Consider the following 576,716-nt stretch of genomic DNA (forward strand, 5'->3'; position numbering starts at 1 on the left):
GCTCCTTGTTCTGCATGTCTTGACGTGCATTCATTACTATAGGTCATTCATATGTCATGATAAATCCATGCTATTCTTTAATTACCTAAAGTGTTCTGTATTTAGTATCAGTACTAGTCATACTAATTATATTTAAGTTCTTTAAGAAATAATAAATAATGTTGTTCTTTAAGATGTTAATTCAATAAGAACTCCACCAGATTGCATTGTTTATCATGTAATTACTTAGAGATTACTTAAACATTCTTAGAGAGTTAACAAAACATCACCAACTTTCTTTGTTTATTGTTTGTTTCTTAGACAGGAATTAAGCATAGTCCTTATTTAAATTGTACTTTTAATGGAGAATGGCAATTTAGAATACTGTGTACTCCAATACTAATCCCTGTATGAGAAACCCTTTTTTTAAATATGTAGTTTTATTATTGAACATTTTTATTTCAGCTGCATAGTAGTATAAATGGAATGAATAGACATAGAGACATATTTACACCTCAGAATGAATGTGCATGATTTTAAAAAAGCATTGCCTGTGTTTGTTTGCATGTGCAGAGGAGGAAACATAAATCAAATCAATGAGATATTTCGAATTCATGAGAAGCAAAGATTAAGATTGCATTATTAATGCTCTTTGCTCGTCTATATTTCACAGGCTGTGAAAGCTTAACAGTCACTTTCTTCAGCAGCTGCTCCTGCGATTGACTGCATAGCAGCTCAACCAGACCCTGTCAGAGTTCACCTAGATGTTGGTGTCAACACGCATGAGTGACGGCAGCCTGCAGTTTCAGAGAGCACCTTTGACTTCAACCTGTGCCTTTACACAAGCTGAGATCAGATCCTCAGAGTGTGATGATTGTGCATTAGTCATGTACAAAACACTGCATTAAACCCTTCTGCAACCCTGTTTAAAGGCAGTGCTGTGTGGAATGCTCAATCGCCTGCTGCTGTCGTCCTTGCTGGTGGTTTTGTTGTTACTGGTGGGAGATTTACTGTTGGGTGAACAAATTCTCATCATGACTGCAGGAGCAACAGAACATCACTACATCATCCTCTGAGGACGTAGAGGCATCAGTTCCTGCCTCAGATCTCGCAGGGAGATGTAACATCTCCTTGAAGCTGAGCGCTTGAGAAAGTGACATGACAGGAAACAAGGGGTGGGGGCTAGTCTATAGGCAATGGAATGTAGGTGTTGTTTGTATCACAGCTGGATTTTGTCCTAGTATTTTTTCTTACACTGTATATACTATATATATAACAATTACAATAAAATACATTTGCAAATTTGTTTATCCTAATTGGAAAACTCAAATGAGAAATCACACACCCTTTTCAGGGTAAAAAAGAGATTCTGGAAATCAGCAAACATATAATTGTTAGGGGCTATATATTAAATGAGAAATAGGGTCAAACACCCAAAAATGGGTTTTGAAAAGTGACTATTACAACAATTTGATTACAAAAAAATGTTGCCTTTGTGGTTACAATGCCTGTTAAAGAGTTAAACCAAACCCAATGCAGTCCCAATGCAGAAACATTAACCTGGGACAAAACATGATGATGTCCTGGTGCATCATTTCTTCTGTTGTACTCAATTGTATACCCCCTTGCCTTAGTGATAGTGTCAGCCACGTTAAGTAACAAATACACCAATTTCTGAAATAGCTCCTGTCCATCTCAGCCCACTTTTCCATTCACTTCATGCTTCAGGGCACAATATCGACACACCATTATTCAAGGATGACCACTGAAGTGTGTATAGGTTCACATCAGGACTGGGACACTTTGACTGACCAATAAAATCACCAGACGGTTGAGCCAGTTCTCAATCTGACACAGCAGGTAAAATGATATACACAAATTCTAGCTGAAATCTGCATCCAATTCATAGATAAATAGGAAAAAAGGAATATGAACCTTATCAAGAATTAAGTGCAAGCATTAACTAACACAGCTGACATGGTTAATAAGGTAAGAAGATGGTTAACAGAATATAAGAAAGGACATAACATAGGCGGCGCCATTAAATCAGAGGGGGATATGGTTCCATTGGTTTGAATTTTCCTGTTGTGTAAATGAGAATTTAAAGAAAATTCTATAAAAAATATTTATAGTATATTTGTACAGTAGTTTATTTTTGCCCACACAGTTTAATTTACTAATTTCTTTTGTTTTTCTGTTTTGTTTTACTTGCAAGGTGCAAGGTTATTGGTTTAGTTGCTTGTCTGTCAAAATCCAGAGTAGTGGGCGGAGTTAGCTTTGGGAGCACAGAGCTTTTTGAATTAAGTCACTTTTGTAGGTAAAATGGTTGTTAAATATTTAACCACATGTTAAAAATAAACCAGAATGCAGGATTGCTATTACCTGGTATTGCTAGCAATGCTAATCTGAGACAATGCTAACAATGTTTGGCTCAAGTGGGACTAACAGCTCTGGCATTCAACATTTGAGGTAAATGAAATGGAGCATTAGTAGCCTAAAGTCAAATTATTCATTTGCCGAGGGGTTAAGAGAAATCATTTCCTTACTGGACATGTGTTAGCCCTGTTAACCCTGTCACTGTTAACATAAAATATCAGTATTACATCATATACTGTATCGTTTTTGTTTGTGCAATATTATCAGTACGTGGCATCAAATATCAATAGTTTTATTGAAACAAATGCGCTCTAAACTTCCTAAGAGTGGCTCCACCCCCAATTTAACTTAATAAAGTTACTTCTTCATTACTCCACATGGTGGCGTTAATCTAATGAATAGGATAAACTGTGGTAAAGAATATTGGTTTAGTCAAATTCTGTAAAACTGGCACTAATATATACATAATTCTTGTATTTGCTTATTTGGTAGTATTTAATCCTCTTTAGTCTTGTGAGATACAGCTCTGGAAAAAAATAATTATTAATATCTGGACATGGTTAATCACTGGTGTCTCACAAAAAAAAATCACAATATACAGAAAAAATAAGAGACCACTTAAAAATGATGAGTTTGGAATATAATCAAGAGGAAGATGTATGATCACAGACCATCAAACCAAGCTGAACTGCCAGGAGTGACATACAATTATCCAAAAGCAATGTGTAAGACTGGTGGAGGAGAACATGAGAATATGCATGAAAAAACAGGATTATTCTACCAAATATTGATTTCTGAACATTTTTTCTTTGCATTATTTGAGGTCTAAAAGCTCTGCATCTTTTTCGTTATTTCAGCCATTTCTCTTTTTCTGCAAATAAATGCTTTAAATGACAATATTTTTATTTGAACTGTATAATTGATTATCAAAGAATCACAGTACCATAATAATATTGTATTGTGAGATTCCCTGTGATTTCCACTTGTACTATAGAAAAACATAATTTGGGAACCATTAATGCTTAATTGGTTTGTAGATGGTTCTTTATGTAACAGTCTTTTTCTCTCTTTCTCTCTCTCTCTCTGTAATGTCTAGACAGTGTGTATTTGGGAGTCATAAGAAGAGAGATATAAGAATAGTGACTGAAGACCCATCACCTCCCATACTGCCTCTTTGAAGTATTTTGTTTGTGCTCTAATCTGGATTTTTGGCGCGCGCTGCATTTCTCCTCTGTTTGGGCCACTCCTCCCTCACTGGAGTTCTCTCTCTCTCTCTCTCTCTCTCTCTCTCTCTCTCTCTCTCTCTCTCTCTCTCTCTCTCTCTCTCCCGTGCTCCAGCACAGCTCCCATCAGCGCAGTGTGTGACATCAAGTCTGAGGCTGGAGCGCGCGAAACGGGGAATGTGCTGAGGCGCGAGGCGGTGTTGTGGATGGTTTTGTGAAGCGCGCGGTGTTTTTTCCTGAGAAATGCCTGATCTGCAGCTGCGATACGGGTGAGTTCGAGCGCGCTTTCCGCGTGGTGCTCGTACGTTCCTCGCGCGCCACTTTTCTCCTTTCTCTCTTTGTTCTTTTCTCTCATTCTTGTTTTGTTTGAGAACGCAGGGCTCAAAACTGATCATTTTTCAGCAAAACAACATTCCGATTAATAAGAATTCATATTTTAGTGATAGTTTAACACGTTTGGTAACATAACATATTTATCGCGTGTTTTAACACTGGATACGTTTGCAGTGAAGCGTGTAATACAAAACACATTAAGAGCCAAAAGTATGGGGATATGGGATATAGCAGGGAAGGATTTGGGAACACCCACAACTGTACAACCTGTGAGGTGCTATCTTGTAAGTAAGGCTGAACACTGGATACCTGTATGTGGTTAAGGGTGTGTTGCTTTTAATACAAATATACTTGGGTGCTGTAAATCATGGGATAGCAGTATGTAAATTGATCATTAAGTGTCACCTCAGGGTATGGTTTGGGAATGTCCGCATTTTTATAAGTTGTAAGGTGATATCTTGCGAGTGAGCTAGGATGAACACTGGATACATTTATGTGGTTAAGGATGTGTTGCTCTTAATACAAAATACCTTTGCAATGCCAAAAGTTATGGGACAGCAGTGTGTAAATTGATTAAGTGTTACCTTAACTAGTAAGTTGTGAGGTGTGATCTTGTGAGTGAGACTGGACACTAGATACATGTATGTGTTTAAGAGTGTGTTACTTATAATACTAATATACTTGGGTGCCAAAAGCCATGGGATAGCAATATGTAAATTGATCAAGAATGTGTGTTACCAAAAGGGATGGTTTGGGAACAACTACACCTGTATAAGTTGTGAGGTGTTATCTTGCAATTGAGGCTGAACACTGGATATGTGTGGTAAAGGGTGTGTTGCGCATAATACAACATACACTAAGGTGCCAGAACTCACGGCATAGCAATATGTAAACTGATTGAAAATGTGTGTTACCTCAAGGGATGGCTTGGGACTGCCCATATTTGTATAAGTTGCGAGATGTTTTCTTGCAAGTTAGGCTAAACACTGGATACATGTATGTGGTTATGGGTGTGTTGCTTTTAATGCAATTATACTTGGATGCCAAAAGTCATGAGATAGCAATATGTAAATTGACCATTAAGTGTCACCTCAAGAATGATTTGGGAACCTCTGTATCAAGTCAGCGAGGATGAATACTGGATACATGTATGTGGTTAAGTGTTTATTGCTTTTAATACAAATATACTTGGGTGCCAGAAGTTATGGGATAGCAATATGTTAATTGATTGGAAATGTGTTACCTCCGGGGATAGCTTAAGATCACCCATACCTGTATAAGTTGTGGGTGTTTTCTTGCAAGTGAGGCTGAACACTGGGTTGCTTTTAATACAAAATATACTTCGGTGCCAAAAGTCATGGGATAGCAATATGTTAATTGATTAGAAATGTGCGTTACCTCAGGGGATGGCTTGGAAACACCAACATCTGTATAAGTTTTGAGGTGTTATCTTGTGAGTGAGGCTAAACACTGGATAGAATAAATTTATGTTGTTAAGGGTGTCTTGCACATAATACAACATACACTGAAATGCAAAAAGTCATGGCATAGCAGTTAACAGAGTGATTAAAAATAATTTTGAGTTTAAATGATTAATGACAGGCACTGACAGCTTACACTCATATCTCCAGCATTAGACAGTGATGCTTAGTATAAATACTTGTTTCCTAGGTCTGTCTGCCTTGATAAAAGCAAACATGGGGTCGTGTGACTCTTGATTTGGGATGTAAATGTAACTTTTTCCTCAATTGAGTTGAAAGGACTGTAAACCAGGGCAGTTTGAAGCAGAAACAGCTTTTCTCTGTGTGTGTGTGTGTGTGTGTCTGTGTGTGTGTGTTTAGATTAAGGGGTCAATAACGCTAAACACCTTCACTGATTGAGAGGGTGTGACCGAGCAGCACCTCAAACACAGGTGGATCAGTGTTCAGTGGGTCAGAAGGGATTATGCAATGAAATGCATAAGGATTAGGAGCAAAGAGTGGGCGAGAGAGCATGTGAGCCTATGTGCATGCATGTGTGTGTGTGTGTTTTTACATGTGTGTATTTTGGTCTTGTGTGAGTCACACATTCCCAAGATAATGCAGCATGGTAGAGAAACAGTGTAATGGTTTCCAAGACTATTGGCATGAACCAAAGGCATGAATATCTTGTTATATGTGTGTGTTTGGTTCTTTGTGTCCACTGGAACACATGAAACTATGGCTTAGAAACACAATGGGTTCCGAGAGCATAGATTCTTATTCTATTTCATTATAAAATGAGTACAGAAACCTGTTCAAAACCACACAAAAACATGAACACAGTTGTGTGTGTGTGTGTGTGTAGGGGAAACTGGTTATCTGCACTGATAAAGGAAGGACTAATTGCATTAGCCTTGTATTCATCCGTCATTTCCTAACTTAATTGTCCTTCACAAGGACAAACTCATTCGGGCAAGACACCACATAAAAATCAAACTCCTAATTCATTATCATTATTTTTATTATATTAATAAATTCCCTGCTCTGTCTCTGAGCTCCTGACGTAAATTATCCCACAGGGCTTTCTTTTATTGGCAAATTTCTATCAGGAGATTACTATAAGAATTATTATGGGATCACTATTCATTTGGTTTATAGTTTGTACTGGGTTTGAGCTGGGCAATATGGCCAACTTTTATATCTTAATTTGTAGAGTTTTCAGTTCCATTATCAATAATGAACAACATAAAAGCTAAAGAAAAACTGAAGAAAGAACACCTACAGTAGATGTCTGTACCTGAAGAATTAATAGTAAACTTCAGTCAGTAACTGATGCTGTAAAGTTTGTATATTGAAATATCGAAAATATGTTTAAAAACCATATTACCATAATCGTTATCATCATGCAGCCCTTGTTTATTTTTTTCCCACAATATAGTATATTCATAATCTTAAATCTGCTCTCAAGGATACACCCTTTTTCCCTTCAGGAGAAATGTTTTATGGATAGGGTTGGTACCATTTGAACCGTGTGGCATATGCACGCAGGGGAACACAGCTCTCAGCTCTCAATCAAGCATGACATTAAAAGTAGGAATGGAAGTGAACAGGATTATCATAAATGAGGGTTTGGGAGGGAAGTGCAGGAGAGGAGGAAGCCCAACATTATCATCAAAAACCCAGAACTTGGCATGTCCTATTTCTAGCAGATATTCAAAGAGGAGTTTAAGTATTGGAAATGTGAACTCGACTGGAAACTACTTGGAATCAGTCACATGTATAAGTATGTGTGTGTGTGTGTGTTTTGTTGAGTCATGAGATTAAAATGTAGTTTCAGGTGGCCGTGCATCAGGATATCAGACACAAGATAATATCCCACAAAACAGGTGTGTGTATATATATATATATATATATATATATATATATATATATATGTGTGTGTGTGTGTGTGTGTTCTGTGTTCTGGAGTCATTAGATGAGGTTAGAATGTAGTTTTAGGTGGAAATGCATCAAATGAATCAGCACATCAGACACAAGATAATACCTGAAATGCCTCACAAAGACAGGTGTGTGTGTGTGCGCGCACATAGAAAGGGTATGTGAGATATAGAATACATACAATATAAAACAAATGATAAAAAATAGTGTGAGCAAGAGGGAGAAAGAGAGATGTGGAAAAAAGAGCAACAGAAGGATTAAGAGATGGAGAAAATAGTAGTGAGAAAGGGAGTAGACAAGAGTTGAAGAAAAAGAGCAAGAGAAAGAAAGAGGAACAGAATAGCAATCAGAAAGATAGAGAAATTGAGAGCGAGAGAGATTCATATTCTAATAAGGGTAGTGTTAGAGAGAGAGAGAGAGAGAGAGAGAGAGTTGAAGAGTGGAGAGAAAGAGAGGGAGAAAGGGAAGAAGGACAGAATAGTAGAGAGAGAGAGCAGGAGAAATGGCAAGAGACAGAGAATAGTAGTGAGAGAGAGAGAGTAGTCAGAGAGTTATGAAGAGGAAAAGAGATAATAACAGTGTTAAAGCAAGAGGGATACAAAAGAATACAAAAAGAGAGCAAGAGAGATACAGATTACAGATAATAATGCAGAGAATAGTAGTGAGAGAGGGAGAAAGAGGGAGTGAAAGAGAGCAGGAGAAAGGGGATAAGATAGAGAATAGCAGTGTGAGAGAACAGTAGTAAGAGAAAGAGAGGGGGGAATAGTAGTCAGAGAGTTAGAGTGAAATAGAGAGAGAGAGAGTACTGCCGTTTGATATGGCTCTCTGTTTATTCCCTCTCCTCTCTTAGCCTTGAATTTGGTAGACAGATCTTATTACCAGCTGTGTCTCACTGAAGGACAGACTGTAATCAGAATGCTCCAGTCTGCTGCAGTAACAGCACTGGTTAACAGCTCAGGCCATTCTGAAGAAAGGAGTCAATCCATCATCTGCTTGAAGGTCATTGGCTGTTAATCTGACAATATGCAATTACCAGCTTGAACATGATTTTTGTCCTACAACATCTGAGCTGCTTGTCGCTTGTCTGATCCTTTCAGACACAAATATATGTCTACCATACAGTAGACGGTTTTGAAAAAGTCGACTGAAAAAAGACTGACATTGATGCTGCAACATAATACAGAAATATTAATAAAATCCTGCACTTCACAACTGGAGTTATGCATAGGGCTCAGTCAGGATGTATTATTACACTGCCTGGCCCAAAAAAAATCACCATCTGCTTTTAACTAAACAAATGATGTGGTGTTGCTGCTGTTGGTCAGGTCTAGGTACAGCAACAGTATGTGCTGAAAGAATGAGGTCAGCTGACTACCTGAATATACTGAATATAGACCAGGTTCTTCCATCAATGGATTCATCCATAGATTTGTTCCTCCCTGATGACACGGGCATATTCCAAGATGATAATGCCTGGATTCATGGGGCTGGAATTGTGAAAGAGTGATTCAGGGAGCATGAGATCATCATTTTCACACATGGATTGTTCACCACAGAGTCCAGACCTTAACCTCATTGAGAATCTTTGGGATGTGCTGGAGAGGCTTTGTACAGAGGTCAGACTCTACCATCATCAATGCTGCAAGATCTTGGTGAAAACTTAATGCAACACTAGATTGAACAATATTAGTGTGTTTTTTTTAGCATACTATAACTGTACAATAGAGAACACACAGCCATCTTGCTAATACTCAGCAAAAGAGAGAAAATTAAACAATACAATGAAGTCACAAGGTACTCTAACAACAGATAGGAAATGGCTCTTTTAGGCTTACTCCCTTTATCAATATTAACAAAATAACCAACCTCTGCACACTACATCAAAGCAAGACAACCATATCGTCGCTGTCCAATGAAAAACACTTATCTCCAAAACAGCAACTTTACAGGAGAGAGAAAAAAACCTTGTAAACTTTCAATGGAAGTCAATGTAAATAGTATATAGTTTATTTCAGGTCATTTTGAAGGGTTTCTATTGGTCCATTCATCAAGAAATGTTGGCACAGTGCAAGAGACAGTTTATCTGTTCAAATCATGTAGGGAACTAAAAATCGACAGAAATGGAGATAAGTGTTTTTCATTGGACAGCGACGATAAACACCTTATATAGGCCCAATGCTCTAACCACTGGGCCACAGAACACCAAGCAGAACACAGCAACAACTACAGCAGACTCAACAAGGATCCAGAAGCACAGCATACTTTGTTTGTGTTCCATTACCCAAGCTGCCTACAGAATACTTAGACCTACAGAGAATAAAAGGGTATAGAATGGTTCAAATTACTGTATTTCTGAAACTGTACAAAATTAAGTCGACCTCATTTTGAAGACTCAAATTATCAATAGAGATAAAATATCTTAAAATAGATGATCACTTATGTTGCCATAGTATGTGAAATGCATTTTGAAAAGAAGCTTCCTGAGCTCTGCTGCCCACCTCCCACTGGAACGTTCTTTAGACAGAACAATATAATTCAAACACATTTTTTTTCTTATTGTGCTTGACTTCAGTCTCAGACATATGACCACTAAAGTGAACATAAAGTAATTATTCTAAACTTGTGTTGCATCTGGATTGATGACATTGTTGAAATTACTTTCCTTGATCTTTTGTTTATTCTCATTTCAATTAAGGATTGTGTTGATTTAGAATAAAACCAGTGAATCCTCTCCAGCATGATCTGATTTCCTCGAGTATAATGATCTAAAAATGTATTAGCATATTGCCTAGTGCCAGTGAGTGGGTGGGAATGATCACCAGTTTGCATATTTCCCTTTCATAACTGTGCCGCTTTTGATGTAAACTTGCTTTTCTCCGTAACCTATATGATTGATTTCAGAATAATTTACAGCTTGTGATCAGCTGGCATGCGTGACCCTGTGGGGCTGCGGGCTTGACTGATGCTTCAGCTGTGGTTCGAATTATTCGTCAGTTCATGCATTTCTCTTTCACAAGTCCTGCTTCAGACAGTGAATGACAGTTTTTGGGGCCTGTTGAAACCACTCTCTTAGTTATATGGATATCTTCAGCCTGTGCCAGTGTCTCGCTACTAGAAAAAAGAAGGTTATGACATATTCTTACTTCTTGACATTTGTCTTGTTCAGTTCATCTCATCTTACATAATGCTTCCTGGTTTTTCTGGCACCTTGCAGGAGACATTTTCTTTGTAATAACTCATAATGGAGTCAGGGAGCAGGGTTATCTGCTTTAAGAGCATGTGCTGGGGTAAAGGTCTGTGCTGTGGTATGTACTGCCTAGGGCTGCAATGGCTGTAGTTAGTTGAAGGTCAGTGAAATTAAAACTTGCAACCTTGCAGGAGGAGACGGCATGCCTCATGCCCTATCCTAGATTCCGGCCAGCGGTATTCCGGATCCTGCTGTTTTTTTTTTGGCCCATATTAATGAGTCAATCATAAACACATTTTCAGCTCAGTATGTTTATGCTTACGTTGTGTTTCATAAAATAATTTTACATAGTTAATTAACATGATTTTTACTTTTTGTAATATTCTTCATTTACTGAACGAGTTGTGGTAATGGAATGAAATGTTATATGTGTGAATGTTATGATGATATGTGTAAGTGATTACAATGTTAGAGAGAAATAATAAGTTTATTGATAAAAACAATTCAATTAAAAGTAGGCTGTACTACCCTGTTGTGCAGCCTATAGGCTAAACACAAGATGAGATAAAGTTACGCATGTTAAAATACAGGTTTCTTATGGCATCTTGTAGCACATTTTCCCACAGATGTTGCATCTGGGCATATAGCTCCTGCATACTTGTCCTTTATATGCTTAATTGGCGATAAGTCTGGTTACTAGGCAGTCCAAGGAGACATTCCAAAGAAACGCTTGCTGTGTGTGAATGAGTTTACTCCTGCTGAAAAATGGCAGTTGGATGCTCTACCATGACAGGGAGCACATGTGGCCGCAGGATGTCTTGCACATATCAATGTCACAATTAATTCAGTTAATTCGAATTTTAGTTTTAATGTGATTTTCAAAATGAAGTAATCGTGATTTTACATACTGTGACATGCGAAGGGCGGGGGAGCCATGGGTCTGTCCTACGCCATGACACACAGCCCCTGACAGCTGGTCTGAATCAGGACTGATTGAGCAGCCCGCTGAGACCGGCATAAAGACCCAGTCTCAGCCCTCACTGAGAGAAATGCTACAGGTGAGAGGAAGGCTAAGGCAGAACGGACCCTTAAAAGTGACAAGTTAAGTGACTAGAGCCCCACTGAGCCAGCGTAGTTATGTTTTGAGATGTTTAGGGTGTTGGTGGAGGGCATTTGAACCTAAATAAACCTAAAAAAAATGGATTATAATCAAAAATCTGATTTTTTTTTTTTGGCCTACATCTCCCAGCACTACACTGAGCTATCAGTGTCCCTCATTTCACTATTAGAGCTGACAGACTGTTGAATGGATTTGTTTCCCAGATCATCACACAAGAAGTTGGGGCAGTGTGTCCAGTGTGCTTGCCAGCAAAGGCACATTTAAAGCGAACTAAGACACACAAAACCTGACCGTCACAGGATCGCAAACAGAATTCTTCACTTAAGACATTACAATTCCAGTCTATAGAAGTCCAGTTTATTTGATTCGCAAATTAAGGTAATGGTGGCTGGCTGATAAACGACAATTTATCAAAACAACAATCTTGCTTCTCTTAGATCAGTTATATGCCCACTTTTAAATTGTGTCAACTGGGCAAATTGTCTATGAGTGAGAGAGGGACATCATAGAGCAGTCAGCAACTTTTCACCAAGATTTACACTACCACCAGTAGCCTCTGAAAGCATTTTTATAGGGCTGCAAAAAGCCCATGTATACCTGCTTGCAGCAAGATCCACCATCTAATCAACATCTAAGACCACAACTGTAATTAATACTACTTGATTCATGACTGCATGCTATGAAATAGAAGAGTAAAATAATTTTTTATTGATCACTGTGTCATGGAGTTTTCACTTGCTTTCATGGCATGGTTCCAAATAACCAAACTTTGAATAACTTTTCAATATCTTTTAAAACATCAGCAAACATTATCAACTAGTGCTGGACGATATGGCCAAAATTCATATCACGATATATTCCTTAATTTCGGTCGATACGATATAATTTCGATATCGATATAAATACTTAGAAGGCCACAGAAAACTGCGAAGAATCCCTGCAATGGAAATATGTACCTACTACTGTCTGAAAATTTAATTTAAGTCTTTGAAACCTCCTTTCACGAAAACATTATAATACTTAAGAAATAAAAAATAGTCAAAATAAATCAATGCTCAATTTTATTTGCATATAGCATATATACCCGAGGCTAGGCTAGGCTAGGCTCGGCTTGGTTCCGCTCCGTTCCACTCCAGCGCGGAGCATTTCAGATGCGAACCGAGCCTACCTTAGCCTTGGATCCGCTCGTCCCGGCTCCGTTTGGCTCCAGCGCGAGGCATTTTAGATGAGTAGCGGACCCGAGCCTAGCCTAGCCAAATCTAGCCTAGCCTAGCCTATCTGGCTACGTGCCTATGTGATTACATCATCACGCACAGAGATAGTCCAGCTACGGAGGCTGATTGTGTTCAGCTGTGCGGCGAGCTGACGCCAGTAAAACGCCTGTCCGTGACAGATTCTGTAAATAATACATATCGATATACCACAAAAATGATATCACCGTTATTGAAACATTTCTTATCGCGATAAATACCGATATCGAATTATTGTCCAGGCCTATTATCAACACTTATGTATATCACTCTACATATAATGTGTGTATACTGGGAAGCTCACATAGCCCTTCATATTAAGATCAATGGGCTCTCAGCCAAAGATACACAGTGGGAAGTGTAGTTTGTTGGCTATGATGGGGCCTGTTGGAGCTCATCCACTGTCAGCCCTGAGCTGTACTGATGCTCTGTAATTCCCTGCCTGTATCATCTCACAGTCTGATACAATTTGACTCTATGGAGCCTGTAGTGTGTGTTTGTGTATGTATGTGCACTAATGTGTGTGTGTGAGTGTGTGTGTTTGCACACATTCCATGCTCTCCAGTGAAAGGCAGTCGCCCACACATTCAAGCTTGTGGCTGTCAAAGGGTTTAAGGCTGAAGAACGAGGGCTTCTCACTCTGCATCAGTCTTTAGTGAGAGGGGAGGCAGAAGAGTGATATGGATATAATGGCACCCACACTGGTAGAGTCTCCCAGCAAGTTCAGTATGTTTGGGTGTATGCGTTGTATGATGCCAGTGCGAAAACTGCGTGTACCACAACTAAAGTCATCAACATCATCATAATCATCATTAAACTTTATCGTTTTCCTAACTCTCATCATCATTATTGAACGTCATCATCATTATCTGTTCAGGATTGAGCTCATGCTGGGTGGAAGTAAAGGCATATCTTAATGTTCTGCTTTTAATACATTTTTCATTATTTTCTCCAACTCCTCTTTAATTATTTTCAACATTTTAGGGCTCTCAGAAGAAGCATTTAAAAGCGTTTTAAAGCAAAGACTTTTTTATCTAAAGATAGATAATATAAATCAAAGCTGCCAATTTTCCTTGGAACGAGATGTTTGTTGGTCCAGTCCTAAATGAATTGGGGTATTGTGTAGTGGCCTATAAAAATATTGATACATTGAATTGAGGTGGGTGATATGGCCCTAAAATAATATCACAATATTTTATGCTATTTTCGCGAAAACGAAACTCTTGGCGATATGACAAAAAGTACTGATGAAAAAATAAAATCTTTCAAGAATGAGAACAAAATAAAAAAAAAAACAGTTTAGTGTTGCATACATATTGCACATATCTTTGAGATATAAAAAAATCCAAGAATTTTATCAGATTTGTAAAAGATGTCAATGATCCAGAATGTGATGATACTAATAATGCACTCCATATATCTCCATATATCCAGGATTAAAGTACAATAAATGTACTATTAGTAGATAGTAGATATATAATGGACAATGAGAACCGTGTGAATTTTTCTTTTGCTAAAAACAGCAAAAACAATTAGTACCCTGTTGTGATAATTAGGGGTGGGTGATATGGCTCGATATTTCAGAGTATAAAATCATTCATATTGAAAAATCTTGGTGTTATTATTGCGTCTGATGCAATATTGAAATATAGTAATATTCAGGGAGAGTGTAAGCGAGTGTCAGAAACAGACAGCAACATTTGTTAGAAATGAGTTAGGCATAATTATCAATGATTATACAATATATTAAATATTTTAATTTTACTGTCAGGGCATGTCTTTACTGTCAGGGTCATGAACACAGCCTGTCAGTTTACCATTGAGGGTGTGTTTATGTGTGTGTGCACTAGTGGAATAAGTCAAGCAGATTTACACTCATACAAATAAAGGTTCCTCAAATATAATGTTTCCATAAAATAAGTCATCCATCACTGATCTGTGGAGCAATGGAACTGTGTTCTCTGGAATGGACTTGAGGATGAGGAGGCTGGTGATCATTTAACACACTGATGCTATTTTGATCACAGACATCGATGTTCCAAACTCTAGTATAAAGCCTTACCTGGACAGTGGAGCCAGTTACTCCAACAAAAGCATGGTAAACTTGTGTTTATTCCCTTAATTTAGTAAAAAAAAACAATTAATGCACATTACATTGTGTAATCTATATTACAATTGTATTTAGGCACCATGTTCACAGTATAATATAATCTGTATAAAATTACATTAATATATGGATATATGGATATAAATTTTTATACCAGTATATCTCGAAACCACATTTTCACACATTCAGTCTCAAAGCATGGACTACATCCCCTTGTGCCATGATCCTTTTCTGAACAACAAGTGCTGCCATTTTAGATCAGAAAAGCACACCTGAAAGGTATTTGAATAAATATGTATGCACTGATATGGATAAAAGCTGATGTACAGCAAACAAACTTAGGAGTGAGCCTACACACTATGCTCGTGTTTAGTCAGTCCCCACATGATACTGGCACTGGTGTATATGAGTAATGTGAGATATGAGTATTGGTATTTATAACACAGTGCTACAAATTTGGATAAACAGTTTTACTGTATAAAGAATTCGTATTGCCAAAAGACTGACTGACAGACTCAGCTCAACTGCTGATGAGGGAATCCCTGAAAACAATGTGACCAAAGGGACATGTTAAGTCAACATGTGTCCACTACTCAGCATCACAGGTGTCTACAACTTGTAATCAGTCAGTGGGCCTGTATATAGGGCTACAGGTAGTCACTGTGCTGTTTGGTGACTTGGTGTGTACCACACTCAACATGAACCAGAGAACGTGAAGGAAAGAGTTGCCTCAGGAGATTTGAAAGAAAATTATAGACATGTTAACCATGGGAGTGTAGCCAACCTCCACAGGAGGAAAATTGATGACAAGGAGACGGATAATATGAATGGTAACAAAAGAGAAACACTTCTTAAAGAGATTAAAGATGAACTTCAAGCTCAAGGATTGCACCATCCGTCGCTGTTCGAGCCCAGGTGGCTTAATGGGAGACGACCAAGAAGGACAGATTGTGGAAAAAAAAAAAAAAAACATAAAAAAGCCAGAGTGGAATTTGCCAAAAATAAATATAGTTTAACCATAAATTATGGGCAATCTATGGCTAAAAAACTTTTTAACATGTGCCCCCTTGGTGCACATAATCAAACGTTGATAGAGTTGGGTAAATGGTATAAATCACAATATTTAAAGACATTTCCATGATACATATCATGTTTTGACACAGAAAAAATAAATAAAAAAATAATTTTGCTGCACATCATCCAGTTAAACAGGATTTAATACAATCTGTAATAAAATGTACAGTTGGGTCATTTCTCTAAGCAATGATATCTTAAATAAAAATATAGATTGCCTAGCTTTACTCTAAACATGGGTGAATCCTAAGCATCCACCAACTTGTGTTCATACATTACTGGACCTTCAAAGTGAATATTATCAAGAATTGTTTCTGCCTCATTCTAATGTTTTTGGTCATTATTTTTACTTTAATAGCACTGTTCCCACAGTTATCATTTCAGATCTGTGCTGTAGATGTACTGTACTGATTACCATCCTTCCATAGCTGTAGGGCTGCCATCAGACATCAGTTGTTTGTGTGTGTGTGTGTTTGTGCTCTTCTAGATGACTTTACTGTCAGGGTCACGAATATAGCCTGTTAGTTGTGTTTGAAGAGTGTATGAGTGTATGAATGTACAGTTGTGGTCAAAAGTTTACATACACTTGTAAAAAAACATAATGTTATGGCTGTCTTGAGTTTTCAATAAGTTCTACAACTCTTATTTTTCTGTGATAGAGTGATCGGAACACATACATGTTTGTCACAAAAAACAGTCATAAAATTTGGTTCTTTCATAAATTTATTATGGGTCTGCTGAAAATGTCACCAAATCTGCTGGGTCAAAAATATACATACAGCAACATTAGTATTTGGTTACATGTCCCTTGGCCATTTTCACGGCAACTAGGTGCTTTTGGTAGCCATCCACAAGCTCCTGGCAAGCTTCAGGTCGAATGTTTGACCACTCTTCTTGACAGAATTGGTGCAGTTCAGCTAAATGTGATGGTTTTCTTGCATGAACCCGTTTCCACATGTTCTCAATGGGGTTTAAGTCAGGACTTTGGGAAGGCCATTCTAAAACCTTAATTCTAGCCTGGTTTAGCCATTCCTTTACCACTTTTGATGTGTGTTTTGGGTCATTGTCTTGTTGGAACACCCAACTGCGCCCAACTGACCCAACCTTCGGGCTGATGGTTTTAAGTTTTCCTGCAGAATTTGGAGGTAATCCTCCTTCTTCATTATCCCATTTACTTTCTGCAAAGAACCAGTTCCACTGGCAGCAAAACATCCCCAGAGCATAATACTACCACCACCATGCTTGACAGTAGGCATGGTGTTCCTGGGATTAAAGGCCTCACCTTTTCTCCTCCAAACATATTGCTGGGTGTTGTGGCCAAACAGCTCAATTTTTGTTTCGTCTGACCAGAGAACTTTCCTCCAGAAGGTTTTATCTTTGTCCATGTGATCAGCAGCAAACTTCAGCCGAGTCTTAAGGTGCCTTTTCTGGAGCAAGGGCTTCTTTCTTGCACGGCAGCCTCTCAGTCCATGGCGATGTAAAACACGCTTGACTGTGGAGACTGACACCTGTGTTCCATCAGCTTCCAAATCCTTGCAGACCTGCTTCTTGGTGATTCTTGGTTGACTCTTGACCATCCTGACCAATCTCCTCTCGGCAGCATGTGATAGCTTGCGTTTTCTTCCTGATCGTGGCAGTGACACAACTGTTCCATGCACTTTATACTTGCGTATAATTGTCTGCACAGTTGCTCTTGGGACCTGTAGCTGCTTTGAAATGGCTCCAAGTGACTTCCCTGACTTGTTCAAGTCAATAATTCGCTTTTTCAGATCCACACTGAGTTCCTTTGACTTTCCCATTGTAGCTTTTGTAGCTGAGTCTAATCACTGGGTCAAATGAGCCCTATTTAAATGGGCTCATGAGAAGTCAACAGCTGTAGTCAATCAGAATCACTTACAAGAAGTGAAGAGGCCATGACATGAAGCTAATTTGATTGACACAACTCGCTACGTCACCAAAATTGACAAATTTTGTTGCTGTATGTATATTTTTGACCCAGCAGATTTGGTGACATTTTCAGCAGACCCATAATAAATTTATGAAAGAACCAAATTTTATGACTGTTTTTTGTGACAAACATGTATGTGTTCCGATCACTCTATCACAGAAAAATAAGAGTTGTAGAACTTATTGAAAACTCAAGACAGCCATAACATTATGTTTTTTTACAAGTGTATGTAAACTTTTGACCACAACTGTACATGTGCACAGTTTTGCTGTCAGGGTCATTATCAGTGTGACCTTACACTGCTGTATTGAGAACAAGTAGACCTAGAGAAAAACATGCTTTTAGTCCAAAAGTTTGCTAATACTTATCTGACCTGGGTTATACTGATCTAGCAAACCAAACATCTTGGTATGCCTGTCATAATAACTGTTTGTTGGGGTAATACTCAGACCGTGGTTCTTTTTACCACCAGAAAGATGAGCCAAAATGAGATTACAGTGAAGTATTAGGTATTTGTTGCAGATAGCTTGGGCATTAAACAAAAATTAATCAAGCATAAATCTAAGTAGAGAAAGGGACACTATTACTAGATATACTACAAGTCCAATATTGCAGTGCGTTGCATGTACTGTATATGAAATGGTGTGAAAGACTACATCAGCAGTAAAACTTGTGTGTGTGGAGTCTACTACCCTCTCATACATAAAAGCACAGATGAGAGAACAGAGCTGAACATCTGGCTTAAAGTAACGTGTGCTAAAATAAATGCAATATATATCAAGAGTGGCAAAAATGATAATGTTCATATATCATAGGATAAGTTGATATGGTCTACATCTGAATGATTACTACCTTTCTGAATGATTTTTCTTTAAAATACCCTTTCAGACCTAGTCAGCTTCAAAACGTTGGTCAGAAATCTTAGTTGTCTTCTATATTGCAATATTTCTGAGACACTATTAAGAGTCCTAAAGCACAATGTGCTGTGGAAGACACTTTGGTGAATCAAATGACAAATGGGAACAATGTGAGTCATGGTAATTATTTGGGGCATTTGCTGGTGCCTAACAGACATACAAGAAAAGAAAAAAAAGGCAAAATATGAGATCATACCACATTACCACACAACACACACACACACACGTGCATTTCTTTCCCTTTTGCCCTTTTCATGCTAACTTAAAATCACAAATCTAAATCTCTGAATCCTGTCAGCTGATCTGGCCTCTCTGGCATGTAGGGTCCAGGCTATCACAGGCATGTGTCCAGCTGTGATGCTGGTATTAGTGAACAGGCATCAGGGCTGAGCATTGCCCCAAGGCCACAGTGACTGAGACCAGGCAAAGTGTGACTGCACTACAGCCTTGTATCTTTAAATAGAGTCTTACCATTGGACGACACACAGATAACCCCAGTGGGCTTATCTGACCTTTACCATCAGATGGCTTGGAATGAAATGGAAGGGTGAGATGAGGCAGAAGGGCAGACAACTAGATGTGACAAATACAGGCTTCCTATGGAACTTTTGACTTGTCAGTTTGCAGTTTGCTATTGCACTATATATATAACTATTTTTGTTTATTAATGTTTGTGAAAATTATTTTGTTGCACTTGCTGTTTCAGTGATTAATTGATGGGTTAAGAAGTATATGTGTTGCAAGCAGCCATCAAACTGCATGTGAGTCTTAAATTAAGTTAATGGTTGTCTTCTTTAAGCAGGGGAAACTCTTAAAGGGTAAAAAGTAATTTCAGCTTGTAATTTCCACTTATTGAAACTGAATTAAAAAATGTCAGTGAAGGGACAGAGAAAAGTCACAGTCACCAAATATATGTTTAGAGAAACAAAGGAGCAGCTTTGATTAAATTAACTTCTTATTAACTGTTAAGCATGCTGATAAATTTGTTCTGCTATGTGCTTTGTGTTGCAATGGTGGCAATGGAAATGTTGCAAAGGTAGATGGGAATGGATTAAACTAAAACATTAAAGCAACACAATCTTTTTTTTTTTTTAGTCCTTTAACAAAAATGTCACTGCGATTTTTACACAAATGTTAACATTTAGAATAGGGGTGTAATAGACCACAGAAAACCTGTAAAGATCAACCCTAATGGTTCTACACACACGTGAACCACAGATTAGTTACACAAAATTAATATTTTTTTAAACTATGTAACATGATCTGATTCATTAGATTTGCGATTTATATATATAGTGTTTATACTACAAATAATGACTATATGAACAAACATATTGGAACATTTGGAACACTCTCCAGTACCGAGACTTAGTAGTACGAGTAGTATTATCATTTGCTGCTAACCGCGCTAAGCACTAGCTCTTTTGCTGTTCAGAGGTGAGTATATCGGACTGTAGCCTACTGCTAACCCTGGCTAACACTGCAGGAGCAGCATTAGCATTAGCTGATAACCACTCTAAGTACTAGCTCTTTTGCCGTTCAGAGGTGAGTATGTCAGCCTGTAGTCTGTGTGTTTACTGTGGTAAAACAAGCTACGTGAACTGCCAGACAATATCGCCTTGACTTGCCAAAACACTCAGACTTAAATTATGCTTTTTTAGCTAGCCGCTAATTCTAATGCTGCTGTACCCAGCCTTAGTGGAAATCTGGAAATTTAAGCTTACTGTCAATAAATGGAAGCGCTTTAATCACCCAAATAAACAGTTTTCAGGAGAGAAATCTTCGTAGAGTAACATCCAGTGCTCATTTGATTAAATTAAAATTAAAAGGTTTTTGTTAAGAATTACAGTTACAGTTTTGTTTACATTGCTTAGCTTTACTTAACTTAGTTACCTCTTAGACTAGTGTTGCATAATGTGCCTTATAATCTATTGCACCTAATAGTGCAAAAAATACGGGACACATTATACCCAGAGGAGTTTTAATGGCATTCCAACAGTTTAAATCCATTGGCATTAATATGAAGTTTGCAGTCCCCTGTTTGCAGCTCTTACAGCAACCCTCTGCAGCTCTCTGAAACCCTGCAGTTATTGAGTCAGCCGAGCATTGACCACTTTAATGCACTATGCTCCTCAGCACTTCATCGACCCTGCTCTGCTATTTTATACAGTCAAACACTTTGTAGCTAAGAAGCTGTGATTCCTAAACACTTCCACTTTAAAATAATTACACTCACAGTTGATGATGGAGTGTCTAACTTTCACCAGCTGTTTTTGGAGGCAGTGGCATTACTGTTCCACACTGGAACTCTATACTGCATATATGTAAATAAATGTTATTCTCTATTATACTATTATTAAATCTAAAACACAATTGCTTGTTTGCCCACAGGTGCGGAAACATTTGCATATTAATAGTTTAATCATGTTAAAGCAGTACATAAACAGTTGACAGTGACATTGATTAAGTGTGCAGGAGTGCTAGCTGGCTTGCAGCTGCTTAATTACCTTGTAATTCAGAAGGCTCGGGAACCCTCAGGAGACACAGAATAAAAACACCATGTTTCCCTTATAGACTAAGTGAATTAACACTTTGTTTAAACACGCCACTGACTACAAAGTAATGCACAAACTCTAATCTGCATATAATCTTATTTGAGTCTGCCTTAATTAAAAAGGCCATCCTTCATCCACAGTGTTTGTTTCTTGAGCACATATGCTTTTTATTTGGTGTCTCAAAGACTATCGTAAGTTTACACTGCAGGTGAAAATAGCCCAAATCTGATTTTCTGCCCAAATCTGATGTAAAGTTTTTGGCTGTCTACACAACCTTTGTAATGTGACCTGTATCGGACATCTGTCTGGATGATTTTTGCTGTACAACTGACATACAGGTGCAAAGGAGCAACGGGGTTGTGGGTGTGCCTTATCGTATCGTATGCAATAATATCGCCAATTTTTTTTATATATCATTATTGATATACCCTGAAATATTGTGCATATCACCTACCCCTAATTATCACATCAGGGTGCTATTTTTTTCTGTTTTTATATCTGACCCATGAGGTTGTTTGAACTATGATGAAAAAAATATATAATACTAATAAAATGCCTCTCTAAACAGATTTTGTGTACATTGCTCCACCTGTGTCTCTCTCACGTTCTGCGTGTCTTTGGTTTCCGCCCGTTCTCGTTTTTTTCCGCTAGTTCTCGGGCTCCATATCTCTTTATAAAGGCGTTTATTCCTGGCTGCTTCACAATTCACTAGCTAGGGCAGCGGTCTGCACAGGTTTGATTGGCAGAGCAGAGCGTTTGAGGATTTTACACCACACGTGATTGGTCTGTGAGTTTACTGCACCGCAGAGCGTGTATACCGTAAAGACAAGAAAAATTCTGACGCTTTAAATGAACGCTGTCAGAATTCAGTCCTTCTCTGTTGTTTATCAGTTTGAGTCCGCATTGGACAACCTCTGGGTCTGGACCCGCACCACGGTCCGCCTATTAGTGATCCCTGTTCTAGACCATTGACTTCTGTTACAAATCTGATGAAAATCCATGTATTTTTTCAATATCTCAGTTAGGGGTGTGACATCATATCATATACAAAAAAACAATTTATTTATATTATTATTTATTTTGTTGAGTGTATTCTTAAAATCATTTCAATCTAGATGTTTTGTCATACCACCAAGAGTATCGTTATCGCAAAAATACCATGAAATATTGTGATATTATTTTAGGGCGATATCGCCCACCCCTACTGCGATCTGTAGCTGTGTTCAGCCAATTTATTATAAACCCCAATTGGTTGTGACACCAGCCCTGTAATGTTATTGTTATAGTCCAGTCTTTTACCTTCTTTTTGTCAGTTAGTCCTCAACTAACTGTCCAAATGTGCTTTAGCATACCTCAAGCAACTCTGTTTGTGGCGTGTGCTCAGTCTTCTTCTGCATTACCCTCTCCATACAGCCTCTCCTTGTGCAAAGTGCGCTGAAAAGGTGATGTAGGTCTTTGGAGCTCTGGAGGTCTATGAGTTGACCATGACTGTTCTCACCATCCTTCTCCTCTGATTATCTGAGATTTTGTTGAACCATGATGTTGAACAATCTTTGTTTTCAGGTCATTTGAGAGTTGTGTTTTGAGGCTCCCATGCTGCCACTTTTCAGAGAAGATGCAGAGGAGAAAAACTTGCAATTGGCCACATTAACCCTTTCTCACAATTGGCTTCAATATGTGATTTTTATTTTATCAGCTTATTTGTATTTTAAAACAGAATATAGGCATAGTAAATAGTTGAAAATGGGCCTCATACATACAAGTTGTGTATCATATCTGTTTATGGCACCTTTTCAACAGTGATGGAAGAAGAGTACAATGACTAAAAGAAGATAAACTTAGCCTAGGCAATATCTAATTCATTAAATGTACTTTAATTGGTCATCTAACAAAAAGTTTTGGCAGAATACATATAGACACTTTATATTTAGCTTTTACATAAAATCTCTGCTGTAGTGTGTGTGTGTGTGTGTGTGTGTGTGTGTCTTTGTGTGTGTGAATATGATTTGCTAAAGGGTTTGGTGTAATCACTTTTAAACTGTCACAGTGTACTGTTCACTCCACAGTAATAGCCCCGTATGGAAATAAAGCTCATTGATTTTTTGGATATCACAGGATTTGCCAGTTTATTCTGCCCAGTTTTTTTTTTTCAACTGTTTCTGCTACTTAAAGCCACACAAACATTGTAAGTGGACCTCAGGGAGAGCATATAATAGGCCATGTTAAATCAAGGAGAAGCCTAAACTGTGAAAGCTGTGGCTCTGGAGACACGAGGATCTCTGGAGAGCGTTAGATAATGATGGTGGATGGTTGCCTGTGTGTGTTCGAGCATGTATGTATAAGCGAGTAGTACAGAGTGAAAGGGATTGTACATGTGGGTCAGGATGACAGACAGCTATCTCTGGGCGCTGGAACTGTCCAGCTGCTTTGCAGAAGCCCAGCGAGGGAGTGCTCTAATTAATGGCCTGTTTGAAGCCTGGGAGGAAACAGCAACATGTTGGTGCCCTGCTTCCACAATCCAAAAACACTAATAAAGGAGTCGTTAGGAAAGTTATTTCATCATTCCCTGATGTCTCTGTTTTAACTTTTTTATGTTTTGTTTTGCTCTGCCATATTTAATGTTCGAACGTGCTCCATTAAGTTGTAAAGAGTTGTAAATTTTCAGTTCATGCATAATTCAACAGCAAGTCAAGTCTGACATTTTTCTAATCACTTACCTAAACAGAAATTAAAATGATGGCTATAAAATTCTTAAATTTTATGAGACTTTAACTGCTGCAGTTAAATATAACTACCCAGATGACATGATATAGTTCACAAAGCTGTGAAATGAAGGTCTTGGACCAGGAGGGGCATACTGATTTATACTCCTTGCCTAATTCTTATCTGCTCTGTCTATCTGCTCTTGTTTTTTTTTTAGTTAGAAACTGCAGATGGTATGCTACATGATAGGGCTGCAACAAAATGTCAACTTAATCAACAATGTTGATTATAAAAATTGGTCTACTCAGAATTTTGTTGTTGACTAATCTTCATTTAAAGCCTACTTGCACTTTTATTTTTGCTGTGGTTACTTTGTTACATTATGTTAAGACAGGTTACAGACAGACAGACAGACAGATAGATAGATAGATAGATACTTCATTTATCCTAAATTAAAAAAATCAAAGTAGATAGAGCAAGACAAATCAAATAATTGAAGAAATAATTGTCAGATTAATTTACCACCATAGTAATCATTAGTTGCAGCCCTATTACATGTTGTGCTCTGATTTTTGTGAACACGGCAAGCTTCATTCCTGGCACAAGCTGAGTTGAGGGCCAGGCCAGACAGGAAAGAAGCCTGAGGTATGAAGTAGAAGATGCTGTTCTCAACAGAGAAATGAGTCCACAGAAGGCCTACGACAGCTGTGATGCCCACTGGGGAGAGGAAATTTAGAAACAACTTTTGTGAAGATCTATTTGGGCATTTTCACTTATGTCTGTTGTAGCTGCTGGCAAAAGAAGCTCATGGACACTGTTCAAAAAAGGTGTCCAAAGTTTTTTTTTTTTTCAAATCACCCCATAGGGAACCCCAAGGAACTGCTTCTGGGCCTTGAAACAACTTTTCAAGAAGGTCTGCACAATATATAATGTCAGGGAAATAGCCACACTGCAATAAGAACAATAAATCTTATGCAGCTAAATTTCATATTTCAGAATTTGTACAATATGTACTGAATTTAGTTCGACACAAATTACAGACACAACTCAGACAAGAGGAATCAGAACATTTAATATTATAAAGCAACATTAGGGGTGGGCGATATGGCCCTTAAATAATATCATGATATTTCATGGTATTTTCAGGATAGCGATATATTTTTCTTTTACTAAAAACTGCAAAAAGTAAAAAGTAGTACCCTGATGTGATAATTAGGGGTGGGTGAAGTGGCACGATATTTCAGGGTATAATATCATTCATGATATTCAAACATGTTGACGATATCATCACGTATGATACGATATGGCACACCCCTAAGCAACATATAAAGTTTTGTCTTAACCTTAACCTATGGTACATCTCAACTAAAACCTAAGAATAATTTAGGCATTATCCTGACCCCTATTACTAACTGTAACCTACTTAACTATAGTAGAATGTGAAATTCGTTATTTTTCTGCATGAGATTCCCTCCATTCCTATGTATGAAGCTTATTTTCTCAGTTCTTCTTCCAGTACATGTCAATTTCATCCTACAACAGGATAATGACCCAAAACACACTTCCAAATGTGTCAGCAATATATAAGAAATAAGGAGTATGCCAGAATTCTGACTGTAATGGGGTGGCCAGCATAGTCTCTAGAGCTTGACCGGAGGAAGACTGCATCATGCCAATCCATGTTGTAGGAGATCCTCAACAAAATTGACAGCTAGAATGCCTAGGGCCTGCCAGGCTGTAATTTCTGCAAAAGTTGAGGAATGCAAAATTTTAACAGTCATTTTCAATAAAATCAGTATTTCTTACACTGACAATGTCTGTGTGTCCCGTTTATTTGCTATATCTCCTAATCTAATGCGTGTTTCCATTAAAAAAATAACATTTTACAGTGGTCCCAAGGTTGTTAGCGGTAGTGCACATGTATGCATTTTATGATATTGCCTTGTTCAAAAACTTGTATTAGATGATATATATTATTTTTAGGGGAGAAATCAGTAACCAAGCAGAATGTGGTGGCCAGGAAGGCTATTTCACACATAATATTAGCAAGTTCTATTGAAAAATAAAAAAATCACAAAGAAGAATGAACGATTCCTTTAGCATTTCTTTTGCTTTCTCTTCTAGATAGACCCTAGCAGACAGCTGCTCTCCTCCTGCAATGATGACTCTAATCCCCTCCTGGTTCACGCTGTTTGTTTTCATCCTTTTCAACAGGTAAGCTCTGCTGTTTGCTTTCTATTTGGCTAACTTTGTTCAGCTGCTGCTGTTTGGGAAAGTGGAATGATTTTAAGTGAAAAAGATGTGACAAAAGAAAAACCAGCAATGGAAGACAGATTATAAAATATAGAGATATGCATTAGTCCTGTGCTGTATTCAGGGTGGTTCAGTCTACTGTGTCCATGCGCAGCTAAGTGTCTCACCAGAAAGTGTGGAAAACGACATAGACCATGCCACTGTTCCACTGCCATGCAGAGCAATCCCCATCGCCACATGCCCTTCTGCAGACAGCCAGTCAAAGCCAGCGGTGCCCTGCGGCACATGCAGGGAGAATGATGGGGTAGTTTAGGACAGATTCAAACATGATGTAACCCTTTCACTTTCTGCCCGCAACATATAATCCCAGCAAAACTCAAATGACGTTCCTAAAAACACACTTACACTCATAGACAATAATGATGATAAACACAAACCTATTAATATTATGATAAAAGCATGTTTTATAAGATGCACGTAATAAATGATACAAATATAAATAAGTTCATTACCCAGAAGGAATGCATGTATCAACTTGTCAAACTGTGATAGACTCAAAATAGGGTTCTGCTTGTGTCTTGGTTGAGACGATTAACATATCTGTGTATAGAGGCGCCATGTTCAGCACCAAGATCATAGTTTAAGATCTGGTGTCTTGTTCAGTTTCTTATGATGGCAGGTCACATTTGTTCTTCGTCTTCATGTAGTCCTGTGTGAACTTACTTACTGTCATTATCTCTTGGATTTATTTATGTTTTAATATAGTGATGGATTATTTCAGACAATTATCAAAATGTGTAGGGTGATGTATACTTAAAGAACATCTGGAAAGAATTAAGAGACTGCTTCAGTTTCTGAATTAGTTTCTCTGATTTTGCTGTTTTTAGGTTTATGTTTGAGTAAAATGAACATTGTTGTTTTACTCTATAAACTACGGACAGCTTTCCTTCTGAATTCCAAATAAAAATATTGTTATTTAGAGCATTTATTTTTGCAGAAAATGAGAAATGGTCAAATTCACAAAGAAATTGTAGCACTTTCAGACCTCAAACATTGTAAGGAAAACAAGTTTGTATTCATAAAGATTTAAGAGTTCAGAAATCAATACTTGTTGGGATAACCCTGGTTTTTAAACTAATTTTCATGCATCCTCCACCAGTCTTACACGCTGCTTTTGGATAACTTAATGCCACTCCTGGTGCAACAATTCAAGCAGTTCAGTTTGGGTTGATGGCTTGTGATCATCCATCTTCCTCTTGATTATATTCCAGAGGTTTTCAATTTGGTGAAATCAAAGAAACTCATCATTTTTAAGTGGTGTCTTAGTTGTTTCCAGACCTGTATAGTGGCCTTTTATTTGCTTTTCACTACTGAAAGGCTCTCTTTCTCTCTGTCACACACTCACACACACACACACACACACACACACACACACACACACACACACACACACACACACACACACACACACACACTCCCACATACACACAGTCTCTCTCTTGTTCTCTCTCTGACTTTATCATCATTCAGCATCTGTCATCCCTTCCAGCAACTTAGAAAACTTAGCCTCACAGGTTGTCAGGCAGTGCCTGTCTAGATGTGAGAGATTGTACTGGCTCAGATGGACTCAGAAGGACTAAGGTGTAAATGTAATGCAGTAAAGTTGGTGCTAGACTTATTATGAATCTCGGTAGTGCATAGTGTTTTTCTTTGGTCGGCCTTTAATTGGAATATGTGACAGATGAGCTGTCAGAGACTCAGGCCGCACTGCTGGACTGCATTGCTTTGTTTACTTTGCACCTTGGTAAATAAATAACAGCATGCACTCGAGAGGTGTCCAAATTAAATAATAAGTGTATCTGACTCTGAGCTGTGTCTCTCCAGCCTGGCTGCTTTGTATACTGGATATCATACATTTATCTTCTTTGTTTGTTTCTTTTAAAGTTAATTTGGGTTCATTGCATTCAGACATAATAATAATAATAATAATAATATTTATAATAATAACAAGCTAAATCATTGTTGTAATGCATTTACAGAACCATTTTTTGGATTGGCTGACCTTTATTTCTTAACATTATATTTTCTTTATTTTGTTGAGAAGTTCTTGCCATAATATGGATTCAAACATTACTCAAAAAGAGCTATTCACTGTATACCCACTTTACCTCTTCACAACACAACTAATGCTCTCAAACTCATTGAGAGTGCAAGAAAGCAATTCCAGGTAACTCTTTTTGGCTTTTGAATGATGCTAACTATAGCTGCACAGTATATCATACGGAGAACATACGCAGAATTGAGAAACTGGGGCTTAAAACGGATTTCAGATTCTGGAGAAATCTATTAAAAAATACCTGTATTTTTTATGATCCTGGGATATGGTGCTTACCATCAGCAGCCAGAGTCCAAGAGAGCACAATTAGCGATACTCTGTCTGAGTGGGTAAATGATTCTCTTATTCCACAGTCACTTCCAAGGTGATGTCGGTCAGTGCAGACATGTCTGTTAGTTGATTTACTGGAGTAACGCTTTCCTCTGAGCATGCTGGCTACCCAGTGGCAGTTAGAAAAGAGGCAAGGGCTGACTTCACATGTATCAGATGAGGCATGTGCTAGTCTTAACTAGGGGGTGGGCGATATGGCTCTAAAATAATATCACGATATTTCAGGGTATTTTTGCGATAACGATATACTTGGCGATATAGGAAAACAGAAAAATAATTAATTTCAGGAATATAGTATAATAGTATAGCAGTATAATCATAATGTGGCAAAATAAATAATATAGCATAAAATAATATAATGCAGCAAATAATATTGCAGAATATTTAGTGCATGCATATAAACTGCAAACTAAAACAATTATATAATAAATAAACCTAAAGCTTCACAGTAAATAATAGACTACTTTTAAGACAGAACAGCCCTATTATCACAATATGGATGTTTAATATCATGATATTTCTGTATTGCCCACCCCTAGTCTTAACCCACCTAGTGTTGTGGCATTACTAGCGATAGGGAGAGTCCTAATGAACGGGCTGGATAATTAATTGGTCTTTCCAACTAAATAAAATTAAATCAATAAAAAAATAAGCATCTGAATAAAAATCATTAAATATATTACATAACAAAATATTGCAATTTCAAGTTTTCGCCAATATCCTTCAGCCCTAATACCAATGGTAAAATTTACTTGTTTGTGAAACCTCTTTCATAGAGGAATAATTACAGAGCTAGGCAATGGTCTGAGATTCAAACATGTCTAATCTGAACTATCTGCACAAAAAAGAAAAAGAAAACAGAGCCCAGTAATAGTTGGGTTTAATGTGAAAAAAGTCTACTGTAAGGTGTTATATGACTAATGTAGATGTCTGCAATCATGTGCCATATTAGAACTCAATCTGGAAAGGGGCTACAGGGCTGTATAACCCTGTGTTAGTCATCATGCACTATTCCAGACATGATTTAGCAGCCATGACCCAGAAGCATACAGAAAAAAAACACAAGCTCTGTGCTTGAAGGCACAGAAACAGATTTATCTCAGCCACTCCCCGCAGCCTGCATGCACCATGCATGACAGTAAGCCACCATACATGACAGAAAAAGTGGGAGAGCATGCCGCAGGCCGTCTGCTCAGGGAGAGTGGTGAACTTTTGAGATCTAATGTCTAATGCATTAAAACCTGCCAAGGGCATCTTATGTGTCCACATTCATGGCTTTGTCTAGAAGAAGGCTACTTTGAGGTGTGTGTTGCATCTGTATGTGTGTGTCCTTGGATAGTACTTTTCTCTCATGTTTCTATCTGCTCTCTTCATCTCAGAGAGTGCAGTGTTTCATTTTTTTACCCATCCCTCCTGTCATACGCCAAGAAAAGAACAAAGCCTGAAAAGATTAAAACCAGTAAAAGCAGGAGCAGATTCTTACAGCTGGGCAGAATTAGGGATGCATAGAACATTTGGCAACCGAAACAACTTAATAATTTATGCCAAACAATGGTTAATTTATTTTTAGTCATATTTTAGTGTTTCCTTTAGGATTTCTTTTGAAAGAGTTGGCACTTTCAAGATTCCAAGAAACGAAACCGAGCCAAAAAGACGAACATAAAGCTATTAAGAGACGTGGGCTTTCAGTTTCAACACGGCTGTAAGAGGACAGGCATAGGGACTTCAACCTGTCATCAACAACGAGCAAGTAATCCAGCTCAAGAAAAAAAACTGTTAGCACTGTGAATAAACCACTTCAGGCCAGCTGTGTCTGTTAGCATTTTGGCTTTTAACCTGCCTGAATCAGTCTGTTAGCATTGCAGCTAATTCTCTTCAGCTTTGCCAAGGGCCGGCTGCTTTGTCTGCATCCATCATTTCAGAATGAAAGCCCCCTGCCGAGTTTTGTAATTGCGATTTCCCAAAAGTTACGAAATTATATTACTATCAAATATGCATTATTATCTGTATGTCATCATAACAAGATCTTATGCTATCATTATAAAAAAATGAAGAAAATTATGAGAATGTATTTTGTGATTACGTGATATGTGACAAAAATTATGTTATGTTGTAAGTTGGACATAAAGTATCTTATAATTTTTAAATGAACATCTTGTAATTATGAGATTTGTAGATTGGACAAACTGCCAATATAACAATAGTATCTCAGAAAAATGACAAATGTAATTATGAAATAAACATCTTATAACTATGATATCATGTCGTAATAATGAAATAATATAATATTATGCAAGTATCTTTTAATATCTCCCATTTATTAGACACTTTCTCAAAATTAGAATATGTGTATTTTATAATTACAACATATTGTTTTAGGGGCATAAGTACAAGATGTTTATATCATAATTGTGAGATTTATTTCCTAATCACATAACACTCCTTTTTTAGGACATAGTATTTCATAATAACAAGTTACCACATAAGATATCGTAATACTGAAATGCTGATTTTTGTATATATTTGCCAGCAATATGTGGATCAATTTAAATTATAATTATAGTTTTAAATTTTAAATTATAGTTAAAAATCAATTTATTTTCAGTATCTTTAAAAAAAAGCAAAACAGTACAGTATACAGTATAATTTTGTTTGGCTTTGGTTTCGCTATAATTTTTAAAAAAATATTTCTGTGCATCCCTAGACAGTTTTATTTTAGAAGCTTTCAGAAGGCTTTTACAGATGTAGCCACACATGCATTCAACCCAAACATCAGCCTGAAAACAGATATTGAACCTACACAGCACTGCATCAACACTGCTGGTTGCCTTCACACTGAACATTGGATTAAGGGTGAAGAGGTGAGCATTTTATAAAATATAGCTGTAGTCTGGTAACCATGCCATAAATCACAGTGGCACAGGGCAGGGCGTTGGGTGTAATTTCCCACACAAACACACACACACACACAGCGACACTGCACCTTCATACCAGCGGTAAATCAAATATAGAGCAATATAAATATAAAGCTACTGAAGACATTACAGAGAAACTGCTGCACAAACAGCATATCGTCCCTCTGGGTTCCCAACAAAGATTTCAACCAAGGTTTCACTAAAAGAAACTGAAATCGTACAAGCTTCTCACGCTCATGCACTTCACATACACCCACGCGTGTCCACACACAGACACATGGACTACATCTCAATTCAGTCGGCCAGTTGTGAGTGGGAAGCTCCAGCACTGCTGGAGCCTTGGATTAGCCACTTATTAACATTAATGATGTCGGATCCAGCGCTCGGGGCTATCTCACGAGGCCCAAGCCATTTCATCTGTCTGCATAACTTGACCCCTGCTTGGTTGTGTAGGAGTCAAACTAAGCTGGAATTAGCAGAACCCTTTGAGTATGTCGTACAAGAACCAGATAAAAGACAATAGTTTGCCTCCCAGTAACACAAAAAGTCTTATCCTTTAAAGCTGTGTAAATTCTAAAACCACTGTATTTATAAAATGGAGTCTAGATGGACATGCAGATGAGATGGGTCTCACCTTATTAATTGAGGTGAGCAAAGTGTTTGCTCACCTGGGTTTAGGATGAGTGGATGCGGATTGATTTGGGCTAATTAGTTATTTGCCCATTTTTGAAGAGTCTTGGTAAGTTTACCCAACAGGCAAACATTTACAGATTTGTTTTGTTTCTGCTGAATGCTAAAAAGAGTTGTACTATATAAGATGTTATCTATTTTGTAGCAGTAGAATATTCTCAAAATTAATAGGTGCTTAGTCATTATGACAGAAATATTGTAATAAAATGTTGTGATGTTTTACAGCCATGTATGTACTGTAAGTAAAGTGCAGGGTGGAGGTTGGATATCCAGGTCCTACACCTTTCACAATTTCAGCATATCCAATTAGCAAGAAATGCAGTATATTAAAGTGCACCTCAAAGTTCTCTTCACCAGATAACCTCTGTTATCACACTGTTCTGTTCAAATAGATGCAGCGTGGCTAAGCTAATTGGCAATTACTGTGAAGTTTGTGACGGATTGATCCAAAATGTTCAAAGCCTCCATTGCTCTGAATTACCCTCAATATGTCAGGAAATTTCGTATTCCCTCTAAACTTTTGAAATATGTCTGAGCTATTACCATGGCAACCTTCCCAGGGAAGTGGTAACAGCTTGCGGCATGTGCTGACAATTAAATTTAGCTTGTACATAGATTTTTTTAAATAGTTCTACAAATGAATGAGTAATCAGCTGTTTTGTCTCATCAGTATTCAACTGTGCTTTCTGTTGATACAGCAGAGCAGTCTGAATGCTGACAGCAGTCATTTTTTTTAGGTGGCACGGTGGCTTGGTGGTTTGCATGTTTGCCTTTCAGCACTGGGGTCATGGGTTCAAGTCCCTACCTGGGTAGAATTTCCATGTTCTCCATGTTGCCTGGTTTCCTACCACTGTCTAAGGGCGTTTTCACACCAGCACTATTTGGCCTGATTACAACGAATTCTGTTTTGTTTGTATCCTTAACTTAATGTGCTTAAATTGAGCAGGTGAGAAAACATTAATCTCGCTCAGGTGCGGCTCAAAAGTCCCAAATGAACTCTCTCGATCTGACCCAGCTATAAAATATACTCCCTTTATTTGATCTAAACTGCTGAAATGGCAAAGTTTAATCTGATATATTAACCAGATAATGCTTATTACCACAGCTATGAACACATGCTGCTTCTGCTTCATGCTGTTTACACGCACAGTCTGTGCTGCGTTCACTACTCGCAGCCATACGACTCTGTTTACTACCTTCACATCTGCGCTGCACGTCTCAATGAAAACACTGCGTTAGAAAGTGCATCGTTTCAGAATTCAGTGTTAAAGCAGCTTTACACTGAACAGATATACCCGCTGGAACACAGAATCTTCTCATTTTATTTTCTTCTCACTTTCTTGCTCATGCGTCAGAAAGCTCTGACCAATCAGAGGAGACATTGTGCTTGTGTGGTTTAATGGTGTGCGTGTTTTAGTGCGTTTAGGTTTATGCTTGTGTGAAACCAGACAAAACCGAGGGAGAAACACTCCAAGTAAACAAACTCATCAACTGATCCGGACCATAGAAAACGTCCTAGAAGCATGGAGATCGGGTTAATCGGCTATTCTATATTTACCAGAAAAATGGTAACTGTGTATTAGAACTGGGCGATTAATCAATTTTATCGCGATTAATCGATTTTATCGATTAATTCGAATTTACAGTTAAGGACGATGTGTTTTTATTAAAATCGATTTTCTCTGAGTTTTAATTTTCACCACAGACTCTCTCCTGTGGGCTCCGGTGTGAGCTTAGTGAGCTTAGACCCGCCCTTCTCTCCCTCCCTGCCGCACGCAAGTTAATGCAAATTAAGCCCAATGGGGAAAACTCTATTTAGTAGCATATTAAATTGTACTTTTCTATTTTGTAAGTTTTATCAAAAAGGCCACCATTTTATTTATTTCTATTTGTTTTTTAAGGGTAGATTTATTTATTTATTTTTTAAGTTTGAGGGTGCATTGTGTCAGTACCTAAACTATGTTGGAGAAAGCTTTCTAAAAGTAACTAGATGTTCTCCCAGTTTACAATTGTTATTTTTTTTGCTTGTTTCTGGTTGCACTTTAACCACAAAAGGGACATTTAAGTTAAAACTAAAGAAATAAAAACTAGTTTTTAACAATTTCTTAATCATTTTTAATTTGATTTTTAGTAGGGGAAAAAATCGATTTAAATCGAAAATCGGATAAAAAAAAAAAAAAACGAAGATTTACTTTTTGGGCCATATCGCCCAGCTCTACTGTGTATATGTGCGAGCTGTGGGATGTGGGATTGGATTGGTACTCTCTTCTGGGTCTTCTTGCCGCTGTATGCATGTGTTGAGTGTTTAATGTGATGTGTGTGTGTTTAGTGCTAAATGTGATTTGTGGTTGTGGTTATGTGGAGTGTTGATTATGAAGTCCTTTTATAAAGGCTCTTCGAAAAGGTGATATATAAGTATAACCTTGTTAGTTTAATAAGAAATTTTCTCAGTATTACCAGTGTTTCCATTCTTTTATAATCTATAGAGCTTGCAAAACATCAGGCAAATGAGACATAGATCAGCCACAACAACTTCATTATTTTATAAACAGATTCTTCTGTCCATTTTAGCATCTGTGGAACAGGCCTGCACTGCAGCTAATTTCGAAAAACTTTTTTTTTTTCACAATAAAGTGACCCAACCTCCACTACTGACATTCGCACAGCTTGGCCTCTAAATAAGTTTCTGATCTCCTGCTATCACTCATTTTGCGTTGCTTTGAGGCCGCCGTGATGTTGTTTTGCTTTCGGTGCAGTGTCATACTGATTAATGAGTTTGTTTATATATACCTCACCCAGTGCAGCACAAATAAAACAGTTGTTTTCCATTGAGTTGATTTTCTGGACTGTTAACCATAATCTGCCTCAACAAATTACAGCCATAAACAAAACCATGTAATGGATGGAGATTTGTTCTTTGATGTAAATTTTGATTAGAATCGGGTTTTAGAGTGCTTGCGGTGACATTTGGCTTTGTGATGGATTCCCGTTGGGTGTGAGACATGCTTGACTGAACGGAGGTAAGCTCTCTGGCTTTTGATTGCTCCCTCTTTTTGCCTCTGTCTCTCTTCTGCTTCCTCATATACAGTACACTCTACTAATTGCAACGTGGGAGAATCTTGTAGAGTTTCAATCAATTTCAATAAATTTTGTAGTTTAATTTATCAGAATAATTGGATATAGTGTATCATCATGTTTCTGTCTTTCACGTTTTTCCTCCGTAATCTCTTTAAATAAAATATTAACCCTCACACTTTCTCTGTACTTTATCATCAGGCCAAATGCAAAACATGAACCCACCTTGCTCTCAAGAGGAATTTGTGCATATGCAAGACCATTTCAGAATTCATACAATAAGTGCAATTATAGTTTCTCTCTTTTGCATATGCACAACAGAAAAAAACATACTGTATTTTAATTTACAGTATGTTTGTTTGGTTGATTGCTGACCAAGCTAGATAACCAAGTCCAAGCTATTCATGATGGTTGACCAGCATGATCAGCAAGGCCAAGCCCACTGAACAGCATGACCAGTATTATAAAGTCGATTGACCAGCAAGACCTGGCTGTTCGGCCAGTCTGTCCAGTATTGGTATTATGGTATTGTGCTGTATGAGTTATTAATGCAACCCAGACCGGCAAATATCAAACACATTGTATGAAGAATGCCATAAAGCAGCCAGTGCAATTTTTTAATCTGAATCTAGTTGTCAAACTAATTTTAACATAAATTTAATATAACTCTAACCTATACAGCTGAGGAATTTTGGGTATGCAGCTGATATAACCTTAATGGCCAACACAAACAAGAAGGTGGAGGACAACATGCCAAGATGCATGAAAACTGTGATTAAAAACCAGGGTTATTCCACCAAATATTGATTTCTAAACTCTTAAAACTTTATAATTATTAAATTGTTTTCTTTGCATTATTTGAGAAAGATATGAAAGCTCTGAATCTTTTTTGTTATTTCAGCCATTTCTCATTTTCTGCAGTTTGGGAGAAATTCCATTGTGTGTACTTAATAGAATAAAACAACAATGTTCATTTTACTGAAGAGTAACTGTTTATTATACCTTGGGTGTATTGACAAATATCTTTAATTATGATTACTTAACTTTAGCATCTATAATTACATAATGGTGTGAAACCTTGTATTTCATATGCATTAACCAATACTCACATTGTATTTTATACACATTCAGATAGAAGACTAACCAATAATCACAATAATCACGCGAACCACGCGTTATTAACACATTAGCATATAACATATGAAATCTATTGTGTGACTAGGGTAGCTCATGCTTGAGGCATTTCGTTCACTGCATGACCCTAACTAATGGCCATCAATCATCGGCTGGTACACTCTGTATGAACTCGACTGGTACACTCGGTACGAGACTAAATTGCTACAGAGGAGGCTCTTAGATCAAAGCGGCCTACGCTGTGTGGGTGCCTCCCTAAAACCGCTGCTTCAAAGATACACAGATAATGCCACAATGTTCAGTTCTGGAAGAACACAGTCAAGGCCAAACACTAGTGGTCTGGTCAGACACGTGAAACGGATTACTAACACGTGAAATTATGCATACTAACATGAGAGGATTTTAGCAACGCCTCATCAGGAGGTTTCACGTCATTTGGGGTATAAAACATGGAGTCAGATCAGAGGGGGTCAGAACTTATGCTGGGACGGCTGTTAACCGCCTTGTGTGTATGGTTCTCCTGAATTCAGTAATAAATACTTGGTTTGCTTTCAACTTCACTCCACCTGTCTGAGACTCTATCAAAACGAATACGTAGGGGAGTTGTACCCCGGATGAGGGGTGGGTGGAAACCCACCTTTCATTTTCTTTTTTACAACATTACTTAAACATATACCTATTAATAGCAAAATCAGAGAAACTGATTTAGAAACTGAAGTGGTCTCCTAATGTTTTTCCACAGCTGTATATATAATTTTTTTTTTACATCTTATTGAAATACCATTTCGCACTTTGTATATGCTCTGCTCATTTGCTCATTAGTGCCACTTCGGAAAACACTCACACTGATGTCCACTAACACAACATAACCTAATTGTCTGCCACTTTTATACTCTGCCAAGCTAAGCTAAAAAGGCAGAGGGCAGAAAACATGCCAATTGGATGCTTGACCTCTTCATGAAGCTGCTCATATAAGCCTCCATAAACATCAAAGCATCAATGTAAAGAGTGCGCTTGAGTGAGCACATTCCCCGTCTCCAGTAATACACGCTGCCTTATATTATTTCTCATGCAGCTATGCACTGGGGATAAGCAGGACATTCTTGCTGCTGGGCTTGTTGTAATTGTTTTGTGTAGAATGCCCACAGGCACCTCACCTCTACTGTAGGCTTGTTTGTGTGAATGTAAAGAATGTTAATTTTTAAACAAAAAATAATTAGCATTTACAGCCAAAAACAGCTCTTCTTGTCTTGTATTTCTCACCTTTTATATACTGGTAGCTTAGAATATATATATATATATATATAAATGTATAATATTGTTGCACCAGGATTGCTTTCTGTAAAAATACCCTTACTATACATTTTTCTCAAATCACGATTTTTCTTTTGGGAACCACTTGAAGACATTTCTGGCAATTTATGGACAAAAACAGTCAATGTTTCTATTTTTCCATAAGCATTTTCCAGTTTCTCTTAGAATTAAACATTTGTGTTACTGTGCTTTGAATACTGATCTATTTAAATGTGCTTTGTCATAATTACCTGCATTCTTGACCTGTCCCCTATAGAGAATGCGTGAACAATTTTGAAACGAAAAATGCGACAATTACCCTGTTCTATTTTACACCTTAAGATAAGTTTGCAGGAAGAATGGGACAAAAATATCTCAGCAAACACTTTCAATCTCTTGGTATACTCTGTGCCAAAACATCTGTTAGGTGTTGTAAGAAATAATGGCAATATTATAACGTGGTAAATGTTTTACTGACATTTTTTGGAGTGTGTAAAAGAGGTTAAATGCAGGAATGGATTTATAGTGCCAGTCAAAAGTTTGGAAATACCCTCTCATTTAGTGTAAATTAACACTAAAGCCATCCAGACTATGAAGGATCACATAAGGAATTATGTAGAAAAGTGTTAAACACACCAAAATACTCTGTGAAGCATTTATGTGCTCTTATCTGGGGTGCTGTTACGTGCAGTTTGTGGTGCTGATAACTTTGATGAACTTATCCTGTTCAACAGAGGTACTCTTGGTCTTCCTTTCATGTGGCGGTCCTGATGAGAGCCTTTTTTTTCATTAAAATGTTTGTTGGTGAAATAAAAGTCACTGAAATAAAAGTCAAAGGGAATGTGAAGAAGCACTGTTCTTTTTTTATTAGTTGCATAGCCCATTTGTTCTTATTGTTTTCTTTTTTATATATATAAAACCAATAGACCTCAAAAGAGCAGTGATTTTGACCAGGGGTGCCTAAACCTTTGCACAATACTACATATTCATGTCCAAAATTTGCTTATTGTTTTGTTATTCCACAGTCCCCTCCAAAAGTATTGGAACAGTGAGGTCAATCCATTTATTTCTACTGTAGAAAAAAATTGGGTTTGATATTAAAGGACGAATATGAGTCAAAAGGCCAACATTTCAGCTTTAATTTTTAGGTATTTACACCTGGATCTGATACACAGTTCAAAAGATAGAACCTCCTGTCTGAACCCACCCATTTTTCTTATGAGTAAAAGTATTGAATTATATGACAGTCAGGTGTGATTTATTGCCCAGGTGTGTCCTGTTACATTGATTATTCAAACAATAATGAGGGATGAATGTCTACACTCAGTTTCAGATTTGGGTTTTATCTGTGCAGACTGTGCATTTATAGTTAGAGGAGAAACCAATATAAAAACCAGAGTGCTTTCTATTTTCAGTCTACAGTGAATCTAAAGGGATCAGCCTCACTGTCCCAACAGTTTTGGAGGGGACTGTATCAGTATCATTATCTCAGCATTCTTATCACCTTTCCAGTTCTGGGGGACTGAGGTTACAGCTGGTGACTTGTTTTTGGTATAACTGAGAAACCTTTTGGTTTTCTTAGACTCCCCTCTGGCCACCTACTCTCTGAGAGAAGCATCTACTGAACCCCCGACATACAGTCATAACACATATTCACAGCTGTCCTCAGCCGGCATGCCTGAGTCCGAACTTTTATTTTCCACAAGAGGAGAAACTCAAGAGGAAGCGGCCCCTGGTGGCATCTTCTTCTTGAGTTATCTAACAGGCTATCTTTGACAGGCTAAGTAGAGTGTGTCTGACTCTTTACTGTCCCACACAAACTGTGCTGCTGACATTACATCTCCACCCACACGCTGAGCGCAGAACATAAGGAATGCTTCAGCAGTTGAGACGTCGCTGCTTCTCTTACGCCACTGATATAAACTAATGAAGATAAACTAAGACCTCGGCACTCTCCGTTTGGCAGCTTGAGACTAGACTTTGTTGCTGCACAAAGTTTAACCCATTACTTTCAGCTGATACTACTGCAAGATTCCTTGCTGCTGTGTTGAAGAAAATGGAAAAAAAAGGCTTGTTGGATTTACATGAAACTATGTTCATTGGTGGCACATAATAAAGTTTTAAAACTTTCAGAGAAGTTGTGTTCATGCTGATCACTTTTTTAGTTAAACCAACATGGATTTTATATAACAACTCTAGCTAACTCAGCTATATCAGCTGAGTCAATTATATTTTATTAGTTTAACCAATATTTTATACTTTTTATACTCTGAACTGAAAGAGATTTATTCAGTTAACATAGTGTTTATATACCTTGTGATCAGCAGTAAGTGGTAACATGCTCTTATAGACTGTTCAGTTTATCATTTACACTGCCCATACTGTCCTATTCTTTTCTGATTTTTTTATGTAAAACTATTCAACCTCAAAAGAGCAGTGCTTTTGACCAGGGGCACATGCTACTGTATATATTTATGTTCAAAATTTGCTTATTGTTTTGTTATTCTACAGTCCCCTCCAAAAGTATTGGAACAGTGAGGTCAATCCATTTATTTCTACTGTAGAAAATAATTGGGTTTGATATTAAAGGACAAATATGAGTCAAAAGGCCAACATTTCAGCTTTAATTTTTAGGTATTTACACCTGGATCTGACACACAGAGTTAAATATTTTATACTTTTTATACTCATAAAAGTTTAACTGAACTGAAATAGATGTATTCGGTTAACATAGTGTTTCTATACCTTGTCATCAGCAGTAAGAGGTAACATGCTCTTATAGCCTTCACCACTAAAGTCATGCAAACACAATTAATCCTATATTCATGTAAAATATGTGAGATTTATGCAGTAGGGTTGCACTGCCTAAACAAAAATGAACCAACAAGCCTTGTAGAAAGACCCAAGCCTCAGTGACCAATTTGAAATGCAGTTGGATTGAAAAACACTACAGACATGTTAATCTATCTTTCATAAAAGCATTTTCTTTCTGTATGTAAAAACAACAGTCACCATAACCAAATACAGACACTGTACAGAACATATGTGTGGAGTGCACAGTGTTATGAAAATCAGCAGTTTTGGGGAAAAACATTCACATTCACAATTTTTTTTTATCACACTTTGTTCACTGATTTAATTCCAGTCACATTTCAGCTGACAGTCAATATTTTTGACTGTTCTTCTCCTTTTATCTTATTTTTCTCTAAAGAGCATTTTGTCATTGAAAGTCAGTGACATTGGCTTTTAAGTAATATTTGAACAGGATGCACAAGCAGCATGTGAATAATGACAAGCCTGATATTCATATCATTAGCTACATAATGTACACAGTGGCATGCAAAAGTTTGGGTAACCCCGATCGAAGTCTTTGTTATTGTAAATAGCTAAAGACGACCTAATTTTGAAAAGGCATACATATAAATATGAAACAATTCTTTAATATATGAAGACTTTATTATTTCTGTCTTTTACAGTTTTTAAAAAAAAATTGGGCAGCTTCATTCAGATCTTTAAACCAAACAAAGCAATGGATTTTGTTTTTTTTTAAGGATGCATTGATGTGGGAATTTTGGGCCGATGCCGATATTCAATATTACACATGCATATATCTGCAGATACCGATATGCAGTACATTTTTATACATATTTATTAACTTACAGAGTGACTACAAACCCCAGTATAACTTTAAAACTAAGACAATTTTATATAAACTAGTTTAAATCAGTGAATTTTAAAGTAGTGCGAAGAGCCTTGCTTAGTCCGTTTCTGGCATACAATAAATACGCCAGCAAGTGTCGGTTTAAATTATTGACTAATATAATTTATGGTTTGTGCACAATATTTTATGGTGCAGTAGAACAAATCCCAGACTGTGACTTATTTGGTGGATGGACAATATTTCTGCTAGAGTTGCTTGTTTGTTCTCATGGATAATTTGAGCCAGTTGCCGCTGGTCACGATCGTTACCATCCACTGCCCAATCTGAGTTATTTACTCCAGTCTTTGATACACAGAATACATTATTAATATAATAACATGTTGGATCATTGACTCTTTCTGTATTTCTTTTTATACATTTTGCAGAAAATATAATGTCAGTCTTCTCAGTATTGTGAGCCGTAACACATACCCAGATAAAAAAAGGCGATGATGTAGCACGGTTACTTTTTTTCGTGTCCTTTCTGTGAGTGAGGCTTGAGACTGTATTGCTTCTTCACTCCTGGATGTGCTAATCTGACACTGGATTTCTAACCATCAATCTTTTAAAGAGTTTAATCTGAAAGCAAACCAGAGAAATGCTGATTCTCATTGGATGACATTGCTCAACATAGTGAGGTACAATTATTTGGATTAACCTGCTGCTAACACATTGCATGGATTTTAAATGGCAGTCCCCAATTAACAGCATGACTACACACCCAGGAGACTGGCATGCTTGACTAGCGCAGACAGTAATCCTCAGTAATCTGCAGCTCCTCGCCACTTGCTGCTCTATATCTGCAAAATTGGCAGTGGAAAATAGGCAGGGGTTTGGGATATGTATTCAAGCAGGAGAAGATAAATATTGCAGTGTTGTGGGAAGACGATTTCTGAGAAAATGTTTGTGAAGAAGCTGATTTTGAGGTTTTAAGACATTTTTAGAAGACACTGATTTAGAATTCTCTTTATATGCACAGATTTACATTATACACACAGAGAATGAGAGAGCATAGAGATAAATAGAGATAGAGAGAATTAAAGATGACGAGAGAACAACACAGGGCCTTCCTTCAAACGGTATGGTTTTAATAAGATGATTATTCACACTATAAGATGTTTATTCACACTATATGTTCAAATGTTTGTGGCCATTTCTGCTAATGAATACATTTACTACTTTAAGTTGCAGATATGCAAATGCACAAACACAGCTTAACTAGTCCCTGAAGCTTTTTGGAAGGATAGGACTCTAAAGCAGATAAAGATGAACCTCTTGGCCCCATGCCTAATGCCAGGCTTGGGCTAGAGGGGTATAAAGTCCCCCAGCATGGAGCTTCATCCAGCACTTTTGGGATGAGTTTGGGAATTGGGGATGAGGTGGAGTTGCAATCATCCATCATTCTGATCTCACGTCCTACGGGTCTTTTCACTGAATGTAAAAAAGACTTTTCTGGATAGTAGAAACAACAAAAGCAGGATAACCTCTTTTATATCCTGGATTTTAGAAGAAATAATGACTGAGCAGGTGTCCCAATGCTTTTATCCATATAGTAAATACATAAAAATATATAGGAACATTTTTTGTATTCTGATTTTTAAAGCTTTGCTAATTGCGGGCATTATAATTGTTACTGATGTTGTTATAGTATGTTTGTCTCTGTATTCTCTTATTCTATTATTATAAGTGAACTTTAAAACTCTTTAAATCTTATAATTTGCAGTAACATCTCTATGGTTAATAGTGTGATAATATTTTAGCATTCTGTTTTTAAAGCAGCTGTATTGTATTTTTTGTGGGTTTTTTTTTATCTGAAACATTTTAAATGTATTTTTGTATACTTGTTTATGTTTGCATATGCACTAAATATTCTTCAGTCCAGTAATGTGGTAGATTTTTGGTTTTATACAATATTATTTCATACAATGTCCTGTGTCTTGGAGCCTTAGTAAATGAATGTTTACAAAATAAAAAAAGAGTTTACACATTTTGTTGACAAAACCTTGATGCAGTGTAGGTCTGTGTTTTAGCAATTGTCAGGTATGTAGCAGGGAAATGCGGAGGCAGACACAGATCCGAGTAATAGATTTAATTAACGGTGAAAACAAACAATTTACCATACAAACCTAACAACAGAGAAACATGGAATAATACTGAGACAGAAAACCTACAACCTAACAGACGCAAAACATGTACAAGAACTGACAACCACATAAGGGGCTAAATATACACAGGGAAACAGGAAACACCTGGAACAGGTAACGAGGGGGCAGCGCTACAAACGACACAGGTTAAAGCACTGATGAAAAGAGCGGAGACAAGGAGAACAACACAGAGCCATGTGTTTAAAGCATATCACAATACAGGGCTTACAACTTTACCATATTATAATATATTGTGATACTGTAAGCAACATAAATATTGATTGTAGTACGTTAACTCCTAAAATCAAAAAGATACTTTTCTGTGCTTTTTCATATTGCCATGAATATATTTATCACAAAAATATATTGAAATATCAGGATATTATTTTAGCATCACATCTACCACCCCAACCTATGACTAAACCAAAATCTCTGTAGTACCACCTAAAAGTCATCCCACAGAACCACACACACACACACATTCCCAGAGGTAGCAAATTCAGTTCCAAGAAGTAAAGCCTGTACTGCTCTCCCCCTGGTTTAAGCAAGAACTGCCCAGGCAGTTGGCACAACATCCTGGGGAGGATTTTTTCTGTCAGGACTTAAATCTGAGACTTATGCGTGTAGCCTGTAGGCCAGGTGTGATTATCTACCTGTTACATCCGTCCACAACATAATAAAGTTAGTTTTTTTTCACTGTATTCATTTTTAATCATTATTTTTGCTGAACGGAGTGTGCCTACAGAGACATCTCTGAAAGCTTGAGATAGAGAAACAGCATGAATCAGAGCGTGTACTGGGAAATAAAGTGTGTAGTGAAGTATGGTGTCTGTGCAGCCTAACTTTATTGATAATAAAACAAAAAATATACAAGTAATTATGTTATAGCAAAAATACAAAAACTTATATATAAATATATATGAATCATGGACCTCTCCTCCTAAGAGGGCTTACTACCAGTGATATCAAGTAGAACTACTTTTCTTAAACTCTAAACAACTGCAAATGCCATAGAAAATAAAAATCACATCAGTATTTAAGAGCCTATAAACAAGAAAAACCTTGTGTGACACTATTTATAGCTTAAACTTGAGTATTTGAATCTGATTTTTTGTATTTAAATGTAATTTATCTGACCTTTAATATATTTCGTCGCTGTCCAATGAAAAACACTTATCTCCAAAACACCTAATTTACTGTCACAGTTTAGCCCATGTCTGTCTTGTGTTTCTCCCTTATTTGGTCTCTTGTCCTCCTGCCCCTCTGTTTACCTGTCATGTGTTTCCCAGCCATGTGGTTCTGTTGTGTTTTTGTACCTGTCTCCACCGTAGCTCAACCCCAGCCCTGCCCTAGCAATTAGTGTTCTCACCTGTGTCTTGTCTGTAACCCCGCCCCCTCGTCATCCAAGCCCAGGTGTTTCTCACTCTCCTCGTGTATATAAGCCCCTCTGTTTGAATGTGCACTGTCGAGTCTTTTGTATCTTTGTCTTCTGTGTACTCTAGTTTTGTGTTCTGTGGTCCCTGAATCCAGGTCTGTTTTGTTATCTTAGTTAGTTTACAAAGTTTGTTAATTATATGTTTCTAGTGTTATTATAGTTAATCTGTGTTTTATTTATTTAGTTACACCTAGTTTTGTTCATAGTTTTCTTAGTTCTGAGTTTTTTTTTACTGTTTTGATTTATCTTGTTTGTTTAATAAATATATACTTTATCACTATATTCTGCACTTACGTCCATCCCCTTACTTACGTAACATTTACAGGAGAGAGATAAAATCTAGTTTATTTCAGGTCATTTTGAAGAGTTTCTATTGGTCCGTTCATCAAAAATCAGACATTTTGGAACAGTATAGGGGACATTCTGTCTGTTCAAATTATGTAGTAAACTAAAAATCATCAAAAATGGAGATAAGTGTTTTTAATAGGAAAATGTCGTAATTTATAAATTATAATATTTACATTGCTTTTTTGTGAAGGGGAGAAATTAACTGTTGAGAAAATGGATAAAAAAATAACCTTCAGATAAAAACACATTCTTAAGTTTAGACCTATTTGATTCAAGGTCAGAGGAAAAAACATCTAGTAGATAGAATCTAAGAAGCTCTATACCCAGTTTTCATATATATTTTTTTAATTGTATGTGTATAGTTCGGTTAGTTTACTGCAACTTACTGTTGCTTTTCTAGATGTTGTGTCGAATCCTACCTCTCTAAAATAATGGTACTTACCTTTCCAGGAATGCTCATCATGCAGCAGAATAAGTCTAACAGACTCCCCTCAAATTCCTTTTATTTCTGTTATAAGTAAAGGTTAATCTACAGTTACAGTAGATACAGGGATCACCAGGCTATGTCCCTCTTATTACAACATCACCAGTTCAATTTGTGCTGATGCCACAGCCTGTGCATGAGGCTGTCTAGTAATGTTTATGTCAGCATCCATTTAAACAGATATGCTAGCTTTTACCCTTCTAGCACTGATAGTGTCATATGTGACAAGGTAAGACAGAGCTAGTGAGTGGGAATTAAAATGTAGTAAATTGAGGATAGTAAATACAAAGATTATTCTGGCATTATGTAGCTGACATACAGTATTAATTAAGATGCGCGAGTTATGATGGTGACTTTCGTGGGTGTTATCAATTAACAGTGGCTTAGTGCAGCCAATCATTTAGAACAGCGCCAGATTATTTCTGCTAAGTGTTCTATCTGTCAGAGTGTGAGAGGGTGTTTTGTCTAGTCTAGTCTAGTGCCTGCTGTGTGTTTGACACATGGTTACAATGGAGCAGAAAAACTGCAATATTAGCTGTTTTTTCACTGGTATAAATGAAGGAATGCATTGAAGGTTACCATGTATTTGATGAATGAGTATAAATAAATAAATAATAAAAATATGTTGCATCAGCGTTTGAAAATGATGCATTTACGTTTAAACCCAAACACCCTAGCACAGCGCTTCTCAAACTTTTTTAGTTGAAGGTCCCCTTTGTGAATGCCACTGCAGCCCCCTATGTCACACCTTAACCTTTGCCTGTCTTGTGTTTTTTTCTTTTTTCTAGCACATGACCGTGTGGTTATTGTCTTCTCCCCTCCCTTGTCTCCACCCTAGCCGTTTGTTATCCCGCCCCCTTGTATATATAACCCCATGTGTTCCTTTGTTCTCTGTTGAGCTTTTTGTTTGACCCTGTTGAGTTAGACCCTGTATGTTTCATCACTGTTTCTGGTTTGTTATCTTTAGTTTGTTTGTTTCTTGGTTTATTTAAGTCTTCTCATTAGCCCTTTGTTTTATATTCTTTTTTTTCTTTAGTCTAAAGGTTTGTTTTACTGCTTCTGTTTTTGTTCTTTATTCGTTTTTTTGTAACAGAGAATAAAATTGACGTGTATTTGCATTCTGCGTCCAATGTGTTACACCCAAACCCTTCACTCTACCCAGAGTAAAAACCAAAAACTGCAGGCATTTGCAACATTTCTCCTTTTTATTATCAAGCACCATTTTTAAAATATGGCCAAATTGGATAATAATCAATGGACATAACTTGAAATTATAGATGAAAAAGATACAACCGCTAATATTGTTCTGTGCCTCCCCTTGTTACTATTGTGGCAATCCGGAGATGCTCAGCCCCCAGTTTAAGAATCTCTACATGCCTGCTCTAGATGCATGCTCAGATTCCACCAGAGAAATTGTACTGTCTATGTTGCAGCCACAGTGCATGATTCCACCTGTGGAACTACACTGGCAAAAAGTTTAAATGTGTTGTGCTGTTTTAATAAATTTAGATAGTCATTTCTAAGTTATTACTTGTTTATTCTTAGATTTTTTTCTAAGGAATGCCAACATGATACACATATTGTGTATTGCAAAAATAAAGGATTTTGCTGTATATTAATCCTGACTTACAGAATACAAACATCCAACTAATGCTTATACTGTTATTTCTGCACAGCGATACTTGAATGAAAACCCTTCCCCTCTGTCTGCTCAGCAGAAATGCATGCTCATTACAGGGTGTATATGGCCTGAATGAGCTAGCATTTTATGCAGTCTAGTTCTAAAATGTAATTTCACAGATGTCACCTCTGAATTATATTTGAGGGCCTAAAATCACACTTGGTGAGATTGTGATGCTATATGTGGGTGATATGTATTATAGTTTTGATTGCATGGCTTAAAGCATTAATGAAGTGCGTTATGGTGCTGTGCAGATGATTTACATAGTCTTTCACAGTAAATGGTTTTGCATGGTTATCAGTTCATACAGTTGGTTGGTTTGTTTGTATTAAACTAATTAAATGGGTTTGTGCCAAAAGCTCATTCAGTCTATTTAAGCAAGCAATCCTTATGTTTAGAATAATTTGAATATTAGGTTTCTGAAGCTTGGTAACTCTAAAATCATTAAATGAATGTAAATATGCTTTATCATGTATGAATCTTAAATGGATGATGAATGGTGATTTAACGCATGTCCATTAATTTTACAAATGAAACTGAAAAAATCTAATTAAAACAACAGTCATTTAGTGCTGATTATAGATGTGTGTTTTTTCAGTATTAAAGATTAATTTGTATTATCTGGAGTATTTCTTAACAATAGTAGTAGTAGTGTGTTTAATGTTCTTTTGATCGTATTAGACATTATTACACATCTTTTTATAATGTTACATACACATACTTTACAAAGTGCTAATGAGTTATACAAGTTAGAATAATACAAGCTGAGGTATAATGGATGCCACATGACACATTATGAATTCAGAGTAATTCGTTATGAAAAGTATTTGTATGAAGTGTCAACTATAAACTAAAATGAAGATTCAGTTGTTGAATATTGCCCTGTTTGTAGCACAGATATGTCTGTTGTCTTTCTAACAGCCATTACATTAATTTCTCTATTGGTGGGAATATATTTTTCTGAGTATCTCAATGATAAATTAGTTTTAAAGCTGATTCTTAAATTGCTTTTCTTTCTTAAAGTCTACTCTTCTCTACATGTTTAGAAAAAACTTTGACAATTCATATAGACCTGAAATGATCACAATAAATCAAAAAGATCAGATTTTTAATTCCGTACTCTAGAGTGTGTCCTTGTAATTAAATTAGCATTTAAATTCTGCCATCATCCAAACTAAATGTTAAATATATTTATGCAAATATATGCATATTTAATCAGATCTTTGATTTACATAGGCAAACAAATCAACTGGGCAAAAATGATTAATTCGAGATTTCTATTGTTTAGAAAATGTACGCCTTCACATTTAGCTGAGAGAGACTAACCAGGAAAAAAGTGAGAACTGAATGAGTGAACAACAAATCCATCTATTCATCCATCCATCCATCCATCCGTCTACTTCTGGCACCTTAATTCAAGCCCCATTGAGCAGCAGCGTAGGGTTAAAGCAAAGAAGCAGAGATCAGCAGAGGAGATTGAGAGTGGTAAAGACAGTAAAGGACATGAGCGAAGGCAGAGGAAGGATCATAGAGAGATAGAAGGAGACATGGGTGATGAGATGCTGAGGCAGAAAGAGCAGAAGAAAGATGAAGGTGATTACTGTCTGTCATGGAACGTTTTAGGCCGGGTGGGGAGCAGATTTAAATTAAGAAGGCAATCTGGTGAGTGAGGCAGTAGATAAAATGTCTCTGCTGGAGTGTTCAGCTCAGTCTGTACTGTACTAAATGAATCTGTTCTGATGTGCTCGCTCTGATGCTGCCACTGTTAAACCGAGGAGAGAAAAATACAGACGCACAGATCGGAGGAAAGGAGTGAGCACAACAAAGGATAAAAGTGAAGGAAGCGTTTCAAATCTTTGCTTTGCTTTTTTTGTTTGTTTTTATATTCTTTTTATATCCACATTATTGACCTTCAAGCTCTGGACTGTGTATTTATAGCAGCAGAATGATCATGGCTGTGTGCTTTGATCTTGATTTGGATGCTTTTGGATTCACTGTTATGCGAAAGCTTGCAGTAACATTACATCTGTACAGGTCTGTACATCACTGGTGTGCACTTAATATAGTGCAGAAAGAGCAGAAGAACCCCTTTTGCAACCAACCCCCCCCCCCCCCCCCCCACAATATCTGTCTCATTTTCTGTCGCAATTCCATGATAGTTAGCTAACTATTTAACTAATCCAGCATGAGCTCCGTTTATGACTAAGCAACGAGCGTCGCCCCTTTATCAGACCACTGAGAAGGGGTTAGACAGCCATGGCCCCGCCCTTGTAGAAAAAAAATCATGATCTGATTGGTCAGAAGACATTTTTAAAAGCTTTGATTGGTTAGAACAGCTGTCAGTCAGATAAGAGACCTGTAGCAACTGAAAAACACAGACTAATGCTTTAAATTAGTTGCTGTTAATTTATAAAATAATTATTAAACTTACAATAACTATAATATATATTTCCTGATGAAAAATTATGCAATTATTTGCATGCACTTATTAGAAGGGGCTCACTGCACACCACTGCTGCACATTTTACATGAGCTACGAAGGAAACGCAGCAAGTCCCACATACAAACACACACAGTCCTCAGCCCTTACTGAGATCTCCGTACAGTAAGTGAACCTGTCAAAGAGAAAAGAGTCTTTTTTTTGTATGGGTTTTTAGGTCTGGACTGGAGGCATGACTCTGAGCAGGGTCATTAATGCATTCCACTGAGTGCAGATTTGAAGCTGTGATGCTGTGAGCCTCTGAGATGGCCATGAGTCAGGCCTGCTTAGAGATTTCCGTGGAGTCGTAAAAAAAACCCTTTCATTATGAGATGTAGAAGAGCTACGACACAGCCTGCTTTATTTGAACTGCATGTATTCTGAGTGTATGCAATCAAATATAGAACAGCTAAAACAAATAACCCCATAACACACTGCAGGCTTTAGTTTAAGTACATTCAAATATTAGTTTAACCTTTACTGTTTTGGTAACTAATATAACAATTATTTGCTGAACATTTTCTAAGTTCTCCTAAAAAAGGTTTTTGTAATAATCCTAGATTAGAAAATAGTAGACTGCAGTAAAAAAGATTGAAAATGCTCTTTTCATTACATTGTCATAAGTCGCTAGTAGTGGACATCAGCTGTTGCTTGGTTGGTGGAATGTGGGGGTTATATAATGTAATAGTATTTAATTTATTTTCAAGTGAATTTTGTTAGTATTTTTATTTTTATTTCATTAACATAAAGACAGGAAGATGAAGGAAACTGAACACTAAAAAGCTTCCTCCATAGATAAAAACCTCCCACTGGTTTGCTCAAAAGTATTTAAAAAAAAATTGCTCCACAGTTCTGAGTACAATTTTTTTTGGCCGCTTTCAGCTCTCTTTTTTCTCCCAATCAAAACTGGTAAAAATAAAAGCTATTTGGAACTTTTGCACGAGCATATTCCAAGATGATAATGTCAGGATTCAGGCGTCTGGAATTGTGAAAGAGTGATTCAGGGAGCATGAGATCATGAGTCCAGATCTTTACCTCAATGAGAATCTTTGGGATGTGCTGGCCTTGCATTGTAGATCCCAGACCTAACAAACATGAATCGGCAGATCTCAGCAGGATATATGATTTAGTAACAGTTTAGCACATTTTTTGTGGTGTTCCCCAGGGTTCTACTTTAGGATCTATAAAACTGATGTAAATAATGAGTAATGCAGTTATAGCTTCAAACTACAAAACATGCTTCATATGAACTGGCATTAACTTCAGGAACAGAGTTGTAAAGAAATAAAATACAAATTTGGGTGTGAACACAGAATAAGGGGATTCATTATTCAGAAATCCAAACGTATAAAGGATTTAGACTAGGTATTGGATCTGTAATTATGTGTATGAAAAGTTATGTTTGGCAGGAAAACATTCCCTTTGAGGCTGTTCTTGCAAAATGAGGTTATTTCTTATGTAGTACAATAATGTTTGTGGTAATGCTGCAGTTGTTTCTATAAAATCGTAATCATCCAGTTAAACCAGTTAAGTTATTTATTAGTGAACTTTATTTTTTACTTTATTTTATATTGCGCCTTATAGTGCAAAAGTTAGGTATATACTTTATGTATTTTTCTTTCAGTAATTTTCAAACCCCTTGTACTGTATCATAGTAGAATTCAAAGAGCCTTTCTAGCACTATACAGAATGCATTTTGGTTGGGTTGTGATTTTTATTTATTAATTTCTTTTTGTGAAAATCACTCGCAGCCTCAGCAAAGCTGTTTTCTTTTCCATTATCCATCACGGGACTGCTTCTATGACTGGCAGATTATTCCAGTGAGAGCGATTGATGGCGTGACAGCCGACAGCACCAGTCAGGAATTCCTCATCTCACACATGACTCATTCTGACACAGCACCACTGCAGTGAATTTGGGTCTGGCATTAGAGTCATATTGTATGTGCGTGTGTGCAGCTCATTTATATTAAAACCTTGAGAGAAAGCTTTGGAGAAAAGCGCCTTGTTATCAATATTGGGTATTTGATTGTGTCCCAAATGGTCATGCACAACAGCGTGGGGCTCATGAGAGCTGGATGAGTGGTGCAGGAGCTGTCATTATGTCAGTGCTGACAATGACTCTCATAAGCCCTCTGGCTCCTCTTTCATCAAAAAGGGGCAGAGGGAGATTGGGAGAAGTAGAAAGAGATTGAGAGAGAGAGAAAGAGAGAGAGACAAAGAGAGAGAGGGACACAAATCCAGTAAGAAGATGAAAGGGCGAGTTGCTGCTTTGTCAGGCCTGTTTCTCTGGGAGAAGGCGCCCTCACTGTGGGGTGGAGGTCAAATAAATTAAACCATCTGGAAATCTTTCCTATCCTTCCAAAATACGTCCCATGTCAGCCATCAACACCCCCACGCTGCCAATTATGCGTTTTCCATCACATCCGCTCAAGTTTCTGGGCTTGGAGGCTTTTCTGACATCATTACGTGACTTCATCGTGACCTCCTGGTACCTCTTTGCCAGTTTCATCAGTGAGCAGCTCCACAACATGATAGGATTGCAGTGTATTGTACAATAATAATCTGTTATATCGGTGGAAAATGGGAGGATGATCTTTTCATTGGTATTCTGGGTCAGAATTCCTCCGCTAGTACAAACTGACACATTTATACTTATACCTTGAACCTATTTTTCATGCTCTGTCGATTTCTTTCTCTCTCTGTCATTGCCAGCCACCCTCCCTGCATTAAAATCAATTCGACCTGAGCTTTCCTGGGAAGCAGTCATCTTCTGTATGTGAGGAAATGTGATGCAATGTTCAAACCTACATGTCATACACTGTCAGTCTGGAGGAGCGCTTCTTTCAAGGTGTGTGGGTATGCGTGCATGTGTATGAACGGTGGGTCATGTTAGGTGACCCAGTTTTAGAACGGAACATTCCTGAAGCAACATGGAGTCAAAAGCAGGGCTGCCGAGAGGAACTGCGCAGAACATGAAAGTAACATTACACTGGAGCGGCAGATATACTGTATGTGTATGTGCATGTACCAGTATGTGTGTGTGTGTGTGTGTGCGTGTATGTGTGTTCAGGAAAGGGACAGAGGGAGAGACAGGATGGGAATTGAAAATCATAATCATTATGATTATGCACAGGCTTTTCACAGTAACTGTATTTGTTTGGACAACGTATTGTCCCAAATCTATAAGCAATAAACTTTTATATTGTCTTTTAAGATAATTTTATGCGACTTGAGATGGGTATCGATACCAAAAAAAGCTATGGTCTAAAAATATATTTTGGTGCCTGTTGATACTTTTCATGAAACATGCATAACCAAATAAACAGTTTTCAGGAGAAAATTTTGTGTAGATTAACATCATTAGCACTCATTTGACTTTAAAAGAAAATATATATTTTTAAGAATTACAGTTTTGTTTACTTACCTTAGCTTTACAGTTCTCGCCACCCAGCGGCAAGAACTGCTGAATTAGAAGGAAAACATGTTCCATACCCCTGTTCCTTACTAGTGTCACATAATGCGCTTTATAATCCGGTGTGCCTTATATGTCAAACCCTCTCCCTATCAGAGCATATTATACTACTATTTGATGTTCATTTTTGCTCTGGTTGTAATCTGAGAATCTATATCAGCAAAACAAGTGCCCCGCCCCTTGTTGTAATGTAGGTAAGGTAAATAAGGTAAATGTAATTAAAGCAAGTTTAACAGGAAAAAACAATTATTTTTATATTTATATATTTTTTTAAATTATATTTGCAAATATCATTTATGTTTGCTTTTTTTGTTCGCTTTCACCACTTGAAAACATCTTAAAAAGTATTTGCATGATAAATGAACCAATAGAACTATTGAACTGGCATTTTTTCTTATTTAAAATATTACATTGTATTTAAGGAAGGATGAAACATATTTAATAAATGTTATTTCTTATTCTATAAAGTTATCATTCCATAGATCAAAGTATCTGTTCAATTTTGCTCTTAAGGTTAATTAGGTTGCATGTATAAACATGTAAAACAGACAACTGTCTCAACTGGCTGCTAATGGGAGTATTCACCAGTTAATAATGTCATTATATATTTTTAAAAATATTTTTCTCAGTCATCTATCTCTCCTATAAAGGCTAAAGGATCTTGTGTATTCACTCCAGCACAAGCTTGTGGTGAGCAGCCCTCAAGGGCTTCTATCCTGAAGACTGTTTGGCCACTGCCCTACTTTATATTCATACCCAGCATTAGGCCAGCGGATGGTATGATGATGCAACCTTGCATAACAGCTTTTTTTTTTCTTTTTAAATCTCTTTATATCCTAATGCATTCTCCGTTAATCACCTACTATAGAAGACATGGGCATGAATTGAGGGGATGCAAGCTTTGATGCCATTCATGATTCTTAAATCTCAAAGATACACCACATGACGTCAGATATAAGTCCAAATCCTCCAATTAAATCAAACTCTTGCGCAGGGGAAACTATTGTCATGGCCAGGGGGGGCAGTGCTGCTGTTGCACAACCCTTAATTACTGATTTGATTTAATTAAATTACGCCTCCCCGTTGTTAGGCAGACATGTTTGGAGAGACTTTAAAACAAGCTTTACAAGCACAGGAGAAGAATCAGACTGGAGAAATACATACTTTATAGAAATAATAGATTGCTGGAAGTTCATATCAGTACTGCAATGAAAAACAATTTCATTGTTTTTGGAGGATTGGAGTAAAAAAAGAAATTACACACTAATTCTGCCTGAGAGAAGCATAAAGCCAATGTGTTTAATTTGACTACACAGGTTAGAATCACATAAACCAACCAGCTAACATCACCATATTAAACCACTGCAGCAACACAGCACTGTAACTAATAAACAACAATTACACTCTGACCAATTTACTTTTTGTTTCCAAGTTCTGTCATCAAAACTTTGATAAGAGACAATGTGTCAATTCTTCCAATAAATTGCAGTGTTTTTGCACATGAACTACATGTCCAAATACAACCCTTCTAATCAACACATCCATCTACCTTAATCTGCACCCATTGCTGACACAGATATATCTCCTATGTAGCTTCAACAAAAAAGTATAAACTCTTTTTAATCTGCTTAATTTTAAAAGAAACAATGAATGATCATAAAAAACATAGAAGAGTGTGAATATGGTATAATAATGTACACCAGTGAGAATGTTAGAGTGCATGCAAGAACAGTGTTAATATAGAAAAGCATTTAGAACAGAAAAATTAGAAGATGTTTTTAGAACAGTGTGAATATCTAAAAAACTCATATTATTCATGCTTTTTTTTACATGTACATTTTAATTGTACGCATTTTTTATCTCTTCAACTCCTGCTTAACTGTTTAGTAGAGCATATTTGTATTACTATGTGTTATTAAAGAAAGTTCTAAACCCAAATCAACCAGATTGTGCAGTCTACCTGTCAGTAGAGTTATGTTAAGATAATAAAGTAAACTAGAGGTCATTGTGTCTTTCAGTAGTATGCCTTTTTTTTAGTTAACACCCATTAATTAATTACTTAACATATGTTGATTATTTTTGGTGGATGTTTTAGGGTGGCATGTCGTTTTCAGCCATAGACTGCGTATAGCTGGAGAGAGTATCGTCTCTCAAAAGTGAGACCACCACAGGTCGGGCGCCCCCTGCTGTTTGGTTTCAGAAAACCGTGTAACCCCACCCATCCCCATAGGTTTCAATGGCAAAACAGAAAACCTTCAATCACGTTTTTTTCCAATATACTGTAATTCTACCTCCATTATTTAAATGCAACAGCTAGTGTAACTTCTGCTTATATTGTCAATTTTTGTATATCCCCACATAATTCGTTTTTCAAAACGTTATTCAGCTCTATTCAAAAAAGGTGTGGTTATTGTAAAAGGGCTGCTTATGGGCTGGACCAATAACAGACCGTCAGCTCAGGGTTATTTAAATGAGTAGGCTGTCTCTCCACAGTCTTTCTCCCTCCTCTGGTCTCTACTGCGCAGACTCGGGTATCAGGATCGGCAACATGGTGGAAGATTTTGGCTTCATTTTCATTGAATGAATGGGAACGGCGACACGACAGTCTCTGTTTTCAGCATATTATAGTTTAGAGGTTTGCTAAGTAGAATTTTATATATTGTGGTTAGTGTTTTGGTTTTACCTTAAATTCTAATCATTTTCTAATTGTAAGTTGTATTGTTTTATAGTTTATAGAGGTTTTAAGAGGTTTATATAAAACAAAAGGGAGGTCTTTAAAAATTATTTCCCTAAACAACCAAGCAAAAAAATACAATATCTCATTGTATTTTCTGTGGTGGTGGTGATGATGATGATGATGATGATGATGATGATGATGATGAAGATTTATCACTTTTGGAGGTTTGCCCAGTGAGCTGGATCTGTAAGTGCTGCTGTGTATACATTATTATGACAGCTATAATAAAGAGAATAACTCACTCAGTCTGCTGTAAAACTGCATTTTTTTATACAGTCTAGATTAGAGATTCCGTCACATAGACAGAAATTGTGCACTAAGCTGGAGCTAAATCACGCTGGTGTTTAGTTGGTTGGCTCGACAATATAGTGTTATGAGGAAAAGAATGGAGGTGGATGTCAACGAGCTGATGGAAAAATCCCCGGCCTTCGCAGTGCCTGGATCAAAGTAATCCAATTATGAAAATACGCTTTTTTTGTGCATTTCTCTCTCTCTCTCTCTTTTGAGAGCTTTAATCTCCTGCTCTGTGTTACTGGAGAGAGTAAGTGATTTAGGCTGTAGCACAGCCCTCATCATCACTGCACTGCTTCACCAGTGTGTCGTAGTGCAGCAGGAGCTGGAACCCCCAGCTATCAGATCAGGGTAAAAACAGCCTGAAAGAAGAAAGTGAGACAGATTCAGTTCCCTCTCCCTTTTTGTCTCATTTTCTCTCCCTCTCTCCTGGCAGGATCTTTGAGAACTCGCTACTGAGCGCTGAGGTGAAGGAAGGAGAGATTCTGCCTCCCACCATCCAGAAGCTGATGAAAGGATACAACAAGTACCTCAGGCCTTTCTTTGACAGTAAGAAAATTCTGCAAGCAAAATTCTGCAAGCACACACATTCTTTCTCTCGCTCTCTACTCCAATCTCTTTGCCAATCTATCTTTATATTTGCCTTCCTGGCATAACAACTTAACTTGGGGGTAAAGTGACACATTTATTTTCTATGCAGTTAACCCTTTAGACCTGGCTGTCTACTCTCTTTAAAGCCATGACGCTTTTCAGCAGAGTGAGGCAATTTTGTCCCCTGTGGAACTAAAGAAATAATGCATACATTCAAACCCCAGTGTGTCAGTTTAGGTTGTTGATCTGCCACTGAAAGCTGCAGTGTAAGGTTATATAGAAAAATATGAAAAAAATGCAGAGGTTCTTTATGCATTTCTTGCCATGCGCTTCACAACACTGTGGGTGCTAATGCCTTTCATGATGTATTCCCAGTACACTCTGTATATCCAAGAATGTTAAATGTTAAATGTGCCATTTCTGTCCCCCAAAAAATGTATGTATAAATCAGCACACAGAATAACTTTAAAATATATATTTTTACTAAGCATAGTGTCTTGTACCTTGACATAATTGCAAAAGTAATATATGTAATTAAAAAATGAAAAAAAAAAAAAACTACTTAGAACACTGAAAAAACAGCATTTGTTACCTGTCCTCACTTTTACCATGAAATATAATTAAAGTCCTGTTACCGTAACACATTACCTCATCTAAAAATCCAGAACATTCTACATGTCTACAAATCTACAACAGGAAGTGACATCAGCTGGTTCTTCAGAAGATCATGGGAAGACCAAAATTAAGTTCCCTCTTTTGTTTTTCTGTATATTTGATCTTATTGTAACTATGACTGAGCAGCTCAATCTCAACATTTACTCCTGTTACCTAAATAATTCTTAGATTTTATTTGTTTATTTTTATAACACAAATTTTGGGAAAATCACTAGAATGTGCTCATTGTCCTCATGCTATTAGCATAGCTGCCATTTAGCTATTTTTAATTTAGCAGTTTTTGCTAATTCTATGCTAAAAACTCATTCCAGTTATTTCATTATTACACACTATTGTACTGTAAAGTGCTAAATATTCAATTCAACGTTTCAAATGAATGATTTATGATTATAAATTAATGTTTATAAAAATAGGGATGTCACGTTTTTTCAAGTCTGATCTCAAGTCCGACTCCAAGTCCAAGTCAGTGAAGGTAAATTCCAGTAACAGGTCAAGTCATCAAATTGTGTTTCTGTGTTATCTGCAGTGCTATGAAACTTCATTTTTCGGCTCCACTGCACACCAACCTTGCCTCTATAAGGACCTTACCGAAGCAAATTATGTGATAGACGTGTGTGCCTGATCAGAAAAAGAACACAACTTTGCCTATATGATACTATATGATAGATTTGACATTTTTAGCCACCTCATGACAACAGTTTAATTTTCTGTGAAGTCAATTATTTAAATGCTATTAATAAGTATGGATGTTTGAGGTGATTCTCCAAAAGCCCAGAGCCTAAAGAGAAGAGCACAGTTAGGCTGTATCCTCCCAACCAACTGCAAACATGTCCTCCTTCACTGCCCTGACCCTTCACTACAGCAATTCCCACAGCGTACGCCAGGGAAACTGTCGCTAGAGGCAGAAAGATTTAACATTTCATGACCTGCTGCTGTAGGGGACAACAACAAGAACAGGGGAGAAGTGGACATGTCAGTCAGGCTCCTGGCTCCTGGGCTGTTATTCTGTGCACCACAAACTACTAAGTGATCCAAGCCCCTCTTCCACCACCATGTGGACACTGACACAACAGTGGTACTCCACAAAGAAATTGATCCTGACAAAAAGAGGAACTGCGGTAATTACACAGCGAGAAGCTGAGAATGGAAATAACACAGGCTCTTTAAATACTCACTTTATGATGTAGAGCTGAATTGAAGAAATTCAATAAACAGTGTCAGAGTTTTAAAACTAAACCATCCAATTAAAACAACAATTGTCCATATATTCTTTCCCTTATTTTTGGCACATTTGAAGCTGGCATTTTCTTATTTATTTGGTATTTTTCAATTATTTGAATAAAAAGAGTAGATATTTTAAGTATTTTCAGTTTGATTTGTCAGGTATTTAAGTTGAAATTGTCAGGATTGCAGCAGCAGGGAAACGCGGAGGTGGAAGTAAATGCAAGTATATGTATTAAACAGGAAAATTAAACCAAAAATAAAACAACAGTTAAACACATAATAATAAAACATAACCAACAACCTAACAGACGTAAATATGTACAAGAACCAACAAACACTGAAACAAAGGGGCTATATACACAGAAGAGGGCAGGAAACAGGAAATGCTAACTTGGGAGCACTGAAAACAGTGGCGGAGACAAGGAGAACAACACAGAGAGCCCTGTGCTAGGGGGCATATGGTTAGGAAAACATGAGAAGATGAAAAAAAAAATGTGACAGACATATTATATTTTAAGGCATTATAGATGAGAATTTGGCAGATAATTGGGTAGAAACATTAGCTATTTTCATATACTGTATTTGTACTGTAAGATTTTATTTCTAGTAACTATAGATACATTTCTTTCTGTATTTAGACGGTAAGATTTAATTTTTAGATTTTTTTTTTTAGGTGTTCAGGTTCAAAATGAATCTAATTCAATTGATATATAATTGAGGTACACTATAACATTTCCACAGCATTTTGTTGAACTATTTACAGATAGTAGTCGCTGAAAACAAATTTTATATTATCATTTGTAGCAGAGAATGTGTAGATAATGGTATAAAAGTTTTATTATTCTTGCTCAAACAATTATTTTACAATTAATTTATTAGGCAACAAAACCGCCCTCTCCCTATGGCTATAGAATAACAGTGGTATGTAATGGTACGACACTGCAGTGGAATGTGATGGTATCTCTCTTCGCATTGTTTGCTTATTCTCTTTCTCTTTATCAATACTGCACTGAGCTACTTTATCACAAAGACAACAAAATTACATGAGTGGTTCTTTACTGATAAAAGCATAAGAGCGAAAGAGATTACATACAGTATTTCTCTATCTCTTTCTCAATACTGTACTGGGCTCCTTCATCAAAATGACAGCAAAATTACATGTTCTTTACTGATAAAAGAATAAGAGAGAGGGAGAGAAAGAGAGAGATTATAGATATTTTTAATTAGTGTGGGATAAACAGAGAAATCAGACTATGATAGATGCTCTTATCTATTCACATTTGCTTTGTGAAAATTACGTTGTCTCAATAATCTGAAAGAGAAAGATTCACACCACTTTTCACCCGTCTCTCATGGCTTCATGTTGGGGGGGTGTGCTGATAAGGAACATGTCCATAGATCTTCCAGCCTTTCGATGCCGAGAAGGGAAGGGAATCTTCTTCAGCTGTGTGAAGAAACAAATTTATAGAACATTTGATGGTTCCAAAAACACTTTGTGTGGAAAGTTGACATTATCTTAGATTATTATTTGGTTGAATGGTCTTTCCCATTGGCTGAAATAAATGACATGTCTCAGGAAGTATACATACATAATTACATCATATTTGATTGTTTGTTTGTCCTTCAGATGGGCCGGTCACTGTGGGGATGAGTTTGGATATTGCCAGCATTGACACTATATCAGAGATCAACATGGTGAGTATATTCACTCAGTTCAGAAATGTTTTACATACTAAACATGCTTATTCTCTCGTTACTGTATTTTTGGCACTGTAAGGTGCGCCAGATAGTAAGACTAATCTATTTTCTGATCTATTTTTTGTACACATGGCGCATTGAAATATTAAGTTATAAATTATGCGACACTAGTAAAGAATAGGGGTGTTGCCATGTTTTTCTTCAAATTCGAATATCCCCTGTGAGGCAAGACCAGTAAAGCTAAGCTAAGTTAAGTAAACAAAACTGTAATATAAAAAAAAAAAACATTTTCTTTTAAAGTCAAATGCTTTTTTTTAACACGATATATGCTCAGGCTACAGTCTGATAATACTCACCTCTGAATGGCAAAAGAGCTAGCGCTTAGCACGGTTATCGGGCAATGTTAATGCTGCTCCAGCAGTGCTAGCTGGGGTTAGCAGCAGGCTACAGGCCGATAATACTCATTTCTGAACGGCAAAAGAGCTAGCGTCAAGCGCAGTTAGCGGTTAATGCTAATGCTGCTCCAGTCTTGGTGCTGAAGAAACTAAACTGAATCTCTTTTATAACACTGTACTTCAGTGGAGTGGCTTTATTGCACCTTAAACTGGTAAAATTCATACATAAGGCGCAGTACTTGGTGTACTGTGTAACCTGAAGGTTACACCACAAAGTTGCACCACAAAGTTTTTCACTGTCAGATAGTAGTATATAGAACCATTTTGCCTTAAGTGCAGGGCTTTTGTGTTCGTGATTTCTTACAATGTCACTGAGAGTGTGTTCTCTTTCTTAGGACTACACAGCCACCATATTTCTCCGGCAGCGCTGGACAGACGAGAGGCTCGTGTTTGAAGGCAATAAGAGCTTGAGTCTGGATGGGCGTCTGGTGGAGCTGTTGTGGGTTCCAGATACCTTCATTGTGGACTCTAAGAAGTCCTTCCTTCATGACATCACTGTGGAGAACCGACTGATTAGAATCTTCCCCAATGGAACTGTGCTTTACGCTTTACGGTGAGACTCTTAAGAATGGTTTCAGGAATGCGCAGGTTCGAACCCCCGCTCATGCAGCTTTGCCATCAGGCGTATGTGAGCGGATGAATCGGAACCTAGCCGCTGTGCTTTCCTCCGAGCGCACTAGCTGCTTAGGCAATGATTCATTCGCAGCAGCTCGGAAAAAGGGGTGATTGACTTCACACGTGTCGGAGGAGGCGTGTGCTCGTCCGCATCCTCCGAAGGTCACGGGCATCACCGGTCATGGGGACGCACAAAGGGGTGGGTCAATTGGATATCCAAATTGGGAGAAAATGGGGAAAAATCAGAAATAAAATTATAAAAAAAAAAAAAAAGAATGGGTTCAGAATGACATCTGATGATACGGGGTTTGTGTGCTGTGAGGGTGGGTGTACACTTTTTTTGGTAAAGCCAAGGTGACCCAATACTACATCTGTTGTCACAAAACCATTCTTTATTAATAACTGAGCCCTTCTAAGGAATAACCATCAATCAACCATTTTTCTCTTTTGGGAGAATCAGTTATTCTTTCATTGACTTTTAAATATGTGCTTTTCCTAACCTTTTTTCTTGTGCAACCCTTTTTTTATGGTCCTAATATTACTCACTGTGATGGCTGGGTCTGCATTACGATTCAAAGATGTTCCACATGTGATTTAATATAATAGGGCTTAAGAACTTCAAACTTGTCATCATATTCTCTCATTTTCTTTGGGTTTTTTCTGTTCAGACTTTTCTAAAGTTTATGGAATCGGGCTTTGCTACACATTATCTTTTCCCGCATTCCTGGTTCTAATTCTATTTCTAATCAAATACTCATGTGCAGACCCTAAATATTAGAGGATGCTAGTTATTTAATTGATCTGTGTGTGTGTTACACAGAGGTTATTGTGATTATATACGGAACTCAAACCTAAGATGGGACAAAGCTGAGACAGAAAACACAGGTGGAGCTAATAGGAGACAGGGCAGAACAAAGACTGAAATGGTTTTATAGAAGAGAATCGACACTGACACTGCAGTTTAGACCCAGATTCCGCTTATTCTGTGTTTGGGAAAATGTCCCTAAAATGATATTTTTATAAAATGATCTCTTGATTGTATACTTTGACAGGATCAAGGACTGATGATTAAGGGATCAAAGGCTCTGTGATCTCTGGTGTCCTATCAAAAGCCTGGTAGTGGCAGAATGTTAGAGAAACATGCTGCAATATGCTGCAATTGTGTTTCAGTGCCAAATTTGAGAGTACATCTGTGATTCACACACTTTTTTATCAAGTAAGAAGTGTGTACTCCACTAAGTTAGCACAGTTTTACTCTGAGCCAACTGTGAAACTCAAAGGTAAACATTAACAGATATAATGACATTAAAGTTACATATATATATAAGCTTTGAGGTATATAAGCTGTGAAATGCACCCATATCTGTTTTACTAATGTCCTTAACACCAACACATTCATATAAACCACCAATGTAGTCCACAGTAGTTCAGTCAGACCTATTTTCAAAAACGCCACAAAACAGCATAGCCAATCAGAACCAAGGTCATGTTCATCAGTTTTAAATGCCAAAAAAAGAAACTTCTTAGTAGAAGTAAGAAATTAATATTATGTGCATTTTATGTTAAAAGTATCACAATTATTACGCCTTGACTTATCGTTCAATATATGAGCATGACCTTAATAATTGTCACAGATCTCAATATTTCCTATTATGTTAATCAGCTTATTTGTGAACTTTTTATTAAATACTTTTATTTTGATTTACATTTAGTTTATTTAGGATATATTTAAAATATATATTGCTGTGTCTAAATATAATGAATAATTAAAAGTGTATTGGATGTCATTGCATTAGTATGCTGTTTATGACTGTCTAGATCATTACGTTATCACCCTACAATATTTGAACATTACCTCAGTCATTTTTGCTGACCTTGATATTGCTCATTATTTATTTATTTATTTAGCTAGCTAGAGGAGCTCAGTAACATAATTTGAATGGGGGAGTTGAGCTTTAAGTTTTATTATTAATGGTCAAATAGAAATGCTACTAAATAACAAATACAAAATTATTTTTGCATTGAAGTTGCATTGAAGTTTTTCCTTCTCCTATAAAGTTGCCAAATTGGAAATATGATTCTTTTTGTCCAAAAGTGACAATACCATATACTATCTATATATCCAATATTATATCTTGGTTCTAAGTTCTAAAATCTATATTCCTAAAATTTTGCCTTTTTTCTGCGTTGATGATGTAATAATTTTCTATCTGTCTGTCTGATTTTGCAGGATCACCACAACAGTGGCCTGCAACATGGATTTGACTAAATACCCCATGGATAAGCAGACATGCACCCTACAACTGGAAAGCTGTAAGAGTGAAACTCCATTACACTCCTTTTCTCTCTATCTCTACCTTCCTCTCTCTCTCTCTCTCTCTCTCTCCCTCTCTCTCTCTTTTTAAAGCATTAACGAGAGCGTTGCTCTGGCAACAAGATATAGTCTTTTTTTTAACTCCTCAGCTCTTGCTTGTCGCATCGGCTGTGAACGGCTGCATAATCTGTTTCATATTTCATAAGTACATGTTGTGGTTACACATCAAAAGACTTTGAGTGAGTCTTGCACACTAAACAAAAACGTGACTTTTTAAATGTTCCATGCACACTTGCTGATATACGAATTAACACACCCACTCTCGCACATTTTCCCAACCCACATTCCCGCGCACTGGGAATCTGCAGTATTCCCATGCAGTTGGCATGTGGTGGAGCTCTAGGCTGTGTATGAGTGTGGCTTAGTGTGTGAGAGAGATAGGAAAACTGCCATGCGCAGAGTACTGAGCAGTAGTCGTGAGTTGTAAAACAGGACTGTTCGGCATGCTGGGTTTGTGCGGCAGTTTATTTGGGTCATCATTGTTACCCGTGGAAACCAGATTTACTGTCTTTAGACCCTAAATCCTCTGAGCTCTCAAGTGCTTTCGCTGTCTTTGCTCTCCCTCACACTCTCTCGCTCTCTTTCTCTCTCTCTTTCTCTCTCTTGCATATGCCTGTGAATTTGGGAAATGGCCTTCTGCCTTGGTTTCTGCACATCGTTATGTAAGCCCAAATCTCAAGGTTCAGAGAAAGAGAACGAATAAGTGAGGAGATGAGAGGAAGACAATGGTATTTCAATTATTTTGTCTGTATTGTACCACCATCTATGTTTCTCTCTTTCTCTCTCTCTCTCTCTTTCTCTCTTGCTCTTTCTCTTGCGCTCTCTCTCAGGTCAGTCCAACTTGGTTGTATTGGATTTTAACCATTAAAAGCTGAAAGTACATCTGAAATACCTTGTAAATATAAACTTGTTGACAAAAAACAGCGTACAAAAAAAGGATTTGTAAATTTAAGTAACGTTATTTGTGTGACTGTAAATGATTATAATACACTGCCTGGCTAAAAAAGAAAAAGAAAAATCGCCACCTGCATTTAACTAAGCAAATCATTACTTGGTCAGGTCTGGGTTCAGCAACAGTATGTGCTGAAAGAATGAGGTCAGCTGACTACCTAAATATTCTGAATATAGACCAGGTTATACCATCAATGGATTTTTTCTTTCCTAATGGAACGAGCATATTCCAGGAGGACAAGGCCAGAATTCATGGGGGCTGGAATTGTGAAAGAGTGATTCAGGGAGCATGAGATCATCATTTTCAAACATGGATTGTTCACCACAGAGTCCAGACCTTAACCTCATTGAGAATCTTTGGGATGTGCTGGAGAAGGCTTTGTGCAGCGGTCAGACTCTACCATCATCAATGCAAGGCCACAGATTGCAACTGTGCCTCTAGATTGTGCACACTCATAGGCTGGCGAAGCTGATCCTATAAATGCTTAATTGGTGAGAATGTTGGTGACCAAGCAGACCAAGGAAGTAGGGCTGTGAATCTTTGGGAATCCCTCAGTTCAATTCAGAATCGATTCTTGAGGTCACGATTAGATTTTTTTCAGATTCTTTCAAATCGGTTGGATTTCTTTTTCTTCATCCCCCATACTTTAGTGGCGTATTAACAAACACAGTAACACGACACTACATGCCCCTCTGTAGCTGCTGCTACTCACCCTACTGTCCCGCGGAGCTTTTTAATGGTCTCGCGGAGTTTATCTACTGTCCTGCGGAGCTCTTTAACAGTTAAAGATTTTCGCCAGACAGTAGCTGAGCTCTGTAGGACAGTTAAAGAGCTCCACAGTACAGTTAAAAAGCTCTGCTCTACAGTAGCTGAGCTCTAAGATACAGTTAAAAACCTCCGCATGACAGTTAAAAACCTCCGCACGACAGGTAAAAAGCTCCGCACGACAGGTAAAAAGCTCCACGCGACAGTAGCTGAGCTCCAAGGTACTGTTAAAAACCTCCGCGAGACAGTTAAAAGCCTCCGCGCGACAATTAAAAATCTCTGCGGTACAGTTAAAAAACTTTTTTTTTAAAATGAGAATCGATTCTGAATCGTTCAATGTTAGAAACGCGATTCGAGCTTGAATCGATTTTTTCCTGCACCACTACAAGGAAGTATTTCAATCTGGCAGAGACATTCCTGGGTGTGGGTGAGTATTATCCTGCTGAAACATGCCAGCGAAAGCCATGCTTAAACAGGCAACATGTTTTCTCAGGATGTCCTTCACATTTCTCTAGCAGTGAATTACTGTCATATGCAGTAGCTTTTCAGATCACCACACCAGCAGTTGGTGTGTTTCGGTCCACAATAAAGGCAGGATTAAAGCACTCACTACAAGGCCTCCATACTCAAACTTGAAAGTCATCAGATCCAATCAGTACCTGAATTTGTTGTTAATGATGATGTGGATCCAGTGCAAACAAAGGCAACAGTGGCTGATGGGCGACCTTGATGGCAGGTAGATCTAAATGACCATTGTCCTTTTTTTCTAATTATGGCTATTCTGGGCTAACTATTTTTAAGTAGAGACATGTCTAGTAGTGAATGCTCTCTCACCAAGAGGTACACTACTAGAAAAAGTAGCCTCTGAGAGCCTTTTTAAAGTGCACCAGGGCAAGCATTTTAAGCTCTCTTGTGGCAAAGCTAAGTGTCTAATCAGACCACACCTGTAACCATTTACATATCGGCCTGAAACATAACTGCATGCAGAGTTTTGCAGCAAACCGGAATTAATTTTCTCTTGTCAATTTCTAATATTAATGTTTTCATAAATATACATCACTATCAGCGAAACACTATAGAGACAACACCAAGCTAGGCAGAAGAATTTAAAGAGGAAGAGATGGCTGAATTCTAAGCATATAGTTCTATATGTATACATATTCATTTTTCAATAACTAAAAAGTAACATATTCAGAATACATTTGCAATACTACAAGAATATATTTTGATAAAGCTCATGAGAAATCCTTGGCTGGTGTTCTGTTTACATAATTCACAGTTCCTCTGCTGATACTGATTTGCAGTTTTTTTTTTCATGTTATCATTCTTTTCATACATTGCATGAAAAAATGATTATTTGAAAGAAGTGCCAGAATTCTCAACTTTTCCTGCCTCTCATCATCAGCTTCAGCCCACTGCAGCTCCCTTAATCCCCCCAGCAAGAGTACTGCCAGCCTCATGAACTCACTTTTTGGTCAGTGCAGCAGGGAGCCCACATAAAAGCTACTTATATCTTTGCTGTTTTTTGTTTTGAGAGTCACACGCATCTCAAATAAAAAATGTGTTACAACTGTATTGAATGTCATTTTATAATTGGATATGTAGACCCTGGAAAACAAACAAAAACTATTTTAAATAATGTGGACCAGTTTTACTAAGGTGGGTAGTGCTTTAAGAATATAGGAATTATAGGATCACTAGCTGTAGCCTACAATCAATACAGTTAACTCTGCTGAAAAATACAGCTCAACACCAGCTTTTGCCGATAGCTGGTTTTAGATGGTCTAAGTTGGTATTTATCTAGGTGAAAACATACTCTATACTAGTAATCTAGCTGGTTAACCAGTATACTGTATTTCCTGTTTGATTTTGTTCAGGCTTGGCCAGATATTTACCTTTGTCAGGTTGATCATGCTTATAGACCAGCTAAACCAACTCAACCTCAACCTCAATCAAAAACATACCCAGTGATGGTCTCGCTAAGCCTTTCTTTATCATTTATATCCAATTTTTATCCCATTTTCTTACCAATTTACAAGGCCAACTACACAACCCACTCATTAGGACTCCTCCTATCACTAGTGATGCCCCAACACCAGGAGGGTGAAGACGAGCCCATGCCTCCTCCGATACATGTGAAGTCAGCCACCGGCTCTTTTTGAACTGCTGCTGATGCAGCATTGCCGAGTAGCATCACAGTGCGCTCGGAGGAAAGCGCATCGAGAGAGCAATTCCAGTTGTGTTCTTCCAGGTCTCTGGCAGCTGATGGCAAGCTACATGAACAGGATTCGAACTAGCAATCTCCCAATCATAGAGTTCAAGAGATTGAACAGCTGGAGCTGGCTGTGCTAATTTAATTTTTTTCTAAAAGGGTAGCCATATATCGAGAAGTGATATTATATAGCCTAATATTTTAAATGCAAAGATCCTTAGTGATCCTTAGAGCATGTTTTATTTGTTATTTTTCCTTTTATTCTGCACTCTCCACAGTGAATATTCTCTTTGTGCAACCTTATGTTGACACATTTAGGTTTTATATTAATTACCCAGGTTTAAATATATAAATAACTGGTATATGCCATGTCTGTTTTAGAAGTGATAATCAATCATCAGAATAGACCACAATGACTTTTAAAGGTTCCGTCATTCTTCAAAAGGGCTCATAAATGCTAAGATAAAAAACCCAGTATAGCAGAGATAAAAACAAGTGGCTCATCACAGGGATGTGTTGGTGTACTCTGCTAAAAAAAATCCAGCTTAAAACCAGCTTTTGCTGCTAGCTTATATTGAATGTTTCATGATGGTCAAGGTGGTAAAGAAAGCCAGTCATCCAGATGAAACATATCATATGCAGTATATTGTGTTAGATTTTTGGTCCAACACACATATTTAATCAGTGATGCTGATTGTTTTTTTAGATCAGGTTGATTATATTTGTAGACCAGTTTAACCATCAAACTCAAATGAGCAGGGTACTTATGATATAGAAATTTCTGCATGTCCAAAACATGGAAGTAACTTTTCAATACGCTGAAACTGAATACAAATACCTAATTTCTGAATTGTGCATTTTGTATTTTACAATGTAGACTTAAAGAACTGCATAGTTTTGGCCTAAAGATGTTTTATTTTCAAGTGTGTTTTTTTTGTACACTGTGCGCAATTTTGAATTTTCCCAATTTCATTGTAAAAACCGAGGCTAAAACAGAGGCTAAATTTATTTAAGCTTCTCAAAGGTTTTTTGGCAGGTGGCTTGGCTGCACCTATTTTTCATAGGATAGTAATTTGGTGTATATGCATTTATTGTGGACCTTTACCTTACTTTACCCCATTTTGCCTCTCTCTTCTGCACTCTACGTCACTCTACCTTGCTTTACCTCACTCTACCACGCTCTACCTTTTTCTACCTAACTCTACGTCCATCCTTGTTATGTCACATGGTCACAGTTTGCAGTATGAAGATCTACTCTTGTTTCTGCCTGTGAATACAGCAATCTGAGTTTGCTGTTATTTAAAGTGCTATTGCATATATCTGTGTATGTGTTTATCCTGAAAACTCATATTGTGATGACGATAAAAATATGACAACCCTACTGTATACTGTTTAAATATGAGGTTAGATTTACTCCAAAGCAACATGTAACAAGTGTCCAGTTTTAGAACAACATATATCTCTAATGTATCCTGATATATTCTGTAATTTCAAGCATACAGAAACTGTACTGATCTGAGCTTTTTAAATAAAGAATAGAGCTGAAATATTTATTTGTCAGTCTGAGACAAAGAAGGACTAGAAGAATCAGAGTCACAGCTGCAGCACCATATTGTTGCCTAATGAGACCAGAAAAGAAAGATAAAAGATGTTTAAAGCAAGATGTATTTTAGCTGAGATATTAGAAGGCATCAAGGCAGTACTAACTGACTAGCTAACTAAATAACTAAAGTTAGATGTTAATTTCAGCTCATTGCATGTTCCTGCATTTTCCTATTCTTGTTTTTATTCACAAAACGGCACATTAAATAGAGCCTACAGCAGTGCAGCCTGTGGCTCTGTGTAGCTTATAGTGTTTTTAAATTGAAAGTGTGCTCTGTGTGTGGGATGCGCAATGGCACTGGGATACTGACAGCTAACTTACTACAGGCAAATGCTGCTTTATGTGGAATCTGTACAAGAAGTTGTCCTGCTGATACACCATGTTGTGTTGCATTCTTGTTCTGATCACATTTAGGCTATGTTCAGAATGCAAACCCGAATCAGATTTTTTGACATATCTGGATTTCTATTTTGTACCAGCCTGATTTTTTTATAGTCTAGACCAGGGGTTTGGCAATAGACGGTCCGTAGGCCGAAACATCTGGCCCGTGAGGTTGTTTTAACTATAATAGCGATAATAAAAAAATAATGCTTCTCTGGTGAGCTTTTGTTTATAATCCTCCACTGGCTCTCTGTCGCACTTAGCGTGACTTTAGTTTCCGCCCATTTTCGTTTTTCCGCCAGTTCTTGGACGCCCTATCTTCTTATAAGGGCGTTTTTTCCTGTCCGTGTCCAAATTCAGTGATTCCAAAGTCGGGGCAGCGATAGTGTACTGAACCGCGACCCTAAAGACACGAGTTCGATCCTGTGTGAGGAGCGGTGTGTTTGTTTATTTATTTTTTTTATTATTGGGTGTTCCTGATCAACTGTTCTGCAATTGGGTTCAGCACTCCATCCCATTACACTTAATTTTCCATTACAGAATTATTATTTTTTTTTTTTTTGGAAAATATCTGGCCTGCGGCCAAACGTAACTGCAGACCCCTAGTCTAGACCAAACACGTTTTAAAAACACATAAAATGTAATTACAATCTGATTAGTACAGCTAAGTCTGGCTTGTTTTAAAAGCTTTGGATGCTCAAATCGGGTTTTAAAATGTCTTTAGCATCAATTACAATTCATAAAATACAGATCTCATCAAATCTAGAATGAGAGAAGTGCAGGATTTAAGAACAACAACAAAGCTTAGTTACAGATATCAGCCTCAATATGAAAGCAGCTCACCAGATAATTTTGTGATGTCTGGACACACAAATCCGATCTGATCGTTTGCAAATAAAAGTGAAGACAGTCATCTCAACAGATCTGATTTGTTGGCCTGTGGTCTGAACATGGCCTTAGACAAAGTTAGATAGATACAAAGCTGACATGAGCTTTTCTTTTATAAAGATATGTGGCTAATGTGATTATATATAGTTAATAATGCAGTATTTTCTCTGTCGTATGCCTCTTGCTGTGAAGGGATTTGTATGAGGGAAAGTACAGATTAATGAGCATCGCGTGCAGCGTTCCTCTTAAGCGCTCTTACTGTAATAAAGCTGTCTGATGAGAACTATTAGCACTTTTTATTACACAGCTCCCTCTTGAGGACGTACACAGAGGCTGCTTGCCTGTGATGTGCTTCCACTCCATTTAAAACCATTTAAACACTTTGTTCCACTTGAAATCTTCCATTATGTAGATGCTGTGATGCGACACATAGGAATGCATCGCAGATGCGGAAACAGCCTGTAATAGCGCTGTCGTCACTTCTTAATGAAAAGCGAGAGACCTGTTCCTAATCTCTGTTTCTCTTATTCTTTCTCAGGGGGATATAACGTCAATGATGTGATGTTTTACTGGACCAGAGGAAATGAATCTGTCAGTGGGTTGGATACTCTGCGTCTGGCTCAGTACACTGTAGAGGATCATTACACTTCGGTTTCAGAGGCAGTGTATGAGACAGGTACTGATGCACAGCACTTACAGAACAGTCTCATAAAAAGTTTTAGAAAAGTTTTCAGAAAGTTATTTTGAATGAAATTGACAGTTTGACAATTGACAGAAACAGGCCAGTCTAATGCTAGACTTATAGACACAATCTATTTAGGCGTAGGTACACAACTCTCAAAGATACATTTTTTGTGTATTAAATACAGTATTCCAAAGTTCCCACACTTTCAACCAATCAAAATGCATAATATCTTGTATGCTGTAGTTAGAAGCCACATCTGCCACCTTCTCCCTCTTAAAAATAAGAAAAAAAGGTCTGCTATTAGGAAATGCTTCATCCTGGCATTAAAAAAGAAGAAACATTTGCTGTCATATCTTGTCATCACATCTAGGTAAGACTCAGTTTGGGGAAATGCCCTGCATTGAGAGTAGATAGTTAAACATGCAAGAATCTGACTTTTTGTACTTTGAAGGTCCTTGATGTGCTTATTTGCTTGTGCATATGGAAATAAAGTACTTTTTGTCATAACAGCATCACCTCAACCTGCAAATATGAAACATATATTATTTGAATATCTAATGGGATAGCAGTATGGATGGCTCCATAGCATTGCATTGTATTTGTGGTGCTTTAATATTAAACTATAACACCATTATTACTTATAAGTGTACAATAAAGTAGCACATTTTACTAACTAGAACAGTTTCTGTATACTTTTGTAAAATAACAATACTATATCTCCTCTCTGAGGTAACTACCCGAAACTCGTCTTCCACTTCGAGCTGAAGAGAAGCATCCTGTACTTCATCCTGGAAACCTATGTGCCCTCCAGTCTGCTTGTGGTCCTGTCTTGGGTGTCCTTCTGGATCAGCCAGTCATCAGTGCCAGCTCGCATATGTATAGGTACACAATTTCCACAAATCACACACTTGGTCATCCTGGTGTCCAGTTTCAGATTTCTTAGTGCTGCAAAGCTAACTGTTGCTAGAGACACTGTTATTGTTGCACTGATACCAACACTGTATCTATATAGGAACCGATACTGGCACTTACACATTGCATCATATCACTAATAGTAAGCACAGATACCATGAATAAGTTACTGACGCCACTAGACTAGACTAGACTAGACTAGGCACTTGACTGAAGTCAGCAGCATGTCCCCATTTGGAATTATTATGCTTCCGTACTTGTATATGTTACTGCATATCTCTGAAACTTCAAATGTTCAGTTACTGAACCAGTAAACGCTGTTCTGCCAAGCTGATTGTTTTTTCGGGGGGGGATACAGAACCATGTGTTTACCAAAATAAAACCTATACAAATAAAACACTATAAATACAGCTCTGGAAAAAATAATCAAAATTCTTTGACTTTACCAAATTGAAAATCTCTGGAATATAATCAAGAGGAAGATGGATGATCACAAGCCATCAAACCAAGCTAAACTGCTTGAATTTTTGCACCAAGAGTGACATGAAATTATCCAAAAGCAGTGTGTAAGACTGGTGGAGGAGAACATGCCAAGATGCATGAAAATTGTGATTAATAACCAGGGTTATTCCACCAAATATTGATTTCTGAACTCTTAAAACTTTATGAATATGAACTCTTCTTTGCATTATTTGAGGTCTGAAAGCTCTGCATCTTTTTTGTTATTTCAGTCATTTCTCATTTTCTGCTAATAAATGCTTTAATGAGCAATATTTTTATTTTAAATTGTATACATATAAATAGCAAAGTCAGAGAAACTGATTTACTAAATGAAGTGGTCTCTTATTTTTTTCCAGAGCTGTATAGTAAGTTATAAATATAGTAGATATAATAGTCTGAGTTCATACCAGTACTCTGTATTGGCAGATACTTGAAAATCTGGCAACAGTGGTGTCTGTTCATCCTTGTTTACTGATGCGACCAAATGAATAGTTTCAGCTTCAGGAAGGATCCTTCTTTAAATGGAACATCTTCTGCCATCTGAAAATCAATGTGAAGCCAGTAAAGGCCTGTTTCCCCAAATACTCTGATGATTGGTCTACATATTACATCATAAAACACTGCAACAAGCAGTTTTAGACTAATAAAAGCAGATCATAAAACAAAGCCCCAAGCTAGTTCTCTTGAAACCACTATCACTTCAATGCAGCTCAGTCCAAGGCCATGATATCAAACAGCATTAAGTGATCTCTTAGCTTAACAACAGAGCTCTCACACTCTCGCATATTTTATAGGGTGTGAAGTTGGCTCTGTGAGAAGTGCTAAATGTATTCATTGCTTTCTCTTTTTAGAGTTACTTTCAGATTGATTAGCCCATTAATTAACCTTTATAAAGTGGAAATTAGGCTAAGATAAAGATTAACAAGTACTTATAGTTCAGCTGCATTGCCTTTCTTGTATATCGGTGCACTTGCATTAGTAATGACTGAGGCACTTAAGGTACATAATTTAACGATGGTGCTGGAGTACCACTGTTTTGGATGTTGATGCATTTTTCTTTTTGTAACACATCTGCTACACTTCAGGGAGGACTTGTGAAAGAATCCATTAGTTGTATCAGGTGTTGACAGCACAAAAACTCTAAAATGGGCAGGTTAGTAATACTTTAGATCCAGGATTGAGAAATATGCTGTGTTCCATTTGCCTTGGAAGTTGGATGTCAGTAATGGGAATGAACAGGAGACTTTATTGTCATTCACATCACATGTGGTAAAGGGAAGTGGAATGATATTGTATTCTCACGGTCCAGTTTACACCCAAAGAGCAATTTTAAAATAGATAAATATAAAGGCATAATAAAATAGAGTAAAAACACAATAATAAAATAGATGAGATAAATACACAGTAGGGAAGTAGCAGCAACATGAAGTCCAAAGTGCAAATTGCTATAGCAGCATTATGATTATGCGTGGATATCAGTGACATGAAAGTTAAAAGTGATAAAGTGTAATAAAGTGTCTCAGTGCGGGTAAAGTGACAGTGTTTTTATAAACAGTAATTTTCCTTGTAAAGTGTCGGTGCAGTGTGTTGTCTTGGTGGAGTTTAAGAGTCTTATAGCTTCTGGAATTAAGCTGTTTCTGAGGAACAGCACAAATGAGTTGAGAGTGTTTTATTTAAACATTAAATTATTTGTCCATTATTTTAAAAAATAATATTTCATTTGTTTGATAAATGTTTAACAATTATTTAGCTATATAATTGATCATTTAGCCAAATAAAAACCCACTTTTGATATACCAGGGTTTTAGTGTTAGGCTTGTCCCAAGTTAGCATTGTTAGTGTTACCAGTCCATAACAGTTCATTACTTTATTCATGTGTAGTATTTTGCACATCCAAACACGGACATGGAAACATGTCCACAGAAAAAGAGAAGTTGGACAGTGCTGTGCATACTGATTAACTGATTTACTAGATAATACTACAGATTTAACTGCTTTTGATGTGTTGATGTGGCTCCTCCAAAATTATTAACTGGCAAATTTAACTTGTGAAACAGCCCAGTTCAAATTTTATTACTTGTATCCATAGGCGTAGGAACCGGGGGGGATGGGTGGGACATGTCCCACCCAATATTAGAAACAGGTGGATTTGTCCCCCCCAAAAATGATATCAGTTCGCTCAGGTCAGCTGTACTATTAATGAGGAGACAGACCGGACCAATCACGGAGCCGGTTCAGGTATTAAGTCACGCCTCTCAGTAGAAACAGCCAATCAGCTTGCTGGTTTTGCGGCGCGCGGAGCAGAGGCAGTTTGCTGTTGGGGAAGCCCCGCCCCCTCGCTGTGAGATTTAGCAGCGGGATCGGGACGCAGCAGCTTCAGCTGATTTTAAAACAGATATGGATATACGGAGATTTTTCTAAAAGAAAGGTAACGATAGGCTAACCACTTCAACTGTGATGTTATGTTTCTGATAGCTGGTTAAAAATACACGTCTCTGAATCAGCACACAGTTTAAACCCACTGTGATTAATAAACTGCAGCTGTGTTAGTGTGTAAGCTTATCTTTGGAATTAGCTAGATTGGGAGTCAGGGTTAAAGGAAAAAAATAAAATATATATGTAATGTTTCCCTGTACCTGATCAGCTAATCACTTTAATTTTCAAACTGTTTATTCATTTAGGATTACAGGACTTACTGTGAGCTATAATGAACGAAAATTGATTTAACTAACTAGTTATCTAGAAGCTGGATGTAGATGATCGCCAGAATTTTGGTAGTTTGGTAGTTTAAAGCAGTTACTTAACCCCGATCACTGCCCTAAACTAGTGTTTTCCACCTGATCAGCTAATAAACAGTCATTTACTGAGTTTACCTGTTAAAATCCTTTAGCCCCCTATGGAGTCTAAATTAATCATGTATATCCACCAGAGGAAGCTCTAGAATATGCAGAACAGTTTTAATATGCAGTAGAATATATAAGAACTGGGTTGAGAAACACTGCTGTAACGTGACTTCTGTTCATTTGTATTTCACAGTAAGACCACATATCCTGACGTTTATAAAAGTCTCTATGAAACGTAAAGTTACATTCTTTTACATAAAAGGACACCATCTTAAGAAGAGCTCTCAGTAGAAAAAAATAAAAGTGCAGGAGAAAATGTAAATATACAACAGAATTGACATTGCCAATACATAATAATAATAATAATAACAATAATAATAATCTGTTATATTATTTTAAATATTAGGTGATAACTCAGACATTTCTTGCATAATTTTTGTAACAACAGTAGCTGTAATGTGGAGTAACATGTTTAGGTTGTAAAATCACCTTTTACTACTAATAATTTACTTTTAATTAAAAGTAATTTCCACAAATGTTGTTCTAGGAAACTATTGGGTGGGCTTGGGTTCATATTGGCAAATGTGTCCCCCCCAATATCAAGCCCGCTCCTACGCCCTTGCTTGTATCTAAAAAAAATCAAACATCCCAGTTCAAACAGAAAGCAGCACTATTGCATTACTGACTTGTGTTTGTTTCATATGAAAGGAGTGACCACAGTCTTAACAATGACCACGCTGATGATGGGAGCAAGGACATCTCTACCCAATGCCAACTGCTTCATCAAGGCCATCGATGTGTATCTGGGAATTTGTTTCAGTTTCATCTTCGGGGCATTGATAGAGTACGCTGTGGCTCACTTCTGCACACTCCACCACCCAGACTGCAACAATGCACTTATGGTGAGCCTGCAGGAGAATTTCTCATTGCCACCGACACTGTGTTACCATCTTTGGAACAGATATTATCTTCATTTTCACACACAAATATTGTAATCACTGTCTTTCTTTCTCTCCCTGTCTCAGTATGGTGGACACCACATGGACTGCGAAGATGATATGAATGGGATTGTAACGACAATTGCCAGCAATTCCAGCCGATCTAAGCGGCGCAAGGATACTCCAACCCCGGCTCCTGCCACGACCCCTACTGGAGAGCCCCCTACTGGAGCCGTACCCTGCAGCCCTCCCACCCCGGAGGATAAGCCTGCAGAGACCCTGACGGAGCCCCTGAACCGCTGTATCAAAACTCTGTCCCTCATAAGACGAATACTGCGCTCTGTGAACTGCTGTCATATAAAGAATCCACATTATATAGACAATTATTCTCGCGTTACGTTTCCACTCTCCTTCGTCTTAGTGAACCTGCTCTACTGGACTTACTACTTGTACTTCTAAAACACACCAGAGACAGAACATTTTAAGGAGGGCTTGCTCTTGGTTAAGGGTAAAGGGTGGATTTTTTGGGTGATTTTATGTTGAGCATGAAGCAATTTTAATATCTCTGTTTCATATGTGTTGAGATGTTCTTCTGTTCTCCTGAGCAGAGTACAGGGTTAGATAACAGGATTGAAGGGGCTACTTATCTGTGTAAGCTGGATATACAGTAAGGAGAAAGTATGCATGAAGGATTGGGTGACTAAATGAGTGTGTGAGTTTATTCCTCTCTGCTAGGGATGCACCGAATTGAATTGTTTATTTATTTTGTCTGAATCCGAGCAAAATAAAACAATTGGCCATTTTTCACAGGTTTTCATTAATGCTGATACTTTCTTTTTTAATATTTAAAATATTTCAAACAGTGTTCAAATATTTGTTGAACACTGGGCATTTCAAGAAATAGATATGCCGACAAAGCACAATACAGTTACCTCAGTAGTGGTATTCTGCTTATACATTTACCTCAGCAGTGCTATTCTTCTTATGAATTTACCTCAGTAGTGCTATTTTTGTCATTGGAAAGGAAAATGTACATTGAGAAAGAAAGCCAGTCTTTAGATAGATAGTTTACCTATCTAACCTATATAGATACAGTCTGCCTGCTCTGGACTCTGAATTACAACACAACAAAGACTCCACTTTCCAGCATGTACTCACACCGGAAATTCTTGAATCTGCTGATCATGTGAAGCTATGGCGGTTGCCAAATATTTGGTGCATCCCTAGTTTCTGCATATTTATGTGCCTGAGTGTGTATGTGTATGTATGTTCAGGTCCTTACCATTAGCTGATCATTCAGTTTTTGCTGGATTATGGTCATATTTCTTATTTTTTCCCAGATTCTTCTAAAAAAATTCATCATCTTAATATGATGCAATCCCATGTAAATAGAAGTGGCCTGCAAGTCAAGCCCATTCATACCAAGGCTGAAATTCACTACATCATCATCATCTCAGTTGATCTTTCTTCATTCCTAATTATTTGTTTCACTGCAGGCTTCAGCCTTCCATATTTGATAGATCTGTTATGTAGCACAGCCACGTAAAATGTAGCTGCGCTCTTGTTCAAGCATTGTGCCGTTCCCCCCTGTGCTTCTGCCACCCCTGGGCTTTGCTCTCTGAGTTATTGTGCTGGTTAAATTGCTGGGCAGTGCTGCTGGGGGCAAGCTGAAGCTATTGCTCTTTCTTTATTGCCTCAGTAAATCCTCTGGCCCTGGCTCCTTCTCCTCACACATTATGGGGATCGACTCTCATCGCAGGCCCGTGTAAACGATTTTATATGATTTGGCATTAAATTATTCATTTTGCAGTCTCTTTTACAGGCAGGCAAAATGCCAAGGCCACGTCTAGTTGCAGAGAAACAGGGCACTGATGTGCAAAATGGACCTGTGGTGTGACGGCCCACTGTACCGTCTCCACTGTGCCTTTTATTTGTTAACTGTTGCCTGGATAGGTAATGACATTCACAGTCTTCTAGATGCAATTCCATAATGCCAAAAATTATTCTGGCAAATGTATTAAAAAAAAGAACTGCCAAACTGGGGAGACCAGAGATAACATTATTATCTCTTTACAGAAGTACCTGTCTTTTTAGAGAGTGAACAAAGAGACTGCAAGGTACTGAATCTATTTAAACATATTGATTAGCAATAGGATTAAATAGGGTAATAAACATGCACATGTCATTCAATGCCACCCCTGTGTTTTTTGGGACATAGAATTTAAAGTGCTTGTTTTTGACGCATGTTACGTTTTTACTTTAACTATACAGGACAGATCATATTATCTGGTGATATTTCTTTACTGCTGATTCCATTCTGATGATATTACTAATGCCCTGTGTTTTTTTCTTGTAAATACTATTCAGAAGGTCAGTTGCTCTATGATTTACTTTTCTTAAGGTGCATTCCATGCTGAATTTAAAGTATAATACATTCATTTTACTTACCGTATTACCAAACACACTGGAAGCAAATTGCAGTAGTTCAGATAGAATTTACTGCTTACTGCTTACTCACACATTTACTGTTCTGATTTGGCTTTAGAACAAGCTGTTGTTTGTCTTTTACTGTGGTGTTTTTCAGTTAAGCCTTTGACATTAATGGTATTTCATTTCTATTTTTAAATCCCAAATGATTCAGTTATGCCAAAGGCATAGTGATATAGTTACTATAGTGATATAGTTACATATGCATTTAAAGTATATAGTACAATGTTTCACATTTTCAGTGTTTCTACATAATAGCTTTCTACTAGTCAGTTCAGAATATTTTGGTTAATATCATGACAACTGTTAGGAGTTATGATTTGATATTTATGTGTTTATTTATTTATTTATTTATTTATCTATTCCTTTGTAGAATCTGTTGTCACTTCTTTATCTATAAGTCATAAAACCAATTGTCTCTATTTATAACTGGTTATTTCTGTTTATTTTGTGGAAGGATGAGGGTGATTTGGTAAAATTGTGATGTTTCTGATTTTTCTGCATGTAATGTGCCTTTGTGTAACAGATTTCTGGTCATGTGACCTGTATGGGTAATTTATTTTAAAATGTGATATCTATTTTTTCCCACAAGAATTTTCTAAAGTTCTGAAATTTTTAAAGAATCTTCAGTTTCATTGAGGAAAAGCTGGAATCGTGCCAGGTCTTTCCCAAATTTTGGCAGTACTATACATTTCTTTAAGGTCTTTAATCAATCAAAAAGTACTTGGCATCAGAATAAGTACACTCTTTTACACTGTATAGTTCTTTTTTTTTTAAGTATACACATTCATTTCTTGTGGAACATGAAAGTTAAACAACCACTACAATATTAATGCTATCTGATGGAATTCTTGCTGGAGTTTTTGTTATCGACAGTGCAATGCTGATAAGTGCCAAATGATTGCCAAAGACTGTGTGAAAGAGAATGAGTCAAATAACAAAACGAATCCCACCATTCAACAAAAGTCTCAGTCATAATTACATCATCACCCTGAGATATTACTTTTATTCCTTATTTTTCTTGGTTGTTTTTTCAGGAATGCTGCAGTATATAATTGAACATTGTTAGACTGATGAAAGGTTTTGATTTTGATTTTGTTTGTCCTGAACATTCCTCCCATCTCTCATAGCATCTGCAGTTCAGCGTTTGGGTGGACCTGACAATTAAATGCAGTATGTACAGCTTTTACACCCTTGTGGAAACCAACCGTTCAGTATTACATGGACAGTGACTCTGCACTGCAGCAGAGTCCTGACTTGACTTTGAAATGTTTCATTTTTTTCAGCATGATGTGCCAGTGGGACTTAAGGTGTGAATGGTAGGCTGCGTGTTGGCATCTAAAGATGTCACTGACTTCCTATTGTTTATACATGTGTATACTGTAACATTGAAACATATACAACGTTGGATAGCTGGAAAAAGATGTAAATAGATTATTACACTCTGCATGTTTTCTTGATGTCTCCTAAAAATGGTTCTAGTACTTATAATAAACAAAGAAGTATAGTGTCTTCTTTAATTCTTGTTATGTGTTTGAAGTTTATGGGTAGCCAAGTATTAAACTGACTGATACACTAATCTAAACTAAAGATTGTAAAGGAAGGGGGAACTCTGCTATATGACTTAATTTAAATTAATCATTATCCAGTTTTCACTTATTTAAAAGGTTTATTTTCAGCTAACTAATTTTGGTTGCCAAATATTTTGTGCATCTCTAGTCTCTGCATATGTGTTTGCTTGAGTGTTTATGTATGTTCAGGTCCTTATAGCTGATCATAGTTATGATAATAAACAAAGAAGTATAGTGTCTTCTTTAATACTTGATGTATGTTTGAAGGTTAAGGATAGCCAAGTACTAAACTGACTATCCTTTCACTTTCACTTATCAGCTCCATTGGTCATATAGTACTCTTTGTAGTTTTGTAATTACAGACTGTAGTCCTTTACTTCATTGGTCAGGATCATCACAAAGCAGGTTTTTTTTGGGTGTTGGGTCATTCTCAGCACTTCAGTGGCCCTAACATGCTGGAGTTTTTAAACACCCCAGTGTCACTGCTGGATTAAGGATAGTTTACCAGCAGCATCCTGTGGGCAGCGTCTTGTAAGCACCCTGCTATGTCAATGCTTTCCACCCACATGATAACTGCTCTGCGGTGCTCCTGTGGGGTCCTGGCCATTGATGAATGGGGTGAAATGAGGATAATGCAGTAATACAAATAATATAATTTAATACAGTGCACTCTATAGTTCCATCTGACTAAACAAGACATTCAGCAAAATCACTAAATCAAAATAGCAGACCTTGTATCCCATAATATAATACCCATGTTATATAGAGATTATATCCTGAGCCACTAAAAATCCCTACCCCAGTTATCAGGACTGAGGATCATATATATCGCTAAAAAATAGTAATTTTAAAAGAATTGCAGTTTGCATGGGGCTCTGGAGTGCTGCAGCTGTCTAAGCACTGGCACTATCATCAGGTGATTACAGGTTCAGCCTCTGATAATGTCACAGCCATCCATGAGTTTCATAGAAAGGGAGTTTCATAGAAAGCATAAGTCCCTCTCTTCCCATCTTTTGTCAGACATTTTTGACACCTCTGCTGCCAGAAAATAACCATGCTTTTACATTTATACAATATTTGAACAATTTGCATTTTGTGAACTTTTCATGATAAATGGAACAACAAATATGATTAGATGGTTGAGTCAAATCTCTGTTAATTACTATACAATAATTAACAAATTAACATTAAAACAAACAAATGAACCGGTCATTGACTGTCACGTGTGTTTACTATGCATATCATCACCAAAGCACTATGTTTTTTGTGAAATGTCATGCACATGTGGTTTATTTTCTGTATTAACCTCATTGCAGAACAGTTTGTGTTCATTAACAATATCCTTAATCTGTAAACACAGAGGTATACAATTGATACACATTCAATATCCACATTCTAATCAATGCATTCAGCTGACTGAAGTAAGTTGCACCCATTGCTGGCACAGATGTGCAAATGTAAACAAATTGCTTATGAGCTGTACAGTGAAAGTAGTAGAAATAAATGTTCTTTTTTTTTAGTTTTTGGAGAAGTTAATAATAAATCTGGAGAAACATGTACAATAAGTGCATGCCACAAATTGACCCAAAAAGAAAGAATATTGCAATGGTAATAATCAGTCTGTGCATCAACAAATCAAATCTGGTCTAAATATTTGGGCCTGAAGTAGTCATAACATTACCACTAAAAGCATATATGTGATTCACAGCTACAGTACAAACGAATTATTTTATACCTTAAAGTAAAAAAAACCCAAAAGACCATACGTTGACTAGGGCTGGTTTAATTTGATTAACCAAATTTCTGTTTTATCCTATTTTTAGAAAATAGGATAATTGAGATTTTTACGTTTACATATAGAAGCTGCCAGAGGGAATGTCAGTAGATAGACCTTTGCTTTTGCTTACTTTTTTAGTGTGGGGAAAGGTTAATGGCTAAGAAATATACATAACTGTAATTGTTAAAGTAACTATGTTTAATTTAGGCATTATTTATAAATGAAGACATATAAATCAATACAATAGTTCCGGTTACAGTGCATAAATTATTTAGGAACCAAAATTGCTATAAGGACAAACCAGAGACTGTAAAAAAGATGGACGCCGTGTCTCCTTTCTCATTCATTCAATGAAAATGAAGCCAAAATCTTCCGCCATGTTGGCGATCCTGCCACCTGTTTCTGCGCAGTAGAGACCAGAGGAGGGAGAAAAACTGTGGAGAGCAGCCTGCTCATTTAAATAACCCCGCCCCTGAGGGCTGCCTCGCCGTCACAGACTGCAGAGCGGGGCGGAGCGAAGCTGACGGTCTGTTATTGGTCCTGCCCATAAGCAGCCCTTTTACAATAACCACACCTTTTTTGAATAGAGCTGAATAACGTTTTAAAAACCGAATTCTGTGGGGATATAAAAATTTGACAATATAAGCAGAGGTTACACTAGCTGCTGCATTTAAATAATGGAGGTAGAATTACAGTATATTAGAAAAAAACGTGTTGTCTGTTTTGCCATTGAAACCTAGGGGGATGGGTGGGGTTACACGGCTTTCTGCAGCCGAACAGCAGGGGGCGCCCGACCTGTGGTGGCTTCACTTTTAAGAGACGATGCTCTGTCCAGCTATATACAGTCTATGGGACAAACAGGGGAAAAAGGGAAGAGTCCACCCAAAAACTGTTAAAAAAAGAGCTGTTCTCCAGGTAAGCTGTATTTTTAAAATACATTTATTTAGCATGGTAAATTTGTTAAAAGAACAACACATATGTTGCATGCTGCACATTTGTTAGCTAGGTTAAATGTCTGAGCTAACACTTAGCTAGCGTTAATGCTAACTAGCATTAACTAGCTAGCTGTAGAACAACAGCAGGCAGGGAAAAGCACAGAAGAGACACGCAAACACTTATTTAGAAGAGAACTGTGTGTAATTTACTATTTATATGATTATTTCTAATAGCCTTTCTAAGACTCCTTAAACACATATATGGAAGCCCATTCTTGCCACCTAAAATAAAAAAAATCAAACATTTGTATTATTATTAAGTTAACTGCTATCTCATTATTTGAGATAGTAAGTCATTATTTTGAGATACGTTCTCATTATTTTGAGATAAGTCATTTTTTTGAGATACTATCTCATTGTTCTGAGATAGGGTCTCAATATTTTGAGATACTAAGTCATTATTTTGAGATATTCAGTCATTATTTTGAGACACTAGTAGATTGTACAGTGACAGTAGCATGTGAGATAAAGACGCAAAATGGATACTATCATTGAGGACTTATTTTTTTCAAGAGAAAACTAATTTGCTTTCTTAAAATAATGACTTAGTATCTCAAAATAATGAGGTAGTATCTTAAAATAATGAGAGAGCAGTTTAATTAATAATAGGAAAAATGTGCTAGATTATTTTTTTTTATTATTTTAGGTGGCGGGAATGGGCTTCCATACACATGCACACTGACAAGATAAAAAAAAATAATTTAAGATTACCCACAACCACTTCTGGCTTTATTTTGCACAGATATACACACTAGCGGCTGCACATGGATACATATTTCACACTGCATGAACAGGGAATGAACAGTGTAGGGAAATTGGATGCAGGTGGAGAAGGGGGACTCAGTCAAGGACACAGTCATCATCACACATATACAGCACAGCACAGCAGATCCTGAGCTGGGATTAACATGCTGGACTACAGGTCATGTTCCTGCATTATGTTTACTGCACCAGTTTACACTTTTATTTATTTATTATTTTCAGTTTAATAATATATTGGACTGAAACTGATTCTTTATTAATCTGTATGTTTATGTGAGTGTATCAGGGCGCACACTATATTGCTGAGCACCTACACTATGTTTCCAAATGTTTGTGGACACCCCTTTTAATAAATGCATTCAATAAATTCAGTAGAAAGTCCCTCCCTGGACAGTGTAGAGAGTTACTCCAGCAAAAGCAAGATAAACTTTAATCTTTAATACCACTGAGTTTGGAAGAAACATGGAAGAAACAGGTGTCAAAAAATTCTTTGTCCATATATTGTATTTATGTTATATAAGTGTGTTGGAAACTAATGTGCACAATTATGCTTTTTTATAGCTTTATGGAGTATAAATGCAGCAAAAATGCCCAAGATCTACATAATTAAATCCAGAGAGATCAAATAGAGATTAATTTAGCATGCACAGAAATACAGTAATAAAGAACAGGTAGGTGGAGAGAGCACTCTGGAAACATGCATTGGAGTCCAAAGGCTTTACATACCTTTCCTTTGTTAAAACTCTTATATCTACTTGTTTGTAAGGTCTAAAGAGACCTGTTGTGTGTTTCCTGTGCAGCCAACATCATGCTCAACTTAACATGCTAGAAATGAGCGTTGCAATGTGTATCATGTTTCTGCAATGCAACTATTAAGAAGCAGAAACAGAGGAAAATTAATTCAGTAAACCAATTAAAACCGTAACATTACACTCTCTGGACACCTAATGCAACCACTAGAAGGCACTATTTAATCAAACTTAATTTCATGGCAGCTCTTCTGCTCTGCTGAGTAAAATAATGTGATTACCAAACACATTTTAACACTGAAGCTGACACAGACACGAGTGTTAACACACGAGTGGTAAGCAATATCCATTTATATTTAAAACAGATGATAGAAAAACAGCTTTTACAAACATGTCTGCTGTTTTATAATCTATGTGGTCTATTTAAAAGGGTTTCAAAAACACAAAAATTACACAACTACTCCCTTATGGTTGAAGTCCATCAGACTGTCTTTATTAGTTACTTATTTAATTTCACCAGCTTTATACTTAATGGACCTTATTAACCAACCATTCCTAAGATAATGTTTCTTCTTAAACCCCACTCATGTAGTTTTCACAAAGATAGATTTATCTCATCTGGGATTTCATTATTTTTTTACAACAAAAAAAAAAACAAAACAAAAAACAAAACAAAAAAGAAAAACGGGATCCATCATTGTAAGATCACAATCACAACCAGAATCAGATTTATTGACTAAGTATACAAAAGCATTAGTGAGTTACACTCTTCCTCAGCTCAATACTGGGGGATTTATACCCTCTTGCTTTATTTTTAGCATTTCTCCTCAGGAATTAGACAAGCAATTTGTTTCCATTTGCACATCTGTATCAGCAGTGTGTGCACTTTACTTCAGTTAGCTGAATGCATTGAATAAAATGTGGATATTAAATGTGTATCAGTTGTATATCTCTGTGTTTTCATATTAAGAATATTCATAATTAAAGCAAACTGCTCTCCAATAAGGTTAATACAGAAAATATACCACATGTGCATGAAATTTCAAAACATACTAAAAGCAAACAGGAACAGTTAAATAAATAAATAAATGATGACGGTGAAACTGAGATGAGTTATATTGTCTATTAAGCAAAAGTAGGTGATAATAATGATGAAGTAAAAGGAAATAAGCTTAAAGATGGTTTTTTTATATATACAAATACAAAAAATGAACATGAAATGTGCATCAAGCCTAGGTCTGTAAATCACAATTAATAGCTAAACATCACCCTCTAGTGGTAGAAAACATTACTCCCCAGGTTAATTATGTGCCTTAAAGAGACTTTCAGAGACTAACTACATTTTCTATCTCCATAGAACATGCATTGCCAAAAGAGCATAATGTTTCTGATGCAGCAGGAGTCTAGAGGCTAGAGAGGTTTAAACCCCAGCATTGGCCTGTAGAACAAAAGAAGTGCATTCTCTCGAGTGATAGACCACAAACAAATTACATTAAAATAAGTTGGAGTGGCACAAATCCATACTCACAAATGTTCTTGTGGCTGAATGCAATCAAATCATCAGATCAAAATAATGTTTTTTTTATTTATTTATTTAAATTTTAGTGTGAAATAAAATCTTTACAGAAAATCTTGGCAGCTTCTGCAGCAAAAGAAGCAAATGCCCTGGAGATCAGAAGAAACATTAATATTAAGTGTGTGTCTATAAACTTTTGGAAATCAATATTGCCAATATTGTCATTTTTTACACTGGTCTTCAGGGTGCCAAATGTTATGGGACATGGAACTAGATATGTTTGTAGGTCCTCCTGCATTAAATGAGGATGTGATTTTTTGCTCGTTTGGCAGAATTAGAATTGATTCCTATAATATATATATATATATGAATTACATGAAGCACTATAAAATACATAAATATGATTTCTTTTAATAGTCTGGTTAAACAGTGATTGGCTTAAGCATATTATATTACAAGTCTGTTAAATTAAATTAGATTAATTTTAACGACATATAAAAGAAGGAAATGTGCTCCGGCATTTATCAATTATATGGCAATATATGCAACTGCCACAAAATTTACATCCTCAGTGTGTAGAATGCTAATTTCTCCAGGTAGGACTGTATTCAGAAACACTGCGGCTTTCTTAAAGCTGCTCAGTTATAGTGCGACTATTTCAGCTCCTGTAGCACAAATTGTCTCTGCTGTGAACTGATCTGAACTGGTCCTGCATGAGTGGCTGTTTTCATTTCAGATAACTCACTCGTCTAGTCCTCCATTCTAGCTAACTTCAAACAGCTTTCTAGATCTGTTTTTATGAGTCATTCTCAATAACTCACACTCACACTTACGCGCGCACACACACACACACTATTGGTCTGCTATTAATTGGGATGTATAAAGAAAAGTCAGTCAATCCAGTGAGCACACAAATGAGTCACAAATATCAAGAATACACAAAGTCATGCCTGACACACACAAACAAACACACACACAAACTTAGTTTTGACTTGACCCAAAATGACCCAGTAGTCTACAACAGGGGTCTACTGTTGGTTTTAATGAGAATCACTGGTGTTCTAACAATCAGACACAGAACAAGGTCTGCCAAACAACAGCAGTTAGGAATAGAAAAGCCATATTATAAAGAGCATATATCAGAATGCAGGTCATCAGATAAGCCAAAATTATCCTGGATTTTCTCATAAACTGAATTAAACTCCTAGCTCTGAACTCTTAAACTCTAAACTTACTTAGTAAGGAAATAAAGTAACCAAGTATCAGAATGAACTCTAAAAAAATCCTGAAGGTCCTAGAAATCAGCATTAGAGGTTATTCTACCATTTCAAATATATTATATGATCTTTCATTTGAATTTTTATTTTAACAGTTTTGTTTTAGTTTAACAGTGTGGATAGTGTCATGGTTTAAGCTGACACACTGGGCTCATTAATCTTTATTAAAGATGTAAGATGGTAGATGGTGATGGTAGAAGCAGAACGAACTCTTATCTGCCATTTACAGAGAAATGTTTCAATCTGATTAGGAAAAATATAACAATAGCACAAGCACCAGAATCTAGCCCAGTTAAGCATGCATGTCACATATCCTGAAGAGAAGGCTGAAGACACCATGATTGAAATAATATGCAGTTAAAACCTGTAAAAGCATCACAAAATAAGAATTTGAAGGTTTCATGTCAGTATGTTTTATGAATTTTCATTGAGTGTGTTTATTACATGCAACCAGCCAATATTCACACAGAATAAAACTTCAACTTTAACACATCTAGTTACAACATCAGATTATTTAAATCGCTCTGGGGGTGTTTTAAAGTGTTTTGTGGTATTAAATGCTGTTTTCTGTTTACATGACTTATTGAAAAGTCAGACAACTGCAGTTATAAACTATAACTGGATTATGAAGTTTATGTAAAAGCAAACAGTGAGTTGGTGCTGACATTACAATGTTTTGTACGGGACTGCTGATAGTCCTATACTTCTAACAGAGCCCTGCCTTATATGACGTCCCTGAATCATCTGTTTCTTTAACTTTACAGCCTGTTTTCCATGCTGCCTCCATCCCTTCCCTCTGCTGTCTGGCAGCTCTCAGCCTTTAGCTCATCTCTGATGTATATTTGATCTGCTCTCTTTGTCATGTTTTTAACACCTCCATGTATAACAGTTCTCTTTGGTTGTGACATTGACCACAGTGAGGACTCACAGTGAGCAGTGCAGTTAAGCTCTCTTAAAAGCTCACTTTCATCTCCCACAACTTTCTCTTGCTGCTGCCCAAATGCTCAGCTCTTGTGTATCCATATCCCAGAGTCACAGTGCCACTGGCTTTTCAGTTGAGTACTCAACTCAAAACGCTTAATAGTTCATATCCCTTAATATTTTCAACCCTTAATTATTTCACTTAAAGCTCCGTGCATCATTTCTGCTCTTGTACTTAATTCCTCTTCCTTTATTAACCATTCCAATCCAGTCAGGTAAACAATTTGCCAGCCTTCTGTGAGATCTTGTCTATTTTGGACCAGTTTTCTAATAAATTTGTTTTTCATGTCCAAACAGAACTCATCACTGACACTCCTACATGGCAGAATTGCATCTGTAGAATACATATATTCAAATGCTGGACATGTTTACTAACTGCAAAATCACTCAATCTGGAAGGTAAGTACAATTTCAGCATATGGTGGCACACCCATTCACTTAAAAAAACTCTTTTAAACTCAAAAATAACGGTCCTTCAAACTGTTCTTCGAGCAGTGCATTGAAAAAAAGTACATTTTGGTACCACAAATGACAATTTTATAATAAGCTGTGTCCAAAATTGTGCCAAATTTACTAAATAGTGCACTACTTTGGGGTATTTTGTAGGGGTGTCTGAAAACATAGTGCCAAATTATTTAGTGCACTTTTACAATCTTGCAGTGCACAATTAAAGTAAGTTGTACTCTTTCATATATATCAAACCTATAATCCATGTTGTGCTTTTTGGTTCAGACATTCACAAATAGCTATGATAAAAGAGTGTTCAGATTTAGTTTTTTGCAATTTACTCTCCTTTTGCACAGCAATGAGCTCACACACAACAACCAAAATTATTCACTACCTTGTTGATTTTTGTTTCCTGGAAAAGTGCTGTACAAAGTAATCTGGATTCTTGCATGTAGGGAATACTGAATATGAGAATTTGTGTGCAAGTGTGAAGAACATTTTAATCCATCAGAGCCCAGACCCAGTTCTGAATATTGATTCAATATGTAAAAAATAATCAGTTAAATAAATTGAGCAGTTTAATTATGTTTTTTTTGTCTTATTTATTTATGTTTTGTGATAAAAAAGCATGACTGTTAAGATTTTAAGCTTAAAGTCCTGATGTAACAAACATGAATGCATACTGCATAAAAATATGCACACACTATGAAAGTAATAATCACATTGAAATTTAATGCAATTGCCACTCATATAGAATAGAGTGTTTAAGTGTGAAACCAAAGTCACTTAAAGCTGTGTCGGTTAATTTCCTGCTGAAACTTCATAACCAGTCAGTTCAAAACAATGCCCTGCCTATTTTGAGGAATCTGCAGTTGAAGAATTATTGTCTGCTGCATCAGATTAACAGAAAGATAAGGCTCTAAGTAATCTTAATGGGATCTGTTTAATCACAGAATCACAGCAGTGCAAAAGACTGACATTTCAATGTCATCTCCAGTCAGAAAACAAAGCCTACAGTTCTGAACTCTTGAAATGACATTTTGTGTTATTTAACAACTGCATGTTTAAACACACATTATATTCTCTTAATGGACATGGATTATACTTTTCACGCTCTGCTCTCTTTCTTTGTAACCTTAACAACACTCTGTGACTCACAAATCTGTGTTTGAGTAGAGGACATTTTTTGGAAGTCCCTGTAAAAGCTGGAAGTTGTGTCTAAGCATGTGCACAGGAAATTTGCAAGTGTTAAATCAACACTGTAAGTGTTTAAATGTAACACATTGTTGATTTTACATAGACTGTGCTGGTTTAATACTGGAAAGTGTGCTGTTTGCATGTCATTACTTCCAAATTACATGTATACAACTTCTTATTGTATGTATACAACTTCTATTTCTTCTTATTATTTGGCTTATACATCTCCTTGCACATCATTGTGCTTGGTTCCCTTCTAAAGCAATTAAGTGTATCTTTTTCTGAATGACATGTATTAGACTAGGACTTACTGTCAATTGTTAGCTGTTAGCTTGCAGAGATTTAAACAGTGAACACATCTGATGAGTCTTTAAGTTGTTGCTTTCACACTACGTGACTGTTCGGCGACACATGGTCATGAATTACATAATTTTTAACCTCGGGAAGTTACTGACTTGGCTGGCTTGACTGTTCTTGAATTACAGTTATCGACTGGTCTAGATATTAAACCTGCTATATGTTTGCCGGGTGTCTTTTAGCTTGACTGAGCAAGTTTAGAGTGATTTGCCTCTAAACAGAGGTTTTTGTTGACAATCTATTTAATGTAGCTTATTTGAGGCATTACAGTTCATATATAAATCGGTGGTTTTATTAATACATTCTATGTGAATTAAACTATTTCTCACTGATTAATTCATTTAGTTATCACAATAGTAAATATTGATCAAGCAAAAGCATAAGTGCATATTTAGACTACTTTGATAATGTTACATACTGACAATATATTATACAGTAATAATGATGTTATAAAATTTCATTAAAAGCACCTTGTTAAGTTGTCATGATCACACTGGAAAACACACTTCCCACTTTTATTATGTAGAGATTTCCTAAATCACTGCTTTCAAAGTACAAACATGCTGATTTAAAATAGGGTCCTATTTATAAAATCTGCAGACATTTTTACATGGCAGACCTGAAATTTATAAAAATCAGTCAGTGTTAAAATATTGAACTGTGCTATTAAACCACACTTAAATTAAGTAAAAAAAATCTAACTAAATTAAAATCAGTTTAGACCAAACACTATGAAGGCCACTCTACATTAAGCCCAACCTTTAGAATGTATGTTAGGAAAAAAAGAAAAGGAAGTGTTGTCAAGGTGAGCTTCTTTAAAATGTTGATATCAGATCAATCTTTGCGGAACCCTCTAGAGCACTAGGACGTAGACAATGTGACATATCAACATGTAAGGAGTGTATAGGTCAGATATGGTGCAGTGAAATGATGGAGTTGCCCTTTTCCCAGAATACAGAAAAGTTGTAGCTGGGCTTTTTTAAAAAGAAATGTCAGGCTCTGTCAAATGTTTAATCTATTCAACTTTTCTCCTGCAATCACTATTGCTCCAAAAGGGCTTAGGATGAGGGTCCCGCTGCCCTATCTACATTTATACAAGCAGGTCATCTAATTTCCATTAATGAGGGACTAAACAAATAAATAAACTAGATTTTAACATTACCAAGTGCTGGAAATTGACTGGAAATGACATTTTGTTTATATTTTCTGCTTAACATATACGTACTGCCCAGATAATTAACTTGGTTTATTATTTTTACAGATGCCCAAAACCTATGCACAATATTTTCAAACACCTCAGTCAATATCACTCACCAAAACATTACTGTCGTACCTACAATGCATTTATAGAGATTATCCATAACTCTCCACTAGGAGGAAAGAATAGTGGGTGAATAGCTCTTTCAAATCTTTGAGGACTATTCTGCGATCACAGCATGATTATACATTATTTCATCTTGTACTTCTTTTGTGTAGCAGGATTATGTTAAATATCGTATTATGTAACAATGGACTTTAGTGTGTGACCTCAGCTTCCTTTGAAGATGTACTAAATCCACTGAGCATCATCACATACAAAACATTAGATAGAAATAGATAGAAATAGATTTGGAAATATAGTTAATCTCTTTGTGCAGTGGGTGTAATAGCTCAAACCACCAAATGTAGGGGTTTACGTTAAGTTCAGGTCTAGGTTAGGTTTAGGTTGAGGTCTAGGTTAGGTTTAGGTTGAGGTGCGTGTTAAGTTTAGGTTTTGGTTACATTTAGGTTGAGGTATCGGTTAAGTTTAGGTTTAGGTTTGAGGTCTAGGTTAGGTTTAGGTGTGGGTTAAGTTCAGGTCAAGGTTAGGTTGAGGTCTAGGCTAGGTTTATGCGTGGGTTAAATTCAGGTCTAGGTTAAGTCAAGTCAAGCTTTAGGTCTAGTTTGAGGTGTAGATTAAGTTTAGCATTAGAATTAGGTTAGCTTTAGGTCTAGTTTGAGGTGTAGATTAAGGTTAGCATTAGAATTAGGTTAGCTTTAGGTCTAGTTTGAGGTGTAGATTAAGTTTAGCATTAGAATTAGGTTAGATTTAGGTCTAGTTTGAGGTGTGGGTTAAGTTTAGCTTAAGGTGTTAATGTTTAGGTTTAGGTTCATTTTAGATAGAGGTAGAGGAGTGTGTTTATTTTGGATTTAGGTTAAGTTTAGGTTGATGTGTAGGTTAAGTTTAGTTTAAGGTTGAGGTGTAGGTCCAATTTAGTTTAGAAATGGATCTATAAATGGCCATACATTTTTGGGGTTATCCAATATTATTATCTGGGCTGCTGTTGTGAGCTTAAATGTGAATATATTTACTGCATATTCAAAGCTTTCTTTTTTAGCAAGCTAATTTCAGTCAGTTTGTTTGATTAGGTCAGTATATAAGGGCAAATGGATAACTGAAGAAGGAAAAATGGAGAAAGATAAGTTTGCTATAGGACAGTAGATTTACTGCAGTTTCGTAACACATAATAATTTATCAAGGCCATAAAGCAGGAATATCAACTGAGACTTCTTTTGTGTTTTCCCAACTACAACAGTCCGCTTTCCAAATGTAATGTTTCATTCTGGCAAGTTCAAGGCCAGAATAGATGCTAAAATGAGAGGTCAGCATATTGGCAAGTCATTCTTCTTTTCACTTCTTTCCCAGATGATTTAAAAGCCACTGCAGCTTCAGGGTTGTGTTTTCAACACTTTCCAGAACTGTAACATTTTGTAACCTAAAAATGCCTATTTACATACGGGACAGAATGGATTCAAATAAATATTTTGAGTGAGACATTGGTTCACAAAATAGAAATACAAAACAGATACAAACCTAGAGCAGAGAAGTCATCTTGCCCAGGAGTCCAAAAAGTGGCGTTAGCAGACATGGGCATTGAACCCTTAACCTTGTGACCTGTTACCCAATAATCCATGACCCACATTGGCTCCCATGAAGTACGTCTGTTAGAATGAACTGGTGAGCTATCTTTGCACTCAAGGTAAATAATCTTTGTTTGGGAAATGTGGTATATCTGAAGTTATATTTAGATTAGGAATTACAGTAAGTTTGTATCTGTAAACCTGTTTTATAGAGGTAATTCTGGTGCTTCATCGTTCACTGCTGCCGGTTGTCTGCTTCCATATAATTCCTTAGACCAGTTGTTTTTAAGTTTTTCACAGCTCCAGGTGGGCCACAGTGGTACAGCTAGGGGACTACATGACAATGTTTTGCTTTATTATCTTAATAAATTAAATAATGAGTAACTGATCATGAATTTTGGATAAAATGCTGGAAAACAGTGTTGTTCCACTTTAAAATATTTAAGGGAATTAGGCCTATCAGTCAAATCAATAGTCTGCATTGATTGTTGACTGTATTCGTTTCAAATTTAAATGATCGATTCAATTTTCATATGGGCCATGAAACCTATTGAGGTGAGTTAAGTTGTTTGAGAATTGCTAAAGGTTTGGAGCCCCTGCCTCTGGCCATTTGTACTCAACCTCAGTACATCTGGAGCCTCTCCTGCAGCTCTTTTAATATTTCTGCATTTCCCTAATTTAACACACTTCACTCAGCACACAGAGGGTTCGCTGATAATGTGATATGTTCATAGCAGCGTGTTAGTGAATGAAAAGCACAAAACATGTGCAGAGCACGGGGTCACTTAAGAACCAGCACTTTACCAGAACAACAGCCATCTCTCCACAGCCGCTGCGGCTCCACGACTCGGGATACAATTCTCAGGGGATGTGTGAAAGTCTGCAGAATCAGAGTCAACGCTTTGTTTGGCTCTGTGCCAGGCCATTTCAGCCATGAGGGGGGAAGTAAAGAGCAATGGAAGGAGAGGTTTAAAAAAAACAGGCAAACTGGAAGAAGGAGGCAGTATTTTTAACTCCAGTGGTGCGTCATGGAGACCAGAAGCAGTGCACAAATCTTGATTGGGCCCTTGAGAGGGAAGAGGAAGAGAGTGATCATGGGCACAATTTGTTCTCGTCAGCTGATAGTCTCCAGACTCCAGTTCGAAAATACATATTTGAGCATTTTATTACTTTGACTTCCTTAAAAATAATGAGCCTTCTTTCCAGTTTGACCATAACAGCAAAAACTGGTCCTGTTTCCTTTCTTAAATATATATATATATACACACAGTTCTGACAGGGTTTGCATGTGTGTGTGCATGTGAACAAGGGTTACTGCGTTGTGTTGACTCAACTGCAGCCTTCCTCCTAGCTGACAGTGAATTGGCAGGTCCTGTCACTCCAGCCTGCAATTATGACTCAGTAATCCCAGTGTAAGAGACGGTTGTAACCCCATTTATTGACAGGGTGACCAAAGGATCACTGGAATCCAGTAGAAGCCATCCATTTCTAACCACTAATTCTCTTTAAGCTTGTATCATGATGTTGTAATTAAATTTTTTTTTTCAAATAAAGATACTCAAAAAGGATATTTGTGTAAAAATAATTTTATACCCTAAAGAGAGACATGTTTATTAATGCGATGTGTGAGTGTGAAGAAACCTTTTTAAGATGAAAAGCCTCCACATAATGTAGAGGTTCTAGTATGAACCCTGTAATAATTACAGAAATGATTTTGGTTTAATGGCTTAATGGTTAACTTATTGAATAATCAGTTCCTAATCATCATAGTATATTTTCTGTATAGATTCTGGTCATGCATGTTCATGCAGGTCATGGTGGTTAAATGGTTATAGTGTGTGGTTTTGCTGATCGCTGATTGGCCAGTGTAATCAATATGGTCCATCAGACTGACCATGCTTGGTCATGCCATAGATCATCTAAACCATCATACTCAAGTAAAAACATTCAGTAGGCTGGGTAATAGCTAAGCTATACAATTAGTTTTAAACCAGCTTAACGTGATTGACCAGCTGGCAAAATCCTTTTATTTCACATGATTGAATGTGGTGGTTTCTCACTCTGTTCTTATCAGTAATTACTTCTCTTCAGCAGCAGCACAGTCGCTCCTCCACAGTGTTCTGCAGCCTTGGCCCCAGACAACCCCTGCACTTTGCAGTGTTCTCTATGCTTTAACACATCTGATGTAAACTGTCAGCTAATTATCAGCAGTTGAATCAGGCTAGAAAAACATTATACACTGCAGAGGATGTGGAGAACGGCACCATGATAGGCTGATACCTTCTGCTCTAATGCTTTCCCAAAACATGAAGTCAGTGGATTAGAATTTGAAGTATTGCATAACATATTTTTGCTAAATATCTGCTATAAATAGGATTATTGTCATGGTCAGAACAGAATAGCAGACAAGCGCAGATACTGATAAAAACAATGTATGTTTATTATAAGAATAAACAGATGTAATCAGGGTCGATACAGAAATAAGGGTGATCACCAGTAGACAGAGCAATGAAGACAAAACCATACCATAAACGAGAGACAGTCCAGAGTTCATACACAAGCAATCCAGTATCAGAGATAATCCAAGAGGCGGTGGTGAAAGTACAGTCCAGGTCATACACAAACAATCCAATATCAAAGACAGAGGCAAGAATCGGCGTCGAGAAAACAAAAGCAAGGTCATACACAAAGTAAACAGAGACAATCGATAAGTAACGCTTTGTACGAGGATAACCTACAATACGCGGCGTGGTAGTCTGTTTGGCGTGCACCTTTATAGTGCCAGTAATCAGTATTCGGGACTTCCTGGAGGAAGCAGGTGAGGTGTCACGTGATCAGGTGAGTGCGTGATGTCAGCGGGTGGTGCATTCTGGGTAGTGTAGTTGTTAACCTGAGAACCTCCGTTAGAGCTTGGTGTGGAAGGGACAGAGGAGCTAACAGCACCAGACGTGACAATTATGTTGAGGAAAAGAAAGGAAAATAATTGTTTTAATGTGGTACAACTGACACCAGATATTGCTTTCATGGCAATATCTACAGTACAGTACATTAAGCTGCTTTTGGGTAGTGTACCTCATGGTGAGAGGTTGCTGACTGCAACCTTACACTTGAAAGCACTTGGCCTAGTGAACAACAATGGTTGGGTGTGAGTATGGAGGCCTTGTGGTGAGTGCTTCAATCTAGTTTTTGGGGCCCCAAAAGCTTGTGTGATCTGGAGAGCCGTTGCTTACAACAGTCAGTCAGTTCTAGTGCCACACCACTGTGCTGTGCAAGACATCCTGTGGCCACATGTGTTGCCTCTCATGAGAGAGATTTGAACTGCCATTTTACAGAAAGGTAATGTTCGCCCACACAGAGCAGGGTTTCGCAGGATTGTCTATTCTAGTTTGTAACATTTCTTTGTATATCCCAGTTACCAGATTTACTGCCAATTGAGCATTTATGGCCAACCAGTGGATCAGCTAGCCAACCTACAGGTGAGCAAGATTTACAGGCCCAGCTGCAACATCTATGGGCAAATCTGTGGCAGAATGCCATATGGTGCTTGTGTGCCTCAATGCCCAACTGAATCCAGGCTATAATGGAGGCACAACAGGGTACTAGAGCCTTGTTTTAATTGTATAGGTTTTCCCAATAAAGGCATATTTTTTCTCTGATTTCTTACATATATCGTCACTACATTACATGTATATTTTTTGCATTGTTTTGTCCATGAATACATACACATTTCTTGCCGCGGTCCAAAATTTACACTGTGTAAAGTTTAGGCTAAGTTTATAATTTGTTTCGCTTCTTAAAGGATGTAAGATCTGTCCGGGAATGCTAAACACGCTTCTCCGTCAGCACAAATAAACTAGAATCACAGCAGTACAGCAGCGAGAGGCCATGGGGTGATACAGTAAACCAGGTTGTGTTAGCCCAGGTGCATCATACTGGTGGTCGAGTAACTGGAGATGGACTATGTGTATCAAACACACAAACACTTCTGTACCTCTCTCACTGCTGGGTCCTGCTCTCTACTGTTATAGCAGGTGAATATTCAGCCTCAAGCCCCACAGCGTAAACACACATGGACAGAGGCCTGAATGTGCATGGTGATTTTGGAAGGCTAGAGGCGAGTGTACCCACTGCTATTTGGATGTGTAGTTTGGCTTCGGTTAAAGCACAGACGAGAGGAGGTCGGATCCGAGCTGTATGATCTGTAGAGTCTGTTCCATTCCTCCCGCACCCTTATTTGTTTTGATTATTTCTTCTTCTCGTTTTCCCTCATTGATGAGATTATAGTGTTCCTCCCTTTTGCCTCGAGGCCTTCTCTGTGTGTATAAGTGTGTGACCCCAAGAGCACTGAGGTTATTGTAGTTGTGGAAGCTTTGTGGGATCCTGTGCTTTAACTGTGCGGTCGACTCAGTCTCTTTTACTGTGGTGATACAGCGGAGCTTGCTGCAGGGCCTCGCTGCCACACGAGCCAGCGCTGCAGTTTACAACCAATTAAAAAGTTCTGGATGCTCCAGCAGCAGCAGCTGTGCTTGTGGTGGGGCAGAGCAGGAGGCATACCGAGTGGAACACAGCGGCAAAAAGACCCACAGCAATTACACTGCTGTTTATGAAGGCTTGGAATCACTGTTTTTAATAAAATAAAAACTATTTTCTTGTACCTACACACTCAAAAATAAAGATGCTTCAAAGGGTTTATAAATGGTGCCACAGAGGAGTCGGTTTTGGTTCCGAATAGAAGTATGCTTGTGAAACCTTGTAAAGAACTTTCAGATTAACTATAAGTATAGATATATACTCACATATACTGTAGTTACAAATATAGACCCACCACGGCACGTCCTTATAGCAACTAATGACTCATTTGGATCTTGCATTTTTGCACAGTAGATTATTTATTATTTATTTTTGACTGTACCATCTGCTGCACTGTTATTGCTGATATAATCATAAGATCCAATTACTATATATTTCTAACATTTAAGCTGTTGTATAGCAGTCTATTCATCCTATGTGTTCTTTGACTGTATTTAAATGTGTTATTTCACAATGCCTTGATGCCTTAATTACCTTTGGAATAAATCTATTTATCCCTATTGTTCTTTATACATTCAAAAGTTTCTTCACGCTCACAATTCTTTTACATCTCTTACTGTCTTAAAGCAGGTCCTATAGGTGCTGAGCACTTGTTAACTGCTTTTTCTTCACTCTGTGCTCCAAATCCTCTCAAACCACCTGGGTGGGGTTTTTATGTCAGGTGTTTGTGAAGCCCAAACACTTTTGTTGTCTATTACTATCTAATTACAAATGTGTTTCTTCATAGTTTTTAAGTTTTTAATATGAATCTACAATGTATTAAATAATACAAATATAGAGCAAATATTAATGAGAACATGTGCCCAAACATTTGACTGCTACTGTATATTTATCTTGTAAATAATCATGTTTGTTTTGCCATTTGGTCTGTAAATATGATTACAGCTACTTCAGGTTAGCCAATCCAAACACCTTAGTAGACTGACTTTAGGCAGAACAACATTAGTATTTGTAGAGCAAGGACTTACGTTTAAATAATAGTATATGAGACGAGAGAACCCAAAAAGGAGAGCTTTGTAAACGGTACAACCCAAGCTAAACATTCTTTCCCTGTTTTCAAACCTTGCCTGAGAACGGAACGAGGCGCTGACAGTGTGGTACATGGATGTTTTCAGAGAGATAAAAGCTTGTCCTCTGGCAGCGTTCCAGAATAGAGCTGTGCAGCATGGATCACATCAGTGGTCCCTTCACTCTCAGCATTAGACATACAACTTCCTGAACATCCTCTCATCTCTCTCAAGGAAGAAAGAGAGTGTGATGAGCATTCCTCAAAGCAACAGACGAGATTAGAGGTGAGGGTCAGGCGAGAGTAAAACACACTAAATTATACATTGGACAAAAGAAGCTTGTTTCACTGGTGCTTTTTTGTCCACAGGCGGAGACAGGAGGGGCGGAGGGAAGGAGATGGAGGCCGTGGAGATTGGCATGGCAGCCCTTGAGCTGTGTGCCTGCTGTCCCTCAGGAAGCTGTCTATGAACTTGCCCTTTTAATAGAGATGCCACTGAGGTCTAAGGCCCATGTCCTAACTTTCAGACAGCTGCCTAACGTGGTGTGAAATCTCTGTCCCTGAAGAATTCCACAGCCTGGATTGTCTGGCCTCACTACTTAGACCCAGTACTGGAGTATAACAGTGTACCAGATTGCCTGAAACTCTGAGGTCCTGACGTCATCTGAGCCAAAAATCTTATGGATGGGACATTAACGGTGAGTTAGCATGCTGTGTTAATGCAGAGCTCTCTTTGTTTCATAACGCTATAAATCATTTGATGTTAACTTATCGTGTTCTTCCCATCTATGGCTGTATCTGTGCTAAAGAGATAAGGAACAGTTGTTCAGCAAACGTTTTAAATTGATGCCATTATGTGGCCTAGAGCTAGAGATATACTTGGTGTTAACTACGAGTTTGCGTACATGTGATAGCTGCCTTGTGTATCCTGAGTTTGTTTGATGCCTCACATCTTTAGAAATGAAAGTAACCATATATATTATGTATTCAGATATATTGTACAGACTGCAAATGGTGGACTGCAGTAATTTAAACCTTCTAGTGAAAGCCCACAGTCACATGTAGCACATAGGCAAGCATATGAAGAGTTATGCTTGATGATAGAGCAGGTGTCCCAGTATATATTATTTAAAAAGTACAGGATTTCTAAAGGAAGCTTAACACAATTTTTTTTACAGATGCTTGGTCCACAGTGTCCATAATTGGCTTGAACTTGAGCTAATGTTCAAAGATTTTCAAGATTTTGACTTTGCAACAGTTGGCATTAAGGGGTGCATTTGTGAACACAACACAGAAAACTAATTTTAAGGAGTGCATCGTTTTGCACAGTTTCATTTTTAAAGCCTGATAATATAATCTATTTTCTTTTAACAAGACACAACACAGCACAGTGTCCTAATGTCAGACCACAGGAGTAGACATGCTTCACAGCTGTGGGAGATTGTGTGTGTGTGTTGAGTGAGACACTGGAATATTTGGAATAAAAAAAAAACACAATGGGGAAGAGGAGAAGGGAGTGAAAGAATGAAAGTTTGTCAGTGTGAGACAGCTTGTCATGATAAGATAAAAAAACGCGTATATTTTATAGCTTGTGCTCATGTGTCTGTGTGTCACTTTGTGTTTGCTGTACTGTGAGCTCTAAGGCTCTGAGACTATGGAGCAAACAGCAAGCAATGGTCCAGTCTCTCTTTGGAGTTGACAGCAACACGTTAAAGCAGCATTATGCAAGAATTGGTATTTTTTGCTCCTGAGCTTCCCACAGAGTTGGACCTACAGAGCCAACTCTCAAAAAGGACACCCTTGAATGCATTTCCGGACTAGCTGAGGAGATATAGAACTGTCATTGAAGGTAAAAGAAGTATTTGAACTGAGTATTTCCCAGGTTTTACACTAACATTAAGAAGTCTTCATTGGACAGTCCTACCAAGGACCCATACTTCACCAACAGCACCCTAAGCATTGGAAGCTTTTGATGTGTATGTTTGTATGTGTTCACTGCTTGGATGGGTTAAAGGTAGAGTCCACATTCCATCAGTATGTTCAGCACAAGTATGGTAAATATGCTTATCTTAAAGTCTTACTCCAAAAAAGAAGTCCAAAATCTCAAGGTCAAGCACTGCTCTCCAGTCAGCAGGACGGAGTCAATTCTCATTCAGCTACACACTTACAGCAGCCTCTGACCTACCTGGCCTGACTGCATTCAGTGTAAAGCCCGTTCAAATCCCCTGTCCTGGTTATTTCACTGAGCTGGCGCCAAGCCTCAGTGTGGCCCTCTTTAGCAGTAACTGGCGATTTGTAGCCCCGCCTTAGTTCCAGAACACTCAGCCAGGGGTATCACACTTTATAAAAAGATCCTGGATCCAGGCCACTTCACTTCATAAGGGCCAAAACCTCACTGCTAGACTTCAGTCATGAGAAAATCTGCTCTCACCTCTAAAAACTAGACACTTTGCAGAAGTTCCTGTTTTATACCAAGCTATTACAATTACACAATCTCATTCACAAGCAGAAAATACAGAAAAAAGGTTGCCAAGTTTTCCGCTTAAATGTGACATAATATTAGAGGATATGTCATGTACAATCATAAAAAAATAATGCCCAGAGTAAAACTACACTAGAAAATATACAATAGATTTGAGCAATATTAGGTTATAAAGGGTTCCTAATAGTCCAGCGGGCTAAGCGCTGCCACTATGGTCAGGAGATCGCCGGTTTGAATCCTGTTCATGCAGCCATCAGCTACCGGAGCCCTGAGAGAGCACAATTGGCCTTGCTTTCTCTGGCTGGGTAGATAGCGCTCTCTCTCCCCACATCACTCCAAAAGGTGATGTCAGCACCACAAGGCATCTATGAGCTGATGTATCAGAACCGTGTCACTACGCTGTCCTCCAAATTCGCTGTGCTGCTACTCTGCAATGCTGCATCAGCAGCAGTTCAAAAATAGGCGATGGCTGACTTCAAATGTATCTTCACCCTCCTGGTGTTGGGGCATCACTAGTAATTCTTGTCAAATTTATTGAGCTCTACATACAGAAGTAGTGCTACTCATGTTTAAGCATTGTCAAACATCACAGCATGAAGTTGTAGAGGTTCCTAATGATGTTTGCAGTAGGGGTGGAGTGCTGCTAGTGTGTCCAATAGCATCCCACACATATTCAATCAGGGTTTGGTCAGGCAACGTGGCAGGCCATGGTTTAGTAACTGTGTCTTCAAAGCAAAAGCAGGAAGTGAACAAGTATTGTCCTGTTAGAATATTGCACTAGAGTGTGCGTTCGAAAAGGTGGGGCCACTGGTTGCAGGACCTCATTAATGTAACTTTGGGCTGGTAAAGTTCTTGTAATTACCAAAAGTGATCAGGCATTTTACAAACTGACACCATGACACCAAGCCTTGTTGATTGTGTGACACGTGACAGCAAACTGTTGAACTTGCCACTCAGTACGGTGCCTTTAAACACCAAATTACTGTTTTCTGCACTTCTTGCTCTTTTTCTGTAGTGTTTTTCTGTACACAACTTGTGTACCTCCGAGCTTGCTGTAGTAAACCTGACCCCTGATCTCAGCAGCATGCAAGACAATTTTTATAAACTCTACTTTATAATGTTTGCAGACACCTGTTTGAAACTGTTAGAATAGTGTATATGTTCAAATGTTATGCCCAGTGTCATTAAATATGATGTATTCCAATAAAACAGGCAAAATGACTGAAGTTGCTGCACGTTGATGATTTCATATGTTTGTATTGGATTCAGTGCTGTGGAAAATAATGTAATCAAGTTTCTCTTTTGAGTAACGACACGTTCAAGCTAAAGCTGTGAAACTAAACCCTAATTAGACATGTAGCTCACTGTTTACCTCATACACTGAAGGAGAAAGAGCAAACATTTGATCTCACCTAAATGTAGACTTACGAGTTGAGATGATTTTAATGGGAAAAAAGAAATTCTCTTGCTGCATATATTATTTATTATTTTAATAAAACATGCACACCATATTGGGCCTCATCATCATAATGATATAGTAGTTATTCTGTTTTATTTATAATAACTCAAAGTACTTTACACAGCAGGGATAGCAGTAAAGTAGTAAGTAAATTGATCATGAAATATTACCTCACGCCCATACCTGTATGTTTGCAATATGGCGACCCCCGAGGCGGACGTTTTTGCTGGCTCTGCTCTGATATGCCATCTTTTTCTTATTTTTTGGGCTTTTTACGCTCTCTTTGCAGTAAGAACATATTTCATTGTACAAGGGAACTTGTTTGACAATTAACTCTTTAAACTTTGACAAGTTGAGTTAGGTGTTACTGTATCTTGTCAGTGAGATTGATTACTGGCCAGCATGGTTATGACAAGGCAACACGAATTATTGTAGTTCAATTGAGACCTGAAAGTAGGTGTCATTTTACATTTTGCAAGCGTTTTACATTTTTCAATCCATAGTGTCACTTGTGTACGTCTTAGAAGACATTATCCTCCACAGTGGACAGGTAGCAATGAGAGTTAATAATTGTGACTGGTGCAATCTGGCTAGAATTGTCCATGCAAATAGACAAGAGACTCTATCAGAAAAAATGACCCTCAAAAAATTGATAATGAATATGCTTTAATACGAACTGTGCCTTCTGCAAAAAGTAGTTCCACAACAAGTGAACTGTTACAGAACTGTAACTACAACATGGTTTATGGTTTATACGTTAGCTTGAAATCAAAATTGGGGATAAATGGGATTAGTAAACGTTAGAATCGTGCTGAAACTCTCCTCTCCTGCTCCACAGAGTCGTCTTTGTGTAAAAACTGCACGTTTGTGAGCATTTCTGCCTGTTTTGCTGAGTAGTGTTGGTTAGCTAGCCGGCTGGACTGTGGTTAGTTTACTGTAACTTGCTTTAATTTAGCATTAGCTTAGTTTAGCCTAGCCTGGCTGGTTACCGTTCCGGCCATCAGACCAAAAGACGAGCCAGCGCTGCAGACTGTGGGTGAGCGTGCCTTGGCTGAGCACTAGCCTGTGCTAAGCTAATGCTGCTGCTGCTTCTGGAGGCTATGATAATAAAATGTCCTGTGTATATATGCCGTTACTCTGCAGTGCGTCCGCGGAGTGATACAGATTTAGTGTGAGAAGGCCGTGCTGTTTTCACAAATATCAGCATGGTTAAAACACTTCTCAACCATTCAGATTGTGAGGTCGGAACTAACTGTTATAACATATCTCTGTTGTATAATACTGTGCAAATTCACATGTGTGTATGCATTTGATTGTATAGAAAAAGAAAAAGAAATGAACACAGATGCACTCAATTTAGATTATTTAGATTTGATTTGATTAGTTATGACAAAGGTATCTCAGCTGGTAGAAACCTCAACTTTAGAAAATGAATCAAATGACTCCTCCGAGGACCAATATTTCTGGTAGCTTATATTTCTATGTTATAAAAAATGTAGCTTCTTGTTTTACAGTATTACTACAAGTGGATTATAAGATTGGTTATGATCATGTAGCGACTCCCATCTCAGTCATTTATGCTGATATCATTTCTTCTGTGAATACATTTTGGTGTACTGTAGTAAAATGACATTAGTCCCCCTCCCCATTTAAAACAAATACCATTTGAATAGGACTTTCACATAGGCCCTGAAATATCAAAGTACTTCCACACTACCACCACATTGTTTAACTATTTGTGTGATGTTTTTATTGTAATATGTGAGGTTAGCCTCACATTATATATATATATATATATATATATATATATATATATATATATATATATATATATATATATATATAAAACAACTTCTTTCTACTCGACTTCTTTCTGCTCTTTAAAAAGTTCCACTTTTGACTCCACAGTTTTTGAGCTCCAAAAGAATATAGCAAATATTTGATGATAGATTTAATTGCTGTTTGTCAGGAGGAGCTAGTGATGTACCAACACTGTTTTATCCAGGCAGACAAGTGAATGAATAAATACTAAGCACTGAACTCCATCACATTGTTTAGTTTAGTTCAAAGCCATTATCTACTCAGCCATCTGTGCTCAGATGGAAAACTGTCTTAGCTGGGGTGTATTGTGTGTAATTAGCAGTTGTTCTGCACCATGAAATTTCAGAACATGAAAAGACTTCACTCTGGCCAAGTATTTGGTTTTGTTCTCCCTGTATGTTCACAAAAACTCTTAAATAAAGCTTGGCTTGAATGTACGATTCCAAGAATAACCTTTTATTGATATAAAAGCTTTAAAACGTTCTTCATACTCACACAGCATGTTTACAAAAATTGTTCTTTAACTCTCCTTTAGCTTCCCTGTTGTGCAACCTGCCTCCTTATTAACCACTACTGCCTGTAAGTGGGAGTTACTTACCTGTAAGCTGAACATTCATTCTGCACTTTTCTAGTTACTACTGCTGTTTTTTTATACATGTTTAAAAAAACATTACACACATGAGCCTATGAGTACTAAAATATATATTTTGTGCTGCTACTAAAATAATTAAATGGCTTCCAACAAACATTCTTGTTAACCTTTTTGTAAATTAATAAATATTGCATGTATGTTTCATTTAACTATTTGGTATAGTCAAAATAGTAAAAAAAAAATAATGTTAATTTCACTCAGCAAAACAAACTGAACAGCTCAAAAACAACAATAAGAAGTGCAAACATGTTCACAAGCAACCTTCATAAAGTAAAATATCTATTACAACATTAGATGATAATATGTTTATTATTATGGATTTATAACCAGCTATATTGTAGTGCTTATTTACTGTATGTCATGAAATCTAAACAACAGGGTTTTAAAAAAAGCATACATTAAAATATTAAAAATAAAAGGAAACAAAATTTATGTTTTCTACAGCACTGCTCAGAAAAACATTTTCAGCCCCTTTATCTGAGCACTTACTCTCCACGGCTGGAATGCCCATATTGGATTTGTTCTGTAATACGATTTGAGATGTGTTAAGCTTTCCATATCAAATTGTTCAACTGTTCCTGTCGACTGCAATATTGTTTGTTGATGAGCGAATCAACTTACATTACCACTGAGAAAATACCTGCAGCTCATTACAGAGAAATGAAGCCCCTGCTTCTCATTAGAGAGGAGCTGGTAGCTCAGTGAACACTGGTGGCCTCCATCCAAGTGCTCCTCTCTGTCTCTCCTCCATGTAGAGATATATCATTTCAGATGATTATGTCAGCAGTGTGCATCTTTCTCTCTCTCTCTCTCTCTCTCTCTCTTTCACTCAGACGAGAACGAGGGATGATTCCCCAATGGAGCGCAAAGCTGGAGAGGTGAAAGTACATCTGTGTAAACAACTCCTCCAGGCAGCCATGGGAGCGACAGAATGTGAAAGGAACGCAAAAGGCCTAACGTATGTTTTTGGTTTCCACTCCCAGAAAGAGGGTGTGTGAGTGTGTGTGTGCATCTCTATGATAGGGGGTGAGGAATTGTGTCATGGGTGTTTTCCACTAAAGAACTATCTAATGTTTGGTTGTCATGAAAAGTAGGATGACAAATGTTGGTCTGGCCAGTCGGTCATGGGGCAGTTCTCTCTCTCTTTCTCTCTCTTTCTTGTTGTCCTCTCTCCCTCTTTCTCTCTCTCTTTCTCTCTCTCTCTCTGCCTCCCTCCAATATTCTCTCATTCTCTGTTCAACACCACTCTGTTCTGTCCTTTCCTTTCCCTTGCCTTTATCTCACCATTCTCTGTTTCCTTCTCTCCACACTTTTTTCTCCATTTATCTCACCATTTTCTTTCTCTATTACTCGTCCTTGCTTCTTCTATCCCCATTCTCTCTTGCTCTTCTTCATTCTTCTCCCTCCTTATCTTTCCTTCATTTTCCCAATTTCTAATTCTCGCTCTCTGTATCTCTATTCCCCTCTCATCTCCTCATCACTCCCTTGCTCTCCTTCCTTTTTCACTCTTTCCCATTGCTCTTTTCTCCCTGTATATCCATCCTTGGTCCCTCCTTCCTTATCCTCCCTTTCTCTCTTTCTATCCCTGTTCCTTTTCTCCACTCTTTAGTTTCTTTCTCTTCTTGTTGACTCTGCCCTTTTCTCTCTGTCTCTCTAATTTCTTGTTCCCCATTCTCTCTCTCTCTCTCTCTCTCTCTCTCTCTCTCTCTCTTTCTCTCTCTCAATCTTCTCCATTTGTCTAATGTGTCTCTCTATGTATTTCTCCTTCCCTCCCTCTCCTCCACGTTCCCTTCTCTCTATCCCCCCCTCTTTCTCTCTGGGTGTAATGTATAATGAGAGAGGAATTTGGTGCACTACACTCAGGGGAAGCACCTTTCCCGCTCCAGCTCTCGGAGCTGAACCAGCTGCTTGAGCTTCTGTCTCAAAGCTATTATAATCACATACATTTAACAGCCTGCAGCCACAGTGCAGATCACAGCGCCAACACAGCTACACTGCAGGCTACTGGGTCACACTCCAACACATAGACCTCTATGAAAAAGCAATAGGAATTACAAATTTTAATGAGTTTTTAGTGAAATTGTTAGTGATTTTGTTTAAATCAAAAATTTATTGCAAAGGGTAAAAGTGTTTTAACTGCATTCTGAACTGTAGTTAAATAAACAAACATACAAAAAGCAAATGTGGCTCATTCGGTTTCTCGTACAGTGTGACTTCCTTGCTGTCTGCAGACCAGATGAATGTCTGGTAACTCTATAATAAAACTGCAATTGACAGTCTTAATGTTTTGTTCTTCATGCTAATTTTTGCTAATGTTATTAATAAAGCATAATGTTCTGCACTCAATCTGCCTGTGACCTGAAAAAAGTTTATAAGTGTCTTAATTTTTTTTCATTTACAAATTGCTCTTTTCATAACATAGATAGATAGTCTATAAAGTGTCTAGAAAGTCCAGGAGTGTAGATGTACATTGATATATTGTAAAGTATATATTGTCCATGAGTGCAGATGTATGTTCAGTAAAGTTTCAATATTGCAGATAAATAAACCTATGATTTAATGCATGAAATTCAGTGCTCACTGAACTTGCTCCTTTTGTCCATTTGTCTATTACATACAGTAACCTTTAGGGTCCTAAATAAAATACAAATTAAAATATAAAAAAATGATTTGTCATTTTTTTATTGAAAGCAAACATAGTGCACAACATCAAATGCATATACAACTATATACATTTTTTATTTATATAAATTACACATCTGTTTTAACAGGTTTAAAACCTTTTTTGCAGAGTACTGTATTAGTTTAATATAATGTTCCATCTTTTCTTCAAAGTCAGTAAAAGGGGTCTTTTTTCTAAGAATTTACATATACAGCTCTGGAAAACATGAGGAGACCAAATAAGTTTCTAAATCAGTTTCTCCTATTTTGCAATTTATATGTATATGTTTAAATAAAATGACAATCATTTTATTCTATTAACTACAGACAACATTTCCCCCAAATTCTAAATGAAAATATTGTCATTTAGAGCATTTATTCACAGAAAATGAGAAATGGCTGAAATTACAAAAAAGATGTTTTCAGAGAATTTTCAGACCTCAAATAATGCAAAGAAAACAAGTTCATATTCAAAGGTTTTAAGAGTTTTAAGAGTTCAGCAATCAATATTTGGTTGAATAATCCTGTTTTTTTTTTTATTTCTCCTCTACCAGTCTTACACACTGCTTTTGGATAACTTTATGCCACTCCTGGTACAAACATTCAAGCAGTGCCGCTTGGTTTGATAGCTTGTGATCATCCATCTTCCTCTTGATTATATTCCAGAGGTTTTCAAATTGGTAAAATCAAAGAAAGTTTTTTCTTTTATTTTTTTCCAGAACTATACATTTTACACCTGTTTTAATAAGTTTGTAAGGTTTCTGTTTTGCAGAGGACTGTATTAGTTTAATATAATGATCCATCTATTCTTCAAAGGCAGTTAAAAGGAGTCTTCTGTCTGAAAATGTACATATTTGTATTTAAACTCGTACGGTTTATTATATAGGCATGTGTATATTATATTCATCTCTATCATTAATTTGTCAGGATACTTTGCCTCTTTTGGAGTGACAGAGGCGCTTGGGGTCACGTGGTAAACTTTGAGCCAATGGAAACGTCGTGTCTGTACTTTGCTTTCGGTGTGGGCGGGGCTTCAGCGCTCCACGCTGCTGACAGAGCGCGCGGCGGCTCTAGTCACCAGGACAACCTGTTGACAGCCGTTAAAAAGATAAGGAAACACTGCGTAGTTCATTTTTTTGTTGACTTATTTTTTATTTTCTTACGTTTTCGGGACTTTTAAGTGCTTTTTATGGAAATGTAGCTTGAAAGTTTTGAGTAAACTGGGAGTGTGAAGTTTTGTGGTTGGGTTTGAGGAGCAGCGTCTGGAGATCACCGTTTAAGAGAGAGAGGAGCTGGATAACTAAGTTAAGTTAGCGAAACTTCACCACAGTATGAGAATAACTTCAGAACTGAAGGATGAAGGACTTTGGGCTGGATGTTGTGGATGAAACATGAGTTCCTCCACTGTTCTGGCTTGTTTCTGTGCTGTGTCTGGAGATGCAGAAGCTCTGGAGGCAGGTGCCGTCCGTGCAGCACCCTGAAGCGACCGCCTAACGGAGAAATAACCGGCTCTAAACGCGTGAAATGCTCACGTACAGTGTTGTTTACCAAGGCTGGGAAGATATAACTTAATAACACCGCGAATAACCGCCTGTTCTCCCTCTTTCTCCCACTATGGGAGTGCTCACCGTGTTCCTGCTGGTTGTCGGTCTGTGGAGAAGCTCTGTGTCCAGCAGGAACTGCCCGGACCTCTTCGTGGACAGCTGCCACTGCTCGGCCGAGCGCTCTAAGGAGCTGAGCCGGCTGCGGGTCCGGGTGAGGGTGGTGTGTGAAGACGCGGAGCTGCTGGACACGCTGCAGCCCGCACTGCTGCCCAACACCACGGTCACACTGTGAGTATGCGAGAGTGAGTGAATGAATAAATGAAGGGATGGGGTATTGGCATCAGAGCAGTTGGAAAGTTTTAGTTTAGCTTAGTTTAGTTTAGTTTAGTTTAGTTTTACAAAATGTACACACATAAAAATAAATAAAATTAAATAATAAAGAAAAAGAAAAAATCTCAAAAAACATCAATAAGTTGCATTTAAGCAAATCAAATACAGACTGAAAAGTCATAGGTATAGACTGAAGCATTTTCTTTATTTTCCCTACCCAATTTTCCTAACTAATATAACCTACATAAGTTACAAATGTCATAACACTTCTAAAATTGAATATATATTTTTGATAATGACATTATTTGTATTTTTATTATCTTTCCATAATTACACATAGGATAAGTTGATAATTACATCGTCCAATAAATGGACATTACCTCAATGATATTTGATAATCCTAATATTGTCTATTGTGTTTGTATGTTTGTTTATAACAGTGAACAGTATTTTAGCCAGTCTTGCAATAACCAATGCCTTAATAACTGTGGACTGCAGTAGGTGAAGAAAAAAAGTACATATTTCCCAACCTATGATTACTTCAAATTTTGTTGTCTTTAAAATGATGATCACACACTTTCACATAAAGCAAGTGGTGTACACAGTATATTGTGATTTTAAAAATCCATATTGTGCTTAAAGTTTTTTGTATTATTTGCAGCTTGTTTCTTACTTTAATTTCTTACTTTGTTATATCAATATTTTATACAAAAGCAAACTCTCGGTAAGCAACTGTTGTTTACAAAAAAGATTTGTTGTTTCTACTGAATGTTTAAAACTAATGCATATACATACATAAAATAAAATGTAAACATGAATTCTGTTGCAGTAGTATATTCTTGAAATAAAAAAGCTTTTTTAATTTACCCAAGAATATCAATAAAATACCATTTTTTTCCCTGATCACGCTCTAGTCTCTGCGTTAAAGTCAAGCCAATATATAATTTAGTTGTTGTTTCAGCTATATAAGTACAAATACACAGTAGTATATAATGCATATAGTGATATTATCTTCCTCTACATACCTGACACAGAGAGCATCACAATACAAATCAATTTAAATCTTAGCTTGTTTACTGTAATATCACATTAAAACAAGTTGACAGGTGAGTAGAAATCTTATTAAAAACAGAATAGTAGTAAAATGCTCAATATATAAGAACTTAACAGCATATGCACTTTATATACACTATTGCATTATTATATATACACTTTTTGCATTATTTCATTTGCATTTGAATTGAGTGTTTGATACATTGAATGCATTTTCCTATTTTCTCCAAATGTACCAGTGTTGAATGTAAATTTTTATATCACTGGTCCCTAGCTTAATTCCAGAACTCCTTTGGCTTTTGTAAATGTTCTTCAGCACCATTCTCTTGATTCAGCTAGACTTATATACAGGATCTTGGCAGTTATAATGTATGGTGGTTTTATTTCATTAGATCTCCTACTGACTGCCACAATTCCCCTGAGCTGGCTTTTAATGACATAACCAGGGATGTATAAAGTACTAGAGACCCAGACTTGACCCAGTGCTCTATCAAAAAAAGTGACTTAGGTAGAAGTTGAAGTGTTTTTAGAAGCACCACATTTGAGTGGATGTATTCAACATTTTTAACAAAATAATTACTTAAGTAATTTTACTTAAAAGTATAAGTACAAGTATTGTGTTATGTAGTTATTACAGAAAGTAGTCTTACCGAAAGTTGGTAGAGCGAAAGGCAGAACAAGAGTAGCACAATCTTCTTATAAGAGAGCTCGATCACCTGATTCGCTGAGAGGCAGCTTTATTAATCCTGTTGACAGCGCAGAGCATCCACCACTGTGTGCCAGTTATAATGTTGGTTTGAAATGATTTGTAACATTTTTATAATTGCAACGTGTAACAATGCAGAACATAAAAATGTATCAAAGTAAAAATATTAACCTCATCAAAAATATGTGGTGAAGTAAAAGTGGAAGTAGAAGAAAAAATGATAATCCAGTAGGTACAGATACAGAAGTTTAGTGCTTAAGTACAGTAGTGAAGTAGTTCTACTTTGTTACTATCCATCTCTGAACATAAAATTCCTTAGACAAAGATCTCGGCAAAACTGTTTTGTGACAACATCAGTTGGTTATCTTCTTATAGCCTTCCTGTGCCTTATGAGCATGTCATATTTTGCTTTCAGATCTTTAGACAGTTGGAGGAGCCCACCTATGATAAGTGGTGGTACCATGATTAAAGAAATCAGAGAATGTATATTTATTATATTTGGTGACATGCTTAAGCCTGATTTGCTGTAATTTCATGTTTCACTTTTTTCACTTCGTTTTTCTGTTGCCATAGATAACCAAACATTTGAATAAGTCTATAAAATGGTACTGTGCTAGTTGTAGCTTAATTCCAAAGCACTTATTAAGTGTTATGTAAATTAAAACAGCTGCAAATTGTTCTTGTTAAATGCATGAATTTAAAAAAATATATGAATAGTTTGTATATAATATAAAACTCCCATTGACAGTGTATTATCCCTTCCAAAGATATACAGGTGCTGGTCAACGAATTAGAATAATTTGAAATAGTGCAATCATGAAATTCTTTGAATGCATTTTTTGTGCAGAAAGCAAATCAGGTGTTCACCGCACCTGTCCTACTCGTTAGACTAATCACAGAACTCGTTACCTGGAAAAAAAATTGCTCAGCTGAGCTTTCCAAAAGGCCCATTTAGGCCATTTAACTGTGACACTGTTGTTTTATTGAATTAGAATAATGGAGAAACCGTTTCATTGAATTAGAATAATTTTTATTATAATTACAATCATCACTTTCTCAGTATTTTGTGGCTGCCCCCTTGGCTTGTATGACTGCCTGAAGTCTCCGCGGCATCGATTTGACCAGCTTGTCGCAAGTTTCCGCACTCACAGCTTCCCAGGCAGTGGCGATGTTCTGCTTCAGTTGGTCCAGCGTAGTAGGCTTTCTGTCGCGAATTTTCCGCTTGACGATGGCCCAAAGGTTTTCAATGACATTGAGGTCAGGCGAGTTGGCCGGCCATGCCAAAACTTCAAGCTGTTTTTTAGTGAACCAATCTTTGGTCGACTTTGCCGCATGAGCCGGTGCAAGATCCTGTTGAAATATGAAGTCTTCTTCGCCGAACTGTTCCTCAACAGTCGGAATCAGGAACGTTTCCAGAACATCTTGATATACAGCATTGACAGTCTTCTTGAGGAAGCAGAGTTTCCCTACACCTTGAGCGGACATGCATCCCCAGACCATAACGCTCTGGGGAAACTTGACGGATCTTTTCACGCACTCGTGGTTGTAGGTTTCGCCACCACGACGCCAGACACGAAGACCTTGGTCACCGAAGGAGATGCAGAAGCGTGATTCGTCACTGACGACCACTTTCTGCCAGTCTTCAGCAGTCCACTCGCCGTGTTCTTTGGCCCACTTCAGCCGTTTCTCCATTTGTTTCTTGTTCAGCATCGGTTTTACTGCTGGAACGCGAGATTTGAAGCCGAGTTCGCGCAGACGACGGTAAGTGGTTGATCTGGAGACGTCAGCGTCGGTCTGCTTGTTCCACAAGTCGGTGAGCTCGGAAGTGGACTAGAACCGGTTGCTGACTGCGATCTTTCTCAGCTGCTTGTTGTTGCGAGCAGAAGTTTTTCGGACGCCGGAACAGTTGGTGCGCTTGCTGCAGTTTTTCTAGAGAGCTTTGCAGACGGAAGACTGGCTGATGCCGAGCTGCTCAGCAATTTTAGTTTGGGTCAAGCCTTGTTGGCGAAGGGCTTGAATTTGAGCCACTATTCCGGTTGAGAGGTCGGGCTGCTTACCCATGATTGATTTTACAACTTAGAAATTCTACTCAACCCTGACTTTATACTGCACAGTGAACACTCTTCACAGAAAACAAAAATTCGAGCATTTATTCTAATTCAATGAAACAACAGTGTCACAGTTAAATGGCCTAAATGGGCCTTTTGGAAAGCTCAGCTGAGCAAATTTTCCAGGTAACGAGTTCTGTGATTAGTCTAACGAGTAGGACAGGTGCGGTGAACACCTGATTTGCTTTCTGCACAAAAAATGCATTCAAAGAATTTCATGATTGCACTATTTCAAATTATTCTAATTCGTTGACCAGCACCTGTAGAAGTGTCTGCTGTACTGGCTGAGACACCACAAAAATAAACTCAGTCTGCTGCAGTCTAGATCAAATTAAGATGTTTAAATTGACTGTAATCAGTATAAACAAAATCACTTTGCCCCTTTAGGTCCTATATTAAACATGCATTACAGCTAATCTCATGCTGACTCTATACTATTTCCCACTGAGTATCATGAAATTTTAATTTGCTTTAGTATATTAGTTTTATTTCTGTGTAAGTGCACTGACATCGATGTACAGCAGTTTGTAGTACTTGTATTGAGTTGGATCCTATTACATGCTGAAAACACATCTCAGATGAGCTGATTAGTTTATCTTCCCAGCAGAAACGGCTGTCTCACTCAGAGGGGTTGAGAATGTAATTGCTGTGTTGCAGGCCTCTTTTCTGACACTCCTAAGTGGTGAGATTACATACAAGAAGTCAATAGCATTATCGTTTAATCGTTTGTAAATTTGTTTTAGGCCATGTTGTATATTTATTTATTTTCTTGCTCACAGCCAATTCCCTTTCATACTGTGAAATATCTAAAAAACGCAAGATCTGCCATTTCTGTTTAGCGCATTTAGGTCAGCCTAGGTGAATCAGGGAAATACCAATGCACTGTTATAGCTACATAATTAATCACACATAATCATGCACTAACTGACAAGTTTCTCTGCAGCTAATTATTTGTGAATGCATGTTGAGTAATCACAGCAGTTTTGCTGATTGTGTATGGTGTGATTGTATTGAGAAATATGTATTATTGTAGAGTGTTTGGTTCTGTGACACATCATTTAGATATATTAGTTGTTTCTTTATTTTATGCTGTTGGTGGTTTATTTGTTGTGCTGTACATTGCTATACATGCTGATCAGGTTTCTTTCTCTTTTTCTGTTGGCTTTTTTTCTTGCCATTCTCGTCATTGGCTAGATCAGAATTGCTGCTGTAGAGCAGTAATGCTGCTTTGCGACAAAATCTGTTTTCAAACGTGCTGTGGTCAGTGTGATCATGGCAAAATAAAGTAAATTATTGGAGCTTACATGAGGCAAAAGGTGTGTCCCAGATGGATGTGACATCACATTTTAGGAAGTTGCGCATGCATTTAACATTCCTCGATTAACAGTGTCACATCTCTACCAGGAAAACATCATAGAATAAGCTAATATTATGTAATATCACCCACAGTGGACAGTACAGTGCGTGATAATGATTATGACCAGAGGTGTACGGCTAGTATTGTCCGTGTAAACAGACAAACAACTTTAATGAGGCAGAAATCACTTTCATATTCAATGTAAAAAGTCCCAAACACATAACCTGCAGGTCAGTGAGGCATTCTTTAGCTTTTACTAAAAAATGGGAAAATCATGGAACACAATTCTACTGTAAAATGTTCTTACAGTCAGCAAACATGACTTGGAAATGTGTAAGTGTGTAATTAACAGTGCAGACTGAAATGTGATTAGGCATTTAATTAGGCTTACATCATTTCAGTCTGGTGCAAGTATGTTTTCTTCATCAAGTGCATTCTGATGCATGTAATTACTACTGCACTTAAAATGCTCAGTTAATGAATGTCTGAACATACTCATGCAGCCGTGATGAGAGATTCCTCAGTTGATTACTCCACTTTAGCATTATGTTCTTTGGTAATCTAAATATCATATTCTAATATAGTTTAAATGTAGGAGCCAAGTATAAAAAGGTGTTTTATGTGAGGATACAGAAATCCTCTGTCTTCTTTTTTCCACAAATAAAATGAGGTTCAGCCACATCCATTGGTTATCTTCTTATAGCCTTCTCACCAGGCACTGAATCTCAAAGGCAATTTATATTATGAGTACATGTTAAATGCAGGGAGATATGAGCAATGATACTCTATGCAACACTATTTTGTAGTTTTTTCATATATGTGTGTGTGTATTCCAGATGTTGTGAAATATTCACACTTATCATAAATATGGTAATGATATATTATTCAAGCATTCCTTTGTGTATGTGTGTGTGTGTGTGCTGGCCAGAACCCCGATGCTGTGTTTTGGTCCTGGCTGGCCAGGAAGTCTTGTTCCTGCACTAGGAAGTGTGACCTTTTATCATACTGAAGTGGCCTCCCTCGTCTCACTTTTGTTTCTGCTCACTGGAAAAATAAATAGCTCTGAGAGGGAAGTGTGCACATGGCCAAGGGTAAGCCAACTGAAGTGTGTCTCCTCTGGGTGTGAGCTAATGCCTCCCCCTGGTCTCCTCCATTCTCCTATTCATTGCCCTATACCCTGGAGTACAGCTGTATGCTTGTTAGCATGCTGGCATTATTACTCTGAGTACCGGGAGCAGGATGCCCTCCTTTGTAAGGCCAGCAGACTGAAGAGGCAATTTTGTCTGATTTATTGGGCAGGACAGAATTATTGGATTAGCCTGAGAAAAAATTAAATCATGCTGGTTTGCACTGATTGTCATTTGTTTTTGGAGTTTTTAGAAGTCTCAGGGCCATGTTACTGTTTTTGCAGGCACTGTGTATGGAAATTGGACTGGCTTAAGTTGATTAGGCCTTCACTCACACATTTACTGCATTTTTTATAAGAGACGCATTGCCCAACTCGAGGCCCATGCCATCAGATTCATGACTTTTCCTGTCCTAGGGGATTGTCTAGTACTGATGTGTCCAGATGTGTCCAGTCTAAGTCTTCTTAGACAAATTGGTCAAGACTGTGTGTCGATATGAGGCCAGATCTAGTTCAGAGCTGCTACTGCTGAAGACAAGAATGTGAATGTGAATACTTACTGACAGCTGCTCTGGCACCAGAGACACCATATCGACTACAGAGAGAATGAGGCTGTACAGAGCTAGTGTTAAGCATGATTTAAGTAAATGCGTCTTGTTGAAAAGATCTGTCTACGCTCTGGCGCTTTTTATGTGTGGAACCACGCCTCACTTCCATAATTGATAGTATGAAATAGGCAGTGTTTTGTCTGGTTTTCAATTGAGCAGAGTGTTCCCTGTTTCCCTGTTATTCTCAGCAGGATGCAGGCAAGAAGGGCCAAAAAACACAAGGTCAACACATTTCAAGTTCACTTGTATAATTTCAATGTTCAGCATTACTTATTACACTTGGTATGAGTTGAGTATGTTTAGGCTACTACTTCTTCACAAATTGACTGGGCTAGAATAGTAACATCAGAAAGAGAGCTTGTGAGAAATAGACTGTGTTATTGATATTGCTTGAATTTAATGTTGTACAGTCATAATGCTGTAGTACACTATGTGGCACAAAGATTAATCATAAAGTCATGAAAATCCTGCTGAATCTGATGTGTGTTTTCCTTCATTTGTGACAATGGATTGGACTATGTGTGACAGACTTTAGGTTACATTGCTGTAAAACCTAACTAAAGCTAGTTTAATTTACCTTTCTCTCCATGTCTTCCATGTTTTTTCTTTTGTTGTTTCAAATTAAATTAAAAGCCCTTTGCAGAGTTTAGTACTTTGTATGATTTTGTGACAATTCATCAAATTCACCAGCAGCAGCAGTGGCGGTGTGTAGCTGAAGTATTGGAGCAGAGCAGATACTTTCTGGATTTCTGCCTGTTTCCTTTAAACTATAACCTAATCTGCCATATTTGGAAGTGACACTGTAGTTTACAGTAGTCAGACGTACCTAGGTATCACATTTTCCTGGTGATTTGTATTGGAAACGATCCCCAAATTGGAATGAGTCTGTGGTTTTCCACTGGCATAATAATCCACGTGCCACTAGTAAGGCCGTTTAACCTCTAACAGAATCACTTAGGCTCTTTAAGCAAACCACAGTAGTAACATCAAAAGATCCTGAGTCCTGCAGAGCTCCAGCATTTCTCATAGTCAGTGCTTTCCAAAACAAAAGTATGTGTCGTTTTAAAATCCCAGGCTATGCTTGGAGGTGTTAATGTATTCCATCCCCACTTCACTGTTTATACTTTTCTCTCTGGCTTGAATATTAAAAATATTGAAAGTAACCTCTCTGAAGCAGTTTCTGCGTCTGATGATGCGAACGAGGTCAGATTAGGCTGGCACTGCTTTACCTTTTAATTTGTTTGGTTTGCATTCTACTCGGTATGATTGGCATTAATCGCAGCGTTTGAGCAATAGCCTTTCCCCTTCTCGTTTTAAGTGTCAGTCAGTATTAATACTGCTCCACTTGAGACGTGGAACCTGACGCGGTTATGATTAAGAGTGTCTGAAAGGGGTGCTCAAGATCTCATCAGTTTTATCGCGAGCGAAGATACCAGTATGGTAGTGTCACATCCTTGTCTCGTCTCGTGTCTCTGTGTGTCTTCCCCACGTGACCTATGCTCCCCTGTGTCTCCCGTCTCAGTACCTTTCCACCACTATTCTCATTTCTAGCTCCGCCCCTTCCCCAGGTGTTTCCAATTATAGTGTGTTTCTTGTTTCTTTAAATAGCCCTCCTCTGCCACTTTGTCTCTGTCGGTCTTTGCACCTTCCCCTGTTGTTTTGTCTCTCTGTGTCTCTCTGTGTTTCATAGCCTCTGTTCCTCGCGCCTTAGTTTCTGTGTTCATCTCTTGTTTAATATATCTAGTTTCTTGTTTATTTCCATGTTCCCTAGTTCCTTGTATATACCCCTGCTTGTGTTTATTAGTTTGTTCCCTTGTATATAAATTCCCTTTTTATTATTATATTCTCTAGTAAGTTTGTTTGTTATTAGCTCTGTTTAGTTTCTCGTTTATTAGCCTCCCTGTTTGTTTGTTAGTTTTCTCACCTCCGTTTCTTGTTTATTTCTTTATTTCTTGTTTACTTGTTTCTTTGTTTATTTACTCCCTGTTTGTATATATATATATATATATATATATATATATATATATATTTAGTACTTCTTGTTTGTTTAGTTTATGTTCACTAGTTCCTCTCGTTTGTTTTGGTTTACTTTATTATTACGTGTTCTTTGTTATTTGTTTATCTTTGTTATTTATATATATATATATATATATATATATATATATATATATATATATATATATATATATATATATATATTTATTAAATTATTCGTTTCGTCCCTACCTGCACTTGTGTCCGCCTCCTCGTCTCCCTGCCTGGGTTTTCCTGACAGGTAGGGTGACACATTCTTTAAACATTTTAATATTCTTAGCATGAACAGCTTCAAGTAGGCTGGGTCACCTTTTTAATGTGACCTGAATTCTTTCCTTTTCTCTCTCTCTGTCTCTCTCTCTCTCTCTCTCTCACTTTTGTTTTTGTTGTCTCTCTGTCTATAGCTTTATGATTTGTTTCTTTTTAAGTGTTGCTTGTAGCCTGTAGCTAACACTCTCCTGTGCTCTAAGTGCTTCTGTATGAATATTTGACAGGCAGAAAGCAAGTGCTTTTCAGTGCGTGAAGGGCACAGGTTAACACACACACAGCAGCCCTGCGGCTCTTAATGTTAAATGACAGGGCCAGAGGAACCCTCAGTCCATAACTGTCCCATCTCTCTCTCTCTCGCTCTCTCTCTTTCTCTCTCTCTGACAATGTAGTCCTCACTGACAGTGAAAGCAGACAACAAAGGCATTGCATGAGGTGTGGTGGCATAATCTCAAGTTTTGTGACTTCAGCTGTTAAAATGATATGCCACCTCAGGGCATGTTCTCTGGTCCTGGACATCAGCACTGCCTCATCTCTCTGTGGAGAGCACCTGAGGCAAGCATGCAGTGTCATTCAGTGGTCTCAAGAAAACTAGTGAACCATGATGGCCAGAGGCTTTCTGTAGGCTTTTAGTGTGATCTAAGGCTTTTAGCTCCAAGAGTAGTAAAAGACTCTAAACAAACTAAATTAGAATTTAACCGATTAATTGTTTTCCATAGTAATGATAATACATGAAAAGAAACTAATGAATTGTGTGAAATGTAAGAAAGAAAAAAAAACACTAACGTGTGCAATAGGGCTACATACTTTTGACTGTACCCATGATACTGATAATATCTGAATTTTTTTTTTCAAAATAAACTGTTTGTCTATTTAAAAAAAAACATTTATTTTATTGAAATAAAATATTTGAATGTATGTTTTAGATAGCAACAACACTGGACTCAAATTAGAACAGACCATTTTTTTTGCCTATATATACAGCTGAGTAGCAGCTGAATGGGAGGGACAATTGGCCAGATAAATTGGGAGAAAGTGGGAAAATTTTAAATAAATAAGAATAATAATTATTCAGTATTGTTCATTTCTTATATACATCAATTTTGGAAGTTTAAAAAATGTCTTGCTCATTACATCAGTTATCAGTTTTTGCATGTTTTTGCATTTTGTCACAAAACATGTTTTTGGAGAGCAGACAGACTCGACATGGGTTCCTCCTGGTGAAAGATCTGACCAGTTGTGTATTATGTGCACCAACCACTAAAAGATTCCCAATTACACAGCAACACAGCAAGTTGTCTAGTAAAAAGGTACAACGATCTGACGAATCATCTTATGAATTAAAGTATTTTACAAATGATGAAACCAGACAGATGAAATGAAATGGTCATTTAAAGACAAATATCATTATTCTCTTCTTCTTCTTCTTCTTCTTCTTCTTTTTCTTCTTCTTTTTATATTCCGCTCAGTTTATAATGCACCATTTGCGAACTGATTTAAAGAAGGAATTAACAAAGCCAAGCAAACAAAAAGAAATACATGATGTTTTTAGGGTAGGTAAAATGTTGTACAATGAATGAAATTGGCTTAGAGCAACAAAGTTTAGCTGGAATGAAAACCACATTTTCATAAGGCATGGCTTTTTTAGACTGCTCTTCTACCTCTACCCCACTTTCTATTGTGATAGATATTGGGGAGTATCATCCAGAAAGCACATCACATGCTGCACAGACAAAACAAAAAGTTCCTTTGAGCTATTCTCTTCGCATAAAAAGGTGTATACATATATTTCTCTCTCTCTCTCTCTCTCTCTCTCTCTCTCTCTCTCTCTCTCTCTCTCTCTGTCTCACACACACACACACACCCACACAAAATCACAAAAGTTCATAAATCCCTTTGTACGCTTCAGAAAACCCAAGAATGTGTCCGATGTGTTCAGCCACCTAAAAATATTAAGAAAGGAAAATAGAGAGCCTGCCAAGGATCCGTTACTGTGCTGTTGTCCTGGCCTCCCTTTCTGTGAATAGAATAAATAGTGAGGTTATTTAAACTGTCATAAATCTGCTGGCCCGCTGGCAGCTGCGGCCCTCAAAAGTGTGTTGTGCGCTCCAGCTTTCCTAAACATCGTAAAGCAGCTGAGTTAAAGCCCCAAGAGCACGGCTTCTGTCTGTGGGGGTGAGCTTATGAGCGGGAGAACATGTCAACTCTGCCTGACCCCGCGCCGCAGAGAGGCCCCATACGTGCACTGCGCTGATAATGTGTTGAAAGCTATTAAGTTGTGTGCCTGTGTGTGTGTGTGTCTGTGTGAGTTTGCAGACAGCTAAAAAAATGGAAATTGATGATCCTGTGGTGGCGACATGGTTTATGTTTTTCAGCCCTTTTCTGAGCCACTGTGCCAACACAGTAAGTGTTTGCCTTTCACTTTAGGATCAGGCAAACCGCAGGACAGCTTTATTCAGATGGCTCACACGTATTCTGATGGCTTACACAGCATGATAGTGTTATAGTGTTACACTTGCTAAGCCAAAAGGAGCCAGGTATACTCAGTCAGTGATGGTGTTAAATGTATCCCATCAAAGCAAAAAAAAAAAACAAAGCAAAGAAAGAAGAAGAAGGAGCAAAAAAATGGCTAAAAAAGCCACGAGTGCTACTCTGCACTGTCCAACCAGATGGGCCACACTACGTGGAGCTGCTTCTCCTCACCACTCCTCAGAACCTATTTGAGGCTCTCCTAATATCCATCTGAACTCCTGAGCTATGACTGTTTCTTATCCAAGATCAATGTTAGTCGATTTGAAATATGTTATTTTGGTTAGCCATTCCAAGAAACCTGATATTACAGAATAACACCAGGTTTGGAGCCGAGGCTGGAAAGCGTCGGGCTGTCCGCTCGAAATGTTTGTAATAGTTCAAATTGTAATCTCTACCCTACTTTTTCCATGTGATTTCTGTCTGCGGATACTCGAAAGCTGGGGTTATTTTCGTTTCTGCCGCCTTTATAATAATGCAGTACAGCGCCGGATGAAGGCCTGAGCCGCCTTGGGCTGTGCATGGGACAGTCTGAGAGTGCTGTACTCTGGGCCCAGCCAGCCACGGGCCTCTGAGAGGTGAAAGTGGAGATGAGAAGAGGAAGGAGTGCTAATGTAGAGTGAGTGAATAATGTCTGCGAAGCTAACTTCCACCCATACGCAGCAGACAAGTCCACAAGGAGGCTGCTACACACTCCAAAACACACAGACTAAAAAGAGGCCCTCTTTGTACTGCCAAATAACACAGCTACATACTGTATATGGGAATGTCTACGAGCGAGAGAGAGAGAGAGAGAGTGTGTGTGTGTGTGTGAGAGAGAGAGAGAGAGAGAGAGAGAGAGAGTGTTTGTGTGTGTGTGTGTGTGTGAGAGAGAGAGAGTGTTTGTGTGTGTGTGTGTGTGTGTGTGAGAGAGAGAGAGAGAGAGAGAGAGAGAGAGAGAGTGTTTCTACCCTGCGCACCCTTTCCTGATGGAAGCGATCACAGAAACACAGAGAGCAATGACATAGACCATTTGCTTCGGCAGCCCTAGTGAGACAATATTTGATTTGTCTTCTCTCTCTGTCTCTTTCTCTCTCTCTCTTTCTCTCTCTCTCCAGTTCGCTTGCCCTCGCTGCTTATCCTTAGAGAACATAATTTATATTGTAAATAGAAAGTTGGAAGGACACTCCAGATTTTCGGCATGCGCTGTTTACATAATGTACAATTATGTTTTGCCTGCGATTTCCTGGACGTTGCGCAGAGGCCTGGAAAAGGCATGAGGGGGTCGAGGAGCGGCTGAGTTTCCGCTGGCCAAACAACCATGAACACAGCGCTGCGCACACTCACACGCTTCACTTTGCACAAACACTCGGCCTCTGTTTCTGCCATGCTGCATGCTGTGGTGAGAAAGCGAGAGGGAGCGAGAGGAAGAGCGGGCAAAAGAAAATAATGACAGTGTTAGATGGATGGCAGTCCATGAGGAAACTGATATGAACTTATTCTGATGAACTCATTCATGCATCATGTTGTGTGGCTAAATCGAGTGACAAACTGTCCTGCAAAAACCGCCTGTGTCTATTTGGCAGTTGTTCCTTACATTGTTTAAAAAGTTAATGATGATTAATGGACCAATACAAATGCTACAAAATAATGGCTTGGAATAAAATCTTTATTGCAAGCCATTATTTTGCTGAAAGTTAAAAAAAGTTTCCTCCTTCTCCTGTGAAACATTCAAGATTGTGTTTTAAAGTGATGGTATAGTACAGTTTAAAGACTTTAGGCTGGTTACTGTTTATAAACTGCTTATCTGGATAATAATTTTTATTTCGATATCAGGAAAACACTGCAATTTCGAAATAAATACAAATAAAACAAATACTAGACATACGTTTTTGGGTATGTCAATGTGTTCATCAAAATCTCACACTGACAGACAATAATTTGCTCTTTTTATGGTAAATTTTTCATATTCACACAGTTGTCACTGATTTATGTCTGTATAGAGTGTGTATGCAAGGAACTCTCTTATTGACAAATGGTTTTAAACAGTTTGCAACACATGCAAATCTCATATTATTAGATTTCATTCTCTCAGAGTTCCTGAGTCCAATTTTTTTTTTTATCGCACCAAATACACAGTAATGATGTAAAGAATGATATCATGTAAAGCACAAATAATATAGCAAGCATTTTACAAGCTTTATTTTTCACCACACATGGCATGCATGTATTATTGCATATTATTATAGCTGATAGATTCTAATAAATTTTAATGTTTAAGATCACTGCGGTTTATTCAGCACTTTCAAATCAATGTGTGAATGTTTACTCCCCTTGTCAGCGCACTATATAGCACAGCATGCGGCATAAAATCTGTATTTCTCATTCCACCTAATGAATGTTGAACAGTTGCAAATTTATGCCATATTTTTTCCAGCCTACCACATCTCTGAAGTGCTTGTACAGATTTTCCTCACTAATGGCACATCTGAGCTCACTGGCTGTAAATGAACAGGTTGTTTGTTTAGGAGTGTGTTACCTGAGGAGGCTCTGAATCATTAGGCTACGACCGTAGAAAGATGAGGATGAGGTGATGCCGGAAAAGGTGAGTCAAGTAGGGCTGTTCTGGAGCCAGGGAGCATTACAGTTAGGCATTGATGCCAGTGGGGTGTTGGTGTTGAACTGTGTGTGGGAGAGAGTTTCTTCTATAAGGTGAAGACATTGAGAGAACTGCCTGTGTTTTAGAGAACTTAGAGATGGGTTGGCATCTATTTCTTTGCCCTCTTCTAGCACAGGAGATGCTTTACAAAGTAGAGAAAACTATGTGGCAGCATGCTAAAAGTTCTGCAGTTTAAAAATACACTGTACATTTTTGGGGGAGTTTTACCTTAGATTTAAGTCTGAAACCCAATTGGAATGTTATTGAACTTCAGTGTTTTCTGCCCCATTGTGGAAGAAGCATGCTCTCAGTAATTCATGACCAGTCTCATAGCGTGAGATGTTTTGGACAGTGTTTCAGGGTTATGAGATTAGAGAGATTGTTCAGATTCTTGAATAGTCAGACAGTGAGCAGCCTTTGGGAGCAGATCACTGACATTTACATTACAGTCCTGCAGGGTCACATTTTCACTCACCCTTTATCTTTCTCCAACCCTTTTCCCTGAAGAGTTCTTACCAGGATGGCCTATTGGCAGTGAAACTGCTAATAAAAACTGCTTTGTTTACTGTGTGCGGGTTCAAACCTTCATACTAGCCCATATTCAACAGAGTTCATTGTTTGCGGTTGTTTTTGTTCTGTATGATAATTTTGTATTTATTGTCTCTGTGTGCTCAGGAATGAAAGTGAATTGCTTCAAGCAGCACTACTTCTGTTCTCTCCAACATTGCCAATAGACCATATGTGGAATTTGCCTGCATTGCAGATTGCGCTGGTTCTGCATAGCTGCTGTACCCTGGGCTTAAATGAGTGTTACAGAGGTTAGGGTTGGTTGGATCAATACTAAAGTGCTGGTATATTCAATACTAATGTTTTCTCATGAGAATTGATTTCTGGATAATAAATACTGGTACTGAGATTTTTTCATTAGCATTAATTATAATAATTACATGCTATGAAATAGAGTGGGTTTTAATGCTTAAAAAGTGAGATTGTGGGATTGTAGCACATAATCAAGTAGAATAAGAAAGACTCTCACTTTTCCCCTTTGCTCTGTATGCATATAGCAATTGCACAAGCAGCGGTTAGCGTCTTAGCTAACCTACAGCATCTTGTATCAGATAAAATATCCACATTATTAGGTTTCACTGTAAAATTCATGATGTTTGTGTAGATTATTATGACAAATTGTGTATAATAGATTTTAGATGACCAATTTCCATGTTGGCTTTACTGCTGGTCTATCATATTGTGTTTAGATTTCAGTGTGGTATGAGGTGTTACTGGAGCAAATGGGTCTATTTTTTACATGGTAACAACTAATCCTGTGTTATTTTAAAAGAAATTACAAAGTTAATTTTCCTCAAATGGTCACAAACTAAACAAACAATTTAAAATCACCTAACCATATAATTGAGAGACTGCCAGTCTGATAGCAATAGCAAATGTTAACCTTCTTTGAGTCAGCAGAGAGAAACTGGTTTGCTAACTTTAGCTTAGTTAGCATGATAGCTTGGCTCCTTTTCTGATTGGCCTTTCTGCATTTAGTCATATTCAAGAATCAGTTCAGGCTAAAAAGTGTCAGCAGTCTATACTTCAGTAGTCCAAATAGATGGATATGTGTAAATGCACTGGTGATCAGTTTATTTAGAATGGTCTGTGTGGGCTAAAGAGTGACTGGTACTGTTAGAAACTTGAACACAGTTTTTTATACTATATCAATACATCTTTCTTTATGACCTGAGGACTTTAGATGTGCCAGTATTGGTGTTAAAATAAGAATATCGGCTTTTTTATTACTCTGTATTGGATCTTTAAGTAAACCATTGTCATCACCCATCCCTGCCAGAGCTGACGTGTGCCACTTTATCTGTTTAGCTACATCCTCCCAGCCTGTGCTTGTCTGGCCCTTGAAAGCAGTGTACAACCTTGAAGAAGGCTGGAGGAGACTGTAGGAGCGGACAAGCTTGGGTTGGGAGTGTATAGACTAAAAAAGGCACGTTAGGTCTCATCATGCATGTAAAGCAGGCTCTCTCTCTCACACACACACACACACACACACCTTAGCGCCTGCCGGCATGCCTGAGTGAACAGCACTGCGGTTGACAGGATGATCTAATATCTCACCCCTGTGATCAATATTCCAGCAGATGTGAAGTTCAGAAACGCTGTTTGCCGTGCTGCTGCAATAATGCGAACATGGTGGAGAGAATGGCATTTATCACACTCCACTGCCTGCTTCTCTCTCTCTCTCTGTCTCCCCCTCTTTCTCTCTTTCTCTCGCTCTGTCTGTCTTTGCCTCTTTCATTCTGAGGCTTAACAAGACTCACCCCCTTCCTTTTTTTCAGCAGCAGGTTACAACACTTACCTGAGGTGTAACAAGACTCATTAGCTCAGGGACATTGCTTTCAGAAGCAGGTAATGTGACTTAAGTAAGGCTTAACAAGACTCACTGCTTTTTCCCTTTCTGCAGCAAGTAATGTGACCTTATGAGACTTAACAAGACTCTCTGTTCTCCCTCTTTTAGTAGCAGATAACATGGCTTATTGTATTCTTCTCCCTAGTTTAGTAGCAGATATCATGTTATTTTTTAAGGCATAACAGTATCTCCTGTCCTTAACTTAAAGAGCAGATAGCATTGCTTGTCTACAGTTTATCAAGACCTTATCTTGTCCTCCCTCTTTCAGCAGCAGGTACTGTAGTTTGTCTGAGGCTTAACAAGACTCACTGTCTTCCCCTTTTAGAAGCGATTAATGTGGCTTGTGTGAGTCTTAACAAATCTCACTGTCCTCCCGCTTTCAGAAGCATGTAGCGTGACTTTTTTGAGGCTTACCAAGATTACTACCCTTCACCCCATAATAAGCTGTAGATAAGGTGGCATGTCTGAAGCAATACTTACAAGACTCATTGTCCCACTTCCTGTTCCAGCAGTAGGTTACGTGACTTAATTTAGGCTTAACAAGACTCACTTTTCTCCCTCTTCCATTAGCTGGACGTATGGCTTGACTGTTTCTTTACAGGACTCGCTCTTCTCCCTGTTCCAGTAGCTGGAAGTGTGCTTTGACTATGGCTTAACAAGACTCACTTATTTCCCAGTTTCAGCAGCAGGTAGTGTGACTTGATTAGGGATTAACATGACTCACTTCCTTCCCCTTTTCTAAAGCAGGCAGTGTGGCTCATTTATAGCTTAACAAGACTATTTGTCCTCCTAATTCATCAGTTGCTTTACTAGCACTTCAACAAGACTATCTTTTATATCTCTTGGTCAATGTTTGTTCTCTGTTTCAGCAGGTTTTGTTTCTTGTCTGATGCTTAACAAGACTCACCATGCAGCATAATAACAATAAAAACTTTATATAATTACAATACAACAAATTAAATGATGAGCTGCCTGTGTTTAGGGAATCATAATGATTGGTTAGGGTTTGTGGTGGAATGGAGGGCTGTGTGTATGTGCTGGATGTGTAAAGTTACGGCCTGTTTTCATAACGCAAGGCTTGGATTACATTACCTCAAATGGCAATAAATATTCCTCTAAAATGCAGTTCATTAGATATTTATGATATGTCTAGATCGCGTAAACGCTTACTCTGAGTGATTTATCAGATATTTTGGGTAAAAAATCAAATGGTGATGTTTTATTTATGAATTTGTAAGGTTTTGCTGATGCTGATTTTGTTTTCTTTCCTTAGGGTCCTCAGTGATAACAAAATATCTGTGGTAAAAAACGCCTCGTTCTTCGGGTTACGTGCTTTGGAGAGACTGTGAGTACATCCACTTTTTCAATAAGGTTTTCAGATTTATTTGAACAAAAGTGTGTTTACACTTATAGCTCTTTGGATTCTCATTTGTAATTAGTAATAGACTCTAATTGGAGGCTTATTATTCTTTTGAGTCCTAAATGTCAGGTTCCATATTCCACATACTGCTGTGCATTCCAGGCTTAAGCTGTCTGTGTTTTTTTCACCAAGTTGAAGTGTGAGCAATTGACTTCTGGTTTGTTAAAGATGACCCAATAATGCTGTAGGTTAAATCTGTATTTTAGTCTGTAGGATTAGTCTGTCTCTGTTCCGTTGGTTATGCAATGTCCTCTGTCAGTCCAGGGCCAAGTTCTCCACAAGAGCATCCAGATCAAGTAATAAGAAGCTGAAGGGGTTTCCTGAACGTGTGACCTGGTGTCTATTGATTACTCTCTCTACTTCTGTTTTAATCAAGTCGCTCGCCCAACCAGGCGCACTGACATTCAGAAAGGCCTTCCTCAGATGCTATTTGCGTTTTAGTCACGAGACACTTTTGTAGGGATTGCCACCAACTGTGGAACTGAACTGAAATAATGAGAACAGCACATGCAAAGGGCGTCCTGTGATATTTTGTTCTGGTTTGAATGCCAAAACACAAACCTGGAAAAATACAGTGTGAGTGATGAAGAGCAGGGGACTGCAGGGGACAAAAGGCAGTATCCCTTGTACATTGCTCATACAATGTCGATATGCCAAAAAAACATAATAAATAAAAAGTCTGAATGGCTTTACACGCCTTACCTACAGTTGTTTTGCTGGTTGCAAAATTATATTTTTAGTCATTCAGAAATTGCATTAATGCTTATCAACATCACCTTTTTAAATTTGAGTGCACTAAATAAGTACATATGACATATGTATGCCAACAAATACACTAAAATTATTCTAGATCACTGCTTAAAATACATATTATGGCATTTTCTGTAATTCTGATAATAACGGTATTTACCATTTTACACCATATGTCCACATTTCTGGAGTTGATTGTGTAAGTTGTGTGTTAAAATGTAGGCCAGAGTATCCCCAGTTTGTTTGATATTTGAAATAAATACAATTTTACTAGTAAAGATGAAGTTAATGTCAGTTTGACTACAGTCAAATCAAATATTTTCAGTCATATATTTTAACTTTGAAAATAAAAATTACATATTGTTAACATCTTATCTTGTTCTTGTCTCATGAACACAATATCATGTCTCATCACATCATGACTGAGTGTTTTTACTACTCAATAATACTCAATATTTAACAACAAAATGACTTAGGCACACTCTGTATATTATGTCATGTATATTGTATAATATGCTACATATCATGTATAATATGTAATATGCAACATTTCTAATGATAAGCAAATTCATTAGAAAGTTTAATGTTCAATTTTTAGGCCTGTTCTATTATTTAATATGTAAAATTAGTTATATAGTATAATATTGCGGGTTAAATCAGGGTTTAATTTCACAGTCTCCAGAGTCGTCTTGCTTATCTGGCAATGGCACAATTTTCTCTACTGCCTCCACTGCTACCACTTCTGCCTTGTAATTGAACAGTGCATCATTTGATTTGCAGCCAGTTTAAATTACATTTAAAGCACTATAGCTTGGCCCTCGTGCCCCTGGCCACCAACTGGCTGTCTTGTGATAGGGATGCCAGATGCACCGGCTGCCAGTTTATCTGACCAAGCAACAGAGTCTGTCCCTGTGCCAGCGTTGCGTGCCCTTTGTTATGAAAACACCAGGGCCAGCTGCTGTTGGCTTGGTTGCTTTGAACAGCAGGGGGCATACAGCTGTGGATAAGTGACATGCTTTTATTGTGTAAGAATGCCAACAAAATTGAGCCTCATTTAAGTTTGGTTGTACTGCTGTTTCACAAGCGTATTGTTACAAAGCATTGTGCCAGTGTTTAATCTTGCCAGGTTTTCTTTGTGATATACAAATAGATTCACATGCTCAGTGTACATTTATTTTATAAATTAACATATTAATTATATTATCACTTATGTCCATGTTCTTGTGTGCTCACAGCAAACTCTTAACTGGGACAACTAAGATTTGAGGTGTATTGTCTTTTAAAAGAGTGGCATGGTGGTGCTGCAGGTAGTGTGTTTATATATATATATATATATATATATATATATATATATGTTTCTGTCTATGAGGAGTTTGGTGTGTATGTGTGGGTTTACTCTGGATTCCTCTAGTTTTGTCCCACCTCCTATTGGCTATATTTAATCTCCCCTTGATCTAAGTGTGGGATTAAATGGTTGTGTATGGTACCCTCTGATGGACTGGGGAAATGCGATGTGACTAAAAGATTCTAGGGAGTTCAAAGTCTAACATGACACTGAAACAGAAGAGGAATGAATTTTTGCTTGTACATAGTATCATAAAGGGTTCAGTTCTTATACACTGTTTATCCATGTAACATGTGTCTGTGTATTCACACTAAATACAACACAGTAATAACAATACATTGCAGTTGCAATAAGAATACATGGTACACACTATTAAGGTAAATACAGTACTTTCACTATTAGTTTCAGAAATATGTAAAGTGTTGGATTTGCATGGCATTGTGAAAACTGTAGTTCTGTAGTTAGTCTGATTAGAGCAGGGAAATGATACTCTAACATATCAATTCAGTGTCAGTCCTGGTTTCGCTTCCATACTTCTTTTTTTCTGCTCCAGAGAAGATAAGTTATGTTGGGAGAATTGATATAGTCATGCACTGCATTGGTCTATGAGGTCCCCAGAGTAACAAGTCATAGTTAGCTGACTAAGCCAGGAACACCGCTTTGTGATGACCCCCCGAGGGATATTCCTCCAAGTTGCCAGCAACAGGAGGTGAGCAGCTGAGGCTGCCATGCATCTTATTCAAAAGCAGCTCTCAAATAATGTCTTAATATAATGTATTGACTTAATTGAATACCGCAGTCTGCTGCTGTTTTAGACTGGATGTAACAAAGTATTTGCCTATATGGATGACTGGGTTGTAGTTTGGAACTGACCAAAAGGAGTCTAATGGAAAGAGCTGAAAGGAACCCACTGGGATCTGGGTTCAGTTGTGAGGATGATGATGATGATGATGATGATGATGATGATGATGATGATGATGATGATGGGAATGTTTATCGAGTATGCATCCGGAAGGGCTCAAACATTAGTTGTGTTCTGTTAAACTAGAGCAGGTGAATATTTCTGTATTATTATATTCATGAACTACTACTCAGATACTTATTGCAGAATGCCAGTTGCATCATTAACAGGCTTGTTCTCAGACATTCCAGAATATTTTTGTTTGTTTTTGGGGAAGAGATGAGAAAACAATGTTTCACATTCATAATCCTACCCTACCCTGTGCTCTGACATCTGCAAGGGAAATAGTTTTCTTCACACAAGGGATGTATGTTCTCAACAAGGTTGTTTATAATTGTTTATATCTCCATGATCCATATTTATGCTTAAGAAGCCAATCAAGAATAGCTGAAAGAGAGCCACAGCTATCCCACGACTAGCCCTGAGATCGCTAACAAAGAGCACATTGTATGTTGTAGGAGCAGCATGTTGCTGTTCATCTTGCTTAAAAAAGTTTTTTTTTTGTTGCGGTACTAATAAAACTGACCTACTAGCGGTTCCTAACTCTGCTGTTGCAAATCTGACATCAGTCAGATCAGTCAGCGGAACATTTGCTGGCACTAAGATGACAAAATGACAAAAAACTCAGATGACAAATGACAAAAGACTAGTGAACTACAACTGCAGGAGACATTGGATGCATCTCAGTTGCATACTACACACTTATGCTATAAAGTATATACTATATATTATGGTCTATATATACAAATCCTAATATTTACATTAATAACTAACACAATTTGTAATATCTTGGATGCGATGAAGTGTTGCAATGCCAGCATACATCACTGCAAATTCTCATGAACATGAGTAGCTCTTCCCTAAGTAAACAGATTACATCGACTGTTAATAGCAGAAGCAGAGGAATTCACAGAAGTAGCAACAGTGTGTGTGTGTGGAGCTGTAAGACAGTGAGAGTTAGTTATGAGGTTTATTCCATATTTCTGTGAAAATAAAAAGTAATATGCCTTCTAAAATCAGTAGCAATGCTGTGTTCATATCAGTAAATAAACAGCTAGGCAACCTTGTCTAGACAGTGTGAATTGCGTCAGCAAGTTGGGGCCAAACTTGGTAAAATTATTCATAACATATTAAAAATACCAAATTAATCATGTACATCAACATGTAAATGCTGTACAAATAAATACATTTTACTTAATTAACTCTAACTAATTATCACCCACCTCTGACTGTCTCACTGGCAGAACTGTATATATATGTCTTAGTGATCCCTATCTTCTCCACTTTCCAACAGAACATCTCATAGTACATTAGAATGCATACACAGTATTTCATTGCTCATCGTCTGGAAGTCTGGAACATATATTTCAGTCCTTAAAACTCTCCCACTGGTGATAAGTGAAGTGCCATCCTGACTGAGTGAACTTCTCTCCTCTCTTGGACCATATCAGAATTCTTTGTGCTGTATCAGCCATTCCTCTCTGTCTAAAGGAGTCAGTCTGGAAACTTCCGGCTGAAGAGTTTGCTGGTTGTTTTGGCCAGGCGGTTGACATTTATCTGTTTGCCTCACATGGACCAGGTCTCCTTGAAACTCAGTTGATGAATAGTTTGGAAAAACCTCTGGAGGGATGCCAGAGCTGTTTATGTGGAAGGCAATAATGCGAATAATGAATAATGGATGCTCTGCAAGTCTAAGATCCAAGGATCTAAGTAAGAGCGCAATATTACTAAAAGTCTGTGCCATCCTGAAATGCCACTTACACAGTTGGTTGGGTAGTTAAATGGCTCACAGGCTAATTGTTAATTAGTAGAAGATAGACTACATAATGAGGTCAGTTCAAGGTCTTGGTTTTAATCAATGTTGAGGTGCTAATGTTTAGCTTCTTATGCTATCAGGTTGTGTTGGCTGAGGAAAATCTTGACAAGTATTTTTTTTCAGTGTGCATGGAGTTCAGAATTTCAGGTCTATAAATTCTCAAGAGGATAAGAGTAAAGTGAGGAGCAGCTATCTCTCTTACACTCTTTCTGTACAATTCCACCTCTCCTGTTCTCTTCTTATTGAACAAAAAAAACTCCCATTTACCACACACTAAATTGTCATTTGTATTTGTTTACCCCTGTGGCCTGCATGCCAGTGTCTGACATTTTCTTGAAGATGTATTACCATTTAAAATATATTCTGAGAAAACGAAGAAAATCCAACAAATTGTAAACTGGGAGTGGAATAAAATTTTAGATGTATCAAGTTGTCAAGATTATAGATTATATTACTGCTACTACAGAATATAAATAAAATGAAATATCTCTTCCCTCGGTCACTGTCATGTCCTGTCTGTTCTCTTGTCTGTATGTTCTCATGTGACCCGGCTCCTCTGTGTTTCATTCCCAGTGTTTTTCCACTCACCTGTGTTCATTTGTAGCTCCGCCCCTTCGTCCCAGGTGTTTCCTGTTTCCTGTGTGTGTGCACCTCTCTTTAAGGTCCGTGTTCCATTTCCCCGGTGTCGATCCTTGTATGTTTATTATCTGTCAGTGCTCTATGTGTTCCCCAGTTTCCTCAGTCCTGTTTTCAGTTTATTCCCGGTGTATTTTGTATTTGTTTTCTTTAATAAATCCCTTTTTTGTTTGCATTTGCGTCCGCCTCCGTGTCCTCCCTGCACCCGCACCTGACAGTCACTACTAAGACTAATGTCTTTAATAGAACTTTACACGCATATGCCACAGATCAGTACAGTCTTCTTTAGCTTTCAAGGGACATGTAAAAGTCATGTGAAAGGAACTAGTATTATGTCCTGTTTGACATTGCAGCATTTTATTTGTCTTATTTTCAAAGTATATTTTTAAATAAATATGTTATGCTGTCAGACAAAAAGAACTTATCTGAGGATGCGTTTTCAAAATCTAGGATTTTGCCTATATCGTTTTTCCTGCTTAGATTTACAAACAAATCATCATGATCCTGCAGCGAAATGACAGAGAGCAACACATCTGCTGTTTAGTTTGAATCAGATGTGATAAAGGCTAGTGTATAAATCACTGTGCATAATTATATTTGTAGCTGTTACAAACCCCATCTAAATGAGTAATTATTGCATCAAGCATATTTCATGTGTGAGGCAATATTACTTATGTATGAGTAGTTTGCAGAACCGATGTTTTTTTATATGTGATTCATAAACACGCATCTCTTGAGAAGTCAGCTATGAACGGGATATGCTGTAAACAGTGTGGATATAAATGCAAACTGAACAACTGCCTGTGGCTGTCTTGCCATATGTGTTCATTGTAAGAATTTGCTGAATGAAACCAGAAAGGATGTCTGGTAGCCACGTCTGTTCACATGCCTGGCTGCAGATCTATTGGAGTAGAGGTTTCGTTGAGCTTAGCACTATTGGCTTCTCTTGAGGAAGCAGATTCAAGTGGATTGATTGTCCAAATCAGAGCCTGCTGGGCTGCATTAATTGACATAAAAAGCTTTGTGCATGAGACGTCTCAGATATTATTGTGTCTTGTTTGTCTGAGTTGAAAGTAGTCTTTCCTTAGAAATGCTCTGAATTTAAACCCAAATAACATGAATAATCAGTCTAGGTTTGCCAGCTGTACGGTATCACTGGCAAAGATTTAGCATTGAGCACAAGTGACTAATGCCAATTAGCATACATTACTTGTTACCTGGGTGTTGATGTAAGTGGCTGAGACCAATTGTTGTATTATACTCAACAAGTTCGGTGTTGGCACAAGTGGTTTGAGACGATTCCTATGTTATGCTCGGCAACCGGGGTGTTGGCACAAGCGGATTATACAAATAATTGTGTCAGCTAGTATTCGGATATTCAGTGAGATGTAGAGCTTTCGGCCTGTCACTGATTTGGCTATAACTCCTGAATTAGGGTATTTTGTCGTGGTGAATGGTGATATTTCACGGGTCATTGGCTGTTACTTGCCATAGTAAATCTTGGGTTGAGGTTGAGTAAGGTTCAAACCCCTTGACTCAGCATGGGACTAAAAGCTCTTTGTAATATCTGACCCATCGCTAGAAGGAAATAGGAAGAGGAAGCCGTTTTTCAGACTGCAATGTCACCGCAGACACCTAAATGACCTTTTTACACCAGCCACGTTTCCTCTCCGAGCTCAGCATGGCGGCTAAAGTGTGTGCGAGTGTTTGTGTGCGGATATGCCTTTTTCTTTCTCTCGCTCTTTCCCGCTTTCTCTCACTCCTTCCCTCTCTTTCCCGCTCTCGGCTTTGCTGTAAATAGGAATGGTCTCTTTTTTCTGTCATTCATTAGAGCAATGAAAACTCAGCCTGTGTGTGGGAATACCCAGTGTTCTGACCCGAATGTTGCCTCAGATAACCATGTATTACTCAACAAGCATCATTACCAGTAACTCAGCGTCACAGCACAACAAAAGCTCTCTTCACTGTAGCTCTCTGTTTGTTTTGAATGTCATTGGATTATATTTGAGGCTGCACAGTATTAAAGACAGCAGTTATAGAACTTTTCTTCAGATGATTTGTAACAACAGTCATTATTGAGTAATGCTTGAGCTCGGTATCTCCACTTCAGTTTGTTCTTAGATTTATGACTGTCAAAGGAATGTCTTGCCAAGATATGACAGTATTTCACGTAATCAGTTTTGGGCCTCAGACGGCTGGCAGATGACCTCTAAAAGCTTTTAACCTTCACGTTTCTACTGTTTCTGCTTTTTTATGGCTGCATTCACACTGCAGGTGATATAGCGCAAATCAAATATTTCTTTCGAAATCTAATGTTCTTTTATGCTTTTCGTGTTCAAAAGAGGAAGGCTTCAATGTTAGAGCTGCACATTGACATTGCAGTGTGGGCATGCAAAATAGACACATTGCAGGAATAAAAAAATAAATAAAATAAATAAATTGTAGTATATCTTAAATATTACAATGTCAATTTTTCCAATATGATGAGCTCAACTTGACGTGAGGTGTTACTTTAATCTTAACCAGCATTACTGGAGCTTTCAAAGTGAGCTTATCAATGAAAATTGGTTCGATATGACTGTACTTGCATTTTTCGTTTGTTTAAACTTTAAAACTCTTACAAAAAAGAAAAAAAAATCTTTATTTTACCTGTTGTTTGATTGTAGCCTAAGTCTTTAAAAGTTAGTTATTTAAAAAAATGAGAAAAGTGACACTTCAACTTCTAGCCAAAAAGAGGAAAACCAAAGAAATATTAGATTCACAGCTAAAGTAAATAACACAGACAAAGGGAAACAGGGTAAAAAAACGTTTTTTTTGTAGACAAAGCCAATTCTGTGGCTGTAGCCCTGACTATATTTGATATTATTGATATACTGAAGTATTACAACATAGATTTTCAAAACATTTAAAAATGTACACACAAAAATTGACAGCCGACAGTGGGTCATTTTGTGTTGTGTTTTTAACTTTTGACCACTAGATAGCAGTAATGTATTCTGTTGTTAGATCCCACTGTTAAAATTGCATGAAAAAACTTTTTTAACTTGGATTTTATACATATGATAGAGTGTCTTTTGTACTAGACAGTTTTCCTGTTTTGCTCACAACATCACAACATTTTCCGATATATTGAGTCATAACCCCTGTCTTGGGAAACGCATTGTATCGCCAAGTACTTTCCAATATACAGCCCTAATCAGAGCCATACTGTCTAACACAGAGATAGTTTGGAACAGTAATCAGAATAGATGCTCTACCAGAACCTCATATACTTCTCTTGCCTCAGAGAGTCTGTTCTTCATGAACTACTCATCAGAAAAACACTGAACATTCAAATGTAAAGCATGGTGGTGGTAGAGTGATGATGTATTAGTACATCCATGCCTTTGATGAAAATCTGAATTCTTTTCTATGTCAGAGAACTCTTCAAGCAAATAGCAAATCATCTGTCTGTGATCTGAAGCCCAGTTGGATTATTAAGCAAGATAACAAGCCAAAGAACACAAGCAAGTCTATCTCACAGTGCTTCCAATAAGCATATTAGCACAGTGAAAGCAATATTAGTGAGTAATTAGGACACTGTGCTGGTTTCTGCAGTGCTGGTGGGTGGTCCTCTTACTGACCTCTACTCTCTAGGGCTGCCAAAACTTCTCTCCAGTAGCTGCACAAACATGCATGCTCTCTCTTTCCGCTCACACTCAGATGCACACACACTCACTCTCCTCACAGCATGTTCCTCTGAGGCCTCGCTGTGCGAGTGTGACCATTAGGACGTAAATCTTCACATTAATGTCACAGTGGGAGTAGAGTTGTGTAGCAGTCTATAAGTCAGGCTGAATGGGCATGTGCTTAGACTTACAGACACGCGCTGTGAAGGCGCTTAATTGGGTGCTGCTTGTGGTGAAATATGAACTGCAACTGTTAAAGTTTGTCAGGAGTTTAGCAGCAGGTCTAGATACTGTACAGCCTGGGCAAGGGGAAAGCGTACATACGTCAAACAGAGTTTAAGGGAAGAACCACTTTTTCTGTTCCTGATGTTCGTTTTGATTTCCGCCAGCTGGAGGGCTTGCTCTTGCACTAAAGTTACTGCATGTGGTGTGCCTGTGTTTACAGCTGAGCTTCTGTGGACTGAATTAATTTAATGTAAAATATTTTATCTTTTCTAAAAGAGGAAATGTGCATATGTACACAGAAAAGCAGTGTATAAAAGTAAAATAATTGTTCCATACAATTCAGTTTAAACAACTGTTGATCTATTTTTTTGCTATACAAGTAAATCAATAACTGAACTAAATATGCTGGGTTATGTAAGATAGAAAAAAAGATGATTTTGTTGTAGGCTTACAAGAGGAATACATATTTTGATATGGTGGCTGAGGTGAAAGAGCATTAATGGGAGTATGTATAAATGTATTAATTAGACCAGTTGAGAGACACATTTTTTGTATGAATTACATAATAGCAATCTTACATTAGCAAGTCACACTTCAGAAAAATACAGTTTATAATTTAAAATATAATACATTTTGAGTGCTTTTACATACACTGTTAAAAGTATAAGTTCCTTGAATACATTTTAGAGGTTATTTATTTAAAACAGCAGAGGTTAAGCACCCTTAAGGTGCTTTAAAGAAGCTTCGTGTTGAAGTGAGGGGTATGTACAAAAAGTTTACTGTTTTTTTTTTCTTGACAAAATGTAAGAATGTTTTTGTCATTTAGTTTTTTATATGGTACATATAACAAAAGTAAAAGTAAAAATATGATTACAGATTTTCTGCTGCAGTTTTGATGGTTGAAGAAGGTATGAAGGTATAGAGAAATCTAATGATGCTGAAAAAGTATGTTTCTTAAATCTAAAGTGAGCGATTTAGCATGTGACACGCCCCATTTAGAGGCGACAGAAGCCATTCATCAGCATGTAATGGCTCTGTCATTTGGGTGCTAAATGTTTTAACGGAACTCTATCAGTCCTGGGCTTTATTTCAATGACCACTGTGCTGGAGATTTAAAAGAAGGTAGATTTTGATTTGAAATATTTAAAACCATAACTAAATGAATTAGTTTATATTTATGGCATTTAGCTGACACTCTTATCCAGAGTGACTTACAAGTTTGTCTCTATTACAGAGGTGGACCAATGTAGTGTTGAGAGTCTTGCCCAAAGACTTATTGGCAGTGTTGTGCCAGTTCACAGCTTTTATGAACTAGTTCAAGTTCAGTTCATACATGCTCAAAGTGAACAGTTCACATTCAAAGTTCACAATTTTAATTGTTCAGTTCATTTTACTTTTTTCGTGAGATATTCAAAAAAATACTTTTTTTCACACTACAAGCTAGAAATCACTATACGTTCTTTGAAACTGCTCATTGTAGACATTTGCTCATGACACTGCAATTGTGGGTTTCTTACCAGGTGATAAAAAACTTCATAAGGAGAATCGGTGTCTGTCTCCATGCCATCACTTCCACTAGCCATTTTTTTTTATTGCAGCGCTTTCTCTCTCTTGCTCTCTCTGTATCTCTCTCTCTCTCTCTCTCTCTCTCTCTCTGTATCTCTCTCTCTCGCGCTCCGCGTGTCGTTGCTCCGCGCTCTCTCTCGCGCGCACCGCGCTCTCCGCGTCCTTGCTCCACTCTCTCCGCGTCGTTGCCAGTATGTTAATAACTAGCCAACGTTCATTTACAGTGATGTCTGCCGTTCATGACACATACTGTGAACTAATTCACGTTCAAGTTCTTTATTAAAAAATGTGTTGCATTCAGTTCAACGTTCACGAAAAAATTAGCGTGTTCAATGAACGTGTTCTTTTGAACTCGTTCACGCACAACACTGCTTATTGGTGTAGCCCAGCATAGTATGCCGGCCTAGGAATTGAACCCACATGATGTGGTAGCTTACAAGCAGGCAGTGGTGTTATCCACTGCGGCACACCAAACACCAATTCAGCTGTATGATGAATTTTTGAGAAGGCAGAAAACAAAGAATCATTACCATTACCATCATTTTGATACTATTTTTAGTGTTTACAAACAAAACAATAAACCAAACAATCAATAAATGGATAAAATAGGAGATTAAGCCATAAGTAAAATAAATCTCAGCTTTCACTTCACGTGCAGCTTTCTTACTCATTTTAAGAAGGGAGACATTTTATTATAAACGTCCATTTACTTACGTAATTTGGGGGTGTTGGAGCACTTTTTTCAAAATGCAGTTTTGGTCCTCTGCAGTTTTTACTGCCCAAAAAAAACAGTTACACTATATTAGGTTGTGAATGTTCAGGCACTAGGACCAAGCGGAATACGGCCGCTCATGCTGAATCCTTTTCTCTTTTAGACCGCCCACAAGCTCCTCAATTGGCTCTGCCGTTTCTAGCTTACGTGTGATTGGTCGTCCCCACTGTCACTCCATTTGGTTGTTAACAGCGCCAAAAATGATAGAATCCCAGCGGCTGGACCTGCACACCTGGGTTTTGTTAGTTGGCCGGCAGTCTGTTTTTATTTGCACTGTAAGGTGTTAACCTGTTGGGCGTTTGTTGTGCCTGGTGGTTCAGTCAGCTAAACGTGAGTTTAATATCAGAGCTTCCATTAACAGTAACATTTGAGTGTGTGTATGTGCGTGTCTGCGTGCGTGTGTTTGGTAATTAGACACAGCCAGGTGCAAGGTTGCCAGGCCCAAGATATGCAGCCCGACTTCAGTCTAAAACTTACACTTCAGAAGCTTAAAGTAGCCCAAAATAAGTTATATGTCTGTCACAAGTTTGAAGCAAGTTGCAAAAAAAAAAAAAAAACAATGAGTGTACGACTTTTTAAACATGTATTATTATTATTGCTATTTATGCTATTTATCTTAAAGTGATATTAATAATATTAGCTAACAGTTTATATCCCAGTCAAGAACATTTAATAGTTACATAATTAGCAAAAAAATACTTTTACTGTTCTATTCCTGCCTCTCCCTCCCTCTCTCTCCCTCCCTCCATCTCCAAGGAAGATTCGTTTTAGTGTGGATTCTACACGTTTGCCTGCCATGTTGATGTAACATTAAAGGCGACACACATTTTTGTTTTGTTGACAGCCGCGGTAATTTTTAAATGTAGCCCAAAAAATGTTCCCCACCCCTGAATTTTCACGTGCGACTGGATTTTCAAACAAGCCCAATTTGGTTGCAGAGCCGCAAACCTGGCAAGGTGGCAGGAAGCCTTCCAATCGTCCATTAAAAACTCAGACTCACAAACTCAAACCCCACCTTTCACTTATTATTATTTGAATTAGTAGTATTACTTTTTTTTTTTCATATTTTATTTTTTATGACTTTTTTTTTACCGTATTTATTGCAAGGTAATATTCATATTATGTAATTTTGTTCTTTTAAAGAGTCAATTTTATTGAAAGCAGTGAAAAATAAAAATTATTATTATTATTATTATTACTAACTGTAGAGCCTAAAAGAGATAAAAAAAAGCTTAAATGTAATTTCAAAGAGGTACTTTTTTCATTGTATTTATTTATGTTCATGTATTATTTATGTGTTGAAAGGTAGCAACGTTTTGAAAACACCAATGATAAAAGTAAACCTCGGATTACGAATGTGATTTTATACATTAATATTTTTGCCAAATTAATTGCTGTCCATAAGTCTTGCTATATTTTTTTTGTCAGGTGACAGATAGTATAGATGCAGAAGGAGACACAGGAGGAGCGGCTGGAAAAAGTTTTATTTTTCAAACTGTGTAAAATTTGTGTAAATGGCAACTTTGTATTTAAAGCCTTTAGGCTGTAGTTTTGTACATATTTTGAACATCAAATTGTTTTGAGGTGTAGAAGGCAGCTGTCTCCTTATCTCTGAAATAAAAAAAAACATTTTTTATTACTTTAGGATTCGAGGTATGATTATAACAATAATAACAAAAACAGATTTTTAAAATACCGTATAGTTTGACATCATAAAACCGTGATGTTTTTTCAGGCGGTTATTATACCGTATAAATCTCACACCATTTTAGTAAATCTATTACTAAATCTGTATGTTGCAAGAGATGTACAATTTTACTTTTGGAGCCTTGTGTGTGAGTTGTTTATAATTAAGCTTTCAAAACCCATTTGTTCTACATTAAACAGGCAAGGTTTTATTATAAAAGAATTCTGAGACAAAACAAGGTTTATTTTTATTGACTAAGTACTGGGAAACATTACAGTTAATACTTTATTTTTATATAGCGCTTTTCTAAAACCCAAAGACGCTTACAGTCATCATTTGTGAAAACAAATAGAAACATTACACAACAAGTGGTGACAGACAATCAACATAAGTTATTGTCTATGGCAGTCATTCCAATGCCACACATAAAGAAATCTGACAAAAATGCTTTGAACTCCTTAATGGTAATATTACTAGATTGTATTAAAAAAGGAATTAAAAAGAAATATTACAGTACAAAAAAAGCTGACTCAAAAAGAGATTTTGCCTGACTGATGTGCAGTTGTACAGAAGATAAAGCTATTCCCACTCCTGCTGCGTCCAGTGTCAGACTGAACTTTTGCCACTAAGTTGAAGCTGCGGTTCTGATCAGCAGGCATCACAGTGCTTAAGGCTGCTGCTTGACAGCTGTACCGCCTCCACATTTGCAGCTGCAGCTCCCAGAACCTCCTTCACATTCCCATCACTCCCTTCAGACAGACGCAGGAAATGCAAGGACACAATTTCAGGAAGTTTGCTTTGCTCCTGGAGGAAAAGGCCCAGTCAAGTTCTGAAATCACGGAGTGTATTTTTAGTGTGGAGAGTGAGGGGGAGGCCTGGAGGGAGGGCTGGTTACTGAGGCTCGAAAGATGGTCAGGTTCTGATCTAAGGTCTTCGCTGTGTGGTGTTCCACTTCCTTTGTCCAGAGCATTCGCAGACAGTGCAGCTTTGCCCACTGGGCCCTGTTTATGTAATGTGGGCAGAAACATGCCACTCGTAATGCCCAGTGGAGCCTGATTCCTTCAGAATGTGCTTCTGAACAAGGAATACGCAAAGAGAGGACTGAAGTATAAAAAAAGAACGAGCATGTCCTCGGTGGTATGCCTCATCAATTTATTCCACATTGTGTTTGTGTCTGTGTGTGTCTCTGTGTGTCTGTGTGTGTGCGGGCGTGTTGTGGATTATTGGCCCTCTCTACTGAAAAGTAAACCATTATATGGAGCAGTAATTGGTCCCCTCATGCATCTCCTAAATCCACAGTGATGTAAGGATTAAAGACTGTGCGTGTGTATATGTTTGTGTCTGCACTTTAGTTTCTCGTGGTTTTCTATGTTCTGTCTCTAAATGTTAAGCATTTTGATGTTTCTGTAACTCTCTCTCTCTCTCTCTCTCTCTCCCTCCATTTCTGTCTCTCTCTGTAGGGATTTGAGGAGTAATTTGATTAGTACAGTGGAGCCTGGAGCATTCCGTGGACTTGCTATGCTGAAGAGACTGTGAGTATAAAAAGCACGGCCGCTGAACTGTGCCTGTTTAATGATGTAAAAACATGCTCTGCCCTTATTACCACCATTTACTAAAATAAACAGCAAGGGCAGGGTATTTTTCATATTTTGTAATTAGTTTACAATTATAGTGGTTTTTCTAACCTTTACTAACCGTTTTTCTAATCATATTTCATCATTACCGTCATCATTGCAACTAGTACTAAGTGATATAACTTTGCAATATAAATATTAATCATTTTACCTTGGTTGCGATTAATGGAAACAATGGGGGGCGCACGTCTTCATGTTGATTTTATGTTATCTTATGGGCAAGAGATTACTTTTGCAAACCTTTGTCAAACACTACAGTACAGAGTTACATTCACAAATGCTACTTTAAAATGAGAAACTTTATGTTGATCATGTCCAGAAAGGTCAGTATCAATTTCTGTGGACTTCTGGCATCGGGGCAAGTGATTTTAGAGCAATGTATGCCTTCAAGGTGACATCTTTTCCAGGGATGTCAATGCATTTTTCGACAAGACTGAATGTAAAACCACATGCTGCACACGTTACATAGGCATGTCTGTGGTAGAAGAGAATATAGGTATCGCCCTGGCCTGCACAAGTCCTGAGTCAAATATATAGGGAATGTATAAGTATTATAAAAGAATGTATTTGCAGGGAAAATAAGACAAAATAACACCTGTCCTCTGTGCCAAAATATCTTCTAAAGGAATGTCTATGTTACAAACTGGTAATTTGTTTTTCAGGTCTGAAATCCAGGAATGGATGTATATTAAAAAAAAAGTTGAGCAGACAAAATATGAACTGTCTGCAATTGAATAAATGTCAAAGTATATATATATATATATATATATATATATATATATATATATATATATATATATATATATATATATATATATATATATAATAGACATACTGCCACAAATGTTTCTAATTTTAGGTTTTAGGCACCTTGTTCCAAATGTGAAGCATGGTGGTGGTAGTGTGACGGTAAAATTCTCACTTTCTCCTCTGATTCTAGTGACCATGTCTTCTAGTTCTGGATCCAATTTTTTTTTTTAATCCACATTTTTAAGAGTTTTAGTGACATTTAGTGACCGATTAATGCAAACTTTTTGAGCAGTTTATGCAACGGTGTGAGGAGAATAGGGGAGCGTGGAGGCAGGAGTATTTTAGCGAGGAAAGGAAAGTATTGCGTGACGAAGTCAGTTTGGAGGAAGCTTTGAGGAGAAAAATTCTTTCGGAACAAAAGTGACAATTTTGGGAGATGAGAGGCGTGAGGCGAGGTGATGGTGGGAGCAGTGCATGAAGGTATGCGAGACGCCCCGCTGCTTGATGTGTCAGTGATGGCACGCAAGTGTCTGATAACAGAGAGGAGACACCCTTTGAGGCCGTGACGACTGCTTAAGATCTGTGTACTCAAAGAATACTCACACACACAAATGCACTCTCAGCGTGTAGGAGAGAGAGAACGTGTCAAGTTCCAATTTTTCATGCCACTTGAAGTCTGAAAACAAGATAAATAAAACAGATCCACTGCCTCTTACTGAAGCGCGCACACACACTTGAAAACAGGAACCCCGCTCAAACAGTTTTACACTCTCACTAACTTTCTTCCTCTCTCTCTCTCACACACCCGGATGGCAGTGGATCAGTAGAAGGTGTGTGTGGTTGGTTTAATGCTGTGCTGATTAGGGGCTATCAGCCTGCTGATTGTGGAAGCATGTGCCAGGTCCTGGCTGCGGTGCTGCACTAATGCGAAAGCCAGGTCCCGAATGCTGTGTTGTGCTAATTTAAGAGTGCCAAGTCCCGAATGCTGTGTGGTGCTAATTTAAGAGCTCCCAACTGGTGATTACAGTGAAGGGGCTGAGCCTCTCCCTCTGCTCCGCTCCTGGCCATATCTTTAATTACACAGAGCAAAGGCACAGTGCCACAGGCACACACACATACACTCTGCAAAAAGGTCAGCACATGCACTCTAAAACCCAATTGCACATATAAGCTATATGCAAAATGTATACGCCACAGGCAAAAAGACACATTATGTATTTTACAGTAAAAAGAAAGTCCTAATGTCCCTGTGTGCATGCCATTTTCTAAAGAATCCAGAAGAGCATTTCTTGAATTATTCCATTCCACTATTTGATAAAATACTGTATATTGCCAAAAGTATCCACTTGCCTGTCTTGCATTTAGTGATGTAAGGGTTGAATGCGCCTGCTCGGACATGAAAACACATTCTATGAAGCTCTCGATACTCTGCTGTTCCTACAGGCATGGAATTTGGAAGTCTGTGATGACTGACTCTGAAAAAAATAGCTGATCTCTGCAAAGGAAGATGGATTTTTGCACCAGGATTGGCATAAAGTTATCTAAAAGCAGTGTGTAAGACTGGTGGAGGAGGACATGCCAAGATGCATGAAAACAGTGTTTTTAAAAACCATGATTATTCCACCAAATATTGATTTCTGAACTCTTAATACTTTATAAATATGAACGTGTTTTCTTTGCATTATTTGAGGTCTGAAAGCTCAGAATCTTTTTTGTTATTTCAGCCATTTCTCATTTTCTGCAAATAATTCCTGTAAATTACAATATTTTTATTTGGAATTTGGGATAAATGTTGTTTGTAGTTTATAGAATAAAACAATAATGTTCATTTTGCTCAAACATATACCTGTAAATAGCAATGAAGTGGTCTCTTAATTTTTTTCCGGAGTTGTACTTAGTATATGATTTTGATTATTGTCCTGTTCTAGATGCCAGCATTCTTTCTGCTTATTTTTTAGGTGACTGTGCCATATTAGCTTCAAAAAGTGGCTTATATTTGGTGAAATCAGCTTTTTAATGTTTTTTTTCCACTGGCTCTTATACGACTATAGCCAATTGGAGGCCAATTTGATCCACCCCCATGCTTAACAGTTGGCAAAAAGTTCTTTTCATCAACTGATGTTTTTCTCTCCAAAATTACTTTTAGACTTTGTGCCCAGGAGCTCATTAACACACATCCTGTTTAAAAATGTCTTTGGCTTATACAGATGTTGTCTTTTTCACTTTGAAAGTATTGTAATGAAGTTGCTAGTAGAATGGTGATCTGCCACTCCTGTGTCAGCTAAATCTTTCTATGGGTTTTCATATTGTTGCTGTCATGCAGAAAGGTTGTATCTCCAGAGTGGAAACTGTACATGAAAAGAAAATCTTCTGAGATATTTGATAAAAGTCAATGTTAGGCCTGTCAAAATAATGATGTTATTGTCTTGTCATACAATATATGTACATGGCTTTAATAGTTTTGCTGACCTTAATATAGCTCTGGGTTTGCTTAACATGTTAAGCCCATTATCACCAATAAGCTAGCATTCTGATTTAGTTTAAAACATTTTTCATTATTTATTCTATCAATAAATATTATTTTTAACATTTCTAAAATTAATAATTTAAAGTATGTATTCATAATTAATAAACATGTATTTCTCTTTACATTATTTATTATATCAGTGTCATAACATTGTGTTAAAGTTACAATGATATCATTTATCAAAATAATTTCTGTGACCATACATTATCTAAAAATATATAGTTGTAGAGACAGGCTTAGTCAATGTAAAACATTTAGGTAAAGGCATTTATATTGGTTCACTGGCCAGATTTATATGTCAAACAGGGAATAATTAAATATGTTTGTGTAAAAGCAAATATTTTGGTTTACTTCGCTTTTTAGGTCAGGAAATGTTAAATACCCAACAAAAAATGTAGAAATGGAAAATCCCATTGCCACTGAAACTTCAATAAGTCACATGACCTTGTCATGAACATTTTGGCCACAGTTCAGACTCACTAACAAGATAATACCTCACGATGTATGCACGTTTGGGCATTCCCAAGCTGTCCCCTGATTTAACATTTCATGAAAAATTTATGTACTGCTATCCTATGACTTTTAGCAAATCCCCACACATTTTTATATTCATATTTAAAAACTTGCAAAAACATACCTGCATATGCACACACACACACACACTCACTTTCATTATCTAGACATATTTTAGCAAATGCTGGGTCATGTTTACAGACCTCAAATCCTGGCTTACCCGCCATGATGCTTTTAAAGTTTAGTGTCAGATAATTTATCTCAATTTAAGAGCTGTCTGTGTGTTCCTATCTCTTCAGGGATCTGTCTGACAACCGGATTGGCTGCCTGTCTCCTGAGATGTTTCTTGACCTTGGCAATCTCTCTAAGCTGTGAGTAATGTGCTAACTCTCTGCTCCTATGCTGACCCACTCCAGCTCTTTATCACAGACGAGGCTTTGTGATAATAATGTGGAGGTGGGCTGTGTTTTTTATCTTGTTTGTATTTAATAGGGATATTCTGATTCTTTTTTTTGGTGGTTCTGTTACAGAAATTTATCTGGAAATATTTTCTCCACGCTGCCTGAGGGGCTGTTCATGCACTTGACTTCTCTCAAAGTTCTGTAAGTATAAGCCGTGCAATGCAGTGCTAATCTACATACATCCACATCCTGATAGCACTATTACAAATTTAAACATTGCCTACCATAATCTTTGTGAATAAAGAGGATATTGTATTTTATTTGCCTTAGTACCCGATAGCTTTAAAATTCACATGTGTTTAAAGTGCACATTCTCACATATAATGATTTTTTAAATAGATACTTTAGGCAGAAATGAAGAGGCTGTACTGCAGGATGCAAACTTACAGTAAGCCACAGCAATAGCAATGCTAGGATACAGCTTTTAAAGAAGTACGTTGCCTTTGCCTTTGTTGAAATTAAGATGTTGCTTTAGAAACTGAAAACTGGCCTTTTTTATTTTAGAAAAGTTAGTATTGTGTGGATGTGGAAAACAGAGCTTTATAATAAACTGATGCATGCATATTTCTGTCTGAAACTCAATTTCCTTCGTACTTCAATGTCTACACGCATTAGATTTTAGATTTTGACATTTTCTGATTTGTGTAGTACACTACATTGGGTGTGGTGTGTGATTTGGGATACATTCTTTGTGTTTTCTCCCATTTGTAGTTTGTAGTTACCATCACATCACATACTGGTCAGCATGATCAGAACGTGACAAAAATACAGTATTTTCAGAACCGGACAAAAGTATCCATTTAAAAAAAATATCCAGCCATAACTTTAGCAAGTTCAAACCTGGACTTCCTAACTAACGGTTTGCATCTTCCTATATACCCTCTGTATTTTTCAATTGAACTGAATTGGACTTTATTAAAAAAGTGTTTTTTTACAACAAATTTTGACACAAAGTAGCTTTACAAAGATCATGGTCTAAGCCTCTTTTGAGGAAACACTATTCTGGTCACAAAGCTTCAGTATACAGTGGTAATGTGGTACTGAAGTGGTTCTGATCTTTCGGACTTATGAATGGAGATTCAAAATTCTTCTGTGATCAGCTGTGGAGACCTTAAAGTTTATTTATGTTTAAGCAAACCAGTTATGTCCTTAAAAGAAATGTTCTAAACTGGATTTTGGTAATCCTATATAGGGTTGGTTTCTTACTGTTATGTTTCTGATCCCCAGCATTAGGCTTTGTGTAATTTTGTGTAACTTGCTTTGGCATACTTCATAAAAACATATGTGAGCAAAAGCCTAGAATCAAAGCTGAAAGCTGAAAGTCATCTCGTACCTGCTAGTAGGGGTGTGCCATATCATATCATACGCAAAAACAAAATTTCATTTTCATTTTGTTGCAGTAGTGTATTCTTGATTTTTTTTTTATATTCAGTGTTTTGTCATATCGCCAAGAGTATCGTTAATGCGAAAATATAATGAAATATCGTGATATTAGTTTAGGGCCATATCGCACACCCCTACCTGCTAGTCATTAAACACCAGTAATCACAAGCAACTGTAAATCTCTAATCCTCACCTCACAGTGGTGCCTTAAAATAGGGAAATACATTTGAAAATAGTTGCTATCTCAACATACTGAATCTGTTATGTGAAAATACCCTTTATTAAGACCTGATAATGTGCACTTTAACCAAACGTAAGTACAAATATAAAACAATAGTACAGAAGTATAAAAAATAAAGGGTTCTTTACCAGTATCTACTGAACCTTGTTTTACCTGTGTGTTTATGTGTGTATTTCTTCAGGCACTTCAGCACCGATTACTTGTTTTGTGACTGCCAGCTGGAGTGGTTGTGGCTGTGGGCCAGAGCCAGATCCGTACGAGTGGGGAACGACACAGCGTGTGTGTATCCCACACTCCTCCATGGCCTTGCATTCCGCAGTCTCCAAAAACACCAGCTCATCTGTGGTAATTCAACATTTGTGTGTGTTTGTGTGTGTTTGTGTGTGTTTGTGTGTGTTTGTGTGTGTTTGTGTGTGTGTGTTTGTGTGTGTTTGTGTGTGTTTGTGTGTGTTTGTGTGTGTTTGTGTGTGTTTGTGTGTGTGTTTTTGAACAAATCCTAATTCCAGTCTTGGGTAGCCACATGAGCACATATCAGCATATTGGTCACTTAAAAAATGTCCCTTATCACCTTATTTTAAATGTCAGGCCAAGTCATGTTTGGTGGCTGATGTTTTTGCTTGTTTTTATTTGCACTGGAGCTGCTGAAGCCTAAGGTTACTGACATGTAATGGAAGCTGGAAGTATCCTGTTAACTGCAGACCTAAATCATCAAACATTGACCTCAAAATGTTTTTTTTTTTTTTTTTTTTTTTTTAGACGTCTCTAACAAACCATGTGATTTCTGACACTTAGTGACATACTGTTATTAAAGGGCCTATACTCTAGTTTTTTCTTGTGTTTTATTTCTCCCTGAGGTACCCTTATGATGTTCGTGTAGGTTTATAAAGCAGAAACAGTGGTTAATATTTTTACATAGTAGTTTTCAACCTCTCCTTTGTCCCAATTCTTAAGTACTTTTTAGGAACTTCAGTCATAAAAGTACCCCCACACCCCATACACCAGAATTTAATGTCTCATGGCAACAATGTGCTACGAGGGTTCTAACATGTAATGATTTTCTGCCTATACTCATAACAGAATTGAGGGAAAACAAGCCATTTTTTTATGAAACATGATATATATATATATATATATATATATATATATATATATATATATATATATATATATATATATATATATATATATATATATATATATATACACACACACAGAGAGTCCAAGAAGTATTTGATCCCTTGCTGATTTTCTTCGTTGGCCCACTAATAAAGACATGATCATTCTATACTTTTAATGGTAGATGTATTCTTACATGGAGAGACAGAATATTAAAAAGAAAATCCAGAAAATAAATCTAAGGAATATATATTAATTTATTTGTATTTCATGGAGTGAAATAAGTATTTGATCCCTTAGTATTCATTAGCAGTTCTGGCTTTTACAGACCAGTTAGACACTCCCAATCAACTTGTTACCTGACCTGAAGCCACCTGTTCTCACTAATCACTTGTGTGAAAAACACCTGTCCACAGAATCAGACAGATCACACATATTTCAAGTCTCCAACATGGGTAAAACCAAAGAGCTGTCACAGGACCTCAGAGTCAGAATTGTTGACCTTCACAAAGCTGGAATGGGCTACAAAGATTAGTAAGGTGTTGGATGTGAAAGTAACAACTATTGGTGCAATTATCAGAAAGTTTAAAGAGTATAACATGACAATCAACAGACCTCGGCCCGGTGCTCCAAAGAAGATTTCGCCTCGTGGGGTGGCAATGATGCTGAGAACGGTCAGAAAACGTCCTGCAACCACTCGGCAGGAGTTAGCAAATGACCTGAAGGCAGCTGGGACCACAGTTTGCAAGGAAACAATTGGCAACACTTTGCACAACAATGGATTCACATCCTGCAGTGCCCGAAAGGTACCCCTGCTGAAGAGAGCACATGTGGAGGCGCGCCTCAAGTATGCCAATGATCATTTGAAAGATGAACCAAGTTATTGGGAGAAGGTTTTGTGGTCAGACGAGACCAAAATTGAACTTTTTGGCCAACTCCACCCGCCATGTGTGGAGGAAGAAAAATGCTGCCTATGACCCCAAGAACACTGTGCCCACCGTCAAGCATGGAGGTGGAAGCATAATGTTTTGGGGGTGTTTCTCTGCCAAGGCTACAGGGCTACTTCACCGCATCACTGGGAAGATGGATGGAGCCATATACCGCACAATCCTGAGGGACAACCTCCTCCCCTGTGCCAGGGATCTGAAAATGGGCCGAGGTTGGGTCTTCCAACATGATAACGACCCTAAACATACAGCAAAGGCAACAAAGGATTGGCTCAAGAAAAATCACATTAAGGTCATGGAGTGGCCCAGCCAGTCGCCAGACCTCAATCCGATCGAAAATCTATGGAGGGAGCTGAAGGTCAGAGTTGCCAAGTGACAGCCCACCAACCTTCATGATTTAGAGAGGATCTGCAAAGAAGAGTGGGCCAAAATTCCCCCTGGTGTGTGTGCTAAACTTGTGGTTAACTACAACAAACGTCTCACCGCTGTGCTTGCAAACAAAGGCTTTGCCACTAAGTATTGAGTGTGTTTGGCAAGAGGGATCAAATACTTATTTTCCTCATTGAAATACAAATTAATTAAAATATATTCTTTAAAATTATATTCTGGATTTTTGTCTTGATATTCTGTCTCTCCATGTTAGAATATATCTACCATTAAAAGTGCAGAAGGATAGTGTCTTTATTAGTGGGCAAACAAAGAAAATCAGCAAGGGATCAAATACTTCTTGGACTCACTGTATATATATATATATATATATATATATATATATATATATATATATATATATATATATATATATATTTTTTTTTTTTTTTACAACAAATAAATTCACACAATATAAACACTGTTACCCAGACAACCCACACATGTCCTCTGACTGGCTGAACCTTAACCAACCCCTAATTTTATAGCTTCCAAAACCTGATTCTACTGTTCACTCTTCCTCACGGTCACTTGTCAGTCTTACCGTCCTCGCTGTCAGATGGAATGAGCCTATTCGTCCAATCACATTCTATTTTAAAATGAAAGCATAAGCATACTGTTACTCAATGCTCAGTGCTTTCAAAACATTAACATGGTGGTTCTCAGTCCTCATCGAGCCCACCATACCCCTGTTTTATTATATTTACATGTTCTATTATATTTATATTTTTTCTTTTAAAAATGTAAAAGATAAAAAAAAAATGGCTTTGTAATATTGAGAAATTTGCTTGTTGCCTGAGGGCAACACCATGGCATAGCCCTTTAATGCTAATTAAGAAGAACAATTCAGGTTTCATGATTGGTATTATAACTGCTACTAGATATATGATTTACTTTTATCCATTTCGAGAGATTTCCAAATATTTATTACACAGTGTCAGAAACCATATCAGGTTAGGACAGTTTTAGCAGGTGTGTGATCATTAAGGCAGTGCACTAATTGGTGCAGTACATGTGTCTACCATTGTTGGCAATCTAGTATCTCAGTACAAAGTGAAGAAGCTTTATGTAAAGTGTCTTCTTTAAAGAAAATTGTGCAAATTAGATTTTTGCCACAGTAGCTCATTACTTGTTAGAGAGGAGAAAGACACCTGGATTACCTCACAAAGGGCTTGTTAGGTAGCTTTATGATTAGGTGATGAGTTGAGCTGAAGAGCTTTATAATTAGCTGATTGAGTTGAATCAGGTGCAGTAGAGTACCTGTTAAGAAATGCAGTAATCTGCGGAGGGCTGTGGCCCTGCAGGACTGGAGTCCATCATGCTTGTTAAAACACACAGTAGCCTGGGTGTGGGTTTGAGTAGTCTGTGTGTAATTGCTGGCTGTGTGTTTGTGTAGCAGCAGAGCTGGAATTAGCAGTAGGAATCCTGCTGTCTCTTTTCCAGCTCATTCCATCCATTACAGGATTAGAACAGTAATGTTCAGCCTCTTGTCCTGCACACTGTCTGGCCCCTCAGATGTGCTACAGCAACCACGCACAAAACAGTATTTATGCTCCTGCCAAGCTCTTCCATCCACCGCAGCCGCTGCTCCAAGTCCCATTGTAATGGTATTTTCAAGGTCATTATATCCATATGGGCTTACTGTAGTGCATTCCGCTGAGCTGCGAGTGTGTGTACTGGGGAAACAGAATGGGGCTTTTTATGTGTATGGAAACATAAGCTGGTCCTAACAGAAGCTTCCACATCCGTTTCATTCCATTAGCCTTTAATACTGTGAGCGGTTCCAAAACTTGCTGTTTTTCAAAGACCCGCATTACATAACAGCAGCAGGCACAACAACAAACCCCGCACACATATTTACGTGTGTTTTTATTATCTCCAGCAAGCACATTCATTGTACGATACACATCTGGTTTGTGACGGGGCGAGAAAGAGGGGTATCTCTCTTTCACCCCTCCATCTATCTGCTCTCTCTCTCTCGCACTTTTTCTCTCTCTATGTGTTCATCCTTTTCACCCTGAAGTGCAGTGATAAGGCAGCAGAAAGTCTATATTTAAATTGTTATGCTCTCTCTCCCTCCTTTTTAAAGACAGCTCGAGGGTCCTGCGGGGAGGGCATGACGCAGACTGCTGTTTCCTGCTTAGATCTGTCCATGTCTTCTGTAGATATCTGAGCTACAGTTTAAAAGTTTGGTACCAGTCAAACATTTAAATACACCTAGTTCAAAGGTTTTTTAATAATTGTTTTAAAAAGCTTAAAGTCATAATCCAAAGATTTATACTTAAATAAGGTTAAATTTGTGATTCTGGACAAGCTTAAAAGTGTAGTTATAGAAGCATGTGGACTGAAGCAATAGAATAATAATACAGGATTTTACGTGAACATAACACAGAGTACTATGCATCTCTGACAAGGATTGCAGTGCTTTAACTTTTTTCAACCATGGAGTAGCAAAAACAGAGAAGCTTTTGTTTAAATTACAGTTAAGTGGAGCACCACAGTGGTTTAAAACTGATGTTTGTAAAATAAAAAAAAGCTACAAATAAACACTTTTTTTAGCAAGTATAAATTCTGTGAAATTGTATTTTTTAGTGCAGATATTGCTTTAGATTTACCTAAGGGTAGTTTTTGTACAGTTTTTTTGTACTGTTTGGAAAAGGGACAGAAAATTAAAAATACAAGAAACTAATGTTATATAAATGTTACATCTACGTCATCTGAAACCTCCTTTAAACATAGAAACTATCCAAGATATGTGTGTGTGTGTGTGTGTGTGTGTTTGGTGTCAGGATATAAGTGGTGGTTTAATAGTGAGTAAGTTTACAATCTGTGGTTTGGCTCTGTTTTACCAATACTGTTTGGAATAAGAATCAGATACATTCAGCATTGATATGTTGTACATTAGTATTTTTAAAGCATAACTGTCAAAAAACAGAACTTAGGGTGAAAATATGCCCACAGCCCAGCAGAAACCCACTTAGCTATAGATGCACCACATGTTGCTGAACCGTAGTCCTGTGTTTTGTAGTTAGATTTGAGCTCTCCAGAAACCACTGCATCATTTGCAGAGACACGGAGTGTCGTCCAAGCATTACATTAGTGTAATAGAAAATAATGGATGGAATTTTCAGACAAGGCCAAGTAGCCAGGGGAGAGCAGGTTGCGGTCAGCGCATGTGGTTTCTGGCATTAGGGGGAGCTTCATCTGTGTCTGTGCTGCGGGGGCTGACAGTGGCTCGTCCAGTGTCACACTGATGGGGTGGGAGGGGTTGCAGAGGTGTAATCTTCACAGCCAGGGCAGAACACCCACAGCAGGCCCAGATGCTCTTACTCTTAGTCACGCTCTCTCTTTTTGCCTTTATCGCATTATCTTTTTTGTTTTCTCTCATGCCAGATTGCATGTCAGATTTTTTTTTATATGTTAACTGTGCCTTTTGACCCCATTTAACCTGGTGATGTCACACAAACATGTGTCTTTATGCTTTTTCTGCCTAGTTGGCATAATTGCACTGTTTTTTTTTTTGACAGTAACATTACAGATTATATGTCCTCATAAAGAAAATGGATAACTTGATTTAACATTTTACTCAATCAACAGCATGAATTATAATCTATTGAAAATGACAAAAGGATGAGCTCCGAGAGGCTCTGCAGATTTTAGACTCTGACATAGCCAGGAAATCCCAGGTTTGAATTCCAGGTTTCAGCCACCATTCTGTTATGGGGCTCAGATGGGTAGAATGTGGGCTAAATGGGTTCCAGAAGGGCATAGACTCTAAGTGGGTGTCAAGTGCGGGAGCAGTGAAAGGATGTGGAGGCGGATGCAAATGCGAGTAACGTTTGTTAACGAAAGCAAACAAACAAACAAAACAAAACAGAACATAGGAGTTGGAATACATAGAAAACACGACCTTAACAGACGAAAACAACGTACAAGAACCGACAACAAGAAAGGAAATACACAAACTATAAATACACAGACAAGGACAGGAAACATGAAACGCCTGGGGCTAGGGGCGGAGCTACAAATGAATACAGGTCACAACAGTTAAGGTAAAGACATGATTCAACACTGGGGCGGAGCTACAAACGAACACAGACAAAGCATGAGGAACAGAAACACAAAAACAGAAACATGTGCACAGATAGGAAACAGGGCAAGGACGTGACAGTGGGCTTGCATTTGCACTGGGATCCAGTTGAGCTTCTCAAATGGGCCCCGTAATCACTGCCTACCTTAATCCCATATGGGGCAGATCTATATTTAACCCCTTCTGGTCCCATTATTGACCCTGATAGGATGTGTTGGCTGGCCTGGTAATGCTACATTGGCGGCAATTCAAAAAGTGTAATGTCTGACTTCACATGTATTGTAGGAGGTATGTGCTTGTTCTCACCCTCCAGAAAGATTTCAAGTAATGGGTGAATCCTTATGAATGGTGGATTAATTGTCTAGATTAAAATATGACAGGCAATTTGGTAAAAAAAGAAAACAAAAAATATAACTAAACAAAAAAGAACAAATGGAAATTATCCACTTTTTCAGTTTTTAGGCAGTATTTCTTACACAGCTGTGCTCTGTGAAAGTGCAAAATTTCATTCAGCTCATAGGATGACCTGTTTAATATGCTTTAAATGGGAACAATTATCACATACTACATATATTGAATATGGTCTACACAGTTTTACAGTTCCCAGTCTGTGCAGTGTTAAAGATCAAAGATTCTTAGAGTGCGCATTGTGGTAGATGCAAAGTCCGCTGATCTGAAGAAACCTGAAAGGAAAGCGCTGGGAAGCAGAAAGTTTGGAACCAGTCCAAGAAGGTGTCATGTTGTGTCCAGTCAAAGACAAAAAAGCCCTGGAGGACAAGCTGTACAGACAAGCTCAGATCATCAAGCACGTACACGGGAGATTAATATATGCTGAGGCAGAGATACTCTTCATGAATTTTAATAATGGGTCATCCAGTGGTGTATTTGGCTTGTAGAGCAAATTTTATGGAGCATTTTTACCTTGTAATAACAGACTCAAAATCACTGTGACTCACCACTGACCTGTAATATGGAGAATAGAGTCTCTAGGTTTGCTATTCAGGTCATATTTTTGTGTAAAATCCTATAATATTACTTTACTATAATATCTACTCTGCTCAAATTAAAATAACCCAGAATTAGAGAAATTTCTTCATATCCCTTCCCTATGACCCTTTTAATTAGATGTAGAAAACCTTTAAGCTGATATTAGGGATAGTTGTATGTCTAATCTGCATGTAGGAGCTTGTGTTACATTGAAGTTCAGTGCATGCTGTTATTTCACCAGCCTTGTGCAGAAAAAAAGAAAAGCGAACCTGAGATGATAGGACGTTGGTAAGAGTCTTTATTTAAAAGACATTTACTAGATTCTTAGATGCGTTTGTTTAAGGACCCTTTATCTTAATGATGGTAAATAAATTATATAATGCCTTTCTAGACACCCAAGGATACTTTATAATTATGTGCCACAGTCAGTTGTGTACACTCAGTATTAAACCAACCAACACACACTAGCACTTACCCACATGCACCGACAAGAAGCAGCAGCCAATCACGCACTGGTCTTAAAAAACATGAGGAACCAGTGTGGTGGAATCCTATAACATGATGCGTTTGGTGTTTTTGTGCTTTTTCAGAGGCTCCACTGGAGTTGCCTCTGCTGCAGCTGATCCCATCACAGAGACAGTTGGTGTTTCGAGGAGATCGACTGCCCCTGCAGTGCACCGTCTCCTACCTGGATCCCTCTGTCACACTCACCTGGAGCCATGAGCAGCAGCCTGTGCACACACAGGAGGAGAGAGGGCTGTATGTGGAGAAAAGCATCATTCATGACTGTTGTCTTATCACCAGGTGAGGTTGTTCACAGAAGTACTGGAAAGTTTCTACATATCTGGTTTGTCTGAATGGCAAAGAAACGCATGGAATATGGCTTCAAATACAAAATCAGATCACTTTCTTAGACAAACATCTCATTAGACAAACATCACAATAAATTTGAGTTTTTACAATGGCAGTCAATTAGGTTTTATAGTATAGTTTGTATACATCGAATGTAACCACATGCTAACAGAGCTGCAGCAAACGATTATTTTTTAAAAGTGTGTGCTTTAGCTCAATTAAATCAACTATAAAAAATAATAATAATAACTCACAATGTTTAGAATATTATTATGCGAAAACAAAATGTGTTAACAGGCAACCTCTGTTTTACGCTCATATTTTTGTTAAGTTAATTCAGATGATCCTGTTAGTTTTGGTCAAGGCATGTAGTTACTAGTGTGCATGTGTGTTTTCACTGCACAGCTGGGTTAGCTGGCTTTCAGCACAAGTATGGTTGTCTTATCTTGTCTTGTTAAACATTAAACAGATTATGCCATTAGTATCATCTGCACCAAATCTATGCAAAGCATATGAGGCTAGTTCAAATTATCTAAATGACTGTGCTCCTCGTGCAATAATTATATCATCGACAGCACTCATTGCTACTATTTTTTGTCTCCTGTTGTTTAATAGGTGACTATAGCCTACATCAACTTCCTCGAATTGATCCAAACTGTTCAAAAAAGTGTTTCCCTTTCAGACAAATTTGCAGAATTGTTCATTTTGATCCAAACCAAAAGTCTTTTGATCAGAGCAAATTTTAGTCCTTTAGTCCAGACTGAATGATCATACTGAAAAAGATAGGTGTGAAGGCTCACTTAAAGAAAGACAGAGGGAGAACGAAGGAGAATGAGTACGGTCATGTGGGCTCTTTGACTAATGTCTATATGCCTTTAGCCTTGATTTATGTGCACATGCTAGTGGGTTTAAATCAATTGACAGCACACTCATGCACAGACGTATATACAGTATAAAGTGACCTTCTCCTAGCTGTGATTTACCTTTCATTATCACTGTCCTTGATATTGGTTGGGAAGGGCGGGACGGGAATGTTTTGGCACAGTACCAGCGGTGCGCTTCCCTGGAAGTGTTGTCTCATTGTTAGACGCGGCTCGCACATGAACAGGAACAGATGCAGTATGCTATGGCAGCAATGTGGATGACATCTGTTTACACACAATCTGCCAATCATCGTCTCTTCCTCATCCTCTCCCTGTTTCCCCTGACTGGTCAGTGCAATACCTGCGTTCACACACACATGCAGAGTATTCATACTCGCAGCTTGTGTGTGTGTGTGTGTGTGTGTGTGTATGTGTGTTTGTATGAAAGCACGTGTGAAAGAGCGGCACAGGGCTGTTGATTAGTTTAACTGCCTCTCGCTTTGGAGCGAGCCTGGTCATAAATATTGATGGAGTGCCGACAGAAATATGTTTCCCTGTGTCAACAAGCCTGGAACGCTTTGCTCGCAGTTTTCGTAGAGCGCGCCGAAAGCTCTAGCCTTCATAAACCACCCAGGAGGACGCTCGTTTTTTCCACTGCTGCAGCCGTGCCCTCGTCACTGGGAGGCCTGCAGTCCCTTTACTGTGAATGATGATGGTCGGGATGGTGGCGGTGGGAAATCTCAGTGTCAAACAGGACATGCTGACTGACTCACAGTTTGATCACCAGAGCACACTAATCCACTCCATCTCACTCTCCTGTACTTTCCTGGCTGTGTTTCCCACTGATTTTTTTTGTTCCCAGCTTGCTCCACAACTTCACACTTGAATCATTTGCCTGGGTCTAGTTGGCACATTATGGATAGTTAGTTATTTAAATTATGCAGCGCAGGGCCTGTTTGAATCTAATCACTTTTCTAGTGCAAATACTGCTCAACTATGAAAAAAAAATGAAGCTATCAAGGAACACCACTTCATTCTGCATTAGCCATCTACAGCCTTAGAAAAGTCCCTCCCGTACAATGAAGTTACAGTTTCTCATTTAATGTACAATATAAAACAGTGGGGATCTGAAGAAATATTCAATAATCTTTCAATTTACTAAAGTTTTATGTATGCAAAACATGGCATTTGTAGAGCAGCCCTTACAAAAACCTTAAAAAAAGTATAATTACATTCACTCGCTCAGTTCACACAAATACACTTGATTATCTGTAAAGTTTTATATATAGAAGTTGTTAGTTTAATACTCAATGATTATTTAATCTTCACGTTCAAAGCTGCAGCAGAAACAATAATTGAGAGGATGGCAGAAATAATCATTGGCTAATTAGAAAAAACAATTGTCAGACTAGTCGACCACCAAAACAATCATTAGATGCAGCTCTACTGCAAATATATGTTATAGAATGAAAAATTATTATAAAGTCAATTTACCAGTAGTATATATGTAAATGTACTGTTTCAGTACATACTGGGACTTATTTGGCCCTCTCTTTATATAATAAAAAACATACATTAAGTATTCTTTGGGTAAAGTAGTAAACTAAGAATGTACATTTAGTTTACAGCTATTCATTCATCCTCTTATTTGCTTTTTCCTGGAGCACTCTCACCTATAGGGGCAGTTTAGCGTGGACATGCTTTAACAATGCACCTGTCATATGTACTGTTTAAGTACACTTAAAGTAACTATTATACATTCTACCAGTAAACTACATTTATACAAAAACACAAGACATTGTGAATATATTATTTTCTATATTATCAAATATTGTATAACTCAAAAATCTTAAACAAATATTCTTTTAGATGCCAAAGTGTTAGAACATAACTTAAATCAACATTCCTTTTCAAAACAAAACACCACAAATACACAGTCTTTTGTCAAGTTTAAAATTTGTATCATAAAGCCTTTCTGAAATCCACACATCAAACATACTAGAACTTTGTGTATGCAAATGGAAAATATACTTAATTAGTCAGTTTTTAAAAGGATATCGAGAGCAAAAGGTTGAGTTTTAGGAGAGTTCAAGTCGAATAAGTATAATTTTGCTTACTGTAGCTCTAAAAGCACATAAAGAATAAAGAAAGCATATAAAAAATACGCTGAAAGCTTGCTCCATTATTTTTACTTTAAAAAAGAAGTATAATAATAGCATACTTGAATAACCTTTTTTGTAATGGAGATGGAACCAGACCCACTCATTATTCCCCAAGACTTGCTGGATAAAAAGTTTTTTAGAGACAAGCCATTATATTCATCTTGCTTAACAATGGATTCTGCCTGAAAACTTAATTGTCTTTTTTGTCTAATGGTGCACTCATTTTAAATTTGGGTAATTGGATTACCAGGTACTGGATATTTTTCCACACTAGGACAATTAGTGTTTTTTCTTTTAATACACTATATGTTCATTTAAAATCTTTAGTTTAATTTGGTTTATCAGGTTGTTTTTGTCTTTTGTAATAAATGAAATTGTGACTTCTTATGACAGTTTGAAATTTTTATTTTAGTTTTATTTATGTATACTCTATTAGAGATTTTAAGCCTTTTTACAGTGTAAGGGACCCTTCACTGGATGCTTTTTTTTAGAAACCAAAGTGGTTCTTCTGTTATATTGTTTCAAGGTACCTTTCTAGTCTGATTGTAGTAGTTATGAATGTGATGCATTGTACTGCTGTCATTTTTTCTGAGCATTGTAGGCACTTCCTTCCTGCTGGGATGTGGTAGATTTCTTGTCATTCAGATTCTGATTAGGTCCTGCAGTTAAGTCTTCACATTCCCCTTCTACACACAAACTCTGCAGGTCAATTTTCCTAGTGGAGCGCATACTGTAATGTTATTTTTGGCTGTGTGGAGACCCCGCTAGCGGAGGAGGGGCGTCTAGGCTTGCTGTCCTTTCCAGTGCAGATTAGCTAGACTGACCACACGGCCAACCAAAACACCGGCCTGCTTAATCATGAACCACACACACATATACACTCTCATGCATTCACACTGGCTCCTGCTTCTATGTCGTAAACACAACTGTCGACAGAGATGGAGAGACTTATTGAAGGGGCTCTTCTCACTGCTGAGTGAGTCTGAAGTAAAAATACACCTTCCCATTAAGCACTACACTACTCTGCTATTAACCTGTCACTGTAAATGACAGACGTTTTACAGAGTTACAGACCGTCATTTCCACAATGGTGGTTGTTGGCTTAAAGCCGAGTTTCTGTAACGCCACTTTCATAACTGGATGATATTGTAAAAAAAAAAATATATATATATATATATCTAAAAGCGATATCTGATTGTTCTAATTTCAAAGTTTTTAGTTCTAACATACCTATAAAAACAAACATTTTATTGAGTTTTTTTTTTTTTTTTTTTTTTTTTTTGAAGACGTGCTAAAATGGCAACAAACAGCATGATTTAGAGCAGTGGTTCTTTTTAAGGTTGCAAATATTAGCAAAATTAGATATGTTTACTCTTTTCATTGAGGCACAATGATGTTCAACTGACTAAGAGCTATCAAATATGCACTAATGAACTAATGTATCCTTTACATTTATTTTTAAGGGAATTAAAAGCATGCAAGCACAATATAACTTGTATAAAACTAGCATATAAAACACAGGTTCATTTAACCAGTGTTTTATGATCAAACAGCAAAAATAACCTCCTTATATTTCATAAAAAGTGCACTGTTACAATCCTATATCCTGAGATTTCCTCACTTCATTTTGAAAATGGCTTCAAAACAGTACTTTAATTAACTGAATTAGTTTGGTTAATCTTCCAGCCCCAAACTCAGCTTGTTTCAGGAATTTTGTATGAGCACAGGCTACAGTTGTTTCGCCCTATCAATGCATTATTAACACATTTGGGTCCAATTAGAGGCCTCAATCCACAGCCCTCATTTACACCCGGAGTCAAACGGCAACCTGTTCATATTTCAGGCATGTGCGCTTAATCAGCAGATCCCACACACAGACCGTTTGTGTTCTCTTCTCATAGTTCTATTCCTCATCCCTGCCTTAGCCCTAGAGCTGTAGACAGACTTGTTGTCCAGCCGGAGCTAATAGCCAATAGCCTGGCGAGTTGTGTAGTCTGGCCCCCATGCTGAGTGATGGCGCTAGGCTAAAGAGCCAGTAACTGATGCTAGCTGAGAGAGCTGCAGAGTGTGAATCATGCCTCATTACTCAAAGCTCTAGGAGCCTCTGGAGGTGCAGCTACATCTCGCCTAATCTCTCCATTTTTAATTCATTCAGCTCTGATGTAGAAGAAAGGAGTAGAGTAGAAGAGAAAAGCAGTAGAGAAGTGGAAAAGACTATTTTCAAGAATTTTTTTTTTTGTAGCGCTTCCTATGCATCCTGTATCATGTATGAATCTTCTATGAATGCATTCATAATGGCATGCATTATATGTTATAATGGCCACCAAAAGATTTTATAATAACTAACCAATGATAGTATGTGACTTTATTAAGACAGGATTCATGATGTCTTAAATTACCTAGAATTGCAGATTTTTTTATTAAAACAAATTGTACTTCAAATGTCATGGCATTACTAAAGCACACTTTACTTGAAGCCACTATAGAGAACTTATAATGCTGAATAGGGTGCTAAATTGTGCAGTATTTTCTTTCTACATTTAATAATAACCCTGCATAATGCTTTATAATGTTAGATTTTTTAGATAAACACTTAATTTGAGACCTCAAAGCTGTATTTAATAATGCAATATAATTGTAGCAACCCAGTGTCATTGTTACAAAATTAGTACATACAATATTCTTATAAACAGATTATAAGGCACTATGAGACTGTGAAGTTTTTCCAGTCACATACTTGTAAAATATAGTGTATTATTCATGTTGCTATAAGTACTTGCATATTATTATATAAGCTATTCACAGCTCTCAAAAAATGAAGAGACCACTTCAGTTTCTGAATCAGTCTTATGATTTTGATTTTTAGGTATATGTTTGAGTATTTGAGCATTTATTTGCAGAAAATGAGAAATGGCTGAAATAACAAAGATGCAGAGCTTTCAGCTCTCAAATAATGCAAAGAAAACAATATCATATTCATAAAGTTTTAAAAGTTCTAAAATCAATATTTGGTGGAATAACCCTGCTTTTTAATGCATCTTGGCATGTTCTCCTCCACCAGTCTTACACACTGCTTTTGGATAACTTTTTGCCACTCCTGGTGCAAAAATGCAAGTAATTCAGCTTTTGTGTATGTGTGTGTGTGTGTTTCCTCAGTGTTGCTCTTTAGAATAGGCCTTCTATCCCTTTATCTCTTCAACTCTCTCGCTCTTTTCTCTCTTTCTCTCTCTCGTTTTGTCTTTCTCTCTCATATTCTTGCCTGATTGGTCTGTGTAATTAGGTTACCATGGAGACTGAAGTCTTAATTGGCTTGTTAGACTGCGGTTTGGCTGATTGTGGTGAGTGGGAAATGATGCTGTCCCTCTCACACACATGACTGGAGCAGAAGAGAGTGATGGTAGTGAGGGAATAGTGGGAGGTAGTGTGTGTCATAGAGAGAGAGAGAGAAATGCTGAAGGAGTGTTGATTGGATAAAGTGAGGAAGAGACGAAAGGGAAAAAAATGTTTTTTAAGAAAAAGATTTTATTTTAAGATCAAACAAAAGAACAAAGCTGTCCATTGACACTGTGCACATCATTTAAATACACAGTGGCATGTACACTGACATGACAAAATGCGGAGCATGAAGCATTAAATATGTTACTTGTCTAATTCTAGCCAGACAACTCTAGTCACGATCATTGCCAACCAAAGCACTGTCCACTGTGGGTGGTAATGCCTTCTATGACATATTCCTGGTACACACATGACACTGTTAAATGCTAAATGTTAAATGCCAGTACAATTTCAGAAATAGAATGTCCCGTCCATAGACTGCGTATAGCTGGACAGAGCATTGTCTCTCAAAAGTGAAACCACCACAGGTCGGACGCCCCCTGCTGTTCGGTTGCAAAAAGCTGTGTAACCCCACCCATCCCCATAGGTTTCAATAGCAAAACAGACCACTTTCAATCACGTTTTTTTCTAATATACTGTAATACTACCTCCATTATTTAAATGCAACAGCTAGTGTAACCTCTGCGTATATTGTCAAATTTTTATATCCACATAGAATTACCTTTTTAAAACGTTATTCAGCTCTATTTAAAAAGGTGTGGTTATTGTAAAAGGGCTAGGTTACACCTAGCCGGGGTGGGATCAATGACTGTATGGGTGGGACCATAGACTTTGTATAGCTGTGTCGAGGCAGCCCTCAGGGGCGGGTTTATTTAAATGAGTAGGCTGTCTCTCCACAGTCTTTCTGGTCTAACGCGCAGACTCTGGTTTCAGGATCGCCAAAATGGCAGAAGATTTTGGCTTCATTTTCATTGAATGAATGGGAATGGCGACACGGCGTCCATCTGTTACCCACTGTTAGGCCTTACCCGAACTCTGATAATTCACTCTGATAAATCACCTCACTCACAAGATAACACCTCACAACTAATAAAAATGTGGCCGTTTCCAAGCTATCCCCTCATGTAACGTTTACTAATATACATGCTGCTAACCCTTGTCCTTTTATAGGTCGGTATATTGTTGGTGTACCAGTCTTGTAATTCTAGAAAAGTAACTTTACAAAACCAGACTTTTTCATTTGTATTGGAAGTTAATGTAAAAGGATTCAATTCATATTCAGTTGAACTGAATGTAAAAAGATATTTTTTTTGTGGTTTTGTTGGTCTCTTTATCATGAAATCTATAAATAAGAGCAACTGGTTTTCTGCAAAAAATATGAAAATACAAGATTTTTTTTTTGAATGACAATGAAAACCTTGAGGTGCATGTGTTACAAGAGAATGCTATGTCAGGTACCACTTCTGTCAGCCAAGCTGCAGAATTGTGACATGTGCAGCTCTCAGCATGATAATGTACCATGTCACAAAGCAGCCCAAAGTCTGTATGAGTCTTAGTCCAATAGAACATCTTTGTAATGTTGGTAAATTTGGAGATTTACAGGCTGAAAGTGCATCTAAAAAAATCTGCAGGAATTGTGTGATGTAGTCTTTAAATGAATATTTTTTTTTTATATATTTTGGAATCCTTGCCACAAAAAATGCAGGCTGTCTTGATAGCAAAAGGAGTGCCTTACCCAGTATTAGTATGTTCCTTACAACGTTCTCAATGAGTGTGTATATATCTGATAACAATTATATAGTGAAAGAACTGAAAACACTTTCATTCCAGTCTTTATATAAAGGTAATTATTGTCTATAAATACATTTTATTAACATTTTCTCCCTATTGGCTTTCCACTGGAATGTATATTCTTGGTTACAACCATTAGCTTTAGTTCTTACCTGTCAGAACATAATCTTACAGACATGGCGGTGTGATCCTTGATTTTGTTGGAAAGCTGTAAGCTCCTAGAATGTATCCCAACTCTTTTTTGTCCATTTTAGATAAACCAGAGTTCATGTTATTCTAGTCTCTTAAATGTTGTAAGTACCTACACTTTGATAATCCCTAGTGGCAGCCATACACTAGAATACTTTGATGTGACTAGTGTGTTTGTGAAGGAATCTGTATTACACTCATTCAAAGGGTGTAGGCGGTCTTGTGGTCTCTAATCTTGTGCTAAAAAATACTTGTTTTTCAGTTTTACTCCCATCAAAATATTAAAATATTTGTATTTGAAATATTTATTTGGATCATTATTGTATACCCTTGTTTTTGAGGGCTCCCTGGACGTTTTTGGTCTTTTTCATATGCACAGTTTCATATACAACTCCTGTAGACCTTATTAGCTTATTAATATCAAATCAATACTCAAAAATAGATTTTTTACATTTAGTTTGTGCTTTTATCCAAGAATTCCACCTTACAACCAACTACCAGCCCATACCAAGTAAATACCAGCAATACCGCCAGTCCAACGGCAGCATTGAGTTCTTTTCAGCAGCAATCAGAGCTGAGTATCCCTGTATATTATTCATCATTATTCATCATTGTTCAGGGTGGAACACTGACTATATTCAATTTAGTACTGTCTCTAATTATTAGTTAAGATTAAACGAGTGCTTTGTGGCTTTGTGTCTGATTTTTTTTATGTCATTGCAACCATGCCAAACAATAAAAGCCATGGCTTTGCTTTTCTTCATGCGTTCTGGGACACTGATTATGCAGATTTTTCTTGTCATTAACCCTCCCAATCTGCTTGATTGGCATTATTGTAGAGAAATTTGCAATTTTTTCTGTTCACCTCTTGTGTGCTTCTTTCAGTTTTACAATGCAGCTCTCAGCCTCTTCCACTGTAGTGGTAGGTGTGTGGAGTTTTCCAGCTCCATCATTAATTTTCTGGTTTATAACATTTTTGAAGTCATTTGGCTCCTTTCTGATGACCGTTTGAAATCCCTGAACTCTCTGAAATCCTTTAGCTCCTGCATCCAGTGCTCTCACAAGCAGTGGATTCCCAGTCTATATTCTTGCATTCAGAAAGTTGCAGATTGCATTCTACCATTTATCTGTAGCCGCAGTCTCTGGGGCTTAGCAATCTTGGCATTGAAGTGTTCCTTCATTTTTCTTCTCTTTATCTCACTGAGTGAATTTCTCCTCAACATTCTTTATGGTGCTTCTTTCTCTTTCTACATTACATTTAAAGTTATGTTTTCACTTTGCAGTTTCTTGCATGTGGGGTTTGTTTTAAATTGACTAGTGCGTCCAGTATTTTCACCTGTTTGTCAGGATGAGATTAAATATGAGACCTGGACCTTGGACAGGCTAACAGTAAATATTATAAGTCAATTTCTGTATATCATATAGGCACAATATTGTCTTTGTAGATTGTATTTGTCATGTTTAAGCTTTTCTTAATCATAAACAATATTGTAACTTTTATGTATTGAATCATAATAATGCAAGGACAGTGGGACAGTGATCCTATAAAGTGGAGTCGATACATTATTGTTATTCTATTATGATTGTATATTGACTTTAATTTATCACAATATATCATCCAAACTAGGGCTGCACGATATATCATTTAAGCATAGTCATTGCGATGTGCGCATGTGTAATAGTCACATCGCAGGACGTGTGTTGTCACCTAAGGCAATTAAATCAAACACGTCATCTTGCATTGTTTTGATTCTTGACACAAGAAGTAGATACACAGCGCTGTCTCTGTCTCTGTGTCTGTGTAAGTGACAGGCTGCTGCTGCCTGAGAAGCGTGAGGGGGAGCGCGAGAAGGGGGGGCAGGAGTAAACACGAGGTAACCGCATGGCCTCCATCCACATGGTTGGGCACGTGCTTGTAAATGCACGTAAAAAAAAGCCATTTTCAGTTACAGCTGAATTCATGCTTTTAATCCCAGAAAAAAAAACTTTTATTTACCCTTTTAAAAATGCCTGATCAAAGGGACTGTTGTTTTGGTGTTTTCCGCGGATTTTGAGTGTTCAATGTTGACTCAGCTCTTGATCGGTCTGGACGCAAGACAGCGCGCGGGTGAGGGCGGGGCTGGTGAAGTCATGGGCCCTGCATTGTTTAATATCGCAATATATATGTATATAACTGAATAAACAACATTTGCAATATCGTGCAGCCCTAATCCAAACTAAAGTAGTTGTTATTATAAAAGACCCAAAGGGCACCTGGCATTTCATGTTACACCCAAAACACACCCATGAATAATTAAAGAGAGCTAGTACATCTTTGTGCAGCTCTAAATGTTAACCACAGATTTTGAAGTGCTTTTTTAGTCACAGAATTAAAAAGGAATCACAATGTCAGGACATTATTCTGTTTTTCACACCGTGCTTTTTTTTTTAACATGTTGTGCATACTTGCTTAACGGGTGCTATTAAGGACATGAGAATGACTGAAAGTCTTAAAAACAGACTGATGGCCTTGAGTGACTCAGCTTTCTGAATGAACAAATAGGGAGATGGGAAAGAGTGAGAGAGTGAAAGAGAGAGAGAGAGAAGTGAGCAGAGCTGCAGATAAAAGCCTCAGTCCAGAAGACTTTTTATTTATTCTGAAATCACCCCACAAAGCATTCAGCCTGCCACTGCCCACTTCTACTTTTAGCTCTCCCTCTATTCATGCGTTCTCTTCACTGCACAAAACAAGGCAATGAGAGCCTCACTCTCTGTCTGAGAGCAGGGTGTTTGCATGTGTGTGTTCTGTGGGTTTATTGTGGGTTTATTTTGTACTCTGGTGTCAAAAGTTCATCAGTTGCACACCACTCTTTCAGTACTCTGGATAGGGGTGCATGATATTGACAAGTAATGTCTCAAAAAAGAAAATAATAAGTAAATAATTCATTTTTCCCAGGCTAAGAAGGAGTTTGGTGTGTATGTTCACTGTGGACCTCTACCTTGTGCTTTCACATTAGCAAATTCTGCAGCATGAATAGCTCCTTTTGTTGGTTGCATGCTGGTAATGCAATTTAAGTTTGCTGTTATTCATAGTGTGATTGCAGCTCTTTTGATGTGTTTATCATGAAAATATCTCAAGACTAAAATGAGCCCATGCTAGTCTGTGTGTCCTACTATTAAAAATACACTCCTTTACCTCCCTTTGTTCTTTATATCACCTCAAAACTTTTTTCTCTGTGTCGCATACACTCCCTTTTCCTCTCTCTCTGTCTCTCTCTGTCTCTCTCTCTCTGTCTGTCTTTCAGGGGAAGGTTGAGGGGGGGCTCTGATCAAGCTCTTTGCTGGGCTCATGGTCAGGCTGTTGGAATGCCTCTTTGTAAAAGCCCAGGTTTTATTGTTAACAGCCTCATGAGCTACGTTATGTAAACAAATCGTTAAATATCAGCGCAAGTGCGTAAATGCTCCTAATGAGGCCTTGGGGAGGCGTTGTGTGCAGTCTGCTCCACAATAGAGCAGTGTTGGTGCGAATTTAGGTCAGTGTGTGTGTGTTTCTGTGTGTGTGTGTGTGTGTCCTGTGGCTCTGTCAGCCTGGGTTGCTTCCATTGCCCTCACATTGCTGTTTGCCGTTCTCGAGATTTGGACAGTGGAGATTTGGACAGTATGAGCGGAATCTATAGTGCTCGAGCTGACCGTGCTAACCTCAGTAAAAATTTTATGTGTATATTGTTTTCAAAACTAGGATCCATTCCGTAGACATTTTACAGACTGTCTCCTGCTTGTCCAGCCTTGGATTGGCAGCCGGCCACTGTGGGTTCTGCCCAGTCTCTGTACTTCTGACTCTCTCCTTGAGACAATAAGAGAATTTGGATGATACATGGTTGGTTTTCAGACACATATTTGCAGGAGTAAATGTAGGGTTACTCTCTTTATTCATTTAAAAAAAAAAACAGTTGGAATTCTGTAGTGCTCCATACTATTCTAGTGTTTCCTCTAGAATTTATTTCTGCAGCAGTGGCAGACCTTTTCTCCAAGATTTTAATTCTTCTTTACAATTTACTTGTATAAATAAAATGAAAACTGGCTCTTCACAAACATGTTGTTTTTGAGCTGCAATATATGAACTGTACAGGGATAGGATTGAAACTGTCATAAAACTGCAAACTCCTGCAAATAGTGGTCTGAAAACCAACCCTGTATCATCCATATTGTCTTATTGTCTCAAGGTGAGAGCCACGAGTACAGAGACTGGGTGGAACCACTTTGTTGTGTGTTGATGAATCAAACAGTTTCAAAGCTGGTGTACGATGGGTTTTAGATTACAATAAAAATCTTTTCAGCTGTAAAACATATTTAACTTAGCCAGATTAACTCCTTTTTTTCTCTTTCCTTAATTTGTTGCACATTCTATACCCCTCATTTTTAATTTAAAGCTCTACAAATGTTTGTAATTTTATTTTGAAACAGTGGTGGCAATTAATATATGTAATGGAAACACTGTTCCATCAAAATCTGTATAAATTATTCTTGCATTGCAGTTTTAAAAAATACATGCTATGAGCTTGTGAGAAGAACTAGTTTTGGCTCCATAAAGAACCATGTTTGTAATACAGATGTGTGTGTGAGAACCCACTGCTCACACAAACAATGATACTGTAAGGGCATGTTCCTGAAGTGATGGGAATCATTGATGTGGTGTCCCCAGAACAGTATAGGTTTAGGGCCTTGCTTAAGGGTCTAACATTAACAGTTCTAACCTGTTGCTGCAACTGTTGAGGCACCACTGCCCTACTAATGTTCTTTTTGCAGAATATAATCAAATCCCCATTGAAAAAATAGTATAACACGACAGTAGAGGCAGTTGCTCCAACACAAATAGGACAAACTCTTCTTTTAATGCTCTTGATTTCAGAAGGAACAAGGATCAAGCAGGTGTCCCAATACTTGTGTCCAAAAAGTACAGATGGCGTTTCTTATCCAATCTAGAAATTCTGTGCACATCCTTCTTAAACTAACTTACATTCATTCATACTTAAATCTGAATTAAGGAGAGAGAGAGAGGGAAATAGGAGTAAGAAAAAGAGAAAGAGAAAGACACAGGATTTCAGAGCTGCCGAAAACACTCTGTGGCTTTCTATTCTAGTGTGGCCTGCAGAGGCTGGAGCAGATGCAGCGCGCTGCGGTTGCGGCTGCTGAATGGAAAGTGGTTGTTTTAGCAACAGAGCACTGTTATTTTTGGCCTGTGGTTCTGAAGCAGCTGTAGCGCACAGTGCAGTAGCATCGCTGCCATGCTGCAGAGCCTCACCATGTGCTACCGAACCGACCAGACACTGTAGATCGAGCTGTTTGGCCTCTGCAGCACGGCAAGGTCCCTCCCATCCAGCCCCACGGCTGCTCCCAGGCACTGGACCAGGCCAGAGTTATTAATCAAGCCCTGTGGTCTGAGCTGTGGTGGAGGACAGCAGGAAGGTAGAAAAATGTCCCATAATCAGCCATCTCAAGTAGATCTCAGGATGATTCATGAGTGCACTGCTGAGGATTCTTCTAGAAAGTGTATTTCTTGTATTTTATTAACTGATCTGAGCACACTGCTGTCTGATTTACAGTTTCAGAACTAGTTTTACCTGTCATAGTTTACGATGAGAGAGACGCATAGTCCTGATATATCTATTATTTGAGAGTATTTTTTGTACAAACATAAAAAATTGAAAGACCATTGTCACCAACAAGCCATTGTCTGTCAACAAACAACAGTGTAGGTTAGATATACAACAGGTGCCATGACACATTACAATAAGCATTCAAAGTGTTTTTGGAATTTACATTTCATTTGTAAGATGTAGGGCTGAAAAGGAGCAATAAATTGAATACCTAAAAAAAACTCTGCTATTGTCACATTAGATCATTGTATGCATATTGTCCAATTTGTTTTGGTGTCACACTTCACACTGAAGTGCACAAAAAAAACCCTGTCATCATTATCTATGTGGGCTGCATCTCCCTACACTTTACAGTGATTGGTTTACCGAAGGGCATGTGTCTAACGCTCGCATGTTTCCATTTCATTGAGTTGTCAGTTTATCAAGTTGCCTTTCCAGGTGTTGTGCTAAATTCTGCTTCCTGACAGAATCTGATTCCATTAAAAAACATGTTATTCACACAACAGAAGAAATCCTGTAATTGGTCAGAAAGTTTCAACCAACCAAAAATTAGTTTTTACTCTGCAAACGAACCAAACCGTATTTTGGTTGATCTAGACCAAAAAGTGGAGGTCTGGACCAATCAGGGTAGGTGTGAAAGCAACATATGTCTGCATGTACATTTATGGCATTTGGTTGAAGCTCTTGTCCAGAGCAACTCAACTACTTGTCTATGTTATACAGGCAGGTGACTGTCGCCCTAATCATCCAAATTGAAGTGTGACTGTGTTGTTAACCACTACACCAACCCTCCAGCTACTATAACCTTTTTAAAGCTACTTCAGCTATAAACAACTACTGCTATTTTTCACCTTGTTTAAAAAAGGCACAGAAAATTCCACATAAATCTGCCTGACACATTTTTTACACAATCCTCCCACAAATCCATATCTGTGAGGGAAAGGAACTCATTACAGCTTCTCTGCGTACCCAGCAACAGAACACATGCTGTTTGTGCCTGTACCTTGCGTGGAAGGCTCTCGGTTTTTAAAATTCCGGGTGCTATTTTCCTTATCTTATAATTCAAATAACTTCCATGGGAAGTGATGATGCATTCATTATTTTAGACAGAGCACTTTTCTGAAGAGGCTGTGTTTCTGTGAAGTGTGTGTACAGATGCATATATCTCTCTATTTGGGATTAGGGGAAGAGTTCTCTGAGAGGCTCTAATCATTTTTAGCATAGAAGATTTAAGTACCTTCTCTCTCTTTAATGGCAGCTATTCTAGGCTTGCCAAATGATTATGTGCTGCCAGGAGCAGTTGAATAAAATGTTTTATAAAGAGAAAAGGGTTCGTATTGACAGTGTTCCTTAAGCGTCACTCTGTACCCAAATCAGTACAATCTGTAATTGTACTGAATACATAGTACATAAATGTAATGTTTGATCAGACTGGAGGTTTAATTTAATCTTATCTAGAAATTGTGTTATCTCAGTGGTAGGGGTGTAACAGTATGTGTGTTCTTTATGAACAGTCACGGTACAGGGGTCACGGTTCGGTACACACAAATGCAGACAGAATACACGGTACACAGTCTATAGGAGACTTGTGGAACCAATGAACATAACCCGGGAAGTGTAGCTGCAGCACTGTTGCTATTAGCAACCCACTTCTGACTTAGCCTGCACTGAGATGTTTAGCTCTGACTGGAAGTCGGAGCACACAAGCAGAGAGCATGCGCAGAAACGCGGATCATTCAAATTGTCCTCACACCATTGCAGCTCTGCCATAGGAAACGGGTTGCCTGTCACTTTCCAGTGTGAACGCAGGGTTAGGCGCTCGTACTGTCTGTCTTTCTCTCTCTCTCTTTCGCTTGTGCTGTCTGTCTCTCTCGCTCTCTTGCTCTCTTTCTTTCGCTCGTGCCATCTGTCTGTCTCTCTCACTCTCTCTCTGTTTCGCCCGCGCCGTCTGTCTGGCTCTCTTGCTCTCTCTTTTTCTCTCTTGCTCTCTCTTTCGTTGCTCCGTTGTCTTTCTGTCTCTCTTGCTCTCTCTCGTTCGCTCGCGCCGTCTGTCTCTCTCTCTCGCGCGCTCTCTCTTTCTGTTTCGCTTGCACTGTCTGTGTGTCCCTCTCTCTTCTTTTTTAACAATCTAAAGCTGATTAGAGTTTAGATCGGGCCCAAAAAAATCGACCCAACCCAGCCCGAGCCCGTGCACATTCTGCCCGAACCTGACCCAACCCAAACCACAAACTGTCATTATGAGCCCGAGCCCGACCCGCCCCATAAATTGGCTGTTTTCGGGCTGTTTGAATGAGCGAAATATGATCAGAATTATGTTAAATAACACTGTAACATAGAAGCATAGAACTATTATTTAATTAAAATGATTTTTAAGAACAGCTAAACACAGTGCTGCACAGCGCTACTGAATCCGACTCCCATTTCACGGACAGAATCGGCACAACACCCCCCGCTGTACAACTGCGGGAGTGAAAACAGCGCTTATAAATAAAATAGTTTAGTTTCACTTTCAGTTTTCAGTTTTCTGGAGCCTGACCCGACCCGGCCCGAGGAATGTGGTGGGAAATCTCGCCCGGGTTCGGGCAGAGAATCTAAGCTCTAAAGCTGATATTTCTAAAAACAAATTACACTGAAATGCATAGAGTTATATGCTTAGGAAAAAAATAGTGTAGTTTTAGTAGTTAAAGGAATGCTGTTGTTTATGTTCTTAATGAAGAGCCACAATAAGGCTCATCATGTTTGTTCCAACAAGATCCAAAAGATGGAGCCTCTCATGATGACAGTAGGAGAGAAACCTGGTTTCAAGCATTTAATAAAAGAGCTTGAGTCCCGTTACAACATTCCATCCCGAAAAACAAAACATGGTTATAATGAAGTTCCATTGTTGTTATGAAGTTAATAAAGGTGAAGATGTACATAATGCCCAGCCTCTTTATTTATTCCACTAACCATACTGAAAACATACCAAAAACATACCGAACCGTGGGGTCTATACTGAGGTGTGAACCGAACCATGAATTTTCTGTATCATTACACCCATACTCAGTGGACAGCTTTGAAATGCTCCTCCTGTATAAGTGGTCAGGTGTTATCTTCTGAGTAAGGCTGACATGATCTTTACTGGCAGTGTCTGGCTAGAATCGTCTGTGCAAACAGATAAGTGACAAACAAACCTTATGCCTGGATCCCACCATAAGAAATAGAAATAAGGACAACTTTGCTCAGCATTGAAACCAAACTGGGGAGAGTTAAGAGGTTAGTACTCATTCTCAGTCAGCAGATGGTCTAGTTAGTCCGAATTTCAGCAAGAGGCAGAAGCCAAAGCATTCACGGACAAGAGGGCTGTACAAATCCAGCAGAGCCTGGGGTTGATGAGGGGGTGGAACCCAAGGCCAGCAGGCTGGTGAGACCCAAGGCCAGAGGGTTGGCAGGGTCCAAGGATGATAGGCTGGTAGAGCTCTAGGCGGGTGGGCTGGTGAAGCCTGGACAGTCAATCTGGTGAACCCTAAGCTAATGGGCTGATAGAGATCTAGGCTGGTGGCCCAGCAGACTGTGTGGTCACTAGGATCATGGAGCTGGAGGGAGAAACTACAACATTTTTCCTTTAGATTAAGCTATCTTTCAGTTAAAAAATCTGAATCAGCATAGTGTATTCAATGTTGAGAGTGTATTAACCAATCAATTATCATTACTTTCCCATAATCTCAAGAACACTTTCTATAAATACTGTATTTTTAATTCGTTATAGGGCATGCATAATACATTATAATAACTGTCATAAGTACTTATTGTGACATACATTAACATACCTCTCTTCATTTGTTATAACAAATGACAGTTTTCAGACATCCTTATAGTAATATGTGCCATGTTCTTATGAACAGATATACGATATACAGATATAATTACTAAAAATCTTTATGAAGCAACATGCTTATTTATGTTGAGTTATTATAAGCTTATGACAATTATTCTTGGGTATTATGTTTGTCATATAATGCATTATTCTTAATAGTTCTTGATGCATTATGAATACAGGATAAATAGTGTCAAAATGTCACAATATTTGTTTTGTAGTAACAGTCATGGGGTGCTTCCCAATTATGTACTAATTACTAATACTACCTAGTGTTTGAGCGTGAAGTACATTGTAGAGACCAAAGTGTAATAGTTGAGTATACATACCCAGAACCAGTTGATTTTGAGTGTGTTTTTTTTAATATACACTATTCTCCCAGAATGCATTGCAAACTATACCTCAATGGAATAGGCATAGCTACTATGTGTGTAACGTTTTTTAATTTTTTTAGATTATAATTCAAGTGCTGTAGCAATAGTGCCATTAGAAGAACTTGCAAAAGAACTTGGACCCCCAGAAAAACCTAATTTGGCTTATATTATTTGTGCGTAGTACTCAATTGGAAATCAGCATTTGTATGGCTTTATATGATTTCCACTCTCACTCCTGTCCTTCTGCCTCCTCTTCTTCCCTTCCCTTAGTGAACTAATCCTCTCCAACGTGGATGCTGATGTTTCCGGTAATTGGCAGTGCCATGTGACCAGTTCCCGTGGCAACAGCTCCATTGGCATGGAGATTGTTGTCCTGGAGACATCTGCAGTGTACTGTTCAGCAGAGAGGGTGACCAGCAACAAAGGTGACTTCAGGTGTGTCCATACGTAGAAACACGAACCCACTTTAGGATAATTTAAGTTATTTTTCAGGCAGGAAAATCCATAATACACAAGCATAACCTTCACAAACATGTATCTTCTTTTTTTTTTTTAAGATAAAGCACATCCATAAGGTTGATCAATAACACATAGTACAGAATTCCTACAAAGCAACAAAACATCACAACAAGTTCTGCTTAAAATAGCAAATTATACACAGCTCTCATTTTTTATGGTCATTAACATTGTCTAATGCTGACAGGGCAGCAGTCAGTAGTTAATGAGGTGGAGCAGCGCTGGATGGGGCTGAAACAGAATCTGCACCATCGTTTGGAGCTACAGTTTTTTTTTTCTGTATGTTTCCTTTTTTTGTGTTTTAACTATAAAACACAAGTGTTTCAAAAAGCTGCTCTTCTCCTGCTGTTTTTGTACAGAATTCTAAAAACCCAATTATCTTTTTGTGGGGGAGATGTTGTGCCAGTGATGACAAAGAGAATGATTTTGCTTTAATCCTTTAATAAAAATTGCTGCCTAGTTTTGACTTATTTAGATGCTCTTGTGTGAATATTCTCTCGGAACTGAGGCTAAAACATCAGATGATTCTTTTGTTTGTTTTATTTTTAATGACTGTATTGGGCAATTATATGTTCCCATCTTTTTTTTGCCTTATAATGAGCAGCCATACAGTGAATTAGTCATTTTTTTTAAGCAGTACTATGATTAATTTTATTCTGAAAAGTAACATTAGATGTGTTGTTTTTATCTCTATGTAATGAAGGACAGAGGCTCCTAGCACCAAGTTTGCATACTAAGTGTGTGTCCTGTTGTCACTGGCGCTCACTATTGATGTGTAGTCATCCTTTCATGGGCTACCTTCGCTTAGGTTTATGCGTTGACTGCCCTGGTCTCAGTGTTGCAGGCTGTGAGAGCAAGCTGTCTTTATTTAAAGGAGGTAAACTGGCCCAAACTCTGAGTATTAAATCAATGCAACGACTTTCACATTAAATTATTAAGTACTCTATAAAAGCTTTTTTGAGTTGGGATGAGTTTTTTTTTAATCCAAGTTTATGAGCAAGACACTGTCTGTTCCTTTTGGATGTGCTCAGTATCAATAACAGTGCTATGTGCGTCATTGTGATATAAGTATAGTTTAAAGTGGTGCAATGATGCACTGAAATGGCTTGTAATCGTTGTGTGTAGTACACTCTTGGAAAAAAAAAGAGATATTTCCTGAAGAGTGCTCCAATGTCTCATTTACTTTAAAGAGCCAGCTAGTGGGACCAAAAGTGTTTTTTCTGTGGAGTCATTTCAAAGATCCGTTAAGAGTTTATTACATACAGTGCGCCCTTCCCTCCTCCCCCTACAGGTGGCCTAAGACACTGGCTGGCTTCATGGCCTTCCTTCCCTGTGCAACGCCAGCATATAGCTCCAGCTCTCATGAGAAAAGGGCATGGCGCCGGTGTGACAAGCAGGGCCGGTGGGCAGAGGAAGACTACAATCAGTGCCCGTATGCCAGCAAGTTCACCCGCGTGCTCCATGAACTTACACAGGTGAGATAAAATGATCTCTGTTATTTTTTGTCTACACTCAAGTTGGGGCCACATACAGTCATATGAAAAAGTTTGGGCACCCCTAATAATCTTAATCATTTTTAGTTCTAAATATTTGGGTGTTTGCAACAGCCATTTCAGTTTGATATATCTAATAACTGATGGACACAGTAATATTTCAGGATTGAAATGAGGTTTATTGTACTAACAGAAAATGTGCAATATGCATTAAACCAAAATTTGACCGGTACAAAAGTATGGGCACCCTTATCATTTTATTGATTTGAATACTCCTAACTACTTTTTACTGATTACTGAAGCACAAAATTGGTTTGCTAACCTCATTGAGCTTTGAACTTCATAGCCAGGTGTATCCAATCATGAGAAAAGGTATTTAAGGTGGCCAATTGCAAGTTGTTCTCCTATTTGAATCTCCTCTGAAGAGTGGCATCATGGGCTCATCAAAACAACTCTCAAATGATCTAAAAACAAAGATTGTTCAACATAGGTTAAATCTCTGAGACAACTTTTTGTATCCTTCCCCTGAACAACTGTCAGTTTCCACTGTGAGGAACATAGTATGGAAATGGAAGACCACAGGGACAGTTCTTGTTAAGCCCAGAATTGGCAGGCCAAGAAAAATATCAGAAAGGCAGAGAAGAAGAATGGTGAGAACAGTCAAGGACAATCCAGAGACCACCTCCAAAGAGCTGCAGCATCATCTTGCTGCAGATGGTTTCACTGTGCATCGGTCAACAATACAGCGCACTTTGCACAATGAGAAGCTGTATGGGAGAGTGATGGGAAAGAAGCCATGTCTGCCAGCATGTGGTCTTCCATTTCCTTACTATGTTCCTTAATTAATTCATTAATAGGGGTGCCCAAACTTTTTCATATGACTGTATTTAGGTAGCAAACATTTTAACATTTTTCATTTTCAGACCTCACAGCTTCAAAAAATGGGACATGCGATTAGTTTGGCAAGAATTTCTCAAGCACCAAAATACTGAGTAATGTTTAGAAGCTGTTTGCTAACCACATCCAGAAGCGTTGTCATTATCTCTGGCCTCTGAGGCATCTGGGATGGACCATGATACAGTAGAAACGTGTTTTGTGATTTGATGAATTAGTACTCCACTCCACCATCTTTTTTGTAATAAATGTATGCAGAGAGTAGTATTTCTGCCACACAGCAATGTACAGTATGCTGATGTCTTTGTGTTTCAGTCCATGCTAACTGATTATATTTTACTGGATATTAATTTACTCTTGGAGACACATTCTATGACAGCTTGAAATAAGTCTATGTAAGTGTTGTAACTTATAGGCTTGAGCAGCTCTAAATGCTATTCTAAATGAAACCCCTTGATAGTGAAGGTAAAATAATAAAAAACATACTTTTTCCATTACATTTTAGCTACTGAAATAATAGGTGTCTACCGCCCGCATCCACCAACCTCAAATAACCCTCCTCGAAACCACAGAAAACTCATTAGCTAAATGCTAAATACACAAATGCACTGTCAACCTGATTAAAGTGACCTTATATCTGCAGGGAGCTTCCCTGCCTCGTCTTATTTCTGTAATTTATAGTGATTAAGCCTCTCTTTCTCACTCCCGCTCCTTCTCTCTCCCCCTCTCCCTCCCCCTCTCTGTCTCTCTTTTACAGATGCCAGTGAACACCTCTAATGCTCTGGTTCTGGCTCAGCAGCTCTCCTCCTTCACCAGCAGTGCAGCGATGTTTGGAGACATGATGGATGTCATCTTTGTCACACACCTGGTAGAGAGGCTCACACGCCTGGTTGATCGCATCCGAGAAGTAAGGGCTTTTCCCGGCCTGACTTAGACGATCGATTCCATTTATTTCATCTCAGCCAGAGCAAGGAGTCAGTTTGAATTTAGTTCAGTGACTTAGTCGAAGCCTTTGTTGAAGTGCAGAGATGTCAAATGTGAAATGGAACAATGAAACTGTACTTAGATTGAACTATTGTGCCGTCCCATTGGATGAAGCTTGCCATGCAAGTAGATAATGACTGTTTATATACATCTCTGAAAAAAAATAATAAGAGACCACTTAAAAATGATGAGTTTCTTTGAGTTTACCAAATTGAAAACCTTTGGAATATAATCAAGAGGAAGATAGATGATCATAAGTCATCAAGCTGAACCGCTTGAATTTTTGCACCAGGAGTGGCCTAAAGTTATTCAAAAGCAGTGTGTAAGACTGGTGGAGAAGAACATGCCAAGATGTATGAAAACTGTGATTAAAAACCAGGGTTATTCCACTAAATATGGATTTCTGAACTCTTAAACTTCTATTTCAGCCATTTCTCATTTTCTGCAAATAAATGCTCTAAATTACAGTATTTTTTTGTAAATTGGAAGAAGTGTTGTTTATAAAATAAAACTAACACACAATTTAATACAAATTTAAAGGTTATAATTTCACATGTTAACCTGCTATAATTACAAAAGTAAGATAATAATCTGCTGTTTTGCAGCAGACATTTACTCTTACTTACAAAAAAAAAACAATTCACCAAAAAGGACTTGTGTGTGAATAATATTAATACTCTCTATATGTAAAAAGTTACAATATCAGATAAAAAAAGTTAAGTTTATTGGGGGGGGGGGGGAGGTGTGGGGGGCTGTACAAGGAAAGAGGGCTCAAGTACCCTGTTAGGCTGCCTCTAGCCTGGATATAAGATGAGAGACAGTTGGGTATGGTGATGTACATTTTCCATAAGCCATCATGTGGAACATTTGACTACAGATGTTGCAGCTGTGGCTGTAGGTCCTCACTCTACGCACTCACAGGTTGCTGAGGCTGGCATCACAACTGCAACCATAAATGATAGTTTGATAATAAATCTGATGACTGGGCAGGACAAGGAAGTAAAATTTCTGGGAAACCCTTGCTGTATGTGGATGAGCATTATCCTCTTGGGCCTCCATACTTTAATCAAGCCATTGTCAGAATACAAGCAAAACCTGGATTTAAAGCTGAAGACTATATGACTGAATCAGTCCTTGTTTCTTGTTCTGGCTGACACTTCCTAGATTGTGGGCAATTTATTGAAATGACCTTGGTGAAATGATTGTTCTGTGCTGTTAGTAAAATATAATTATTTGCACATATTCATTCAGTAGGTGAAAACATCACTTGTTACAGTATGTAAATTAGATTCTAAAATCTTTTAACAAAAGTTAATTTGACCATCCTTGGAACTCCCCTGGTCTAGTCTCTTATCCTCGCCACTAACTACACCACTGCATTCTGGGAGCTCCTCTCCTGTAGGTTAACAACCCATACAATTTACAGAACGTGCTCATTTAATTAGCTGCATTTTTCAGCCTTAAGCATTACGTTTACTGTTGATGTGTGTTTATATTTTTAGTATTCCCAAAGCAGCAGTTGGCAGAGTGTTGAAGAGGGGAAGTTTGCCTTAGCTTCGGCTTCCTGGAGGAAGCTGTCGAGTCGTGGTTGTCTGGCTGAGTGCAGGAGCTCTCAGTGGTCTAGCTGTAGGGAAGTTTACATTAGGCATATATACATATCTTGAGAGGAAATATGTCCTTCTGGTTTTCTGTGTTTAGGTATGGTTACTACAGCTGGAGAGAAGAGATGAGAGAAGACTTTCAGTGCTGGATTCTGTTTATACACTCTTAGCTTACGCTTGCAGGAATGTACAGTATATGTGTATAGTTAACTTAGAAATATGTGGGATTGTGTATTATTAGACAGACGCCCTACGAGTGCTTGATTTATTAGCATTTTTCTCCTGGAACAGAGTGTTTATAAACACTACACTCACACTACAGATAAACTGCTGAAGTAAATTTTGGTCTTCAAATATGCAGAATTAGCTCTAAACAGGTTCTATCTACTATATGCAATATATTTCTTAAATTCGGTCTGTAAAATATAATTATTCAATTGGTATGAACAGTATTAAAGACATCATTTGTGCTATATGTAATCAAATACTGACTTTGCTAGGAAATGGAGCCAATAGTCTTCTGACAGATGTACAGTATATAATTTATATCTTTTTGAACCCTAGGATACTTTTTCATACATATAAATAGATCACAGAAATATGTATAAATGTTGTACCTTTATTTGCCAAAAAAAATTACATCACATATCAGAGATGTGATTTTCAGGAGATTCTAGGGTACTTAAATATGTCTTCATTTGAGATACAAATATTAACAGAATTTAGATATTTGACCATATATTGATCAAATTTCTACTTAGGAAACTTCAAATAAAATCCAAATAAAACAATAAAAACCATGATGCCTGGAAACATTATTACTTATTATTATTATTATTATTATTATTATTATTACGATCTGGCCTGAGGACAGAGGACTACAATAGTGCATTACCCACAATGCTAACAGCTCAACTGGCGCTGCTAACTGATTTCCAAGCTATATTACTCGCTGATAGCTGATAACAGGTTGATGATACTGTGCTGGTTAGATAGCAGGCTAAGTTCTGCTGTTTAATAAGGTCTGTGTATTGTGTTTTCACTTATGAAGCTCTAAATATTAAAACATTTACTATCACAATACATTTTGATATTAACTTATTGAATATTCCTATGCAGAAGCTTGGATTTAAACATATTTCCTATAAACCTTTTTATAAGCAGAAATCAATAAATAACATTACCTTCCTATAATTATTGAGTTTTTTTTGTTATACTCATATCCATATTCATCTTGCACACTCCGTTTCATAGAGTTTTTCTTATCCACTATAAACTGTTTCTTTGGTCTTCACTCAAGCTTACATAAGCTTTAAAGCAGAAGATGCGGAGATATGCAGATTTATACTATAAATGCTGTCAGTATATTTGGTCAGAGCTCCAGAATCGGGGTTCACAGTGTCACGGCAACGCCATGAATGTCATTAGTCCAGAAAATCATGTTTCTTTTATCGAGAACGCATGAATAAATTGATCTATGCAGATTTAAATCAGCCATTTAAAGGATTTAACACAGCTCAGTTAGAAATATCTTAATTATATCTTCATGCAAAACGAATGCAAAGTGTGAATTTTGCATTTAGATAGAAACCCGAGCTCTGTTTGTGTAGTTAACTGATACGTGACGTGTGCTGAAGCTCACATTAGGGTTAGGGTGGGTAAACTCCTCTACTTGTACGTATTAAGCTCGTTTCCAGCAAATGGAAGTGTCAGATGTTTTTAGAATAGGCTCAGTGGACGCAGTGAATACTTATGAGACGTGCTGCTGACTGCTGACAATTCATACAGGGTCCTGAAAAAATAGATGCCCTCTTTTTGATTTTCTCTTTGATTGCATATTTGTCACAGTTAATGCTTTTAGATCTTTAAACAGAATGTAATATTAGACAAAAACAATCACTCTATCAGACACAAAACACATTGTTTTATTTATATGTAGTTTATTTATTTAAGGTTATCTATTTTGCTTCTAAAAGAATGTTGGATCTGAGCTGATTTTAAATGAGATAAAGGAAGGAAGGAAGATGGCTTGTAGCATGTATGTGCAATATTTTTCTTTTGAACAATGAATGGCCTTGAATAGTCCAGAGAATAAAATAATGTTATGTTAATTAGATTGTTTCCTAAAAAACACTTTAGCCAGTTTTAAGCATTTCAGGTCAGTTTAAGGTAAAATTTGGATGCATTCTCGCCATATGCTAGCAACATTACAATTTTGCAACAAAAATAGTTGGTGATATTAAAAGTGTGACTAATATTACATTTCGCTGGTTTTAGTCAATTTACTAAACTTTTATATTCAAGTGAAAATTAGCACCAAAGCTTTCTGGTAAACCCTATGGGTCATTTTCTCAGACAGGGATTAACTCTAGTCTTAGACTGCGCAGCAATTTGAGTGTAGTTTTTCTATTGAAAGAAAAATACAGTCTAGGTTTAGGCTAAGCCCTGTCTGGAAAAAAGACATTTACCAGGCATAGTAGTAGGTTAATTATCTATGTGCAGTTAGCATAGCTTTCTGCAGCACCAGTAAATCATAAGCATTGTGGATGCATGTTTTGTTCATATGAAGACACTGAGCTAGTATGCGTACCTTGTCCAGAGTTCCTTAGTTCCTTAGACAATGAAATGAAGCATGAGTTCCTGCAAGAACCTCTGATGAGTATTTAAATCCACCTGAGAGTTGCTTGAACATGAGCACCAGTGAAAGAGATTAAAGTGAAAAGAAAAAAAGCTGACCTTTTGTACAGAAGCATGAACATGAAATATTTAGATCTTTTAATTGAATCCCAATTTTATTTTTTATCAATCAAAAGATAGATCGATAGATAGATTTTTTTTTTTAGTTTTTTAAGATAAGCAAATCACCATATCCCTGATTATGAAGTGACACAATTATGAAGTATTGTGCGTGTCTTCTGCTTTCTTTCTGCTCATGCCAATCAGACATTTTATTTAATTGAATTTATAATTTTAAATAAAGCATTACATTGATCTGAATCTTTCTGTTTCTGCAGTTGGGGGACTGTGTGTCAGACATTGCCAGCAACATGATGCAAGTGGAGGAGCACATCCTGTGGATGGCTCAGAATGAAGCTCGAGCATGTACTCGCATTGTGCAGTGTGTGGAGCGCATCGCTGATCTCATATTTAACACACACAGCCAGAACATCTCAAAGGTAACTTGTGCACACTAATACACACCCATTTACACAGCCCCACCGACTGTATCATTAGAAACACATCATATAAATACACATATCACACATTTGATCATGTTTTCATTCAGTTATGACTCAGTTATACTCAAAGTAAAGTAATAATAAGTAATAAAGCCTCAGATTTATTTTGTTTCTGTTCATAAATAGGGGTTAATCTACAGTTACAGTAGATACAGAACACACCAGTGCACATGTAACATGCTCATACTGCTCCATGTCACATGCACAAGAGGAGAACTGAGTTTGGTCTTTTGATCTGGACCAAAGAAGGCAAATATAAATTTACTCTAAAACATAAGTAAGAAAAGTTGCACTTTGCACTTTGTTGTGTGCTTGTCTCCTGGGTGTCCACCATTAAACAGTTATCACATTAGTAATGTAGGTTACAGTCTGTGCAGTGTCTAATGAATTCTTTGTTTACTCGTTAAACATTTTCTATATTTACTTGAGTCCTTGACTTATTCAGCACTCTTGTACAAATGAAAGATGTTTATTTCTCAACAAACAAAAAGAATCTAGGTCAGAATCACTAAATTCCCAACTCTCTCGCAGCCACCCTCTCTATGTCCTGTCCTTTTTGACTCATGCTTTTATTATTTTTTTCCTCTCCGCTTCTCTCTTTCTCTCTTATCTGTTTTACCCTTTCTCTGGCTCTCTCTCTTTTCCTCTACTCAGGTCACTCATAACATAGCCCTTGAAGCTTTCATGGTCAGACCCTCCAGTGTAATGGGTTTGTTGTGCACGGTGGTGCAGCGGACGTCTCTGGCGCCCCCTTTAACTGTCAGTGGTCAAGGCAGGGCTAATAAGGTTGCTGGGGCTCCAGGATTACTGGGAAACACTTTCCTCAACTTCAGATGTCACACGGCTAATGTCACAGTTTCACCCACAGGCCAGCTCAGTCAGGTAAGAGTTAATACACTTCCTCTTTTTTCTCTCCCCTCTGTCTCTCTCTCTCTCTCTCTCTCTCTCTCTCTCGCTCATGCACACACACAAGCACGATAATACACTTACACCTCTCCTGCTCTCTCTCTCTTTCTCTCTCTCTCTCTCTCTCTCTCTCTCTCTCTCTCTCTTTTGCACACATATACACACACATAATAAGGTCCAAAAATCCTTTTACATCCCAGGTAACATATTTATGTAGTGATCAATTGAGTCGACTGTTTGCTAGGTGGGTTTCAGATGGGCATTTTCTAGAATTGGTTCCTTTCCGGGCCCCAATGTACAGTGTACAACTCACATGTGTCTAACTCTTCCTGGTGGGCATCCATATGTGGGGGCAACATAGAGCTTGTGGACAGATCTTTTTTGTTCCCAGTTAAGCTACCCGTACATATTAGACCCCTTATATATGTGTGTGTGCTGTGTGTGTTTGTAGTAAACATTATATAAACTGTATGTTCAAATGTTTCTAGTGGGTACACTCAGCTACTTTGCTAAGTTCCACCCATTGCTGACACAGATGTGAAAAGGCATTCAAATACAGCTTGTCTAGGAGCAGATCAGTTTAAAACTATTGGTATTAGTCATGGGCTAGAGGTTTATAAAGACCCCCAGTAAAACTGTGTTCTCTGGAATGATGGTGCTCCATCCAATACTTTAGGTCTATTTTTTCAGGCTTACTTATTTAAAAATGTTAATGCTTAGCAGACATAAAGAACAGAATTAATAAGGGTTTCCCAAAATATAAATATATATATATATATATATATATATATATATATATATATATATATATATATATATATATATATATATATATATCATACCTGTTGCTTAGCATCTCCCTTCATTGTAACTTTTTTTATGAGCCATGCAGACAAAGCTGAGATAATTATAATGAGGTGAAACGACGGCTCAGCATTCTTTCTCCATTTATGTGGAAATAATATAAAATAAAAGCTGTGCAGGAGATCAAAAGTGTGCAGAACAGCCCTATGGATTTTAGGTTAGTTACAGTTTATTATGTATTGACAGCTTGCTTTGTTTTATTGGCACACTCTGCACCCAGACCTTTGAAGTTGGCAGCAGCAGCAGCAGGGTGTGTGGGAGCAGTGTGTGTAGGTTGGGTGGATGGGTGTCTGGTTGGGGAGGGGAGGGTTTTTTTTTTTATATACACTTTTTTTCAGGGCATAGGTGTTAGGACTTTGTAGTAAAATCTATCCGAGTTTGAAATAGTGTTTTTTTTTAAATACTGGCAAAGAACACTGCTGCCATGACCATGGTGTGACTTTGTATAAAGAAAAGCCTGTGTGTGTGTGTTTGTGTCTGTCTGAGAGTGTGTGTCTTTGTGTGTCCGTGGTCTTAATCTGTAGTCTGGGAATGTAGGCCACTCCCTCTGATGGATGCTGTGTCCTTGTCTCTCTGTCACCCTCAATCAGAACTTTCCCATAGCCCTCCTGTGGGCCTGTCCCAAATGACAAATCCTCCTTTGCACTCCCCCTGCATATGCAGGAATTGGGGGCGGGGAGGAATACCACCCTAGAGTGGCACTGAGACAGAACCCTGGTGTGATATTTCAATATTTATATCACCTGAGCAGTGTGTGTGCTTTGCTATATGTTTATGCATTGTTTACCTGTACAGTTCTGAGACTGTGCAACAGTGGCATGTTATATGATTAACTAAGCAGGTGGCATCGGTGCAATTCATTCCAATGCGGTTGCTTGCTGAGCCGGAGATAAAGCAGTGGCGGTCTCCTGCGGCACGCGGTCTGTCAGGAGCAAGCTAGGCTTTTCTACAGAACAAACGAGCCAGGTGGTGATGTGATGCAGCAGAATTTTACAGGATGTCCAGTGTAGAGGATTGGGCTGTTGTTTTGATTGAGGCTGTGGGGAGCTAGAGCATGTAGGTGAGTCCCATATTTAGCTCATTAAAGTCTGTCCCTAGAGTAGAAGCAAAACATGCAGCCTACCATGGGCACAGTACACTGTATCAGCACTGTATCAGCACTATATCAGCATGTGGAAGAGGATTATTTATTTTCTCACGATTGTTTTTTGTTGCTATAAAAAAATAAGCATGATATTTTCTTGTTAGTTGGATGCACTACAGTCATTTGTGTGACTGTTTTAAATTATAATTTAGATTGACAAGAACAAGACTGCCAGCCTAAATCATAAATGTTTCTTGTGCTTTTGTTGCCATATACAGCTCTGAAAATAATTAAGAGACCTGAATCAGTTTCTCTGATTTTGCTATTTCTATGTATATGTTTGAATAAAATGAACATTGTTTTTTTATTCTATAAACTATGAAGAACATTTCTCCCAAATTCCAAATAAAAACAGTAATTTACAGCATTATTTGCAGAAAACAAGAAATGGCTGAAATAATAAAGATGCAGAGCTTTCCGATCTAAAATAGTGCAAAGAAAGCAAGTTCATATTCATAAAGTTTTAAGAGTTCAGAAATCAATATTTGGTGCAATAACCCTGGTTTTTAATCACATTTTCATGCATCTTGGCATGTTCTCCTCCACCAGTTTTACGCACTGCTTTTGAATAAATTTATGCCACTCCTGGTGCAAAAAAAATCAAGGTTTGATGGCTTGTGATCATCCATCTTCCTCTTGATTATATTCCAGAAGTTTTCAATTTGATAAAAATAAAAGAAAACTCATAATTTTTAAGTGGTCTAATTTTTTCCAGAGCTGTATATACTGTATATGTAAATAACATAACTTTAGTAAATGGCAATTTCTAACACATATACACTTTAAATAACATTAGCTGGCTGACTAGCAGCCAAATAGATAATCACATTATTTTACCTTAACATTAGCCGTCCTGGAAAAACTGCAAAGAACACCACATAATCAATTGCTTGACAACTACTTGTTATGCACAGAAAAGTCCAGACAATCACTTTTCCACAGAGTGACAGCATGATTTCACCGGACCTGTGGCTCAGCTGCTGAAAAGGTGTCTGTGTATATATATACCTTTATGTTTAAGATCTTTAGATTTTTAGCTTTGTAAAAGTTTGTTTATGGGGGCTCAGAGTGTTCCAGTGGGCGCTGCCACTATGGTCAGGAGATTCCTGTTCGAATCCTGTTCATGTAGCTTGCTATTGGCTACCGTAGCCCTGAGAGAACACAATTGGCCTTGCTCTCTCTCTGGGTGGGTAGATGACGCTCTTTCCCTTCATCACTCTAAAGGGTGATGTTAATCAGCACAAGGTGTTTTGTGAGCTATATCACAATGCATCAGAACTAAGTCGCCTTGCTTTGTTCAGAGAGCACAGTGATGCTTTTCGGCATCTAAAGTGGCAGTGGTTGATTCACATATATCGGAGGAGGTGTGTGCTAGTCTTCACCCTGCTGGTGTTGGGGCATCACTAGTGATAATAGAAGTCCTAATGAGTGGGTTTGTAAATGATGTAATGAGTTTGGTCGTGTAAATTGTGGAGAAAATGGGACAAAAATTTGAAAAAAAATATTTTTGTTTATTATAGCCACAAAAATGTGATTCCTGCCACAAGAGATTACATCACTACAGAAGAAGAAGAATAGAGTAAATGTAAAAGTAAATGCTTTCCTGTGTTTGAAGGTTATGGAGCGATCTTGATCCTTTCTTCACAACAATAAGCCCCTTTCAGTGAATAGCAAGTGTGTCAGCGAGAGAGACATGGTGAGGTGAAATAGACACAGGGAACAGCAGCAGGACTGCAAGGGCAAACTTGTAACTAACAGGCCCCTCCAGTTACTGTTGATTTGGCACGCTGACTTGCCTCCCCCTCAACCCTGCAAACACGCACACACACACACACACACACAAGTCCATTTGAAGCTTTTCTACAATTGTAATCAACCTAAATTTCCCTTTAGTCTAGGCAGCAATTACTCTCTATGCTTATACATAAATTTGAACTTCAAGACACATGAATTCAGCCAAATTCCAATGACTAAATCACTGGAAATCTGACCACTAATAATGACCTTATTAGGCTGTGTAGAAGTGAAGTGGGGAAGATGTGAGTCAATGACTCTTTGACAGTTTATACTGCAAGTCAGGGTTTCCACACTCGCTGTAGGTCCTGTAGCTGCTCCTGAGTCTCCTACTAGCACCACCTTGTGATTAGATGTGGAGAAGTTTACCATAGCTCTTTATGCAATTTTCTTCAGGCCCAGATTGAGGGTCTTTTCCTGTGCAAGAGGAGAACGACAAGTAATTCCAGATGGAGTTCAACAGACAAAAAGGAAAATAGTCAATAATCTAAGCTGTATTCATACACGTTCACAGGCTTTAGGATATTATTCAAAGTGACATATTGCTAGGATAGATTTTGTCTTGATAGCATCCATATCTTCTCTCTTTTTCTATCTTTCCCCTCATTGATGTGACTTGAAATACTCTGCCACAGCACACTTTGCCAGTGGCTTTGACTTTAAAAGCTGTCACCTCCATCAAGGCATCAGAAAATAAAATGCCCAAAAACAAGTCCCTCGTGACTTGTGTGTCAGAAGACTCTCAGGGGAGGAAGAGTGTGAGCGTGCTTTACTCTGCACAGCTCAGTTCAAAGCAAAGACATTTTCAGACTCAGGTTTAGTATTCAGCTCATGCATAAACGAAGAAATAAGGCAATACAAACCCATTCAGGTTAATTTACCTGCGCCGTGTGCATGCAGAACCCCCTAATATATGCAGCAGATTGGAGTTTGTGTCCATTTATATTTTTTGTGACCATTCATTACATTAGTTTAGCAATTATCCATTGTTATTCAGATTGTATAAACTGTAAAAAACATGGTTCTATTGCCTTCTGTTCTAAAGACATTTAGCCTTACAAAGGCTAAATTCCTACAAAAGCTGTAAATTAGTTTCTAAATATATTTGTATTTATTTTAAGAATGTGTTCTTACATTATACCAGAAAAAAAAATAAAACCTGTTTTATTTTAATATTAGCACATAGAAAACGGTTGGAATTTGGACATTGGATATGGGATAAATGATAAATGTTTAGAAGATAAACATTTCCAAAGAAAATGCAGAGGCACTAAAACCATGTTGGCTTCGTTTTTGAAAAATGTTGCCATGTCCATGCATTTCTACAGTTGTTTCAGTTGATATTAACCAAACTGCTCAAGCAAAAAAGATCTGGAAAACTGGAAAAACAAAAAATAACAAAAGCAACAAAAACATGAAAATTTACCAAGTTACCAAAAGATTCAGATATGGGTACATTATTTCAAACACGTTTGCAGTGTTTTTGATGTAACTGATGTAACACAGTAGCTTGCAACTGCAGATGATCTGTGGTATACTGCTTTGCCTTTGTTTTGAACAATGACAGTGAAACGCAGAAATATGACACAGTTTTTATTCTCAGTGATGTGTTGTCTTTTGCTTTGGTGAATAAATATTGTTTGGATGTTAAGAATAAACAGATTCCGTTGATCGTCTGTGTTGGAATTTCACCTAAATAAAATCAGATTTCGTACAAGTCAGACAAAGGCATGCAATTGCAGTACAGATGCAGAGTAAATGGCACCAATTCAGAAACACTCTGCCTTTTTAGCAGAAGCTACAGTACACCACTGTTTTAATGTAGCATTGGATTCTGTAATACTGTAATAAATTAGTTATGAGATTTGTGAGATTTGTGAGTCAGAATGAACAGTGACCAGGCAAAGCAATGTAAATTATTAGACTTTGAGCAAGTCCTTATACTGGGTGCTTGATGAATCAGGCATTAGGCATATTTCAGAAGTTGTGCTGGCATGTAACATTAAGCATTCCTTATTCAAAAGTGTGTTGTAAAGTTTAATATCAAACTAATGCATATTACTACACTGAAATGCAAGATACAAGTCATGGGATAGCAGTGAGTTTAGTTGATTATGAAGTGTTACCTCAATGACTTGGGATCACCCATACTTGTATTAGTTGTGAGGTGTTATCTTGTGAGTGAGGTTGAACACTGGCCTGTAAGGCCATTGCAAAGTGATGAGAGTTGTTTGAGTTCGAGCACGTGGTCATAGTCGTGACTTGTGGCATCTGTCTTGAATTGTCTATGCAATCTGACAAGCAATTAATTCTGGTAGAAATCACACCCACATTAAGCATATTTCACAGGTCATTGCAGCATTCTTTAACTTCCATCGGACATACCAGAAGTCATGGGACAAAAAAAAACTATTGTCTGGCCCATGGTGTTTGGCATGTCAGTGTATTATCTTAAATTCTTTGTTCTAACAGTTGCTGAAAGTATGTGAATGAGCTTGTCTGGTATTTTCTTTTATCTAAATGTTAATCTAATAATGGACTGATTAAAGAATAATCAGCATTATCCTTTAATCCATATTTATCTTTAAATCTGTATTTGCTTTAAGCAACATACATAAATACATACAGTTTGGTTGATCCAGTGATAAGACTGATCTGTGCAGGTGAAAGCACTGCTCTACGGATAAAAAAAACAAACTGTGCAGTCTGTTATCTTGTCCTTAAAAAAATCATATAGTATACTGTACAACTTGTGTATGTGGCTCTTTTAGGATTAAGCAAAGACGATCGAACACATGTGAGAAATGTTCTAGGTTCTTTTTAAATAATATCTGTTGAAAGGTCAGATGGATTGAAAATATCACCAGACGAGAAGGACACTGCTGGTCTGTGATTGGTGGAATTGGATGTGCAGAGAAGCACAGATGAGTGGATAAAATGCTGTCACCTTTTTATCTTTGTGTCCCAAAAACTCCTTTTGTCTGGATGGTTATTTTAAATAAAACAAAAACAAAAGCTATTTTTTTTTATTTGTTTTATTGAATAAATCTTAAATTGCTTTGATCCGGAGTTTTTGTTGGTTTTGTAACATTGATAAAAAATGAGGGTATTGTATAGTTTTTATAGTGCTTAAAAGCTTTGAACCAGTTTAATATAATTTATACCAAAATGTTTAATTCAGGAAATGCATGAAAAATCTATCCATATTTTCTTTAGTTTATTCCTGGAATGGGTTATGGAGAGTCCAGAGGCTACATAAAATCGTAGGGCGCAGAGCAGAAATACTTTCTGGACAGCGCTCCAGTCCACTGCATTGTAACACACACACACACACACACATTCATACCCAGACACAATTTAGCATATCCAATTTACCTACTATGTGTTTTTGGGTGGTGGGAGGAAACTGGAGTTGCATAATAAATGTGTTCTGCAGTTTGCAATATGCATTTATTTCCTGCGGAGGATTGTTTGCTTATTTTTACATAGGAAATAAACAACACACACAAACAATAAAAATGTGTGTTGGTGTGTGGCTGTGTGAGGAAGGGTTGGGCGTTAAGGTAGTAGAGGGAGTGTGAGGGCTTTTCCACCTACTTATCTGTCGGCCTGTTTTGGTGTGCGTCTGTGTGTCTGTGTGTCTGTGTGTGTGTGTGTGTCTGTGTGTCTGTGTGTCTGTGTGTCTGTGTGTGTGTAAGCGTTTGTGGTCAGGATTTTTCCCCTCTGCAGAGGAATATTAAAAATGCATTTCTCTGCCTCTCTGACTCTCTGACTCTCACACCAGTGCTGGGAGGAGACAGCACAGAGAGCTGCATGATGCTGAAGGCTGAAAATGCACTCCCTCTTACAAACCCAAACAGGAACAGTGCAGCAGACTTAGAGAGATGTACAGAGAAAAAAAAGATGGCAGCAGGGTGAGGAGTATGAAATGCAGCAGCATATGGAGTATCTTAGATGCCTTGTTGGTAGGTTTTGTGTGTGTGTGTGTGAGAGAGAGAGAAAGAGAAAGAGAAAAAGAGAGAGAAAGGGAGAGAGAGAGAAATGAGAGCTATTTAATGAAGCTCTGTGGTCATCTGTTCGGATAAGCTGTTTAAGACTAAGCAATGGGCCCTTTTCACATTTCCGGGTTTGGAATGCGGAAGTAAAAAATAGCAGGGTAAACAACGCGTGTAGAACGTATAGACGAAATGGAGCAGCATAGGAAATGCTACTGCAGCGAGCCTTTCTGCTCAAATAGCAAACGCAAACAACCAAACCTGAGTTTCCACGACTTTCCAAATGTCACACGTTTACGCGGTAAATAGATAAGAGCAATTAGGAGAGAGGAAAATGCCACATTTACGGTTCTGCGCGGCAGTACATATGCGTGTAGCCAGCACTTCAGGCCGGATGAGCTATATGTCAAAGCGGGAGGGAACAGAGCCAGGAATCAGTTTCACCACGATTCGCCTGGAATAATTTTGGGAGTCGATATGAAAACCGCCTGACACCCTACGAGAGGGCAAGTACTCGTCTCGGTTTGAACACTGAAGCTGCCATGGGACAGAGAGACGAGGAGGACCTGAAGCTATGCTAACCGAGCCAAGCACGATTACTGCCGTCCACCGTCTCCTGGTGAGTAATTTTACAACTCTTATATCCATTTACACAATAAATACACAAGCCAGCTACCTAAATATCCATTTGAATAATTAATAATTACCTGAGTAATAGTCTCAAGACAAGATACCTACCAAAATAACATTGGAGATACAATATATACTGAATAACCGTATAAACTTACAATTCATAACTGAATAAAGTCTTAATATGATATAATTATTTGGATAAAGTCTTAATATGCAATATTTACTTGAATAAAGTTTAAACTTACAATTAATACCTGAATAAAGTCTAAATATGCTATACTTATTTAAATAAAGTCTTAATATGCAATACTTACCTGAATAAAGTCTACACCTACAATTCGTACCTGAATAAAGTTTAAAATTGAAATACTTATTTGAAGTCTAACTTGCCTAAATAAAGGCTAAATATTCAATATTTACCTAAATAAAGGGTCAATTTGGCATGTTTACCTGAATTACTGACTTGTGTCCGAGATCATTTGTTGTTTAAAAACTTTCCAAGCACAAGTATGGTTTATGTATTATACCAAAGAATACCAGTATTTGTTAGCTAAACATAGCACAGTAAAATATACCAGTTTACCTAATTAGTAATTCGTGTACAATATAGGTCAATTCAGAGTTTGACTTAAATTTTGTCAGATTATCTGTCAATATAAAACTAAGCTAATGTATTTTTTCCCCCCTTTTGTCGCAGGCAAAGTGGACGCTGCAGCTGCACGAATAAGGGAGCTGGAGCAAAAAGTGATTGAGCTGGAGAATTAAATAAAACAGCTTGCAGACCAACCTAGGCTTAACCATTTCTGCTCAACTAAAGAAGAGTTCCACTTTTTCCACACAATTTCCCTTGACTCAGTACAAAATTCTGTCTAAATATTTTAGCTTTAACTTACCATGTGAGCTTCATTTGTTTTTTGTATTTTTAGATTTTTTAAATTTGAGTGTTTTATAAATATAATAAATGAAATACATTTTAATCCTCTTGTCCCAGGTGCTTTGTATTTGTTTTATCTGTAGACAAAGTCATAGATGATTTGGTTACGACTGTATTCACTAGGCATACCATTGCAGGAAATACAATATTCTAAATATACAGTTTAAACAATATAGCTAGTTGTCAGAAATTATGCATTTTTTGAAGCACAACCAAAATGTTATGTTTACCCAAAATATCCTGATTTTTAAAGTTAATTAAAATGTAAAATAGTTCCATGACACCCAATACAAATAGATTGATTCAGTAAACAAAATGTCAATGAACTGAAATGTTTTCTTGCTTGTTGCTGGCTCTGCGCTACATAAAAAGACAATTCAAGCAAAGAATACAAGTTTATTTAGAAAATTCCATATTTCCACAAAAAACAAACTATAACAGAACATGCTGCTGGGAGAGAGACTGTTTTAAAGCCCATGGTGCTTTAATGGGCAATCTGATAAAGCAGAGCAATAGTATGATTGGAAAAGGCCTTCCCCGCAACACTTGCACGATGTCTTTATTACCTCCACAGGATCTGGGTGGTATGAAGTCACCTGTAATGCAAAGCACAGACATACTGTCAGCTCTGAGAAACATTTTTTAAACGGTACAAAAAGCACCAAATGTTCATATCTATATTTAAGCCATTCACAATTACTACTACATCTTTAACCTCTTGGCTGACCCTAAACAATCTACCTGAATAAGTTAACCTCCTAAAAACCAAGCAAAAATTTAATATGATGGACAAATTAACACTTGACCTTCACATTCTACAAGTGGTTGGTATATCTGCTTCACTACAGACGACTAACTTTGGCCACTGGCTTAACCTACCTAGTGGGAAGCTAGCAACACATAGAATCATCTTAGGCTTACCTGAACTGTTTCACCTACGTACAAGATAACTAGGGTTAAATGTGGTTTAATATTTTTTTTTTCTCCCTGTCGATTAACTTTCCTAAACCACCTGCACTGTGTTTGAAACTGTATATACAAGGGTAAAACAGTTCTGTCTTCTATCCAACTCAAAGCCTTAAATAAGCACATCAGATCCTGGGCAGTAGCTACAGTAATTGTTAAAACAGAAAAGAAAACATTAACTAAACAGCTACTTAGCATTACTTGACGTACTGTTGTCTATCTAAGTTAGCAAGCTCGCTAGTTAGCGGTAGCTAACCTAACTGAATTGGAAGCCTCGCTAACTTGTATAAAAATAACTACTTACCCTCAAAATTAAAGATGTATTCCTCGACAAAAAGCTTGTAATCCTTTTCAACCTTCGATATTTTCGCTACTGATACCTCATCTATAATCAGTGAGATGTCGGAGAAAGAAATCAATAGAAGTTTGTGCAGAGACAGCAGTGAACTCCATTCTAGCGCCGCTGTGTTTACCCTGCTAAACCAAACCGGAAACACGTCATCAAGCTCTGTGAAAAGGGCCCATATAGCACTTTAGCTATGTTGCCAGTCTTAGAACTATTTTTTATTTTCAGATGCAGCTGGGCAAGACTGTTTTTTGATTGGTTGATAACATCATACATTTATTGGTTTGGCTGAAAATTCCAAAAATGAAACATTACACCTTATCTTACATTTCAGTGTTTTGCTCTTTAGAGAAGATCTAAAATTAAAATGTTTTATGAAACAGCACATTTTGAGCTCAAATGAATGAATATTAATGAAAAGAAAACTTTTATATGTTATCAATATATACAATATATTATTTATATTTAGAGTTTATTCTGCTTGAGTTTAAGAATGTACTGACACTAGGTGATCCATATAGTCCACATTTAAGCTCCACTTCAAGAGAGAGGCTTATTCCCGATTCAGCTGAGCCCAAAATCACATCTTTACCATGATGCCAGGGATGCAACTGATATTTGGCTTATTTGGATATTTGGTGTAGTTCATAGACATTGTTGCAGTCAGCAAATAAATCCCCTCTGTCATTGCACCCAAAATGACTCTAAATAAGCTACAAAGAAAGTACACTCATAAATTCCTCTGTCCTTTACTTTTTAAAATCAATACAATTTTTCAAAACACTGTGAAACCTTGATATATCTGTTAACACCTTACAATCTTATCAGCCAGTTAAACACTACAAATAATAGTATAAGATTTTTGTCAATAAATAAAAAAATTAGCTCAGCTCTCGATACAAAAGTCCTAAAGTTTGCTTGCACTTGAGAGCACCTGCCATCTGATTTTAATCTAATAATTCTAGTTGTTATATTCATGTGGTGACATATTGGATATGTGTTTGAGTAGGAATAGGAGCGCATAGGAAGGTGGCTCACATCACATTTGCATTGGAAGTATCAGAGTGTGCTTTCTGACCATCCAAGCAGAAAGCCTTCACTAGTGAAGAGCAGCTAAGTGCACATAGGAGTAGTCAGTGTCTTTGCCCTTTTAATCCTTGTTTTGTCTTAAGGGTAAAACAAATACCCACACTATATTTAACAGCAGCCACTACAAATTAAGCCACTGTGAATTTTCCCTACAGTGAACCAAAGGGAATGTTGTTCATACGTATACTTGTGAAAGCTGTTTATCACCAGAGTACATAGATTTGTAGATAGTCGTTGGGTCACTATTTTTGACCTTTGGGACAAGGGCAGTATAAAGAATGTGAGGACTTCTCTATACAAGGGTTAAAGTCTATATCAGCCACCTCTACTGTAGACTCTCTGTTTGGGTCATGTGAACCAGTATTCCTTCACGCGTGGCCTGATGCTGACTGTATGCTGCATGACTCTCTCTCCTTCTGTTTCTCTCTCTTTCTTTCTCTTTTTGTCTGGCCCTCAGGCCTACAGCCATTGTCAGTGACATGGATGCTTGTTGATGCCTGTGGCAGCGAGGCTGTCATGAAGCAGCAGCAGCATAGCGGAGCGAGGACCACTGCCACAGCTGTCCCATACTTGGAGTCTGATTTCAAGACATATTTTGACAGCCATGATGCAGTGTTTATTCTCGTTTATATAATTTCAGAGCCCGATTCAGTAATAGGCTACATCAATTTCTGAATGAATGAACTCATTTATTCAGTCTGCCGGGTCCTAACGGTTTAATCAGTTTTTGATTTGGAGTGAAAGCAGTTTTCGGGACATCCTCCAGATCTCAGCAGGGAACCAGCAGGGGTCTTCATATCAAGAGTATGCAAATTAACAGTGGGGAGTTAGTTCGGGGAGCTGATTCTAGAAAGAGTGGATTCTTAGATTCTTAGAGTTTTGGGAATCAAATGTTGATTTTCACTGAAGTTTGTAAGAAATTCTGCAGTTATTATTTTTAGTTTACATCTGAAGTGTCAGACACTGGTTCATCTTGTGTTGTTTTTAAACTCCACCCACTAGATAGAAGTGTTTTATTCTGTAGTTAGAAATTATTTTTTGGGGTAATTTTAGGCTTTTTATATAGTAATAAATGTGGGGGGTGTCCTAACTTTCTAACTTTAAAGAAAGTTTTATTTCTAGTTATTACATTTTATACAGTTTTAGTTATTTCAATTAGTGATGATAGAAAACAAGAATACATTAACCTGATCCGGTTTAACCCTCAAGCTGCTGTGAATGTATTAAATGGTATTTGGACTCTGCCCAGCCTAGAAATGTTATTTTGAGGACTGGACAATACAGAGTATAAATGCTACACACTCCACCATGTCTTACTACACTAACTTTAACTCACAGCCTAACAACTTATTAGATCCATCAGCAGAACCATTTTACACTAAAACTAACTAACACCAGACTTACAAAAAAGAATTGTACAGAGTGTCAACTGTAAAGCCAACACATTACATGGTCAATAAAATGATAATTAACTTGGATATGATTAATAAGAATAGGTGAATATTAGCACATGAAAAACTAGCATATTTTTTTTTCATATCACTGTACTTCAGTGATTGAATGTAATTTAAATTGGACAAAAACTTGAAAAAGGAGTGTGTAATGCAAAAATGTGTCTTACACTCAAAAATTATTGATAATGAAACAACAATGAAACACAGAGAATCAAATTAGAATAGTAAAACAAAACATACCAGAACCTGTCATATAGGGAACAGACAGAAAGAATTAAATAGGGAGATAAAGATGGTCTGATGATTTTCTGCATCGTCATGTGTTAGAATTTATTTTATCTGTCCTTCATAGGGACATCCAGTCACCCAAAAAAACTTCACATACAAGGTTGTTGTTGCCACAGGAGATAATCTTGTTTAAGCTGAAATTGTACAATGGCACTGTCACGGTGCTGGTGGAAGGGGAGAACTGAAGTGGAAGGAGTTGTGTGGAGTGACAGCGGGGGTTCCAGAAGCTCCTGCTATGATCTGCACATAATATAGTGCACATGCAGCGTTTCTGAAATAAGGATTTACAGATTTGCATGATATTCTTTTTAGTTTACCTGAGCACATCTCAGACTCCCGGCGAGCAGCCTGGCAGGCTGACAATGTCTCTATCTTCTTCAGGCAATGCCAGTGAACTATGCATGTTGAAAAGGGGGTGAGGGTTAATTAGCATCTTTTTCGCCAAACATATTACCTCACCACAGAGTTTTTAAAGAGATGTACTAAACCCAAAGACATAACAGCAAAATAGAACAACAAAACAGAGCAAGTCACGCACAACAGAGGAAGAAGACACTGTATGTAGACAAAGACTTTTCTTTTAAGTTTTTCAAATGATTCAGAGAAAACAGGAAGACAATAAGGCAGTGGTGCCATAAAACAAAATGAGAAAAAAGAAGAAAAAGTAATTTTTTTTCACAATTACATTTAGGTTTAAATGAATCAAAACCAGCTCAGGGCCTAGTCTATTGTAAGGCAAGGCAAGGCAAGTTTATCTAATAGCACCTTTCATGCACAATGGTCATTCAAAGTGCTTTACAAATTAGAAAATGCAAAGAGAAGTCAAATTACAAAAACATGTAACAATAAAAATGGAAATAAAAGAATAGATTAAGAATGGAGCATGGATAAAACATGATTCAAACATGATTAAAACAAAGATGAGGTAAAAGATAAAAGAAAATAGTTTACGAACAATTAGTACATCCATAGTAGTACATGCATAAGTTATGCCTGTCTTAAGCATGTACATAAGACAGTTATGACATGCTCCTGCAGTTAAAGACACTGTAATACAGTTTAGGAGAATGACTGTTGATATTTGCCAGCACTTATACAGCAGAAATTAAGCAGCATCTTCTTTTCTACTTCTCTGTTTTTCCCACAATTACCACAATTTGCTGTTGCCTTATGAAAGAACTATTTGTTCAGCTTTTGTTTGCCAGATCTTTTTCTCTTTGGCTGTTTCTCAGCCATCACTTCTTCACAACATGTGTATTTTTCACCCAAACCATTTTGTTTGTTTCCCGTTTGCAGAACCAGAGCCAGAATAAAAACACCCAACTTTTTTTTCCAGCTAACAAACAGACTAGCAAGCTGACTCAACCATAAGAAAACACACAGTGATTATTCAGATGTTTAATAGATTGAGACTGAATACAATGCCTTTAATATTTATAAAAAAAAAAGTCATAGCATCTTTCCTAATAGTCACAAGTTTCCATAGAGCCTCTTTAGTTTGAAGTTAGAAATACAGGCTATAAAATGACTCAAAGATTCTAAGTTCTAAAGACCCATTCACTGCAGCCTCAATGATAGGGCCTGTATTTAGAATAGAAAAATTGAAGGTTAGAGATGCCTCTCAGGGACACACTGGAAAGCACTGCTGCTCACTAGCAAACACGGCTCATTCTATTATTATTCTGATTATTTTCCACTTTTTAGTCTTGCAGTGGTGCACTTTACCTTTTCTCTCCATCTAACAGATGCTTTATTTTCTCTCTTTTTTCTCTCTCAGCCTTTCTCTCTCTAACTCTCTCTCTGTCTCTCTCTGTATCATCCACACTTTCTTGTACACAAATCACAGGTTTATTCACTCCATCTCTCTTTCTTACTCCCTCATTCCCTCATTCTTCTCACTTCACCTTGCAGTAGGAGCGGCAGGAGAGTAAGCCTGCTCTCTCTAACGCTCTCCTTCTTTCTCCTCTAGGCTGCTGTCCTGTTAATGTGTTTATGGCGTGTGTGTGTGTGAGTGAGTTGTGTGTTTATGGCCTGGGAGAGTTCATTAAAGCTGCATGTGTGGAGCAAAAGCATTCTGCAACCGCCTGCTGGTCAAACACATTTCCTTCTACAACAAATATAAACACTCTCTATTTTTCTTGTTCTCACTTTCTCTCTTTTTTTCCCCTCTCTCTGTCTCTTTCTCTGTGTTTCTGGGTTTGTCCCAATTCCCTACTAATTACTAATACTAATAATGAGTATTAAGTATATACAAAAATACGAAAATATGCACAAATCAAATTCAATCAGAGACATGAACACAATCTCTTAATCTCTCTCTCTAATCATGGGTGTGTTTTGGGCATAACAGAAAAGAAACCAATCAGCATGTCACTTGCCATTCCCTTTAAGAGCCAGGTGCACTCAGACTTTGGCGCATTGGTATTTTAACAGCGCAGCTCTTTGCGCGTCTCAGCAGAGAAAACCGACCTGCTCCTCTAGTCTGTATAGTATAGTTTATATTGTGTGTAGGGCTGCAGCTATCGATTACTTTAGTAATTGAGTACTCTACTGAAAAATGTAATCGATTCAGCCTTACCTTAACATGTATTTGTTTATCTCCACAGCGCTGTGTTTACTGAATACTGACATAAAGCCTGTATTAAGTCTAGAACTTGTCTCCGTTGTGAAAAACTAACCACACACACATTAGACAGTATTTCTAATACTCCACAGCGCTTTCGTTATGTTAATAAGCTACACTGATGGTAATCTTATTGATTTGTTATAAGTAAAATTTACCTGCTCTCTCCACTCCAAAAACCTCTGTCTTCTCCGCCTGCGTCCTGTGCGTAGGTGATGTAACGCTAAGCGCTTTTTCACATTAAAAGTCTGCGCTAAATTCCGTGCTTTGAGTTTTTAAATAAATTAAACGGTTCCTCGAGGCACAGAAAATTAATCAATTAAATTTTTTTAATCGAGTTACTCGATTTACGCGAGTAATCGTTTCACCCCTAATTGTGTGTAGGATGCAGTTGAGATGAAGCCATTCTCTCCCTCTCTCTCTTCCTCTGTCTCGGTTTGGGCACTCATGTTACATGTCTTGTTCTTTGTAATGAACAAATAGAGCTTATTCATTAAATTTAACACACTAGGAAATGTGAAACAGAGTTTATCGCATGTTTAATATGTCACATTTAATTTTCCCAGCAAATAAACAGATTGACAGAGGTCCCCAGCCTCCACTCTCTGAACTTGTGGTTAAATTTCCTGTATTATCATTATTTATTCCTATCCCCAACTATGTCTCTGTAGCTATGCACACCTACAGGGACAGTTCAAAGAAAAATTAGGCATGAAAGATAAAATGGGTATATATGGTATTTGGTTTGGCTATTTAATTTTTTTCACATGTGCCTTCTAGTGTTAAAGACAAATATATATATGGGAATTGGGTAATTGGCACAAATTATGGAAAGGGTATGCTGACATTTAAAATAAATTTGAGTTTGTCTTCTGCCAGTGTGGTTTAGAAAGGTTAAAAATCTACAAAAATAAACAGACAATACAGCCAAACCCATTCCCACCCAAATTCTCCCACTCTGACCCATATCCACCCCCACACCAACAGAGTTTTATTCATTAATTACTTTGGGTAAGTAACCCAATTACAGATTTCACTTGCTCCAGTTTATCTTCAAAACCAGAAAATTAAAACTCAACATCTGTCTTCCTCCACTCATCTCTGGTAAACACACGCACACTTTTTAACGAGAGAGAGAGAGAGAGATCAAAATAGAGAGAGAGAGAGAGTTGGTGTTGGTTGCTGCCCGTGATGGAGGGAGGACGTTTTCCACTTCCTGTGCGATTTGTGAGCATGTGGGCCATCTGTGAGCTTCAATTAAAATTCTTAGATAAACTCCACTGGAATACTGCAGAGCAAGGAGAGCTACGGCCCCCTAAACCAGGGGATTCTGAGCCACTAATTGCAGTAACACCTCGTTACTTTTTAACTGCTGTTTTTTAGGAGCTGGCAATGATTTCCTGTTACTCTCTGTAATTCATGGCGGCTGTCAGGAAATCAAAGCTGTTGTGAGATGTGATTGTTAATCATTGTGTCAAATTATCCCGGGCAGATGTGTATTATCCATTAATCCACACCATATGAGTTTATTTGAATATGTTTATAGTTGTGTCTTTTATGATGCTGTGTGTGTGTGTGTCTGTGTGTGTGTGTTTGTGTCTGTGTGTGTGTGTGTGTGTCTGTGTGTGTGTGTTTGTGTGTGTTTGTGTCTGTGTGTGTGTTTGTGTCTGTGTCTGTGTGTGTGTGTGTTTGTGTCTGTGTGTGTGTGTTTGTGTGTTTGTGTCTGTGTGTGTTTGTGTGTGTGTCTGTGTGTGTGTGTGTTTGTGTGTGTGTTTGTGTGTGTCTGTGTGTGTGTGACTGAATGTAATTAAAATAAGGAAGGTCATCTATGCATGGAGCTGCTTGCTCTGTATCACTCGACTTAAATTAAGTAAAACAGTTTAAAAAGAGAAATTACTGTACGTTAGTGTTATTTGAGTTTGATTTCTGTTTAGGCAACAATATGTGGGTTTCATGGATATTATACCATTTGTGATTTATTTTTATTACATAAAAATTAAATTATGTGATATCAAGCCAATTTGAAATGATTCTAAAAAAATGTTTTTGTGTTTGCTGCATAATGTATTGGTAAAGAACCTTAACATTGACTTCTTTAAACCTTAAATCGTTCAAAAATTCTTCATTTAACCAAAAATGGTTAATCTATCTGTCTGTCTTTATTTGCATTTTTATCTAGTCTGTATCAAATATCTTTTCAATGTTTTTTTTTTCTTTTTGTATTTTATATTGTAAGCACTGGTATTTCTTTCAGGGAATTTTTCAGGTCCTTTTTTGGCTCTACCAATATGCTGACAATAATGTGTTAAGGTCAGATATGATACCTGCATGAGTGTGCATCAATATATAACTACGGATCTTTACACATACTCTGCACCAGAGATTTGAGGCCAGTCTTTTCATAAATCAGCTTTAATATAAAACGATTAAAACTAATGAGTTTGTCGTCTGGTTTCTTTAAACAAGTAACAACTTGGTTAAGCATTGTGTCCATATAAAGAATTGATAGTAACTGATGATCTATTAACAACATTAATATGTATAGCATATAGCTAGGATTCAGTTTAGAGAAACAGTTAAATGGAAACTGTACAGTGTTACATGTTCCTGAGTAGTCCATATGGCCTGGCCACCAGCCTGCTCTGGTCAACTCCGAATATGGCCAGAGATGGGTTTATAATCTGCCTGATCCCTACACTCTCCCTAGAGACTCAAATACTACACACACACACACACACACACACACACACACACAGTCAGTCCTCCAGCTGGGCATTGAGTTGTCAGACAGAAGGGACATGACCTCTCCATGTTGTTATAATGCCACACAAACATTCACATTAACACACACACACACAAATTCACACCTTTGCTTTTTAACACTCCATATAGATAAAGCACAGTGTTCATTACACCCTGATTATTTTATAATCCTCTGATTAAAATGCATGCTTTAATGGAGTCGAATCTTGTTGTTGAACCAATGTTTAACACCCCAGGTGGGACTGAAGATGCATGGTGTGCTCTGAGCTGATCACATGTGTGGGATAGTGGGATATCAGCTGTTTGATGGTTTGATTGAAAGCTTTTGGCGCTGGTGCCATTCTGCCTTTAATACCCAGCTCTACCCATCTGTTTAGTGATTTCATTAATTACAGTTTCTTCATTAGGGTGAAAAAATGTTTTGCGGTTTTAATAGGAAAGAATTTCATACCTCATTATAGTACGTTTGCCTTTTGCTTAATTATGTTTTATTGTATGTAGTGGAAATTAAATATACCATATTTAATGGACTATAAGGTGGTGTATTATCAGGCGCACCATCAATGAATATCTATTTTATCATCTTTTTTTTATACATAAACAACAGATTATGGAGCGCATTTTAATCGACAGTAGTAAAGAACAGGGGTGTCACCATGTTTTCCTTCTAATTCAAGTCAAACGAGCGCTGGATGTTAATCTATAGAGACTTTTCTCCTGAAAACCATTCATTTGGGTGAGTAAAATGCTTTCGTTTTTTACAGTAAACTTAAATTTCCAATATTTTAGTGCGGTTAGCAGCAGCACTAGACGCAGTTAGCAGTGCTTTACGCTAGTAAATGTTGCCCAATAGCGCTACACTAAGGAACCCTGAGTATTCCTGTAAGCCAGGGCACTATCAGCTAGTGGTTTTGTCCCACGTAGCTTGTTTTAACACAGTAAACACACAGACTATAGTCTGATATACTCACCTCTAAACGGCAAAAGAGCTAGCGCTGTGGTTAGCTGCTAATGCTAATACTGCTACAGCCTCAGTGCTGGAGAAACTTAACTGAAACGTCTTTATAACGATGCACTAGAGTGAAGTGGCACAATTCAAAATACATAAGGTACACTGTATAAGGTGCACTGTCGATTTTTGGGGAAAAATAAAGAATTTACATTCGCCTTATAATGTGAAAAATACTGTACTAATTTTCATAGAAGTAAATATTACAATATGTACATTAAATATAGAAAAATACAGATCTTTAAAACATTATATAGCTTATAGACAGAACTATAATATATTATACTCTTGTGAGAACAAAACTGCTGAAAATAAGTGCACAGCTTTTATGCAGTAATGCTGTCACACTGTCTGTGTGTGCATGTAGAGAATGCGTATTCATGCACAGCTTCTTTTTGAATCTCGGCTTCTCCCTTGAGGAGAAATAAGAGAATATATTCTCCTTTAAAGCCTCTAATTGTCATTCTTAACCCGTAAGGCTTTCCTTGGCTACAGTGGAGTGTATTGCATCAAGCTCTGTACACAGACATGTAAAGGACAAGAGGGAGGTCAGAGTGTTTGTGAGTGCGGGCTTTGTGTGAGCCACTGCTTCAGGCACATCTCTACAGGCATGCATGCATGTGGAATTCATGTTGTGCTTCAGTGTGGCCAGACCAGGCCCCCCACCATCCACCAAAAATAAAGTTTAGTTTTGTATTTTTCTCTCTTGAAACACACTATCAACACGTTGTTCTACACATTTCTTTACATGTATAGTAAAGAAGTAGAACTACTTTACTACTGTACTCAAGTACTAAAATGCTGTATCTCTATCTGTATCTGTATCTAAAACCTCTTGACTTGACAGTTTGATATCACTTTTCAACAATCAGACACCTTTTCTCGTTTAATGTTCTCTTTCTTTTTATGTTTTTTTTTTTACATTGTACATTTAATATTGAATACTACATTTAAAGCTACGCAGGAACAAATGTGGATTTTTTTTGTAAACAAAGAGTTAAACAAACCAGAATATGTTTTATACTATATAATTCTTCTAAGTACCACATTTAGCTTTGAGGACAGATCTGCACAAATGTTGGCATTTTAATCTCAGTGACTTCATGAAGTTCAGGAGTCACCTGGAATAGTTTTCTCAGCATCTTGAAGAAGTTCCTGGAGGTGCTGAACAATAGTTGCTGCTTTTCCTTCACATTGTGCTCCATCGCAGTTGGGTTAGGTGAGGGGAATATAAAGTACATATGCTTTTTTGTTTATTACACAATTCCATATTTGTACCTTATTTTTTTTTTTATTTTTTTTTTTAATACATTTACATTTAAGGTATTTAGCAGATGCTCTTATCCAGAGCGACTTACAACAGAGCTTCAACAACATGTTACTTTAAATATCCATGGCTCGTTTGTAGACTAGGATCAAGAGATACACAGAGCTTGATCATGTTTAGAACTGTAGGAGTTGTTTTTTTTTTTAGTTTTTTTTTTTTTTAGTTTAGAAACTCTTTGAAAAGATGAGACTTCAGTCGACGTTTGAAGACAACGAGTGACTCTGCTGTTCTGACAACCAGTGGAAGTTCATTCCACCACCTTGGTGCCAGCACAGAGAAGAGTCTGGATGTTTGTTTTCTGCTGGTTTTGAGGAATGGAGGTTTGAGCCGAGCCGTACTGGAAGCTTTAAGAGCTCTTGGTACAGATCTGGCTTCGACCGTTGCCATCAAGTATGAAGCAGCTGGTCCATTTTTGGCTTTGTAGGCCAGAGTTAGGGTTTTGAATCGGATGCGGGAGGCAACAGGAAGCCAGTGGAGGCAACGCAGCAAAGGAGTCACATGACTGAACTTCGGAAGATTGAAGACGAGTCGTGCTGCCGCATTCTGAATTATATGTAGTGGTTTGGTGGCTCGCAGTGGAAGACCAGCCAGTAAAGAGTTGCAGTAGTCAAGTCTTGAGATGAGAAGAGACTGCACAAGCACCTGAGTGGCTTCTTGAGACAGAAATGGTCGAATTATTTGGATGTTGTACAGGAGAAATCTGTATGATCGGGTCAGATTTGCAATATGGCTCGAGAATGATAACTGGACATCTATTACTACACCAAGGCTTCGTGCTTCTGCCGATGGAGTGACCAGTGAGTTCTCGAAAGAGATGGAAAGATTGTGATGAAGGCTTGTAGTTCCTGGGATAAACAAAAGGTCCGTCTTGCTGGGGTTGAGTTTAAAATGATGAGAACTCATCCACGACAAGACATCACTGTGACATGCTGAGATGCGGGATGAAACCTGAGTGTCAGAGGGAGGAAAAGAAAGGATTAGTTGAGTGTCATCAGCATAGCAGTGGTATGAGAATCCATGAGAAGATATTATTTTACCCAGAAATAATATCTATCAGAAATAATACTTCTTTAGTATTATTAATCAACAGTGTAGAAAATGCGATAAATAAAGAGATAGAACATAGAATGAGATGGCTTGTCCAAACTTCAGTCATCTCATGACCTCTAGTAGTCTGTAGAGCTTCAAAGTCTTAGAAAATAAAATGCCTATTTCTTATTTTTTGTGGTTTTGTTGGGAGCCAATGAGAATCAGGCCTGCCATGGCTCTTTTCCACTTGCAGCTGCAGTGCTTAACCTTTTCTCTTGCTGTAATCAATAGAAAGCTGTTGGTGTTTGTAGTCTAATCAGTGAAACAGGGCCAACAATTTGCGAGCCCTCAACAAGATCTATCCCAGTGGAGAAGGTGAAAGCAGACCTCCGTGCCCCCGACCTTCAATCTCAATTGAAGAACAGAGCACAGTGCCCTCGTTAGAAATGAGGTTGTTACCCCGTGATCCCATCATACATGAAGAGCAAGCTAAGCTCATAAAGCATTATTCATAAGCAGATGAGGGGGGAAGCAGATTATTGGGGGAAAGGGAGAATTAAAATGAAAAAAAAAGAAGAAAAGGGTCTATGGATTGAAATATTTTGGTGAGAAACAGTGTAGGTGAGAAAACACTGCAGTACCGGTATGCTGAATGGCACAGAGAGAAAAGCTGAACTCAGGCACGCTGCATGAAAGTCACAGCAATAGCACTGTCAGAACCCCGCAGCGCTTTTGTTCTCGCTCCTGTTAAAGAAACTTCACTCATTTAGCAGCTGTAAAACAGCAACCGGATAATGAGATCATTTCATCCACCTACGCCTGTGAGAGATTCCTTGCCTGTGTCACAAAAATGGCAGAAATAAATATTGAATATGTTTTTCTCTACTGAAAAGATTGTTGAAGGCAGAATCCTCCTTCTTTTGCCTAACCTGTACCAGAAAAGGTACTGTACGTTCACATGTATCTGGAGGTTTTTTTCCCTCTGTTTTTGAAAATATTTACATCAACACAGAGATGAATTCTCTTGCTTCAGCATGCTAGCCTGTATGGTGACAATTGTACCTCATAAAGAAAGATCTCAACATACAAAAAACTAGACCCTCACACAAAAAACTCATAAAGATTTAATCTTAAATTACACAATACTACCATAGAAGTTTCAAACAGCAACATTTTTTAAAGAGTTCCTGAGCTAACAATTTACTGCAAGGTGTCTAAACATTATCAAAGCTTGATGTATCTCCTGATCTTATTCTCTAGCTATGGATATACAAAAACAAAAACACACTTTTATAAGTCACTCTGGATAAGGGTCTCTGCTAAATACCCTAAAGTAAATTGAAATGTACTGTGCAAGTCACACAATTAAGGATGTGAAATGCAAATATATAACTATACATTTGTAATAAAAGAGTATTTACATTTATCCATGTGTCAAATAAAAAAAATAAGTCCAGGACCCGTCGGGTTTGCGAATGCCTGCAGAAGACACAAAGAATTGGATTGGGGCGTTTTGTTTTTATATAACCTTTGAAATATGGCCAGAAACATGCATGCATTGTGATATAGGTTTCTTCCCCGCCCACACAACAACAATGAAAGACAATTTTTCTCAAATCCGAGTGCCTTTTTCGAAAACCTCAATTTTCAGTAACCAAATATTGCATTTGGCGTGTGAACAAGAGGCCTTAAAACAGACAAAAAGCAATGGATTAGCAGCATGTCTGAAATTGCCTTCCTTTTCTGAATTTGCATCATGTCTTAAAAAAATATGGCACAATTTCAATGAAGTTATATTTTTGACTTATGTTGAATTTACACAAATTTATAGTGTTGAAAATTGTAGTGTAAGTGATTTCATTCATTTTGATGGATACATTTTGTGGCTTTGCAGTGTGCTGGGCTTTTTTGGCCATCGTAAGATTCTACTGAATCATTTCCTAAAAAATCATGACCAAATCAAATCATTTTGACAAGATTTACACCTGCCATTATATAGAGTAATACTTATCTCTCTCTCTCTCTATCTCTCAGACATTTTCTCTCTCCCTCTCTCTCTCCCTGTCTCTCTCTCTGTCTCTGTCTCTCTCTCTCTCTCTCTCTCTCTCTCTCTCTCTCTCTCTCTCTCTCTCTCTCTCTCTCTCTCTCTCTCTCTCTCCTCTCTCTCTCTCTCTCTCTCTCCCTGGCTTTCTCATATTCCCCTGCCTTCTGGCCACCCGTGCTCGTAAATCTCTCAGGATTAGAGCTGTTGGTGTGGAGGGCCAGCAGTGCGTTTTGGGTGATTAGTACATTGTTCCATTGTTTCAGAGTGCATGCTCTCCTGCTGTCCTGCAGATTGAAAGGAGAACAAGAAGGACAGAGAGAATGGAATGAGAGCCTGAGTGAGAGTGAGAGGCATATAAAAACTTACAACTTACATAAAAAAGTACAGCTCTTCCAGACGGCACCACTGCATCTCTGCTTAAGAAAGATTCTTCTTCATTTAGCCTGTGATAAGGAGCTGAAATGGGCCTCTAATGTGAAGTCAGTTCATTTGAAATCAGAAGAGTGATTTCTTCAGATGAAGAACTTACAGACACAGACTAGACATTAAAAGTCTTATTTCCGCTCTTTTGTTGCATGCAGAGTTGCGAAGCTACAAGAACAGAGCTTAATTGAGGAGGGAAGTGAGTCTTAATTAGAATTTCCTGTTATATAATGCTAATTCTCAGCACCTCTCCGCTTTGAACTCTGATCGAGGTCAGCGCCTGAAGCTTTTGTTTACATGACGTGGCAGGGCACTGGAATTCTCGCAGCGGTGCAGAATGCGTCCTGAATGCGTGTGTAAGGTAGGGCTGCGTGTATGAGTGCGCCTGTAATTCCCCCTCATCATTATGCTGTCAGTTTTGGCTGCCCTGCGGCGCTCGCGCTGTTAGCAGCTAATGGTGGCAGATAAACAAACGCAATAAATGCAGCTTGGCAGCACGCTCCAACGATCCAGTGAGAATTTGTTTTCTCCTGCTGTGCTGCAATCACTGGGAGGTCCTCGCAGTCTTCTACATCCGCTCCCATCAGACGTTTGGGCCCGAACACTTCAATCACACCATCCTGATCACGCTATGGATTTTTTTTTTAGAGCATCACAGCTTTACACGGCTCAGGATGACTTTTCAATTAAGGCATTTGGCTCCTAATGATTTCGAGCTAACTCGTTCGGCATTAATTTGGCTGGATGTGAACTGGTTTGGACAGGATTTCATGTGTTTTGAAGACGTTCCGACCTTGAGACATGGACCTGTTCTTGATTTAGTTCAGCCTTAGAAAGCTGTTAAAAGATTATCTTAGTTCTTAAATAAACGTTTGGACAATCCTGGTTAATTTCTATTTTTGGTAAACGGTCTAGATTGCAGATACGTTAATCTTATTGTCTTCTACAAAATGATGGCTTATATTTGCATATTTACTGCATTTTCAAGCTTCCCCCCAAATAAATGAGTCCAAATCCTTTTGGGGGGAAGGAGCTCATTATTGCTGGCTGGTTTTCACAAACAAGAACTTCATCCAAATAGTGATTTAGTTGTGCAGTTCCATGTGTGCATGTAGGTTTGAAAAAGCTTTAGTTATTTAATGCTTTTTATTACAGTATTTTGCTTCGATTTAGTCACTTAAGTGGCAGAAAACAGTGCTTTTGATATGCTCCAAACTAGTTTTTATAACTTCTTAAATTAGAGATGAGATGATTACAGTCCCCTTGCTCCAGTCCTAAAAGTGGGATTTTATTAGGGTATACTGATGAAAACTTAGGTAACAAGATACTTCGGAGATACATTGAAACATTACAAAATGAACCAAACACACAACCCAACTTGCAGCACCAGGAGCAGATAGCTTCCACACCTACAGCAAACCACACCAGAGTTTTGAAGCGAGGATCCACCGATTTTACCAGTCCATAAGGAGAATCAAAGGTCTGTTCTCTGAACTGCTTCCAGTCTTTAAAACAATTCTTGCACTAGAACAAACTTATCATACCCATGGAGCAAACATAATATAAAAATAATATTAAATATTAAATAATATTAAGGGTAATTTTAAAAGGCCTGTCCAGATTAGGGCTGCCCAGTATTGTCTTCGCAATGTGACATGCAATGTCATATTAAAACAAATAATACAACAGAGCTATAACAGCACTATAATATTAATAGAGGAAGATGAGCCACAGAGGGCCCAGTGATTAAATGTCTGACCGAAAAATCAAATTTACACAATTTTCCCCTGAACCCAAATGCAGCTGATGAGCTACAACACATTTTCTGTCTGAAAATTGCTGCTTTAACAGCTCCACTGGCAAATAAACAAGCATACTTTGGAAAGAAAATGTGTCTCAGCTGATAAAATGTGTTTGGGTCATGGGAAAAAAATTATACATTTGTTGGTTTACTTAAAGTTGATGGTGACACATTTTCTAAAGGTATAAACACACACACACACACACACACACACATTACACATTACTCATACTTTTTATTTTTATTGCCTTGTTTTTAACACGTTTGTGTCCAGTTACAGACAGATTTAATACTGGTCTTATAATGCTAGATGCCTGTTGGCAGCAACAGAAATGTTTAACTCTGGAATTGAATAGAGTGGAAAATGACTGGGTCGGATGGCTCCAATCACTTTCAATCAGATTCACCCAGAGGACTGTGAGTAGAGAGAACCACCTATATGACTGTTCAGAGACAAAGAGCCCCTATAACAAGCAATAAAGCAATGTTAGCTTTAGGTTGTATATTTTTCTTTATTTTAAATTATTTAAGTGATTCCAAAATAGAGATTTAGTTTCTTGTCTGAGAGATAGAGAGAGAGAGAGATAAGTATTACTCTATATAATGGCAGGTGTAAATCTTGTCAAAATGATTTGATTTGGTCATGATTTTTTAGGAAATGATTCAGTGAATCTTACGATGGCCAAAAAAGCCCAGCACACTGCAAAGCCACAAAATGTATCCATCAAAATGAATGAAATCACTTACACTACAATTTTCAACACTGAGATTTAGTTTCTTTTCTTTTCTGTCTTAAACATTAGAGTGCTACAAAAATGTTCCATGAAGATAATTTTTTGTGTAAAGATTTTTTTTTTTAATTTGCAGATTTGATATAAAGGTTGTTTACACTCACATTTCTTTTATAAAAAACACTTAGTTATGGAACAAAAGTTATTATCAGCCATCGCTTGCATTTAAGGCTAATTCATAATTAATTTGCATGTTCAAATAAATATGTCAATTCATGTATCCGTTGCTACCCGCATACATCTATGCATCCTTTACTTTGGCATGGATGATAAGAAGGTTTAGATTTTCTATTTCCAACAACAACAGACATGGTGACTGTGGAGGGTGGGGAGGGGGGGGCGGGGTGATGTTTTTACTATAAAATAGAATACAAATCAAAAAGTAAATCCAAAATAAGTTTTTTTTTTTTAAGACAGTCATAAGCTTTCAGACAAGGTTGGATAAATACCAATAAAATACACAGACAGAAGGCTTGGTCCAACTATGCCTATGTATATTTATCATTAGGCATAAATGAGCCTTTACTGATATTTTTAAATTGCATGTACAGTGTTTACGTGTCTATAGTTGCTAAATAGTATTTGAATTTGCCGTTTGTTGGATGTAAAAAATTGTGAACAATGTACAAATATGTATTTAAAATACAGTTTTGGAGTGAAATGAAATTACATTTTTTATATTTTTATTTTCTAAAATAGTGTACATTTGTTTGTAGTTAACTGATGGTTCTACTGGCGGAGCATTATTAACTTTGGGTGATGGTGTTGGGTTGAAGAGTGAACAAGGGTCTCAGTGGGCTGCCGTTTTATGTGAGAACCTACTCGTTAGCCTTTCATTCTCTTTTATGACCACAGGACTGTTGTCTGGCTTTGTTGCTCCACCCCCAGTGAAACTGCCATATACAGAGCAAGTCAAATGTTTCAGATCACTCTTTTATTTCAGAAACAAAAGGGAAATGAAATGAAATGAAAGAGAAAATGATATATCTGAATAGCCCAACAAGTAATGGGTAAGGGGGCCTATCGTTTAGAACATTGCTGCCATCTTCAAAGCCGTCATAATTTCATTTCTGAAATAAAAGTGTGTCCTGTGACTTTTTACTTTTTTGACCCCTGCATATATTGAGTATCTAATATATCTTTTATCCTTTTTAATATATATTTTACTACATCTTGTTATTTATTTATTCTAGTTTATTTAATTTAGTTTTAGACTCATACATCCATATACATTCTTACCTTTGTTTTTGTGCCTATCCTTTCTTGCCTTGATATTTTTAAATTGTTTCATGTAAGAAGAGAGTTATCAAAGTATTTCACTTTTAGTTGTACCATCTTTAAACTTTGAACTTCATTACAGAGAAAGCCTGATTGCTTGCATTTAAAGGACTGAATACACAAATCGTTTTAAGCCTGTTTTTTTTTTTTTTTTTTTTTTTTGCATCAACTATTTCGTGAAAGGTTAAGCCCAGAGTCCATTTCCAGGTAACCTCAGATGTACCATGTATATGTGCTGCAACACATAGCTAGCTGGCATCAACCTCTATTTAAACAGTTCCATTTAAAATGCAGCAGCATGCCTCAAAACTACAGCTTTTCTTCAATGTCCATTTTACCGGCGTGTTTTGCTCTAGAGCATGAATAGCCCCCACAAGCTATGAAAGACACTTGCTGTCTATTTAATGTCCAGTACCAGGCAGTGATATTATTAGTTTCTAGAGTTTTGTTGTGGAATTATGGATGTGTATGCAGCGTATGAGGCTATAAAGCTCTAAAACGAACTTTCTCCCACTATTTGATGTCGCAGCCCCCCCTAAGGAGAGTGCCCTTTACTGATGCCAGCTGCAGGTACTGCAGGTTCTTTCCTGATTAACTGTAGCAGATTCCTGCACCAATAATTGTTTAGTCTGGGTGTAGCGCTTAAGATTTCACCCTGCCAGGGAAGAGATTTGAGTGAGTAAATGAAGCCGCCTGATTAGGGATTTAGTGGAGGATCTTGAGTGCAGCAATTAACGTTGGGTGGCTTAGGCAGGGCTGCAGTGAAAAGGAGAGATACAAAATAAACCAAACAGGCACCAAACCAGCAGAAAGCTATGCATTATTGAAGCACAGAAAGTGGCATGCTCTTTCTGGGCAGAGGAGCACTTCTAACCGGTTATTGCTAGGATGACATAAGGCCTTTCACTGAGGGTCTAACGAGAAAAGAGCCTTGCTGTGACACACAGCAGCCGCACTGTTAACACAGACGACATCACAGCACAACAGGGAGAGGGAGGTTAGAGTAAACTGGTGGAACTGTGAACTGTGCAAATCTTTTGGGTTTTGATTTCCGGCAGTACCAATTTAAACAATTACAGCGATTTGCTTTTAGTTTTAATGTTGTTGTAAGTAAAGATTTGATTTGACTGTGTTGAGGCCTCTTCTGAAGTAATAGGAACATCTGCTAAATGACAGTAATGATTATTTTTACCAGCTTCAGCTTATGGAAGAGTGAAAGCATCTGCCTAGGCTGCTTGCAGGCATTTGTCTACTTTAATTGAGTCAATTATTAGTTTCAGAGGATGTGATTCATGGTTCCTTAGAATCTGAAAGCTGACAGACTCTTGTATATGTGTGTGAGTGTGTGTGTGAGAGATGTGAGGGGTTGCTTCAGATGTCGAATTTTAAGCCAATCACTGCTTTGGTTTTTAGTTTATTTTTCACATAGCATGCTGTGTTAATCTAAAATGATCAAAATGTTAGAAAAGTCTAAGAAAACATACCCATTTACATTAATATACAAATTAACTTTCCCAATTTACCACTTACATATTTTTGCACTATGCTATGAGCCTGATTTAGCTTACAATTAATGCTGCATGTTTCTGGTAAACTGTATCTTCTACTGTTTAGGGGTGTCAAACCTAAATCTACATTGGGCTGGAATGGTTGCAGGTTTAAATTCCATAGTGTAGTAGCTATGTCTACTCTACAAGAGATTGCAAAAAAGTTGTGGAAGAACATTTGCCTTCAAAAAGGGAAGGCCACTGGTTGCAGGACCTTCTTAATGTTATGTTGGGCTTTAAAAATAGCTGTAATGAAAACCAAAGTGATGTGGCATCGGACCCTACGCAATTACACCAGGTCTTTTGGAGATATGACGCATTTTGATTCCAACCAAGCAGAAGAACAAGTCATCGGTTGTTTATAGACTGACCCACTGATTATACAAGTGGAATCAGGTGTGCTGCCCATAGTTTAGAATAAAAATCTGCAGCCACACTAGACCATTATGGACAGGTTTGAGACCCCTGCTATATAACCCGTGCTATATATTTCATTAAATAAATAAAATTAATATATTTCTCATTGTATCCTACACCTTCCAGTTATCTATGGTTCTATTATGTTTCACTAGTTTTAGTTTTCAGGCAGCAGCATCACATTCTGTACAGCCACCACCACAAAACTGAGAGCTATTCATATGTCTGTGGGTTTCTACTAGTGAATCAAATTACCCCAGAGACGCAGTGAGGTGGGATTTACTCCCTTCTTCCATTTTCGCAGGCTTTGTGCAGCCAATCTGTCACATTCACCCGTACTGCACAATAAAACTATGACAAATCCATGGTATGACATGGTCTATTACAGCATGCTTTGACATAGCACTTCTTATGATGTGAAATAAAGGCCAGATTGAAACCCAAAAATGACCTGGTACAAAAGTTTTTACCTTTAACACCGAAATATGCAACAGTGTACTATATTATATGTATGCTCTATGTCCCAAAATAGTTGTACCATGAAGGAAGTGTCTTTATTGCAATGCTATTCAGATACAGTTACAAAACTGTAAAGAACAGTTACTTAATAATCTTTAATGTTACCTAGGAACAGAGCTAATTTGTGGGCATAAAACTGGCTGTGGGGGGCAGAATTCTTGTTGGTTGGTAGGGGATCACATACCTATTTCACTTAATCAGATACACATTAATTCATAAACTTTTTTTATCGTATTTTTTTTATTTGTTTTGATATTCTGTCTCCCTTTCTGTTAAAGAGTGAGTCAAATAAATACATTGGATATTATACGAGTGCTGTCCGATCTTGTTAAAGAAAACCTACCATAAATATATAGTGTTCCTGTCTTTTCAAATTCAACATGCTATCAAATAATAATAATAATTATTATTATTATTAATAAATAATATTTTTTTATCCTACTGTATATTTATTTGCATGTAAAATAAACAAAATATATTAGGGAAGCCTTCTACCTTTTTCATACAAGGCTTATTAGGATATATTATTAAAGCCTAACATCTTTGCATCACTATGATACTATTACAGTGGTAATTTGAAGCCATAACGCATGATGTAAAAATGGCTAACACATCTGTGAAATTTGCTTAAAAAAGTTTCTATCTTATCATATAATATCATATCCAAATCTGCTTACATTCAGATCATGTTGCACAGGCAGGAGAAGTTACCCAACTTTTCTATGTATGTGTTAATGTATCTAATGAGTTTCAGCTGAATGGATCTTACTGAAAATGTGTCTTGTTTGTCTTCATTAAGGTATTTAAGGTATAAGTAAAGGTTTCTTCTGTGTGTACCTAGAGGTTATTGGTTAGAAAGGGCAAACTCTTGACCAGTCTAATTTGTTCTGGAAGACCAAGATTGACAAATTGGACCAAGACTGATAAGATGGACAAATTAAGTACATTTGTCCTCCCAGCAAGGACTTTTTGTTTTGTTAGAATTGTTGTAGTCTTTTATTGGAATACAGGGCTATTCTAAGTCATCTTATAGTTTAATTGTCAGCTCAGTTGTTTTTTTTAGCTCATTTCAAGGCAGTATCTTAAACCAAGGCTATTTAATTCTAGTCAGAGGTTTGACGTCCAGCACAGTTTGGTGATTTGCCTGTTCAAACACACCTGATTCAACTCATCTAGTAATTGGCAGGTTTGTAAGGCATGTTTGAGCGGGAAAATGATCATAACTGTGCTGGACAGCAGCCTAGCAGGAGCACAATTGGAAATGCCTGCTGTAGACTCTAAGATTGTATGGGAGATTTTTTTTCCATATATTTTATGTATTTCTTTAAGAACAACTCCAAAGACAAAAATGCAAGAATACATCTTTTTAATATTTTCGATGTAAATATGATTTATCAGAAATTGTATATACTGTAGGTCTCGTCCCGCTTCCCTCACTCATCCTGCTGTACAAGGCGACAATGGTGAAACTTACCCCCAGGTGGAAGCTGGTAATTGATCGGAAAATAATTGGCCTATGCTGCATTCCATTTCATTTGAGCTTGGATGTTGGAACTTTTTAGTTTCAAGTAGAAACAGAAATACGCCAACAATGTCATATATTTCAGTCATATTTTCTCCTCGGAAAGTAGGGAGAGCATTTCCAAGTCCAAGATGGCTACACCGCAAATCAGCAGTAGTATAAGCTGTAGTATAATCAGTTCATAGGCACTTCTATATGCTTTATTAGTGTCTCAATGAATCAGTCCTACACACAGTAACGTCCAACTTTTCTTCTCAGGTGTTCTATGCGACATCTGAGGTAAATGGAACACAGCAATGGTCTCCTGGTTAAATTTTCACTATAGCTTCGATTTTTGTTTTTTTTTTGTATTTATGTATTTAGGTTTTATGTCCATTTATGTGATTTTGTGTCATTGTGTATAGCTGACTGTATGAGGGCTGGGTTTGTGAAAAAAAAAAAAAAAACACTGTGGTCATGTGAATGGTATGTATGCTGGAATTAGGCATTAATGAATCTGTCAATGCAGGGATGGAGACAACCGTATAGCAGCCTGGTATCAATCAGACACTCTCCCTCAGGGGAAATCGATCGTCTCTGGCTGCTTTACGAGCCCTTGGGTCGCCTGCACTCATTTGCTTTGAAAGAGGAAAAGAGGAACAAGCAAGACAGAAAAGCAGCGCGTGGCATTACGGGCATGGCCGGGAGGCCCACAGAGAGGAACGCTGGGGCATGAAGTGTTTATGAGAGTGCTGAGATGATGGGCGATAAAAGGAAAGTGGCAGGTCGTGTTGCTTAAGAGCTCCAATGGGAGGAAAAGGCTCCTGGTGTTGATTTGAAAAGCTTTATAATCTTCCTCAGCAAGCGAGAGCGATGTAGAGAGACACTAAAAGCTCATTTAGGCTGCCCTCAACAAGTTCGGCTCAACACGTATGGCGCAAATGCACATCAAAACAAACAAAATGCCGTCTCGCCACAGTGTGTCTCGCTGGAGCGTCACAGAGGGTGTCTCGTGTCTTCAGATGACTGACAGGCTGCAGCTGCTGTCACCGGTTGTCGCATCGTGTGATTGATTGGGATGGGGATGCAGCCACTGGTGTGGAGGAGGAGCACGATTCTGGGCTATGTACATATTTTCAGCATCCAAAAACAATTGTGTAAAGGCGAAATCAGCTTGACTTTGGTTACCAGGGGAACAGGGGAGTGTGGATTTTAGGTGATTTAGGTCTGTAAATAGAGGAAAGCTTGACTGTCTAGTTTAACTACATCACAGGAGGGCAGCCCTACTGTTTTTGGTAGCATGTGTCAATGGCAAAACATTTTATTTTCATTACTAAAAATCACAATTATAGTTTAGGTTTTAGAATACACTTGAAAAAGTATTGGATGGAGTATTGGACCATCATTTCAGATAAAGCAGATCCAATGCTCATCACAGCTCAATGCTGGCAGGATGAATAACCTTTAAGCCCACATGGCATGAAGCCAAAACATAGGTTCCTGTTTTTTAGTCATTTTGTATAGGCTATGGTTCTCTACAGGTCATAGCTGAGGTGTATTTGTGGTTAATTGAAAAACTGCGACAGCAGTGGGTGCAACTTAAAGTAGCTACGTTCACAAACATTTGGATATATAGTGTAGTTTAAATACAGTATGTGTAACATATGAGCAATAGGAACACCTACCTGTAATTAGCCTATCATGTGGCATCAGTGTATTGGATAAAACTATGTATATGCAAACCAAGAGCAAATGTTAAGGTAATTATTTTTTTTATTTCAATTTTTTCCCATTTTCTCCCGAATTTAAACGGCCAATTACCCAATCCACTCACTAGGACTCCCCCTATTACTAGTAATGCCCCAACACACCAGGAGGGTGAAGACTAGCACATGCTTCCTCCGATACATGTGAAGTCAGCCACCGCTTCTTTTTGAGAAAAGCGACAGCGCAGCGACTCGGCTCCGGTACATCAGCTCACAGACGCCCTGTGCTGTGGACACCACCCTAGGAGCGATGTGGGGAGAGAGCAGGGCCAATTTTGCTCCCTCTGAGTGCCGGCAGCTGATGGCAAAGCTGCATGAGCGGGGGTTCGAACCTGCGACCTCCCGCTCATAGTGGCAGCGCTTTAGACCACTGGACCACTCGGCGCCCTGTTAAGGTCATTTTTGAACATGGTCAGCTGGTTGGAGTATTTCTGGAATCTCCTGCATTTAGCACAATAGTCTATAGAATAGTGTAGTAAAGAAAATGGCCAGTGTATGCAGTTCTGCAGCTGAAAATGCTTTGTTGATAAGAGAGAACAACAGAAAAATCCAGGCTGGTTGGAGCTGACAAAAAGGCTACAGTAACTCTTATAATCACTCAGTGCATTGTGATACGCAGAAAATATTTTTTTTAGAATGCACAGAATATTCAACCCTGGCTGAGGAGCTACATCAACTATAGATCATGTTCCACATGATATTCCTAATAAATTGCTTGGTGCATTTATATGACTTCAGTGTGTGCACACAGGTGCTTTACCTGAGCATGTGAGAATGTGAAGGTTGAAGACATGAAGAGAGGTGTGGAGTGATGCGTGTTAGTGTGATCTCCACTCCTCCTGTCTGAGGGATAGAAGGATAATGGAGGAAGGTCATTGAGATAAGCTGAAATAGTGTTCTGCTCTGTAGATACCGATCCAGTGCAATTACTGCCACATCGATGAAAAGACCTTTAAAATGCTTACTGCTCCTGGGAGGCATGTGAGGACATACACACACACACACACACACACACATACCCTCACCATATCATACACTGACACACACATGAACTGTCCTTTTCTGTTTTTTGTTTTTTTCTCTTCTCATACCTGTAGCTTTGTTTACTGCACAATACAAACCTACCTGTATTACTACCAGTGTGGCACAGCCTGGTCTGAGTACCCTGTGTCTGGATTCTTGTCCAACTGTCTTTCCTTTCACCTTGAAGTCTCTTAATGAGAGGTTTGAGGTGGAGTTCTTCTGTGTGTCATTCTAGTTTTGTGAGCCATAGATGAAGCTGTGGTCCCACTTAATGAGACCCAGTTATTCGTCTGGTACTTTCTAGGGTTGAGCTGTTACTGCCTTATCTCACTAGCAGAGGTGACTGACTGTGGTATGTGATGACTCCCCAGAGTTGGGGCAGTGTGTTGCTTCATATCAAAGGCAGGATTGAAGAGCTTACCACAAGGCCTTAATAGTCAAACTCGTCTGTTGTCAACAGAACCTGGATTTAGCATTAAAGATAAAATGCTTCCAGTTCGTAGCAGTCTAGGTTTCTCATTCATAATACCACTGCAAATCAACCAATCAGTCAATCAGTCAATCAGTTAGTCAGTCAGTCAATCAGTCAATCAACCTTTTTTTCAACTTGGTAAATACATTGAGGGTAACCCTCTTTTTCAATGCAGCCGAGCATACACAAAATTAAAGAGATAAAAAAAATAAAGTTTAAATGATAAAAACAAGCAAACAATGTAAGATAAAATAAAATACTTCAAAATAAAAGGATATGCAGACAGGCTAAAATGTAGAGCAATAAAACAAAGCAATTAATACGTAAAATAATAAAATAGAAACACAATTAAAGAAATAAAGGACTAAAATATCCACAATTATAAAAAAGTAAATGATGAAACTAAAATAAAATTTAATAAGTAAAAAAATATATACAAAATAAGAGGAGGAAATAAATGAAATAAAAAGGTAAAAGGCCAAAAGTAAAAGCAGTAATAAAAGAAATGAAAGGATGAAATGAATAAAATAAATAAATTAAAAGGGCTAAAAGGTAAAACATAAAATTAGGTAAATGAAAAGATAAAATAAATAACACCGTTAAAGAAAAACTCAACTAAAGCAGGTACAGGCTGCCTGAAGGTGGTTAGATATTACAATTTTAAAATGATTTAGTGAATTCCAGCTCACTGGTGCTGCACTGTAGCTAAAAGCAGATTTTCCCAGTTCAGTAAAATTCTTGGAACTTGACAGGTGATCCAGTCACTGGAGCGGGTCTGATAATTACTGGTGTTTATAGAAATCATGGATGAGATATAAGATGGGCAATGAAGACAGAGATGGCTGGCTGATGGACGGCCTAGATGATCAGCAAATGTCGAAATGACCATCCTGCTTCTCTCAGTCCAATGATGGCCTCTCTCTCAGAGTCTGCCAGCTGGGCAAAATGTCTTCAACTGCACTGATGAGACATATCTAGAAGTCAGCGTGCAGCAGACTGCACCAGAATTCACTTAAAGCAAACTCCAGGCCACTAGTTTCAAGAGGACCAGTGATGTGGACCACTGTTTGGCTTGAAAACTGCCTTCTGAGTTGTTTTTGCAACAAGTCGCATTATTATTAAAGAAAGTAAGTTAGGAGAACTTTTTAACATAACTGTTAAAATAAGTCATCAGATGATTTAAGCTGTTTAATCAGTGTATCTCTTGGTCTATGCATGGAGCAAGGGTGAATAAAAGCTGCATCACAGAAAGATATTACATAAAATGCTTATGAACACTGCCTGAGGTCTTAGTACATAGTTTACAATAGTTTTGCATTAGGATTTTGTCATGAAATTTAAAGCAATACTTTATCTGCAGGGAGGTGCTATAAAGCAATGCTTAAAAAATAGTACCCAGAAAATGCCCTTTCTGGGTTTAAATATTACTAACATAACATATGACACTAATAACCCACTCATTAGGACCCCCCTATCACGAGTAATGCCCCAACACACCAGGAGGGTGAAGACTAGCACATGCCTCCTCCGATTCATGTAAAGTCAGCCAAGCCTCTTTTCAAACTGCTGCTGTTGCAGCATTGCCAAGTAGCATCACAGCGCATTTGGAGGAAAGCACAGCGACTCGGTTCCTAATACATCAGCTCACAAAGGCCTTGTACTGATCAACATCAGCATTTGGGGTAGAGCATCATCTACCCACCCAGAGAGAGCAAGGCCAAGTGGGCCCTCTCAGAGCTCTGGCAGCTGATGGCAAGCTGCGCAGAAAACAAGATGAGTCAAATATAAAGATTTAAAGTTTAAAGGTAAAAACATCTTTAGATAGGGCTTAAAGAAGGTCAAAGGGAAATAATGGGATAGAGAAGTGAAGGAGGGGAGGAAGGAAATGAGGTTAGAAGTAGTTAGTGTGTTAGAGGTGTTAAGAGAGTAAGTGCTCTTTGAAGAGCTCTGTCTTCAGGAGTTTATTAAAGATAGCGAGAGATTCTCCTGATCTGGTAGTGGAAGGTAGTTTGTTCCACTATTGGGGAACTCTGTATGAGAACAGTTTGGATTGCTTTGTGTGAATGTTTGTTTGGTAAAGCGAGGTGACGTTCATTAGAGTAGCGCAGCGGCCGGGAGGTAGCGTAAGCCTTCAGGAGTGAGTGCAGGTAGGAAGGAGCTGTTCTGTCATCACCTTGTAGGTGATTGTAAGAGCTTTGAATTTGATACGAGCAGCAACTGGTAGCCAATGGAACTCAATGAGTAGTGGGGTGACATGTGCCCGTTTGGCTGGTTGAAGACCAAACGTGCTGCTGCGTTCTGAATCTCCCACTTGCTAGATGAATCTCCCACTTCATCAAGCTCTGCAGAAATAATGGCAGTACTCATGCATCTATTTTTTAAAGCCAACCTCTGGATATGACACTAAACACGTGTACTCAACTTCTAGGCCATCTTTTTGGAGAGCAACAATTCTGTTTCTAAAATATTCTTTCCATGAAGTGTCATTTGAGTATCCAGTGGCCAGTATGTACTCACTTTTGTTGCCAGTGGATTAGACATTTATAGCTGTGTGTTGAGCTATTTTAAGGGCACAGCCAATTTACATTATTATACAAGCTGTACGCTGACTAATTTATATCAGACTGTCATATCTTCTGTGTTGTCCCATGAAAATATATAATAAAATATTTATAAAAATGTGAGGGGTATAGTCACTTCTGTGAGATACTGTATGTGTGATTTCCTTCCTATGGGGTTTCCTGGACATTAACAGGGGCTACTATTCTGCTACCTTCAGACAAAAGCAGAGATGATATATATGTGCAAATCATACAACATTTAGCTCACTAACAATTGCTGTTTTGAAAGAAAATCCTTCTGTTGGATGTGTCGTTTTCTAAAATACTTGTGAAAAAAATGTTAAGGATCCACCATTATAGTACAGTTTTGCATTTCTTTGTGAAACAATATTGTGAGAACACCTGTTTTGGGGCTGAATATACGGCACCGTTCCTGAAGCACAAATAAACACTTTTATACAATGACTCACCCACATTAATCCAAGACCCCCAGGGAAGCACATGTCCCACGCAGGGTGAAATTTCCATTTCTGCTGACGTGAGACCACTGAATTGTCCTTGGACCAAACCGGCAGCAAGGCCAGAGATCTTTTCCTCGGAAGAGGACTGAATGACTCTGGTCCTTGTCATTTCCCAGAAGCTTACACTTTTGCAGTTAACTTTCAATTTTTTCCCAAGCTTGTTTCTGTGAAGTAGTAGCTTGTCTGCAGGAGATGCGTCACATCTGTGGCTTTACTAGGCTGTTTGATAGCTTGTTTTACTCTGTATTTACCCCCTGCCCTCACTTCTATATCTCTCCCGCTTTCTGTCCTTTTCTCTTTACTTTCTCTTAGTATAAAAAAGTATCTTACATCATGAAAGTGCTGTTTCTTCAGCATATGTTCTTGTTTTACCTGATTTTTGTTGGATAACATAAACTCTGCACTTGATCCAGAAGCAGCATGGCGTAGGTCTGTTGCTTATCCAAAGGGCAAAAGGAACTCAGTGGGTTAGAAATTGGGGCATGGTGGAGGGTCTCTTGTTTTTGTGCCCTGGTGGATGACAGCCATGCCTTACTTCATGACCATCAAGAGTTTATACATTGTTTTGTTTTGCTATTTGATTTTTTACTGTAAAAATATTTTTTTACACACAAATAGCCTGAACTCTGCATTGGTTTCATTGCATTACTATATTATATTAGTTATTATTATATTGTTACATGCCTGAGAATGTTACATTCATATACCTCTAGTAATTACAGGATTAATTGTGTGTGCTGAATGGCTGCAATGGTCTTATGTGGTGATTTTGAAGTTTGCTGTATTGTCTGTGTCTGACATGGGTTTCCTTCAACCAACGTACCTCAAATCAGAGATGTGTAAAGTGCTAGAGACCCAAACTTAAGTAAAAGCACTTGTTCTCTATCAAAAAAATTAAGTTTAGTTTAATTTTTATGCTCCAAACTTAAGTGGAATTACAAAAGTATTCAACATTTTTTGTACTTAAGTATTTAAAGTAGTTAATTCCGAAATCTACTACTCAAGTATTAAAAGTAAAAGTATAGTACTGTGTTATTAGTGTAGTTATTACAGAAAGCAGTGGAAAGTTCTCAGAGTGAAGGGTAGAACAGGAGCAGCGTGGTCTTCTTATAAGATCAGCTTAATCGCTTGATTTGCTCAATGATAAGTAGCTTTATCAAACCAGACAGTGACAGTGCAGAGAATCTACCATTCTGGCTTTAGTGATAATGTGGGTATAGAATGATTCCTTACATTTTAATAATTGTAATGAATATCAATGTAGCACATAAAATATGTATCGGAGTAAAAGAATTAAACTCATGGAAAATATGTAGTGAAGTATAATGGAAGTAGGAGTAAGAAATAATGTCTAGTAGATATATTGGTGGTTAGTGTGGCACAGTGGATAACACCACTACTTGCTAGTGAGCTACCACATCATGTGGGAGACTGGGGTTCAATTCCCAGTCTGGGTGACTGAATGTGCTACACAATAAGAGTCCATGGGCTAGACTCCTAACACTACATTGACCCACCTTTGTAATTGAAATAACCTTGTAGGTCTTTGGATGAAAGTGTCAGCTAAATGCCGTAAAATGTAAATGTAAAAATGTAGATACAGATACAGCATTTTAGTACTTAAGTGCAGTAGTGAAGTTGTTCTACTTTGCTTGGCTATGCTAAATTCTTCCTAGATGTAAGTGTGTGAATGAATGGGTGGTACTGTGGTGGTCTATGATGAACTGATACCCTGGCCAAGAGGTATTCCTGCCTTGTACCTTGTATAATTATTCTAAGTAGGCTCGAGCCCCCCAGAAGCAAATACGTAGATGGATGGATGGATGGATGGATGGATGGATGGATGGATAAATGAATGTATGTAATTTGTAATGTTAATTCAACATGATGTTGTCCTAGCTTGCCTCCCAGCTATTGTATGCTAACTTTAATAGTATGGGGTGTTAAATTATGTATGCCTTGCTTAACCTCGGTCTGCCTCCGGTCTGGTTACAACGCATTAGCACAGTCTGCAGCAGGTTTAACTGTGCTGCTATTCACAGTTTAATAGCTCATCATTATTGTAAAAGCTATGACATGTAAGAGTTAACTAAGGTGTGTCAGTTCCAGTGTCCTTTGTCTCACTCACCTCTGTTATGCCAGTGAGCTGTTTTGCCAAGAGGCCTATTTTAACATTTTATTGCCCAAGAGGTGAGGCAAATGTCATTATGGTATTTCCATAATGCTTCTGTGGCATTTTTAAATGATAGCTTAAACGTTTTAATGTTAATCAATGCAAAAGGAAAAAAAAATAGTCAGTGAAGCGTAACCAAAATATTCTTTGTTTAAAAAATGAAAATATTTCTCCTCAGTTGGATTTTATGGTCTCTTATAGCATGAACCCTCATTCTCCTAATTTGTCTTATCTGCTAAAGCATTCTATTCTTCTGAGAACACACTCATCCTTCTGAGAGCTCTCTCGCTCTCTCCTTCCCTCTTTAGCTGTCTGCTCCTCTGCGCCGTCCTCCTGTTTCTTTCTTCCTCTCTCCGTTTTCTCCGTACCTCGCTCTGCTTCACCCATATGCTAATAACACTGTTAGAAACAAGTAGTAATTGGTCCCATTGTCTTCAGTAATTGTGAATGAGAGCAGCTTCAGAAGCTACATATCACCGTTTCCACTGCAGGGGGTTTACACTACAAGCAGACCAGTGCCCTGAAGGATCTAAGGATCTAAGGATCTAAAAGCTATTAAATTGCACGTTTTAACCAGTCGTTTCTTGCGATTCTATCACAGCTATTGCACCAGTGCAGGTAGAGAGAAAGAGAGACAGGCAGACAGAGAAAGAGACAGAGCAAAAAGAGACAGTCTTTTCATTGAAACGTTGCAGCTGTATTTGCTTATTAGCAATACATAGTTATCATCTAAAAATTACACACCAATTTAAAATGTAAAAAGTTATGTCAAAAATGCAGACAGAAAAGAAAGTCTTCACTAAATATGAGCAATATGATGTTTAAAAGTGCAGATATCTCACAGCACAAAGTATTTTCACCTTGTTATGTTAATCTGCTTTCCTGTGTACCTGGTATGAGCTGTTTTCACTGCATGCACTGTCCACACAAAGCTAAATGAACTGTATGAGCCTCTAGTGAAATTAAGATCTAAATACTCCAGAGACTGTTCTGCTTTTATTTTATAGTTAGTGAGTGTGTGCTCGGGCATGTGATGTTTTTGATTCTGGTGTGAATTGTTGGAAGAGTTGTTGGTTTTCTACTCCGGTATTACAAGTATAGTATTTTCACATTCAGGGTTGTTTAGCACTAATCTGCCTCATTTTATTTTTATTTTTTTCTCACAAGTTTAAGAATCTCCGTGGCCTTCTTAAATGTCATGACTGTACCAAGTAACACTAATTTAATAACAGTGCACAAAAATATATTGGATTATATTGATAAAGGATAATCATAAATTTGTCGTAGCAATGGTAGTATTAATCTGGTAGTGTTTCTTTGGCACATAAGTGGCTCCCATTTTCTTGATTTAATCATTTCTTTATTAATAATCATTTGAAAACAAATGATGCATGGATAAGTAAGCAATTATTGGGCCAGAGCACAGTTTGGATCAGTATCCATTTTTTTGTTTTTGTTGTTATTCTATGTTTCCTTATTAAGGGAGGACCTGCTGTGGTGATAGGAAGCAGGAGTTAAGATATGTACAAAAACGTATAGCAGTATTTTAGTAATTATCATAAATGGTGTTAAATGATATACATATATTTCATACAGTGTTATGTTTCCATTTCATTAATACTTACTAAATAAAAATATAATTACTTTATTATTATTCTTTCTTGATAAAATTGCAGGGTTGGCAATGCCATCATTCATATGTACAGGGGTTGGACATGAAACTGAAACACCTTTCATTTTAGTGTGGGAGGTTTCATAGCTAAATTGGACCAGCCTGGTGGACAATCTTCATTAATTGCACATTGCACCAGTAAGAGCAGAGTGTGAAGGTTCAATTAGCATGGGTAAGAGCACAATTTTGCTCAAAATATTGCAATGCACACAACATTATGGGTGATATACCAGATTTCAAAAGAGGACAAATTGTTGGTGCACATCTTGCTGGCGCATCTGTGACCAAGACAGCAAGTCTTTGTGATGTATCAAGAGCCACGGTATCCAGGGTAATGTCAGCATACCACCAAGAAGGATGAACCACATCCAACAGGATTAACTGTGGATGCAAGAGGAAGCTGTCTGAAAGGGATGTTCGGGTGCTAACCTGGATTGTATCCAAAAAACATAAAACCACGGCTGCCCAAATCATGGCAGAACTGAATGTGCACCCTAACTCTCCTGTTTCCACCAGAACTGTCTGTCGGTACAATAAATTATTGAGGTCTAAAACCAGGTGTTTCAGTTTCATTGTCCAATCTCTGTAACTACTCTGAATAAGTAGCATGAACAAAATAATATCCAGTATTATTTATAGTTGTTTTATTGTTTCTGTTATTTTGTTGTTAGAGGCTCATTTGGTCTGAAATAGTAATACTGCTCTGTGAAGTTTTTGAGTCTCTCTCTCTCTCTCACCCACACCTGTGCTGTGTCCTCCACTGTTCAGACTCAGGAGCAGCTCATTTCAGTCGTGTCAGTCTTAGTAAGGCAGTAATGTGGGCTTTGGCACTGCCTCTTGTCAGACAGGAAATGCCTGCATTTATCTCTCTCAATGAGGAATGAATGCCCATCACAAGGGCAATCCAGCTCTGTAGCTGCATAGCCAAAGAGTGTAAAGCTAAATCACACCGCTGTATCTTTTAAATGCAGAACCATCTGGCATTATTCTGTTACACCAGTTTACAACTACCACTTTCACCACTACTTAAACCCATGCCACAGAGATAAACCTTATAAAATAGCTAGGAAAGCAACAAAGCTACAACAACAGTATTTGAACACCTGCTCTTGCTTTGTTTCTTCGGAAATCAAGGTTGTTGGAGCTGCTGTCTCTATGGACGTGGTAAGTCTTTTTGTCTAGATTTTTGGATGGAAAACCATACATAGTTCATGAGAACACAGTTCCACTGCTGCACAGCTTAGTACTGAGGACCATTACAGCCATCTAACCTATATTTTACTTAAACTAAATCAAAAAGAAGACTGCATTTCTATTCTAACTTACAACTAGGGCATACTAACAAAGTTTCCTTAATTAAAAAATTAAGTAAAGTCAAGTCTGAACAAGAACTACAAGAACTATAAACTCACTACCTCAGTAACTGCTGTGATTATGCATGTTCTATATGTTACAGTATGATATGTATATCTGCACCTTATGTTGCACATGTTTATGTTTACCGCACAAATCTCATTTGTACACTATCAGTACTGCACTGTCCTGTCTGTTAAATTGTCTCGTCTGCTGTATTTTTGTAGTATTATAGTTTTTTTTTCTTCAACTTTTTCCCATTTTCTCCCCAATTTACACAACCAATTACCCACTAATTAGGACTCCCCCTATCACTAGTGATGCCCCAACAAACCAGGAGGGTGAACACTAACACATGCTTCCTCCGATACATGTGAAACCAGCCACCGCTTCTTTTTGAGCTGCTGCTAATGCAGCATAACCGAGCAGCCAGTGCGCTCTGAGGACAGCGCAGCGGCTCAGCTCCGATACATCAGCTCACAGACGCCCTGTGCTGCGGACATCACTTTATGAAAATAATTTTATTTTATTCCTTAAAATAAAATAAATAAATAATTTAAAATAAATAATTTAAAATGACCCAGTATTGGGTCAAAGGTAACCAAGTGAACCTTAGTCAGAATACCCCAATGTGTTTTGTTACATAGTAACCCAGTGCTGTATTGTGAAAATGGTGTAAATTAGTTTTTTTTACACAGCATGTTTTTGAGTGTAGACCTGCCCAGCCACTGAAAATGAGTAATATTGCTCTTGAAGTTAGAATTGTTTAGCATTTCTTTTTATGATTATTGGTTATGCATCCCCTGTCTTAAAAACAGTGCCAGTCCTGACAGCTTCTCAAGATTTCTGCCCTTTTTAGCCAAATTTTCTAACATCTTTGTGCTTCATATCCAGCAGAACACAGCACTGATACTCCCACATTCCAGCGTGACTGCTGTAGAGTGTCCTTGTGTGACTGGTTCAGCTGACAAGATGGAACACTGGAACATTTTGACTGACCAGCTAAATCACCAGATCTCAATCCTGATTCTTGGTTTGGAACAGCAGGTGAAATTCTAAAATAGGTGCTCACCAACTGGACAGGAGAGACTTGTAATTATTAGCTGACAGGATTGACACTGTTATTAAGGCAAGGTGATGCGTAACCATGTGATAGAAAGAAAATGACTCATGCAACTATGTCTTGTCCAATGAGCTTATTAAAAACGATAAATATGCTTTATAATTCTAATAATAATTCTGAAAATGTGCAAAACAATTATGTTGATATTTTGTGATTCTTGTGTATTCCGTCCAGGGCATATCTACAGATCTGCCCTCAAACTGTTCATTTACTTTATTTAATTAGGGAATGCAGCGGATAGTAAGAGCTGTTTTTTACAAATGGATACAACATGGATCACTCGTGAACCTTTCCACCAGAGTTATCCATGCCCTTACTCCAAAAGGGCATGGACAAATCATCCAGGAGGTCACAAAAGACCCAGAACAACTGTAAAAAAAAATGCAGGCTTCAGTTGCCTCAGTGGGGATCAGTGTTAATTATTAAGTAATAAGACATAGTCTGGGTGAAATGATATCCATGAGAGCTGGATTTGAATTGGGAGTTGAGTTCCAAGACAAAAACTTTGCTGACCAAAAAGAACTCAAAGGCCCGTCTCTAATTGGCCAGTTAACATCTTGATAATCCCTAGGACTATCACACTAAATTGGCATTAACAGCTGTGTAAAAAAAAAATAGTACCAAATCTGAAAACAGACACTGATTCAGTTTTTAGACTTTTGGCAAAATGTAAAGCTCTTTTTTATAAACCATTACCAACAATATTGACTCTGGTAGTTGAAGACAATCAGCTTCTTCTACATTCTTTAGAAGGTTAGAATCCAATTAATTGGCCACTAAATTCTCTAAACAGGTTATTCTTGTTGCATTTTCAGTGAAACAGTAAATCCTAAAATACAGAATGTCTGTTAAGTTCTAATGTGGGTTGTATGATTCTATTTATATTGCTTAGACATCTGTCTTCTATGTAGACATAAGGTACCAGAGGCAGTAGAGCTACAGTAAAATTGAAATTAAGATTGAAAGTTAAAATAATCTGGAAATGTAAAGTCAAGCCTTCACAAACACAGTTGAAATCAGTCTTTATTAGTGTTTTCACCAATACACTACATACTGCAGTCTAAATCTGCCCAATGTACACCTTTATGTAAGACTTTCTTTCAGAACCTGTGACTATTTTTAGTCTTTTGGTTGATTGCCCCGTTGCATGCCCTTCTCTAAAGGTTCTGAAAGATGTCCTGTTTTCATTTTTTGGGTTGTAGGAAGCCTTTTGGGAGGGTTCACTTTAAGGTGTCCTCCTTTTGATACACCCTTCAAGGTCATTTTGTTCAGCAGGGAGGCAACTAATCCTGTTCCAAATATGTGAGATAAATGCAGAATGATTTACAACATCCTACAGCATCTATTTATATAGGTTTGTTGTGGTGGTATTGTGTGGTAAATATACACTTTATAGGTATGTATAGGTAATGCCTAGCTAATGTGGTTTGCAATGGCTGCTGTAGTATCCCAAGGGGTTGCTATGGTCTTGTGAATAGAGCAGGGTGGTTGCTATGCTTTGCAATAGCCCCTGAAGACCCCTGAAGTTGTGTTCTCCATGCATTCCATGACAGGAATTATTTTGTTTAAAAATGTCTCTATCATGTTCTAGTGTAATGAGAATGTTCCACCATTGTTCAGGAGAAACAACTTTTTTTTATATATCTACATCTGAATTCAGCTTGGAGCCAGATTCCTAATATGGGCATTCCGAGGACAACAGAATGACGCATTACCTCTATAATAAATCAGTTTTTAAGCCTAGGTTCCACATATGGACAAATGGATAGTGAATGTTTAAAACTTTACTTCACATTTAACTTTTATAAAGAGCGCATTGAATCGAGCCGCACTACAGAATAAAGTAATGGTTTGTTATGTAGGCGTTTTTAAAAAGCTTGCTGTGAGATTAAATACAGATCCATGAATCACTGAAGTTAACCTAAACCACAGTCTGGCCTAGTCATTAAATGACTCATTCATAATGATTATCTTAAAATATATCTTCTGTTGACTGCACACAGAAAACCCAGAAATCCGCAGAGTAGAGTAACCTGGCCAGCGGCTATAGGCATCATCTGTGATGGAAGATCTCCTCTAACTAAAAGAGAACTCATTGTTGAGTGCAATCTCCCTTTGCTGATTTATATTTGGGCAGTTATTGATTAAGAGCAGGTGTGGGGGAGTAAGACTGCAGCTGTGGCAGTGCCTCATTGGCTCCATTTAAAGGATGTGTGTTTGAGCCAGTTGAGTCTCACCCATAAATACTGTTCCAATGGTCAGCCTTCCACAGCAGAACTGCACCCTGAAAAATGAAGGCACTCTATTCTTTACGGGAAATCCATACAGCTGTTCCAGGACCATGGTTCTGATACAACAAGCTTGGCCCCTGTAAGAGGAATGGTGTAGATGTGCAGGTGATTCAATGTGATTTGAGGTGTGAGAGGGTGAAGTAGTGAGCACCAACTCTGGTCAAATTTCATATTAATGCTCATGGTTTTGGAATATGTTAACCAACAAGCTCATATACAATAGGTGTGATGGTCAGGTAGCGAAATACGTTTGTGGTGTGTGATTCAAAGTAGGCTACAAACATAGCAGGTTAAAGCAGGTAAAAGCTGTTCATATTTTGATGTGGTCTATAGCCTGCATTAGTTTGAACAATTCATACTTCTAAATTGACGTGCATGCACAGCAATACTTCATACAAAGTTTTAGTTTCATCTTCTCTCCATCTTCGCTATCATCATAAGATCTGTCAATGTGTTCCAGCTGGGTTTATCACTAGGGCTGCAGCGATTAGTCAATAAAATTGGCAATGTCAATTATTTAAGTTTTTCGAATACGAAAGCTCCCAAACACAACAGATTACATATTTAATCACTAAGTATCAGTACTTTATACAATGTTTATACAACATTTAGACATTTAAAGCCCTTTTAAACCTCATGTTCAGCTGTTTCTATCATTTTTAGAGATGGAGGACATTTCAAAAATAATCTTTGACTAGACGACTTATCGAAATAATAATCATCAAATTAGTCGACTACCAAAATAATCATTAGTTGCAGCCCTACTTATCACAGAGAATGTGTTTGAGCTTGCTGCAAACAAAGACTTTATCATTGTTTTTATGTAGTTGAACAGCAATACCACTCCAAATTTTGATTTTGGTCTGTGATCTTTCTATTCCACCTCTGAAACCCTCACTCACTTTTGTTGTCAATTTTTCCTTCTCCTGATATCCATTTTCACATTGATTTTCACCTCCTCTTCACATCCATTTATTTTCTTCTCCTTGACGAAAAAGTCACATGAATTTTAAACTGGCTGTTCAGACTAATTTCCGTTTCCATGTATCACATATATATGTAGAATTCCAATACCACATATGAGACCCAAATCAGATAAGACAAATAGGACCCATCCACAAGCTTGAGACAAAAAAAGCTGGAGTGTTCTCTGAATAAAACTTAATGGATGATGTTCTCGACAAAACATTTCCAAACAGGGTTATAAATCTAATCTGGCTAAAAAAATAGAAACAGTAACAGATAGCAGAGCTGTGGCCGAACCAATGCGTATTTTGACCTGCTTCGTCTCCTGAGAGTGGAAACACCGGTGTTACTCAGGTAGATATATATTTTCAGCAGATGTCTTTGAGCTTCATGCACCAGTTTAGCTGCTGTATCTGCAACTGTGAGTTTCTGAAATGCTAATAAATCAAGTGAAAAATGTAATCAGCAGCATATTCCAAATCTCCACCTATATTCTGCCAAATGAGGATCGCATTTTGCAGAATCCTCCCCCAAAATGCATATGTATGAGGGAGAAAAGCACATTTTGCACTTTTTCATTCACGAGATCTGTAAGCTGTGCGTTTAGGCATGTCTGTCTGGTTTTTGCACATATCATGTGGGCAGAATGTGTCTGAATTATGCCTGAAAATGAAAAGGGGGGATTTAATTTAGCCTGGTTCAGTTTCTCCTAAAGAAAAAGCTGGGGCTAGGTTAACAGCAGCACAGCTGCACTCGTCTCAGGCCCTGTGTACGGTATATTAAATGAGCAGGCAGGCTGTGCAAGTGCGTGTGATGAATGCGCCACAGCCGGGGACTAAGTTTGTCATCTTCGCCTGGTGTGTTCATCATCTGGCTCTGTGATGGGAAGGACCTCAAAGTGATTAGAGTTTTATTTGGTGCTGGCGAGAGAAATGAGTCGGAGAAAATTAATACGGCAATGGTTGTCCATAAATACTCGGCGTGCAACCTTATTTCCTTAAAGACTCTCCATAGCAGATTTACTTTTGACAAGAAAAAGACCCCCTCTTAAGAAACCTGCCTGAGGATAGATTTATGGGGTAGGTTGCAGGGTCAGCCATGGTCCAAATGTTGGAGAATTGGCCTTGGGGCTGAAAGGTTGCTGGTTTGATCTCCTGGACCAGCAGGTATTGGGGTTGAGGCTGAGGCTGCCCGCAACATTTCTCTATCACAATTAGACTGGGATGTTTCTCTGGATAAATGTGCCAAATGCCAAGTACCATGAATGTAATGTAGGTTTAAATCCCCTCTTTTAAAACATTGCAGTATGTTACGTCATCCCAGCAATGGATAAACAAAAAAATCTAATTCATAAATGATATCACTTTAATAAAAATGATGATAAAAACAGCTTTTGGGAAAATAAAAAAAGGAAAAGTAAATTATTTTGATTTCTCTAAACAATTTTATTTTACAGATTAAAGCAAAGAGCAGCTGGCATGTTTAACAGATGTTACAAGGTTTAATATGATATGTGACTTGTTGTCTGCTGTTTTTTTGAATGCTACTGGGTCTTTACACACGTGCATAATCTGAATACATAATGAAGTACAGTGAAGGATATTGCCAGTGAAATAAATGGCAGTTTTAAATGCTAGCTGGTTGTCCTGGTTAGCTTCTGACCTGCCAAAATAAATGTTTTGAACAAGACAGCTTTGTCCTTTACTGTTCTGTCACACGCCACATCAAATCAAGTGTGTGCTGTGCATGCGTGCTGCTCTGTGTGTAAAGCTTAGTATTAACAGAACATGGTTTCTGTCATGAACTGTTTGTATCCTGCAGTGAATGCATCAGCCTTACCATGCTGCACTCCACTCCTTTTCTGTGCTGGACTTAAATCTCACACCTTGTCTGGCACTCTCATCTCCCTTTAAGTGCTTTACTAACAGTGTTGTGGTGCTCATTCAAGAAATGTGTAATTAAATTAGTGTAACGCATTGCTTTGTACTGCTTTTCTGCCAGCATTGATTACCGTCAGGTAATTAGACGTCAGGTCTGTTTGTAAAATACAGCTCTGATGGATTGTATGAATGGCATATCTTGAACACAGTGATGTCTGAAAGCTGAAAGAGTTAGGAGCATTAAAGTGGTATGAGGGGCTTTTCTGAATCAATAGCCTAGCCTTGCGCAGCCTTCTTGGAATGAGAGAGGCTGTGGTGTAGCTAATAAGTTTTAAAAGAACAAATAGAAAAGCAAGCTGAGTGTATGCAGTCAAGGTAAAATTTTAATCAAAGCAGTTCCATGCACAAGGAAAGAAGCAGTACATTTTGGAGAACTTGTTTTTAATTCTAACCAACTTCTAATTATAATAAGCTAATAAATGTGGCACCCTCCTGTGAAATATGCCTGTCTGGGCTCCTGCATTGAATCTAGAGAATGTATTGTTTTCTGACAGTTACTTGACTGTTCGCACAGACATTTCTAGCCAGACACCACTGGACCCAATCATTACCATCCCCCATGTTGCCCACTCTGGAAATTGTAATGCCCTTGATAATGTATTTTCTGTTACGCAATTGACACTGTAGATTAAATAATATTATACTCAAATTCACCCATATCAGGCCATCTACATTAGAGCTTAGATTCTCTGCCCGAACCCCACCTGACCCGAGGCCCGACCCGAAATTGGGTCTGTTCGGGCCGAGATTTCCCACCTCATTCCTCGGGCCGGTTTGGGTTGGGCTCCAGAAAATAGTCTGAGATGTAGGCCTCTGTTTTTTAATTAAATTTATATTTTATATAAAGCTCCGGTGTGATGATCACAATGTTGCGAAGTAACCAATTATTATCGTTAACGAAAATGAACTAAATAACGAAAACTGTTAACAAAAACATTTGTGTTAACTGAATCTAATAAAAACGATAATTAAAAGAAAAAACGTAGCTTGCTGGGACTGTATTGTGTGTTTATAAAGCTTACAAAAACAAACTGAAATTACTGATAGAATACCCTCTTTTTCGTGTTTAATTTATTTATAAGCGCTGTTTTCACTCCCGGAGTTGTACAGCGTGCGGTGTTGTGCGGATTCAGCAGGAAGTCGGATTCGGCACAACAGCGGCAGCACGCGGCACCTCGTGGTTCGAGCCATTAGTTCTTGGTTAAAGCGCTCGCACTAGCCGCAAAATACGACAGAAAACACTGAGAACTGCAGTACTATGTATGGGATTAGAATATAAGCACGAGGCAGATGAAAGAGAAACAGGAGATTCAGTATGTGAGCACCTTTACCTGTGAGTAGCTCATACCAGAACATGCAAATCTCTCTCTCTCTCTCTCTCTCTCTCTCTCTCTCTCTCTCTCTCTCTCTTTCTCTTGTTTGTTTCTTAGATTGATCTCTCTGATAAGATGTGTGAAAACTAATAAAATCTAGCAAGCCCAGTCTAAAACCAAATTAAAATTTACGAAACTGTAGGAGAAAAAAGAAAAAGAAAATAAAATTAAACTATAAAAAAATTTAAATCTTACAATCACGTAGCTCTGGGCGCACGCGAACTCCTCCGCTTGTCTGCGTTTGACTTGCAGCACTGTGTTTAGCTGTTCTTAAAAATCATTTTAATTAAATAATAGTTCTATGCTTCTATGTTACAGTGTTAATTAACATAATTCTGATCATATTTCGCTCATTCAAACAACCCGAAAACAGCCAGTGTATGGGGCGGATCGGGTCGGGCTCGGGCATAATGACAGTTTATAGTTCGGGTTGGATCGGGCCTGGGCAGAACGTGCACGGGCTCGGGCTGGGTCGCTTCAGATTTTTTGGGCCCGATCTAATCTCTAATCTACATACCTAGAGAGAGCAAAGGCAATTGTGCTGTCTCAGGGCTCCGGCAGCTGATGGCAAGCTACATGGAAGGATTCGAACCAGCAATCTCTCGATCATAGTGGCAGTGCCTTAGTCCCCTGGACCACTCAAGGGCCCTTTAACATTTATAGTAACGCATGAACAGATACAACAGTAATTGTGAGCGTAATCTGTTGTGCCCATAATTCTGTGCAAAACAGAGGCAGGGATCAAGAATCAAAAATGCATTGAGTCCAGCAGAACATATGAAAGAGACTCGAATCCAAATTGGAAAAGATCTGATTTGACATGTAAACTCAGCCCTAAAAATGTATTTTGGAATTGGAACATATTCATGGTGCTAAATCACTGATATCCAGGCTAATGCTGATGGTTCCTGAGGACCTGGTTGGTGCAAACATCTAACTATCTGTGACTTGGATCCACGATCATAATTTGCCACTTTCTTTGAGTACACACAATGATTCTTCCTCTCCCCATCACTCAGTGTTTTGCTGCAACCTACTGTAGCATTTGTTAGTAGAACAAAACATAATGGGATAATTAGTCTTCTCCTTCAAGCATGTTGGCATGTGCTAGCAGCCGTCATGCTTCCAGCTTGGTGGCACTGTTGTGTGTAATAAGGATGGCTGGTAGATGGGATTCACAGAGTGCCCATTAAAACTGTAAGTTTTTAAGAGTTCACATTGCGATTTTGACATCACAATTTCATATGAGTTTGTTATGGGGAAAAAAAAAACAATAATCAAATATTTGGTTTAAAATTCTGTTAATACTAGCACTTGATGTCGTCTGTGAGCACTATTTCATATGTTTAGGAGTGTGACAGCAGATACTAAGAGTCTGTGTGTGAGATCCTGCAGGTTCATTTCTCTTCAGTGCTGCTGCTGCTGGGAGGCTGCAGCTGGAATGTGTCAGTGTCCCGGACCATCAAGCACAGTGATGAAATAGCCCAGTTCCAGTTTAGGTGTGTGTAAGGTCATCTGTCTGCTTTCTACTGCTGCTATTATCTTTAAGTTCCATTTACCATCATATACATCTGAGTGTGGACATGTTTACATATACGCCTTGTCTGTTTAAAGGAGTCTGAAGAGATTGCAGTAGTTTAAGCAGTGTTCACTGCATAAAAGGGATTTCTATGAGACTGCAGATGATTATATAAACAAAGTTGCTGCATAATGTAATGTATTTTTCTAATGTGGAAAAAGATTACATGTTTAAAACCAGATGCAATCTAGTGGAGTTTTTTTTTTTCCCAGTGAAGTAGAGTGCAGAATCTGAATCATATGGAGTTGTTTCCAGAACATTGGTGGTTATTGCCAGATGGTCCGGTTTGAGTATTTGTAATGTTTGTGATCTCCTGAGATTTTCAACACCGTCATCTGTAGAGTTTACTCAAAATGCTGCAATAAAAAAAAAAAAAACTACACAGCTAATTTCTGGAGTTTGAAATTCCAACTTAAACTACAAGTTGAGTTGAGGGAAACTCTTTGGTGGTGTATCAGAGTATTTCAGAGTTTATTCCAAGGTGTTGAGGAGCGGGACTGAACTCTCTAATGGGCGTGTCCCCCAATCCCAGCTTACCATCAGTGTGAAGTCTTGCACACCAGAGCTACCTTTCATTATTATTATATTTTATAAAATGGTTGTTTGCCTAGCTGATGTGTTGTAGCCTATAAGAGCAAGTTACCATCTTCTGCACTGCAAAGTGTGACAAAATGCTGGCAATGCACTGAGAACTGCAATGCAGGATTAAAGTTGCCATGCAATGAAAAATTATACACTGGCATACACTTGTTGAGTACGAAATTTTCATTGTAATCAGTAATGATGCTTTTTGTTATTATTTTTACTCCTAAATGTTCCAGGGTTTTTAAATATTACAATGATTTTAATAATATTAGTTTAATAAAACAATAACACATTTTTTGCATTATTTGTTAACACTGTGAAGGAGTTTGTTAAAATAAACTCCAGCTGAGAGCTGTATTTTACTCTAGATGGGGTAAATATTTTAGCTCCCACAACAGTTCAGATTTAACTACTGAAGAGAGTTAAAAGGCCAACTCCTAGAAAAGAGTTCATTTACTCTGTCCTAGAGTGTATTAGACTTAAAATGAGTTTATATTAACTCTCAGGCAGTTTATTCCAAAAACAGAATTTGCTGTGTAGTGAGTGGCAGTTTTGCAGATAGAAATACCTTGTTTATAATTAAGTATTCAATGGTGAATAGTCAGACTGGTTCAACCTAACAGAAAGGCCACAATAACTTAGATACTTTCCACACCAGGTTTCCCATCTATAAGCTAAGAACACAAAGCTGAGGCTGCAATAGGTTTGAAAAACTGCAGCATTAAAGACTAGTATACATAACCTATAGATAATTTGGTTGAATCAACAGTCCACGCTGAAAGAAGTGCTCTTTTATGATATGCGGAATGTCTTCTTGGTCCATTTAGGGCATGTTATACCAAATAATCACCTCAGGAATACCACAGACTATTTGATCATTGTTGCTGACCATGTGCATCCTTTCATGGACACAATGCTCACACTTGTTTACATTGTGACTGGGGTTAACCCTAGAACACTAACTAACTAAAATTAGTAACATCACTTATGTTGGGTATACACTGTATGACAAGTTTTGGAACCCTTCTTTCATTTTACACCATGCAACATCATATAAACTAAAAAAAGGAACCATGAATGACCCTATTTAAAAAAGCTGAAAAGTTATTGGAAAATCAGGTAACTCTTAACAGGTAATGTCCTAACAAAAGAAAAAAAAAAGCTCTGGGAACTTGATCTTTGGTTTACCTATTCCTGGGACATGTGAGAGCCTGATTTAAACACACAAACACTAATATTAGGTAAATTACACTCATAAATTATGTTATTCTCTATCACCAATGTCGGATGAAACTTACCCGAACGCATGTCTCTTGGAAAAAACATCGATGGAAGGAGGGAATCAACCATAACATTAATGACATCAATGAGCGTCCTGAAGCTCCCCAAAGTCTCATGCAATTCAGACAGCAGCAACACAATGAAAATCACATAGAAAAATTTAGTGGGTGAAAATCACCCGGCATTAGCGTTCTAGGGTTAAACACTGGCCAACTTATTCATGGCAAGGCTACATGAATTATGAGAGTTGGAGCTAGGCGTGATATTTGCCACGTGTTTAGCTGGAATGATACATGATATACATCAAGGCATTAACACCCACAGTGGACAGCACAGTAGGTGGTCATGATCATGACTGGCTGCTTGTGTCTGCTTGCTGCTTGTTGTCTGTATGAACAGATGAGAGACACTGGCAGAAATCATGTCCATATACCATTCTTCTTTAACTTCGTTGGGACATACCAAAAGTCATGAGACATGAGAGCAGTGTAACGTCCTCAGAGGTTGTACTTTTTGTTAGAAAATGAGGACAGATTTGAGATTTCTCTTCCCTTTTTCTGCTCAAAAACAAACTTACTCAAAATCTATAGCTGTGACTTTTTCAGGGTGGGGGGTTATCTTAAGACTATAGTGGGCATGAACTGATAGCCAACCCCATTTAATATTTTTAAATGAACATAGAGTTTAATCCCTCAGCCAGTATTAGCTTTGCCCTTTCGATATGTCCAAGTTTTCTTGGACAGTAGAACATTTAGATTGTACAAAATGTGTCTGTTCGTCAGTGAAGTAACGGAATTATCCTGGGGAGTCAAAAAGGAATTGATTAACCTAACTAATCCTTCCACAGTCCTGTAAAGGCTTAAGGGAACAATGGAAGTGTGTGGAGCTTTTGCTCAGTTTACCACAGTGCTGGCTGCACCATTTTTCTTTTTTTTCCTTTTTTTTTGATGTGAAGTGAATGGCCAGTCTCCCACAGGTTGGACTGGGAATATTCAGTGTACAGTCTTTGGGCAATTTCTCAGGCCGGAGATTGCTCTGCTCCGTTCAGGCTCCCGGATGCTTTTTGGATGCACGAAAATTGTCAAGTCATATAGCTTCACAACTCTGTTGCCATGGAGATACTTGAAGTGGGGATGGAGATGCCATGCCTTCCTTGGTGCTGCATCATACTCTGACAAAGACACAATGAAGAAAAAGTGGCCCTTGAAGGTTACCATTATCTAATACGCAGGATGATGGAAAGTGTGTGTGAGAGTGTGTGTCTCCATGTGTGTCCCTTTCTCTGAATAACTACACACTGATAAGAAAAGGAATTCATAAAAGTAACTAACATTGCAGAGCCATTTAGATGTAGATAAATGTCATTTTGTGCAAAAATCTGATTTTAGGTCTAAAGATTTCATTATAGCCATGGATGTTGAGTTTAGGTATAGGTGATGTGCTCCAAAAATCAGAAGATTACACTTGGTGCAATAATGCATAGTTCTAATACTTACTTACTTAACACAAAATGCTATAGTAGATACAGATCTGGAAAAAATAAGAGACCACTTAAAAATTATGAGTTTCTTTGATTTTAACAAATTAAAAACCTTTGGAATATAATCAAGAGGAAGATGGATGTTCACAAGCCATCAAACCAAGCTTAACCGCTTGAATTTTCACACCAGATGTGGCATAAAGTTATCCAAAAGCAGTGTGTAAGGCTGGTGGAGGAGAACATGCCAAGATGCATGAAAACTGTGATTTAAAAGCAGGGTTATTCCACCAAATATTGATTTCTGAACTTTTATGAGCCATTTCTTATTTTTTGCAAATAAATGCTTTAATTAAAATAATTGTATTTTTATAGTTTATAGAATAAAACAACAATGTTTATTGTACTCAAACATATACCAATAAATAGAATCAGAGAAACTGATTCAGAAACTGAAGTTTCCAGAGCTGTATATAGGCTGTGTTCACATTACCAGGCTAAAGTTTTTTTGTAAATCAATGCCTATGTTCAGACAGCAGGCGAATCAGATTTGTTTCTGAAATCATATTATTTGAAATGTCTGTCTGCACTGTTATTCGTTAATTATCAGATGGAATTTGCATGTCAGGACATCACAGACACGGTTGAACAGGTTGCTGTGGTAACACGGTCAGCATCAATAACTAAGCTTTGACTCAGTTCATGGACCGCTGCACCTTTAATCATTCTGGATTTGATGAGGTCGTAGTTTGTTGTGCTGTCAGTGACCAAAAGACACATTGAAATCTGATTTTAGAGCATCCAGACTGCACATCTGTGCAAATCTACTTGTAATTGCATTTTAAACCACTTTCAAATGTTCACACTAGCAAATATCTGTCTGGATCTAATCTAGCTATGTCAAAAATCTGATTTGGCCTGACAGTCTGAATATAGCCAACGCGGCAAGTTTTTTCATGGGTGTGTGGACGTGGAATTCGAGTTACTTTCATATGTAATTCTATATTAGATACATATTCAATTTGTGGGTATGCAAGATACAAATGTTATGAATCTTTTCGCGTGTATGTTGGTGATTGAGGAAAAGACCTTATAGAAAGGTCTGGTTACTTGAACATGTTTGCAGTGCTTCCAGGTAGTAATTGTCAGTCATTTACACACAGATATCATTCTCTGATCTCTTTGAATAGAAATTAGAATGAAATTACTCTAATATGAATTAGCTATAATGCACATAGTTGTGATGTTTTACTTGTTCTGGCCATTGCACTTGTGCAGATATCCACACTGGGGCAGGTTTGTTGATTTTCCCCAATGCTCATGATATAGTCAACTAGCTGTGTGTGTATTCATTTATCCATAGTGAGATTTGTTACATTAACCTTTTTTTCGCAGCTGCAATAGAACCCACTTGATAGTTTGGATATATGTGAAGCCTGTGTGATCAGTAAGAGAAGAACGACTTTGACTTTCCTTCCCCCCGGCTAGAATTAATTCCACTCTTGGATTAGATTTGTCGAATAAAAGTGTTCTACCTCCATTATGACCTCACCTTACTCCTGGAGAGGAGGCAAGAAAAAAGCATTCATTAAAGAAGATGAAGGAAACTGTAGGCTATCTATGGAAATTGATGGCAGAAGAGGCTTCTTTAAATAATCTGAGGGATCATCCATCCTTTGAAATCTGTAGGAATTTTATGGAGACCATCTCTCACATGGCGTTCTTTTTCAGGCCCCTAATGATAAGCATTGTTAATTACGAGTTCAAATGAATGGACGCTTAATCTTTCCACCATCGGTCCACAGGAACCACACCAGGATTTGAAGAGGTAGGCCTGGATCAGTTTCAAACAAACCAAAGAGGGTATTTCACAATGTTTGGGGCATTAGGTGGTGCAAGTAATACAGACATTTTTTGACTAATTTCGTTGCCTTTTTATTTTGGGTATTCGTTAAAAATAACACTGCAGGATTTATCAGTCAGTGGCTGGTGTATAATTAAGTGGTTATGCATTTTAACCTGAAGCTTCGCACTCTTTTTCGTTGTTTTTGTGAGCAGCGAATCTCCAATGACAGTGTCAACACATTGTTCAATTACGCCACGGAGCTTCCTTTATTTCGAACAAATATCCAGTTTGAATCGAGCATTCACAACATCCAGGCAATTAATTATCCGGGGAAGGGCTATTGGAACTGAGAGCTGGCTCCAACAACACACAAAATATTCAATGTTGTTCTCCATTATTCCTGGCAATAGAGACCTCAGTCTGTATGAAATAATTCCGCCTCTCTCTGGAGCTCGTACGAGTCTTTATTGCTCCCCCTCTTTCTCTCTGTGTAGAGAGATTACCTTTAACTAAGTTTGAGCTCAGTGGCAGATGGTTTCATTTCATTCAATTTCACTGTTTTCCCCCTGAATCCGTTCAGGTTATAACCTAGTGGATTAAAAGCACAAAGAGACTTAACTGACTTCTGAGACTTAACTGACTTCAGCATGTTGACAAGAATATTTTGTGGACTGTTTAGAATGTGTTGGCAGTCTGATACCTAAACTTCACAGCCACATTAATCACTACAGTGGTAAAGTAATCCACAGTGAATTCTAAACCACAGTAAATGATGCTGGCCTCTGGCTCTGCATGCATTTTAAATGTCTTTGTAAGATTGAACCAGGGCTGTTTAAGGCATTTGGGGGCCCCCAGGCAAAATGGACCCCACCACATACCTTTGTAAAATATATATATATATAATAATAATAATAATAATAATAATAATAATAAATGAACATTATAATAAATAATGTTGGATCAAGTGTAGTTCCAATAGGAAATCAATGGCTAAACACACACTATAACCACCATCTTTACTGAAAGACTGAGGCAAAAGGCATTGATTCTCGTCTCTTCAGACAGAGCGCGGCTACAAATACAACCATATAAAACTCAGTTCAGTTAAATAAACTTGACTTTAGAAAGATGAGTACAGACAAATACTGTCAGATATTAAGGATAGGTTTATCTGTTCTAGTGTTAGTGTATGTGCTAGTGCCTGGATACTGCTGAACATGTTCCAGTCTTGTTATATGCTAGTTTAAATAGTGGGAGGGGCCCCTTGTTGTATTTTCCTGCATTGACTGTCACAGAATTTATGCTGCCTCTCACCAAGTTGTTGTTGCATTCAATTCATAACCAATCGCTGTCCTGGGGCCCCAGGCAATTGCTTGCTTGTTGCTGTTGCAACGGGCCTGGGTTGAACTACAATAAAAAAAATACAGGGTGAGTTGCTGGACACCCTTTAATTTCAGAAACAAATTATGGCGGCTTTCGAGATGACAGCCCTGTTCCGGACATGGCCTAAAAGATAGGGCCCCTCACCTATTACTGTCTGGTTTATTCAGAGACAGTATGTCATTTTTTCTTTCGTTTCATTTCTCGTCTGTTTCTGAACTAACTTTTAACTCACATTGTATAAGTTGATTTGAAACCCTTCAGACCCCTTTGATTGTTCCTTAAAGCAGTTTTATTTCCTGATTTCACTTTGCTATACTAATAGCCTCCACGTTTTAGCAAAGACCTTACGCTATATTTTGGTGTAACATTGGTAAAACTGCTCTAAGGCCTGGTTCTAATGCCCTTGAATCATTAGGGCAGCTTTGAAGACCAATAAAGACCCTGAGGGTTTCATAGTTGTGCTAGGTTTGAGTTTTAGAATTTTACTCTACTGTAATAAAAACCACAAAATGCAATAATAATACAATTGGAGTATTTGTCTTGTGGGAAATTTCCTAATGAATTTGCCTGCAGCTGAGGGAAATCTATACATATTTTAATGTTTATTATTGAATAGCTTATTCGTCAATGGACTTGGTATTTAAATTAAAGAATTGATTTTGGAGTTTTTCAAACAAGTGAATCATGCCACAACCATCCACTGGAGCTGAAATCTGAATGAAAATAAAATCAATAAACACTTCAATAAAGCATCGTAGAGTAATACAACGTTTGCACTATATAAGAAAAAATGGAATAATGGAGACTGAAGACTGCATGATGCACTTAAGCAGTTCAATTAACAGCCTGCAGTTTTCTAGGCCATGTTTAAAAAATGACTTTGGCCAAGAGGGAAAGAACCAAATAACTAAACAAAACAGGGTTGAGTATTAAGGCACAGATGGAAAGAGCTTTACACCGAGACTGCGCATCTGGTTAGTGTTCCAATAGAAAAAGCTACTTAAGTGACATTTAGTTCTGTGGGAAGGACATCAGGCTGGAAATTGTGCTCTAAAGAAGGCATGCAGAGAATGTGATGCATGTGTATTAGTGTGGTATAGATGAAAAAAAAATAAAAGAACAGCTGTTCTGTAGGCTGAACTAAGAACAGCTATTTAAAACGTGATCAGACTGTGTGAACAAGAACAGTCCTTCCGAAGTAGCGTGAGGTACAGGAAAAGAGTAAATGCACACACACACACACAACTTCTACTTCTTAGCTTGGTAAAATTGAGTGCAGCCAAGCTATAGTAAATGGTTTTATATAGCCCTAAAATCCATTATTTAACTATGTTAAATAATACTTTTTAAAGTAGTGTGTAGAACCAGGCCTGGCTATACAGCTCTGGAAAAAAATAAGTTTCTTTGATTTTTTCCAAACTGAAAACCTCTGGAATATAATCAAGAGAAAGATGGATGATCACAAGCCATCAAACCAAACTGAACTGCTTGAATTTTTGCACCAGGAGTGGCATGAAGTTATCCAAAAGCAGTGTGTAAAACTGGTGGAGGAGAACATGCCAAGATGCATGAAAACTGTGATTAAAAACCAGGGTTATTCCACCAAATATAGATTCCTAGATCTTTATGAACATGAACCTGTTTTCTTTGCATTATTTGAGGTCTGAAAGTTCTGCATTATTTTTGTTATTTTAGCTATTTCTCATTTTCTGCAAATAAATGTTCTAAATTACAATATTTTTTATTTTATTTGTAATTTGGGAATCTAATCTATTTTTTATTTTTTTTTAGAGCTGTATATCGTGAGATTGTAGATCACTTATTATGTAATGTAGAAGTGCATCAGGTGCTGAAGTGTTCTTGGGTTCTTCAAACCTCTCAGTATCAGTACTGGATTAAGAGTTGTAGACCAGTGTTTTTTAACTCCAGTCCTGGCACCTCACTGCCTTGCGTTTATTCTGTGTTCTCTAACTCATGATGATCTTAATAATAAGACAGCTGGGTGTCAGATATGCTAAAATGTTGTTTAGGCCTGGAGTTTGGAGTCATAAATGAGTGGTCTAGAGAACACATGACACAGTTAAAAGTTAAATGTGTGTAGGGAGGTAGCCAGTAAGTAAACACAGTGTTTAAAAAGCCTCGCTTCCACCACAGCTGTGCTGAGAATGCTCCACTGCCCAAGTAATATCTTGTCAATTGTGTTCCTGTGGCGGTCTTTTGTCATTGATAGATGAGGTAGGGGTGGCTGAGTCACTTCCTGGGGAGGTTTGGAGGCAGGATGTAAGTGTGAATGGTAAACTTTACTTAAAACTTTGCTTTAAAAAAAAAAAACTAAGCAAATCATCTTTTCAGACACAGGAACTGCAGCAAAACGAGCCACCAACATAAACCATTAGAGAACATAAGTCATATAGAGATACAGATGAGAATTCATTAGAATCAAGACCAGATAAAGCTACAATAAATGAGAAGTACTTGACTAGACTAGTTTAACACAGAACAAAATGACAAACACCTGGGATCTGGCGGAGCTACCTGTGAGAAACATGTGGAATTACTGATGACCAGGAGAGGCAGGGACAGAGATGAGAATGAAAACAGAGAACAGAAATAAACACAGGTGCTGAGATAACTGAGATAATTATATTGGATATTCTCAGCAGTGGTCCACAATTCCCATGCAACAGTCCGCAACGTCTCATATTTGTACATATAATATATTGAATGATATAAGTTAACTTATATAGTGCCTTCATACTAAGGAAAATAAGTACAGATTTGTACTTTAAAGAGTAAAACACTGGAGCTGTACCTTATATTGAAGTACCTTATATTTTTGTACCCATGTTTTTGTGCCAGTAAAGATTATAAAGATTATAAACATTTATCAGCAATTGTCTGGCATTATTAAAATCTATATTGTTTATTAGTACAGTGATACAGAATAGTGAATGTACCTTTTGGCACTGCAGTTTTTACTCAGAACAGAGTGCTAATCCATATCTCGGCACAGTCATATACACATTTACACACACACAAACTTACATACATACCACACACATACACATGTACACATGTACACCAGATCAATTTAGAGTATTACATTTTTCTGGGTAATTTAGAGTATCCAATTTACATGATCTCCATGTTTTTGGACTGTGGGAGGAAACCGGTGTCCTCGGAAGAGACCCACACAGACAGCCACCCATGCAGACACTCCACCCAGATAGGGACTTGAACCCAAGACCCCAGTGCTGGGAGGCATTCTTCCAGCATCTTTTCATTTGTTCTGCGTCTCACAAACGTTCTTCTTTGTGATCCAAACACCTCAAACTTGGATTCATCCGTCCACAACACTTTTTTCCAGTCTTCCTCTGTCCAATGTCTGTGTTCTTTTGCCCATCTTAATCTTTTTTTTTTATTAGCCAGTCTCAGATATGGCTTTTTCTTTGCCACTCTGCCCTGAAGCCCAAAATCCCGCAGCGGCCTCTTCACTGTAGATGTTGACACTGGTGTTTTGCGGGTACTATTTAATGAAGATGCCGTTGTAGGAAATCTTCAATTTCTTAGCAATTTCTCGCATGGAATAGCCTTCATTTCTAAGAACAAGAATAGACTGTCGAGTTTCAGATGAAAGTTCTTGTTTTCTGGCCATTTTGAGCGTTTAATTGACCCCACAAATGTGATGCTCCAGAAACTCAATCTGCTCAAAGGAAGGTCAGTTTTGTAGCTTCTGTAATGAGCTAGACTGTTTTCAGGTGTGTGAACATGATTGCACAAGGGTTTTCTAATCATCAATTAGCCTTCTGAGCCAATGAGCAAACACATTGTACCATTAGAACACTGGAGTGATAGTTGCTGGAAATGGGCCTCTATACACCTATGTAGATATTGCACCAAAACCAGACATTTGCAGCTAGAATAGTCATTTACCACATTAGCAATGTACAGAGTGTATTTGTTTAAAGTTAGGACTAGTTTAAAGTTATCTTCATTGAAAAGTACAGTGCTTTTCCTTCAAACATAAGGACGTTTCAATGTGACCCCAAACTTTTGAACGGTAGGGTATATATTTGCTTTTGCTTTTTTTATTTTGAAAGTCACAATATATAAGTCAAGCTCCATAAATAAATAAATGCTTGTCTAAAATTGGGAACCTCAAAGTCTCTTCACCGAGACAGAGAATGGTTCTGTCAAATCTGCCAACACAGTACATTTTTGAATAGATATTGTGACAGTGCTCGGAATATGAAAACGGTGGGCTCTGAGGCAGAGACCAGATTTCCAAATACAGCCCCATTTGACCTGTTCTCGGAGTCAAGCCCGGCTAATCTGCAGCACATGCCCAACTCAGTCTGCCTCTATGACTGTGACTATGACCTACTGCGACAGCATTCAGATTAAAAAAAATATTGTGTAGTAGCTTGTACCTGAGGCCTGCAGGACAAGCTTTGAATAAATCATATTTGCTGATATTTGCTTGGACGGTAAGAGCAAATGTTTATCTTGTGTACGTGCCTTTTGTGTCAAGTACGTTTTGTAACAAATTTAGTATACAGTACCTGTGTGGAAAAATCATCTACTCTTAAAATAATTTTGTGTACTAATTTATTTGTCTTTGGTAAAGTATTCTGCTTTCAGTTCCATGTAAAATGCTTTAATGCGTTGAACCTCATGTTGATGTCTGTTATGTTGTTCTTCTCCTCTTATAACATTTTAGCTCAGTCTGATAATCAAGTATACTATAGGACCTTTGGTTATGATTATAGAGGGTCATAACAGTAATCTAGACCCATTTAATAAAAAACGGTAATACTACAAAACAGTCACCCATACTATTAATCTGTTATGGGTGAGTCTTGGCCATAATTATTGAGCTACACATACAGAAGATGTAACATATGAGCAACACAACATGCAAATGAGTTCTTGGCCTGAAGTTGTAGAGGTTCCTAATGCTGTCCTCAGATAATTTATGTCATTCAGTTTGAATATTCACGCAGCTTTTGCAGATTTTGTGGTAAGGGTGCACTGTTCATAATGCATCCAGTAGCATCCCAAGCATTTTCAATCACAAATATGTCTGATGATGCAACTGTGTGTTCAAGCCAGGGTCCTAAAACAACAGCAGTATGTGGACATGCATTTTTCTTTTGAAATACGGCACTGAAATGTGCCTTCAGAACAAAAAAAAAGTAGAGCCACTGGTTGCAGGACCTTATTAACGAAATGTTGGGCTGTCAAAGTGCTTGTAATAAAGACCAATGGACCAAATGACAATGGACCTTGACTGTAAACCATTGATCTTGGAACTGACTATGGTGCCTCCACACATGTCTTTGTAGATCTGACAGTCTGGTATCACTACCAACCAAATTTTATTCCTGCCTGTTAATTCCTTCTGTGTGCAACTACATTTTTGCAACAAGTGAATTTATGTTTTTGACCTGAGGAGGATGGGTCTTTGCCTTTGGCTCACCAGTGTTTTTATGTTGTGTGTTTTATGTGTTTTAAGACTTTGTCTTATTCCTAATTGCTTTTTTATTATTTCTATACAGCTGATTCTATTCACCAATGGTAAATGTGCTGTACAAATAAATTATGTGACTTATGAAGTCCTTCTCAATTTAACAAAGTCACTACATAATGTTTTATTGTTTTAGCTTTATTTTGGTAAGAGTATCACTCTTAGTCTCTGATCTCCTTAAAAACATAACCGTAAAGGATTTCTATAAATAATTGCTTGCAAAACAAACAGTACATAAGGATACATTAAAAAGTTTATGTTTCACAAGAGAGAGAAAAACATTTTATTTTAATTACGCCTCCCTTGAACCTTAAACTACTAATTTAGTTTGAAAAACTAGAGTTGAGCATTGTAACAGTGCTCTACTCCAGCATTCCAAGATTGAATCAGCTCTCTGCTGTAGCTATGAGTCAGAGAGATCTCTGATATGGAATAATAGTGACTAAAGCACTACTCTGTTTTCTCAATGAACCACTTCACCGCCTCCCTTACACTCACGCATTCCCCTTAGAGCTCATAGAGTGCTGACTTCAGCTCGTTGTTGACATAGTTACTCCTGTTGGGCCCAAAATCTTCTGAATGAACTGCAACTAGTTTGTGTAGTTGTATATTTATGTATTAAATCATAAAGAAGGACTGTTTAAACTGTTTAGCTGAACAATTGTCTTCTTCTTCACAATTCTTCTCTCTTTTTAAGAGCATACCTTATGATGCATTTATATAGCTTAATTTCAAATACATATTTAATGCTTGTGCTTTTTTTAATAGCCTGATTTTTGCCCCAAATGTTTCAAGAGTGAGTCGGCGTAGTGGGTTCCAGATTGAAAGAACATTTTTTTATTTTCATTTCTCAATCCACAGTGTCATGTTTGGTGCCAAGGATATGTCATAGAAGGAATTACCACCCACAGTGGACAGCACAGTGGGTGATGATGATTATGACCAGTGGAATCTGGCTAGACTTGTCCTTATGCTCAGACAAACGACTTGACCTGAAATCGCACCCCCATTCAGTGCATGATTATGCAGGTTGGTTTAGCATTCCTAGCTTCCATGGGACATGATTAATGCTAAGTCATAGGACCCATTAGCTATCTAATCATGTTATAGTCTCATTCTTCTCATCACTATACTTTACTAAAAGGTGTGTTTTGATCAAATTTATAGCATTAACTCTGTATCTCTGTATCTGCCAAAAAACATGTATCTACAGTACAGGCCAAAAGTTTGGACACTCCTTCTCTTTTTCAATGTGTTTTCTTTATTTTCATGACTATTTACATTGTAGATTCTCACTGAAGGCATCACAACTCTGAATGAACACATGTGGAGTTTTATACTTAACAAAAAAAAGGTGAAATAACAAAAGAATTATGTATATTCTTGTTTCTTCAAAATAGCCACCCTTTGCTCTGATTACTGCTTTACACACTCTTGGCATCATTCTCTCAATGAGCTTCAAAAGGTGGCCATCTGAAATGGTTTTCCAACAGTCTTGAAGGAGTTCCCAGAGGTGTTTAGCACTTGTTGGCCCCTTTGCCTTTACTCTGTGGTCCAGCTCACTCAAACCATCTGGATTGGGTTCAGGTCCGGTGAGTGTGGAGGCCAGGTCATTTTTTGTTAAGTACATAAAACTCCACATGTGTTCATTCATAGTTTTGATGCCTTCAGTGAGAATCTACAATGTAAATAGTCATGAAAATAAAGAAAACACATTAAATGAGAAGGTGTGTCCAAACTTTTGGCTTTTTACCTTATAAAAGAATAGCAAGCCAGATCTAAGAATGAGCACCATCAACATATTGCCTAGAGAAAGTGTGCACACATTCACAGGCACATCACATCTGCTACTATTTTACATCAGAGTCACACTTGTCTTCTATCATTTCACAAGTTTGCTGAGGCGTAACACCAACAGGCTGTAACTGCTTATTTCACTGCTTTTAAAGTACTACAGAAAATGTGTGTGTTTGTGTGCATGTGTGTGTGTGCATGTGTGTGCTTCTGTACTGTAATATTCACTATCTGTCATGACTTAAATAGTTTAGTAAACTTAATACTTGATTACCAACAAAATATACTTCTTACTAGCTGTTCTCAAGTTTCAGATACTTGCAAATGAGAAAATAAATTAGCACAATTAACCTAAAACATTGTATTGACAGACTGATGTGAGCATGCAGCATTCAGTCTCTTCTCCAGACAGTACTGGTGGCCAGTTTATGGCAGCTGAAGAGAGACAGACATACTGTATGAATATTTTCATTAAGTTTTTTTATAATAAACTGAGCTGTTTCAGTTAAATATAGTGCAGCCTACATAAGTAAAACTTACACTTTCCCACTGGCTCCTGGCACTAGCTATTTGCATTTTGGGTGTGTCCACTTGTCAAAAACACTTACTGTCAACGTACAGTTGTTTTCTTATGGGCAACCTTCCCTAAGTTATAGAATTAACTTATATATCTTCTGTATTGTTTGACTACCTGGCCTCAGTTCTTTGCTGATGAGACTAGCTTGATGCTGGCTTTAGAGCTATAGAATTATGCTGTTGGAAAAGGTGGCCTTTTCATTAAAAGTGACTGAATTTGAGTTATATCAGCTTACAGAGTACATGATTCTGGGCCTCATTATTTCTTTCAGTCCTATTACAGCACTACTTAATGATTTTCCACATTTCAATACATAACCACCTACAACCTTTTATAATAGTATCACACACCATTGCCATTGCAACACGTTATACTTCTGAAGTGGAGGAAAATAACTTAAAGCACTGAGGAAAAAGCATAGAGGAGCTTTTGATATGTGGCTTTTGGGAAAGTTAGGTAACACATCACCTAATATTACCTAAAATAGATATAGCTATGAGCACATTTAATAGCTTTAAGAGCTGATTTTCCAGTTCTGAGCTGTAGGGTAACTGTTAGAGCAGAGTTTGGCGGAGTGCCACTGTTGTACCCTTAACTAAGGCCCTTAACCCTCACTGCTTCCCAGGCTTTGAAGAAGCGGCTGCCCACCGCTCCGGGCACATGTTCTCACTGTCCTTCTGTGTGTGTGTCTCGGATTGTATTACATGGTGTGCATGTGTGTGTTCACTGCACAGACAGGTTAAAGGCAGAATCTAATCTAATTCTATCTGTGTCTAGCACAACGTATGTTTCATAGGGTTGTCTTGTCTTCTACACAGATATGGTTAGGCACATAACGCTTTTCTCAATTAGCTAACTGCACTTACTCACATAACTATACACAGAACTATTCAGTGGGGGGCTTAAACACTAAGTGATCACCTATTGGCTAACTGGGCCAGCCCACCACCATATTGGCATTAGATGAGAAGGGATTGCTGATGTATTAGCAAAGTTGGATGAGCCTGATCTCCGGCATTTCTGATGTAGCTTTAGTGTTGTGAGCTATGCCAGTAGTAATGGGGAACAATGTCTGTAGCTGGCTTTATCTTTTGATAAAGTGGAAATGCATTAATATTGTAGAGATATTTTCAGGAACAGCTGGAACTTTTAACAGTGGTGTCCGGTGAAAAATAGCAATTTAAATAGTTATGCCCATATGTTATCTCTAACATTGTAAGTCTGTTGGTAGTATTGGCTAAAAGCGCTGTATTTTGAAAGGATAAGGCTGAAGTGAGGTAAGCGATTCTACAAAAGTTCAGACTCATCAACATGTTCACTACACCCCTTAATTCAAGTTACTTAAAGTAAAAAGTACTAGTTTATACAGCACACAACACCTATTCTGAGTAAGTTTAACTTATTCAGTTGTACATTGTGCTTACGTGCGTGTGTGTGTGTAGAGGGTTGGTGTGTGTGACTGCTAAACTTGTTGTGCGCACAGTTTTTGCTTTAAATGCTCGCCCCCGCTTCACTGTGGACGTGCTCTGGGTCCGTAAAGCCGCGCGCGGTCGGTCAGAGAGAATCAGGCGGGCGGCGTGGCTCTTTAAAGCAGCGCAGATGCGCGCGCGCTGCACGAGCTCAGCCGCGCGCTCTCACCAAAGCCGTTACTGCGGTGATCCGTGACCGATAACGCGGACCTCACGCACGCACACACTCACACACACGCCTACACTTATACACACACACAAACACTCTCTTGGGAGCACGAGGAGAAGGGGAAAGGGGAGGGGGGTCACCCCGGAGCGCGCGAGGAGAGCCCGGGACAGCCACCCAGCCAGCTAGCACGCCAGCCAGTCAGTGCCATCCAGCCAGCCAGTCAGTCAGTGTCACACGAGCTGTGCACGCACGCACGCGCTCGCTCGCTCGTTTGCTTAGTGTAAGTGCGCGCGCGCGCCTCCATCAGAAAGACACCCATCTCCTCCTCAACGTGTTTTTCTTTCTTTTTTCTTTTTTTCTTATCTTCCCTTTGGTGAACCCAGGACGCAGTGGCCGTCGCGTCCATCCACCTGCCGCTGACCGCCCCGCGCACTGCTGCTGCTGCCGCTGCGCACAACTCCACCTGCAGGCTGCAGCTCATCGTCTTCCGCAATGGCAAACTCTTTCCGTGCACGGGCGACTCGTCGAAGCTCGCGGACGACGGCAAGCGCAGGAGCGTCGCCACACCAGTTGCTTTCATCAAATTAGGTAAGAGATTGCGCGCATGTGTGTGTATGCGTGTGCCATTAAATATGCACACACTTTGTAGATGCCTATTGCTAACCTTTTTGGGTGGAGAGGTCGTATAGGTGCGCGTGCATGTGTGTGTGTATATCTATTAAGGAGCATGTGTTGATGTGTATGTATGTGCGTGTGTCCAGGATGACAGTGGGACAGAATGTAAATGGAGATGTTTAACAGTTCTTTCGTTTCTACGTGTTGCATCACCTAAATGCTGCTTTCTATGACGCAATCTCCTTGATGTGTGAGTGTAGTGTGCGTGTGTGCGTTTACATGTATGTGTGAGTGTGCGCGTGTGTGCGTGTATAGACTACTTGTCCAGCAGCAGCATGTGCGCATGAAAGCCAGTGCAGAGCTCAAGCACACAGCTCGTGCTCTTCTGATCGCTTTAACTGATGAATGATGAAGCCACACCTTTAGGCGCCTGTCTCTCAGTCAGTCATGACATTGACGAGAAAACATGGTTTAAGGGGGTACAGAAGGATACAAGACCACGCCCCTCCCCGCACGCAGACACATGTGCAGAGAGATAGATTGATGTGTGTTTATATGTGTGTATGTGTGGTGGGGTCTATGTCGATGTATATATGTGTGTGTGTGTGCTTGACTCTATTTACTTGTCTATCCTTGTCCAAAAGGTCACCACCTGGATTTAATTTAACTAAGCAAATAAGTAAGAGCCTCCCATTGGATAATTACTGCATGGGTGATTATGTTTCAGCTGGCAACAAGTTATTTAACCCTAACTGGTGCAGTGAGTAGTTTCTCATTTGTTAAACCTCCTTGTGGACAATGCCAAATCAGAAGTGTCATTATTGGCATATGCATCAAGCAGAGATAACATATATCCAAGGAGATGCTGAAACTACTAAAATCATGTTAAGAACTGTCCAAAACATTTTTAAAAAGTGGATAGACAGTGGAGAAACATTGAGGAAGGAATGTGGTCGGGAATTTTTTTAAATGATTTTGATCAGCCATCGCTTAAGCTTTCGGTGAAATTAGATTGTAGACCACTAGAATTCAAGGAAATGTTTAACAGTGAAAGTAAGAGCATTTCCACACGCACAATGCAAAGAAAACTCGTAGGATTGGGACTAAACAATGCTTAAGGCTGAATAGCCTTAAGAAAACCACTTATCAGTGAGGCTAACCGGCTAAAAAAGACTCAAGGGAGCATATCGATTGGACTCTAGTCAATGAAAGAAGGTCATGTGGTCTGATGAATTCAAATTTACCCTGTTCTAAAGAATCAGGGTAAGAAGAGAGGGTGCGAAGTATCTACCATACAAGCCTGTGGGGACGGTGCTATGCTCTGGGGTTTCTGCTGTTGGTCAGGTCTAGGTTCAGCAACTATATGTGCCCAAAGAATGAAGTCAGCTGACTACCTGAATAATCTGAACCACCAGGTTTTTCCATCAATGGGTTGTTTCTTCCCTGATGGTACGGGCATATTCCAAGATGACAATGCCAGAATTCATGGGGCTCAGATTGTGAAAGAGAGTTCCGATTCAGGGAGCATAAGACATTAGGTTCACACATGGATTTGCCATGAATTGGACCACAGGGAATGCCTGCCATAATCAAAGCTAAAGGATGTCAAACCAAATATGAGAGTTTGTAACATTTGTTTTGGTCAGGCAGTGTATATTGGAGTAATGCTGTGTATTGGCAAGAAATTGGTGGGGTTATGATTTATATATCATAATGTATTGCATATTATTTTTCATATTTATGGACTATAACAGTTAAATTTAACTTTGTATGTAGTTATAACAGTGGGATCTAAAGAGAGTACAACACTGCAATCTAGTGTTTAGGATTTAAATACAACACAAAAGGAACTACTGTCTACAACATCAGTAATTTTTTAACACACACAAGTAAGCAACAGGGTGTTCATGGTTCCATAAAAAGTTTTAAGAAAGTATTTAATTTGTTTAACTAAAAAAATAATGATTTTATTTCTTAAAATACCACAACCTGTCTGTCACCAAGATATCTTACAAATGCTACCGAAATAAAATGTAAATGGAATTTAGTTTTTTATTTTCTAGCATTGCATTTTACAATTTCCATATTTCAATTGGATATGCAAATTAGTTTACTAATGTAACATAGGTGTACATTTAACAAGAACCAGATAAATAACCCCACTTTTTTGGTGTACTTACAGTCTGATTTTTAAAAAAGTTTTATTTATGATTCTTGATTTTTTTATTTATTTTTTTTTTTTTTAGAAAAAATAGTCTGTAAACCTAATATTGGTTGTGTTTTGTTTGACATTTAGTTTTTTTAGTTATTATAAAGTCCTAAAAAGTCTTGAAATCTAATTTACTCATACCTGCAGATACCATAAAGCAAAACATTATATTGTGATTTTAATAAAAAAGAGAAGCTATCATAGCATAAAAACACTTTATTATATATAAATAAAAAATTTACTTTTTATTCAATCAGAACAGTGGAATCTGAAAACAGAGTACAATTCTGCTATTTAGCAACATAAAATGAGCCACTGTTTGACACCAATGTTTACATGCTTTTAACTATTACATTATCATTATTACTGTGTTTTTGAGGATAAAAGCAATATCATGATACTTCAATATATCCAATATATATCTTACAACCCTAGAGTGCATACGGGCCATCACAATACACCACCAGTGTAGGATTTTAGGCTTTAAGCTGTTTAACATGGCTGGTTCTGATGCAGCGTGTTCTTCCTGTAGATGGCTGCAGCTCGAGGAGCGCCGTCCAGCCCGTGACCATCGCCCTCCGGCACTGGGCACTGGGTGCTGACCCCACCGCTGCCTACTGGGACTTCGACCTGCTGGACGGTCACGGGGGCTGGAGGGCAGAGGGCTGCCACATAACAGCCACTGCAGGCAACACTACCACCATCTACTGCACCCACCACAACAACTTTGCCGTGCTCATGGTGAGTGTGGGTGTGTCTGGTTTTTAATGCTTTTTTCATTCCTCTTTCTCTCCACCTTTTTCACTCTCTCCCTGCTGGTTGGTTTGCTTGTGGTCAATTTCTTGTATAGTTTGATATGCCATCTTTCACTGCTCAAGTTGTTTTCCAATACTCAAGAACACCTGCATGCATTAATGAATGCAAAACCAAGAATGCATTGGCTTGTGACTTTCAATGAAAATAGACATAATTATCCTGCATTTATTGTGTATTCAGCTCTGACACAATGATAGCACAAGTATGCACTTTTAGGTTCTTGAATTTTAAAGTGACAGACTGCAAGTTTTGAAAATTTAGAGACCTCCCTGGTGAGAATGTGTAATTGCAACAAGTATAAGTAAAGCAGTAAAGTACTTTTAAAACATGCATTCTTTCAAAAAGGATGAATCTGGCTATCTTTTAGCTTGCCAGCTCTCTTTGCTTCTCATTTCTCTGTTTATTTGGTTTATCAATGCATGAATGAGCAGATTAGCAGTGCTGTGGTTGCGGGAAACCCGCCAGACAACCTTTTTTTCCCCAGAATCAATACAGAACCAGTCAAAAGTTTGGACACACCTCTTCTCATTTAGTTTGTTCATTCTATTTATGATTTTATATATTGTAAATGTAATATTGAAGACATTAAAGGTATACAGGAGCACATGGAAATATTTTATTTAAACAGAATATGTTTTGTATTATAGATTCTTCAAAGTAGCCACATTTAGTTTTGAGGACAGAGCTGCACACTCTTGGTATTTTAATCTCAGTCACCTGGAATAGTTTTCTCAGCGTCTTGAAGGAGTTTCTGGAGGTGTTGGACAATTGTTGCTGCTTTTGAGCTCCAGCTCATCCTTAATCACCCATTTCAGTTGATCAGGTTTAGGTCAGGAGATGTGTGGAGGACAAACACTTTTTTGTTTACAATGTAATTTCAGTTTCCCTTTATTGTTTTTATTTCTGTAAAAGTAATCTAGAATGTAGAAAATAAATTAAATAAAGAAATAAAGAAAAACATTGAATAAGAAGGTGTGCCCAAACTGCATACTTGGCTTTGCAGGGAATGGTTGTAGAGGAACATTGAGGTCAAATACTACAGTATATTTTCCCCTTCTGTACTTTTATTCAAAAAAAAAAAAAATCAGTAAAAGTTGTTAAATCTTCCTTCATTGGATAAAAACACTGATTATTTAAAAAGTTATGTTGTGAGGCATGTGTACCTTCCTGTGCTACTCTAAGTTAGCTTTGGATAATAGTGACTAACTTGAAGGGCAGATTTTGTACAGTCAACATTACTATAATTTTAGAATATCTGTGTAATAAATCAGCAAGTTGCCCACACAGCACCTCCAAGTAGGTATCATAGGTTCTTGTTTTTTCTTCTGGGTTCTTTCAGGGAAACTTGTCAAGAACGTTCTTCCCAAGTACACAAGTCCGTTCTTTGGTTCCTGATATTGAGAAACACCGGTTCTCTCGTGGTCTCGCGCGTTTCTTGTTTAAACACCCGTCTCTTTATCGAGCCTCCGTCACGTGATCTCCGTAAGCATGTCATAAGCGTTTAATGCTCCCTCATTCGCTAAGCGCGAGGCACTGCCATGCACAACAGCTGCATCTCGTTAAAGAAGCGAAGCGAACGCGCGCGTGCGTGTGTGTTTGTGCGTTCGCTTGCAGTCATACGCAGTTCGTTAATACCCCCCACCTCCTCCTCTTCTTTTTCCTTTCTTTTTCTTTTTTTGTTGTACGATTCACCGGAGAGCCCAAATTCACAGTGGGTCGCGAGAGAGAGAGCAAGAGCGGATCGTTAACGGGAATTTAAGAGCAGCAGCAGAAGCTCCACTCTTCCTCCTCCTCATCCTCCTCCTCCTACTCTTCGTCCTCTCCCTCCATCCATCCAATGCCTCCCTCCGCGCTCCGCTCGGACTCGCGGGACTGCGCGCGGCTCCGTCTCGAGCGGCGGCGACGGCTTTGATGAGGAGTCGTGCGCGAGCGCGCCATGGCAGCGCGCGACCCGGTCGCCCCGTAGTGCCGCCGCTGCGCCTCGTCCGCCGCTGCCGGGCGACCACCGAGCCCTCCGGATGTTCACCGACGACTGGGATTCCATAGACTGGGAGGTGAGGGCTGTGTGCTGCGCGCGCGTCCTGCCGGTTAATGTTTGTTGCTGCTGTTGCTGCTGGTGTGCGCGTGCCGGTTCATACACGCGTGCCTGTGTTTTTTTAGTGGGGGGTGGCGAGGGTCTGTATTGTGGGCATGGACGCTGCTGGCAAAAAAAAAAAAAAAAGCTTTAGAGGAATTGGAGTTGGGGGCGGTGTGTGTGTGTGTGTGTGTGTGTGTGTGTCTTTGTGTGTGTGCATACAGAGAAAGGGCAGATACCAGCTTTTGATTGCTTTTTATTTAACCTACAGTGTTGGTGGGGATATGTATGTGTGTGTCTGTATCTCTGTGTGTGTCTGTATCTGTGTGTGTGTGTGTGTGTGTGTGTGCGCATACAGTAAGAGGGCAGACATCAGCTTTTTGTTGCTTAGGGTTCTGGCAGGACGTGTGCCTTTTTATAAAGGCTTGTTACAGTGCTGGTGGTGTGTGTGTGTGTGTGTGTGCAGTTTTGGTAAATGGAAGTGGCAGCACCTTGATGAATTTCAGGTAGTTATAGGAGAGCTTGTTCATGGGAGCAGTGATTTTGGTGGTAGGCTGTCTATTGCACTCGCTGGAAGAGGATGGTGGTGCTCTTTATTCCTTCGAGTGTGTGTGTGTGTGTGTGTGCAAGATAGTGCGTTTGCTAATGCAGTCACCACACCCGCAGTCCTTCCTCTGCGCAGTGCCCGAGAAAAAAGAGAGCCCTTTAAAGGGATTTGTGACATCACGTTATTTTCCTCCTTGTTAAGCATCCTTGTTTGGATTTGGCGAGCTTGGGTCTGGGAACGGGCTGCTGAACCTGTTGCTCAGCTCATCACAGCACCACCGTTTGAGCTTCTTTTTATGGGGCCGTTTCAGTGCATCCTCCTGAAAGGGGAGCCTTTTTAGCTCAGTGTGGTAAACTGTGCTCAGGGTGGTCTTTATATCTTTATTTAATTTGTTTTATTGCTTGTTTATTAGGTGTGATGTGAGACATTGACATGCTAAAAGTCACAAGATTGTTTATGAAGTGTTACCCAGGGGACGATTGGGAATGATGCTCACAGCTCTATAAATAGTGAAAGAAGTTTTATATTGTGATTAAGATTAAAAATTGATCAATATATGAATTATGCCAGATCGATGTGACATTCTGTTTAAATAGTTGGCATTTGACATTCCTCAATCCACAGTGTCACATATGTATCTGAAATACATCATAGAAGGCATTACCTCCCACAGTGGACAGCACAGTGGGCTGGCTCGAACTGTCCATGCAAACTCTGGAAGAACATCACATCCACAGTCAATGCAGGAGCCTCCAAACACTTATCCATTCAGCATGCTTTATACCTTCCAGATGACATGGCAAAAGTCATGAGACACAATACTAGTTCCTGTTTCAATAATAGCTTCCTGTTTCTAGACCTTTCAGTAAATAATATCTATGGTAATTTGATTTTCTTTTTCTGAGGATCTTAGCTAAAGCAGTGCCTATTGAATGATGAGGACTACAAAGACAACATGCACAAACATGGTTTTCTAAAAAAAAAAGCAATCCATCTGCTTTATTGGGACTTTTGTTATGAGTTAATCAGTTGGGTCTGTTGACAGTAAGCCTCCAGCACCAAAGTTGTCGGCCACTGCTCAGTGGTATTGCTTATGAGAACTTCTTTTTGGTGGCTTCTAGAGTTTATATAGATTGTAAAGAAGGTGCAAGAACATGCTATTCTCAGGGGTTCCCTATACACTGACATGCCAAATGTAATGGGACATTGATTTAGTATTGCCTCCTTTTGACTTTTGCTATGTCCTATGCAAGCTAAATAGCACTGCCCCAACCATTAATATGGCACTAACTGTGGGTTGCTTGTGGACAGTTCTAGCAAGACTCTATCTGTCACAATCATTTCCACCAAAACCAATGGTTCAGTACTCTTTTACAATGCTAAATAGGAGCTTGTTCAGTCTCTAGGTCCCAGTGGGTGTGTGTCTGTGTCTGTGTCTGTGTGTGTGTGTACATGTGGAGGTGGATGAGGACAGCATGTCTTCGTTTTGCTGATGGTCAGAACTGGAGGCTGGTCATATAATGGCTAATGTACATTTAGCTGAGCCCATCACCTTGAATCCACCCCCCACCCCCAACACACACAGGCAGAAACCCACAGACACTACCCCCCCACCCCCATCATCACCTCTGCCACCATCTGCTGAGCACTAGGTGATAGGAAATAGCTTATTGATTTGAAGATTCCAATAAAGGTAGGAGGTATTGGCGAATGTTATCTGTAGAGGCACTCCAGTGTTTGTGTAGGTGACTGGCAGCTGGATTTGACTGCTGTGAATTTGCTCAAGGTGGTTTCTAAGTGGTTCTTGACTCGGATGTACAGTTTTACCATGACTCTAGACGCAAGTGTGCAATCACAACATCTGTAATTTCAGTTGTGTTAACAATGAGATACTGTAGATAACAATTAATGTTGGCCCTAGTCTTCAACATCTGGACCCTTGCCGATCCTGCCATAAGTAGAAGGCAGGGGCAGAGCCAATCCCCGGGCAGCTGGCAGCACCAAACTGGAGGTAGTGGGGAGAAAGGAAGGGAAACGAAACAATGCCTGAAAGCAGAGAAGCATATGTAAGGGGAAGTCTTATGAAGACAGGTGAAAGCTGGTTACTGATTTACGATACAAGTGACCAGCATTCGGGTTTGCTTCTAGAACTAGTGCTGAAGCTTCAATTCTTCACAATACCTTTAATATTTACATTATGTGGATGTTCTTGGGACCTACACACTCACATATGTCATGTACAAACAGAATTCTCTAAACAATACAATTGTTACAAGTTGTGTAAGTTAAGTAAATGCTTTATTTAGTTCAATTTATACAGTTAGAACAAAAACATATTGTAAACCTGACATTGATCAGCTCTCCCTGTCGACTCTCTCCCTCACTCCCCTGCCCTGAGTGCTGCCAGGATAGGAGGGGGAGTGTGAGGCTGCCTCTCTGTTCAGAATTGTCTGTTTCATGTGTTAAAGCAAACAGTGAAATATAACTTAAAAAAAATCAGTCATTGTTTAATCTGTATAAATTATTCCGTCTTTTCTTATTCTTGCTTTTTATCATTTTTGATATAATATTTCAGATACGTGGTTGGTTGTAGGCAAATGCCAAATGTTGGGTGTCGCTCCAAATCACCGTTTTTGGTACCTTTATTTAGGTTACCAAGTGCACAACGTGGGTTACCAAGCAGTTGTGTTGTCCTCAAGGTCTTCTTTTTCATAGCTGATGAGTCACACGCTGTTGCATTGTGTATGAGGCGAATCTGCCACATTTTCGACTGTGCTTTTGTAACCAGTGTATAAGTCTGTTTTGAAACACGGTAAGATAAAAAAGCCTCTGTTCTCCCAGCCAATCGAATGTAAAATCTCGCATGCATCATTTAACTGAGTTGCCTTTTCTGGTGCGTAAATTCCATTTTAGCTCACTTTTTGGATTAGGGTACGCTTCAGCTTAGGGAAAGGTTTTAAACTTTATAGTGCTCTAATTTTAGAACACCACTTTAGTGCTTAGTATCTTCAGTGTGGCAGCCTTTCAGCACCACGGACAGCTCCAGTAAGCCAGGTCTAAAGCCAGGCTGCTGCTGCTGGGAAGAGAGAGAAGGAGAGAGAGAGAGAGAGGGCTGAGTCACCCAACTCTAGTGCTCCTGGTGCCGCGTCTCTCTCTATCACCATGACAAGGCCTCACTTCACATTGTCTCTAATGCCTGCTTATTTGTTTCCTGTGCTTGTCTTCAGAAAAGAATGCAAGTATTGTGCTTTTAAAGGAACATGGTGCCTTTAACAGCCGGGAGCGAGCTTGGCATTTGGAAAGTGGACGTTGAGTGTGTAGCAGAGTGGCAAGCTGTAGCAGTAAACAGTATACAGCCATATAAAATTTGAATGCAAGCACAACCGTGGCATAGTTAAAAGCCTGAGCTCTCATGCTGTAATAATTGTTTCTGTGGAAAGAAATTACAGTTTTGCTCAATAGAATACGTGGACTTGGGTGACTCATCCTCACTTTTAATAATAAAGCTGTTTCTAAAGGCTCCTAGCAAAACAATGAACACATATATTTTTGTTTTCAAAATAGAACCATTTTTAGGATGTATAAGGTTTAACAAAGTCAAAGTTCTTTGCACACTTGACACATATATCATGGAGTGTGTATATCATGTGATAGGCCTGTCACAATAATTACATTATTGGCTTATCGTTCAATAAATGGACATAACCTCAATCATTTTAATAATCGTGATATCATCCATTGTGTTTGCAATTAAAAATGCTCTTATATATTGTGACTGTGTGATCTGGTAATGCAGAAGCACAGAGAGACAGAGACACAGGGAGTAAATGATCTTAAAACATACCTTTTATTAGGAAAATGGAAAAATCAACACCCAAAACAAACTTAAAGCTCCACTAGGTAGGATTGAGATTTTGTGCTTGTGGGCTCCCCCTACAGTTGTAGAGTGTAATTAATGTTTCAGACGGATTCGTTTCTCTTTCTAGTTTTCTGGCTTTCACAGACATATTCGGTCTCTTTCCAGCTTCTGACAGAGTGTCTGTATGTTAGTTTGTAAAGAATGAACCAGTAGTCCTTGTAGAACTGTTAGAACTAAAGGTCGGAAAGCAGGTCGCAGTTCTCGCGAGTGTTGGTCGTGGCCGCCTCGGAAAACTTACAGAGTCTGGTTTGAGCTCAGAGTAGCTCCGGCTCAGACACGAGAGAACCGCTATTCCTCCTATTACAACTCAATGCAGCGCTGCAGTGAGTTTCAAGCTGTAATTTTACTTCTTTAAAAAGATCAAAAATCAAGGAAATCCTACCTAGTGCTGCATTAAAGAAACATAGTAATGGTCAAGTGCAGCTCTAGTCGCTTAACTTTAGTGTCTCTTTGGTTCGTATTGCCTCAGGCTGAAGCAAAGTCTTTATGTTGGTCCAACAAAGGACCAGCCACATAAGTGATCCTTCTTATTTTTTATGTGTTTAATATTAATCTACAATGCAGTAAATAATACAAAAAAGAACAAATATATCCTAATATATTCTCCTGATAGTCAAGACACTATATGTCAGTTGTGTTCTGATCTGCACTTGAAAACAGACCACACACAGAGCAGTAAAATGAGGACGCATGTAAGCTGCTGCTGCTGCTGCTGCTGGCCCTTCTTTCAAAGAGCAACTTTGTGGAAAGCAGCCAGAATTCAATAATAGAATATGTATTAACAGTAAATAGCCTAGCTGCTGTATTACAAATAATATATACTCTGGTCTTTATAGGTGGGCATGGGTAAACAAGAGCTGATGGAAAGAAACAATTATTACACACATTGTCCTCTTTCTACAGTTTATGGGTGATCTAGACAGTGAGGTTCTTGAGCCATACACTATGGACTATGGTTTCTTTTATAATCATGGGTATGCATTTGTTGAAGGTACTCTCTCTGCTGTGCAGGAAGGACTTTTATTTTGTAGATTCTATTATATTGCATTCAGAGACAAGTGTGTTAGTGAGGTCAGGATGTTGGATGATCACCATCCACTTCATCCCCAAAACCCCACTTCATCCCTAAAGTACAGGTTTGAACATCATCATTCCAGAGAACCCAGGTGGGGGTTTAGACCCCTCTAGTCCACACCTAGCATTAGGCATGATATCATTGTGTTGATGTTTTTGTCTGTTCCAGAGAGTCCTATTCTATTGACAGTACTTATCTACAGATATTAGACAAGTTGTGTGTGTATGTTTGCCCTTGTAAAAGTAAATGTATACTTAACATGGAAGAGTGCATACTTTTTAAAATTCATATATGTACTTAAATACTAAATGTACTTTTTGATAAAGCTTATGGCAACTTAAATATATTTAAATTGTAAAAAACTATATTTAAATACAACAAAAATTGTTCTTTTGAGTGTAGATTTAAGTAGACATTAATTTTTAATACACTTAAAGTATATATTGAAATGTACTACTTTGCATGTTGATGCACATATTGTGTACATCTGAATGCCTGAGTGCCTCCACCCTCGCTCTTGCAGAAGCAAATGTAATACATTTTTAGATTCCATCATCACTTTTTACATACTATAATAAGCTTTATTACTTTTATACCATACAATCCTAAATATATGGCTGTATATTCAAAATGTTACCCAAAATGTTACATGATCCTGGAGAATACTGGTATTTCTTAATAAATAATTGTCCAACTTACCACCAGTTGGCTGCTACAAAAGAGCACATTTGTAGGTAAAGCCTGGACAATAGAATAATTAGTTATTATCCTAAATATCTATACAAGCTTTATGGTGTGGTACTGTATTGTATGTGTTCCAGCATGTGTGTTGTTGCAGGTTCATGTGGTGCTTCGTATCATTAACACTGTGTGTCCTTGTTTGCAGTGGTTGTTTATTACGCTTATTACGAGTATTACGAGAAAGGAGTGGAGCTTGCTAGCACCAATTTCCTACTTAAAATATGTACACACAGTATACACCAGTTAATAATACAAGTTCAGCAGCCCCTGTACTGCAGCATTATTAGTGTGTTAGCTTGTTAATGTTGGCATCAGTCTCGGGGATAATAAAGAGCATAAGGGCCTGATTAAAACTCACCAAGGTGATCCTGAATCACTTAATGCTGGGGACCTCCATTCCATAGTCTCTCACTCTCTTTTTCTCTCTCTCTCTCTCTCTCTCTCTCTCTCTCTCACACACACACACACACACTCACACACACACACTCGCTCTCTCAGCTGTTGTGTGGATTGTATTTGTTTGAGTGTGGGTGTTCCCTGAGAACAATTTGAGATAAGGACCCTCATATTGTCCTCAGTGTATGACAACTCCACAAAAAGTCTAATTATTTTTATTTCTGTGCATAATGCAGTGCTGTAGCTGAATCCAGTAGTATAATAAAGCTGAAGCAATGGTCCTGGATTAATTATGTGTCACAAATTGTCTATATTCCTTTTATCTTTCTGTATTTGAATTTGTCTGTATGTTATTTTCTACCTAAACATTGACGCATATTTCTGCATCCAGTAAATACTATAGAAAACAATTATTTTCATGTTTTTCTCCCAGAACTGTTTGGATGAGAGGTCAAATCATTAGCTCACACTAATTCTGGCTCGCTGGATGCTGTCGCTAATGTGGATCCGGCTATTTAAAATTTGTTCTGCTCACTAAAGATAGCAGTATACCAATAATTTGACTTATGTTACGGATAGGTTTCTCGCTAAATAATGAGTTCTGAGTCGTCTGTCTTTCTGTCATTAATTTGTATTATCACTAGGTACACACTAACACACACACACACACACACACACACTATCATACACAATTTGCTGCGTTGCTGTAGTCAGCACTGGGCCATATTAGGGATGTGTTTTCTTGGCACAATGTATTGGAAATGATTTATTCTGCTTTTATGATATAAATTGCTTTGCTTCAACTAGGGCTGTGACGATAATTTTATTACCGCAATACCGCGGTTATGGGACGTCACCGCGGTGATGAGCTCATTACCGTCATTACCGCATTTTTTTATGGCTGTCAAATCTGATTGACTGCGTTTTGAGCGGTAGTAAAATGCTCCATATAAGCACAACTGTGGTGAATTCAGTATTAATATGTCAAGTGTAAGTCCTACACTATAGGGCTGTGCAATATATCAAATATATTTTGATCGCGATAGATATTGGTGTCAAACGATCTCAAAATTCATAATATCGAATATAAAAATTTTTGTCATTTATCTGTGCTGCCGCTGCACTGGCGCGGCAGCGAATGGGTTAAGCAAAACGCGGTGCGTGGTACTCATTGAGGTCAGCTCTGGAGTCTCCTGCTCACTTCGTCTCCATTGAGGCTGCTGAAGAGAGTGAAGATTAGCAGCACTAATATTGGCTCGGAAATGGAAGCTACAGGGCAGGCTCAGTAAGTTGAGAAAAAAGGAAGAAAAAGACTCAGAACAGAAGAGAATCATCTGCAAGATTTGCCGGAAAGTGGTGTCTGCACCTCCCGCCAACACATCAAACTAATTCACCCACCTCAAGGTAAACCATAGAGCCATGTAAGGTGTTCCGTGGTCACATTTTGAGAAAGTAAAATATATTAATTCATTGTCTGGCTGCTGGCTGTTCTGCGTGAGCACCGCGGAGAACGCGCGGCATTGCGCCTCAGTCTTGGTAAAAATAGTAAGGTTGGTTGAAGTGTAGTTCAAACAGCAAAGCAATGATATAAAACTATAACCACCATCTTTACTGAAATGTTGTTATCTGACCAAGTCTGAGGTAAAATGCGCTGCGCCTTGTCTCTTTCACAGCACGCGGAACTGAGTTCAGAACCGCTACAAATATAACCATATAAAACTCAGTTCAGATAAATAAACTTCAGATGAGTAAGGACACGTAAAGTGAAACAAAAATTGTCAAACATAAAGGACAGGTTTCTATTATTTTAAAATGGAACTAATGTCTTTTTTTTGGTCGGTTGTCTCTTGCGAGCCGATTTCTTAACGTCACGACATTTTAATCAACATATTATATGACGCGGGTCCCGTCAGGATATCTCGCGGCACAGACAGAACTGAATTGTTATTGGCGGGAACAGGAGTTTAATCAATCCAGAGGATGTGGGAGCACATTAATAAATAGTTAAGAAAATTGTAATAATCACGCAGTGATTCTCATGCACGCAACAAAAAAACCCTAAGCACAAAAAAGGAGCGGAGAATGGACCGACACGCGCACACACACACCGATTTTTTTTTTGTAATGTGGTAAGAAACGTGACCGCACTATTCAGCGCGGTTTTAATAAATATTTTTATTTTATTTTAAGCACTAAATGTAATTTATTAAATTTATTTAGGACCGCGGGGCAGGTGCGGCAAAACTGTGTATGTGGCGGGCTGATGCGGGATTAAAAGAAGGATTTTTTTTGCGGAACGGTAACGGGACAAAAAAGAAATGATGTCTGAATTAATTTCCTCCAATCGAATATAATTTAACATGGTTTAAGAATATAAAATAATTTATAAACAAACGAAATATTTAATATTGAGCTAATAGCCGAAGTGCAAAAATACAAAATCTGTAATACTCTGCACTGCACAATTCAAACGAAATAGCCGTAACGCCGCTGCGCTCCTGCCCTGCGATGCAGCCGAAGCCTGGTGTGAGGCAGCAGAAATTCTGGGGTGAAAACTACATAACTACACAACATAAGGAGACATAATGCACTCCAAATATTCAGGAGGGAAGTGAAATAAATGATACTGTACAGATATAATCTGTATCTAGTAGATATTTAATGAGAAATAAGAAGAATGTGAATAAAAAAAAAACAGACGCCTAACACAGACTTCTTGAGCCTTGAGCCCGAACGGCCCGAGGAAAGGGGTGAGAAATATATTTTTTTCGGGGCTGGGGGTCAGTGGAAAATTTTGCTGTGGATTAATTCGTCTTTTTTTTAAACGAATATTAGAATATTCGCTACCAATTACTGCCGAATATCCTGAGCTCAAAACCGCTATTCGGGCCAGCCCTAAAATAGATCTATGGATGGAGAAGGGGGAGGCGGACAAGCTCCTCCTTCAAAAAAGTCTGCTCGGAAAAAGACAGGTTAGCTGTACAATGACGAATTATACAGGCAGCATATGTTCACTTGTTATGCTGTATTTATGTTTTATGTAGAGGTTGTATGTAGGCTGTATGGTTTGAAGAATAAAGATTTGTTACCAATAAATTTGTGGTGTTTTTTTTTTTTTTTTTTTTTTGGGGGGGGGGGGGGGGGGGGGGTTTGGGGTCTCGCGGTTAACCGCAATATCGCGGTGATGCGTTAGTTTTTTACCGCGGTTATAAAAAATCAATACCGCCCCAGCCCTAGCTTCAACCTATTGTCATTTAAATAACTGATGCACGTCTGCTAAGTAGCTTACATATTAATGTACTGAGGCCTCTTCCTACAGTAATTATGTGTGCGTCTGTCTCTCTGTGTGTGAGTGAGTGAGTGTGTGTGTGTGTGTGTGTGTGTGTGTGTGTGTGTGTGTGTGTAGCAGAGACTTGGGCAGACAAAATTATTATTTTATTACGATACCAGGGGTCTGCCATATCATATCATAAACAATATTATTTTCATGATTAAAGGAAAATGTCATATCCTGCCAAAACCAAAAGACATTTTTTCGCATGTTACATGATTATGTTATTTTATTACTATTTTACATAATATCTCAGATATAGATACAGTATCTAATAATTATTGTTGTTTACGAAAGAGACAAAAGTTTACTGTTTATTTGTTCATGCTGAATGTATGAACTGTCATTAATTATGTTGCAGTAGTTTATTTTTTAAATGTTTTGTCGTTTTACCAAGAACTGTTTAATATTGTGATATTATTTTTGGGTCATATCTTTATATTCCAAACCCTTATTTGTTTACTTTTAACATACCTTGATTTAAAAGGTAATAACTGATTCTGGTTTCACAAAAGCATTCCAATAGTCGTCTCCTCTTGCTTATCGTTAGGCTCTAGGCTTCTGCTTTTATTACTATATGGTTCTGATGCACTGATGTGTAATGGTGCCATGCTTACTCAATGTTACAGTGTCATGATTATGGGGTTAATTGTATTTTATGCCTACAGAAGCCATAGTACGGCTATATATTGATATTATGGTGCAGATTGTAAGTTATTGTGATAGCTGGAATTGTGTTGTTTAGGTTATGGCAGTTACTAGGCCTGTATAGGCTGTGACACTGACTGTAAGTTACATTGGACTACATGATTTTGTATTACAATGATAATGTGTGTTATAGTGTTCTTTTGTTGTGATATACAGATCTGGAAAAAAAAATAGAGACCACCTCAGTTTCTGAATCAGTTTCTATGACTTTGCTATTTATAGGTATATGTTTGAGTAAAATGGACATTTTTGTTTTATTCTAAAAACTAATGACAGCTTTTCTTCCAAATTCCAAATAAAAACATTGTCATTAAGAGCATTTATTAGCAGAAAATGAGAAAAGGCTGAAATAACAAAAAAGATGCAGAACTTTCAGACCTCAAATAATGTAAAGAAAACAAGTTCATATTCATAAAGTTTTAAAGAGCTCAGAAATCAGTGTTTGGTGGAATAAACCTGATTTTAATCACAGTTTTCATGCATCTTGGCATGTTCTCCTCCACCAGTCTTACACACTGCTTTTGCATAAATTTACGCCACTCCTGGGGCCTCATGTACTAAAGGTGCGTACGCACAAAAACATTGCGTAAGCCATATTTCACGCTCACGGTCTGATGTACTAAATTTGACTTGAACGTGTGAAAGTGCGTTCCCCCACGGAAGTTTTGTTTTGGGCGTACGCCTTTTTTTTGTGCGTATGTATTGTGTTTTTGTCATTTGGCGACACTTAGAGGCGATGCATTGAAATTACAACTATTAAGATATCCTTTATGCACACATTGAAGTAAGCATTATTGGGTAAAATAAAGTAAATTAATCAGACAGTTTCATTGTCTTACAGAAATAATCGTTTAACGTGTTTCCACTTAGCCTAGATCAGGTTAGCGCTGGAGTTGTTGGAGATGCAGCGTTGGCATTACTGGAAAATACTGCTAATGGCCGAATTCATTGAGCGCGCATTTTCCGTGACCATTATGTTTTTTTGGCCCATGATGATGACTGGCTTATAAGCAGTTTTAGATTTCCAAGAGCATAAGAAAACAAGCTGAGTGCGTGACGTGTGTCTTTTTGGTAGGCAACTCATTTAAAGCATTTAAATGAAAGCATTTATCTTAGAATAATAAAACTTAAAACATGGGTAATTATACGCTATGCGTATATAATATTATTATTATTATTATTATTATTAATATTAATAATAATAATAATAATATTATTATTAATAATAATAATAATAATAATAATAATAATATAACATTATACTCTGCGTAATTGAGGGAGGAGTCGTGGCAAGTGTGATGCTTTCGTGCATTTGCGCTTGATTTCAAGTTGATTGTGATGTACTAAGAGAAAGTACGTGGAATTCTGCCTACGCACGGTTTGATAAATCCGGATTTTTTTGTGCGTACGGAACTTTTCAGATCTGAGCGTACGGAACATTTTAGTAGGAAGTCCACGCAAGTCTTAGTACATGAGGCCCCTGGTGCATAAATCCATGCAGTTCTGCTTGGTTTGATGGCTTGTGATCATCCGTTTTCCTATTGATTATATTTCAGACGTTTTCAATTAGGTAAAATTAAAGAAACTCATCTCATCATTTTTAAGTGTTCTCTTATATTTTTTCAGAGTTGTATGTATTTTTGCTCTCTTTGAATTTGAATAATAGCATTATCCATGTGGTGTAAGTGATTATACTGGAGGAAAGATATTTCAATAGTCTTTTTTGGTTTATCTTTTCATACATTTAACAACACATGCAGTTGTGCAAGTATTATGTTGTGAAAAAACTGTGCCCACCAACGCAGTTACCTTCCTCAAACAAATTACAGTATTAATAGTTTGATGGCAGACAAGAGTGGGAGGAGCTGCTTATTAGGCTTTTGTATACAGAACAACAAATGTAGTTGTTATCAAATTCCTGGTGTGGATAAATAATGCTTTCAGTTACATTAAATTATGCTTGCTGGTGGTGAATTTGAACCGATATATGGGATATATACATATATACGTTTTTATGTATTTTTAATGTATTTTTTTGAAGTACCAGCCAGAGGTGGGGAACCCAAGTCTAAATGTAAGGATTTGCTGGACTAACATTTATGAAAAACTCAACTTAATTTTGACTTGGTATTCATGACTTGACTGAGACTTGAGACAGATGACTCTAAATACTAATATTGCCTTTTTAAGACATTACATTTGTTTTTAAATATCTGGCTTGAAGGGTTAGTCTTGAGACTCCCACCTGCCAACAATAATAAATAATAATAAGTATAGCATCAATTTTGTAGTTAATAATCATTATATCAGTTAAAAATCTGACTTTTTGCAGTTTGTTGTTTTTCTTACACTTTAACATTGAAAACATGGTGTGTGTGGGGCAGTTTGTGGCAGTGCTAAGCAGGTGTGAAGAAAAAGACAGCTTGTTATTCTGTTAAAGTTTAACCTCTGGCCTTTTTGGATGCTGCACTCGACCCATACACTGCAGTACAGTGGGTTTGTATGTATGCAGTCCATTAAAGAAAGACTACTGCTGAATCCCAACTGTTTTCAGTCTTAAAATCCAGCTTGTTTTATATACATTGTATGTATTAATCACAGCTGATAAACTTAACTAAATATATATTTGGTCTTGATTATGCCCAAAGCATAAACACCCACAGTGGACAGTGCAGTTGGTGGTAAGGATTGTGACTGATCCACATTCAGTGCAGGAGGCCCCACATGTATATCCCACAGTTTAGTGCAGCATTATTTATTTTCTATAAGACATGGCAAAAGTCATGAGACACAATTCTAAATCTTATTGCATGGCTTGTGTCAGTGTATAAAACTTTAAACATGCCAGTGATCCAAAAGTAACAGAAAGTAATCAGATTACTGGATATTGTAATCCCTTGGATTAGGTTACATTAGGATTCAGAGCTGGAATACACTGTTATAATAACCCTCCGAACCCTGAGTATGATTTAAAATATGTGTCCATCTGTCCATCTGACACACAAGTGACTTGTTACTACAACTCAGTGAGGATTTCAACCCTGACCTTTGACCTGTAGCCCTGTTGACATCAACAAGAGTGAATTTCCACAGACTGGCCTTGAGAAAGCCTGCAGTATATATTTCTCTAGCCTCTTCTGAGTTCCTGATGAGATGCACATTTTTGCTCTGTCTGTGTGTGTGTGTGCGTGTGTGTGTCCACTGGTGATCTTGAGATGATACATAGCTTGCAGAACACCCGCTTGTAATTAGAGAAGTGATATTGATGTGACGTTGCCCTCAACTTTCTCCTCTGGCAGATAAGGATGCTGGGAAAATGAGTCCCTTGTCATTTTTTGAGGAGTGTGATAAGGCCAAATGAAGGGCGGCAGACCCCAATATCTGTAATGAACTGCTTTTATCATCCTGCAGAATTTCAATATTTCACTTCTTTATTGTGTGGTGGCATTTGCTCCTGCTGACTGCATGTTTTAGCTCCTTTGTTCGTGTGTGTGTATGTTTGAATTGTGCTTCAGCTAGCGCTCTTTAGTAGCATCATGATTAGTCCCCACACTCACTAGCCTCGCTGGGACCATTTTCTTTGTCTTTCATTTCAGATGAGAGGTAATCAGTGTGTGTGAGTCAGTATTAGCCCTAATGTGTCCTCTGGGTGATGGGCTGATGTTAAGAGCATGTTAGCAGTAATTAATTACTATAGTTTTGTTTGTTTGTTTAGGTAAGGCTTTTATACATTTTGTGCAGCATGTGGACTATTTTGTGGACTTCCCCCAAAAAAACACACCAGGACAAGGTGGGAACATACCGTTTCATTAGTTTCCTTTATATTGTTTGACATACACCGTATGCATTATTATACTTTAACCAAATGTTTTCTCACTGACCTATACCCCCTTACTCTCCTAGACTCCCATATATTAGTATTGTACTCTATGCTATCCTATACTTCTCTACACTCTCTATACTGACCAATACTTTTATATTGCCTTATTTTGCCCTATACCCTGCAAAGAAGCCTAAACTTTTCTATTCTCTTTATACTACCTTATGCCCCTTCTACTACTCTATACTACATTTAATGCACTGTACTCTCTAAACTACCCTAAACTTTCCTATATTTCTTGTACTAACCTATACTATGCTTTACTTCCTAAACTACCCTATATCAAATCAAATCAAATTTATTTGAATAGCGCCTTTTACAACATTGGCACAACACTAGCCTATACTGCCCTATACTCCCCAAAGTAAACTATTGTACCCTGTACACCCTATACTACCCTATATTACTGTATACTACTCTGTACTTCCCTATAGTGCCCTATTCTATCCTAAACTCCAGCCTGTTTCCATTTAAATGTTTCCCAAATGTTATGTTTATAACACAATTCCGGCAGAATAAAATGTAAAATAAGTAGTTCATTATGGCCATTATGTAAAGAAAATGTAGAGGTCATAAACTATGAGGATTAGGAGTGGCATTGAAAAAAGCAAGATAAAGCATAATCAACTTTACAGCAATTTTTCCATGGCTGTTATTTGCAGTTCAGGCCCGCCGGGTACGATGAGCAATACCATGTAGTTTTTTATGCACATTTTCAAAATGCGTAAACTTGGTGGATGTAAAACTGCTAATATTTCTTTTTGTCTGTCTTAGTATTCTGTGTATCTCACTCACTCTTTTTTGTTACTCTTGTTTCTGTCTTCCTGTAATATTTCTTTCCCCTCTCTCTCTCTCTCTATCTCTCTCTCTCTGACAGAGTGAGTAATATAGCATGTTCAGTGAGTGGAGAGGATATGCAGTGAGTTAATAGTTGTTGTTTGGGTCAGACAGGTCTCTGTGCATTAGACTGTAGTGTGAACAGAGACTGACCCTGCCACTGGACAGTCTGACTCAGCCACCAGCAACTCAACAAACAGACCGTCTGAGGCTGTTGCTGCAGCCTCAGACTTTACTTATTTAGGCATTTTTACTAAATTTACTTATTAGGCATTTTTTCAAGCATTACAGAAACAAACAGGCAAGCATAAGGATCTGGGCCACTTAAACAAGGGCCAGATTGTGATGTCTAGACAACTGGGTCGGAGCACCTCCAAAACATCAGGCAGGTATTGTGGGTTGTTTCTGGCATGTATTGGCCAGTACCTACCAAAAAAGTGGTCCAAGGACGGACAGCCAGTGAACTGGTAAAAAGGGTCATGGATGCCCAAAGGCTCATTCATGTGCGTGGGAAGCAAGGGATAGCCCATCTGGTCTAATCCCACATGAAAGATACTGCAGCACTAACTGATGAAAAATGAATACTTGCTGTGTCTTGTGGAGGTGGATTTAACCTATGGCTGATTGATGAATATTACACACTACACACATTTATGTCCTGTTTTGTTGCTGGTTAATAAAACAGCTGTTTATGTATAGAACAAGAATTTATACAGATTTTGCCTTGGTCAAATATTCATATGCAACTTCCTATTGCTGTGGGATGCCAGAGGGTTGTAAAATGGAAATTAATTAGAAAACAAATGGAAAAAATTAAATCATCTGCCTGAACACGAATATAAATATGCTTATGCAAATATGCCTGGATGTGTTTTCCATCTCAGTGTAAGATTATCATCTGTGAAAATGTGTCAAGCAGTTCATTTTTATATTAAAACATATTTTCTTTTCATTGTATTATTGAAGCAAATACCATTCTGAATTTATACTATAATACATAATACGCCATAGGCTGGACCCATTCTGCCAGGTTATGTAATAAATATTCCACATGTTTTTATGTGAGCCATGTGTTGAGTGACATGCATGTATATTTGCCCGTGACTCATCTTCCATATGCTAATGTGTGTGAAAGCGAGGCTCGTGATGTCATGTTTTAACTGAAATCCCGCTCCTTTTGGCCGCTAATCCCTGCAGGCTGACTGAGCGATGCACCGGACTATCAAAGGTGAAATTTAATCTGAACACTGAGATTAGCCCCCCAGCATGCCGCCTGTGGACCCCCTGAAACGGCCTAATGAGTGTTAGCCATGAAAATGGTTGTGGGATGGGACAGGGAAGCCACTTAGTGGTAAATGGCACAGCTAGCTGAGCTGTCAGTGTGTGAGATGGGAATGGCTGAGATTGTGTCATGCACTCCATAATCAAAGAGGGGAGAGGGGAGATTGTATTGCTTCGCCCCGAGGCTGTGAGAGCGAGAGAGAGAAAGAGAGAGACGGATACAGATGCAGATATTAAGTGGTCGAGGTGATGAATGGCAGAGGGTCACAGAGAGGAGTGTAAAAAAAACATCTAACAATGTTGGAATATCTTCTTGTACTGTCTTAATATCCCACTGTTCTGATTGCTTAGTAACTAATAATATTGTTTTTTTTTCCAAAAATTTAATTGATTTAATTCAATATCATAAAATATCGCAGTATATTGAATCACGACCTCTGTATGGTGAAACATATTGTATCGCCCAGTACTCAGCCAAAGTCACAGATGAAGAAGTGTTTGAGTAATGAAATGTTACAGTTGAAAAGATAACACTCTAATTAGGTGCATTTGTTAACTGTGTAATTTACTACATTACACATTACCGAAAGTCATCACTGAACTTTTTCCAGAAAATGAAATATTTCTCCCAGAAAATGTCTGTAGTTACATATAATTTGTTTTACACATGTTTATTTCCATTGTGTGTATCAGAATTCATTGTTGTCCACTTCAGAACTCTTCAGTGCTTTTCGTGACCAAGGAGGCAACTCAGCTTTCTAACACTGGGCTATAATTTGCGACCCACAATCTTTTGGTAATCTTAGATTTCATGATGCCTTGCATAAATGCCAAAGGCAGCAAAATAACTGAATAAAAAATCATCTTTGAACACCATATTTGACTGTAGGTGCTGTGTTCTTTTATTTATAGGCCTCATTTTGTGTTCGGTAAACAGTAAATGATGTGTAAACAAGACGTTTTCCCAAAAGGATTTTGGCCTACTCATGTACATTTTATCAAACTGCAATCTAGCTAACTTTTTATGTCGCTGTGTCCTCCTTGATCTCCTGCCATAATGTTTCATTTCATTCAAATGTAAATGCATAGTTTGCGCTGACACTGATGCACCCTTAGCCTGCAGGACAGCTTGAATTTCTTTGGAATTAATTAAACATGAAGAGACTTGCAACCTTGAGACTCTTGATATTTTTCCACAATTTAGGTTCTCAAGTCCTCAGACAGTTCTCTTCTCCTTTTTCTGTTCTTTATGATTAGTGTGGCACACACAGACATAGAATTCAATAATTCAGTCAACTTCTCTCCTTTTCTCTGGTTTCAGGTGTGATTTTTATATTGCCCCTGGTTAAGTTGCTTGCATTGCTTTTGTGTTATTTTAATACACAAAAGAAAATAAGACATTTATAGCAAAACATAGATAGATAGATACTTTATTGATCCCCGAGGGGAAATTCTTGACATCCAGCAGCAGGTGTGTATAGTACACAAAGTTACAAAAAGAAAAAAAAATATATATATATATAAATGATACATATAAATACAACAAAATAAAAAATAAAATGAAATTATAAAAGTACAGTCTTTAGTGTGTGTGTGTGATGTAAAATGGAGGTAGTGCAGTTGAACACAATAGACAGCGAACACCAGTTGATGTGCATAAAGTAAGGATAAGGATAACTGATGTCCACCATACAGAAAGTGCAAATACAGTTATATAATACATATATAACATGTAATGTTCTGGAAGAAATACTTAATTTTCTGAAAACATATCTGGAGTGCCAACACTTTCTGCCACGGCTGTATGTGTAATTATGTACATATATGTAACTATTTAATTTAGTCAGTAACTCCAATGCTTTTACTGTGCTTACCAATTATTTTGTTGCCTTTAACTGAAGGCTCCTTTCAGGGCTTTAGTGGAGGTTGTTATTGCTGTTGCAGTAGGATTGACTGTGGTGTGAGTTTGCTTTGGCATGCTGTGTGTTTGAAGTGATGTGAAAACACTGTGGTTTCTCTGTAGATCAGGGACAACTTCAGGACTATAATGTTACAGAGAGAAAGGGAGAGGGATAGAGAGGGTGAGAGTTGGCAGGATGATAGCAGCAGATTAGTGGAATCTTTTTGGTTGCTGTAGGGGTTGTTATGAAGGCCGTGCCTCGTGTTATGGTGGCTGTGTGTAGGGTTATTGGGACTGTGGGTGGTGTAATTATCACTGCGAATAGGGTTATTATAGTGGCTGGTCATGGTGGCCTTGAGTTTATAGGTCATAGAGGTTATAGAGGTTATAGTTGTGAGTGGTGATATGATGGAGGTAGGCCAGATTATTGTTAGAGCTGGAGGCTGGGTTAGGTTTTGGTGGATGTCATTAAGGCTATGCATTGGGGTATGGTGGCTGTATGCAGATTATTGCTACGGCTCTTGACTGTAGGTGGTGTTATGGCTTTGGGTGGGGTAATGGTGGGTGTAGGTAAGTGGGGTTATGGTTGGTGGACATATATGGTGGCAGTGGGCAGGGTTATGATTAAAACTGGTGGTTGTATGTTGGGTCATGGTGGCTCTGGGAAGGGTTATTGTAACAGCTGGTGGCTGTTGGTGCTTTTATGACTTTTGGGACTATGGCTTTGGGTGGAGAGAGTCAAGTCAAGTCAAGAGGCTTTTATTGTCATTACATCTGAGTACAGGTACACAGTGTGATAAAATTACGTTCCTCCAGAACCATGGTGCAACATAGAATAACAAGCAATAGACAACATAAAGTGCAGGAGTGACGACAGTGCAACATAAAATTATAAAATTATAACACTAAATAACAATAAATACAATAAATACAAAGGACGAGACAATTTAAAGACAGGACAGTGCAGTACCGATACGGTATAATAAGTGTATAGTGGGGATAAGGTGCAGAGATGTGTGACATACTGTAACATATAGAACATATATAATCACAGCAGTTACTGAGGTAGAGTTTATAGTTTTTAAGAGTGCAGCAAATAAAGTCATGCCAGCCTCTGTGTGCTGACTGGGTGTGTGTGTGGGTGAAGTTCAGTTCTTGTGAGTGTAAAGGGGGGGGGGGGGGGGGGTACAGTTTAGTTTTGTGTGAGTGTGTTGGGTGAGTGGTGGGTGGGGTGGGGGTTCAGTTCTGTCTCTGTGCGTTGAGAAGTCTGACTGCCTGGTGGATGAAGCTGTTGCAGAGTCTAGTAGTGGGTGCTCGGATGCTCCTGTATCTTCTGCCGGACGGCATCAGACCGAAGAGTCCGTGTGAGGGATGGGTGGGGTCGTCCACAATGCTGGTGGCTTTGCGGATGCAGCGTGTGGTGTAGATCTCGGCGATGGAGGGAAGAGAGACTCCAATGATTTTCTCAGCTGTCCGCACTATCTGCTGTAGGGTCTTGCGGTCTGAGGTGTTGCAATTCCCAAACCAGACGGTAATGCAGGTGCTCAGGATGCTTTCTACAGTCCCTCTGTAGAACATGGTGAGGATGGGGGGTGGGAGATGTGCTTTCCTCAGTCTCTGCAGGAAGTAGATTAGAAAAGGCAAGGCAAGGCATGGACAGGGTTAAGGGTTTAGCTACTGGCTATGGGTGGGGTTATGGTGGCTCTGGAAAGGGTCATTGTTACAGATGATGGCTGTAGACGGGGTTATGGTGCCTGTGACTGATAATATTGTGGCCCTGGGTGGTGTTATGGAGGTTGCCAGCTAATGGCTGTAGGTGGGGTTATCATGACATTATATAGAATTACGGTCATAACTAGTGGTTGTTAATGGGGAATGGGGTTATGGACACAGCTGTTAGTAATGTGAATGGGGGGGTGGGGTTATGTCATGGCAGTAAATGGCGTTATGTGATGGCTGTGGGTGGGGTTCTGGTTAGAGCTGTAAGTGAGTTTATGGTGATAATTAGATGGGTTTAGTCACAGGGGTGGGGGTTATGCTTGATTACATTTGTAGGAGTTACGACCATGATTTGTGGGTGTGGCTACTGTACTAAAAGCTAAAAGATCTGAATGAGGTTACAGTGTCCAGCTCCCCCACAAGAGTGCCTACAGTTTTTCTACACCTTGCACTTTAACATATTATTTATTACAGATTTTTTTGGTGATAGTGCAGCATTGCAACACTGGAGCTGAATATGCCTCTTAAAAGCTTTCACTCTGCCGGTGTTTAATGCAGCAGCACTGAAATTAGTGCTGTTTCCAGTGAGCACTTTTCCCCTACATAGCACCCCACTCCGGCGCAGTCCATTTGTATAATAGCTTTTGAAGGACGTGTGCATGGGGATGACATGTGGAGGACAGGAGGGTAAAATGATGTGGTGTAGCAATGTGAGTAATGTGAGCTCTGCTGCTTTCTTCACTGTCATCCTCACCCTCTGAACAAAAACATTCCCATGACCTAGATGACCTGCAACAGGGTTATTTCATTTTCCCCACTGAGTTGTTGCAGCATGGTTTGGCCCAAACACTCTTTGTCCAGCCTAAGTAAATTGCTGACAAGATAGAGTGCATAGTGTACATCAGCAGTTCAAAATGTCAAGGACTTTCTATGATAAGACATAAACTTCTTCTTGGCCTGTTTAAGTGCTAATACTGTGAAAACTGGGTTGAATTATTTTGTCATTTTGGAGCTTTTCTATTAGTCAGTTCTACATACACAGATTTATGCACAATAAAAGGAACACATGGCAGTCAAAAAACAGAGATACCAGGTTTTTGCATGACATGATATGAACTTTTAGTGCCTTTTAGTCTCATTAGGAGTTTATGTTGATTATTTGACATCTAGCTGCCAATAGTATAGAAGTCAATAGCAGAGAAACATGAACCAGTCGGTACCAGGTGTGGGTTAGATGGGTAAAAATCCCTCAGCACTAAGCTGTGGAGCAGTGGAACTCTTTTCTCTTGAATGAGAATCTCTGTCCAAAACCTTTGGGATGAGGTGGGGTGGTGATGATCCAATCAGATACTCACAACAGTTATCCAAAATCTTGTAGGAAGCCTTACCTGGATAGCAGACAGTTACTCCAACAAATACCAGAAGAATAGAACTATTCTGTCCTATAGCTTTCTCTCTCTCATTTATCAGCAGTCACTGCACAACTATCTTTCTTTCCATAGCAACTTCTTGTAGCAAAGAGTTAGGGATTTATGTTGCTTGACTTTAAACATAAGTACAAATAGTCTATCAAATTAGTCTATCAGAGCAGACTTAAACACCACCACCATACAGACCTGTCCAAACCTTCCACTCCAGCTGCTCCACTCTGCAGAAGCGAGTTGTTGGCTTGGACAGGCCTCTTCAGTTCTTCTGTTTTACTGCATTACAATACAGTGTCTAAGATTTTGTTCTATGCTAGATATGATCACAAAGTGTTTGGTCTTCAGTGAATCAGTTAAGTCTATCTCAGCTGACATAGCAGCATGATACTCCACAGGCCTGGTACTGAGAGAAATCCCCAAAAAAGGCAGTGTTATTTTCTGTATCTGCAGGAAGGCTTTTGGGGAAATGTAGTTAGACAGCATGGTTAAGTCCTGCAGAACAGTGGGAACAAATAGAGCTTTGTAGTAAGATGCAGAAAAAAAGGGTCTGAAACCAAACAAAATTGAACATTTGGTTTAATCCTCAACCCAAATTCAGATCATGGTTTTGGCTGATGTTCTTCTCCATGTTTACCATTGCATATACTAAATAAGGATTTTAGTTAGGTGTTGTAAGCCTGGTGTCGGTGTTGTAAGCCGAGTCAGTGTTTGTTTTAATTCTTTTTTTTTTTTTTACCTTTTCACCAACTGCCATTTTTAGCTGAATATTTTTGGTTGCCAAATATTCTATGCATTCCACAGACTCTTGCATGGTACTGTTAACCCTGTGCACATTAATACATTGCACAATAATAATGTTGCTTGTCAAAAAAATAAAAAAGGGGGCTTTAATGTATGGTAGACATATTCAATTCATTAATTCATTGATTGTGTAAAAATGTATAGAAATAAGTAAATAATTGCTTAAAACAATATTAGAATGTAAGTAATATAAGATATTAAGACTAGAATTAACATTTTTTTGCCAGTGTAGCTAAAACTGATCATTGTCTTTTTTTTTTTCTTTTTCTTTTTTTTTTTTACTGGACCCCTCCTGGATCTCCTGCCCCATCATTATCCCAAAACCTGTCCTTTGCCATATGTCCTACTGTACCTCTTTAGTTCTAATAGGAGTTTTGACTTTTTCCTGTCTTTGTTTGTTTGTTGGCGATTAGTTGATGAATTTGCCTTCATTTTTCCCCATCTGTATGTTTTTCTCCCCTGCCTCAGACTTTGTCATAATTAGCAGTTTGCTTTTTCTCTTTATGTATACAAGTTTTCTAAGCTTGCATCAAGTCTAGCATCAATAAACCTTTTGAGGATTTAAAATAAACCATATAATATTTGGCAGTTAGAAGAGAGTTGTTTTTATTAAAATAGATATAATATTAATGATCAGTTAATTTGTGGAAAATATGGCAAACATTTGGCAGTGGCTATTAAACAAAAAGATTTCTAAATGGTAGTTAATATTCTTTTTTCACCCTGTTCTTTGATGATCAGGTTCCCACAGAGCCACAGTGGAGCAGCTATTATTTTGTGGTGGGTCATTCTCAGCACTGCAGTGACACTGACATTATGGTGTGTTGAGTGTGTGTTGTGTTGGTATTAGTGTATCAGAAATAACACCTGACCTTACTGTCTTTCTTTTATCAGTGTATATAGGAAAAAGGCATCAAAACGTTTCAAAATGTAACCACTCTAAAATAAGATTTACCCTGGTGTTAACAGTTTCAGTTACACACTAAGCAAATTGCGGATATATTTCAGTTTTATGGAGGTTGTAATCTCTGTGTGATATTTTGTCTTACCTTGAGAACTGTTATGCAAAGTCTGGCCTGGAGCCACATCCTCAGATCTGTAAATGCAGCAGTTGAGGTTCTGAATTGATATGTATTTATTTATAACTGTAAGGAAACCCTGTTTTGGGATGCTCTATAAATTGTAGGTCTACTGCTTCTGCTGTTAAATGCTTTTTTTGCCCAGCAGCACTCTGTTGAGAGTGTTCATGAGTTTCTACTGGGAAACAGAATGATTTCTTCCTGCTGTGTGTGTGTGTGTGTGTGTGTCCAGATAATCGTACCATATAACCTTATACATACAACCTCAGTTTAGACTCAGGAGGGTTGTTGTCAGTTTATAGCTTTTGTAATTAATTAGCTAGGTTTCTTAATTTGGCAAGTATTGTCAAGTGAAAGTGTGTGTGGGTGTGCATGCATTTATGTTCACATATCTATATGTGCACTGGCAGAGAGGTTATGTGGAACACACACTATTTTTTTAGTCTAATTTATTTCAGAGTTTTAACAGAATAATATTGCTCCAGTGTCTTTATTCCCAACAGCATTACAGCTCTCTGGACAACTATATTTGCATTTTTTCTTTTCTTACTTTCTTTCTTTTTTAGGTTATGGTGTCCTTGTTTAAGGTCATAGCAGCAGCTTTTGGTCTACTTGTCAATTTAGAAGCATAGTTTAAGTTATTGGAATGAAATGAAACTTGTGTGAATGTAGTGAATGTAGTGAGGATATATGTAAGTTACAGTATAGATTACAGTACAGATCCTGCACACTTGTGGGTTGCTGAAACTGCCATCCTAGCTGGTTTAATGAATGCTGGAGTGGTGAGAGACCTGAAGGAAGTGTTGGAATCTGGTGAGACATTCCTGGAGACCCTCGCTGTAGGGTGTGGGTGAGCATTATCCTGCTGAAAAATCCCAGTGGATGTCCTGCCATTAGAGGCAACACATGAGGTTGCAGGATGTCCTGCACATATCTCTGAGCTAATAATGTCCCTCATACCACTACTAGACGAGCCTGACTATTTTACAGTGGCTTGCAAAAGTATTCATACCACCCTGAACTTACTCACATTTTGTCACCTTACTGTCACAAACTTAAATGTATTTTATTGATATTTTAAGTGATAAACCAACACCAGGTCTCACATACTTGTAGAGTGGAACAAAAATGGTAAATGGTTTTCAAAATTTTATCAAACTAAAACCTGAGAAGTGTGACATGCAAAAGTATTCAGCATCAAATAAAGTCCAATAAAATGCCCTCAGAAGTCACTTAATTGGTTAATAGTGTCCAGCTTTGTGTACTTTAGTTTCAGTATAAATAAACCAGGCCTTATGGGTTTGTTAAATAACACTAGTGAACAAACAGCATCACAAAGACCAAGGAACTCACCAGACAGGTCAGATATAAGGTTGTGGAGAAGTTTAAAGCAGGGTTAAAATCATGTTTAACAATCACTTAAAATCTCAGTAAAATACATTTAGGTTGTTGTTGTAAGGTGACAAATTGTGAAAATGCTCAAGGAGTATGGATACTTTTGCAAGACACTGTATGTGATGGCTCCCCAGATCATCATACCTGCATTATGGGCAGGTTTAAAGTCCTCAATATGAGCCCACACTCAGACATTGTTAAAGACGATATGGTTTCTTGTTAATGACACTAAAACAAAGTGACTGTGGTTGAAAGGCAGGCAGCCTAGATGGTATTAAACTAAGAGGTACACAATCCAACATTAGCCTCTGAGATCCTTCTGTATAGGGCAGTTGTATAGAGTTGTATTGACAGAGATTATATGCTTTGACGCAAGGTGCATTAATTCTTTAAAGTTTTATTTATTTTGTCAATGAGTGAAGCTATTTGAATGGCCAGGAATAATAGTATAAGGTGTGTGAAAATAGGTGTAGCTCAACCTCATTCCTCCAAAACAGCTATGACCTGTAAAAGGACATAGACTCCACGCGCTCTCTGAAGGTGTCCCGTGATATCTGCTACCAAGATTATTAGCAGGTCCTTCAACTCTTTCAGTGTCATAGAGCCATGACCCTGTCGCCAGTTCACCCGTTACTCTTCCTTGGACAGCAGTTGGTAGGTACTGACCACTGCATACCAATTAAAAAATACCCAGCAACACCTGTCTGAGACCTGTTGTGGAGATGCTCTGAGCCAGTTACCTAACCATCAGAAGCTGTCTCTTGTCAAAGTGGCTCAGATTTTTATGCTTGCCTATTTCTTCAGCTTGCAGTACATCAGATTCAAGAACTGGCTGTTCTCTTACTGCATAATGTATTATGCCACGTGTCAGGTGCTGCTCTAACAAGATAATTAATGAGAATGTTTACATGCACACATTAATCTGTTCAGAATCGGATTACTGCACTTGTCTGATTATTGAAGTGGTGATGTAAACGGCATGCTCCGATTTCTTTTATTAAGAAATTTGATAATGGAGTAAAGTATTATTTTATATATTTATTCTCAGTTCCTGCTGAGAACACTTTCAAAGCAATGCCGAAACTTAAAGACTGAAAATCCCCATCGTTTAGCTGATGTTTGATAATATTGTGGTTTGATGTGTTTTTAAAAAAAATGCAGCATGAAATTTGACTTTTACTAAGAATGTCCCCGATCAGATCACGTAATTCGAAATTGTGGCCGATCACCTACTTTGCGAAGGATCAGAATCAGTTGGAAAAGTATTTAACAAAAATGTAAAGTTACGTTGTTACTCCACAAGTTCACTATAGACTCTGCTGCAAGTTCACATTGAGAATGCCCATGCAAATTAAGATATTAAAATACAGTAAAAAAAAAAAAGTCTAGTCAACCAGGCATAAACCAAACTACACTATTATTACTGTCTCTCTCCAAAAATAATAGAACTATCAACATTTAAAAAATGAATCATGATCTTAATTATGATTAATCAAAGAATTGTTGTTGTGTAACATTTTTTGTTTATTTGAGAAAAGATGCCTATTTAAATGGAAATAATTTCATTAGCAATTTAGTTCATTTTGTCCTAAAAATTGGTTGTTTTAATACTGCTGTGACTAAATTAAGTAATTCAATTTAATAATTTAAAATTAATTTTAAAAAACTTTAAGGGACAACTTGGATATGTTCTTTCTATCTATCTTCAGAATCAAATGACTTGGATTCTTGAGCAAAGAAATATGATCTGAACATCCCTATATTTACATTTTGTGCCATTTTTGGCTGGCTGCAAAACAAAAATCTGATTATTGACCTATTAAGGTAAACTCCAATTCTTTTTAATCATCTGATTACCCAAGTTCATGTATACACATTGATTTGGAACTGACAAAGTTATTAGATTATGAACTGTATGTAAACAAACTCACTTCCCCTGTCAGTGACAGTTTTAAGGTTAGTGTAGGTTTATTTTGGGCAGGTAAGATAACATTTTTGAAATTTATGCATGCTGCATGTAATAACTCAGGACAGATGGATCCAGTATAGCTCTGGCTATACTTGAGATGCATTATGCTTTTAGTGCTGATGGAAAAAGTACCTGGTTTCTGGGTGAGTAGATGTATTGATGGGCTCTGTGCAGCGTTTTGGGTTTTTGATGGTATGAGGGTTGATTTGCTAACTTCCAGTTCCAGCTTCCACATCTCTCTGTGAGGATGATAAAGCAGGCGAACGCTCGGGCGGACAGCCAAAGGATTTTCATCTCTGGACCAGCTAGTGCTGTGTGTGTGTCTCTCTCTCTCTCTGTGTGTGTCTTTTTTTGTGTGTCACAGCTCAGACCAAATCCCCTGCCTCGTTTGTGGAGATAAATATTTACAACTCCCACTATTCCCTCATTTTCTCTCCCCCTGCCCTCACCCCTGCCAATCTATCTTCACCCTCTCTCTTTCTCGCTCTCTTTTCTTTTTTCTCTCCCTCTCTTCCTCTGGCTCTATTGCTCTCTCACTCTCCCTTTCTCTCCAAACCCAAATCCTCTCTATCTCTTCCACTCTTGCTCAGAATACTTTGTCTGCTCCGTCCCATTGCTGCACCCTCCTCCCAGCCCCCCTTCAGTCTGTGCACTCAGTGAAGGCTAAGGCTACCGAGGCTTAGCAAGGCCTGGATCAGACAGTGTGGATAATGAGCATGTAGAATGGCAGCATCCGCAGCAGAAGCAGCAGCAGTAGCAGCAGCAGGCTTGGTTTCAGTGCGCGGAATGCTGGCTCGGTTGCATTAGAGAGGATTGCAGGGATTAGTAAAGCAGCTAGCCTAATGCTTCTGCAGCATTGCTTCATTAATGTGGTGGCAGGCTCCGGTGCCACAGCCAGGCTTACGTTCAGCACCGCGGCTTTTCTGACATGCCGTGGGGTTTCCGCGCTCTGGCTAGGCTAAAGTCTGAGGCTCTGGCTGCTTGGCTATAGGCTGAGATGGCAATAGGCTTGAGCTGCTTGGCTAGGCAAACGCAGTGATAGGCTTTAGCGACTTTGTGAGAGCTCAGCTGGAATGATCTGCAGTGTTAACAGTGAGCAGGGTAATGAAGCCTAGGATTGTGCCATGATGTAATACAGTGGTAATAATTATTATGACTTCTAGGCTGGACTTAGCAGGGGCTGTTACCCAACACTGCAGGGAAATAGAGAGAGACGAGGAGAGCAGAGACACAGATAAGAAAAAGAAGGACAGATAAGCAACTGGAGATCTGTTGCCTTCATGTGTTTGTAGTTCTGTTGTACACTACTTCATATAAGTCCTTTTCAAAAGGCGTTATTATCCCTATCAGCACAAACAGTGTTTCCTGAATAAAAATCAATCAATGTACAGGACATCAAAACAGACATCTTCTCAATTAGTGTGTTTTCTTTCTTTTCATGATTTTATACATTATTTCATACATTATACATTTCATATTGAACACAATCTATACAGGAACACATAATTATTTTGTAAACAAAACATTTTAACCCAAACAGAATAGGTTTTATACTTTAGATTTTAAGTACCACATTTAAGTCGCATGGAATAGTTTTCTCAGCGTCTTGAAGAAGTCAGATTCAGTGACAGATCAAATTTTTGAGGGCTGTGTGAACATGTGAAAAAATACCTATTCAAATCATATTTGACTTGCATTTATACAAAGTGCTAGATCAGATACTCATCCAGTTTGTGGTCATGCCGCATTCATGTGAAAGGTCAGTTTGGATTTCATTAGGAATGCACTAAATATTGGCTAAATGAAGAAGCTGGCTGCTGTGCCTGTTAGCTTTGTGGTTAGCAATTGTCGCTAAACCGCTCTGGCCTAACAGAGGCCGTCTGCTGTGTCTGCATCCCCCGTTTCAAATTAAAAGCCCTCTGCAGGGTTTGTAATTGCAACTTCATCATGGTTGGTATGTCATTGTTTTTTTTCTTTAAAAAGCAGAACAAAAATACATTTTAGCTATTTAATTTATGCAATTGTGAAAAAGTGCCTAATAAAAAAAAATATTTCATTTTCAGCCTTTGGACAAATGTTTAATTTTGCCCTGTTTAAGGTTCACCCATCAATGTTTATTTCGGTACATCACTATATTTCATGTCTCTTTTTGCCTTGCAGTATGTGCTTAGTGCTGTCATTAGGCAGCACTGGTGTTGTGCTGAATTCCGTCTCCCTGACTGAATCCAAGACATTGTAAACCCCCAGGAATACAAAGTGAAGTGAGCTTTAAAATGCACTGTAAAGAATTTGACTTGCTGCTGCACAGTAAACAAAACTAGATTTTCCTAGCTTAGTAAGAAAACAGTGGCACCTGCAGCATAATCCAGTCATTAGTCTGAGTTTTGGTAAGCTCCTTTTTAAATATCATCGCTCCTCACATATAAATAGGGCCATTCAACTTTAGTATAGAGCTCACAATTAAGAGTATCACTATATAACTGTTGGCTAATTAACTGTAATGTATAAACTTTGTTGCTAGATTACTGTTACACATTTGTACTGGATTACAAATATCACATTAACACTGTTTTCATTAGCAAGTTCAGTCTGTTATATATATGTCTTTTTTGAAGTAAGGGACACAGAACTTATAAGGAAGTGGAGTAAAAAAGATTTTTCGGTCCAATCAGACGACACTATTTCAGTTTTCCATCTGCTAAAAATGGCACTGAGGGTCATCAAGTTGCAAAGAACATGAAGTTATGCAACACCACTGACATTCAACAAGATCATTTAATAAAAGTAAAAAACATATATTCAGTCTGGTGCAGCATTTCACATTAGACTTTCCATAATATGAGCATATGCTCTGGCAAGTGAAATGCACTACGGGATGCCATTTTCCACTGTAATTGATTTATTAGCATATAAAAGATGTAATATATTCAACACAGGCTGTCACCACAGCTAGACAGACATCATTTAGTTTATAACGACCTCCAAATAAACCTGTGTGTTGAGAGAATTGAACAGTCAGTCTAAGCAGTTTGAAAATTGCCCTTCAAAAAAGTGAATGATAATGACAAAAACAGGGCATGAAAACTGCACATAGTGTTTTAGCCTAATTTGTGGCCATGCATTATAGAAATCTCCAGCACTGCAGACACTTCTAATCATTGTTTTCCAGACCTGTTCTGCCTGCAGGCCAAGTCTGCTTTGAGTTAGTCCATATTGATGTGTGTTATTGTGCTGCAGGGCTTTGATCACAGTTTGTAGAATCAGAAAGTTAGACCATGTACTATAGCCTATTATCAGAAACAACTTTGTGTATATATATATATATATATATATATATATATATATATATATATATATATATATATATATATATATATATATATATATATATATATATGAGACCCGCGTTGTATAGGGACATTACGTTTCTGCTTCTCTACACCAAGACACTTAATTTCTTAAAATGTTGAGCCTTTGGTTTTATACTGAGACACTGACTGTACCAACTAGTGGTCACATGACAACATTACTCTCAATTGACTGAAAACAAGATGGCAGTAATCCCAGTCAAAAGTTTCTACAGCCAGTCCAGACAGAAGCATGGACAAGGTAAAAGTTCTTATCCATTTTCTTTTGTTTAAAACTAGTTTGTATACTTATTGTAGTAAGCTAAAATGTAGTTTTGGGACTGATTGGGTCCTACTGATCCCAAATGGCAATGAGTTTTTTAGATGATAAAGTGAACTGCTGTCCCCATATTCGGACAATGTTTTTGTGCAGGAAGTCGTTTTTTTGCAAAAACACAATTTAGTTTTCATAAATGTTAAGTCCTACTAATTCCAAATAGTTTGAAGAAATAAATAATGCGCAGCAAGCAAAAGTCTGGGTCTCAGTAGGATATATATTCACAGATCTCTATTTACAGCAGTGTTATAAAGTGAATTGCACTTCCCAACTGTAGAGGGAGCCCAAGAGCAAGAAATACCAGTTCTCAAAAAATATTAAATTAACTTAAATTGAACATAAATCTTTTGATTTCTCTGCAGTGTCATCAAATGACACAAGTACATACATCGTGTTTACAACAATGTTTTAGCCTTGTCTTTTGAGGTCCAAAGAAACGAGTGTACTGAACTGCGGCATGAGGTGCTATCACTGTCCGAGGATCACCAGATCATTTGAATTCAAGATCATGGTGCTTGCCATCAGCAGCCAGACTCAGAGAGAGCGCAATTAGCTCTTACCGGGTTCATAGATGACCCTCTCTACCCAAATAGCTTCTTGAGTGATGTTGGTCAGCACAGGTGTCTCTTAGCTGATGTTTCAGAGCTGGAGATCTGCCACTTTTTATTTTATTTTTTTCAGAGTGTGCTGGGTAGCCAATTATTCTATCCAATAATTTGCAGGCGGTGACTGACTTCATGTGTGTTGGAGGAAGCACGTGCTAGTCTTTATCCTCCTTGTGTTTGTTGCATTGCATAGTTGCATAGCATATGAACAGGACTGGGTAAATAGAGTAAAATTGGAAATACATGTTTAAAATGTGCTTTTATGGACTCACAACAGATTTGTGTTGTGTTTGTACTGACAAGACATGCAATAACTAATAGGTAAACGTAGCTGTCAACTTTCTGTGTAATGATTTACCTCAGTACTAGTTATGCAGTTTGAAGTTCCCTTTGAACAAAGCCCTTTCTCTCTTTGTGGTTTGGAATCTCACTTAAAATGTTCAAAATTCTCTGTGAAGTGGACTGCACTTGGTAACTGCAATCACCTGGTGTTTTTTAGCACCAAAACCTGTATTACCATTGTACCTCTTGGTCTTTTCCTTGGGGCACCATCTGCCAACTTTTATGGAATTTATTATCATGATCAAAATTAACCATTAGGAGATATTTTGTGTATTGCTTACAGTTTAGTTTAACAGTTGTAAACATGGTTTTATAATATACTGATTTTGCACAGACTCTGTGACTTTGTGAATCTTTTCTTTCTTAGAATCTGCAGTATCAACCCATTTTAAGTATATAAAAATATAAATAAACTTAACCAAATCTTGACCTTAGAATTGGAAATGATCTCCAATCTAAAAATATGTGCACTGTTACATGCCTACATGTCTGTATTATTCACTGCTGTGTTCTGGAGCTTGACCCCAGTCAGTGAGCCACACTTCAACTCTGTTTCTGTTTGTGGGTCTCACAGCTCCAGAGCCCCCTGGCAGGCCTGGCTCCACAACCACTCAGCCTGAGTCAGCCTTACGCTCCAGTGGCTGACCTCACACTGATGGAGGTGGACTACTCTGTGTGTGTGTGTGTGTGTGTGTGTGCGCGCATTTGACACTTCTATAGCCACGGTCATCCCCTCACACAACCTTTACCGCCCCTTCTACCAAGCACAAGCTGTGAAACACTGGACCAAGCTTGCTAGAGCCGCTGTGAAGAATGTAGATACAATAGCAGAAAGGTGCAGTGTAGCATTGACCAAGCGCTGGCTAACTTCCAGCAGGCTTTGTTAGAGAGCCACCAAACCTTATCAAACAGCTGCTACAGCAGGCCACTGAAAGAAAGTGCTGCTGATCCTTTTCCCCCGGCTGAGTGTCAGCCCTAATCTGACGGACAAGTTTGTCCTTTTCGGCCTTTGGCTGTGCTCGGAAGGTACACAGACGGAGTGTGGGAACAAACTGCTATATAATGGATTGTGAAAATGCTTCTGTAATGCCTCATCTAGCTTGGCCAGACTGCTGCTGGGTTATTTTTAACTGTCTCCATTGTTATTAGAACCTGGTCTGGAAATCCAGTTCAGCTGATGTCAACTAAATGAATGTATAAAGATGATTTCGACCTCTGACTTAGAAAACTTGCTAGTGAGTTCTGGATAACACATCGTCTCAGGGTAATAAACAGATACTTTGAATATGATAATATTCACAATACAGCACAGTGCTTTTTTATCTTCTGTACTCACATATCCATCCCTGTTCATTTTTATTTATTTTTTTAATCTTTGTTTATCGACCTTCTGCCTCTTCATCTTCTGTCTGTCTCAGTCAGTGCAGCAACTTGACTGAGAATCAGGTCGTCCTCACATTATGTGCATCAAACATTTCTGCATTTAGGGACTAATAACATTCTAGTTTAGTCTGCTATTGAATTTGGTTCTCCAATTGTTCCAGATTTTTGTTTTTACTGTGTGAGCACCTGAGTAATGTATAGATGGAGCTCTCTTTACAAGTAATAGTGGAGGTATTTGAAGTGCACACTATTTAAAAAGCTGTACTTATGTTGTCCGATTTAAATTAATAATAGTATATATTCCTTTTTAGTAATTCATTTTTGTTCAAAAGTAAAAGGAAACTATAATTTCGATACTAGAACATTGGAAAAAAATGGCATTGATACAAAGCTGCATTGTTGATGTACTGTTTTAACTTCATTAAAGGATAGACTCACTGGGCTGTGTTTATAGTTAAATCTATAGAAAAATATTTCATAATGTTTTAAGAGTTAATCTCTTTTTTTCTGTTTAAAGCAGTAGTTTGCCATTTGTTTCAAACTTGTTTTTAATTATTTTTATTAAGATAGAAACAACCTTAAATGCTGCACACTTTGTAAGTTTGGCAATTCATTAAAAAAAGGAAAAAATACATATTATACGGGATGCTTACAAAAATCTGTAAAAAATCAAACAAAAAAAGGAATCATATAATTAACTCCCGGATCCCGGAGTCCCGGATCTTTACCCAGGCAAAGCCCTTGATGATGAAAAAACAGTAAATGCTTTAAATTTCCTAGATGTAGCTGTACAGTATATTTTGCAGACTGAATATTACATTACATTGTAACAACATTACATTACAAAGCAACTCACAAATAATAAGGTACATTAGCAATAGAGGACATAAAATCCAAGGCAAAATATTTTGGGCAGGGCCTGAAGAAGTCCAAAGGTAATAGTGGGATAGAAAATAAATAAAGTGGGAGCGGCCAGAAGAGACATAAGACTTGACTTGGACTCCTGACTAAAGACTTAAGACTTGACCAAGTCTAATCCCTCAAAGAATTGAGACTTGTCTCGCAAAAAAGACTTGTGAAAATCTTTGCTGTGATGCTCTGAGTATATGTCACTTAGGGGCTTTGTGAGTTAAAGTAATGGACAGAGTGCGGTAAAGGAACTTTACACATATTTTAAAGGGTCTATCTCACAAAATATATATTTTTCTGTAATTGATTTGTTTATAGAACATTTCAAACTGAATTTCTTAGTAGTTAAACATTTATTGCATCTTTTTAGAGGAATTAAATTATAACGCTCTTATTATATCATTTACAATTATTTGAGATCATATATCGTCCAAGGAAGTTGCTATTGTGACAGTCCAGTGTGGAGGCCTTCTTTCTGATGGTGCTGCTGGTGTTATTATTGTTGTCAAATAAGTAGGACTGAGTAAGTGCCCTTGCTCACATGCTCTGTTCTTATTGGCTCTGATTTGCTTTGCTGTCATGGTTACTCAGCTTCTCTCTGTCTGCTGTCTGATGCCAAGCTGTCCTTGATGATGTCACTGCCAAAACAGTTCAATACTCAAAACTCTCTCTCTCTCTCTCTCTCTCTCTCTCTCTCCAGGATCTGAAGAAGGTGCTGTCGTTCCCTCCATACCCGGGGGAGTTCCTGCACCCGGTTGTGTATGCGTGCACTGCTGTTATGCTGCTCTGCCTCTTTGCTTCCATCATCACATACATAGTGCATCACAGGTAGGCCTGCAGCTTCCATCCACTCTCATTATGACTAAGCATTACAGTCTTTTTGTTAGCACAATGGCCTTAGGGGCTCTGTTGAATGGCACTGATGGAGATGCATGTGGCTCTACTCCTCTCTCAGAGTTTCTAAACTCATAGTGATCAATGCCCAGGTGGTACCTCTATCATTGTTTTGTGCGCTGAAAGATTAATCTCAGAGCTCTTACAGCTTCAGTATTTACTTGAGCACATCAGTGCACAGTAGTGCACATGGGACGAAAAACCTTTCTACTCACCCCAAGAGAGAACAGCACACTGTGTTGACTCGGTTTCCCAAATATAAATGGCTGTAGCATATTCAAGCTTTAAACATGCGATTTTAAACTCCTCCCAGTATTTTATGCTTTTAGGAGAGAAACTCTCATAATGTATATGTGTCCACAAGTGTTTGTGGACAACCCTTCTAATAAATGTATCCATCTACTTAATCTTAATGGATCTTAGTATGTAGAAGTCTATAGCAAATACATAGTTATATATACATAGCTCTGGAAAAAAAAAAGACCACTTCAGTTTCTGAATCAGTTTCTCTGATTTTGCTATGTATAGGTATATGTTATAGCTATATGTAAAATGAACATTGTGGTTTTATTCTATAAACTTCAGACAACCTTTATCCCAAATTACAAATTAAAATATTGTCATTTAGAGCATTTATTTGCAGAAAATGAGAGCTTTCAAACCCCAAAAAAGATGCAGAGCTTTCAAACCCCAAATAATGCAAAGAAAACAAGTTCATATTCATATTCATCAGAAATAAATATTTGGTGAAATAACCCTGATTTTTAATCACAGTTTTCATGCATTTTGGCATGTTCTCCTCCATCAGTCTTACACACTGCTTTTGATAACTTTATGCCACTTCTGGTGCAACAATTTAAGCAGTTCAGCTTGGTTTGATGGCTTGTGATCATCCATCTTCCTCTTGAATATATTCCAGAAGTATTCAATTTGGTAAAATCAAAGATACTCATAATTTCTAAGTGGTCTCTTTATTTTTCAGATATATATATATTTGGTACAAGATTTTATTTTGACATCGAATGAAAGCAAGATACATGTTGAAGATTTCTTGTTGAAAATGAAAATCAGGTTGGCAGCAGAACCCAACATTGTACAGACATCACATTATGGTTGGAATTCAAAGGCACATATTCATTAGACACAAACACTGAGTCAACATTAAGCCCCAACATTAAACAAACTTTTTGCATCTTAAATATCTGGATAAGAATTTAAAGGGACGCTAAGCATGTGCCAATCACCTACTGACACTCATAACTCATAACCTGTTTTTATATCAGCTATAGCTCTCCATTATCTCTTTAACAATAACAACTGAACATGTGCCCATCACCTATTCACACTCTTAAATCAAAGCTTGTTTTACTTTAGCTATATCTTCATTATCTCTCTGTACTGTTGTTTTTATTCTGTTATTTGTTTGTACTGTCCGGGTCTGCCCGAGGGGGATGGGTTTCTTTTGGTTTCTTCCTTTTAGTACGAGGGAGTTTTTTCCTTGCCACTGTTGGCATCACTGTGGTGCTGCTCATAAAAAGGATTGGACCCGTTTCTCTGTAAAGCTGCTTTGTGACAACATCTGTTATAAAAGTGCTATATAAATAATAATGAATTGAGTTTAATTGAATTGAATTGAACAAACCACATAAAATGCAAGCGCAAACACTCTCAAAACTGGTTTAAAAAGCTACAAATCTGTTCACTCAAACTACTTAGTCCAAGACACCCCTTTAGGTAAAACTAAAGCTCCTCCACATTACAGTACATTGTTGCTGTGCAAATCAGTCTAAACAGTTGCCTTCTCTTAAGTTTAAAGCAATGCATGACTGCATGTTAAATTGTGTATTTTGGGCAATACCTTCTTTATAACAGAACAGGCAAAAGACTAGAAGAATACACAGCTTGCTACTGCATAATAAGCCGATTTGCTTATTGGGTGCCACACAGCCATCACATTTCATTCTAACTAACTTGAAATGCATTTGTCTACCCAAGTGTACAGGCATGTGTTTAAAATTGTATCAGAATACAGTCCAGATACTATACTCACATAATCATTAATCGGGTATAGACCGGGTCTGAGTTTTTATTTCCCTCCATACTTTGATTTAAAATTGATAGCATATCAAGTCTAGCAATGGTAATATTTCACATTAAGCGTTAAGTAGACAGTAGCATTACAAAGTTTAGCTGTGGTTGGTGATATTTGGTATAATTCTACATGAATATAATGCTGGCACGTGGACTTTAATAACTGTCACAATAATGTCAGCATTCTTTCATTTCATCAAGAGATTAATCTTCTTTTACATAGACAGCTTTTTTTTTTAAGTAAGTGTGTTTTGTCTGATCAAACTGAATCGCAGTGGATCATTGTGTCTTCTTCAATAGAGCTTATTCCAACCCACCCCAACACACACTCTCTCACATACAAATGCTCACATACTTCAGACAGTTCAGCCGAGCTTTCTTCATCAGGTGGAAAAATGCGTTTGGACTGAAGTGGACGGTGTGTCTCAGCTCATGAATCTCCCTCACCACACTCCTCTCGCCTTAGCTTTCATCTCTGCTCTCTTTTTTCTCTTCACTTTCTTCTCTAAGCTGGTGCGGTGCGGTTTGCTATGAGTCAGGCCCATCTAACAGACAGCTTGAGTCATTTAGATGGGAGGTGTGTGTGTGTGTGTGTGTGGCTGTGTCTGCTCACTGTGTGTTGATGCGAGTGTGTTTGCGTGAGCACCCACATACTTTTTTAAGTGTAGAAATTGATTCCGCTCACTTCTGCCTCTCTGTAACTCAGATCAGATGGTATTATACTGCACACTGATTCCACCTCCTCTCTTTTATTAGAGGAATTCTCTCCTCCTGCTGTTTGCCTGATGAAAACAAATGTTCCTAACCAAAACCTGCAGCAGTCCTGACTGCTGTCCTCCCCTTACCTGCTCTTCCTTGCGCATACCTGCGCAGGCACACACACACAAACGCACACAGTGTGCTGGCGGCGGTGCCAGGTTAATGCTGTTGACCTACTGAAGCTGCTGCTGCCTCAACTGCTCTCTCCTGCCCCGACACTGCAGATGATTTATAGGCTGAGAGAGAGAGAGAGAGAGAGGCAGAGGCTGGGAAAGAGAGTTGACTCATCCTTGCTGTTGGCATGTGCTCTTTCTTTCTTTCTGGTAATTAATTTTTCTTGCCTTTTCTTTGTAGCACAGATATTGCAGTGAGTCACTTATTAGCGCATTGATTAGATAATGTACAGCAACGCCACCCCTGTTTCTCTTAGTCACTCTACAGCCTGCTGTATTAATCTGATGAGCTGGCTCATTATAGTGCTTTTAATGTAGATATGTGTGTCAGATACATGAACGTTCAGTTCAGTGACAACGCTCCCCCAACATACATCTCGGACACTCATTATTATTCCTACTCAGAAAGTGCTGAAATGACATCAGATCTTGATAAGCATGATAAGCTCCTCTAAGGTTATCTCCATGCTTTAGTAGATAGAAGCTTTATGTCATTTGTGATAAAAATAAAACAGCCTTCCAAATGTTGCAGACATATTGGAGGCTTCACCATTAAAAGAACCATCTAAAATTGCTATATATATTTGTTTTAATATTAGATCAATAGGAGAACGAGGTCCCACTGTAGTACATATGTCACACAGTTCCAAAGGCCTGGGGTTGCTGGTTCAATTCCCACTCCAGTCACTGTCTGTAATGGGCTTGATGTGTTCTCTCCAAGATCAACCAGGTTTTCTCAGGTTCTCCAGTGTCCTCCTGTCTCACAGAGCTCTCTGATGGGACTACTAAACACAAGGCAAGACCAATCAGGATGCTCTCTGTCACATTCTCACACTGTCATACTAGATTGTCCCCAAACAGCTACAACTACAACTACAGTAGTCACAGGAGAGGTGGGATGTCTTTACATGTCTTTTTTTTTTTTTGGTTAAATACTTTTTGAATTGCTGGAAAAAACTTTTGTAACAGTAGATTCAATAGAGTCAAATGACCAGTTTTCAGTAGTATATAGAACCTGTTTTCTTTTTTTTGTATGGTTTGTATGGTCGATTTTTGCATTAGCCACAGAAAGTTTTATAGTGGTTAGAGTGGGCTGCAACTTGGGAAACCCTGACTTAGAGTGTAGCTAAAATGGTAGTTTTTTTGTAATATCCAACATGACATTTGATGTGATGTGTTAAAATGAACATTTACCATCTGATAAATGACCACGAGGCACAATTTCTTTCCTCCTAATCTTCACAATACATACAATAATGATGTGCTACATTTGATGAATAGAGCTGGGATGCTGGGGGGGGGAGGTGGTGATGGTAGTGTTAGGGCAAGATAATTTAAGCAGAAAATAAAAGTGCAGTCATACCATGGGATCATGGGATATGATAACTATGTGAAAAGAGTAAACTTTTTTTGCTGCATTCTATTTGAACTCAGTGGTCAGAATTTCCTAGTTCCCAGTAGGAACTTAGAACAGGAACAAAACTGCAGGTCAGATTTCCTACTTCAACCTCGAGTTTAGAATCCAAGATGGCTGCCCAAAACATGTACAGTTCAGTATCATCACTTCTGTCTATTTGTCTCTCAATAAATCAGTTGCACAGACAATATACTGTTCAACTTCTGTCTTTGAGCATGTTTCCATGATGTTTGGATTTGCAAAATAGAATATAATGTATTATCAACTGGAATTGCTAGCATTGCTACCCTGGGACGATGCTAACAATAAGATCTGACTATCTAACGATTTGTCTGGAATGCAGTCAACTCAGTTGTGACATCAATCACAGCTCCAATACCCAACATCAGTGGTAACTAGAGTATAGTATATGTTAGCAGACTATAAAAGAAGAAAGAAGAATGTGTGAGAGACTGCAATATCAAATTTAAAAAGTGTGTAATTTGTGTTTACATACATATACCCTTCTCTATGTTGCTGTATGAAGAGATGGCAGACATAAAAGGATTAAATTAAAATGCCCAGCGTACACATCTCATCACTCATGTTTTACTATGAAGTGTGTTCTGCTTTATTTGACAGTGCAATCAGGATCAGCCGAAAGGGATGGCACATGCTTCTGAACTTCTGTTTCCATACGGCCCTCACATTCGCTGTTTTCGCCGGAGGCATCAACCGCATCAAATACCCCATCTTCTGCCAGGCTGTGAGTGTTCTTCATAAACACATTTTCTCTCTCTTGCTCTCTCTCTCTCTGTTAAAAGATCACTGCCTACTGAATTGTTTATTTTTATCTAGTGATGTGCATTGACTTTCTAATGTATAGAGCACTCTTCATTTTCTGTGTGCGTGTTTGTTTTCTGTGCTATTTACAATGGCTACATGCATGTTGACTCTTCTCTTGATGCATTCTGTCTATTGGTTTGTTTGTGTCAGCTCTTGGCTATAATACATGTAGTATGGCTGGTGAGAGAGAAGCAAATGTTGTTGGCCCTCAGGGGGCCTTTATCCCATGAGAGCTTTTTACAGACTGTAGTGTTGTTTTAATTAGTGTGTGTGTGTGTGTGTGCGTGTGTATGTGTGTGTGGTTTGCCGTACCTCTAGGGGACTTTCATCTGTGCAGTCATGCATTGAACTAAGCATTACTTTAGCTGAGAAATGTGTAGCAGTCTGCTGTATTTATTTCTTGACCTGCAGTTATAGTAACCAGTTCAAGATTGTTATGGCCTCGCTTTCTAAGGGGAAAAAAACATATTTAGTCAGGCACATTAACTAAAAAAACAGCTTTTTTTTTTTTTCTTTTTTCAATTAACTCTTTTACACATGCACATTTACCAGGGAATCCAATTGTAATTAAGTACAGGGGTTGGACAATGAAACCACAGTCATTTATTGTCTCAACGGACAGTTCTGGTGGAAACAGGCGAGTTGAGGTGCACATTGAATTCTGCTGTGATATGGGCAGCCGTAGTTTTATGTTTTTTGGATACAACCCGGGTTAGCACCCGAACATCCCTTTCAGACAGCTTCCTCTTGCGTCCACAGTTAATCCTGTTGGATGTGGTTGGTCCTTCTTGGTGGTTGGTCCTTCTTTGTGATGTACCGTGGCTCTTGATACATCACAAAGACTTGCTGTCTCTGTCACAGATGCACTAGCAAGACGTGCACCAACAATTTGTCCTCTTTTGAACTCTGGTATGTCACCCATAATGTGGTGTGCATTGCAATATTTTGAGCAGCAAAACTGTGCTCTTACCCTGCTAACAGAACCTTCACACACTGCTCTTACTGGTGCAATGTGTAATTAATGAAGATTGGCCACCAAGCTGCTCCAATTTAGCCATGAAACCTCCCACACTAAAATGACAGTTTCAGTTTTAATTGTCCAACCCCTGTACATAGGGCTTAATTGTGAACAGGAGCTTTGGTATAATTCTCAAGAAATTATTGGGAGGACTTGTGTACGAACATACTGTTTTTTAGTTATGTGAGTTAAAGACAGACTGAATGTTTTTGGACATAATTTTAGAAAGAAGCTGTTTGTGTGCACGTTTCCTACTTAACAAATTTGCTGCTGCATCAGTAGTGAATAGTACAGAAGTGGATTTTGTATTAGTCAGAAACGAAAGGAGCTTTCATGCTGAGAATATCCCATCCTGTTTACCAGGACTTTTACAGCTAGCATAAACAACAGTCTGGTAAAATGTCATTAAATGTGTCATAAAATGCTCATTTAGTGTTTTAAGTTTTTCTCCACAGTCTGAAGAGAAAATGTGTGACTTTTTAGGGTAAAAAATTCTCAGATGTGATTTTTACACATAAATATACAACTCATTAATAAGTCATTAATAATTGGTTAACAGTCAAAAACGTTGATAGCTGAGAGAGTGGGAGAAATAGAGAGAGATTTAAGCAATTTAATCCATAATTCAGTAAAAATAAAAAGATAAATAAAAAAATTACTAGGCCAAACTTGGTTAAATTATTAATTTGTTCAAAAAACAATGTGTTAAAATGACCAGATTAATCATCTGTGTTAACGCAGTAACATTCAGTGCAGTAAAATGACAAATATAAAGTCAAGACTATTACTAAACAGTTTTGTGTTTTTCCATTTGGCCACAGAATTGCATTTTAATGAGAATACAACAGTGTTTAAGGATCACGTTATGTCACCTCCATACACCAAACTCATTATTCAATAGAGCCAAGAAAAATACAGTTTTCCATTCTATGGCTAATGATGCAAAGCCTGAATGTCACTGGTAAAACTATCCCAATCATTTCCCTGCTTTTGTGTGTAAGGGGCTTTATGCTCTCTGCTTCATGCCCAGATGGTCATTTAGAACAGCTGGAATGGAGACTAAGATGGCAGCAGCCTCTGCTGTGCCTTTTCTTGTTCTGTTCTGTGAAGAAACACAGTTTTAAAGATGAGTCATAGAGCAGTCTGCTAATTTCTTTTAAGACTTGATGGGTTTGCAGAACATTGTGTATGGCTTTGCAGTGCTAACGACTGAAGCACTGAAGAAAATAGAAATGGACTTATAGAGCTATGGTATGCATGATTTAACAGCATGTGCTCAAGATGGCTGCTCTGCATGCTGCGTCCATTCAGATTCTCGGTTGTGCAAAGCCTTTGAAATTAATGTGACGTATCCGTGAGGCGCAGTACCAGCACAAACTGTGGAAGCAGTATGCTACAGTAGTAAGCAGACTGAACCGACAATGACAACAACCATTTCTAATGTCTGTTTTTATCATTAGTCCTGCAGCATTATGAATAATCGGTAAAAATGTAGTATTATTCCCGTGGGACAGTTTTACTATGCTGATGGGGATTGTTTTATCCTGATCTACCCTCAATAGATCTTGTATCTTGATCTACCCCCAAAATCTTATTGGTTTTAATAGCCATATAATCCTTTACAAAAAAGATGTCTAAAGCTGTAATTTATGGGTAGGTTTCCCACAGAGTGTAGGCCTAGTCCTGGAACTGTACAACACCGTGAATGGGGATTCTCCATTGAAAGAGATGTATAGTCTAAGAGTTGGCCTTATCCATGTCTGGGAAACTACCTGTGTGTGAACTGTTGAACATGACTTTAAAAAAAAAAATCTGACCTAAACTTTTATACTTTGAGACTTGTACACAGTCTCAACAGTCTCACACACTTGTAGACAGGTATGCAATGTTATAAGAAGATAGATGTGTACTTTATTGTAGAAATCAGTCCTGTGCTGCTGATGTAGGCCTGATCAAATTCATGTTGTGCATTGCAAATCATATTGCCATCAATAGTGGATGAAAGAAGAGTTTCCACAAAAGACTCTGATTCTGAATGTTTTAACTTTGTTAAAATGGCTCACGCTTCTAAAAGTTTATGATCAAACAAATACATCAGAATCCATCATAGACGTCCTAAAGAGAGACAGCTAAATCTAAAGCTTCTGGAAAAAGCTGTGGCTGAACCAGAAGTACCTCAGAACTAAAGCATTTGCAAGTGTTTTTTGTTTGATTAGCTACTAAGGCACATAGTGCATAGAGGTCGTCGAGTTTCTGCAAACTCAATCACTAAATACTACAGACCTCCAAACTTAATATGGCTATCAGATTACCTCAAAAACAGTGCATACTCCTTCACAGAATGGATTTCCATGTCCCACCAGCTCCATCCAAGACTTACATCACCAAACACAAAACAGGATAGCAGATATTTTTGGTAATATAGTGTATTACAGGTTGTTGTATTAGTGTGTATTATTACTGTGGCAATGTCTGTTATCCCAGTTCCACCTGTTTGATGTCTCTCCTAACCCCTCACACATTTAGCACTAGAATTAACAGCAGAAGTTCTTTGACAGTTTGGGCAGCTCATACACTCACACACATAGATGCAGTATATTGTCATACACAGAGAAGTTTATGTGAATGCAGACACATGAACAAATGGAAAATACACCAAACTGACAACAGAACAGTGTCTCAAAACCAAGCAAATAAAATGGAGCAGACACAATTATAGAAGGAAACAAACAATCTTGTAGACGGATGCAATTTAAATCCTTCTGTTTCATTGTCAGCACTGGAGGGAAACATGACACTTTGATGCATATCTTCAGCCTCTGGTTGTTGTTGTTCATGAATTATATATTGTTACATTTGAAAGACAGCTGAGCTGAAAACAATAAGTGAACTATGCCCTTACAAGGCAAGCTGCTGGTTTAGTATGCATGCAATTTCACAAATGTGTTTTTGACTAAAAGTTTTTAGAACAGTGTCTCCAAGCTTCCTTATGGAGTAGCATCTCCCTGCAGTTTTTGCAGCAACCCTTTAAATCGAACGCACTGATCAATGTCTTAGCTAATCAATGACTTCTAAAGGCAGTAATTAGTTAAATCAGGTGATGTGAAGTATGGTTGGATGCCCATTGAAGTCTGTGAGAAGGTAGCGCTTCATAAGCAGCATAACTAAAGACCACCAGTTCGGTCTGGCCAGCTCAAGCTTAACTCTTGACCAGCAATGGGAGGGTATGTTTGGGTCAGTTTAGACAGTTAAGCTGATCTACCAGCATGAACAACCTAAACAGGCTAGTTATCCAGCCATGAACATTAAAAATTATGCTGAACATTGTCAGTCCACCAGCATGTTGAACTCAAACAAATTGGTCACCCAGAAGAGCACCTTGACCAATCCGGTAAACCATTATGACCAGCTTGACCAGGCTAGTCAACTAGTATGACTATTCTGGTTATGCCAATGTTTTTCTAGTGACCAGTCCACCAGTATGACCAGATTGGTCGACTAGCTTGACCAATTAAGTAATCCAATATGAGCACAAAGAAGCTGTTTCACCAGCATGATCGCTTATTGCTGCCGCTCCACCCAATGGACTACCAGCTTTACAAGTTTAGTACAACAGTATAAGTCACTATGACAAACAAGCTTGACCAGATTGGTCCACCATTATGACCAGCTTGACCAATTTAATAAACCAGAAGACCAACTTAATCAAATTGGTTCACCAAGCTAGATAATGAGTATGAGCAGCTAGACAAGCAGCTTTCAAAAGTTTTGTCATGCTGATAGACATGCCAGTCCATCAAGCTCAAATGCGCTAAGCTGACTTGCCAGCATAAAATATATTTTTCTCTGGATGACCAGCTTTTCAACCCCCTTGACCATCAAAGATAAGCTTAGACTATCTGAAACCAGCTACCAGCAAAAGCTGTTTTTAAGCTGGATTTTACAGCCGAGTTTTGAGTGAGAAATTCCCACTCGTTATCTTATTAGCTTTTGTTAGCACCCACGATGACTGTGACTTCTGAGGGCTAAGCCATGATTCTCCACCTCAGCGCAGCAGTGTATTTAGCACTTCATGCACTGTGACTATCCAATATGCCCAGGATCGTGATGCTTACAGCACACAGCACACGAGGGATTAAAACATCCGTCTCCTGCTGAGAGCCTTCATCTCTCTGTTAGAACCTGCATCTCTCACTGCAGCTCCACATCAGACCCACTCACTGTCATTCTACTACTCTACTGTCTTTGTGTGTGTGTGTGTGTGTGTGTGTGTGTGTTTTGGATAATTACACGCAATACTCAAGATAGTGGCTGTACAGCTTCATGTGATCACCCCCCCCCCCCCCCATCCCCCCAACTCTCTGCCCAGCAGGGAGTCATTCTATCTTGGGGACAGCGATGTGCGCCGCCCCCGTCTTACACACAGCACACATCAAGGAGCGCTCAAACTAGCACTGTCACACTCACTCATTCTGTTCTTTATCTTTCTCTACCCACCTCTCACTTTCACTTTTCATCAGATTATTCTCTCCACCCTCTTTTTATATATTTATATCCCAATCTGCCCCCCTATAAAAAAACACTGAGATTAAGGCTGCATTTCATTTGAACTGGGATCAGAATTTTTGTGTTCCAACTAGGATTTCAACTGAAACTTCCCCACAACTTAAATTCTTACAGAAAGTTGGGAGAGTGCCACCAACAAGAGTTCAGTATCAATGATGGCTGCGCTGCATAGTTTATAAGCACTTCTCTCTATTTGTGGGTCATTACAGCATTGGTACATCTCTGGACATTTATCCACTGTGTTTTACAATGCTTTGTTATGAACTGGAATCGCTAAAAGGACAATGCTAGCCTGGGACAACGCTAACAGTGCTAACCTGGAACATAATTTGATTAGATTTAACAAAAACTACAGATGCATCTAAACTGGACAAAATACAACAACATTTGGGCAAAGGCAGAATTACAGTTACAATTTAAAAATGTTAGTTGAACGTATTTTTTTTTATTTAATTTTGGCAGGTTTTTTTTCCACATAATTTAGCTAGCTACCTAAGCAGTACAATTTTAGTCAAACATTTACCTCAGTAGTACAATTTGAATCATGAATTTAACAGTGTTCTAGTGTCTTTTATATATTAAACAAACGGAAGCAATATGGCAAGGCCAACATTTGAGAGCACACATAAAATTTTTTGGAAATTCTAACTTCTAACAAACAGTATGTGCAATATGCAATAAATCAGACTAAATATCACCCAAAATATGATGTACTAAACCCCAGCTTTCACTTGTATGGCTCTCTTGCACTGCTCTTGTCTGGAGCACATGTGACTGTAGCGGCCACTCACTGCTGATAAAAATGGCCAGTTACAGTGACATATTGCAATAAAAGTTCAGGCATCACGAGTTACAGCAATCCTACCTGGTTTCTGGAGTTACTCTGGTCGTTTTTTCCACCGGCATGGTTCCCGAACGATTCTGGGCAGAAAAGTCTGAACCTGTGACATGAGCTGCCAAAGGGCGGGCCGTTCAAGCGCCGCAAACTTGTTTACAAACCTTACCGCCACTTATGTTTCCGGTTTGTGGAACATTCCCACTATCACATACGTAGTAAGTGACCCCTTAAAGCAGTGGAAACATGAGCCAGTTCTAAAAAGAATCACAGAAACCAGCACCGGATCCGGCACCAGCACAGTGTCTGTGACATTAGTGTGTCCCAGCAGCATTGCAGCTAGCGTGGCAGTCTGGTAGAATGCATGGCATGAAATTCCATATTTTAGTTTAGTTTGACACAGATTGCATATTGTGTAGCTTTTGTCAGTGTCCTTTTTTCATCATTATGTTCTCAAATCTTAGCTCCAAATTGTTTTTGTCCACATCTTCATGCATCTAAGATTAATAATTTCCCCCACCCCTATTTTGTTAAACAAACAAATGCTAAGGCTAAGTTACCTTAGGAAATGAGAGGAATGTCACTGCTGGATAAATTCCTAACGTTAGAGAAATCACTGCATTATTACTTAAGTCATTTTTCACAAATCTTTTTACTTATTCATTTTGGATTGCCAAATATTTGGTGCATCCCTCCATAGATCACTGGTTTTGATAAAGTTTTTAGCGACAGGTTTTTCGAAAACATATTGTGAAACATATTGTGAAATTATCTGAATGTTAAACTGGAACGCCATGAACTGATGTGTAGCTTAATTCCTAGACTGATCTGACTCCTGACGTAAATAGAACACAGCATAGTTCTCTCTCCTCCAGACTTTCTTTACACCGTTAACCTGCTGCAGTATTTTCATTGCCGCTGTTGTTTTGTTCCCACCTGTTATTAATATTTAACACAGATACACTACACAAACCACACTTGTATGAGCCTCAGTATTCCAAAATGCGACGCAAGATAAGTGTTCTGAGATGCAATACAATGCCAGCAGTGATGAAACAGTAGAAACTGCTTGAAGAGAAACTTTAATATCGTCTCTCCTTCTCACGGTGTCAAAGCCCAGAAATCAGCTTGATGCTCTTTCTTTGCTTTGGAGTTGGGACTACCCCCAAGCAGCAGTTTGATTCCAGCTCACTGTTTGTCTCTAATGATCTACAAACTGTCGAAAGGTTGAGTTTTGATTGGGCTTTTGTTGTTAACAATTTTGCCTAGAGAATGTAATGGAAATAATCAAATGCTGTATGGGGATGTATGATGAAATATTAGATAAAAGCATGAGTTGTTTTCTAAATTCTCCTGCATAGAATCTTAAATTACACCTCCAAAGGTTTGGAAAAGTATACCTTTAAATTATAAAAACTGTTTCACTGTAATGAGCCAGACACCTTTCAAAAGGTTTCTTCAGAAATCAAGGAGAGAAACAGAGTTTATCTTTTTGTTGCAGTAGCAGCCTCTGCTCTTCCGGAAAGGGCATTCTATTGCCTTCCATTTTTACATTGTATTGCCGTTCCTTTTGATTAGTTATCCAAGTTATCCACAGCAACAGGTGCACCTCCACTAACCAGAACATCTGTCTAAATACGTTTGGGTATGTAGTGTAGATAATTAATGAAGGAAGAGATGAAACAAAAAAAAATCACCAAGAACATGACTGTATTCTAAACAAATTATCATCAGAAGCAGATTATAACTTTCTCATGACACATTTATTAAATTCTGGAGAATTTAGTGACTAAAGTCAGTGTTAAATTTTTACTTTTTAAATGGTTTGGTTAATTTTTCAGCATATCCCTTTGTCTCACATTTTATGCTACTGTGTCCAGTTGATTTTAGGGGTGAGGTTAAAGTTCTCAGATTGCCTGACAGTGGGACCTTGAGTGAGTGTGCAGCGTGCATGCGGTTTTGTGGTCTGTTTGTTTTTTGTTTCATGAATTCTTCCTTGGCCTGATTGAAAGGGAGCCAGAACTTCATTGATCTTTTTTTGTATTTGATTGTGTAAGGGACAGAGTCCCAGTTCTGCCCTGCAGGCACTTTTGGAGCTATTTCTGTAAACTCCCAGGATATTTTCCACAAATCTCCCTCTCTCTCTCTCTCTCTCTCCTACCTCCTTTTTTCTCTTGAAACAACAGTTGCAGATTAGTTTAAGCTGCAATCCCCCCCACCCCTTTTTTTGATAGTTACTTAATCATGGTTCATCTGTCCACCATGCATCCACACAGAGCTGCTGGAGAGGGCAGACTGAGTGTTTTCATTCTCGTTAAGTGTTTTGAGGGTTAGCAGGGGGTAAAAGTGCAGGGCAGGCTGGGTGAGGATTTGTCACGCTGGCTGCTTGTGAGGTCAGCTGTATGCTTTGGGAATAAAGCCTTTTTTGAGGTTTACTGCATGGGCAGAACAGAGGACAAGTGCTCATCAGAATGAGAATCAGGCTTTATTGTTTGTATGTGGAGAAATGGTGAAATGATGGTGTTAAATCCCAAATTTCCATGTGGAATTCAATGTTTGCTTCACTTCTATAGCTTTCATAGACCTGTGAAGTGTTCTTTACATTCTAGAAGCATTGTGTCCAGTGTCCAGTTCTGTATGCCTCCTTGTTATTCCGGTCTTATTATCCCAGTTCTGTATTGATCAATGACTTTGCATTGTTGTATTTAATTCTTAGTTTAAGTCCTGGCTAATGCAGGACGTCACAGTGTCAGGTATCCATCCAGGTATTTTGCGGCACACGTAAACACACTCCAACCTGTGTGATCCATTCAGTGCTGTAAGCAGACCTTTGTCCTATTTGTCCACTTCATTACAGTACTGACCACAGGTGTAACATTTTCAAAACAGTGTAGCTGTGATCTAATGTGTTGCTCTCTCTAATGAAGTGGATAACATGCTGTCTAATTTGTGTAGTATGTGATCATGAGTGAGATCAGCTCTGTTGAAATTTTCTGCGATGAAATGATGAAAACAGAGTGTGTGTGTCTGTGTTCTAGTGATCTGTTTTGTGTGGGCCTGCTGTTCCTCACTCATGCACACTGAGGACAAATTTAAACTCCAAGCAGAATGATAAAGGAAAATCCCCACAGGCTGGGAACAGTTTACATTTTATGAAATGTAATTTGAGGTTTGGCATGATTTCATTAACACAGTTACATCAGTATATCAATTTTGGTTAATGAAAAAGTGGCAGCAGGGCCTACACTGTAAGTGTAGTTTCTCATCCAGTGAGAATAGCTTATTAGCTAGAGTTACTCCTGCAATGTTTCCTCAGCATTATTGTTTTATAGTGTGTTCAACATCTTACAGTCTGGTCTGATTCACCTCCTTGAACATTCTGCTCCCAGCTCCTTTACAACAGTCATGTTTCTTTGTGTGCGTGTGTGTAGCGGTTCACACTCTGGACTGATATTTCACTGGTGTGAAAAAACTTTTACAGTGAGGTGAATGTTCTTTGATTTTGTTTACTATAGCATGTGTGTATTAGCCATAACTATCAATGGCCTCCACTTGTTAAAAAAAAAAAAAAAAACAAGAAAGATGCCTTCCCGAAGTAGTATTATATAGTTGCATGTATTATGTTTTTATGCTTAAGTAAAATAAAATAAAAATAAAATAGTTCCACATTGCAGACTAACTAAGCTTTATTGATTTACCTTCTGAGAAATCTCCTCAATGCTGCTGTGTTGTCAGTAATGTATGGTAATGGTGGCTTGAGGACACCAGATGGCATTTGATTGGCTTGTGGTTGGAACAAATATTTAGAATTGGATTGGGATTAAAATAGCCAACATTTAATCAATTAAAATTTCTGTATTGGCTGAGTCGCTGCAGAAGATTAGGACTCCAGTTCCAAATGTTCTTTTTAACATAAAAACTGTAGTTCAGTCTACCTTTCAGTCTTCTTCCCTCACCATATCTTCCTTATTTCTCTCTAGCTCTTGTCGCTCTTCCTGTACTTCTTTTATTTCTAATGAAAAGTACTCGCACAGCTTTGTAATTGCAGTTTCATGAGGTTTAATAAAATTCTGAACAAGCGGTGATCATTTTGGGCTGCAAAATATATAAAGAGGAGACACTGCTCTATCTTACTTAATATATCATTCAACTGTAGTATTTTCAGAGTTTTTTTTTTTTTTTTAAGATTTTTCATTTTTAATTCATTATAATAAATGCAAAAACAGCAGGAAGAGATCAGCCTCAGAGGAAGAGTGAATTAAATGTCAAACAATAGCCACTATTTGCCTCAGCATTAAAATGTTAATTGCAGAAAGAAACGGGGCACGGGAGCTGGGGGAGCTGGAGAAGCTGTGCACCCACTGAGTTGCTGAGCAGCTCTGCGAGACTCTGGGCAGAGGCTAAAGCTGCTGGGAATGTTCTGAGAACTCTGAGGATAATCTGAATCAGATCCAGTGGGCTGTGCTGCAGGCTATTACAGTCAGACTGTCAAGGTGGAAGTGGCTGCAGTGTCAAGTGCCTCACAGGGTACAGGTGCTGATGAATACCAGCTTGGCTGTGTCCACTCTGCTGAACTAGCGAGCTACGGGGAAAGCTTCTGGGGCACAGCTCAGTCCGTCATCGTGGGAAAAGGCCTTATGACTGCCGGAGTTGAGCTCACTAGCCCTCTAAAACATGCCATGAACTGCAGGTTGGAAGGCAGCACAGTTTCTCTTCCAGCAACCTCAAATGTCTTTTTTAGGACCGCTATGACTGTTAATTAATCAGCTAGAGTATGTCTCGGTTGGTTTTCACTGTGCAACAGGGAGTGCTCTTCTCAATATTAATGGCGGTGGCAGCTGCTGTTGAAAACTGGCAAAAGGTGGAGACTGATGGAAATGAAGGTCTTAGAGATGGAAAAGAGCACCTGTGGTTAATTGTGCGTTCAAAATATTGATGTGACAATATTTTATGAAAACTCATGCCAGTATGCAACTGAGGATTATGGGTGTATTAGATGGAGAGAAAGAAATACACTCATCATCATCATCAAAAAAAAAAAATTGTACACAGAAGGAAGTGTCTGATTGCAATTTTATTCAGAAGAAAAGATAAAGGTTACCAGAAACTAGGCGGTCTTGGTCCAAAAATATGATTACATTACTTCTGTTTTTCTGCTAAAGATATTCTAGGTCATGTAAACAGATTATTTTATTTTTTTGTAGCCCAACATGTAATGGCCTGGAAAATATCTGGCCCGCGGCCAAAACTAATTGCCGACCACTAATCTAGGTGATATGACGAAACAAAAATAAATATTTTATTAATTTTAAAAATATACTACTGCAACAAAATAATACATATGATGCGTAGAATAAAGTTTACAAACATACTGTATAATGATTATAAACAGCAAACAAACAATTATATTCTAAATGCTTCACAGTAAAACAGACACCACCACAAGGGTGGACACTCTATCTCGGGATTTGGTGTATTCCCCCTTTACCTTCATCACATCTTTCATTTATTTGGGAGGCTCACTTTTAGTTTTTAAGGGACATCTGCAGGGAGAATTATGAATTTGGAGTATTCTCTGCCTTCACCATCCAAGTGATCCCAAACACACTCAGCGATGTTGAGCTTTAGACTCTGGAGGGGTCAGTCTATTGTTCTGAGAACCACATTGGATAAGATATCATTACTTTTTGTCTGTTTTTGTTTTCCCAGTAAGGGATTCTTGGACAGTTCCACTTCCTTTTAGACCTGCGTTGTTGAGTCATCTTTGCACAGTGGAAGGATTTACAGACACCAGAGTTCTCATTCCTGTCACATGTTTCTGTTGACTCTCTCCTTCCCTTCCTTAAATGAATTATGCTATCTAGTCTTCTCAGAAATATTTCCTGAGAAATGGGAAACCTCTATTTATTGGTATTTTGACTGGAAAGTAAATAAATGAAGATTTTGTAAAATATTTTGTTTTTGTATTATGTTGTTTGGTGTTTAATCATATCCTCTCATGGAATTAACAATATGCAATGTGAAGTTGCTCCAAATACTAATTTAACATAAGTTATTCCCTTTTGCTCTATTTACTAGGGCCTTAGGGCGCGAGAGATGTTTAACCTTTTTTTTTTTTGTGTTTTCCACCACTGTTGACCATGCCACTAGTATGTACAGTCAGTCTATGGTATACACCAACTGGGAAGCGAGTGCTCACCCATTTGAAAAGGCAGAGGTCTTTCAAATCCAACATCAGGATGCTTGATGAGTGTTATTTTTAAATGTTTATTTTAAATTGGGCATTGACTTAAGAGGTATTTCGGAATGTTCATATGGGATCTTGGCCAGTACTGTGTAAGATACTCTGTGGCACTATGTCTATAAATATTTTTGTATAAACGTGTTTCTGTCCTTTGGTCAAAATCTATATATATATAAAAAAAGCAAACAATTTTATATATTTTTCCTCTTTCTTCTTCTCTTACTCACATCCCATGTCTCTTTCTTTGATCATGTTTTGAATGCTAAAATGAGATTAACTCTATTTGTGTAAATATGGAACAAGTGCACTTATGTAGCTGGGCATCCTCTTTTGCACTGTGCCATCCTCAGACAAACTGTTCTGGTTACAGCAGTATTGTGTGAGCGGAATGCAAAATACCCTCTTACTTGTGGCAGTCTTCTTGAATGAGGGAAGCGCATTAGAGCGAGCTTGATTTGGATGCTTAATTTTAAGCCGGAGAGTGGGGGATAACATACAGTATTATTCTTAAAAGATTTGCAGGATGCTGGTTTAAGTTGAGGGTGCTCAAATTTAAAGCAGCACGTATGTGATGCACACAAGGACAAGGGCATCACAGTAAATGTTTTTTTTTTTTCTCTGATCGTTCTGTTCAGCTGGGCTAATAACAGTAATTGGGGTCAAGACTGATGGCGCAGTCAGTGTTGTCAAGTACTGAACTAGAACAATCCCAACTGCAGATCATCCTTGTGCATTTTGGCATTTTTGTGTCAGACATTTAATTGAATGTCCATTTTATATCCAGATCGACCACATTAAAAACACTGAAACTGTGGTCTATACTGTGGAGTACTATGCTGCTTATCTGGAGCTAAAATCACTTCATTCTTTTCAATGTGATTTTTTTAACCTTTCAATCTGTTTGTGCTGTATTTGAAGTAGTGGTTATATTTGGTCTGCTGTTGTGTGTTGTGGATAGTGATGTTTGTTAGCTTTGCTGTGCTAATAACTGCTCACTGTATAGGCCAAAAAATACAATCTTGCGAGGGGTATCCAGTTAGTAGCGATAATTTTTTTCTTTTTCCTCCCCATTCTACCAATATAAATCGGAAACAACAATACCAAAACTGCTGGAACCAATCTGAGCTAAGCCTAGCATGTGCACACAGTCAGAAATAAAACATTGTCTGTTAATGAGCCTCTGCAGCTGTGTGCTAGCTTTGCAGATCCATCTAGAGGTTGAAAGAGGAACTGCAGCATCCTGTTACCAGGAATGATTACCTGTTATTTTGCAGGATTAGCTAAATTAGAGAAATACAGTCTGATTGCTTATTTTGACTGAAAAACATGAATGTTGTACATTTATCAGTCTTGCCATCTCTTAAATGTATATGTAAAATATAATGTATGAATTTTTCACAGTAGTTCCACATTGCAAGGTTAGCACTACTCCTGAGAGTGCATTTCACTGCTGCAGGTTGTGGGTAATGCCTAATTCTGGTGCCTCAGTGTCAGAGCTGGATTGGGCTACATTTGGAAATAGAATACCTAATCCACTGGATCTGTTTAGGACTTGAACTACAGGCCAAGTAAACTTAAACTGCGTGTTACTGAATTAATAATAATAAAAAAAACATTAATATAAGACAAATGTGTTTTTTTATATTCTAAACAACAATTTAAACAAATATTTGGTTTAGAAAAATGTAGCAGAAATAGAATAGCATTTCTGATATTCTGAGGCTTAAAGTGCAGTTTTCTTTTTAGATTTTTTTTTGTTCAGATTGGAGTAAAATAATTGATATTGGATAGGTAGACAGTTAAGTCCACCCGTTTCTCTGCATATTTTATTATTCACTGTCCACCGTTCTTCAATGATTAGGACCCCACAGGACCACCACAGAACAGCTATTACCACCTGCATGCAAAGTATTTTAACTGGACTGTGTATAATCTACTTCTGATATGTATGGCATGGAAAATAAGAAGTGTTAATTTTTGTTTTTGCATCAAGCAGCCAAAAAGTTTTTAAACTTTTAATTAAATGTGCTTTATGGAACATTGCCTGTTCTGTGCATTGCAGTAACAATATGATATGCAGCCATAATTTCAGTAATTCCTATGTAAAGCACATATTGCTCATAATTACAGAAGTGTTCTCCGTCCTTGCTAATATGCAAGGGCCCTTGTAATTTAGGGGATTATAGAAACGACATGCCTGATCCCTGTGTTCTGTGTGTGTGTGTGTGTGTGTATTGCAGGTTGGCATAGTGCTTCATTACTCATCTCTGTCCACTATGCTATGGCTGGGATTCACAGCACGCAACATCTACAAGCAGGTGACCAAGAAACCCCCCCAACCTCAGGACGGAGACACACCTCCCCACCCATCCAGATCTCCCATGCTAAGGTAAGACCATACTGTGTGTATATTGACAATATATATGTCAATTGATTAAAAAAAATGTTAGATTATTCACAACAATATTCTGTGATTAATTACACTTGTTCATCTTAAGACAAGTTTTTATAGTGGATAAAACTTAAAAAATATATATATAATGCAGTACTGATTCCAAATTAAACGTTGAGAGCCCATATATACACACATACTGTGTCTACACTTAAATTCATACAGTACACTGACATTCTGTCTGTATTTAGCCTCCTGACTAAGTGTGCTTGGAATGATGTTCTGTATTAAGAGCTGCAGTTGTTAAATAGCATAACTGAACTAAGACCGAGTGGGTTCCTCTGAGTCATCGTGTTTTTCCTGTTCTGCTGAACGGAAAGTTGTAGGTGTTAACGGTCTCTGTCTCTAATGTTGTGTACGAGGGATGCTGATTGTAACTTTTGCACTGACCTGCTATCGATGTTATGCTAATAAGCTACAAGGTATTTCTGTTTGCCTTGCAGAGAGGTAGAATTTAGCATGCAAATTAGCCACCCATGGAGAAAATGGCCAGAAACGCTCAGTGAGCAGATTGTGATTCTGAGTAGTCTCTGTTTATTTCAGCAAAATGCTCGTTACCTAGAGGAAGGCTGAAGAAGGCCATATCTCTTTCTGCTGTGTTCTGGTTAATGTGAAGATATTATCCTTGTTGTAAAATCAGCCCTATTCTCTTTTTATGGATTTTGAGGAATGTGTGTTCTTTTAGTTATTATATGTGTACTTTAAAACACAGACACACACATTCAATTATAAAGAGCATTTACTGAAGTATCAGTAAACCATGAGCCAAAAACAAATTGGTGTGGTCACTATGATTTTCAGCACTGCCTTTACTCTCTTGTAGTTCACAGTAGCTGCACAGGTTTGACACTGTGGAATCCTCTTCCACGACATCACAGAGCTGGTGAATGTTGGAAACCCCACGCTTTCCCAACTTTCCTTTAGGGATGACCGACAAATGCTCATCGGGGTTTAGGTCCGCAACCATACTTGGTCAGCCCATCATCTTCGTCTTCCTCTGCAACGCAGTTGTCATTTTGGAGGTGTACTTGTGTACTTTATGTTGGAAAACTGCAGTGTGGTCCAGTTCCTGGAGATTTAGAATGTCACAGTACATGTTGGAATTCCGATTCCCAGTGCTGGAAACACACACATACAGGCCCAGACCAAGGGAAGTTTTCTTAATACTGCCACATAACGAACACCATAAGAGGCAAACTTTTTGCGAGCTTTCTTGTGCGGCAGCTTCAGAAGAAGCGTCCTTTTAGGACAGTGTGTATGGCCTGATCACTGTAGGTTGCATCAATGCTGGTGTAACCAGGTTACTTCTGTGTTGTGTAGTATGGTAGAATAAATTGGGACACCAACACTTAAGTTCTGCTGGTTGGCCATTGATAGCTCCCTTATAGTGGAACATACCTGCATATAATACACCAAAACACAGGCCTCTGTTAGCTGGCTACTTTTGCTCTGTCAGCTCTTTCTATGCACTGGTTACGAGGCTAGCATTTTACACAAACTTGTGCAGAACATTTACAGCACTTTTTTAGATAACCTGACAGTGCAACATATTTTGGTCATTTTTGTCATAAACTAAAAAGTATTTAAAAGGACAACGGAGTGTCTAATGACCAGTCATTTCACTTAAAAATTCAAGGTTTTTACTTGAACTAACCAACACCAGTTTGTAATACAATAATTCATTAAATTAAATAAGCACTTACATGTCAAAATTGGAACATATTACAGTTTTCAAGTAATTAAGATTTTCGAAAATTGGACGAAAATTGGGAAGGCAGCTTACTTTTTCCTTCTACTCACAAAAAAGCTGGCTCTTCCTGTGTAAGAGCCAGAAAAGCACCAAGGTTGTATGACCTTGGTCATCGTGCTGTATCTCAATACAGGGTGTACCATCTTTTGTGAGATACTGTACTTGTAAAACATGATTTCTTCATCAGGTTATAGTTATTGAAACAAAAGATGTAACAGTAAACAAGTTGGTGGCAAAAGCACATTTTGGTATTGAGAAATGTACTGTGGGAAAAGCCTGTGGATAGCACATGAGTCAAATGGCTGACACCACACGCTAGACCAATTTCCATTATTGACCATAAATTTATGGTGTCTGGGCACAGCCAGATGTAATGCGACGCTGTGCATGCAGCCATAGAGACTGCAAGAAGGAACGTTCCTGTGTAAAAGCCAGAAAAGCACCATACATTTTCACAGCACATGATCCGAAGACAAAACATTTGGTCGCAGAAAATCAAATAGCTGTGCTACACAAAAAATGCAAAAGAGATTTATTTTAAATCTGAATCTAATCTTTAAATCTGACTAAGCATTTAGTATGCTCAAAACTGGAGGTTCTCATGGAACAGAATCGAAGATGTTGCATGCATGTTCATCGCTGGAACAAGATCAATGCTGTGAAAAAAAGAACTGCACTGTGCATAAATTGCTTTTACAAGTCAGAGTAAGCTGCTATCTTCTTCACAATCCATCGGAAGAATTCACGCTCTATAAAATCATGTCATTTTCAGTATTCAATAGCTTGTTTCATATTCTCATTGTTCTGTAGTCTACTTTCAATCAGCAATATTGCTAAATGTCATTAATTAGCTTTTCATTATTATTTATTAATTATTAAATGTTGATGCGTAATAGTTATTATTGTAAATACAACAGTCATGTTTGCCAATATGGCCAAATACTTAAGTGTCTAGGACTACAATTTTAACAGAATAGCATTTAACTTGAAATGTGATGTAATTACAATTTTTAGGTGATCATTTATAGTTTCCTTGAAAGGTATTAATGCAGTGCTTTGTTTGTATTATCACTAAATGTACCTTTTTTTTTATAACTAAAAACAGAATTAAACACTGGCACCACAAAGGTACATGAGGCTTAATTTATTTATTTATATACTGTACATATTTCAGAGGATGTGTGTGCCTTATGGGTGACATAAATGGAAAGAGCGGTTGATATAGGGCCATATACATAATTTATTACATTTTATTTATTTGTGGGAGGGGCCTGTTAAAACCAGTCCCTTCCACCAAGAGTCCTGTATTAAAATGAGCTCAGGCCGTAGAGGGGTTACCTGGCAACCTGTCCAACTCCTGCTCAGGCTATTACAACATATGGCTAATTGAGGTGTTTTTGGAATGCCCTTTAATTTAGCCTTCGATTTCCACGCAAGCATTGCAGCAGATAATTTAATATAATATCTAATATGCTTTAAACAGTGTCTGCAAGCAGTCTAGGGGGAGCTGTTTTCATCTACAGCTTATTCCGTTGACCTTAAATAGATGTGGTGCACAGATAATCATTGAAAAGTAATCATTGCTTCCACATGTTCAGCAAAAACCTCTATTGACTGACTTACATCATGTCAGCATCTTCAGCTGGCTCAGCAGTCCGTGTCAACATTCTCCAGTGAGAGACAGTGGGGCCCAGCATCATCACACACATTCCTGCAGGCACACAAAGAGACGTGTGTACTAGCAGACACTATAAACTGCTGCAAGTTTATTGAAGTAAGTAATGGATGATGGTTTCATTTTCAATGGAAAATGTTTTTATATTGTTTGCAATAAAATAAGCAGTTCACACTACAGCACCTCTCACATTGCTTTTTCTTTTTAATGAGATCCGGTGTCCTAGTTTAGAGACCTTTATTGCAGAAACTCTGGCCAAAAAGATGTATTTCCTCATTAAAACAGTGCGCCTTCCTTCATCAGACCAAGATCTTCTGTACCTAAGAGCAAATTGCTCAGTTGAAGCCACTGGGTAATCACATCAATGCCTGAGTTACATGCTGCACCTCAGGCAGATGGGAGCCTGTCTGATAAGTGTTCAAAGGTTTCTGCCCTGCTCCGATAACTGACCTCAAATCACCCCAAGACCTCACACCTCCCAAAATCCAGGAAGTAGAGTCAGCTCACCTCAAAGGCAAAATTATTTCAGTTTGTTTACTAAATAGGTGTGTATTGATGCACGTTTTCCCTAACTGCCTGGTAGGGAAGTTGTGACTTATGACATTCATTTATATAGATAATAAGCGGTAGAATTTGTAAGCTTTAAACCATTAGTAAGCTGGGAACACACCATGCTGTAACACCAAAGGGGTTGAGGCAGGCTGTATGTGCAGAAAAACTTAATGTGTCATTATATTAATAATGCATCTGTGTAGAATCAGAAATAAATATAATCTGCTTTTTCTTTTGGTAGATATGACAAAAATATCCTTACCTTCCTGGGTCATATAATTGTTTAGGATTTCTTTATTCTGTTCTAGATTTGTAATTTGGAAAACAAAATTGTCTTTATATTATAAATCAATTTTAAGCCCCAATTTTTTTATATTTTAAAAGTGCTCTGCATTGCAAAACCATAGAGCCCTACACATGCAGATCCTGTGATGTGATTCTTGCGTTTTTTTACATTACATTACATTACATTACATTTGGCAGATGCTTTTGTCCAAAGCGACCTACAATAGTCAAGTACAAAAGTAATAGAAATTAAGATAAACCATTTACATTACATTACATTACATACGTAATGTTTTTGAACATTACGATGACGATAAAATGCTTAAACGATACATTGTGGAGCACAAACAAGTACTAAACTACTGCATGTAATTTTTACTTATAAATATAAAGTGTGTTCACTGTTTCCATTTTACTGCATAACACACTACAGTTTGAACCAACTAATCCTCAAAGGGGATACACAATAAGGTTAAACAAACTGTTGCTGTTACCGTCTGCACAAAATCAATGAAAGAAAAGTGAGTCTCCTACAGTTGAAGATTCATGTGGCTTTTTGTATTGAATCATTATGAACTGTGTGGTCCAATTCAGGGTGTACTAAACCATAAGTGCCTTGTACTTCCGAGGTTTTGGAAAACTGATGGTCGTTCCCTAATCAGTTCATTATTTATCAAATGCTAACTAGTGAATGTGCGAGCTGTTCTGTCCACAGCTTGCGTGTGCAAAAAAAATGGCCAAGCAACACTGTTTTTTAAATGACAGAAGTTAACACAGGGCCTCTTAAATTTAAATACATGATGGGAGGGGTTCCAATTTCCATCTAAACACTAAACACTTAAAATAGCCACACTGTAACTCACTATTTTGCAGTGTCATTAAACTGTACACAACAATTTGGACAGACACCATGCTATTGCTTAGCAGTGGTTGCCTGTTACAACACAGCATTTAGGTTTGGACTAAGCTCTATTGTGGCTCATTAAGAGTTTTGTAAATAAATAAATAAAAATAAATAAAAACTTAAGCCTATATTTGCACTCTTCCAGCTTTTTAAGATATAATTCAGTGCAGTAAATGCTACGTGGCTCAGTAATTCCTGAGAGAAATTCATGAAAAAAATACCAACAGAAATGCTGCAGATTTACTGCAAATGAAGTTCCACTGAAACATTTTCTTTCTCCAGAAAAGAAAACAGACAATATTCATATTTACTGCCCTGTTTACGGGAAATTTGTCTCTACACGTCCTGACATTGTCTAAAAACAAGATCATGCAGGGTGTTTCTAAAAGCAGATAATGTGCTGACGGTGGTGCTGGGCTGATCCTCTGTGATTGACTCTAATGCTAGCTGTCACAAGACCCCACCACTGAGGCCCAGCAGCTGGAGACAAATCAATTTCCTTCACCTCTCTCTCTCGTACACACACACGCGCACACACACACGCGCGCGCGCACACACACACACACGCACACACACACACACAAACGAGAAGTCACCTACACATCCTCTTAAATAGAACCCACTGACAGGGCAGCTTATTGGCCTGCCAACAAAATCAGCCTTATCAAAGTGCCCCCTCACTAGGGCACAGTGTTTCCTCCAGCACACTTTTCTTTACATGCTAATTATCTGTGGTGAGAATTACAGCATCAGAATGCATCTCAAAAGATTCATACACAGGTCTAGTATAAAACAGTATAGTGTAGAATAGTGTGTGTGTGTGTGTGTTAATTTAAAGGAAGGAGGTATTTGAGGTGTATTTGGTGTGTATTTATATCAGATTGTTGTTCTTGAACTTAAGCTATAAAGCAGCTTTGCCTCTGGTCTGACACTGTGTGCTATTTGAACGGCTGCAGAAAAGGGGTGCACTGAAAAGATGCTGTGAAAGGATGAGTGACGAGAGGAGTGAAAAGATGAGTGAAAGGGTGTTTGAAGTCCACAAATAAAGGAGCAAAGATCAGAAAACAGAACCTGCTGTATAAAGCAGTGTGCGCATGCAGAAACGTGTGTGGGTTGTGGACTTTGTGTGTGTGGCGGCCTGTTTATTTTTATATATTTTAGGTCAAAAATGCTCTGACTTTGTAGGACAACCAAACCAAGGATAACCTAAAAATAATCCTGACTTTCACAGTATTTGTGCTAAAGCCTCATGTAAAAACAGAACCATTTCTTTTTAGTTGGTAAGCTTAAACTTAAAGGTTTTGGACTGTCTAAGTGTTACTTGTATAAATCACAGTTAATCTCTAACAATTCCATGTTAATGCCTCCATCCACAGCAATCACAAACACATATAAATCATGCTATAGTCTAGGGCTGTGTAATATAACAATATATTTCATTTAACAATAGAAAATGCTGATATTTTTTTTAAAGAACTTCTAAAACTCAAACCCACAAAGCAATATGCGTAGAAAAAAAAACTATGTAGATTAAGCACAAGCAATGTTTTTTTTTTCCTAATGAAATGCCACAAACATGCTTACTATATGTTCCAACAATATCCAAAAAGAATGAGTCATTCATGGTGACTGTATGAGAATGAGATTACTCATTTAGAAAAAGGTATTGTAAAAATCACAGAATTTACATAAAATGTGCCATATCGTGATTTTATCGTCATTCAAATAAGTGGCCTATATCGCTATATATATATATATATATATATATATATATATATATATATATATATATATATATATATATATATATATATATATATATATTAGTGGTGCTAAAGTTATGGCGGAGGAGCGCACACACAGATACAAAGAAAACTGGTAACACCAGGCAAAGTAGATGGAAAAGGATGGCAAGGAAGCAATAAATGTTTAAATAAATAAAATACAGGTAAGTGAGAGAGAGAAAGAACAGGAGCAATTGAGGGTTCTTTCACAATTATAATTGTAAGTGCATCTCTGTAGAAAACACTGACCCATAGGAGATACTTGGAACTGTCTAAGTAAATCAGAGCATTAGTCAGCATTAATACCAGTCTATGGTAATGAAATGGTTATCTCTAGATAAACACATGCATAATTAAGCATAAAAAAAATCTAACTGCAGTGGGCTGTTTTCCCCAGTTGGTTGTAATGCTGTGTGATCTATCTTTCTCTGTCTTTTCTACTTTGCCTTGAACGTTTTGTGCCATTCTTTGTGTCTGTTCAGCAGTTAATATAATACAACCAAACAGCATGATGCCATCTCTTCCTTTTACTAATGACTCTGTGGGTGTTTGTGCGTTACTGCAGGTTTTATCTAGTCGGTGGTGGGATTCCCTTCATTATCTGTGGCATTACTGCTGCAATCAACATCGAAAATTACGGCAGTGGAGAGCAAACCCCATAGTAAGTAAACACACCATTTGCAGCTTACACTGATCAACCTTAACTTTATGAACACCTGCAGACTGTTGTACTGTATCTGTTTCTCTGCACACTTTAGAGAAGGTGTTATTTGGATGCTGGATTATTCTCAGCAGTTACACTGACATGAATGTGGTGCATGTTGTGCTGGTATGAGTGGATCAGACACAGCAGTGCTGCTGGAGTTTTTAAACACCTTGGTGTGACTGCTGGACTGAGAAGCATCCTGGTGGCACTGATGAAGGACTGGGGAATGACCAACACAAACTTTGCAGCAACAGATTCAGAGCCTCTGTCTCTGACTTAACAATATGGAACAGCTAGGTAGTCTAATAGAGTGGACAGTGTTAGACTTTTTCTAACATAGCAAGGACACCAACACAGAAATGGTCAGTTAGTGCCCTTGAAAAATCTTTATAAAGAAGCAGCACTGTTGGGTTGTGTTAAACACCTCTTTGTCACTGCTGGGCTAAATGTTGTCGGTAAAAGTAAATATCTACCCAACAGCATTTAGAAACTAAACACTGATGCATGTTAAATGGTTGAAATTTGAGCAAGGACGGATAGCGTGTGCCAAATGAATGGATCATTCTATTTTTAAAATTGTGTGTTACATTAACAAACAGAGATCTACAGTTTAATGTTTGTACTGAGAATATGTCAAAGAAAGCTTGAACTGTCTGTGGGAGCGTACAAAATGACTCTGGCATAAATCTCATCCACATCCAATGCAGCAGGCCCCACACACACATCTCAAAGGCCAGTGCAGCGTTCTATTGGTTCTACGAGACAAGGCAAAGGTTATGGAACATGCAAGTTGGCGTCCCATGACATGTGGCCTGTCAGTGTACAGATATTCTGGGCAGTAGGTGTTCATTTTTGAGTAAAAAAAAAAATATTTAAATAAATACAAATTGCATTCATAAAGTCTCCTATTACATATAGTTATCGTCATCGGTTGACATGTTCACTTCTGCAGTTTAGAGGCCTCTGCTTGCTAAAAGAAGATAGCTACACTGCTGAAATTTGCAAAAGAGTACATTGATTCTCTACAATTTCATTCATCCCAACTGTAAAGTATGATGGAGGGAACATCATGATTTGGGCCTGCTTGCTGCATGAGGCACATTCACTTACTTATTCAACCCCCAGTGGCTGAAAAAGTGTATTCAATAAAGACCTGCAAGATATGTTTTTTTTGCATGTTGTTATTTTAAGCACATTCAATTTGTCTATACCCTTGACTTAGATCAAGATCAGATAATATTTTATGACTAATTTAAGAGTTCACACTTTTTTTGCCACTGTATGTCCAATATTTGTTTAGCTTGTTAGCCTAACATTTTCTGTAAACTAAGAAAGCACAACAGGTATCAAAAAGAAATCTGATCAGATGCATCTGGGTATATAAGAATATATGTTAATTAGATTTCTCTCCAGTCTATTCATTTAAACATGCAGGGACACTACAAGAAAACCGTGCTGATTTCCACAAGTGCATATTTGACTTTTAGAATTTTAACTTCGTTATGATAATTATTTGAATTAATTCAGAGCATACATTTCAAGGACACATGCCTAATTTAATGAATTTGCCCTTTTTCCACACTAAATGATGTGCTCAGAATATCACAACAGATGACAGCAGTGCAAAGCAATTACGTTTTCTTCTTTAGCTTTACTCTGTTAGTTCATAAGCACTTTATTTAAATTATAAATTATCATCTAATCAAATTGGAATGGAGTATAATCTAAATTGCTCAAAAATATCACTTGTTTGCTATTGGAAATTTAAGTTTCACTGGTAGTGTTAATAATATTTTTTCCTGGTCGCCGTAGCCATTTCTTAAAGCCCTGAAAGCTTCAAACCCTTTAATAACCCAGATAGTGAATAACGAGTCATTAAGAGCTGCAGCTGAACAAAAATGATGCTGTTTACCAGAGTAAAAGTGCAAAATTGAAGCAGGTGGCCAGCCAAAGCTGAACCTGAACTGTTATGCCAGGTTTGGGTTTGCTGGGTAGAGGCACTACTACTAAAAGGTATTTAATTAAAAGAAATAGAATCACAAAAGTATATACAAAATAAAAAAGTAGTAATGAAGTAATTAAGCAATTTTAGTATAATTCACCCTGAAAGTTTAGTGGACTAAAACACTAATGTGAGGTGCATTCTGGGATATCGGACTGTAAGAAGTTCACACAAGTCACCTTCCCTGCATCCTTGATGATGAGTATTTTATTGCATTAGGGCAGAACCCATCATTATTATTTGCCCGTTTTAATCAACCCAGTGCACATTCACCTTATAATACTAAAAAACACCAACTCAGTGTAGTCTTCCTTCAGACAAAATAGAGACTATATATAAAGATTTGCAGATAATATTCAAAATGGTGCAGTCTTTTTAGTTTACAGATGCCTCTGGCAGCACCAGCACCTCATAATTTGTTCTAGTCAGATTCATAAATAGCTTGTGTTGTGTCTTATAATTTCCTTCTGCCTTAGCAAGGACCCTTCTCATTGTGCTTTCAGCTTATTTCATGTTAGTAATGCAGTTTTGCCTGCATGAAAAAACTGTGTGGGTAATTGCTGTGCTTTTATCTCTTTCAGTTGTTGGATGGCGTGGGAGCCCAGTTTGGGAGCCTTCTACGGCCCTGTGGCCTTCATCGTCCTCGTCACGTGCATCTACTTCCTGTGCACCTTCATTCAGCTGCGCCGACACCCGGAGAGAAAATACGAGTTAAAGGCAGTTTCCGAGGAGCAGCAGAGGCTGTCCACGGCAGACGTGGCACACTGTCACCACCAAGGGGAGCCTGGCGTCTCAGGAGGTGATGGAGGCGGCTGCCACGGGGGCTGCCCAGGGTTAATTAACCCATCTTTACTGGCCAACGAGCACTCTTTCAAGGCTCAGCTACGAACGGCCGCCTTCACACTATTCCTGTTCCTGGCCACGTGGACGTTTGGTGCTCTGGCAGTGTCGCAAGGTCACTTCCTGGATATGATCTTTAGCTGCCTATATGGCGCCTTCTCAGTGACACTTGGCCTCTTTGTGCTTATCCACCACTGCGCCAAGCGAGATGATGTCTGGCACTGCTGGTGCACCTGTTGCCCTGGTAGGCACGCCAGTGGCTGCCAGGGTCACACACATGCTCACACGCGCCCTAAAGTCAACGTAAATGGGGACACGCACGGGCATAGCCATGCCCACAGCCACGCACACTGCCACCTGGACTCCCCATGCCCTGGTAAATCGATCCTTAGCCACTCACACTCGCATGGCCTCTGCAAGCTGAGTGGAATGAATCCACAAAATCATGTGACCTGCCTGACCCCGGTGACCCCGTGCTGCGCTGCCCTGCACACACAGCAGCTTCTAGAGGAGGAACGTGCCACGCCTCACCTTCTGCTCCACGCTGACCCTGAGGGCTACCGGCCCGCACTGCACGTGCACCGCTGCCCCAAGAGCAGCAGGACTAAGGGGCGTCCAGCAGGGCGACACCGGGACGGTGCAGAGCTTACCTTTCATATCCCGGCCAGCGTGGACGGGGGCAGCGTGCACAGCTCGCACACTGACAGTCCACACAGCACCTGTGAGCGCCAGGGCCACCTCTGCCACCATGCCTACACCCACCATGAGGCCCCCCTATGCCACGCCACCCCCCTGTGCCACCGGCACGTGTGCTGCACCAAGGCGGAGCTTTTTCCCCCGCCCCTGTGCCAAGCGGAGAGCGCAGAAGCTGGAAGCTTCCTGTGTGGCTGCGGGAAAATTGCGGAGGACGACCCGGCGACAACCCATCACAGCCACATAGAGCTCCACCCTCGCAGACAGTCGTTCCCACAGACCTTGCCCAGCCAGAATGGGCTTCTGAAAGGAAGCGTGCATGAAGGGCTGCTGTACCCTTCTGACAGCACAGGGAATATACGCACAGGACCCTGGAGAAATGAAACTACTGTGTAGTTCAAGGGCTTGCATCAGTCTAACCACTCACCTCTAGGATTTAAAGATCGAATCGGATATTAAATAGAAATTCATGAGATTAATTTGGTTTCAGATTTGGTCTAATAATATTGCAATCATTTCATTCATTATTTCATTGTTTTTTGCCCCTTTTATTGCTCATTGAACATCAAATTCACACTATCAAGACGGATACAAGTCCACATGGATCTCACACTGAGATAAAAACAAAAGAACAAAAGGTTGTTTTCTGCAAATTTTGGGTTTCATCCTGTCTCTCTAATTTACGATTTTGATAACAACCACAGAGGTAATGGTATTACAATATTACTGCAAGAAACAAATCAAGTCATCGAAGTGAGCATGTGTTTGAGTGTGCCTGTGTGTAAGCTGGTGTGTGTATGCTTGAATGTAATGTATGGATGTTTTGCAATGTCTTAAATTCAAATGCGACTGGATGTTGGTAAAAAGATTAATGTGTAACATGAGATGCTAGATGATGCTCTAAGCTTATGTTACTGAATAACGTTAACGACAGTCCCAAAGCACCCAGATCATTAAAAACAAACATACTTAGAATAAATCTCGAGTGTCCATGTGCAAAAGGAGATCACCAGCAATTTTAACCCATCTGTGTCCATGATTTAACACCCATGCTTACTATATACTGTGAACAACAGCTGAATCTTAGTAATATACAAAACAAACCTTAAAAAAAAAAAAAAAAAAAAAAAAACTGCTTCTATCCGTTCTGTTCTGCCTCTCTGGGTGTGCAAGCTAAAAAGAAAACAGAGATCCTGTCTGGTTGTTTTACTGCAGATGATGTGTTAATTATGCTGTTTCTGTGGTGAATCACTGTCCTGTCATCATGGAGACTTTTGTTCAACCGTCCTATTGTGCTAACCTCCGGTGCTAGAAGGACAATTAACATTATTACATAATCGTAGTCCATCAGTCATCAGCCAGCTGTAGCAGGCAGACCAAGCTAGTCACCACTGAGAAGGTAAACCCAATACAAACGCAATCACACACGCGATGTGACCTATTCACTTGGATATGATATGGCTTTTAATTTTTTTATCACTGTATTAATGAAAATTTTACCCTTTTTAGCAGATTTATTTATTTGTTTGTTTGTTTGTGTGTGTGTATTTCGGCCATTTAAGACTGCCATGCAGTGCTTGGGTTCTGTCTGTATGTGACTCTACATGCCATGTGTGCTCTATTTGTATGACTGTAATGCCATGTCCTTTTCCTCCCACATGAAAAAAGAAGTCAGAGAGGGAGTCAGAGACGAGTCAGAGAGAAGACACTGCTGCAATTTCCCAGACCACACTGCTTTTAGTCTACAGTTTACATTTTGGGGGCCTGCTGTCTATCTTTTGTACAATCTTTATTTCTGTACTTATTCAGTCAGACGTCACGACTGAAAAGCTACTACATTCATAAAGCATATAAGAAGTAGCTGGAGGAGGCAACAGAAAAAAAACATATAGTATGAAAAGTCAATGGAAGCGTTTTAGCCTAGATTTTATGGTCTTTTTTTTGCTGGCTGCAAAGAGTCCTGTGATCAAGGAATACAGATTTTAACCTATTTATCAAACTTATATGAGTATAATGAAGATATAGTCAACAACAGACATGTATGCAAGTTGTGCACAAAGATTTATAAGATCAACTTATATATCCCTCTTTTTTGGTTATTGCTCAGTATCTGAGTTTAGATTTTATTGTATTGTTTTTTTTTTTATGCATCTCTGTCACTGCAGGTGTCTGATCATTGGGAATACACTGTGACATTTGTTTCCAATGGGGTGATGGAAAATGCAAAGAGTTTCAGCAGTCCTAGTAGGTTCCCCACCTTTGTTTTTTTCATTATTATTTAAGGCCAGTTTGCGTAGGCTGCTTGTTAAAAAAAAAATGATTTATTCAGTTCAGTCAGTTTGTTCAGTTCCCTTCTGAGAGAGTGGAGGGAAAGATCCAAGACAAATGTATCAATTTAACAAGGTTTTGAATGCAGAAATTGATCACAGCATGGGGCCTGTCAGAGCATTCCTCATGACCACAGGGATTTTAGACTCGAAAGAACTTAACCAGCCATGTTATGGAATATATGCAGTGTGAACTGGAGTTTTCAGAAGTTATTAAAAATGGTCAAACTACATTCTTGTAGAACACTGTGTCCACAGTTGCTTTTTTACATTATTTTTTATACAGGTCCTTGGTCACTCACTTCCAGTTGTTTTTTTTTTTTACAGAAAAGTATTAAACTATTTGCATGGCTTATGGGTCAGTCTCAAGCAACTGCAGTCATATGCACATACAAGTCACGAGTTATAACAGTGAAGATGAATAAGCTCATATTAATGGCCTTGTCCAACCTCTCGAAAACATGGGTTTGGATGAAAACTCATTGCCATGTTACCCATTTGTTTTACAGCGCATTTGTATTTTGTCAGCTCCTGAATAAAACAGGATAAAACAACTAATCCTAGCTGTGGTGGCCATCTTCAACTCACATAACGTCCCTCATGTAAGAACATGTGTCTTAACAACTGGAACACGAAGTAGCCTACAGCATGGATGGGTCTTCTAAACAGCCTCCTCATTGGTCCTCATCAGGGTGACAGTGGTGTGTAAATGTGAGGAAATCTGGTAACCCACTCGCCTCTCTCTGCAATGCTCAATCCTGCATTACTGCTGTGAGCTCTGCTCCTCAGAGGTGCTCTGATGTGCAGTCTCTGTGGATGCGTGTTGTTATCTGTACAATATTCATTACAGGGCACAGTGGTGAGACTGCTGGCACATTTCTGAGGGCATGTGTGAGTGTATTTGTGTGTATGTGAGTGTTAACATATGCCAGCGGTGCTGTGAGCAAACCTAAAGTCAACAGTCTGAATCACCCCTTTTTCTACATTCACCATGGACTTCAATAAATGTATTTTTTCACCACTGAATATATGCAGAGGGTCTTTGTTTTGTGTGGTGATGATATGTGCATGGGTGCCTCTTCATGTGTATTTGTGTGCGCGCCTTCTGCTTAATATTATGTCTTCTGACAGCAGGGAAGACGGAGGTGTCTTTAGGAGTCACTCTGGTGGGTTATACAAATAGCTAGCTAGGCTGGCGGCTTGTGCGTTTTTGTGTGTATGTATGTGCGTGTGTGTGTGTGTGTGTGATGCCAGGTTTGACAGGCTATGAATTGCAAAAACATCCCATTTAATTTATATATCCAAATTCCAGCAACAACCACTACAGCACTCCCCCACCCACTCCTGCCTATCCCATTAAATTAGTGCAGCAATTTCTGGCAAAGAAAAACATGCAGTTCGCTCTGACTCTCCAGACAGACAGACGCATCCACACAAGATCACTCCATGTGTTCTGAAGCAGTCTGCAGTGTAATTAGCTCATACTTAATTAAACTAGCTCTGAAAGAGGGGTACTCACAACATGCAGGGTGAAACTTTATGGCTGGTACTAATAAAGTACAAAGTTGATAGAACTAAAAGGAACTGACACATTGGCAAGACATGAGATGTATGTGAGCAGATATGTATATTTTGCCAATATATTCACTCAGAACCTACTAATCTAACCAACAATGTACCAGACATCTGTTATTAAACTCCAAGACCTACTGAAATAATCAGCGCAGTGCCATCCATCACTTATCAAACATTAGCCATTAATTCAGCTCAGAAAACAGTTAGCATTGCCATTTAGCTGATCCACCATTTTGTGCTTCATAATAAAAATCCCAGGGCAGATAGTATATATGTATATGAAAATATTAGGGATGTCACGATTTCGATATTTTATCGAAATCGATCGGAATTATGTCATGGTCTCGAGCATCAAAGTCAAAAAGATGATCGACGATCCCTCCCTCTAAGCTACGCAAATGCCGCAGCACACTGTAGCCGACGCTGCTGCTCAAAGAGCAGCCCTTTCTCCAGAGAATGTGGACATTCTCATCTTCTTAAAGAAAAACTTGACAATATAAAAATAACAGTTGTTTTGTCTAGCCTCAAATATGTTAATAGTTTTGGTACCTTAAGGAGCATCTTTCTCTTCGATAAAGTTAATAATATATCTTTGTTAAAGAGAAAAAAAAAAAACTTGTCATTCTCAGGGACCGAGTCTTATTTTTCACGTTTAACTGTTATAGTAAAATAAAGTTCAGTTTGTTAAGGCTCTAATTGTTCTATTATTTTGTACATGACTGTTCCTGTATTTTTTTTATAATTTATTTTATGTTGTACATTGCTGTTTTAGTAGTGCACACTGCTGCTACCAAAAAAGCCACTAGGTGGCATTACATATATATCTTAATTAAATTATTTAAATTTGATCATTAGTGCCTAATGTGGTGTATTACAGATCACTTGTATCACTTTGAATCACTTATATCAAGCCCACTTTTTGAAATAAGATATTGTAAATTTGATCGATCAAACCAAATATTGACCATAGACTAATCTAAAACTGGCATAGGCCTCTCTGCTGTAAAAAAAAAAAAAAAAGAAAATCGAGAATCGAATCGTGACCCTAAAATCAGAAATAAAATCGAATCGAGGATTTACAGAATCGTGACACCCCTAAAAAATATCTGTGCATTAATTAATATAACAATGTTAATAAAGTTAATTGATTAAAATAGTTTTTTTAAATGACTGTCATATTTTTTGATCAAATTATATTATATTTTGATCAAAAATAACTAAATTAAGAAATTAAACATCACAGTAGTTAGCTTTAGCTTAAAACAGTACTTATAATATTTCATAATAAATAGTACTCCTATAAAGGCTCCATTGTTAATACAGTTAAGGAATAAAAAAGGTTTTTGTATTCCAAATTTTGTTTGTGTTCCAAATACCAGGAAAAAGAATTTAACCATGAACGTGTAGTCTCTGGAATGTGTAGCTGCCAGAGGACACACATGCAGTCAGCGCTGTATGCCCAACGTTTAGAAAATTCCACTCTTAGTTTTTAGTTATGCTGGTGGTAAATCTGATATGACAGACCTCTGTCTCCACTGCTTAACTCTCAACTAATTGGAGAACATATTTAGTTTAACCTGTATCTCAGGAAGCCAATTCTGATTGGACAATTATTCATGTAGTTTTTTTACAAATGTACAATTTTTGTTGTTAGCAAGTACACATACCCTAACTAGTAATATAATGGATTAAAAGCAGAAATTATTAGATAGCTGTTACTACAGATTTTTCTTTAGATCTTTTCTAAAGCAATTTCCATTTTAATCGTGAAAACTAGCATAATAAAGCATTTTCTATTGCCCAGAAACTATCAGGCCTAGAAGGGCCTGGGTGTTTTCCACTGGTGTGCAGTAATAAGAATTTGGCAACCCTAGTGTGCTATCACACTGTGCTCAAACATATTCAAGCTTAGCTGAATGCTGTTTTGTTATATTGTCTTATAGAGCTTTCAGAGTAATTATGATAAGAAGAATTGAATCCATTAAAATGTTTATCGTTATTGTGATGAAGGGCATTGATGATGTCCAGGCTGGGGCAGGTCTGTCTGTCTTTGTGTAGGACTGATTGTCATCTGTGGGCTGTGGAGATTTTCCTGGGGTGCAAGCCTTCACATATGCTGCATAGACCTCATTCTCTTTAACAGCTGTGCTATTCAGCATTGCTAATATTGCACTGTTTCCCTTTTTTATCAAAATCTGTTGCCTGAAACAATATCAACAATTGTCACAAGTTCCATTTATGATTTCCTTTGAGTCCCAAGCCTCTGATGTGTTGGATTCTGTGAAAGAAAGAATGCCCTCCGGTATCGTATTTGCACAGCCTCCTTTGTAATCCAGTCAGGTTATTTTGACTGCCTTTGCATACAGAGCAGGGAATGTTGCATCATGGATGAAGGCAGCTTGACACTGATATACAGTGCAGGTTTCACACTGCAACATGTGGACAAAGGACGCTGCATTAGTGGAGAGCTAGCCAGGTGTTTAACCAAAGCTGTGCAAATGAAGACATAACGAACAGCAAACTGTGATTAATATTACAATTACATCCTTGACATACATGTACTCCCTCTGACATACATACACACATTCACTCAGATGCACAGATGAGAGAGGTAAGCACTGGAAGGTATGCAGACAGTGAGAGCTAAGCTAAGAGGATTCAGTCTAACAGGCTGATCTGATTGCTTTGCAAAGAAAGCTGTGAAGTATAAAGCCAGGGAGAAAACGTCAGAGCATTTATCCGCTCTCACCTGTCACAACCAGTGTGTCACAGAGATACTAAACACACTGAAGAAATGGAAAAGAGAGTGGGTAAAAGATAGTGGAAGTGTTGGGAATAGGGAAGGAATTCTTAAGGTTTTGAAGAAAACTACAAAAAAGGGGGTTTCAAGCAATCTTCAACTGATTCAAGTCAGTTTTCCCATATTTTAGAAACAGTCTGAAAAAACTAGTTCAACCCCAGTTTTCACTGGTAGCAGGTTGGTATAAGATGGTACTTGATGGTCAATGTGATTGAAAAGCTGGTCAAAAACACACCCTATTTATAAAAACTAGGTCCAACCAGAACTGTAAAAACTGGTGTAAAAAGGGAGGGGGGGGGGGGGGGTGAATGGACAGTGGAGTGAATGTTAGGATAATACAGGGACTTTGAGGTGAGGTGGAGGTTAACATTAGCTCTGTTACATAAGAATGATGAGCAATGGCAATTGATTATCAGAATTAATTGGTATTTGGATATTCATATCACCTTATTCTGATAAAATAGCAAACAGTGAAGGCTGGAAAGTGTTTTAGGTAGCATCATAGAATTTTAGATAGATAGTAATTGTTTTGAAAGACTAAAGATTCCACATAAGTATAAGGCCAAAGGTCATGCTGTTTTATTTGTTAGCTGTGTGTTTCTTACTGCGGGGTAGTGGATTGTAGCATGTTGCTTAAACTATTCACTTTTCAATGTGCATCTTAATCAAAGCCGTTCAGTTATGCCAGCTCATTTTCAGTATTGGACAAGATTTCAGTGTTGGTACTCTCTAATACTAATACTTAACAATCCAATATTTTCAAAACTGATATAAATGTATGTGTGACTGTTCTGCCAGTTTAATGCTGCGTCATTCTTTCTATACTGATGCAGGAGAGGAAGACTGAACAGGCCTTCACTGTTTACTTTCTTCTCTACACCAACCAGCGCTGAGACGGAGGACACACAGTGTGTAATGAAGAGGACAAACAAGCTCATGGGGATTTGCACTGTGTGTGTGTCTGAGTGTGTGCGCGTCGTTGGCTGCCATTCCTTCATTTTCTTCAGACTGGAGTTTCTGTGAAGATGGCCTTTTTTATCTGGCCTCATTTAACTCTAAATCAAAGGCAGATAGCAAGAAGGCTTCTTTCAACATCAAATTAATTGTGTGTTTATATAAAACCAGTTTAAAACGTTTTCCATCACATTTAATGACTCCTAACAGACAGCCTATACTTATACACTACACCCACAGTGCAGTGTGGGGCTGTGTATTGACAAGCACCTGGTGATAAAATAAGAACCTGGAATAGAGGTTAAGATTCAGGATACTGCAATGTATTTTGATACTGTGGTTTTTAACCAGTGAGCTAGAGAGATGGCCAAAAATGCATTTCTTTTTCTGTTTCAAGATGTTACAAATTCTTCCAATATATACATTTATTTTAACAAACATAATATATGATGTTAATTTTCTGCAATTAGATTGAGCTTGTTAAATGGTCTGGCATTGTACGGTCACAAGACTGACAAAGCTAGCTAATGAATTAGCATTAATATAAAAAACAAAAAAGGGACAAAATTTCCTGAGGCAATCTAGGCTAAATTAGCAGACTTAATTAGGTACTGATAATACCTAATATTGAAAAACATTGATATATAAACATGCTCCTACAGCTCTATTGCAATAGGTGCATCTGTTTGAATTTGTGCATTCATATTCTTATTCACTTTTTTCCTGATCATGGTGGCAGACAGTTAAGTGCCTGCATGAAATCATTGAGGGCAAGGCAATGTTATCCCCTGGACAATACATTAGTCTACAGCAGGGTACAACACACACACATGCCCCCATTCACTCACTCACACCTAGTGGGCAATTTAGCATAGCCAATTCACCCATCATTGTGTATTTTTGGAAAATGGGAGAAAACCGGAGCAACTGGAAGACACCCACCTGGACACAGAGAGAACACAACAAACTGCTCACAGAGAGACTGACCAGATACATATACAGTCAAAGAACACACATCTATACAAAGGTAAAAACTATTCTGGTAGAAAGAGCTATTCCATGTCTCAGCGCAATGACTGAACCACAACTCTGGGCCCCTGTAGCCAGGAGATGCCAGGGAGATACAAATAGTTAGGTTTGTAAAGTGCTTTTTCCATCAGAATATTCAGATTCCTCAGTCCTGAAGACATAATGCCGTGCACATTTTAGAAGTTTATGTGGTTTAACATGCCTACTGCAACTCTAAAATGACTTGATAATTAATCAAATCAGATAAATCAGGTGTGCTGAAAGCAGGCAAAGCACTAAAATTCAGAAAAACACTTGCTGTGAACCGACTGTGTTCATACTAATACTATAAGGTATAAATTAAGGATGTGCCATATTATATTGTATGCAATCATAATGCCAACATCTGAATATCGTGAATGATATACCCTGAAATATCGTGCCATGCACTACTTTTTTTTTTTTTTTTGCTGTTTTTAGACAAAGAAAAAAAAATCACACTGTTTTCATTTACAATTTTATATCCACTAGAGACAGATTATATCTCTCCAGTATCATTTATTTTACTTTAATCCTGGATATATGGAAATATTTGAAGTGCATTATTAGTATCATGACATTCTGGATCATTGACAAATCTGATAGAATTCTAATTTCAGTTAGGTTTGTGCCATATCATATCATATGCAATAATAAAATTTTATTCATTTTTGTTGCAGTAGTGTATTCATGAAATGTAACTTTTTTGTAACTTGTCATATCACCAAAAGTATCATCATTGAATACCATGAAATATTGTGATATTATTTTAGGGCCATATCTTTAAACCCTAGTATATACTACATACAAATCTTAATAGTGTGGGTTTGGCAAGGCTTTTTCTACTAACACAAAGTGATGAAGCATGATAGTTTCTTCAGCATTTTTTTTCCCTTAAATGTTCATATTGTTTTAAATACATGACAATAATAAAGGTTTTACATTTTGTGTGTTTGAATAGGTTGCTAATACTGAAATAAAAATTGCAGTTCACCGCCGCCTACTGCACCTAATTGTAGTTAACGTCGCTGTCAACCATGTTTTCCTAATATTGTTCCAGACATAAGTAGCTTCGTCCATTCTGATCTGCATTGCACTGTGGGATAATAGTGTCCAGTTTACCACAATCAAAAGCTGAGCGGTTCTGAATATGTATCATGGATATTACACTTTTATCTATAACACACACTACATACTCATTAGTATTAGTAACTAGTATACAATTGGGAGGCACACTGTGAAAACCGCATGTTCTCGCTCACCTTCCTGCACCATTCATGTCTAGGTGAGATACTGCCATCTGGTGGCTTAAATATTCTACAGGCCTTTGTGTTTTTGATATAATAAAAAAATAATAATAATATTAAATACATTATTATTGCAGATGTTGTTTATGGGTATGCACCAGTTTTTAGGACAGTTGTGTCTGTGGTTGTAATGTTCTCAAATAGATGTAGATGATAAACATCTACCTGAAGGAACTTGTAGTGCCCTTCTCAAGGGCACAGTGGCAGGAGGAGAATGATATGAGTCAATGACCTTTCTGGCTCTTGGCCAAGGTCTCTGACCACAGGCTACCCGTTCTCAGGAGGCAGCATTTCGCTGTTGCCTCCGGCCTTTAATCAAATGAATCATAACGGGCTCCGGGACAGGTGCCAGGGGGGCAGTGAAACGACTCCACGACTCTGTTTGTCTCCAGTGGTGTGAGAATTGTCTAAACGCACAGTATATCTGATTAACTACTGGCAAATTGGAGCCATGTCGGGCTGTAAATCTGATAGTGCTTAGTGAATCTAATGGATTCAGTTCTCGTTCTTGCTGATGTTCTACATGCCGTACACTTTACAGAGGCAAGGTCAGCAGACGTGAGCGTAGCGTCTTGGCTGGGCTACTCCACAGCACCTCTTCAGCATACTTCTGATGACCTGCACTAATCTGGTTGCATCGTAATTCAGTGCAAGATTAGCTGGCTGAGATAATGTAGCACTCAGCTAAGATGCACTGGAAGACCTACAAGCTCCTTTCGGAGCACTATGACCTTTACTACAACTACAGTGGCAGGGCTCACTGCATCACAAATAATTTGAAATGTAGCAGATAGACAAAACACATTTTAAAAAAATGGCTACCGATTCTATTTCTCTAGAACACATGGTGGCTATACTGTTCCAAGTCTGTCGACATTTCTTCTGACATTTCTTGTGAAATCAAAGTTTCAGAGGTTGTCTTCACTTTGCATCTCCAGGAAGGCTTTTCACTACATGCTGAAATGTTGTTGTAAGGATTTGATTGCATTACAGCACAACAGCATTAGCCAGTAGTTATGGATATGGAACACAAATCCACACCAACAATCACACAAAGGTAGATAGAGCTCTACAGAAAATTCAGTTCTAGTTTTCCTCAAACCAAAGCATGTGGGACTTTATATCCACTCTATCTAATGCCTCCCACTGGGCATGGTAACCTTAGGCCAGTGAGTCATACCTTATAGGCAAATGGTCGGCTCGCTGCAGGTTTTCATAAAAAAATAATAAATAAATAAATAAAAAAAATAATAATAATAATAAATAAAAAAAATCAGCAGCTTACCCGATTTTACTTGTTTAATCAGATGGTCAGTCTTATGACAACTGAGGACTAGGGTTGCAACGGTATGAGATTTTCACGGTATGATAACCGTCTCGGAAAATACCACGGTATCACGGTTATCACGGTATCACAGTTTGTTACATATATTATTAAACTGACCCTTAAAGAAATTACAACAAAGTTTTTTTGTTCAATTAACTATTTATTGTAGAAACTACACCATCAGGTGAAGGAAACCATGTTTTCCCACTACTCTTAAGGGCATTAAGAGTGTATATATATATATAAAAAAAAGTTGGTATATAACCAGATACTGCAGAAAGAGGGGATTTATTTCTGACATGATCCTCACAATAGAGATTTCTATTTTAAGGCTTTCACACCTTAAAACCTTCAACATATGAAAAACAGGCACGTCAGAATTTGAAAATTAACGCATGTAAATGAATGGCGTCTTTCACATCCAGTCCGGCCAGGACCTTTACACGGACACGTGAATCCATCGTAGCACGCACTTCACGCCTGTACCTGCGTGCCCAAATTTCGGATAACTAAATAAATTACCGCATGGGTTGTGCACGACTACAAAGAAGTTTTATTTAGGTTATTTAGGTAAAATTATAAACTGAACACATACTTTGCGCTGCACAGCGGGGTGGTGTTCTCGGAGATGGGAGAACAGGTTTGATGTATTTCCTCCTTTAGCTGTGACTACGGCCACATTGATTACAAGCTTGTTGATTACAAGATTACAAGTCTGTTTTCAGGCTGTTTGAATGAGCGAAATATGATCAGAATTATGTTAATTAACACTAACATAGAAGCATAGAACTATTATTTAATGAAAATGATTTTTAAGAACAGCTAAACACAGTGCGGAGAAGTTCACGTGCGAGAGAGAGAGACACAGAGAGAGAGAGAGATTTGCGTGTTCTGATGTGAGCTACTCACAGGTAAAGGTTCTCTTTTATCTCCTCGTGCTCATTTTAGTCCAATTCATAATTCTGCAGTTTCTCAGTGTTTTCTGTCGTATTTTGCGGCTAGCGCGAGCGCTTACAACTAACACCGCGGACCGCGAGGTGCAGCCGCGCTGCCGCTGTTATGCCGAATCCGACTCCCTGCTCAATCCGACTCCCGCTTCGCGGACAGAATCGGCACAACACCTCCCGCTGTAGAACTGCGGGAGTGAAAACAGCGCTTATAAATAAGTTAGTTAAGTTTCACTTTCAGTTTTCGTTATTTGGTTCGTTTTCATTAACAATAATAATTGGTTACTTAGCATTAACATTGTGATTATCACACCAGAGCTTTATTTAAAAATAAAATATATAATTAAAAAACAGATGCCTACATCTCAGACTATTTTCTGGAGCCCAACCCGACCCGGCCCGAGGAATGTGGTGGGAAATCTCGGCCCGAACGGACCTGATTTCGGGTCGGTCCTCGGGTCAGGTCTGGTTCGGGCAGAGAATATAGGCTCTAGTCTGATGCACTTTCTGCCATTCTCACCGCTGTGTGCTGAGTAGCTGAAGCGGAGCAGAGTTGCGCATGCGCGGGTGACTTTCTCCGCTGGCTTGCGTTTTACCGGTAATAAGCAAACACACACGGTATGATAACCGTGCATTTTAATACCACGGTATACCGTGAAACCGGTTACCGCTGCAACCCTACTGAGGACACAAGCTTCAGGGTCACATTGGCCCTTTGTGGATAAGATTAAAGACCACCAGTATTATGTGATTTCTTGTTATCTCTCAATTTTCTTGTTGGCGGATAAAATCCCACTTATAAACAAAAAGACCCAATGAGCTTACTGGTTTTGCTAAAAGAGGAGGAGGGTCAGCATGCTATTTTCAATATTTTGGTCTGTCCCCATTGAAATAGATAGATAATTACTTTGCTTAGGCTGATGGGCCCCATTCCATTTTTAATAGAAGCTCTGTGTCACCCTGTGCCAGCAGTTGGGATAAACCTCCCCACAAAGGTGTTTGAGAATATGCTACATCATACTGCACATCATGAACTAACTGCATTAGGTGTGATCCTTTAATGCTAGCTTTGAGTCCTGCTGTTACGCATCATACATCCAAAAGCCCCTTACTTATGTCTGGATTAACTATACCACAGCAACAGTGATGTCTAAAATAGTCTTTTAGTAGACTGATAACATTAAATATATCTTATGTTATACAGCTGACATGCAAGTATCATGTCCTATTACTTTTGCCATGCCCCATAGAAGCCAATGCATGCTACAGTGGCCTACGGGATATTACGGGAGTCGCTTGCCTGTTCACACAGACAATTCTAGTCAGACACCTCTGGTCAGAATCACTACAAACTCTCGCACAACTATCAAAAATAAACAAACACCCACTATTAGCCACAATCTAACTCTGATAATTAACATCTTCTTGCCAAGAGCACACTGAAGTGTTCAGTCTCACTCACAAGATAACACCTTATATATATTTTTTTATGTGTGCATGTTCTTAAGCTGTCCCCTGAGGTAGCACTTTAAGATCAATTTAGATACTGCTATCCCATGACTCATCCTCCTAAAAATAATCTAACCCAAACAACTAAAATAGTGTATTTTTAAACACCTCTAGGCTGTAATAATCAGACAGCCAGATTTACCTACACAAAACTCCAGGTGATGTGGACAAACATGTCTGAGCCACAGCCTCTGAGAACTCTAACCCTAGTGCTCAGAAGATACTGGGGGTTATCCACACCATGGATTTGACTGATACAAGATATGACCAGTGAATGGTAAGTGGCAAAAAAAGAATAATACACTGAAACTCCATATCTGCTTTGTCAAAAAACATTGGCTGCGACATGAGTCTTCAAAAATTGAAACAGAGACATGTCCATGTTCCTTTACCCATCTCCTTACATAATTTTCCACTATACTCACAAATGAAAGTTATTTGCATATCAGAATAAAACATGTCAAGTATAATGTGTTTTTGCTGTTTACACTACGACACAAATAAAACACCTTTGTTGCAAATGACATAAGCGAGGGAGCGTTGAATCCCTAGCTTTGTTGCAGCAGCCAGAAGATTTCTGTGCTTGTCAGGATCACAATGGAAGAAATGTGGGGAGAGAGTGCCATATAACCAACCAGAGAGAGCATGGGGAATGGTGTTCTCTCTGGCTCCAGCTGCTGATGCCAAAGTAGCATATTCGGCTCAGCCACTCGGAGCCATCAACATAAGACTATTAAGGCTACTTAGTGCTGTTAGAGAAGTAAATATGTATGTATTATTGATCATTAATATAGTTCCATTTTAGAGACATTTAACTCCCTCTTACCTCTTGGCCAGTCAACTTTGTTTGAGCCAAGGAGCAGTATGTTGCAGTTTGACATTTCAACTGACTATTCCATTTAACACAATTAAAAGGAAGTTAAAGCAAGTTAGCATTGGCACTTTTTCACTTGTGCTCCGATAGTCTGTCCAGGGGCAGAGCTGATGGCCATCACCTTGTAAGACTGTGTTTGCAGGTTTTTTGTTCAGCCACACTGCACTACAGGCCCAGAGGGGCGAAAGGTGAGCTAACATTAACTACCACTACGCCAACCATGTCCTCTCAGAGACTCTGGGAAAGCAACACTACAGATAGATCAGGCCCCCGTCTGCTGCCTGTCACAATCCTCATGGGTGAGCGGCCGCATGCCCTGCCTTTCGCTCTGTCAACAATGCTGAGCTGTATCTCCCAGACAACACTGCTTACTGAGACAGAACCTGTGCCGCCAAGGTGAGTAACCATCTGAGGGAGTGTTTGTGTGGGAGAGAAGAACATAACCTAATACAAAGTCAGACTGGACAAACTCCAGTCTCAGCTCTGGTTTACAATTTCTGACCAATCCAGTTCTGCTGTCTGGGGGATTATAAAACTCTGCTAACTACAACTTTTAAGTTTTATCTGGAGATGGAGCCCAGGTACAGCAATGTTTAGGTCACATGGGCTGCGATAGGCTATCTGATATTACATCAGTTTTTTTTTTATGTTTGACTGCACAATTAATTGAGTCATTTTCATTTGCATTATTAGTCACTTGTGTGTGTGGCTGTGTGTCATTAAAAGGCAAATGAAGGTCAAGCTGCAGCAGACTGATAATTAGCCTGCATTACTGTAGCTGTCATGTATGGCTGTGAAGCACATTATCGCCTAATGCTACGTCTGAAATATCCCAGCAGTTCATTTGCTGAATGCAAAACATTCATTCAGAAGATATCTCAGCTCTAAATAGCTAACACCAGTGTGATAGCAGGTCTTTTCCAGCCTAACCAGAGAAATTTCTATATGATCATCACACAACACTAAAGAGCTGTTAATTGCTCATTATTTTCTCCTGCTGGTCAGAGCAGCAAAGAGCCAGATCCAAACTAATACAATCATAAATTTAGTTATCATTATTTAACAAGAGTAGTTACACTGAGATTATAAAATCTGTTTTACAAATAATTCCCTGCCAAGACAGCAGCACAAATGAGTACTAAAAGTACTAAAACCTATGTACAGAAATATGTGACAATTGATTGAAATTCAATTTAATCAAATGTTTCTGAAGATCATTCCATATAGAAGGTGCATTATAACTAAACGCCTTATTTCCAAATTCAGACTGAACAGCAGGGATATCCACTGTTATATAATACTTGTTAAAAATTCAGACAAGTATGAAGGAAGCTGACCAATACTTTGTTTTTCAACAAAAAAAAAAACAGTGTTTTGTTGTTTTACTGAAAGTGGAACACAACCAGTAATTTTAAAGAGTTTGACACTTGTTATAAATTTAAATCAAGAGAATATATTATCTCACTAGGTTGGTGGTAGCTGTTATGGTATTTAAACATTATTACTGGCCAAAACCTGCTTTAGATTATCTGAAAATATTTGAGGATTTAAGAATTGTACACAATACTGACAATTCAGATACTGGGCAATAAGAGTCTAATTTAAACCTCCTTTGAGCAGAGGTTTCTGCTCCAATGATAAATTTTAAATGTAAGTAAGTGGTTCAGCAATTATATCAGCTGCAAGCTTAAAAAAACTTACCCGCTTAATCTTCTCAGATGCGTTTTTTCTAGTATCCAGCTAATTTCTAGCTACTGGTGTATAATCAAGTCTGTACATTTTTAACATATTCTGATTTGGTTAAAAACAGACCCAGAGGAAATTAAATATTCATTAACAAAATTCACTATTTCCATTGAATCCATAGATAAATAATAATCAAGAGCATGTTGATATTTTAAAAACAGTTTCATTGTCAGGTTGGCCCTCAGTAGCCTGTAGAATGGCTGAAAATTTAATTTGAACATTTACACAAGCCTTGATTTTTAGAGTTAAATGAATAGAAGTCAGGAATCTTTTGTCCTACAAACACAAAAGTTTACATACATATATCTATGGACAATATGAAGTTGCGCAATAAGGTCTTACCGGCCCACATCACGAGGACTTCATAAAATGCACAAAAATGCACATTTCATTTCATCTGTACATAATACAATCTTGCAGCTATTAGACAATTTATCTAAACAGAAAAAAACCCTGAATTTTCAAAACTAATGGGATGCTTTCTCCTAGACCTCCCTAATCACAGCTTTGCTTTGACCTTTATTTATAAATTTCTAGTATTTCTAACAAAGAATTAAACAATTTGAGGTGAATGAACACAAACTATAATCTTACTAACCGTACTACTATATTAAGAAATTTTAGCTTCAGCTTGTTTACTAATGTTTCTGAAGTTCAAATTCAATAAATATTGTTGATCAAACTGAAATGCAGGACAAAAAACCTTGCCCTTTCTTGGACTGTATTATTTAAACATGTTTGATAATTAGTGGAATTTTATTTCAGTGTCTATGGAAAAAAACATCACTATATTGTGTTCTAATTTTGGGTATCCATATAGGTTCTAAAATTACAACATACAACATACAATAACAGTTAGATTTAGCCAAATTGGATGTTATTATGCAGAAACATCTATGAGATCTGTGATCTATAATAAATAATTGCATTTAAAACATTGCAATTATGTCTAATTCTTTTGTTCAGTTTATGCTATGGTTGATAAAAAAGTGCAATCTTGCTGGAAATATGAAATCTGTAGTTTGTGATGTGGTAAAGACAGTTCATAACATATGGGACATATTTGTGAGTGGGAGTGTGCGTGTACATACCTCTTGTCCCTAGCTTCGAGAAGGTGTGGATCCAAATGGGTTCAGTTGGGAGGTGATGTCTGTCTTTGCCCCAACAGGAAAATCCACCGGTGGGACCCCTCTTCCGAAGGAAACCTGTAAAATTAAAAAATATAAATGGATAGATTACTGAACATGGCCAATCACATTATACTACTTAAAAGTAACAGCTTTTCAATGCAACCTACGTTCAATAATAATAGTCTACTGAGGTTTTATTTTTGTTGTACACAATTTCTGGTTTATAAAAAAAAAAACTGTGTTTGCACCCAATCTCTGGAGCCACTCCACTTTATGGTCCACCTCACAACCAAAGACCTTGCTTTTTAGCCTCAAGTAAACCCAAAATCCCCACACAGGGTAATAACACCATTACATAGGTTATTGTTGAAGTTTTAGCTTTCTATGATTAGAATGGTACACGTCAACATTTATGCGTCACCAGCAGGTAACTCATTTTTATTCAGACTGGTGTGACCGCTGAACAGCCTGCCTATCTCAAACTCACCAAGCTGGTTGACCCTCCTTGCTTTAAATAGCATAGCACAGGTCTGTATTTGAGTTTAATGGCTTAGCTGGACTACAAGCAAGATTAACCTGATCAAGCTTGACCATGCTGGCTGATCAGTATGACCAAAGCTGGGTTACCAGTTGTGGTGTGCCATTTCTTATCATACGCAATAATATAGACATTTTTTTTTATTATATATCATAAAAATACCCTACAATTATGTGATATTTCAACCTTTTTTGGCTGTTTGTAGCAAAAAGAAAATGTACACTGTTCTCATCTCCTATTAAATATGTACCAGTGTCAGATTATATCTATTATAAATGATTATATAATGATATCTATCATTTATTTTACTTTAACCATAGATATACAAGTGCATTATTAGTATCATGACATGTTGGATCTAATGACTTCTGTTACAATCTGGTTAAAATAAAGGGATGTGCCATATTATATCGTGTGCAATAATATAGCCAAATAAAATGTGATATTTATTTTGCTTGCACAGTGTATTCTTGTAAATATTCTTTTTTTTAGTTGAATGTTCTTTCATATCACCAAGAATACTGTTAATGCAAAAATGCCCTGTTATTTTTTTCAGAGACCAGTTTGTCCATTTAGAACCAGCTACCAGCAAAATATGGTCTTGAGCTAGATTTTTCAGAGCACTGTGAAATGATTCTCAGAAGTCTTAAAATGTGTGACTGTCACCAACACCAAATATGAACTTTTAATTGCATCCATAATTGAGATTTAAACACTATGTCTAAACCTGGGAACCTTTTTTAAAAACAAATGAGAAGAAATTTAATAATCATAGTCTCTAATACATGTCTATACGTATTTGCCATATGACATTAAGAATAATGTATTATAATTTGTTACAGGTGTTAACACAAAAATAATATTGAAGACATTGGCCACCAATTTTGGAGGGGGCGGTTTTAATACCCCTACTGACAACCATTTCAAACAAACCTCTATTATAGAAATGTTCAGAATAAAGCATGACAGGCTAAAAAAAAAAAGCTTTAAAGAAGTTGTTTTAAGTGCTTAGCTAAGGCTAACTGTTCAGCATATTTTAATTGGCCTACCTCACAACACTGGACGGATAATTAGGTCCTCACACGAAATGCACAACAACTATTATTCTAATAGCCTTGTTGTAGCTGCAATGAGTTCATACTGTATTACAGCATTCGTGGTAAGTGTGTAATGTAATACAGTGATAATAGCTTTTTAGAAGCTGACGGAGGCCCAGTTTTCTCTTAATTATAGTTCACACACACAGAGGCCTACTTTTAAGCTAACTACCACAGGCAACATGCAGATGTAACACAAAGCCCACAAACCAAACCAGGCAGGTCACAGCACAACTCTTCTCCTAAAACTGTGTGTCTTATTATGAAAAACTTGACACTTTTTAGACACCATGTCACCCCAAAATGTTATATTTTACTCACTGAACTGTGGTGGGGTTGTTTAGCCACGCTGCTGCTCCAAAGGTCATGGACGCCGCTACCACGCTACTGATTGGCCGTTTGGTTCAATTACTGAACCGACTCAGTTAATTAAAGAGCCGTTTCAACGACTCTTTGAATCATTGAGGCAAATAAACTTATTTTCAGCTTTTCCAAAAAACTATAATAGTAGCATTAGCCTTGTAAACTTTACAGCAATATCTCACATACTCAGAACGTAAAACCAAACACAGCGGATAAGAGAATCCAGGTTGTAGTTCTTAATTGTATAAGTCACTTGAACTGTACTGCATACTTGGAACTGGGACTGAAACAAAATTTGTATACTATTTTTCCCTACATGCTGTTAATGTTAAACATACAAAACACATGTTTTTTTATTTTTTTATTTTATTTTTTTTTATTTTGTCTATTGTAAATGTATTCTAATTTGATTTACCCGGATTGTCTACGAAAAAAAAAACATTTTGTTTTCTAATTTATCATGTATTATTTACTTTCTTTATAATTATTCAGATGAATAAAATATTAATTTCTAATTGCATTTTTCTTTTATCATTTAACGTTATTTTGCTGCATACAAGACATGTTAAGTTGTTATTTTTGTTCTGCTGGTTTTCTTTTTTTTTCTTCTATAGAACATCTGTAGAAAATCAGATCCGTAGAGGTCCGTAGAGAATGTATGAATCTGTGAATTTACAACTAAATATATATTTATTTATTGACGTATTTATTTATTTATTGTTTTTCTATTTAGTGTATTTATGTATTTGTTTATTTTTGCTTTATAAAACATTTGTGGAAATTCACTGCAGATAAACTATTTATTATATTTTCTTGTGGTTATTTTTTTATTTTGCTGTATAAAAACATCTGTGCAAAATAACTGCAGGCAAACTGTTTATTTATTTATTTATTTATTTACTTTTTTGCTGTATTAAAACATGTGAAAAATCTCTGCAGACAAACTATTTATGTTTACTATTTATCTTGTAGTTATTAAAATTTTATTTTGTGTATTTTTTTACCTTTTTGCTGTATTAAAACATCCGTGGAAAATCACTGCATGTAAACTGTTTATTTTATTTTCTTGTGGTTATTTTTGTTTTATTTAGTTTAACTGTTACTTTATTAACTTCTGTGGTGTATGAAATCATCTAAAGAAAATCATTGCATATAAACATTGCATGGGTCAGTACGGTTCAGCTTGGAAATTCATTTATTTATTTTTTTTACATAACATTTGATTATTTTTTATATTTTTTTAATATATTTTAAATGCCATTATTACATATGCCTAAATATTTTCATGCTGTATTAAATCGTCCCTTGAAAAAACACTGCACGTAAACATTGCGTAGATGCGTCGTGAGATCGTGTGAATCGGTTCAAATGATTCACTGACAGATTCGTTCGTACGAGCGCTGGTCGTTGCCATGGCAGCGTAGTTAGCGAGCAAACTGCCCCGTTGCGGTCCGTTCTGCGCAGCGAGGGAGAGAAACGGAGCGGCGGCTCTTCTGTGATCCCCTCCGGTTCTCCTTTGCTCTCCTCAGGTTCCCCTTTCGATTCTCCCGGCTGCCAGTGGATCCGTGAGGCGCTGGCATGCGGATCAGTAGCCTCGGTCGCTGTTTGGGGATAAACGGAGGGAAACCGCGCTGTTGTTGAGCTCAGGCTCGCTCTCTGCGTTAACAGCAGCAGCTCTAGGATCTTCTGTGTCTGTGATCCAGAGTTCAGGACCATGGGCACCTTCAGCACGGAGGCAGTCCCGCTGTCTGGAGAGGAGGATGAGGAGGGGGAAGAGGGCTGTGAAGTTGAACGCTTACCGCCACTGCTGGAAGATGAGGTGAGAGAAAGTGTCCTTCATATGAACCAGGAGAAACTATTGATCTGATCAAACAGACTGACTGTAGGTAACTAACCTAGATAACCCTGCTGAAGCTCGATCAAGCTGGCAGACCAGCACAAGGGTTTGTTTGAGGTCTGAATTTGATGGATTAGATTATTTACATGCTTGATCAACCTGACCAGGATAGATAACCAATATGACCAAGCTGAACCATACTGATTGACCAGCAAAACTAAGCAGGTGGAGCAGCAAGACTAACTGGATAAGCTCTATGACCAGCATGACCAAGCTGGTTGATCAGCAAAACTAAGCAGTTTGTCCAGCATGACCAAGCAAACTTATCAGCATGACCACGCTAGATCACCAATATGACCAAGCTGGACCAGGTGGAGCAGCAAGACTATCATAACCAAGCTGGTTAAACCCCATGACCAGCATGACCAAGCTGGTTGACCAGCAAAACTGAGCTTGACCAGCAAAACTAAGCAGTTTGACCAGCATGACCAAGCAAACTGATCAACCTGACCAGGCTAGATCACCAATATGACCAAGCTGGACTATACTGATTGACCTGCAAAACTAAGCATGACCAAGCTTGTTGACCAGCAAAATCAAGCTGGTTGACAATCATAGCCAAGCATGACTAAAATCAAATGAAACTCTAAGCTTGTAAATACTGGTTAACCAGCCAGGTAGCTCACCAATGTAGGTTATGTATGGGTTGCTTTTCAACCATCTTAACCAAAGACCAGCAGAAGCTGGCCCTTAGATGGATCTAATCCTTGGCTCCTTACTGTTTCCACAGTCCTGGTTTAAGTTTGGTTTAAATAGCCAGTATAGCAAGCTGTTGTTTCCCAGTAGCCACTGACACATTGACATGTCATGCTTTTTGATGGATTGATCCTCACTGCCACATAGTCTGGGTTTCTGACACATTGAAAGTAGGCTACTCACTCCAGTGACAGACATGATCGACAACCTATCAGTCTGGAAAAGTGAGCATACATGACAGGATGTTTTTTAGGGGAAACTGCAGGAGATTGTTTGTGCCAAGTAACCCCTCTCTCTCTCTCTCTCTCTCTCTCTATCTCTCTATCTCTCTGTAAATAAGGTATCATATCGACTAATCCTGAATCTTTTTCCCATATGACATTATTTTAGCATTTCACCGTCTAACTGTGACTCATGCGTTACCATTCAGCTTATAAATAAGATCCTACGGGAAAAGAGCTGGCTCTGATTATCTAGTGCCTGGCTAGTATCAAAAGGAAAAGTCCCTGGCCTGGAACCAGCACATCAAATCAAGGGCTGTGAATATATTCTGCTTATTGGGATCAATGTTGTACTTTCTTCGGGAACTATGATGCAAATAGAAAATGCAAGCCCTTAATTAGGTAGATCATCCATGGTGCCTCATGAAAACATTTCTTTCCGTTTACCTTAAAATCCAGAGCGGAAAAGGAACCTATATTCCTTGTAAACTTACATTAGCCTGCAGGTGCAATCTGGCCCTATCTAGACCTAAGGGTCCTCACACTGCAATCATGAGGAATCTCATCAGAACGGAGCATCTTTGCAGAATGGGGTGTCCTCTCAAGCAGGTTTGCTCTGTTGAATGATGGGCTTGGGTGAAAACGTCTGGTCCTAAAAGGACAACTTTAACCCAAAGCCGGGAGGAGCAAGCAAATTATCTAGGACGGAATATTTAATTTACAGAAGGAGAGAGAAAGAGTGAGAGAGAGAGAAACGGTTTCTCTGCACTGTTCTCAAGGGAGTTTGCCTATTTATGGGCCATACTTGCAGTGCTGCGTCAAGTGGCACTTTTCTCTGCTCTGTAAGTGTCTTATTCTTCAGCTTCTTTCTTCGGGTCTGCCTCACTCACTGTGTGAATGAGTGTGTGAATAGATGTTGGATGTTATCTTCTTGGAGGATACACAGCTGGATGCATATATAGTATATAATACATTTCTTCAATGAATGGGCGGAGCACATGTGTATCTGTGTGAGTGTGTGTGTGTGAGAATATGAAAATAGTCTCACAGGGATAGTGAGGGAAACTTAGGGTATGCCCTGGGCAGTAGTTTCCAAATGATTGCACAATGACCATCTGTTAACACATCAAGCGCTCTTTCACAGTGTATGACATCATTACATACTGTAGCTGGTGTTCATTATCAAGTATTTTAGAGAAAAGTTGGGGAGCCAGAAAGTTTTAGCAAAAGTTTTTACTCAGTTGAAAGTTTGTGTGAAGTGAGTAACAGACAACACTGATAATAATAATTCTGAGTGATTGAGAGTGCTTGAAGTGTTGCCTGCTTTAGCTCTGTTTTGATTTTGGAGACAGAACTTTATCCAACATTCTTCACTTCCAGCGTTCTGTAGTATAGTATAGGGTCTCAGGAGAACACGTTTATTTATGCTATAAAACTAGGTCAGATTTAGAGAGGAATGATTTTAGTCAAAACTGCATATGTACAGGACATACAGAGAATTGCGTCACTCTCCTTCCCAAAGTTACAGAAAGTACAGAAAATAAGATTAAAAATATAAATATAAATGGGGGACATTAAATGTACAATACAAGAAGGACCACAGATAGACATACGTGACACAAGAGTGCATAGAGATGTCCATCTCTAGTGTGCATAGAGATGGACTTTAGCTGTAAAATTTTTTATTTCCAATGTTTTTTATAAAAATAGAAAACAATACTTTTTCAGAAATCCCATCCACCTTCATTGCAGGAGGTCCCACATGCATATCCTGCATTTAGTCAGTGTGCAGAGCAGTGTTTTTTTAGCTTCTGTGGGACATGGTTAATGTCAAAAAAATATTTTATTTCCTGTCCGAAAATTGATTTTGATTGGATGATCATTAAAATGCAAATTTTAAAGTTTTTTCTCCTGCTCTCAGAACAGCACATATTGCAACAGTTGAAGTAATGCTGTGTTTGACTAAAGCTAATAACTTGGCTCTTCTAACCTCAGATGAAGAAAAGTCCAAGAAAACACCCTGTCATCTGGGAATACATGGAAAGTCTGGACAATGTTTACAACTTAAAGTTCAAATGAACTTGGCTGCTCACACAGTTAGTGATAGTAATGTACAGCTTCACTACTTTCATAAAGAGTATTTTATAATAGACTACACTGATGTGGACAATATGTATATTCATAAACTTTTGTTCCATGGAAAAGGCGAGCACAGCAGCAGCTTTCATGGAGGCATCCATGTTTTCCCACTTTGTAGCGCAAACTCTTGGGGATGAAAAATGACGTAATTCCACGTTACAGCATCCCACTTCTGAGCCAAGCTGAACACTGCATGATTAACAAGCCCTTTCTGTTCTGGGTGTGTTAGAGCAGGGGAATAACTAAAACATGCAGAGTGGGTTACACAAGCATCAGGATTGAGAACTACTATCTTGAAGGAATGACATGAGCAGGATTTGCTGTTCTGCTCATTTAAGCTGTCTTCAAGACATGTCAAAAATGTTACATTTACAAGACGAGTAACTGTAAGCACTACCCTAAACACAGATTATTATTTTTAATGGTTTACATCTACACATGAAAAAAATCATAAGTTACTGATATGTTACTGATGTATATGTTACTGATACAGTTACTGGATAAAAAATATTGCTCCGCTAATGCTAATACTTTTTTTCTGTATTTGTTTTGTAATTGTAAATATGTGTTAACTCTTTTGACAAAAGAAAAAAACAGAAAAAAATGAAAACTAAACATGCCAAACCCACTTCACTTCAAGAAATAATGTCATACGTGTGAGCTCCAATGTTGTAACTATGAGGTGCACTTTAAAACAGCAATAGTGTTACATACACAATCCATTTTTCTGAATTGCATACTACTAAAAAAACACATAAAGCAACTCAGTTTGGATCATTTCCACATCCCTGCAAACTGACCCAGCATTCCACTGCACTGCTCTCTCAAGAAAAGTGGTTTAACCGGCTCTGTTCTAATGGGCTTCCTCAGGTGCTATTAATTATTCCCCCTGACTTCTTTAGGAGCTGTTAATTATTCTGACTGAATTAATTATTTCAACAATAATCAACCCACCAGTCGAGTTATTACTCTAGCATGGTCAGCAGCCCAGTGGCTGGACGACACAAAACTGCCAAGCGCTGTGTAAATAAACCAGCTGAATTGCACTGAAAAAGCCCATTTTGTATGAATCCGCACATATCTTACTGGGTAGATTACAGGGTACGGTTACAGACTGTGGCCCATCTGTTGTCATGCACTATTTGGCTGCCATCCTTTCACCACATTAGTCACATTGGTCAGTTTTTGACCACAGGGCTTGATCAGATATTATTTGGACCATTCTCAACACAGCAGTGGCGCTGGCATGTTAGTGTGCATGGCACTGGTATTAGTGTATCAAGCACAGCAGTGCTCCTGGGCTTTATAAAACAAACACTGAAAAAGGATTCTTTAAATATGTTGTAAATAGAGCCACTTACAAAAGACCTTCCACAAATCTAAAGAAACCAACTAACAAAGAAACGTTAAACCATTCAAATGAGAGAATTTCCAAGTGTCATGATTCTGTATAGAATCACTGCCTTTACTAAACAACCTTTTTGGGACTTAAAGAGGCAATTTCACTTACTGACTATGGCTATGTTCTCATCTCGACAGTTCACATTCACAAATAAAAATGATCTGTATCTGTGTGTAATGTGAACGAATCTGTCCCTGAAACTTTTCACATGCGCACATTGATACGTATATAAATGTCACCTTTTTCATCAACACCAAAAAAACTCATATTTGAGAGAAGACTCGTAGCTTTATAAAGGTGAAATGGAGGCATTAGCAGCTCATATGTGAAGCATCTTTTGCTTGAATGGAGAAAAAACAGCTGGTCTGAAGTACATACTCAGGTCGAGGAGGAGAAAAAAGGTTTACTTTTGCTGTTTTTGCAGCTATAGCTGCACAGCTGCACCAAGAGATGTGTGGGTAGAATAAAGAAACACGTAGCGCATTTGTAAAAGAAAAAGACGCATGAATTCCGATTTGACCATTCACGTCAATGTCACATATCCATGGATCAGATACATATCTGATTTAGGACCACATATGAAAGTGACTCAAATCTGATTTGAAAAAAATCAGATTTGGCACATTTACACAGCCATAAAAAAATCTGATCTTGGCTATATTGAGCAAAAAATCTGATCTGAGTCACTTCAGCCCCGTAATGTGAACACAGCCTAAGTGACTGACAAATTTGTTGAATTTGTTGGCTTTTTCCACAAATATTAATATAATATTAATGTTATTGTTAGTTTGGCTAATGGTGTCAGAGTGGCATGAAGGCTTTGGTAAGATTCCGTTGTCTTGGTGCAAAAAAAAGACTAGCTCCTTTTATGCTAACAGAATTACAAAACACCCTTTACAATAGCTTGTTTTTTTGCATATTGCTAAATATTTAACAGCAGCAACATTATCAGTGCTTTGACTACCAGCATTACTAGTGTGTTGTTAGCGTTATGGCTTCCGGATTTGCCCAGCACTGCTAGTGTGATATTAGCAGCGGGCTGCTAACCTTGCCCGTCATAGCTAGCTACCACACAGTTAACATTGCTAACATGCTGTTAGTGTTGCTATCTCACTGCCTGCTGGCTTCATTTAGCATTGCTACTTTTAGGATTAGCATTGCTATCATATTGTTAGCCACACTCTGCATCATTATCACGGTGTTAGCATCACAACCACCCTGTTAGTTACAAATCATATTTAAAAGAGGCCTTTACATCTAAAAAGTAATGTGTGGAGTCGTATTATATAGTAGATACATATTTTATACCACAGAATCACTTTTGTTGAAATATCATTGGTTATTTCATGGTACATATATTTCTTTACACTGACATTTCTTTACTATATTTAGTAAATAAGTAATCAAACACTTAAATACAGATCAATGTATATGAGTTTAACTGTGAAAATAAAATGTAAAGTCATGTAACTCTGCAATGTAATTTTACTCAATAGGAGAACGTGTCTCTGGCGGATGTCCTGTGTCTGAGGGACAGCTGTCTGTCTGAACAGGAGGTGTGGGCGGTGTGTGTGGAGTGCGTCCGCTCCCTGCAGAGCATCGCAATGTCTCCACTCTTTCACACTCTCTGCATTACGCCAGACACGCTAGCCTTCAACGCACATGGCAATGTGTGCTTCATGGAACAGCTCAGCGGTGAGTATGCCAGGGTCATTTCTCAGAAAATTCACATTAACTCCAGTAGAAACTCAAATTATCTTGTGCAGGTGTTGTGTTTTTAGTTATTTTAGACTTTATTTTAGATTTTAAATATTGAGTTTAATAAATACAACTGAGCTCCTTCTTCAGTTGCTTTGAGACACCTCTGAAGGACATGCATTTCTGGACAAGCTGAGAGATACGAAACTGCCACTGAAAATAAAGTTTTACAAAGTCTACAAAGTTTGTAGAGTAACATTACAGGATTTGGGTAAACAGTTGTTGCATTTGCTGTCCAGAGCATTTCCATAATTTAGTTAGCAGTATACTGATCCAGGACTGGCAATGTTAGAGATACTATTCTTCCAAATACAAGTCAGTAGGATATCACAATGATTTTAAAGATATTGTCTGATTTTTTTTTTTTTTTCAAATATCTTTTCTTGCAAAGCTCTCTTGATAAAGCCTGGGGCATGTTTTTAAAAAAGGCTCTTACATGAGCTGCATACACATAAGGCACTTACATGAGCTGCAAGCACACCTTGAAAGGCCGTCTATAAATAATTCTGTTTTTATTTGGCAGTAAGTGTGTATGTGCTGGCATGTGTAAGCTCAAGCAAAATCATTTCTCTTTGAATAATTTGTCTAAGTGCCCAACTCTTCGTCCAGAGATCTACTGGTCTGAATTTAATTCCATCTTTATGGAACACTGCCTTCAAATTTTGACGGAAATATCATACTTAGATCTTCTGATGTGCCATGACTTTCTGAGTTGGTTGCGTATAAATAAAAACACTGATTTGTATTTTAAATCAGTTAAATTGTTGTTATTTAACACATGAACATTAAAGTCTACTCTTTTAATGGCATACTCTTATCAATGTCTAACTACTTCTTTAACTCTGCTCTTTGTTTGGTTGCAAATAAACTTTTTATATATTCTGAAGCTCTGAGTGGCTCAGCAGACTAAGACATTGACACTATGGTAGCAAGCATGAATTCCAGGTCATGTCCATTGGCCATGCCCTGTCTGGAAGGGTAGTGGGCACTCTCCCCCCACATCACTCCTATTATGATGCTGGCAGGCACATGCATTTGTTAGCTGATGTATCAGAGCTGGAGATACAGCCGCTACCTCCAAGTGAGTTGGCTGCAGTGGCAGCAGTTTGAAAAAGGAGCCCACTGACCTCTTATGCATCAGAGGCATCATACGCATCATACGCCTGTTGTCCTGACCCTCCTAGTGTTGGGGGTATTGCAAGTGATCGTGGGAATTGGGTAAAAATAAATAAATAAATAAATAAGATTATTCTTCTCTTGTAATGTTGTCATTTTACCACAAAGATACAAGGTCTTAATGTGACCCAGACTTAATTGTTTAGTAAATTGTTAATTGGTGATCATAAGTGACTATAGTACCATTTACAGTATGAATAAAAAACCTTTCTTTCACTTCTTCAGCAGATCAAAGACACTAAAAGCTATAGACATACATGCATAAATTGCAGAATTACCTCAGGAGGCAATAATATGATCTAATATGATAAACTAAACAATAGAACGGTATGATTACATTTTGAAAGAGTGAAAAAGTGCTTAAAGAACCCTGGAATGAAATATTTAATTTTGAGATGAGGCAAAGATTAAACTGTACCAGAGCTATGAAAGAGGAAAGTGTAAAATATAAAATAAAAAGAAACTGTCATAATATGAAGCATACCAACTCACTGGTGAAATGTGGCGACATTCGTTAAATACTCAATTCTACTAGGGCTGTTTTTTAGCTTTTTTTGATTTTTGCAATATATTGTGAATGTTTAAATACAATTTTAATGGAAGTGTCATAGAAGGGATGAGTTAAAAAAAATAGTTTTTTTTTTATTCGATCTTTATTTAAATGATCTGATATCGATTTATATAACTCAAAGTTGAAACTTTAAAATCTTAGGTTCTCTAAAACTACATTCCACAAGGTGGAATTTAAAGTGTAACTCTGGAAAGGTAAAATGGGAAAATAATAATAAAATAAATAGAGAAGCATTGATGTAACTGTCTTGAGTTAATTTTTCCAAAATCCTTGGTGCTGCAGTGTAATGCTAAAACTACAATGCTTGCTTGACTGTCCAGTTTCCTACAGACTATACATTTCCTTCGTGAAGCTTCAAGTGGTCCAAATATAGATTTCAGTCTTGAATCAAGATCTATACGTATTGAATAGAATTTTTTATAACTTTATTAAAGAAAATATAATACAATTTGGAGTCGAATTGAATTGAGGACAGCCAGCTATTATTAAATTGATATTTCAAGCATTATTGACCAAGCAAGTTTGGCCAATAGGAGAACTGGAGCAGCAACACTAGATCCATGGTTATGATGTCATCTCAAGCAACACATTTAATTTTACCTCTTTATAAAACCATCTTAACGTTTTGCTCACATCTGAGAGCTCTGCATTAGTGGTGTAGCGCTCTCTCTCTCATGGTTCAGCTCTTTGATGTAATAGTGTTATGTTGGCTGGTGAACGGTCCCTGCTGCTTACTGCTGGATACCCCTCAGACCAGAGGATGGAAGAAATATGTGGGAATATATTATAAAGCATAAGAAGGCAGAGAGAGGGAGTCTGACCTATATAACTCCTCCAGCTCTGCAGAGCGGTCTGGAGGAGGCTCAGTATCTCCACCGTCTGTGGCCTACTTAGAGGAGTCAATGCTGCAGCAAGCTCCACAGCAGCCTGAGCTGGTGTTTAACACTGTGGCTCTGCTCTGCATTAATGATGGAGGAAATGTGATTAACAGCAGAGTCACAGCTCTGCTCTGTCTGTTGTTTGTTTGTTTTAAGCAATATTCTATAGCACGATTTGATGTTTCTCCTGTTCTTATTTTCTTCTTTCCCAGATGACCCAGAAGGTTCTTTTATACCACCGGAAATCGACAAGACTGGGAGCACATTTGAGGTGATCTGATACACTGTACTGATACTACATAAGTTCTGAAATGTACTGAATTTTATAAAGTCTAGTTCTTCTAAAGCTAATGTACAAACAAGACTGCAAAGCCCTTATACTAGCTAAGGTCTGAGTTGCTGTATAAAATACACTATACGAACCCGTGACTATGGAATGCTAAATCCGGACATAAATAAATCAATGCGGAGTGTAACAGGGTCAGTGTCATGCGCACCAATTTATAGGTGTAACTAGGACAAAGACCACACACAAGCCACTCTTTAGTTCTTATCAAGATAAATAGAGAGAACGTGCCTCTAGTGCAGAGGTCAGCAATCAAGGTGAGAGAGAAAGTGCTGTTTTTCTAATTTAACATTATTTAACTTTATTGTTGTTTCTTCTCAGTGTAGTAAAGTTTTTTTATAAATAGATATTTCTGGAAGCTATAAAATGAGCTCTAAATGAGGTTTATGGTTGATAGAACGGAAATAAATTGCTGTTTTTTTTGTTTTACTTACCTGGAAGTCAAATTCCAGAGCTGAGAATTAATTTACACCCGAGTTGATAATGTTTCAGTTTAACATTTACATAATTGTATATTTTCAAAAAATAGTTTGATAAAGGCTTTGACATTTACAACAATTGGCTTGCCAATCTTTTCTTAATGCTTTTCAGCAATTCTGAGCAAAATATGTACCATATTTTATGCCCCATGTTAGCATTAGCATAGTCGGCGATTCCAGTTGATTCTAGTTTTTTACACGTCCAAACACCATGAAAACATGTCCAGATATAGAAGTTGGACAGTACTGTGTGTAAGACTGATTTAATAAGACACAAAAAGAATACTATATCAGGAGTGATAATAAAAAATATGTACAAAATAACTTGTTTAATAGAGAATAAAACATGATAAACATAAACCTATTGGCATCCTGCTTTATGCTTTATTTTTTGTCACTGGTCCTAATGTTAAGGTAAGCGATCTAGTACAGGCAGTTGATAAAAATGGCTCTAATGTAAGCCTTCTGTTCTCTGCCTAATAATATATCCATTTTATCCTGATCTAAAGAGCTCAGTTTTACAAAACAATATGGCTAAAACACTGTGTCCCTATTAACACTTTGTAGTGTTTGTTTATAGCACAGTTTTTTTCTGATTCTGGCTGTTGTGTATGATGTGGTGAGGGAATGGGAGGGTGGATAAGGGCTCGTTTGTTAGTCTCGACTGGAGAGAGCATGACTGAATGAACAGACCTGGCTCCAGGCAGGAAAATGAATGTCGCTCTTTGCTTTCATCTGTAGTTGTATACTGTATTTGTCTGTGCTGACTGCTTAATGGCTTGAGAAATAGCATAATGACATAACCAAAACAAAATGCTGTGTAGGTGTTCAGGAAAGACCCTGCTAAGGTTCACACTTTTAAATTTGGCATAATATCAATGTCTGACTGTGCTTTGATGAACTGATTTATGACTGGTTATCAACAGTCGTTATCATCATGGTCATCATCATCAATATAACAGAGCTTCATAATTTTTCATTTCTTACTAAATCTTGGATTCTTATCTCTCTCTCTCTCTCTCTCTCCCTGTTTTTCAGGGTCATGTGTTTTCTCTTGGCTCCACACTCTCAGCTGCTTTGGAGTATGTCATAGAGCCTGAACTAGAGGTGGAGTTGGGGGTGGAGACTCGGAGGCTTCTTGAAGAAATGCAAGAGGAGAAACCAGAAAACAGGCCCTGCCCCCAGGTGATGGGTGCCTCATTTTATGGTCATTTTCAGCTATCCGTGACATTAAAAATAGCTGAAAATGAATGTTTGCTTTCTTTACACCAATTTCTTGACTGCCAACATATGGTTAAAATGTGTTTCCAGTGTATTTTATTAAACAGGGCCATAAGACCTCAGTTAGTGATAAAGATTATCCGTTATCTGTATGGATCTCACCAATGCTTCGGGATATACAGTATGTGAACTGCTGCAGTTTTACTGCATTTATAATAATAATTCCCTCAATCTGAACACAGAGCTGCAGTAAAAATACAAAGACTGAGCAGCTGTTTGGGAGCTGAACTGAGTGTTAGGTTATGTAAACATTGCACGATGAGCACGGCCACACATCTGCAGCGACAACACTCTGGTGTGTGAGTGGAGAGTAGAGTTATATTAGTGTGAGGTGTGGAAGACTTATATGGACACAGGCTGAGAGGAAAAGAAGAAGAAGAAGTCAACCTCAGAACGATGACTCTTCCTCAATGTACTATTAATTCATTTGTGTAACAGCATGAAAGAAAATTGTCACAGACAATTTTGATCCTGTGATCTGTTACACCACTACTGAGTGATCTATCAGCAAAATCTTAAGTAAAGGTTTCTGTATTCTTGTTGGTACATTTTTCCCTCCAACATCTGAGCAAACTGTAAACCTCAATCTTGCCTGTTTTTGTCTGTGAAATTGCCTTTTCATGAGCTTGCTGGTATGACAGCTGCAGTGTGCTGAAGTGAGCTAGTGTGGATATTTTTGTTAGCAGTCTACTGAAAGACACTTTTTGTCAGATGGCCTCAGGGTCAGAGCAAAATCATACAAAGAAGCATTACTGAGCATCAAAAGACCTGAACTACATTGCTCTACATCTGAACTGTGTGATTCAGACAGCAGGGAAAAGATGAATATAAACCACCTTGCCTTTTCAGATTTCTATGAAACAAGAGCAAAGAACACGCATTGAACCATACAATTGTTCAAGTCACTGTTTGTTCAACCTGAACCTAAAATCCTTTTGTTTTACCTCATGGTTGGATAAAAAACAAACTTTAAAAACTATTAGAATACTTTTTTACAGTCTTACTAAACAGATCAGATCATTTGACTCATTTCACTTCTCAATCAAATGTCAGCTCTTATAGGCTACGCTAATATTTTTATGATTATTTATGTCATTATCACGCTGATATTCCACATTCTCCTTCTCAACAGGACATACTTATTCAGGTGGAAGACAAACTCACCGGCACCACGTCCACAGCAGTGTGTCGAAAGCTCTCTGCCATCGGAAGAAGAGTGCTGTCCATAGAATCGGTTGGAAATTTTCAAGGTTTAAATGATTTATCCTTAACTTTCTGATTTTTAATCATCTACTGCCTTAGTGTGGTTGGTGGGATTAAAGGAGAATTCTAGTGTAAAAATTAACTTGGGTGTAGTGTAGTGAAACATACAAACAAGTTTGAAATTTTCTTGAATATCCCACCTTCATTCCTCCCTCAGCATTCCGAAATACAGCGCTTTTAGGCAAAGCTCCCAACAGATGCTAGTGATAGGGGCATAGCATTGCCCATGCAAAAAAATATTTTTACACCATTAACGAGGCTATAATAGTTGATATTTTCAGCAATAGCTGAATTAATAGCTGAATTGGCTTCACAAGCTGTTTCTCTATCCTATCTATTCTTTTGTGCTGTCAGTTAAATTTGCATGACCTTATTTCAAGATGAGCTCAGAGAATTACTTCAATACGCATTATTATATACCTTATCAGCCGCCAATATCAGGTTAAGAGTTGTTATTATTAAAATAAAGTCTTAAGTGTATATATTTTCCAGTTAATAGAGGATATTTTAGTTTAATGTAAGGTGACCAACAATAGTGGACTCTTGTTATTGGCCGAAAATAGAGGACACCACACCACGCTGACCTAGCAACAATGCAGCGTTTACAGTGCAGCTACAAACGAAGCAGCAATGGAACTATTTTAACTCGCGGAGAGTTTATAACCAAACAGCTCGTATTTTCTTCTCCTCTTTAACTCAAAATCTTTTCATAAACAGCTGGAACTGTGGTATAATCGCAATAACACACTCGAGGTTTGTGCTATGACGTGTAATATTGGCACTGCTGTACTGATCTATGACCGCAGCACAGCAGTGGCAATATCACACATTATAGAACTCCCTTTTGTGTATTTTTGCTTAAATATTACATCTTCTAGAGTGACCGCAAGTTTTTGCTCATGCTACTATAAAAACTTGACACCACCAGGGTACCTAGATGGTCTTTGGGCCATTTCTTACGACCCTTTGGGCAAGTATAACTAAACAAGGGTCTACTAGATGGTGTAGAACTGAGTACAGCTGTGTTTTACCAGCAGCACATTAAATTCAATAACAGTGTAAAACAGCATAACAGTTATTCTTTTCATTCACAGATGAATGGGAAAAGACGTATCATCAGTTTATGAAGTACAAAGGATCAAGAGCGAATTTGGTGGAGTATCGTACAGGTGATCGGCTTGTGAACAGGCATTTTTCTTCAGATTCGTACGATGAAGAGGAGCATCTGATCAAACAGAGGGGTCGGGTCTGCAATGGTTCGTTCCGGTCTGGGAGTGTGGATGAGTACTCCAGTGGTTCAGTGTTACTCAGAGACACTGTCTGCCAGTCTCAGAACAGTTCCCCCGTCCGCAAGAAGAACCTGGAGAGGAGATCGGGGAGAGCAAGGAGCGCCCTTAACCGTTCCTGCTCTGTTCCGGACTCCAACAACCCTCCTGTCTTCTCACCTCCATCTCACACGGATATCAGCATGATGGTGGCTGACCTATCAGAGATCGGAGAAGAGGAGAGACTGGGGATGCACTGGGAGGAGCACATGCTGAAGGAAGCACAAAAGAAAACAGCACATGACTCAGATTCAGAGATCAAAGCAGAGGTATTTGACCACTCGGAAAAAGTCAGTTCCTCTAGCCCTCCTCACATAAGCATTGACCCAGACCCAGATGACCCAGATCCGGACCCAGATGACACAGGTCAGGGTGGAGCTGTAGGGTACCTCTCCTCTGATGTAGATGTAGATGTAGAGGAGGAGACGGAGAGCAGCAACCTGTGCAGTTTAAACCACATGACCAAAAGCATGCTGTGCCTCAACGAAGAATCTCAGGATGAGGTAAGCTTGACAAATTTGTCAATTTGTCATTTGTACTATAATCAAGAGAACAAGAGAGTTACTGCACCAAGATTTAGTGCATTTTATTTCTTGATTTATTTCCGCCAAGATGACAGTGTGTTGTCCTTCATTTCCAGTGGGTCTCTCTGCGAGAGCTGCTGTCGCACTATACCCGGCCGCTGTCCGTGAATGAACTGTGGGCTCTGTGCTACACTTGTCTGTCCACTCTCCAGACCTACATTGACTTTCCAGGTCAGTCTGGTACAGGGAATACATTCAGTATCTTCTAAAAATATTTTACCCCCCTGGTAAAGATAAGCAACAACTGTACATTGAGACTTTGGATCAACAGCTTGATCTTTAAATACAGAACAAATATTTATTATAGCATTTGTAACATTGCAGACTGGTGTCAGATAGAAAAGAAAATTGAAAAGGCTTTAATATATAGGGCTGAATTGAGAAGCATAGTCAAAGTACAAGTAACAGGGTTTGTTTATGAAATTTATAGCAATTTCCAGGCCTGGATATATTTTGGAAAAATGAAAATACCCAGAAATATTTAAAAAGTCATGGAAATTTGGTCTACAAATCTTTGTGTTTTCGGTATTGACGAAATATATATATATATTTTGAGCTATCAAAGACATCAGCTAAGAGTTAGTTTCATAATTTAGCCCTACACAATGGAGCTGACACATTTTATTATTAAAGATTAACTTTAGGCCTACCATAATCGTTTTTAGTTTTAGTTAATTTTTGTTTTATTGTCCATTTCTATCTATCTATCTATCTATCTACCCAGAGATAATTCTATTTGAAATATCAGAGCAAAAAAAAAGGTTCAAAATCCATAGAAAACACTTCTGAATATAGTAAAAACATAGAGTTTAAAAAATAGTAAAAATATAGAGTGCCACCAATTCTCTACGATTCTTGACTAATAGGTTTAAATAAATTAGAACTCAGGTAAGGCTGAACTAGACATCAGGTGCATCTTGGGTGTTGGAGTTCATAAGAAAAGTGTCTATGAAGGGACTGACACAAGCGAGACAATATTTGATATTTTCCCTTTTTTCATGGAGTTATTTCTTCATTGTCATGATATAAGTCAAGTCATTTTGTTATCAGTCTCTGATGTAATCAAAATGTTGTGTCTTTGTCAATTGATTATTTGATAAGTGCTGAGGATGTCTGACACTGTGCAAGTAATTATTTTCCTTTGAAATTAAAATAAACAGCATTACATTTTAAGATATTATTGTTTGTTAGCCTTAGGCTAACATGTCACAAGCTATTTTGGAAAGAGAATTACTGCAAAGTTTAATAAATAAGAAAAGTATACTTTTCTTAAAACAAGCAGTTTAAATACTTACAAAGAGGAGATTATATTTATGTGAAAGTGTGTTAGCTTGGGGCTAAATTCTACTTAATTTAAACTAAGAAATATGATTTGGTGATATAGTGTAAAAGGCTAAGAGAGAATATTAATGGAGCTACAGGAAAAATGATGATTAAAAATCATTGCCAGTGTGAGTTCTAATTAATTTGAAAAAAATAATTTCCATGATTTAATTAAAAAAAGATTCTCTCTTTTGACAACTTTTATTTATCTGCAAGCGATCATTTATTCATTTATTGCAGTTTGGACATATGCTGATTGACTGACTTTGCTCAGCACAGGGGTCACCGGTAACAAGGTTGTTGATTTGATTTGCCACTGTTGTGTCCTTGACCAAGGCCCCCTAACTCCCACTGTTCCCTGAGCACCACAGTGATGCCTGCCCACCACTTCAGGCACATGTGCTCATGTTATATCATTGTGTGCATTTGTGTTTGCTCGTGTGTATATATGTGTGTTTACTGTGGTTTCCAGTGTAGGTTACATCCCATCTGTGCTTTTCTTGTCATCTCTTGTCTCTTCTTGTTTTTAATCATTTTTGAAGGTGTGGCAAACGAATCAGGATGACATACAAAACTATGTTTTTGGCCAGCAAGTCTTTCCTGGATTTGAGCATATTTACAATGCCACTTGTTGAATTAGCAAAATTATTTTTATTGTTAGATTACAGGAATAATCTGAGAAACTGACCCAGGAAATATCTAAAAATATTTTTTTCTGTTTCTGTTTAAAAGCTTACTTGTGCCTAGACTCTGTGTATGTGGGCTGCGAGGGAGAGGTGCTGTTTCTGAAGCCTAAAAACACAGGTATCACTGTTCACACAACACAGAGAAACTGTACTGAATATGAAGTTAAACTGTGTTATGTACAGATGAAATCACACATATTCATGTTTTTGCTCATTGTAGATTGTAGATTCTAAATTTGACATATTGTAAAATAAGACAAAAGAACATATTTAATGTGTCATTGCTTTACACACAGCACAATATATAAAATAAAGACACTACAATACTATTATGCTTTATCTCTTACAAACAATTTTAGTTTGAGTGGGATCATTTGAGCCCAAACTTTGCATAAGACTGCATGTGGACAAAGATTAAAGATTAAACTAGTTTATAGTAATATACATTAAATAAAATAGCATGGTAAAAATTAGTATAGTCTCATTACAAACTGTCAACAACATATCAGTGATACGTTGTTCTTATAAAAATATCAAATGTACAAATCAGCACTTTTATAAACTAGTCTCAGAACCAGACATTTATAGACCTGCTGACTGCAAGTTGAATGTGCAGAATAGGCTGAATTTTATATTAGTAGATGTAATACAAGTAAAAAAACAACACTAAAGCTGCAATCTACAATATAGTACTGTACAAAATACAGTAGATTCATCAATAATGTCATACCAGTTTAACTAAGTGGCCTCTACTAACTACTATAAGAGCAGTTTTTTGCTGGTATTTTTTTTAAACTGTGTTCAGTGCTACAGTACTAGTGTCTGTTTCTGTTATTCTCTGTAGGACCCTATGATGCCTTTTATGTAGCCCCTGAATTCCAGGAACATGGTATTGTAACAGAAAAGGTTAGTTCTGTTTCATTCCTTCTGACTGCCAGAGGTGGAGCGAAGCACAGAATCAGATCTTATACCACCAAAGTCACAAGTGATCAATCAAGTGATACAAAAAAAGCAATATCTCTGATTGCTACTGTGTAGCTTGGTGATTTGGTTGAAACATGGGGTCAATTACTGGTTGTCAACTTTCTATCTTGAATTGTAGCTGTAATAATATTCATACAGCAACCTTTCTACTGTGTCCTTTATACTGAAATTAATTTGGTCCAATTTTATTTTTTTCTAACAAATAAAGCCAGTTTTTTCTTCTTGCAACAATGCCAAGAAAAAAAACACAGTGGGTTTCTTATGTACTTTTGTAAAATAACAATAAAAAAACAACATTTCTATATAATAATATATACAATGCTATATATTTAAAATATTTAATATACTTTACAGGTAAAGGTAAAAATATTATTCATTATTAAGTAATTTTTGAGCATTTCTATTAGAAATGTTGATGCAACCATTCAGACATCGGATTTCACATTACTACACAAATAAAGAAACAAGGTTTTCTAAACAAGGTGTGATGGCATCAATATTATATACTATGTAAATATATTTTATTGGTCATTTCCTTGATTTTTTCTAGAATAGTGTGGAGTGTGGAGTTACTGTAGATGGATTCACTGGGAGAGAGCTATTTCTTATGGTTAGTATCCAAAATAATCATCATTATGATCATCTGTGCAATGCACGTCCTCTGGTGGTCAGTAGGAATGAAATGGAAGGCTAGTTACAGATGTAACTGTGCCTCTATGAGTTCCAGATGATCTCCAGAGTCCTTCTGAATATTGTTGGAAGGTGCATGAGGCCTGTGTCACACTTCATGTTACTGAGTGACTTTGTCAGTATAAGATCAGCATTCAAAGAATATGCTTCACACCACCTCTGGTGATTTATCCAGGATTCAAAGAACTGCAGATACACCTGTAACTAAAGCATCACGTTCTTTTTCAGTTGAATTAGTAACACTTGTTGCAGTCTATTGTTCAAATTCAGTTTTTCCTTTGTTTGTAGGCCTGCATATATGGAGTAGCAGCCATTCTCTGGGCCACAGCTAAGTTTCATTTGTCCCCTAATCAGAAGCTAGCTATGCCAAGAAAACTCAAAAGGCTTCTGCTGGAGATGGCCAAAAGAACTCCAATAGAAAGACCTTCTATTGTTCTGGTCAAAAAGGTAACTATAGCCTTTTAAAATTATTTTATATTAAATTCAGAAGCTATTCACATTTTTACAGTGCCTTCATCTAATTTAGTGTTAAAGGCAGTCTAATCTACAGAAATGCCAGTAAAAGTAAGTGAAGACTGCCTGTGGTTTTGGTAGTTTGATTTCTCTGTATCTTCCCTTTTTTAACCTCCACTTCAGACTTGCCGTGATTACCTGTCCCGCCAGGGGACCAGTGCAGAGACAGTGTGGATACAGCTAATCAACAGAATCCATAAGGTACTGTCTTGCTACATATTTTAAAAGACAGTTTTGTGCCATGCAGTTTTGTGGGGTGACCTACATATAAGATAAGTTGCATTAAAGTTGTTAAAATGTACAAATTTAAAGCTGCATTCAGCACATTTTAAAGCTCTATGTTAACAATTAATGCCCTATATGTATAAATATGTATAATATTTATAGTATATAAATATTCTGGTGACTGTACTGTAAACAATGAGTTGTTCATTGTGTGTGTGTGAGCAGAGCATGCAGGTAGGAGGGGCTGCAGGGCAGTAACCCATGACTGAACCATAGCTGATTTTCCTGATGAATGTTCAGAGCTTAATATGATTTTTTGTTGTGTTTTACTGTGTAACTGTTGGATTCATTTTTTTATATGGGAATTTCTGTCTTGACCTACCATAACACGGGTCTGTAGCTGTTTCCGTCACACCGGTGGGGTTAGCGCTGTTCAGATTGGTTTTATTCTCCGAGCAGTTTTTAAGTGCTGTAAGTGAGCAGTAAGCCAGTTAAAATAAAGAGCTTACTAAAGATCATGTTGTGTTCCTCAGCTTCTTCCTCGTGCATGCCATAATATGTAATATTATTGGTGTAGCTCAAAACCCATAATTCCCCAATGACAACTTCACAAAAGAAGGGAAAAAAAGTCAAGTCAAATTATTTAATTTATTTAATTTTATTTCTAGGGCTGGGTATTGATTTGAAATTTTCAATACCGATACCAATACAATACTTTGAATTCGATACCAATGCCCAAAGTACACTTTTTCCAAAACCTTTATCTTAATTGTAATAAAAAAAATACAAAAAGCACTAATTATTCTCACGCAATGTTTTTTTCTAACAGTCTACATGAGTAATTTCATACTCATGTAGAAAACAGTTATAACGAAAACAGTTTGTGCTGCTTTATTAAGTACAAAAACAACAGCATTACTTGTGTTTAAATGATTATCTCTAAGCATATTGAGAGAATTTAAGAAACCATCAATAAATTAAATAAAATTTATGTTAGTGGGGTTAGTCACTTAATTTTTAAATTATAATCATGATTCTTTTTTTTAATGCAGGTAGCCCTGTATTTTTAGGAGGGGGACAGTAATAATAGTGTAGTCTTTACTTCTGGCAGAGTTACTGTATTATAATATATATTAGGGTAAAGTGCAAAAGAGAGAGGGGGAGACTGTGAGAGAGTGAGAAAGGGAGAGACAGGGCAAGTGAGTAAGAGACAGAGCAATTAAACAAGAGACTAAATGAGTAAGATAGAGACACCTTTTTGGTATCGAATTTTGATACCCAACCCTAACCCTTTCCTTATTCCAGTCACCATGTCATTTTTGATGTTTTTGATGCAGTATAAAAAACAGATTGAAATGCTGTCAAAAAAAGGAAAACAGCAGAAATAGAGTTGACAGCACCTTATTACAAACTAGCATTGATTATCTACAGTGCTGGTGGTATTGTGGTTCCCAGGAAGCCAATCAAGATAAAGACCTTCTGGAGTGAAATCTATACAGAACTAGAAGTCGTATTTGGGCCAGAACTTACTTTTAATTGGAAAGAGCTTCTTTTTGCTTTTTTACATTCAATCTCAGAAAGCATTTAAACAAAGTATTTATTTGGTATACTCAGTGTAGCTACGAGGAAGCAATCACAAAGAAATGGCTTAAGCCTGAAACACCATCAATTGGGAATTATTATGATATAATTTACGAAATCTATATAATGGAAAGAATAACCTTCTCTGTTAGGCTTCAGAATTATAAAATTGAAGGAATTTGGAAGAAGAGGAAAAATTATATTTGTGTAGTTTTAAACAGCACTCCATGTTCTGTTCAAGATTGTTTTATTTTTCTTTCTTGGCTTTGATACAAATACAAAAGATGAGTCACATAGTAATGGTTTTACTATCCACGTTGCTTTACAGTTAAATTTTGTATCAACAAGTTTAAGACATTTCTGCAAACTAGCATTGATTATCTACAGTGAGTGAAACACATGTGGGATAGTTGACAAACACCATGCCAACAAAAGTGTAAAATAGTAAAGATATACACTCATCATCACAAAAAATAGTTGCACCCAAAAGTTCCACCTCAACCGACAGGAATAAAACTTGGTGGGTAGTCGTGCCAGACTGTCGGAGTGACTGAATGTGTCTTGGTGGAGACAACCCAGGAATTCTTGTGTGTCAGGTTATGGGGTGCAGCCTTATGTTAATGAGCTCCTGCAACGCCATGCTGAGACATCTGGCATGATGTGTTATGTATGAGTTGTCCCTGGTAATCTTTGTCTTCCTTCCTAATAGCATTGCAATCTATTTTTGCTAATATTTTTGCAGCTGTTTCTATTATGATGAGTGTATACATATATAACCCTGAAGTACACAGCCTACAGATTTACCTCTTAAATATACACTGATCCTGAGCAGTCCTGAGCAGGGTTGATTAGGAAGTCTCGTCATGTCTGCTTTGTGTCAGGACAGCGAGTCAGTGGGTGATGGTGTCACTGTCAATTCTTTCTGTTTCACACTTGGAATTGATTAATTGTGTTTTTCCATTTAAACTGCTTAAGGCACATCAGCATAAAGAAGCAACTTCTACCACAGACCTCACTGCCCTCTGCTGCTCTGCTGCATTAGTTATGCCACTCACACCCTGTATCAGTGGCACGCAGACCCTGCTTAAGGCAGATTCATCCTTACTGTTAACACTGTTTGGAAGGTGAAACAAGTGTCATAAAGAGCTTTTTGTTCATGTTTTGTGATGTCTTTCCACTGCAGGGAAGGACCTCTTAATGCAGTTGATTTTACTCACTCTTCTCAGTACAGTTTTCTCATTTTCAGGCAGCTGGCAGGACGACTGATTCAGAAGATCTTCCAGATTCAAGTGTATTTAGGAACTCTGCTTCACCGGAGATGAAAACTGGTATGTTGATTAACTCTGAAATTAGAATTTTGAAGAAGTCATTACTGTTATTTTATTATATTTACGAATTAACGTCTCTTACTGCATAAATTACATCAATTTACAGTTCACAGTTAACTCTGGCTCATCTAACTGCTGGAGGTCTTGTGGTTCCCAGGAAGTCAATCATTATCAAAGATGAGGACCTTCTGGAGTGAAATCTATACAGAACTAGAAGTTGTAGAAAGAACTTCTTTTTGGGTTTTTACATTCAACCTCAGCAAGCATTTAAACGAAGTACTTATTTGGTATACTCAGTTTAGCTGCGGTGAAAGCAATCACAAAGAAATGGCTTAAGCCTGAAACACCATCAATTGGGAATCGGTATGATATAACTTACGAAATCTATATAATGGAAAGAATAACCTTCTCGGTTAGGCTTCAGAATGATAAAATTAAAATAATTTGGAAGAAGAGGAAACATTATATTTGTGTAATTTTAAACTGCACCCCATGTTCTGTTTAAGATTGTTTTGTTTTTTTTCTTTCTTGGCTTTGATACAAATATAAAAGATGAGTCATAGTAATGTATTTACTATCCACTTTGCTTTACAGTTAAATTTTGTATCAACAAGTTTAAGACATTTCTGTCTTTTTCTGTATTTGTGTGTATAAATGACACAAAAGCTTCTAAACTATATGACAAAACAATTCTAGACTATATGCACAGTAATCAAAGTCAAATGTTTTTAACAAGTCTGTGTTGCATTCTACATTTAGAATAGATTGTGATGTACATCAGTCTGCTGCTCATTATAATTTGCTGTACATTGTTTTCTCCAGAACTTAAGATCTTGATTGGATGGATTAAGTTATAGTTGGGTTGGAACAGCTCAGTGTGGTATAATTTTAGAAGCATTGGTCTTGTGAATATTTGTGTTTATTCTGGGTTTCCAGGTTTTGTTCCCTTGGCCAGTGACATTAAGTTGGACCCTGTATCTGGCCCTGTTCCAAAGAATAACACAGTCTGCTTAAGCAGACTGCCTAAGGCTTTCACCTCCTCTGCTACTCATTTTACTCCTATAGTACTGGCTCAGGAACAGTGCCCCATCACTGAACCCGCAACAGAGAGGTAGGTCTTTTTCAACTATATATTTTATTCCTTTATTCTCTAACATTCATATAATCGCTGTCCTATGAAAAACACTTATCTCCATTTTTCTCGATTTTTAGTTTACTACGTAATTTGAACAGACAAACTGTCCATTACACTGTACCAAAATTCATTGAATACGGACCAATAGAAACTCTTCAAGATGACCTGAAATAAACTCATTTTACATTGACTTCCATTGAAAGTTCACAAGGTTTTTTCTCTCTCCTGTAAAGTTGCTGTTTTGGAGTTAAGTGTTTTTCATTGGACAGCGACGATATGCAGTATCCAAGCCATAGTTATTAATTGCATTTTATAGCTGATTAGAGTGGATCTAGGAATTGTCTTAGTAAGGTGATATCAAGGGATCGCAATATCCATAGAGGGAGCAAGTATTATTTAACCAGTTATACCATGTTCAAACACTGCAATTTAAAATCTTACAAAGAATTTTCTATAGAGTTAATTTTGTGCCAAAAGTTTTACACACAAAAATAATGTAATCTGCAATTTTAAGAATCTAAAGGAAAAAGTTTATGTTGCAAATTCAAAACAGAAGCAAAAACTATATTAAATATAGATTTTTAAATATACTTGCTTACTTTACTATTCATTGTAGTTATTTGAAAATGATTTGCAGTTGGATTTTGCCAGTCATGGCTTTAATTTAAAGAGATTTTTGTGTTTTTGTGGATTTTGCGGCTAAAGTCTTTTGCTTCTGGAATCACTTGTTTCCTTCTGCTTTATTTTCTTTAAGAATCTACAGTTTTGAGGGGGCGTCGAGTGGTCCAGCGGTCTAAAGCGCTGCCACTGTGAGCAGGAGGTTGCAGGTTCGAACCCCCACTCATGCAGCTTTGCCATCAAGCTGCCGGCGTTAGAGGGAGCAAAATTGGCCCTGCTCCCCCTGGCGCACTTTCCCCACATCACTCCTATGGTGATGTCTGCAGCACAGGGCGTCTGTGAGCTGATGTACCGGAGCCGAGCCGCTGTGCTTTCCTCCGAGCATGCTGGCTGCTCGGCAATGCTGCATCAGCAGCAGCTCGAAAAGAAGCGCTGGCTGGCTTCACATGTATCGGAGGAAGCATGTGTTAGTCTTCACCCTCCTGGTGTGTTGGGGCATCACTAGTGACAGGGGGAGTCCTAATGAGTGGGTTGGGTAATTGGCCGTGTAAATTGGGGAGAAAATGGGAAAAATTTGAAATAAAATTATTAAAAAAAAGAATCTACAGTTTTGATTGGAGATTTCATATTTTTTGTGTAAAACTTTTGGCACAAAATAAACTCCATAAAAATATCCTTACCACTGTTGAATGCATAGTTACTGTACATAGACAAAATGTGCTGAAATATACACAACATGTGAGAAAATCCAGCATTTTTTTTTTTTTTTTTACTTTTTTACTTTTTTTTTTTACAAATAATGTCAGTTCAAAACATCTCTCCTATCTGAGCTTAAATCATGCTGGACATTCTGGTTTGGCTCATTAGTGTTTGGACTTGAATACACTTATAATCTGACCATTGCTCAGGGAAAGGACAGATGAGTGACAGGACAGGGGCACTTCAGGGGGCCAATCAGATTTCGGATAAGGCATTAGGAACTGTAGCCCCGTCCCTAGAACCACCAGTGCAGTGCAGAGGCACTCTAAATGTACAATGTCTTTTGAAAAGATATTATAGGGTAGTGTGTGTAAATGTAAACAGTATATTATAACCTATCTTGATAATAATTAATATAATCAAAAATGACAACCATATATTGTATAATTTTATTTTTTCTAACCTGTGTGAAAGCATCATCAATGAAACAGAAATCACCACTGAGGACATGTCAGCTGAAACACCACTACTGGAAGAAAACTGGGAGCAGAACGAGAGAGATCAACAGACGAATGTGAATGAAGATGTTCCAGTACACGACTACTGCCCCACCTCATCCAGTACCAATACTCCCCTCACCTCTCCACCTCACTCCTCGCTTCAAAGAGACAGTCAAGCGACAAACAGCCAATCTCTGCCCAACTGCTCTGGCCTATCCACATCTGCAGTGACAACAACTGGTGTTTACAACAACTACTTACTACAGCAGGACCCTCAGACAGGGCTTCTGACCCTGTTTCCTGTTCACATTGCTGTTTCTCAGCCAATCACAGGCCTGGACCTTAGCCTGCCACACAGTTCAGGATCAGACGCAAACAAAAATGAGGAGTGTAATTTGCCTTGTGTTACCCAGAATGGAGAATCTGAACACCACGTCAGTTCCTCTTACCACAGAGAGAGAAACGGTAACATGCCAAACAGCACAGAGTCGCTCCAGCAAGCCCAGGTATCATCGTGCACTGCGGGACAGAGACACGTCATTCTGCAGCAGATCATTGGCCTGATCAGAGAGGAATTCGCATTTGATGGTTATCTGGAGAATGGTGTGGAGGAGCTGGCTATGGGTAATTGAGCTTTGTGATTTCTATTTCTACAGCTTTTCTCCACTGCTGTGTAAAACATGTTATCTAGTGGTGACCCACTGCTGTACAAAGTTTCTACTGCAGTATATGTCCAAAATGTTGCACATACCTGTAAATTGAGTAATTACCTGTCACTCTATGTTAATTTACCCACCATTACCCACCCAATGTTTTTTCGGAAATTAAGGAAATGAAGAAACAAGTTTATCCCCAACTTTTTTCAATGCTTGAGAGCACTGTACAAACCTTCTGACTGACTTTTAGGCATTAGAAATTGTAACCTTAGGTAAGTTTCCTATTCTGTTCGTAACAATGAGCTTCATCTACAAAAGTCCTACCATGTCAGTTTTATGGTGTGTTTTTCTTAATTCCAGCATTAGATTGATCTTCTAATGATGGATCCCATTGTATGTGTAAATTGAAGCAAATCCCAAATAAGAAAAAAAAACATTAGTGAAGGGCATCATCTTGATAAGCACTGGGTAAATTAGTTTTTAAGAAAAAAATTCTTCTTAAATACCTTACCAGACCTGGACTGTACATCAGCTACACATGTAGGTGATTCAAAACCCTTTTTATCTGCAGTAAAATAGGTTATTTATATTATGAAAAAATTGAGGGCATTGGAGACTGCTACAGGACACTTAGAGAAGCTGCCTGTTTACACTCTACTCCATAATAATTGATAATAATTTTAGATCAGTAACAGGAATCAACCCTAAATTCTTAAATTTAAAAATACACATAAAAATTAGGCAACCATAATGAAACCAAAGTTTTGGAGGACATTAAATGTTTGATTTGTATTGACAAAACATGGATGGAATTTTTCATTATTTTTTGACAGCTGCAAACATATATACAGTATTTTTTAATCATTTCAATTACAGTTACAATTAGGATTTTTCAGTAAAGTTTCTTATCAAACTTGAAACCTTTTTAAGTGATGCTTGAATAGCAATACTCAAGATTTACACATGCAATATCATTGATGCTTACCCGTTAAGAGATTAAAAATGGATGATGACAAAAGTCCACTATTTTAAAGAGACTCATCTGTTGGTGCAGTTGTTACCAATGGATGCACCTTAAAGTAGCAGAATGCAGAAAAAAGAAGGGTTAAAAAGGGTATCTTATGTGGACATATACAGTAGTATCCACACCTGATCCAGCTTATAAAAAGATGGGATCAGGTGTGTAAAGCCTTGGAACACATTACAGTTTGTATTGCTGTGGGTCACCATGAGTGTAATAAAAAAAAATATAAAAATAAAAACCCTGTCTATATTTTAGATCCAAAAGCTGATTAGTAATGTAAAGTCCTCTTGTATATTTCTGTGGAAATAGACAGACTTACAAACACGTTACATATTTAGAGGTAAAACCTGCTAAATTAAAGAATGTGAGTGTTTCTTCAAGTGCTGCTGCAACAGATTGTACTAGTTCATTCATTTATCTAATTGGATAGTGAACGTAATTGTATTTCAGCCACATAGTCACCTAATTGGCCCCTGTGTTGTGAATTGTGTTGTGAGTTCTTTCGCTTTTGGAGTTCTCCTTATTGGATTTTGTATAATTGGGGGAAAAGGGACAGAAGAGTTCACAGGCTTTAATGGTTGCCTTGTGACTTATCCTGGGTTAATTCTCATCCTCTCTTTTTGAAGGCGAGTACATCCTCTCCTTGCGGAGTCTGCAGTTCGAGACCTTTTGCAGGGCTGTGGTGGAGAAGTTCAGTGATCTCCACTGGGATACAGACTTGCTGGAGTTGCTGCACTGCCTGGTTAACCACAGCTCCTATACGCTGTGAGTATTTCTACTTAAATGTTATGTTCTTCACCAGGCTACAAGAAATCACTGCAGTGAAAAAAATACTGTACTGTTAACTTTTAAATAGGAATGCAGCAGATATTTGGCAAAATTATTGGTCTGCAAATGGAACAAATGCTAAATACTGAAATTAAAATACTAATACTAATACTATTGCAGTGTTTCCTGTAACGATAAGATTTTTTCAAGCAGTGATACAAACCCCACATTCCACCTCTTTCTCAAAGATCTCACCTCATATCAGAGCACCACTATGTACATTGTCTGCCAGTTCTGGGTTCAAGTTTATTTTTATGATCTAGTTGCATAAATTAAAAGAAATAAAATGTTTAGCATCAATTATCACGCCTGGTATCGGTTTACTTAGTGTAGTACTTCTTCACAAAGTACTGTCAGTATTTTGAAAAATATGTAGAGCTGTGCAGGGCTAAAAGAAGTTTAGCCTGAGTATTTTTAATTGTTTACCAAAAGACTGGTTGCCTTCAATCACATGTAGCACTGCTGATGTAAATTCTTAATTAGAATACCACTGCTGAGGTAAATGTATGACTAAAATTACACTGCTGAGGAAAGTTTATGGTTAGAATTGCAGTTTTGAGGTGAATTTGTGACTGGAATAGCTCACCTGCAGTAAAACCATGAGTAGAATAGCACTGCTGTGGTACATTTGTGATTAAAATTGAACTGCTGAGATAAATGTGTGACTAGATGAGCACTATTGAGGCCAATATTTTGCGCTTTGTATAGTATGTCTGAGAGGACTTTAAATAATATGTATAGGCTTTTAATTAATACATTAAATGGAGGACAAAACTGACAAGATTAGTGAAGACCTGCAAAAATATATTTGGCCCAATGTTTCATTTTGTTTAAATTTTGGTGGTTTCAGCCAAAATTTGTCATTCAATGCTTCTCCACTGTTAAATCTGCCACTTCAGCCATTCATCTGTTCGGGACACTACTGAATGGAAACCAAATATTGTGCTAAAAATGATACCTAGAAAAAAAAGGGTCAGCTCTTGTGGGCTGCAGACTGCTGTGTTTGTTTGGGAAGAGTTCTACAAACAGCCTGAAATGGTCATCAGCTTTGTTCTTTGAATTTGAATTTGCCTGGAACGAGATGTCCACAATACACACTTAAGACACCTCAAAGCATCCCAAAAAGCCCTCGACAGGCTGATCGGTCCCTATGGTAACAGCCTGTCATGAAGGGTCCGGCCTGTAGGGCTCTTGAAAAGACCCTTGGGCTTCTTCCAGAGGGTGTTTGGATGGACCTGTGAGGCCCTTGGAGAAGCCAGATGTGTACACGAGGAGAGAAAATTCTGCATGTGGTGCCCATTAGGGGTGTGCCATATCATATTGTCCGCAAAAAACAAATTGGCATGGTTTTTTAAAACCATTTTAAAAATCCATATTGTGATTGTAGTGGTGTTGGAACTGTACTGAAAACAGTCTTTTGTATTTGTTTGCTAGTTACTGTAAAACTTTTAAGGGTATTTTTTGTGTAAGGGGATTTTCACACATACAAATCTGGACCAGAGTCTGCAGCAAAATTCATTTCACATTTCATGTTACATTGTGTATATTTGGTACCTTTAGTTTTGGTTTCACAATGTAGATTAGTTAAATAACTTAGCTACATCCTGTTGTCATCAGCTATGTGGGCTGCCTCTCTCTATATGTATCTTATACTCTATAATAATATATTTTTATAATGTTAGTTATAAATTTGGTGAATTGCTAGTCCAGTCTAAGCATTTGTGTCCATATTGCAGCATATTGAACCTGCACTTTAAGGGTCTAAGTCAGATTTCGGCATAACACCTGTTCTTTTTTACTCTGTTTTGTTTAAAAACTGCCTCAGTTTTCGATAATTGATCAGAAAATCTGAACATCTCTTTTAGTCGGACCAAACTCTGGTCTTTTGGCATGGATCATCGTTTCACACCTGCCATTAAGTTCAGACCAAAACTAAAAAGTCCAAACAAGACCAAACAAGTGTGAAAGCACCTTAAATGTTTTATCTGCAGTTTATATGCATGCACTTATTATTCTGCACTTAAGTTTTGTGGTAGATTAAATGTTATTTTCTTTGTTTTGTGATTTAATATTATTTAAACACAATTTACTTTTATATACAAAATAAAAAAAAAGTTTATACTAAATAAAACTTTAACATCAGTGTCATGTCGCCAAGAAAATCATAACAAAATCTACCCTGAAATATTGTGAGTTTATTTTAGGGCTATATTGCCCACCCCTACCACCAGTCCTCCAATACCTCGTTTTAGCAAGTGGCTTCTGCATGTGAATCAGGAAGGGTCACATGAGCGACGGAGAGATGCAGGGAGGCTGTGTAGCTGTGGAGTTCTGACCGTCACAATAGCCTCTTTCTCCTGGATGGATCACATGGCTCTCAGGCCCTTGTCTGTGCAGGGAGGAGGGCTGGGATGAGGAGATGTAGGAGAGAGAGAGTATCACTCCTCTGGATACGAGCTGATTCTCAGTGCAGCTGTATACACTGATGCACAGGCTCTGCCAGGTGATGATTAGGAAGAACTTCTAAAGGACTTGCTCTGGTAGGATGATGTGGTGCTGTTTTTATATGTGGTATAGACAGGACAGGACTGCTGTTTGAAATTTAATTATGATTGTCTTAACAAAAGTTTTGAGCATAGTTGCGTATTATTGTTGTTGTTTTTGGTGTTTTTTATAATAGTAATAAGTAGGTGGAGGTGGGAGATATGGCTCTAAAATAATATCACAATATTTCATGAAGGCATTGTAATAAATATATTCTTAGCAATATGAAAAACATTGAAAAATAAATTATTAATTTCAAGAAGATACTACTAAGACTATGGTTTAAAAGACAAATAATAAATAAAGTAAATAATAATAACAAAAAGGAAAATGGAGAAACAAAATCTATTAAAATTACTAAAGTGCAGAATATTCAGTTCATGCATATAAACTGCAATGCTGCTAGTATCACAATATAGATTTTTTAAATATTGGTATTATTATGGCATAAAATATTTTGTGTACGATATGCTATATCACATCCATAGTAGTATGATCATTATTTGATAGCACTTTATTATGGTGATTGTCAATTTTAGAGAATGCGTTTCTCGTCTTTAATTAAAAAAAATACTTAAAGCGACAATCTGTATGTTTTGGGGATTTTGGTATTTAAAGACCTTTCTTGTGAGAATGTGTAATTGAATAATGCACATGGAAAAGTGGTTTTAATGCAGGTTAATGTAAATACATTTCTGTGTGAAACTCTGTGAGGATATAAGCAATAATTTCAACAACAAACCTACCAGACCACTCTGCTTTTACAAGGAATATATATTAGATTACTGCCTTAAATGAATCAGAAAAAATATAAATTGATTTTAAATTGCTTTCAAAATTGTATTGCTTTAAATTAATAGATTTATAAATTAAATTACTAGTTTTCACCCTAATTATAAGACAAAACTTTGTTTTGATAACAAAGTAACTCTGAAACTACAAAGCTACTCAATTTAAACAGATAATTCCAATTTGTTTAGGATTGTGTTATAACCATGATAGTCACAATACAAATTTTTGATTGACGTTTGTCATTTTTGCATTATTCTTTGCATAATATGTTTTATAACAGACTAAACTTTTTGTATTGTTGGTTTTGTAAGGTGTTCTGTTTTAAATGTGTGAAATTAAGTTGTTGTTTTTGACCTAAAATCTTTCTAAATATCTCTCTTTCAGAGCATCTAGTAAACAGCCTCCATCAAAGCCTGAGGAAAGGGCATTGACATCACTCCTGACTGCCAGGAGGCATGAGGCGGAGAGAGAGAGGACGGAGAGGAGAGAACACACTCAGCTTGACCACAATGCGAACGTGTGCCACACTGCTCCTTTAGGCCCTCCAGAAAAGAAAGAACAGAAAGAAGCTATAGAACAAAGACGAACAGAGCTGGAGGATACACGAGGACACGGTGGGCTGGAAGAAAGAAGTGGAGAAGAGACAACAGCAGATGAAAGGGGGAACACGTGGTCGTTGGAAGGAACGCATACCAAAATTCAGCATGACAGTGCAGGTAAGACAGGCCAAGAGTGAGTTCATACATCCAGCAGGATTCCAGATTTCTAGGTTTAATTCTAATGTTTGATATTCCTGAATTACATGATGCAAACTGCCTGAGTAATTCTTAATCTTTAAAATCTCATCTAATTTTACATATTTGATGATTAATGTTCTGTAAACTTGTAAATTTGTCTCTAAACTTGTGTTGTCTGTAAGTTAATACATAAACAGGTATCCTATCTGTAAGACAATCATGATTAATAAGGTCTGTAAAACAGCTACTCAGACCATTTCAGTTTTAAATGCTTATATCTTTGATGTTTAACAAAAGTATGGACTCAATTGAAAAAACATCTAGAAATAAAATCACATCTACTGCATAGATGTTTTAGATTATGCAACAGTTTAATTTGTTTTGACAGTGGAAGTTGCAGGAATGCAGGAATATTCTGGTGTATGAACTTGTTAAGACTGCAGTGTATTCAGCACTGCCAGAAACACACAGAGAGGACTTAATACTTTTGTCTTGCTTGGAGTTGCCATGAAAACCAAAGTGAACTTTCTTCCTTTCATCTGTCCTCTCCTACTCTCTTTCCCTCTTTATAAACATCCATCACATATATTATTTATTCTGTATAGACATATTTATGTCTGGGCCTTTTCTATCTCTTTTCTGTGATGTAAAGAAAAACAATGTGTTAATATTTTTTTTTAACAAATCAAGGTCAAATGCAGATCAGTGAAATTTCAAATGTGCAGTTTAATATATCCTATTTATAAACACTAATGAAATTTGTTATTTGTGATTTACTGATTTTTTTTCGTATTTTTGAGTGTTTTAACAAAAAACTGTACTTTTTAGCTGAGAAATCCACAAATGCCATTTAAGCTGTATAATGAAAAGAAGTGTAAGTCAGCACAAGCCAGAAATACTGGTTTGCTGGACCTCAATATATTTTATATAAGATCTGTTCACAGACTGATTTCTGGAAGTGTTCCTGAGCCCATGCAGTGATTTACAGTACAGAATCAGTGCAGCCTGTTTTTAATGTGTTTTTTTAATGAGGAACAGAAGATCACCAGCATCTAGTATTGATTGTCGACCTTGTCTTTTGCAGGCAGATGTTTTTCCAGGTTCTAAACTTCTGATGGTATTATGTAGTGTAGGTGGTGGGATATCAAGATTCTTTGCAGTTTCACATTTGAGGAACATTTTTCTGAATTTTTTTCACATTTTTTGACACAGTTTTTGCAGTGTACTGAAGTAAAGATGGATATAGTTCATGAGGGACTCTGCCTCTCTAAAATGCTCAGTTGTAAATTGATCATATTTAGAAAGATATTTATTTACATATATTTACATATTTAAGCTTTTTTATTATTATCAATACAACTTATTTTTCCAGCTTTTTGATTTCCCAGTTCCAACTTTTTTTAGATGCATTGCTACTTTCAAGTTCTAAATGATTTAATGTTTTTTAATAAAATGGTAAAATGTCTCACTTTCAACATTCTAAAATTTTGGTCTTTGATATTTTTTTTTTTTACCTCTATTTGCATATATACAACTATATACCCAGCTTATTTAACCATGTTCCACTGTGTTTCAGAAGTGAGTGGGATCAGTGAGGTTTCAGGGGTAAAGATGGAGACCAGCAGTGTTCCAGCAGAGGGAGCTGATGTTCCTGTGTGTGAGACTGAGGCTCTGTGCCAGAGCTGTGAACTGGAGGAGAGTGGAGAAAGCCAGCTTACCCATGACTGGTCGGACACAGAAATGGAGGACTCTGGCTCCTTCATCTCTGATCGGCCCATGTCTTCCTGCTCGGGCCTTAGAGGACCCTCTTTCAGCCCTACGTGGGCCTTGGCTCTGTACGGAGAGGACTGTTTCAGCCAGGACGTAGTGGAGTACGCTCTCAAACTGGGAACCCACAGTGACTCGCCAAGCCTGGAAGAGAAATCACAGGTAGGACATCTGTAGAGACTGTGGAGATTAATGTGTTTATTATACACAAAAAAAACATTATAGAGTATTTATATTTTTTTTAATGACAAATTTTTAATAACAGATTTATTTCTTCCTAATGTTTTAATGGAAGTCAATAAAAAAATGATTTATTCCAAGATAAAAGCCACAATTATTTCAGGTTAAATGGAATACATTCAAATTTTGTGTGAATGTAAAGTGACACTGTGTGCTAGATTTGTCTTCTGTCTTGGATGTGTCCTAATCTTTATTTTCAATGTCTGATTAATGCTAACTGTACTAAAAGGAGCCACCTTTCATAAACCCAGAATTTTACCAGGTATGAAACAAAGCAAAATAAATAAAGCTCCAATAAAATGTGTTTTTTTCCCTTTGTTTAATCATTTGTTTGTGTAATGTTTTCTTTATTTGAGTGTTGTTGTTCTTGTTAGTGGCATGAGTGGGCATTATCATTTCTGATACCATTTATTTTACTGCGCTGGCGTGTGTGAGTGCTTTGATGATTATGGAGAGAGGTTGACCGGTCAGACAGTAGGAAGTCTGCAGGAGGACAGAAGCTACAGCAGAGCATCCCTACTTCAAAGCACTATCCATCGATGCCTGTTACCATAGTGAAGGATGCAGTCATACCATACCAGAGTCCATTACACTGTCTGTGTGTCCAGAGTGCATTATATATTTATCGGCCCAGACTAGAAACTCTCAACCCATGATTGCAGGAATGCATCATCTCACAAATCAAATACTCATCTTCACCAACTGTTATCTACAATGTATCATTGAACACAGTAAATACAGTTTAGATAGATTAATGGATTGTTGAAGCAGCCATTACAATATCAGCATCCTGGTCCTGAATTTAGCTTTTTCTGATGACATTGTTGCATAACTAGCCTTTGTGTTCTTATGTGCAATGGTCAATGGTCAGTCATGTGGGCTGATTTTTTTAATATGTGTTTTCCTGCAGGAACTTCAGCAACAGTTGATACTTGAGAGCAGAAATTTAAAGAAGACCAGAAATTTCTACCACAAGCTGATTCACCAAGAGAGAAAAAACAAAGGTAGTTTTTTGTTAGTTTTTTTATGTGAATTAAACATATAGACCATTATTGTCAATGTTTCATTGTATTTTCTCACTTTAATCCTTGTATTGACCTTTTTACAGGTTCTGAAGCCAAGGTAATGCTGCCCAAACTAAAAATGCAATTAGAGGAGCTGAAAACCAAAGTAGAATTCCTTGACTCCGTAAAGAAATATCTGCAGGTATTCCCCACTTAAATGATTGTGGTATGTGTCATATGAGCTACGATGGCCAGTAATGTTGGTTTGACTTGTTTTTCAATATAGCATAATCACAACTACAGCACCTTGGCCCAGTTACATATTTGAGTATTGGTCTTGTAGCCTTGTTAAAATTGTAATAATTTCCCAGTGATATAACAACACACAGAAAAGTAATGAAATTGTCTCCTTAACCTGGTCAAAAATACCTAATAATGTAATGTAATAATGTATCAGAGGGTCTTTACCATTCATTTAATGCCATTTTTAACAATAAGGTTAAATTAAAGTAGTGTTATAGAATGGTCCATTTAAAAACATTTTCAGGTTAATAATTTGCACTACATTACTTGTAATGTATTATTATTACTGTGATTTCTGTTACAATCTAAATATCCATTTTTTTTATTTCAAATAAAATACTCAATATAATGTAATATACAGTTAAGGGAGAGGCAGCAAATTATATGGGCTTATGTAAAAAATTCCACCTAATTAATATCCCAATTTCAATGTACTCTACAAAACAGAATACTATGGGTCACAAGCCTGTAAATATTGTTGAGCAAACTCCGTGTGGTACAACTCTACATTTCAACTGTTTCTTGTAGTGGTGTGTAACCCAGCATCAAATGATATTTTGCAGCTATGCAGCTTTGATTATTGATGGAGGAAAGCCCTTGTGATTTTAGCCTCAGGATTAGAACTCCATAAACAGAACCACAGTACAATAGAAGACTTGTAGTCTGGGAACCTCTTCATGTGGGTTCTAGCAGTGGAACCAAAGCTACTGAGATACAATATGACCAGTGTAGTAAACAGGCCCTTAAGCAAGACCTGTTAAATGATTCTATGGAGTTCTGCTTTTTATTTATAGTGCTGCTTTAAATACTATTTGTCCCCTTGTGCCCTATAGACAAAAGTGAACTATCATTAATGCTTTATAAATACTGTATACACAGCTCTGGAAAAATAAGAGTCCACTTAAAAATGATGCATTTTTTTTATTTTATTAAATTGAAAACCCCTGGAATATAATCAAGAGGAAGATGGATGATCACAAGCCATCAAACCAAGCTGACCTGCTTGAATTTTTGCAACAGAAGTGGCATAAAGTTATCCAAAAGTAGTGTGTAAGACTGGTGGAGGAGAACATACCAAGATGCATGAAAACTGTGATTAAAAACCAGGGTTATTCCACCAAATATTGATTTCTTTGCATTTTTCTTATCTTTTTGTTATTTCAGCCATTTCTAATTTTCTGCATATAAATGTTCTAAATGACAATATTTTTATTTGTAAATTAGGAGAAATATTGTCTATAGTTTATAGAATAAAACAACTTGAGTAAAATGTTCATTTTACTCAAACATATACCTATAAATAGCAAAATCAGACAATAAAAATATAATTAGTAAATAAAGTTGGTTTATCTTTGTTCTTTCATTGGTATGGCATGATGAGAAGCCTTTATACTGTTCTCACTGCAGGACAGTGACAAATACAGGCAATACATCCCACACAGATTTTTCTGATGTTCTGCAGAAATCCAATAAAAAAAAGCTACCAGAGCTTAAACTTTTAAGTTTCCTTAATATATGTTGATAGGACATTTGAATTATGTTATAGTTACTACAGAAAATATAAAAAGATTTAAATCCGTAATGGTACTTTAAATGTGATTTAATGGACATGCAACAGGTTTGCAATGTGTTTATTGTTTGTAATTCTCTCAGATAATGTGCCAGCTGTAAACCAATGAGTGGACTTATCATCAACTTCCAGTGAAGTGATAAATCACTTCCTATGCAATTTAAAGTTCCTTTACAACTAAATTGCTTTATTCCCTATGGTTTGGAATCTCACTTAAATGTCCAGATGTGCTGCAAAGTCCACTTTACAGGGAATTACTGAGGTGATTGGATATGCAACCTGATCAAAGAACACTAAACTGATTTACATTTTGAAAGATAAGTAGTTATACACTTTGTGCTATCAGTTGTGGTAGTGCAATTTTTGTATAATATGTGTTTATTCAGCTACTATATTTTTTCTAATAGTTCTCTGCAAGTTACACATGATATTTTTAATAGTATAACATAAAGGTTTAATATAGATATAACAGAGATGCCAGCCTAATATACATAAATCTGGTAAAAAAAATGTCTGTTCTTTGTGTAATTTTTAGGTACTGTCTGTGGATCAGTGGGGCTTGCCTCTGCCTCTTCTGTCCTCTTTGGCTACATCTGGAGCTTCTGCTGCAGAACTGATTCCCAGTGAAGATCCAGGTGTATTAAGCCTGGTGTGTGAGCAGCGCAGGAGGAGAGGCTGCTGCCCACTAGTGGCTGGAACCCCCAAAGGCCTGTTGGCTTATCTTTATGCCAGGTACAGAAGATTTTTTTTGCATTTAGATACATTTAGTGCATTTTTACAGTCAGTTTCTTATAAACTGTGCCATTCATACTCATACAGCTCTGGAAACAAACACTTCAGAGACCACTTCAATTTCTGAATCAGTTTCTCTGATGTTGCTGTTTATAGGTATATGTTTAAGTAAAATGAACATTGTTCTTTTATTATATAAACTACGGACAACATTTCTCCCAAATTTCAAATAAAATGTATTTGCAGAAAATGAGAAATGGCTGAAATAACAAAAAAGATGCAGAGCTTTCAGACCTCAAATAATGCAAAAATATTTGTTGGAATAACCCTCTTTTTTAATCACAGTTTTCATGCATTTTAGCATGTTCTCCTCCACCAGTCTTACACACTGCTTTTTGATAACTTTATGCCACTCCTGGTGCAAAAATTCAAGCAGTTCAGCTTGGTTTGATGGCTTGTGATCATCTATCTTCCTCTTGATTATATTCCAGGGTTTTTCAATTTGGTAAAATCAAAGAAACAAATCTCTTTGAAGTGATATCCTATTTTTCTCAAGGCCAGTTGTTAATTATGTATTTTCTTTTTTATGTCTAACAGTAATGCTCATTTGGAAGGATACATCCAGCATTTCCTTTATACTTATCGCTACTTCTGTACTTCTGAGGAGTTCCTACAGTTTTTAATAGACAAATTTAAATCCACAGTAGGGTAAGAACCCATGCTATCTTTATACAAATCATTATTAGAGTGGATAATTAATGTCCTGCTCTTTCTAAAACATGCATACATTTTTTCTCCTCTTCAGGCAAATTGAGGACCCCACCACAAACAGTGCAAAGGTGTACCATCGCACTCTGGACCTCTTGGAGTGCTGGATAGGAAATTGCCAGCTGGTGGACATGACATCCAAGTCCTGCCTCCAGCAAAACCTCGACCACTTCCTCACAACCGAGGTGACTCTATGAGATTTCTAGGACATCAATTTTACCATTATTGCCTGAAGTAAGGTGTCTTTTCTTATCTATATATGCATGTTTATTATTTTTTTTTCTAGGTGGCTCCTGTAGACAGTCGCTGGGAGAATCTACTCACGGTGCTACAAAGCACACCTAATAAGAAGAGGAGCTGTGGAGTGCCATGGGTTGGTGGAAGTACAATGAGCATTTGGGAAGATGGTGATATTTCCTCATCAATTTCCTCTTTAAGTGGAAGATCAGAGGATTCTGCCAAGAAGGTCAGCTTAAAGAAATTAACCTCGTTTTCATTTAGTGAAACACTTTTTGAGATTTTTGATCATGAATGACCTTGAATTTAGTGTTATGCACTTTTATAGATCATTTAGCTGTATTTTTTGTCCTTAGGCTATACCCTAATTTGTACAGAGCCCCCAAAGGGACATGGTAAAAATCGGTTATTCTATAAAGAGTAATATCACAATTTTCTCCTGAATTTAGCAGGGGCAGTTAACCCACCCACTTACTAGGACTCCCCCTTGCAATCAATTGCAATGCTCCCAACACTAAGAGGCGCATGCCTTCTCTGATACATGTAGATACATCACTTTGCATCTAATGTGCTCTGAGAAAAGTTACAGAACCACAGCTCTGATACATCAGCCAACAGACAGAACTTATAGTCTTCGGACTACATAAAAAGCCTGTGAATAACCTAAGATTACTTTTCTAAAAAATATATATATATTTTTTATTATTATTTTTTTTTCTTGAGATAATTACTACTTAATATTGACGACATATTGCTCATTATATACAATATAATGATACACCGGATGCAATGTATGTTAGAATAGCTCTAAATATGGATTGGAGCACCCCTGAGCAATAGACAGTGAGCTTGGGGCGATTTCCATATATATATCAAAATAATTGTATTGGGATAATTAGATTGGGTTAATTACTTCAGTATAAATATGTTCTGATAATTATCTTGTGTTAATTATTTCTGGATAATTAGTTTGAGGGGAAAAAACTGCAGGTCATCTATTAAAGGGAACCCTCTATTTTATCGAATGTACTTTCAAAGGCTCCATACATTTTACATTTTGTTGATCTCTTTTTCCATTGGTTGGTTCAAATAATAGTTATTTATTCTCATTAAACACCAGACAAATCATCTCACATTTGTCTATTCAGCTACAGGGGTTGGACAATGAAACTGAAACACCTGTCATTTTAGTGTGGGAGGTTTCATGGCTAAATTGGAGCAGCCTGGTGGCCAATCTTCATTAATTGCACATTGCACCAGTAAGAGCAGAGAGTGAATGTTCAATTAGCATGGGTAAGAGCACAATTTTGCTCAAAATATTGCAATGCTTACAACATTATGGGTGACATACCAGAGTTCAAAAGAGGACAAATTGTTGGTGCACGTCTTGCTGGCGCATCTGTGACAAAGTCTTTGTGATGTATCAAGAGCCATGGTATTCAGGGTAAGGTCAGCAAACCACTAAGAAGGATGAACCACATCCAACAGGATTAACTGTGGAAGCAAGAGGAAGTTGTCTGAAAGGGATGTTCGGGTGGTAACCCAGATTGTATCCAAAAAACATATAAACACGGCTGCCCAAATCACGGCAGAATTCAATGTGCACCTCAACTCTCCTGTTTCCACCAGAACTGTCTGTTGGGACAATAAATTATTGTGGTCTAAAACCAGGTGTTTCAGTTTCATTGTCCAACCCCCTGTATGTAAAGGTTAAGGGGGAAATAATGATGAATGATTGGTAGATGCTTGCCACTTCTTCATTTATTTTTATATTTGTATGATATTCATAGAGTTTTCAGTGGCGTATATCCAGAGTGGTGGAGCCCCAGGCAAACCAGCCTAAAGAGAAGGTGTATTCCATCGCAGCAGCTCTGCCCAGGCCGTGCTACAGCTCACTGGTTAACCAGCTGACCAGCTCGTGTCTGAGGACTGAGGAGAGAGTGGCCTTCAGTGAGACTGAACACACACCTCTACACACAGCACAGCAGCTCACACTCCTCCAACAGGTAAACACCTTCAGAGACCTGAAATTTCTCCTTTCCCTAATGTTCATCTCCCTTTCTAACAACACCCCAAGCACACTAGGGTAATGTTAGCTACTCTGTATCCTCCCTGTATGCTCTTTTCTTCCCTGCTTTCTCCTTCTGTAGCTTTTTCTTTGTAATCCATTCCTCTTTTCCCTTTGTCTTGAAAATGTGATGTGCTGTCATTCACGTTCTGTGTCTCTAGAGGGAGACAAAGCACATCTATCTGTTCCTTTCCTTTCATTTTGTTTCAGTTTAACCATACACAGTCACAGAAACAATCTGCCTCCCATATATCAGTCAAACAAGTGTGTTTTGACTTAACAGCACCTGTTCTCAGCTTTCCCCATCTGTTATTTTTGTCTTCAATTCAGGAACTCTTTCAAGGTTGTCACCCCGTCCATTTCCTGAACTCCAGAGCACAGGGAGTTAGAGAAAAAGCGGTAAACATCTCCAAGTGAGTGTACATACGCTGTATTTTAAAGGGAATATTCATTCCACCCTAAGTGACAGGTGCCAGAATGCAACTGATGCGTTATTTAAGGTGGAATAGAAATTTCAACATAAAACCAATTTCAGCATTTAGAAAGTTAGTTAAGCTTAATTATAAATGGCTCTTTTCTAAAAACCCACAAATAAGAAATAAACACACTTTCAGAGCTATTTTAGTACATTTAAAAAAAATTCAAATACATTTTTGAAAATATATTGTTATTTTACTTGCAAATGGAATGATTAAAAAATTGTGAAGTAAATCAACAGGTGAAAAGGAGGAACTGCTCCTTGCTTTTGCAATTTCTTCATCCAGATAACGTTATATATGTTGATCATGAAATGACCACATATGACCACAGCTCAAATCCTTGTTTAATTGCACCTAAAATTATTTAATTTTCCAAACAATTGTCAGTGCACCCTTTAATTCTACCAGTCAGGTTGTAAAGGAGCAGTAAAGACACTTAGCTCAAGTACAGAGTTATAAAGGAGTTTCAGTAAAATTTCTTCAGGCTGGAGCAGAATTAGCATTAGCAGCTAACTGCAGTGCTAGCTTTTTGGCCTTTCTGAGGTGAGTACATTGGACTGTAGTCTGTGCGTTTACCATGTTAAAACAAGCTACGTGAAATGACCCGCTAGCTGATAGTGTCCTGACTTACCAGAACACTGAGGACTCCTCTGCCTGGCGCTGTCAGACGGCGTTTACTAGCGCTAAGCGCTGCTTATCGTGGCTAGTGCTGCTGCTAACCACAGCTAGGGCTGCTGCTAACTGCGGCTAACATTGCTGCCAACCGGGGCTAGCGCTGCTGCTAACCATGCTAAAATATTGGAACTCTAGTCTTACTTTAAGCAAACAAAAGCGTTTTACTCACCCAAATAAACAGTTTTCAGAAGAGAAATGTGTGTAGAATAACATCCAGCACTCGTTTGACTTTGAAATAAATCTTTTTTAAGAATTATAGTTTCATTTACTTGGCCCACCCCCCATCCCCCCCTCAGAGAAATGAGGACTGCAAGATGGCGAAGCCCCTGTTTCTTTCTATTGTCGCTTAAAATGCGTTTTATAATCCGGTGCGCCTTATGTATGAAAATAGACCAGAAAATAGACGTTCATTGATAGTGCACCTTATAATATGGTGCGCCTTACACTCTGTTACACATTATTTTCAGGTTGTTAGTCTTTATTTTCCTTGTGTTTCTTGTTTCCATGCAATTCATTATTAAAGATTATTATTGTATTAGATAAGTTCCATGAGATACTTTTGGAAGCTTTCTCCCATTCATCCTATTCTGTTTTTATCAAAGAGGTAATACATTCATAAATAAATGAATAAATAAAAAAAACTTGTTATTTCTGTATAAAATTATTTGTAACTCAGATCTGAGAACGAACTCAAAATATCATATTTAAAGACTGAAGGCACATAAACTGTGACATTTTGTTTGCAATCAGGTTTGAGCTTTCTGCTCTTTTTAAACACTGATTGATTTTTGCAATCTCCATGTTGTTCAGATCTGTGTCATCAGATGCCCCACCATTAGAGGGCAGCAATCTGTTTGTGGGTGAGGAGCTTGCTCATGATGGCACTCTGCAGCAGCTCATCCGATATGCAGACAGTGTGACTAACTGGGTCTCTGCAGAGATAGTCATCACAGACTCTGTGAAGGTAATCCTTCAGATTTTATCAAATACTCTATTGATTGCTTGCATATTTTGTTCTCTGTCTCACATGAGTTCACATTTTAAGAAATCAAACAGATGATTCCTTCTTTAGTCTGTATAGAGAGAATCTTTACATGAAGGTACCTTAGAACAGTGCATACTTTTAATTTTTTTATCAAAGTTTTAGTTTATATAATGACATACGTCTGACCCAATTAGAAAATCTTATGTTTAAAAAAGGAACTGGTTGTTTTGCTCCCTGCTAAGATAGACTCCATCATCTCTATCATGTTGTTTATCTCTCTTCTGAAGCCGACATTAATGCATTTTTTAGCATTTTTTACCTGCTGTGTTCTGTCTTCTTTTAGGTTCAGACGTCCTTGCTTGCAAAGTTTCTCTGTATCGCTAAACACTGTTACGAGACAAGAAACTTTGCCACAGCCATGCAGGTTCTTGGTGGACTGGAGAATGTTATAGTGAGACAGTTACCGGTAATTCTGAATTAATCACATTTTTATATACACTAGAAATCAGCACTAGCTTATAGTTTTATGATGTTTTAATATTTGTAAAAGTCCTAGTGTTACATTGATTCAAATATTACTAAACTATTGCACATCAATTAAGCAATAATACGTGAGAGGGAGTGCTATAACAAGTAATATCGTCCGAGCGTCAAAAATCAGCACAGCAGTGCCAATATTACACATTATAGAATGGACCTCGAGTGTATTATTGCGATTATACCACAGGTATAATACTGAATAATGCAGAATTAGTATCTATTCTGTTCTTTTTAAAGGCAACATAAACAAAAAACAGTTGCACCCAGAAGGAATCAACCAACAGGAATGAAACTCGATGGGTAGTTGTGCCAGACTATGAAGGAGTGACTCTTAATAGCTGTCTTAATGGTCTTTTTCAGTGATGAGTCCCACTTTTGTCTTGGTGGAGACAACCAATGAATCTTTGGTCAGTGCCAAGATGATCTTTTGATCAAGTGATGATCAAGTTGGTTTGGCTTCACAATACACTTCCAAGTCTGGTGTCATGCGGTGGGGTGCATTTTCATACAATGTTGGGAACTTTGAAAGCCCAATGTTACAAAAATGAGGTCCTGCAACCAGTGACTTTTCTTTTTTTTCAATATTTATTTCTACTTTTTTTTTTCTCCCAAAAAAATAAAAATCACCCTTGTGATGAAGGCAAAGAGCAGCATCCACCCACCCAGAGTGAGCATAGCCAATTGTGCACTCTCAGAAGCTGCATTACCCAGATTTAAACTAGATATCTCCTGATTAGAGTGGCAGCACTTTAGACCACTAGACCACTCTGAGCCCCTGGCTCCACCTTCTTCTGAAGAGCTTTCCTGTAACACACAGATATTATGGCATCCACATTTTCAGACCCAGCCCAGACTAAAAATGTATGGAATGCTTTTGAATGTGCTATCAACACTCCACCCATACCACAAAATCTAAAGGAACTGTGTGAGACTATTCATTGGATTATCACAGGACACCAGTAGGAACCTCTACAACTCTGTTCCGAGCTTCCTGGCATGTTGTGTTGCATATGCCTTGTATTGATATCACACATATCAGTCTTATGTTTTATTATTTTATCATTTATTGTTCCTGGAAACCTTTATTGTTCTTATAAATAACACTCCAGCCTGACACTTCCTTCTGCGTGCAATTATTTTTCAACAATAATTGAAAATATCACTAATTCATTGCACATCAATATTGAATTACTAATAGAGACATTATCCATTATCTTCTGTATAGAGTTTAAATAAATATGTGTGCATACACAATCACAAATCATTTGGTTGCTCTCTCCTTTGTAAAATTTAATTGTGGATTATTTTGCAGGCCTGGAAGCAACTGTCAACTAAGATGTTGGAGGTTCTTGAGGAACTCAGAGCAGTACAGGTACAAAAACAAAGCCTAAAACCCATCATGTGTGCTGGATTAGGGCTGGAGTTATACTCTCTCGGACAGCAGATCTGATCTAGCGTCTGCACTCATTGCAGGTGTTCCTGAAGAGCGACAGCCTCTGTCTGATGGAAGGTGAGAGGGGAAGAGGGCAGCCAACTCTACCAGATGTGCACACTCTGGCCATGCACGTGCAGCAGCTGGAGATAGGCGCTTTCACTCTGACCAGTGGTGCATACAAGTGGCCTAAGCTACGGTCAGTCACACTGATGTCACTGATGTGATTTCATTTAGGGATCTTTAGAGATATATGTTACAAAAACTATTGCAGACCATTCAGTTGAACAAAGAGAAGAGACTATAGCAGTGATGCACAAGTACATTTGGGTCAAATATTTTTATGGTGAAATGGCGATTACTGCGAAATATTTATGCATAACAAATTTTGAAATTCATGAGAAAATCCTTATAATTTGTTTTTAACTTTTGTTACAGAATATAGAAATTTTACTTAGAATGTTATATTATAGTTTCTGAAAAAGCAAAATAGTATCATTTTTATTAGTTCTATTATATGTTTGATCCTCTCTACATACACTTTTATTAAACAGTAAGATTTAACAATTCACAAATGTACGTTTTGTTGTGTAAATCATGTTTTGATACAATTCAGATACATAAAATGTATTTTTTATAAAAAGCATATTAAAAATATAAAACATTCCATTAGATTTACAGTAAAAGTTTTATTTTAAGCTATCACACAGGCCTACACTAATATGCCAAAAGTCTACTGGACTAGTATTGTAGTTTGTCCCATGAATTTTATCATGTCCTATGGAAGCTAAAGAGCAGTAAACTGACCTGAGGAATATGTGGGGCATCTGTCCAGCCATCTATCCATCCATCCATCCATCCAAATCAACCAACAATGAAATGCCCACACAACTTCAGATACTCAGATATGCAGACCTCACTCCAACTCACTCCTTTTATATATTTTGTATATGTACTTTGTATTGTAATTGTTCTGTAATTTTCACAAATCCAGCTTCTATCCATTGTCGCTGCAACTTATAGGCAGCCAAGAATCCGTCTCCGGTTTAAACCTTGTGACACACAAACACACACACCCACACACACATTGGCAGACATCTGCAGGTATCAGAGGTCACGGAGAGTCGGAGCGAGCGGTAATGACACAGCTGGTGGCTGCACATGCTGCCGTGTCCAGTCGGGTTGCTGCATCCTGGGTGTGCGTGTGATTGTGTACACCGTGCGTGTGTGGAGGGTGTGCAGCCAGATGGTGCATCAGTGGTGACGGCGGGCTTGGGGCTATGGGTTTGTGCCAGGTACCCGAGGGGCTGGGTGTTGTTGGCAGATGCCAGGGTCGGATCGGGCGTGGTGCGAGGCGTACACACAGCTGGCTGTTATACACTCCGTGCTGTCTCTGGGAATCAGGACACACACACTCCGAGTCAGCGAAGGGGAAGTTGAGCTGAAGTATTCAGAGTTTGGGATGCAGATGAGGGCAGATAAGTTGCCATCCCCTGACTGTCATGGGTTACACTTGGGCAGTTATTATTTGTCATCATCATCTTGTACATTTCCTTGACAAAGTTGTGGGTTTAATATTTAGTTATTCAGCTTCTTACTACTTACTGCCTGTGCATTTTCCCACCACTCCATATTCTCAGTGAGCATGAACTTATTAGACTACAATGTTCAGTTACAGTATTTAACTATTTAAACACTGTATATAGGCTCTCACATAAGTTCTTTATCCTCGTAACTTCATTAGTCTAAAAGAAAAACCCTGTGGGACTATGCTAAATTGTTAACTACTAATTCATAATGTACTTATTTGCGTGGTGGGTCATTAACATCACTGCATTAACAGTTATATTGTGATATGTTTATGTGTGTTGTGGTGGAATGAGTGGATCAGACACAGCAGTTCTGCTGGAGTTTTTAAACACCTCCAGTCAACAGCATCCTGTGGACAGTTGTCAAGTTCTCATCTTTCTTTTGCGTCCCTCTGGTCTTTCCCTGTGTTTTTTTACTCTCCTCTGCACTAGCCCTGTGTTTATCCGGTGACCCCCGCCCCTGCTGCACACCTGTTTGTTCGTAGCTCTGCCCCCTTGTTACTCTGTCCCAGGTGTTTCCTATTTCCTGTCCCTTTCTGTGTGTATAAATAGTCCTCCTTGTTCCTTCTTCTTACTTCTTAACCTTTATTTTATCAGGTGAAATGTTTGAGAACCAGTTCTCGTTTACAAACATGACCTGGCCGAGAGGCCCCGACAGAAATAGGTCCACGGCACATAAAACAGACAACGTGGGTGAATAAACCAAGGATAAAACTAAAATTACAGATGAATATAAAACAAACATATAAATTATGAACTGTTTAAAAAGTGTGAGTAAAAAAAAGAAAAAATGCGGATTTCTAAAAGGGTGTGTGAGTACTAGTGCACTAAATTGGTCCATGACGATTAGCAAGAACAACAGTTTGCTACTAACTGATTAATTCCTCTGTTTCTCTGTTATTTACCCATGGTTGTCAGGTTTAAGTCAGTCACCTTAACATTCCTTTGTTTCCTTTTGCTTCATGTACTCAGTTTTTCCTTTTTCGTCAGCTCTCCTCATCTCCTTCCTGCTCCCTATCTAACAAGACTGTCTTGTGTCCAGTGCTACACGACTTTGAAGGATGACCAACACAAAATGTGCAACAGATTCAGAGCTTCTGTCTCTTGACTTTACACCTACAAGGTGGAGCAAATAAGTAGGAGTCTGTAATAGAATAGAGGACAGTGAGTGAACACAGTTTAAAAACTCCAGCAGTACTGCTGTATCTGATCCACTTATACCAGCAGCACAGTGTCAGTGTCACTGCAGTGCTGAGAATAATGACCCACCATCCAAATGATACGGTAGCTGATCTATGATGGTCTGTCCTCTGGGGTCCTGACTATTGAAGAACATTGAAGGAGGATATTAAAGTATGCAGAGAAAACCATGGATCAAAGTCTGTAATTATACTGTAGAACTAAAAAATGTACCTATATTCTAATATGACTAGTTTGATAGTGTAGGGTTAATAAAAGAATACAAAACCTTGGGTTTAAAAGGTTAAGTCTGGTTCTGTGTCATTTATATCAGTGCATTAATTAGTCAGAAGTCACAAAGGTAGCCACCACCACCACATATATTTAATATTACTTACTTTTATTACAAAATCTTGCATCACTGAAAGTGTTAAAACTTTATTAAAATAAACTTTTATACCTATTGTTCTCTGAAGAGCCAGGTTTATCTCTGACTGCCCCTCTCTGTGGCTTGGCTATGGTCTTTCAGTCTATCTTAGTCTAGAAGATATATGGTGTCTCTGTATCATTTTCTCTCTCCCTTTCTTTCTCTCTCCCTCATTTTGTCTCTCTGTAGGAGCATAGCACGTGTGGTAAGTCAGGTCCATGCGTTCCAGGAGCGCGTGTACTCATACACTCCTGACCCAGAACTGCAGGTGTACCTGCAGGCCCGGATAACCCATCTTGGTGCGTGTGACGTGGCGCTCCTGGCCGCCGACAACGATGCCAACTTCAACCAGCCAGCTGCAGAGCGGCACACTCGCCGGATCCAGGACACACTGCGCAGGGTTAAAGCATCCTTCCAGTGAACGCAAGCTAGGGTTAAGCCTGGACACGTGGAGAGGAGCAGAGAGCACAAGCAGTCTGATACGAACTCTGGGAATGCACTCAAGGAAGTTCACTGGCATGAACAATGGAATGGGCATGGGTTTTAGTAGCAGGATATTGGTAAAACCATATATTTTCCCAAAGCACTTCGTAATTTGATCCATGCATGTGATGCCTGTGGATGGTGGAGCTTATTGGCTCCACTCTGTGACTTCAGCTCTTTTATTACATTAATCATTCATTTTCACCATGAAAATACAGCGAGTGTCCACTCATGTTATGGTAATAACAATAATATCTCCAGCGCTCTTCTGAAAGAGCTTTGATTTTTTTTTTGTGAGTTTATTGTTTTTATACAAAGCCAAAATTTATGTAAAATCTTTCCATCTTCTTTGCAATTTCAAAGGATTATCGTAGGCATGAGCAGTGTGGCCCAAGTATTGTATCACAATTTAATTTTGCATGATATGCCTTTGATATAAGGCAGATCATTTGTACCAGTACATTCTTTAAAGTAACAGGTTCTTCAAAGGTTTGTTTGAGCCATGCCATAGAAGAGGCATGGACCATTTCCCAAAAGCATCTTAACATTAGGAACATTCAACTATCTAAAAATCAACTTAGTGCTAAGAAACACCCCATGTGTGTAATAGTCATGTGTGAGTGTGAAGAAATATTTTACCTTAAAGAACCATGGCTAGATGTAATGAAAAATGTAATGAATCCAAAAATGGTTATTTTATGGTACCACTCAAATAACTCTTTGAAGCACCTTTATCTTAAGAAGATTAGATGCAGATTTCCAGATACTGTGCTGTATTTATTCTGCATTCCATTTGACCTTGGATGTCAGAATTTTTGAGTTCCAAATTCCTAATGCAATGCCCCCACAAGCTGAAGTACTGACTACCAAGTTTGTAGAGCTTTACCTTTCTCGTGTTCAGTATCTAAGATGGCTGCACATCAACAGTAGAAAAAGTAGTAGTTTTATACAGGTTATTTGCTCTTCTACACATTTGTGTCCTATTAATATCTGTGGACATGTTTTCATGGTGTTTGGATGTGCATAATACTTTATATTGAGTAGTTATCAACTTTAGACAATGCTAAAAAATGTGATACATAAAAAGTGGGACATATTTTGGTTGAAATCCCCATAAAAAAACATAAATGATTGATAAACTCCAGAATCTTTAGCTTACTGTTTTTTTTTTATTATCTAAATGTTCAGCTTGAAAGCCATCAACCTAGTTGTGAAATTATTTCCAGCTCTGACATCTAATTTCCAAGATAAATGGAATGCAGCATTAGTACACTGATTTTTACTCTGCCAAATTTAGTTAAACATGACTAACAGCAATACAAAATGTTTCAGTATGATAAACACAACATCCAGTTGCCAACCTCTAGTTTTTCTATCCAATTCATCATCAAATAAATTTTTTAATTGTTAAATGTATCTATGTTGATGTTATGAGAAGAATTCTGGAATTGAAACATGGCATGAATTCTTCAGTCTGTGTTACAGTTGCAATTTAAAGTTTGCATAAAGTTACATTGCATTAGTATACATACCACATCAAAGATTAGGGTATTTTGTAGCAATATTGCAACAGATCCATTTAATAAAGTAGGCTGTTCTAAATTCTAAAAAAGTTAAGTGCTTCTGGACAAAGCTATTTGTGGTTATTGAGTTGCTTTTTCTGTGTTATAAGGGTGTGTTGTATTATTTTCTGTTTTCTATGTCATTAAGTAATCAATCAAAAAAGTAATTTACAATACCTTTTTTATATATATTAAGCTGTTATTTTTCTTTTGTTTTTGTTTGTTGTTGTTGTTGTTGTTTTTTTGAGTGGAGAGTGGCACAGTGCTCCAATTTGTCACCCTGAGGGGAGGAAATAGGCGCCCCTGGAGGCACTTCCAGGGTGGCCGGGTCCTCTGTAGGCTCCCAGACGGCATCAGGGGCCGTGACTTCAAAGCGTTTCTGATAAAGACCCAACTGGAAGGCAAAGAGCTCAGACCTCTCCGGCTAGATCAGTGATAAAGGACACATTCAGCATGGTGTTATCATCATTGTTACAGCTAAACGACACCTTTAAAGGCATTGTCTCGCCTTTAAAGACACTGACTTGTCTATCCAGCAGTGGACAGGCCAGTCAAAGGGATTAAGGTACTTTGAGAGAGCCACATACAGAGAGGTGTAAAGACGGGATTAAGATCAAGTCATCTGTACTTGACTAGATGCGAATGCCTTTCATGCAGCATCTCATATCTCACAGATATTTTTGGATTAACATATATGTGTATATTTAAATCAGAGCTAATTACAAAGTATATTATAAAGTACAAATAAACTCACAATAATTTGAGAACTGGCTGGACCTGGCATGCCTTGTCTGACATCTGTGTTCTGTGTGTCTACAAGCTTACTACATATTTTTGCATTTTTTTAAGACCTGTCATGACAATTACATTTGCAATTGAATGTACAATATGAGGACATGACCTCAAATTATTTTTTGCTGACTTTAAATATTATCCATTATGATACTTAGGATGTTTTTTTTTTTAATTACATATAAATGAACTTATATCACCAATAGTTTAGCCAATAAGTACATCAGTAACTGTGACACAGATTGGACTGTGACAGGTTAAGAAAAAATATATATACAGCACTGTGCAAATGTCAAATAGAATAGTAATTTAAAATTATATTAATTACATTTTTTTTTACATTTTACCTGTGTGTTCATTACACATTTTCATTGGAAATTGGAAGTGTAGTGTTATTTACAGTATATTTGTCATCATATCAACACCTAGTTTTGGAAATCATAATAAACAAATCTATACGCTGACCAGGAATGTCCCAGAGGAATCCAGACAAAAAGCTTTAAATTCTTTGAATTAGTTCACAAGATCTCAACTACTTTCTTTAAAAGGAGAAATTCTTGTAAGAATTCAAATGTGGTTTGGATTTTTACCAGCAAAACATTATTTTTCAGAGATGCAAAGACAAACTTTGTCTAAGTGTCTTTAACTTTTGCACAGAACTGTACTTCTTCTAAGTTGTTATTAATTAAAAGTACATTGAATTTAAAAGGGTGTACTTGCATTGCAGTGCTATTATATTATCATATCAGTGGCATTAAATGGTCTTACAATTACAATAGTATAATCTTAATACTTTTTGAAAAAATATAAAAATTGTAATTATGATAAGCCAATTGGAGCAATTTAAACAGTGCATGCAAGATTTTTATTGCAAAACTGATACTCCAGCGCAAGTCTACACTTGCCAGCTTTCACAGTGTGAGATGTTTCTCCTGATTGTTTACATTGACAGTCTATTGTCTGGGCATTACTCTTCTTCTGGCAGGACATTTGCATCTCAAATTGAGCTGCTACTGTGATCCCCTTTGATCTGGGATCATCCAAAGTGGCGCAGTTGTTGTTCCCCACCTGTACTCCCAAAACATCTCCCGCCTTGTTCCTATTGGCTGAATTGATTCCGTGTAAGTGATACTAGCCAATCTTAGCGCAGGAGACGGGCAACAGCAAGCCATGCGCAGGGTTGGGGGCGTGGTTTATACGCCAAACGCCGGTGGCGCCGGTGGCTCTGCAGGGTGTTAGAGACGTGTAGCTGCAAAACCATTTGGACTCTATTGTTACTGTTATTGTCTCAATTACAAAAGAAAGGTGTGTTCAGGAAAACAAGCGACTAATCGCTGAAAGTGGCCCACCGCAAACTTACACGTTTGACCAGGTCAGAGTCATGCTAGACTTACATAAATAATCATATTTCTAAGAGTAGTTTACTTTAGCATAACACAGATCAGTCCTTTTATTATTTAATTGAATCGATAGTTGGTTCTATTGATTCTTGGTGCATTAAAAATAACAATAAACTCAAAACATCGTGGAATGTTAATGTTCCTTCAACTGAGAGCGTGAAAAGTTTTAGGGTTCTTGGTCAGTTGTGGAATTGTAAATATTTTTCCAGACATGGAAAATTATATAAAAAATGTTTGGAAAAGGTCTATATTGATGGATATATTTCATGAATTTGCTCACAGAAGATCAACATAAAAAATAACCATGACAGAGTCAAATCACGGCATGTTCTTCCATTATAGGAGCATGTTCATTTTCATGGTTCTTGACAATGATTTGAATTCTATGCCATTTCCAGACATTGAAGAACCTTTGGACATTTAGACAAAAAATTGGTGAAGTCTATATTCCTGGATTTTCCTGAGTTTCTTTCGAAAAGAAACATTAAAAATGACCCTAATACAGTAAAAAAAATCCACGACCATTAATAGCAGAATAGTTCTAGGATCATTTACAAGGAATTATAAATCATTTTAGACTTTCTGATATTTTGAATAAAGTCTATTTCTGAATGTTCCTGGAGATCAGCATTTAAAATTACCATCATAACCTAAAATATCACAGCATGTCCTTCCACTGGGAGCATGAGGACTTTCAGCATACTTGGTCATGAATTATAAATAATGTCCAGATTTGGAAACGTTGGGGAATCCAGACAATGTGTGGGACAGTCTGTATTCCTAAGTTTGCATGTGTTTAATACAGGAGAACATCGTTTTAACAATAGCTATATTGTTTTAGAATCATGACAAATTTCAGAATTCTTGACCAAATATGGAACTGAGAAAAATGAAAGATATTCTAGAATTTTCAAAGGACTTGAGACTATAAGTCTATGGTCCGCAGATGCTTTTCTATAATCTCTGACTCTTAACATTTGTTATGTCCCCCTTCATTTAGTACAGTTAATAACTTTAATACAAAAATAAAATACAACATATACGTTTTGGAAAATAAAATGCAGGAAAAGTGCTGCAAATATATTGAATGTCTTTATAAGTAAACTATATTACAGGAATCCTAGTTCCCAATCATCCTTGTATCAGTACCCTTAACCATGGCTATTGATCAGAAAATATTTCATATGGGCCACAGATCCTCACCCAGCTGTTGATGTCCTGACACGGATTTGTTGAAAGGACACGCAGACTGCTGGATGCCCGGGAGGGATTTCTCACAGACTTCGTGGCGCCAGGCTTTCGCACAATCACAGGATATGTAAAGACTTCAATAACGACCCATTAAGCCCTAATGATTGAGAATCGATCAGGCGTTAACACCCACATGCATATGCTAATGAACCCGGGGGGCTTGGCCTTATATACAGGGCCGGTCCCCTGGGTTTGTCACAACACTCACTGGACTTTCTCGGATACACTTGAACCACCAACAGGAGCTGAACATGGTTAAGAACTTCTCCGTGGACTGGCTCGCCCAGAGCTATCATGACTCTAAGCAGGACCCCGAAGCTCTGGAGGATTCTCCAGCTGCTCCCAAGCGCCACGTGCTTTGCTCGGTGCAGCCGCGGCCTCCGACCTCCTACGACAAGGTGTATCTTCAGCCCAAGCCTAAATGCCTCAGGACCGAGCAGAAGACACCTGTGGACATGCTAAAGGAGAAAGAATCTGTACTGTTTAATCCATCTCCAAGAAACTGCTCTTCTCCAAGCTGTAAGTATTTATAATGTACAATCAATGGTCTACTTGTTTATCACCAGTTTCTCATTGTTTACCCATTTTTAAAGATCAGTTAATAACCAAATATCTTTTTTTGATTTTCCAGCTTCAGAAAACAGTGGATACTCCTCTGGATACGAGAGCGAGGCAGCTTCTTCTGAATGTCCTTCAGTTGAAGACAGCAACGATGCCGACAAAGATCTTGGCACTCAGCGCAGGGTCAGGACCAAGTTCACCCCAGAACAGATCGACAAGCTGGAGAAGATCTTCAACAAGCACAAATACCTGGATGCAGGAGAAAGAGTCAAGACCGCACTGAAACTCAGTCTGTCCGAAACTCAGGTCAGTTGCAGTCCATACTGTTTTTCCTCTGGAATTTAAACCAGTTTTTTTGCCCAAAATTGTCATTTCTAAACATTTGAACATGTCATTAACTCTATTTTTTTCATTCACTACAGGTCAGAACTTGGTTTCAGAACCGCAGAATGAAACTGAAACGCGAGGTCCAAGAAATGAGAGGAGACTACCTGGTCCCCGCCATGACCCCCGTCCTGTTCCCCGGCGTTTCCCCGGTCCAGCACCCCTGCTACAGCGGACAGCGTGCCGCCCTTCCGCCGCTCATGATGTCCCCGCTGGCCTTCCAGCAAACCCCAATGCCTCACCAGCACATGATTCCATCGCAGACCTTCCAGCAAGCCAGCAGCCATCATCACCAACTCATGATCCCTCAGCACAGCCATCCCATGTTTTCAACGCAGCAGCTTTATTACTAAATATGCCTAAAATCATCTTCGGATTATGTAAAGACTTGTAAAGATATTATATGCTGTTTTTTAACGTGCAATTTCTGTACATAGACGTTTTGTAAAGAGAATTTTAATTGAAAATTAATAGATTGTTATGGAAAAGAGAAAAGAGTTTATTTATTGAGAGAAATTAAAATATATTTGCTTTGAAATTTACTCACTGTCTTTGTCATCACTGTCATTTTGCATTAATTTAAGAACGTTTTATAGTAAGGTAAAATACAATTTATATAACAACTTAGCGTTAAAAAGTTGATCCACACCACAATAAAACTGATGGAATTGATTAAATGCACAAACACAATGTACAAACACAATTAAACACACAAAAACAACACAGACTTCTGTTAAGGCGTTTTGCTCAAGCATCTTTATAACAATAGTCATTAAAACGTATGTTGGTTTTTTTAATTACTTCCTCAACATACTCTTTTGAGCTGGATTTAAAACTAACTTTTGCAGATTTCATCTGCATATTCCCAAACTATGTTCCATCACCAACTCACCTGATTTAATAATCCAAACACTGGCTTAGCAAACAAGTTATTGCATAATAACTACAATACTAGACTCCATTATGAATTTGGTGACGTTTTAGAGAACATATTAATGTAATTTAATGTAAATTTTAAGAAGCTTCAAACGGGAAAAGGTGTTTAGTCGATGCTTGCTACAACATAAAGTATTGTGAACCAACAAAACACAAGAGAATAAATGATTGTAATTTTGGAGCAGTTCTATTCGTACATTCATTAGACTATTTTGTTGCAATGTAAATAAGATAAAGCATTGGCCTACCCAAATCTCTTAACCAAACCTTGCGTAGGCATTTCATTGTTCAGTGTTGCATAATGCTTTAAGCACTGTACTTAACACTAGTCATTCTCTTTTTAAATTGATTATATCCTCCCTGATCTCTTCCACAGTCTTAGAATAAGGGATTAGGCTTTCTTATCATAATCAAAAGAGCAAAGGACTCGATCAGAAACCTAAAGAAAATTGCTTGTACTGTAACAGAATACTATAAAGTTATATTATGACATTTATTTGACCAAAGTTCTTATTTTGTTTATAATCTTTTATTTTTCACATATAATTTCGGCGGTCAGAAACCGAAGTTCTAAAATTAAGACAAAAATGCATGTCTTTAATTTGGTAATGCGTTTTGTGAGCAAAGACAATGACTTCCTGGTAATCAGCAAACTTATCTTATACAAACACTCTTTAATTTACACAATTTGTAAGGGTTACAAAATAAAATAACTAAAAACTCCAGTTTTGGTAAATAAGTATTGTGTTTACGCTGTTTCGTTTCTACCCGTGTTGCGATTACATGCATTAAAAATTGTATTGGTTATTTTTAGATGCAGTTGCATTGTACAACATTTAGACCCGAAGCACTGTTTCAACTTCATAAAGTAAGAAATATAGCAAACGGACACAATACTATTGATTAGATTATACTGTTTCTAAACTTATTTGACTTACGGTAAAATATAAATATTAATACATCCAGGGTGACTTTTTAACTTCAAAAGTTCCATCTGTTTTTTATTTGTGTGTTTGTTTGTTTTTAGTATACTCTTCAGTCAGTGGATCTCTTTAAAGAGGTGCCCCATTTGCAGCTCTGAGTTGCCGGCCCACAGGCCGCGCTCAGTCTGCTCCCACACCGCGCTTTCATATGCGTGTCAACTAATTCTGTTTGTCTCCGCTGCTGCACTTCAAACGGGAGCTAACGAGTAGATCATGGCCTACAATTAGTACTAATTAAGCTGGTCATTGATGAGTTTACACTCTTCACAAAAGCCCAAGGAGACTGGCTCCATGAAGTCTGGAGTTTGTGTGCTCTTCAGTGCCGGAGGCGGAGCAGAACATAGACGATCACTCACTAATGATCTGATACAATTATACAGATTAATAGTGTGGTCGAATACAATGCAAAACCCTGATCTCTTTGTCTAATTTAATCACTATAATATAATACATCAATTTATTTGCAAGACGTTTTGAAAAAGTGAAATAAGAATTGCATTGAATCCGGTTGGGTTTTTAATATTAAATTTGACTTCAAAAGGCGCAAAAAAGCAACAGCACCATAACTTAATAATAGAAAACACTTCCAGCCCTTAAATTGATTTAGCCTCTAAATTGATATAGGCTGTATTATTACTTTTATTTGATATGGAGATATGTCTCAATGAACAGACTTCATCCTCCAAAAGTTAAAAAATGAAAGAAATCAAGGCCAATATTCAGTGGCTTCCACATTTCCGAATGAGCGGTTTAATGGCCGAGAGTGGGAATGTGGGGTGGGATGGCTGCTGAGCTGTAAGGCGCCAGAGACTAATTCAGATTCTCTTGTCAACAGACATCAAACGCTTTTCACTCACCTTGGCTCTGCTTTGGTGTGCGCTTGCTCACCACTGTCTTTGACGGCAGACAATAAGGCCAAAGCGAATCCAAACTGAGGCTGAGACAGACATTTGGGCGCGTAAACAAACAATAGAGCATAACATAAGATGCACAACATGACATATTAGGTCATACAGTGTTTACCAAGCGAAATTAATGACTTCCTATAAAGGAAATGCAGTACAGTGCCCTTGATGTGCAAAAACATTTTAACACGTTAAAAGAATGGAGGTGTCTCTATTTCCCACTGTGTCCAAGTTGATCAACAACAAAAATACTTTTTTGCACACATTTTTCTCATTATTGGCCATCTGTGGAAATAAATATGATTAGAATAAGCAATATGGCTTACAGGGTTAAAGACATTTATAAAAAATACTGTTATATTCTATAAATAGCCATTATAATCTATAAAAAGGCCATTTGTAACAGATTTATGAAACACAAAAACAATGGTATGTCGTCTGTTTTCAAGGTTTTTAACAGTCCTCTAAAGGTTCTTGTCAGTCAAAGAAACATGTATTCATCCAAGCGAGGTTTCTCACGCCAAAGTATAACTTTCTGTAAATTACCTCTTTAAAAAGGTGTAGACAAATACGCATTTTTCAAGATATATATTCAGTACTAATAACTAATTCACATGGCTAGCTCCTTAGAAAGAGCGGACATGGTTTCTATGCTGCTACAACCTCTTACGTGCGTTCTTCAAAATAAAGATTAACACCACGGGTTTTAACGGAGTGTGATTAAAGAAACTTTAAACTTATGGAAAACCTTTATTGACAAATATTGTCATGTTTTTTTATTTTCAATTTTTCAAAATTATTTCTACAATGTGAGACGCCTTTAATTTTTAGGAGTACCTTTACACATAGATATTCTGTATGTTTGTATTAGTTTTGCATCAAGTTTTCTGAGATTATATTTATAATTTCCAGAAACTGGTCCAATCTTGCAGAACTTGTATGTCGGTTTTACTACTCACACAGACTAGTCACACGACTTACTAAGGTAGGTTGTCTGGAGATATCTGAAGAGTCTGATCTCTATTCATCTGAAGAGGGTTATTGATAGTCTAGAATGATTGTATCAGTTCGCCCTTAAAGTCGTTGATTATGTACTTTTGTTAATCCTCATTTTCACGGATCACATGAGCCAACAGTCGATCAGCACTTCAGTGCTCAGACACGGTGGCGCCTGAATATAGCAAGTGGACCCGACGTGTGAAAAACAGCAATTGCGACATCTATTAACTTCCATTACAACGCCCATCAAATACTTATCGTTCCGTCGAGATCCCTTTACTCATGCAAATACAGTCGTAGCACGTCCTACATATACTCAGGCTCAGTTGCCAGTTGTTGATCCAATCACTTCGAAACACTATGGCCAAGAACTTCTCCGTGGCGTGGCTTTCCCAAAGCTCCCACTCCTCCACCAGTCAACAGGACAAACCTTTCAGCTTAGATGGTCCCCAATCACATCTCCAGTCACAGGGGTCTTGCCTTGTGACTTCACAAACTCAGACATTATGTGTTGAGTATAAAGAAGAAATTAAGCTTCTTCATAATTTGGACCACGGAGTGAAAGGCATCAAGATCGATACACCATCTTCTCCTACCAGTAAGTATAGGCTTATTCTGGACTCATGTTTACTGTGCCTTAATCCAAGGCCTTTACAGTTTCAATTACCTTGAAGAAGCTCACGATTTACAACTACTAACCGATTTATGTTGTGATTTTCTAGACAGTTGCGGCTACACGTCTGGATCTGAGAGTGATGTTTGCGATGACAGCGAAGGTGAAACGGGTCCGAACCGCCGAGTCAGAACTAAATTCACCACCTACCAAATTTCACGACTGGAGAAGACTTTCAACAAGCACAAATACCTTGGTGCAACCCAGAGAAAGAAGATAGCAGAAAAACTACATCTTTCTGAAACTCAGGTTGGTCTACAACTCATATTCTTTTTTTTCTTTATTGTTCTTTAAACCAAAAAATAATGCTTCTGTTTCTTGTATAATAACTTGCTTTGTTTGTATTTTTTATTTTAGGTGAAAACATGGTTTCAGAACAGAAGAATGAAGCTCAAACGTGAAGTACAGGATTCACGTGTTGAATATTTCTCTCCAGCTATGATGACATCTCCTTTGATCTTCCCAGCCTCTCCTTCATTTCAGCACCACCATCTGAATGGACAGCGCCCATCTCTCCAGCTCTACCATCAACAGCTCCAGCAACAGCTCCATCACCAGCAACGAGTCAGACTACTGGCCCAGCAGCCAGCCATTCACCCCACACTGCTGCTCAAATCGTCCTACTACTAACTACAGGCTTTTCTACACGCTTTACTTCTCATTAAGTAAAATGACTTAATTCTAGTCATGCATGCCCAACCTGCTCTAACAGTTTCGAGTTTTTCCAGTACCTGAACGACATCATTTGATAAAATCCAAGCTTTTCTCAGGCTGAAACAGGCGTGTTAGAGAAGAAGAAATATAAAGCTGTGCACTGCATGTAGATTTCAGGTAGAGCTGATGTAGAATTTATGGTTTTAAAAAAATGTTAATTTGTTTATTAATATAATCATGTAAGTTAAGCACTGTATGTATGTATATAAATAAGACAGATGTTCCTTTATGTGAAAATAAAATATATATGTTTAAATATGAGTTTTAAAATATGAATTTTTCAGTTGGTTTAATCAATGCAGTTTACAGGTTTCAAGTCCCTGGGCTTTCATCTTCAACAGTCTTACCTTTCACAAATGTTTTATATTTCATTACATTTTTCGAAATTCTGTTCTTTAGGCTTTTTATAAACATTTTATATTTACAACAAATATTTACACCCACATGCGGGAACTAACTTTCTGTTTCCCAGCTGGGCTATCCATACAGGCCCTATATATTGTCATATTATTTGGGGTGTTCTCTGAAACGATGGCGCTCCATCCATCCAATGCTCAAAACATGAGTATTTGGCCAGCGCCACTGGAAGGCGTGTTTTACACAGTGCATGATGTAATGGACTGATTATGTGGCCTCGTGCAATGTTCCACTGGTTTTACAGTCTTCAAATATATATATATATATATATATATATATATATATATATATATATATATATATATATATATATATATATATATATATATATATATAGTATACATGTTTAAACTGTCTTGGTCTCAAACCTTTAACCTGATGGGGCTCATTACAACCATATGCGGGACAAAACCTGGCTCCCATACAGCACCCTTGATGGCATGTTATTTGGGGTGCTCTCTAGAATGACGGCGCTCCATCAAATGGTCAATACACCCAACGCCCTACAGAAGTGCTGGATGAGTATTGGAACAGTTCCTCTAGAACACGTGTTTTACACAGTGGATGATGTTAAGGCCTGATTTTGTGGCCTTATGTTATATGTATTATCTTATATTAGCGCTGCCATGTTGCCTTGATTTCACGAACTCTGTAAAAGTATTTTAAAATATGTGCGTTGCACACATACTGTCAAATTCGGACGATCTAGAGACCATGTCAATTACATTTTTGGGAATGTGCACTTTGGAAGAGTTTTAGTAGTATTAGTATTTTTTATGTTTTTGTTGAACTACACTGTAAGCCCGGATACCATGAATTTGTGAATTTACTTAAAAAAAAAAAAATCAGCAAACCTGTTGCTTTAAAAAGTTAAGTAACGGCTAATAAAAAACTTAAGTTATCATAACTTGAAACAAGGGAAGTTGATTTTAGTTTTTTAATTTGCCCAAAAATCTACTTAGTATCTTGTGTTCCGAATAAATAAATATGTTGTTATTTCTTATTATTTTTCTTTTGAATTCCATTTTACTTAAATATCTATTTAATAAATATTCACACTGTTAGAATTTGGAGACCAGACAGTTAATCATAATATCTACAAGTTTACCAAAGTTAGTCTGATGGCCAGTGTCAGAAACTGGAGAACGCACCCCAAATGCAAATAGTTTGACTCAACTCAAAGGTCTCAGTTTGAATGTATACATGTCCACAAATGTTCACCTAATTTATAACAGTTGAGTACTGTTAAGAATTATCCAATTTTACATAAAACAAAATTTATTTGAATGCAAACTAATTGTGGATTAACAGTGTAGTAACGTCAGAGTCCGATCTGCAAGAACTCTCATCTCCCAGCGATTACCTTCACATTTCATTATGCGCTCACTTTCTCCACCTCTTTTTGATCTTCGGTGGCTTCGGCGGCGCGCTGCGCGTCCCGGTTTTCCTGTCTCCGCGGGGTTTCGCACTTTCCCCTGCAGCTCCAGCCTGTTCGGCTGCTCCTGTGGGCAAATACACTCCGGGAGGATCCAGCTGTGCGCCGCTTCTGGGCCATTTGCATCTTCAAAGCGACATCAAAGCAGCGGCCAGGCCACATCATCGAGATCCATTCAGCTCAGTTGGGTTTCAATCGCAGAGTTCACACCCACCAGATAGGCGCTAAAGCCTGGCGCCACGAAGTCTGCCGTGATACCTATCACTCCCCTTCCACACCCACACCTACCCCTCCAACTTTACCTCCCTCCCATATCACCTTCCTATCATCTCCCGCCACTGTCATTACCTGCCATCCCCTAAACACTACACCACAACGCATGCAGCTCAGCTGCCGCTCCCCAGTCCAGCAGTACTGGTTAATGATGAAGAAGGAAGAGAACAGTCACAACAGTTCTATAATAAACAGCTTCTCTGGAACACCTGTTCTACACAGGGCATGATGTATGCTCTGTTTGAAAACATTTAGGATATTTAGATGTTTCCAAACATTACTCAACTATTATAAATTAGGTGGGAACATATACAATCAAAAAGAGACCTTTGAGTTGAGTCAAACTATTTGCATTTTCGGTGTGTTCTCTAATTTCTGACACTTACTATCAGCTACCTTTGGTAAACTTATGGTAGACTTATGGTAGGACTGTCATGTTCCGAACCAAACAATTTACACACTTTTTGGTTTATACCGAACACAAATAACCATACTGTATACCAGTATATGGACACTTTATTTTTTCATTTAACTTTTGTTTGTTTGTTGAAACAGGATGAGCAGTGGAACAGGTCACTACAAACAGTAGATGATAATGTAAAATAAAGTGAAAGACAAAATTATACTAAAAAAAGTATAATAACGGAGTGTAACAATTAAATACATGAAAAGAAAAGAAGCCTGTTACAAACCTTTTCTGATATCTGACTAAACATGGATGGCTTTACGTGAAACCTAATACATCCAAAAAAAAAGCACAGCTTGCTCTAGATCAGAGCTTAGATAATGCATTATTCTGCACACATGACTGTTTGTATTGTAATATACACATTTAATTTGGTAGTTCTTCAAAAGGAGTTATATAAGCTCTGTGATTTACACTTTTGGATATTTCATATACAATACTGTAGAAAAGTTAAGACAACTGTGGAAATGACAAGATAACGCTTCTTACTGGGGCAGTAAATGTTTAGAAGCTCATTAACTCACTAAATATCATATCATTCTGTATTCTCCAGAATTTTGGGATAAGTTTGGGATAATGTTTTGGATGGTCCTGACCTCATTATTACTCTTGCTAGTGATACAATTGAATCCTCACAACAATGCATTCTCAAAACAAATGGAAGGTGAACTTTTTAAAGTACAAAGAGACAGAAAAAAACAAAGCATAAGCAGGTGTCTGTCATGTTTTGTCTGATTTGATCTACATTTATAAAATAGTGGATACCTTACAGAATTTTAAAGAAATGAGCAGTCAGCTAAATATTTCACATACTTTCTGTTTCAGTCATATAGAACAGAGTTATCTGAATTAAATATTTAACACATACTTTATTGCTTATTCATACGTGAAAGTTTTCTCAAGCGATTTATGGAAATCTGTAGCCTCTGACACTTCTAGAATGATGAGTCAGATAGCAGCAATACTGCAGATAGCTGTGATTTTAATGAGTACACTGAGGGCAAATTAAAGAGTGTCTGAACTATCAGTGTCCATAAAGCGTATAATGAACTCCAGTCTCTGCCATCATACAGGTCGCGTCACGCTATCACAAAACGCTTGGTAACTATAATTTATAATGTGGTTAAAAAATGTTCAAAAGCACAAGAATATGTGCTGTTTGTATGTGCAAAACATGAGTATGTTTATATATGTTTGAATCTAAATTGGAAACTGGACGTGTCTCACTACAAAATCAAGTTTCCTCCTTAGCCCAGACCTGGAGCAAAGGAATGGGAAGAAATCCATGAACACAAAGTTAATCCCTTAGACCTGTATATCATCGCTGTCCAATGAAAAACATCTATCTCCAAAACAGCAACTTTACAGAAGAGAGATAAAACTTTCAATGGACGTCAATGTAAAAAGAGTTTATTTTAAGTCATTTTTTAAGTATTTCTATTGGTCCGATCATCAAGAAATTTTGGCACAGCGCAAGGGATAGCTTGTTGTTTTTCATTGAACAGTGACAATATGAACCCACAACTTTTTTTATACAGTCCCCTCCAAAACGATTGGAACAGTAAGGTCAATCTATTTATTTCTGTTGATTGAAAACATTTGGGTTTGATATTAAAATATGAGTATGAGTCAAAAGATTAACATTTTAGCTTTTATTTCCAGCTATTTACAAAACCTGTTTTCAATTTATAGCAGAAAACATGATCAGCCTTACTGTTCCAATACTTTTGGAGGGGACTGTAACTACATTACTGTCATAATTATCTTCACAAGATATGCTAAATCAAATGGCTACTAAATAATATTCACAATCAATTCTGCCTTAAAATATATATAACTAAACAATAAACATCTGGTTCAAAGGGTTAAGCAAGGAAAGCTCTTTGCAGAACATTTCTTTTGTCATGTATTGTATATTGTATTATTTACAATTTAAATTGACTGCTTACTGTTACAGTCAGCACATCACGTCTCATTGTACGTCTAGCACGTTTATTATGTTAAAGTATAATACAATTTTATTGCGTACCATTTTATTGAGTACACAAATCATGTCTCTGGATTATTCCTATTGTTTTCAGTACAATACACAATACACTTCCCGCTGATCCAATGTGAACCATTGTGTTTTTATAGTGTGGATCACCACAGGGAGGCACTGCCCTCCCATTGTATGCATTTAAAAACCTCCATCATTGAAGCTCTTGAAGCTACAGACTACAGTGTGATGATGCTGGAGCCTACAGTATACACACTGACTGAAACACAGCCAGTTGTTTTGTGAGAAAACATCAGTTTCACACAATGTGAAAGCTAATGTCCAGCTGATTGTGCTGCTTGTGGAGTGATTGATCTGAGGGGTTACAGGCTCAGCTGAGGATGTGTTAATTGCACTTTGATTACAGTGTGACTGGTACAGCTGTCTGAGTGCAGACCCAGCGGAGCCCGAGACACGGACAGCCTTTGGCAAGGCCAGTCTGTCACTGTGACTCTTTTCATACTCAATTCACATTAGACACAACCCCTTACATTAGCTTAATTATACACTGACATTAAATACATTATAAAATAATATAATATAATATAATATAATATAAACATACTTAACATCTAACTGGCTATGAGTATCCAGTAAATTCTGTTGTATTTTTTAAATAATAAAACCCTTTTACCAAAAGCAGAGCTGAACAGTAATTGATTACATTTGTCAAGGTTAGGTTGTAAGGTAAGGTTAAAACATATATTTATAATATCAATTTTAATGGAGTTGATAAATACTACTTATACTTTTAGCAATTTAGTAAGTAATTCATTTTCTTAAGTACATTAAGTACATTTTATTCTGTTGTTTTACTGACAGTTAGTTACAGCATCTGTACTGCTGTGTGATTGGTCACACCTCCCACCTCAGAGCTTAAGCAAGTTGTTTCAGGCTAAATATACATCATAACTAAACATGCTGTGCCAATACCAGTGTAAATATGCTATAAGAGATATACTCCTCATACTATACTGTAACATATTTACATACTTATTTACTATTCATTTTATTCTTAATCTTGATTTAATGACTATACAGTATGTAAGTACTGTATGTATATTTATGTATAACTATTTATATTGCTACTGTAGTACTGGAATTTTCTCTGAGATCAATATTCTCTGATGTATATATTGATCTATCTTTCTGTAAAGGACTCTGCATGTAAGCAGATTTCTTGGATTAGATTTTTCTCTATACTTATACTCAGATTGTTTTTTGTTTTTTTTTTGGGGGGGGGGGGGGGGCTTTAGCATTACGTCATTCTGACTGGGGATCAGATTCTTGTACATCAAATACATCACACTCCAACAATATGAATCTTTGAGTATGACGTCTACATGCTAGATTCAGCTACTTGTGAATATGACATGACTATAAATCACTCTGTATAAGTGCTTTAGCCAAATACCATGAATGTAATGTACATTCAAACTATTTAATTGTGCAAAATCTTTGTCAATCTTACTGTCAATTTTTATTTAATACATATAGTCATTGGTAAAACTGTCCATTCTCTTATTTTTATGTTCAACTTTAAGACTGTATCCCTTATTATTAAATTTATTATTATTATTTAATCAGTGGACTACACTACAGTAGACCATACGTAAATTTCTGAATGATTTTTTTAAATATGCAAAACTCTATCAGTTGTTTATAAAAAAAAATGGTACTTTTATATAGTTTTCTTAATTACCATACATATTTATGTAAAAGCAATTGCTATATGGATTATAATTATGTCCATACTAAAATATTTTCTTTGTACTTTTTTTAACGAACAAAGATTCATTGACAGTTTGATTAGGTGTAATCAAAGATATTCAAATGATTATGTATGAGGTCTGCATATATTACTGTATATCATTGCTTGATACAATAAGTGGTCACAAGTAATGGGACACTTGCTGATTCATTATTTCTTTAGAAATCAATGGTACTAAAAAGAGCTTATCCTGGTTTGCCTATCCCAGGGAGGCAACACTTTCTAATGGCTTTCTACGCAGCATTGCTGTGAGGATTTGATTGCAGTCAGTAAAAAGGCAGAGTGTCAGTGAGTTCAGGGTTTTGGATGATCACCAACCAACCTCATTCCAAATTCCCTAACTAATCCCATTAGTTTTTTAAGGAGATTAATTATTCCAGAGAACACACTTCCACTGTGCTACAACTAAATCATTGGGGGCTTTATACATCTCTAGCCCACACCTGGCATTATCTCTATAGGAGCTTGGCAAGGTGTCAACATTGGGTGTAATGTCAAAAAGCTGAATGCATTCATTAGAAGGGGTGTTTACAATGATTTATACATATATAAAGCAGCTTCTCAGACAGATTGGGATTAAGCTTAGTTCTGAATGCAGATTTCTCATTGTAAGAAAAATAGAATGTAGAACTAGGCATAATCCCTGTCTAGGAAGCCAACCTGTAGTGTATTTGTACATTTGCTGTTATGGTCCAGGACCAAAAATATATACTGAGGTTAGGTACCTTAAAGTGAATTTCAATGCATTTAGCTCAGTTCAGCTCAATTCTACACACATTGGTTAACTGTGTGATCAAATTCACACTATATAAACATGTCTATGGTAAGATATACAGATATACTTTAAAACAGTGACCACCTAATTTAGAAGCACTCTATCTCTATATCTTTATCTCCAAGTAGTCTGCTTCCTAAATTACTGCATAACAGACTGGCTCTCGCTCCCTTACAGGCTCTCATCACCACATACCATTTTCCTCTGCTCTGCACTATAAGGCACGGCTTGTGACCATAAACTACACTCTGCTAGACTTAAGAATTAATATGCTTACACACTGAACGCGGTACACCGCGCTGTATTCCGCTGTGCCGCCGCTCCGCTGGACGCTGGCCAGTTGTTGTTGCGTTTTGCTGCTGCTGACGCCAAGCGTCTCCTGCTGATAATAGGCGGCGGCAACTCTGCGGCCGGTGTTTTGTAGTTTTGAGTCTCTACAGTTTCTGTAGATCTGTATCTGTTTCTTAGCGTCAAAATAAAGCTCTGATTCTGCTCTTCCTCTTGTTATCTCTATATGAGTGTAGGGAAGTGATGTGCAGCTAAGGCTATTCACTAATCGCAATTATAAGTCTCCCGCGCACTTTTATTGTTGTTTGGACTACAGTTTCTCTCTAGTCGCGTGAGTTCAGGTCATGCGTTTTCTGCCACGGGACCATTTGCCGCGAGGTCAAAGTTGAACCATGTTGAACTTTGACCGCGGTAAGCCGTAGCCCGGTAGAGGCGTGGTTATAGGCGGGGAAACGCGGCAGCGACGCACCGCTTTACCCACTATAAATAAAAATGAAAATATATAAATAAATAAATAAATAAATTTCTTGGGGGGGGGGGGGGGGGGGGGATGTGGCGATATAATACATATCATATACAGCAATTATTATTCAATATATTGTGATATATATATATTTTTAAATCATAGGCATAACACACTGGAAAAGGTAAAGCTGTTGCCCAGTTTACATATTTTGAGAAAAGGCGCATCTTGTCTTGTATCCAGGCTTGAGACATCCAACAGGGTACTAGAGCCTCTTTCAGCTGTACAGTTTCCCCACAGTAAACTTATATTTTAATCCTAATATTGTAAACACTCAATATACTGTATATACAGCTCTGGAATCTAAAAAAATAAGAGAACAATTAAAAAATGACGAGTTTCTTTGATTTTACCAAATTGAAAACATCTGGAATAAAATCAAGAGGAAGATGGATGATCACAAGCCATCAAACCACAGATGCTGAACTGGAGCCTCCAGCTTCTAACACTGCCATTCAATCTTTTGAACAAGAATGCCAGTCGACTGCTTTCTCCCCTGTTCCGCTGTTCTACCCATGCCACAGGATTATTGTACACAGGCCATCGATCGCTGAGATCTCCTCCATATTTGATGAGGACAGCAGTGGTCTGTCTAAATGTTCCTCTTTTCTCCTACTACCTCAGTAATGAGCACTTCAGGGACAGCACGGCAGTGAGTGGGCACCCGTTCTCTTTGATTCAATATAATGATACTCGTGGCCCTTCTCCCCTGGTACCTGCACCAAATATGCATTTATCATCTGTCTGCAGCAGCAACAGCAACAGTGCTTTACACTAACAAACACCACTTCACAGAGAGCCAGACACAGAGAGAGAGAGAGAGAGAGAGAGAGAGAGAGAGACGGAGATAAAGATAAGACTTTATACACAGCAGGGGGTTTCACTTATGAAGTTTTAAATATGTTAACCAGCTTAAGCACATCTGACAAGAGTCAGATATAATAATGTATGTTTTGTGTCTGGCTATTTGTTTTCTAGCTTCTCATTTGTGCAAAACAACACGCTCACATCCACATTTTCCACTGAGATTATAGGTTTATTAATAAGAGCTGAAAAGTGTTGTGTTTCAAATTGATATGCCCACTACTATAATATTTGGATCAATGCCATTTCCGATTCAGTATTTACTTATTTTGATACAGCATACAACATTTTTCACTTTTTAAATTAAGCAACAGTGTATTTAACTGCTAAACTATGCAGAGCTTTAGGTGTTTCCTGACTTTTTCCCACTGGTTCCCACAACTTAGGAACAACTCAGCCAGTTTGCATTACTTTGTGTGTAGTTTCTAACTAGTAATCTTTACAATATAATAAAAGCCACAATGGGTTAAAATTAATAAATACAAGCTCAATTTTCTGGCTCTATGAAATAATGCAGACTTTTCTTCATGTGTGGGTCTTTATAGATATATAAAGATACTAGATATTTTAGAAGAAAGAAAAACAAGCAACTTTAGATGTCTGTGTACTAAAATGGCTTTAATGATGTATATTGTTCCTGTTACACAAAAAACTACTACCCATATAAAGTGCCAGCATTACAGAAGAACAGGAAAAGTGAACAATGTAAAAATGTTGAGATAAATTCATTGTTCAGTTTTTATGTTTTTATGATAATACAACTATGATATTTACTTTAATATGTAGGCTAGTCCACAACTCCACCCATAACACCAAAAAAAGAGTGACTGGTACTGTTTGACTCACGGAATCAAATACACTTCTGCATATTTTGTGCTATGGAAACCAAGACTGGATTAATTTAACTTAATTAGTTTAAGTTTATTCAATAAAATATATTTTATGCAGTTTCACACTAGTTAAAAAAAATTAATAGCAGTAATAATAGTACATGTTACAACTTAAGATATAGAGCTAAACAACAGTCTTTCAGTTCATTAAAACAGCAAAGTATTTTTAATAGGTAAGATTTTTTTGTATAAGATTTGTCTCTTGTAATGATAGTCTTTATATATAGTTGATCATGTAGGCTAGTCAACTAATCTTACACACAACTCAACAGCTTTTAAAAGATTTAAATAACAAATACATTTATTATATAATTATATGTCTATTATATCTTTAATATAGTTTTAGTACAGTAATTCAAACAGTTTATTTAAAAACTAATAGAGTTTGAATTTATTCAATTTATTGAAAGTAAAGTGAATTATATACTGCTTCTTAAGTTTTATACTAGTTCACTTATAACAGTAAGGGAATATATATACACTTTAATTTAGTTTAAAAAAACAGTTAAAGAATGATTTAAAACGTTAAATAAGATTTATTGTTTATGCTAGTAGAACAGTTTGACTTGCAGAATGAAAATACCAATTCATTGCAAAGAATGTATTGTGTAAAAACAAGTCAGAAATAACACTATTTATTTGAACAAAAAAGTTAAAAACTTAGTAGTTCTTATAAAGTTTTCTATTAGTTCTTAAATCATTTATATCGGGTACCGAATTATCTTTAAGACTTTAAGATTAATTATTAAAGATAGTAATACATTAATACGTATTAGCATGCATTAAATAAACAAATAGATTAATTGACGTATTTGTATTTAGTGGAAACTTAGTCTGAATGAACTGTACTTGTTTGAGTAGTAATGGGTGTGATATATATACATTGTTACCAAATCATAAAGGATAATATATTTTAAGATTAATTACAAAATAAATAAGACAGGTTTGTAGTTTAATATAGCTTCAAAATGACCAAATCATCAAATCTGCAGTATAAAACATATAACATTTCTTGCACGTGCAGGGAATAAAAACCAAACAGAGATAAAAGTGTTTTCAGTTCAGTCAGTGTCTTTATTAAATCACAGCAGACAGTAGATTACACAGTTTAGATTCACATTTCAATTCACTCTTCACTTCACAAGATCACACCATCACAGCTTACTCTCAGAAAAATCCATCCATATTACAAACTAAACCAATTAAACTGATAACAGTAATAAACTGCATCTAATAGTGTTTAATCCTTTGGGAAGAGTGGCAGAGCATGAAAGCACTGGAGACGTGTAAACACAGTTTATACAGCCGCTGCTTTGTTGGAGAGGCGGCGGCGTTGGTGGTGGATGTGGTGGTGTGGGAAAGCTTCAGTGGAATACCTCTGCAGCCCCATTTTCCCATGCCCTATGCCTCTTTAATGCTACTTCTCAAAGAGTTATATGCATAGGAAAAAGGAACAGCGAGCATGAGGGCACGGTGCCAGGTGAACTCGGGAAGAACTGGAGAGACGGGGAGAGGAAGGAGGAGATAAACAGAAAGTTATTCATCAGCGGCGCATCAGGATTAGCAGAACTGTGAGAGCTCTAATCTCGGCTTTTGAGTCGGAAATGAGTTCATGCCTAGATTATGTGTTGCTGATTCAACAAACAAAAATTCAATTACTTTTTTAGAGGTGCTAATCACACAAGGATTACGACTGAAGCCTTTGTACATTTAGAATTCAATTATTTGACACGGTTAGATATATAAAACTATATGAAGTCAGCAGAGATTTATTTTATAAACCCTTTAAACCCTATGGTTAAAACTATGGTTTAGGGAGTGTCTCAAAAATTCATCTCCAATACTAGATTGTTTTTTTTTTTAGATTTTTGCAAAATTTGCACAGTTGAAACGGCAAACTCTGCTGAGAATTGTTCATAAACAATAACTGTTTCCAAATCAGAGTTCGCAGGTTTTACTGTGCCAAATCTTTGCAAAAATGTAGGAATATATACTTGCATTGAAAATGGAGATGCTCCCTAAATCAATTCGATTTAAAGATTTAAAGAAAAATAATTATCCAATGATTTGACTGTGAGCTAACTGTGCTAAAAAAACAAGCGAAAGCAACACTTCCAACAGTAGACAAGACAAGAGACAAGACAAGACAAGACAAGCGATGATGAAGAGCGAAGAAGGCGAAGAAGGCTTACCTGTTCCATCGCTGGGGCCATCTCCTTGCAGGAAACTGTCTCTCTTGGGAATTTATTCCTCTCCAGAGACCTTGAAGATGTTTAAGGAAGACAGAGTAACTGTTTTCTCCACCAGCGTTCACCACTTTCAGCCTCCTCCTCCTCTTCTTCTTCCTCCTCCTCCTCCTCCTCCTCCTGCTTCTTCTGTTGGGCTGGAGCCTCCTCTAGCACCTGCACCTCCCGGATATGAGCTCTGCACAAAACACAAAACTCATTGTAAACAATGTTGGCCTGCTGCTAACGGGCAGGCCCGTGCCATGCTGGTGAGTGATTGGTTGGATCCAGGGCCAGGGCTGGGGATGGGGCCCACTCCACTGAATGGCAAAGTCTCCTTCCTGAGGGCAGATGATGCGCTATCTCATGTTTCGGCCGTCAGAGGTCTAGTGAGAGGGAGATATGAGGGAGACGTTTCGGGACGGGATGTTCTCTGATGGCTGGAAAGTATCTTATCTCTCAGGGTCTCTCGCTCGCTCGCTCTCCCAGACCAGAGAGAATCTAGGCTCTCATGCTGCTTCAACAAAGCTCAAGGTCTCAGGCAAGGCCTCTTAGACCAGGATGAACCCAGACACACACACATACACACACACTCCTACACACACACATACATAGGCTCAACCCCAATGTTTAGGCATGTCAAGGACACCATGGTGAAGGGAGAAAGAGAAATACAGTACAGGCCATTTAATTCATCACTACCAGCAATTATAACTGCTTCCTTATGATACCTTATAAAAAGATCTCACAAAATGCAGTTGCAAGAAAAAGTTGGAAATCTGCATGAATTGGTCATTAAATGTGTTCTGATCTTCATCTAAGTCACAACTATAGACAAACACAGTCTGCTTAAACTGACACCACACAAAAAATGATATATGTTTGCATGGTTTTATTGATCACAGCATGTTAACATTCAAAGAGAGGGTGGAAAAAGTATGTGAACCGATGGATTTATTATGGGTTGACCCTCCTTTGGCAGCAAAAACCTCAACCAAAATGTTTCCTGTAGTTGCAGATCAGACTCTGCACAACATTCTTCTTCACAAAACCGTTTCAGTTCAACAATATTCCCAAATATCTGGTGTAAATCTCTCTCTTGAGGTCATGCCACAGCATCTTAATTGGGTTGAGGTCAGGACTCTCCAGAAAGCTGTGTTTTGGGTTATTGTCCTGCTGCATCATCCATCCTCTGTTGAGCTTTAGTTAGCGGAGGCAGATTGTCTAAAGTTTACCTGCAAAATGTCTTAGTAAACTTAGGAATTCATTTTTTTGTTGATGAAGGCAATCCGTCCAGGATCTGAGGCAGCAAAGCAGCCACAAACCATGATGCCTCCTCCACCATGTTTCACAGTTGATGAGGTTTTGATGATGGTGTGCTGTGCCTTTTTTCTCCACACATAGCATTGTGTGTTCCTTCCAAAGAACTCAATTTTGGTTTTATCTGTCCACAGTACATTTTGTCAGTACTGCTGTCGAACACCCAGGTGCTCTTTGGCACTTCACAACTTCAAACATGCAGCAATGTTTTTTTTGGACAGCAGTGGCTTCCTCCATGGTGTCCTCCCATGAACTCCATACTTGGATTCTTGGACACTCTAGGATTCTTCCTCACCTCATTGATCATTCTGCGCTGTGCTCTTGCAGTCATCTTTACAGGACGACCATTCCTAGGGAAAGTAGCAACATGCAAGTCAACAATTCTTGAACGTAGGTCTTCTGTGATCTCATTACATCCTGACTCAAATTAGCTCTTAGACAAAGTAATTAGCCTAGGGATTTACATATTTTTTTCCCCGACTTTGAATGTTAACATGTTTTGTTTAATAAAACCATACAAACATATATTTTTTTGTGTGGTGTTAGTTTAAGCAGACTGTGTTTGTCTATTGTTGTGACTTAGATGAAGATCTGAACACATTTTAATTTATGCAGAAATCCAAGTAATAACAAAGGGTTCACATACTTTTTTTGCAACTGTATAATGCTAATGAAGATATACAGCCTCCATTGAAGATATTAATGGAGGCATGTGTTGCATGGTGGTGTTAGGGTCAGGCACAGATTAAGACATAGAAACTAGTGGTGGGAAGAAGCTGGCTGAGCTGAAGTACTGCTGCACACGTCTTTGAGGATGAATGCAGGTGGTGTAACAGGCTGCACCGCTGAGCTGCTCTTGACTTTTTCTTTATCAAGCACACAGGCTTTTTCTCAGGCTTTTTTGTTAAAGGTTCAACAGGTCACCCAGGCAGGAAAGCTCCCCTCCAGCCGTTATTATCTACTGCAGATACAGCCAGAATGTCATAAATGAAAAAACATTAAGCTGCAGAGAAGATGGAGAAGGTTGCTTGTTAAGTTGATGTTGTACCCTGGTGCACTGAGCCAGTGCAATGACTTGTGCAATCCAATGACTTTATAGAGCTAACTGGGCCAATGTATTAGAAACCAGCACTTCAGAAAAAAGACAAGACAAGAGATGAACGCAGATACAGCCAGAAATCCATCATAAATTATGAAATATTAAGCTATGGATAAGATAAATATGGACACTTGTTATGTTGAGTAAGAACATTTTAGTGACTGCATTAGAGATACTGTATTAGTTCCATCTTTCTTATCTTTTTCACTTTGATGGGGATACACTAGCATCCACCTGCCTACAGTATCTGCCTCTACACTGGGCCAGTTCAGCAGTTCAGACTTCTCTAGATCCAGATAGAATGACTTCATAAAGCTAACAGTGCCAATGTATTAGAAAGCAACATTTCAGAAAAGAGACAAGACAAAACAGGACTGCAGATACAACCAGGATTTCATCATAAATTAGGAATTATTCCTTGTGCATCAGCTAGCAAAGTAAAGTGTGTGTAACTGTCTATACCCTGAAGAATCCACCTCTCAAACTCCTTAAAACCATCAACAATTTCTGGCCTCTTTCTCCACTTGTATAATTTAGGAACAGCCCAGCTACTTTACATCACTTTGCACATATTTACCAATTGATAATAATGTGTACTAAAAGTATTGGAGCATAAGCATAAGCATAAATAAAAACTCTATAAACTATACCTGTCACTGCTACAAATGAAAATGTAAACTTGTTGTAAGCACCAATTATTTGGAATTATTCAGCCGAATGTATTGGGAGTGCAATGTTAGAATTTAACACAGAGATGAGGTCAGCTGTAACAAGCTGTTGATGTTATTTGGTTTAACATTGGGTTAGGAAGACTGGTTAAATTGGTGCAAATGCGATTAATGCATTTTAAACCAATAATTTAAACAATGAACAAGTTTTTTTTCACCATGTATCAATATAAAATTATTTTTTCAGCATTTGAAGCAAACATTTTTTTATATTGTGTTGAAAATGAATGATTGGAATAGGAATGCTTCAAAATGAATGCTTTGAATCAAATTTTTTTTTTAAGTTTTTCCTATCTCCTGTTCAACAACATATTTTTGAGATATGTGGTTTCCCTGTATTGCAGAAAAAATACTGTATATGTAAAAAAAAATATCTAAAGAAACATCAGAAACTTTACTATTTCCCAAAAAGTAGAGAAAATAACCCAATTTCTCCCCAACACTGATATTACATTGATGTGTTGCATCTGTTTATTTGTCTTTTGTTATATAGATTTTGATAAGTGTGGATTATTAAAGATTTACAGTCTTTCATAGTTAAATTGGCAAGAAAAAGTGGGATGAAAAATTAAAAAGCAAGAAAAAAAAGAAAGAAAAAATAATGGACATCAGAATTCAACAGCATCAGCTCATCAGTGAGTTTCTGTTTAGAAAGAAGAGTCTCTGTCCTTTTTGTGATTTTGTTCATTTAAAGCCTTACTGATCTCTCTGTACTTTTTCACTGGTACAGGTTTAACATTCATTTAGTAATATTAATATTAGATTGCATAACTTTTATTCCAGTCGTGCAGAACTCGGTTATGCATTAAAAGTGCTAGCTGTAGAAGTTAATTCTCCCCAGGCACCGGCCACTTTAAATAACGATTGATAAGGTGCCTGTTGCAGTCGGGCCTATTTTGACCAATCACATCATTTTAAACTTTATAAAACCACTGAGAGTATTGAAAGTTTCCTAATTTCTCTCTTACCCCCTCTCCTCTCTCGCTGCTCTGTGCCTCTGTGAGAGAAATGTAATGAAATTCCCAGTCTAATCGGAGTTCGGGGGCTCAGAAGGGACTGTATTTGGGGCAGATTTTAACATGCAGCGTTTTTTGGCACAGAGTTCTGCAGAAATGCAGCAGAGAAATCTGCCGAGGGAAGCAAGAACCAGGGCTCAGGCTGTGAAGACTATCAGTAAAGATAGACAGCACACACTTACGCTCTCAGAAATCACCCTTGAGTTAATATTATATGGAGCCAATGAAATATAGTGCCAAGAACTTAAATATGTCAGACGCAGGCAGGATTTTAAGGTATTCATTAGATTAAGCCAAGACAATGGGACCTCAGTTCAGTTTCTTTTTTTATTTTAACACATCAATTTACAGGAGTGCCTAAATCATACAGGGGCATCAGACTGGTAATTTTATTAGATTGATTTATTTACCTTTAAACCCACTCATACACTTACCCACCAGGGACTGTAGTGCTCTGCCAATTGAATTATGTCTTGTGTTAATAAGTCAATTAATAAATCAAAAGTATTTGGCTAAAACCAGCCTTGGAGGAAAGCTTGCCATACTTTGTGTTACTTTGTAAGTGATTTTACCATTGCACAGCTATTTCCAAAGTCTTTCAAGATTATTAGGGATCCTAGGATGATGTTGATCAGTAAAGGCGTCTGCGTCTGTGAGCAGATGTATCAGAACCGAGTCGCTGAGCTTTCCTTTGAGCATGTACATGTATTGGAGGTGCCATGTGCTAGTCTTCACCCTCCTGGTTTTGGGGCATCACTCACTATAGGGGGACTCCTAATGAGTGGGTTGGGTAATTGGCCGTGTAAGTTGGGGAGAAAATAACACACTGTTTTATATTAAAACCGTATTAGCTGATTCTAAATTTTAAGTGACTTTGGGCATCTTTAGTTTACAGCATTTATGCCAATTTGTGCTACAGCCAGTAGCCTTGTTGATACATAAATGCTAATCTCCACTGAGTGAATCTAAAGCTATGATTTGACCATGACATTCTGATATTGGCTTATCTTGTGATTGTACGCTTGTGTATATCTTAACTATTTGCTTGCTAGTTTGAACATACTGTATCTGTATTAAGAAAGGATTTTTAAAGTCACAACAAAGTGTCTGAAAATGTGGGTTTAAAACAATGTAATTGTAGAGAATTAAGAGTCATTATTAAATACACACAGCAGCCAACTGACACTGAACACCACTGGCGGTATGTTTAAGGTGTTGTCCACTATGCACTATTATTGGTTACTGTCATTCAGCAAGCAAAACGTCTGCCATGGACTTGAAGAAGAACCATAGGGCTCACAGTCATCTGTAGCCTACAAGCAGGTTAAAATGCTTTAGGAGATAAAACATTATAAAATACATAAACATGGGTATTTACTAGCCCTCAACCTCCCTGCCCTCATGAAAACTTGATGAAAAGTTGTTTCCAAGACTTACAAAATATTTTAAACTAGGTTCAGCCTTGTGGCGTGATTGACCCTGAGGGCTGCTACAGTGTTTTGTCTAGAATGGTGGGAGTGCTGCTTATTTGATTTTTACGCCGAGCACATTGCTCTGTGCTCTCTTGCGAAAACACAATGTGGAGGTGAAGAAGAAGAAAGCACAATGAACTTAATCTTTCAAGGTTATTTGGCATGAACCCACTGAAAAGACAGAACTTGTTTGTTAATTCCATAAAACCATATAATTAAATAATACTTTCCTATCTTTCTTTAGCCTTTAGAAATATAGAGACTACTGACTAATATATAAATGATATATTTCTTCCTTGTGCCTCATGCAAAAAAGAGGCCAATTTAAAACATTCTACTAAAACTATAAGTAAAATGTTTGTGCACACCCCTACTAACAACTGCATTTAGGTACTTTAAGTTGCACCCCTTGCTGAAACAGATGTACAAATGCACACACATAGCTTTATTTATCACTGTAGAGTAGTAGTAATGGAACAGTTTTCTCTGGAATGATGGAGCACCATACTGTACATTCGATTGGTTTGTAAGGAGCTGTGGATTTGAATAGAGATGAGGTGTGATCACCCAACATCCTAACCTCACAAATGCTCCTGTTGCTGAATGCAATCAAATCCTTACAGCAATGGATCTTTCCTGGATAGTTGAAACAGTTACTCCAAACAAAAGCATAATAAATTATTTAAATATCCTTGATTTTGTCATTCAAAATAAATGAGCATGTGTTCCATTGGTTTTGTCCATATACACATATACACATAGTGAAAAAAATAATATTTTATCATATTTTGTATGATTTTATTACACGATGCTAAATCAGATTGTTATTTTAAGTAATTCACTTAAATTGTAATATATTTTTTAGGGAAAACTTTTTTAGTTTTATTTTATTTTTTTATATATTCAGAAGACTATGGTAATGTCAATACTGTTAATAACTGTTAGCCGAACAGAAGAAAAAAATTCCATTGATGTCTCCGAAAAACAAACATCAGTCAATGACTAAAGATAATTGACTAAAGAAATGTCATTGTAAATATCCAAATAAAATAAAAATCACCAGATATTTACTAACTGTATTTGGTCGTGTCATGCAGGCCAGACACAAGTTAGATAGACGCAGATGATAAACACAGTATTTAATGAAGGGGCTTCACAAAAGGGGAGAGTGAGGGTCAGGGAAGGTCAATAACAGAAAGGCAGTGTACACAAACAACATACCAATGGGTGGTCAGGCGGTCCAGGGTCAAACACAGAAAATCCAAAATACAGGGAGTAGGCAAAGGCGAAGTCCAAAATACAAAAAAGGTCAGTAACACGGCAATCAGTAGAAAGGGCAAGGCAAAAGGATAGTTAAAAAAAACAAAGCAGATCGATAAAGAAAGAAAAAACAAGAAACGCATTGTATGAGAGCTAGAAACTAGGATCAATACTCAGCAAGGACAAAGAGGAAGTGAGGGGTATATACACAGGGAAACAGGTGTGTGCAATCAGTATCTGGGTGAGCAGGAATAATACAGGATCACGTGATCAATTGAATGTGAGATCAGTTCCTGTGAGAGTGCATGCTGGGAACTTGAGTCCAGAGTGACAAGTTCAGAGTCCGGAGCAGACAGGCTGACAGTGTCGGGACTAAATGTTTCTAATTTAATTTTTTAAGACTAATTTTAGATGCTGATGTCTCATTTTTCCCCTCTTTCCTCACCACTGCTTCCAGTTTGGCTCTCTCCAGTTGGCCAATGGCTAGTGACCTGTTCCAAAGATTACAGTTAATAAGAAATGTAAAATCTTATCAAAATGAAAATTTTATCTTGCAGGCTGGTCTTAGTCTTTCTAATCTAACTCTGTGTTCTAAACCAAGACTTTGTAGTAGATATTGTGATAATAACAGTACTGTAATATTTCAGAGTTTGAAACAATCATTGTATCATTCTGATCATAAAAAATAACTAATATTACAGTCATGTATATGTTTTTTCAATGTTTTCAATCCCAGAAACCATTGCATATTCTCTAAAGACAGGCTCTCTATTGTTGTGTACTGTATAGATGAAATAGAAGATACAGTATGTTCAAACTTTTAAGCTTTTCAATGGAGCTACAGTTAGCAACTGCCAGTTAAAGTTGAAGTCACATTAAACAGAATTTTTTATAACAGTGTTAAATGTTATGGAAATTTTATCATTGTATAGTTGTTGTATGTGATAATATACATACAGTATATCTGTATATATATATACAGGTAAACAAGTGTTTGCAATCAGTAGCTGGGTGAGTGGGAACACCGTAGCACCACATGATCAGTTGAATGAGTGTAAGAGTTCCAGTGAAGGACAGTACAGTGTACAGTATAATTTTATATATACAGACACATATATTCTTACATATATATTTAACACATGCTGTATATACTTTTTGTACCTGTGTTTATGCAGTTACATTTACATGCTTATAAAAATGTACGCTTTGCCTTTTGAGATTTGCCTTCCTGTAGAGAGCTAGATTTGTGTTGAAGGTTAAAAACCTGCAGGAAGGCAGATCTCCAAAACACACACACACACACACACACACACACACACACACACACACTGTTTATCTTGGTTTGTCATTCATGCGTGCACTGCCCACACCCAGTCCAGATTCCAGATCTGACTCTATTGTTGTCTGATTGAGCTGGCTCTATTTTTTATTTTTAAGTAAATTAAATAAAAAATAATATTCACAGTCTCATCAATATTAGAGATTTTTTTTTATAATGCACCGTAAAAGTTAAGTTAACACAAACGATTTGAGGAAACAGATTGCCTTAAACCATTTAAGTTTAAGAACTCAAACAATTTGAGCATAAATATATTTTGTTATTATTTTAATGCACATAATAATTGTTATATATAATTGAGTAAATCAAGTGACTTGTGCTAACCATGGTTACAGTGTAATTGTTAGTTTATTTAAGTATTTTGGACTCATGTGCACTGTAACACCTAATTCGTTAAGTCTACTCAGATGATTTGAGATAATTTGTTGCCTCAAATGAATTAAGTTTTCAAAACTCCCTTTTTTATTAATTGTAATACTGTGTGGAGTTAAACAAACGTTCATTCTCAAAATCATTAATTCACATAAATTAGCTATAGAATGAACAGTATTGAGAGCACAACCAATAGAGAGTTCTTGCGGCTAAGAAAATGATGCAGCTTGTTCTTACAGCCTACAACACAGAGGCCAGGCAGCCAATCATAATATAGGATCTACAAGTTTAGATAAGGTAGCCCAGGGGGAATCACTATACACTGATGGTAAGTGTCAGAAACTGGAGGACACACCCAGTATGCAAATAGAATGTGCCAGAAGCCAATGGAAAAGAAGCTGTTAATGGCAACAGACTAAACTCAGTTCTTATAAGTTGGTTTAACTCAAAGATCTCTGTTTAAATGTATGTAAAAATCGTGCCAACTCATTAAAAGCTCATTAAGTATGTCTGACTTAACACACATGATTACACCACCTTAAATTTGCTGTTTTTACACAACTCCAGCAAATCGAATTGAGCTAACTCAATTTTAACTATTAAAGTAAAATAAATAGGCTGTAGTTATAAGAACTTCCTATCAAGCAGCATCAACTTATTTCATTTAAGTAAACCGATTGCCGATTAAATTATTTAAGTTGCACTAACTCAAATCAAACACCTAAAACAAACAACATATCATTTTTGAGTTAGTTTGACTTTATCAGCATAAGTGATGCCAAGTTTCCGTAATATTTAAGTTATGTTAACTTAATTAGTTCAGTAAGAAATGCAGTTTTACAGGTTTTACAGTGTGTACACTCAGATGGTTCTCAGATCATCCTATGGAGGGCCTGTGTTTCTTTTCTATTAAAGATGTACCTCTTTCACTAATTCTTTCCAGCACTTTCCAAGTTTCTGTTACTTCCTGTACACCGTGCACCACTCACTCCGTCCTCTTAGACCCGGGGTGTCTTACATCTGTGTTGCCTCAGCGTGCATCTGGCCTTATCCCACTCTTTCTATTCCCCCCGGCCGCATGGGGTCCCCTTCCCTTATATGCCTGAGAGTAGCGTCATGCAGGAGTCAGGCAGATGGAGGAGAGGGATTCCTGTACCCTGCTCATAACAGCCAATCAGTATCAGCCTTGGGGGGTCTGACAGAATGGGGCCAGAGGGGTGGTGGGGTTGGGGGTATGTGTGTGAGTGTGTGTGTGTGTGGTGCAGGTTCTTGGTTTCTTAAAGGTTAGAGCCAAACAACTGGAGAAGTGATGTACCACACAAAAAAATATATGTTTGCATGGTTTTATTGAACACAACATGTTAACATAAGAGCTAAGAGCTAATTGGAGCCAGGATGTGATGAGATTGGATTTGTTGGTTAAAGCTTCCCTGCTCAAAAAAAAAACAAAAAACAAAAAACACACTCTTGAAAAAGAGCAACTGGGTGTTTCACAGCACTACTGGCTAAATATACTGTGGACAGATGAAACCAAAGTTTGAGTTGTTTGGAAGGAACACACAACACTATGTGTGAAAAAAAAAGTAAACTGTGAAACATGGTGGAGGGAGCATCATGGTTTCGGGCTGCTTTGCCCAATTGAAATGCTGTGGTATGACCTCATAAGAGCGATTCACACCATCACTCCCAAGAATATTGCTGAACTGAAACAGTTTTGTGAAGAAGAATAGTCCAAAATTCCTCCTGACTGTTGTGCAGTTCTGATCTGCAACTATAGGAAACGTTTGGTTGAGGTTATTGCTGCCAAAGGAGGGTCAACCAGTTATTAAAGTCAAAGCTTCACATACTTTTTCCACCCTCACTGTGAATGTAAAACATGTTGTGTTAAAAAAAAACATGCAAACATCATTTCTTGAGTGGTATTATTTTAAGCAGACTGTGTTTGTCTAGTGTTGTGACATAGATAAAGATTAGAACACATTTAATGATCAATTTATGCAGAAATCCAAGTAATCCCAAAGGGTTCACATACTTTTTCTTGCAAATGTATCTTTAAATTGTGTGTGTGTAGGTATATGTGTGTGTGTGTGGTAAATATACTGTAGGTTGCTGAATTGATAAGCACTGGAATACAGTATAACACTGAAAAATAATGCTAGCAGCTTCTACTGCTAGCTGTATGTATAAATCATGACATAGTTTCCTCAAAGCACATCGAGTTGCTAACTCAAACAGACTTGTTTATTTGGTGTCTGACACTGTGCAACATACTTTTATCTAAAAAAACGGAAAGTTACATATTATATAATAGATGACATATTGATAGTGTGCCTTCAGCATATGGTTAAGGGGGAGACTGTGTAATAACAGGAGCTTTTTAAAGCAGCTAAGCTGAATTCCTTTCAATTACCAGTTATGTTTATCCAACATTAGCCGCTCATAGCTCAGGAGGCCAACATCAGGTATCATATGTCATTTGAGGATGCTGCTTAGAGTATGCTGCCCACAGGATGCTGCCCAGAGGATGCTGTCCAGTGGATGCTGTCCAGTGGATGCTGCTCAGAGGATGCTGCCCACAGGATGCTGCCTACAGGATGCTGCTTATAGGATGCTGCCCAAAGAAAGCTGCCCACAAGATGCTGCCCACAGAATGCTGCCCACAGGATGTTGCCCACATGATGCTGGATACAGGATGCTGCCCACAGGATACTGCCCACAGGATGCTGCCTACAAGATATTACCTACTGGATGCTGCCCACAGGATGCTGTCCAAAGAATGCTGCACACAGAATGCTGCTCACATGATGCTGCCCACAGGATGCTGTCCAGATGATGCTGCTCAGAGGATGCTGCCCAGATGATGCTGCCCACAGGATGTTGTTCACAGGATGCTGCCCAAAGGATGCTGCCCAGATGATGCTGCCCACAGAATGCTGCCCAGAGTATGCTGCTCAGAGGATGCAAAATATGTGATTTGAAGACGCTGCCCAGAGTATGCTGCTCAGAGGATGCAAAATATGTGATTTGAGGACGCTGCCCAGTGTATGCTGCCCATAGGATGCTGTCAGTCCACCAGTAACATTGAGGTGTTTAAAAACTCCAGCAGCACTGCTGCGTCTGATCCATGTGTATCAGCAAAACACACACAAATACACCAGCACCATCATGACAGTATCACTACAGTTCTAAGAATGATCCATCATCCAAAATGATACCTGCACAATGGTGGTCCCACAGGGTCTGGCCATTGAGCACCAGGATGAAAGGAGGATACAGTAATATAGTATGCAGAGAAACAGATACAGAACTACAGTCTGTACTTATAGAACTACAAATTATCCTATATGCTCAGTAGAGCTGAGAAGATGAGCAGTGACTATAGAAACATGGAGGTGGTGTTAATGAAGAGAGCATTTGGTGTATAATGCATCTGTCTCTTCTTAGGTAGTTTTAAGCTCAGATCTTATATTATTTAAATGCTGTCCATCAACTTCCAGAAGACATAGTTCAACCAAAAGCCTCCCTCAGGCGATAGACGATGTCCTGTCCATAGGTTTTGGATTTAAACTCAATGGTAAAGCTGAATAATGAAGAATGACAAAATGTGTTTAAACTAATAATTGTCAAAATGATGCCCCCTGCCTGCTGTTATTCACCAAAAACTCAATAATAAAGAAATTATAATCAGTGCAACCCATACTAACACTTTAATAAGCAGTACACAGGAGCAAAAATGGAGATAGCAATTTGACATCGCCGCAAAGAAGGCAAAAAAAAGAAAATATTTTATTCAGTGTCCAAGAACAGTGTGTGTTTTGATGTGCTCCACCTATGCACCTACCTATTGAAAAGGGATATTGAAGAATACACATAATTTAATATTAATATAAGTTGCTGTCTGAGAATCACTTGCTGAATGCATAATACTGTGGCTGTGCGCTCGTGTGGAACTGAAATGTGAGAACCGCTTCCCTGTCTGCGCTCTTCCTCTGACATGTTTGGTAAATCTACGCAGGTCAAAGTCATTCATTTGTAAAAGAACAACAGCTTTTCTCAGAGATGAGTTGCCACTTTTTCATTTATTCCAAACGTCTCGCCCGACCCCCAAGAAATGACCTTGCGCTGTGCTATCAGTGAAAAACATGGTTAGGATATAGTTGACTGAACACATGTTTCTGTCTTTCTGTTTTTTAACCATGTTACATCTGAAATAAAGCTGCTATTGCTACTGAAATATCTCTTTCTCACCTTTTTTACAATATTATTGGGTACGAGTGGGTATATATAATAATATAACAACCAACCTTTATTTACACTTAGTATATATTGAGAGTGATCCTCATTTACAGTGTTTTGCATAGCATTATACAGAAGAAGAGATTGAAAATGGTAATGGTAATTTACTGTAAGATTAAAACAACCCAATAAAAAATTATTAAAAATTTACATTAAAGTAAAACTACAAATCAGTAAAAAATATATAAAACTTGGCACAACAATAATTAAATAGATAAAATCATAATAAATTCCTTGATGCATATTGTAACTATTATTAGTATTTTCACAATACTCTAGTGATATTGGATTGTAAAAATGTCTTTAAATGTTGCAATGCAATATTTTTACCATATCTTTGCTTTTTTTTAAAGAAGAAATATCTTCTTAAAACATACTTAGACAGATTCTGATATTCACCAAGGTTTTCTTTGTTACATTGGGTTAGTTTACAAAGGCAGTTGGATCCATCATTAGATTAAAGTACAGCTGTGAACAATTCGGTGATTAGACAATTGCATCACAAATCTGATCTGGTCACATGTAACTAATATCTGGAATATATCTTGGTAAGATAGTCGTGACTTGGTTGTCATGTGTCTTCAATTAGTCAATTAAACTGAAATCTTATTGCTGTGTGGGATGGAATATGCAAATTCAATTATTATAGTTTATAGTTTTGGTTGAACCTGGTATAGTTTGTTTTTGCAGGTAAGAAAATAGGTTTAACTGGTCTCGGTCCAGTCCTAAATGAACTCTGGAATAGTTTGTTTGTGGTAAAAACGTGATCCGACCTTGATTCGGCTCAACCATCATAAATACTCATCATATTTGTGCTAAATAGCTGTTCAGGTGCAGTTTAACCTGATTTATTACCCGTATAATTATTAAAACTATAAATAAATGCCATTTTGTCTGCTGTTCTGTTCTATATTGCCCTGAAATATATGCTAGTCCAGAACACAGGACATTATTTTCTGTATTTACGCTCTTGTTCCTGCACTTGCTGTTTTCCTTGTGTGAAACCAAACCAAACCAAGGGATGTTTTAAAGTTTTAAATTCAGTTTAAACACTTTAACTGATTGGGACCAGAGAAACTAACTAGAACTTGGAATCTTGGGAAGATGGGTGAGTTTATGCTGATATAAAATGGGGCTCAAATGTGTCTCAGATCTCCTCCTCTCTTTTTAAAGATCAGATGGTTATCTGTTTTAAATGCGTATTGGATGTGTTTTCACATTTTGTTTTTCACATTTTTATGTGATTTGGCCTTTTGCAGATATAATACTGATACTCAATACTGATGATGTAACTAAGTGTGAATGAGATCTTTATTTAGACCTTTTTCATTAACAGTTTCAATAAAAAATCTTATAAGCCCAAGGTGAATGAGGCCCATTGGCCTTTGGTAGCTGTTACATTCAGGCCTTGTGGAAGCAACATTGTCCACACTGTTCTTCTGCGTTAACCTTGGAGCTGTCAGCAGTGTGATTTTTGTGTTCAGTCTCACATGTATGACTCTCTATCTCTCTCACACACACACACACACACAAACACACACACACACACACACACACACACACGATCATACAGCACAAATGGTTACACCTGTCAGTTCCGTCAAAGATGTTTCAATTTGGAGCTGTCCCTCTGGGGAGCAGCTGAATTAGCACTTCAGAGGCAGCATGGATCCAGGTGTCCCCCTGAGCCCATGTCTAAGGACTCCCTCTGCACAAGTCTTAGTAATGACTGCCTCTCTCCTCCTTCTCACCCCCAAAACACACACAAACACCCACAAAAAACATCCTCCACCTCTCGCTCTGCATCTCCCTCAGCAGCACAAGACAATACCACTGTCAATGAACATCATATTCAGCATATAAATTACGCTACTTCCGTGGTGTCACTCGTTTGGTGCCCTCATGTGGGGAATAGGATTTCTCATTTGTGAGTGAAAGATAGAGATGTAAATACAGTATATTTAGACTTTCGCGAAAGGAGGTAACGCGAGGGTGAGTGGCAACGGCGAAGAGACGACTAAAGAGAGAACATCTCTGCTCATCTCCGTCCCCCGCAGGAGAACACCAGCCTTCTGACGATTAGCATTGCACAGACACCAACCGCCGGCGGTATTACAGAGACAAGCCCCGGAGATTCTTGCTGAATAAGTGATGTGTGAAACCACATCAGGAAGCAGGATCTATTTGGGGTTTTGGGAAAAGTGAGGCAGAAAAGAGAAAGAGAAGTCGTGGGAATGTGTTTAAGCTAATTAGAGGGTTTAGAAGAGCCTTGACATGTGAGTGATCAATGGTAGACCTCACAGGTTCAGTAAATACTGCCAGTGCATTAGGGCCTTATGCAAGAGATTACACTCGAGAGAATACACTCTTTAAAAAAGAACTACTAGTACTTTAAAGTGTCCTACGTTATTGAAATAAAGTACAAAAAGAGTTATTTGGTGCCACTTGTTAGAAAAAAATATATAGAATATTCCCTAAAACAGGTTCAGTTGGACCTTTTAAAAGTTCTGAGAAATTTCACCTGCTATGAGGAGTTATATTATTAACAAAACTCTGAAACAAAAAGCATCAACATTTTTTTCAGTGATTTCATAGAAGAATCATTTTGGTGTTTTTTAAGGCATTTAACTGACATTAAATGAGAGATGCAAGTGTAAAGAAGCAGATTTTAATAACCTACTCATAAAGTTAATATTGTATTACCAATTAAATGTTTCTGATACACTCTTAAAAGAAGGTTCTAACCCTTACATTCAATTGGTATAGAACCTTTACATTCTTCTTCTTCTCCTTCTTCTTCTTCTTCTTCTTCTTATTATTATTATTGTTATAATTATTATTATTATCGTAGAGCCATCCTTTCAAATGTTGTATTCATTTTTTTTAATTAATTTTGGTCACCTTTTACTGGTAGAGTATATTCATAATGTTGCTGCTTTGTTATGTATTGTTTTTACTGGTATCATTGCTGGGTTATGTGTGTGGCATAGTGATACTTAGAGTTGTTGTCTCTGTATATAAAGATCATATATTATATTGTATTTCTTTTTTCTTTATTTAATTGACAAATGAACAAAGCATGCTGGAATTTGTAGGCAGTAAAGATGGATGTGTCCCAAAAACCGTGCCTGTTTAAAACCATGCACCCTGTAGGCCTCTTTCTCTAACGCAGTGCATGTTGTTGGTCATGTCACCAAAGATTAGAGTTTGAGGGGTAGTGCAGGGTGTAGGGAGTGATTTGTAGAGATGGATCTGTAAATGCTAAGTGAGTGAGAAGCGGTTGAACTAACCGCTTTCCTACAAACATTATGTTTAGGGCTCATTCAAATATGTTCTGGACTGTAGACGCAGAAACCTAAGCCAGGCTACGCCCTTGGTTTTACTTGAAGTGCTTTGATCAGAGTGCCATTACCATCAGATACTGGCAGTGTTTGAAATGTAAAAACAATATGGAACAAAGTATCACATCCAGTATCAAATACAGATCAGTATACAAACCCCATACCTAGTTATGTCTACATCCAAGTCTTGTTATTTTTTTATTGTACAAAATGCCAGCAGATAATGTTAAACAGCACAGTTAAACGCTCATGTCTAGCAGTTAGCTGTCAATATCTTTTTACAGTCAGGACATTTTGCTGTTTTTGTATTTTTTAGTACAGAGACCTTCATCATCACTACACTGCCTCCTGAGATATCGTAGACAGGAATGCATGAAGTCAGCTAGCTGCCTCCCATTTCAGACATTTGAACTCTCAGAATGTCTCCCAGCCAATCATATTGTGGGGTTGGAACTAACTATAGTATAATGAAAAATATCTATCTTGCTAAGACACAAAATGAGTTAAAAAACTCTCAAAAATGTAATGTCTTCTCACCTTCTTCAGCTACACACAATTCAACATAACTTCATTTGCACAGTCCTAATAACTGGTCCATTTACTGTAATTTGGTCCTGAGCACTATTAGCATTTGCAGGTTAAGTATTCCCTTAACACAAGCATCACAAGCTCAGAAAACTCCCATTGTACCTCTCAATGAGTGCGTACCCCAAATCCCATGCAACTCACAGCTCATCCCATATTTAACACAACAAGATGTGCTGGCTTGATCTCAGCTAATAGCGCATAATTCAGCAATTAAAGATCAAACAGTAATGAATTAAATATTTAAGACTCCTACAGAGAGAGTCTACTCCTTTTGTTTAATCTCTCTGAAGTTTGAGAGTGGAGTGCTTATCTGCTGTTGTTTAATCAGTTTTAAACATGCTTCTGCACGGAAAATCACATTTTTATTCACATTTACGCTTTTAGCATTCATTTATTCATCTTGTTTGAGGGCAGGATGGGCGCCTCTGTTTTACCTCATACCTCTTTTCTGTGCTTTTGTATTGTCTATAGCGCTGTAACACCGCAAATGTTTTCATATTCATGACTTTTGGAATGTCCTATGGAAGCTAAAGAACACTGCACTGATCTCTGGGATATGTGTGTGAGGGTTTTCTGCATTGAATGTAAATGTGAGTTACATCAGAGTCACTTTTAAAGTACATTTGCGTGGACAATTCTAGCCAGACAATGCCAGTCACAATCATTTCTATAATGATAACACCTTACAACTTACAGGTGTGGGTGTACCCAAGCCATCCCAATCTGCATGCTTATCTGCTGTTTTTTAAACAGTTTTAAACTAAAAATGCCAAAAACAGAAACAGACAAAAGGGACTATTTGCTGGACCAGAATTGAGACTCATTTAAAATAAGACAATCAAAGGATTATCAAGTTGCACCATTCAAATATTGAAGAACATATAGTATGAGTATAGTATTACATTATGTTTCAAGAAATAATACTCTAAGAATTTTAAATTATGTAATGGTGAACAAAGTGGAATTGCCTATTGGGTTGTATATATAGCAGAATATGGAGACCTATGGAACTCGAAAAGCAAATGCTTATCATATCACTGAATCACAAAATTCATAAAGAACTAATTTTCATGAATTCAAGGAAAATGTTTTAAGTGATATTAGTGAATCATTTTGGAGTAATTGGAAGTCAAACCTAGGCAAATTGTCTTATTGGTGTTTTGCATAAATCAGATTTTGGAGTTCTATAAAACAAGTAAATTGTACTGTTATCAAATGACACCATGGGATTCTTGAAAAAGCCTTTCAATACTATTAGTGGTTTAAGTTTCAATGGATTTTACTGAAGCGTTTTGGCGTAATTTTAGGCCAAACTTTGACATGCTGAATTATTGTGTGGCAGGGTTTTACAATGTCACTGGCCCAGACTGTCTGAGAGAAATCTTTACCTGTAAACTATTAATTAAAAATCTACACCGTGTTTTTGATAATCATTACTATATTGTGAAATCAAATTTTCTAATACTAAGATATATAGCAACATTTTTCTGCCCCCCCTACTTTAAACATTCATGTATTCATCTTGTTTAAATGGAGGATACGTGTCTCTCTTTCACCTTATACCCATTTTACCTGTGCTATTGTATTTTCTATAGTACTGTAACACCAGAGCTATTTTCATATACAGTATATGCAGTGTAATGAGGCCTGATTCTGAATCCGATATGAACACAAGGTCATTGGCGTACAACAGGAAGGCTAACGTTCACTTTATCCGTCTCTCAATCTCACATTCTCTCTCTCCCTCTTTCAGTGAGCAGGACTGTCCTCTACTCCCACCCTCTGCACCCTGCTCACAGCCCCCTCACTGATAACAGCCTAATCAAAGTGCTTCTCTTAGTGCTGGGAAAAGCCCGGGGGAGTGAAAATGGGAGAGAGAGAGAGAGAGAGAGAGAGAGTGAGAAAGAGAGAAAGAGAGAGAGAGAAAGAGAGATAGGGCTTGGCTCTCTCCAGAGAACACACCGTTCTGTGATACTGGAGCGAGAAGAGAAAGAGAACGAAGGTCAGAGGTTGGTGCCACATAAGAAAAGGAAGAAAGGCATGAAAAGATGGATGGTGTGATGAACGGGTGAGAGAGGGAGATGTTTATTGTGTGTGACCACTGGACTGTTGTCCAGATCATGTTTATGTGTGGAAATTAAGTATGTATGATCAGTGTCATTCAACTGCACATGACGACAAGAACTGTACAGAGAATACACTCAGACACTGATCTGGAATCACACAAAGCTGCAGACTTAAATATGTTTCTGTTATTTTTTCTTTATCTCTTTCTTTCTTTCTTTCTCTCTGTTGCTCTTATTCTTGATCTCTTTCAGACCTCCAAAAGTGATAAAAGTGATACAGCGATAAAAACATCTTCAAGTCCTTGTAGAAGCTCTTAGTAGATGATGCACTCTTGAAAATAAAGGCTTTTCAATGGTTCAAAGCTGCGTTCCAAACAGATAGAAGCGGGTCATTTGGTAGGACTGTCCTATAAAGACTCATTCTCAGTAGCCTTTTGCCCTGGTGAAAAAAAAAAACACTTTATTGTACTTAAAACATATTGAGAAATGTCTCAAGTATGCTGTAAATATACTGTATGCTGTAAACAGATCCGACTTTTTAAAAAGTACAATATAGTGTATAAAAAAAATAGACTACTGCGAAGTTTTTGAACTTCTTCTGACTGACTGACCTTAATTTCTTAAAGTATTTTTTTTCTTTACCTAGTTGAGTATTTGAGCTTCAATACTTTACAACTGGTGCTCTCAAACACATTAAAAGAGCATCAGAGTAATTAAGTAATTAACTATACTAATTTTCTTTATATTTCTGATGACTTTAGTATTAATCTACAATCCAGAACATTTTAAAATAATGCAAAATCTCTGAATTTAGGGTGTGTCCAAACCCTTTTTTTTGTCTGTTATACTGATTCCTGCATTTCAGGCATGCTACACATTCCAAAAAAAAGCTGGGACTGTAAAGCCTTCCCCACACTTATTTAGGTTGTTGAAGTGTTTCAGGTGTTATTTTGACCCATTTTTTTCTTCAAACACATCTTAAGCTGTACAACAACAGCACCGGGTCCTCATTGTTGCATTTTATTGTTCCAAATCCTCCACATATTCTCTATTGATTTGCAAATCAATAAACTAACCAGATTAGATTACAATATATATAGTATATCTATTTAACTGAAGAAGATTTGACTGATGAAACATCCGCTTGCCTTTTGCAATATCTATAAATTGTGAACGGACAGCTCAGTTAAAATATATAACAGCGCAACACACACATGCCGTAATATCTGACATCTGTGAATAAATATGAATATTTTAGGCTCTATGCTGATAATATTCTGTTTCAGGACAACAAGGTCATCTCACAAATATTCATGTGAAAGGTGGAAGGACTTTAGAAGAAAACTAAACTTCCGAATGTCCTTCTGAATGATATTAACTACTGAGAGAGAGAGAGAGAGAGATATGTGGTTTAAACACAGGTCAGAGTGACCCTGCACCACACAGACGTTTACACTGTGTGTGTGTGAGTAAGAGTGTGTGTGTGTATTGGCAAGGGCTGGGGTTTGGATAGCGCTACAGCATAGCTGGGCTGTGCTTAGAGAGGAAGCTCAGTGAAGAGTTTTAATTTAGTTTAAAAAATATATTTTTACACACACACACACACATATACACACACACACACATACAAACAGGCATCTGCATCATCATAACCTTGTTCTAACAGGAGAATCTGAAGACCTTCTCGTTTCAAGGTTGTTATCTAAATAACTATATTAAGCTGAAGGTAATGAGCTGTCACTCATGCGTTTGGAAAGACTCAGCCTTCCCTCGCGAGGGGCCGGTGGGCCGGTGGGCCGGTGTCTGTCCTACTTCAAAATGCTGAATCGGGACGACAGCCAAGAGATGCAAGAAGACACACCGGGAGGAAGGTCTGTGATGTATCCTGACATCTGAGTGATGACTCAGAGCTGGTGGTAGAAGAACTGGCAAAAAGGCCAGTCATGCTTCTGAAAAGACCCCAACAAACACCATTAACAATGACATTAACTTACTGCATGAGGCCTGTATGAGAATCTCAACTGGAAACCAGAAGGTTTTGTACACAGGTTCCATGTAGGCCCCACATAAGCACAGCAAATTCAGTTTTTTTGAATAAACTCCCTGAGAGTTAATATAAACTCATTTTAAGTGTATATGCGTGACCTTAGAATACACTCTATGACAGAGTTAAATTAACTCTTTTCTATGTGTTAGCATTTCATGTTCAGGAGTTAAATCTGAACTGTTGTGGGAGTTAAAATATTTATCATATCTACAGTAAAATACAGCTCTCAGCTGGAGTTAATTTTACCATAAACTCTTTCACAGTATTAACAATTATTAAACTAATATTATTAAAAAACAACAAGAGTAAAAATAACAAGAAAAATAATTATTGCTGATTACAATAACAATTTTGTACTTAACAAGTGTATGCCAGTGTATTTTTCTATTGCATGGCAACTTTAAGCCTGCATTGCAGTTCTCAAAGCATGCAGCATTTTGTCACAATTTACAGTGCAGAAGATGGTAACTTGCTCTTAAAGCCTACAACAAATCAACTAGGCGAACAACCATTAAATAAAATATAATAAAATACCCCATTGAAGGAGCCCTGGTGGGCAAGACTACACACTGATGGTAAGATGGGATTGGGGGACACGCCCATTAGAGAGTTCAGTCCCGCTCCTCAACACCTTGGAATAAACTCTGAAATACTCTGATACACCACCAAAGAGTTCCCCTCAACTCAACTTGTAGTTAAAGTTGGAGAATAAACTCACACAATTTAACACTTTTACACATTTTTTGTTTAACTCCAGATTTTTGAACTCTGCTGTGTGGATGCCAGGCATGGACCTCATCACTGCACATGCGGCCTAGATGGAAACCCATGGAAGATCTGGAAGGTTCATTGTTAAAAAAAAAAAAAAAGGTAAAAGAAGTAAAGTTTTTCAGAAGCAGGGGTGCCAAAAACTGGGAATTTTCTGTAATTCACATACAATTTAGAAAAAAAAAAGAAAAATGTGTGTAGTGTTCCAAATACAGATGTGTACCTCTTGAATCACCCTCATATTAATTACCAGTTAAAATAAAGACTTAATTTCTCTAGATGTAGAATAACTGTACATTTATATTATTTCACTGTTCATTTCTGAACTATGAACTGCAAAAACACACAGACACACACAGACAGACAGACACACACACACACACACACACACACATACTGTTAATATTTGTACACATACTACGTTAGCACTGACTATCAAATTATGATTAAAGACAATCTTTTTTTTTTCGTTTTTCTATAAGTTCTACAAATATACACATTTTCGTCAAGCTAAACAAATAATTTGTGTGTTCCACTAAAATCATGACACATACGAATGTTGCTATTGAAATCTTAAGATGATTTCCAGAGAAGAAATAACAGGATACATGCTATAAAAAAATGACTGGGAAAAAACTGTAAAGTGTTGTCTGTATTGAAGGGACCCATTTGTTGGAACCATGTGAGCTGACACTGCAGCATTAGTGCATGATAATAAACTCAATAAACTCAATCTATTTAAACACATGTAAACATGATTCAATTCATTTACAAGTAGTGTTACTAGATGTGTCTGAACAGGAGCATCAGCACGCTGTGTCGGACAACAGGCCTCACAACTGGAATTAAAGACCCTGGTCTACTGTGTGTACGGTCAGAGTGCTGACACTGCTGGACAGGTAAGACAGAGAGCGCTCCCTGCTGGTGATACTGCTCATGGAATCTTTTACTTGCTACATTACAAACTAACTACATGGAATACACACTGTAACATTTCAGTCTTGTTATCAAATGTTACCCCAAATTTAATCACTTTCACACTTTTTACACTGATTTTAATTTTAATATTGGCAATAAAATCTGTGGCACATGACTGGATCAATATTACATTGGCCAATGTCCATCAAATCAAAATGTTTCAGTTTAATTTCATTATAGTGAAGTTTACTTCAGCCACAATGCTAAAATCCAATGGAATCAAATCTGGAAGAAAAAAAAGAAGAGACCACTTAAAAATGATGAGTTTCTTTGATTTTACCAAATTAAAAACCTGTGGAATATAATCAAGAGGAAGATGGATGACCACAAGCCATCAAACCAAGCTGAACTGCTTGAATTTTTGCACCAGGAGTGGCATAAAGTTATCCAAAAGCAGTGTGAAAGACTGGTGGAGGAGAACATGTCAGGATGCATGAAAACTGTTACTAAAAACCAAATATTGATTTTTGAACTCATAAAGCTCTGCATGTATGTATGTATGGGGTAGATTTGAGCACTATTTTCAAATTCTAGCAGATATTTTACCTCATTGCTCAGTTCAAAGCACACTCTGCTGAAGTGCTGCTATAAAACTTTTTTTGTTGTTGTTGTTTTTCTCTCCAGTTAATCACAGCCTGCTGAAGAAACCCCTTTATAAAGTCTACATTATAGGCACATTTCATTCCCCTCACAACTCTTCTTCTGCCTCTTTCTCTGAAGCACCTTTTCTTCGCCTCAGTTCTCTCAGAGTTTTCGTTAATCTTTGCAGGAAACAGAGAGAAAGAGAGAAGCAAACCGTAAGCACAGTGAGAGAATAGCTCTTCAACTCCTTTGTTTCCAAACATTACTTTGATGTGCGCTGACTTTTGCCGCGATGCGATGCTGAAACTTTCTCGCCCAATCAATGCGTAATTTGTGACTCAGGGCCATCCTCATTTAGTGCTGCTTCATTCCACAAAGCAAGCAGTGCAGGAAACAATATTCTAGCTCTCTTTGTTTCCTTTTAATTGACTTTTTAACAAGGTGGCATAGCGGCAGAGCAGATAGCAGATGGAGGGAAGGGGAGGCTTCCTATGTTTTATCGCTCTGTCTGTGGGAAGAGCAGCAGACCACAGAGAGCAGTCCATTAAACCTGTTACTCTGCTCTGGGTGACTCTGTGTGTGTGTGTGTGTGTGTGTGTGTGTGTATTGGGGGAAAAGGGAAAAAGCAGGTTTAAACAGATGAGGAATGAGAGAGGAGCTGCAGTTTGTGAGTAAATTAGCAATTCAGGGCCAAAGCAAGGATTACAATTTGAGAGTTAATAGCAGAGTGATTATAAACACACTGTGCAAATTTACAACAATATCTCTTAATGGGGAGCTCCTCACAAAGTCAACCATGTAACCTCTTCAACATTTTCATTTTCCCAATTCCAAAATTGAGCTATTTCAAAAAAGAGATCCATATATTGACAATTTTCCCTTTTGGAATAGTTCAGTCATTTTCTTTACCTTTCAGTGAAAGTCCTTTTTTGTACCCATGTTTTTTGTGCCAGTAAAGATTATAAAGATTATAAACATTATCATCAATTAAATATGGCTCAAAAACCTGATGATCCAAAATTGTCTGGCTTTCAAATAAAAAGATGTGCAATTAAAATATATATTGTTTATTAGTACAGTGATACAGAATATTGAATGTACCTTTTTTCGGGTTAAATGGTACAAATTTGTACTTATTGCTGGTTGGAAAGACTTTGTACTTCAGAGGGAACAGATCTGACCCTGTAAATACCAATATTGAACCTTTGAGGGTACAATTATGAAGAGTGTACCCTTGAGTATAAAAAAGTACTGATATCGTACCTCTGTTTTTTAGAGTGCAAGATTCTGTCTAAAAGAATATGATTCACATTCAGGATGTTGTTTTTATCAGGACTGATTTGTTATTGTTCTTCTAAATAATAATAATAATAATAATACGTAAGTATAATCGAGCTGTCCAATAAAAAAACATGTATCTCCAAAACAGCAACTTTACTTTTTACAGGAGATGTACATGGGTTGGACAATGAACCTGAAACACCTGTCATTTTAGTGTGGGAGGTTTCATGGCTAAATTGGAGCAGCCTGGTGGCCAATCTTCATTAATTGCACATTGCACCAGTAAGAGCAGAGTGTGAAGGTTCAATTAGCAGGGTAAGAGCACAGTTTTGCTCAAAATATTGCAATGCAAACGACATTATGGGTGACATACCAGAGTTCAAAAGAGGACAAATTGTTGGTGCACGTCTTGCTGGAGCATCTGTGACCAAGACAGCAAGTCTTTGTGATGTATCAAGAGCCACGGTATCCAGGGTAATGTCAGCATACCACCAAGAAGGACCAACCACATCCAACAGGATTAACTGTGGATGCAAGATGAAGCTGTCTGAAAGGGATGTTCGGGTGCTAACCTGGATTGTATCCCAAAAAACGTAAAACCACGGCTGCCCAAATCACGGCAGAATTCAATGTGCACCTCAACTCTCCTGTTTTCACCAGAACTGTCCGGACAATAAATTTATGTGGTCTTAAACCAGGTGTTTCAGTTTCATTGTCCAACTCCTGTATAACATCTTCTTAACTTTCAAAGAAGTCAATGTAAAAAAGTTTTTTGTACAGTGTAAGGAACAGTTTGGATGTTCAAATTATGTAGAAAAGGAAAAATCCTCAAAAATGAAGATACTTGATTTTCATTGGACAGCAGCGTTATATTATTATTACACCTCACAGTTGATATAATGGTAAAAATACAAATATACATTTTCATCTTGGCCTCAAGTGACAAAATTCAATAATATATTAGTCCAATATATCAGCCCAAGTCTTTACTACTGAATTACATAGAGCCAAATACATACTGGTTGCTTGAAGCAAGAAAGTTTGTGTGGTTATTTCCTGTGTTGAAAGACCATGACTGCAGTGGGCCTGTATTTGGGACCTGCTTCCCAAAGGGAAAAGCTGCTACTACAGTTCTTTCCAGGAAGGTTATAGGAGCAGGCAGTCTGGTCAGAGAGCAGCAGGCTGAGCCTCAGAACACACCTCACAGAGGACACACTCATCCTTACTAATAAAAATCCCAGCAGTTCTCAGAAACACTCCCCCATCTATCCACATCCAGCCAGAGCAGAGTAATATCTCTACACAGTGACAGAGAGGAAGAAGAGCTTCAGGCTGATCACTGCCGACAGGTTTCATCTGTACTACATATTACTTACAATCATATCAACACAATTTACTCAAAGAAGGCATTTCTACCTGTATTTTATTTATATTTTAGTTCAAACAACACATACAATTAAATGAAAAAGAATGCATACTTTGTTATTTTTTTAAGACTTTTATTTTCTTAGATTGGTAATTAATCTTTCAATCAGGCAGGCCAAGGAAGTGTTGTTTGAAGGAGACATTCCTGGAAAGCTCTGGCTGTGTGTGAGCTTTCATTGAGAACTTTGAAAGTGCACAGATAGCTTAGTAAAAAAGACTGAATTAAGGCAGAATTAATTTAGCAATCTGTTCCCCTATCCCATCTATTCGATCATGCTTGAGAACTACCTGAAGGTACTGTGTATAAACAGTGTTTTTTAATAAACTACCTGTGCACTTTGAAAGTTCACAGTGCCTAGTTTTAAAAGTCAGCTACTTTTAGCTTTCTAATGTTGTAAAAATAGCCATTTCTTCGCATGTGCAGCACTATGCCCCATTCACTTGCATTGTAAGCCTTTTGGGAGCATCAGCTAAAAGGGCTGTATTTCAGAACTTTAAGTGTGAACAGAGGTGGGCTATTCCACAAAAGTTATACTTGTTACTATGCTTCACTACAACCTAAGTCCATTTTACACTGGAGTTCTCCTTTAAGTAAAAGCCTCCTGCAGGAGAAGCTTAAAAAAAATAAGAAGCTGAACAGTTTATCTGGCCGCTGCTCATCTTCTTTGCATCTATGTTTGGCATGAAGGGAGTTATTTATTAAAAAGGACTCTGATTGATGGTTAAAATAATCACTGAAGCGCAGCGCTTTAGATTCTGCTGTGAAAGGCAAGTGCGGCTCCATCCATCATTCCTTAGTGCTTTTTCACTTAGTTTTAAACGAGTGTAATAGTTCTTTTTCCCTCATATCAGGGAAAACCTGAATTTTCATCACATTTTTAAATACAAAATATAAGTATATGAGGTTGTACTTAAAGATTTCTTAAAAAACAAAAAAAAACAAAAAAAAAAACATTCAGTTCACTCCATGCAGTCTATGCAATGACATGCCAAAAATCAAGGGACAACAGTATGTGAATTTATCATGAAGTACAACAGTGGGGAACGGTTTGGGAATGTGAAATCCATACATGTATAAGTCGTGAGGTGTTATCGTGTGAGGTTGTGTGAGGTTGATAGTGAGTACCAGATGAATGTGACATTACATTTCTAAACTTCTGAAGTTTTGGGCATTTAACGTTCCTCTAGCCACAGTGTCACATGTTTACCAGGAGTGTGTCATGTGGATAGCTAATTAAGTAGTAATGATTGTGACCGGCAGTGTCTGGCTAGAACTGTCCATGGCTAGAAATCTGGCAGAAATCACATTTACATTGAATTAAATCCAGGACGCTAGCTAACATGTGAGCTAGCTAAAATAATCAGACAGAGAACTAAGGTTAGCGGTAAGCTAGCTAACATTATCAGGCAGAGAACTAAGGTTAGCGGTAAGCTAGCTAACCTTATCAGGCAGAGAACTAAGGTTAGCGGTAAGATAGCTAACATTGTCAGGCAGAGAACTAAGGTTAGCGGTAAGCTAGCTAACATTATCAGACAGAGAACTAAGGTTAGAGGTAAGCTAGCTAACATTATCAGGCAGAGAACTAAGGTTAGCGGTAAGCTAGCTAACATTATCAGGCAGAGAACTAAGGTTAGCGGTAAGCTAGCTAACATTATCAGGCAGAGAACTAAGGTAAGCGGTAAGCTAGCTAACATTATCAGGCAGAGAACTAAGGTTAGCGGTAAGCTAGCTAACATTATCAGGCAGAGAACTAAGGTTAGCGGTAAGCTAGCTAACATTATCAGGCAGAGAACTAAGGTTAGCGGTGAGACGGCTAATGTTTGCAGCAAGCTAGCTTACTGGAAGGTAGTAAGTCTTAACTATGAGTATAATAAATAACAAATCATTTTAGGCTGAATTTTACAACTGTGGTTCTCAAACATTTTAGTTGGAGACCCACTTTGTCTATGGTAAGTACCATTGGGGCCTCCCACCCTACCCAGGGTACAAACCAATACCTGCATGCTTTATTAGTTTGTTTTTGTGCAATTTAATGTTATCAGATAATAATGGATTTTTTCATGACATCCCATAGGGCTGGATATTTATCACTTTCCCATCGCCCAACACACCTGATTCAACTAATCAGCTTATTAACAGGATCAGGATTGAAGAACATTGCACTAGCTAACAAAGTATGGCAAAAAAAAAAAAAAACTATTAATTTATTGCAATCACAATCTATGTAAAGGTAGAAGATTAGGTCTAAAGTACTCTTGAAAGTCTGTGCTTGAAGTTTGAAGGTGGTCAGACACCCTGGGGAAGCCTGTTCCTCCACCTTGGTGCCAGGCCAGAGAAAAGTCTAGACGTTTGCTTTCCATTTGTTTTGAAGGAGGTCGGTCAGGTTGAGATGTACTTTAAAGCTTGAGGAGCTCTTTGTACTGATTGGGTTTTGACCAAAGCCATTAGGGGAGGAGAGGCTGGTACAGTTTTAGCGTTGTAGGCCAGTGTCAGGGTATTACATCTGAGGAAACACACTAAAAAGGAGTTTGAATGAAACTTTATATTTGTGTAATGAATACCATCGCTGTCCAATGAAAAACAAAAGTATCTCCAAAACAGCACATGTTTTAAGGAGAGAGAAAAAAAACCTTCTAAACTTTCAATGGAAGTCAACGTAAAAAGAGTTTATTTTTAGGTAATTTTAAAGTATTTCTATTGGTCTGTTCATCAAGAAGTTTTGGCACAATGTAAGTGAAAGTTTTTCTGTTCAAACTGTGTAGTAAACTAAAAATCAAGAAAAAAGGAGATACTTGTTTTTCAATGGACAGTGACTTTATGTAATATGTTAACAGTAAATGATTACAATATAAAAGTGAATAGATACAGTTAATAGGGAAAACTACCATGTTCTGCACAGTAATCTCTGGTATTTTTGCCCATAGATTTTGCAGCTTGGCCTATAGATCCTGGATAATCTTAGGTTGTTGAAGCTGGAATCCCAGCTGGTCCCATAAATTCTTGATTGGCAATAAATCTGAAGAACAGTCAGGCCAAATGTGGTGGAGACATTATTGGGAAACCCTTGCTATATGTTGGTGAGCATTAGTGATGAAAAAGGATTCATCACTAAATATGGCATGATAATCTCTCATCGTGAGGTACACAACCCAAAAGTACTGTACTCCCTCAAAAGGCAAGAACAAAAGTCTAGTTTTCAATGAGTGTATTATCTATTTCTTATATTAACTGTATTGTTCAGGCCCGTAGCCAGGGGGGATCGAAGGGTTCGTTCGAATCGTTCGAAAAATATCATATTTAATATCTGGCTGTGTTTATGAATACTTATAGGTTCAATATAGACACCCAATATGCCATTTTAAAGCTTTTCAGTTATCTAGCCTATTTAGCCGTATCTCCTTTCAGAAAATAAACATTTAGGGCGAAATATGCCTAGTTTATGGACGGTATGAAATATTATTTTCATATTTGCGTTTTTCGTACGTCCATATTTGATCGAATGCGGACATGTTATACACCATTCGAACCGTCTGCCTCTCCGCATTACGGAACTGTGTTTAGAGTTTAAATCTGCTTGTGTTTCACTTTGTGTTTACCTCAGGACACTCGAGACACACACCCAACTCCCTCCAGCGCTTCCCCCACACTCTTACCTTCAAAACGCCTCCAAATTTAAGAAAATCCATCAATCCAGTCACCAGTAATTCTCACATATATCCAAACAGTGCTTGAAATAATTTGAAGCAGAAAAAAATAATATCAACTTTAACGCGTTATTAAAAGCGGATTAGTGGTCGCTCCACGAATCCACACATATCTAATGAATCAGCAGACCCTCACAGACCAGACGGTATGCAAATGAGCTCTGTCAGCCAATCAGGCGCCGAGTTCAGCGAGCTGAAAGGGATAAGACAGAACACTTCAATTTATATTATTATTAATTCATGTTTAAGTTTTAATGACCATACCGATAGTGTACCTCATGAAGTAATTCTTATCTATTTATGTCAATAGTAGAGAGATAGACAATAAAGGACAGCAACATCAGAGACAGACAATGGAGGGCAGCAACAGAGACAATGGAACAAAGCAACAGATAACTGAGGTGAGCAACAGAGACAGACAATGAATTCACATCACAGATGTAGGAAGTTTGAGTAACACTTACATTTATATCAAATGTATGTTAACAGTGGGGAGCAACAGACGAACAAATAAGGACAGCAACAACAGATTCACAACAAACTTATAATGAATAAAATATGTCTAAATTAAAAGGTTTGAAGTGTGCTCGTGTATTTAGGGGGCATTGGAGTAGAGAGCCAAATGAAGTCCACTTTTGGGGGAAAAAGATCCCCCCCCATCACAATGCTGGCTACGGGCCTGTTGTTCTGGTTCTATGTTTTCACATTTATATTTAAATACTGCACTGTATGTACTCTGTATTGTATTGTTGTTTAATACATGTTGCACCATAGTCTTAAAGGAAAGCAATTTTGCACCACTATGCACTTATGCACATTATGTCTAATGACAATAAAAAAAAAACCTCTTAACTAAATTTGGACCCTTCAAATCTAAAAGCTTTGATAACTCTGCCTGCTTCACGTCACCAGCCAAACGCTTCTTACAGTACGCCTTTACAGTACGCCTTTACAGTAGGAAGCAGTGAGTTTGAAATCCAATAACAGATGATCACACAGTGTGTACACTCTCCTGTCAAATCCGGTTCTTTTGCAATTAAAGGCAATTAAAATGACAGTTGTGCAATATAAAGAGGCAGCATGAGGCATGCAGTGACAGTTATTTACACAGGTAAAAAAAAAAAGCTAATATTAAGACATATTGTTTCTTTTCTACCAGAAATAGTCCAGAAAAAGTCCAGTTCCATGATAAAAAAAAAAAGAAATGAACGTTTAGATTACATTTATAACAGGATCATTATTCTTACTGTGTCTGTTTCTTTTTTCGTTCTACTGTGTTGTGTCGTCTATTCTGATATAATAACACACGCACACATTAAAACAAAACAATATATCACAATACTGATGTATTGTCCTACTACTACACATAATATTGTTTGATGTGGATATAATGGTTTGGTATTTTGTATATTCTGACACAGGGGGTGATTTCATTGAAATATAATTGAAATAAATCAGATTACATTACTTTAAAATAGTAATCCTTTATATACATTTATATACATATATTACATTGAACAGGTCATCTGTAATAGGTAACAAATTACATTTTTAAAGAAATCCAACCAGCCTTGGTCACCAGATACATTTCGGTGGAACCAGGTACCAAAAGGCAAATAGCTTTGAGTTGTGAAGATTCTATGCAGTGGACAAGATACTAAAGTCCTAGTATCTGTATACACTCATTATGCACAGTTGTCAAGTGTGGCAGTGTATGTGTGTGTGTGTGTGTGTGTGTATCTGCTCCCATGGTCTGAATGAATATGCCCTACCCCACCCCACACACATGCGCACACACACACACACACACATACATCACCCAGATCAAAAGCGTGCCCTCTGAGCTACAAATGATGAAAAATAAATCAACAAACAGATGAATAATTTATCTAAAACACTCTCTCTGAGGCCTGCTTAGCATGAAGCTCAATAGTAAAGCAGGATTTCGCTTGAATGGATCCTTTTCCCCCCTTTGCCCCGAACAAGAGTGCGTGCTCTGCCAGATACTGAACCTCAAACTGCAAACCACACATCTCTAATACTTATAATGATGGGTCATTAAAGCTGTAATACTGTAATATGAACCGCTGTTCAAATTTTATAAATAGCTGCGTGATAACAAAAACACACACAAAGCATTTAAGAGATTCGTAAAAAGCTCTTTTTCTGCAGCAGAGCAGAGCAGAGCAGATCAGGCTATTCCTGCCAGTTGGATCTTACACTGGGTGATCATCAGACTCCATTCCAACAGAAAGCTGAGGAGCACAAACAAAGATGCATTAAAGTGAACAGTGTAAGTGTGTGTGTGTGTCTTATTCACAGCACAGGGCAATAAGGGGGTGAAAGAGTGAGTGACCACAACACACTCCCTCAGCGGCACTGTCAGGAGAGTGCATTCTTTTCTAGGTGAGTGCCAACAAATTACTGCCTCAGGGTTCAGAAGTTCATGACCGACATTTGTCCTGGAGACTTGAATCGTATTTTTCGCACTATAAAACACACTTAAAATCCTTTAATATTCTAAAAAAATGTCAGTGCACCTTATGTATGAATTCTACCAGTCAGATTGTAAAAAGCAGTAAAGCCACTTTTCAGTTTCAGTTTAGTTCTCAAACACTAAGACTGCAGCAGCATTAGCATTAGCTGCTAACAGCGCTAAATGCTAGCTCTTTGGTCGTTCAGAAGTGAGTATTAATCAGTCTGTAGACTGCTGCTAACCCCGGCTAGCTATGCTAAGGCAGTATCAGCATTAGCGGCTAACCACACTAAGTACTAGCTCTTTTGTCGTTCAGAGGCGAGTATATTTGACTGTAGCCTGCTCGTTTACAGTGTTAAAACAAGCTACGTGGGACGAACCACTAGCTAATATTGCCCTGGCTTACCAGAACACTCAGGGTTCCTCAGTGTAGTGCTGTCGAGCGTCATAGCACTAGCGGTTAGCCGCTAATGCTATTGCTGCAGCCTTTGTGGAAATCTGGACATCTTATCTTACTGTAAATAAATGGAAGTTTGACTTTGAAAGATTTTTTTATTTTTTAAGAATTACAGCTTTGTTTACAAAGTCTAGCTTTAGCCAAGCTTTACTTAACTTAGCTACCCCCATGGGTAAGTAAGTTAACTAAACATTTTATATATATATGTATTTATTTTTATATTAATTATAATTGTTCTTTAATGATTTAATCACCATATTATTTTTATTGAGTGATTTACTTACGTTTTTATTTATTTACTTTTTTTTTTTTACTATTTTGGCAGTTTTGGTCCTCCATACCCACGACCAGCCAGCGGTGAGACCTGCTGAATTAGAAGGAAAACATGGCGACAGCCCTGTTCTTTACGACTATCACATAATGGTTCTTATTATCTGGTGCACTTTATGTATGAAAATAAAAAATAGAAAGTAGATGTTTATTATAGTCTTAGAGCATTTTTACACCTGAAAGTCTGCACTAAGGATTGTGTGTTTGTTAGATTGTATATATTTACTACATCCTGTTATCATCAGCTATGTGGGCGGAGTCTCTCTGTACTTAATATTAATTGGTTTGTAGAATGTTGGTTATGAGATTGAGGAGTTACTTTGCCAGGTTCTAGCTCTCTGAATCAGACCCCCCTATGTGAAAATCACAGCAGCAGAACGAGTGTAAAAGATTATCCTTAAATTTCTATTTTTTCTGTTTTTAAAGAAGGGTTAATCTAGCTGGTATTCCAGAGTATGACTATGCATTAAATAACACAATTTAAATAAAAAGCAAATAAGTCTATATGTTTAGTAATGTATACAGAATGCTTACATGTTCAGACCTTTAAACTGATTAAGAACATGATGAGTGTATTGGACAATACCATTACTATTGCACAGCTCCAATGCGCTAAAGCTGTGGGTTTGTCTTCGGTGGTGGTGGGTGAACTGGTCATGCTGAATTGCTGCTAGGTGGGAGTGATTGGATGAGAATGGAACCCTGTGGTGGACTGGCACCCGGTCGGGGCATTCCTGCCTTGTGCTCAGAGTTTCCAGGAAGATACTGCTCAGCTTTTTAAATAGCAATAAAAACACATATACATACTTTTATTAATAAAACAGTCATTTTCAGCACCTCCATGCTGTAGTATGATGTCTGCTTCAAGGTGCCCACAAGCTCTGCCAAAAATAGACAAAAGAAAAAAAATCTTTATTGTAAAAAAAGATTTTTCTTACCTCATACTGAACCCTTACCTATCTATGTACCCATGCACACACTGGCAGGATGTTCAAAAGCTCTTCACTGCCTAGAAGCACTGAGAGTCTGCTTTCACTGTGGGATCCAGTGCAGACTATTAAAAGAAAGGGAGGGAATAAAAATGTTGGATTGTCTTTATCCATTCTTTACTTTTCTAAGTAAGCAGTAAATGTATATTGCATTAGGAATTTCACAATGACTGGGTTACTAATTTAACACTTATCAGTCAGATAGCATTCTTAAAGGCCCTTTTGTAACAGAGGGTAACATGAGGTCTCCTGTAATAATAATGGGACTTATATCTAATATTTCCTTAAGAATTCCTAACAGAAACATCTACATCAGATATATTCAATGCAGAACAGTTTGAAGCTCTGATCTTATAATGATAGATGCGATTGTCTTTGATTTTAATAGTAAAATAAACACATCTTATATAAAAAAACAGGTGAATTTCAAACTGTGAAAACTGTGTGTTCTATTATTTTTTAAAGATTTAAAACAGTTGGTTAATAAGGCCACATTCAAAAAATAATTTTAGGTAGTTCAAAAAAGTTCAAAAGTTCTTCTTTCCTAGGCCAAGATTAGCCGATGTCAAAACCATATACACAGCTCTAGAAAAAAAAATAAGAGACCACTTAAAAATGATTAGTGTCTTTGATTTTACCAAATTAAAAACCTCTGGAATAAAATCAAGAGGGAGATGGATGATCACAAGCCATCAAACCAAGCTGAACTGCTTGCATTTTTGCACATGGAGTGGTATAAATTTATCCATAAGCAGTGTGTAAGACTGGTGGAGACGAACATGCCAAGATGCATGAAAACTGTGATTAAAAACCAGGGTTATTCCACCTCATATTGATTTCTGAACTCCTAAAACTTTATGAATATGAACTTGTTTTCTTTGTATTATTTGAGGTCTGAAAGCTCTGCATTTTTTCAGTTTTTTTAGCCATTTCTCATTTTTTGCAAATAAATGCTCTAAATTACACTATTAGTATTTGGAATTTGGGAGAAATGTTGTCTGTAGTTTATAGAATAAAACAACAATGTTCATTTTACTCAAACATAAACCTTTAAATAGCAAAATCAGATAAACTGATTTCAAAACTGAAGTGGCCTCTTATTTTTTCCCAGAGCTGTACAGTACAGACACAACTACTTGACTATAAAAGCTAGAATAGTTTGAAACAGTTACCTTTTAATTTGTGTATTGTATATTGGACTTTGGCAAAAGAGACTTAAGGAGCCCCAATAAAGGCAGTGAGGGTCCTGTATTAATATCTGTAAGGTCTATAGCATGGGTGCACATCTCCAGGCCTGGAGGGCCAGTGTCCAGAAAAGTGTGGTAATATTACTTAAACACATAAACTTTAACTGGTAATTAACAGGGGGTGATTACTTCTAATTAGTAAAAGAGAACAAATATAGCCAAAATGAAGTGATTTCTTAATTGATAATGATCCAAAGTATGCTCCTCTAACCCATACATCATGCAAAGTGGGATAAAGAGTCATACAGGGAGTCAAACAGGGGTTATCATACCCTGTGGTTTATTAGTAAAACCCCATGCTGCAGTTTTCTGTAGCTCAGGCTGAAGTAAACCGCAGCAGATTTAAAATGTAGGATGCATATAATTTATAAGGCAGAATCAAGTTCATGTTTAGTTTCTGAGCAAACTGCAAGGAACAAGGCCCTGGAGCGTTCAGGCTGATTTAAAACATGCTGCAAGTGAACCGGTTTAAAAATGGTGAGACACTTAAGAACATTACATTTGCTAAATAGACAGGGAACATCTGATTGTACATTTATATATAGAATACTGATCAAAAGATTAGAATATCTTCAAAGTAAAAATAAGTGAGAAAATCTTTAACAGAATATACTGCATTTTAACTATGGCTTTATCTACCAATAGAGCGCAGAACTGTGATTCACAATTTAGAACATAAAATCATCAAACTAACAGAAACTATGATACTGGGAAAAAGAAACATTCAAATGTGCAGACGTCTAGTCCAATTATATGAAATGAAAAACTTACTGAAATTATGCACACAATAATGACAATGCAAGGTGCCCAAACATATCGTCTACTGTGTTGATATTGGAACATTAGTGTTAGGATTTGATTGCATTCAGTGACAAGAGCCCTAGCAATGTGTTGGATGTTGGATAATCACCACCACACCTCATCCCAAAAGTACAGGATGGAGCATCCTTATTACAGAGAACACAGTTTTACAGCTCCACAACTCAGTAATAAACTATTAATAATATACTGCAATGATTTCCACAGCAAATGTTATTCTTTTTTTATATATATATTTGCTTTAGGATATCATGACAGAACACTGGCTGATGCAGTATTTTTGAAGCATTTTCTCTTCCTATATCTTTGCACATCAGGTATGAGCCCAAATCACCAGTCAGAAATCTCACTGGTAAAAAGAATGAGTGATTGGGCCCCTGAAGTCAGTGTTGAGAAGGAAGCGTTTGATGTGGTACGGGAGCTGAACAGAGGTAGGTTGTGTTGCTGATCACGCGTGCAGCTACCACAGCTGTGCTGACTCTCGTGATTCACATTCTAAGGCTGCGGGCACCGGCTTCCACGTCTCAGCGTATTAGGGGTCCCTGCTCCTCCAAAGCACCGCTCTAGGCTACCTGCTTCCCTGCATAATTTCCACCTCCTACCTCCGATCCTTCTCAAAGCCTGCTCTGAACGTCTCCTGTACTGCGGGACGCACACAGGGCACAAACCTGAGCCGACGGAGGCTAAAGGCACAGAAACGGAACAGAGAAAATGAGAAGAGAACAGAAACATGATGTTCAGTTTCGAAAGCAACCATTTATTATCAAGTACAAGTATATCAAACAAACAAAGAAGAAAAAAAAAAACATACTCAAATGAGTTCACAAAATTGTTTGCCTCAGTCTTCCTCCAAGAACCTGCGCATAATACAGAGGATCAATGCTTGAGGGGGTCCCATGAATTATTTTCATAACCGTTACAATTTCATGACTGCAAAGTTAAGTTAATCTACAGACTCGGAACTCGAGTTCAAAGGCATTGAGGAGATGTACTGGGAAAGGAGGGAGTTTGTAAAGTGCTTCCATCTGCACCCCTGCTCAGCATTGCTGTCATTAAGCCCTCTAACTGGACTTGGACGGAAAGGAAAGGAAGCCAGCCCGGCTTGGCAGGCTCAGCGAACTCCTTTCCTGCACTAGTGCCAGTTAAAAGTGCGCCCGACCAGCCGGAAAAAGTTGCGGTTGTGCTGGCGGAAGTAGGAGCGGAGCTGCTGGAGGACGGTGCTGTTCACGGGTGGGTGAGGACGTCCTTTGGACTCGTGAAGGCAGCGCTCTCTGCCGTCGCTGCGGATGCAGTAGAAGCCCTTTGTCTGGTTGAAGTAAAAGTTGGAGGCTATGATTCGCGGCGGCAACTCTAGGAAGCGCTCCACCTTTTGCAGCTCAGGCAAGGGGTCGTGGATCAGCGTGTCTCCGTCCACGATGTGGATCTGGTCCAGGGAGAAGTGGAGGAGCCAGTTCCGTATGTGGACGTCGTAGAGACTGCGCTGAATGGCCTTGTAGCGAGTGTTCAGACCACCGTTCCTGACCAGCATGTTCTCGATGGCCTGCACAGGCTTGTGGTTTTCCAGTCGGTTGAAGTAGACCTGCGTGTAGTCCGAGATCACCCTCTCAGCAGGGTCCCGCAGGATCAGTAGGAGTCTAATGGAGGAGTTCATGGCACGGATGCGTGCCGGAGCTAAGGGGGAGGTGAAATAACCCGGCGTCTTTTCTATGGTGATCTGGTGGGGGTAGGAATAGGGCATGAGCTCGCGGTACCACTCCAAACCCTTAGCGTAGTTCTCGTCCCAGTCGAAGAAGTGAACTTCGGTAGCTGCCGCCGCTACTTCTGGATGAATGTCTAGCATTTCCAGCAGAGCGCGGGTGCCTCCTTTACGGACACCTATGATGATGCTGTGGGGGGTGTGCTTGCTGGTGCCCGGGGGAGGCACCAGGGAAGGCGTGACTGTCTCGTTAGCCAGGTGTCCAGGTCCTGGGGTGGAGGCACCAGGCCACACCTGGATGAACTCTGGAGGAGCAGCATACGTCTGCAGGACCAGGAGGAACACAGATCCCAGAAGGCCAGCCATGGACAGAGAGAGCAGCAGGGGGGGAAAGGCAGCCAGCAGACGGGGAAGGTGGTGATCAGTCTAGTTGGAGCAGTGGCCAGGGAGCAGCCTCAAGGAGGTCACAAAGCTGAGGCACAGCCAGTCTGGCAGCGTGGGGTGGCAGCCACCTTTGGGGTGCATGAGAAGAACAGGTGGCCGCTGGTCCACAAGCAGTCTAAAAGGAAAGGAAAGACAAGAAAACAGAAAAACAGGGTTTTTGAGTTCAGACTTGTAAGGTAAAGTAGTCAGAACAAAAGTTCATAAATACAAGGATCACATACTGCTATATTTGTTGGCAGATACTAAAAAAATTTGAAAAATTAGTTAACTGCTAAAAATGAGAACAATGTGTATGTCACACTGGAATACTGTGCTAAAATGTTGGCAAGGCATTTATATTACTGTATTTAAATAATTTACAATGAAATGTAAAAAGTTTTCACTAGGGATTGCACAATAATTATTCACAGAATAAAGAAAATGACTTTTTTCACCACTGCATAAATCACGTTAAATAGCCTAAATATATTTTGTATTGTTTTTTTTTTTAAAGAAAACCAATTAAAAAACTATTTAAAATACTTATTGAACACTGGACAACACAAAAAGGCACAATTTGACCTAAAAAGGATTGGTCATTAAGCGAAACATAAATCTGGCATTGCCCCAGAATCCCCATATCACTGCATCACTAAAATGCAGTACCTACAATCAGAACCTAATAGAAAATGGCACTGACAATGCATGGCATATTTCCAAGGCAATGGGGCCGAACCACTCCATTTGACTTTACCAGGTCACAGTCTTCCCTCAGATCAATAGACAGTACACCTGCCCTGGAACACCTCTATAAAGAACTGTGTTAAATGAGAAGGAAAGGTGACAATCCAGACCAATGCACCAAACTGAATACCTCTCCTTTTAATTTATATTAGAGTAATAGAGCTATTACTCAGTGCAGTGTAAGACTGGGCAGTGTTGCAGTTTGAGGCAGTTGGTGCAGCAAAAAGAAAGAAAAAAAAGAGTGAGAAAAACTTAAAATAAAGCAATGGTTTGCTGTTTGTCTTCACAGTTTTCAGGGAGTGATGAGCATATGGGAACCTGAATACCTCTGCTTTTAAATATGGAGAGTTATTATTCAGTGCAGTAGAAGACTAAAAGACTGGACAGTGATTTTTACAGAAAAAAAAGAAAGAACGAGGGGAAAAAAAAGCCAGCAGACTGTCTTCACAACTTCCAAGAATTCTCATGCAAATATATGAATTTACCACGTCTGACCTTTACGCTTCATCAAATCCCTGACCGTGGAAACGCAACAGTTATTCTGCTTAGACTAAACAGTGAGGCCTCCCAGTCAAAATATTCCCCCCACAGAAAGGTCACTTTCATGGCATTTTTCCTCTGCACTCAAAGCTGATTAAACCTCACAACTCCATTACAGACTACCACCCAGCGGCCTGCTATTCAAGCAGAAGTGGCTTGATTTCATCTGTGAAAAAGAGCAGCAGAAAGGCATTACCCACAGTTGCACCACAGGCACCGCTTTTGGCTTTCATCAGCTATCGCAGAATAGATCGTTAGACGCTCATGCAAATAAACAAACCAGCAATTCAGCTGATTGTCTGCTCAACGACAGGCACTTGTGTTTAAAGTATCTTTTGAAGAATCGCTGCTGGGTTCCCCCCTCACTCTTTCAGAGCTCAGCCTGTGACACCTGCTTTTGCCTGGGCTACGAGTCGGAGCGCCGGGGCCGCGGGGCAGCCGGGTGGCTCGGGTGGTGGAGAGAGAGTGAGAGAGGCAGCCTCGGTGCAGGACTGTGACACCGGGGTGCGGCTGATACACACGGACATGTCTGCTTGCCTGTCAGCGGCACAGCGGCAGAGGAGCTGCCAGCTCCAATGTTAACAGCGAGAAGTGGGGACGAGATTGCTGTCTCACTCAATACAGCTCACCGGAGCTGGGTACACTAAACACAGAGGACACACACACACATAGGCACCTGCACAGCGGCACTGTGCTACTGTTTCTGGTGCTTGGACGTGGTATGGTGGCTGTCTTTAGGCCATGGCCTCTGGCTGATGAAAGCACAAAGAGAAGCAGAGGACCATTAGTTTAATGTTAGGGATGTTCCTCAAAACAATTAAGAAAGTCTAAAATTAGGCTAAGAAATATCCTCTAAAAATCAATCACTGGTCAATAATAAAAGGTATTTCTCAACAAAATACATACTGTATATAAAACTGACATGCCCAAAAGAATGGTGCAGGAATCTGTATTGTGTCCCATTACTTTTGCCATGTACCATGGAAGCAATAGAACCCTTCACTGACCTGCAGGATATGGGTGTGTGTGAAGCCTCCTGCACTGAAGGTGGATTTGATTTCTGACCTGCCTGTTCACACAGGCAATTCTAACCAGACACCACCAGTCACAACCTTTACCTTCTATAAGATAACCCTGGTGTACATTTGACACTGTGGATTGAAGAAAGTTAAATGCCTGTAAAAGTTTGGACATGGAATATTCCATCTATCTGGCAACCAATAACATGCCATGCTCCAACTCTGCTAATTCACATGCCTTGCAAGGAGTGTGTAGGCCAGTGTTCAGTCTCACTCACAAGATAACCTCACAACTTATACAGAAGTGGAACGTTTTTAGACGTTCCCTAAAGCAACTGGAACTTGGAAAAAAAATAAGAGTCCACTTAAAAACGAGGAGTTTCTTTGATTTTACCAAATAAAAAAACTCTGGAATATAATCAAGACGAAGATGAATCATCTCAACCATCAAACCAAACTGAACTGCTTGATTTTTTTCTTCAGGAGAGACATAAAGTTATCCAAAAGTAGTGTGTAAGACTGGAGGAGGAGAACATACCAAGATTCATGAAAACAGGGTTATTCCACCAAAATTAGATTTATGACCTCTTAAGACTTTATGAATATTAACTTGTTTTCTTTGCATTATTTAAGGTCTGAAAGCTCTTCTTTCTTTTTTGTTATTTTAGCCATTTCTCATTTTCTGCAAATACATGCTCTAAATGACAAGATTTTTATTTGGAATTTGGGAGAAATGTTGTCTGTAGTTTATAGAATAAAACAACAATATTCATTTTACTCAAACATGTACCTATAAATAGCAAAATCAGAGAAACTGATTCAGAAACTGAAGTGGTCTCTTAATTTTTTTCCAGAGCTGTACTTCTATCCTATAACTTTCAGCATCTCACTGTACATATATACATTATAATAATGCAGGAATTAAGAATTCAATGTAAGGTTGTTATGAAATCACTATATATATATATATATATATATATATATTTTTTTTTTTTTATATATAATATATATATATATATATATATATATATATATATATATATATATATATATATATAAATTTTTTTCTTAATACTAGCTACTACACAAGTTAGCTAGTTTAGAAGGAGTGTTAGGTAAAGTATATGTAGCCCTACTTCTGTTTAATTTGAGGCATGATCTCATAACTAAAACGACACTTTAGAGAACAACTAAAAAGATACTTTAGAGAACAACTCATGCAGAAAAGACGAAAAGAAAAAAGACAAAATATAAATTGTCAGTATCTGAAAGCAGCAAAGTACGCACGTAAAAAGGTCTTAAAGACTGATAGAACTGATGATTGGCTGACTTGTGTCATGGTGACATAGCATTTTTGAGTCTCCTTGTAGAACTTCTCCTGACATTTTTACATCTACCAGAAATACCAGGCTTGATAATTCATAGTATCTACTCCCACACGAGCACCAGTAAAGACAAAGACTCATTTATATACAGCAGCACTTACTTTAGTATTTATAAGAACAGCAGGTAGAGACACGCTGAGAGAAGCCTCATTTAAAGACTATTTAGCATAAAGCAATTATTAGTTATAATAATTATTCAGTGAGGCCCACTATTACAGGGCTTTTCCCTTTACTGTTAATTATCTTTGTTAGATTGTTTATGCTTAAACTGCAGTTTATGAGGCAATTATGCAAACAAGGCACATGCAGGGCATATATCAGCACACAATTGAACCGTATACATAAATAAAACATCTAAGAAGAATATATAAAATAGATTATAGAGTTAAAAAAAACCCTTGACTCATTACATTCTAACAAAGACACTTGTTACAGTGGAGTGATTCAAGGCAGGCCTCTGAAATAACCTTGACCTATACGACTCCTCCCCTGTAACTCCTTTTATCCTCGTTCTTTTTCCTTCATGTTGTTTCCACCAAATGCTCTTTTCAACCAAAACATACGTCAACATATGTCATGCAGAACTAACAATGTACCATTAGGGGATAATCTTTTTCACACATATCGTTGCTGTCCAATGAAAAACAAGTATCTCCATTTTTGATGATTTTTGTTTACTACACAACTTGAAAACACACTGTTCTTTACACTGTGCCAACATTTCTTGATGAACGGACCAATGGAAATGCTTCAAAATAACCTGAAATAAACTCTTAATATTGACTTCTTGTGCTTGTTTGATTTTTAGCTTGGCTCCATAAATAAATGTAACATTTTTTGAATATTTGTTTTGTGATTGATGATTACATTAAATAACTTCAATGTAAAGTAATGCGGTAATGAATATACTTTAAATTAAAACAGGGGAAAAAGCAAACAGCTAAACCCCTCATTTGGTGCTATGAAATACACTTTACACTTTAAAGACAAGCTGCATTCTAATAGACCTTTGACCACAGCTGGCTGGGGAAATATTGGAAATCGAATCTGGGTCCTTGGCAGTAAAATTCTGCTGTGTACAGAAACTGTTCCTTGGCTGGTTGAACTATTCCACTGCCTCTATTCTTCCAAAGCCCTGAGCTTCACATTTTCTTCACCGACTTTCCTCTGCTTTCTTTCTCTCTCTCCATTGACGTATTGTCCTTTTCTGTCGTCTCTCACATTCACCCTGTCTGTTTTTCCTCCTTCTGTCTTTGTCTTTTGTCTTTTTTTACTCCCACAGCTCCTTTCACCTGCTCTTTTTTTCAGGTGGACTCCTGCCCTTCACTCCAGAGGAATCCGCTGCACATTTTCTTCTTAAGCTGAACTCAGTCTCACCGGGGCAGGATTGTGCACTCACACGCTTGATACCATCATCTTCAAACTTCCCCCACTCCTCTACACCTCCAATCTCATCCTTTATTCCTTCTGCACCCAGAATTCAAATACACACACATACAGTGTTTCATAGAACTGACCGTTCCTCAGTCCTTCCAGTCTTTGAAGGTCACATAAAAATCACTGTTTAGTCTTTTTCCTGTTCTTATTTTTATTTGTATTCCTAATTTTGCTTTATAAATAACTCAATTTAATACACATATACAATAAAGGACAACATTGATAATCATTCGACTAGCTCTGGAATGAAGATTTTGACATTTGAAACAGATATTGTTAATTGTTACGAAAAATGTAAAAAATTAAAGCTAAAAATTACCTAAATTATTGTGATGTTGTATCTGTTGTCAATTACCAGCCCTAGACTAGCAAGCACACAGAGTTCCTGTACATCATTGCTTTAGGAAAAGTAAAAAAAAAATAAGGAAAACAGGAAACAATGTATCTGAGTTTTTACTCTTCTTTAGAAATAATGTAATCGAAGCAACAAAACACACACAAATGTGTTTCACTAAATGTTCACACATTATTATTATTATTATTATCAGCATTATTATCAGATTTGGAGTATGTGAAAGTGTGTGTCCTGGTATGATGCCCCTGTGGTGAGTGTATAAACATTCTAATCCTTTAACAGTAGTTTTAATAACTGCTTAGTCTCTGGGGAGAAACCTACAGTTGTAGCGCCACCTGGTGGATTATTTAGTTCTCAAAAACACAACAACATGGTTTAGACTGTTAACCCTCTCTCTACTTCTACACTCTCATTATTCTACACTCATATTCTCAGTCGTCTTTGTCTTCAACAAGTATCTGTAACAAGTTGCTGTAAATGTTAATCAATCAGACAGTGATGGGACACCATATACAGTTCTGGAAAAAAATAAGAGACCACCTCAGTTTCTGAATCAGTTTCTCTGATTTTGCTATTTATAGGTTTATGTTTGAGTAAAAAATAAAACAATGTTGTTTTATTCTATAAACTACAGACAACATTTCTCCCAAATTCCAAATTAAAATATTGGCATTTAGAGCATTTATTTGAAGAAAATGAGAAACGGCTGAAATAACAAAAAAGATGCAGAGCTTTCAGACCTCAAATAATGCAAAGAAAACAAGTTCATATTCATAAAGTTTTAAGAGTTCAGAAATCAATATTTAGTGGAATAACCCTGTTTTTTATGAACCCACAGTGTTCATGAATCTTGGCATGTTCTCCTCCACCAGTCTTACACACTGCTTTTGGATAACTTTATGCCTGCACTCCTGGTGTAAAAATGCAAGCAGTTCAGCTTGGTTTGATGGCTTGTGATCATCCATCTTCCACTTGATTATATTCCAGAGGTTTTCAATTTGGTAAAATCTAATAAACTTATCATTTCTAAAATTGTATAAATAAATGCTATATATCTGTTACACTACATATCATATTTTCTGATATATATATATATAGATAGATAGATAGATAGATAGATAGATAGATAGATAGATAGATAGATAGAGATTTTTAACAATAAAACCTTTATATATTTTATCCATAATATTGTGTTTTTAAAAATACATAAAGTACATAAAGTATTCTGCACTTTAGTTTTGTAGTAATTTAAAATGATACATGGAACAAACGTAATTGGAATATTGTAATAGTCCATTACATTATCTTCCTTGTGCAGTCAACAAATATACTTCACTCATTTATAATGTCCTCACAGCGCCATGGCGCAAGATGTTGATAGATCAGTAGTGAGTGAGACACTATGCACTTTAATCTCTGTGGAAATACCTGCTTTTAGAGCACAGTACTGAAGCGGAGGAAGGTAGACTGGTGTAGTTTCGGCTAGAAAAATAAATTGCTGCTGTTTTCTTCTCCTCCGGACTAGTCAACAGCTGCACGCTGGAGCGGCTAGTGGATGCCCTGGTTGACTAGTGAAAAAGTGCATTCATTTGTACAGCCCTTGGTGTTTAGCTACAGCTTTGCAAAAAAAAAAAAATAATAAGAGACCACTTAAAAATAATGAGTTTCTTTGATTTTACCAAATTAAAAACCTCTGGAATATAATCAAGAGAAAGATAGATGAGTACAAGCCATCAAACCAAGCTGAACTGCTTGAATTTTTGCACCAGAAGTGGCATAAAGTTATCCAAAAGCAGTGTGTAAGACTGGTGGAGGAGAACATGCCAAGATGCATGATAACTGTGATTAAAAAACAGGGTTATTCCACCCAATATTGATTGATTTCTGAACTCTCAAAACTTTATGAACATAAACTTGTTTCTTTACATTATTTGAGGTCTGAAAGCTCTGCATCTTTTTTGTAATTTCAGCCATTTCTCATTTTCTGCTAATAAATGCTCTAAATGACTTAAATATTTTTATTTGGATCTTTTTTTGAGAAATGTTTTCCGTAGTTCAGAGAATAATACATACATTTTCATTTTACTCAAACATATACTAATAAATAGTAAAATCAGAGAAACTGTTTTAGAAACTGAAGTGGTCTCTTGCCGCTATTACCAAGAACACAGTCATCACAATACCTCAGATTAACATGTTATCATTTTTGGGCCATATTCCACCTCTAATGCCCTGTGCTGTGTAGTGAATTGGAGAAATGCGTAATCAGGCTGTGGTAATGACTAAGGTGTTTGCACATATCCGACTTGGGAGAAATCAGAGAAATCATAAGGCTGTTTAATGGCCTCTGAACAGAGCGGTACGGTTCTGGGAAGGAGATGTTGTGCCAGGCAGTCCGCCAGCTCTTTGTTTTGGCTACAAATGTGTGGAACAGTTGGTGGTAATGTGAAAAAGGGTGAAATTAAGCTATTTCTGGAACGTGTGAGTAAGGTGATCCACACCCACATGTCAGCTAAGACCTTCATTACTGCATTACGGAGGAGGACGGAGCGAGAAGTGTATATATACACAGAAAACAGGGAAAAAGAGGAGACAGATTAAATTATAACACAATTACCGGTACTCTTAATGATAATTGATACAGTGATTACTGTACCAGTTTAACATCTGAATCCTTACTCACGATTGCCAGAAGGTCATTCTCTAATGAAGAGCACATTGCTCATCAATCAGAAAATACAAAACAATGTGTTTTCTCTCTTAGAAGAATTGTCATTGTCTGTGTTGGAGAATTCACTGATTTCCTAAATTAACCCATATGAATTACAGCAAATGCTGTATTATTAAAATTACTCTTTGGCTACATTTTTATTTAAATGAACATTCTGCATTGACATATATGAGTCTTTTGGATTGTTTTAATGTTGTGAACGGACATAAAAATGTAAAAATATAAAAGCGATGTTTTCCTTTCAGAAAACAAGACTGTATGGACAATACATATATATTTTTATATTAATAACAAAATATGTAATAGAGATCTATAATATGAGTTGAATGTTAGGGATTACACTATGGCTTTGTAATTACCCAAGAAGATCTCAACATGTAGAAAATGTAAAGCATTGTCTCAGTCAGATGATGCAAATGAAACAATACACACTATAATGGAAAAATATATATATATCTGACATATCTGAATAACTACATCTCATCAACCCCACAATACATATTTTCACTCTGGAAATAACAGGGTTGTATGTGATGTCCCCTCAACATATAATCACAACCTTTACTTTTAGAGTTGCACCACACAATTTGTTGCTTTGTATTCAGGAATCTCTTAGTGATTGTGGTTTGCACACTACACTTTCAACCAAAGTGGGTCACAAATTACAGGAGGAACAGGAGCAACACGTCTGTCTGCTTTTTTTCTCTACATTCTCTCACAAAAACGCACACAGAAACTGATGTGGTGCTCTACAAAACGAGTGACACAACAGTATAGGGCAATGATTTGCAGCAAAATTCACTGAAGAAAAAGAAAAGAACATGGATGCGCTCTCATTGACTGTAGCCAATCACAGCACTAACTTCCAGTCACAACACTTCTTACACACTACTGGCTTCAGAGTCCATGAAAATAGAGATATTAAACCTAGAGCTTAGATCAGGCTCAAAATATTCAGTACGACCCAGCCCAAGCCCGTGCACGTTCTGCCCGTCATTTTGAGCCCAAGTCCTATTTAAACCAGACATTTTTTTAGTAAGTAAAGCATTAAAACTGAGCTTTTTAAAAACATTTTTGAGCTGTTTGAATGAGCGAATTCTGTTCAGAATGATGTTAATTAACATTACAACACTGAAGAAGCATAGACCTATTATTTAAGAAAAAATTCTTAAATTATTAAAAAACAGCTCTCTGAAAGATTAAAACATAATCAGTGCAAACAATGATCTACCGGCCTAAATATCAGTAAATTAGGCTACAAGAAGTTTGAATGACTTTCCTCTAATCTAATATAATTTAACATGGTTTAAGAATAGAAAATAATTTATAAGCAAATTAACCTTTTTATATTGAGCTCATAGTCTAAGTGCAAAACCATAAAAAACAGTAATAAGGCACAGCACTGCAAGTCAAGTGTGTAAGTGGAGTGTGCACTGTGCACTTGTGCAACTTTTTTTAAAACACAGTTTGATTTGTTACTTTGCTATATTGTGATTATCACGCCATAACTTTATATAATATAAAAACAGAATAAAAAAACACAAAAAGCTGACTTGCTATTTTTTTTACTTTTTATCTTAATGTTAATTTGGCAGTCGTTCTTCAAAATTTCGGGGGACACCGAGTGCACCAACAGTCTAAAGCTCTGCCACTATGATCAGGAGATCGCTGGTTCGAATCCCGGTCTTGTAGCTTGCCATCAGCAGCCAGAGCCCTGAGAGAGCACAATTGGCCTCTGGTGATGTGGATCACCACAAGTCATCTGTGAGCTGATATATCAGAACCGAGTTGTTGCGCTTTTCTGCAATGTGCTGTGTAGTTACTTGACTATGCTGCATCAGCTGCAGTTCAAAAAGAGGCGGTGGCTGACTTTACATGTATGGGAGGAGGCATGTGCTAGTCTTCATCTTTTTTTGGGTTCACTAGTGGCATCACTAGTGTTTGGGGGATATACAGTTGAATGGGTGGGATGATAAGCCTAGCTAAATTGGAAAAAAATTGGTAGATAAAATTAAAAAAAAGAAGAAATGCTTTGACAAAATGACTTCATATGAATCTTTTATACTGACTTCCTTACTTCTTCCTATGATTCCTACTCCTGCAGAGCTGACATTTTAAAAGATAAAAGGTTTTAGTGTGACAGTGATGATCTGTGTGCACGTGTGTGTGTGTGTGTGTTTCCAAAATCACACCAGCTCTACAGGAAATGGCCTTATATCCAGGACAATTCTGACAAATGTCACCATAGCCCCCATACCCATCTGCCATTAATGATGGGGGTAAATTAAGAAGAGCACTGATGAATACATGGGGCTTTAGGCATTGTATGTTTGAATATATCCAGTGGTCAAACTGTAAAAATGTCAGAGTGGATGAAAACAATATAGGAGGAGAGTCAAATATTTATATTATATTATATTATTAAACTGGCATTGGCCCCTTTTATAAAATGCGTCTCTAATAACTGTATAGATACACATTAACAATCCATGTAATAACAGTTAACCTACTGGAGAAGTACACATTGATACAGAATTTTTACAATTGTACAGGTTATGTAATTACACATACGTGTCAATTGTCATTTTTTAATATAGTGTGTTATAGGGCAAGTGCAATTACACCTGTCTGTGTGTGTGTGTGAATTTTCACATGTAATATTGTGTATGTGTTAGTTAATTAGTTTTGTATTAATATATATTTCTCTGAAAGCTCTTGCCTGTTATGTACTATGGCTTTGTTATCGTTATTGCTGGGCTGTTAATCGTGGAAATATGGACAAAATATTATGCTATGTCTAACTGACATTTATACACGTTTTATTACATAACCTGTAGCCTGTAGTGTAATTAACCAGTAACATAAACAACAATGAGTAACATAAAGTGGGGCCCTGGTATTTATTATTTGTTTATATTAGGGATGCACCAAAATATCAAAATTATTGGGCGAAACTGAAATAGAGGGAAATATAAAGACATTGCTCTGCTATTAAAGTTTAATAGCAACCATGTCACCTATAATTTAAAAATACTTACTGAATACTAAACATACAGGCATACCAACAAACCACACTACATTTACCTCAGCAGTGCAATTTTAGTCCTACATTTTCCTCAACCATGCTATTCTAATCAAACATTTACCTCAGTAGTGCAATTTAAGTTACATTTGAAAAATTGAATGCACACAGAGAAAGGCAGCCAGTGTTTTAGATCAGCTAAATGTTGTTATCCTAGCTAGCCCTGTACTAAGCTGTCTATCTTTCAAATGGAAAACTGGTAATGTGAAAGTTTAGTAAACTGAGTAAACTGATACATATGATGATAAATGGAGCGAGTAGAGCATAGAAAATTAACTTAAATCTGCCTTTTTTCTCTCTCTCTCTCTCTCTCTCTCTCTCTCTCTCTCTCTCTCTCTCTCTCTCTCTCTCTCTCTCTCTCTCTCTCTCTCTCTCTCTCTCTCTCTCTCTCTCTCTCTCTCTCTCTCTCTCTCTCTCTCTCTCTCTCTCTGCGCATGCGTGAGCGTGAGCGAGGGAACGTGTGTGAGAGCGTTTTTTTGGCGTCTTGCCGAAACTTTATTTTCTCGTTTATTTTTTGTTTATTTAAGTCCGTTTTAACACCTACGGCTGAAAAACACCTTTAGCTCGAGTGTGAGCGTGGTTCTGTGGTGCTGCGGGGTCTCTGACCCCCAGCAGATCTGCTGGAGTCATGGCAGACCCGCACAACGGCAGACTTTTTGAATCACTTTCTCGCCGCCATGGAGTGAAAGTGATCGCCAGAGCCAGCGTGGAGGACTGCTGTCTCGCCGCAGGAGACGTGATCGGGGACGAGTTTCTTGTGTCTGCCTCGCGGATGAACAGCAGCATTGTCATGTTTATAAAAACTGTGGAGAAAGCGGCTGAACTGATAGTAACTGGTATTGTGCTGCAGGGTCAGTTCACCCCCGTATATCCACTCAGCACCCCATCTAAGCGCATCATCCTCTCCAACGTCCCCCCCTTCATAAAGGATGATCTGCTGGCTAAAGAGCTCGGGAGGTTCGGGAAAGTGGTCTCGGGCGTAAAAAAAATTCATCTCGGGTGTCGTTCTCCCCGGATGAAGCACCTGGTGTCGTTCCGCAGGGTTGTACATATGGTACTAAAAGATGGAGCTGAGGAACTGAACTTGGTGATGAAACTGAAAGTAGATGGGTATGACTACGCTATCTTTGTTTCATCGGACACTGAACTTAAGTGCTTTGGTTGTGGACAGACGGGTCATCTCGTCCGCGCCTGCCCCGAGAGAAGGCCCGAGGCCACCGCGAGCGGCGGAGCGGGGGAACCGGGAGCCGGCGCGATCGCGGCCGCTGCAGTCGGCCCCCCTGCGGCTGTGGCGGGTCCGTCGGGAGCGGCGGTGACCGGGGCACCTGCTCCGGGAAACGATTTAGCCACGGAGGACAGTGAGGCGTTGGAGATTGAGCCTGTAGAGGCTCGGCCAACTGCGGAGGAGTCGGGCCGAGAGGATCCCGGTGCTGAAGAGAACATGGACAGTTCGGCGCTGGCTGAGGTAGCTGGCACGGAGGAGCAGAATGACTGGTTTCAGGTACCCCCCGGGGATGATGGACATGAGACTGAGGTACAGTGCGATAACTCTGGGGTGGTGGGGTGTGCTGTGGAGCTGGAGCAGGGGTCTGATATGTTCGCTGACCCCGTCTTTAAAGCTCCAGTAAAAAGAAAAATAGAAACTCAGAGTAAGGTCAGTAAACAGGTAAAAAAAGATGAACCGGTCGCTAACTCTGATGTGATTGATAATGATGATGCTCAGTCTGATTCAGGTTGGTCAGTAAGTTCTCAGGAGGATTTTTCCCCTCCAGTGTACTCAGCTGATGATATTAAATCATTTCTAAAACGTACTAAAGGCCAGTGGAATGTCGTGGTCACTGATCACTTTGCCGATAAACGACAGTTTATTCATGATGTACAGTATTTCAAGAGGGAAAAGTGTTTTACTGTAAAAGAATTGTATAGACTGAGAAAAATGCTGACCGACCTGAAAAAAGAGCTGAACAATGAGGATTTTAATGCCGTGGGTTAATTTATTTTTTATTGTTTTAGCTTTGTTTACTTACTGGTCTTCTTTTAACTATCATTTTATGAATGGTTTTAAGATTGCCACTCTAAATGTAAACGGAGCGAGAGACTGTGAGAAAAGAGCTAAGCTATTTGAATTAATTAAGCAAAAAAGAATTGACGTAAGTTTTCTCCAAGAAACGCACAGTGACACCAGTAATACGGCAGACTGGATAAAAGAGTGGGGCGGCGTTGCTGTGCTGAGTTCTAAAAGTTCACTTCGTGCCGGAGTTGCTATCTTATTCTCACAGTCGTTCACTCCCTGCTCCTATGATGTGGAAGAAGTAGTGAGTGGGAGGCTTTTAAAAGTGAGGGCATGTTTTGAAAATGATGTTTTTAATCTCATTTGTGTTTATGCACCGACTGTGGGGGTGGAGAGGGTGGTTTTTTTAGATGTTTTAAGTCAGGTGCTTCAGCAATGTGACTCGAATGAGTTTTTAATTGTGGGTGGAGATTTTAACTGTACTGTAAGTGATATGGATAGGAATCATACAGAACCGCATGTTGCTTCTCGCAAGCGCTGGTGTGAGATTATAGAGACTCATGAACTGTGTGATATCTGGAGATTCCATCACAAAGAACTTAAGCAGTACACATGGACCCACGTTAAAGATAATATGCTCTCACTGGCTAGACTAGATCGTTTTTATGGTTTTAAGCACCAGTTGAATGTTTTTACTCAGTGTTGTATTAATCCTGTTGGTTTTACTGATCATTTTATGGTTCAGTGCACTGTCAAGAACACCAATGTGAAACCCAGGAGTGCTTATTGGCATTTTAACACCACACTTTTAGATGACGCTAATTTTAGAGAATCCTTTTTATACTTTTGGAATTTTTTTAGGATGCAAAAATCTGATTTTAGCTCTTTACAGCAGTGGTGGGACTTTGCTAAGATTCAGATAAAGGTTTTTTGCCAACAGTACACTCTAAATGTCACTAGGGACATCGCTAGATCTCTTGCAGCTCTGGAGAGTGAGGTGGCAGAGCTCCAGGTTTTGGGTGCAGCCACAGGAAATCGAGAGCATATTAGAGCTCTCAAAAAGAAAAAAGCCACTTTAACTGACCTGCTGGGGGCTACAGTACAGGGGGCGCTGGTCCGCTCTCGCTTTAAAAGTGTGGCTGAAATGGACGCCCCGTCTAAGTTTTTCTTTGGTCTAGAGCAGAAGAATGGACAGAAAAGGTTAATGCATGCTGTTCGAACAGAATCAGGGGATCTTCTCTCGGAGCCTGCTGATATTCGTGAGCAAACAGTCAGCTTTTTTTCAAAGCTGTTTAAAAGTGAGCAAGCAGATGCACCGGAGGTGGAGGAGAGGTTTCTTTGCCACCTGCCTCAAGTGACACAACAGTCTGCGGGACAGCTGGACAGGGAGCTGACCCTGGAGGAGCTGCATGCAGCTCTCATGGGAATGGAGAATGGCAGAGCTCCAGGCATAGATGGTCTACCAGTGGAGTTTTATAAGGCTTTCTGGCCAGTGCTAGGCCAGGATGTGTTGGATGTGCTGAAGAGCAGCTTGACGGAGGGGAGGCTTCCGTTGAGCTGCCGAAGAGCCGTCCTCACTCTGCTGCCTAAGACTGGCGACCTCACCATGTTGAAGAACTGGCGTCCTGTGTCCTTACTGTGCATTGACTGCAAACTGCTCTCAAAAGCATTAGCTGCTCGACTGAGGGAGGTGATGGGGCAGGTCATTCATATTGACCAGACGTACTGTGTACCTGGCAGGTCGATAAGTGATAATATACATTTAATTCGGGGACTTTTGGACCTCTCCAGGCTATTGGGCATAAAGACTGGTTTGTTATTTTTAGACCAGGAAAAGGCTTTTGACAGAGTTGAACACAGCTACTTATGGAAAGTGCTAGAAGGTTTTGGGTTCAACTCTGGATTTATAGCCATGATCAAAGTGTTGTACCGGGACATAGAGAGTGTTCTAAAAGTTAACGGCGGTTTGTGTGCCCCTTTTACAGTTACAAGGGGTATTAGACAAGGATGTTCCTTGTCTGGTTTTCTATACTCCATTGCTATTGAGCCTCTTTTATGTCAATTTAGAGAGCTGCTTACTGGTTTTAAGTTTTCTAATTGTGACAATTCTCTCTGTGTGTCTGCATATGCAGATGATCTTGCAGTTTGCATACATTCACAGGAGGACATGAATGTTTTAACCAGGCTTTTAAATGATTTTAATGTTTTATCATCAGCAAGAATAAACTGGCACAAGAGTGAGGCGATTTTGGTTGGTGAGTGGGTAGATGCAGTACCTACACTTCCAGAGGGCCTTAAGTGGAAAAAGGGTGGGTTTAAGTACCTGGGGGTGTATCTTGGAAATGACGACTTTATGCTAAAGAACTGGGAGGACATTTTAGAGAAAGTGAAAGGAAGGTTGTTGAAGTGGAAATGGTTAGCTCCTAAAATGTCCTACAGGGGTCGTGCTTTGGTAATTAATAATCTGGCTGCTTCTTCCCTCTGGCATAAACTGGCCTGTATAGACCCCCCCATTAATTTGCTTGCTAGAGTCCAGTCAGTCTTGGTGGACTTTTTTTGGGACCGTCTTCACTGGGTTCCACAGGGGGTTCTTTATTTACCCAAAGATGAGGGTGGGCAAGGACTGATACATTTGCCCAGTAGAACTGCTACTTTCCGACTTCAGTTTATTCAGAAATTCCTCACTGGTTCCAGTGACACAGTGTGGATAAAAGTTGTGAGTAAAATTTTGCAAACTGTTGGTCGTTTAGGACTGGATAAAGCATTGTTTTTATTGGATTTTAAAAAATTGGATCTTTCTGTTTTACCAACGTTTTATAGAGGCCTTTTTAAAATTTGGAGTCTTTTTACAGTGTATAGACAGAGCAGTTTGTCCCTTTATTGGTTATTAGAAGAACCATTAATCTGTGGTGCTCGCTTGGATATTTTTGGCCAACGCTTTTATACCTTTGCCAGGGCGCTGGTTTCTTCTAGAATCGTGAGACTCGGTCAGCTTGTTGGTCTTGTTGGGTCTGATTTTACTGGTGCTGAACGCCTGGCGGAGCTACTGGGGATGCGGTCACTGCGAGTGATGCTCCAACTCCTGCAGAGCTGGAGATCAGTGCTTTCAACTGAAGAGCTGACTCTCCTGAAAGATCATGCTGCAGGAGTTGTTGAGCCTGAGCCGGGTGATCCGTTCCCTAAGTGTTCCATTACCCCAAACCTGCAAGACAGTACAGGCGTGCTGTTGGAGGAGGTGGGGGAAGCTGACATGGACTTGGGGACTGTCAGTGGTAAGATGTTGTACAGAGGCTGTGTGAGAGTGCTGAACAGGAAGAGGTTGGAGAGGAGGGTGGACACTCCATGGCGTAGGGAGTTTGGGCTAGCTGCAGATAAAAGACCAGAGTGGAGGGTCTTGTACAAGCCGCCGTTAACCAGGAAGATTGCAGATCTTCAGTGGCGAATCCTTCATGGCATTGTCTCTGTAAACTCTTTTATTTCTGTTTTAAACCCTGAGGTTTCACACACATGTCCTTTCTGTCCACAAAGGGAGACGGTGTTCCATGCTTTTATACACTGTTTTAGACTCCAACCTTTTTTTGTGCTTTTACAGACTGTTCTTATAAATTTTAATGAAAATTTTACACCCCAGAGTTTTATACTTGGTTTTAAATATGCCAGGAGCCAAAGGTACAAGTGCCAACTGATCAATTTTATCCTTGGACAAGCGAAGATGGCTATTTACATGAGCAGGAAGAACAAAATTGAGCAAAATGTAGACTGTGATGCTGTGCCAATCTTCCTGAGGATGGTTAAGGCTAGAATAAAAATTGATTTTAACTATTATAAAGGCATGAATGACCTGGATGCTTTTATGTTAATATGGTGCTTTGGGGAGGCAGTTTGCCTGGTTGAGGAGGGTGAACTCTTTTTTGCCCCAGAATTACAGTAAGCTGTATTTTTTATTTCATGTTTTAATTTATTTTATTGTAAAAATCTGTTTCAATCCATTTTTAGGATTGTCTAACTTGTCATATTGACTTGGTTTGACTTGGTTCTAATAAAGAACGTTAAAAAAGTCTCTCTCTCTCTCTCTCTCTCTCTCTCTCTCTCTCTCTCTCTCTCTCTCTCTCTCTCTCTCTCTCTCTCTCTCTCTCTCTCTCTCTCTCTCTCTCTCTCTCTCTCTCTCTCTCTCTCTCTCTCTCTCTCTCTCTCTCTCTCTCTCTCTCTCTCTCTCTCTCTCTCTCTCTCTCTCCTTCACTTTTTACCTCGGCTGAAAAACATCCTAATGTACATTAAATAAAAAAAATTTTTTTTAGTCTTTTATATACATTGGCATTGGTATCTGAATATTTTGGGTTGTCAAATAGTGGGTGCAAAAAAAGTTCATCATATTTGTTTATTATATGTATTCTTATTTGTTTTACACTTCATGTCATCAGCAACCCTAATCTATGGTCAGATCTGTCTTTAAAATATTCTATAGCAGCACACAACTTATATAGCAGTGCACTATTTATAGACAACAATGAGTGGGCTTGCTAAATGAATGAACAACTCATGCAGCAGCAGAAAAAATGCACATAGACTCTGATGTCTTTGAAGTTATGGGTGCATGGAAGCTAAATACAGAAATCCCAATTCATTACAGATTAATAACAATGATAAACTACAGTGAGCTTTATACTTTAACGAGAAGCAATTTACAGTCTGTTAAAGTGTGATATATTAAAGAAATATCTACCAAACCATCACATGAACATCCAGAGCTGGGAGCAGCCTCTCAGTCAGAACATGGTCAGATGGTGTGCGAGTGGTACAGTATGTATTTCTGTGAGTGAGATATTGGACTTTATGAGAAAGCTGCCCTTTCATTGTGAGCTGTGGGGGTGGCTGTTGTTCGTCTGCCACCAATTCTAATGAGCAACCTCCCTGCAACAAATAATGCTGTCAAGAACTGGTGATGTCTAGAGGTGCAAGCAGATTATGGTATATTGCACTTGTGTACACAAGCCTACACCAAAAGTATCTATGACAGTACTGAACACATAAACCCCACAAAACTCATATGAAATAGTAGAGACCAAAAAAATTGTATTTTATATAAATAGTATCTTTTATATTAGTGCTGAACAATATGGTCAAAATATAACTTCATATTTCTTAATTTCAGTTAATATGATATTAATTCTGATAACAATATGAGCAGTTGTAATAGAGTTGGAACTAACAGATAATATAATTAATTAATTTAACCCCCTTTTATTATATAAAAAGGGGTTAAAAAATTGTAAAAATTTATGTTTGTAAACATTTATATTTTTGTAAAAAGTAAAAAAAAATATTTTTGGAAGCTTTTCATTTCTTGTTTTGATGTCCCTGCAGGCTGTGTACCTCTGCTGCTGCTATTGCTGTACCTCTATCAGACGAGTAAGAGCTAAGAGATGGATGGTGTTTAGCTGATGCAGTTCCTCTCTAAAATATATATATATTTTTTTTATCTAGTGTAGCTATAGTGTTCTGCTGTTTCTGCTTGGCTTAAATTCACTAAACTGACGAAAACTCTCTGTAATGAACATCAGTCACTTTTAGATGCAGTAAATAATGTATACCTCTTAGAATGCCAGGCCATTTTTGTTATAAATTAAATGTATCGTATTTTTCTGACTATAAATCGCACTTAAAATCCTTACATTTTCCTCAAAATCGACAATTCACCTTGTAATCCAGTGTGCTTTATGTATAAATTCTAACAATCAGGTTGTAAGGAGCAGTAAAGCCACTCCGCTCAAGTACACATGAGTTTCAGTTAAGTTTAACTGAAATTAGCCACTAAACAGCAGTGCTAGCTCTTTTGCTGTTCAGAGGCGAGTATATCAGACTGTACTCTGCGTTTTTACTGTGTTAAAACAAGCTACGTGGGACAAACCGCTAGCGCTGTGCTAACTGCACTGTTTAACATACTGGAAATCTAAACTTACTGTAAATAAACAGAAGTGATTTAAAAATGTTTTTATAATCCAGTGCGCCTTATGTATGAAAATAGACCAGAAAATAGACTCTCATAATATAATATGGTGTGCCTTGTAGTCCGTAAAATACGGTACCTTAATTTACCTAAAAATGACAGTACATTTATTGACGTCAGCTATAAATGCTTAATGTTTTTTTTATATAAATGTCTTAATTTGAGATGCAAATATTAACAAGATTTTTATTTCTGATCATATTTTGATAAAAAAAATTACTTAGCAAAGTCCAAATAAAAGAAAACAAACAAAGTAAACATATTTTTAATTAACATGATCTGGCCTGAGGACCCATGACTCTTACTATGAAGCCTGGAGTAGCAGATTAGCCACAATGCTAGCTGTGTTTCTGAACTGGATTAACTGGTGATTGTTAATTACAGTTTAATGGCACTGCACTTTGATAGGGAATGTGTATAATGTCTGTAGTTTAATCTGGTTCTTAGTTATGAAGCTTAGAACACCAGCATGCAGCGTCCAGGTCAGTGCCTGCATCAGATCAGAAAAATCTCACGCACTGGGCGTGAGACACATGCATTTCAGCAGTTCATATGCTCATGCACCACACCTTCTATATTTATCACAGACAGAAATTATTAAGACAATGTCCACCAGGGTGCACCACTTTTTTTTTTTTACTGTGGAGAAGCTCTCCACACACCAGTCAATAAATTGAGAACAGCTCAACCCAACAGCCAATCAAAAAATAGCAATGTTGTATCAGATAGATAGATAGATGGATAGATGGCTAGATGGATACTTTATTGATCCCAGAGGGAAAGTCTGGAAAAATGTGTGTAAATTTTTGGTGATCCCTCCAATAACTTTTTAAGAAGCCCGAAGACCGACACACATTGGACGTTGTGGAAGTGCTATATTCAATCAGTAGATCATTATTGAAATATTTTGTATTGCGACAAATATTGAAATCTAATTATTGTCCAGCCCGAACTGGAATTATACTGCATTTTAATTGACAGATAATTGTTTAAACTAAAATCCCTAATTAATAGGCTTCAAATGTAAATATCAACAGTAACATCCCTGATGAGAAAAAAAAAAAAACAGAAAAATATACCCTATGCTAGTTAACGAGCTAGCCTCCCAGCATAGGCTATGTTTTTTGTTCTGGATGACCAGCTGCTCTTTTAGCAGGGATATTAATATCTGCATAGCAGCACAGGAGCTATGTATCCCTGCAATCAAGTGACTATTGTCCTCATCTTGGTGGTCAAACTGAGAATGAGATGAAGTCTTTGTGTTGTGTGAAAACAGACTTTCTGTCGATATTCAGAAAGAATGTCATTCTACAGGGAAAAATCACTAATTTCTCTGCAGCAGAATTGGTATATAGTAGCAGCTGAATTGAAAAGCATACACGGGTCTCTTTGATTGCATAGGGTGCCAAGCACTGTAATCTGATCAAAGCGATCAGACACTAAAGCAAGGTGTAGACAGAGCTTTCGGGAGCACGCTCAATCACTTCAACAGCTGTATGACAATGACTGACAATAAAGCGCTCGATATGGAGAAAAAATACAAAAGTCAAAGAATCAGACCAGATGGTAGGGTTTCCTCAGGGTGCACTGGTGGAGCATTCACCTTTTAAAAACTCAGGAAATCCGCAAATCCACGTTTCTATTCTATTTAGTTTAATCAAAGAAAGTATGCTGATTCAATAGCATTCCGTTAACCAATAAATAACCCATAAACCATGCTATATTTGTTGCTAATCTTAGCAGCATTAGTTTTTCTGGTAACACAGCTTAAAAAAAAAAAAAAAAAAACATCCATTTAGCACAATCTTACTCCATTCCAAACTAACCAATAAATAACCCACATACTCTGTCGTATTTGTCGTCTTATTTGATGTAAACTTGAAGTGGCTATTTTAGGTGCTAACCATGACAATAGCCTTAGCCTTACCATTTACAGTGCTCATGTGATTTTCCTGACAACACAGCTTTAACAAAACTACACATTCAGCACTGCCTCACTCTGTTCCAATCAGAAACATATTAAGCAAAGCACCTAAACAGCAAGCTACAGCTAAGTCAAGCAGCATAGTAGCCAACAGTTAGCAAGCTAGCTAACCAGTGTGGTGGGTGCAACATTTCCACTAGAACATTAAACACTACTGCATATCGTTGATGTCCAATGAAAAAACATCATCTCCATGTTTGCTCTTTATTTGAACACAGAAACTGTTCGTTTACACTGTGTGGCATTTTTTAACCTGATTTACCTGAAATAAACAATTTCTACATTGATGTTTATTGAAAGTAGGGGTGTGCCATATCGTATCTTACACGATAGTATCGTCAAAAATTTTAAATATCGTCAACGATATAATACCCTAAAATATCGTGCCATATCACCCATCCCATTTCCCATTATATATCTACTAGAGACAGATTAAATCTGTGTAGTATCATTTATTTTACTTTAATAGTGGATATATGGAGATATTTGAAGGGCATTATTATTACTATCGTGACATTCTGGATCATTGACTGTTCAAATCTGATAAAATTCTTGTATTTTTTAATATCTCACTTAGGCGTGGGCAATATTATATTGTATGTAATATATTTTTTTTTTCTTGCAGTGTATAGTGTATTTATTAAATATTTTTTTACATTGTCATATCGCCAAGAGTATCGTTATCGTGAAAATACCATGAAATATCGTGATATTATTTTAGGACCATATCGCCCACCCCTAATTGAAAGTGAAAGTAAGTGAAAGTTTATTGAAAGAAAGTTGCTGTTTAAGAGATACTTGTTTCGCATTGTACAGTGACAATACATACTAGGTTTGGGGTAAAATATCAGTATTGCTATATTTTGCTGCTTTTGTGATGTCACATCTTTTTAAAAATATTTTGTTGAACATATAGTGTTTTTCCATCAATGTGGAACCGGCATCCTTCTGGTTCGCAAACATTACTTTGAACCATTTTCTGTGTTTCCATCAACAAAAGTAGGTTCTAGAGCCAGGAATGTTTGTTTGCAGCAGAAACCAAAGAATACTAGGTTCTTTATTGCAAACCATGTTTACCACCGCTGTGCAACACCCTCTGTTGATGACGCATGATGTGGCGTTTTGATGGTTCCATTAAAACTGGTGGAAACGTGGGCCGGTTCGCTGAAAAGAACCATGGTTCTAATAAACCCGAATGGAACTGGTTCAAGAACCAGAATTCTTTTGGTGAAAAAGCACTCATAAAGGTTCTAAACACCTTCATTTTACTTACTCAAATTACTGCTTCATTACATTAAATTGGTTGTCAAATTGTCCTCATGAGATGCCCTGTCCACTGTGGGTGGTAATGCCGTCTATGAAATATTGCTGGTACATGTGACACTGTAGAATAAGGAATGTTAAATGCCTGCACAACTTTGGTTATCAACTTTGGCCATGATCACGCTTGACCAAAGTTCCACCTCATTCACAGATTAATACCTCACAACTTTTACAGGCATTCGCATTCCCAAGCTGACCGCTAAGGTAACATTTTACCATTGATTATCAATCATAATTTACCATATTCAAAACTGGTAAACACAACCCAATCCAACAGGTGGTGTCTAAAAAAATGAAAGAAGGCAAGACTGATTTGGTTTGGAAAACATGCAAAACCTCAACAAACTTGTTCCAACCGCAGGCAGATACTTTGCATAAGCTGCAGTGATTTTCCAGGACAACGTGGAGCATTTTTCTCATTTGGGTACCACTTTAAAATAAGACTACCGGTACCTTTATAAAGGGTTTATAAATGGTTTACAATTAGTTTATTAATGGTTACTAATTAGGTTGTAAATGCCTTAAAATCATTAATAATCAGTTACAACACATACATAGAAAGGGCAACAATGACCTGCTGTTTGCCAAATAGTGAACCCACAGCCATCTATATTGTTGCCCTTGCTACATATGTGTTATAAATGATTATTAACATTTACAACCTAATTAGTAACCATTAATAAACTTATTGTAAACCGTTTATAAACCCTTTATAAAGATAGTCTTATTTCAAAGTGGTACCCTCATTTGTAGTGGTCACACGCTAGTGAATAATATGTTTCATTTTGCTTATCAATGATCAGTTACAAACCTGACTGTGGTGTTAATCACTATCTGGCTATAATTAAAACAGCCAAGCTCCTTCTCTTCCACCACATTCCCCTGTTCCTTGCTCTGAGGCTAAGGTGCATTCATTATGAATGAAATTCTTCATCAAATAAAAAACAGCTCTTTTTTTTGTGATGGACGGTGGGGAGAGTTTAAATGTTTGATGAGTTCTATCTGATCGTTTACTGAGGTACTATAGCACGCCTCTTTACTGCTGACAGTGCTCAAACAGCGGCACAAACCACAGGAGCGCTGGCTGAACTGCAGGTCACTGTGCACTGCAGAATTCAAGTCCCGGCTACAAATACAAGTTTCTAAAGTGCATCGTTTCCACATTAATACATGATTTATGTATCTACAATCAATAAAATGAATGCTTTTTTAATGACAGTAAACAGAATTAGCAAAACTGAAAACTGAAGCTGATCAAAGCTTATTTTAATGGCTTAGTAACAGCTCTAAAAACAGCTAGTAATGTGTTTTTTTTCCAGTAAATGTAAACTATAATACTGGATTGTGGGTGGTACAAGCACTAGCCCAATCACTAGGAGATAGCAAGTTTGATTCTTGGCAATCCCACAGCCCTTCATGCCAACAAAACACACCTCAGTCTTTCTGAGTGGGTAGTGGATAAGCCTTCCTCTGGAGGTCTTCCTTGGCCTACCAGTCCTTTGGTGATTAATGAGCTCACCTGTGCATTGCTAATGATATTCCTAATTATATTCCACACAGTTTTTTTTTTAGTCTTGCTCTTTTTCAGCCTCTTAACAACTTTGTTGCCATCCGTTGGAACAGCTCTTGTCATCACACTAGTCCCTCTATGCAAACTGCAGACTCCAAACATCTAGTCATTGTGGCATCTATGAAGAATTATACATTACTGGATTGCTAATGCTTAAAAGAGTGACTATAATACCAAAAAAATAATTGATTTTTATATGCCATATATTAACAGTTTTGAATCTTAAGACTCAGCACTTTCATTATAAGAGTGCAGCTAATGCACTCTTATTGATTACAGTAAAGTGCATGGGTTCATTTGTTCCCACATTTCGAAGATATGATCAAGTGAACTGGTTACTGTAAATTCATGCCCTGGTGTGTGTGAATGACAGTGTGTTTAAGATGGCAGTCTGCATCATTTTGTTTCTAAACTGAAAGCAGAAGCATTTCTGAATGGAAAAGGGACAACATATTGTGTTTAATGGTACCAGTGTGCTGGACCCACCATCCCTGCTAAGCCTAATACTGAATATTCGTTCTAAAAACTGGGGTGTCGGTTCGTTTTTTTTTTTACGGGAGGTCTTCTTCTGGCCACGTCACAGTCTTTACATACTTAGGTACTTATATCACATGTACAGCCTCTACAAGAGGATCTGGATCAGTTTTACTGAATGCGAGCGGCTGGTGGAGCAATGGAGACTTCAGAAGGGGGAACTCACCCATAGTAAAAAAAAAAAAAAAAAAGTGTAGTTGAAGTGAAGTTTCTGACTAAGCGCGCTCTCTCTCTCTCTCTTTCTCTGACTGAAAATAACCTGGAATCAGATTCATCCGCTCTGAAAGAAGACCGCATCACACCCTCCCCAGTTTAAAATGATTCTTCCGTATGCTCTGTGCAGTAACCCATTCTCACCAGAGAGGGCATCAAATCTCCTAAATCCCAAAACGTACAGACATCAGCTTTAAGTATGTGTGTATATGTAAACGTGTGTATGTTTATTACACCTGTATGTAGACCCAACCCCCTTTTGATGCTTTAAAAGTCGTTTCTGAAAGATGAATACACTTCACATACTAAAAATCCTTTTTGCTGCAGATTTCAAAGCTAACTTTAAATTGAGGTGCACACTGTGCTGTATTCTCTCTAAAAAAAAAAAAAAAAAAAAAGCATGTTTTTGCAATATCGAATCAGGACTCAGCATCAGATACACAAGATTAAATTACCTGCACAGGAGCCGGGACCAGGAAAAAAAGAAGAAATAGAAAAAAAAAAACAACAACCGCATATACTGTATCAAAACTCAATTTAAGTGGAGGTTTGGTAAGATTTTAAACTCAGTCATTTTCTTTTCAGCCCAGTGCTGAGTCAGCATGCTACAGTCGTGCTTACTTCCCTCTGGCTGGGAGCTGGAAGATAGCAGTATCAGTCGGAGGTGCTTCCAGCTCTGTGTTTACTCGCCTCTTCTGGGCCAGCATCCTCAGTCTACTATGCCTGCCATTTACTTGGAATCGCGGGCACCTCTGCGCTCCCAGGATTTCCGCAGCAGTAAATATGTGCTTAGGGAAGCCGACAAACAGGGCTGAGTTTGCATGGGACCTTCTGTGAGAGGATGCTGACTGCCAAATTGCGGGATTACTACAGCTGGAGACAAACTATCAGAGTCATCCCTTCCCCTGCCAAGACTTTAGCCTCAGCAGAGAGGCAAAACAAAACTGTGCAAAACACAGAAAACAGAAAAAATAACGTGCAATATGTGCAACAGCAGTCCTGATCCCAGTCCTGAGGACAGCTCTGCTCTTTTGTGTCTTCACTACTCCGACACATCCCGCTGAATAACTGCAGCTTCAATCCCTTCAGTAACTGCAGCTGTCAGGAGCAGGAAAACAAAAAGATCTATTATGAAAGGCCTGCAGGACTGAGAATCACTGAAAAACAGAGAAATATGCTTGATCTTCCAGGCATACAGAACGTTACAGTGAGTGTGCACTTATACAGTACAGTGCAAACGTTGTATGTCTGTTCAGAAAATTATACTTGCAAGCTATGTATCTAAAAAATATATATATATTTTTTGTGATACAGACAACGGTGACCCTTTTACACATGCATATTTAAATGGAAATCTAATGATAATGGCAATATGACCTCAAACAATTACACAGTTACACCCTTTTCTGAGCGTATTTGTAAAGTGGAATTACTTTTTTTATTTGTGCTGATAACCTGTCTTTTTCATTACAAAGAAAGCATAATTAGTGCTGTTTAGATAGGATTCATTTTTATGTAGTGCTAACTAGATAATTTGTCTTTTAATAATTGCACATTTACAGCTAACATAGACAATTGGCAATTCCCCCATTTACAGCTCACATAGACAATAAACCATATTTTGGACAATATATTGTTCCAAAAATAGTTGTAATAAACCATATTATTGTAATTATATACCGCTAGTATAACTAATAGCACATTTACATTACATTACATTACATTACATTTGGCAGACGATTTTGTCCAAAGCGACTTACAATAGTGAAGTGCAAAAGTAATAGAAGTTAAAGGTAAAACATCTTTAGACAGGGCCTAAAGAAGGTCAAGGGGAAATAATAGGATAGAGGAGTGAAGGAGGGGAAGAAGGAAATGAGGTTAGAAGTAGTTAGTTTGTTGTTAGAGGTGTTAGGTGTTAGTAAGTGCTCTTTGAAGAGTTCTGTCTTCAGGAGTTTATTAAAGATAGCGAGAGATTCTCCTGATCTGGTAGTGGAAGGTAGTTTGTTCCACCATTGGGGAACTCTGTATGAGAACAGTTTGGATTGCTTTGTCTGAATGTTTGTTTGGTAAAGCGAGGCGACGTTCATTAGAGTAGCGCAGCGGTCAGGAGGTAGCGTAAGTCTTCAGGAGTGAGTGCAGGTAGGAAGGAGCTGTTCTGTCATCACCTTGTAGGCGATTGTAAGAGCTCTGAATTTGAGGCAAGCAGCAACCGGTAGCCAATGGAGCTCAATTTAAGCAATTGCATCCTTTTAAATAACAATTAACTTTTAAATATGTAAAAAATATTTAAACTGATCTTATAAATAAATTAAAAATAAATAAAATAGAACAACCCTTTTTACACAAAATTAACATACAGGCTCAATCACATTAATGACCTCTTTTTGCAAAAAAACAAACAAACAAACAAAAAACACTGCCAATATTAAAGTCAGCAAACATTATTCATGTGCATATATTGTTTGGAAAGTTGAGAAAATAATTAACTTAACAGGACTAATATCAAAGTAATCAGGTAATCAATGACATTCAATTACATATAAAGAACTTCCACCTTGGATTAAATATAGACATCATATAAATGTCCTGATATAAAAGTTTATTTAATTATTCAAGTCTTATAAATGTGGCTGGGGCTCTATTTGTACTTTTCTTCACAGTCCAAACACTATGCAATGTTAAAGAAAACACTTACACTATTCTTATCTGTGCCAATAAATAAATGTATGCTAATGATTTTTAGGCCAGTTTAACTGTGAAGCATTCACTCTCTGATATTATGTGTATTATGTGACTAAATAAGCTCTGTTAAGGCTGTTTCACATTACTCTTATGAATGAATGAAGTTCAACTTATATAGCGCCTTTCTAGAAACCCAAGGATGCTTTTTACAATTTACACGTTTTACACATTAACACTCATCCACACACCGGTGAGAAGCGGCAGCCAATAGCGCACAGCGTACTCTCAACCGGAAACGACCGTCCACCTGGAGGACTGCATCAGGCACTACAGCAATTACCCAGGACAGAGTACCAATCCATATCTGGGCACAGTCATACACACACATTTTACACACACACACAAACTTACATACATACCACACACTTTACACAAACACACCAGATCAATTTTTAGAGTTTTCAATTTTTCTGGGCAATTTAGTGTATCCAATTTACCAGATCTCCATGTTTTTGGACTGTGGGAGGAAACCGGAGTCCCCGGAGGAAACCCACACAGACATGGGAGAACATGGAAACTCCACCCAGATAGGGACTTTAACCCAAGACCCCAGTGCTGGGAGGCGAACGTGCTAACCACTAAGCCACCGTGCCATCTTAATAGCTACAGCTCATTTACTGTCTCTTCTGAAATCAAGGGAAATTACAAAAAAAAAACAAAAAAAAACTTATCCTATGAGGATTTGATTGCATTCAGTGACAAGTTGGATCTCCAACTCCCCAAATGATATCAAATGTATTGGATTGAACATCATTCCAAAGAACACAGTTCTACCACTGCTCCACAGCTCAATACTGGGGGCTTTAATGCCCCATTATTCCATATTCGGTATTAGGCATGAGTTATATTTTCTAGAAATTTCCATTCTTTGGGCATACAGGGACTAGACAAGCTATCAGCAATGTGTTCAACTTAAAGTAGCTAAACGTAAAGTACATAGCTAAATGCATGAATTAGAAGAGATGATCACAAACATTTGGATATATATTGTATGTAATAATAAGAATAGGACAGATGGTAAGAATAGGACAGACATGGTGTGTGAGGGGTCAGATACCAGTGGCAGTTCTGTGACACTGTGGGCTGTTTACCGGGAAACATCACGTCCAGAGCGGAGGGAGCAATCAGAGCTGAAGCTAAACTTCCTGTAGCAGGCCTGTAATTTCACTCCTGAGAGAGAAGCAGATCACACCCACAGCCTTTATCTATAATGACGATCTACAATGTTATATTCCTGCTCTATCCTCATCCTGGCTTAGGAGAGGGATAGAGAGAGCGAGAGAGAAAGAGAGAGAGAGAGAGAGGGAGAGAAAGAGAGAGAGTGGGAGAGTGAGTAGTGGTGGTTGTTTACCAATCTGTTAGCCCATGTTGTTGCTGATGCACATTTATATAAATGCTTGGAAAGCACCAGCAATGCCAAAGTCACTCCTGACAACAGATTTCAGCAGTGTGCCATGCCATCCCTCACAGCACAGCATTCACTCTCACTGCCAACAGCTAAGCAATTTACTGCGCCGTTCATTATGTGATATAAATGCATCTTATTAAATCTGTGTAGTGTAAGCTGTGCATACTGTAGCGTATGTCCATCTTAATAAAGATAACCCATTTAGAGTTTGTTTGATTAAGCATGTCATTATAATTACATTGTCGACTCACTGTACCATAAATAGACTTTAGATATGCTGACCACTATATCTCTATTATTATGAATGAGCCAGTATGTTTTTCACTGTTTTTGAAAATAGTGCTTGTAATTATTTATGTTTAATTCATTGAGTTGAGAATATTTGACCGTTTTGTAAAGGTTCAATACTCTAAAAATGGGTGAAATTGCATTACCCAACCGACTCCCCCTATCACTAGTGATTCCCCAACACCAGGAGGGTGAAGACCAGCACATGCCTCCTCTGATGCATGTGAAGTCAGCCACCGCCTCTTTTTGAACTGTTGCTAATGCATCACTGCAGAGTAACATCACAGCGCTAACGCTCGGAGGAAAGCGCAACTACTCGTTTCTGATACATCAGCTCACAGACGCCTTGTGCTGAGCGACATCACCCTTTTGTAGTGATGCGGGGAGAGAGCTTCATCTACCCACCCAGAGAGAGCAAGGCCAATAGTGCTCTCTGAGGGCTCCAGTAGCTGATGGCAGGCTACATGAACAGGATTCGAACCAGCGATCTTCTGATCATAGTGGCAGTGTTTTAGACCACGGAACCTCCCGGAGCCCTCCTTAAAAATTATATTATCATCATTTCACTGACATATAATAGTCTTAAAATGACAATATTATTGTTTATCATAATTATTTATCGAAAAATATATCGTCCCCTGAGAAACAGGCCTAGTATTTACGACAGGCCTAGTTTTAATGTAACAAAATCCACACATTCAAACAACTGTTTACAGCTTCTTTAACCATCTTCACACCAGCTCAGAACAATTTAGCAAAAAAAAAAATTATACAAAAAAATATCTTAAAGCAGGGCTTGTAAGTTTCCAGAACCTGTGTTATGAGGTGTTATCTTGTGAATCAGTTTAAACATTGGCCACTATGCTTATGGATTATAAGAGTAGGAGTGAAGTCTTCTAGATGGTGCCAGATGGATGGGTCATTCCATTTGCAAAGCTGTTTGGACATTTAAGAATACTTGACCAACAGTCTCACATGTATACCAGGAATAAATCATAGAAGGCATTACCACCCACAGTGGACAGGCAGCAGTGGGTGGTAATGATTGTGTCCAGTGGCATTTGGCCGCAATTTTCCATGCATACAGACAAGCGACTGGCATCTACATCACATCTACTGCAGGTTAGTGCACCGACCTTTAGCTTCTGTAGGACATAGCAAAAGTCACGGGACGCCATCATCCTAGTTCCAGTATTGTCTTCAATGGTTACAATCACTACTGGACTGAGAATTTTCCACTAACAAAAAGTGAATCATAAAGTTATGATGCTTGATCACAGTATAAAATAGCATTATAAAAGTTACATTTCCTTTTTACTCCAATTTTGACCTTACAGATGAAAAGGTTAGCTGAAGCAGACAGCGCTGGCATTGATGAGCACTTAGCAATTTTTTTAATCTTATTATTTTAAACACAACAATGGCTTATCAGAAAAACTCGCTCATTTCCACTTTCACCTCTCACACTTGTTCTTCCACCCTCATGAATAAGTCATGCTGTCTTCACCCTCTTCTGGCCTACAGAGCCATCTCCCCGGGCCTGTAAAAGTGAGTGAAGTGTTTATGGGAGATAAGAGCGATAGAGGTCGCTTTGCCAATAATGCCTTTTATCACCCCTTGTTCTCATCTGGATGCTTTTTACGAGCAGCGCCCACTGCTGCCGAATGGCTAATTAGAGAAGTTTGGGGAGCCAGTGCAAGTTTGAATGATGGAGAGGCTAAAAATGAAGACATCTGCAAACTTCAGCTTAACTCGCTCGTCTTCTGCAGGGTCGAGGTGGTCGCTTTGGGAGACGTTAGCTTTTAATCTGTTGCCCTAAACGATCCGGCCGTGTAAAATATGAATGAATGCTTTGTGTGAAGAAGCTGGATTTGATTTCAGCTCTCGGACTGAAACAGTTTTTGGAGAAGCAGCTGGAGGAGGAGGGTGAAGGAGGCCGAGCGGAAATCCGAGACACGGCATTGATCTGCGAGGGCTTTACCAATAAGTTCCTGCCAGATCAGGGCGATCGACAGACCAAACTTTCTCAGTGTTCGCTTCAATCCTGACCACCGAACCTCAAACAGAGGCTACGTGGACCAACACTGAGATCTACAGCCAATACACTGTGTCCACAACGCCCACTGACACAATACACTAAGGCAAAGAAACGAGAGCAAAGAATGAAACCATGAAGGCCTGCTTCACAGCCGTGTCCCGGTCTTACAGCAGAAAAGGTGAGAGTGAAGATGTTTCTTCACAGATCCATGAAATGGTTACTGCTTCTGAGCAGTTAATTGGCTCCGGTGTAGCGACTCAAACTGGTTCAACTTTTAATTAGCTATGCAGACATGTTTAAAAAGCCTCACTGATAATGGTGCCATACCCCCACCCCAAGAGAGGGAAGAGAGAAGCTGATGGAGAGAATTAATTACTCATTTTCCTTTGGCTGAGGAGAAGAGATATGGTCCTTGATTGCATAATTTAAGTTTTAAATCCAAATACCATAATCATTGGAACTCCACTGTGGCAAATTAGCTGAGACAGTTACATCGCGTGGGCTGCCGTCGCCGTTTGATTGTTGGAGGAATGGGGAGGAAGGGGGAAGTTGGGGGGAGAAAACTGGAGCCAGATTCTTTGAAGCTCTGAAGAATCACACTGTGGTACAGAAGCTGAGAAGCGGAGGACACACTCTTTTTCTCCAGTTTCAGGCCATATACATGCATTTGATTTATTACCCAGGAACGTGTGTATTCTAGCAATAAGCCGAACTATTACTCTAAACACTACAACACCATTTTTCATTCACTAAGCAGCGAGTACATTCCTTCAAACGGTGGCATTTAGCTCATTTACTCTTTCTCTTCTGCATAATAGCCTTTTTATGCACTCAGTCTTCCCTCTGTTCCCTCTAGCCATGACCTTTTCATAATACAGCCATTTAAGTCAAGCTTTCCTCATCGCGTATGTTGATGGGGAAGAGTGATCAAACTCAAAAGGTGAGACTTAAGTGCGCTATTGAGACAGTCAATCATCTGGAGGAAGCAACTTATTAGTGCTGTGTATTATGGCTGTAAGATACATCAGATTTTATTTTTTTTATAGCATTAATTTTAGTGTTTTAATTAATAGCCCATTTGTAGCTAAAATGCACTACACAAAGTACTGGGGACAGAACATCATTCCTTTCACAATCAGCTCAGTCACCAAACGTGACAGACCCAACAGAAGACATGTTTACTAGATAAATACTGTATATCAGGACAATTCATATTTAAATGTCTTCTGTGCACTTAAAATGCATTTAAATCCCTCTTTCTTCTGTTTCTATTGTTTTATAGCGATAGAAAGATGCACCAATGAAGGGCATGGCAGAAGAAAAAAAAATCACTGACTAATCGACCAATCAGAAAAAATAATCTTCAGATTAGTCGACTTCTAAGATAAATATCAGTTTATAGCAGTCCTAGTCAGCACAATATGAGTTTTCATGATAAACACACTGAAAGAGCTGCAGTAACATAGTGGATAACAGCAAATGTATTCATTAGTAATATCTGGGCGCAGGAATTTTATTTTAAAATCTGAACTCTCAAAAAGAACGGCCTTTCACACCTGCAGTTGGTTTCTATGGTCCGGATCAGTTTGTTTACTTGGAGCATTTCTCCCTCTGTTTGGTTTGGTTTCACACAGGCATAAACCTAAATGCACCAAAATGCGCACCAATACACCATGTAAGCACATTCTCTCCTCTGATTGGTCAGAGCTGTCTGGTGTGGGAGTAAATATAATATACGAAAAAAGTAAATATAGCGAGAAGATTCTGTGTTCCAGCGCAAATATCTGTGCTTTAACACTAAACGCTCAAACGCTATGCTTTCAAACACAGTGTTTAGACGTGCAGTGCAGATGTACACATAGTAAACTGCGTCACGCAGCTGAAAGCAGTGAACGCAGCACAGATGGCGCGTGCATGGACACAGCGTTTTTTTAATAGCTGTGGTAATTAGCGCTATCTGTCTAATATATATCAGATTAAACTGCACCTTATTAGCAGTTTAGCTCAAATAAATTGACTTTATTTAATAGCTGGGTCAAATTAAGGCCGAATCACGCTCTCACAACAAGCAAACCGCTTCTTTTGTTCCTGAGTGTGATTACTGCACACCTGCCCAATTGAACCGCACTAAAGTTACAAACGGACCAGCGTTAGTTTTAACCGGACCAAATAGTGCTGGTGTAAAAACACCCTTTTTTCCTCTAATGCAGGACATTATGAGTATGAGTGTATCTGCGGACACAGTAAATTATTAAACGATTAGAAAGATCTCTGGCATTAATTGTATTCCATCTTCATTCTCAAGCAACACAGTGAATGCTTCATTATTCGACATAAACAATGTTTAAAAGCCTACATCACACATTCATGACAAGTTCCAATGTAGCAATTCATCAAAATCCCTTTTAAATACTTAAAAAATAAATAAAGCAGAAAAAATGCTTTGTTATGTTCTGTATGAGACACTTTGGGGTTTGCCAATAAATCATTAGATTCACATACTCACTGAGGATCACACTGCGCTGCAATGGACCCACTATAAAGTAGAACTGATTTATTATTTTACTCTTGTCTCATAAAGCAGCTCTCAGTTTGATAGTTTTATTAATATCAGTAATAAATGAGCACAAAATCAGTAATAAATAAACTCAGTAATAAATGAGCATAAATGAATTAAAATGCATTATTGTCTGCAGCCAAATTTTGATTTTTATTTAAAACACTTTCTTTATCTGGTATAAACTCTTGGTCACAGAGTTACAGAGATTTACACATTTTCATTTTGAGAAAAGTTAATATTGGTTTGGAGCCTAATTTTCTCGATCAATGAAGCCGACAGCTTTGTGCATTTTGAGGAATTGTTTTGAGCACAATCCATACAGAGAAAAAGGTCTATCATTCATGCCATCTGTGAGAATCCGAATGTCAGCAGAGATATTGGCACTTTCTCCACTCTAATGTTTCGAAACTGACTAATCAGTGAGACTCTAATTAAAAGTGTTTTTCACTTATTCCAAATAAAAAAAAAGAGTAGAAGAACTTTGAAGAACTTAACGATTTGAAGAAATGCAGTCAGTCATCGACAGCAAAACGTCTACATACTAATCAGCTTCTTTATTTCACTCATCTCCTAGAATCTGTGATGTTGGTAAGATGCTTAAAAAATACATTATTTAATGATAAACAATGACTGGCAAACACCTGACAGTACACCCTCTTCTCTTAGAGGCCTAAATTCAGCTTGTGATGTACTGTTTAATTCACTGTGTGTCTCTGATGAAGCTGATAATCAGAGAACATGAACAGTGTGTTTTAGGCTGCTCTGGGGTGCGGGCGGCATAAACATACCATTGCTGTGATTCAGGCCTGGTTCAGGTGACTCACAAAGCCCTGCTGGCAGGAATCTAGCTCTTTACAGTCTTCTTCACACAATCTGGAACAGCCTTAACCCTGTTTTCACTATTCTGTTCATAAGGTTAATTTAAAAATGACTCCTATTTATGACATATTCAAAATCCATGTTTTGAAAACTGTAATTTGACAAGAGCAGTAAAGAATTACCAGCATAAATGGGCCTAAAATTTGCAAAGAAAACATATTCACACCACCACCAATACACCACCTTCTCTTAGCTTGGATTCACTCTTTTTGCACCACATTCTGACCATAATGCCTTGTGATATCGAAATGCATCAAACCTGATCACTTTTTCCCCTTTTTCTTTATCTGTACAACTTTGTTGAACCTATGTCCAAAGCAGCCTCAGCTTTCTGTTCTTTTTTTGTTTTCTCACAGTAGTTTGTTTGTAGTTTGTTTCTCTGGGCATACTCAATTAACAAATTCATTAACTTGGGGAATTTTCCCAAAATTTGGATTGGTTTGGTTTAGTTTTAAACATGAAAAAACACACAGGAACAATCTGTGTGGGAATGTTCTCTCTGCTGTAATTATTTGGGTAATAAATCAGGTTCAACTGCACCTGAACAGCAGTTTAGCTCAAACACAAGTAATATATTTCACAGCCGGTTGGATCAAGGTCGGACCAAGTTCTCATTACAAACAAATAGGGGTGTGACGAGACACTAATATCACGAGACGTGACACGATATTGGGTTCTCAAGAACGAGACGAGACGAGATTTAAAAATTTAATTTTAAAGAAAACGTCAAAAATTGTAAATGGCTTGAAAACTAGAGTTTTATTTGACAAAATCATATAACGCACACTTAACAGACTGGTTTCTCTCACACATTGATTCTATAAGAAACAGAAATAAGAATTTTTGCACCAGGAGTGGCATAAAGTTATCCAAAAGTAGTGTGTAAGACTGGTGGAGGAGATCATGCCAAGATGCATTAAAACTGTGATTAAAAACCAGAAATATACCACCAAATATTGATTTCTGAACTCTTAAAACTTGAATATGAATATGAACTTGTTTTCTTTGCATTATTTGAGGTCTGAAAGCTCTGCATCTTTTTTGGTTATTTCAGCCATTTCTCATTTTCTGTAAATACATGCTCTAAAAGACAATATTTCATTTGGAATTAAGTTGAAATGTTGGCCGTAGTTTATAGAATAAAACAACAATGTTCATTTTACTGAAACAGAGAATCAGAAAAACTGATTCAGAAACTGGAGTGGACTTTTTTTTTTCAGAGCTGTATTTACATTACATACATTTCATTGATCTAATAGAGAAAAAAAACTAATGCAACTGCAAAGTTTTATTGGTGCAACAAATTTCAAACAAGCTTACAAGCTTCAAATACGCTGCTTTAATGCAGTAACCATGGTAATCTGTTCAACTTGCTCACTCACAGCATGCTCAAAAACTGTTACCTGTTCCTAGAAAGCAGCAGGAAGTGGAGATGTATGAAACTTGTGAACATATGGATCAGAAACAGATGTTCACAATGCATGACTGCCTTACAACAACATTCAACACTTACAACAATTATTGAAAATATGGTTAAGAAGTAAGAGTAAGTAATCTCACAAAAATACTTGAAAATGTTTGACAATCCATAATCAGAATATTTAGCTTCTCTGATAATAAACCAAGCTTCCCAGCAAACAGTAGTGTATGTATATAAACAGCATGTTTATTAGGATTAGGGTTTTGCATGAATTAATTATGTTCTGCCAATTTTATAGTCAGTATTTAAATTGTAAACATGGAATTAAGTATTATGTTAACATGCTCTTTATTAGAAAAGCCTGTTTGCCAATCAACACATCAACAATATCTTCTAAACTCAACAAACACACGCCAGTAAGATGTAGCACAGTGTAATCTCAAACAGTAACTCTCTATCTAAACGACTGCATCGATCACTCTGTGGGCTTCATTCAGGACAGAGAGCCAATCCATACCTGGAAATCCGGATATACACTTCTTCACATTCAATAAAACATACTTATACACCATGTTCATGGACTGCTGGAGAAAACCAGAGATACGCAGACAATACAGAATCTCCACCCTGAGGACTTGAACCCAAGACCCCAGCACTGATATAAAAACATGCGAACCACCAAGCCACTATGCTGCTGTTACACATCTAACATTAAAATAGGGAAAATACTGCATGTGATCTCATTGGTTTTGGAGCATTTTTGTACTTGCCAATACCGATACCGATACCTACTTACAATATAGTAATAAGGAGCATTATATAATAGTGAAGTTGTAAGTGTAAAGTAGTGCAGTGCAAAAGTTAATTTATTCATTTTAAGGGTTCATTGTGAGAGTCACATTATATAAACTTTTTTTTTCTTTTCCAAACAAGCATATTTGAAAGAAAGAAAGAAATTATGCTCAGATAAAAAATAGAATAGTTATCGTTAATAGTTTGTTAGCGCAGTAATGTGCACTAGCTATTGGATGTTGTTATCAGGGCTTTGCTGACGAGTATGAGTACATTAGCATGGTACTAGGTCGATATTCATGCATCCTTAATAATAACATACAGATACCAGATTGCCCAATGACAACAAAAAATGTGCAATTTTTTTTATTAATAAAAAATGAAAAACATATTTTGAATAGTGATGCATCATAGTCAGAATTTTGGCTGAAACTGAAATCGATCAAAAGGAATGTTTTGGCTGATAATTGACTTTTTTCATTGCCCAAGTTACATAGCCTAAATTTATTTATTGACAACCTATTAGACAACAAATATTTATTTATTTCTTATTTAACCCTTTAACAGGCCTGTCAATTTTGTCAATATTCTGCCTGAAATTACACCACTAGATCTTGAGGATTTCTATTCAAGCATTACATAAAAATCTTTCATGTTTGATAAGGAACATTACTGAAAATCATTACTGTAATTGTAATAGAAAGTATAGAAGGATAGTCAAGTAAATCTGCTAATGTCAAAATATAATAAATAAAATCATAAAATTGGCTCCTTCCTGAACTTCATTTTGAAAACAATACAAATCTTGAAAACAAATCAAACAGTTTATGTCCTCCAAACCTTTAGTTTCATTATGTTTGTCTAGTTTTTATGTCTATTTTTTATTTCTATTTTTTTTTCTTTTTAAATTTCCTGCAGAATTTGGGTTGATTCCTGTTACTGATCTGAAATTATTAAAGTGAAGTAGAGAAAAAACAGGGAGTTTCTCCAAGTGTCCTGTAGGAGATTCCAAACCCCTCAAAATTTCAGATTGTAAATAACTTATTTTACTGCAGAAAATGTGGGTTTTGTATAATCTACATCTGTAGCCTATATACGGATGAAGGCATGTAATAGGTTAACCAGGCAAGTCATTAAGAACATTGGCAAAAAAAATCATTGTTTTGTATGCATTTTTTGATCTTTTTACTTTTTTAGCCAATTTAAGCTTAGATTAAAAATTAGAACTCATTGTTCAACTTCAAGACTCCTATCAAGCCTCGAATAGAAGCCATGTTCTGAATCAGCCCCCCGTTATAAATTATAGTGTTATATCGCTCATCCCCAGATGAGTACTTGCTGCATGCACAGCCTTCAAGCACCAAATTGAGGAGCATGCGGTGCTGTGGAAAAAATGTCACTTTGAGGCTTCTTCTTGGTGTAGAATCAGCTCAGTGAATGAGAGCAGGCGGCAAACAGCTGCACCCACTTTCTCCCCGGCTCTCCACATCAACCGGCTCCAGCTCTTATGCAATAAAAACAAGTGTCAATTCACATGCCAAGAGCCCTGTCCAGCTGTGGGCTCTCCACAGTGCTGCTAATGCTAACACCAGCGCTAACGGTGAGTCAGGCTGCTATTAACAGGCTGCAATCTACCAGATTAAGCTGTCCTGATTCAGCCAATCAACACCCAGCCAGAACATCTGAAACCATTTCCTGTATCAGACGCAACAGAGTAGGCAGATGTGACATCTGAGAAAAAAAAATGTGTCGGGTGCACGACATGACAGACTTGGCAGAGAGATTGTGACATTGTGTCTACACAGAAGATGTGACAAACTGTGAAATACAGCGATTTTTTTTTTTCTGGCAAAAATTTCCCAGAAACAAAGAGATTTTTGTTAACGTTATTGCATAAAGTACAATAAAAAAACTTTCTCAACTTTCTACTACAATTTAAACTTACTTTTGCTTGTTTTGTTAGGTCTCTCAGTTAACCCCTTACTCCTGCTTTAAGCTTATTTATTATTCAGTCCTTAGGGAACGGAAATCTGCTAACATTCATAGTTTCATGCCTTTAAATCTGTGAAAGCTTGAGCAATTAATTAGTTGGCAAACCACTCACAACAGTTTGGCTGCCATTTAGATGCAATAAAACCACAAGGGACATCTTGATTCAGTATAATTGTACTAAAGAACTGAGCAGAATGCATCTTTCTGGTGGTAAAAGAAGCAGAAACACAAGAAACACATGAAAAAAGAAGCAAATAATGCCTAATCAAATTAGGAATGGACTGAATTGGCAATTGAAAATATTCGGCAACCGAAAGCATTCAGCCAAAAAAGGCCAAAAAAAAGCACATTTCATGTTCGACTGATAACTTGAAGATAACTTAGCTGCTAACTTTAGCATCTGTTTTTAGTAAGTTCTACTTACATATGAATTGAGTACCAAGGGGTGATTTATGATTATCTTGGACTTGGCTAAGTATATTTAGGTTTACAGGTAAAAAAATAGTCCTGCTAATGTAGCTAGATAGCTAAATGTGTGACTAGAACTGTTTAAATATAAATTCATGTTTAGAGAATAGCAGTGTTTTGGTAAATATATATCGTGCTTTGATGATTTGTCTGATAGAAAAATGAAATGTATCACTAATGCATCCCGATATATTAAGTCTCTGATTAGGGTATTTCACACACATCTGGCTTGAGTAGCACCACCGAGGTGATATATAATTAACTTGCTCTGCATTTAGTATATTTAGAGTTAAATAGCAATAGCACTGGTAATGTTGCCTGATAGCTAAATGTGTGACTAGCACTGTTCAAATATAAATTCACGTTTAGAATAGCACTGCTGAGGTAAATATACTGTGCTTGGTATGTGTTGCCAATAAATCCAGAACAAATCCATAGACCCAACCTCCCGTGTCCACCTCCACAGTCCAGTCTGACGGTTGTCTGCTGACCAGGTCAGCCTGCACTAATGAGATGCTCTGTTTCAGAGAGCTAAGTTTAGTCTACCCCTCCCTGCTCAGCTTACTCACTAGGCAACCGCCGTCTCAGGGAGCCTTCAGACCTGCCTTGCTTGGTTCAGACTTTTTCAGTTTGGTCTGAGCCAAAATAGCAGGTGAGAAAGGAATACAAAAACCACAGGTCACAGTTCTAGGACTGAAATTTGGTCTGAACAAAAATGGTGGTCAGCTATATCACGGTCCACTTTGTTTTGGGATACTTCAAACTTTCAGACCAATCACAGTAAGGTTGAGGCAGGCAATCGTTATGCATTAAACCCTCCGGTTATGTTCATTTTTCACGAACAGCAATGGTGTCAGATTGACCTGGTGTATGTTCAATTATCCAAAAGATGTCTGAAATAAAACAAAATCACAACATGCAGTGTGAATATTTAATTGCTAACTCAAATGCTAATTGGGGTTCCTTATCTCTAACAAGTAATGGTTCAATTAGGATAATATACTAAAAAAAATACATGTTCAAACATCAAATGTTATTTTTTTAAAGACCAACATATAAAACAGAATAGTTTTAAATAACATTGAAACATAACATAGCAATTTTGTTTTAGTTTTTGCAGGGGGTGATTGCAAATATGAGAGATGAACCACTTTTATATTATATGTTGATTACACTAATTAAGGCAAGCAGTTGTAGTTTTATACTGAAATCAAATACTTTTAAAGTTTAAAAAACTAGGAAAAGAATTTAAACCAGGTCAGTTTGACCCGTAACATAACAGGAGGGTTAACAACATAAGAAGAAAAGGACCGTTGTTGGGCTTAAGAGTTTGTGCTTGTTAAGAGGGGTCAGGTGATGGCATGTGATGATTTCTGTATCTACTGTAACTGTAGATTAATTGAAGATTACAGAAATAAAACAATTGCATGGGTAATCTGTTTTGGCACAACACCTGGAAAGACAACTCACTGAACTAAAAAAAAGAACAATCAAGGTAAAGTATAGGAACATGCAGTTGATGAAAGTTATAATGACAAGATGTAACTTTAAGATAATTTTATATCACTGATATAATGATAATAGAAAATCCCCCAAAATATTTAAAGATAGTTTAAAATGTATTTTTGAGTAAAAAAAAGTCATATTAGTTAGAGTACCATGGGTTAAACTGGATTTTACCTTGTGTGAAAACAAACCAAATGAAGGGGTAAATGCCCCAAAACGGACAAGGTGTACAACAAAACGACACAGGACATTTTTTTCACCAGTGGCTGTAAATCTGTACAATTCTTCCTCCCTCTGACAGCTTACAGGTTGAGCATCAAGATAATTATATATGTGCTATCTGTCTTTTCAGTCATTTATTTTTTAGAGTATGTGCAATATCACTCCTATAGAATTGAAACAAAGATCATAGACTATTATTTCAGAGTGCTGTTTCAGGAGGTGGTGAATGTAGATCCTATTTTATCTTATTTTATTTTTTCAGAGTTGAATTGTTCTCTGAATTGTCTAATTAAAGTAAGAAGAGCGCAGATATCTACAGAAAAGAGCTGAGAGCTGAGCAGAAAAGCTTTTACTGGTGATGAAATACAAACACAAGAAACACAAGAAAGAAAGAATAAAAAATTGACGCTTCATCAAACCTCTGATTATCGACTTCACTACAATATAATGACCAGCTAAGCTGTTAAACATCCTCCAGTTTTCCAGAATTTAATGGCGTTTTCCTCTGTCCATCCAGGCAGAGCAGCCTAATGGAAATCGACGCTGCTCGCCGCCACATGTGAACCGAAAAACTGCTGACAGAATTATTGTTTCAGTGTGAAAGCAGCAGCTCCAGGGAGCTTTGTGCATCTTCAGTAATCCTCAGCATTGATGTTGAAATGCTGCGTGAAAGACGCCGGCATCAAACAGACGCCCATCGCCGGGCTGGAGGGAGGCGCCATTCAAACCGCGCGCGCGGTCTGGGTGATGCCTAGCTCTATCTGGCAGCCGCAGTCCGTGTAGCTCTTTGACTATTTAGCAACAATAAGCCTCAAATTGCTGATTAACCTTTGTAATCCGGCGAGCACCCGGAGAATAGCGCTCACGTCAACCACACTGCCGTGAGAGATACGCATTATCATCTGCGGGAAAATTGAGGGGCTCTCCAGCAAATGAGCAGGCATTATCGGTGCTAAGCGGCTGCTGGCATAATGAAGACGCATCTCCAGAATTGAGAGAGCCTTTTAATAATGACCCAGACAGCGGGATTCTTCTAGCATTGTGCATGTTTTAATAAATTCCATCTGCATCCACACACACAAGCACACGCCACGACGCAAGCCATCTCCTACTGAAGATTGAGCCCGTTATCTCACGAAAAGGAGTATTAACATCTGGCGATTGAGCACGAGCCATTGTTTACGGCACGGCATTAGGGGGTAATCGGACATTAAATGAGTCATTTCTGCGTATTTAACTCCGGCTGGGGAGCTGATGGTTTAATTTGCTGGGTGATGAAGGCTTCCCCCTGTGGAGTGAGGTTTACTTAAAATTCCACCGATGCTGCTGAACAAGGCTGGACGATACTGACTAAAATCATCACGTCGCAATATCACATTACGAATATACACTATAAAAATACTCTATCAAACAATTTTAAGGTGTATTCACTGCTGACACAAATGTGTAAAAGCACACATGCAGCATGTCTTGTACCTGTAGAGAAGTACTGCAAATAGAATTGAACCAGAATCTGCAAACTAGGGGTGGGCAATATTATATCATATACAATATATCGTGACGCAGAAATATCATGATATTAAAAATCCATATTGTGATAATAGGGCTGTTCTGTCTTAAAAGTAGTCTATTATTTACTGTGAAGCTTTAGGTGTATTTATTGTATAATTGTTTTAGTTTGCAGTTTATATGCATGCACTAAATATTCAGCAATATTTTTGCTGCATTATATTATTTTATGCTATATTATTTATTTTACCACATTATGATTATTCTGTTATACTATTATACTATATTCCTGAAATGAATGAATTATTTTAGTTTTCCTATATCGCCAAGTATATAGTTATCGCAAAAATACCCTGAAATATCGAGATATTATTTTAGAGCCATATCGCCCACCTCTACTGACAAAAAAAAAAAAACTTTTTAAACCTTTGGGCAACATGTACTGGAACACTTCCACAAACATGTTGTAAAGAGCAGACTTTGATAGATCCCCCATTTAAAAAAACAAAAAACAAAAAAAAAAAACAGGCTCTGCCCACATATCACAAATGTCATCCCATTGATTGAAAATTGACCTGACTCTAACTTCACCTTCAAACTAACTGCTAATCCTAGAGGTTTACATACCAGTACTTTTGCCACTCACAAATATGCGATATTGGATAATTTATAAATTTATAAACATTTTTAGCTAATTTATTTGATGATGTTTTAGGTCAATGATGTAAAAAAAAAAAAAAAAAAATTCTAAAGTGTTCACAAACGTTCAGGCATCACTGTGTGCCTAATGCATTAGAGCAGGGGAAGTATAAAATTCAGCGCCAGTTCTATCAGGAAATTACTGTGCTCGTCACTGTATCTCATATCTCATCCAATCACCTGCTTCCTTCACCTGTCTTTTATTATATTTTTATTTTATCCCATTACACACTCTTCTCTGCTTGCATTTCCCCTCCTTCCTCCCCACCACATTCAGTTTAGTCCCGCCATCTGCCTAGGGGCTGGCTCCGCCCCTGCCTCCTACATACGGCAAGATCCGTATACCTGGGCCAACGACGGGGCGTACGCTGAAGACTAACTTTACATAAATTACTATCTAATACATTGTTAATACTATCAAATTAAAGCTATTATTTTGCACGCTTGCCTCTGGAGTCATCCTGGTAGAACTGTGTTTCTGAAATGAATGGAACACTCCATACAATACATACAAAAGGCCCTGGACAGTTAAAACAGTTACTGCAGTAACACAAGGATAAAATCTGCTCAATTTATTTTATTTTTTTTAGAATAAACAATGAACGAATGTGTTTCCCAATTTTTAATTAGACCTACTTAGATTTGTATTTGTACATATTTATTTTTAGACACATTTATCAGGGTTGAAATTTTACAAAAAAATCACAACCCTTAAAACTTCTAAGCAACTTCAGAAAACGGCTCAGACCAGCATTAAAAATATTTACAACTGGATTATAACTGAGCTTAGATGCTTAGCAGTGGGTAGTGGACCCCCATCACTCTGTATCACTTTATTCTGATAGGACGCATTCCAACACTTAATAAATGAAGTGTAAATAGCAGTAAGAAATTAAGTGTAAATAGCAACTATTTATGTTAAGATTATTGTAGTAATATCACATGATTTATTAACTTACATTACCTTATTTCAACTTGTTTAACAGGATTTAATCTAAAATAAAGTGTCTTTATTATATTGGCAGATCATTTTGCCTAATTTAAGAATGTACATCATTCAGTTCATGCTATAAATTAATGTTTGAAACAAACCAAAAATATATTAAGCATTAAGTAGACAGGATTATTCAACATTATTATTTATCGTTTCGCTCACACTCATCACGAGTGTCATCTCCATTGATTGAGATGTGCATTACAAAATCTGGGGTTTTCATAAGAAAAAAAAAAAATATATATATATATATATATATATATATATATATATATATAAATACACATTATTATTGCCCCCACCCAATTAACAGAAGTTAGTAATAAGTAAAATAGTAGAATAAGTTAAATCTTATTTTTACTATATTAAAACTGTGAGAAAACTTCCACAACACATCTGAGGACCTTTACAGTCCAATTAATAAACAGAATTTATCAGAGGGTTTAGAATATTGCAGCAAAGGCTAAACAGCAACAGCAATTAAGCAGTGAAACACAGTCCAGCCCCGGCAATTAAAATATACATTATAGAAATTCAATATCAAAATTTGTACACCCCAGCAGGCTTAGCAAATACACAGTGTTCTATTTGTTACTTCATTAGCCTTGGCTGTACACATTATTTTTCCCTTTAGACAATGGTTAACAAGAATGCTGCCTAATTGCTTGTAAAGAAGACCATCGTGGCTACCAGGCTTTATCAGTGTGTGGATGCAGATCACCTCCTGAACCTCAATCACTCTTCACTGTTCTGTTTCTGCTACAATACTAAAAAAAAAAAAAAAAAAAAAAATCACACAGGGTATGTGTTCATACTATCATCTCTCACCTTTAACAAGCTCAATCAACACCAGCTTTTAATTAGAGCTAATTAATTAGTGCTTCTATGATTGCTTTAATAGTCAGTATGTGTCTGTTATATAAGTTTACTGTTGTAGTATCGCTGCAATTAAGCTTTGCTTTGCTTAGCTTTGCAATTAGCTTATAGGGCGGTGCACTGGCAGGAAGCAGGTGATACAATAGTTATAATACAAGGCCTACGATTCAATACATCACCAGGAAGGTTTTTACACTATCCTTTAGAAACTCTGAATAAAAAAAAAGACACTAAATAATAGGGGTGTCACGATTCTCTAAATCCTTGATTCGATTTTATTTGCGATTTTAGGGTCACGATTCGATTCGATTCTTGATTTTCTTTTTTCTATTTTTTTTTTACAGCAGAGAGGCCTATGCCAGTTTTAGATTAGTCTATGGTCAGTTATTGGTTTGATTCATCAAATTTACAATATCTTATTTTAAAAGGTGGGCTTGATATAAATAAGGTAATAATGCTAAAACCCAATGATAATATCAAGGATAGCAGATAGCAGATAGCAAGGTTTGAAATTACTTAACCCTATCCCTATATTCATAAAGTTTTAAGAGTTCAGGAATTAATATTTGGTGGAATAACCCTGGTTTTTAATCACAGTTTTTATGCATCTTGTCACGTTCTCCTCCACCAGCCTTACACACTGCTTTTGGATAACTTTATGCCTGCACTCCTGGTGCAAAAATTCAAGCAGTTCAGCTTGATTAGATGGCTTGTGATCATCCATCTGCCTCTTAATTATATTCCAGAGGTTATACATTTGGTAAGATTAAAGAAACTCATCATTTTTAAGTGCTCTCTTATTTTTTCCAGAGCTGTATATGCAAATGTGTAAGAAACAGTGGTTATAAGCCCCACAAAATCACAGTATCATGATATTATCATTTTTATGTATTGTGAGATGCTGGCTAGTGTCGCAGTGATGCAGAAGCAGCAACCGTGATTGGTTAGCCAATCTTGTGTTACCCCTACAGATTCCCATCTGCATGGTTAAACTACAGCGGTGATACAGACACACAAGTGCACAAGTGTAAATGCTCACAACGACATAAGCCACTTGTGCACTCTAAACTGCAGACTCGAGGACCTCAGAAGTTTGATTTAGTCTTAAATCACAGCTAAAGGCTGGTTCCTTGGCGCTCTGTTGTTGTTTGTTAGTGTGAACACAGGGTCACGTACAATAGCTACACCATCACTAAAATAGAATAATGTCTGATATAATGTCTCCATATTTTACACCACAAATCCTGTAAACACTGAGGTGTGAAGAGTCGTAGCCCAGTTTGCCAAAATATCCCATTTTCGAGCGAGCGATGGTGGGTGTGAGAGCATTTCAGGCTGAGCCATCGCGTCTGTGCTCACAGTTTTAGGATGTGTGAATGTTAGAAAAACACTTGATTAAACCTTCTGCCACAGAACGACGGAGCTCTGCTGCACGGCTCCAAAAAAACAAAGCTCTCCGCTGAGCGTAATATAAGTTAAATATTGCAAAAGGAAAACAGGCACTATTCAATACTATTACCGTGCCATCTATTAGGTCAAATCAAAACCCAATATACCCTACCTGAGAAAGACTTCTGCAGTGTTTTCTGCTTCCAAAAAAGCAATTTCAATCTCATTTTCTGGCTCAGAGTCACAGAGATCTTTACAAATTCAATTTGGACTTTAGACATCCTTTACTCAAAACTACCTAGAGGCACTCGAGACAGCTCCGTCTTTGGTTTTGCGAGTAGACGATTTACAAAAGGCTTGATCGCCATTTAATGAAGGCTTTCACCAGTTGCTATGACACCATTTGATATGCATAATGTGTGTGCATGAAAGCGGTCCGCAGTCTCTTCTTTGTCACCTTGTCAAGGCGCCAGCCAAATGACTGCCCTCATTATCTTAATATCTCCTCGGGTTTAAAAAAAAGAGAGAGAAAAAAGCTGAGTAAAAGCCTCATTCCAACGAAACTCATTTGAAATTAAAATAAGTTTCTAAACGTTATCATCAAATCTTCAATTCTGAGATCCTCAGAACAGAAGAAAGCACATTTGGTAAGCACAACGTTTTAGGGTATTTGTTTTATTATAACAATATCCATATAATATAATACAATATAATTTTTTTAATTGTCCCAACAAAGCAGGACATTTTACTATAGTTTCACCATGGACAAATGGACAATTAAATAACAGACAAAGTACAGCACAACACAGGCAAAAATCAACAAATAAAGTAAAGAAAAGTTTCTAATGTTATAAAAAAAAATGAGATTTTTAATTAACATTTTAACTAATTAAGAAAAAACATTCTACCATAGCAAAATAAATATAACAGTTTCATTCTCTACAAAAAAACAGTACATTTGGTAAATATTAATGGAGTCAATTATTTAAAAATAATATCGTATTTACCACAACACTATTATGTAATTGTACTGGTACTTGTGTGAGTAATGAATGTTCATTAGAAGATTTAATCCATATTTCAGCATAAATAAAAAGTATCCAGCTACCTTCTGAACTTGACAGTAGTTATGATAAACAAATACAACTGCTAAAACATTACCAGGCATACATAAAAAAAATGATTAGTGGTGTAAATCGATTAAAAAATTTAATCTGATTAATCACAACAAAATTCTGTGATTAATCACATTTGTTTTTCTTTAGACGCAAATTTTCAAAGTGGATATTTAAATGTAAATAAAATAATTAATGTAAGAAAGGTAAAATGCAACTATATGTATATTAGTGGTGTCAATTAAAATAATAGTATATACTTGTATGTTTGAGGGGAGGTAAAATCAATGTAGGGTGCTGGAATAAAGAATAGATGTTAAATTGGATTGTAAATGTCTCAGCCTGGTTATGATAATCTCTGAATTCAAATTTAATTTGCGGAGTATAAAAATCTCAGGGATGACCATTTAAATGGCCTGGGGGAAATATGTAACGGCCAGTATTCAGTAATGTGTACACTGTCCCTTTAACACTGACTCTTACGCTAAATTCACAGAGTGTGCAGATCACAGCGGACGTAGTAACGCGTTACTGATGCCAAATTAACAGCGTGTGTTAACACTGACAGTGCTAAAAATTATACAAAAAAGCTTTACAGAATATACAGACTGTTTGCAAATAGAATACCACACGTCTTTTTTGTATCATTAAAAAAAACTATGATATTATTGTTTGCAATACTATACAGCACACCCCTACTTTGTATTACTAATGTTTTAGAAGAAACATGTGACAGAAACAGATTTCAGCAAAAAAAAAAGACTTGCTGGGAATGAGAGACAATGACTGGCAGACAGAAATTCCCTTCAAAAAATGAAAAAATAAATGAAAAGACGCACGGAAAGGCCTGCGATGTGACGCACGCCACACAATGAAACGGCAAACCCGCTCAGATGTGGCTCTTTGGCTGTGACTTAAAGGGAACAAACCCGATGAATAAATAACTCGCCATTCATCAAGCGGAATGAAAAATTCCTCTCATATCGTTCGGAAACGATGGCATCTGCTACCTTCCAATCAGCGATAGAAGAAGAGGGAAGAGCCCTCTTTGAAATCTCTCAAATTAGGTGTCAGAGGGCTCATCGTCACCCCACCATCAGCCTCCCAGCTTCTCTCGCTCTCCTCAACCATCCCATTATTTCAAAACGACAGCAAACAGAACAGAAGAAAGTGCGGAACCTGTCGCCCTGTTGCATGCATCTACCAACCAAACCTCATCACCATTCATGCCTTTTTAATGAGTCTTCCTTTTCGATGGCAAGGGGCAGATGTGCTCTTTTGATGCTGCGGGGTAGAGGTGTACGATACGGACATGTTGTTGGGTATCATGATATCAATGTAAAACATGATAAATAAAGATCCTAAATTAATTTAAGCTCTTTTTTCAGGATGTTCACGCTGCATTTTCACAAACATTGTTTTCAATAGGATGTTTGGCACTTACTGCAAAAACCTCCGCAGCAGGACCGGCAGTTAACAGGGTCGTTACAGCGCAGCAGATGCACTGTGTCATACAAGATGATTTTAACTTCTGTACACAAGGCCAATTCCAGATCAGCTAGCAAGTGCCACGTGTACACAAAAGTGACGCTACAGCGATCAACAATGTCTATTATACAAAAGTGTTCACTCAAGATTTTCAAATCTCTCTTAATTCACACATTCAAATATTGTAACCAGTAAACTGTCCATGATCAATTTTATTACATACCCAACAACTTCTGGAAGTGTGCTACTGTATATTCTGCAACTTAATTCTGGAGTAGGCGCTGCTTTTTTGAAGGATATATTTGCATATATTTACATATATTTAATTTGATTGTGATCACAAGGATTATTTTGTTACAAACACATTTGACTAAGCTATTGCCTTAGGTGTAAAAACAGCTTAAACCTTTTACATCCTCATCAAGAAAAATAAAAATATATATTTATTTTTATACATTTAGCTAGTTTGTCTTTTTAATGTACATTTCTACTAACAAAATAGAATTTACATTTTCTGGTAAAACCAGAACACAAACAACAGATATAATATACTACTAAGAAAAAGAAGAAGAAAAAGAAGAGGAAGAAGAAGAAGAAGAAGAATACAAAGAAGCTACAATAAGAAGAAGAAGAAGCAGAAGAGGCTCCAATAAGACGAATAAGCAGAAGAAGCAGAAGAAGAAGAGGAAGAAGAAGAAGAAGCTCTAATACGACGAAGAAGCAGAAGAAGAAGCTCCAAGAAGAAGAAGAAGAAGAAGAAGAAGAAGAACACGAAGAAGCTCCAATAAGAAGAAGAAGAAGACGAAGAAGAAGCTTGAAGAAGAAGAAGAAGAAGAAGAAGAAGAAGAAAAAGGAGCTTGAAGAAGAAGAAAAAGGAGCTTGAAGAAGAAGAAAAAGCTCGAAAAAGAAAAAAGAAGAAGAAGCTCTAAGAAGAAAAAGAAGCTTTAAGAAGAAGAAGAAGAAGAAGAAGAAGGGTATGTTACATTAATTAATTTATTCGTTTAAAATATGCAGAAAATAATAAATGCTAAAAATTCCACCAAAAACAAAAGCATGTGAGCTCTTATGAAAAAGAACTGAAAAAGCATAAATATTAGTATAGTGTAATAGTGATTTTTACTAGCCTAACAAACCTCTGCTGATTGGTAGAGATGATTGAGATTAGATTGAGTTTAGCTCAAAGATATAGTAACTCAAAATGTGTTCTACCCAACAGTTGCTCGGAAGTTAAGGAAGTAGTTTAGTGTGTGGGTGTTCACTGTGGACCTCTACCTCACTCCATCTCCAGCCCAAATATGCCATGTGACCACAGTCTACAGCATTATGATCTCCCTATTACAACACAAGAGTAATACACATTAAGTTTTCTGTTATTCATTTAGAGTTATAGCAGCTCTTTCAACATGTATACCGTGAAAACTTTCAACTTATTTATCATGAGAATGATAAAAATACAATGTATCTTACAGCACAACTACATGGGTACAGCAGTGTCACAAAGCAAAAGAATCAATAGCGACTTATCCATCAAGTGACTGGAGTGGTTAGGCATACATGTGGACATCGTCAGCGCAGGATTGCAAAGCAAACGCACAGACAAGCCCCAGCTCTTTCATGAATAATGTAGCGAGGCATGAATATGCAAATCCCGGCATTAGCCTAGTTATGCCCCGGCACTGTAAGTTACAGTGACTTATCTATTATGGATGGGCCTGTGTGAGAGGAAAAGAGGCTCTGGCAGCTAACTTCATGGTCCTCACACACTTCACAGCGCTAAAGAGGTTGGATGACTAGGGAGGTAGCTCCAAAATACTAACGTCGGCTACGCTAATAAATGAGATCTCGGGAGACTTACGGAATTAGCTATGGGTTCTCGCTTATATCTCGGAGCTATTAAAGACAATGATGTCTTTAGGTTGGCGAGGCTTGGAAGACTGACAGAAGAGAGACGAAAGCGCTGCAGATAATCCGCTCATCCTCCCTGAAGAGCTAATCAGAAGTCTGGTCAGGCCAATCCTGTCAATCCCGATCCTATCAATCCAAATCTGAGTCCACTTTACAGAAAGATCTAGGAAAAAGTCTCTATAGGCATGAAAAAGGCCAATTCTAGGCCCATGATTTAAAGGTATCAATGACTAAACTTCAGACTATATTGCTTAAAGTATTTGCTAGTCTGCCTTAACACGCTTATGTTACTTGAGTGACATCCTGTTCTAAATCTATATGGTTTAATATGATGACATGATGACAGCCTTCCCTTCATAGCTATAACAGCTTCATCTCTTTCTCTTTCAAGAAGGATTTCCACAAGGTTTAGGAGTGTGTTTATGGGAAAGACTCTCAGTCTTCGTTTTTATTCATTCCAAAGTTGTTCTATCAGTTTGAGGTCAGGACATTTACTCAAGTTCTTTCACACCAAACTCGATCATCCATGTCTTTATGGACCTCACTTTGTGCACTGGTGCACAATTATGTTGGAACAAGAAGGGGCCATCCCCAAACTTGAAAAGGAGCATGAAATTCTCCAAAATCTCTTGATATTCTGCAGAAGTAATGAACTCTTTCAGTTGAACTAAGGGGCAGAGCTAAACTACTAAAAAAACAACTCAATCTCATAATCCCCCCTCCGCCAAATTTTACATTTGGCACAATGCAATCAGACAAGTACCATTCTCCTGGCAACCATCCAAACTCAGACTCATCCATCAGACTGCCAGGCGGAAAAGTGTGATCGTCACTCCAGAGGCCGGTGACATTGTGCTTTACATCACTGCATCTGATTCTTTGGAAACCCATTCCATGCAGCTCTCTCCACTCTGTACTGTTCTTAAGATCTAAGAATCTAAAGGCCACATGAAGTTTGGAGGTCTATAGTAATTTACGTTGCAGAAAGTTGATGATACTTGGAAACACATACATGGTAACAGAGCTCATTCTGCATCTGCTCTCTGATGTAGCTCTGTTTTCACGGAATTATTACCGCAAAGGTCAAATGAGAGCAGCATGATGAGTGTAGCCTCAGGTATACTGAGTCATTGGCTGCAAAGAACAATCATTTCAATTTGACTCAAACACCTATGACACATGACTGCTCTGATCAGAAGTTTTGTTCTACCAGATCTCTCTTGTCTGAGGCAAATATTATATAATAGTATAGTGTATAAAATAACTGGTATGAGTATCATTTGTGTATTGATCTTCAAACTGTCAAAAAGGCCAATATGTAGAAGTTATTCATTCTTTTTTTTAGGAAATATATGGAAGACAGCTCACTTTTTTGAGGAAGAGAATGGTCAATGAGTTTTTAAACACCTCAGTGTTAGCACTGGACTGAGAACAGTCCACCAACAGCACCATGTGGACAGCATACCGTGACCACTGATGAAGGACTAGAGCTTCTGTCTTTGACTTTACATTAGTGCTGGGCGGTATGGCCAAAAATGAATATTACGGTATTTTCCAAGATTCTGATGGTTTCACAGTATATAACTGTATTTTTATTTATTATTTTCTTTATTATAATTTTTCCATGACTGGGCTTTAATATAGGTTTGTGAGTTACTGTACTGTTAGAAATACACATAATTTAAAACACTTAGGCTTTAAATTAGGCTTTGATTAGTATTGGATTTATTTTGTTCCACACAATTACACAATATATAAAGAAATAGATACGCTAACAAATTTAACACGGCTCCCTTTACAAAATTAAATATTTTAATAAATAGTTCCATAAACACTATAAACAAACCTAAAATACTCAATGTTTAAGTATACAAACATATATTTCTCAAAATATCTCTAGATACAAGTTTAATATCCATTTTATAATATATATTTTTTCCTGAAGCCATTAGAGGCATTACAGTATTTAAATCAGCTACAATTCCCTTCTTTTTCCAGTTAAAAAATACATTTAAACCACCCTTCAAGCTACAGTATTGATATATATTTAAAATGGCTGTAGTTACTGCTCTATTTTACTGGGATTAAAACACTCACAAAAGTAGAAAAAGCAGCAGAAGCTGTTCTGGTTTTTCTGCAGGATGGAGCTAGACCAGCGTGTGACTCTCTTCTTTGACGGTGCTGTTTCCGTACGGCGCTCTACAGCGCCCTCTATCAGTATGGCGGTATGGGAGAAACGCATACCGATTCAAGTTCACCCTGCGGTATACCTACTTTACATCTACAAGGTGGAGCAGCCTGGTAGGAGAGTGTAATAGAGTGGAGGACAGTGAGTGAACAGTGTTTAAAAACTCCAGCAGCACTGCTGTATCTCATCCAGTCAAAGCAGCACAACACACACTAACATACCACCCCTATTGCACTGTCACTGCAGTGCTGAGAGTGACCCATCATGCTCTGTGGTGGTCTATCCTGTGGGGTCCTGACTATTGAAGAACAGGCTGAAAGGAGGATAATAATGTTTGCAGAGAAACAGATACAGGACTACAGTCTGTAATTATAGAACTACAAAGTGTCCCTTATGCTCAGTGGAGCTGATAAAATGGATCAAAATGCTATGCTTGATCAGTGTGTGTAATACAGAATCATTTTCCTCAATTAATAAATGACCAGGTTATACATTTTTGTCTCTTTAATTCCCTCAGGATTATTACAGAAGAGTGGCTTCTCTAAGTAAAGCTCACACATGTATGCCACTGTTAGAATTAGCAGTTTTATTTTTAACTGTTGTGCAGTACGCAATGTGCCTCAAAGCTTGTCCCACATTTGTACCCTGCATCAGGGTATTAACTCAGGACGCTAAAGGGTTCTACGCATTTCTTAATGCTCATGATCATCATGTTCACTCCAGGCAATGACATTTCCCATAATAGACTTCTCTTCTTGACTTTCTCAACCATAACTAGCAGCAAAACGGAAAAAGTAGCAAAATGAGGCTGAAGAGAACCACAGCCACGGCATTCAGATCTCCATCTGCCTAAAGATAAATATCTGCTCAGCTATCTGAATTGATCAGCTACTGATCTAATTTAAAATGCTTAGCATTTTAAATTAGAGCCGGGAGCCGGCACTCATCAATTTATCAATAATTAGTGACAGCTAGGGATGTACTCCTGTTTTTTTTTTTTTTTTTTCCCTCTGATCTGATCAGAGTACCTTAATCCTGAGCATAGGCTGATCCTGATCTGATCCGATATATGTGCTACATTTAGTTTTTCTGTGTGTATATGTGTGCGCATTTATTTATTTATTTATTAGTTTTTTGTAGGGATGTTAAATGAACACATTCATTTCGATTAATTAATCACAGAAAAAAAATAACATACTATAAATTAAAGCTGATTATTTGCTTTCCTTGATGCCCTTTGACCCCGTGCTACAGTTCCTGTCTCTGTAATTTGATGGAGGCGATTGAAATGAATGGCTCATTACTGAGGATCAGAATAACATACAGACATCATACAAATAACATATCAATTAGAAGAACTTACTCTATCTAACCCATTATTGATTATTTTAATTAAAAGGTGTGCAGAAGAAAATTAAGATCATGCAGTTTTTTAGACTAAATAATCATTTGATAAAAATATGATCAAATATCTAAAAATATAAATTTTTTAAGCATCTTAAGCATGGCTGGTATATTTGCAAAAAATATATATATATATATATATATATATAATAATAAAAAAAATAATATATATATATATATATATATATATATATGTATATATATATATATATATATATATATATATATATATACATATATATATATATACCGTATTTTTCGGACTATAAGGCGCACTTAAAAACTTTTAATTTTCACAAAAATTGACAGTGCGTCTTATAATACGGTGCGCCTTTTGTATGGATTTTACTCGTCAGGTTGTAAGGAGCAGTAAACACACACTCCGTGCAGCGTTATAGAGAGTTTCAGTGCTATACAGAGTCCAGAGCCGTGCAGCTCCGAGGCTGAGCAGCAATAGCATTAGCTAGCTTATTCACTGTTCAGAGATCAGTATTATCTAAATGTTACCCGTCAGGTGTAAGGAGCAGTAAACACACACTCCGTGCAGAGCCGTGCCGCTCCGAGGCTGGAGCAGCAATAAATAGCATTAGCTAGATGCTAACCGCTTAGCTAGCTAGCTTTTTCACTGTTCAGAGATCAGTATTTTCTAAATTTAGCACTTTTAATACTGCTGGAGCAGTATTATTAGAGTTAGATGCTAATCGCTAAGCGTTCACCGTTCAGAGGTGAGTTATCGGCCTGTAAGTCTGTGCTGCTTTGCCTGGCTAGCATTAGCTAGATGCTAAGCGCTAACTCTCTCAGAGGTGAGTTTTATCAGCCTGTAATCTGCTTGTTTACCGTGTTAAAACAAGCTACGGGGGACGAATCGCTAGCTAATATCTCACTGTCTTACCAGAAGACGCAGGATTACTCAGTGTAACGCTGTCGTTTAAGTTTGGGTTAACTTTACTAGTTTAGGTGACTAGCTAGCGTGCTAGCGGATAGCTATGCTAACGCTGGTGCAGCAAGCCTTAGTGGACATCTGGAAATCTAAGCTTACTGTAAATAAACTGAAGCACGTTACTCACCCAAATAAACAGTTTTCAGGAGAGGAATCTGTGTAGATTAATATCCAGCACTCGTTTGACTTTGAAAGAGCTATATTTTGTATACTGAGACGCTCCACCGGCAAGCGACCACCCCCGGTGGGGGAAGGGAAACATGGCACCACCCCTGTTCACTTTGATATAGGCACCCTTTCTAGTGTCACTTAACGCGCCTTATAATGCGATGCGCCCTATGTATGGAAAAATAGCAGAAAATAGGCGTTCTTTGATAGTGCGTCTTATAATACGGTGCGCCTTATAGTCCGAAAAATACGGTATATATTAGATTGTAATTAGTTTAAAAGACATTTGAGTAGCCTAGGCCTAGTGTTGTAAGAGCTATACAGTATTTACAGCATCTGTTACTGACTGTTGTTCATTAGCTTTTAGGTCCATACTAGTCATTTCTTCAGTCACTTCCCCCTCAGATGACATTCAATTGAACTGTACGGTTCAATTTTACAGTTCAAAAATACTTCCTTAGCCAAACTTGATGTATGTGAGGAATTTAGAATTACAGCTATATATATATATATATATTAGGGGTGTCACGATTCTCTAAATCCTCGATTCGATTTCATTTTCGATTTGAGGGTCACGATTCGATTCGATTCTCGATTTTCTTGTTTTTTTTTCTTGTTATTATTTTATGCCTCATAAAATTTAAATAATATATTTATTATTATTATTATTATTATTATAAATATTATTATTATTATTTATTAAGATATATATGGTAATGCCATCTAGTGACTTTTTTTGGTAGCAACAGTGTGCACTATTAAAACAAGCAGTTTATCAGAGCTGTGTGTGGATGGCTGGTGAAACTGCTCATTACATGAAGCTGCAGTTCTTCATCCAACCACTAGCAGCAGCAGCACAAGCCCCGCTCTCTTCACTCAGTCACTACTTCAGTACAGCCCAGCCACGGGCTACAGAGCTCAGCCAGTCCGTTTTTACTGTTTCTGTAAACAAATAAAGGTTTTAACCCCACTAACCGGATAATACAGCTCACTACAGTTCATCTTTCAGCCCAAGCAGCTAACAGCAGCAGGTTAGAACAGCCGACACGGAGGCACTGCTCGGATTACATTATAAACAGGTCAGTTAGCGCGCTGCTAACCTCAGGATGTTTATAACTACGGAGTTTAGTGGACACACCACGGCCGCCAGGTAAGTCTTTTAAAGGCTACTGAAGAATATTAAAGGCTATTAGAGTGTAACCCCTGGCTCCCATGGGTTACAAGAGGTTATTGAAAGCATTATTGGGGGGCAGAAATCAGTACAGGCTGGTTAGATAAGTGATGTGGGTATTGTCTTATAAATATTTACACATAACTTATATCTCTCCTGAAAAGCTTTTATTTTAGTCAGAAACACGCTTGTGTTTACTTTATCTGAGAGAAAGATGTTTTTTTTAATTCAATGGAAAGCAACAGGTGTAGTCAATTATAAGTTTAAGATTTTTAATCCACCTCACTGTGATCTATAGTCAGTGTTCTCAAGTCACACTGACACACGCATTTCAGCGAGTTCACACGCTCTCACCTGCGCGCACCCACCCCTCCGTTAGATACAGATACAAAACCTGCGCGCCCAACCCCCGCCCCCCCTCCCCCCCTCCCCCCCTCCCCCGTTGGACAGATAAAAACAGTGATCACACTCCCGCCGACTGCGCTCATGCAGTGGCTATCTCTATTTAAATGAATAGGATGCGCTGTGTTGGTGCCGCGCCATTTGCGTAGCGCGCTGCGCTATTTGCGTAGCGCGCGCGGGAGGGATCGTCGATCCTCTTTTTGACTTCGATACTCGAGATCGTGACCTCATTTCGATTCGATTTCGATAAAATATCGAGATCGTGACACCCCTAATATATATACAGTTGTGGTCAAAAGTTTACATACACTTGTAAAAAAACATAATGTTATGGCTGTCTTGAGTTTTCAATAAGTTCTACAACTCTTATTTTTCTGTGATAGAGTGATCGGAACACATACATGTTTGTCACAAAAAACAGTCATAAAATTTGGTTCTTTCATAAATTTATTATGGGTCTGCTGAAAATGTCACCAAATCTGCTGGGTCAAAAATATACATACAGCAACAAAATTTGTCAATTTTGGTGATGTAGCGAGTTGTGTCAATCAAATTAGCTTCATGTCATGGCCTCTTCACTTCTTGTAAGTGATTCTGATTGACTACAGCTGTTGACTTCTCATGAGCCCATTTAAATAGGGCTCATTTGACCCAGTGATTAGACTCAGCTACAAAAGCTACAATGGGAAAGTCAAAGGAACTCAGTGTGGATCTGAAAAAGCGAATTATTGACTTGAACAAGTCAGGGAAGTCACTTGGAGCCATTTCAAAGCAGCTACAGGTCCCAAGAGCAACTGTGCAGACAATTATACGCAAGTATAAAGTGCATGGAACAGTTGTGTCACTGCCACGATCAGGAAGAAAACGCAAGCTATCACATGCTGCCGAGAGGAGATTGGTCAGGATGGTCAAGAGTCAACCAAGAATCACCAAGAAGCAGGTCTGCAAGGATTTGGAAGCTGATGGAACACAGGTGTCAGTCTCCACAGTCAAGCGTGTTTTACATCGCCATGGACTGAGAGGCTGCCGTGCAAGAAAGAAGCCCTTGCTCCAGAAAAGGCACCTTAAGACTCGGCTGAAGTTTGCTGCTGATCACATGGACAAAGATAAAACCTTCTGGAGGAAAGTTCTCTGGTCAGTCGAAACAAAAATTGAGCTGTTTGGCCACAACACCGAGCAATATGTTTGGAGGAGAAAAGGTGAGGCCTTTAATCCCAGGAACACCATGCCTACTGTCAAGCATGGTGGTGGTAGTATTATGCTCTGGGGATGTTTTGCTGCCAGTGGAACTGGTTCTTTGCAGAAAGTAAATGGGATAATGAAGAAGGAGGATTACCTCCAAATTCTGCAGGAAAACTTAAAACCATCAGCCCGAAGGTTGGGTCTTGGGCGCAGTTGGGTGTTCCAACAAGACAATGACCCAAAACACACATCAAAAGTGGTAAAGGAATGGCTAAACCAGGCTAGAATTAAGGTTTTAGAATGGCCTTCCCAAAGTCCTGACTTAAACCCCATTGAGAACATGTGGAAACGGGTTCATGCAAGAAAACCATCACATTTAGCTGAACTGCACCAATTCTGTCAAGAAGAGTGGTCAAACATTCGACCTGAAGCTTGCCAGGAGCTTGTGGATGGCTACCAAAAGCGCCTAGTTGCCGTGAAAATGGCCAAGGGACATGTAACCAAATACTAATGTTGCTGTATGTATATTTTTGACCCAGCAGATTTGGTGACATTTTCAGCAGACCCATAATAAATTTATGAAAGAACCAAATTTTATGACTGTTTTTTGTGACAAACATGTATGTGTTCCGATCACTCTATCACAGAAAAATAAGAGTTGTAGAACTTATTGAAAACTCAAGACAGCCATAACATTATGTTTTTTTACAAGTGTATGTAAACTTTTGACCACAACTGTATATATGTATATATATATATATATATATATATATATATATATATATATATATAGAGAGAGAGAGAGAGAGAGAGAGAGAGAGAGAGAGAGATTTTTTTTTTTTTTTTAAATCGCTTCACAGCACTAGTTTTATGTATAGTAACAGGAGTTCATTTCCCTCTCTGGTTTTGGTGGCATTAAAAATAGTAGGAAAAAGTGGTTCAAAGGTAGTAAAAGCACTAAAACCACACCTTTTATGTTATTATTGTACCACACTGCAGACTCAAACCCCCTCTGATTCCTTCTGAGCACCTAGAGGACACTCAAAGACCGCTCTGGTCTACTGTGTGTTGACAATGGCTATGAAACAGATTTTCTTGGAGTTTTTTTTGCTTTGTATTCTCATCAACTTCACACCAAATCTAAAGCACTGAGAATGTTGGATCAACAGGAGTAAGGGTTGCCAGGTCCAACAAAAATATCCAGCCCAAACTCCTTCAGAAGCATAAACTAGCAAATGGCAAGACAACTATATGTATGTGTATGACTTAGTATTCTGTTTATAAGGGATTTATTATCAATATTGCTATTTATATTAACGTAATTAATAATATTGTAACATTTGTTTTTTATTAGCTCTTTTTATATAACAGTTTTATATCCCAGTCAAGAACATATAAAAAGTAAAATAATTAGCAAAAAACCAAGTAAGCCTGTCACGATAATTCTATTATCGATTTATCGTACAATATATTTGAACCTCAATTATTTTATTTATCAGGTAATGCCCATAAATGTATCAACAATAATTTGATCAAAAGTAGAACACTGGTTTTGTTTATATATTGTAGAAATAAAAAATATATAAGCCTGTAACGATAATTAAATTAAATACATTATTGGCTTATGTTGCAATACAGACAGACTTGTACAGAGTAATTATTTCCCATTGCGTTTTTCTTACAGAGAAGAGCACTTTAAAGTGAATGGCCAGAACAATGACTTTTAAATACTTTTTAAAAGCAATTTAATATTAAGGATATAAAAAAAAATGTTTTATGGCAATTCAAATGTCTGAATATTCTTGAGAATTAAAAGTTTATTATTTTTTTTAAAACAATGTAATTTCAACAATGGATTTTCAAACAAGCCCAATTTGGCAGGAAAAAAGCAAACCTGGCAACTCTGACAGGAGTAAGTTAGGATGTAAGGAGGGGCCCTTAAAAAAACAAACAAACAAAAACAAAACCAAAAAACATATAGGCATGTATGTACACTGACAAGACCCATGTCCCATGACTTTTGCCATGTCTCATGAGAAGCTTAAAAAATGCTGCACTGATCTTTAGGATGTGTGTGGAGCTTCCTGCAGTAAACATAGATGTGAGCCTTTTGTCAGTTGATATGGTCAGTGTTGGCCAGACACTGCCAGTCACAATCAATACCACACACTGTGCTGATCACTGCAGTTAGTAATACTTTCTGTGATATTCTTGGTACACGTGCGACACTGTGGCTCAAGGAATGTTAAATGGAACACGGATGGTCTCATTCACTTGGCACCCACCGTCATGCTGCCTTGCCATGAGCATGCTGACCAGTGTTCAACCTCACTAACAGGATAACACCTCACAACGTGTGAGAGCTTCCAGCCCGCCCTCTGAGGGCTCCCTGCATGTCAGTATGGGAATGTCTGTGAAAGTTTAAGCTACTTAAGAAAATTACTCAACTGTTTCTAATACAACAAACCCTTATAGACCCATAGAGCTATAACTGTGTACTGCAGCCACACAAATCAGCAATTCTTTATTTGGTCCTGCACCAGTAAATTACTATTATTGCCGGCTATCTAAAATATATGCCTTTTTAGTGGAGCCCAAATGTGCAATTACTTGCTATTCACAGAAAGAAAAGTGTTTTATAAGCACATACCCACTGCATCTGCTCTGAACAGCACAGTTACACCATTAATGTGCCACAGATTCCCATTCATTTGCAGGAGAGTCCATTTTTTGCTCCTGTATAGTTTTAGTTCTTATCATTGTGCTCGCTGCAGACAGGCGGTAAGTTGTGGCTTCAGCAGGAGAATATTAATTAACAGTAAATATTAGGGCCGGGAGATTGAATCTGGCACACATTAGAGCTGAATGTGTTGGAGCTTTCATGATAGCTTCTCAAATGCCTGAAGGGAAAAATGTCTACTTTTCCCCCTTAAAAAAAAGGAAAAAAAAAAAAACAGAATACATTTACATGTTTAAAAATGTACCATTCCCTCTTGCTCATAGTCTCCTTCCTTTAATTTCATAAATTATTAATACAACAGCGTCCCCATTTTACCTCTAATTGAAAGCGTAAATTTGAGATTGTGTACTGGAGAGCTATGAATATCAATCTGTGTCTCCTGATTGTAAAAAAAACAAAAAAACTTGTCTTTAACAGAGGATCATTGGCGGTTCATATACACTTTTAAAAAAGATGTTTCTTTAAGCCAGTGGTTCTCAAACTGGTGGTACTCAAAGCATGCCAAGGTGGTACACTAGATATCTGCTTGCATTAAAATATTAAAGACTGAACTACTTATAAATGTCATTTTATATTACAGTTTTATAATTATTAACATCAATTCATTGGCCCAAAAGTAAAGCCCTAAGTAAAGCACACCACAATATATAACAGTCACCAACAGTTCACAACAGTGATACCCGATCTATTAAAATATGCTTAGATGAAATATAGAACATTCAAATATCAGAAAATCACAATAACAGTAATGGTTCTTTAAACGACAGCATGCAAAAAAAAAAAAAAATGAATTTCTGTTTTATATTATGTTACATACTGCTTTAATATATAGTGTCCCTGGAGGACTTTTAAGATTACTTTATTAAATATGCATCTCTCACAAAATGAAATGAAATGAAATGAAATGAAATTCACCTTCTGAAATAGAATAGGATAGAAATATTATGTAAATATTATACTAGTATTACATTCCCATAAATTATAACTAAAATGTTATAAAAAACACCACCACTCGCATTTAGGTCCATATGTGTTTGGCCAATGACACAAAATGCACTCAATTTGCTGCTATAAACCAACATAACTAATATATTGTGCAACATGTTTTAGAACTTATAGGCAATTTTTACAGACTCAAAGGAACTGGACAAATTTACAAAAATAGAAATTGTTTCCACTCTCTTCGCCAGACCTTTACTGCAGCCGCCCTGAGTTACGACTTGTTTGTGGGATTGTTTTCTGCTTCAGCTTCGTCTTCAGTAAGTGACAAGCTTCTCTATTGGTTTGAGGAGGGGTGGCTGACTCTTCCACTTAAGAACACTCTGTTTCTTACGAAGCTCTTGGGTTATTTTCACAGACTGTTTTGAGCCATTATCCATCAGTAGAGTGAAGTACAGCTCTGTCAGTTCTGCAGAATTGACCTGAATGGGAACAGAAAGTGTAGCTCTATACATGCTTCATAGTCACCCTGCTATTTCCATCAGCGCTATACACCAGTGACCCAGTTCCACAGACAGCCATAACTGCCCATACCATACCAGCTCCTCCACGTCATCAGTGACTGTGACAGGTGATGTGGTATATGTCACATCATGAACCCATACACTCTATTCCATTTCCATACTCTTAGAATAGAAGCCAATTTAATAATCCACTGAAATAATGATAATACTAAAGCTGGGCTTAGAAATTAGAATTTTCTATCTGTATCTGTATTTTCAATTGAATGATCCGAAATCAGTTCATATTAACCTAACATTGATCTTTAAAATGAGCCTATTTTTAGAAGAGAAAAAAAAACGTTGGATTACTTTTGCATGTAAACACTAATTCTTAGAAGGATCTGAAATATCCTAATATAATTAATTAATTAATCTATATTAAATTGAATCGGAAATCGAATTAAACTGAGACCTTAAACTGAACCACTTATTCAGAAAAAAAAGTGATAATACTCAGGCCTAAACAATACAATAGCATAATAATAATGCATTTACATAGTATTTTAAAGTGGCGGTCCATATTATTTGGTTTCTAAACTGAAAGCAGAAGCATTTCTGAGTGAAGAAGGGATAAAATATTGTTTTTAATGGTACCGGTCTGCTGAAACAACCATCCCTGCTAAGCCTAATATATATTAAATCTAAAAACTGGGGTGTCTTGGCACTTTTACAGGAGGTTTTCTGGTCACGTCACGCGTCTTTATGTACTTACGTCACACTTACAGCTTCTAAAAGAGGATCTGGCTCAGTTTTCCTGAATGCGAGCGGCTGGTGGAGCAATGGAGACTTCAGAAGAGGAACCTTAGAGCTCAGTAGCTCATTCACTCACAGTAAAACCAAAGAAACAAGATACAAAGGAGTGAAGCAAGCTCTAAAGCCGAAAGGGAACGCGATAGAGTCCACACTAAAACCAGGATTAATATCGGATTGGCGTTTGAACGGTGGAGAGAGCTCCGCGAGTGATGCCGAGTCTGACTGAGCGCTCTCTCTCTCTCTCTCTTTCTCTCTCTCTCTCTCTCTCTCTGACGGAACATAACCTGGAATCGGACTCATCAACTCTAAAAGGAGACCGCATCACACCCACCCAGTTTAAAATGATTCTTCCGCAGGCTTGGTGCAATAACCCATTCTCACCGGAGAGGGCCCTCAATCCCCCGAATCTCACAAGTTACAGACATCAGTTTTAAAAGCAATTAACCTTTTATTATTCCTAATATTTATATGTTTGAATTGGAATATATATATATATATATATATATATATATATATATATATATATATATATATATATATATATATATATAAATAAATGTGTAACTGTATTATTATGCTATTGTATTATCTAGGGCTGAGTATCACCAATTATAATTCAAATCTTATACACAATGAAAGAGCTAAAACATAAATGAATTTAAACAATCCAGTTCGTTCAGATCAATGGGTAACATTGGACAATAGAAAAGTCAGCAAAAATGATTGCAGTTCTGTCTTTATATTTTACGAGTCAACAATGTAATCATCATGACAGGTCTACCAGTGGTTTGAGGTAATTTGATGTATACTATTTGTATTTAAATTTTTCAAATATTTTCACACCTATACGCCCATCTATTCAAGCACATGTTGTAAAGGGATTTTCTTAATTAAGGAAAGTTGTCTTTTGCAGCCTTTTGTGTTTCTTCCAGGCCTTACAGTATCATCACTCCATTTCTTCCTCTTAAAAGTTTAAAGAACCAAGGAAAGTCGGCCACTCTTTGCAACGCTGCTATCTCTCTGATTTATTTCGGTTTATTTTGTTGACTCAGCCTAATGATGGTCTCCTTTAATTAGGCCAACTCCAGAGCTGTTATCTCCTTAATTAGTCATGAAATAACGAGAAAACTGGACACACCTTGCCATGAAACTGCGAAACTGCTTATCAGTCTATTGCCCAATTATTTCTAAGCTTGTAAAACAGAAGAAGTATGTAAAAGCTGTGATTCCTAAATAGCTGAAGAAATGTGTTTGGTAAATCCATAAATTAAAGCCGAAAATCTGGGCTCTGTGTGGTCCAGCAAAATAAGATGCTGTCTCTATGAACTAAGATCTGAGGATCACTGGTGTGAATCCTGGATCTGGATCCTGAATTTCACAGACCACATCACATCATGTTGTTTTGACTCACTGTAAGACTAATTTAATTGTATTTAGCTTTTAATTTATTATAATATAAAGAAATCTATATTGACTGGGATTTTTGGTAAATATGTCTATGTTATAATTATTATTCAAAATAATCTACCAATGTATGACTCCTATATTTGTCTTACACTCTTATTATTAATCTTTAATTATTTCACTATTGTTGTAAATACAGCTCTGAAAAAAAATAAGAGACCCCTTAAAAATGATACATTTCTTTGATTTTACCAACTTGAAAATCCCTGGAATATAATTAAGAGGAAGATGGATGATCACAAGCCATCAAACCAAACTGAACTGCTTGAAATTTTGCACCAGGAGTAAAGGCATAAAGTTATCCAAAAGCAGTGTGTAAGACTGGTGGAGGAGAACATGCCAATGTGCATGAAAAAACAGGGTTATTCCACCAAACACTATATTATAATAATTTCTGAACTCTTAAAGCTTTCTTATATGAACCTGTTTTCTTTATGCATTATTTGAGGTCTGAAAGCTCTGCATCGTTTTTTTTTTTCTTCTGCAAATAAATGCTCTAAATGTGAATATATTGTTATTTGAAATTTGGGAGAAATGCAGTCTGCAGTTTATAAAATAAAACAACAATGTTCATTTTACTCAAACATCTACTGATTTTTAATCACATTTTCCATGCATCTTGCCATGTTCTTTTTCTCCTCCACCAGTCTTACACACGCTTTTGGATAACTTTATGCCACGCCTGGTGCAAAAATTCAAGCAGTTCTGTTTGGTTTGATGGCTTGTGATCATCTATCTTCCTCTTGATTATAAAGCAGAGGTTTTCAGTTTGGTAAAATCAAAGAAACTCATTTTTTAAGTGGTATTTTTTTCCAGAGCTGCAAATATAAATAAATAAAAATAAGTTTAAATTTGATGGATTTTAAAGCAGCACAGCCAGTGTTGGCCAATTAGAATCAGTGCTTCTTTTCCAGCATACCAAAAATACATCAGCAAGCATTGAGCGATGAATTTATGTCGATATCCATATGAACTGGGATTGAGTAATTGGAGACAGACAGACAGGATTGTTCTGACCTGATTACAAAACAGTAAGACAGGCTTCTCTACACCAGCCTTGTGTTTTAGGATGTTTTATTGATATAAGATTCCTTACTAATTTATATGAACAGCGTATCTAAGACCTTCAGCAATTGCACTTTCTGTCAATCACAGCAGTTTTCCATTTCCCGTAGCCCCCACCAGACCATGCCATTAACAAAAACATTAACATTACGGTGTACAATATATTGGTAACAATATTTTTGTTGATCCTGCAAAATAAAAAAAAAGAAGTGGTGGCAGAATCTGCCTGGTGTTAACAAGGTCTTAAAGAACTGTACTTCTTATTTTGCCCAAATAAACTACTTTGACAATGCAACCCTGTCTCTGTCTGTCTGCATACAGAATAAACAAACAGAAAACACTCTGAGGCCATGTTTTAAAAACGCTGAACCATTCACAGCAGCCAGTGAAGTATGAAAATAATGAGTAGTGTCCTGTTCACCCCCCTCTTTCTCTCTTTTTCTCTCTCTATCTTTTTTCTTCTCCATCAGTGCGCTGATAGCCCCGCACATGCAGCCCCATGCTCATTATGCAGAAAGAGAAAACAGGAGACACCTATAAAACCTGCTACTCTCATTTCACTTTTAACAAGTCAATTAATGCCAGCCCACAATAACCAGTAAGCCCTGTGGGAAGTAATGGTAGGCTACACAAAAGTCACAGTTCAGTACACATCATGGTTTGGAATTCACAGATTGGTACACTTTTGGTTGGAAAAAAAAACAAGAAAGTTATAGGGCTGGGCAATGTATCATAAACATTAATATTAAAATTAAAACGATTTAACTCAAGATATTAGAGCTGGGAGATATGGTAAACATATTACTACAAGGTTTAACTACACAATATTTGATGCAATGTTTTGAAATGCAGAAAAAAAATCCATCAGTAGTGGCAGATGCTTAAAAACTGCTTTTCAAGTTTTCTCTCATGCATATCACAGTGATTTTTATTTAAACATTGATGGACATCATCTAATTAAACCAGCACTAATTACACTCTCTTTAATAGAATGTACAGGTGGGTCAGTGTTCTTTAAGCACTGATGATATCCTTGATATGCTTAAAAAAAAAGCATATTGTCGATATGATAAGAAAATGTATAGAAAACTTAAAAATAATGTCATATTGCCAACCTCTATGAGATGAAAAAACAGCATATTATGATGCTGAGCAGGTTACTGTTTGCGTGTGATTAAAAAAAAAGGGCATTAGTAGGCTGTACAATGAATTGTATTTTTATCTTTATTGCGATACGGATATTAATGATATTCCGTGTGAAGCAACAAGAGGACTTATTTATGTTGCAGACTGTGATCATGTGACATAACAAGGCTGGAGGCAGAGTGAGGCAGAGGGTGGCAGAGGAAGGTAGTGAGAGGCAGAGCAAAGGTAGCGTGAGGAAGAGTGAGGCAGAAAGAGGCAGAGTGAGAGAGAGAGGCATAGACAGACAGAAGGAGGCAGATGGAGGTAGAGCAAGGCAGAGGGAGGCAGATGGAGGTAGAGCAAGGCCGAGTGAGGCAGATGGAGGTAGAGCAAGGCAGAGTGAGACAAAGCAAAGGTAGAGCGAGGAAGAGCAAGGCAAAAAGAGGGAGAGTAAGTTAGAGAGAGGCATAGACAGACAGAAGGAGGTAGAGGGAGTTAGGAAGAGGTAGAGAGAGGCAAAGTGAGACAGAACAAAGGAAGAGTGAGACAGATCAAAGGTGGAGTGAGGCAGAGCAAGGCAGAGAGAGTAAGTGTAAGGAAAAGAGAAGCAGAGGAAGGTAGAACGAGGCAAAGTGAGACAGAACAAAGGTAGAGTGAAGCAGAGCAAGGCAGAGGGAGGTAGAGACAGGGAAAGGGAGGTAAAGAGAGGTAGAGGAAGGTAGAGCGAGGGAGAGGAAGGTAGCAAGAGGCAGAGGAAGAGGAAAGCAAAGGGAGGCAGAGGGAGGTAGACAGTGAAGAGACAGACAGAGAGAGGAAGTGAGGCAGAGACATGCAGAGGAAGGTAAAGACAGGCAAAATGGGGCACACGGAGGAAGAGAGAGGTAGGATGAGGCAGACCAAGGAAAAGAGAGACAGAGCAAAGGTAGAGTGAGGCAGAGCAAGGCAGAGAGAGGAGGCAGAGTGAGGCAATAACTTCTTAACCTGGAAAAATAGAGTGCAAACAAGCAAGTGCCAAAAATCTTTATAGAGCTAAAATTTGTTTAAGATCCTAAATTATTGCATGGATTTTTCACATGGATCCCTGGATATCAAACAGCTTTATTGCTGATTTGTGTCCATATCGTACACCCCTAAAATAAAGTTTATACCATAGATTAATTCATTTGAACTAAGCTTAGTGTGACATGTTGCTGACATGTTGCTAACTGCTTAAGGCAGGGGTTCCCAAACCTATTTACTGAAAGAACCACCTGTTTAGCCACCTCTATATAGTTTTGTTAAGTAATTCAAGGATTCAAGGATTCAAGGATTCAAGGAGATTTTATTGTCATTCGCATCTTATGTGGTACATGAGGTGGAACGAAATTGTGATCTCACGATCCAGTTTACACCCAGGAGCTGTTATTAATAGATATATAGATAAAAGTACAATAAAGGAATACAATAAAATAGAACATACAAAATAGTTAAAGATAAATACCCCAAATGAAATAAATAGAAAGAGTAGACAGGTTGCAACAACAAGTCCAGAGTGCAAATGTGCTATAGCAGCATGAAATGAATTAGAGCAGTAGAAAATAAGTGTCTCAGTGCGGGTAAAGTGACCGTGTTTGTGCAGTAATTGTCCTTGTGTGTCAGTGCAGTGTGTTGTTAAGTGGAGTTTAAGAGTCTTACAGCTTCCGGAATGAAGCTGTTTCTCAGTCTGGTTGTTTTGCACTTGATGCTCCGCAGCCTCCGTCCTGAGGGAAGCGGGACAAAAAGTGCATGTGCTGGGTGGGTGGGATCCTTCCTGATGCAGGTGGCCCTCTTCCTGCATCTGGAGGTGTAGATGTCCATGGTGCTGGGGAAGCTGACTCCAACAATCCTCTGTGCAGCCTTCACCACCCTCTGCAGAGCTTTCCTGTCTGCAGCAGAGCAGCTTCCATGCCACACATTGATGCTGGAGCACACGACGCTCTCCACCACACATCTGTAGAAGGAGGTGAGGACTGCGCTCCCTAGTCCAGCTCGTCTCAGCCTCCTGAGGAAGTAGAGCCGCTGATGTGCCTTCCTGACCAGAGTGGAGGTGTTGTTGCTCCAGGTGAGGTTGCTGCTCAGGTGCACCCCTAAGTACCTGTAGCTGTCGACCACTTTCACCGCAGATCCTCCAATGTGCAGGGGGAGGTGGGCATGCTGGCCTCTTCTGAAGTCCACAATCATCTCCTTCGTCTTCTTTACGTTGATGCAGAGGTTGTTCTCTCTGCACCAATCCTCCAGGTGTTCCACCTCCTGCCTGTAGCTGGACTCATCTCTGTTTGTGATGCATCCAACCACTGCCGTGTCGTCCGCAAACTTCACAATATGACAGCCTGGATGGAGAGGTGAGCAGTCATATGTGAGCAGTGTGAACAGGAGGGGGCTCAGCACACAGCCCTGAGGGGAGCCAGTGCTGAGGATTATAGTGGGGGAGGAGATGTTGTGAATTCTCACAGACTGCGGCCTGTTGGTCAGGAAGTCTAGGACCCAGTTGCACAGCGAAGAGCTCAGTCCTAGTGAGGAGAGTTTATTTATCAGGGTCTGTGGAATCATGGTGTTGAAAGCGGATGTGAAGTCCACAAAGAGCATACGGACGTAGGAATCCTTCTGCTCCAGGTGGGTGAGGGCAGTGTGGACCACGGAGGAGATGGCATCCTCTGTGGATCGGTTCTTCCTGTATGCATACTGGTGTGGATCCACAGTGACGTTGATGGTGGCTTTGATGTGGGTCTGAACCAGTCTTTCAAAGCACTTTGTGACTATCGGAGTGAGGGCCACTGGCCGGTAGTCATTCAGACCTGTCACTGCGGAGCTCTTGGGGACTGGGATGATGGTGGCGGTCTTCAGGCAAGTGGGGACAGCTGCCTGGATGAGGGACGCGTTGAAAATGTCGGCCAGGACGTCCGAGAGCTGGTCTGCACAGTCTCTTAGCACCCGTCCGGGGATGTTGTCCGGGCCAGCAGCTTTTCGGGGGTTGATCCTTCTCAGCGTTCTCCTTACTTCTGCTGGTGTCACGCTGAGGGGCTCCTCTCCTGGTGAGTGTGGGAGTCTGGTGCTGGGGGGGTGTCAGGATTCTCAAAGCGGGCGTAGAACTTGTTGAGAGCCTCAGGCAGGGATGGGTCTTTGGAGCTTTGTGCAGCGTTGGATTTGTAGTCCGTGATGCACTTGATGCCCCTCCACATGCTCTGTGGATCCTGGGAGGAAAAGTGTCCCTGGATTTTCTGAGCATATGCAGCTTTTGCCCTCTTAACTCCAACAGTCAGCACTCTTCTAGCCCTTCTGAGTTCGTCTGGGTCACCAGACCTGAAGGCAGCATCCCTGGCTTTCAACAGAGAATGCACCTCTGCGTTCAGCCAGGGCTTCTGGTTGGGGTAGCAAGTCACAGTCTTGGTGGTAGTGACATCCTCAGTGCACTTGCTGATGTACCCAAGAACAGCAGATGTGTATTCCTCCAGATCCAGCTCCCCCTCACACTCAGCAGCATCCCTGAAGACCTGCCAGTCTGTGCAGCCGAAGCAGTCCTGCAGCACAGCGTCGCCGTCACTGGGCCACACAGTGATGGTCTTCTGTGTGGTTTTGGAGCGTCGCAGCGGGGGGTGGTATGCGGGGACCAGCATGATGGAGATGTGGTCTGAGAGCCCGAGGTGGGGGCGCGGGAATGCCCTGTAAGCGTCTTTCACGGAGGAATAAACGCGGTCTAACGTATTATTACCTCGCGTTGGGATGTTCACGTGTTGGTAAAACCTCGGCAGCGTGTTCTTCAGTTCTACGTGGTTAAAATCCCCCGCTACCACGTAGAACGCGTCCGGATGCTTGTTCTGAAGCGAGCTGATGTTGTCATGGAGCTCCTTCAGCGCGTTGTTAGCATTAGCATCCGGTGCTATGTAATAAATTATTATAAAATAATAAAAATAATGACTAGGGATACATCAAACATACAATCAAATTTGACACCTTCAGTGTTTGGTCAAATAATTGAAAAGACGAATAATATACAACAAACAAGCTTTTCTTTGAAAAGCGAAAACATCAAGGCAATTTAAACTATGAAATGGCTGAAAAGATTAATAAAAAACTTTATCATGTATATTTATATCTTATTTTTTTACATTTTAATTTTGGTTGCCTAATAATGACTCTTATTTGTTTTGCATTTACCTTCAGTATAAAAACACTTAAACATTACAGTCATATTTAATTGAGTGGTGTTTAAACTGATCTAGTATCACCTTAAACACACTCTCTCTCCATTTTCAGATGATTTGAACACTGTGAAGCTGTAGAGAAAGTACTGGCTGCACTGGCTCTTGTCTTGCTGTGTTACTGGGTAATATCAGTCACTGCAGACGGAGGGGAATGTGTCTGATCTGAGTTCAGTAGCAGGTCACTGTTTGTAGTGATGGTCTGTGATGGTTCAGTACAAACACACATACCAATACCAATGCTAGTACCTCTATTAAGCGGAAACTGATTTACTACAAGACATAAGACACAGTTCTTTATACCAGCCTTGTGTTGAAGATGTTTTATTGATATAAGATTACTTACTAATTTATGTGAACAGCGTAACTGAGACTTACAGCAATTGCCCTTTCTGTCAATCACTGCAGTTTTCCATGTCCCATTTCTCCCATAAGATACACGCCATCAGTAAACATTAGCACTAGAGGTGGAGTGATTCAAAAATCCCTAGTGTAGTTTTAATGTAATATAGTGGTGCCTGAAGTTTTTGCTTTGTTTTATCATGTTAATGCTTCCTATTTTAGTTTATTAGAGTTGGCTAGTTTGTTTTTTTAATTATATAGTTCAAGGGAGTTAGTATAATTAAATATTGTGGAAAATATGAATGCTCCATTTAGATTATAACTAACCCACTCTAATTAACCCACTGAGAACTCTCCTCATGTGCATTAATGTTAATTAATGGTGCATTCAGAACATCAGATGGCATTCTGTACATTGCGGTTAAACACCAATGGCAACACCATGCAGAGACCTCTATAAATGTATGCATGTCCTTTATAGCCCTATATCTGAACTGGATTAGTTTCTCAGGGGGTCCTGGGGTAATTTTCTCTTTTATGAGGGGTCCTCTGTGATTTAATTTCCGTCCGGAACGACCATGTATGTGTTTTTTTCTCAGACATCCTCTAAGAAAATTACAGGCTGAATTACCTACTGTTTTTCACTGAACTCTGTAGAGTTTAATCACCTTACACTTAATAAAAAAGCTATTTGTCCACTGCCAAGCACCATAATTACACTTTGGCCGCGTTTCCAAAGAGATTTGTGTAAACACAACAGAGAGTGGAAATGGAGGAGCTACTGAACGCAAGAAAGCCTAAAAACTTACTGGCCCTCCAGTTTTTTTAATTGCAGTCCAGATACAAGAGTTTTATCAATGAGTAGAAGTGTGAAGTATTCTTTACAGATGTCCACCTGTGAAACTAATCCCATTTGGATAGGGCTCTCAAATACATTTTGAGTTTGAATGTGCAGTTCGCCATATAAAGTCCATACATTATAACTATGCTGTAAAAACCGGTCATTTTAAATGAAACAATAACCAACACATTTTATATTTTTATGCTATTTCTGTAGCACTTAAGCCCTGTACATTATCATAGATGTTACAGGAAGTGCTTCAGATAGAACTGCTGTTTGAATGATCACAGGAATCAGAACAGGAATAATTTTCTAATACTTTACAGACATCCTTATGCGCAAGTTTAAAGTAAAGTTAGAAAATTGTTATTTACAAATGAATCAAGACAAAAAGCATAGATAAAAAAAATCCTGACCTGAGAAGCTCCTATTGAGTCTGTACTGTACTGTATCTCGTCAAAGCAGCAGCACCTGCCAATATCTTGTACTTATATAACTATAGTTGGTCTTGGAATCTGCAGTTGCTCAGAGATGACTTCAAGGAACATTCCTGACTTGTGTAATCTACAATGATCCGTCTCAGAAGGGTTCCTTTTCAGAGTGTTGCTAAATCCAGAGAACACTGTCAAACAAAGCTCAGAGAAACCGGCTCAGAGAAACGACCAGCTGTATTAAATCAGTGCGCTAACTGGAAGTTAGAAATACTTGGACTTTGCAAGTTTAAAGACATTTAGAAACTTTCAGCAACACTGAATCATTATATAATTTTATATAATTTAGTATAATTTTGAACTTGCTTATTTCATAAAGGCCTCCAAAAATAATACCTTGCACTCCAAATTGTTGTTTTATATTTAAGAAGTATGTTAACCTTTCCACCCCAGAAAAATAACTATTCAATCAAATTTCTGAACAACAGATATTTCCATATAACCCCATTATCATATTTTTTTTTGTTTTGGTTTAGTTTTTTTGGCTGATATTTTTGCCAGAACTTATTGTAAAAAATATATAATTTTGTCACTGTAAAATAATAGCATAATAATGCAGCAACTCCATCATAACAGGATGATTTTATAATAATAACTATAAGCAACATTCCAATTTTACAATTGGGATATAAAAGGGTTTAAATATCCTAAATATATAAAACATATATAATATACAACCACAGCTTTTAAACAATATCAACATACTGGCTCGTCCAGGTAAAAACAATATTGAGGTCTGCAAAAATAATTATCAGTTTATGGTTATAAGTTATATCAATATATTATACAATTAGCTGATCCATGGGTATACCCAATGTATGTAAATAACTGCCTACCACTGTTTGGACATCCTGTGATCATATCAGCAGGATAATGTTCACCCACACACAGCAGGGGTTTGTGCATGTTGTGTTATTATACTACTAATAAAGAACCTGCATTTAATATACATTACAACCCTTTTATCTGTTGAAAAATAGTACTACTGGAATTTTATTGGGAAATAATTAACCATGTACAGCATAGTCTGTTTACTATCCCCATCATGATGTGAAATATTACAGCTTATTTGCTATTTATTAGCTATTTATTTACTACTAACCATAAAAACTGTAGAATCAATGATGTTTCCTCTAATCTTAGTTTTTCTAAATAAATAACAAACTGCACTTTTTCATATATTTAATGTGGGAAAATCAATATATACAAATCCTCTGCCATTCATTCTTCTGCATAAAGGGACAATTCTAAGAGATCTTCAAAGCTTTAAACTAAAGTTTCAAGGTTTGTTGACCAGATGCATTAAAAAATCAAAACTCATCCTTTTAATCAAGGTGAATCTTGTAGCCCACGGCAAAGACAATTAACTCCAAAAAGATCAAATGTTCCCAAACTGGCAGCTTAACACAGACTGACAGCAAGTCCCACACACTTGCTGCACTGTTGAAGATCTCCAGCAGGATTACCTACAGTTTTTGTTGCACTGGTGAAGATCTCCAGCAGAAAGACGGACACGCTGTCTGCTTTTACCACTTATCTCAGACTCTTTGGACTCCCTGCCACTTTAAATTAAAACTCTTATTTCATTTATTCTCAAACCAGACTAGATCAAACCAGATCTACTTAGCTTTGACTTACTGCACTGAAAGAACCTCCAAATTGATATCGATGCCGTCGTAATTAACTGCCAGACACTAAAGCACTGTTTTGCTTCACTCTGGCTCTGCATTCCCACTGCTCTCCACAGTTTAGTGCAGTTTAGTGTTCTTCATACTCAAACACACCCAGTTAGTTTAAGGCACTTTTAAAGGACATGGTAATGAGATACTGGGACCTAAGGACACTTAAACGTGCAGCGCAGTGGGAATCCAGCAGAGGGTTTGGTAAAGACTGTACGGTGGGGTCAGCACAGGTGCGTGCATCCCTGGAGCGCTTTTTCCTGCCATGCTGGGTCTATCTCCTCCTAATGCTGAAGACTTTAAACAGCTCAGGCTGCCTGAAGGAGGCAGTTAGGGGGAAACTAAACCACAGTAGACAGGTCTGTGGACATCATGCAATCAAATTCTGCAACTCTAACAGAGGGAATTGAGCTGGAAGCCCCACTAAAGTAAACCCAATGGAAAAAAATAGACAGTGGACGGTGGTGAGAAAAATTTAAGTCTACATTAATGTCATGATACTTATTATTTATTTTTTTTGAGGTTTGATAATTTATTCAAGACAAACAACCCAATATAAATGCTGCCAAACACTTTAATTAGCAAATCTGGTCTACTGAGTTACATTGGTACTTAAACAAGACTAAATATGCTTTGTATAATTAGACTTTTGGTCTATTAGAGTTGTATTGTTGGCTGCTGGTCAGGGTTCAAATACTAAAAGCTTTTACGATTGATTAAAAAAAATAGGCATGACATGCAATTTATCACACTATTTACTTATATAACTAATGCAGTTAAAGCTACATTTTAAGTATGGAATAATATAGCTCATTCATCAACTCAGCAACAATTATATAGGCTAATATTTAAAGTTCATATGTTTCACCATTTTTCGCCTTAACTTCGTGTGATAAACTCAAAAAAATATACTTCACAGAATTTGCAACACAAAATCATTTACAAAAAGTAAACCCCTTAAGCTGGTCAAGCTGTTCATGCAAGTTAAACTGGTTAAGGTTTTGTTTTTGTGTAGAGGACCAGCATTACATCCACCTTAACCATCAAATACCAACTTAGACCATCAGAAACCAGTAAATACCAGAAACCCTGGTTTTGAGTTAGATGTTTAATTTAATGTAATTAATAAAATAACACTGTGTTTGACAGGGAAAGATGATTTATGTACCAGTAACTCTACAATGTATTTTCCATTTTAAACAACCCAGATATTCATTTACCTGTAATTATTTTTAAGAAGTGTATTGTTACTCCCTGCCCTGATAACCTGCAGGAATCCACATATAGCTCTGGAAAAAATTAAGAGACCACTTTACTTTCTGAATCAGTTTATGTGATTTTGCTATTTATATGTATATGTTTGAGCAAAATGAACATTTTATAAATTCTATAAACTACTGACAACATTTCTCCCAAATTCCAAATAGGAATCTTGTCATTTAAAGCATTTAGTTGCAGAAAATGAGAAATGGCTAAAACAACAAAAAAGATGCAGCCCTTTTAGACCTCAGCACACAAAAAAAGTTCATATCATATTTATATAAGTTTTAAGAGTTTAGAAATCAATATTTGGTGAAATAATTCAGTTTTTTTTTAATCACGGTTTTCATGCATCTTGGCATGTTCTCCTCCACCAGTCTTACACAGTGCTTTTGGATAACTTTATGCCACTCCTGGTGCAAAAATGCAAGCAGTTCAGCTTGGTTTGATGGCTTGTGATCATCCATCTTCCAGAGCTCTATTTTGGAAAATCCCTGCTCTTAAGAATTGTTATCTGTTTGATTTACAATGTAGTACTGTATCTGTTTTATAATGAAACTGAAGACAATTTTTACAGAAATAGCCTAACAGAATAAACAACACACTTTAAAACAGATTAAACCAGTCTTAGAGCTGCTGTTCAGCCTTACATTCCTTCACACTGCCTCTATAAAGAGCAGCCAAAGTTTGGGTTATGAATAATAAACAAAAAAAATAGTTTATCTTATTTTTGTGTCTCAGACAGAGTGAATCTCTCAGACTGAGGTTGTCTGAAGTGGTTGTAGACCAACAAGCTGAAGCTGAGAACCAGAAGAGCCAGGAGAGCCGGAGAAAGAGCAGCTGAGGGGAGTATCTTACCTCGCAGGCAGGCGCAGGCGTGTGGGGAGGAATCCGCGGGACTCATCGCTCCACCATCCGCGGAGTCTCAGCAGCAGAACCCGGGGAAGCGCAGCCTCAGAGCGGGGGCAGGGCGGCGGGCTGTCCGCCTGTCTGCGCTCCACTCGGTTTCAGCAGTGACTCGCTGAGGGCAGGGCTGGAGAAACAGCAGCACCCAGCTCTCCAGAAGGTGGTCAGATTTGATACTGTTCCAGTCTAGCACTGGGTCTGACTGGCGTTGTTTTAGCCCCACCCCTTCTTGGCAGGCCCCGCCCCGTGAGCACGGATTGGCTAGTAGTTTATTGGCTACTTATAGGCATCATAACATAATTTCTAATCGATTTAATGACATGCTATTTCTTACAGTAAAGCAATTCACAATTCACTTATTATTTTAGTCTATACAGATAAACTGGCAGAGGTGTCAAGTAAGGAAGTACAAACACTTCTTTACCTTTTCTTTTCACTCAATTATCTGTACTTTACTCTTAATTCATTTATTTTTATTTATTCATTCTGGCTTCTCATCGTACAAAAAAAAATCTATCCAGGTGAATCTGATTGTGGCTGGAAGTAGAGGAGGATATTCCATAAAACATATATGGAAACATATTCCATACCGACATCCTATCGGTTTATGCAGGTTTATTTATCACACCTGCACACTACATGCCCACACTGCAGCAAGAACATAGCAGATGTATTTAGCCTAGTATGAAGATGATCCGTGCAAAAACTCAAGAGAACTCGAGTTCTCGAAATGCCCCAACTAAGCTTCTTTAATATATTTACATTGTTTTGAAAATACATTGATTTTCAGTAGGCATATATGGAGTTGAAACAGGGAGACTAGTGCATCCCAAATTTATCAATATTAAATTTTTATTACATTGTAGTCATTATGACACTATGACGCAGCCTAAGTTTTTCTCCTTAATGGCATTTTTCCCCCTTATATTACTTTTAATGTTATACTTTAAGTCGTTTTAAATCCAGTACTTTTACACTTTTAATTAAGTAAAAAGCTTCAGTGAAAACTTCTACAGAAGTAATTTAAACCCTAGTATCTCAGACAACCCAAGTCTCCCTGAAGCTGCGTGAGTCTCCCGCATTTCGGTAGTGGCTCCCTGATGCCCGCGAGTCACATATAATCTCCCGGAATTCAGAACGAGAGACAGATTTTTTTTCTGGTATCTGTACTACTACCGATTTAAACCCGACAATTTTTTAGTAAGTAGAGTGTTAAAATTGAGCTTTTTACTACAATTTCGAGATGTTTGCCCAAAATCTGTTCAGAATAATGTTAATGAAAAGTCCCAGCTGGCCACCCAATGTCAACAGAGTTAAATTCAGGTTGAATGTTTGTCATCACGTCAGATGCCAAAAAAATTATGCCAGGATAACATCTAATACTGTTATGTGCCTGGAGAGGTGCAACACGAAAGAACCTTTACACACAGCACTGCAGATCAAATGTCACTGGAGGTTCTGTATTCTGTATTTTCTATGTTTTGCCTGATTCTTTGTCCTGTGAACCTGTTTCTGTAAAGCTGCTTTGTGCCAACACCAGTTGAAAAAAGCGCAATACAAATAAATTTGATTTGATTTGATTACTTTCCGCATCGAGTGCTGCACGGATGGTAGTTGAGAACGGTGGGTGAGTACGGACGTGATCCTACATGATGAGATGCAGAGTATGCTTAAAGCGCTGTTACTCACTGTGTGAGTGTTTGTATCCAAGCTAACTAATAAAAAAAAAAAAGCAAAAGGCGAAGCTTTTGCAAACATACACACAGAAAAGTGAAATATAGAATTGCACAATTGATCCACTGTTCGGAAAGAGTTCTTGTTTATGAAAAAAAAAAATCTGCAATAATAACCCCCTCCCCCAAACAAGCCCAAACATAGACCTGGATGTGCACTAATTTATTCTGGACGTGTGAAAATGCCTTTAATATATTTTACCCTATCTGTATAAGTTGTTTAATTATTGTCATGTTTCTAGCCCCTTTGTACGGAAATTATTAAATGATTAATAGAATTAGTTAATAATTGAGTGCTTCAAATGAATAACAATATATCAACCATTGCTCTCTTTCTTTTAGCTAAAATAAATTACAGCAGCAAATAAAATAAATGATTTCTATTAAAAGAGAGAAAAAGTTGATATATGGTTATTCATTGGAAAGGCACAATTAGAGATAGCACACAGCTACTTTTCTAATACAGATATTAAAAAGTCTAATAATACTGGCTCATACAGACGCTGTATTTGTTTGGTTAAATATAGATCAGATATATTTCTTTAGAAAGTGCAAAGCTTTTTTAATTAAATGTCTCTAATTTAAGGGCTTTTCTTAAGATGAGCATTTTTAATTATCTTCATTTGCGGGGGATGAAGGCTCCCTCTGTGGAGTGTACATTCTCAGCAAAAGGGATTATCTGACTTGTAACAATAGTGAAACCCTTTCTGGTGCTATATAGAACCATTAAACAAGTTCTCTTAATCTACAAGAGAATTTCCATGTATTAAACCAGAAAAAAAACAATGAAATGGTTAATTGAGTTGCTGAGGTTCTGTATGGAACCATTACCTTTACTGACGTAGACTTTAGAGACCCTCTTTTTAGAAGTGTAGTTTATTTAAAATTCCAACTGGGTTGCATTATGCTGCCAAAAAATTAATGTGATTGTACAATGTGATTAAAACGCTACATTAATAATTAAAACTCTAATAATACTATTGTTGAATTTATTTTCAGATATTTTATTTATTCTAAAATTATTATCAGACATATGGTCAGGTTTAATATTATTTTGTTTTTAAATGTTGGTTTATATTTGATATTATATATTAAAATCTTAAATATACAGAATTTTAATTTACACTCTCTAAGCAGTTTATATGGAAGGCTAATTCAATAGAGAGTAGGGCCTCCTTTTGCTCTCAATACAGTTTAAATTTTCATGGCATGAATCCACGAGATGTTGGAAATATGCCTTTGAGATTCTGGTCCATGTTGAAATGATTGCATCACACAATTCCTGCAGATATTTCAGGTGCACCAGAATCTCCTGTTCTACCACATCCAAAATGTGTTCTATCGGATTCAGAGGTTTGAGGTGACGTCTGCTTTGTGACATGGTGCATTATTGCGAAGCTGGATGCAATCATTGGAAGATGGGTCAATTGTGGTAATGAAGGAATGCTGCGCAAAAGCACTCAATAGGATGCGGTATGCAAAGAAATGATTCATAGATAATTAGGGATCCATAGTGTGCCAGGAAAGCATTCACCACACCAGTACTCAGTTTAAAGTTTGTACGAGATGTGCATTCTGATCTGAGAGACAGTAGCCTTTCTGTCAGCTCCAACAAATCTAGCCATTGTCTATTGACCTACATGGTCTTTATGTCTGCAGAACCGTTGCTTAAATGTTTTATTATTATTATTATTATTATTATTATTATTATTATTATTATTATTATTATTATTATTATTATTATTTACTGTTTTATAGTTCCTTAGCAAACTATACAGACACATTTTTATCTGGTGTTGGATGTGAAGGACATCCAAAGCTGCTGGCCCTTATCTGCACAGTATTATACACTGCACAACTCTTAAATGATTGGCTGATTAAATAACTACATGAATATACATGTGTACAGGTGTTTGAGATTAGAGATATCAAAGCAAAAAAACACAGATTAAAATATAACATAAAAAGGACATCTTTTTATTCAGTGAGTTGAAACCTTTTTTTTTTTTCATTTTTGTAAAATATTTTATATTTCTTTTGTCTGGAATCTGATCCATATTTTTTCCTGCTTATACCGGCCAGATACCAATGCTGTGTGTAAAATATTACTGTATGGTTGTGATTGTATATGGTTGTGTATGTATGCTGGCTATACTTGCACTGTCAATACCCAAAAACTGTGAACTTTAGCACTCATTCACTTTACCAGCCTTAAGCTACATAACATGTTTGCACTACTGTTATATACTATTTATACTGTCATCCCATCTCAATCACCATCAATATTGCACTATTGTCTTCCGTCTTACGTATGTTTATTGTGTCTTGTAGTATTGTACATAGTGTCTCCCACTCTTTTATAATATATATATCTATTTCTTTTTTTTTTACTTATATTTATATATCTATTTCTCCCCCACACTACTGCACCTTGTTTCTGTCTCATGTATGTCTATTGTGTCCCTGCTGTATTGTACTCATAGTGTCTCCCATTCTCTTTTATTATATCTATTATCTGTACTTGCTGTAAAATTGGGAAGGAGAGTAACGTAATTTCAATTCTCTGTATGTCCTGTACATATGCAGTATTGACAATAAAAAACTACTTACTTACTACTTAAGTGAGGAATGATCATGCACCTAACATGTGCTTCTATGTGCAGTAGCTGGGCTCCACACTTCTCCTGAGGCCCATCATGATAAGACACAGCTGTAGCTCATTCAAGGGACTGATGAGGACTGTTTTTTTTATGCAGCTCATAGTGTCTTGTGTCTCTTGTAATACCTTTGTTGTATTTTGTTGAGTTCTAAGCAGTGAAATTGTGTGATTTCTTCTGTATGATTTTGTGTATGTTGAACTGGATGATAGATTTGCCTGTGTTCGTCTGCCTCAATCTTTTCTTCACAATGGTAGTGATTAAACTCCTGTTTAGTTGTATGATAAATTATACTTAATGGATCAGCTGTAGTCTATCATGTTAAAATTGAACTGTGTTTACTGTACAGTATGATCTATTTATAAGGCTTTTCCTCAGAGCCATAAATAAGCTACCTGCACCTAACCCGACTCCAGCATTATCCTTACCAAACAAAATTGCTTTTCTCTTTAAGTCTTTCAAATGAAAGCTGGAAAACAGCCATATTTTTTCATCATGATAAGGACATTTGATCTCCATTCAAATACACAGCCACTTACACACAGACCTGCAGGTCAATCAAACAAATAGGTCAAGTTTTCCAGCGATATCATGTGGAACCATAAGGCCGCCTGGGTCTAGAAATGGAGACTGGAGGCATCAATTTCACGTTGCTCATAACGCGTGTATTGCCTGTGAGACAGCCTGCCTGATTGACTGTAAAAATACACTTACTTCAATCAATATCTACAGCCTCATTTACTACACAGAGAACTCCATAAACATCATCCCTGCATCGTCCATCATGTACATGATAAAAAAATCAATGCACCCGCTCAATTCCTTTTTTCTGTCCAGTTAAACATCCACTGCATGTCATCATCTTTATACTGCACAGAGTTAGATAGATAGATCATGGCACAAAATTTAATATTTATTGTCTTTCCACACACTGACATTCTTTATTAACCCTTACAACAAATTACCAGTCAAATAAAGAGCCTGCTATCTACCCAACCCTAAGACAGCAAGGCCAGCTTTAGCTCTCTCTGACTCCGGCTGCTGATGGCAAGCTGCATAATGCATAATGCAGGATTCAGACCTGGTTCTTCTTATTTACTTTAAATGACCTTCCATTAATTAATTCATTCCTTCATTAATCTCTTCATCAAATCATGGCTGTTGTTGTCCTTCAGCTAATGTAAACAGCTGTGTTTAATAAGTAACGTTCAAGGGCATGTGATAAAACACACTGGTGTCCTTCTTTTTGCCATGTATAAAGCCTGAAACAGAGTCAAATACTCCCAGGAGGATGTTCATACAACATTTGATGTTTTCTGTCACAAATCCCCGCTCAGCCGTGTATCCTCTGTCTACCATCCTCCCGCTCACCTGCCACACACTGTGGGTTTGCTGAAATGTGTGTCACAATACTTGGCTGGTGGTGCATCTGTATTGAGCGGTAAGAGGGGGCAAACAGAGGGCACATTCATATTTCAGCAGCCCACTGCCGTCACTGAGAAAACACTGGAGAGTTTGATTGGTGAAAAATGCATGCAGTTTGTGAGATTAAGACTGTACCTTCCAACCACCGCAGAGGGCATTAAAGAGGTTGTGGTTGTGTAATCAGTTCAAATACATAATACTATTCATGAATCCATTATTAACTAACCATAATGATCTATAGGGGTAGACAATGAAACTGAAACACCTGGTTTTAGACCAAAAAAAATATTGTCTCGACGGACAGTTCTGGTGGAAACAGAAGTCTGAATTCTGCCGTGATTTGATCAGCCGTGGTTTTATGTTTTTTGGATACAATCCGGGTTAGCACCCGAACATCCCTTTCAGACAGCTTCCTCTTACATCCACAGTTAATCCAATTGGATGTGGTACGTCCTTCTTGGTGGTATGCTGACATTACCCTGGATACCGTGACTCTTGATACATCACAAAGACTTGCTGTCTTGGTCACAGATGCTCCAGCAAGACGTGCACCAACAATTTTTCTACTTTTGAACTCTGGTATGTCACCCATAATGTTGTGTACATTGCAATATTTTGAGCAAAACTGTGCTCTTACCCTGTGCTCTAACTGAACCTTCACACTCTGCTCTTACTGGTGCTATGTGCAATTAATGAGGATTGGCCACCGGGCAGGTCCAATTTAGCCATGAAACCTCCCACACTAAAATGACAGGTGTTTTAGTTTGATTTTCCACCCCCTTTTTGAACAAACACAATATCTTTCAGGACGTTTATAAATTACACATCATGTTGTACAAAACCAAACCATAAATATCTACAGTATAATGTTGATCAATATGATCAATCTGTAATGGCACACATTCCAGTTCACTTTGGATATATTTAAACATTTTACAGCTTCCAATGCCCAACCCTCCCAAAGAAAAGACACAGAAAAAAAACATTTTTACTGATCTGAAGGAAGCAGGCAGTTCTTTCCTATCTCCTTTGTGTCATTTGCACTCGAAATAACCAGACACCAATCAATTTGTTTGATAAGCTGGGTTAGCATGATGCTAACTAGCTTACAATGGTTTAAAGCAGGAGTTAGCAATTAAGTTTGGCCACGGGCCAGATTTTTTCCAAGCCATTACGTGGCGGGCCACAAAAAATTCTGTTTGTAAAATGAAGTGTAATGGGATGGAGTGCTACAGACTAGTAGCTCTCCAGCCCAGAGGGTTGTTGAACCCAATTGCAGAACAGTTGAATTCAAAGCAGGTAAACCCAAGAAGAAAGGAAAAAACAAACAAACACAGTGATCCTGAAAAAAAAACGACCTTATAAGGAGATGTGGAGCCCAAGAACTGGCGGAAAAATGAGAACGGACAGAAACTAAAGTCACGCTGAGCGCGACAGAGAGACAGGGCAGGCCTATAAACAAAAGCTGGCCAGAGCCCTGGTTTAAAGTTTTATTATCATGTGTTGGAAAATATCATGTGTGAGGTTGTCAGAAAGGTTGAAATTTGCAGTTCCGTGATCAACCTCTGGATTTCTACACAACTGTGGTTAAACAATGGGCTTTCTGCTCCCTGAGCACCGCATTGAAGGCTGTCCACCACTTCAGGCATGTGTGCTCACTCTAACACTGTTATTATGTGTGTGCTCACTGCATGAATGGGTTAATGGCGTAGGCCAAACAACACAAATAGAAAAAATATAGTTTGTCTTTGCCTCATGTATAGACTACATTAGGAACTCTGCCTTCTCACTCCAGTCAATTTGATGGATATCTATAATTAATTTGAATAATTTCAATGTGTGGAGAATCCTTAATCATACTGGTAGATAGTATTTATTCCATGCACAGGTCTATAATGTGGTAACTTTCTAATAGAGGCTAAACCACTGCCTCATGTCTGTAATGCTAAGTATCATAACATCATTATAGCAGACATTATTATAAGTAGAGACTCAACCCTCAACTACTTACAAATTCAGCGCTCTGTACTTATTTGCATCCAGAAATGAGTTTTTCTTTGTGATTAATGGCACTCCTGGGATATCTGGAGCTTTAGTTTCAGATATAAAATTAGAAAAGTAAATAAAAGGCTTATTTAAGATTCTGTTGATCAGGCATCAGAAATATATAAAACAGAGCAGAAAGTGTGAAACTCTAAAGTTCCACTCTGAATCCAAATGCAAAGTAAAAGAAAAGTGCTGATTATCTCAATTTTGCCCTTCATAAAAAACACCCACACCTAAATGTTAAAATGACTTAAACGGCCTAGCTAAGCTTAGCTAACTTTAGCTAAAACTCAGGAGAAAATCAGCCAGCTCTGCACTCGTCTTGTAGTTTTACTCTGTTTCCAAACATGGAGCTTTTTAGAAGGATGCCCAGGTTGAAGCATGCTGTGTTTGCCTGCTTTTGTGTTCCTTACCTGGCAGCCTGGGGTGTGGAAATAGCACTGGGGAAAGGGTACTACGTGGGATTAGAGACTAAAACACAACAGAAAACAGATTTTCATTCCATAATGGATAATTTAAAGGATGGCATCCTGTAAAAGTGAGTTAATGCCCATTTTTTTAAAAGATCTTTAATATGCTTTAATATTTCTGACCCCTGCTGGCCATGTTTTATGGCCTTCGTGCTGGGTAGGGTTAATGTTTTCCGCCAAAAGCTGTTGTATCTTCAACAGACCATCCCTTTATGTCTTCCATTTCCTTTCCCCTAAAATCCCTTTGTAAATAACAGAGACTTGGTGAAAAAAACATCTTTATGAATCTAAATCAATAGAGGGATTGGCTCTTTCCAATTATTACTGGGCTGCAGAAGTGAGAAAAAAAATACGTTCTGTCTCTGACTGTGCAAATTGCTTGAAGATTGAAAAAAAGGTACAATTTATATCTGGAAACATTTAAAGAATCACTTTGGAGAATGTCATTTTTACTTACCACTGCAGCAAATCTCTCATTTCCCCATGTGGAAAAGCTGCGGGAGAAAGATAATATGACTTGGAGGTCATTTTTATCAGATATGTTTAGATCAGAGACTATGTAAAAATGCACTTATCTGATTTTGCCACGGCAAATCATCTCGAGCAGTGTGTTAAACTAGCTGTAGGACTGAGCCGTGTGATTTCTTATCTGTACAGTGCATTTCACAGCTTTAAACCACCCCCCTAAGGGCATAATAAAATGCTTGTGAAGAAGAATTATGTGTAAAAATACCTCATGATGTTTGTTTACATTCCTATATGCTCTGTTAATGCTAGACTTTGCTTAGAGTAGTTTTAAAGGGGTACAGTAATTTTAGGACATATCCAATCCATACATTTTCTGGGAGTCAGTTGAAAGAGTTTGGTGTCAGGATTAACATGCTTCTATCAGCTGTTTGGATGGCTCCCGTATTGTGAGGTCACAATAAGGAAATGTGCATAGATTAAGCCAGCAGACTTTACCTGATGGAGGGATCTGTAGCAGGTCAGCGAAAAAATGGCGAGGCCAGCAACCGCTTATTTTTGAAAAAGTGACAGAGCCCTTTCTGAAGACGGCTCATTCTGAAAGGGACTGAAACTGGCAAGAATAGAACGGCTGCGATTTCTTCATGCGAGATTGATTTTGTGCAAAACTTCGATAAAAGGTTTTGTATAGGCAATAGATCAATTCTTACGTGTGTTAAAAGAGATATAATATGTCCCCTTTAATTATATGTAGGTTTGGTTTTCTATTTATTCTATATACAGTATTTACTGTTGACTAAGGTACTGTTTTACATTCTATAAATGGTGTTTTTATGTTTGTTTAGATATTGTATGTTATGAAAACTGGTTTCTTACAATGTGAAATTAACATGCAGATTCTCAACAAAAAAATGAAACTTTTTCTATGTATGGGGAAAAACAAAATGATGGCATACAAATGAGTGCTTTAAATCCATCCTGGTATATTTTATTTCTCCCAATGGCGTTGATTTCAGCAGGCAGTGCTGCTTGAGTATAATAACTAAAGACACATCAGATCACTTCTTATCAGCGAAGATAAAAAGCATAAAGAGTTCATCACTGCAGAATATATTCAGCAAGCAATCAGATTTAAATGCCACCTGATACACAGAAAAAAAAGCTCTTTATCACTAAACTGCAGCTTAGATAGCAGAACCCCGAGCCCCGTACGCTGGCCTACAGAGACCCACGCATATTAAGCAAGCATTCAAGAATCACCTTGCCGTGGCATAGCACCTTCTATTATGGGAGCAGTGGGAGATGGGTAGATAAGGAGTTTCTGCTTCTCTCGCTCACTCTCTCTCTCTCTCTCTCTCTGTCTCTCTCTATCATTCTCTCTCTCTTTCTCTCTCTCTCTTTCTCTTTCCCCCCTCAGGCTGTTGTCAAAGATATCTGGAATGAAACGGAAAGACCAAGGTGTGCAAGAGAGATGCTGATAGCGATTACTGCCCGTAATCTCGCTCTCGCACGGCGGAGGCAGCAGGACCTGTCCTGAGTCAGGCCACACTACTTCATTCTGCTGTGCTCCTCTAACACTGGTGAATTTTTTATTGGCCAGACGAAGTCAGACCAAGTTTCATAATGCCTCCAGGAATACATCTACTCCTATTAATGGCAAACTATGGAAATGCAGCACGGAAAACATGCTGAAAAATGTCAAGCAAAGTGAAACAAAGGACCATCTGCTGCCACAAGTCATGTCTGCAGCCTCAGTAAGCTCCCAGGAGTCTCGTGTGCAGCATTAACTCTGATTTGGATATTGCTTGTTGTTGATTTGATGATTGATGATAGTGACTCATTATGGCTTGTGAAAATGAATAATGAATCTGAAGTGCAGGTGTTGGATGTGATACATGCTGCACTGCACTGACTATAAAATCGACAGTGTAAGGGCTGGTGCCCGACCGAGGCATCCTCCGGGGCATCGGAGGGCGCGCCAGGCCAGCGCCGAGGGTTGATTGGCTAATTACCAACACCTGCTTTGAACACCTTATAAGCAGCGCCAATCAGCCACTTGGCGCTGGATCTTTGAAGCTTGTGAGAGCGAATCTATGCCGGTTTTCCGAGCGAGCCCCGGCTCTCTATCTCTATCTCTTTCTCCCTTCGAGTTTGGTGGAGCTGTGTAGAGCAGTGAGCGCCACGGCCGCCATCTATCTGTCTCTAGTCTGGTGGAGCAGAGCGGTGTGCTCTGTTCTGCCGGCCCTCTCGAGTCTCTGTGTGTGTGTGTCTGTGTGTGTTTCTCACCGCGAGGCACGCGGCTTGTTTACCTTCCCTCTCCCGCGCTGTTCCTCCCCTCTCTGGTGGAGCAGCGTTTAAATCCATAAGCACCTCAGTTTAGTTTTGTTTTCGTTGGAAACTAGGCAAGCTTTTCCCTCAAAAGTATAACTAAAGATTTGGTAACACTTTACTTGGATGGTCCATTTTATGGCCTTGTTGATGCTCAACTGACATTCAACTAACACTCAATTGAATGTCTGTTAAATTTAACTTAACCCTATGTTGAATGTAAATGGTTCAAAATAGAACCTAACAGTACACCTAACCCTAACCTTAACCCTAAATCAACCCTAAAATCTAACCCTACACCTAACCCTAACCCTAACCCTAAATCAACCATAAAATCTAACCCTACACCTAACCCTAACCCTAACCTTAAACCTTAATCAACCATAAAATTGAACCCTACACCTAACCCTTACCCTAACCTTAACCTAAACTTAAACTCTAACCTTAAACCCAATCCTAAAATATTAAGATAAGCATTTGGATTAGAGTTGAGTGTAGGGTTGTATCCAATAGAGAATCATTTACTTTCACCTTTCAGTTCATTTACATTTAATAGACATGTAGTTGAATGTTAGTTGAATGTCAGTTAAGCATCAAAGAGGCCATCAAATGGACCATCCAAGTAAAGTGTTACCAAAGATTTATTTACACCTCATGTTAAAGTGTTGCAAAACTAATCTTTTTCAGCTTATCTGTGTGTCAGGTTGAACAGCAGAAAACATACTGAATCTGACATTTTAATACGTGGTACTTAAACCCAATACATATTTGATATGCGACAATGTGACAGATTATAGACTTTTATTACAGTCACTTGTTAGCAATTTCATTGTAGTGAAATAAAATTTGAACAAAATGCCAACTCACACACTCCACAGAGCAAATGTTTTATTTATCACATCACCATCGTTTCACGAGCAAATAACCGCTTACAGCCCCTGCTTCAGACATAAAGATGGATGTTCAGCAGCAATATAAATAATGCTTGTGAACCATCACAAACTGCTTATTATTAAAGGCCTAAAGCATCGTCATGCATATGAATGAAGCTGATCACACACCCACTAAAGCCACGCACCCACACCCATTTACACACACACTAACAGACCCACACATCAGCGCGGGTTCACATATGGAAGCTCCGGCAGCGAGGGCTATAACTCCCCATAAGTCAGTCCTGATAGTTCTTGTAAATATGCAGAGACAAGTCGTACCCTCCCGGCTGCCATAAAGGCTGATTAGAACTGAGGGAATGCTTGTAATTCTTAAAATTCCCATTCTTTATTAGTTTGCTAAGCAGCAAACCTCTTTTAAAATATGAGTCCAATTAAAAGGCAATTAAAAATAGATGCAACTCATGACCATGCTGAACTTTTATCTCTGAGGTCTTCTCAAATAACAGTTGGCGCGTAATGTTTATTTAATGGCGTATATTTGGAGTTCAAAGTACCACAGAGAGATCTGCTTGCTCTTCTATTTCTCTCTGCTGCTGCAAACAGAAGCTGGTGGAGTTTGAGGAAAAGCTCGTTTGCTCTCTCTTTTTATTTTGGTAAGACTTTACCGTGTTTTATTATACGTAGTTAAACAAAACTTTGTGGTTTGGAATGGTGTTGTATAGATTAATATCAATATAAAGTGCTTTGTGTTTCGAAAGCATAGTTTAAATTATATGCAGAGGCTGTGAAATAATTCATTTAGAAAATTTACAAAAACACGTTTTTGCAAATGTAGAGGAATGATAACCAGATTTTAATGCTATTTTTATTTTATATGAAGCTATGGCATTATAATCACAATTTAGCAAATTAACATCAAGCAGCTTTGCTGCTTTGCTTTGATTTTTTGGGCCTGATCTAAGCTCTAATGTGTATTTATCTTGTTATCTTTTTCATTTGTTTTTATATATTATTTTTATTTCATTTTATTTTATTTGTTTCAATAAAATAACAATAGCTTTTTTTTTGGGTGGAATGAAACTGTGAGATGATCATGTACTACATTTGATGACAATAAAGCAAATGACAATATAGTTTCCTTGGATTCTTAAAACAGTGAATTATGGGGATAAAGATCAAATGGGGAAAATGGTTGGATGAAAAAAGTTAGTTATGGTAATTTATTAGATTTAGAGAGAGGTTTCTTATAATACACACATTATTATTACATCCTGCCTACATAAAGTCTGCCGTCACAATCTTTTGCATAAAAAAAGAAAATCTCCCAGATGAGCTTGCTTATTAAAAGCAGATGTGGCACATTGCTGTAAAGCACAAACTTCATTTGCACCTCTTTTCAATTTTCATTTCCAATTATGATTTGTGTTTAGCCTCGTCAGACTGTGTTTGAAACAGGTGATGTGCGAAATGTATAAATATGTTTTTATTCCTACATTTGCAGCTTACAGCGCTGCCATCTGTTACATTCCAAACCCAACACTTCTCTCCGCCGAGGCTTTTTTCCCCTCTGAGAGTGAGTCATGTACATCAAACATATCATCCACCCAATTACAACTGTGCATTTAATGAAAGAGAGACTTTACTGAGAATATATACATCTACCCACAGAACATGCAGGCCTGACCCTTCCTGAAACTTTCTCTCTACATGAAGCCACTGTGGTGTGAATCACCGGCTGACAGCTTTCGCTTCCTGTGGACTTCTGTTTTTTTTCTCTCCCTCTTTTTGCAGAGCCCTTAAGCTGGGGATGAGGGTCATTTTGTTGGGTAATGGCCTCTCTCCAGAGACTCATTTACTGTCCTCTCTCCCAGCTCGGCCTCGCAGAATTGACCTCTCCAAAGAAAGAGAGGGTAATCTGCCCCTTTCTTTTACTAGCACCCACTGTTGCACTCTACCTCTCTCTTCCTCTCTCTCTCTCTTTCCCTCTTTCTGTATTTCTCTCTTCTCATTTACTTTTGCTTCATTTCCCTCCTTCTCTTTTTCTCTGTCACACACAGACTCAACCCGATAAACCTATCCAGTACAACCTAACTCAGACAATAGTCATCTAAAAAGATGAGAGTAAAGACAGTGAGGTGAATCTTAATCTTAATATCATTTATGTTGCTGATCAAATGTACTGTGCTTGATAAGTATATCATCGCTGTCCAATGAAAAACCCTTAGCTCCATTTTTATCGATATTTAGTTTAATACAGTATTTAAACCGAAAAACTGTCCCTTACACTGTGCCAGTGATGAACAGACCAATAGAAACTCTTCTAAATTACCTGAAATAAACTCTTTTTACATTGACTTCCATTGGAAGTTTACAAGGTTTTTTCTCTCTCCTGTAAAGTTGCTGTTTTGAAGATAAGTGCACTCTAAAAAGTAAAACAGTGATATACTTAATTTTTTTGGTGAAACATTTTTACACTTAAAAATATTGAGTAGATTTTAAATCTGTGAAATCATTTACATAAATCTTCCGAGTTCAGTAAAGGTGAGCAAAAAAATGAAGTAGATACGAGTAATCATATTTAGCTCTACAAAATAAAAATATTGTGTAAATAAAACAAAATTTTTAAGCCAGCAGAATTTAAAAAATTGAGTAGATATAACTGAAATGTCAGGTAAAGAGGACTACATAAAATATACTACATGCACTAATTGTTTTTAAATTTATGCTACTCATACTGAACTTATCAGTTATCAAATTTTACTAATTTTTTTAACTGTATTTAACTATTCCTTAAGGAGGACTTTACTTGAAGTAAAATTATCTAATGGAATCAAATGTAAGTAAAGCAACTGTAGACATATTAATATTTTAAAGATTTATTCCAAATGTGGAACACGAAATTCAACCTCTCAAATATGAAATACACCAACAAAAACAGGTCCTTCATTCTATTTAAGACTCAATACAACAGCAAAAAATGAACAGAGGCTGCCTAGGATTAAGGAAAACCTGAAATTCGATCAGACAATAATAAAAATTATTGTACCACTATATGTAGCCTAACTGCTTTATCATGAGATGGTTGCATTAAAGTAATAATACAATGATTGTCAGCATTTGCTGGAATAGCCTGTCTGTAGAGTGAGTCACAAATGAGTGAGGACAGAACAAGTGAACAGGTAGAGAGGTTGTGCCTCTGGTTAACTGTACTTCATTTAAAAACTGTTTTCGCAAAACTTCACCCTTAAGTGCAGTTAGAGTGATATGTACTTTAGCTTTGGGGGGGGGCACCTTATGCATTTAGACTAATAAATCTTCAAATAAATTAATATTCCAATAACATAACTAGCACGGGAAGTGACATGAAAGCGAATACCCTCTTCTTTATCTTAAAGTACAATTCCGGTCTAAAATTGACTTTGGCTGTAGTAAAAAGCATGATAAGGGTACTAACCTTTGCTGACTAGACAACCTACGTTCTCCCGCAGCTTTCTCGAATACAGAATATTTTCCACTTTTCAGAATTGGCTATATGGGGTTACATGGGGCATACGTAAGCTGTGGTAGAACGGAAGATGGCTATTCAACAAAGGTTAGTCATTTTTTCATGTTTTATTACAGACAAGGTCAATTTCACACTGGAATTCCTCTTTCATTTTTGCCCATTTTCAGCTAACATCCTCACTTGAAAAAGTCTGATTAGACATACATTAAAAGCTTAAGAATGACTTCTGTGCTAGAATAAAATATTCCTGCCTTAAAATTACACATCCATTTGTTGGATTTTTACATGTAAAATCACAAAAAAAAAAAAAATCTCTTATCTTGAAAAGCGTTAACAGGCTTAAAATATGAAATTGCTAATTGAGGACAAATGCTACATTTCACATTTTGTATTAGTCTCTTGTCAAATCAAGTCAAGTCAAGTAGTTTTATTGTCAATGCTGCATATGTACAGGACATACATAGAATTGAAATTACGTTACTCTCCTTCCCAATTTTACAGCAAGTACAGATAATGGATAATAAAGAAAAATAAAGAAAAAGGGGAGACACTATGTGTACAATACAGCAGCAGGGACACAGACATACATGAGACAGAACAAGGTGCAGTAGTGGTGGGGGTGAAATAGATATATAAATAGAAATAAAAAGAAATAAATATATAATCTAAATCTAAATGAGTGGGAGACACTATATGTACAATACAACAAAAACACAATAGACATTTGTGAGACAGAAGATAACAGGCTGTGATTCAAAAACTCAAAATGGTATAGAAGATGGGTTTTAAACAAGTAATCAATTCCAGTCCAAATAGTATTTTACCACTGGAAATATCCACCTGCATTTAAAGAGAACAGTGGACTCTTCCCTCAGATATACATTGACAATGGAAAATTCCAACAGCAAGATTTCTCTGATCAGTACTTTGAAACTACACATGCAGGTAGTTTTTGAATCTTTGAACCTTAGTGGAAAGGTTTCCAGAATCCAGCTCCAGCAGTACTTTTTGGAAAAACTCAAAACTGTATTTGAGATTCTTGGGGTATCTCAGATCCAAGGCATAGGTCAGTCCCAACAAATAGCAACAGGCTCTGCTAAGATCCTCAAGACCGCTGAGGACAGTGGTGCCCTCAATCACAATCCCTACATCAGGAGATTCTTCACTTGATTCTTCTTGATTCCGCAGCAGGTATATCTTCATCACCTCCTCTGCCAGCTAGGGAACCAATGAAATCATAAGTTTACATATGCCACATTTACTCATATTTTCACAACTTCTGATATACAGTCCTAGTACACATTTTCTCTCTTAGATCATTTAGGCTCATCATTAAATTTTAGGATTGTAAAATGGCAGAATAATATATTATTTATTTCAGCCTTTATATTCTTAAATTACATCCTACATGATATTTATTTGGCATATATAAAATTGAATAATTTTGTGGCTATTGAAGTAAAATCACAAAAAAATCTGCCAGGTATTGAAACGAGGATTTGAACCAGCACTGATAGTCTCTTCTTTTGTTTTTAGAGAGAGCTCAGCAGGTGTTATAGATTAAAAGCTTCAGTTTCAAGGCATGCAAGTTAATTATTCAGCCTATGTAATTCAGCCTTTATTTTGAGTTTTACACTTTGATCTACAGCTGAACCTCTTTCCTAACTTTATACAAATGATAGTCGTAAGAAATATAGGACACCCCATTTAAACAAATTACCATTCACCTTCACTTTAAAGGAGAACTCCCATGTGAAATGGACATCAGATGTAGTGAAGTAATTACGAGTACTAACCTTTGTTGAATTACCAACCAACGTTTGCAGACAGCATTCCAGAATTCAAAACTTTTTTCAAGCTTTTCCAAAAAGGCTTTAGAATGGATGGTATAAGGACATATTTTTGCCCCTGCAGAGAAATTACTTTTGCCACCGGTAACATGCTCAAAATAGCTCCACACTTCATTGGTAGAATTCAGAGAGCCTTGGCATCTAAAATGAGGCATTAAGTAATTTGAAAGTGCACAAGAGGTTTATTAAAATAGACTGTTTACGTCGCGTAGCACTAAGCTAGTTCTCCAGGTACCGCCATCTTAAAGTTAAGTCACGGCAAGTCGCCAGTCGAGCACGAATGGTAAAACATTTTGAACTATGTTTATTTGTTATTGGAACTTTTCCATCTCATATCGCCAGTAACCAGATATTTTCAGCAACAGCTGGAATTCATGCATTTCCACTGAATTAATTTTGAAAATGGTTCCCCATCCTACCTATTCATTCATGCTCGTGACTCGACTTGCTGTGAATTAACTTTAAGATGGCGATGTCTGAAGAATTAGCTCAGTGCTATGCGATGTAATACACTTCTTGTGCACTTTCAAAGTTTAGTACTCGTAATCATGTTTCACTACACCCAAAGTCCATTTTACACCGGAGTTCTCCTTTAACTAGTGAAAGCAGGATGTAACAAATAAAAATGGCTTACAATCATTTGTTTAATGTAAAAGTAATTATTAGAAATTCTCATGATAAAATCAAATGCATAAGCAGACAAAAATACTGCAAATGACAGTTTTAATTATTTTAAAAATATATTTTACCCAAAACTTTATTGTTAAAACAGTCAAATTCCTGTATGTATAAATACTGTATGTTAAAAGGACAAAGCTTCGCTTGGGCTGTTCTTATTGTTTTATATGCACTACATATGAATATCTGTAATAATTACTGATGATTAGAAGAAATGGCAATGATGAAATTATGTTTAAGGCAGTTAATGAACCAACAGAATAGGTGGGGGTCAAATTATAATACCTGAAGAAGAGTACTCATTTGAGCTCGATGTCTTTCTCCTGCAGCACCCTTCTTCGCTTGGAACAGGGACAGCAATTTAGGAGAATAGCGATCCAACGCTGAAAAGAACTTTGGCTCGAGAGTCAGTGTGGTGATTCTCTGAAACTCTGCACTGACCTGAGAAAGACATAAAAAGAAAAAACAAAAAACCTGTAACAAAATCTATTTAATTCACTGAAGCAAACTTTAGTCCATATAACTTTGGGTAGGAAGTCAAACTATTACACATGCAAGTTTTAGCTCTATGTCTGTAATGACTACAAATTTTCTATTTACTCACTTGCGAGACATTAAACAAGGCAGGTTCTTGAGGTCTTTGATGCTCATCTGTAGGGTAACGACATCATGTCTTCTATGTGCGAATGTTCTACACATCAAGTCCTTGATGGCTGTGCTGTCTTTCTTCTTTGATTTGGCAATTAATTGACATCGGTCCAGCTCTTGCTGTTCCTTGCTGTCTCCTACTGGATAGTGTGGAAGAAACAGCACTTCTCCTTTCCTTGCTTTCTCTATATTTTTTGCAGGAGACTGGTCATCAGGGTGCTTGTTCTTACATGAGTTGCAGGTAACCTCAGGGAATCCAAAACTTCTGAGCTTTGATCTGTAATTTCCCATCTTGTACTTGAGACTATACATCCATCCTATCCATCCATTACGACTGCCTGGTTCTGTCAGACATGGGTGCTTTTTCACTAAAGCCTCTGCTACCTGACCAGTCTGAAGGCCTTTGGGGTAGGCTGTGTAGCTGTACATATAGTCTGCTAATTTTTCCATTATTTCAGACTTTACCAGAGTATGGTTCAGCAAAGCACCATTTCAGAGAAATTCTTCACTGGCGTTCCTCAAAATTGCCTCGGTTGCCCCAGAGAAAAGAGGAATGAAGATTTCATCTGGCCAAAATATTCTATGGGTGCTTTCACAAGGGTACAGCAGAATAGTGTCTTGTGTAGACACTGATGTATTATCCATCTGGCATTCTCCCCTGTGCAGAGTTTACAGAGCCATCCCATAAGCAGACACCTAAAAAGAGACAATAACATTACCAGAGGAATCTAACAGACTTGCAATTTTCATTGATGGACTAACTGCCTTTCATACAAAAGTTTAAAATGTGACACTAGTGCTGCACAATTAATCTTCTCATTACGAGGTCAGACTGTGTTCACAAACATGCACACCACACTGAATGCTAGCTGAAACTTGAATAGCTCATTATACCCTATATTGTGAACTACGGTACATATGTCAAAACTACATCAACCAACACTATATTTTAGATTCCCACAAGAGTAAGTATACATTTTTAACAATTACATATTTAATCATTCAGGAACACAATAATAAATTGACAACATTTACCTCCTCTGTTTTACCCTTGTTCAGCTTCTCGCCTTAAAGGTACTGGTGCTGTAAAACAAATGTAGGACATATTAAACATGATTGACAAGTGGGGGATGAAATGAAATTTTCTAGGCACCAAGTGTTTTATTGAAAATATGACAGGTTGGACAAGTATGGCTCTCTCTTCTTAAAAATATTTAAAATTCCCTATTAAACTTTGACAAAACAATTCTGCATTACATGGGATATTAGCATTTTAATTTTATATATATATATATTATATATATATATTATATATATATATATATATATATATATATATATATATATATATATATATATATATAATATATATATATATATATATAATATATATATATATTATACACACATTTTTAGTTGCTTATGATTTAAATTATTTAAAATACTACGATGGGCACATTAGTATCTTCTTTATAAATAATATCAGTGTCCATTAACCATTATTTTTTTTAACTCTTAGTTAGCCAACACCTTGCTGCTAATGTTAGCTAGTTCTTTAGTTAACCACATTAGATACATCATAGAACATAGAAAATCATAATACATTGTTGAAAATATAATTAATAGCGACTAAATGGTACCAAAAAATACTCTTAAACTCCAAGCCTAATTTTACCAATTTCTGCCTGAAATTACACATTCAAATTTTAAGGCTTTTCAGACTAATATTAAATAATTCAGAATCAATTTTATGAATTAATAATACTTAGAAGCCTTTACAAAAGGAATTGAAAATACTTTACAATTATTCAATTATTTAAATTATTAAATTGAACATAAAATGGTCAAAATATATTAAAATCCAGAAAAAAATTTAGGTGCTTTTCAGATTTTATTTTCAGAAAATCCAGAAAAAAATCCAGAAAAAAATTTAGGTGCTTTTCAGATTTTATTTTCATTTCTATAAAATGAAATATTTATATGGATGAAGTGTTTTTGCAGCTCTATATTTTGCTATAAAGTGTTCAGATTCAGTAACCCCGGGCGCTTAGAGATCTATAAAAAATGCTGCGGTAAAACAGTGTAACGCACACTTTAGTAACTTAGTTCCGTAATCCAGTCAGACGGTTTGAATGATCTATAACGACCGTATTGGATCAAATACGGACGTTGGAAAAACGCAAATATGAAAATTATTAATCATATTTCTAATAAAAAAAAGGCATATTTTGCCCTAAATGTGTATTTTCTAATAGGAAATTCACCTAAATAGGCAAGATAACTGAAAATCAGAGATTCTAAGCTTTAACATTGCATATTGGATGTCTATACTGAGCTTATACTTATTCATAAACACAGTCAGATATTAATTATGACAATTGTTTTGGCCCACGGGCGGGCCAGGGCATCTTAAGAGGATAATTTTTAACTTCCAGTTAGCTAACTCACAGCAAATATTAGTTCTATAACCGCTAACGCCAAGTTCTCTCCCCAGTAACATTAGTATGCTAGCTTGCTAACCGCTAACGCTAAGTTCTCTAGCAGGTAACTTTAGTATGCTAGCTTGCTAACCGCTAACGCTAAGTTCTCTCCCAGGTAACTTTCGTATGCTAGCTTGCTAACCGCTAACGCTAAGTTCTCTCCCAGGTAACTTTCGTATGCTAGCTTGATAACCTCTAAAGTGAGTTCTCTCCCCAGTAACATTAGTATGCTAGCCTACTGACAGCTAACGTTAGCTCTCTCCACAGTAACTTAGTATGCTAGCTTGCTAATCACTAAAGTTAGTTCTCTCCCCAGTAACATTAGTATGCTAGCTAGCTAACCGCTAACGTTAGCTAGGTTGGTTATCCTAGCCCCTCTCCTTCTCCTCTACCTCCATCTCCTCCTTCGGCTCTCTTAAACTTGAACCCCACGCTCGCCCGCGCTCAGTAACCTACCTCTGGAGATCTTAAACCTTGTGAATCCACAAATACAGGGTCACAATTAACTGTAAAACCAAAAATATTAGTTGCTAGGTGTCTACTTACCAATATCTGCAAGTAGAGTTCAAGGTGGCTCTCTCCAGTACTGCGGGACTCCTCAGCAGATTTCCCAGAAGGCTGCGGTCTCTTCGCGCACTTTTTGTTAATGGCGTTCAAGTGATGACATTTAACTTAATACCATAACTCAGTCCAGAACACGCACTCTCTCCGCTTTTAGACTCTTTGGCCCGTTTCTGACACCTAGCGTTCAAACTTTGAATTTCACATTATAAAAATCTGCTTAACAGGGGGCCAACTTTCATTCTATTTCTAAAATACCTCCAAAAAAGGAAAAGGGACGCAAATGGCCCGCGGGAATCCGTGTATCATTCGTTCATTTGATATTCAATTGAGAATCAAAATCGGAAAATTAAAAAACCAATTCGTTTTTTCGTTTTTTCGTTTTTGAATATAATACCAAAAAACGAATAACGGCTTGTATTTTGTATTTTTATTTGGTTATCCAAACAAAAATTGGAAATTTAAAAAACGGACCAGGAGCCGAATTTGATTTTGATTTTGAACTTGACCCATTTGTGTGCCCCGGAAGTTACTGATTTGTTTATTCTTGGTGGGTTTCTGTTGCGCGGGAGTTCACTGCAGTGTTATCTACACAGTCTGTATTGCTGTAGGCTTTGGATGGAGTTGAGGATGGAGAGTTTTATCTTGTTCAGAGGAACTAAACGCGTTGCAGTGAAAGAAGACGATATGACAACAGAAAAAATCGGCAGGATCTTTCAGGTGTTTGTCTAACGTTCCGTAGCTAAATGTCATATTTAGTTAATACCTTCAAAAAGATCTTTAATTAGGCCAGAATGTGGTTCCAGTCCGGCCATGCTGCCTACAGCAATACAGACTGTGTAGATAACACTGCAGTGAACTCCCGCGCAACAGAAACCCACCAAGAATAAACAAATCAGTAACTTCCAGGGCACACAAATGGGTCAAGTTCAAAATCAAAATCAAATTCGGCTCCTGGTCCGTTTTTTAAATTTCCAATTTTTGTTTGGATAACCAAATAAAAATACAAAATACAAGCCGTTATTCGTTTTTTGGTATTATATTCAAAAACGAAAAAACGAAAAAACGAATTGGTTTTTTAATTTTCCGATTTTGATTCTCAATTGAATATCAAATGAACGAATGATACACGGATTCGCGGGCCATAGTTTGGACACCCCTGGCTTACAGCGATTTAGGGGCAGTTTCCCCAACCGGGATTAAGCCTACACTTGGACTACACTAGGCTTAATCCTGGAAACTGACCCTTTTTCTAAAGATCAAATTTAAGAAGCAATTTGGATGTACCCCGCAGTCCAGAACCCTCTGTAATTGAGTGTATGATAATAAATGGGCAGGATGAAGGTGAAGCTGTAGAGAGACAATCAATGATGAGTAAGTCCAAGCAGTGACACCATGACAAATAGCTTACTGGAAAAGATAATCTGGGAAGAATTTAGAAAAATAGGACTGTATGACTAGAGCCTTGTCTGAACAAAATGCATATTTGTCTAGAGATCAAAAGGAAGCTATTCTCATTCATCAAAATCATCATCATCAGTGATTTATAGCATCATCATCAAATGTTGTACAGCTAAATTTCAGTTGATCAATTATCATATTCAAAAATTAAATATAAATGGATGTATCTGTCAGGCTGTTTCATATTGTGATGGAGACCTGCATATTAATTTAATTAATTTTCTAGCAAATCTGACAAAACCCTTTTATTTTTATTTTCACTTTTTGACATAATAGGAATATGGTAGTTGTTCTTTACATTGTTTCATAAGTGTCATAATGAATGGACAAATAAAATGTTCCCAAACAACTTGAAATAATAATTTTATATATTCTAACATTATAATAATGTTTTTTTATATATACATAGAATAATTTGTTTATATTCATTGACTTTTATTACTTAAAGTTAAGAAGGTTTATTCTTTCTCCTGTTATGCTGTCATTTTGAAGATACAAGTTTATTATTTTTTATTTATCATCTTTAAAATTATTTTATTCATCTGGCAGTGAGCTAGGAAGGGAGCACAAGTTTCCAGCCAATCAGAAGCTTTCTAACTGTATCTAATGAAACACATTTAGACAGCTCAACATGCTTGGAGGAGAACACTAACTGTCCAACTCCTTTTGAAGGCGTTTTTTGTTGGCTGGCACTGAGCTGAGCTGAGTGAGTGAGTGTATGGAGGAGATGATCCTTCCATCCATCCAAAGAGAACGAGTGCAGATATGAATGTATTTCTTTTAAAGCTATACTCAAAATCTCTAAGCAAACATACTATTTTTATTATAAAACATGAAGTTCAGCAGCAGTGACAGAAAAACACTGGAGGCAGAAGGCCCAGTGCATGCTGAGTCTCACACACTGTACCTTTAAGCCAAACACTGAAATCCCAGCATCCCTCTGGCCCTACTATAATCTGCTTTAAAAAAAAAGAACTCTGACTAAACAACAGGGTAGGCATGCTGTTAGCTAGTACAACAGGCTTTACTCCAAAAGTAGTGTCCTTAAGATATTAATGTTTAAAAAAAAGTGGGTCAATATTAAGGAACAGGGATAGAGTTAAGCTACTTAAGTGTGCTTCAAAAAATGAAACTCGCATGTGGAGACGAGGCACACCAGAAGTGAGAAGCAAGCCAAATATGCAAATGTATGTAAATACATGGAAGTTGAAGTGTTGCTATGCTTGATTCGCCCACTTGCTGCGGAGAGAGAGAGTAAACAATGCCTTATGGGACTGCGTTCACTTCGCTTTGGTTTCCCAGCATAGAGCAAGTCACCGGCATCCTACCTATGGGTGAAAATTCATTTGATAAGAGTCAAGCATGCGGAACACTGCATAACAGCAACACTATTAAAACGTAACCTGCTCTAATTAAGCCTTTATTTCTTCTGAATACTCCCTCTCTTTCGCTGCATTCTACACTAATTGCCAATTAATTTGTGCACCTGTTTTCTGCTTTCAAATAACAGATTAATTAATTGTGACCTCCTGAACAATCTTGGCATCGTTGCTTAGCAAGGCCACTTTTCAAAGCAGCAGGTTTTTCAGGGATTGAGAAAACAGCACCTCAGAGAGAAGATATATTCATAACAGTTTAAATAAATCTCAACTTCTGCTTGCTGTTTCGAGGCGCTTGTTTTTTTGGCATGGACAATTCAAGCCAGATGCTGCCTGTCACAATCATTTCTATCTTTCACACTAGAGTGTGAAAGAAAAATACTGTATTTTAATCTCCATTACATTTTGCAAATAGATATATCAACATAAATATATTAAAGTCTTTTCTGCAAAAACTCAGTCTTCAACGCCCAGGTCTGGAGTCTTGCCCCCGGGAAACTGGTGGGCAAAAGTGTTAAATGTATTGATGGTACCACTTTAAAATAAGGCTCCTTTTTTAAAAGGGTTTATAAATAGTTTACAAAGGAACTTAATAGTAGTTTTTAATTAGGTTATGAACCATTAATAAGCAGATTCCATAACAAGTATTACTGTTAAACCTCTTACCAGGTGCTTATCTATCTACTTTGTCTTATCCATCAGTCAGCATTAACATTTATGTTAATAACTCTATTCATTTGACTAAACTGACTTTCTATATTATTCTATTAGATATGTTAAAGTTATTTTCACTAATGTTCTTTCGATGTATGTCTTAGTAGTGCTTATGAATGTTTTTAAAATATTTACAACTTAATTTATAACCATTAATAAACTCCTTTATAAACTATTTATAAACCCTTTATAAAGGAGCCTTTTTTAAAGTAGTTTCTGTGTTGACAACAATTACTCAGGTGGAAGTACAGATACTAGGGTTTAAAATACTTCTGTAGAATTTGAAGTATCAACTCAGGGTTTTTACTCTTTAAGAAAAGTGTAAAAGTACTGGTATAAAACTACTTAAAGTATAAAAGTATATTATAAAAGTTATATAAGGGGGAAAAAAACATTAAGGACAAAAGTTTAGGCTGTGCCACATGGACCTACAGTGAACTACACATTTGAGATTAACTGGGCTTCTTAATTCATCTTCATATATAGCCCTTTGAAAATGAATGTATTTAAGTACAATGCAAATATATTAAAGTTAAAGTGTAGGTGGGACATTTGTTACTTGCGACCTCTTGAGTCTCCCCTTGTAAAAGAAAATTGTATTTAAGCATATTTGGGATCATATGTGAAGTTTACTTCACATTAAAAAGTGAACTAGTTTGTGAACTAAAGTAGATTAAAGTAGAAGTTTGTGTTTTTTAAACATTATTTTTAATACATTTGAAGTATATTGTAATTGTACTACTTTTCATATGGATGCACATATTGTGTACACCTTAATTCTACTAGGAAATTAAACTACACTTAAGTGCACTTGTAGCAGTATTTAATGTCTTTATAATGCATAATTTAAAACATATTGCTTTGAAATGCATTTTATAGAAATACAGAGAAAGTATATTAAATAGAAAATGCACTTTTAGTATTCTTTACCTAATTCGAACATACTTTTAATGCTCTTAAGTATACTTCCTTTTTATAATTGTCTGCACAGATTATCTTAATGATAGGAGTAACGAGGCTATTTGTAGAAAGTGCAGATAATTGTGTGAAAATGTAAGAAGTAGCAATAAAAAAATTGTTGAAAAAATAATTACTCCAGTAAAGTAGAGAGAACCAAAATTTCAACTTAAGTAAGCTAATGAAGTATTTATATTTTATTACTTCCTGAAGGGGGTGGGCAACAAAGTGGGAAACATATCATCATATTTAAAAGTAGCAAAAGAGAGCAGGTTTTTAAAAGCAACGAAGTGAAAGCTGGTGATTGGATGCAAGGTGAGATGATGTAGCATTGAGTCTCCTGGTAAAACTAGTTTTTACATGTTTTCAATGCCACTCACTGCGCTGTCCACTGTGGGTGGTAAAGCCTTCAATGATGTTAAATGTCAGAAACGGAATGTCCCATCCATCTGCCACCTATTATCTCCTTACCAGCTCTTGTACAGAAACACAAAATGCAACATCTTAAGTAAACTTTTTTTCTTCAGTTATCATAAAATGTGTCATAATATGCCACGTTAAATAAGTGCTAATTACTCACAGCAACCTAAATGAAATATCAGATGCTGTTAACTGGCAGTTATATTGCCTGTAGTCAGTGCAGTCTAGCTACAGAAAGAAGCTGCTTTGCATTGCTATCCTATGTTTCAGTAACAAACCCACAATCTGCATTTGTATCAAATTAAATGTTGTTTACAACTGATTTTATCACAGAGCAGATATTCTCTACAGAAATGACGGTATTAGAACACATTTCTATTTAATAATCATACTCATTCTCAGATGTTTAAAACAGCACACTTCCAACGTTTGGAGTCCTGTAACAACTCTTATTATCTTAAATTAAGTATGTCGTAAAGCAAATTCACTTTCATATGAATTCAGTCTGAAGTAATCATTTGAAGAGCCCACCTTTGGACCAGAGGAGCCAGCATCCTGCACAGTTTGTTGAATTCCCTGCTCAAAAACACCTGATTGAACTTGTCAGTTAATTATCAGGTTTAGAAGGTGTGATACAGAAGGGAAATCAGCTAGCAGTGATGGACTCAGTACTCCAGTACCCTCAGTAACTCCCCCACCCCACATCTGACATGTGATGACTTGTATGCTGTGTTCACATCGCAAAAGATTCATTCTTATCATCTCAGATCAGACTTTGCTACACACTAAGAAAAGTAAGTACAGATTTGTACCTAAAAGAGTACAAAGCTTGTCGCTGGGGCTGTACCTTATATTGAGGTACAAAAAAGTACCTTTCCATGAAAGTCCTTTTTTGTACCCATGGTTTTTGTGCCAGTAAAGATTATAAAGATTATAAACATTATCATCAACTAAATATGGCTCAAAAACTTGATGAACCAAAATTGTCTGGCTTCCAAATAAAAACGGTGCAATTAAAATAAATATTGTTTATTAGTACAGTGATACAGAAGACTGAATGTACCTTTTGGATGGTTAAATGGTACAAATCTGTACTTATTGCTGTTAGAAATGACTTTGTACTTCAGAGGGAACAAATCTGAACTTGTAAAAACCAATAATGTACCTTTGCGGGTACAATTATGAAGAGTGTACCTTTGAGTACAAAAAAAGTACTCATATTGTACCTCTGTTTTTTAGAGTGTATCCTGATGGTTTATATTTGTAAAGATACTGTAAGTAATCTGTATCAGTCTTCAATGGGAATGAATCGGATCCTGAAATATCACTCATGCATTTAAGCACATTGCCTTCACCACCAATAGTAAGCAAACAGTTGGATGAAGTTCTGGTATCTCTGGATTTGAAGTGGTTGTTGTTTGTTTTGTTGCGAGTGACACAAAAGATGCTTTGAAATCTGAGAAATGTGAGCAGTCAGAGCATCCAGACTGAGATTTATCTGTACAAATCTGATTGTAATCTCATATTAAACCACCAGCATATGTCATTTAGATCTGACTGGCAAAAATCAGACATTGTGTGATTTTAATTTTTTACTATTTTGCTTTTTTCTTACTATCCCTGTCACACCTTACTTGTAGGTGAGGGTAGTTGTGCCGAAAAAAGGTTGTGGGTTGCAGGAAAAAATTATGGCAACTGCAGTAGCACATCCAGTGCAAGTGATTTTATTGGTGAAGGTGCACAAAAATGGCAAAATACCAAAAAGAAAACAAAAAATAAACAAAAACACAATTTATTTACAAAAATTTACATAAGGAATCAACCTATTCCTTAAGTCGTACATTGGTTCATACGACAACCAACCGTACCATATCTCAACCATACATATCCTATATCCTCCCTCTACAAACATGAAATGAGGCCTTAAATAGGCCACCACTGGTCTACCCAACCCAGCCAAAACCAACAGATTTTTCACTGCAAGGGGATACAATTATAAACAAAACAAACAATAAATCAAATAAACATACAATGGAAAATTAAATTCTCAAAATAATTAATTATTTATAATTATTCACAATCCCATAAAATAAACATAAACATAAGAAAAAGGAAAGAATAATTTAAATATTTTGAAACCTTAAAAGAACCCCTTCAAAATGGTATGGCCCAAAATGGGCCCAGTGAGCATGCCCCAATTTTGCTAAAACAATGATTGGGCCCTTTGCCAGACCAGGAAGAGAGTACAGGTGAGTGTGTGAATGTATGTGAATGACTGTACCGGCAGCTATTTAAACAGAAATGTGTATTGCAGTGGCAAATTTTAACTGTAAAATATGTGAAATGTTCCAAGCTAGCAAAATGTTTAACCTTTTAAAAGGGGAATTAGTATTAACTGGAAACAATACCTGTGTATGTGAATGCACTGAGAAGGGACAGAACAGGACTGAAAACTAATTTGTTTGTTCTGTCTCAATCCCACTTATGGTCAGCACCAGACACGACCCAGAACAGACACAGAACAGCTACTATTTGGGTGATGGGTCATTATTCTCAGCACTGCAGTGATACTGACATGGTGGTGATGTATGAGGTGTTAGTGTGTGTTGTGCTGGTATAAGTGGATCAGACACAGCAGTGTTGATGGAGTTTTTAAACACCTCAGTTCTCATCACTGCTGTGCTGAAAATAGTTCACCAACCAGCATTCTGTGGGAAGCGTACTGTGACTACAGATGAAGGACTAGAGCAGGCCAGATGTGACCTGCAAGCATGAAACATCTGGTCCGGGATCGAACCCGGGTCATCAGGGTCGCGGCCCAATACAGTAAATTGGAATGCAGCCATGAAAAAAACACCGTTATAAGAGCCCGAGAACGAGCGGAAAGACGAGAATGGGTGGAAACTAAAGTCACGCCATGTGCGACAGAGAGACAGGGGAGGAGATACAGTTTTGCTTTTGTACATCTTGTTTGTTTATTAATAGTAAGTTATATCTGCACTTATGTCTGTCCTACTAATCCGTGACATGTTCCTAATGTGATGCTTGTCAATGTGAAACACAGAGATTCTATGGGACAAACAAACATAAACAAACAAAAAAACACAGAAGACTCAACAAGGAAACACTCAAACCACGAGCTAAATATACACAGATAGGGTGAGGAACACCTGGAGAAGGAAACAAGGAGGGTGGGGTTACAAACAAGACACCAGGTGACAACACTTTGTTGTAACACAACAAAGCCATGTGCTCAAGAGGCACATAGGGAGGTAAACAAAACAAGAGAACTGAGGACAGGAGCAGAAGACAGGTGTGACAGAGTGACGTGCAGAGAAATGCCCTTAAACCACACCAGAGGGAGCAAGGCCAATTGTCCTCTCTCAGACTCCGGCCGCTGATGGCAAACGTATGATATGGGATATGAACCAGCGAAATCATCATACTGTGAGATTGATACTCTGGCTGGCTGTTCTGCTGTAGTGTACAGGCTCATTATGATTGGCAGTTGAAATCTACAGAGAGTCTAGTTTGAGAAGATGTGAGTTTGATGTGAGTTTTTGAAACTGAATGTGGGAGACTTTAAATAAGAGTTTTCCATTTTCATAAAATGTTCTTTTTAAAGTTCTGTACTTCAGAAGATCAAATGATTCACACATTCAAACACTTACAAAAACAGCACTAAATATTCAAATATTAAATATATTAAAAATCAGATCTTTTCCAGTCTTGCAGGCACGGTGTTAGACTGAGAGCAGAGCTGAGACTGAGAGCAGGAGGAGACGGTGGTTTACATATTTTGTAGCATTCAGCAAACCTCCAGTGAGTCAGAATAATTTCATTTGCAGCTGTTTAAATATTTTATCAGATGCAAACCAGCTTGTTTGTTAGAAAGCTTAGTTCTCATTTGTTTAGTTTTTTTTTTATTTCTTTGTTTTATTGTCTTTTTTATGCATTTGCTTATAATTAAGAAAAATATACAAAGAGTTACTGTAACCGGTCACTTTGAAGAGCATACAAGATTTACTATATTTAAAATAATAAATAGTGAATAAATTATTTTGTCCTCAATGCATCACATTCTATCACATTCTACTACATTATTGTATTATATTATTGTATCACATTGTGCTACATTATTGCATCACTTACTATCACATTTTACTGTATTACTGCATCACATTTTATCACATTGTGCTATATTATTGCATCACATTTAATCACATTGTGCTATATTATTGCATCACATTTTATCACATTGTACTATATTATTGCATCACATTTTATCACATTGTGCTATATTATTGCATCACATTTTATAACATTGTACTATATTATTGCATCACATTTTATCACATTGTGCTATATTATTGTATCACATTTTATCACATTGTGCTATATTATTGCATCACATTTTATCACATTGTGCTATATTATTGCATCACATTTTATAACATTGTACTATATTATTTTTTTCAAGCTATTAAAAAAACATACTTTTGGAATTTATTATCTTTTACGCACGTATAATCAATACACTAGCTAGCCATCCCTAAAACAAAGAAGAACCTTAATAAGAAGCATCTACATAATATTTTTGTGGAAAACATATTATAATGACTTGCCTTCTTTATTATGTACCAGAGAATTATGTATTGTCTATAATCTAAAGTAAATTGCATAAACTGCTGTTTATGTTTTCTCTATAACACACTCCAATAATCCGTTGATGAGCTGAATGGAGAAAAATGCATCAGCTGTATTTATTTTTTGTATAAAGCTTATATCATATTTCAGTGTAGCCTGGAGGGCTGTGGTGTGGGGCTGGCTTGTTTCAGTGGATGCGTTATTCATGTTTAGCACTGGGGACATTACCCAGGATACAGAGCAGGAGTTTGCCGGTGAATGCACAGGCACTTACAGCAGCTGATCTGATAAAGACTGTATTACAAATGGCTGCTGGGATGAAAAATTATTCGGGGAGACAAAATTGTTATCTTGTCAGAACGCAGGGCGGTCCGGACGGGCTTTGATCACCTCTGCAGTCTTTAATCGCCCTGGAAATGCCATTAAACTGATATCTCCTCGAAGAAAACAAAAGATCATTTTCACCCCAGTTTAGCCCCCAACCATTTTCTACATCTCTTTTTTCCCTCTCTGTTCCTCTTATTTGCTTCTCAAGGAAACTTTGATGTTCTCCGTATCCTACAGCAATGAGAAAGTACTGAGCGTGATGAGTTTTTTTTGTCACAGTTGGAGATATCGCTCTATTTCTTGCTCTCTTACTCTTTATTCTAACACACACACAAACACACACAGCCACTCATATCCCCTCACTGTTTCTCCATGCTGAAGTTTTCTGCAGCGTGGCACACTCGAGCCGTCGCGTTCAGCTGTCTGGAGGAGTCTGGCTGAGCCACATTATGGCAGTCTTCATGCCGAGTGCTTAGCAGGCTCACCCAGAGAGATCCAGATCAAAATGGCATCACTCAGCTGTTGAAACAGAATGAGATCCATGAGAAAATAGAACTCAAATCCCTCCATTCTTTTCAGTTAGCTTCTATCAGTCAGATAAACTCAATCCCTCGCTGAGAATTCCTTAAACCTGGCTTTAAACCTGCCGCCTTTGAATACAGACTCTCACTCACGCACTTCTTTAATGCTATCATTCTTTATTTAATGGTATATTTAAAGGATAATAAAAAAAATACACTTTTTGAACCAGCCTTTTGATTTCAAATGTATTTATTGTGAAGTAATACTAGAACACACTTGGCTCTGGAACAGTTGATCTCTTTCTTTATACTTTTTTACTCATCATCAAATAAATAATTTTACTGCTATTCAGAAGGAAGATAAAGGGTACCAGAAACAAATAATAAATGATAAATAAAGAAAAAACATGTAGACTGATATGGGCAACCCTTGGTCATACCTGTTGAGCTTCACATACACAAGCAGTACATAACAAATGTGTAACAAATCATTTCAGACTCTCAGCTGTTGTAGAGTTGTAGAGGTTCCTTAATGATTCCATTGAATTCTTATGCAGTTCTTGCTGATTTCATGGCAGTGGTGTAGGAGTGTTGATCGCAAATCAAATAGCATCTCACACATTGTTAACCAAGGCAAGGTCTAGCAATAACAGCTGGCCATGGCATAGCATAGCATCTGTGTCTTCTACGCAAACTTTTAAGACAACAGCACCATGTGAACGAGCATTGTCCTACTGTCCACCACCACTACTCATCCTAAATACTCACACAAGAACTGAACTGAACCCCCCACCACCACCACTCTTCACACACACACACACACACACACACACACACACACACACACACACACACACTCACATACGTTCTCTCTCTAAGCACACAGAGACTGAATTGTCATCACTATCAGCAATATTTGATGCTTTATTCAATAGAACTATTAACTCTCTACCTCAGTAACTGCTCTGCACCTCTTTCCTATTAGAATTTTGTAGTGTTATAGTTTTATGTTGCACTATCGTTCACTCTTGCACTTTATTTTGTCTATTGTATTATTCTTCCATGTTGCACCATGGTTCTGGAAGAATGTAATTTTGTAACACTGTGTACCTGTACTCGTGCATGTCTTCCTGGCGCATCTGTGACCAAGACAGCAAGTCTTTGTGATGTATCAAGAGCCACGGTATCAAGGGTAAGGTCAGCATACCACCAAGAAGGATGAACCACATCCAAAAGGATTAACTGTGGACGCAAGTGGAAGTCGTCTGAAAGGGATGTTCGGGTGCTAACCTGGATTGTATCCAAAAAACATAAAACCACGGCTGCCCAAATCATGGCAGAATTCAATGTGCACCTCAACTCTCCTGTTTCCACCAGAACTGTCCGTCGGGACAATAAATGATTGTGGTCTAAAACCAGGTGTTTCAGTTTCAATGTCCAACCCCTGTATATATATGGCTTGACGTGATTTGACCAAGACAAAAGTGCATCATGAGTGTATTTGTTTTTACGATTCAGTGTGAAATTAGATGACTGCACAGTGCTTTTCCTTAATGCTACCCTGAGCCACATCTCCCATGTAAGGTATATATTATACATATGCACTAATAACATTGTAAATATGTGTTATGTCCAGCGTGAGTCTACAGAGACTCTATCTGTTTTTTTATGAACTGGATCAGCTACTGTAGCCCAGCAAATGCACTGCTTTGAATTATTCAAACAATGTTATAGGGCAGCTGCTGGAAGATATGAACTCACCCAGCCTACAGATTTGCCTATGTTTAGTTGCTGCTGTTCTCTGCCTCTCTGAGGGGGCTCGGCTGTGCTCAAAGGGAAAATTGCCTTTCCACAGTCGGAGAGACGAGGTCCGCCCAACTGCACAATGTGCAATTAAATACGCAAGCAGCTGGCAGGACAGAAAAAAAGTCCTCCGGTCAACAATTATGAAACGTAATCAAAATTCAGCACACACCTATTCTTATAACTACATGCCCGGCTACATTATCACTACCGGCTCCCCCAGGAGGAGACAGAAACATCACCTGTATAATAGAAGCTTGTCAGTATTTTGTTGACAGTTTTCATCAAGGTAAATCATCTCACGACTGACATACTGTAATGATGACATGCATTGACTGTATATATAATTATCACCTGTAAAGATCTATAGACAGTTTTTCTAGTAGCTGGTTTCAGATGAAAAAATGAAATTCTACATACTGGTAAACTAGCTGATTATGATTGACCAGCATAGCGTGTGTTGCATTTTGCATTTTGGTCATGCTGGTAATGATAGTCATGCTAGTCGATCAACTTGTTTTTTTCAGTAGGTAATAGAAAATAATAAAGTGATTCACATTCAAATAAAGCTGAAACATTCTTGTCAACATTTTAATAAAATAAATATGTTTTATTTGTGTATAATTTATAAATGAAAAAGAAAGAAGTGCAATGCAGAACTTATAAGCATCCCAACATACAGGGGTTGGACAATGAAACTGAAACACCTTTCATTTTAGTGTGGGAGGTTTCATGGCTAAATTGGAGCAGCCTGGTGGCCAATCTTCATTAATTGCACATTATTGCACCAGTAAGAGCAGAGTGTGAAGGTTCAGTTAGCAGGGTAAGAGCACAGTTTTGCTCAAAATATTACAATGCACACAAAATAATGGGTGACATACCAGAGTTCAAAAGAGCACAAATTGTTGGTGCACGTCTTGCTGGCGCATCTGTGACCAAGACAGCAAGTCTTTGTAATGTAACAAGAGCCACGGTATCCAGGGTAATGTCAGCATACCACCGAGAAGGATGAACCACATCCAACAGGATTAACTGTGGATGCAAGAGGAAGTTATCTAAAAGAGATGTTCGGGTTCTAACCCAGGACTGTATCCAAAAAACATAAAACCACGGCTGCCCAAATCACGGCAGATTTCAATTTGCATCTCAACTCTCCTGTTTCCACCAGAACTGTCCATCGGTACAATAAATTATTGTGGTCTAAAAACCAGGTGTTTCAGTTTCATTTTCCAACCTCGGTATTTGACCTCTAGAGCGCTTTTAAAATTCAATGCCAGTAGAAGGGTGGTAAAAAAGCTAATGTGAACTGCCCTAATGCATTCCCATACAAAAAGATCACATTAATTAGCGATAAATTCAATCAAATCCTGATATGAGGTGAAAACTCATGGGCCTTAAAATTCCAAGAGTTAAACATGCCAATTGTCAGTCATGTCACTGTCTGTCTGCCTGCTACTGACTCTAGCTCTCTCAAAGATTCCCAAGATGCACCTGTGCTCATCCCTCTAGGCATGCCGTACCACGTGAAATATCGGTGTTCCAGCTCACCGTGCTACTAAGATTACTCACACCTGGACTCATTAAGTATAAATAGCCCCTGTTTTCACTTTATCCTCACCTGGTATTGGATGTATTTACTTATGCCTTGTGTTTCCTTTGTTGTTTTGACCTTTTGTTACCAACCCTTTTTGACTAGTCCTACTTTTCTATTTTGACCATTCTATTGCCTTGCCCTTTTTACCCTGTTGTGGATTTCTCTTGTATGATCCCTTTGCCTGCCACTCTGGTATGTTGTGTGTATGTTTATGCTGCCATTTGGTTATTGACCCTGCCTGTTCTTGACTATTCTTCTAAGTCTGACCCTTTATTTAATAAATAGAGTGTTTGGTATCTGCACTTGTCTGTCTTGTGTTTGGCACCCATGGCACCAATACTCTGTAGATAGACCTCAAAAGAGCAGGGCTTAATGCATTTTAAAAACAAGGTGAACAAAGATATGTTTGAAGAAAAAAGGTGCATCATTTTTAATGTTATGAAAAGAAAACCTCCCCAACTGTTTATTACAGGAGTGGCTTCATCATATTTTGGGCTTGTAAAACAAAGAACAATTCACTGGTGTCACACTTTTGTTCTGTAACTTGTTTTGTAACTTGTCTCCGCTCTAGCCCTGCCTATTGATTAGCTTAATGTTTCCACCTGTGCCTTATTAGTTACTCGGCCTCCTCATTATCTTCCCCAGGTGTTCCTTGTCTGTCCCTGTGTATAAGTAGCCCCTTTGTTTCAGTGCTCCTTTGTCTAGTCTTGTGTGTTTATTATTGATTCCAGTTTGTTTAGCTTGTTTTCTGTATCTTTCTGTATTTGTTTGTATTTGTACTTTTATTTTTTTGGCTTTGTTTTAGTGTTTTACTTATTAAATAGTATCTGCGATTACATCTACCTCTCATTCCTCTCTACAGTCATGGCAACTGGTATATTAAAGACTGCATTTAAATGAATGATATCAAATTCTAAAGCAAACATCACACCAAACCTTACCAATAAAAGAGGATGGCCTCTACAGCAGGATACTGACACTAAACATACTTCCAGATCCTCAATGGACTTTGTCCAGAGGTGAAAGCTGAAGGTTTCGCCATGAGCTTCACAGTTCCCAGAGTTAAAACATCTCAGTACTCTGTGTACTTAAACCTCAAAAGAGCAGAGCATGATGCAAGATAGCCCAAGAATCTCACCAAAGCAGAAGCTCTTTTCAAGGGAGAATAGGGAAAAATCATGGCCTAAAAAACTCTTAGCTGGGTCAAAAAAGTTTGCAAGCCCTAATTCTTGTCAATCGAGTTTTATTGCTTCAGAGAAAAAAAAACATATGTAACATAAGTTATACCTAACTATACAAGTAATATATGACACACCCAATCACACAATCAGAGGTGGAAAAAGTACGGAAAAATTGTAATTAAGTAAAAGTACCTTACTTTGCTAAAATTCTACTCAAGTAAAAGTAAAAGTACCCATCTAAAAATCTACTCGAGTAAAAGTAAAAAAGTACTCAATTTAAAATGTACTTTGAGTAAATTTACTTAGTAGTATTTAGTAGAATTTACTTTTAATTATTTGATGTAAAAAAAAGTACAACAAATCATAAATTAAATTGTTTTTAATTAATTATTATTTCACATAATAATGTGGACCTTTTAGGCAGTATTTGTTCAGATCACCTCATAAAACATTTTCAAGAAGAAGTGGCATAGATTTCTATGATCCATTTTTTTTTATTTACTGTTAAAAAGTTATAGTAATAAATGTGACTATAAACCATATTTTTATAGTTTTACAGGTCATTGTTATATTTTAACTTACCATTGCTATGCTTTAACTGATATTTACATGTTTTTTTTTTTACATTCAACAGATTGTTTAGTGACAAAAATACTTACCACCACATGCTTTCACAGGTTTGATGTGGAAGTTTTGAAAGCTGACAGCTCTGTCTGGCGGGGCACATTTTGTATTGCATGAGGACGTTACTGCCTCGTTATTGCACCCGCGAGCATCCGTGCGCCAGTTATTATTTTTTTTTATAAATTAAGACAATTGTTTTTTTCCCAGCATTTTAATTTTTACTCAGTAATGGGGAGTTTGACAGGACCTGGTGCACAGCTAAAATGGGTGGAAGGTGATTTTGTGTCTACCTGTGCAGTGCGGCACAGGCTCTGAACTCACCCTGACACAGAGGTGTGAATATACTCGGCAACCGGCCTAAAAACGTGTTAGCTGGCAACCGAACCGGGCTGAATTTTCCGCCTGGAGTCCCAGAGCGACTTCCTCTGCACCCATGAACAGCCGTGTGTTCATCAGCGCATCCCAACCTCAGCGCTACATCAGCCGTCGAGCGAGGAGGCGACATTACATAATGCACACGTTGTCTCCTAAAGATTGGATCATTAATTCATGCGTCTCAGACATCCTGTTTTTACCAGAACAGCTGGCCGGACCACTCTTCTCCAAACACCCTCTGGCTCTGAGCCCAGGCTGGAACCCTTCAGAAAATGCCCTGATTTCTGAAAAGCCTTCTGTTCCTCCCTCGTTCAAGTCTTTATTAATGCTGAAGCATCACAAAGGAGAAACCATAGATCACCCAGGGGCTTTACAGTAATTGGGAATGGATATGGCATGTGTACAGACAGACTAATCAATGCGCGTATAGGAAGACGCGTCAGATAGTGCTATTATCAGATGACAAAATCGCATATCATCCCAGACAATAACTTCAGGCTGTGTTTTAGACAATATCCTGTGGTCTTTGTATTGATTTTTAAGGGTAGAAAAACTCCTCGGATAAACTGGAGGTGGAGGAAGTCTCTTTTTGCAATGGGGACATCCTATTATCCCATTATGTCCATTTTTGCTGTAATCTGAAGTGATTTTGTTGCGCTTTGTTGATTATCTGCTGGTGATTCGTCTAACAGACGTTCTCGGCTGGAGCCGGCTGTATGTGTTTAACAGACTGGGAGGCGAGAGGGAGACAGTAGCTTCATCATTATCAAATGATCTGCCTTTTGACCTACAAAACTTTAAAAAATATTAAGATTTGAAATTATTTTTAATAATTATCATATTTATATTGCATGTGTTTGTCCACTCTGTCACAACAAGCTGCACAGCAGGGTGAACAATGTCAGAAATTGCGGAAATTGACTTTTGATAAAAAGATATTTGACCTTAAAAGACAAAAATGTTCAAATGTGGTGAGCTTGTTTTTCTTAAAGATTTTTTAAAGACCAATTTTGATTGGTCTAAATTTATTTTATTTACCCTAATATTTTACCACGACAGGGTGAACATCTTAAGGTTTACCTCAACTAAATGTGGAGACAATATGATACATGATAGATCAAATTAAAAGTATTAACTGCTGAAAATTCTGCATGTGGGTTCGGTCTCTTGAAAAAAAAAAAAACAGTATGAAGATTGTGATGTCACTGATCAGAATACTTTATTAAAGGGGCGGGGCTATCCCAAGATGACAGGGTGGACAAGAAATTATTGGTCACGTTTAAATATCTTGATACTTTCTAAAGAAAATAGCTAAAATAATTATTTAAACATCTTTAATACTTTAACAAAATGAAATAGTGGATTATTTATTTATATTTATTTAACCTCTTAAAATAATTATTCAAGTTATCCAGGTAGCACTGTGTACATGCCAAAAACCCACTGCCTACATTAAAGAAAAAGTGCTTTATAGAGAAGATTATCATTTCTCTATATATATTTTTTTAATGTTTTTTTTTCTTCAGGGAAACTCTTGAATCTTGATGCATTGTTGCACAGTGTTTGTTTGAATTTTTTTTTCCAACTAAGATTTAGACACAAAAGGGAATTTTATACTGACCAATTGCTTTTTTAAATCTTACAATACAGCCAAGGTGGGCTTTGTATCTTGGCTGCAACATTATAGAAGACAGTTTGACAAAGTGATGGATTCTTGCAATATAGCTGGGAAATGCAGCCGATGTTCAGAGTGATTGGAAGGATGCAACTGATGTATCCTTTGAAACACTCAGGAACCCACAGCTCACTGCTCACTTATAATTTTAAGTTACTATTAGTCAGTCTTCATAGGACTTCATAGTCCTACCAAGGAACTTCCTTACCAAATCTTGACGGCAGCCTATAAACTGTATACTTTGAAACGCAGCTATTGTTACTATAGGTAATAGGTGTGCTCCTCCTCACTGTATTCTTCTCCTCCTTCTTGCATGCTTTGCACATGTACCCAGATGGATACTGCTAGTGAGAAATGCCATGCAAGCCGTGCTCTTCCCACCATAAATCGGGAAATGATCCACGTCCTCGGAGGAAGCCTCCCTTCACACTTCATTTAACCCACAGCAAATATGAATCATGGACAGATAAATCCGGGCTGTCGAGCCATTTGGTGTCCCCTTCCCACTTTTGTCCCCCCCTGTTCCCCTTCCCATGCAATCCCCTTCTTCCTCCCCTCCTGTTGTTTTTCATAGGAGGCGATTGTTAACTGCTTTAATTGACTGTTATCTGCTCGGCGGAGCTATTTCTGCTCGGCACCGCTTTGGCCTGCAATTTGCTTCATGAATAGAATAGACGGCGCAGGGAGAAACCTCCAGCCTGGCTCTGGATGTACAGCAGTTCCGTCTCGCTGCAGTCTTAATCACCGTCTTCAGCGCTCTTTCAAGTAATGTGACAATTAGTCTGCGGTGCCTCTGGAGTCGACCAGCAAGGGGAAAGAAAGATGTCACAACCTTTTGTTAGCAGCGAGAGCACCGGCGGAGGCAGTACTCGTTAAGTTCATCAAGTTTTCTAACTACTGTAAAAAGCTCCTTTTAATAGATCCCCGACTTCCAATTAAGCTAAATACTGATAATGGTATCTGATAATGGCTCATTCTCCTGTCTTTAAAAGGTTGGACGGAAAAGCATCAGCTCTGATTACAGAACGTCAACACCTTACATACCGTCAAGGGTTATTAGGAGTTACTCACCTGAAGTCAGGCGCTGAAGCGAAAAAGAACGGAGCAGAGAGAGCTCAGTACTGCAGTTACTGTTTAAACTGCTTTTAATCCTCTTTCTTAATGCAGCTCTTTGCAAAAACGTGTACACTTTTCCATGAGTTGCACATATACTACATGGGCAAAAGTCCCCCCAAACTGGGACACCTGTTCATTTATGGTTTCTTCTAAAATCAAGGGTACTTAAAGGGTTTACACTGGCTTTCTCCTCTGTCCTGAGAAGGCTTTTTCCTAGATGTTGGAGTGCTGCTGTGAGGGTTTGAGTTCATTCAGTGACAAGAAAAGACAAAAATTCGAGAGGTCCAGATTTTGGATGATCACCCTCCAACTCATCCTCTCTCAAAAATATTAGATGGCACAGTATCTTAATTCCAGAAAACAGTTAGTTTCACTGCTCAACAAATCAATGCTGAGATACATCAAGGCCTTTATACCTGTAGCTACAAGCACAAGGTTCTGGGCGCTTTAGAGTATCCAATTTACCTAATCTCCATGTTTTTGGACTGCGGTAGGAAACTCACATGGACACAAGGAGAACATGGAAACTCCAGCCAGACAGGGACTTGAACCTAAGCCCCCAGTGCTAGGAGGTGAACACGCTAACCACTAAGCCACCCAATGCTGTGACCAATGCAGTGTTTATCTGCTTTAGAGAGACCTTTTCAATTGGCAACACGTCTACTCTCTTCAAAGACTTCCAATTAAGCTAAATACTGATAGTGGTATCTAATAATGGCTCATTTTTCGGTCTTTAAAAGATTAGACAAAAAAGCATCAACACCTTACATACCGTCAAGTATTTAGGAGTTACTCACCTGAAGTCAGGCACTGAAGTGAAAAGAACGGAGCAGAGAGAGCTCAGCAGTGCAGTTACTGTTTAAACTGCTTTTTATCCTCTTTCTTAATGCAGCTCTTTGTAAAAACCTGTCCACTTTTCTATGAGTTGCAAATATACTACATGGGCAAAAGTCCCCCCAAAACTGGGACACCTGTTCGTTTATGGTTTCTTCTAAAATCAAGGGTACTTAAAAGGGTTTACTCTGGCTTTGGCTGGATATAATAACTGTCGACTCTGTCCTAAGAAGGCTTTCTACTAGATCTTGGAGTACTCCTGTGAGGATTTGAGTTCATTCAGTGACAAGAAAAGACCATTTGAGAGGTCAGGATTTTGGATGATCACCACCCCATTTCATCACAACTCACCCTCTCTCAAAATATTAGATAAAGCAGTATCTTAACTCCAGAAAACAGTTTCACTGCTCCACAGATCAATACTGGGATGCCTCAAGGCCTTTATACCTGTAGCTACTAGCACAAGCCTAAGATTAG

At 37.8% G+C, this 576,716-nt stretch overlaps 6 protein-coding genes and 5 long non-coding RNA genes across 18 annotated transcripts; 6 read left to right on the forward strand and 5 right to left on the reverse strand.

The window, feature by feature from the left end:
• The first annotated feature begins 3,686 nt into the window (after nucleotides 1-3,686).
• On the forward strand, nucleotides 3,687-81,060 carry LOC103041049 (gamma-aminobutyric acid receptor subunit pi). 2 transcript variants are annotated; one of them, XM_022684627.2, is made up of 10 exons: nucleotides 3,687-3,847; nucleotides 26,295-26,384; nucleotides 57,186-57,298; nucleotides 60,867-60,934; nucleotides 61,728-61,945; nucleotides 64,238-64,320; nucleotides 71,721-71,858; nucleotides 72,597-72,749; nucleotides 76,832-77,025; nucleotides 77,149-81,060. In XM_022684627.2, the coding sequence occupies exons 2-10, from the start codon at nucleotides 26,329-26,331 to the stop codon at nucleotides 77,518-77,520; spliced, it is 1,395 nt and encodes a 464-aa protein (XP_022540348.1). In that variant the 5' UTR covers nucleotides 3,687-3,847; nucleotides 26,295-26,328; the 3' UTR covers nucleotides 77,521-81,060. The 2 variants fall into 2 exon arrangements, with proteins under 2 accessions (XP_022540348.1, XP_022540349.1); XM_022684628.2 differs by having other exon boundaries at nucleotides 26,299-26,384.
• A 28,659-nt stretch (nucleotides 81,061-109,719) lies between these two features.
• Nucleotides 109,720-329,930, forward strand: LOC103040329 (adhesion G protein-coupled receptor A3). Of its 2 annotated transcripts, XM_007228648.4 has the most exons (19): nucleotides 109,720-110,560; nucleotides 128,718-128,789; nucleotides 143,751-143,822; nucleotides 148,014-148,085; nucleotides 148,245-148,316; nucleotides 149,981-150,144; nucleotides 157,956-158,169; nucleotides 176,695-176,859; nucleotides 178,232-178,415; nucleotides 180,085-180,234; nucleotides 184,927-185,088; nucleotides 185,806-186,033; nucleotides 255,941-256,145; nucleotides 258,914-259,122; nucleotides 295,897-296,024; nucleotides 301,152-301,275; nucleotides 316,259-316,407; nucleotides 323,986-324,081; nucleotides 326,710-329,930. In XM_007228648.4, the coding sequence occupies exons 1-19, from the start codon at nucleotides 110,343-110,345 to the stop codon at nucleotides 328,055-328,057; spliced, it is 4,032 nt and encodes a 1,343-aa protein (XP_007228710.3). In that variant the 5' UTR covers nucleotides 109,720-110,342; the 3' UTR covers nucleotides 328,058-329,930. The 2 variants fall into 2 exon arrangements, with proteins under 2 accessions (XP_007228710.3, XP_049337114.1); XM_049481157.1 differs by lacking the exons at nucleotides 109,720-110,560; nucleotides 128,718-128,789 and adding an exon at nucleotides 140,824-140,933.
• On the forward strand, nucleotides 193,544-195,464 carry LOC125802909 (uncharacterized). Its single transcript, XR_007439946.1, has 2 exons — nucleotides 193,544-194,473; nucleotides 195,185-195,464. It is a non-coding gene; the product is annotated as an uncharacterized LOC125802909 (long non-coding RNA).
• Nucleotides 195,804-196,907, reverse strand: LOC125802908 (uncharacterized). The gene is made up of 2 exons (XR_007439945.1): nucleotides 196,692-196,907; nucleotides 195,804-196,017 (listed from the first exon to the last, which is right to left on the reverse strand). It is a non-coding gene; the product is annotated as an uncharacterized LOC125802908 (long non-coding RNA).
• On the reverse strand, nucleotides 317,192-347,250 carry LOC125802910 (uncharacterized). 2 transcript variants are annotated; one of them, XR_007439947.1, is made up of 4 exons: nucleotides 347,161-347,250; nucleotides 345,166-345,279; nucleotides 319,844-319,931; nucleotides 317,192-317,539 (listed from the first exon to the last, which is right to left on the reverse strand). It is a non-coding gene; the product is annotated as an uncharacterized LOC125802910 (long non-coding RNA). The 2 variants fall into 2 exon arrangements; XR_007439948.1 differs by having other exon boundaries at nucleotides 317,192-317,868.
• Nucleotides 347,251-348,599: 1,349 nt separating this feature from the next.
• LOC103045352 (kinase non-catalytic C-lobe domain-containing protein 1) lies at nucleotides 348,600-398,888 on the forward strand. 5 transcript variants are annotated; one of them, XM_049481158.1, is made up of 32 exons: nucleotides 348,600-349,021; nucleotides 355,054-355,252; nucleotides 358,153-358,211; nucleotides 359,804-359,950; nucleotides 361,179-361,296; nucleotides 362,404-363,137; nucleotides 363,275-363,389; nucleotides 365,274-365,345; nucleotides 366,072-366,133; nucleotides 366,762-366,821; nucleotides 367,190-367,348; nucleotides 367,538-367,615; nucleotides 370,467-370,548; nucleotides 371,485-371,659; nucleotides 373,475-374,124; nucleotides 375,807-375,945; nucleotides 379,729-380,060; nucleotides 381,661-382,010; nucleotides 382,318-382,350; nucleotides 382,999-383,092; nucleotides 383,197-383,294; nucleotides 385,501-385,697; nucleotides 386,295-386,405; nucleotides 386,503-386,650; nucleotides 386,752-386,931; nucleotides 388,493-388,708; nucleotides 389,101-389,183; nucleotides 390,735-390,888; nucleotides 391,253-391,375; nucleotides 392,762-392,821; nucleotides 392,923-393,080; nucleotides 396,266-398,888. In XM_049481158.1, the coding sequence occupies exons 1-32, from the start codon at nucleotides 348,917-348,919 to the stop codon at nucleotides 396,495-396,497; spliced, it is 5,523 nt and encodes a 1,840-aa protein (XP_049337115.1). In that variant the 5' UTR covers nucleotides 348,600-348,916; the 3' UTR covers nucleotides 396,498-398,888. The 5 variants fall into 5 exon arrangements, with proteins under 5 accessions (XP_049337115.1, XP_022540342.2, XP_049337116.1 ...); XM_022684621.2 differs by having other exon boundaries at nucleotides 348,601-349,021; nucleotides 381,658-382,010; XM_049481159.1 differs by lacking the exon at nucleotides 382,318-382,350 and having other exon boundaries at nucleotides 348,602-349,021; nucleotides 381,658-382,010.
• A 2,763-nt stretch (nucleotides 398,889-401,651) lies between these two features.
• vox (ventral homeobox) lies at nucleotides 401,652-403,051 on the forward strand. Its single transcript, XM_007228661.4, has 3 exons — nucleotides 401,652-402,083; nucleotides 402,196-402,431; nucleotides 402,548-403,051. The coding sequence occupies exons 1-3, from the start codon at nucleotides 401,816-401,818 to the stop codon at nucleotides 402,860-402,862; spliced, it is 819 nt and encodes a 272-aa protein (XP_007228723.3). The 5' UTR covers nucleotides 401,652-401,815; the 3' UTR covers nucleotides 402,863-403,051.
• A 3,615-nt stretch (nucleotides 403,052-406,666) lies between these two features.
• vent (ventral expressed homeobox) lies at nucleotides 406,667-407,980 on the forward strand. The gene is made up of 3 exons (XM_007228647.4): nucleotides 406,667-406,930; nucleotides 407,055-407,254; nucleotides 407,363-407,980. The coding sequence occupies exons 1-3, from the start codon at nucleotides 406,693-406,695 to the stop codon at nucleotides 407,633-407,635; spliced, it is 711 nt and encodes a 236-aa protein (XP_007228709.3). The 5' UTR covers nucleotides 406,667-406,692; the 3' UTR covers nucleotides 407,636-407,980.
• Nucleotides 407,981-418,510: 10,530 nt separating this feature from the next.
• LOC111195984 (uncharacterized) lies at nucleotides 418,511-420,148 on the reverse strand. Its single transcript, XR_002651922.2, has 2 exons — nucleotides 419,652-420,148; nucleotides 418,511-418,955 (listed from the first exon to the last, which is right to left on the reverse strand). It is a non-coding gene; the product is annotated as an uncharacterized LOC111195984 (long non-coding RNA).
• A 36,273-nt stretch (nucleotides 420,149-456,421) lies between these two features.
• On the reverse strand, nucleotides 456,422-535,063 carry hs3st1l1 (heparan sulfate (glucosamine) 3-O-sulfotransferase 1-like1). Its single transcript, XM_007228646.4, has 2 exons — nucleotides 534,822-535,063; nucleotides 456,422-457,940 (listed from the first exon to the last, which is right to left on the reverse strand). The coding sequence occupies exon 2, from the start codon at nucleotides 457,745-457,747 to the stop codon at nucleotides 456,818-456,820; it is 930 nt and encodes a 309-aa protein (XP_007228708.2). The 5' UTR covers nucleotides 457,748-457,940; nucleotides 534,822-535,063; the 3' UTR covers nucleotides 456,422-456,817.
• Nucleotides 535,064-551,138: 16,075 nt separating this feature from the next.
• On the reverse strand, nucleotides 551,139-556,774 carry LOC111196005 (uncharacterized). Its single transcript, XR_007440086.1, has 5 exons — nucleotides 556,597-556,774; nucleotides 554,606-554,653; nucleotides 553,527-554,266; nucleotides 553,208-553,363; nucleotides 551,139-551,612 (listed from the first exon to the last, which is right to left on the reverse strand). It is a non-coding gene; the product is annotated as an uncharacterized LOC111196005 (long non-coding RNA).
• Between the last annotated feature and the right edge of the window lie 19,942 nt (nucleotides 556,775-576,716).

The sequence above is a fragment of the Astyanax mexicanus genome, chromosome 7 (genome assembly GCF_023375975.1).
Source record: "Astyanax mexicanus isolate ESR-SI-001 chromosome 7, AstMex3_surface, whole genome shotgun sequence".
NCBI classification, from domain to species: domain Eukaryota; kingdom Metazoa; phylum Chordata; class Actinopteri; order Characiformes; family Acestrorhamphidae; genus Astyanax; species Astyanax mexicanus.

What these genes read in the sequence shown, in the direction of transcription:
- LOC103041049 (XM_022684627.2), top strand. Translation starts at nt 26,329, where the DNA reads ATGATGACTCTAATCCCCTCCTGGTTCACGCTGTTTGTTTTCATCCTT. An exon ending in GTTTTCATCCTTTTCAACAG is followed by an intron (nt 26,385 to 57,185) that starts GTAAGCTCTGCT and finishes CTCTCCTGGCAG; the next exon opens with GATCTTTGAGAACTCGCTAC. An exon ending in ACTGTGCTTTACGCTTTACG is followed by an intron (nt 61,946 to 64,237) that starts GTGAGACTCTTA and finishes CTGATTTTGCAG; the next exon opens with GATCACCACAACAGTGGCCT.
- LOC103040329 (XM_007228648.4), top strand. Translation starts at nt 110,343, where the DNA reads ATGGGAGTGCTCACCGTGTTCCTGCTGGTTGTCGGTCTGTGGAGAAGC. An exon ending in ACATACATAGTGCATCACAG is followed by an intron (nt 296,025 to 301,151) that starts GTAGGCCTGCAG and finishes TTTATTTGACAG; the next exon opens with TGCAATCAGGATCAGCCGAA. An exon ending in TCCAGATCTCCCATGCTAAG is followed by an intron (nt 316,408 to 323,985) that starts GTAAGACCATAC and finishes GCGTTACTGCAG; the next exon opens with GTTTTATCTAGTCGGTGGTG.
- LOC103045352 (XM_022684621.2), top strand. Translation starts at nt 348,917, where the DNA reads ATGGGCACCTTCAGCACGGAGGCAGTCCCGCTGTCTGGAGAGGAGGAT. An exon ending in TAAACCCAGAATTTTACCAG is followed by an intron (nt 382,351 to 382,998) that starts GTATGAAACAAA and finishes GTTTTCCTGCAG; the next exon opens with GAACTTCAGCAACAGTTGAT. An exon ending in AAATTTAAATCCACAGTAGG is followed by an intron (nt 386,406 to 386,502) that starts GTAAGAACCCAT and finishes TCTCCTCTTCAG; the next exon opens with GCAAATTGAGGACCCCACCA.
- vox (XM_007228661.4), top strand. Translation starts at nt 401,816, where the DNA reads ATGGTTAAGAACTTCTCCGTGGACTGGCTCGCCCAGAGCTATCATGAC. An exon ending in AAACTGCTCTTCTCCAAGCT is followed by an intron (nt 402,084 to 402,195) that starts GTAAGTATTTAT and finishes TTGATTTTCCAG; the next exon opens with CTTCAGAAAACAGTGGATAC. An exon ending in TCAGTCTGTCCGAAACTCAG is followed by an intron (nt 402,432 to 402,547) that starts GTCAGTTGCAGT and finishes CATTCACTACAG; the next exon opens with GTCAGAACTTGGTTTCAGAA.
- vent (XM_007228647.4), top strand. Translation starts at nt 406,693, where the DNA reads ATGGCCAAGAACTTCTCCGTGGCGTGGCTTTCCCAAAGCTCCCACTCC. An exon ending in TACACCATCTTCTCCTACCA is followed by an intron (nt 406,931 to 407,054) that starts GTAAGTATAGGC and finishes GTGATTTTCTAG; the next exon opens with ACAGTTGCGGCTACACGTCT. An exon ending in TACATCTTTCTGAAACTCAG is followed by an intron (nt 407,255 to 407,362) that starts GTTGGTCTACAA and finishes TTTTTATTTTAG; the next exon opens with GTGAAAACATGGTTTCAGAA.
- hs3st1l1 (XM_007228646.4), bottom strand. Translation starts at nt 457,747, where the DNA reads ATGGCTGGCCTTCTGGGATCTGTGTTCCTCCTGGTCCTGCAGACGTAT.